This window comes from Mastigoproctus giganteus, chromosome 3, assembly GCF_048544385.1.
Source record: "Mastigoproctus giganteus isolate SK-2022 chromosome 3, ASM4854438v1, whole genome shotgun sequence".
Lineage (NCBI taxonomy): Eukaryota > Metazoa > Arthropoda > Arachnida > Uropygi > Thelyphonidae > Mastigoproctus > Mastigoproctus giganteus.
In genome coordinates this window covers 105,614,998-106,022,365 of record NC_143577.1, presented here as the reverse complement: position 1 = coordinate 106,022,365, position 407,368 = coordinate 105,614,998, and the positions used below count along the sequence as shown (strand labels likewise).

General features: G+C 38.3%; 1 protein-coding gene across 2 annotated transcripts; it reads left to right on the top strand.

Annotated features, from left to right (window-relative positions):
- Positions 1–1,655: 1,655 nt before the first annotated feature.
- On the top strand, positions 1,656–270,311 carry LOC150088205 (pituitary homeobox x-like). 2 transcript variants are annotated; one of them, XM_090370620.1, is made up of 3 exons: positions 1,656–1,744; positions 199,768–199,994; positions 269,171–270,311. In XM_090370620.1, exons 1-3 carry the CDS (start codon positions 1,672–1,674, stop codon positions 269,720–269,722), a joined length of 852 nt encoding a protein of 283 aa, XP_090226746.1. In that variant the 5' UTR covers positions 1,656–1,671; the 3' UTR covers positions 269,723–270,311. The 2 variants fall into 2 exon arrangements, with proteins under 2 accessions (XP_090226746.1, XP_090226744.1); XM_090370618.1 differs by lacking the exon at positions 1,656–1,744 and adding an exon at positions 100,613–100,862.
- Positions 270,312–407,368: the final 137,057 nt, after the last annotated feature.

Sequence of the window (407,368 nt, the reverse complement as noted above, 5' to 3'; positions counted from 1 at the left end):
ATAGTTACCTGAGAAGCTGTTGTGGACACCAACAAAATCCTCCAACTGCATCGATCATATGCTATACGAGCGGCATCGCAAATGTCATGCCCAAAAGTTCACTGATCCCATCCTTTCACCTAGTTACAGGTCTTCCTTTAACAACAGTTTTTGGAGTTGGTTTTGTTATGGTCTCTGTGACATCAGATAATGTGGTGGTATGCCATTTAAATACAAATGCAGTATAATATATATTAATACTGCATATAATATATATTATATATACATATATAATTACATACATATATAATATGTTTCAAAACGAAACAAATACCACGTTCAAACTCATGTTCCTAAGAAAAAAGTTGGTTGGCGTAAAACATTATTCCTTTTAACAGAAATTTTGGTTTAGAAAAAAAATTTAAAGAATGAAAGAAAAAATAATTATTTGGAGATTAATTATAATCGCTAATTACAAATAGTACAAAAAGTTTTAAAAAATAATTCGGTTGATTTTCACAGTGGGTAATCTACCTATTACGTTCAACTCTACGTCTTTAATATCCTTCTTTACTCAACACGAGATGTTTCTAAATGTTTCCTTGTAATTTTCCGCCGCCCGTTTGGCGATGAGAATTATAAAATGGCTTAACGGAAGCCAACCTGATACAAGAATCCGATTAAAGAAAATCTCCAAGAAACTCCGCTGGTGCCGAATAGAATTAACATTTGTAAGAAAGTTTGCGAAGAGCTCAGCGTTGAGGGTGCAGAAGAATCACCAAATCGAAAATAGTCGCGTGTTAAGTCGCAATAGCGTTCGTCCTATGTCACGACCCACCAACGTATGGATTTCTCACCTTAGCCCTCTGTAGACCGTTAGTTATGCTTGGAAGCCTCCGGTTTTAACTTAAATTAAAGTGGAAATCTCCTCGAAGCCTCAGATTCGGCCACCAGCCAATATATTCATCGCATGCGGCCAGGCACAGCGACGAACTCAATACCTTTACAGCAAATAGGAAACGCTCGTACAATCTCGAGGCTTAAGCGACCACGGCGGTGAGCTTTCCGGTGCAACGACGGCTCTAGGACGGATATTTACTCGTCCTGGCTGGCCAGCTTCTTCGTCAGATTGAAGAGAAGACACAGAACGAACGTATTTAAAGCGGCAACAGCTTGTTCTCCCCACATATTCGCGTGATTTCGTACAACCTGAATGCGGAAAGGACCGTTGCTGCTCTAGAGCGGAACATCTTCCTCCTTCGGTGCGCGCGGGAACAGAATGAGAAGGAGGGAGAGGAGAAATTCATGGAGACCCCTGTCTAGAGTGTCAGTGCCCAGGGGAGTGACTGCTGGGGACAGCGAGAGAAGCAATACTTACCTATGTAAAGTCGGTGGTTTTTCGTCCGGCAGTGTTCTGAACCACATGCTTAGTTGCCCCGAGTGATGAATGCATAGCGACCACTACTCTGCACCTCACTCTGGACATTTCAACTGGTTTCTTGTGCATTCTGTGAGCATTCCCCTAAGAACCTGTACCACTAATATAACGCTACGCAGGGAGTAGAGACAATTTGAAAAACTGGCAGTGTCCTCATCTGTATGCATGCTTATAAGGTGGAAGTTGTTCCGAGCGAGTGAACTTTTTTCAAGAGAGATGTAAGTACTGTCCATCGCAGTGAAGAATATCCTTAGATGCTCTACTTGGACTTGCTCTCCAAATCGACAGTTTCAAAATATAGAAAAACAGAGTCGTGCATTATGTTGGGTAAGTATAGTTTCTAACATTAAGGCCCGGATGAAGGAATTTAAAAAAAAATAATTAAATATTTGGGTGTTTTGAAAAAGCTTGGTTCAGAGGTGTTTTCTTTCCGTTCTTGAGGTTCCTCTTTATTAAACCAGTAACTAATATATTGTATGAATGCAATCTTTTTTTACGTATTTCACTGATATGGCGTAAACTAAAATATTTAAGCACTTTTTTTTTTTTTCAGTTTGCGGAATGATACGAAGTTTGATCATATTTTTTGCTGTTGAAATACTGCATAATGCCTTACATAAAACTGCAGCACAGCGGTTATTTCTGCCATTTAATAGCGATTGTAATAATTAAACGAAAAATAAAAGATAATTTAGTAGATTTAATAGTTATAATCACGCATACCACTTTTGATTAAAATTCGCTTAAAATCCCACTCATATAACGTTGCGAAGAGCAATCTTTTGAGAGGCCAAAATACAAATTCGCAAATAAACGTCATTGATTTATATTTTAACGCAGTGTTTGAAGTGAGTCGGGATGAGAATGGCGAGTGACTTTTTTTCAGAAAGTCTCAATTGCGATCCTGGTACCTTTTATGTTTAACTGTGAAGAAATTTGCAAATCATCTCGATACTATTTGGAAAAACTTAGAAAACCTCGCGCATCCTTTTTTTTTTTTTTATCTCCTCCTCACTTCAAGCACTACTCTAAATGCGTTACAAATATAGGAATATTAAATTGGAAACGAAATCATCAGAGAAAAAAAATATTAAAAAAAGAACCACCACTTCCAAGACTGCCAAGATTAGAAGTGCTGGCGATATCCTTACAGAATACTTACTCTACATTTATGAGCATTCACATTTTTTGTATATTGCGCATCTTCCGATGATAATGTGAATAAACACTTGTATATTCGATATATTACTTACAATTTTATTTTGCTCCTTGAAACGTTTAATTAAGTTAAAGTGTTATTTCAATTTACATGAAAAACATGGTGAAGGCATATACAAAATAACGTTCTAATTTTTTTTTAAGTTTTAAATATTTCTTATGTATTTCGATATATAAAGAATTCTGATTATTTGTTCTCAAAATGTTATGATTTTTACGCATTATGATCATAAAAGTAGTCAATACGCTAAAATCCCAAAAAGAACAAGTTTCATGATGGATATAATGAAACAAACGAGTGCATATGGAAAAAAAACTGAGAAGAAAAATTTAAATATCGCAGCCCTGTGCATTGATTCTCTTCTCCAATATAAATGTCTTTAGACATTTATATTGGAGAAGAATATAAATAATTATGTCTTGAGACATAATTATGCTATATAAATATTTATCGGATGCCCAACAATAAAGAGTTAATTGTTATTAACAAATTTTTGGATGTAGAATTAAACTTAATATTCTATAACAATATTTTTTTGTGCTAGCAGTGGCGTATTTTTACTAGACCAGCAATTTGACATTGGAGTCTTTATAAAAGCTACAAACAAAAGAAGGATATATACATTTGACAATGTATATCGCCCAATGCTATTATACATTTTTGCAAGACGTAAATCGCAACAGTTCTTAGCAATATCGAGGATAGTGGGACAATTTTATCCATAGGGTTGGCAAATTTGATGAATACAAGTTTCGTATCAATCCGGATATGAAATTCGATTCAGCATCTGAACAGCGTGATAAATTTGTGCGGTTAATAGCAATCCTGCATGCTTAGTTATAAATGTGTGGCTACGAAACAGAACAGCTGTGTTTAGTTTCAAGAATATGTTCCGTTTATAATTCGGCACTAGCACTAATCATTTTGAGTAAAATATAATCGTTAACAGTATTTAGCAGCCACGTGAGCTAGCATTACGGTCAATTCAAACACGTGTGCGACTGCACTTGTGTTGGCCACTCTGCTTCGTCAGGCCTAATATGTCAGCTTCTGCGAGACAGGTTTGTTGAAGTACGATCGGAGTACCAAACCAGTGCAGTGCCAGCACTTTACATTTAAACATTGCATCAACAGTTTGAACCATACTTCTCAGCAAGAATGACAAACGTTTATGAAGTATATATATATATATATGAATATAGTAATGTCGAAACGTCAGCGAATTGTTTAATACAAAATATATGGAAGCGAGATAGAATAATTGTAATTAAATGCGACAATAAAGATACCCAAACGGTTCAATCTAAGAAGTAGGCGCCCAGGAGGAAGAGTTCGTTTCTTAGAATGGACCACCATTGATATTATTGGTCTTGTACTAAATCCTTGTTAGTAATCGTTTGAAGAAAAATAAATGAAAAAGGTTTTGTATTATAGAAAAATATTTAAATCATATTTTAACAAATACTTTAAGCTTTTTTATAAATATTATGTCAACGTTTAAAAAATGCTTTGTAAAATAACTGAGTAACTGAAATCCAAATCTAAATAGCCAAAAGTGAAATATCAAAGCATTTTTATTAAGTAAATTTATTAAAAAGATAAACTCTTTGAATAAAATGCAACCACATAAAGAAAATATCAATGTTTATTTAGCCACGCTCTCTGGATTAAATGCAAAAAACATATACATTTTTATTTTTTAGTTCTTTTTCGCAATATGTGTTGAGTTTTCTGTCCTCACTTTAGCAGCACAGAACACCGAAACTCTATGTCGACAGCTGCAAATACACCAGATAGGTCTTTACTGGCGTTCCACAAGGTGTCCTTTCTGGACTCCTCTTCACAACCCTTTCCATCATACCAAACCAGGTCCTTATCCCTCGAATACTGGATTTTAAAATGGCTGAATAAGAATGCAGGTCTACCACATACTATTTAAAAATCTTTCATGCTCTCCAATTTAAATTTGCTACCACGGAGGTATCTCATCATCTCTAGGAACCACGTTATCTTGTCCGGAAAACTAAACTCGCCTGATATCTGGGCGATCATTGCCAGATCGTCAGGTCGGAATAGAAGCCTTACCAATGCGAGCTGCGTAACGTGACCTCCCTGTACTATGTTTCCATTTAACTCTAGTGAAATATTTAACACGTTATCCATAGACTTCCAGAAACTGTGCAACGACAAAACCAACAAGTCTTCCATTCTCACAGATATTTATACCCTCATTAAGCTCTAGGTGAGATTAAATCAATCTCAAAAAATCCGAATGTCTGGTATTCTCATTAACACGGAATACTACAATTATCAAGCCGCTTTGTATTAAGGCCGATCCACATGGTTCTAAAGCACGTCGTCTTAGTAATTTCGACCCTAAAATCGTCCAGCCATCACCTCTAAGTGCTGCTCATTCGTGTCAGGTGACTCTGATGGATCGCTAAACAACATCTGTAATATATACACGACAAATCAAACACGGTCAGATACATCATCATCACCATAGCCTACCCACCGATATCTGAAATCAACGAAAGTATCTGAAAAATCTAGATATCAGTACTTTCACCACAATAAAACCCATTTGCGGTAGAATTCTAGCTCCTCAAATGAACCATCTGCAAACATAAGCTCCCGCTTAAATTCAAAACTATAATGACTCACATGCTGTCCATACAAGGGCTGCCTGAACTTATTCAGGTAAGCATACCATCACAACCAGCCTTATTTCTGCACTCTCATTTTGGGACTCTTGCAGCTCATGGGTTCTGCCTGTTGCTCTCAGAGCCACCTTAAGCTCTGTTCCACCCATAACCGCATTCGTCTTGCTGACCGTTTCTACCGCAACGAATGTTCCAAAATGTTCACGCAATCGATGCTGATCTCATAAAATTTGTCAGTGACCGGATCTACAGTAAAGAGTATTCTGCGCCAACGTTTTCTAATCTCAAGCCTCCTTTCACATTGCTTCCTTCAGCAGTCAGCAGTCCACTCTACTCCATCAGTGCCAATAACTGGACTGAGTTTGCCAGGTATTTATTTATAGAACTCTAGGAAAATATCCAATATATTCATCACTCCAACTAATATATCGAGTGATATGATACAAAATATACTAATATAGAGAGAAAATATTTGAATATTTACTATTTCGGATATTTTTTACCCCTATAATAGGCTCACTTAATTTATTTATTTATTTTATTAATTTCAATAACTTACTTATATTAATTAATTAACATATAGTAATTAATTATGATTTATGTTAATATCAAATACATTTCCTTATAATTGCGATAATTCAGTTTCTTATTTTAAATTTTGGCTTAGTTGCCTTTCGTCCTCTAAGCCAGTCATCCGCTTGAAAAACCCAACCTGGTTCATTCAGGCAACTCACCGACATTTTATATTATTACAATTTAAGAAATGTATCAAAATATATTTTACGCGGTAAATAAAATAGCAATGACAACAAACAGTTACTGAACTATGCAAGTTAAATCTGGTTATTCCAAACTTTTTAAAAAGCTATCGTGATAATAAATAACACTAAAACTAAAGATTAAGCCTGTTCTAAACTTACTTTTCTATGTAGCATAGTTCCTTTTCTTCAACTAAAACGAAAATACGAGGATCGCTCAAAAAAGTTTATTTACCTTGGTAATAAAGAAATAACACAGGATAATTTTATTATATATATATTTTTTTTTTCTTAATTACATATCCCTTTGAGTTCAATGCACCCTCCATTTTGAGAGGAAATAGAAAATACCTGAAAAAACAAATCTTTGTGCTGGTCTCTGTAGAAAGCCATTTAGCTTCCTTAAGATCGTCGTCACTTAAAAATAGACGCTCAAGCAGGTGTTTCTTCACATTTCAGAAGAGAAAATAATCACTGTGGGCCAGATCTAGATAAGTATGGGCGAGTGATTTTACCCTTGAAATCCGCAATCCCTCACAGCAATTTCTTTATGGGACTTGTGTACAGGAGCAGTTTCATGAAAAAGCAAGGCACATTTTGTCACTTTCCCTCTTCTTTGTTCCTTTGTTTCCTCTTAAATTTTTTTGATGACAGCGACATGGGAATCACAAGTGATCGTTTTCTCGTGTAGCCTACCGAAAAGAATTCCCGGCAGATGGTTGAGTCCCTGAATTGCTGTGCAATGTTTAACTATGGCGTTGTCATTGCATGGACTTTTATTCGTTTCCGGATCCCAGTGATGAATCTACGAGATTCTCATATGTTTCAATACAGTTACAATTCCAGAAAGAAACCCTTTCAGGAATTGTGAATTTCGTCAAATTCCTCCCAAATTCGAGACCTGCACTGTTTGTCAAGTGGTGCGAGCATTCTTGCACTCAGCAAAAACTGACCTTTGGCAGGGCCAAGCAAGTGTTCAAGGAAGATGGACAGTACAAACTCCCTCAGAAATTTTATATTCTGTGGCAATCACAGACACTTTAATACATCTATCCTACCTAACCAAGTCTTTAATATTTTGGTCCTTCTGGAGTTTTTTCGTTGGTTATCCATGGCGGGATCATCTATGGATTCTCGACTCCATTTAAACTGCTTAGACCAAAATTTTATCTGGTATTCAGAAGGGGCAGTCTCACCATATACAGCTTTTCACACGATCATCAATGAATTTTGATTCATTCTCTTTTATCAAAAATTTGATGATGGCCCGATGCCCCAATTTCACGACACCCATGTCCTGTTTTCCTTCTGTTCTTCCGTGCTTCATTATTATCCTTCCGGATTTGTGAAATAAGATACAGATATTTATGAGAGTACGACAAAACTACAGATTATACATATATAACTCCTTGTAACAAGGGGAACTTTGGTGGCACCACTCTCATTACGATAAGGCTACTGAAATTTTAAATTACAGTATATGAAATTTCTCGATGGTCCAATCAAGACTCCAGTCCAATATAGGCAACCTTCTCCATCTAAAAACAAGGGACAGCGGAAATTAGAAAAGTCTAGAAAATGGTTTAATGCAATATCCGTATCTTAAATTAAATCACAGTACAGTAATCAGATTTTTTAAGCTTCATGCAGTAAACAAGCAATTACTCGTTTATGAGAATTAATCGAGAAAAAAGTTAATAAGTATAAATAGTATTAAAACACAGGTAGTAGTAGTAATGGCAAATGATGCAAGAAAGCAAGCTTATACAACATCAGCCAAAAAAAAAAAAAAAAAACACAGTTCACCTACCCATACCCTGCAAGAACTGTCTAGTTCTTCCTTGAATTTATTCAACCCATCCACTTCCACAACAACAACACATGGAAGCCTGTTCCAGCAATCAACCACCCGCTGTCTGAAAGCTAACTTCCGCACATATATCATGAAACCATCCTTCCTAAACTCGAATTTATACCCCACCCCTCATGTGTGTAGTCTCAACAAGTGGAAGAATGCCATTAGGTGAATTCAAACACAGACATAATCTTACATGTAGCTATTTCTAAGGAAAAAAAAAAAAAAAAATCAGAAATAGACTTTAAATTGTATGCATGATATATGCATAAATTTAAAACAGAACTGCACATACACAATATATACACTGTATAGACACAATATTTTGTTCGTAGTAGTGAATTACAATAGTGTAAAAGGCATTGATTTAATTGTATATCATATTGTGACTACCTTCACAACGAGTTGCCACGATATTGCACTACCTCGAATAAGTAACGCTTCACCAATGCAGAAGACTATTGTTGCTTATATTTGGAGGATACCACAACCCAGACGGCACCGTTTCAAGACTTATTGGCCTATCCTCGTTGGGTGGATAGGTACCCTGGCGTTGCACAATATGAGAGACGGCAAATGATGTACAATGTATGGAAAAATACTAATTGCGTTTGTCAGTAAATTTGTCAATGTGACTGGCTTATCTAAACACACACTAAAAAACCATTTGCACCATTTGCCTGATCGTACACCATTTGGCATGATTGCAACACAGGGGTAACTACCCACCCAATGAGGACAGACCAATAAGCCTTGAAACGGTGCCGTCTGAGTTCAAATCTCCTGAGAGACGGAAGGACCCCCTTAGGGATTTCTTCAATCGAAGCTGTAGTTCACTGATCTCATATATAGAGATTTTTCTCCCTGAGTTATTGCGTTTTTCAGCACCTACAACATATAAATCGACCGGTGAACACACGACAAAAGTAATATGAATTAGTGTCTCATAAGAACTGGCACACTGTTACCTAAACAGCCAAAAAACACCAAAAAAATCAGTCTGTTTACGATTCCTAAAGAGGCCGTTTTGTCGTTTGTTTGGTTTTTAGGAGCATTAGCAACTAAGGCCATATTGCTCCGGGATATGCGGTGGTCATTCCCTGACCTTTCCGCATCCTCCTTATTTGGTGGCCTAAAGAGGCATTAAAAAAATGGAAATACGATAAACTTCTCAAAAAAAATAAAGAAACGATGGTAAACACTTTGTTGTTTTTTATTATCATAAAATGAATAGCAACTGCAATAAAAGCAGTTCAAAACGAAGTTGAAACACAGCATGTGTGCTCAACTCCTCCCGAAATCGAGATACGATACATTGGAGGATGACTGCTTTCGAATCATGTAACAAGCACAAACAAGTTAGCTAATATAGGAGTTGCATTACATTTCAGGCCCAATCGAAGTTTTTTATATATTACTTTTATTTTTAAGCAGTATTCTACATTGATATTATAAAAATATGTTCATTAGAAATCAACTTGTCAAGGGGAAACCGCTTCACCACAACCAAATAGACGGAAATGTTGAAGTTGTATTATATATTAACTTGCTTTCCACTTGACATGGTTATCCTTATCTAGATGTGGGCCCCTGCCACTGAAGTTGTCATAATTTCTCTTTTAGTTAACCCCTGGCCTTGTGGCCGTGAAGGGGCCCGAATTGAGTGTATACAAAGTAATTGTTGCAATAAAGATTCCTTAATAAGGCGCTTACTCATCTGCGAAAATACTTAAAAGGGTTTTAAAATTCTTCTTTTAAGTCAACATTGTTCGATATTTGAAAATTATCGTTAAGTGAATATGGAAAGTATTTTAAGTCATTTGAACTGCAAAGAAACAAGACATATCACAAAGGTAAGAATTTAATTTAGTCGTGATTCGTATAAATACTATTAGGTCAACAAAAACACTAATACAGTATTAGCTAAAGTAGTATTTTCCGCATACGTGTTAAACGTACAATTGTAGAGGTCGTTTCCCTTATCTATAATTTAAATTGTCTGAGTTAAGTTTACTATTGGATAATGCTCTGTATATGGGATTTTCCTTCTTCACTTATTCGACAGGCGCCTCCGTAGCCAGGTGGGAAGGAGCAGCAGTGCATAACACACGCTTCTTGATTAGACCGGGGTTCGAGCCCGCCACCACCAAATACGGAGGATGCGGAAAGGCCAGGGAATGACCACCGCATATCCCGGAGCAACATGGCCTTAGTTGCTAATGCTCCTAAAAACCAAATAACAACAACTTATTCGATAAGTAAGGATGGTTACTTAATCACAAAAAACACTTTAGAATAGAAAGGAAAATCATCTCAGATACAAGCAAAACCCTAGTTGCGGAAGAAGAACACGATCGCATTCAGGCTTCAAAATTAGGCAGTATTCAGAATAGATAAAACGCTAAGGAACAGTCGTTTCACGTGAAAAGATTATGGACTGCAAAATAGCAGATTACAATCTGAAGAAATGAGATCAGAATGGCTAAACTTAGATAAAGAGCATAAGTCAAATATCATATTTAATTCAGCAATATTCTAATTGATAATCTTAGTACGACTACTATTTACTTCAAATACTGGTAAAATCTCACCGCAAAATAACGATAAAATGATTTAGTTCAACACTCCCTCTCTTAGAAAATAATCACAGAGTGCAATAAATTACGCTGCGTATCATGTGAAAATTGGTATACATTCAGTATTTGGGCAGATGTTGGACTAAGAGCGCAATTTCTACATAAGCGGTTTTCTTCCACTTTCGAAGGCACGTGGAACAAAATAAATCTGTGTGTACTACTAGAGATGACTATCCTGGGATATTGTTCGCGTTTCTTATTATTACAGATGCCTTCGAAGTATTTATTTCTTAACAGGCAAACCTGATTCAAAGCCTACGGTTTATGTTTGCACGCAGTGCTCTCCAACGATACAAAATATGTTCATTCAAAATCACAACTGCGGAATGTTTAATTTTCCCACGTGTAACGTATGTTCGAGAGCCTTACCAGTTGCACAACAAGACTTTACAATGCCTACTGATTCCTATTGGTTTGTTTTGTTTTACATTTTGAACATTTGCTGTGATTTTGACCTGACAGAATCATGCGAATGTTTTAGGCCTCGGTAAGCCTATATTTTATACTGTAATAAACTAGGGAGGAAATCTAGACAGCGCAATAAATCAAAGTGGATTTCATGGCGTCAGCCGTGCTTAATTCCCCTTCAGCTTCCTGTCCTGAGTATCGTGCGATGTTTATCCATGGAGATCCGTGAGCCCCAACATTCCGCTACTGATACTGATGAATCTAATTTCTTGCGGTATAATGAAATATGGAAGCTACAGCGGCGTAACGTATGATGACGAGAACTGCATATCTCTTGTCGAAAGGGAGGAAAAGAACACAGAGAGAGAGCGAGAGAGAGAGAGAGCAGTTGAAAACATGATTTTGTTTATCCACCCCTCCCTAGAGCTTGATGAAACAATCTAATAAATCGCCATGCAAACTTCTTGCCTGCACGAATCTACAGAATTGCTGCTCAGGCTATTTTACCTGAAGACTCCCAATTCAACCGATCTGTGATTTAGCCCCCCCCCCCTTACGATTTAAACTTATTTCCATGCATTGTATTCAGTTATTTATTATTATTATTTTATATATTTTTGGTATACAGGATGCAGGTTATTAAAATGTAGGCCATTCACGTAGAGAAATACAGCTTGAAGAATAATGGTAGATTTTCGGTTATTTGATTTATTAATCGTGTTTTCTAATTCCCTTTCGATCTCACAAAAAAGGTTTGCCCCTCTTCCAGTCTACATATCACTGACCTACAAACCGCTTCACCACAACCAAATTACCAGTGGTTTACAGCAAACAAAATAAATAAATAATAATAATCAAAGCAAAATTCTAAAGTCAAAAGAGTCACTTCTAGATTTTAAATTACCTGTCACCAAGATAAAAAGAAAGAGATATAAAATTACAGTTAACTATATTAGAAAGAAAATGCCAGCTTAAAATAATGGAATACCAATTAACACCAGTCGGGATAAGCTATCACAGTTGTGACCAATCTGCTAAATACGATGACCAGTTAGATACCACGCTAGCGTGCAAACCTAGTTCTTAATAATGGTAGATTTTCGAAACTTAATATTTCTTAATAATGGTAGATTTTCGAAAAGATATTATTGTTGTTATTTTGGTTTTTAGGAGCATTAGCAACTAAGGCCATATTGCTCAGGGGATATGCAGTGGTCATTCCCTGACCTTTCCACATCCTCCGTATTTGGTGGTCGAGGGCTCGAACCCCAGTCTAATCAAGAAGCGTGTGCTATGCCTGCTGCTCCTGCCCACCTGGCTACGGAAGCGCCAAGATATTATTGCATAGCGAAAGTATCACTTCGCTATGCGATAATTTTTTTTATATACAAAGGAAGAAAAAAAATTGAACAGGTTTGAATTTAAAAATGGATAATGAAAAGTAAGTTTTCTTAATTTCAATGTTTACTAAATGGTGCTTCATCGATTCCTCTCTCTTTTTTTTTTTTCCTTCCCTGATAGTGATTCTAAAGTGTACGTAACTACAAGTGGTTCTATAGTCATGTTCGGTTCGCCGATAATTTATTAGCTAAAGTGCCAATAAATTACTGGTGAACCGAATTCTATGGAATTCGTTTTAATTCGATATCGATTTATAACGAATCGATAAGAAATCAAGAATTTTGGCTGAAATCAGTTACAAAAGAAAAAAAAACTATAACACACTCATAAATTATGTAATGACAGTTTTGCGAAGTATGTTTTTTTTTTGTTTTGTTTTTCTGTTGCAAAACACTTTCTGCAATTCACTTTTTATCTTGTATTTCTTCAGGCGATGTTATTTCTTGTAAACTTTGTGGATTAAAATTGCACCCTTCGAACCATTTGAGGTAAAGTGAACACAGCAATAGTTGGAGAGCGTAATACGTAACTCGTTCTCAAATGCCCTGCAAGGAACAAGAAAAAACGAGATGCATAAGTTAATTAAAGACCTTCAATGACGCCGAGACCGTCATGATATTTTAAAAGTGTCACAGCGTCTTAAGAAACAGAGTTGATAATCAGCACTTAAGCCAACGAGTACATAGTCCTAATCAATGTAAAGCCTTCATTGCAAGTGAGCTTAATGGACTAATTGGACGTTGTGCTGTCACTCATATGTGAATGTCTGAAACACATCAGTACAAAGAAAATGCTTAATGGAAAGACACTGAAATATCACACTTTTATGCCTGCCTAAATTTCTTCATCAGTCCTTTTTTCCTTTTTTGTTTTGTTTTGTACAAAATTCAATATCTGTGATAGGAAAATACAACTTCTTAATTGCATACAGGACTTCCTCATAGCATAAACTTCACATTATAGTTAGCACATGAACTTGCATTTTTTAGGGAATGGAGTGAAAGCAGATACTTCTTCGATGCTAATGTATCAATAGTAAAGAAGAAGTTACTTAAAATTCGCAGTGAGACGGAGATTAGATCATATTAAGAATTAAACAGGACGAAATATATTTTCGCACAACGCATCTACACAAACATTTCACAAACACTGTGTGTGCCATCCCTAAAGCAGGCAAGTGACATTCTCATATGCCTTAATGTTTTTAAAATATTGTTTTCAATTTTCCTACACAATTATTGATGAACTCTTGTTTCAGTTCTCTGCAATCGTATACATGCTTAAATAAGGTTCGTTCCTGTTCAGCATATTTGTAAATACATAAAAAAATCTAAACATCCCACAAATATGCTTGGCTATTCTTACAGAGAAACTGTACTTTTGATTCAGTGATGGCTACTATCTCTCTAACTTAAGGCCAGTCGCAATCTGTCTTGCGAACTTTCCGAAAAAATAAGACATTTTGGACCTTCTGTTCCAGTAAAAGACACTATCGCGTAAATACTATTCGTAAGAGCTTTTCAAACGAATACTGAAGGCGCCTCCAATCCCTGAGAACAATTCCTCTTCTTAGACATTGCATTTATTATGATGATTGAAAGCACTGTATAAAACCGTTTACTGCATGCTTTCAAAAATTTAACCATTCTAAACAGGACAAAAGGTCTTTGTAAAACATTTGCATTCTCTAATCATGACTTTAATCCCATTAAGACATGAAGTTGTTGTGACATTAATTCCATTAAGATATAACTATGAAGTTGCTGTTGTAGGGTTTTGTAAAAGGCCCGTTAAGATTCCTTGCGTCACGAACGGGAGTCGAACTCAAGGCTTTTCCACCGACGTGGGAAAGACAGTAATTATACCAACTGTGCTACCCAGGAAGATATAACTATAAGTACAATTAAAAAATACATGTACTGTTACTCCCCCCCCCCCCAGCGATATTTATTGTATGTAAAAAATCACGTTCAGGGACCTAGACTGATCCTTTGATCACATGCAACCTCTCCTCCATGACGACTTCTCCTTTTTATTACTTGCCTGAATATCCTGACATCGATAGGAGTTTGCATGTGATCAAGGGATCGGTATAGGTACCTGAACGTGATTTTCTTCATACATTAATGTCGTGGGGCGTAACAGTGTTTTTTTAATGTTGTACACGCGTTTAAGTTAACTGTGGCTAAAATCCACGTTGTCTTTGATAGACAGTTGATAAATGATTGTTAATCTGATCTAAGTGGTCATGTCAGAGTATAAACAAATTTTAATCTGCTGCTTTATTGGATACACTTATCACAACGCTGTCATAAGACTACATATTAGAAATCTGCTACGAAATCAGAGGAATTTCTAATTGCAAAAAATATAATAATAAAAATAAAAAGGAGGAGACTCCAGCTTCATTTCAGAAAACTGAATCTATTTTGAATAAATTAATAATTGTTCAGAATATGACAACGCACCACAACCATGTGGATAAAAGCAGCAATAAACAACACTAGAATAAATTGATTAGTGTTAAGAATTAGTAAAAATTGCATTTTTACACGTGACATTTGGGAGGTATAAAATGTTTGATATGAGTGATTAGCAATGCCCATTTCTAATATAGTTGGGGAAGGACTTTACGTGCTTTTCTATAGAATTATTCTTTTGGTAATGACCACTCTAATACCACGTGAATATTAAGATAGTTTATTCAGTTAATAACTAAATTCGTATACATTAAGGCAACGTTTCGGGAACCTTGCCGATACCCATCAACAAATCATATATTACCTGTTGTCAGCCTGCTATATATTACCTGTTCATGTCTTAACATATGGTAAGTAACATATGGTATTGCCTGAATAAACAAACTATCTCAATATTCACATGGTATAAGAGTAGTCATTAACTAAAAGCAATTCAATGCTCATTTCGATCTGTTCTTCGTGACAATATAGTGATTTTGCCACTCGTCAATTGTTTAGATAAGTCTGGGTTAGTCCCCTCGATGACTGGAATAATTTCTAAAGATCACTTCAATCGACGCTGTAGTTAGCCGATGTTAAAGGGAGGGAGTAGGATTCTCCAGTATGGTATTCGGATTTTTCAGCTAGCAAAACATGCAAATCAGACCGTGAACACGCACGTGTACAGGTATAATACAAACGGAATAATATGGTCTAAGTCGCTGATGCCCCTAAAATCCAATACCAACAACTCCCTTTTCTGTCTCAAAAGTTTGGACTGTTTAGAACAAATGCCAAGATAGAGGTAAGTTCATAAAGCGTATATTCCATAATCTGTTTATCTTTTGCGGGATGAAACCATGCAACTCACTCCCGAGATCAATTAACTTGGTCACAATGTGAAAAAAAGCCCATAAAAGTTCCACCTGTCAGAAGGTAATCGAATAGGTCAGTGTGAATGAGCACGTGTTAAGCGTCAATGCAACTAAACCTATGAGGGGACAGTATATTGCGTCTGTAAATTTTGTGAATTCTGTGGTCAACTTGCATATTTGTTGGACGAAAAATAGAGTTTCCGATAGAAAAACCATGCAACTCTCACCTGAGACGAACTAACTCATCCACGTCGTGAAATAAAAATTCATCGGATCATTGATAGGATTCGAACTCGGCGTTTTTCACCCTGTGTGGTGAGGACGGCGATTATATATATATATATATATATATATATATAATCTTTATTGTGTACAAAAGGATGTACACAATTTACTCTTCACGGCAGGAATGCCAGGGGCTTCACATTGGCTGGTGGACAAAGGCCTTGAGGACGGGGCCCATATCGAAGTTCGGGTTCATCCCCCAGGGCCAACAATATAATAAGTTTCAGTTAAATTATTCGCAATATTCATAAAAATATTATACAGTATTTTTGACATTATATACAATATTATACAGACATCCTTTTTTTTTAAATTTATTATATTGCCACATTACTGTGCAGTTTGCCTGGTTGAGTTTAGGTCATCAAGGATCTCTCTCCGGTATTTGCGATCCTTGACAAATTTGTAGAGGTCGCCTTCGATTGCTTGTACTATGATAAGCATCTGCTTGGGGAGAACGCGGTCGCTAAGAGCTAGTCTATTATGGTTGGCTATAAGTGTTGGAGCTGACCTCAGTCCGGGTTGGGGGATTCTCCAGCTGCACAGTTCAGATATGTTTGGCTCCGAGATTATTCCAGTGGTCATTTTGGCAGTTAGGGTGAGGCGTCTTTCCATTATAAGATTTGGCAGTCGGGCAAAGTTCAGTGCGGTTGCCATCGCAGTTGTTCTTTGCTGGGGTTGACGATGATGTTTATGTATGATCCAACGAAGGAGTCAGTATTCGGAGGAGTAGACACGCTTGATATTCGTGGGGGCTTATTTCTACTGTACAACCCACTAGGGTGGAGTGGAGCCTACGCTTTCTCCAGACCGTGAAACTAAAGCAGTTATAGTTATTATCCTACCACGAAGCCACTAAATAGAAGATCCGGTAATTAATGCAATTCGTATAGAGATATTATGGAAACTAACAATAAGGATCAGCCACCATGATATTTCATGTAAGCAATTTAACATGTAATTATTGTAATTTTCTTTTATTGCTTCTAAATCTGTCGCAAATACTATATATAAAGCAATATGATCCGCTTATACTCTGACACGGCCACATGTCAAGGGAGGTTGTGTCACATCAAGTACACACTTTTAATTATGCCGCTTTGTTTTACAACAATATATTATATTTCGTGCATTTATGTGCGTCCATGTTCCAGACTGCCTGGATCCGTCATACTGTTCGACTTGAATTGCAGTATCCTTCGTTTCTTTATGCATTGCTACACGGCATAAGTGTACCTACAAAGAACACAACGTCCATCACCATCTCTTTCAATGCCCGTCTTTAGGTTCCAAATGAGTATAATAATCTAGTCAACTTAATTCTTTCAAAAACCCAATCTTGTCTTATGTATTGCAAAAAAAGTGAATTTTTTTTTTACTTTCTGCTTGCCATGAATATTTCACAGACATCTAGAGGTGATCTTTAGGCACGAATGCATCGTAATCACGTCTGTATTAGTCCACTTGACTGATATATACGGCGATGTTTGGTACTGTATTTTCTAAACTTCCCTGACCCTTTGTGACTGTCCCAGAATATAAACAGAAACTTATTTTATAGCTTCCTTAACATTTAAAAACCAATAGCCTTCTATTTTAATCTCGAAATTATTTTTCTTAGTAACAACTGTTAATCCTGTACAAATCCTATAACAACATTAACATGGAATACTAGTCCCACGTCTGGAGATGGGGCTTATAAAATATTTCTGCGTATATCGTCTTTATCCAGGTCCAAGCAGTCAAGTTACTCAATTGCCACTCAAACAAAGTCAGTGCACATCCGATCACGCCGATGTTCAGTTCATGCTGTATGTCATTTTAGCACATATTTCCCCAAGTACTGGCTTTCGAAGCGGCATTATAATTCCACTGTAACTTTTCTTTTTCTTTTATTGTCTTCATTTCCATTCTTTGACAGAGACTCCTTGTAACAGGTATTTTATGAAAATTGGAATATCATATTTCAATTTTCAGGAATTATTATTTATTTGTTTATTTTTTTTTTTTTTGAAGGCAATATGAGGCTAGTTTCTTCTAATATTCCAAATATGCAACCTCCCACTGTTTAATTGATTTATCACCCTTCACTTTCAATACAGAATATCCCTAATTTTTCCAAGCTGCCTCAAAAGGTTTTATAAACGGATTGGTGTGTTTTTTGTAGTATTAACTCAACAATAGTTTTATTTCTAAGAATGTTTCGAAACCAGGAAAGAAAACTGTAATATATCACATAAAATTGTTCGCCAATAGTGGTCGATGCTTTATCTAATCAAAAACTTATGGGAATTATTCGTTAATAACTTTTTAACTTCCTTCCTCAGAAGAGAAAGTAGCCTATCGACTACATCTCTAGTAACCCAAACGAGCATGTGCATTTTTTTTTTTTTTTTTTGCTTTTTTAAGTAATTACCTCTAATTACCTCCGTTGAACCATGCTGGTTAATTTATTCGGCATGCACAAATAATTTTTATACTAAAAATGATTTAAATCATTAATCATTAATTAAGTAAATAAATAAATTAATTAAACATTAAGTTTTAAATCATTAATCATTTTTATACTAAAAATGATTAATGATTTAAAACTAACACCTCCACTCCTCTAAAGAATCCAATATCCCTTATGATATAAACTGAAGTGGTCAATGCAGAAACATTCAGCAGAAGACAGACCTATCAGCACTATATATAATAATAATTATTATTTTATTTTTTTAACTGTTCCCGGGGGTAACTCATATTCTCATGTGTACATTGTGTCTGTAGAAGTGTGTGTAAGAAAAGTAACTGCTTACGTAAGCAGTTGGTACCAAGAATTACGTAGGCAAAAGATACCCAGATGAGAGGTAAGAGGACAGCTAGTTGAATGGCCTTGATCCGCCTAAATAAATTCTCCTGAATATTGGTTGTACCATGATGCATGTGCGATGAAAGAGACCCTTTACACACGAAATGTCCACTGATAAATGGATCTTCCGTGGTATGTATCAGTCTGGCTGATGGGGTTATGCTAGAGCAGTAGTTTTCAGCCTTAATTCGGCTATGGGCATCCTAAAATTATGCACTATGATTCGCGTCACCATTTTTACCAGGACCATAATTTAAGCAGGGTAACGTAGGCCACAAATTTACGAAAGCAAAGTTGTACAGTAGAACGGAGTCTCTCAGCTCAATTCTATAGTAAAAGAAATCCTATTAAATTTCTTTTTCTATAGAACGTCTCTGAACCAACTTTCTCAACTTTCTTAGGACTGTGTAATGGCACAGCTTTTGACATACGTACACACCTATGGACACATAATTTCAAAGTAACAATAAAACAGAAAATTCTCTAGCTGATTATGCCTGAAATATGGAATTCAGAAACAACAACAACAAAAAAAAAAATTCCGCACTGAAATCCGACTCTGACATGTGCAAATTGAAGATGTCTGAATTGTACAGGGTAATTCACGCAGCCCTTAGTATATATTCGGTTTTATTTCAATTATTATTATAAACTTCGTTACAACAGAGATTACAATTAGTTTTATTTCAACCGTTATTATTATAAACGTAATTACAGGCCAATGTAATTGATTTAAACTAAATTAGAGATCGCAATAAATGTTTAAGTGTCCGCCTTCGTAAATGTAAGCACTATTTTACAAGTTTGAGACTTGACATAGTGTTCGAATAGTTATCTTTGAAATCTCTGATTCGATACTGACTTTTATTTATACCAGTATGTGAAGACACAGTGCAGTCATTTTAGGTAATCAAAAAGATAAAAATCCGGCGATTGTGAATGCTCTTTTATCAACATGTGCTGTGCTTTGGAAAATAACGTGCTACCGTCGTTGTAAATAAAGTACTATTGGTTAATGACTGACAGTTAACAAATAACAATAACTGTTGGATATCTGATGATGACCAATGCTGCTACAGTATCAGTCAGTCTCAAATGCCATCAAAATTTCAATGATAAATTATCACTTACTGTTTAGATTGCATGAATTTTGATTCACCCTGCAATTCTGCGCCGCTTCACACAAATTTCACATGAGTCTAGCAGCTACAGGAAGATAACTAGGCTAAAATGGTGGAAAGAGATAAAAAAATTAGCATACCTATTAGAATTTCATATCCCAATAAAAGCACTCTTAAGATTTCGAAAATTAATACAATATCTATATTGCAGAACTCCAGTAAGGCATATACACAGTACAATTATAATTTACAGTGCATCTGTTAGAGTTATTGTGCATGCCAATAGTAAAATACAAGATGCAATAGTATAATTACAATTTATGCAAATACTGAAAACTGCTGTATCAAGATAGATAGTAAATGATTGCTGTTAGATCGATTTCTCAAAAGACCTAATAGATTAAATATTTGAATGATGACTAATCAGCAGGGCAGAAACAGTTAAAGTCTGGTGTCAAAAGCATTGAAATTCTTCGATCCTTGCAGAAAGAAGCCAATGTGATTTAAAATCTAGTTAATTAATGTTTATAGGCGAATTGTTTATTCGCCTATAAACAATGAAATTTCTCATTTATAAAACATAAAACGTATAAAATAAATAACACACACACACATATATATATATACTGTATATACAAAACATAAATCCCTAAAAATATGAAATATACGTAGAATCAGTTTTAAATGACGCAGTGCCTGCTGTTTTAAAAATAAGTTTTATTTTTAAATAATAAAAGGAAGTTTGGATAACTAGAAATTCCCTGATTGAGTCAGTATCAGAACTGACTTAATTACCACAGAAAGATCGCCGGATAATGAGTTTAAGAAACAACAAACACAATACATCACAATACACATGAAACTATGACTTAGAATTCATATTTTTCATCCTCTATTATATTTATTTCAAAATCTTACTTGCGACTCGATGCCTATCGATATCATCATGAAAGCAAAATTTCGCCAATCAACGTTATTATCATTTTGAGCATAACAGAAATTATTTCAAATAGAACTAGCTTAAATGAAATAATAAAAAAAAAAAAAAATCTAAAATGGTAAAGTTCTCTCGCTCCACGATATCCGTTGCCTTTGATAACATCCAGTCATTTATTCCTAAAATTAATGAAATCAAAATCGCTCTGGAAAGAGCTTCTTCTCGCAAAAAATGTGGATAATATAAACAGGTGCTAAGAAGCTCAAAAAGGCGTTTCTGTGTTTTCTTTTAGCAATTTTTAAAAAATAATTTAAGCGGTGAAATTAAAGTAAAAAAACTATTTTTTTCCCCTTAAATTTTAAGCTAACACAACTACGAATTTAATCACGCTTTGACTTTTTGTAACTTCTCAGAGGTGATCAGGACATAGGCAGCATTCTCGCAGTACGCAGTATTACATTGTACTTTCCGCGCCGTGAATGTAGTACAGCTCGTAGAAACATTACATACAGATGGTGGAGGGACCGAATTGTGTTCATTATGGTTTCTTAAGCCACAAACAGGCCAGGGCTTAGATTACCTTGTTAATGTTTGATCAGAATGGCCGTGTGGACGGCTGCCACACCCGGTTCCATCACCATCATTACAGTGGACCCGACAGGAAGGTCAGGCGACACTGGCCGGTTGATCCTTGATGGACAGGTCGTATAGCTGTGGCCACCCTCCGTGAGCAGGTGGTCTGGGAGATCTGAAGCACGCTCAAGGCGTTCAATTTTGTTAGGATCTAAGGTCAGCGTGTGGCTGATATAGATAGGGATGACTCTCTTGGAGTACTATAAACCGTCACGTACTCCGATAACGTATTTTTTTCCGTAGAAACTCCGTAGAAATAAGGTAGGTAAACATCGGAGAGACACCCATCGAATACGTTACAGGCTAGAAAGTGGCCGCAGACACACGCAAAACTAACTTCTCTTCGGAAGCTAATTCCAGCAGTTAACTTAATGGTACCTAATTAATTGTCAGCAGTGGAGCTCAACTAGCAAATGGCCGCTTCGTGACAGAAAGCCTTACATCATCACACAAAAGAACCAGCTCTTCGCATGAACGTGGATTCACTAAAGAAAATTAATTTATCTTCTCAACTTTGGTTTTCACATTTGAGAAGAACAAATTTCCTTATTTTACTTGCTTATTTATACAAGTTGAATATTTTAAATTATTTAAATAGGCTGTCGAATTTATTTATTTATTTTTTGTTGATTATATTTCTGAAAATTCTTTCTGAATGTTGGTTCAGAAAATGGATTATAATCATTTCGGTAAAAAGCAAGTCTTGAGGGCGATTCGTATAGTTTTGCTCTCTTTTTATATTTCCAGTTCGATTCCAAGGGTTCACACTTTTGACATTTGGTAAATTAAAACTACCACATAATTATATTCAAACGGTATTTTGAATTTCTTGGCTGTGTGCCATTGTCATTTTTAGAAATGTGGTGGTACCAACTAATGTAATACGCACGGATTGCCTTGGGAGAATTTACTGGCATTTTAAAGCAAACATTAACGATTAGACACCAGGTGTGGTAAAAAACTTGGCTTAAAGACGTACCCATTGAGGGAAGGAGGGAGGGAGAAATAATGGGGTTTAAGCCCCCCTAAGAACTGTGGTATACAGATTGTCCAGTAGGCTGACAGGTCGCAAGTAACAACCACTTTCGTTAGTAGCGTTAAGGTTTCACTATTTTGCAATGGAGCAACGAACGAATATCATATTTGCTTTCAACTGGAAAAATCAGCAACAGAAACGTAGGAACTGTTAAAAACTGTTTATGGTGATGAAATGTTAAGTCGCACCAGTATATTTGAATAGTATTAGTAGCTCAAAGACGTACTTGCGAATGTTTGCGATGACGGACTGCAAGAAGTGGGCGTCCATCAACAAATTCGCGAAAGTTCGGGAACTTATTATTATTATTATTAATATCAATTTATTTTCCGAAGAAATGTCCCTTTACAGCTATGCAGCTAGAGGACATGAGTTACATACAGAGATAAAACATAAAATACAGACAAATACATTGTATACAGAGCCAGATACAATATACGGCCTTAAACAGCCACTGCTGAAGATACAAAAACATAAAGTTACAACAAATAAAAGTGCATACGGATACATCGGAGCGTGGATAGTGCGGCATCACAGAGTCCACCTAGTACATGACTAAGGAATACATGTCTGCAAGAATGGAAGCTCTGTATGTTCTGTCGTTGCAAAGTTTCTCAACGTCTATGGCTAATCTATTAAATATCTGGAAGGAGTTGTGTGGAAACATGTTGTCCAGGGAGGACATGCTACGCAGCTTTGATCTGTATGGGGAGATGTTGGACTGGCATCTTCTCCTGTCGGACGGTCTGGCGATGATATCCCAAATATCGGGTGACTTCAGTTTTCCGAATAGAAGCTGAGAGAGGGTAAGAAGGTTCCTAGAGATGATGAGATACCTCCAAGGAAGCGTATTAAGATTGGTGACCAGAACAGATTTTGAGATTGCAGGTGTTAGCCCGGCAACCCTATTTAGCCATTTCAAGATCCAGAATTCCAAGGAGAGGAACCTGGCTTGGTATGATGAAGGTGCTGAGAACCATATAGTCGAGGCATATAATGGAATTGGGAAAATGCAACGAAGAATGTATTTGATGATAAGGTCCGGGTTATGGAAGTTGGAGATCTCTTGTTTTACTGCCCATAAAGCCGAATATGTTTTCGTTCGAGTGGCATTAAAGTGAGGCAAGAAGGTGAGGTCTTTATCCAGATGATACCCAAATCTTTATGTTGGGTGACTTTTTTAACTGGAGAGTTCGCTATAATGATGTTCACATCGTTGGTATTTTTCTTCTTGGTGATAGAGAGTTGTGCAGTTTTCTCTTTATTAATGGATAGTCCAAACTTGTGGCAAGAGATCGTCTTTTGACTCTCAGAATGATGGCTGATGAGTTGGATATGAAAAAGGAGATGATTCCTCAATTCTGCATGAAAATTTAGAGAAAAGGAAAGGGAAGTATGCGCAAAATTTGTGCTGCACAGCCTCGCGAATGAGCAAAAGCAAATAACAGTATCATTGTGCAAAGACTTCATCCAGACTTGTCATTTCCTAATTTCCTCTACTGTATGCGTCACTGGAGATAAGGGTTGGGTGTTTCAGTAAGACCCAGAAAGGAAGCGTCAGAGCATGAAGTAGACTTCAACATCATCACTAAGGCCCAAACAGTTTCGTTTACAGAAATTTTGGATCAAGACGATGCTGATTATGTTTTTCGACAAACAGAATGTGATTCGCAAGGAATTTGTTCCTGAAGGGGAGAGAGTCAATGCTGTCTTCTACGTACAAGTGCTTCAAAGATTATTGAAGCGCATTTGCCGGATGAGGCCGCAATTTCAAGAGAAAGGCAGCTGGTTCGTTTGCACGACAATATCTCCGCCCATTCCGCACTCGTTATGATGACATTTCTGACGAAACATGGCATTGGATAGATCAACTATCCACCCTACTCTCTCTCGACCTAACACTAAGAGGACTTCTTTCTCTTTCCCAAGGTGAAAACTGCTTTCAAAGGAAAGAGACTTCAGGACGTTGAGGACATAAAGGAAACGTAACCGCCGAACTGAACATCATCGATTTGGACGCCTTCGCTAATTCTTTCCAAAGAACTTTTATAACGGTGAAATAAGTGCATTCAATCAGGTGGTGATTGCTTTGAATAAAGATAAAATCATTTTTGAGTTCTTTCATTTTGCGTTCTTTTTTCTATTGCACCAGTCCGGGAACTTTTTGCCACACCTCGTATATATTTATTTATTGGAAAGTATGAGTTCTCACCCACTAACAAACAAAAATTTTGGGTAGTGCGCTACTATATACAACTGAAGGAATTGAGTATAACTGGTGCTAATAGTGTGCTATGGTGGCACACCGCATGTTTGTTTTAAAACCAATCATTGCATTTCATGATGTAGAAAACGCTATGTGACATATGCAAAGCACCTGCACTATTCTATACACTTATGTGTTTTTGCGGGAAGCAGATATTAAATTGCTGCGCATATTGGAATGCTCTTAGATCATTCCAATATGCGATCGATCATTCCAATTCTAATATCATTCCAATGTTCTAAGATACTCATAACAGAGCAAATTCCTATAATACAAGTTATTCATATAATACAAATTGATTAGTTTTTGGTGATATCATCGAAAGTAACATGTCTATGTTGCATTAACACTTGAGAGACATGATGAGCTACTAAACTTGATTTACTAAACTCAGATTTACTAAACTTGATTATCAAGTTTAGTAAATCTTTAGTAAATAGATAGCCTTGACAGTCGCGTTTGTATATCTTATTTTTCTATAAAACAAAATTTACGTATGCAATAAAAATCAGCTTTTCGAATTCAGTCATTATAGACAGCAATTAATAACTTCATTTTAGCTGCTTTTCATATAATCGGCAATAATAATTATTTTCATGTTAAAGGATTCCAAGCGTAACATATACAGATAAGTGTCTGTAGATGTGTATGTGTTCACCGGCCAGTTGGCTTGTTGTGTCTTTTCCTAGTGATAGAACCTGGCTCCCTCCACACGGCTTGAGATGGGAGTCAGGGGGCAGGGAATCAGGTGTCCCCTGCCACCTGTCTGCGAAATGGCAGGTGCCGCCACTCAACACTCAACAGAACCTACACATACACACACTTGCCGGCCTTGGCGCTATGCCTTCTCAGTTGCATCAGCGGTGTATAGGAGGAACCCTGGAGACCGCCATACAAACACAAATACTTTAACTACACTGGTGTGCAAAACTTAAGGACCAACACTATTTCTAAAGGTTGCAACCACAAAATCAAACGAAACAGGCTGTGGCGATTTGCATAACTGTGACCGTTCAGTAGAAAACTGGTGCACATGCAAAAAATTTGAATCGTGATGAGAGGGCTCACATAAACAGATAAAAGCAGCAGTTCAGCAGTTATTTGCAAATTACTGGATTGGTAAGCACGATTGTGACGTTCGATTGGTTTCATACAGTGCTACAGACAATGAAATGGCCAGTAGACAACATCTGGATGACTTTACCTGGAATCAAATAATTGGGAAGCTCGAGGAAGGTCGAAGTGCGGGGAGTGTGACTGCAGAGTTCGGTATCGCCAATAGCACCGTCTCACGTGCGTAGTCGGCCTTCCGAACGACAGGTACAGCTGTTCGAAGGACCAGCGGTGGTCGTCCACGAAAAACAACAGCCAATGATGTCCGCTATATACTCCTACAGGCCAAGAGGGACCGACACCAGAAAGAGGGATCCATTGCAAACCAGCTGCACAGGAGCACAGCATATCGCGGTTTAATGTGGCCAGGCAATTCCACAAAGGTGGACTGTTTGCCCGACGGCCAGTACGCCGTGTCCCTTTAATACCAACCCATCGGATACACCATTTACAGTGGTGCATCGAACACAAGGACTGGACAGAAGCACAATGGGGTAAGGTACTCTTTACTGATGAGAGTAATTCAGTCTCAGCAGCGATTCTGGACGTCAGCTAATCTGGCGAGAGGTTGCCACACGGTATCACCCCGCAAACATCACTGAAAGGGATCGATATGGCGGTCGAGGTGTTTTCGTCTGGAGAGGCGTTATCTTGGATGGACGTACACAACTCCAGATACTGGAAGGCGGTACTGTAACCGGTGCATGCTACTGTACTGAGGTAATCCTTCCACATGTGCGTCTGTTCCAAGGTGCCATTGGCCAGGAGTTCGTGTTTATGGATGATAACGCCACACCCCATCGCACTGAGCTGCTGATATGCTTTTGGAAAGTGAGGACATTGTTCGTATAGATTGGCCTGCCCGTTCAATCAACCTAAATCCCATCGAACACATATGGAACGCTCTAGGGAGACGCCTAGCGGCACGTCCACACCCACCAGAAAATGTTCATCAGCTGAAGATGATGCTGACAGAGGAATGGACGATGTTACCGCAAGAACTTATCAACAACATTGTTCTAAGTATGGACAGGAGGTTCAAAGCCTGTATAGACATTAGGGATGGCCATATCTCCTACTGAGGACCACCTCTTCCCTTTGTTCCATCTTTGGCAGTGATGCATCTATATCATGGCAGCCAGTGCTATGTTGCCATTTTTGAATAAAGTCCCTCTGTACCGTTTTGTTTCCGTTGTTGTGTCGGTGTTGTTTCCTTCATCATTTCTGTACCTCACGAGGTTCCTTTGGTATGCTTTTCCATATCCAGGCCACTCCTATGAGAAGCTACAGGTGAAAACCTGACTGGTCCTTGAGTTTTCCACACCAGTGTATCTTAAAATTCCATTAACCCCATCTGCGCGGTAGCAAAGTGGTATCGTCACCGTCCTTCCCACACAGGGCGGAAAAGGCCGGGTTCGAATCCCGTCGATGACGCGAGGAACTTTTATGGGCATTTTTCACTCCGCGGCTGAGTTAGTCGGTCTCAGGCGTAGATAGCAAGGTCACTCCATGGAAAAACTGGGAGTTTTCGTCCAGTAAAGCAGGCAGATCGACCAAGGAACACACGCAGTTTACAGACACAATACACATGGGTAATTGGAATTAAAATTTCCACGTTACCCTAACAAAAATAGTTGAGTTTAATTATCCCATTAACCTCAAACCACCGCAGAGCTCGTCGAAACTGGTGTCATGAACATGTGACTTGGAGCCTTGACAAATGGGGTACGTTTAGCCTACAAATTCTAGACGTTGTTTCAACTGGAGGCAACGAGGAACGAGGTACCATTCCTCCAAAATCATAGAAATGGACAATTACGGTGGAGTGGTGTTTTCGTTGGGGCGGAATAATGATCAATGGTCGCATCCCTCTTCCCGTTTGATAGGGATACGGTAACTGCGCAGAGCTATTAGGAACAGATCCTTGAAACTTATGTGCGACTTTTTAGAGGTGCGTTTGGCCTAGACTTTCTTTTCATGCACGGCAACGCCACTGTGCAGAGTGGTGGAGGAATATCTTGAAACTGAAGATATTCAACGACTGCCGTGGCCAACCCGATTAACGGAATTAAATCCGATAGAACATGTGTAGAACGCCCTTGAACGTCGTATTGCAAGGCGACAGCCAACTCCTCGGCCACTTGGTGAAGTAAGGTCTGCGCTGGTGGAATAATGGGATTTATTGCCACAGAATCCTATTGACACCCTTATATCGAAAATGGTTCACCGCTGTCAGGCCTGTTTAGCGGTTGAAGGGAATCATACTGATGTCATGTGGCCATATTTTCGAGCATTGTATCGACTTTTGTAGTGTGACCTTTTCGGTAATTCTTATTCAACCTCTATAAATGTCCCTTAAAGCTGTCCGAAGTTTCACGCTGTTTCCTCATTTCACCATTATTCTATGGTACACCACCATATCAAATTTTTACCTGCTTCATCGCAAGCTGCATGAGTTACACTACGTTTTTACGTGTTCTGTTAATTTTGTCGAGCAGTGTATTTACGAAAACATTTTGTTAAAAGCTTTTTCATAATAGTTTTCCTCTTCTGAGCTGCTGAACTACAAGCAATGAATAAAATTTCAAAGGTCTAAAAAGCGCGTTTAAATCTGCTCTTTTGATATTTGACTTGTGTTTCGGAAATGTTGGCATTTTTCGAAAGCAAGGTGTGACTGTCTGAGCGAAAGGTAAAGGCAGTGTGCAGAGATGAACTGAAAAGATAAAGGCAGTGTGCAGAGATGAACTGAAAAGATGTCAACTAAATATTAAAATCATTAAACGTTCATATACTATTCGCGGAATATTATTTTGAGGCCTGAATTGTTGCTGTCCTTATTTCTCCAAGAGACAAACTTATAAGTGTTTTCAAAGAGTCACATGAGGCTTGCGTGCTACGGTTCACCACCCTGGTGTATACTATAATAAATAATTCAGCATTTAAATGTAATTTGTTTGAATTAAATGAATTTTTCGCGTTTTGACTATAAATGAATAATCCGCGTTTTCACTATACTTTAAAGATAATAATTTAACTATTATATATTATTTATATGATGAACCTGTAGGCTCCCATTTATTTGAACACTAATACTAAACGTTATTAGAGCCGTGGGGAATAAACTCAAGCTTTTTAAAGAAAAAAGGTTGTTTACTGTTAATTTTTAATCACTTTGGTATATAGCATTTTACGAGCCCAAAATGTCGGAATGATTTATATTTTGAACTGAACAGAATATGTGCAATTTTCATTAAAAGCAAAACTTAAATTTGATTCTTAAATTTTTAATTTAATTTAGGTTGTTTGGTTTTTAGGAGCATTAGCAACTAAGGCCATATTTCTCCGGGGATATGCGGTGGTCATTCCCTGACCTTTCCGCATCCTCCGTATTTGGTGGTCACGGGCTCGAACCCCGGTCTAATCAAGAAGCGTGTGGCACTGCTGCTCCTGCCCACCTGGCAACGGAGGCGCCTAAATTTAATTATTTTTTTGTTTAATTCTTTGTTTTATTTTAATATCTGTATTTTTGTACAATGTAACTCAGACCATGCCGCATCAGAGTAAAACCTGGAAATTTCATGATATATTCAGTTCCTTTGTCAGTTCCTTTGTGTGTTTTGCGGGCTCAAATCAAAAATATTACAACACAAGGGCGAGCACATATCCAATCAGAGAGAAGCAGCTGTTACTAAATTCAATCATTGAATTCGCAAAATTTGGAGATCCAATTAATTATTATGATTTACTAAGCGAAGACGTAATGCATTCAAACGTGTCCTCTTCAGGCACACTTACGGGCTAATCTCTATAGCGAAGGATTTGATTCCAGTACTCTAAATTCTCCCTAATAAGCGGGGAACCGATCATATGATATGCAAATCAAAAACTGTGGGCTCCATGAGGCACGTACACAACATGCATCGGAGAAGATTCGCGAAAATCACTGTACAATTTCGGAGAGAGAATTTCAGCTTCGCGCCTTGATGTCAAGTTTGTGCATCAGGTCATGAATCCTCAGCTAAGAGAACACCGAAAACGTAATTACGTTTCAAAATGATTCAGCAGATGCTGAATTCTAAATAAAAAGTGTATTTTCATTATGGTGCTTGTGATTCGCACGCTTACCTTTGGCATTTTAATGTGTGGCTCTGTGATTCAGTGAGCGTTTACGTGCGCGGTGTGGGTTGAGACGGAGAGATACACAGATAACTTTCTACCAGAAGCATCATCCTGCGAGGCTCCTACTTTGTTCCCGCAAAAGAGGCGGCCTGGGAATCATCAGATTCCAATTAGCGATCTCGGGCAGTGCACGTTATTGGCGGTAGAGGCGATGGCCGTTTATTTCACGTCCTGCTGGTGTCACTGAAGACATATGACCCTCAACATCGGACCTCTCAATCTCTCTGTTCGCACTTTAACAGGCACTTCCGTATCGCTGTGTCGGATCTAAACCGGTCGTCAGTGAAGCGAGCGAGGCGGGCATCCTACCCTACAGTTAGTTAATTGGAAGTGTAAAGTTGTTGGCTGATAGGACATTATGTTAACCGTGCTAGGTGGCACGAGGCGCAGATAACAGCAGTTGGGCTAAGTTTGGGCTCAGTAGACGTCACTATTAGCTGCCTGCTGTCATATAACTACACTGTGGGTGGCAATTAAAAAGAAGTTCTATTTATCCAAAGAGGGGGAACTCTCGGCAGATAAAAGGGGGAGGAATTCTTTAAGGTAACTGCCGGGTGACAATAAAGAGGATTTTGTTTTGAAAAATCTTTGGATTCGCAATCCCGTTACTAATGTAAGAGTAGGCTGTTGATACAGAACAGCCTTAAACTGATTGGCAGGATCGAAAACACGTTCTACGGATCCGAGAGCGGCTCCTTTCAGCAAACACACACACACCACCTTGATACATTGTATGTATCAAGTACTATTAAATCATAGTGCAATGAATCTGGCAATTACAAAAAGAAGGAAAATTTATTGGAATCAACATAAAGTACCGCTGAAATTCAATTTTAATTTTAGCAGTACTTTATGATAGTGTACGCCTTTATGCAATACGCTAAATTTGAGTTTAAAAATAAACTTTTTAAAACTATTTTTGCTTGATTCGCTCTGATAACGTGGGTGACGAAAACAAGTAAATACTTTAATTTTAAGTTTTTCACGTCGGGATTAGTTAATAACAAAAAAAGTTTCGAAGACGTATAATAAAAAATATCGAAAACTGTCCCTAAGAATTACTGGAACGAAATCTAGTCACACAAAATAATTTTTTTGAACAACGAATCATTTAATCCAACGTATCCGACACGTAGATAAGGGCGTAACGTAGAAATTAGGACATATCTGTAACATATTTTCAAGATCATTCGCCAACTTAGCAGCGTCGAGTGCATTTGTGCTTCAGTCGAGTGCTTCAGTGATACCTTATGATAGTGCATTTCTTTTACTTAACACGCAGGCAATATTTTACCTTCCACTAGTGGCGCATTACTGTTTAATTATATTCGTAGGTATTTTTCCTTTCCTTCCTGTCTTGATATTCCAGTTTCAAAATTCATATTCTTTTTTGTTTTTATTAGAGAACTCCTCTTTGAGTGAACAATGGCACTCGTGGATTTTAAAGAATACTTAAAATTAAAAAAAAAAAAGTAGAATATCATTAAACTGTTCAAATTAACGTGTTTTGTCCATCTTGCTCTGGAAAAAACATTTTGCCTGAACTCGTGAATATTAGGTATATGGAAAAAGATATTAAAAGCAAAATGGAAGTGTCTATTGCCCCCCTTTTTTGCGAAATGGAGCTAAAATCCTTAGCTGGCATATCCTTTTCATTTCCTAATATGCTTGAGGAATCGGCAGATTCACCGCTCTTATTTTAAACTGTTACTGTTAACAGTAACTTTGATATCGCATATTTAACAAGCGCCAAGCAGGATGAAATCTTCTTTGCAACATTACTGGAGGATTTTTTATTATTATTTATTTATTGTAGTAGGCGATCCTAGCCATCCTTAGACAACCCCGCCGTATATTTACAATATCATACAGGGAGTATTAATACAGATACAGATCTACTCCCACGCACCACAGCTCATGGAATCATATTCAGACGAGTCAAGCTTTAAAATTAATACTGATTGGTCAGTTTCCATGACGCCCAAAGTTCTGGAAGGCTCAAAGTCCACAGTCTAAAGATATAACAGCCATGGCTCGCCAAGCAACTTAACTCACCAAAAGAGACGAGTTCAAAGTCGATGCACTATTGTTTTTACACATTAGAGTATTTCTATATTAAATTTTAAATTTCTATTTATACTACGGACAGCCGGGGTAAAAAGAGTTTACAACTTCATTGAAACTGCGGCAAGAGTTAACTAAACGACCTTTTATATCCTATGGAGAACTTTCCCACAACTTTCATATGACAGGTCGATTGATTGGCAGTCTTACTATAAAATGTTCATCTGTTATTTGTTTTTGCTGATTATGACGGAAAAAAGTTGTCAATCAAATTGCCATTATTGACATCCACCGGAAATTAAGCCTTAAGTGTAAACGTTCCAAGTTTTTTATTTAATCTAATTTAGGTAACCTCAGTTTATTTAATACCATTACATTTCCTAACTTAAGAATTTCGACAACACCAAAAAAAAAAAACACTAAAAATTATTAAAAAAAACCACTAATTATCCTATTTTAGTATTCTAGGTTTGGACATTAACGAGTAAAGATGGGCAGTTGTTGAGAGTGTTCGAGAGTAGAATTTTACGAAAAGTTTTTGGGCCCGTACAAGACATTCATAGATCCTGGAGGATCAGAATGAACCATGAAACTGACTATCTTATTAAGAAGGGTACGGACATCGTCAGATTTCTGAAGAGCCAGAGACTTGCCTAGTTGGGACACGTTATGAGAATGGATGACAGCAAAACAACTAAGAGTATAATGAAATGGAAACCTACAGGTAGGAGGGCGAGAGGAAGACTGCAGAAAAGATGGATGAGTAAGGTAGAGGAGGACTTAAAGATCATGAGAATAAAAAGTTGGAGAAGTTTGACTTCTGGGAGGGCTTATTGGTGGAATATCGTTGAGATGGCTAAGACCCACCCTGAGTTATAACGCCAGAAGAAGTATTCTAGGTAACCTAACCGTGTTTAGTCAGATTAAGTTACATTAACAAGATCATGGAAGTTATGACCCATTAGGAATTTAATGGGTCATAACTTTCATGGTACGTAGCGATGTACACGTGAAATTGCGGTTCCTAAATTATTAATTAATAACCAACCACTTATTATTAAAATTTAGTTAGCGTAACTTTATTAAATAAGGTTACGTTACTGAAAATGGAGAAAGAAAGGGGGGGGGGGGAATTCGGAAGCATTTCACATGTAATATTGAATTTTGCTGTAGCTGTCAGCAATGACAGTTTGATTAACAAAAGCTGTCAGTAGTGATCAGTAAAAACAATGAGAGACAAATATGATACTGCGAGATTATCAAGCTATCATATGAAAGTTACGGGAAAGTTTTCCATAGCGTTAAAAGAGTCGTTTAATTAACTCTTGCCAACAAAAAGAAAAAAAAAAAAAAAACAGCTGCGTTTAAATCTTCACATATGGACCAAATAATCTCAGAATTTCGCCAAACTGTCTTTCTCAACTATCCATGGAAAATAACCCTAAATCGGCAAAAATTAACTTTAATAAAATTAAACAAAGAACAGTTGTCGAGCTGCGTATGGAATTTAATTTTTTGTTACAATTATCCTATTAAATGATTGCTGCGGCACAAGCCTAGCAAATAAAATACGAATTGCGTGCTTCCAGCAGGGCTATATGAATCTCAGAAATAGCGCCGAACAAGCGTGTGCGAGGGGGAGCCGCATCCAGCCCAGTTTGGGTGAGCGTCGCAGTTCTTTGGCTCGATTTAAAACACACCGAACCGCTAAGGTCATGAACTTCTGGTTATAATTATGCTTGAGGAGCCATATTATCAGTTTAATACTGCATTTGAAGAGCCATACTTATCAGTTTAACGAAGTATGCCAGTACACAAGAACATTTTCGCTTAGAAAAGAAAAATATAAATCACTATAACATGCACTTCAAAATAATTGAGAAAAAACAGCATTAATGTGTTAATTTATTTAATAGCAGTAATAATCACAGAAACAACACTCTTCTAGCTCATGCTTACAACTGGTCAAACCTCAGCTTAGGGAGAGCAGAAGTACTCTTTGAAGAGTACATGTACTATTTTTCATGGCTGCCACTTTGTACTATACACTTTATTATTATTATTTTTTTTTTGCTTTATTTGTTGATTTAAAAAAAAAAACTAATCACTAATCGTTGGCCTCACGCAGACAATAAATTTTCACAAATCTTTGCAATCTGAACGAGCCTTGTGCTACTCAATGTCTCCAGAGCAGCATCTTTAAAAGAAATAAAGAAAGGACATTCTGAAAAAGCATAAACCTGTCGAATGCTGTGCTTGCAACCGTATGAAAAAACAAAATAATAAATAAATAAATAACAGGAATCATCGTGTGTTAGAAACACCAGTAGTGAGATATTTACGTGTTCTGCGCATAAACCGACTTTCAGTGGCTTACGAATATTATAAAGCAATGAAACGTTTTCTTCAGCGGAAAAAGTGGATTTAATCAAATGATCGTTATGATAATTTTCATTTACTCTAAATGAAATTTCATTTGTGCTCGAATGATTTACAGGAAGAACGGGGATTACATTTCGGTGCACCGCTGGCGAAGGTAGCGCCTTGGATGATAACGTCGTTGATGAATGGATTAATGTAACGTTATCAAGGGCTCCAATAGAGGTGTGCCGTGCGGAAGGCGAGAGCTTCCTTACTTTTTTTTCTCGTACTCTGCTAGACGCGTACAAGGAGACTGCTGTGTCGGACCTCACCATGTCTGGTTACACAACATAAACCTGGAAAAGCCTTTCAATAAAAGTGGCTTGCGAACATTCCTCCCTCGTGGTACGCAAATTTTTAAACAGTTTTCATCACAAATGGAATAAGGTCACTAACAATTTGTTAGGTCTGGCGACATAATGAACGGAAATCGACTTTTTCCATCGACCGTGCATCTTCAATAATTTCTCAAGCATTAAAATGCATATCACACATGAATAACTCGTTTGTTCATAACACACAAAAAACGTTTATATTCGTTTTATTCGTCATTAAAAGAAGCACCAAAATCGTTATAACTGTTATAAATTATGGTAACCATGTCAAGAACTACAGTGGCACTCCGGTGGAATTCCAAGAGGACAGAAATATTGCCATTTGCTTCCTCACAACGAGAGGTGAGGTGTACAAATTATTCGATCTTTCTGTAGAGTGCAAAATCGGCTAACTACATTTCTGAATGTATTCCAATGGATTTCTTAATTCATTTCACTTCAAAATGCAATTGAGTTACTCGTAATTTTGTTTTATTTATTTCTTGTCAAACTATCCTTCACTTCACATTCCTTTTTTTCGGAAGTTTAAGAAAAACTCTCGCGCATGAAGATGAAAACATCGTGTGTAATGGGTCTCCTTACGACTCGCGACGATTTACAATAAATAACATTAACAGTCTCTGGTCTTGTCTACAGTACAACACCAGCAAGGGTTGTTTGTTTTTGTGCTAGTCCAACTATGGTGATTAGGAGTCAATGTATTGTGTCTGTAAATTAATGAAAAAAAAAATAAACACATAATTCTTCGTCTTCACGGGATTACAACCAGGCCTTGTCCGCACGGTGCGTATCCACTGGGATCACACATAAAGGATTGTGGTATGTACTTCGTAGAGACCAATATGGAGATAAAAATTCCAAAACAACTCCACTTCTTTTGTTGCAGCCCTTATGGCTACATTTCGCGTATGGACACTCTGCCACCATTGCATCTACATGATATTAATACTGAAATGACGATATTGTATATGAAAGGTCTAGGTTCGAGAAACTTCTGGAAGAGAGAGACATTTTTCACCGCATGAAAGCATTTTTCACATGCTTTCATTCGTTTCTAGTTGATCTCGGACGAAGGTAGTGAGAGTACAACGAATATTTTATTTCAAGTTTACATTACTAATAGAACTGCTTTGAGAAAATTTAAATATGTCTCTAATAGCAATGTGCCAAGTTCATATATATTTTGTAATTTAATTGATTTCCAGTAAATTCGAATGTGATTTTGAGTGGTCAATATGGAGAAGATATACTGTTGGTGCCTTATCATTTCTCAGTAAATAGACTATAACCACACTGCTGACACCGACAGCACTTTTAGATTGTGGTCCATTTTCAAAACTGTCAATATAACCTCAACTTTAAAACTTAAAGCAATACCTTAAAATACCGGTATAAAATTAAACATTTTTATCAGTACAATATTTTTTTGCTTAGCAACCAATAACGAATAATGACTGTCGACGTTTCACTTCGTGCCGTCACTTTGTTGCGTAACAGATCACAACCGTTACTATACGTCAAATGAAAAAATGTGCGTAGTATGTAGCCAATATGCACAAAAGTAAAAATAATGATCATTTTGGTTAAAAGTAGAAGAAAAAACGCTTGCGTAAGCAATTTATGTAAATAACGACTCTGTCGAGACTTTTAAGCACCCGAATGCAAACATGAAAATGCCTTCCTCTCCACTACAAGAAAATATCCAGTTTATATGATTCATTTCTCTCCCCCGAACACCACGTAAAATGGATGAGTCAATTTCATCATAACATGACTCTGTATACCACTGAAAAGCATATATGCCGTATTTAGGTGTTGTGGGGCCCATATGTTTAGAGACCCTAAAAAAGATCGTGGGGATTCTCTGGAGTAACAGTAATTGCATCTCTGCATGGCCTTCCGATACGCTGGGGCCGCTGGAGCAGCTGTATCACTGCACGCCTTAATGGAAATAATGAAGGCAAGACTTTCTCATCTTTCGAAAAGTGATAATACAACTATAATCAAATAGTCAGTCTGTTAGGCAATTTCGAGCTCAAAACCAGGAATAAACCGAAATAAAATAATAAAAAATTAAATTAGTGGTAAACAAAGGCCCTTAACTTTCTTGCCAGCTAATTGCACGACATCAACAAATTAATGGACATCACTACACCACGCCCAGTCAACCCACAACTCGTGTGGCAGCGTAGTCAACATGACCCATCACTATCTTCTCGTTTGGGGGGGGGGGGCTTCTTGATTCAATTCCTGTCGATAACTAAAAGAATTCCCAAAGTCCTCTTCAATTGAAGGGTTGCTCGATCTCAGGCCGAGGGAGTAGGGGTTTTTTTGTTGCTGTTGAACCGAGAATTATTCCCGTTTTTAGTCCACAAAATATGCAAATCGGCGATGAACAGACAGTTACACATATGTATATGAGTGCCAAGCTCCGGTGCCTTTAGAATAATAATAATAAAAGATTACCGACAGACATTCAGTATTAGTAGTGGAAAGTGATGCAAAGAAAGCAAGTGTATAAATGCAAGTGAAAGCAAACATCAGTCAACAAAAAAACAAAAATAACATTTCCCATATCACCTGTCGATCTCCTTTAACAGTTTGTCTAGTTCTATTTATATAGCAATCCGCCCATATTTCAAGGTTCGCGAAAAAAAATGTTTTTTTTTCACTATGCCACCACAGCTGTTACACGAAGCATGATAAAAAATATCGTATCATAATTACTGATTAGATTTCGTGGTATAGAGTGTAGAGTGTGTTTAGTGTCAAACAGCACCAGGGGTTCCCCCATCTCCGCGTAATATAATTGTAGGTGTGAAACAGAACACTGTCAATGCCAGAGGTTTATAAATGTATGGATCTTATATATGTGTTAGTGTCGTGTACCGTTGTTCCTCTGGTCATTTGGCCGCTGGGCTCCTAATGGGACCCAACGTTGCCCATACTCCGCCCCGTGGGGGCAGACCAGGTACACGTGTATTATAGTTATTTACTCTGGCAGGTCCTGCCACCTAATTTCCTGAGATTTCAGTGGCTAGGACTTAAAAAATAAAATAAAATAAAATAAAAATAAATAAATAAAATAAAAAAAAACGCTATAGATAGGGGTCAGCCAAAAGGAGTACTAGTTATGCGATTTGATGTCATTAAGTTTTTGGGTGTAGGGCTCAAGCAATTTAACAATGATTCGAACGCAGAAGATGACCTCAAAATCAGTGGAGGAGGCCCATGCCCCATCAGAGGAAAAACCTCTGGTGGGGGCTCTGGAGAGTTCACCAGAGATCTGGTGAACTCTCCTTTTAATTCGTGCTCATTCAATAATGTGTAACGGTAGAAGTGTAATTCGCTTTGTTAATTCTGTTGCGTTAATTGATAGTTTTGGATTAGCAGTTAAGAGTTCTATTCTTAATCAAAATAAAATTATCTAAATAAAACGAATTCGATAAACGAAAAAGCGTATTGTGTATTTAATGATTAGAAGTGATCAAGTTGGTATCTTTGAAATGATATAAATTTTGATTTTGTTTTAAAGGACTGTTCTTATTTGATAAGTCTGCATTTATTTTGTTACAAAAATTGTACAGTCCGACATGGAATTCTCTAAGCAATGCAAATAGCCTACTAGAGCAGCTCACGAAGTTCTCTCGATCGGATGCAGGCACGTTGCCAGTAGGGACAATGAAGTCATCCGATTATGTAAGGCAATGGGGCAGGCCACATCCGGTTCGAAAAGCTTATTTTAGGAAAGATGTAGATCTGCTGAAAAGAATGCAGAATAGAGCATCGAGATTAGTTGGGAATTTCTTATTTACTAAGAAAAAGTAAGGGTCTGTAAATTGCAATCTCTGGAAACCAGGCATCTGTGTGGCGACCTAATTGAAGTGTATAAGACTTTACAAGGATTAAGTAAACTAAATGTTAATGGCATCTTTACTCTTTCTAAGATAATACACGCACTGAACACATGCAAAACTTTGTATGAGGTCCATAGAAGGGTTGATTCCATGCTGAATGAAAATAAACATAAAAAGTTTACGAAACAATATAATTTTAAAAAATTTTTAATCATTTGTCCTTTTTTCTCTTCTATGTAGATATTTCCTGTATCTATTGGTCATCCTAGCACTGAATTTAAGTATAATTAGTCTTTACATCGCCTCGGAGAAACCTGATGGCGAAGATAGCAAAACCTGTATATAACAGCCGGCTGAAACCGTGGAATGCTCATTTGTGGCAGTTGCTGGATCGCACTTCTTTCGGGTAGAATTTTTTAACTACACAACACCACGAGGTCACAGCTAATTTTATTATGAACTCGTAAACTCATTGCATACAATGAGTTTATACGAACTGTCTTTTACACAAAAAATGTCATCTTCCGAGTTGAAACAATAATACGGTCCTTTTGCCTATAGGGAAATCAATGAAAAATTCATGATCAAAGAAATAAGTGGCTTGTCCACTTTGCTGCTCATATCGATGTTCTTGTTGTATTTACAATTATCCAAAATGCAATAATTATTTCCTCAATACGTAATAATTATTTTTCGTAAGTTTTCCTTTAAATTTTGTGTTCTTCCTCACTGCATTTCTGAATAATTCTGTTATTAAGTCCTTGCTCAACGTAATACGGTACGTACGAGTACATACTATTATACGGTACGATACTTGTACAAACGATCTTCATTAGTGTAAAACAAATAAGCATTGCATCAGAGCTGAAGGCATCAATGTAACTCTACTGATGTATAAAGACAATGACTTTATTACACCTGCTGAAATAACACGTTAAATATGGATGACCATTCCTACATATATCATGGTCGTTCATCAGTGTTAATTTTATAGGATTTAACCGTATAAGACATTGTTTCAGATGCTCTTAGATGCTGATTGAGTGGCATGGTGGGTAGATAATGTAAATATATTAAGAAAAGTATTAAAACACATACCTATAGGTATACCACTTCTTCAGTAATTGCTGTTGTTGCCACCTTACAGATAGCTACAAAGGTAAGAATAGCCAAAGAATCTGTAAATCACTCATGGTAAATCTTTGACCATTCCAAATATTCATAACGATGAAGCAGCAATGACAGCAATTAATGAAGTAATAGAAACGCCTGATTTCCATTTGTATATAATTTCCGATTAGAAATAAGCAGATATTTAGTTCACAGGTAAGTAGAAGTGCTTTAGCCCTTCTCTTAACCACCTAGTCTAGGGGGATATTCTATTCCTTCCAACTAGCATAGTATATTATACGCGACTTCATCTTTTATAGTGATAGTGCACACTACAGGATCAAATTAGATATTATGTTTATATTAACCAAATATTTTTCTAACGATGGCTTATGACAACTACTTTCAAGTAGATTGTAATAATTAAAAACATGGATTCTGTAATTTCAGCGATGTGGTCAGCGCGTTTTTCTGAAAAATAGATGGGAGTATTTCCCTTTTCAGGTCAGTCAAAGATTTCAGAACATTTTCATGGCATTGAAAAAGGTTTCAAACTTAAATATTTAGGAAAAAGAGTACGAAAGAAATACTTTAAGTTGTATTCCTGCTGGTATGGAACTTCAACGGAATCTACATTTTTATTTGGGTATAGTTTAATCAACTTCATGAAACTAAACATAAATGTTCAGTGCTGGCATTCCTCTTTGGAACATAACCCGTAGCGTATGCAATAAGCCATATCGTTGTTTATAGCGTACAGTGGAACCCAATGTACATGGATAATGAAGACAACCAACTTGTACAATAGGCAAGCAACAACTGTAATGAATAATAATAGTAGAAATTTTTGAGAATAGGGAGCCTTTTAAGATGACTGTAGTTTAAAATAAATCCATCAAATATACGCCGGATGTTCTTATCAACTGTTCTGCAACGTGATTATTGCGGTGGACTGGAACCAGATGTATCGTGGCAAGGAAAAACATTCCATTTCCTTTTCGAAATGCTGTTTAAGTTGTTCACATGTGCAGCTTAAATAGGCCATACAGTACTGCACACAGTGATTTCTTTGTATATATGCAAAGAAATATTTGCGACGAAAGAAGCGTTCTCACTTTTAAAAGACAATGAGTGGACCATCGTCAAATGCCGTAGCCAATACTACACTGCATGCAGTCAAATGCCAATCATATTGCAAACTTTTCTGAAGATGCGTATTCATATTTACATCATTCACATAAACAGAAAGTGTATCGCAGTATTTATCTTTAAAACAATCCAATTGATAGCGAAAGTGGTCATGATTATGCCAAGTTCTATCGAACAGTAAGAAAGTGGAGAAAGTGGCCTGTGCTTACTCCAGTACTACTCTTTAGATTTCATCTTTTTCATGGACAAGCCTAAAGTCTGTCCACGAAAAATGTTAGAATTATGCGCATTTATGGATTTTAACCTGTACGTATGCCTCAAGGAACAACTGAATGAGATTCATTAGAACAGTAAAGCGTTTGCGTTTTAAAGCACTACAATACCATATACACTGAATCTTGTTATGTAGATAAGAATGAATATTTTCATATATGGTGACTGATTTATATCTATGGTGTCCAAGAAAAATGCTACCACTTCGTATGACTGTAAGTTTTCAATCACATAATTGAAAGGATGGAGACATGTTGGGGAGGCACCACTTGAAACAGCTGAAGAGAAAGTGCAGAGGAAAGGCGCCAAAAATGGAATATCGCCGTACCGGGAGAACAAAGAAGTGAAAATATCCTATGAAAACACAAAGAAGTGAACCATATCATTTAAAGAAAAGTCCTCCTGTCTCCTAACTGTCCGCATTGTTTTTCTTCCTTTTTTTTTTTTTTTTTTTTTATCTTTTCCGCATTGGGACCCTTTCTGTCTTCTCGTCTTTATTGCAGCGCTTATGCAGATAATACAGGACTTTTTCATCTCGTCCAAACACTAACTGATTTAATAGTTTAATAGTATTAACGCCCGTGCTAATTCCCTAATAGCAGGGCTAGGGCTTTACTTCTCTAAAATTGGCCCGCCCATAACTAACCAAGTCGACTCAAATACCTTTTATCAATTTAAAAAGGAAGAAAAATGCCGATATTAACATAAAAGGTACTAGGATCCAGAAGTTTTCGCATATGTTAGTTATGTGGATGAAAAGATAGGAACTTAGAGTAAGCAACCAAAACCTTTCTACTTTGTATATTCAAATATGACTAGACAATATGATCCTCTATCTATCCTACTATCTAACATCAGAAATTTACTGAATACAGAGTAATGGTTATTGAGATAGTCGTGAGAAACTGATACTAAGGGAGTAGGGTACCTAGACTAGTATATAAGATAAATTTCGAGATGGTTAAGAGATGACCAACAATCCGAGGCAGGAAATTGATGTATGTTATCTCAGCTCATCAGTGATTGTTTCAACGCTTCTAAAGTCCACAACCTCGTGACGTATTTTAGGCTGGCTGAGAACTTTCAGCATGATGCAAGGATTTCCTGAGAAGCTCCTTACAGAATTTACCGATGTTTATAAGGCTTTTCGTTGCTAACGCCTTTCAAACGTACGAGACAACATGATTGACCCACATAAATTCTCTGATGAAAAGTCTACATACCTGATACGATACTGAACATGTATTATCTAACAGAACTGTAGTAGCTTCCAGAAAAACCCTCCAAGTTGGGTTATCGGAACCCAACAAATCTCTGGTCTGTTTCCACTTACCACGTCTGCTGAAGCAGATATTATTTTTGTTTTGTTTTTGTTAAACTCTATATTATTCGTATTTATGAATAATGTACGAGTATATGAAACAAAAATTACAGCACAGAGGTAGACCAGGAAGGCGGATGAACAGTGCGAAAGAAAGCTTTAGGATAAAAAAAAAAGGGGAGCTTACTCTGTCTAGGGCTAAAGAACTAACAGAAAATTAGAGATAACATGGAGGAAAATAGTGAATGAAAGCCGATAGTACAGGAAGATTAATTCGTATTATCATAGTAACCTGTACATCCAACAAGTATAACACAGATTTGGTAGGTGTATACTTTATTGTGATTTCATAATATTCAAATTTATGCTAATTGGTAAGCAGTAATTGTAATTTTTGTGGTTGTTTATAATGAATTTGTATTAAATTTTCAATTAAATTTGTCTTACTTTTGTGTAACGTTTTCTACGGAAAGCAACGTTACGCAGACTATCTCACATAAAGTTCCATAAAAAAAGTATAACACTGTACCCTCGTAAATACTAGCATTCGTTATTATTTCATACTTTTGCTACTTAAGTAAACAAATCTCTCAAGTAAGCATCTCAAATACTTCTCCGTTTATTTGACAAAAATGAAAAATAAAATTAGCAAAATCCACTTTATCGCATAAACCGTACATCCTATTTGATTACACAGATTTCGTAAAATGCTAAAGACTCACCCCACCCCCTTATTTTACAGCAAATTATTTTGATCACAGGATGATAATGAGGATATTACTGAATTCACCGCGTCAACCATATGGACCACACATAAATTCCTACCACTTCAATGTAAACATTATAAAGAGCATTACTATTTTCCATTTCATTTTACAGCATTCGGCCATTACTATACGTGCACATTTTCTCATCTATATGACCTCTTGTTCGTAGTAACCCCTTCCGCACATATTCGAATTAAAGTATGACGGAGTTCAAATAAAAAGTAAAAGCCGAAGTCAGTCAGGCAAACTTAGCATCGCAATGCTTTCAAATAATCGTGAGCATTGCACTGCACGATCTGGGGTGTTGAATTATGGGATACCGTAGTAACAGTAAACAATGGATAGTAAATTTGATTCCTCGCCTTTGGAATTGATGAAATTTCTCAGCCTGGAAGTTCTACAAATGAGATATTTGTTCAATACAAGCTTGAGGCAGCACTATCTGGAAGGGAAATTTCGGTTATATTTTACTGGGAGCCGGCTAAAATTTTCCTTATCCACACGATAGATACGTAAAGTTGGAATTCAATCGCCTTGAAGACTTTCTCCGCGCCATCATTCCTCCATCATGTAACCGTTAACCAAGCCGTGGCGTTCCTGTTGCTAGGCGCCCGCTCCCTAACCGTCCGTCTAATCCTAGCAATCAGCAAGGACCGGCTGAGTCTCTGCATATTAAATGAGTTTTCTACTTCATCCCCGTAGTCGGTGACTGTAGCATTCACATCACGCGGGGCTCGGGAACCCGATACTGGCAAAGTAGAAATCGTTCCTCCGGCTAATTGTATCGGCCGTCCGCAAACTTCTACAGCCGCACATGCCGTACCACCACAAGACACGGTCGGGATAAAATTGTAGCTGATGCACAAAATCGCTTCTCGTTTTATACAAGAATGTACACAACGCTTCTGATAAGCAGGGTTTCGAGAAAGTGAATGAAAGTCTAGAAAATGTCTAATTAAAGGCATGCTCTTTATCTCACGATGAACGTAAAACAAAAAAAATTCCGCCTGCTGTCCGGTAATGAATACCTATCCATGGCCATGCTTGATTTCACTCTTTCTACGAATTAGTCACGAGTTTCACACTCTAATTATTCATTGTCAACTCTGGCACTGGAATATATTTTAGAAAACCACTGAAAACAAGTCGTCAAACATTTTTTATTTATTTATTTATTGTATTTTGGCAACCCCGTCGTATTTACTACAAAAAAGCCGGTATAAAAAAGAAGCCAGTTTCTATGATGTCTACATCAAAACTAGGAATGTAATTCTCAGAGATAAGATATCACAAATATCACATTATAGAATTTGTAAAAGGTATAGATGATTTAGTTAATGCATTTTTAAAATCCAGTACCAACTTTAAATTCTGGGAAGCTTCTTTTGTATGTCCACTTCAGGAATATGATACTCAGAGATAGGATGTCAAATTCTAGAATCGGCTATAATGAGACACCAGAAAAATAAGTTTCGATGTCTGTATTGGATAATAAGCACTTGTGTATAAGAAAGCCTGCAATGCAATGCAATGAGGCAGCCAAATTACTAAGTATCGCCAGATCGCGTACTAATGTGGGCTGTTGCTATTATGTTGTGCCTTTCAATGGACCGCAACCCTTGTCAAAATGAACAAAATTTTTTGCTCGTAGGGACAAGAGTATTACATTTACTAGTCACCCGTAATAACGTGCCAGAAGTGCACCATTTCGGGTTTTAGCCTTCAGGACGGATTCGACAAATATGACAAGAAATACAGGCAGCACTTTCCTTTTAATGAAGTGCGTGTTTAACACTTCATTGGGAAGCCACGTCAAAGTGTTTTAAGAGAATTAATATTTACAAACGATTAATTCCAAGGAAATAAATTATATTCTATTACTACAAGTAAAAACATAAGAAAGCATATTATCTTTTAGGATCCAATACATAATGCAACATACCTAAGTTAAATCCCTAAAACCAACGATATGTTGCCAGGAGTTTAGATTTGGAACGTTTGAAAAGCCAGTTGTTACGACAATTAACTATACGTAATGAGCACCGGTCTTACTAGTCATCTTCTACAATGACCAAATACCCTGGTTGCTTATTTTATTACTGTGAATACAAACGGGACAGGTTATCGGAACCCATAATATTTTGGTACCGCAAAGGGTCGCGAAGCCAAATGAGACTTAGTGGCATTGAACTTTAATTTCGTTAGGTAGGAATTTTCAAGAAAGAAGTCATGGAAAATTGTTTCTTTCCGAGAACAGGAGAAAGTGCCCGTGAAATTCAGAACAGTGACCATGACAATATCTATAGAAAAGGTATACACTGTACGCTAAGTCTGCTCAAAAGGGAGTGGAGTGAGTTTATAAGAGAGAAATCTTTAATTATCCTGGCCTGATCTCCTTCCAGATGCGCAACATTCACTGATAAGGCGAATCTGCGATTTGTAACGAGTTAGAAATCGAGATGAAAAGTAATGCTTGAGAGAAAGCGTAGTCGTTTCAATGTAGATGAAAAGACAGATGGAATATAATTAATTGAAGAGATTTCTGAATTAAGGTTAACATAAATAAAGAAATGCTTTGTTGTCTAGGGATCTAGATGTTGAAAAAAAGCAGATTCATTTTTAGACATTAATATCCATGATGATCAAATTATTCGACCGTACTTGAGCCAAGTAATATACACACACATGGCCAAGAAATATTCAGTGATACATACGAAGCGACATTAATGTGATCGAAACATAGCTAAGTAATCTGCGTAAAAATCGCAAATCTTTAAGCGTGCATAGAGTCATAATGATTGTAATAATAGTTAATGATTACAGGCATTATTTACTGAAACAGATGTTCCTGAAAAAAATCATTTATTTACTAAAATCGTTGTTCTAGAATTCCTATTACACTGTAATTTGTAAGCATCGCCGTTTAAAACGGATGGAAATAGCGTTAATGGACTTCTATGTTTATTGTACTTTTTTCCTTTATTTCGGACTCAGTCGAGACCACTTCTGATATTAATCATTTCAGCCAGGATGATGTACGAAGCAAAGTGTGTAATAGTCATCCTTAGGAGTTTAGCACAATATATAATAATAAATAATATAAAATAAAACATAATATAAAATAATAGTCATCCATAGGAGTTTAGCACACCCATGCACTTAAATCGTAAACATCCAAAAAGTATAAAGATTTAGTAAATTCACGAAGATTATTCATGTAAGCCTTCGATCACATTAGTCTCAAGAAGAGCACTGTCCTGTTTTTATTTTTCTACTCCTCACCAAACGAAATTTAATTTAAGAAAAAACAATCTGTTTTCACATGGTCGCATTCTTCTCGCACTGCGTCCAAATAGATAAACTTTCAGATAAACGGCATTCTCAAAAGGATCGCAGTTCATTTAAAAAAAGATGCCACCGCCTAACATCCATTCTTTCTCCGGTACTACCATCTCGTCGGAGGGCATGAGGACACCATACTATGTAAGAGCAACTGTCAAGCCAGAAGGTATTCAGTATAAAGGAACGTATTGTCCTAATTATTCTTAAGTTTATTATCTCACTTAGGCGACTGATTTTTCGTTCAGGCCAGAGAGATTTTTCATTCACAAACAAGGCAACATTGAACCGGTTCTGAAACAAACTTCTATTACCAATTCTACACCGGTACGAATACCAATGCGACAAACCCTGCTGAGTTTGGCCTTTCTGATCTATATTGTAAAAAAGCAGACTTAGTTGGTAGATAGGATTATTACAAATGCGTAGGGGGCGTCCTCCCACCTTTCCGCAGGCGCGCACACCTACATATACACTGGTAAATAAGCTTTTAATTAACAAATACAACGTGCGCTACAAGTGCACGCATTTTCAAGTCTCATAAAACATTTCGCGCAATATATCATTCAGAAGGCATATAAAGCACATTTGGGGGCGACCTACTTGACTGAAAATAATCTTTTAGGCATTACGTCCGATTTGTTCCAATGGATAGGTCTATTTATTAATTTCTTTTCTTGTGTAATATAGCTTAAAATTTTAGGCGCATTTTTAATAATCAGATAGTTTCAATTGGTTATTCTTCTTATTTGTACAATAAAAAAAAATCGTAAATTTTAAAAGAATGTACTGGCGTGGCAACCGACAGTCTGCAGCCAATTTTATCAATAGTATTACAAGATTGAAAAAAAAAAAAAACTGAGTACAAATAAATTTCTGTATGAGCATGGTTAAAGTACGTTACCGCAAATAATATCACCTGGCGTTTGGGCGAACAGTTTGAAAGACTAAGCACTTCTCGAACGACAGAAAAGTTATAATGGGCCCATTCACAAGCATGCCTGACTGAGTACAGGAACCTTGGAAGTCATCAGAAAAGAGTCCCTCAAAAGCTTTCGAAATAACGGCATTATGAGCGATTGAGAATCAAAAAAACTTACATCTAAACTATCAAATTTTCGTTACAAATTACAGCTCAATTAACCCTTGAGAGTCCTCAAGGAAGACAAGAAATTTTATTCTTAACGGTGAGATTTAAGCACTACTTGAGAACAAGCCACATATTCCAAGCCGCATGTGGTGTCTTTACGAAACCATTGGCACGCTGCTGATCAATTAACAATGAGTTTCCTATATAATCAGTAACTGACTCTAAAACGATCTACGCATCACATGCAACTGTCTTGAGAGAAAGCTCAGAAAACCACCCAAAATCCAACAGCAGGCTCGAGTCAGCCAAATCGAACCCGTGACAGCAAGCCCTGAATAAAGCTAACTTTTCCTCAGGCGGTTACATGAACAAACAGAATACTCACTTCTAGACTTTAAGGGATGCACGTACAGTTCCTGAAAATTCCCTGCGTCTTTAAATAGAGTGTGATGTGTCATTTCCAAGAATCTGATTGTGAAGGAAGTCACGAGAAGTTCCTCTTTTCGTGCACTTAAAATAAACAGCTTTCACATTCACTTCAAATAAATTTTAAACACACATTTGTCACATATTTCACATTTTATTTGAAACGTAACAAATAATAGTGAGGCTTTTGCTTACTCATATATAGTAAAATTTTACATTTCTTATACACCTGAATCTAAAATACTTGTCAAAATTCTTGTGGCTTCTCGACTCTGACCCCATCCACATATACTGTATAAAGCTGCCTGCAGATGTATAATCGAATTCCACAAGTAGCGAGGTTTAACATATTTGGGGAAAAAATAAAAATTACGTACAATTGGGTAGCTGTACTGTAAGATATAAAATGGTTTATTTATATATACTTTTATTATATCTTGGTGCATCGCATCGCTCACGTACTTAGAAGCTATATATTCCCAAGCCGATCGCTGCACGGCCAAACACTATACTGTAATTAGCACGTGCATTGTAACTATAGAAGTCAGGGTGGAGATGCAGTAGAAGATACTCAATATTTATAAGACAGAAAATCCGTCTCCTAGTCGCTCCTACGGAGAAAGACTGCAGCCAGTGCAATTTCAGTGAATGCTCCATGGAAGGACCTGTAACTAATTTTGTCACAGTCACTGTTCTAAGTCCGACTTAATCTCCGTACTGTGCGTACTTGTTTAATCTCTGTGTTCCATTTATTTTGGTTTATTCCAGTAAAATCATTGCAGTCCTCCGCCGCAGACAGTTTCATTCTCGGCCTTCTGTTTCATCTTTTCTTATTTTTTATTTTTTTTTTAACAACAAACTCTTGATAACTTTTCCTTTTTCCAAGCTTCTCTCTTGCAGTGAGACTTGGTCCGTACCCATTCATCATCACGAGCTTTAAAACAACCCGAGTCGCCATTCCAACGAATAAACCGAAGAAAATGCCTTCCTTCACTTTAAAAGAAGACGTCTCCGGTTCCGAAATTCTTCTGCGATATCGCGGTGATGAACGGCCAGGATCCGAGCTGTGTGCAGGCCAGTTACGGCAACTCCCAGCAGCCAATAGAGGCAGGGTTTCCTTTAATGATGAAGACTGGCCGTTTCAAATCCGTACTTGGAAATTCCGTGAGCTCGCTGTAGTCTCGTTTCAGAAAAGTGTATTCCTCTGAGATCCTCAGGAAAGCCAGGTCTCCCGCACCTTCTCGTGGCGTCCAGTTATCCTTTAATTAGCTTCTAGCTGCCGTGGCTCCAATATAATTAAGTCGTTTCATGCGGTGGTATTACAAAGGTGCTTTCCTTACTGATTACTGGGCTTCGGACAGGGATCTCGGGGCTTCCCGTCGTTGCGCCCGTCATCTCGGTAAATCCTCGTCGGCTTCGAGAGCTCTAGTATCTCCGACGGAGCACGGTTGCTACAAACGACGGGCGAGTTGCGTCTTCTAATGCCCTCGGTGGTTATTTGTCAGTGCCGGGAAACCTTTTAGGCTTGGAAGGTAATGCAGCGTAGAACTAAACAAAAGGGTCGGCCTAAGGCGACTTTGGGAACGCTTACATTGCGCCTGAACGAACTGGAGATGCATTCTCTGCTGTGCATTTGACAGAGTAGTCTGGGGACCTCATGAGAATGCATAGTAGCATCACGTGAGCTCCTGCTGCTGTCAACTTCCCTGTCAGACATGCTGACACTGTCGTACAGGTGTGAATACATACTAACTGACTTTTTCCATTCCCTTCCCAAGAGAGCCCATCAGCCTGCCGTGATGGTATAATAACTAAATCATACATCTCTCCGTCTTCCAAGAATCCTGCTCCTGATAATTAGGTTATTTCGCAAGAGCAAGACACGATGAACAACTAGGATGGTGTTATAGTTCACTATAAACATAAGGTATTCGGGGGGGAGGGAGCGCGATTTCCTCTTGGGGGTTGATGCTACTCGGTAGTTATGCAAAGTACGTTGTTTGTTGGCGTCGCTAATCAAGGCGAAACCCACTTCTTCAGCATCAGCGCCAACAGATAAATTCGACTGTACGCAGCGCCATGACAATGCATTTCGCGAATTAATTGGAAACAAGCGTCAACAATATAAAAGGCGAATTTTACCGGGCCCTCTGGTAGAAGAGCCAATGGCAGAGAAGAGCTAAGAAAAACAAGGAAATTGGAGAGATTTAATATGTTTACAAAGTATAGATTTAAAAGAAAAAAATAAAGAATGACAGCTGACGGAACAAATAGGCTTTTAAAGTTGGAAATTAATATATGATGAACTAATCAAACGACATCGATGCATACTAAATGTTGTTGTTGTTTTTTTTAACGAAACTATGAAAGAACATTTGATCACCTTTGTGTGTTGAATTCACCTTTGTGTAATCACAGACTGAATTCACCTTTGTATAATCACAGACTGAATTCACCATTCCCTTCGGCCTTGTGACCTGTCGCAGGGCCGACTGCTATATATGAGTCATTGTTCGATGGACATTAACATACATATAAGCAACAACACATTTTGTATAATATTTAAACTATTAATTCTCCAAAATTAATAAAACCAAACAAAACTATTTTCCCCACCCTTATTAGGAGGGGCCCTAAGCACTCCTCCACCTATTTTGATGTGTACACTCAACGTTTTCCAAGAATCGTACAAAACTTACTTGCTATATGAGGGTAGAAGAACATTCACTTTGAACTTTCATATTCTTCCATCTTTTCTCTAGAGAAAACGAAGCAGCGCTATAAGTTTAAGAAGTCAAGACTACAGGTTAAGTTAAAGAACATTATTAATCTTAAGTTATGAAAAATCAGACAATCAAGTTACCCTTGGAAACAAGGATAACTTGGTGGGTTAGCGCTATTGCAACTAATGGCATAATGCAAACTAGTGTATTCTAAAGGTCTATTCTCTATACCACGAGAAAGAACCCTACATTAATAAAATGCTAAACAACCAGCACCTAGCATCCATCTTCACGAACGTTCCACTATCTTTCAGAATAGAAATACTAACTGAAGGAAGTTTCCTGCCTATTTGAGACGAACAAATTTCCTGCCTATTTAATTCGATTCTTCTCAATTAATGAGTTCTTTCTTAAGCGCGCCCTATCTAGAGAGTTGTTTGGGGTAATAGGAAGAGAACTATGTATATGGATTAGCTAATCATTAAAATTAGTAATGAGCTAACTAAAATGTCCATGTTACCCATAACTATTTCTTAATTGGGGGTGTAGTTCATTGGCGTGAACCGTTTCTATTATAACAACCGATTCACGAAAACTTTTTCTTAAAGTACTGCATACCGTAATTATTTCATGAAAAAAATTATCTTCACGAGAAATCCATAAACGAAGAAGAAGAATTAAAAAAAATGATTTTCCTTTTAAACATTAAAGGGCATAATAATTGGTTCATCTAAAATGTATGGGAAAGTGTAAAATATATTGTTCCAATATGTTTTATCAATAAGAATAGCCGATAACATGAAGCACACATCGTAAATTATTTTTAATATTAAATTAAATTTATAAGATATGGATTAAATTTACTGAATTCATTATTATTCTTTATAAGCATCCATCATAAACGTGTCTTCTTAAAATATCTTTATTATTCATAAAGGTATTTTAAAGTTTTCTTAAAATATATTATTATTCAAAACTGTAATCTTGCTAATTACTGGGAACAAACAACAATCACCCTATATGGATCATTTATTGGGCGCTTTCGCATATATATGCATATGCCCCTATTGTCTTCACCATGTCCGTCCGTCCGCATGTAACAGAGGAATTTCCAGTGGACGGATTTTCATGATTTTATATTTGGTCCTTTTAAAAACATCTATCGAACCATTTCAAATTTCATTAAAATCGGTCAAATAGAAATCCGGCAATTATTATTTCATTTTGTTTAATAAATATATATAATTAAATTGAACGGTTGTAATTAACTGACAATGAGATAGATAACTACATTTACTTTTCACTTCTATTAATGACAGAAAAATAACAAAAAATTCGATTAATTTAAGAAAAATTAATCAAACGCGCCTTAAATGTACCGCAAAAAGTACATTAACTATCTTGTTTGTACTAATAATAATCACTTAACATTTAATACTCTTAGCACCAATACTATGCATTAATAAAATTAAAATACTTTAAATGATAAAAATATATGAAGCAGTCAACTCAGATGCCTTGTGAACTAATCAAACATCTCTTGTGACCTGTCGCAGGGCCGCCTGCTATATATGAGTCATTGTTCGATGGACATTAACGGCAAAATACAAAAACAAAAACCTTCAATGCATCATTTTCAATGCAGAATTATTTAAGGAACAACCCATTTAAGGGAGAAATGATGGATCCTCTCTGTAACCTATTATTTGCCAAACTGTGGAGAGGATGGCGCTTTTCAGTCAATGGAAGAAGAGCATCGATATACAACAGAAAGAACAGAAGCTTGAGGTAACCAAGAATTGGATGAAAAGGCTAAGTACATAAAGTATGTCATCATCACATGTAGCGAGCAGTAAAAATAAAACTGGCTACTAAATGGCAAAAATGCAGAAGGTAGATACATAGGCTTAGCGCTTGCCTGGATCTTTATGACAAACACGGATCAAATGCCTTCTAAGTTATTTATAGCAACGTTTTGGGTTTCACTGAACTTGAATTTTTTATTCCAATGGAAATTCTGAAAGATAAGTGACAAACATCAAGAAATTCCATGTATATCAACACTGACAGTACATTTCAAAGACAGTTTAAGAGCTGGAAGTTAATTAATTTCTCCATTACTTTAGAAAGAGTTCAGGTTAGGATGCAATAACGATAATTGGATGGTAAAAATGTTTCTTCCTTCTTAAAAAGCATCTGAATATGGGCAAATTTCCATGCAGCAAAAAGAGATTAATTAGATAAGAGAGTGTAAAAAAGATAACAAAGCAGGAATTGACACCGGAACACAAGTTTTTAAGAAATGAAGAAATTGCATCAGGACCTCCAGACTTGTTGCTATCAGTGTCGTTCAACATTCTTGTAATCTCGCTTTTTGCCAGAAAATCAATGGAAAAATTGAGCGGGATGTATTTAACACGGTGAGAAGAAAAAATTTACCGAAATCATTAATGTAGGAGAAATAAAAGCCAAATTAAGATTATAGTAGATAAGCGTATCTTCAAAAGAAGTTGCAACGTAAAAGACGTAGGAGAGTGGAGAGAAATTCGAGAAAGTGGCTTTATTAATGCCTGAAAGTTCGATTGCCACTGGCCAATCAGAAAATCTTCTACTCCTGAACCTTTCAGAGTCAATTTTCGATTTATTAATAACTTTCTTGCAACTACCGCGAGCTTTAGTTTAGGCAGAAAATGAAGCTGGGGATTTGGATTCAAGCCAACAGAGATATGCTTTATTTTTGTCCTGAACAGCTTCAGAACATTTACTGAAAAAAAAAAAAAAAAAAAATCAGCTCAAGTAATGAACGAGGGTTTCTGGCTAGATAAGGAATAAATGATTTCAGTGATATGATTATAGATAAGATTAGAGAACGTGTTAAGATAGCCAGAAGACTAAAAAAATTCCAACCAAGAAACACTGGAATAAAAATCAAGCTGTTTATCGTTCTACGTGCCGTTTTATTAATACAAATGTTTGAGGTTAAGGATAGCCATGAAACGGGAGGGGTTTCCTGTGGAGAGAAAATGCCTTTGTTTTGTCGCTTTTGCTAGATGAAAAAAAAAAAAAAATTAAGTTTTCGAAGGGGGGAAGAATATGGGAGTATGAAACCCTCTCCCGAGGCCGACCAACTCGACCACGGTGTGAAAAAAAAGATCATAAAAATTCCTTCTGTCTTGTTGGATTCGAACCCAAGCCTCTTCCATGTTATGGAACAACAACGATCGTAATCATTATGTCACCTGCGAAGATACTGTTGGAAAAGTGATCATCTTCAAAATGTACTTTGTAATATACCCAGATAAAAAAAAAAAAAAAATATATATATATATATATATATATATATATATATATATATATATATACATAAGTGTTACAAATGAAAGTAAAATAAATATAAATGGAGAAGTTATTAAACACTTCTTCCACTTCTTCATTTTCATATTTCATATATATATACATGGCGTGCAAGCCCTCCTTCTGGACATAAAAAAAGTCTGATATTCTGAAACAATCAGAATTATATAAACAATACTAATGAAAACAACTTATCTTAAGATGCCAGGGAAATGCTCGAAAAGTACTGAAAACGGAGTATAAAAGACATGGGTACAAAATTCATAGTACAAAACACAAAAATACATAGGTACAAAATGTTTTTTTTTTTTTGTATTTTTCAATGTATTGACTTTGAAGTTTAAAACACTCATTTCATTTAATTTGAAAACAGTTTAATCCCTCACAAAATTTTTTGATTACGTTTTGCTTACATTGCCATTTACACGTTCGAAAGGAGGAGGGAGACTACAAAACGAGTCGTTTGTTAATACTATTCTTAGAAAAACCTGTTTTTAAATCAAAATTTCATTTTCTTTTCACTTCAGTTTTCTCTTTCTTACTCATTAAAGATTCTGCCTGACGATTTTTTTAACAAATATGAAATTTTTTGCTCTTGTAAGGCGCTCGCATCACCACGAGTTTGAATTAATTCCTGAAGGTCAACTTAGTAAGCTTATCATTTTCCGCTTTTCTCGGATTAATTTATTGTTTTCTTACTTCTCATTGATTTCTTAGTTCATTTATCCTTTGTCAAATTAATTAATTTTATTTTATTTTAATATTTTTTTTCTCTGGAAATAGACTCTTTTATTTGATAATGGACTCTGCCCCTTGTATGAACTGTGTCATTCCTATAAAATCCTTGGCCTCGTGGTCGTGAAGGGTTAAATTGTTATTTGCAGTATATCGTACATATTTTCCTAATAATAAATTATTCTCTCTCTCTCTCTGCAATATACAAACCCCCATTCATCTAATTAGAAAAGTATGAGCTGTTATGATGCATTATCCTGGATGCCAACCTCACCTATAAAAAACAAATCCAAGCACAGTATTCCAAAGCCCTAAGAGCGTTCTGGGGAATGAAAATTGATCTGTGCAAAACGCACAATAAGAAAATAATCAAGAGGTACCTTGCAACTTACTTCTGTAGTGTACTCTCCTATGCCGTGGAAGTTTGGTCGGCGGCACCACCCACCAGCCTCAGGAAACTATGGGGCCTCGAATTCCGGGTGCTGAAGTGGGCCAACTTGTGGTCGCACCAGAACTACACAACATCAAAATCTACTCACTGCTGCAACCTGCAATATATGTCCATAGTCCACAGAGCCCATGTGCTAAAAATAAAGTCATTCCTTCATCTTTGCTCAGCTAAGCAGGATCACATCAACATCTGGAACACGGTTGGTTGGCGTTTGCCAGGCAGACATCTCCGTAGTACTCCCTCCTTATGCTCAAGGCTCCAGCGGTTACAGAATTTCAAGAGACACTTCCCTAATGTGAATCTGGACACTCTCAACTCGCTCAACATCGACATCGACCTGTGGACGATAGACAAGGCATACCGAGATGGCATCTTGTCCTATCTTGCTGTTTGTAAAGGACATTTGTGTAAGTGCCGATCTTAGTTAACTTATGTAATTTGTTTCTGCTCAACTTGTATTCCTCTTTCGCTGTAATTACTACTTCATTCATTTTTACGTTTTGACTATTATCTGTGCTTTGATCTATTAATTATTATTTAGTTATTATTATTTTATTTATTTTTATTATTATTATTATTATTATTATTATTATTTTTTTATAAATCAAAATCACTTGTATAAACAACTAATTGAAAGATTCCTCTGGCTTTCTGTATAAGGAATCACTAGTGTATAAAATTTATGTTAATAAAGAATCTTATTATTATTATTATTATTTCGAATCACAGATTTTCCTGAGGTCTACAATGCACTCAATGTCCCTAAGTGAGATCAATCTTCACGCTGAGCTCGAGAAGATATGTGGAAAGACTTAGTACAACACACCAGAATTTCTATACAGTGAACTTTGTATACAGTGAGTTTTGTAAACACTACATATTTTTCCTATCCACTTGATCAGCGGGATACCTCCATTTCTCTTTCCTCTTGGTTTCAATCATGGTTTCTAGGTGCTTAAAATCTATTACTCGCTCTATGATCTTCCCCATATTTGTATAGCTTTCGTTTTACTACGAGAAACTTCATTTTGTACTTTGCTACTGAGTTGAATTGAGGACATAAGATGCAATCAGTAATTCGTTTCCAAATTCCGATGTTAAAAACTGATTTTTCGATAAAGAATTGTAACTACACATTTTGTGTATAGAAAATTTACAAAAATTGTGAATTATCAATGTAGTATACATCGAATTAGGAAATCAGTAATGCCAAGTCCTCGTGAAAAATGAATATTTGTTGTTTTTTCAGAATACTAAAATTCCCTTTCACACTAATTCACTTAAAATTATCCATTTTCCGTGCGACATCACTTCAAAGTGAATTTTTATCAAAGTAATCAAGTAATTTAGCTTTAAAAATCCATTTGCTCGGGCTTCCTTTCACTATATGAGAGAGAGAGAGAGAGAGAGAGAGAGAGAGAGAGAGAGAGAGAGAGAGAGAGAGAGAGAGAGAGTATATACGATGTTCTGTCTTGGTTTAAATTGATAGTTTCAAAATAAAATGTACTAGAATAGGTTATGAGCAAAATTATTTTTCCATCCATCAAAAAAAATATAGCACACAAAACAGCAGTTGGAAACACAGCATATTCCCTTACGCATATAAGTTAAAATATGTTTAAATTTTTCATTATGTCTATAAGACTTGGAACACCGTGTTCCGGCACGAAGACTGCACCTAGAAAAAAAATTTACTTTCTTGAAAAGGTCCAAAGATGGGCCTGGTGAGATTGACAAAAGGGAGTATATATGAAAAAAAGGCTTCCAATACGTGGGCTACAGAGCTTGGAAACTAATCACCTTATAGGAGATTTGATTGAAGTGTACAAGGCTCTGAGAGGAGAAAGTAAAATGAATGAGGGTGAAATCTACACTGTTATAAATGATTATAGAACTAGGGGCAATAAATTCAAATTACGGGAGAAGAGGTTTAAACTGGATGTCAGGAATTTTCTTTCAGCTGTTAATTACTGGAAGAAGTCGCCTCCTTCTGTGGTTGAAGCTAAGGCTTGGGGAGATTGATAGGTCAGCTGGATAGGTACTTAAGTGAGGAAGGAGTCAAATAGGTAGTTCATTTCATTTTATTTTGTTTTTGGCTGGTGCAGCAAAAGCCTCGGGCTTCCTTGCGCCATATGGCTAAATTTAATACCAATATAACTCAAAAGGACTTAATCTGCATACCATAATATTAGTATTAGTCAATCATAAATAAATTGGCGAACAAAAAAATTAATAAAAAGGTAGATTGAGAAACATGGATCAGAGCTAAGAAAACGCCATTACAAATATAATGTGAGCCTCACGTGCGAACAATTTCAATCAAATCTACAAGAAGTGCTGTTTTTTTTTTTTTTAATGAAAGTCCCAAACACCAAAGGTATTAGAACCTATAGTGCTTAGTACTCTGACGGGCTCAGAACCCAGAAGACATTTATTGACATTAGACATGAATTTCTGAATGTAATTTTCTGCAATTACACATGAAGTAAAGTCGTTGCCTGTGGAAATACCTATGGAAAAGGCAGACAGCAGAAACTGAACGTATATAAGAAGAATGGAAAGACTTTGTAACAGATGGGTCATTAACTAACCTGATTGCTCTCTTTTGAATAGAGTCTAGAAGATTGAGAAATATTGGGAATATCACCTGAAATGGGTGTTCCCAAAATCTCTCTTAAGTAATATTTAATATTTCGTGGTAGAATGCATTCGAGATTTATACGGAATGATTAGTTGTTTAGAAGAAAATTAACGTAGAGAGAGAGAGAGAGAACCGAGTCTTTTTAGATGCAGAGGAAGCAATATTTGTGATATGCTAATGGCGAGAAAGATTATAAGTCAGTGCAATGCTTAATGGAAATAGCTGATCTTGTCTAGAAATCTGAGTGTCATAGAATATGAACATTAGCAAAAGCTAAGACAGGACTGAATTTTAGAAGAACTGAAGTTAACTAAGTTTTGTTTGTCCAACTAGAGAATTACCCTCAGATCGCCATTTAAAAAATTAGTAGTGGATATTTAAGAAGTTAAAATCTTTGTGGAGGGCAAGTGGAAGGTGGAATGCAGTGTTCTATCATCAGGAAAAACTATAGGTAGGACGTCAGTCAATAGAAGGTCAATAATGTACAAGAGGAAAAGAGAGAGAGAAAGAACTAAACCTTGAAGAACACCAGCGTTAGTGGAAAAGTCAGAAGACAAAGATGGGAGCTTGTTTAAAAGACCATTATGCAAAACACAATCAAAAGCCTTAGAAATGTCAAGAGCAACTGCTTAACATCGACTTACTGTTGACTTCTTGGCCAGCTATTTACTAAATTATTAAACTAAAGTATTCAATTAAATTATTTTCTCGGATTAAATATCTTGTCCGAAAGAAAGGAACTGCTGGAATAATATGCCTGGTGCTGTAAGCTATTTATTATGTAACTTTATTTAAATGAATATTTAAGAACCCCATGAGAAGAACAGTAACCAGATAACCAATGAATAGATACAATTTTTAAAAAAGGTGCCGAAAAACCTTGACTGATAATTACAGTATTTCTTTCAAGTGTAAAACTCTGAACTGGACAATTTATTCAGATGAGCTGCCAAGTGCACCACAGGTGTTAATTATAAAATAAAATATTCTCATTCGATTCCAGTACAGTGACATCGCATCCTTATAAATTTATTGCTGAAACGTATAACTAAATACAACATACCATTACACCAATAATATATGTAAATGATCTTTCGATAGCGAAAATGGAGGTTCAGAGACAATGATATATTTCAATGAAAGTCTGGGATTACTTCGTTTATTTGCAAGTATGTTCTCTCTCTCTCTCTCTCTCTCTCTCTCTCTCTCTCTCTCTCTCTCTCTCTCTCTCTCTCTCTCTCTCTCTCTCTCTCTCTCCTCAGACGTATACTAACAATAACACTTATATGAAACCCTTTTTTACTAGCATTTATGAATTAAAACCATTGAAAATATTTGACTTCCATTATGAATTGAAAATCTTTTCAAAAGATAAGTTTCTTTAAGATTATTTATATTTTTATTCTATTTCATAAAAATAATTCTGCGCCTGATTTATTAAATTAGTCAATTTGGGACGATTTTAAATACTCTGTTATGCTGCGGAGATCAATTTATGTTAGCCTATGCCCTATGCTGTTAATAATCCAAATTCCTACATTGATTGTAAAAGGCTCTTTTGTAGTTGAATTCTTAATTATGTTAGATATAAAAATAAACGCGCATTAAATTTTTACTTTAATAGCGCGATTAATAATTGCTGAATATTAATTCATAGCTACATCAACTACAATATTACCGAAACTACTATTAAAATACATTAATTCGTACGCTATAAAAAATTTTCCTTTTATTACAACTAGCGAAAAACTGTCTACATTGATATTGCACTATTTGTCGAATACGCGAGATATGATGAACCAAACAGCTGTTGCAGAAACTGCCAGTGACGTCACAACAACTAATTAAATAATGAGCATCTACCAGTATTGTTGTCCTAATCTCCCTATAAGAGCAGAACACGGGCACCTGCAACACGCAGCCGCAGTGCCATGTAGACACGATGGCTGTCTGAAGAACATCTGAGTCCGTCCTCCAGCCTCTCTGAATCCCAGGGCTTAAACCTAATGTGACGTGAATGATTCAGACAGATGTAAACCCGGCTCTGTCCTGATGGCATGGCCACTATCTGGCCGCCACGGCTGGGTCCTACCGCCATATATAACGGGCGGAGCAAGCGTCCTCGGCCGTCATTGTCCGGACGTGTCATTTACAAAGCTTCCAAGGTCTGCGTCGTGTTCGTAAAGAACGCTGGTCACGAGACAAATGGATAGATGACGACACTTAGACTAGTTTTTCATTTTTTCAAATAAGTGGAACATTTTTCAGAAGGCAATGGCCAATTATAGACTCGTAGGGCCAGTTCGCGATCTGATATCGCGGCACGTAGCGACCGAACAAGATAGGGATAAACTGATCGTAATATGAAATATGCTTTCGCGGCGTGAGAGGCAGTAGGCAAATAAGATTTCAAAGAAAAAGTAAATGTGCGTAGGAATAGGAATATTCGGCACCCTTTTTCGCCAAAACATTTTTAAAAGTGCTACAAAAGACTGAAATAATAGCATTTTATATATATGAGAAAAGACGAGCTGAAATAAGTGTGACTCATCGTCAGCGGGTATATACGTCAGGAACACTGGAATCGATACAGATTTCGCCATTAAAACAATAAAATAATTTTTTTTTCTTTATACGCCGGGATGGCCGCATATTTACAAAATAGAGATAATACAAGAACATTGTCGTATTTAGCAGTGACATAAGCTTGAACTACGATCAACTGAAGGAGGGCATTACAGAAAACTATACAAAAAGCATACTTGGCACACATATTTGAACATATACTCTACATTGGTAGCCTTATCGTCAAAATTTTAATTAGAAATTTCATATAACATCTATAAACATTTTCTAAAGGAACACAAAACAAAAAACATGGCGAATTCATAAGTTCATTAGCCAAATGTTTTAGAACTGTAGATTAGTTTAGAATTCTTCGATAACCATCTTCCTGTATTTTCGCATATCCTCCGAAGATCAATGTTCATATCATTTAAATATGTGATTGTGTTAGCTGAGAACATTTTACCCAGATAGCCAAACTGATCAAGAGATTAACTTATTTGCGCTGTTTTGTAGTTACTGAGTCTTCTTTTGGTCTTAGGTAGCTTTATGATTTCATGGAGGTCCGACGCATCTAGCCTTTCCGTTACAAATTTAGCCATGGCGAGGATGCGCCGGGTAGTAATATTTGAACAACCGGGTAGTACAAATATTACACAGTAATATTACTACCCGGCGGTGGTGGTGGTGCGTCTGTGTTTCTCGGGGTATTGAGATAAAGAAGTTAACGTCGCAAGACGTTAACTGCTAAATGCCTTTTCCATTATTTCCCTATATATATGGGTAGTACAAAGTATTTCCATTTAATTAATGTCGTGAATGTGAATGGTAACATTTGAATATACAAGTATTCTTTTTATTAAATGAAAATAATTTCAGCTTAGTTATGAAACGGTTTATTCTAGATAAATGAGAATAGTCATCTCCTACCTCTATATTCATGTAGTAGATTATGTACATATCGTATTTTGAGCTTTGGCTTTATCCTTGAATTTGTAATCCACGGGTACATCTTTTAAGTGGTTCCAAACATGTGAAAATCGGTAGGCGCATAATCAGGATTTTAGAGCGGATGTTCAGGGTCTTAAATTTCAATTGATGAATTCCGAAGTTAGTTTGGCAACATTGGAACGAGCATTGTCCTACTGTAGAATAACTTCTGTTGCCCCTTTGAAAGCAAACAACCTTCTCTGAGGAACTGACAAAAATTCAATTTATCACAACTTTCATTACAACTGGTGTAATAGTTCTTCTAAGATGATGATCAGGAATTCTGATCAGGCATTGTTGCTCCAACCAGTCTATCAGGCTGAAGTTCATTCGCTGCACTTCAGAAACCATTTCTAAATTAGTTGGCGCAATCTATAAATGCTTTTTGTTGATAAAAAACTGTCATAATGCTGTGCATGAATTCTAGGGAAAATTCATTTCGTTTAACTTCTTTATAATATTAAAAACCAAATTACCTTTGAATGTTCAACGATAGTGTAACTGAAAAAGCGGTTTCCATTTTTAAAAATTGACTGTCAGCGCCAATATATCCAACTTTATATCGCGAAAATAGAAGTACACGTGAAAACGTACAGTAAAGGTGTGATAGCAAGAACATAACGGGCATTTAAATTCGAGGAAAAATTGACTTTATTTATTGACTCTCGAATTAATGTTGTTCCTTGCCTGCTAGTTCTGTAGATTAATCACGGCAGCTTCATTCTATAAATTCTATATTTTTAAATTTAGCCCCGCTTCGCAGTTGTTCTCAAACAGTAGTCAGGTAGGAATGCCGAGCAGAATGATTATCGAGGGAGTGCAGAAGAACATGAGTTTGACTTGACCGTGGTTCGAGCTCGCGTGACTACTAAATACGATAATAATTATATTCTTGTCAAAATAATTTGTTGTAAATAGCTCTCACTAAAGTGGTCGTTCCGGAGTAAAAACTGGATATTTATTTTAAAAGTTGACTCTTCTATAACATGAACCAGCTCCGCAAATAGTAAAGTATTTTCGTCCAGTCAAACAATACTTTACTTTTATTAACGATTTTGAAGTCTTTTTAGATTAAAACTTTTACAAATTTTAAAATATTAAACGACAGATAAGATCTTCAATCAGTTATCAGCAGACCATGAAAACTTGCTTTGAAATTTGAAATTTATCAATATTATGGATGAACGATACATCAGCCCAGTTTCTTGTGAGTATAGTATGCCTTTCAATACAGTGTCAGAAAGAGTTCAGTGAAAACAGAAAGAATTACCGAATACTCTATCGAAGTTTGTGTTAGAAAAGGTGGTCCAGATAATGAGTTCATTTCTTTTCAAGAGACCTAACTGGGAGGTGTCGGAATAGCATGCTGATAAGATAAAGCCCTTCAAGATTAGGGAGGAAAATCTAACGGAGTTCCATTGTAAATGGAACTGTCTCTCAACTGCTGTTTCTCGATACAAAAGCCAGGATGTTAACGCTAACTATGACCTGAACAAATAAACGTCGACAAGGTCAGGTGGTGGAATGCGAGACACGTGGCTCAGAACTCAGTCCAGTGCATTAAGGAAAACGTTGGCCCCGATGACCATCACGATCTTACTTAACGGCAGAAATGCGATAGGCAAGAGAAAAGGCTTAGCACTTCAAGGATTCGAAAAGACGGTCAGCCGATGAGCCGAGGGTTGGTGTGCAGGGTGATAAGAAGTGTTAAGTTGTTATTTTTCAGTTAAAAGGTAAAGTTCGTCGTTTATTTTTATTGTGTTTCAAGAGAAAAACCGCCGATGGCTGCTGGTTACCAGCAATGCACTTTGAAAGCCACAATTTACTCCAATTCTCCTCTCAGCTTGAGACTTGATGATAAACAGATGGGCTGTTCCCGATTGATAAATAGAGCACAACAGTATCTAGTATGTTGTAAACAATATAAGAAGAAATGCTGTTAAAGGTAAAATAAGGATGCATAAACGTGTTGGACAAGTAAGAGATTTGTTAAAAAAATATTTCGCATTTCGTTTCTCAGTCAGTAAAAATCTATGAGTTACACACACTTGTGTCTATGAATATTTAAAAAAAAAATAAAAAAAAAAAATAATAAGTAACTAAGTTGAACAAATCGGAAATGTAAACGAATTTATAAAACAATTATGCAATAGCACGCTTGTCGGTTGCTACCTAATTTTCCGAAAAGCTTGACTGTTTGAATTATCAGTTACAGTTACAATTTTTCATCCGCATCAAAGATCTGCAGCACCATATGCGATCACTCTATAGCGGAAGGCAAAATAAGAATAAATACAGCTAATTAAAACGTCTTACTACCATCACAGCAATGGGATGGCAGTAAGATGGCACATCACAGTGAATGGGGTCATTTCGGGTTAGCTCTACCAAATGAAAAACTGCCATGCCTATTCACCACCTAACCGAATAAATTTGAAAGATCAATAAAACTCTGCTAAATGCCAATCCTGCACCTAAAACGTCATCTGAGGTCACGCACCAAGCTCCCCTCCTAGTACATGTACCCTGGCTAACGTTAGTCCGTCATTTCTGGGAGGCTTGCTGACAGTTACAAACCTCAGCTACCCAGCGGATCAACTGGTTCTCCACCTTATCACCAGGTCTCACTGAAAATTAATACCTCTGAGTAAACAAGAACAGCACAAGTCACCTCCCTGACAGTCTGAGAAGCCACTTACCCTCCCCACAACCTGTCATCTCGTCACAGATCGCTTCGAAACCCAACAGACACAATGGACTCCGCGACAGGACAAATACATGTAGTACTTCACGCGAGGCAAGAAGGAATCTTCTGAAGACACAGAATGACTAGCATCTGCAAGTAATCGTTTAGTTAAGAGAATCAAAGCAACGACCCCAGAGGTAACGAGCAGCAAACTCCAACGGCATTTTAGGAATGGACGTCATGTTGATTATTCGTATTGTAACGCCTGCGACAGTAGAGAAGAAACTGAGCATGGATTGTGTTATTCACTAACCACAGAGGCATTCAAGAGGAGTGCTGATGATGTTAGGCTGAAATGGGATATGGGACTATACTACATGAATTGATATTTTTCTTAGAACAGTGTTACAGAAGTAATGTCACTTTATAAAGTCTTTAGGATTAATATTCGCTGCATGGAATTAAAAGTCACAATCTACCATAGACTGCCGAATACAGTAGCGATTTCATTCTTGATATTTAAAAAACATAAATGTAAAATGAACAAAATGGTTCCACAGGGATTTTATTCACTTTACATTGACATACAAACTATTTTGGATTGGTTTGTATTATGTTCATTTTTTTTTAAACAAGAATCCTTTCCTGATCCCTTTAAATTGATTTTGCGAAGTATCTATCTAGTTTACATTTCACAAAATTCTGATTACGTTATAGGGCTCAACTCATGTTCAACATGGGTTTGATCCAGTTATTGGTCTTGAGATTCTTAGAAGTATCTTATAGAAGTATAGTAAGAAACATCAAAGTGAACGAACAATTTGTTCATTCACTAGCAAAAACCAAAGCATTCAAAAATTGATCTAAATATATATATTTTTTATAATTATGTTATTCAATCAGTGATGATCTTGCCAAGCACCTATCAAAATCATCTTCATGGTCTTCCTAGAATTCCACAACCTCAAGTTTTAGCTCCGTTTTGTTAATTGCATTATCATTTATCTCAGCATTTCCTAGCCTACGGTGCACGAGAAAAATAAGTAAAGTTTACCATTTCAAAAAACAAACAAAAAAGAAAGAGTAAAGAAATAAACAGAATCGAACATAATAAAAAAAAAAAAAAATTCGGCTCATCCAGAGACGCCTCTGAATACATTAGCTCATAAATATGTTCATAAAATTAGAGAACAATATTAATTTAGAGTCGAACCACCTCTCGTGGTGATAAATCTGTCTTTAATTTCGACTTGACCGAAAGAACTGTGGCTTGTGATGACGTTTAGCGTGAATCAAAAGGAAATGCCTGCAGTTGAGTTTCCATGAAGTTTTAGCTGAAAGTTGAGACCGACAACATGGTTTTAGTGTGGTAAGGCCAAATGATGCAAGGAAGCGGTCGGTAATCTTCAATTCTGCATTAAATTTAGTCAGATTCGCTGCCTCTGGCCACGTTGGGAGGTAACTTATTTCATGTTCGACAACCTGTTGCTCATAGGTGAACTTCACGAGATCCAATCTTCTATATTCTCTGAGATTTTATATTTGTGCCCTCTGGTTCTCCTCACCTGATAAAGCGAACACATCTTCCTCATTCATTTTACTCAACCAGTCAGCGTCTTATAGACCTCAATCAGATCTCCCTTTAAATGTCTACTTGTCGAATTTTGTAGTCCACACCTTCTAAACCGGACTTCGTTTTTTCCGGAAGTCGTGTTTTTCATCTCATGCAAATCCACTACAGAATACGAGAAATTTACAGACGCCGTCGTAGCTGAGTGGCCAAGAGTGAAGTTGAAGAAGTACACGCGCTTGAGTGATGTGGTTCAAGCCCACGCAACTGTAAATATAGTGATGTTCTTATATTCTCGCTATCCTATGAACTTCTCTGACTTTATGTAGTCGTCTCGAAGTATAAACAAAAAAAATATATAATAATAAATAATGATTAAAGCCATGGCAATACAGTATTCATGATCATATACTGTGTGTAAAATATCTGCTATGCAGTTTCGGATCTAGTCAGGAGCCGATTTTAAGATTTTGACAGCAACTAAATGAAGAAGCACCCATTGTTAACTACTAAAGAGTATAAAAAATTATATATTTTTATCAATAGGAAATAGCCTAATGTGGGCAGTCACAGTAAGATAAAGTAGATGCATGTAAAACTTGGATGTCTGCTGCAGTCTCTTGACTTGTCCAGGAAAACTAATGCAAACGTGGAACATATTTGTTCCCAAAAAAATTAGACTCTTTTTATTGATGATAGTCACAAGCCACAGATCTTTCGGTCAAGTTTTGTAATTATTGACCAATGCAACTAGTAGTTGGCGTTTCGTAGACATTTTGATAATACTTTTCGTAGACACTTTTCGTAATGATGCAATACAATTAACTTGGCTGTAACTACAGTACAGGAAATAAGAGAGCTCCCTTAAAATAAAATATATATACAAGGAGGGGTCAAAGATTTGTATTCGCCCAGAAGTAGTTGTGATAGAAGGTTGAAACAAACACCATGTATTACACTTTTTCAACATAGCCACCAGACAAAATTACACATTTTGCCATCTCGCGATACACTTCCACAGGCCAGTTTTGTAGAAGTCCTCTAATTGCCCTTCACGACTCGGCAGCAGAAATCATTTCATCATTAGTAGCAAAGTGTTTTCCACAAAAAAAGGACTTCAGGACAGGAAACCGAAGAAATCTGAGGGTGCAAGGCCGGAGGAATATGCAGGATCTGGTAATATAATATTTCAACCCCATATTCATGGACACACCTCACTGCAGCATTCCAGGAATGCGCAGGGGCATTATCGTGCTTTTTTTTTTTTTCATTTATTTACACATTCAAATATTATGTACAATCTCAAGAAACATATACAATAATTTATATATGCACATTTTCATTCTCATATATAATTATCCTGTCATATATTATATCTTTTGTTCAGAATACAGTTGAGGAAACACTGTACAAAACACATGTGTGTGTCCTGGTATAAAGAGTGGCCCCCCTAGGCATAGCCCATCTCCACCTAGTGGATCTGTATTGAATGTAGGACCTCTGCAAAGGAGCAGCCAACACCTGGGCAGCTGCTGCCTGGTGCCTGTCCCCAGGCACGAGTAGCCAGGCCTGGGTTTTTTTATCCTCTTACATGCCAAAGTGCACGAAATCCCGCACCCACTGGAGATAGTGCAATACCAGTGGTAGGCATTATCGTGCAGCAGGCAACACCTTTTGACAGTTTTCCCCTTCTTTTTTCTTTTATAGCGGCACGTAGTTTTATGAGGAGGTTAGAATAATACTTCGCCGTCACAGTATGCTGATCCCAAATAACTGACAGCATCACCTTGCCAGCACTTGGCTACAGCTTTGCCTTTTCTTTTTTTTTTTTTTTTTTTTTTGTGGGGAGGGTGATTCCTGCATGCTTCCATTGTTTGGGCATTTGTTTAGTTTCGAGATCATAGTGATGGATCCAAGTTCCATCCATGGTCACTAGCCGTGAAAATACTCCTCTTACTTTTTCTGAAACATCGACATTTCATGTGCACGTTGTGCCCTTTCCTGCTTCTGGTAAGGAGACAGAAGTCTGGGAACCCATCTAGCAGACACTTTACTCATATGCAACTGTTGATGGATGCTGTTCTCTATAGTAAAAAAAAAAAGTTCTCTATAGTAAAAAAAAAAGTTCTCTATAGCGTCTACACTAATTTGGACCTCTGTAGCTAGTTCTTTGAAGTTAATACGGTGATCTTCCAGGATTAATGCCTTAATTTTTGCAACACTCTCTTCTATTACATCAGTTGCTGGGCGTCCTGGGATTTCTTCATCATGCACTGAGGTTCTTCCACATTTGGATTGTATATACAAATCAAATTGTATATGCAAAAACACTGTAACCCTATAAATTGTAACCATTTCTTCGTGGATTGTTTTGTGTGTTTCCCCTTGCAGAAAGAGGAACCGAATCAATGGTTTGTATTCCACTTTATCCATTGTGACACTTCATTTCATTTCATTCAGCGTTGCAAAGAAAATAAAACTGAATTGTCGATCGAAACAAAAATCTGTGATTGCTAAAGCGATTTAAAGGTATCAAACAAAAAAAAATTTCATCTTTCTAATCACAACTACTTCTGGGTGAATCTTTTTCAATACAAACGGAATTCCGAGCATCAAGGGAAAAAAAAAACATTTCACATTAATTTTTTTTTTTTTTTTTTTGCCAGATATCGCAAAAAGGAAACATTTCATTCATCCATGCATTAGTTATAAGTTAAATAGTTCAATAAACTATTAAACTTAAATAGTTTAATAGGTTTTAAGTTAATAGTTAATGGTTAAGTTAATAGTTTTTAATAGTTAAGTAGTTTAATTAAATAGTTAATAAATGATAACACAAATTTAACTTATGTAAAATAATGTGATGTAAGCTTAGCACACGTTCCTGAACTGGTTTGAGTAATCGCATTTCGTACAATTCCGATAATCGACATCCGACTCCACATGGATTTCTTAAAATTGGATTCTCGCCACCTTACTCCGTTATCATTACAAGTTGCTAATACGTATAAAGTATGGGTTCACTATACGTATTAGCAACTTGTAATGAGAGTTTTGCAGAAAGCCTGGAATGTTTTTCATATGTCTACGCTGTTCCCTGTTTGATATCTGAACTCGCGGGCTATACCACGATGACTCGCTGGAATCAGCATCGGTCGCTTTCGAGATGTTTATACTTTGATCGAATTTGGGTATTGTAGACTTATTCGAGCAAAATTCAGAATTCAGCATACAAATGTTGTGCATCCAAATGTTTTTACTGAGGGGCGAAAAACTGACAGGCTCCCTACACATAAAACATTGCCCGGCTCATTTCTGTGTAAAGTTTTAAGTAAAATCGCCGAAGTTAAATCCAAAACATCTTCGCAGAGATTATTACAACCATCAGGGAATCGATAATCCATCGAGAATAGACGTGATAATCCAGCGAAGATTACGCAAAATGTAAAGAATTTTCTTTCACTTATAACTAATATCTTGAAAGAAGTCTGTCGAAACAAAAAATAATAATTTTATAAATTTTCGTTTTGTAAATGTTTGTCCTATTTCAGAAACAGGATGTTTATCCCAAATCACGCCGAGTACATCTTCTTGTCGCATTCTTCAGTGCATAACTAATCATAATAGCAGCGAGTACCACAAACCAACTTATTGGCAGGAAAGGGGGCAGGGAAGAGGTGTTCTGAAACCGTATCTGTGATATGAATAAATTTCACAGCTTGAGGGCTACTTCCATATTTACTTACTATTCAGCCTCAAAAAGAAGTTTAAAGGATCTCTTGCTCTACTTCTATTCCACCGATTCTATTTTTTGTTGTTTTGAGAATTTTTGGGGTGTTTGCTTTAATGCTCCGGTTCATAGCGTTTATCGTGTATTGTATTTGTATAACTATATGGTTATGGGCCGAATTGCATTTTTTGTTGGCAAAAGAACCGGACTAAGGGTCCTCTAAGATCACAGTTGACCTAATGGATACAGAAATTTAAGCTGAGATAAATCTCTTCTTTCGTGTGCTTTTATCCTGCTAGCTGAGCTCAGCTGGGTTTGAAAATGGTGAATCGTTTTTAATAGAGCACCGACACGTTCTGCAATCTTTGTTTTTTTTTATTTTTAGATCTGTCTATTTGAGTTAGAAGATTCGGTAAATAACGAACACTAAATGTGGCCTCAGTCCGGAGAATATTACACGTGTTCATCCGAGACACCGAAAAGCCCATGAGTAAATAAAAAAAGATTGATGTTTATTGTATAAAAAAATCGAAATGGGGGTGTATTTTTTATCCACATTCCTTCTTTCCCCCTAGAGTGGGTCTGCCTATGCAGGTGTTAAATTCTCGTGCCATGAGGCCGAAACTCAAACATTACTGTTGTCACGGCTTGCGGCACAAATCGAGAGAGGGGTTAGGTGATAAAAACGAAATCAAAACAAGATCCCTTAGCTTAACACGTAGCTACGACAGTTTTTCTGTCCATTGCTTTCCTGAAGTGCTGCATATCCGAGTTACACATGAGATTCGCGGACTTGTTTCTTCCAGTTTCTATGCTCACGGCTGTGCAGCGATTAGGAACAATCATGCAATGCAAACAAGCGTGCCCAAGTATGTTTTCTTTAACGGTATAGTAGCAATGGCGTCACTGCATGCAACGCTCGTCGCCTGTCCCTGTTCGCATGCAGCAATCTGATTGGCATTCTGAGAAAGAGATGGTGGGCGATTGTTGTAATGGTAGTTGGCTTAACATGGGATTTGAAGAAGATGCCGCCTATTTTATACTGGTCATGGAACAAATGCAAAAACAAAAAGTTAAACTTTGTATTCGCAAGTAAAATGGAGATTTTAATGACGTTTTTTCTCTGCGATTTGTAGATGAACCGGTCTTTGAATAGTGATACTCTACTGCTGCTGATGGGCTGCTATTAAAATAAGCCTATCATTTGTGCGTCAGATGTCTGGAAACCATTTACAAGTATAATGACTAGAAAGTGGTCGGTAATAAACGACGCACTTCAATAAGTTTCCAGCATGCTGTTTCAAGTAAGACAAGAAAGTAACGACACTTTATAAACTACGATTTTTTCCAGTTTATAAAGGGAGGGTTGGAAAAATAAATGACTATTTTTCGCAGGACCTTTGTTGAATTTATTTTATACAGTGAACTGCTTCGCACGTAGAATTCTGAATTTCTTTGTTATTAGTTGACCCTAACGATGCAATTTGAATGTTTCTTAGCGCCTTAGGATGTTCGCCTACAAATATTAGAAAGAAAATATTCAAATCCTTGTGTATAATGTTGCACTTAATTCAACCACTCTGAACTACAAAGAAGCATATATATACGGAACATTTAAAGCACTTCTCAGATAATGAAGAATATACATTCATCTTTAAAAGGACTAACGGACGTTAGGTTAGGCCCCGCTACATATGCTACAACTTGGCGAGGAGATCTTGTCGTGGCGCCTGTAAGACTAAATACAGAGCACATACTACGAGAGAGAGTTCGCTTTACATTATCCAACAAGTTTAATGTAAGATGCCAAGGACAACTTCAAGAAAAGGATGAGCGGAACTCATTTCGTGAGTTATTCACTCGAAGTAATCAGCTTCAGTAAATAAGGAACACATTTAGTGTTCGTTATTTACTGAATGTTCTAACTCAAATAGATAGATCTAAAAATAATTTAAAAAAGAAAATATTGCAGAACGTGTCGGTGCTCTGTTCAAAAACGATTCACCATTTTCAAATATGTTTCAAAATATGTTTATTTAGTCAGCGCACACGTTGACTAAATAAACATAATATAACAGACAGAGAAAGTATTTATTTTTACAAAATGAAACTCACAGTGTAACATTGGCTGTTGGTCTGTTTTGTGCCAGAGTAACTAAGGCCATGAGGTGTCAGTGTACTCTATCTATAAATTTCGTGTAAGAATTATCGGATTGCCTCTTTTCCTGAATGAAAAACACGAGTTTCCGGGGAAAGGGGGTTATGCAACTCTCACTGACACCGACCGAATTTTGTTAAATTCTAGCTTTGATTTTTTTTTTTCATTTATTGATTTAATTTCAGTTATGTTCATGTAATGTGGGAGGTCAGAATATATAAGGCAAGGCTTGTTTTTACAATGAGTTTACTAATTAGAATCTAATAATTACCAGCAAGACAGAGAAATAAAAGGAGCAATGGTTTCTTGCTCTCATTTGTGACACTGAGGTGACAATTAAATAAATTTTCTGTTTATACTCCTGGACGACCAAACGGTCAGAGGAGTTCACAAGATAAACATCATACAAGAAACAGCACCGTATTCAGCAGTCACGGGCTTGAACCCCGGCCATTCAAGGCACGTGTACTTATACACCCGCGCGCCTGACCATTAGGCTACGGCGGCCTTTCGGCGAACGACATTGTTTATATACATAATCAGGCAACGATGTGAGGCTTATGAGTACAGTACTTGAATTCTAAGCTAAATAGCTTTCAATAATTAAACATTAATGTATACACACTTTGGATTATGTGCAAGAAGGGGGGGGCAGGGGAAGGATCGTTAAGCCAGAATGAAAAAAACATCAAGGAAACGGCACTCAAAAGTGTGAATAGTGATTAGCATTAGTAGAGGCTAAAAAATGCAGGGAAGCTGTGGTTTGGTGCATCGGGGAGAGAAGGAGAAGGAAAATTTCTTTATACAACACATATCTCTCCTATCATAATTTTCCCAACCCCAGAAGGTACCGTTCAGATACACCATAATTTTCACCAACCAGTGTCCACCATTCAGGAAAGCCACTTTATTTCGGTAGTCTGAAACACGTGGACCAAATGCAAATTCCAGTCTATTAGTTTCCCCCAACAATTTGTATTTTCCCCTTTACTTTTGTGTCCCATTTTAATGTGAAAATTCGACAATCCCTTCATTTTGCCACTCACGGTTCTTATAAGTGTCAATCTTATAAGAACCGCCTCCAGATATGCTTAGTTTCTTTGCTCAGTAACACACATCTTCCCGAGTCTCTCCTCCTCTAATGATCGTCCCTTTGCTATTCTTACCAAGCGAGTCGCCCATATTTGGCCTCTAAAGAAGCTTAACGCCTTTCCTTAGAAGCAGCCTCCAAACCTCAGCATAATATTCTAAACGTAGCTTCACCATTAAAACGTTATAGTTATAAAATAACTATAACGTCCTCCCTAGAAACCAAGACACAGCAAACCATTGATAAAATTTTCTCATTTACGTCATCGCGCCCTCGTGGGTGAAGTAAATGAGTAAAAGTAAATCCCGTCGATGATGTAAAAAAATTTTATGGGCCTTTTTCACAAAGTGGCTGAGTTAGTTGATCTGGCGAAATCTTCGGTTTTTCGTCCAGCAAATCTCCCATAGAACAAACGCAATTTACAGATAGAATATATACGACGCAATATGGCATAAGTCGCTGATGCACCTAAAACTCCACAACAAAAACTTTACCGCTCTACTCCACTTAGTGTAAATCATTCTCGGATTGTCATTCCCTATATGTAAACGGTTCATTTTGGCAGCAATTAAGTGCAACTGTCATTTCTCAAAAAGCGACACCTACGGCTAATTATGAGTTCGCGGGATTAATACTCCACAGTACAATTGTGGGAAAAATGCAACTCGCGTTCCTTCAGTCAACGATGGACTTCACAGAAACCTTTCCTCTCTGTAGGCGATCATTATTGATACACTACTAAGAATGATGACCGAGTAGATAAGGGAAGCTGCAACTCAAGATATGTACTGTAATTTGAATGCACCCAGGCATTTCCTCCCATTTCGTCCTGAAGCCAATTCAGAACCATCACTTTAATGTACTGAAAAATATTCCAGTTCAGAACCTGACAGAGAAAGACACCCACTCCCAAAATTTCTACAAATCACAGAAAACAAATGGATGAAATCCTTCCTCCTTTCTTATTTCTTAATTGTCATTCAAATAGGTATTTCTTAAGCACCTTAAATGCTTCCATCCAAAAAAAAAAAAAAAAAAGGCAAAAAACGGAACACGGTGCGCCACTTCATATGACTGAAGCCTGCTTCAGTTCCACTGGATCATTGAATCGTAACTTGGATGAGTTGGGGTGGGTGGTTTAAAATAAACGCAATAGGCAACTACTCGTATGAGCAAGAAGCATAAGTATATCAGTCTATGAATTTTCTACGTATTCTGGTTTGCTGCATGTTTTCGGGATGGAAAGTCCGAATTTTCGGAAGAAAGAGACTGTTTTCGCACGGTGTAGAAAAACAACCAGCGTTCTAGCCACTTGCTAGCCGCGAGGGCCAGCAGCTTCTTTTTAAAACGATTGCTGTTTTTGATGGTTGTAAATCCAGTGATTAAAACGACCAGCATTTATTCGTAATAACTGCACGAAGATGAGTAATAGGGACTTACACAGAGGCATACGTAAACGCACACTAATCACATACGCTGCAAGGGAAAGATTTATTTAAAGTATAACACCATGCAGCGAAAAGCACACGTCCCTGCGTATCAAGCATACTGAGAATATTCCCCCCACCTTAATGTTAACAAGGGATGTAGGGCTATAGTCATTCTTCGCCCCCCTTAGCTGGTGTCATCGTTGTCTGGGAGTTCATTTCTCCCCGCCTGCTCGTTAAGCAGAATGGACCGATTAGGCCTAACTGTCTGTAGTGACCGCTAGAGGATGGCAGCGACTCGGTTACAATCTTCCTGTGCCACCTCGTGCACGAGCAGATGCGACAAATTGTCCACTGACTGCTACCAAGATGGACACTTCACGGTGAAAATGGGTGACAAGCATTAATCTCCCATCCTTTCCCCCTTTAGTGGTGCTCCACCGAGAAATCCGATTATTTATAAAATGCTGTAAGCCACCCATTCTTATGTTAATAAGGCTTAGCATGGCAGCGATTTGGGGAGGCTTAACTGAGAACGATGCTCCTCTGATTCCGCGGCGTCGGGGTGGAACAGAACAGAGTGTACAGCACGGTGCACCACTTCATACGGCTGGAGCATGCGCAACAGTTTTATGGCAACTGCTGGTGGACGTGATGCATTTAAATGGCCATTATTCCAGTAGTCTCCACAAAATAACTTCATCATCGATATACAACGGCGAAACCGCTTCCCTGTTCCCTAAAGGACGGTCGTATAATCCCCGAGCGTATACTGCTCACCAAAGTTCTAGTTTAGGAGTGAATATCTAACATATTCCGCCCTCCAGTCAGGCTAGAGGCAGGGAAGAAGGGTATCAAGAGAGACACGGAGAGAAGTTGCAGAAGAAAAAATAGAATTAATCTTTTTGTAATATTGTCATTTAATGTCTCCTTCTATAGGAATAAATTCCAAAAGTGACAAGACGCTCACTACCATAATGATAGGCTGGAAGGCGAATTGAGAATTTTCTCCTATTAGGTCTAGTCATACAGGTGGACTTGCGGGATTACTGTGAGTCCTGAGTCTCACAGCACAGCCAGCTAGCACAGACTACGTTCGGTATCTAAATGTAAACAGTTTCGAATTCGAAATTTAAAAGTTGGTCATGATTTAAGCCAATAGAAAGTATCTAAAATACTACACTCCGAACTACACAGCTCTATATTCAGTTATTTTTTAAGGAACTTACTTATTAGTAAATAATTTTTGTTGTTTAGTAGTGTTCATTCACAGTAATTTCAATTCCTCTGAAACGCAATTTTCTAAAATGCGATATAGTCCACCTATTATCGGCTTACTTATAATAAGAAGTTGGATGACAACCCGCACCTAACTACTGATAGTAATTATAACCTAATTGTTGAACTAAATGTACTTGAGTTTTGGAGATCCTAGAGTTCCTATCATTTCGTCTTCCGAATTCACAAAGTTCAGAGTTTTCCACTCCTGAAAAATTATATTTTATCTAATTAAATACATAATGTTTTGTTTTCCTCCATCAGTGTAGGAAGACTGCGCATTTCATCCATCTTTTATGAAGATAACGCTGAGTGAGAACCGGTAACTTCGAAATGAACTTTGTAGTTAAATTACATTAAATAAAAATTTCTGGTTATACTCAGGGACGACCACATGAGGTTAGAGAAATTCACAAGATAAACAGAATACGAAAAAATTCTACGGCATTTAGTAGTCATGCGTCTAAAACCAAGTTACAATAGGGACAGCAGTGCGAATATTTTTATTTAATTGGACCCTCCTGCTTCCTTCAGAGTTGTACCGTACACTGAACTTTTATTTTGCATTATGCAGAAATAGTTCTGAATTTTTGATTGTACATGGGGTTTACCGGATAGGAATTGGTTCTTGACCACCGTTACAAAGGCGGAAGGGTATATGCATAACGCATATTATAAAAAGCTAAGCGCTGCAGAATTGACAAAAATACAAATAAATTAGGAATATACACTGTGCTGCCACTTTATTAGGTATACCCCTGCTGTATACACAAATGGTTTGTCCCACAACGTTACAAGTCGCATGACCACAGTTGTGGATATAAATGTAGCAGAACAACCTTTCTAGTATCAGTTAAGCGTACAAACCGTAGCAAGAGTGGGAAAAAGGAGTGATCTAACGGACTTCGAACGTACCATGCCACGTTCTAACGGACTTCGAACGTGGCATGGTAGTAGGTGCAAGACATGCTGGACAAAGCATCTCTGAAACGGCAGTTCTCCTGACCTTTTCACGCACTACAGTTTCAAGGGTGTATCGAGAATGGTGCAATGAACAGAAAACCTCCTCTCAACGGTACTCCTGTGGAAGAAAATCGCTTGTTGATGAGAGAGGTCAAAGGAGGATGGCTAGAATTGTGCAAGCAAACAGACGGGCCACAATGTTGCACATCACATCACATCAGCAACTTTGGTGCGCAGAACAAAATATCGCAACGGACCACTAGTCGCACTTTGTCGCGAATGGGCTACAACAGCCGACGGCCACATCGTGTACCATTGTTATCAATGAAGAACAAGAGAGCACGTCTCCTGTGGGCACAGCAACTCCAGCACTGGACTATCGAATATTGGAAAACAGTTGCTTGGTCTGACGAGTTGCTGACAGTTGCTGACGAATCGAAGTTCCTAGTGCATCATGTTGATGGAAGGCTCAGAATTTGGCGAAAACAACATGAATCCATGTTGTTTTCGCCATGGACCCGTCATGTCTGACGACTACTGTGCAAGGTGGTGGGGGCAGTGTTAAGGCGTGGAAAATGTTTTCTAGGCACACGTTGGGTCCATTGATAACCATAGATTCACGTCGGAATGCCACATCGTACCTAAACATTGTTGCTGACCAAGTGCATCCGTTCATGTTGACAGTTTATCCTCAGTCAGATGGTTACTTCCAGCAGGATAATGCGCCGGTGCACAAAGCCCGAATCACTATGGAATGGTTCCAGGAACATGACAATGACTTTTCTTTGTGCTCAGTGGCCTGCTCAGTCCACGTATCTCAATCCTATTGAACATCTTTGAGATGAGCTGGAAAGGGCTGTTCGCTGCAGGCCTACACCTCCGTCGAATCTCAAGGAACTGCGTGACACACTCATGTCTGCATGGTACTCCATTCCTGCACAACGTTTTCAGCATCTTGTTCAATCCATGCCTAGACGAATTCAGGATGTTTTGAAGGCTAAAGGAGGCTCAACACGCTACAAGGTAGGTGTATCTAATAAAGTGGCAGCAAATGTATATAATACGAGTAAAATGGAGATAATCTATGGAAGAATGATTCCAGGAACACCTCTCTTGATTGCTGTAACCTAGAAGAACCTTTCAAAAAAGGACACGTCACCAGGGGAATCAAAATTTGAGTCACTGGTCTCTTTCATTCAAATGATCGTTGCACACTTTCCTCACTTACCAAAACTGATTAAAATCAATTACAAAATTCTCATTTTTATGTAGTGTCAATTGTGAGAATTGTACAATTGACAATCAGAGCACTCGTAATGATTAAATACACGGCAGATGCCAATGCAATACAGAATATCATATGCCATCCCTGTAGTCATGTAGTGTACATGCTCATCGTACTTAGATCACGTTCTAAAGAACCTGACTACCCCAAATTGAAGAGCTAAATATATGAGATTAAGACTAAGTACTCCGAAATTGTGTTACTTGCGAGAATTCTCACACAATTTGCTTTTTTGGCATGGGCAAAATATATATAATAATAAATTCTTCCTTTTTGGAAGCTTTAAATTTGAACATTTTAAAGATACGTTAGCTAAAGGAGGCGTTGATAAATGCAAAAAAAAAAAAAAAATGCTGAATGTAGGTAAAAAAAAACAATAAAGATTTAAAACTGAGGAACAGTAGCTCAGCCGTATTTCTGGACCTAGAGGAAAAATTTATTTGCAATCAAAATACGGGAGGGAGCAGATTATTTTATCAGCCTTGCATTTGCAGAACGGGTTGTGGAAACTTGAGCAAAGATAAAATATTTCACTGAGCCAGAGCTACAAATTGCAGTGTTTTCTTATTTTAAAAAAATAATAATAAATAAAACAAAGTTTTATTTTTATATGCCCCGACGGTTAGAGAATAAAGAATCGCTACTGAATATGCGAAACTGACGCACACGTTAATATAAGAAGTCAACCAATTTAAACTTCCTTGAACAGTTTGGTTTCCGTTTTCCCCACACATTGACAAAAATTGCTTCAGCTTATAGGCTTTCGTTATATGTAATGGAAACAATTTGTGCACGTGTGCTTATAAAATAGGAACGGTCGAGTATTCCACTCGATTAGATGCAAGTAAAATGATACCTTATTTTAGTAAATAATTATTTTCCTACCAAGTTCATATGAGGAGTATACATCATCTAAAATTGGTCATCCGTAATTATATTTAACCGGGCGACTAATGTCAAACTTCCAACATTTCACAAATGTGCCGCTGTGGATTGGTAGATCCAGACAAACAAGGTCCAAAACAAAACATATATACAAACAAAAAAAAAAAATTATACATTGAAATTTAAACATTTTCTTTGTTCTGTTTTCGAAATAATATAGAAATTACCCTTATAACATATGTTAAAATATTTTCTTAAAGCCGAGACAGTCGCCCTACTCCTGTGTATCCGAGGTACTCAAAAGATGTCCTGTAAACTTTTACTTGACTTACTTATTTATTTTTAAATAAGTTTCTACTTCAAAACAAAGCAGCTTCATTTACTACAGTTCAACTATAACTGTAGGAAAAAAGTGGTACTTAGGAGGAGAAAAGCAATAGTTGCATATTCTTTTACAGGGCAATTCATTACAAAAAAGCAGTGACCATATTAGAACGATCTTGTCAGAATTGTAAACCGAGAAAAAAAAATTCATGAAGGTGCGGTTTGAAGTCGCAATTTAAGCTGCCGTTCTAAAGAGTTCACACAAATATCTTAATAACACAAGTAGGCCTTCCTCTTGCCAAAATCATCCTTGCTGTTCCCACTAGAAGACCACTTAGAGAGGTTGTAGCGATCTCCAGACTGAATAAACACCGGAAGGAAGTGGAAGAGTCCGTAAAGCGGCCTTCTTAGTGCTTCGTGTTTCGCCAAGGAAGACGCTACGGGTAAGGTTGTCCTTAATTGTGCTGCTTGCATGTAAGTAACGCTTTACGGACTGATTGGCTTGATAAGCTAAGCCTTTTTGGTTCAGAAGGATTTCACAGAGCATCTTCTGACTTCGATGGCAAATCACCTAATCCTTTAGTAATCCTCCTTCTTATAGTTTTCCGCCTCCTTCCCGCATTACTCCCATACCCTTAGAAGACTTATTTCAGATTACACTCATGTTGGCTCATTATGTAACGAAGTACCTGCTGAAGAACATCAAAATAGCTGGCAATAAGGTTAAGCAATCCAGATATTAGTTCTGTATGATAATTAGTGCTTAATTTAATATTAGAGGAGCTTACTGGTGGCATTCAGCGAATTAATTGACAAAGAAGTCCATATTTTTTATTTATTTATTGATAGCTTACAATTTGGAAAGACAGAGACATTTGCAAACAGAGAAGGCAGAGTTAGCCGCAGACAGAGAAGGCAAAGACAGCTTCTCACAAAATTCATTCGAGTGCATGAAACATTGCAATTTAGATATTCATAATTATTAAGAAAGAATGTGTTGGATTGAATACTGCGAGATTTTTATGGTTAAAAATGTCCTTTACCATTTCAATATTTGTTACGTATTGCAAACATATGCAAACAGCTTATGTAGCTTCCAGATGCGCAATTTTACGAGGAGAATTCGGCACAGAAGCCATCACTTTTTAAGATGAAGTGAAAATTGCAGCCTTAAAAATAAGAGTGTCGGTCTGAGGACATCATTTATGAATCATTTTTATGTTAGCGAAGATGAACACGAAGAGTCGTATTAGCGCAAATCGAACAGCAGCCCACGCATCTAACATTAGTATTACCTGACATATAATAATTTCCCACAGTCGACTGCCACAATAGCTATCTCACAGCAACTGACCTTGACACACACCAATAGGTGCACGGGGTCTCATATCACACCACACGATGGTTAATGGTGACTCATATCATTTTACACATTGCTGTCTTACAGGTGACTTTCCGAACACCTTGTAAAAAGCCGTTCTTTTCACTTCATCGCACATACCTCACAATGCAAAAATCACGCGACTTTTTGTAATACTTTACTTATATCTTTCTGAATTTTAATAAAAATTGAAATACAACATGAATTTCATGTTTCTGCCGTGGTTAAGCAAATACTGTACTAATAATTTATTATTTTTATATTCAGTCATATGATAATAAGAAAATGAGTTCTTCAAAAAAGCAACACCTTTCACAAGTGCAGTGCTGAAACTGAGAATTTTTCTTTTCTGTGCATCCGCCATATTGCCGATTCGTTCCTCCAAACAACGCATGCCAACAAATAGCTAGTGCATGAGATATAACATACGGTATACAAGACAGCTTAAGTGTAAGTAAAAAAGGGAACCAACACTGACGCATTTCTAATTTCTATGAGGCCAATTCGAATGAAATTTGGAATATCTCAATAAACCTTCCTCAAAGAGCCAAATATAAAATTTCATGAAAATCCATCCAGTGAGAATCGAGTTATATGCGAACGGACAGACGGATATGGTGGAAACAAGAGGCGCTTCGTATATGTGAACACGCCTAAAAAAATAAATACTATATAGAAATAAATCAGTACAGTAAAACATACCATACCGCACTATTTTAACAATTACAACTGTGATCAATTACAGTCATGGGCCATTAGTGGTGTAGTCCAACTGTCATAGATCCTAATTAACTAATTTTTTTAAAGCATTAACCAAATACAAAATGACGCATAACGCCATTTTAAAGGCGGCGTGTATGCGATCCCCTACAATCTTAGCCAGCTTTTAGTGCCCTTGATGTCGACCGTACTCGGGTTGCAAGTATCGCGCTTAGTAGCATTCTTCTTGGCTATGAGCCATTATGTGTACTTACACTGTTATGAATAATCTTCGTTGGCAATTGTTGTGGTGACCCAGCCTTTGAATCCCTAATATTCTACGCTCAGAATCGTTTAGACGATGCCATTTATCTAGGCCGCCGTAGCCTAGTGGTCAGGTGCGCGGGTGCATACGTACACGTGCCTTGAGTGACCGGGGTTCAAGCCCGTGACTGCTGAATACGGTGCTGTTTCTTGTATTCTCTCTATCTTGTGAACTCCTCTGACCATTTGGTCGTCCCAGAGTATAAACAGAAAATTTTATTTATTTTAATCATCCGTCGCAAATGTACCTTAAACAATTCCAATGAGTGGCTGCTGTCAGCCTATACATATAGCTGAAGGCAGTTGATGCTAGCACGTGGTAATCGAGTTTGATTTGCTCGTAAGAGTGGTGTTCCTAATAAATCGTCCAGAGAATACACGTGATTAAAAAATGAGCGTCTTTGTGGAAAGACTATAATCAGACTTGTATCCTGTTAATCCTATATAAAATTAAAAAAAAAAAAAAAAACATTACTGTCAATGTGCTTTTTTCGATAGTGAAAAATCCACTAGGTTTGATGACAATTTCATAACGGCTGCTGTGCAGCTGCCCTTATGACCTTTCATTATCTACTTTCTCTAAATAGGCAATTAAATACAAAACTGCTTCGAATAAGAGTAAAGAGCAATTACTTATGCAATTATTTTTAAAGTCCATCTCAAGAGTGAGTGATCCGACTTTGTTGTAAATTTGCAGAATGTGCATCTTTCACCTATCTTGACTGCAGTTTATTTTGTTAATTTTATTTATTATTTTTAGCATTTAAGTAATCTTTAAAGGCGTTTACGAAACTCACTAGTGCACGCCGAGCACTGTACAGTTCGCACGACATTACCTGTTGGCATGTTTGTGGCATGTTCGCGAATTGTTCCGTTTGTGTTCATAATTACAGAGCATTAAAGCTCTCCTGTGACCAGTCCTCTGTGAAAGAGAATTCCATGATCTGGTAGAATAAAGCACTTACTGCGTGGTCTTTGGAGCAGTACGACGTAGTCGCTTTCCAACGTTCAGCTAAGCCTAACTTGTGAAGGCTGCAGCTGCCGTGGGAAGTGATGGATGCGACTCTATCGACCAGGCTCCGCTGATGTTGCAGTTATGAAATCTGGAGGAAATGGGCTTGGCGTGGAGGAGGCAGGCCAAAACACCTGGGTCCCGAAGCCTGTTAGGAGTAGCTGTCCTTCTGAGGCAGTTCACGAAATAGGTTTCGGTCAAGACGTCAGTACAAATAACCTCGTGATGGTTTACGGAAAGGAAAGGAGCGTGACGGCACTTGGAAATGGGGCACGAGGGACGATGCGCTATAACGCAGTCAGCAGTGTCGCTTGAAACGTACAGCTGTAAGGTGGTCATGTTGTGCTAGTAGGTGGACATATGGGAGGCACGAGATTACTAAATCCGAGAACTTCGCCCTAAATTTGGAAAGTTAAACGATATTAGACTGCTTCTGTGAGATTCAGAAGCCGAGTAGCCTCCTCAGTCCTAGAGATGCAGCAAGGTAAACTGCATTCACCTGGTCCAACATCTTTTCTGATTCCCACTGACACTGCAGTTGTTGGTGGTGCATTTAAATTGATGCACTGCCCAACCATTTCACCAACCTTTAGAGGGAAGTTTATTCAGTATTTAGAAGTGGTGTAAGAAGATGCGCAGTACAAAAAATGCTGAGAAAGAATGACAAACCAGTCTGTTGTGAAGATAATCAGCACACATCTGTGTTTAAAAACCTTTACCATTATGTTATTATGCAAATCCAGTGATAGTGGCAAGGTTAGAGAAGAGGGAAAACATTGGGTGCATCACTTTGAATCATTTATCAGATTCGTGCTTTAATCTGTAACCTAGTTTTTCATTTTGGTAAAATTTGCAACATCCTCATTAGATAATATCTACATTTAAAAGAACTAAACCGTTTTAAACGGTTTAAATATTTAAAGCCCTAACCCCCCCCCCCCAAAAAAATAAAGATTTTATAGAATTTAATCACTTGCAATTCGTGGAGCGCGTGACATAATTACAGTATCATTGTAATAATGGCACGAAAGCAAATTATAATCCTAAATAAACTAATTTTCTCTTTATACTCCGGGACGACTATATAAGGCCAGAGGAGTTCACAAGATAGAGAGAATACGAGGACTGCACCATTTCAGCAGTCACAAAAGCTTGAAACACGGTTCAGGCGCACATGAGGGCTAAATATAAACGCGTGCACTACCGTACCCTCGCGCTTGACCATTCGGCTACGGCAACTTCTCTCCTCATAAATGGAAACAATCACCATTTATGGAAACTCCATAAATGGAAACAATCACCATCCAAATGACGCCGACAAGCAACGTATCTATTAAAAAAAAAAGAATAAATATACTAGCTAGGATTAAAATAACACAGCTACGAGAGCAGCAGGGTACCGACTTTCCGACTTTAGTACAGTAGTTATAACCCGAAATACGTGGGAGGTTTTATATTTAAAGACGTTAATAAAGCCGCCGTAGCCTAGTAGTCAGGCGCGCGGGTGCATTAGTACACGTGCCTTGAGTGACCGGGGTTCAAGCCCGTGACTGCTGAATACGGTGCTGTTTCTTGTATTCTGTCTATCTTGTGAACTCCTCTGACTGTTTGGTCGTCCCGGAGTATAAACAGAAAATTTATTTATTTAAAACATGAGTATGAATTTTTGCGCCTCCTCCATATCTCTGTCAGTATTCTGTTATACAAATCAGAGTTATAGCCAATTGTCACTGGCAGTACAGTGACGTAATTTGAAATATATTCAAAATATTCTATCTAAAAATTAAACATAGGTTGCAAAGATTCAAACACCTGACTATATATCACTGAATAGAATTTCTGAATATAACAGTCAAATTAGTTTGTAGATTGTTTTGCATTAAAATAAAATCGATTACTATGCTGCCCCTGTGATTTTTTTTTTTTTTGTTTGCTATTTTTAAATGTCTTTATTCAAGAAATTATTAGCAGTATCGATTAAAAAAAAAAATTAACTTTTATTTCAATCACAGTTTACTTACTATTAGTACTTGTAATTTTTAATTTTAAGTAATCGACTGCCGCCCGTATGCCACACCCTTGCTAATAAAGCATGGAAGCTAAATTTTGCATTTCACAGAAAATAACATTCCGTTCTTTGAATAAATATGCAAATTTAAGGTGTATAGGCAACCAGTAAAACGAAACAGGTGCACATGCGTTTAGCACAACGTAACCGGGCAATAAAAACGAAAATCTAGAAGAAAGATAACTTTAGTATTAACATACCCATGCAATGCTAACCAAGCTGAATTTCGGGGCATCGCTTAAATCAGGGGGCTGTACATCTTCAGACAAGAGCCAAAAATATACCTTATGCATTTATTTGAAGATGGCTACACTAAAATAACACACATATTGATTCGGTTATTAATCACAATTATTAATCACAAAATTATTAATTAATATATTAATTAATATATTGATGCATTAATTAATATTAATTAATGCATCAAATAATATTTAATAGTTAATGCATTACGTGATAAGAAAATATAAACAGATATATAATTTTCCCCAATCAGTGTGTATGTTTCACTGTATATAGTGTGTATATCTGGTATTTATTTACTTAAAAAAATAAATAAAATAAAACAGATTTCTCTAACTATATTATATTTTGTTTCTTGAGTATAAAGTTAGGAAAAGGATGTGGTCTGATCCGCCCCCTACTTAGCAAAGTATGTACTGAATTATAAATATTTGTTTATTTCCGTGAAAAAAACAAAGATGTAATTAATTGCTTCATTATGCTTAAGTGTGTATTGTACTTCCATTGAACCCCTCTGACCTTATGTGATCATCTAGAAATACAAACAGAATATTTGTTTGTTTAATCTTTTATTTCATATTTTGCATTCTATACTCTGGATTTGGTTTCTTTTGCATTCTTTACCGTAGAAGAAACATATATACTACATTCGGTGGCATCATGCGGATTCGAGCAAGAGGCGTGCGGAACTCTGTACTAGGATCGCGTTGTTTCGGGATAGCCGAGTGGTCATGAGCGGGAGTGCAGTAGCACGCGCTCTTTGAGTAGACCGGGGTTCAAGCCCCTGACTGCTAAATACGGTCGATCTGCCAACCCGCACTGGACCAGCGTGGCAGATTATGGTCCATTTCCCTCAGCATGAATTGTTGAGGAGGCTTCCATCCTGCAGTGGGTTGATAATGGCTGCAGTTTACCTTTTATTAAGCACATCCGTGCCAAAAGCGTTATTCCAACAATCACAAAATTTTTCTTTTCTGTTTTTCCCTCTATCTGAGATATGGCGAGAAGTTCATGAACGATGCGATGGACTCTTGAGGGTGTGGGCTCTTCTGCAGTGATTGGAGAGAAATCTCAGCATTACCTTTAAGACACTGAGTGGGCAGAAATAATGGGATACCTACCTAGTAACGGGTACGCCCACCTTTCGCCCGGATAAGACAGTCACACGGCGAGGCATTGAGTCCACTAGTTCATGAAAGCATTCCACAGGTATTTCCATCCATGATTTCTGCACCACTGTCCATTATTCCGTCGAATTCCTGGGTGGAGGATCCAAAGCTCGAACGGAACTTTCCACAGCATCTCAAAGATGTTCCACAGGGTTCCTGCCCGTTGAACAGAGAGGCCATTCCATGGTGATAAAATCTGCTGAATGCTCTTCGAACTATGCTCTAGTCATCACGGCTCTGTGGGAAGGTGCATTGTCCTTCTGGAAGAGTCCATTGCTCTGGGGGATCTCTGACGTACCAGAGGTTCCAACGTATCCCAGATGAACACGCCTCCGACCATTACCGACCGTCCATCTGATTGTACAGTTCCTTACTGACATAACGGGTGCATGTCAGTAAGTGCTTCGTGCAGTTTCCGCCAGATATGCACCCTCTCATCTGCTCGAAATAACTGTAAACGGGACTCATCGGACCAAAAGACCCGTCTCCAATCATCCAAGGTCCAGTGCCGATGTTCTTTCGCCTAGTTGAGGCATAGAGTCCTGTGTCGTGGTGTCAGCAATGGGACTCTGGTGGGTCGGCAGCTCCCATAACCTATTTCGGCTAATGATCGCCTGATGGTATTGGTGGAGACGTTTGTTTCTGGCATCTCTCCCGTTGAAGTCGGCGGTGATTTGCGCCACTGTCGCTCTCCCCGGTTGGCTGAAATAATACGAGACAGACGTCGACGGCCACTTTCATCCACCACCTTTCTCCGCTATCCACGATGAGATGTTATTCCGGAAATGGCGTATTCCCAATACACTCTTGATACTGTCAAACGGGGATAGTGTAATTTCTGTACCACATCCGCGATAGTGGCCCATGCGTCGGGCACCCACTATCATCCCTCTTTTAAAGTCGGTTAACTCACGACGTTTATCCATACTGACATCGAATTACCGACGTGAATGCAGTGATGCAGTGTACCTATATACCTGCCAAGCGGTGGGTTCATCCACTAGCGAGAAGGGTGACAGCGTCGCGTTGCCTAGGAACCAGGTATCCCATGAATTCTGTCCTTTCAGTGTATAACTTAATCGGATAGAATACAGACCTACGGACTAATTCCAAGCTTGAAGAAAATCTAAGGAGTCAAAATCCGAGAATTTTCAATGCCCGTGTTTACAAGGAAAGAATTGAAAACATGCATACTTTCACACTGTTTCTACAAACAGTGAAAATAACTGCCTCCAAAAATTATGATTGGCCCAAACCCTCTAGCTTTTGTCAGTTTTAACTTCTCTGAGTAAGTGTAGTTGAGGAACAGTCGCTGCTGACAGCACAGTGGTTACGATCAATGTTCTTCCAAACCCTGGAAAATTCCTAGGTTCAAATCCCATCGAGATGGAAGGAATTTTTATGGGCTTGCTTTCAGCACTTTGACTGGGTTAGTCTGTCAACGACTACCGACTAGATTACACGTAATTTATAACCACTTCAAGGTAAATTACTGACGCTTCAGAGTAAAATAATTAAAATACTCTAAATTTTATTTTTATAGCCCGGGACGGACACGTGGGCTCAGAGGAGTTTACAGGATAGAGAATACAAGAATATTACCACATTTTGTCGGTATCGCATTGTTTCTAACACACAGAATGGGTATCTTAATAGTATTAATGATTATGTTCATTGTCAAAATGATTAGTTGTAAACTCTCTGACCCCAGCACACTATTAATTCTTTGGATAAATGCACTTTTTTTTTTCTTAAATGCAAGTGGTCGTGGAGAACCCTCGGTAGTCGTGCAGAAGTATAAACAGAACATTTAAAGAAACAGGCTGTTGAGTAATCTATGATTGTTGTGTTTTACTAGGATGTTGGATTTGAAAGCACAATGTCCTGATCTTCAACAACACATTCAGGGTTATTCAGCTTTCTTTTGAGAAATCAACACAGAGTTGAGGTCCGGAGTTCACAGGCATGACCTGGAAATGAAGCAGCAGTCATATAAGTGGATAAGCCCATCATCCCCACTCCCGAAGAAGGCGCGACCAATTCGTTTGAATGTGAAGAGCATGTTGATCGTGTTGCTTTATCTCGATGGAATTGTACAGATTAAGTGTGTACTTCCAGTAGACCTGCACAAGAATGGCATAACTCGATCATTACTTATTCCTTTTCAGTTGCTATATTCAACACTTACCTACACTAAATGGAAGTCCAGAGATGACACCGAGTCCAATAAACAACCTAGTTGTAAAATACTGATTGTCAAGATCTGACGCACTTTGAGAAGGCTAGTCACTCTGTTCCGCCATCAGACTACATAAAATTTGGGGTTGGAGGTAAGAGTAGCTATAGCCAAATCTGTAAATGTTTCCACAGCACATCGAAAGTTGCATGGCGTGAATTTTAATGATCTACAGCCCGTAAGCCTAGGATTACGAAGCCAAAGGGACACCGTTGGTTCGCATGGTGTAAAGGGCACCGAACCTGCATTGCGCATCACTGGAAATGGGTTATATGAAACAATAACCCACACTATACGCTCTTTCAGTCTGATTAAAGTATTCTGATATGGAGAATGACTGGAGAACGCTTACTACCTGAACTTGCTCTCTCAAATGTGAAGTTAGAGGACGAGAACCCATGTTACGTTTTGGGGCATTTCTCGTGGTATGGACAGAGGGCATGTAATTATGAATGCTGTACCCTATACTGATGTTTTGGACAATTTTGCGTACACTATATTTTAAGATTTTTATAACAGGATCCCTTACACCTTCCAACTCTACAACACCATGTTGCAAAGCAAGAATTGTGAATGCGTAGTTTAAAGAAATAATATTGCATTGTTGCAATGGCCAGAACAGAACTACAGTCTGATCCCAACTGAACAACTTTAGGAAGGACCAGAACGCAAAATTATGGCAGGATTAAGACTTCAGCGGACTCACGAATGCTTTAAAGGAGAAGTGGAACAGAGTATTAATAGCATTCTTCCAAAAATTAGTAATCTTCTTCTAAGGTGCATTGAAGTAGTCACTATGCCCACTAACCAAGACGCTATTAATTTCTTTGAATAAATCCACTTTTTTTTTTTTAATACCTGCAAGTGTTCCACATCGCAGAACACCTCGGACTAACGAAATTACTACAAGTAGTAAAGTTTTTTAGATATTAATTCCAATAATTATCGTTGTTTGTTTTGGGGGGGTTGTCTAACTCTATTCGTAAATATACCACAGCAATATATTGCGCTGCATAAAGTATCCGCTTTTAACTATGCCAGTTTGTTTTAGAACAATATACTACTTATATACAGCAGGGCCCCAGACTAACACACTGTATATCACTAACTTGATTGCAAAGAGTCACCCTTCCAGTTTATTTTTTGGGAAGAATCTGCTTTTGTGCTTGATTTTATTTCTCTTTACTGGGGCATCACACCCATACTCAGTGTCGTCGATTTTTTTTTTTTTAAACAGTATTTTACTGTGTTGTAATAGGAACAACAAACCCTGTCTCTCGGCTGTATGGCAGACCGAGGCACTTCAAAAGCACTTGATAACGTTCTTCCATTACCTTTGATAGTCAGGACGGCACTTTATGATTGGTCAGTTGCCAGCTTACTGAGGCTAGCTAAAAACTGAAAGCCTACGGCAGAAACCTTTAAAAAAAAAAAAAAAAACTCAGAGACTGCAGCGAATTATGCCAATAAAGCTGACTAGTGATAACATCGAAGGTAATTTCGTAAAAATACTTCCTTCAGGTAAACCAAAATGTAATTACTTGGATTCAATTAACAATTTTTTTGTCCGTAATATAATTAATATAATATAATATGCGAAAAAAAACTGAAGTTTTATAACTTAAGTAAAGTTTTTTTTGCAGTGCAGTCTTTTTTTTTTTTTTTAAAGACTGCACTGCAAAGTCTTTTCCAAACCAACTCATCTCCCTTTCTTACCAGAACTGATTTTTAAATGTGTTGCTATTTACAGCATTCTACAGGTTTTATGAGATACCCTTTTCAGAAACAAACGGATTTAAGGAAACACAGGAATAAGACGAGCAGAAAAAATGGTGCTTCAATTGTTTGGAACACCTCAAGAAATATCAAATACAGCGCTATCACATGTGAAGATGTCATTAAATTATATTTGAACTCATTTCCTAACATCAAAAGAACCTGCAGCTTTTGATGGCAGTGCTGAATTATGATATAAAATTACTATAACGATTATATATATATCCCCCTCCTCCTCATTAGTTGTGCAAGTGAACAGCGTCGCTCGCTCTCTCTCTCTCTCTCTCTCTCTCTCTCTCTCTCTCTCTCTCTCTCTTTCTCGCGTGCTTGTGAAAAAAGTCAGAGTTCGATTCCCGTCACAGTTTAAAAATTACTTCCCTCGTTTGGGACAGGTAAAGACTTTTATGTACTTTTAGCGGTTCTCCCCCACCAGAAAAAAATGGGAGTTTTTGATCTTGCAAACAGATACACGCAATTTACAAACATAGTATACTGACCCTTAGTTACAATGGAGCCGTATTTGTAATTGCAATATGGCACACTTTCTAAGCAAACCAACCGTATTCCGGAACATATTTTAGAATACAATTCTGTGATATACAGTATAGCAATCAAATGTACGTATAGCAATCAAAAGAAACTAATGAAATGCCTACGGTGGGGTGAGTCCAGTTTCCCGTACTGAAAAATACTAATTAAACTGCCTAAATTTAAAAATGTAAGTAAATTCAAGCTGTCTGAGACACAATTTTTTGTGACCCAGATTTTTCTCTTCTGCGAGCATTTTTTTATGATTATTAGACTAAACGAACGACGTTCCTCGAATTATGACAAACCATTCGAGCCTACACTAATCTCTACATCAAATCAGAGTGCAAATGCTACAAATGAAATAAGCTAAACACAAGAATTTGTCAAAGGCCCTTTGGATGATGATGTATCCAAAAAATAAAAATACAGCTGCACAAACATTTTGTGCTGTGCTTCAAGACTTTCGGTTTTACAACGGTAGATACAACTAATGTGATTGACCAAAGTAAATTTAACAGAATGAGGAAAAGAAACGCAATAGCTCTTCCTCAAAAACCTTCTATTTAAATAAATAATAATAAAATTCAAACTATTACTCTAACAATAAATACAGAGTACATAGCCGTATTCTGATTTATGTGTAGAAATGGATGTTCACGGGCGCAAAAAAAACCCAGAATAACTCATGAAAGAATACTCCATTTCGTCTGCCTGAAATTGGCAAACTACAACCTCGATTGCAGAGGAATTATGAAATTTTTCCAATTCGACAGGAGCCAAATTCAGAACTCTCCAGAAGAGCGGTAAATGGCGATCTATCCTATTATTAATAGGGCGATCTAGCCTATTAATAATATTAATTAAGTGCCAAGGAGGTCACAAAAAAAGAGAAGGGGTGGGGGCAAGGTATCATACACTGCTTTTAAAACAGTTCTGGCGTTGTTTACCACTGGATTACCGCCAAAGCAACTCATAACAAGCGATCTCATTTTCTCGTGTATATAAATTTCTTGTATTTTAAGGCAGTTTGTTTGAAGGACGAAACACTCAGGGACAATTTCATAGGAACCCATACTCTCGAGAAGACGGACTAACTCAATCCCTATTGAAAAGACTTCGATAAAGATCCTCATGCCATCCATGGAACACTCAAACTAAAACCTTTCAAAACTGGTGGCGCTTGTGATACCTATTTGATTAGCAGGCATAGCCAATGATAGCATACCATGTATGCTATCATTTCAAGTAGCAATTTTGCAAGATTCGTAGTAGAGGCCCAGTGTTCGGATGTTAGAATTGAATATATCACCAATCTGCAAACAGACATCTAGATATAATGAATAAACGTAAAGATAAAGAAAAATTTAAGAACACTGCAAAGCGTGAAAAACTCTAAAATGGCGGCTGAGACAGTCTATCTTCTTTGCTAGCTCATAATCCATTACTGATTCACAGTGCCAGACCAAGGTATTTTTGCGCCCCGGGTAGAAATATTTTTCGGCGCCCCCCCCTTTACCAAGGATATATATATATTTTTTTATGATTTCTAAAAATTTGGGGCCCCTTAAAGAATGGCTCCCCGGGCAAGGGCCCTTCTAGCCCGTGCCTTAATCCGGCACTGCTGATTCAAATAATGGGATCATTTCACTTTTGCAATCTCTTAGTTGGCAAGATGATATAAAAGAACCTGCACTTCTCGGCTTTCTGACGCGGAGATGGTTGGCCTCATTAATGATGTTCCCTGCTTATTCAGCAAGACACACTGTATTCTGGTCTGCACTCGTCTGGAGAGGTATGGGTTCGATTCCCGTCACCACTGGAGAAATTTCTAACGTTCTCTTCAGTCGAAATTGTAGTTATACCATCTTGCATGTTGTATGAGTTGGAAAAAAAAACCCCATTTCTGGGTGATTTCAGCCCGCACGCAATGCAAATTAGCCCATGAATCCACACTTCTAAAATTATGATTTGATTAAAAAAATATTTCATATAATTTGATTGCTTGTTTTTGTCTTATTAACGATAACATTCTACTGGAATTTTCCAAGTTCTCATACCACTCCTACACGCAAAAATTGTTTCAAGAAGTGTGAAGTTGGAGACAGTCATCGACTGCTGTTTATAATGCAGAAAGAGAGATGGTTTTATCCATTCAAGGACTTGAAAAGATGAATCAATATCAAAAATAATCAATGAAGTTCTTATATCTTATTCTCAACCAAAAATGAGATAATCAACATGGGTAATCTTTGGTTTCATTTGATTAAGTAGGAAGTTGAGGCTATATAGAGCCAATAATAAAACCTTTTTACATCGGTTTGCTTGTTTCAATATTCTGGAAAACTTGATATCCAATTCTATAAATCCAGTTTATTTGTTATAAGTTGTGCAATTAAACGAATAAACAAAAATAAATATTCTGTTTATATTTGGGGTAGATCACATAATATTAAGAGGAGTTCACAAGAAATCACCATACACAGTAGTCAGGCGTGCTTGAACCATAGTCATTCAAAACAGAACACTTCTATTCCCCTCGGGCTTGACCACTAGGCTACTTACTGAAAGATTTTAAAAATTGGGTATGTTGTTGGTTTCTCTCATTGGAATGCTATCATCAAGCCAAAAAAGAAGGGGAGATAAAAGTTCGACAACTTGTTTTTATCCTCTTTATATTTGAATTCTCACCTTTCATCACCTGGTCTTGTGATCAGTTCCTTCCAGATATGTCTTGGGCATTCCAAATTGCGCAATTTTTGAGTTTTAATACCAATTTCCTTCCTGATGAGAAGTATAGATAAGTTTCGAAATCTTCCCCCAATAACCTTTGTAAACCTTAGTTAATTTATAAAATAAAAGGAAAACGTTTATATACGTACATACAAAAAAAGTATAACTTTGTTCAGTGAAAATGTAGAAGAGTAGATTTTAATTGTAAAATTGCTCAGTTTCAGAATAAATTAGTAAAATTTACTGGACCAAGGACATAAATAATTTTGCTCCAGTAACATCTAGATTACGCCGAATTTAGATCAACATTTCTGTACTTCAAACTACGGCGAACGGCCAGCATAGAAAAGCGGAGGAGGTGGGGGCTGACATACGTTTTTAATGTTAGTTAGTATGAAAATCGCACACTACAGTTGTTCAAGGGATTATGTGACTCCTCCTAGAAATATGTAGCAGTACGCAAACACTTGAGGCAAATACTAATGTAATATAGGAAAGTCTCTAAGCTTTAAGAATGTAGTCCGAATAAAGGTTCATCAGCCTTGAACATTTATTTATACTTCATTAAGCAGACAGGTTAAGTCTATTTCATTTACTGTACCATCTCGTATCCCATATGCCATGGATATATCTCGCCACTGGGTCGTTCAGTTATTCATGTTGCCTACCCACTCACTGAGGTGACCTCAATCAGGATCGAAACCATGGTCTGGGTAGTGGCATGCGCTTTAAATAAATATCTTTTTTCTGTGGCGAAATGCTTTTCATTTAAAGTATGCAATACCAAGGCAACTCGTGGGGAAGTGCCTCCACAATATGATATCGATGCACTAAGCAGCAAACTCAGTTTCAAAATGGGAAGGATCACATGCTTGTGGATACCCGCCACATAAGTGAAGAGAAAGAGCAGACTCCCAAAGTCCAGGGTACCGCTACAGGAACTTAAGGGAAAAGTGATAAAGTACGATATGTGGCAGGGAGAAATGTGCATAGTGCTTTAAAGTTTCGCTAGAATATTTTGACGGGGCAGACCTGCTACTTAGGAAAATTCTTCTGACAAGTAACACCGGATGAGATCGAACCCATGATAGCGGTAATAGAAAATGGCGGCACTGTCTTCAGGAAATTGTAAGCAGAAATTTTGCCATACATAACCTCTCACCTACAACACCAATGATTCTCGGAGACATTTTATTTGCCTTTTAAAAAGAAGGTATTCAGTCGATCTCCAGACAAACTAGTCCATGATGAAGGACTTATACGGCCATGAATACCTATTTTATAGTATCTCTATGAATGTTAGCTACTAAAACGGAAAATTTTAGGCGTCACACAAAAAGGATTCCAGAACTGTTTGAATAATCGAAATGAATGAACTTTAACAGTCGCCTCAATTCAGTTAGAGAAACAAAAAAAAAACAAAAAAAATTCTGTTTATACTCCATGGTCAGAGGAGTTCACAAGGCAGAGAGAATACAAGAAACAGCACCGTATTCAGCAGTCACCCGGGCTTAAACCCGGGTCACTCAATACACGTGTACTTATGCACCGGCGAGCTGACCACTCGGCTACGGATACCCACACCAATTTATGTGTATGGATAGCAAGTTAATTGTTAAAAACATTCACTTGCTATCTATACACGAGTTTTAAGATTTTATATTAAGTCATTTTATTAAATATGTGTATTCATGTGTTTATATTTTTTTTCATGTACATATATCATTTAGAATATGTGTAGATGGTATGTCTACATACCATCTACACATATTATAAGGTAAATATTATGATATATATAAAATATATATGGTTAGATCATAGAGGGAATGGAGAAGCAATGAAATTTTAAAAGATAATAGGCGCAGAAGAGATTAATATGAAGAAGAGGGAAAAGATTAAGTAATACTATCCTTTAAGGAATGATGAGATTTTTTTGTAGAACCAAGAATGAGGTAATGAAATAAAAAATATATAACTAATATAAGAAGCAAATTAGTAAATTTAATATGAAAACAGGCATACAGTCTTTACTAATTTTGTGTATAGTTGTTTATGTGTTATATGTGATTTCCATTGTTCGTTCATTAAAATCATGTTTGTTTTAATCAGTGTCCTGCCCTTAATTGTTTGACTCTACTGACACACCCGAGCTGAGGAGTTTTCTGATTGGTCAGAGGTCCACCCTGAGCACTAGAATTGATTTTTGCATACCATATAAATCTTTAAGAAAGAAAAAAAATCATTAGTAGGACAGTGGTTTGTTGTGGTGTACGCCTTCAAAATTTATTCCGTGATTGCCTGAACAGGTAAAACCAAATGGCTAAATTGTCCACCAAACTAAAAGAAGTCTTACGAAGCCTCGTTTTAACGGGTGAATAGTATTCGCATTTTCTTTCCTGCTACACGTTACATGTGATTTTCTAACGATCTCGTCATATAAAAGAAAAACTTGAAAAGCTAGTAAGAATCTACACTCTGAAGTATGTCAGGCTAGCCACCTCAGGAAAGTTCAGCAGCATCCCGAAGCACTTGGAAATTAAGTGCTTCGGGATGCTTCTTGCTATTCATCAAGAAGGTGCACTACTCGAAACTACGGCAATAAGAGTGAGTTAAATGTATTAAATACCAATGATCGAAGTGCGTTCAAGCTAATTTAAAGGAATTACGTTTGCAGTATGGACGCAGGACATCGAATGCAAGGTGGCGTACACTAATCAGCATGCATTTGCTCGAAAGTAATTAATTTTGTTAAAATTTTACACCTGTAATAAAAAAAAAAGTTTTCATGAACAATCTAATTTGATCAAACACAGCAAAGCAAATTGCAATTAGCCCCTGTAAGGTACCCTCTAAAGGAAAACTACTGTATGAGCCAGTATTCATGTGACAATCAATACTCATCTGTATACTCTAATTAAACTAAACTAAAAAACGAACATTTCTGAAATAAGCTTGAGTTTTTCCTGTTAAAAGTTGAAATATCAATTCTTAGTACTAACAGTAAAGAATGTAGCATTTTAATTATCACAAAGTACTCCTTTACTCAAACTATACATCTAAAACATTGTGTTCAACGGAACATAAAACAAAATGATGTAAATATAGATCAACAGATTATATATCTAAATAAACAGAAACATTATATGAGAACTTAAATTGATATACGAATAATATTTTAGCTTATTTTAATAAATTAAAAACATTTTAATATTTCAGAAGTAATATTATCACATGACAATGCACTACTTACAATAGGCAATCGTATAGCATTATTTGACGTGCGTTAATTATTTTATTTGACCACAACGCTTCTACAACATTAATGAGGATATGCTAAGATTCCTCACCTTACTGCTATCTAACAGGATGTGTCAGCTCAGCGCAGGCACACAGCATATGCGCCCCATTTGTGAAAGGGTGCCACAAGAAGGCGTCCAGACCCTCGTCACTTTCACCATTGTCCCCATAGCTAATAACAAAGAGAAGATCATTGTTTATGCTGATGATCTGAAAATCTTTACCAAGATCATTCCATCAGACAATCCTTTCCATAGTCAACCAAATCAACGAAAACCTCCTTGTGCAAGCCAGCTATCTATCCAAATGTCTGCTGAACTTGGAGTCCTCCAAGTCCGCGATGATGATGTCTTCCCTGAAACCAGCCCAAATCCAGCCAGCCAGTGGGGCTGGCTGGATTTGGGCTGGCTTGCATTTGGGCTGATAAAGTGGGGCTCCAATGCCTTGGTTAAGAGTCGCACAAACATTGGAACCACTTCTGACTGCAAACTAAGAGCTAACGCCCACAATGAAAAGGCTAACCGGGATCTCACGGATGCATTCGTTGGCAGAGCAGCACCTGCTTCTTGTTCATGACATACCAACAACAAAAAATACATTACCACAATTATCTATTCCACAGTGCTCTTTATTCTGCTAAAATTTGGGGATCTGCAGTGCCCACCACGATCAAGCGACTCTATACAGCTCAGTTTTTTGCTGCTCAAGTGGGTAATCTTTAAACGTTATCTCCCCTCTCAGCTGCATACCATCGACATGGCCCAGTCACGGCAAATACCACGTCTCTTAGCACTCACTGACACAAGATGCCTAATTACCACAATCAAACTCATCACAGGATTGATTTTACCAGATTTTTGGGACGTGTGCCACTGACACCTTTTCACAGCCATCGCTCCGGTCATCCTCAGAACTCCAACAACTGCATCCGTCCGATAGATTTCTACCATCACAAATGCTCCCACTGGCTCAATCCTTGGATGTTAAGGTCACAAAATTTGCTACAGATAAAGTACATATAGGAGAATGATTCTCCAGCAAGTCTTCCTTGTCTAAACCTCATTGGGATGGAATGAATTATCTGTGCATTTCCGAACACGGGGTCGATATTGATGATTTTTGATATATACTGTATCTGTTGCTTAAACAATCTTTTGTGACCTTTGTAAAATTCTGAACATTAATATCACCTATTATATGTCTGCGCGGGGTAGCACAGTGGTATCGTCACCGTCCTCCCCACACCGGTAGGAAAAGGCCCAGGTTCGAATCTTGTCGACGACGCGACCACCTGGTCGTATTTGTGGGTGTACTCCGTCTGAGTAATCACCCTGCATCCCGCGGTGATGTGCTGGATTGTTCTGGCGCCAGGAGGCATTGTCGACATGTGTCATTTGTCACTCCGGAGTCCTTGGTGATGTATTTCCTAGTGTTCATTACCTGGACTTGGATGGTGAGCGTGAATCGTTCGGTCTCTGGCAACTTCCCATTCGTGAGCTATGCCCATGCATTAGAAGCCATCTTATGTACGTAGTCTTCATGGAAATCATAGCATCTGCCACAGATGTGCCTTCTTCACTCATCTTTGCGTCTGTTTCTTCTGTCTGTGTGAGTGAGGGGTCTCCTTGCTAAACTTGAGTGTTGTGTGCCTTTTGTCTGTCTTTCTTATGGATTGGTAGAATGCTGCTGTGTTTTCCTTGAAGTAATCCCGCAGATTCTTAATCACTTTATTCTCTTGTTCAATGAGGTCGGTCAATTCCCCTCCTTCCTTCTTTACTAGCCATGGTCGGTTCTCTCTTGATGGTCAACTTCGGGTGGTGTTGGCAGGTCTTCGTCATCATTATCCTGGTTGGTCGATTTCATAATCACCTCCAGCTCTGTGTTGGTCCAGTCTATGATCCCGAAGGAGTACGTAAATGTACATTTACGGAGCTGCATAACTGGAGCTGCGTAAATGTTTATGGTTATGACCATGTTCCCACCACTAATCTGATTTTAGCACGCTTCTTAGTCTCTGATGGTATTTCTCAGTCAGGCGAGCCTTTATCTCCTTTTGTTCCAAGTGTTAGGGCTACATCTTGCCCAGATATGTCTACTCATTTAGTCTCCCACTATTTATTATTATAAAAACCCTTTCTCCTTTATGGGATTTTTCCACACCGCCACGGGTACTGGTACCACGTGCATGGGGTGGTTAGTTGGGTCCGGTTACTGTTGGTCGAGAAACTGTCTTACCATCCTACAGGTGTTCAGGATTGCGGCTTTCTGGAGTTCCATGTAAATGTTCTCTGGGAGGCCTATTGTTACTAGGTGCTTATGGAGGCTCTTTGGCACCATGCCAGTGGTTGACACGATAATCGGGATGGTCATTATTTGTTCCATATGACTTCCTGCCTTAGGTTTGAGTAGTTTGTGATCTTTTCCTCGTATGTTTTTGGAGGTTGCTGGTGTTGGGCACCCCTATGTTATTGTTATTATATTATTTCTCCCCTTGACGGATTCCACCCCTTGACGGGTATTGCTACCAAGTGCACAGGGTGGTTGTTATGTCTGGTGTTATTATTATTAAAGAAGTTTATTTATTTTCAACAAATGTGAATAAAGTGATGCTTTGCAACAATGAAAAAGTAATGTCTGTTATTGTTACACAGCAGGGAAAATTTCGTCATGCCCCAATTACTGTATTAGTATTGGTATTAGAAGGACTAAATGGTGCCAGACTTATTCTGCATCTACAAAAAAAAAAAATAATAAATGATAATAAATAATAAATGATAATAAATAATAATAGATAAAAAAAGAAAAAATCCCCAATTACTCTTATTTTCCCCCATCGCTAATAAGTTACTACAATTGCGACTAATATCAAGACTTGATCACTGCTCGTAACTGTACCTTATTAATCTCATATTAATATTAGATACAATTATAATTGGTTACTGATATAAGTGATTACTGTATAACAGTAATTAATGACCAATGACTATTTGGTCAGTCGCAATTCTGCACTAATAACTGACATTTGCAAAATCTCATCTTTTCCTCATATCTTTTGCTTAAGCAAAACGATATTCATTTGTACAAATGCTTAAAATTCCCTAGAATCGTTATTTTTATGTATAAATAATAAATTCTCCCTCTCTCTCTGTCACAATGCACATTCGAGATTCTCGCATAATACAGTATCGTTCAAGAATAAAATAAACAGAGTTAAGAACATAATACGCAGCATGCAATGTAAAGCAACGAAAACTCCATTATTACTCAGGATTCGAAAATAAAAGTCAGATTTGGATGGCGGGAGAGAGACAGGAACAAGTTTATGATCAAAGCTGGCCGTCAGCTTACGGAATAGTGGGCCGCTTTCTACCATCTGTTTTGAATAGGCGGTTGCGGCAGAACTTGGTGGCGCGGGCTGGAGACACGAGACCTGCCCCCGGCTGCCATTCCTCTCTTCTGATAAGTCACTAGTTGCTCTACTAGCAAGCTGCTGGGAGGCGCTACTCGTACGTCACGGATGACATCATAAAGGTGGGAACGAAGGAGGAGTCAGGGGAGCAAATCACAGTTGGTGGCTGACTTGCGCACGAGCTCCGGAGTCAAGGGACGGAGAAGAAGTACAAACAGGGCTCCGGGAGATTTAGCCAGGACGCGTGACTGCACGAGCAACACACTGTACATGTTCGCGTGTCGCAGCTGTACCTCGTGCTACAACCGGCCAATACTGCAATCGCAGTCAGAGATTTTCTCATCCACGCTTGGCCTCTACTGAATCCCTCGTTAGACTTTGAGGGCTGCAATATCCTCGGGCTTCAGGCGGATCTCGTGCTGGGGCTCCGTTGGCGGAGGCAGACATTGCTGGTCTTGAACAAATCCCGTTTGATCGGCGGGAGAGATTACAGGAGGTGCCTGCTAGAGAGCTCGGGCTGAAATCACGGGCTTAGTCTGCAGCCAGTCGTTCCGAGGACGTCTAATCCTCTGTAATTGATAGATGGACTCATTAAACGAATCCCTCTGTCTGCAAGACCTCGTGGCCGGAGTCTGCTCTCCCGACCCTAGCGCAACCCTCGGCCCGATGGGGCCGTTAGGCCACATGGTTCCCGTCGCCCCTGTGTCTACTGTATCTGCGGTTCCAGTGTCCGTACCTCCTCCGTCTGTGGTCAATCTTCCCGTCTTAGGTCATCAGACGTCCGGCATCCCACCGAGGTCAGCCGCAGAATCGGCAGTGACATGTTCGTCCAACCATGGCGTGACGGACGAGAAAAAGAAGCGAGGTAGGGTCAAATCTTTTACTTAGCTCGGTTCTGTGCTGTTTTGTACACATTTGTATTGCTGTCAAGTTAATAATAGACTTAACTCTGATCTTAGTACAGTACATGCAGAGTATCATAGTACGCTACTGCCATCCGTGTAGCACGGAAGGATTTTAGTAAATCTCACAATGTGAAAGTGAAGAGGGGGTTTGGGTGCAGCTGAGCGAAGCAATACTGAGTTTTGCACTTAAATTTGTTCACTAAATTCGACACCAAACACTTCTGTTAGCTTGTCCGGATAAACATCAATTCGTTGTGTTCGTGAGGGTATATATGGCAAGGTACAGTGCGGCACATGGAATTCGATTCTCTATCAGCACATGAGATGAACGTCCAACAAACTTTATAGTTCGAATACGCATTTCATTCATTACTCTTTATTGCTCATCAAATACGGTTATTGCTGGCAACACTTTCCACGTGCACATTCAAACAGCTTAGTTGATAAACGGATAAATACTGTGTACCAACTGCAAAGGAAGCAACCGCTGAGAATAAAATTCTGTAAACAGAACGCATTTGAAAAGGCATACGAACTGGCTTGTTATAAAACCAGATATTTAACTGTAATCGATAAGAAACGTAAAGGCTTATTTTATTATTACTGTACTTTTGTATTTATTTTTCATGTGTTATTGCACGTGGCACTTAACTATTTCTATAAGAGATAATTATAGAAATAACTGAAAATCATAAATTGCACTTTTGCCTGGATTATCACATAATTATCGATCAAGCGTCAGTTATTACTGTTTATTTTATTTATGTAGTTATATTTTATAAATCCAGATAAAGTTGTAAATAAGATCCAAAATGGTAATAAAGTAGTGACATAAAAATAAAACAGGCAAATGCAGAACTTCAAATGTAACAGCCACCATATCTGAGGGTACAATAGTACACTAGTCTGGGTTCACTGTGGTTCTAGACAATGGCTACTCAAATACAGTGATGTTTATGCATTCTCTTTATCTGATAAACACCTGAGATCCTATGCGGCCATCCCAAAATATAAACAGATTTTTATTTTTTTTTATTTCATTTTACATTTAGGCATACACGCCATGAGTACTGTTTGGTGTTTCAACTTACATTTCGCTTCCATATTACCAAACACATAATACAATTAACAAGCTTCGGGGAACCGCTGGTAAATGATTCAAGGATCACATTTATCTTCTATGAAAGCAGCATGTACTCTGTTCACTTAAGGTGTCAAATTTCACAAAAATTTGTAAATTAAAAATTAAATAAACTTCGACAATACGACGTATATTGTGAATTACGACCTGGCACATAAATTTGATTCCCAGGCAAGATAATTTCCTGGTCATTTAATACTATAAATATCCATTTATAACATTGTACTTAAGCCTAATAGAGAAATACTAACTGCCTATTAGAAGTAACCGACAATCAATCGAGCATAATACAAGTAAATTTCTGACTGAAATTTTCTGCTAGGCTTATTAGCACATAATTTTTCACGATTATTTTAAGCGCAGTAAACGCAGTCTATAAAAGGGAATTCCTGTATTTCAAAATATGCAGCTTTTTCTTTTGAAAAATCTGCTGCACACCGATGAAAAGGTTGAAATCTGAAGCTGTTTTAAAGCTGAATATTATCTATGTCGAAATGATTTGAATAAGTTGAGCATCGTAGAAAGTGGAGTAAGTAAGTATATGACAGCTAGAAAGGCACTTGGAAGGATATTCTGTGGGGAGGAAAGAGTGCAACTGTAGAAAGCGCTATTCTTTTCGCGAATGCAGTGCTTAAAAGAATGTTGAGAAGAAAGCTTTCACCAATATCAGCGATCTCTTTCTCCTCAATCCTCCCCTTCCCCCTTCACAGTACATCCCCTCACCAACTAAGTTTTTGTATGGGTTGCTAAAGTTCACAATCACTGGGATAACGCTTGACTTTTGGTGGCGACTCCAAACATCTGCAGTACTATTTCCTGAGGTCTGGAAGAAATAGTTTAAGCCAGAATTAAATTAAAACTAGAAATGTCAGAAAATATATATGGAGGAAGGTTGTTCCAGAGAACAGAAGTGGATTTACAGGAAATAAATAAAGGTCAAGAAAGGTTAGTTTGAAGAGTATGGAGCTAAATCTTGAATGGATGCTGATTGGTTGATGCCCGTATTCAGACTACAGTATTTGAAATAATAAAAGGAGACTACAGACACTAATTCAATAAGCGGTGATCAAAGTATTCCCAATAAAAGGTATAAAGGAGGCTTAACCCCTGTGTGATAAGGAGTAAGGCGATTTCTTCCCAGATGTGGGAACAATATTTCACGAATCAGAACGCGACTGTAGTCGAGTGGTCAGTATAATGTAGAGTTCGGCACCACATGGATTGAAACACATGTGCCCTGTGATTCCAAAACTTCCGGTAAATTCATACAGTGATCTCTAGGAGCTGCAGAATTTAAATTTATTGTTTTTTTTTTTTTGCGGAGATAAAAGATAAATAGAGCATTAGGAAGAACTGAAGTTAAATCATGTCGTCTCCAACCCCCCCCCCCCCCCCACACTGAAACTAATATAGAGATCAGCGTTTAAGGTAGTGGTGGATGGATAATCCAAGCAGTCAGTTGGAGGAAGGTTTGTCAAATAATGAAAGTGGACGCAATTGCGCATGAAAATATTATGTACTGGTAACTGGAAGACGTATGATAATTACTAGCTGGACGACATATGGGATGGCAGTTTTATTCGAATTAGCACCAGCGAAGACATTTGTGGGATATAAACTGAATATTTCTTACTGAAATTTGAGACTTTTACTCTTAATTAATAATAGTAAAAGTGGTGAATTTCTGAGATTACTCAGAAGAAATGCAGCCGAGAACTGTGTACAATACTGGCAGGATATATGGGTGAACTTAACAGTAGTGTTATGCCGAAAGGCGAGGAGTTTCCGTGCAGAATTTGCCATTCATTCCGCTTTGGGGATCTGCATTTAAGCCTAGCAAATCTCTCACGTTCAGAGATATGGCCATAACTTGATGAGAGGATCCCAATACTCTGACTGCTGCGCTTCATTCTAGAAAAAGCACGCAATTTTGTCTATTCCAAACGCATTGTGTGTAAATATTTATTAACCGAATCAATATTACGATCATGATCAGATATTTGCTTGATTCGTTATTTATTTATGCGCCAATGCAACCTAGGAGACCAGAGGATGCTCTTTACATACCACCTTCGCCCAGAGCATAAAAATTACAGCCATTATCAACCCACTGAAGAATGGAAGCCTCCTCAACAATTCATACTGAGGGAAATGGACCATAATCTGCCACGCTGGTCCAGTGCGGGTTGGCAGATCGACCGTATTCAGCAGTCAGGGGTTGAACCCCGGTCTACTCAAAGAGAGTGTGCTACTGCACCCCCGCTCCTGACCACTCGGCTACGGAGGCATTATGGTTACTGGAACTGCAAAGATGTATTAGGGGATGACAGGGGAAGAATGGAAATATTTAATTTTTTTTTCATAACGCAAGTAATATTATGGAGCTCAAAGATTAGTTTTAGAATGAACAACTAGTTTTTACAAAGTAATTAAATTAATCTTGTTCGAATAAAGTCTCGACCCCAAAGAAAGTTACTCAGGATGAGAATCGAAGTTCTAAATATGCAGCAAGTAAAAAGCTGAATACCACCTAAGTAATCTTTTTGCACAAAGGATTGGTACCTACAGACAATGGCACAGTTAAAATGCTAGAGTGACAATTTATTTATTATTATTTATTTACCCATTTATTGCACAGAAACGAGCAGAAAGGCTTAGCAACAAAAGAGCTGGAGCTGCTCGGAATAATCCTGTCATTTTGGTACAACCCTGCTATCGCAGTTCATTCGGATATTTTTGAATACAGGTCACAACTACCTAAAATAAAGCAAAATATACTTGTAGCTTATGACCACGACAACGAATGATGCAGCTTTACAGTTAGGTAATAAAAAATAATAATGATAATTGCCGTTCGAATAATCATTCTGCTTCGTTGCTTCCTCGTGGACAGAGGCGTCGAGAGCCAACACGGGCCTTGATAGCTTCACTAGGCCGGCCCGCCTTTCCCCTCATAGGACTTCCGGAACACTGCACGATGTCTAGGGCAGCTGACCGCCTACTTTTCCACTCGTCGCCCCTCTTGGATTTATTGCTCCAGTTATGCAGCATAATTAAGTGTATTCTCACATTACGCCCGCAAATATATAAATATATATAAAATAAATAAAAATTCTAATCAAAGCTGCAATTGTGAACACGAGTCTTTATTAATAAATGAAGTAATCGAATGATACCAGTCCAAAAAATATACAACAAACGTATTCCGTTCGCCTTCAAACGCGTAACTTTATCTAAAAATTTCCTCTCTTACTATAGTATTAATAATATTACTGCAACGTGCTGTAATTTCTCCTCAATGCTGCTCGTGAAGCGATTCAAGTTGCGCTGAAGCTGCATATTTAGCACCGTTAATTTAATACTGGGAAATCGAATAATAAATTGATCTACATTATTTCATTATTTGAAAAGAATTCTTCTCATTAAAACTAGCAATTTAAAATATGGATAAGAATCATTTGAATGTCGTGTATTATTATCATCTTAATCTCGATCAAATACATTAGAGTGAAGGGGTGCTTAGAGGGCGTTTGAAAATAATTGATGAGCGCATCGGAATGCTTTTTTTTTTTTTTTTTTTGTAGACAGTTAATCTGATTTATATCGTCTTCACTTCAATAGTTGCTGGAAAATTAAAGGTCCAACTTTGCAGATGATACAAAGGTTGGCAGGGTTGTTAATGACAGTAATGGCAATATGCTACTGCAACAGGATCTAGAAAAGCTGGGCAGATAGGCTGAGAAATTGCAACTGAAGTTTAACATTGACAAATGCAAAGTACTGCATATGGGTAGAAGTAACCCTAGAGTAACACACCAACTACACTCAGGGTAGTGGAGAATGAAAAATACCCGGGGGGTAATTGTGCAGTCAGATATGAAGTTTTCTGACAGTGCAGATAGGCTGCCAGAGCAGATCAGGGGGGTCTTGTCAGTGATATACAGGAATTTTGTTAATAGGGATAAATAAGAAGGTGATTATCCCTTTGTATAAGGCATGGTCAGGCCGCGCCTTGAGCACTGCGTACAGGTCTAGAGGTTTCAGGAAGGATGTAGAGTTGCCTGAGCATGTACAGAGAAGAACAACGAGACTAGTGAGTGGAACAAAGGGTTGCTGTTACCAAGATAGGCCTAAGTTCTGCAAATTTTTTTGCAGCATCTGGAGACTGGGCACCTGCGAGGTGATATGATCGAGGTGTATAAGGCCTTGAATGGGTTGAGCAGGCTGATGGGATTCTTCCTCATGCTCAGATTATAAACCTGAGGGGGGAGGAAATAAACTCAAATTGAGGAAGAACAGTTGTAGAATAGATGTGCGGAAATTTCCCTTTAGCCCGAGGGTAGTTGATTGCTAGAACAAACTTCCATCTGTCCTTGTAGAAGTTGAGAGCTTAAATAAATTCAAGGAATAACTGTTGTTATTTGGTTTTTAAGAGCATTAGCAACTAAGGCCATATTGCTCCGTGAATATGCGGTGGTCATTTCCTGACCTTTCCGCATCCTCCGCCTCCGTATTTGGTGGTGACGGACTCGAACCCCGGTCTAATCAAGAAGCGTGTGCTACGCACTGCTGCTTCTTCCCACCTGGCTACGGAGGCGCCTAAGGAATAACTGCACAAACTTTTAGAGCAAATGGATGTGTGAAATGGGATTCTTTTTTTTTTTTTTTTGGCTGATGCCGTATAAGGTTGCAGCATATGACTCTACTAATGCGAATGTCACTAAATATTATTTCTCAGACTTCCTACAGACTCTGTAACATAAATGACTATTCATTTTTCTGTCTCTGTAAGTCCTGCGATTCATTATATGGTCTACCCCGTGTATAAGAGCAATCAGAAATGTCCAGCCACGGCCTCGTAAGACTCGCGCTAAAATGTTGTAAGATTTTAGATGGTGTGTCGAGCCGTTATTAAAACAATCAGTTACATGTAATGAACAGTTGGATTTAGTTAGCCTGTTGTCATAGACAGCCCACTGTGGCAGCTTATTTCCCAAGGTTCAGGTTCATGGCTATAATTGGTTTGAAATTCGATATTTCTTTGCTCAGTGATTTTCGCTATGCATTGTGGTGAAGAGTAAAAACTGTCAGTCTAGGCATTCCAATCATTCGCACATTTCGATTTACATTAAAAACTTGGAAAGACACATCTTGGCCATTGATGTCCTTGTGTCTTAAAACCCTTAAACAACAAAATTCGCACATAACCCACATATATTTAATTCCCAATAAAATTTAGCAGTTGCTACAGCGGGTTTTAGAGACACCGAGATCATACAGCCGGTAACGACCATGGGTATTTTTCGGCACCATAAAACAGCCTCCCCTTTTGTATTGTAAATTTGAAACAAAACATAGGGAAAAAATAATAATTTCAAAAATGAATATAAGAATTTTAAAGACTTATACCAGCTGATTCGTATCTTTCAAAAAATTACAAAAAAAAAAAAAAAAGCAAGCAGAGTCCTGATATTTGTAATAACTATCAGAAAGACGAACTTTCTTTAAACAATACTGAAAGAATAATTTTTGCACTAAAATACAGGGTTTTTCATAAAGGACGCAATCCTAAAATGAAGAAGGTAGAACTTACGAGCAGGCAAATGTTATGTCAAGTTTTAAGTGTCGGTGGCAGCATTGCACCCAAGGTTACCCGAGGTAAGCAGTTGAATGACAGTGACATGCATTAGTCTCGGTCAGGCATCCAGTCCGTTGTGTTGTGTCGGCCATGTCGTTTTTCAAGAATGAGCGTATGTTAATTGTGAAGTCTTACTTCGCGTATAAATCTTATAAACTTGTGCAAGACGAATTTCAGATGAAATTTCCTCGGTCGCTTGTCCCCAACAAGTCAACAATATCGCGTATAATTGCGAAATTTCGTGAGACTGGGAGTATGGAGGACAAAGAGCCCAGGCTGGCCATCACTGTTAACTTGGAACGTTCTGAATGATCTGAATGAACATTTAACCCGCTCACCAAGAAAATCTCTTAGGAAGTTATCTTCTCAAACCGGACTGTCACCAACTACAGTTTTCAGGGCTACAAAGAAGTTAAAATTGCATGCTTACTGTATTCGTATCCTTCAGGAACTGAAAGAACATGACCATGAAAAACGTGTACGGTATTGTCGTTACTTTCGTTCTTTTGTTGATGAAAATGGAATTGAGGTGTTGAATCGTGTTTATTTTAGTGACGAGGCTTGGTTCTCCTTGGATGGTTATGTGAATGGTCAGAAACAGCCGAATATGGAGCAGTGAAAACCCACATGCATGTCGCGAACGATCATTACATACCCACGCATCACGAACGATCATTACATACCCTGAAATTTGGGGTTTGGTGTGTCATCTCGTGCCGTCGTGTTATAAGGCCTATATTTTTTGGAAAAACTGTGGATGGAGAAGTTTATCGTGACATAATACAACAGTTTATTGCATTGTTGGAGATGAATGAACGAGAATGTTGGTTTCAACAAGATGGTGCGACCTGCCATACAGCAAATGAAACGATGGCCATGTTACAAGAATTTTTCGGAGATCGCTTGATCTCAAAAAACTTGTGGCCCCTAAGATCTCCGGATCTTACTCCTCCAGATGTTTTTATTTGGGGACAATTAAAAGGTAAAGTGTTTCACAACAATCCTCATACTCTTGATGAATTGAAGGCTAAAATTGAAAAAGAGATTGCAAACATAACTGAGCAAATAAGGTGGCTGCAAATGTCAGGGTACGAACCTGCATCCAGGCGAGTGGAAACCATTTCCAACACTTGTTTATATACATAAAAATAACCACTTAGCCCCTGTCACCACCTGAACAACCAGTCTGGCAACTGTGCTGTAACAAAGCGCAGTCAGAACTGTGCTTTGTTACAGTTCGGATTTTGCTTTCATGATCTACAACGATATTCTGCGTCAGCCTGTAGTGTACTTAACTGTGGTGTTCAGGCACAATTTGTCCTTTGTTCAGCATGTGTCAGTAAACTCCAGGACAAAAACCAGTTAGCATGAACTATCCTCGTTTAATGTGCTCACATTATCAAATAATTGTTAATTCTAGCCTGGTTAAAATTGGGTTGTTTGGTTAGTTATTTTGAAGTATTTTACTACTTATTTTACTTTATTTGCTTTGACTACTTCGGCCATTGCGCGCCATTTCTGATTGTTTATCGTGCATCACGTTTACACAAGTCGTGTGAACAGGAAAGAAGGCTACAAAGCACAGTGAATTATGTGAATGTTGTGGGGGCTGAAAAATCAGATAACTCATGGGAAAAAAATGCACTCCCTCCAATTGAAAAGCTTTTAAGAAGTCTCCCAATCTTCGACGAGATTTGAACCCAGACTTTTAAAAATCAAGGGCAATTGGCGAACTCGCGACACTGACCGGAATTTTTTTTTTTAAATTTGCCAGTAAATATCAGAACTTTTTCGATTAAATAAATTTTTAATATTAGCCAATAATAGGTTCTAATAACAATAATATTATCAAAACATAAAATAAATATATCTTCTTCTTCAAAAGGAGTGTTTCCATTTACAATGGATTTCCTCAGCCTACAAGTTATTTTTTGGTAAGAATTTTTTCCCGCCATATAGTGCGGTTCAGGGTGTCTTGGTCAGCTAAACCTCGGGCTGTCATGCACTCCCGTACTACATCCATTCATATCCTCCTAGGTCTTCCTCTTCTCCTTCTTCCTGGAGGTATCCATTCCAGGGTAGCCTTTGGATATCTGGTTTCTTGCATCAGTTTTACATGCCCATACTATGTTAAACGCTTTTCTTTGATAGTATCAATAATATTCTTTTTCACTTCCATTTTCTCTCTTATGTCTTCATTCCGGTTTCTGTCTCTTCTGGAAGTTCTTGCTGAGCGTCTCCAAAAATTCATTTCTATGGAGAGCAATTTGTTTTCCCCTCGCCTATTCAACGTCCAGGTTTCCGCTCCATACAATAGAAGACTTTGTACAGTCGTTTGAAATATAAGTTTCTTTGTTTTATTTAGGATATTTCTGCTCCATAGAACAGAATTTAACATGCCATTAGCCTTTCTGCTTCTGCAATTCTCTTATTGATCTCTGCTTGGGATGAATCAGTCACTTTGTAAGATTGATCCCAAATATCTAAATTTATCAACTTGTTTGATTTTAAAACCTTCAATATTTAGAATGTGTCCCAATCCAGAAGACAACATTTCACCTTGCTAAAATTGATTTTGATCCCATCGTTTATATTCCTCAAACAATTTACGACATGCACAGTCTGAATCTTCTGAGTCTTGTACTATCGCCATCTGATCCTCTGTGCGCCTCCGTAACCAGGTGGGAAGGAGCAGCAGTGCGTAGCACACGCTTCTTGATTAGACCGGGGTTCGAGCCCGTCACCACCAAATACGGACGATGCGGAAAGGTCAGGGAATGACCACCGCATATCCCGGAACAATATGGCCTTAGTTGCTAATGCGCCTAAAAATCAAATAACACAACAAACTGATCGTCTGCAAAAAGTAAATTGTGAATATAGATGTTCTTATTGATTGGCAATCCCATTTTATTTCATTTTTTGACCAGGATCTTAGGCAGATGTCGATATAAATTTTGAAAAGTGTCTTGTAATAAGCCTTTTGAAGTGTGTAAATTGTCTTAATAATGTTAATCAATTGTCCATCAATATTTGCCTCTTTTAGTGCTTCCCATAAGAATTTTCTTGGAATACTGTCATGTGCCTTTTCAAAGTCAATGAAAATCATAAAGATTTCTTTTCCTTTTGATTGACATTTTTGAAGGATCTGTCGTACTGTTGAGATATGGTCTATATATGACCTCCAGGCTGAAAAACCACTTTGTTCTTCTGACACCTCGAATTGGGCTTCTAAATGATTTCTGGTCAATTTTTAAAGAATCTTTAACAGCGGGTTCAGGACGCATATTCCTCTGTAATTTGAACAGCTTTTCCGATCGCCTTCTTATAAATTGATGTAATAAAAAAAAATAAATATATTCTGTTCATATTTCGAGACGCTACAGAATACACCGTATAGCACTCAAGAGCCTGAACCACGGCCCAAATTGCGTACACTATTTTACCCTCGCGTTTGCTAATAGTGAGGAAAAATTTTTAAATGATTATCTTATTGATCTACAATAATTATCACTGCTTTATTATTTTATAATAACTCCACAACTTCATTATAAAACTTATTAACCTCTTAACCATCGCTAGAATTGTTTATCTAGTTAAGTCAGTTCATGACGTCCAATGTGTTTCTGTGTTAAGTGCCAAAGCAACTATGAGGCAGCAGAATAGTGTGTATTCTGTGCTCGAATTGCCTATTAGCGGGACAAAAAACCAGAATTTCCGCAGTAAAAGAAACGTTAACTTAGCCACGTTATGAAAAAACCCATAAAAATTGCTGGCGTCATTGACGACATTCGAACACGGGCATTTTCCACCGGTGTGTGGTGCTTACTACTGTGCTTCCAGCGAGTATGTCCATTGTTCAGAAGATGCAGCGAAAATACTGTGGACTGTTTCACCAATATTATGAAACTGCTAAATTTAGATAAAACTTACCAGGAGACGTCATATTAAAATTCTTTGAACGCAATCTTAAGAGAGTAAGGATATCAAAAAATCTACATCCTTAAATTCCGCGAACTCGATGAAAAAATCTTGGCCATTAAAACTGTTCATGAGTAAGAACTGTAAAACTGATTTAAATAAATAAAATAGAATTCATTATTATATGTAAAGCTTACACTGATATTAGCTCTCGATGTAACATTTATCTTCTTTTATTGAATACCCATTTTAGTTCGAGCAATTCCAGAATGGCTTTTAACACACGCTAACAATTCCGATGTAACAGACACTAGTTCCTCATTCACCAATACCTGAGAAAGGGCGGAGGGATAATGATGTGAGTAGCGAAGGTAACAAGCTTGCTTGATTAGGCAGAATTGGAATGTCAATATTAAATATGAGGAGAGATAGGCTAAGAAACAGCCAAACATGCAGTGACTAGTGAAACAATATTTCATTTTTTAATTAAATTAAATGACATTGCGAACTTAAATATATTATACTAACTGTAATTCAGATGCTTCATTTGCAGATGCTGCTGCGTAATAAGAGCATAAACTTTATTAAAAGATAAAAACACTCCTCCTAAAATGATATATTTATTTTAAAAAGGCATTCCTAATTTAAGAATTTGCATACATGTTTTGAATGTATTTAAAATCATTTTAATTTAAATAATCGTTTTTAAATCCTCATATTTTACATACAAAACGTAATAAGTCTGATTTTAATAAGTAATCTATTGCAAGAAAGGTTTCCAAACGACCCCAGTTATCCTGAGAGGAATGGCTCATACTTTCAGGGTGATAATTTTAAAACGATGCGATATTACCAATACGTGTTAAGTGCGTGGTTCTTTGTTTCCTGCTGATCACAATGTAGATACGACCACTGTTCTTTCATGCAATGTAGTAAAAGGATCTCTGTTCCATTCGGGTAGAAAAAAAAATTTTACGAAATTTTTTTATTCTGCGACGGAGTTAGTTGGTTTATTTTAAAAAGGCATTCCTAATTTAAGAATTTGCATACATGTTTTGAATGTATTTAAAATCATTTTAATTTAAGGGCGCATCATTTTTTTTTTATGGAAAAAATGGGTACGACCAAAGAATACATGTAATATATAGACAGAACACACTGGCACCGTATACAACTTATATTGCTTTACGCTTATTCTTAACAACCCAACCCTGCTTCTTTAACATAAAAATCTTTGTATATTTTCCTTAGGACTTCTATGACTGGTGAACCTAGCAGTTAATCATAGCGTCGGCTGTGATTTTCAGTGGAGTGAGTATTGCAGCAGTTGATCGACTTGTCCTTTTTTGACAAAGTTAAGAGTGTTTTTCGTAAAGGCGAGTGTTCACTATTCTGTGGTTGATGTTATACTGTTGTCTGCTGGTGCAAGAATATTTGCTGATGCTGTCGAGGCAGAGTTAGTTAGATGGGTCGGAAAACTGCTAGCTTGGGGGATACACGGACTAATAGATTAACAGTAGCCGCTGGCAGAGGTGAAAGTGATTCTTGCACTGCTTCTATTGAAATGAGCAGCAGCCTGGAAAACAAGGTGCAGGGGATCCCAGAGACAGCTGGGAGTCACTGTGGAACAATTAAATACATGGACTGTGTTAGGGTAACTAAGAATAGGAACAGGTGCATGTATACGTGTACACCAATGCTGGAGTGTGGTAAATAAATTTGAGGAATTTGAGGTGTTCGTCAAAACTCAAAGGCAGATATTGTTGGGATAACAGAGACGTGGTGTCACAGAGATATAAGGAATGCAGAACTGGAATTTGAGGAGTACAATGTGTACAGAAAGGATAGGAAGGGAGGAGGGGATTATGCTATTGGTTAAGAAACACGTAAAATTCAAGGAAGTACAGCCAATCGACATGGCTGGACAGTACAGTGTCGAGTCAGTTTGGTGTGACATAAGAAACTGGGGAAGCAAACTTGAGAGTAGGAGTTGTTTATTATACTCATCAGAGTATAATAAACAACTGTACAGAGAAAGAGAGTGGGCCAGTAAATCAGAGTGTCTTATAATGGGGGATTTTAATTTCCTAGATATCGACTGGAATTTTGGTTGATCACTCACACACTAGCAAGGCTTTTGTGAATTTATTGGATGATTGTTTTCTACAGCAGCATGTTCGGGAAGCAACTAGAAGGAGTAATACTCTTGATCTGATTATCAGTAGTGATTCTTCATGCATTAAGAATCTGCAGATAAAGGAACCACTAGGTGGCAGTGATCACAGTGTGCTGAAGTGGGATTTACTCAAAGAGGTAACTACCATCAGGAGAAGGGTTTTTGCTTTCGTAAAGGTGACTACGGTGGTCTGAGACAGTATTTAAATTCTATACGGTGGGGCCAACTGATGATGTTACCAACAGAAAATTCAAAATGGGAAGCATTCAAAGAATTAATCTTGGAAGCTACTAGGTTTTTCATACCAACTAAGAAATATTGTTCAAGGTCTATTAGGCCTAGATGTATGTCAGATGAACTAATTAGACATGTGGCAGAGAAGAAAAATGCATGGGATACATATAAACTAACAGGTGACACGGAAGCCTACGGCAGATATAAGCTAGTCTGTAATCAAGTCACAAAGGAAGTTAGGTAGGCAAAGGAAGATTACGAGAAATCTTTGGAAAAGGAGCAGAGAAAACCAGCAAAGAGTTCTTTACTTATGTAAACTCTAGAAGGAAGGTGATGAATCAGATTGGTCCACTTGATATCGATTGTTCAACTGTTGATGATCCTGCTCAAGTAGGTAACAAACTAAATGAATATTTTGCATCTACATTCACACATGAGAAGTTATTCAGGGAGGGGAATGGCAGTAAGCTAGATAATCTAGTAATAACTGAGATTAAAGTGGAGGAGAAATTGTTGAAGATAAACATAAGAAAGGCACCCCGGGGTGGATGGAATCTATCCACTTATATTAAAGGAGGCAGCAAAGGAAATAAGCAGACCCTTAGCCATAATTATGAGAGCTTCCTTGGACTCAGGGGAGGTACCCATGAATTGGAAATGTGCAAATGTGACCCCAATTCACAAAGGAGGATCAAAAGGAGATACAGGTAATTACAGACCTGTTAGTTTAACTTCTGTTCCAGGGAAATTAATGAAGGCACTGGTTAAAGAAGCATTGCAGGATCATCTAGACAAGACTTCAGTTGTAGCTTGGACACGGCATGGGTTTGTTAAGGGGAAGTCTTGTCTGACCGATTTATTTGGATACTATGATGTGGTAACAAAGGAACTGGATGCAAAGTAATTTTGATATCATATATTTGGATCTTAGAAAGGCTTTTGATACTGTTGCACATGGAATACTGCTGCACAAATTGGAGCAGTGTGGCATTGGCGGCAATTGCTGCTATGGATAAAGGGTTGGTTGAGCGGGAGAAGACAAAATGGTAATCAATGGACACTGCCCTTCGTGGACTAATGTTATTAGTGGACTCCCCAGGGTTCAGTGTTGGGTCCATTGTTGTTTTCTGTATTTATTAATGACATTGATGATGGTATATCAGGCTTAATGTCAAGTTTGCAGACAATACGAAGACCGGAAGGGTTGTTAATGACACTAATGACAGTACATTACTGCAGCAGGATCTAGAAAACTTGAGCAGGTGGGCTGAGAGGTGGCAACTGAAGTTTAACATTGACAAATGTAAAGTACTGAATATGGGAAGCAGTAACCCCATATTAACGTATCAATTGTGTGGTACTACACTGACATGGTAGAGAGTTAAAAGGACCTGGAGGTAATTGTGCAAGCAGATATGAAGTTTTCTGAGCAATGCAGACGGTCTGCAAGAATAGGTCAGGGTGTCTTGTCAATGATTTACAGGAATTTTTCTAGCAAGGATAAGGAGATGATTATCCCCTTGTATAAGGCAATGATCAGGCCACACCTTGAAGGATGTAGAGCTGTTGGAACGAGTACAGAGAAGGGCAACAAGATTAGTGAATGGAACAAAGGGTTTCTTCTCTTACGAAGAAAGGCTTAAGTTTTGCTAATTACTGTGTCTGGAGACTAGGCACCTGCGAGGTGATCTGATCGAGGTGTATAAAGCCTTGAATGATTTGCGCAGGCTCAATGCTAATGGAATTCTTCTTCTTGCTCAGAATAATCGCCTGAGAGGGCATAAATTCAAATTGAGGAAAGACAGTTGTAGGATAGATGTGCGGAAATTTGCCTTTGGCCAACGGGTGGTTGATTGCTGGAACAAACTTCCATCTGGCGTAGAAGTTGATAGCTTAAATAGATTCAAGGCAGAACTAGACAAACATTTGGAGCGTGTGGATGGGTGAAATGAGAAGGGTGTGTGTGTTTTTTTTTTTTTTTTGGTTGATGCTATATAAGCTTGCTTTCTTGCATCATGTGCCTTTGCTAATGCTAATGCTTTCGCATTTTTCTCGCATTTGCTTTGCTGGAGTTAAACTGTTCTGCTATTTCCTGCCTGTAGACTTTACTGCTCGGATACCTTCGAGGTATCAATATTAATTTTACAGTAGATTAGTATGAGTAACTCCAATGTGAGTGAACAAATTTTTATCGAGTTTAACTAATCGAAAGTGAGGTACATGCAACCGTAACTAGTACATTCAATTTAACAAGCTAATTCACTGCGCAATAGATGAACCTTCTGAATACCTTGAATTCTATCATTGGTAAAAAATCACATAAAATAAAATTTAAAATAAATGTCATTAAAATTAAGACGATAATTATAATTATCTTCTAAATTATTATTAAATTTTGATAAAATCCCAAAGATCATCCAAAAATATTCCCTACTGGGCATTTAATTCGTTTGATGACGCGAATGTACAAGGGTTGTGATTAGACGTCCATTATTTAGGATTCAACCATATAAAATAATTCGTCAATTCAATTGGGGTCAGCAATATTCATTCCTAAGCCCTAATAATATATTGTTACACAATCCGCGTAATGCTTTAACTCAACATTTCGGGTCGAGTTAAAGGCATTATTACAGATTGAATATTTCGGGGATGCGATTAGAAAATGTCCAGTCCAGACGATGCAGTCTGGTGACGTGGGACATGATGGTTATCTTTTGTCCCTAAGCAGAGTTCGAGAGAATTGATTAATCAGGGCTAGGAATGGGAACCCACTTGGCAGCGGAGCATTTTAAATAAGAAGTTCATGTTGGCTTATTTCATTCTCAAGCTTTTAAGCTTGTGGTTCTTAACTTGAGAAATCGGGGTCCCAGTCGTGCAAATGGAGCATCTGCAAATCTCATGTTTTACGCCAAGGAATTTAATTTTAATTATCACGTGCCCAGAAATTGAGCTGAACACTAGAAGTGAGCAGAGACACTATTGGACATACTGAAAGATGAGTTTTGGTGTTGAAATACGTTATAGTTGTGCATGCAAATTTTCAGTTAAATCCCGTCCATTGTTTCTCGGTAGGGCAATTTAAATGACGAGTAGTAAAAATTAATCAGAAAGCAAAATTTTAATTAATTAATTAGTATATGTTGGCCGGTTTGTAAAGAAAAGTATGTGTTAAGTGGTCATATGGTTTTCAGTTAGTTTCAGTATTGCAAGCAGAACTGAGATTAGTCTGCATTTTTGTTGGATATTTCACGTCCTCTGGGACAAGCGGCTAAGTACAACCCACTGATGGAGGAAGGGAAGCAAATGGTGGTTTCAGAATACAGCGTTTGTTCGTGTTTATGAGTGTAAATATAGGTGCTGGCTATGATGAAGGCTGATACAGAGATCGTTGAGATGGTTAACTTGCTAATGATGGGTATGTTTGTATGGTTGCAGTTTCGTCGATAAGGAAGATATTCGATATTTCAGAAAGGAAATTTTCATTTTGAGCTGAACAAATTTTTCCGGAAATACTGTTTTAATGTGAATTAAATATCATCCTTTCCTACTACCCCATCTTGTCAAAATAGAAACTGTTTTTATATAATAGTGGTGAATATGCAATGGCCTTGTATCGTGAAGGAATAATACTCACCTCTCATTGCAGTACTTTGAATTTGTGGAGGCTTGGACAATTTATGAATTGTAAAACCCACTTGAATTTATTTTAAGCAGAACAAATTATCTGCTGTAAATGTCAATCTACAGTACGGTGTGTAATTTAGCTATAAATTAATAGGATATTGTAAATTATCGTATTATGTTACTTGTCAGATTATAATGTACATCCTCTAGCTGATTGGTTGTTCAGAGATTTTCATCTCTGAACAACCAAACTATGGATACTAATATTATTTAATCAAAATTAATTAAATAATAATAGTAATATATATTTATCAACTTCACATATCAAACGAAATTTTACAATCTACTGATTATAACATTACAATTTATTTATTTATATCTGTAGCATCTTCAATCAGTGCAGTACAACACAGTATGTTAATATCCGTTGATTGTAATAACAAACAGCGATGAATAATGATTAAAAATTAGTCTTCATAGAAATAAATGCTACAGAGATATCTTCTTACAAATCGTGTTTTACATCTATAAAACTCCTCCTGCAGTGTAATTTTAGTCTTCTAGAACACTGTGCAAGCAATTCGGATCTTTTTTTTGGCTCTTCGGGTTGGGGAACAAGCCTTAAAATTTTCGACATGGTAGAAACTCGATATTCACTGATATTTCAAAATCCAGTGATATGAAATAACACCTTATAGTGTTATTTCAACTTGCGAGTTCTTTTTGTCCAAAGCACTGTTCTATCCTAATATCACACAAGAAATTATTTGGTCAGTGTGCAAGATTTTACATTTTAGATTGTAGATTAATTGTAGATTCATTTGGTGCGGCGCTTTCCAAAAGGTTCTGAAAAAGCATTTGGAAAAATTTTACAATGCGCCGCTTATACCGTTACTATAAACAAATCGAATGGTTTGCTGACCTAATAAATGAAATCATATTTGATTGCGGAAGTCAGCAAAACTTCTAAACAGAAGTCCGCACAGTAACATGAATATCTGATGACAATAACTTTCATTACAGACGAACTCGGTAGAAATTGAAAGCACCTTCTATTCCTATAGAGACGTCATAAAAGAGTGACTGCGATCCAGAGGTAAAATTACAAATTCTGGGCCTCAACGCGAAAGTCACGAACTCCTTTTGCAGCGGCGAACCTCTGTCGATATGGTAGTTTCGTTCTCCTTTAACATGTTGATAGATAGCATTGAAAGAAAGAACTGCCAATGAATTATAACAAAAAGTAAATCGAGAAATTCCAGTTGTGCCATTTAGTGAAGGAAAATTATACCCATTATTTATGTAGAGTTAAAAAAAATTCTTATTTATAGCGCTAGCTCACATCAGAAGAAGTTTTTAAAAGCTAAAAAATCTAACCATAAAGACCATTGATAGGCACTTGATAAGGAGCGACTACATTAAGCACTTCTCCGAAAAGAAAAGATTTCAACTCGATTTTCTCACCAGCGACTTTTTCATTGGTGTCTCTCTTGGGAGATTTGGAGATCACCCTAATCTCCTCTTTATACATTGAGTAAAAACGATGCATAAAGTGAAATATAAAGTGTATAATATAATCTGATTACAGTCAAAATATAAAGAATTTGTCGTAGTATAAAAATAAAAAAAACGAGAGGAAAAATGAGTGAACGCTTATGTTTCATACGTATGGTCTGCTTTTGTTGTTTTAGAACATAACATATTTTGATATTAACCAGGGTTGTAAACAAGGAACCTTTTGACTTTCATAATTAATATTACGTTTCATCCTTAGCATATCGCTCTAACATGGACGTTGCGGCATTTTTATATGGCGGGAGGCATACATACTTATGATGGCTAATGTCCGTCCGTTGATAATGTAGTAAGAGGTACGAAGTAATCAATGTTTAATAATAATTAAAAAAAAAGTGTATAAAATTCTAGGAGGGAGTGCCCAGACAACTAATCATTAATTTTTTTATATCGCAGAACTGCTCCCTAAACTACAGAGCCCAGATGCTCACCAGTGCCTTTAGAGGGGTGGAAGAAGGCAAATTTGTGGTGGAGGCAGTGATGTCGCTTAGGTCTATATTAAAGTCACTACAGAAATAAAACTTCACGTTCAATTTTCATCACATATCCAACGACTTTAATGACCATATTTTTCGTCATTAATGGAATTTAAACAAAAAGATTACAAAGGAAAACAGAACTAACAAATGCGTTCCTAGTAATTGAATCAATAGCACATGTGAACAAGTATTTTTCAGGGATATGTAGATCAGATAGTTCTTTGGATGCTGATTCCAAATCCGTTTTCGATTTTCCTCTAGCACAATAGTTTTTGTATAATAAAACGGATTACGTGAACGTGATGAAACGGATTATACCACACATATACTTATTCAGCCGATCTGGCATGGATATAAATATTATTTATTATTATAGTTTATACATTCTTATTTATGTACTTGTTTGAATATATCTATATCCGTGTTATTTCATAATTTAATTATAAATTGTTTCAGATAAGATCAGGTGAATTACTGAAACGGATTCATCGTCATGCTGCGAAAGTGTAAAAATCACCCCAATAAATTCCGCTATACGTGTGCAACTCTTTCCTAACTAAATCTCAACGGAATACAGTACAATCATATATATTCGGGAAATTTAGCATTTATAATATGGCTCTCCTCTATATTAATCTGCACGACTAGCGCAGTGGTAGGTAATCATTGTCCTCCCCGCACCGGGTGGCAAAGGGTCAGGTTTGAATCCCATTAATGACGTGATGAACTCTTATAGGCATTTTTTAACTCCGTGACTAAGTTACTCGATCTCAGGCGTGGACAGCAGGGTAATCCCTTAACCCGGAAACTCGTGTTTTTCGTCCAGCAAAACAGACAAAGCGGCCAAATAGCACATGCAATTTATGGACGTATGGACATGGGCAGATTATTTAAATGTCGGATGTCCCTCATATGACAGTTTTTGTCCTCCAGGTGACATTGGAATGAGGTGTGGGTACATATGTTATATGTACTGCTTGTTCGAATGGATTACATTACTGGTTAAACAAAATAAAAATGTTGATGCCGTTTACCATACCCACCCATGATATGGAGGGAACCAAAAGACCACGAAGAAAAGACCACCTCACAAAGAATAAGCAAACGATTCCGAACCTGATCCCTGTATTCAGCGATGAGAACAATCTCTCACAATGACAGTATGCCAATTCTGGTACTTCCGCAGCATGGACTAGATACTTTAGAAGACGAAGAATATGAATGCGATGAAGGAGATCTGAAAATTATTTCAGTCGGTCTTCTGAGTACACACTCGACGACGGAGCCGGAGCTGTTTACCTAAGATGTGTTGAACGACCCCATTAGAGATCTACCCCTCTCCAAAGATGAAAGATTAATCTGAACATCTCGCCTCGAGACTGAAGCAAAAACACTTGGTCATGAAAAGAGTCAGTATCTCACTATTGAAAAAGAAACCATGTTTTTTGGCGACATTCTTTACAGTAAAACTGTCTCTCTGATGCTGCCACGATATCAATGGAGTTTTTAGGGATTAACTGTAAGTTTAAGGACTCCTTATGTGCTTATTAGGTGTTATAAAATCTAAATATATTAATGTAGCACTGCTTAATTTTCAGCACTCACCTGACGAAACCAAGCGGATTCGTCAAGAGGTGAGTGCTGAATATTAAGCAGTGCTACTTTAATATATTTAGTTTTTAGTGATTGTCAGTAGTATTGCCAGAAGAAGTACTGTCATAAGTAAATTCACATGACACGAATAGTGCCTCTTCATCAACTTCTCACAGCGAAGTTGTGAAGTTTGAAAGCTGTTCTCTTGAATAACGGGAACTTAAAGCCATCCATCTCCATTGCCCACTCTGTTCATCTAAAGGAGAAATATTATAACATGAACCCACCTCGAAACAATTCAACATAGCATTCATCAGTGGAATATTTGCGGTAACCTAAAAATCACTGATACATTAATGAGCATGCAAGGAGAGCTCAAAAAATATTGTCGTTATCCTAGAAAGCCTATGCACTGCAGATCATTACATAAGGCATAATTGCCCTCAGAGAAGCAATCACACCATCCGGGAACGAATGTGCAGTCTGTGTCCTTGGTAAATCCAATTAAGATTTTCTTTCCACCTCTCCTAAACTTGGCCTAATGACGTTTCTGAAAGGGATGGATAAGATGAAGTTAAAAGGATTTCATTACTTAAGTGAGAAATTTCCAAAGATAAGTGTTGCGAAAGTCAAAGGGAGAATCTTTGTGGGTCCCAATTTAGAAAGCTTCTTCTTCAGAATGAAAGAAAGCCTTGAAAAATACTTCAATGTATTACAACTAAAAGCATGGCAGGCTTTCAATGGCTCTGTGGACACGTTTTCGGTGTCGACAGGTCTCCGAAACCAACTTACAAAGATGGGGTTCGGGAGTTGTTCAGTGCACATAAAGAAATGGGTGCTGTATGTTGCTCAAACTTCATTTCTTGCATTCGCATTTAGACTTATTTCCCGAAAACCTTGACGAGCAGGGAGAACGATTCTATCAAGACTCAATAGAAAATCGCTACCAAGGTTTCTGGAATGAGCGTGTGTTGACAGACTACTGCTGGATGTTGAACCGCGACATTCCGGATAAAGTGTACCAAAGGAAATTATCCGTAAAACATTTTTAAATTGCAGATATCTTTTTTTACAATCATGTACGGTATTGATTTAACCATGTGTATAAATTGTACTGAGGTTAAATCGTAAAAGTGATAAAAATGTAATTGTAACCTTGTGTGTTTTGTAATGAAATGATCTTAGTTAACTTTTACTGATAATATTAGCAATCGTATAACGAAAGCTACACGTCCAGAGGAAAACCGTAAAACATATTTGTAATTAACGCGCAAACCTGGTTTTAAAAATGTCATATCTTTGATGGGGAAAAAAAAGTGTCATTTTATTGACCCTTGTGTTCACAGATCAGAGACAGAATGTGAGGTGAGATAAAGGGGAGGGGGCGCTTTCCACTTAATGCAGACTACACATAAAGAATAAAATTACGCAGCCACGGCACTGCTATTACATGTTACTGAGAACAATGCCACCATAAGTAATAATATAAGTAATAACTCTTTCCAGTGACGCGGCCGAACTGTTTAGATTAATAAGTATTACTGTTAATATGTATTCCCAAACAGAATTTCTCATTATAGTGTAATCTAAATGCTCTTATAGTTTTAATTCGTGATTTCTATGAGAGATTTGTATTTTTATATATATATATATATATATATATATATATATATATATATATATATATATATATATTTAATGTGATGTAAAAGTTAGGCAAAAGCAATAAAAATAAATAAATATGAATATGAAGCTATCATTAGAGGCAGCAAATGCACATCCTCCACATGATGCTTAATTATATCTGATAATTAGAATAAATATGATATTTGAAATAAAAAAAAAACATTAGCCAGTAGTACGGCAAAAATGCAGAGCGAAATGAAACGCAAAATAATATAAAATAAACAAACAGGGAAGGGAAAGTAGAAATAATAAGACCAAAAGTAGTCGATAATCCCCTGTATAATTTAGTATTATTTAATCATTAAACCCAATTAATAAAAACGATATAAATTTAAAATAATGCCAATTATATATAATTTAGCGGTACCCCCCTTGAAGGTACCAGTTCCAAAAGACGTGAAATATCACCAAAAGGGGTTAAAGAAACTACAAAAAATAAAATATCAAATAATAGACTGACCATTATGCCCCATATCGACAGAGGACCACGAGGCCAATAATGGTCATGGAATCACTGCATTTCAATCGTCATACAAATCATCGCAAAAGGCGGAAATATCGAAGAACCAAACCACCTTCCCATTCTCCGATAGATCAACCAATGCAGAGGATTTGCATGGCGGTGGTCCTTATGCAGCGAGAAATAATCTATAGAACAGACAGCACTCTTAATCAGAGCCACACCACTGACATAATGCAAGCTTAACCAGCTTATATAATAGAAAGGAGAAGAATAGATGGCGGCACAGGCGCTGCTTATTTAGCATATCAACCCACTACTACCATTACTTTATTTAATGTGATGTAAAAGTTAGGCAAAAGCAATAAAAATAAATAAATATGAATATGAAGCTATCATTAGAGGCAGCAAATGCACATCCTCCACATGATGCTTAATTATATCTGATAATTAGAATAAATATGATATTTGAAATAAAAAAAAAAAACATTAGCCAGTAGTACGGCAAAAATGCAGAGCGAAATGAAACGCAAAATAATATAAAATAAACAAACAGGGAAGGGAAAGTAGAAATAATAAGACCAAAAGTAGTCGATAATCCCCTGTATAATTTAGTATTATTTAATCATTAAACCCAATTAATAAAAACGATATAAATTTAAAATAATGCCAATTATATATAATTTAGCGGTACCCCCCTTGAAGGTACCAGTTCCAAAAGACGTGAAATATCACCAAAAGGGGTTAAAGAAACTACAAAAAATAAAATATCAAATAATAGACTGACCATTATGCCCCATATCGACAGAGGACCACGAGGCCAATAATGGTCATGGAATCACTGCATTTCAATCGTCATACAAATCATCGCAAAAGGCGGAAATATCGAAGAACCAAACCACCTTCCCATTCTCCGATAGATCAACCAATGCAGAGGATTTGCATGGCGGTGGTCCTTATGCAGCGAGAAATAATCTATAGAACAGACAGCACTCTTAATCAGAGCCACACCACTGACATAATGCAAGCTTAACCAGCTTATATAATAGAAAGGAGAAGAATAGATGGCGGCACAGGCGCTGCTTATTTAGCATATCAACCCACTACTACCATTACTTTATTTAATGTGATGTAAAAGTTAGGCAAAAGCAATAAAAATAAATAAATATGAATATGAAGCTATCATTAGAGGCAGCAAATGCACATCCTCCACATGATGCTTAATTATATCTGATAATTAGAATAAATATGATATTTGAAATAAAAAAAAAAACATTAGCCAGTAGTACGGCAAAAATGCAGAGCGAAATGAAACGCAAAATAATATAAAATAAACAAACAGGGAAGGGAAAGTAGAAATAATAAGACCAAAAGTAGTCGATAATCCCCTGTATAATTTAGTATTATTTAATCATTAAACCCAATTAATAAAAACGATATAAATTTAAAATAATGCCAATTATATATAATTTAGCGGTACCCCCCTTGAAGGTACCAGTTCCAAAAGACGTGAAATATCACCAAAAGGGGTTAAAGAAACTACAAAAAATAAAATATCAAATAATAGACTGACCATTATGCCCCATATCGACAGAGGACCACGAGGCCAATAATGGTCATGGAATCACTGCATTTCAATCGTCATACAAATCATCGCAAAAGGCGGAAATATCGAAGAACCAAACCACCTTCCCATTCTCCGATAGATCAACCAATGCAGAGGATTTGCATGGCGGTGGTCCTTATGCAGCGAGAAATAATCTATAGAACAGACAGCACTCTTAATCAGAGCCACACCACTGACATAATGCAAGCTTAACCAGCTTATATAATAGAAAGGAGAAGAATAGATGGCGGCACAGGCGCTGCTTATTTAGCATATCAACCCACTACTACCATTACTTTATTTAATGTGATGTAAAAGTTAGGCAAAAGCAATAAAAATAAATAAATATGAATATTTCAAATATCATATTTATTCTAATTATCAGATATATATATATATATATATATATATATTTTTTTTTTTTTTTTTATACAAAGTGTTTCAAAAATGATGGTCAATAATTTAAAGGTGAAAAGTACAAAGTATTCAAGTATTTTATTATTATTTATTTATTTATTTTTTTTTTTGGCGGGCTCCAGGATTTCCCCTATTCGTCGGGTGAAAAGTACAAACTAAAATAAGCAAAAAAGTCCCAGTGAACATTGGGACACAAATGAACCGTTTTCGAGATAATGCACATTTTCTGTTAAGATCCGCCACTGACTGTGGGAGCACTAGTTTAGCAAAAAGCTGTGAATCCTTTCCTAAGGGTGGTTTTATTAAACATAATATATTTTTAATTTTTAGTTTTAACGCCACGGGATTTTACAGATGTTAAAAAACGTGTTCAAAATGCTGTCCTTGCATCCGTACGCAGATTTGTAGTCTTCTCTGCATTGAATTGCGAATCCTCTCAGGTATTCCTGGGTTATTTCTGATTTGCTGAAAGGCTCCTTCAACCCTTTCAACCCCTTTCAACTCCTTCAACCCTTTCTACCTCTACCTATCCACCGTTGACCATACCTTCTAGTTAGATACCGAGTCACAACTCGAGCAAAATGTGCCGGTGCACCATCATGCATAAACCACATGTTCTGGCATTGCTGATGTGGAACATTATCATCATCAAGGAGGTCTGGAAGAACATTCTGCAGGAACTGAAGGTACAGCTCTCCTGTTAGCCTGTTTGGCAGAGAGTGTGGTCCAATTAGACGGCCTCCTAGTAGTCCTGCTCAGACATTCAACGAGAAACGTTGCTGATGTCGTGACTCGTGAATTGCATTAGGATTTTTGTTGGGCCAAACGTAACAGTTATGAAAATTAAAAATACCATCACGAGGCAATCGTGGCAACCTAGCGGGCACAATATATCGCCGTCCGACACTCGTTTGGAGAGGTCTGGGTTCGATTTCCGCCCAAAACTGGAGGAAATTCGAAAGGTCTCTTTAATCGAGGGTGTCATAAATAGCCGATTTCAGGAGGAGGAGGAGGAAGTAGGGGAACCCCCTACTTCCTCCTCCTCAGCCCGCACAACATGAAAAACTTGGATTTGCGTCTAGCAAAACAGATAAAGCGACCAAAAAGAACACACATTATTGTAGGAGCAATATTCATAGGTGGTAGATGACTCTCATCAACCAGTGCAATACCACCACTTTGCTTATTGGAGGCTTGAAGTGGTGAAACCCATGTTTAGTCTCTAGAGCAAAGTTTCCGGCAGCCCCCTCCCCCAAATAACGCGGCGCTCGTTAATACTTAGGAAAGGCCACGTTCCTGAATTTATTTATTATTTATTTATTTAATATTAAGGGCAGTTCACAAAACAGATACAACAAACACATTACCGGATTCTGTGGTAACACATGAATTCGAACACGGGGACAACTTAACGCTGTACGTGCATCTTCAACTCTTAACAGAGAAATGAAATAATAAAAGCGAATAGTCACAATGTCTAATTTCTCAACATTTTCGTTGCTGAGGCACACTTTCAAAGGCGCTAAAATTTTGCAGCACACTACACACTAAAATCACTACTATAATCATATATTCACAAACGGGAAGTTATTTCTGTTGGGTTTATTTAATAATACACTTATTGTTTGTGTAGTATAGGTGAACAAATCTAGTATTAGGAATCAAAACGTAATGTCACATTAACCGCCGGAAGGCGCACGGATCGGCGCAGCGTAAATAGACGAATTTTTTGTTTCAATTAATTTTTATTATAAAACTTTGATTTATTAATTTTTTTTTTATTTGAATTTTCCGAGGCACACTTGAAGCATACTAATGTGCCGCGACACCAGATTGAGAAACACTGGTCTAATGATTTTTAATGCTGGACAGAAAGAGTGCGTGAATTTCTTTAAAGAAATTTAAAGAAATTCGCCTACTCTTTCTATTCTTTTCTTACACGGATACACTATACAGTTGTGTTTTATCTTATTAAAAAATACCGAAAATTCTTAGAAACAATTCCTTCAGTTTTAAATGAACTTATAAAACGGACTAAAAAGCACATATCTACATCCATTTATAATTAGCTTTTATAGGAGTTAAAGTGTCAATCTTTCCTTTCATTTTCTTCCTTCTGCTGTTTATCAATGTTTGCTCTCAAAATATTTCCATAATATGTTACATTTATTTATTACTCAGCAACTTAAACATAGTTAAAGCGAAGCTATTAATTATGATTTTGAATTGTATAGTTTATTGAATGCGTCAATGTTATTTTATAGAAAAATAAATATAAATGAAGCTGTTGCGTCTTTGAAGATTATTTTGTTTAGCGCTCAGGCTTCTAAAGGTGATCTTACACGGTTCTCTAGCTAAAATTTCGTCTGCATATTACATTGTTGTTATTTGGTTTTTCGGAGCATTAGAAACTAAGGCCATATTTCTGCATATTATGTATTGGCTTTGGAATGACTTATAATAATTTATGCGAGGAATTTTTATGTGAGCACACTGTTGTCTAAGATTTGTGTGGTCCAGTTTAAATGTTATTTAAATTATTTTAATCTGCGTTAAATGAATGCGGCATTTCAAAATGCTTTAGATGGTACAGCAAATGGCACAATCCTGGCTATACATTCAAAATACCGATTAAGCCAACCTACCACCCAAGCCGTAGCTTTTATGTGGTTTATGACTTATCTCAATTCTAACTTTAGCTGTGTTTAAAACATTTTAACAACTAAAAGAAATTTCGAAATTTTAACACAACTCAATTATCGGAGAGCGCTCATGCCACTTGGTCCTATTCACGAAGACTTAGACTTTGAACAATCATTGCACATCCCACCCATCCCAATGGACTAGGTTTCCATCCCTGTCACTGGGAGGCGGGCTCTAATATCTAACTTCAACTATGCTCTTCTTTTGAATACAGAAATGACAAAAGTAAATTTGCACCTTTCTACGAACATGCTCCAGCGGAACTGTTGTTCGAATCCTACTAAAGACAATTCTAGTTGACTCCTAATGTCAACATAATTGTTACACTGAAACATTATATGAGCCGATGTCTCTTCTTCTCCACAAGTACAATTTTCACTGTCTACTAGGTCTAGCTGGAAAAGCCTCTTTGCCAACCCAAGGCCTGTTATTAGAAAGGCTGCATTTACCTCAAACTGCTGCCAGGGTTTCTTTCTCACCTCCAGGATGTCTATTCGGGGTAAGAACATGTACGTTACTCGCCCCTTCTCCGAGATCTCCCATCGCCTTTGCCAGAGGGGGGATAAAGAATTCTTCACATACATAAATGCCAAGAAGAGCAGGACAAACCACATCGGACCTTTACGTAAGGGAAAGGGGATAGTAATAAATTCACCAGCTGCCGTTGCAGATGAACTCAACAGTTATTTTGCATCGATATTTACAAATGAAAAACCTTTTGTGGCAATGGGAAATTGTGGGAGCGAAGTTGAAAAATATGTAATTAATGATATTGAAATTTCGCAAGATTATTTAATGAAAAAACTTTCAAGCCTACAGACCAGTAAGGCTCCTGGAGTTGATGGAATATACCCTATAATCTTGAGAGAGGCGGCAAGCGAGTGCATTGAACCACTGAGGCTGGTTATGCGAGCATCACTAGACTCTGGGGAGATTCCCTTGGATTGGAAAAGTGCAAATGTATCTCCCATACATAAGGGTGGCTCTAAAAGTGAAGTGGGAAATTATCGACCTGTCAGTCTGACTTCAATAGTAGGGAAAATCATGGAGGCAATGATCAAGGGTGGAATTCAGGATCATTTGGATCGAATTGAAATTCTCAAGGATACTCAGCACGGTTTTGTAAAGGGAAAATCATGTTTAACAAATCTGGTTCGCTATTTCGAAAGGGTCACTCACGAGCTGGATTTAGGGAATAATTTCGACATTGTTTATTTAGATTTCAGCAAAGCTTTTGACTCAGTCCCACATGAGCGGTTGCTTTATAAGCTGGAACAGGTTGGAATCACTGGGAAAATCCTTAGATGGATAGAAGGATGGCTTCAGGGCAGGAGGCAGAGGGTTGTGATAAATGGCTATTCCTCAGATTGGGTTGATGTAAGAAGTGGGGTTCCCCAAGGATCAGTATTAGGACCACTGTTGTTTTTAATTTTCATAAACGACATTGATGAAGGGATAGAGGGCGTGATGTCTAAATTTGCAGATGATGTTAAAATTGGTAGAGTAGTTAATGATCACTGTCAAGCTGAGCTTCTTCAGAGAGACCTCGATAGACTTCAGGAATGGTCAGAAAAATGGCAGCTATGCTTTAATCCAACAAAGTGTAAGGTATTACACCTGGGAAACAGTAATCCCAAAATAACTTATTCACTTGGTGGAGTTCAACTAAACCCAGTACTGGAGGAAAGGGACTTGGGTGTTACGATACGGTCAGACATGAAATTCTCTGAGCATTGTAAACAGGTTGCAAGGAAGGCCCATGGTGTCCTATCGACGATCTATCGAACTTTTTCAAGTAGAGATAGGGACGTGATAATCCCATTATATAAGGCTTACGTTAGACCACACTTGGAATACTGTGTTCAAGTATGGAGACCGCACCTAAAGAAAGACATCGAGCTTCTTGAAAGGGTGCAAAGAAGGGTAACTCGCCTGGTGAGATCGGCAAAAGGGCGTCCTTATGAAGAAAGACTTCGAATATGTGGGTTGCAGAGTTTGGAAACTAGACACCTTAGAGGAGATTTGATTGAGGTGTTTAAGGCTCTGAGAGGCATCAGTAAAATGAATGAGGACAAAATTTTCAAGATTATAAATGATGCTAGAACTAGGGGACATAAATTCAAGTTACGGGGGGAAATGTTTAGATTGGACTGCAGGAAGTTTTATTTTAGCCAGCGAGTTATAAATTACTGGAATAAGTTGCCTTCATGGGTGGTAGAGGTCGACAGTTTGGGGAAATTCAAAGGTCATCTGGATTGTACTTTCGGGTAAGGGAAGCGCATAGGATGATAGGATTAATTTCCTTTTTATTTATTTTTTTATTTCATTTTATTATTTTTATTTATTTATTAATTATTATTATTTATTTATTTATTAATTATTATTATTTATTTATTTATTAATTATTATTATTTATTTTTATTTATTTTATTTTTTTTTTTGGCTGGTGCAGCAGAAGCCATAGGCTTTCTTGCACCATACGGCCGTTACTAATACTAATACTAATACTAATCTTGTCTTGTTTACAGTCTTCTTGCACTGGACATGACCTTCTCAAATTATTTCTAGTGCAATACAATAGTGCTGATAAAATGATTTGCAGATCTGCCGGTAATCTGCCAGAGAGCACCTGTAATGCCTCTGTCGAAACTGTTCAGCATGTTCTAAAAATAGATAAGAGAGCGAATCTTTTGAGCTTGCATAATATACTTTTTGACTACAGAATTTGTCATCCTGTGAAGCCAAGATATAGAGGCATAGGAAAGGTTGGGGACAAATAGGCAATCATACAGTAAATTCAATGATCGACCCTATATACCCCAATTAACCGGGTGAATGTACTCCACGGAGTTACTCAACCTTCTACTTCTAGAAGGCTGAGAACAAACATCGGCAACCATTCCGCGACCTGTTTACTGATCATAAACGAGCAGTCTTTGCATTTTTAATTTATTATGATCCGCACAAGAACATTTTTCGAGGAACCGCCGACTGCAAAAAACCACTATTATAAAATAAAACAGAAAAGTAACAGCGACAGTTCTATAGCATACTGTCAATAATTTAAATAGTGTCGTTTTATTATTTCGTAACAAACCAAATAATCCAGAGACAGATGCTGAGATTTGAGTGTAGGAAATAAAGAATATTTTATTCAAAAATGTGATATTGTGCATTCGGCGATGGTAGTATTTGGATATGCTGTGGCTGTTACTTAATTTTCGCTTCCATCACTATGAGGCATGCGAGGTACTTTTGGATATAAAGATTATAATCGAATGCAATGATTCCTCTGTGGATTTTTCACGAGTTTAATCCATTTTATTTTATTTCTGTTGCTTTAAGCTTTGTATAGTATTTGTAAACTATTACCCATGTATTGTGATAATCGGAACAAGGGTCTTACATAAAGTTCGCCCATTGCTTAAAAACTTATTGCAGAAAGCCTGTAAAAGAAAATACCGCTGTTTATTTTTTAATTCAAAATGACCAGGTTAGCAGGATTTTTTTAAGCATTAAAAATGCGCTGTCTGCTCATCAGTGTCGTAGTACATAACGGTAGATGGGAAGAGGTAGTAGTGCACAGCTCTCCAAACCGGTAGTCATGGCGACCTTTTTCACGCTGACAGTCTCTCTGAGAGCTTTAATTGATTTTACTGAAGAGCGTTCACGATGACCATCAGTGCTGCGATAGGCGAAGAAAACGGCTCCACAAACCCACTCATACATGATACTTAATTTAGCCTAAGAATTTTGCTGAAACAGAAGCGCACTTACTAAATTCATTGTGCATGGCTACTTAGCTGAATTTTGATTTCTGTAATTTTTCAGTTTAAAAAGAATTAGATTTGCAAGGGTTGAGTTTGAATTACTGCCAAAGGAACTCGATCCGTGAGGCGTCAGTGTATCGTGTCTAAGATTCGTGTGTTTTAAGGCCGTGTCTGTTTTCGAGATGAAAAGAAGAAAAAAATTAGCATTAGTAGCCACATATAATGCAAGAAAGCAAGCTTATACAACATTAGCCAAAAAAAGAAACACACTTCCCACTTCACCTATCTATTGCCTCCAAAAGTTTCTCTAGTCATTCCTTGAATTTATTTAAGCTATCAACTTCTACAACGACAGATGGAAGTTTGTTCCAGCAATCAACCACTTGTTGGCTAAAGGCAAATTTCTGCACAACTATTCTGCAAACCGTCCTTCCTCAATTTGAATTTATGCTCCCTGAAGTGCGTAATCTGAGCAAGAGAGAGAGAGAGAGAGAGAGAGAGAGAGAGAATCTCATCAGCACTGAGCTTTCTCAAACCGTTGAAAGCCTTAAACGCCTCAATCAGATCACCTCGCAGGTGCCTGGTATCCAGACGCTGCAATTTCTAGTTAAAGTACCCTTTTGTTCCCTTCACCAATCTGGCTGTCCTTCTCTGCACCTGTTCCAGCAGCTCTACATCCTTCCTAAAATTAGGCCTCCAGATCACTATGCAGTACTCGAGGTAGAGCCTGACCACTGCCTTATGTAAAGCGATAATCATCTCCTTATTCTTGCTAGAAAAATTACTCTATATCATTGACAAGACTCCATGAGCCTGTATTGGCAGCCTGTCTGCACTGCTGAGAGAACTTCATATCTGAATTCACAATTGCTCCCAGGTCTTTTTTTTATTCTCCACTACCCTGAGTGCAGTACCACACAGTTGGTACGTTATTCTGCTACCCATACGCAGTACAGTACCTTGCATTTGTCAATGTTAAGCTGAGAAGTGGCAACTTCAGTTGCCACTTCTCAGCCCATCTGCCTAACTTTTCTAGATCCTGTTGCAGTAGCATACTATCATTACTGTCATTAATAGCCCTGTCAACCTTTCTATCATCTGCAAACTTGGACATTAAGCCCGATATACCTTCATCAATATCATTGATAAATATAGAAATTAATAATGGGCCCAACACGAAACTCTGGGGGACTCAAATAATAACATTAGACCATGAAGAGCAGTATCCATTGATTACCACTCTGTCTTCTCCCGCTCAATCATCCAATTTTCCATAGCAGCAACTTGCCCCTAATGCTACACTACTCCAATTTGTACAGCAGTCTTTTATGTTCAACAATATCAAAAGCTTTTCTCCTTAACAAATCCAAAATCCAGAGCAAAACTGTGTAAACCCCTTTTAGATAACCATGCAACCTGAAAAGGCCTCAGTTACGATCCAATTAATGAGAATTTCTCGTTAATATATAGGGGCTTTCCTTCCTAAAGAAGTAGCAAATGATATCATCCTGCCACCGAAGTATCCTATGTGAGCTTTAATACAGGAAAGGATAATTTAATTTTCGTTTCGAATACCACTTCTAAAACTTTACAAACGATTGAGTGCAGGGGTTAAAACATTTTTGGGAACCTCTATTAGGCCTATTTATATATAATTTTGGTTTAAAGCAGCAATTTCTAACCTCCGGTCAGAATTCAAATCATGGGAGTTCTTGAAGTAGTTCCTCAGTAGTTCCTGAAGTGCTGTCAGAGGAAAAAAATGCATTAAAGTTTTTTTTTTCGTGAATAGTTTGTTTGGAGGATTATTTGTGCGTCATAGCGTATAAGTTAGTGCAATTGCACCAGTTTAATTCGTAGCCATCTACCAAAGTAGTTAAGTTGGCATCGTTTTAATTACTGTATATCTCATATTGGAATACCTTCACAACGAGTTGCCATGGTATTTCACTACCTCGAATAAGTAACGCTTCAGTGGAGGAGACTAATGTTACTTAATCTAGGCGGATACCATCACCCAGACGGTACCGTTCGAAGCATATTGGCTCCTCATCGGTGGGTGGGTAGATACCCTGGTTGTTGCAATAGTGACAACCCAGTTATGAAGTATAACTCCACAATACGAGAGATGCCTGATGGCGTGCAGTAGTATAGACTATAGAATATTTTAGGGCAAGCGCCTCATGCTACGTGGTAGACATTCTACCACGTAGCATGAGGCTCTTGCCCAAAAATACTCTATAGTCTATAACAAAAACATTTAAAAATATTTAAATTGTATCATTATCCTGAAGCCTTGATTTGGGAATCCTAGTAAAAAAGAAAAGTTTGGGAATGCTGGGTTAAAATTAATTGCTCCGAATATGAAATAATTAAAATTACTTCGTTTAGAAGAAACACATTACAGATTATAAGTTGACAACATTGTTTTTTTTTTTTGTTTTTTTTAAGAACAAATGTAACAAGTAATGGAGATTTACAAAATATACACGAAAAATCAGTAACACTTGAGAGTTACAGTAACCATATTAAGTATTTATATTTAACATGGTTACTGTAACGCAGTTATATAATTTCGCTTAAAATCTTGAACAAACAGCAGGAAAGTAAAGCCATTTTAAATTCGATTGTCGCTGTTTGTTCTCAGTAAACTGAAAACATAAAGGCTGTTAGTATTATACAGAGAGAGAGAGAGAAAACGCGAAAAGGAGAATGTGTTCTATTTTTATTTAGTGTGGAATAACCTTCTGTAGGTTTCTCTGGTTTTATTCTGAAATGAAGGACATACAAATGAAATCACACTATGATGCCATACACGATGTAAGATATAGATTTGATGGAATAGGGGGCCAGAGTACATTTGCAGGTGCTATTAGAAATCATTGTGTATTACTTTTCAGAAAATCAAGATTCTTTCTGGTCGTGAAAATAACTATTTCGCTCTGAAAAAGCGCCATTATCGAATATGGGGGAAAAAATTCACCTTTATTGTATGGAGGAGGAATTTTTCAATCTAATAATAGAACTGTAAGCTAAGGACGAGCAGTCTGATTTGCATTTTTTGCACTTTAAAAACACCTCTTGATGATAGGAATAGGTGGAAGAGAATATGCAGCAGAGAGCGACACTGAAGTGGTAACATCCCCAATTCGATTAGTTAAAATGGTAACCATTCCTGAATTATAAGAACGCGGATTTGGTCCCATCTAGCGATCGCATGGCTTTCTGTTACCCTGGCTAGTGCATGGTAATTTGAATGAGAAACAAGTTAGGATTATTTTAAAATAGGTAGTCCAGTTTGTTTTAAAATATCTGACAGTGACATGGACTGGTATGGACCGGCAGCTACGACCACAGTGCACATTTTGTAATAGTAAAGGCTGCAATAATGTAATGACTATTTTGAGGGTTAAAGGAAACCTGCTCGCTATTAGAAAGATGTATCTAATAAAGTGGCCAATCAGCTGAGTATGACTGAAGATGAAGCACGTTGAAATCAATAACCGTAATCGTCTCATTCGTCCGAGTTTTGCTAAAGTCAAAAAAAAAAAAACCGATGACTTCGCCGAAAAAATAAGCGAAGACTCTAATGGCAACCCCAAATCATTGGTAATGAAACAACTTTAATGTCCCTCTCTGCTATATCTTCTCTTCAACCTATTCTTGCTTTCAAGAGGAGCCGCAGAGAGCAATAAAGATAAATCAAAATGCTCTTTCTAAACCTATTAGTTTTATTAAATTTTAAAAAATAAATCATATAATCACATTTAATTCATGTATAACATGATATCTTTAATTCACGTATATAGTTCTACTAAATGTAGTTTAACGTTAAATCAATCTCCATTGTTAAAAACTGAAGATTTCAGACCTTAGGATGCAAAACCACCCCTTAGTTAAAGAATGTGGTCGGACCTTTCCAAATAAAAATAAACTAATATTAATAATAAATTCCTCCTCCATACAATAAAACTTAAAAGTATTTTTTTAGCTATTTGATAGTGTGCTTCTACAGACCGAACTTAATTTCGCAACCAGGGAGAATTCTAAATTTTCTGAAAGGTAGCACGCAATGGTTTGCAGATTTCAACCAACGCACGGTATTAAGTATTATAGTTCTAATACTTTTCGTTTTGGTGATTTCATATACTATATATAAAGATAGCGCTTTCAGGTGCACTCCGTCCCATGTGGAACTAATAGACATCGTACACTGCGTAAAGCAGGGAGCCGACAAATAGTAGATCACGATCTAAGAAGATATTTTAGTCGATCGCGATACGTATAGAAATGAAAATATATAATTTTTGGAGAATACTAATGCTTGAAATCCCAATAATTACATGCCTGATTTGGCTTTTAAGTTTACTGCGAAGTTTTTTGCTAAGATAACTACCCCAAACTATGAAAAATATAAAATATTATTGTACATGTACCGATCCTGTCTCCATACATGGACAATGTACAGAGATAGGCTCTGTACATAGCTTTGAGAAAATTTAATTTGCTACTTAGTGCATCGATCTCGTGAAGGCACTTCCCCAGGAAACTCGTGGCCAACTGTCTCCACAATAGACAGTACCTCTTAACCAATCGTAAAATTAGCAGATGGTATACTATATGAATGTTGCCAAAAGCAGAGAGTATACTGTGCACATCAGGCTTTTTAATCGAATTCGGTTCGGTTGCATAGAAGTCGCATAAAACTATAAGTATTACCTAGGAATCAAATTCTACAAAATTTATTTTTTTAATTTTCAGTAAATATTTTAATATTTGTTTTTTCAAGTCTTTTAAAAACCAGAAGGTATACGCTATTCACCTAAAAAAAGCCAGAGATATACGGTGTATACCTGCATATACCCTCCACTACAGCCCTGCTCTTAACACATTTACGAATGTATTTCGTGGTGCTGTTAATAAATGCTGCTTCTTTCAATTTTCTCAATGCATCTGGAGAAAGATACAAGAAAATCCTGAAATTCCTGCTGGGCATGATGAGTCAGTGCGTCATGCTTTTTACTTCCATTTTTTGTTACAGAGGTTGGGTTTACTCATTCTACATTGATCTCCCTCTCTAGAGAGAATAAGAAGAAACCCCCCCCCCCCCCCCTTTAATTTTCTGTCAGTTGTTGGAACACCTGCAGTTCATTGTTGGGACTTCTGAAAACAATAATATAGCCGAAGGATGCACAGAGTATTTAACTCATTGATAAGTTCTCACCATCAGAATATTTGGAAGTTCATTGACGCCTTGAAGAAAGAACAAAGCATGAATGAAATGAAGATGGAACAATTTGTTTCTAGAGCCGAAATTCTTACAGATATAGCTGCAAGAATCAAGGATATAGTGCGGATTTATTGTGAAAGAAACACCATCGAATTGAATCGTGCACGGTCCAAATACAGGCAGGGAACTGCAAAAGTGTGCCAGTTTTTTTGTTTTTTTTATTTATTATAATCACGTTTTCATTAAAAAGCAGCTAACATTTAAAAATATATATTAAAAAATAAAAATAAAACAGATTACCTCCTTGTTGCATTTTGTGTATGTAATATTAACGGTCCTTTTTCCTTTCAGTTTATTAGAACAGATAGTAATAATCGAATTTAAAATTTCGATCTGCTCATGCTGTTTTTCATATACAGTACATGTATTTCTAGATTTAAAAAAAAATATACGTAACTAAATACGTAGTTTACAGTAACATGTTAAATGTTCATTCTTAACGTACGTACTGTAATCTCACGAACTGTTACTGATTTTTCATGTATATTTTGTAATTCTCCATTACTTTTATAGTTTCCTATATTTATTCTTAAATAAAGAAACAGCATTGAAAAAACAGAAATTTATTTCTTTTAAATGAAATAAAACGAATAATTTCTATTTTTTTCCAGTTGCAGTGTCCCACTTCTATTATAAATGTTGTCCTTATTCTTTTCTCAAATTTACATTCCCGATATTTTTTATTGCTACAATTTACTAAATCGGTGTTTTAAAATTATCGGCATGTTTCTCTGCGGCGTTTCAACATGGAGCGTTTTGGCGTGCTACGGTCATCTCCAAGAACGTGATCGAAGATGTCGCAATGGTTCATACCGAAAAATCACTGAAAATTTTGATGAACATGACGTTTCGTTTATTCTGCTCCGTCCAGCATAGCCACCGTAACTGTCGAAGGGTTAGTCGGGTTGGAAGAGTTACCAGAACCACTAAACAGAGAAATTTAAAAAAAAACTTGTCGAGCTATTAATAGTCTCACACCGCTGGATAAAATTAATGGCAAAATGAATCAATCTTAGGGTGAACTAACATAGGTATAAGTGAGGATGATATATCATTGGAGAAATATTAAAGACGCAAATAAAGAAACGACTCCACGCATTTTGCAAATAAAAATTTTAGTGTTTATTCTATCCTAAGTGGAAACCTTACAAAAAGTGCGCTAAATTCGCTATCTCTTTTTCAAGAAACGTTTTGAATCCTCTTTGGGATTCGTTATCAAGTCGACAGTTGACCTTCTTCGCTGTGCATTATATATTTTTAACGGACCGCAAAGAGGAACCAAAATGTTGTCTTAAAAGAGAAATTGTTTTTAGTGAATTGAAATGAATACGCTCTCCGTAAAGGAATCTCACTTAGTAAGCAATAAACTAAAAAAATAGAGCAAATGTAGAATCAAGGGCCTTTTAGTCTCATTAAATTCATATATTTACGAGTATAAGCAAGCAGACTTGAAATCAACGGAACACATACACGCACGTATACATAGGAAACTGAAACGCAGATTATTTTAGCATTCCGATGAATCACACAGCCAGTATTGCTCATTAACTAACACGTCTTTGCTGTACGATCATCGTCATCAACAGCCGTTTTCAATCCACTGAAGGATGAAGGCCTCTCCAGCAACTTTCCAGTTTCTTCTGTTCTGTGCGATGGCCATCCATTTACTACCGAGGAACTCGTGAATTTCATCTGTCCAGCTCCGTTGTCGTCTTCCAGGTTTTCTTTTAGTTTCTCTTTGGTACCATTCTTTTATTTTCTTAGTCCATCTGTCATCATGTCTTCGAGCTATGTGTCCTGCCTAAGTCCATTTCAGTTCTTTAGTTTTGATAAGAATGTCCTTTATTAGTGTTTGCTACTGCTACCTAATCCATGTGTTTCTCTTCTTATCTAACAGTCAGATTCCTAATATAATTCGTTCCATTTTTTTCTATGTAGTTTTCAGCTTCTCTTCCATTCTTTTGGTGAGTGCCCAAGTTTCACTTCCATAAGTCATGGTGGGGAGTGTACATTGGTTCATTATTTTACGTTTCAGACAAATTGGGATATTGCTCCTCAGTATATGACTATATTTCTTGAATGCTATCCATCCGAAATTTGTTCTTCTCTTGACTTTCAGCCATTTATCATTATTACAGCTAATGACTTGTCCCAGATAAGTATATGAATCCACCTTTTCAATAACTGCTCCTTCAATTATCATATCCCTTTCTGTGCATATTTGTTCAAGGTTACTTTTGTTTTAGCCATATTCATCTTTAGACCGAAATCCTTACTAACTCTGCATAACTGATTAAGATTTTCCTCTAATTCTTTGGGGTCGTGGCTTATGACCACAATGTCATCTGCAAATCGTAAATGGTTTAGATACTCTCTATTCACATTGACTCCTTTCTGCAACCATTCTAATCTTCTGAAAACTTCTTCAAGGGCAGCAGTAAACAACATTGGAGATATTGTGTCTCCTTGTCGAACTCCTTTCTCCCATTTTAAATTTGTTACTGTCTTTGTCTGGTCTAATAAAGGAGGTAGCGTTCTCATATATTTTCTTCAAAATCATAATGTATTGGGTATCTGTACCTTGTCTTTCCAGTGCCCGAAAATCGCCTTATACTGTATGGAGCCAAATGCCTTTTCATAATCCACAAATGCCTGGCATAGTGCCGTTTTATATTCATTTGTTTTCTCCGTTAGCTGCGATATTACGTGAAAGTGATCCATAGTTGAGAATCCTGTCCTAAAGCCAGCTTGGTTGATTCTCATCAAGTATATTTTTTACTCTTTTGGTTGATTCTCATCAAGTATATTTTTTACTCTTTTGGTTGATTCTCATCACGTTTTCTTTCTAACCTGTTAGTAATGACCCTTGTAACAACTTGTAGATGTGAGCTAATTGGTATATAATTTCCAATTTCTGATTTATATCTCCTTTCTTATACAGAAAAATTGTGATTGCATAATTCCATTATTCCATTCCTTAGGCGGCCTTTCCTATTGTATTTTGTGAAGGATCTTGCCAGTTTCTGTGTCATGTCTCTTCCTCCCAATTTTAACAACTGTACAGTAACTTCATCTTCACCCGGGGCTTTTTGATTCTTCATTTTCTTCAATGCATGTTCTATCTCATCAGGAAGGATATCACTTATGTCGTTTGTGTTGCTAATTTGTGATCCATCTTTCCCACTGCTAGCATCATTCCTCGCTCCTTATATAATTCTTTATAGTAGTCTTCTGCCATTTGAGTTATGCCTTCTCTGCTATTTATAAGTACACCATCGCTATTCTTCAGTTTCAGTATCATTTGTCTTTCTGTATTACTGATCATGGCTGCTGATTTAGTCCTTTGTTTTCCCTTAATGCTTGTTCTACTTTTCTTGTATTAAGTCATCTTATGTCCTCTCTGAGACTCTTTCTAATAGCTTTGCATAACTCAGTATACTCAATTTTTTCCTTGTCAGTGTTCATCTTGCTCTTCATTTGCCGTCTTAGGTTCATCATGACAAGTGTTTCTTGACTATTTTTTTCTTATTTGGATTTCTTTTTACCTATAGGTTTCTCGGGCTTTACACTTTCAGAAAGCTGTTGTATTGCTCATCGATATCTTGGTCCTGAAACGTGTGCAGAAGCTCAAACCTGTTCTTAAGTTACAGTACATGCTGCTTTTTCTCCTCTTCTGTTATCTCAAAGACCTTTGTATTATTTACTTGAGTCAGTTTTTTCCTTTCTTTTTTTACATCTATATCAAGTGTGCATCTTATCATACTGTGATCACTTCCAACATTTACCTTGTTCAGGACGGTAATATCATTCACAGTACATCTTCTGTTAGTAAGGATAAAGCCGATTTCATTAGTTGGCAATCCATTTGGACTCTTCCATGTCCACTTTCTGTTCACCCTTTTCTTGAAAAAAAGTGTTCATTACTGACATTCCTCGAGATTCTGCAAATTCCACAAGTCTTTCACCTCTTTCATTTCTTTCATGAATTCCAAAATTTCCTATATTTTCCCTTTCTGCCCTCTTTATCATCATGGCTGGATGTTGGTGCATAAATTACTATAACTTTTAGTTTGTACCTCTTAGAAATCCTGAGAAGCAGTCTTAACACCCTTGGCGGTGTACTTTGAATTCCAAAATGTTGTTTTTTATATCTTTATGGGCCAGAAAGCCAACTCCATCTTCAATCTTTTCACTGTTTCCATTGGTGTACAGCAGATTTCCACTTGATAAACGTATCCGTTATTCATTTCTTCTTCTTTCAGCCAAACCGATGATGTTCCAATTCACATTTTCTAATTCCTTTTCCAGCTCTAACATCCTATCTTCACAAATGAGCGATCTTACGTTGTAACAGGCAAAGTTCAGTTTCCGTGAGTGGCAGCCTGGCCGTACCCAGAGATTCTAGCACCCTTTGCTTCCACTCTGATCCTCTAGCTGCCGTAAGAGAGAGAGAGAGAGTGAAAGCCGCCGGGGACTGAGGGCCATTTGTTTCGTCGTGTCATCATGTGCTGGAGGGTTTGGTCTTTTCCTCTTCATGCTGACCAGGCGTCTTGAAGAGAACCACTCTACACGTTCGTTGCCACCTGTGACGTAACAGGGCTTACCATCGAGAAGGTGTGCATGAGTGGATTTTAGGGAGGAAGGCCAACCGGACTTCTCCTAAATCTTCTAAAATAGAAAGATATTGGATCCATCAGTGTTTTAGACTGAATGTATGATAACAAACAGAATACCTGTTCCCATCTAAGCCCCATGATGTACGATAACACTATCTAACAAAAAAAAATATTTTTGTCATACCTCTGCAGTGAAAATATGTGATTCTGGATCAAAAGATGTACCAACGTTTAATGTTAAAATAAAGGGATATATACGTATAATTCAAGTTTGTAATATAAGTGTAAAAAGATATTATTCCTTCTCTATAACTCATTTAACTTCGGAAAAATTATAAATCATAGCGAAATAGTTATATTTCAATAATATATAATCAGCATACCTGTAATTGATCTTAAAAATGTTTGCTACTAAGGGATTTTCTCTTGTATTCCTGTTTACTCTCCCTCCCAAGGGACCAGCAGTAATCCCCCAGTCATTACAGGATCCTAGCGACCTTGGTACCGCTTTTCCATCGTGGAAATACCTTGATGAAACCGCTCCCCTTCATCACTCACATCTTCCAGATTTTCGGGGGAAATTCGAGATGGGAATGAAGAAAATGAATTTTCAACGACATTCGACATCCCATGTTTTTGTAGCACTCGAGTAAATTAGACACTATTTCATAGTTTTCTTCTTTCCTGTTACCCAAAAAAAACTATGTACTGCCGCCTTAAATGATCGCCAAGCTGCCAATTCAACCTCCTTTAACCGGGTTTCAAACACATCGTCTTTCAGAAGTTTCCTAATTTGTGGTCCTACGAAAATTCGTTCCTTAATTTTGGAATATGTTAAATTAGAAAACACACTTCTCAAGTATGCAAATCCGTTACCTTCTTTATCTAGTCCCTTCACGAAATTTTTTATCAATCCAAGTTTGACGTGCAGAGATGGAAGAAGAACCTTGCTTGATTGCACTAAAGGAATATGCAGTATTTTACATTACATTGTCCTGGTATGAACTCGTCCCGCTTGTCCCAATGTTGCACAACATAACGTTCTTCTGTCGCAAGGCTGTCCCACAAACTCAAAAAACAACAATATTTTGTGAAACCCTCCTGCAAACCAACAAGAAAATCAATAACTTTTAGATCACTGCATATGTTCCAACCATAATCTCGATATTTTATAGCATGTAGAATCTTAGACAGGATTTCATGACTTTCGTCAAGTCCAACTGAATGAAACGCAGGAACTGATGGAAATTCGTTACCATTATTAAGCAAAACTACCTTTAAACTTATTTTGGGGCATCTATGAATAAAAACCATTCATCTGACTTATACACGACACCTAGTTCTTTCAGAAGTCCAATAATGTCTTTGCAAAAACACATACTGTCCTCCGTAGCAAAATATTTCGAAAACGTTTCATTTCTTTTTCGAAACACTGAAATCTTTGTTCCTGCTGCGAGTATATTCCATTGCTGTAACCTAGAACCGAACAGTTCAGCTTGTTCTTTCGGCAAATTTAAGTCCAAAAACACGAAGTGTGCTCTCTTCAAATTGTAAATTGTTTCATCGGAATTTGAACCTAAGAACCATAGATAGAAGTCTGATTATGTTTATTACAAGAAAACCGAGGCCAGAATCGATTGCTAAAATTAAGAGAATTAACTTATATCTCTTAAAATAAATCAGAATATCATAATTACTGGCTAGATTATGCGAAATTGGCATATTTTGGTGTGATGTGAAACCATCATGGTGATTTTTTGAAATCTACGCATAAAAATTGGCTAAAAACAGCATTTAAGTTCTTGGAGGTAAACATCATGTTGGCTAGTGTAATGTTTGTGTGTTCTCGCAAAAACACCAGTTGTTACCACCTGCAAATATACCAGTGATTTTTTTTTTTAATACTTATTTACACGTGAAGGGGGGAAAAGATTATTCGCAAGTAAAGACAAACGGTTGTTAATTCAGGATTCAATTTCTATTTTCGCATATATGAGCTGGCTTCGAGTCCTTTTATTTTAAATAAAGTACCCAGGACGTTTCAGAAAGTGACTGGTACTTTTAGAAAGAAGCCAATTCAACAGAAGTAATCTGAACGTGATATAAATCCAGCCTACTTAATTATTAGTTGACAATGAATTGGTAGGATGGTTAAAAGACGGGCATTAGAATCCTTTAGTCTAGTTGAATTTACATTTCTTTTTGCTGCATGTGTACTACATCTATTTAATCAATTTACGTAAAACATCTGTCTATAAACAACAATAAAATCCAATTTTATTTCATTCGTGCAATCATATGTGAACCAGACAATTTCATTGTCTAAAAATCATACACAATAAAACACAAAAATCGTCCAAATCCCTTTTTAAAAAGCCATTCGGAGTGGGAGTGGAGAGAGAACATTTATTTCTTTCAATAAAAGGAAATGAAACGCCATAAAATATTCCTTATCACATTGAAGTTCCATATTATAATCCTGGCGCAATATTCTTTGTAGGAACGAACCCTTTCTTTTCTCAGAATACAAATCCGTTGAATAGCTAATGTCTTATTTCGCCCATAAGCAAGATGTCTTTATATAAGCGAACTTCCTTTCTGCGTAGCTCGTTCCATTCATGAGTTTTGTTTTGTCGCCGTTTATGTTTCCCCTTGCTGCCGTTACCAATGTCCATTGTAGTGGTAGCAAGGAAGGCTCGCGATTACTGAACGCAGGTATGTCTCCACGGAAAACAAAGTGTTCTCTCCTTACACTTTATGGCGGTAATAGCGGTGATATCTGTCTCTACTTATACAAACAAAGAAACAATTCCATAACGCAGTAAATTCTGGATGACATGCTGTGTTCCACCCTGTTAACTTTCTGGGAAAGGGACAAATTCGGTAGCGTTTTAACGAGAAGCAAACAGAAGTTGCTGCCTGTCATCAGTGATATACACGAGCAGCTAAAGCTTCCATCAAGAAAGAGGGGTTCTCTCTCTGTCCCTGTTCCCGAAAGTACATTTCCTCCTAAGCAGACGTGAAGCATGTTACGTGCATCACGCTGCATGGTGGTAATAAGAGGAAACGGTTGAGGGACACTCCAACATGGAGATTGTAGTTTAATTTATGACTTGTCAAAAGAAATTACTGAACACAGATAAGATGTTTATTGGTGCGACGCTTGTGAGACAACACACTCAAGCGGGGAACAGAAGAAAAAGGTTAGCTTTGCTCTCCCTCCCCTAGCACTTCTTCCGTTTGCTTTGTGGTGTATAAAATAATCTCGGTGCATTACCTTGGCTACTTCATTGTTTGTGTGAGCGGATTACAACGGGGGAATAAATTTCCCCCATTTCTTTCCCACTTCTCACTCTTTCATTTTTATTTCTTTTTTCGTGGAGGAGCCTTATGTTCAGAGATGTTTCTTTTTGTATCTTCATCCTTTTCACTTGAAACGGCACCTTCTTGCTAATCGCGTCCATAGCAATACGAAATAGAAAAATGTCAAATTGTGTGTACAAGAAAGATTAGGCAGAAGTCAAGTAAAGGTGTAAGACACGTTCCTAATCTCACTGACAGCCACAAGCTGATTGTGGTTGTCATTATTCGGTGCACTGCTACAACCAACTATTCAAACTTTCCATGCCATTCTACACCCCCACACTGACCTTTTAGTCACTAACTCTTTCTGGGGTCAGCAAAATGAGCTACATTCGGAATCGCGAGCAGTTACTGCCCTCCCTAACAAGGAGTCAATGGGCGGTGTGGGAAACTTGAGTGATAACCCCGAGTCTGGTCATCCAAATCGCCCACAGACCATTTCCGCTCTTCAGAAATAGGACACCATGTCGCGAGGTCCGGTCGTGGCTAATTTACAGTCTCTAAACGGTTTTACAGGCACGCTATGGGCAAATTTGTCGTCGGTCTCTCTCTTTTCCAAAGTGCAACGTCAGGCAGCCTTTAGTGGCGTAGGAGTAGGCGGTTTTTGAAAATGAACTCAACGATGACCTTTGCCACAAATGGACATCATCTTGTCACGTGTTGTTTTGTGCTCCACTACATTCCAGTAACCGAAAATTGCAAAATCTTGAGACTCAAACTTGCTTACTTTGCTAACAAACCATGACAGGCGAGGAGCACGTGCAACAGGTCTTCCCAACACGTGTTACGGAAGTAGGGAGCAATAGCTTTCTGACCCTCCGCTGCAAACCAGCAGCAATCACTTCGAACTGCAGTAAACATACGAGCTGTGTGTGTGTGCGTGGCTTTTCCTGACATTACTCATCACTTGATCGATTCATATCTCGCCTCAACATACTTCCCAGCGATATTTACGGTCAAAATATATTATATTCTGCGATATTTAGGTTTTCCTGCAATATTTAGATTGTTCTGTAATATTTATAGTCTCACAAATTACGTTTATTTATCGCTTTCAGTATACACACATTAGTAGCACAGAGGCGAAACTATTAATTTAGCGCCCCTTCTTGAGAATCCCGACAACCTTTAACAACCATACCATACTAGCCTTCGAAAATAATCATTGATTTGCTACATTTACATTTATGTTACATTTATAAGTCTCTCTAGCAGACTATGGTCTTCCATAATAGCCCAGTCGAAACGATACATCGTCGTAGAACACTCGTTTGGAGAGGTCTAGGTTCAATTCCCGTCGACAAAGGAACTGTGAAACCTGAGTTATTTCGGGCTAAAAAGCCCGAAATAACTTGCTGCTGCAAGTTATTTCGTTGGGGGCCGTTAATACCAACGTTGTTTTATTTATCTACCAGACTGTCCCGCATGGGCCAAAGGAGGAAAATTTATCTAAATGATTGTGAAATGAGCTTATTTTTCCCTTTCTCGCACTCTCTGTCAACACAGCTTTTGCTGAATGCTTCCTAACTGTAGTGATCTATTTTCCTTCTAGTAAAGTAAAATAGAAGCAATCCAAATATATCCATTGCGTTTGTTTCGCTTTAACCGCATAGTTCTTGGTTGTAGTGGATAAGGAAAACTCCTAGGAATAAGTGACACAGCCACAGTGTGTGTGCACTAAATGTGCTATTCTGATTGTGGACACATGAAATGTATTTCGAAGAGCTTTAAATGGCCGATCAAGATCACAAAATCAGCAAATAACCTATATTTGTCAGTAACTGCTAGATGGAATAGAAATAATGACAACACAACAACTCTCTTCCGAGGTTGCAACAACCCCAAGACGAAATATCTTCCTCGGAACTGTAGGCTGCGGTAAGAGCTCTATATGCAGGACAACCAATGACTAGTGTTCTTTTCACATCATCACAGAGGAGAGTCGTTTCAACTATGGTAGAGACAGTTTCTTTAAGCGAGTCGACATTCCGCCCATTCTCGGTACAATCCCACCTGTTCCCATGAACAAACAACTGGTGGTCTAAGAAATGCACTGCTTACGTAAGCAGTCGTACCATTTGCAGTGGGTTAAAGGTATACAGAATGAGAGAGAAGAGTGCAACTAACGAATCATCGTCAACTACCTATAGAATTTCTCTCCATTATAGCGTCGTGAACACGTCACTAGTTGAAACGGCTTGCTCTCCAGATGAAGATACGCAAATAAACGAATTTTAACTATTTGCCTTTGAGCAAATGGTCCAATGTGGTCAAGGTTCATTTCTTTACGTATCTTGTTTATTAAGAAACGGAGAAAGGTGAGGGGAGGTGTGAGAGAGGAGAGAGAGAGAGAGAGAGAGAGAGCGTCCCGAAACTAATCCATGAAAATCATGGAAAGGAACTGCTGTTGAGGAAGTGATCCGATGGTCTTGGCATGCATAATGTGCAATATATATACGGATGTCCACTACTTCGAGAGAAGCACCGTGACTACTGTGAAGTATAGGTACAAAATCGCCGAATCCTATGTCAAACCACCTAGAAGTTTAGTAGGTCCCCAGTTCTTTCTAACCGACGATAATTCTTACCCCATATGACTTTCTTTATTGTGGAGTATATATTTCATTGATTGTAGTTGTCACTACAATCACGAAATTCTCTAATAAAAGGAGCAATTTCGAGGGTGTGAACCACCCCTAGAGCCTTACATCCGTTACTAAAGCTCTCCTTATAAAATTGGGGCTCAATACCAGAAGAGTCTTGAATCCTTTAACGGCATGAGAGTCCGTTGGAAGTGTTGTCCAATTGTCAAGGGTAATCATATTCCCAGTTACGTCTGCAACCTATCTGCTGGATACTCATTTTTAGGTTCGCATGAGCTAATTTGCATATTTCAGAAATGATATGCTTTACCAACAACCAACCAACTCGTTGCCATGTAACATAATATACTTCTGCACCGAATTTTCTTAATTTGTATCAATTATTTTGCAAATTATTGCGCTTTTGTCATTTATACCTTGATCCACCAGCGTATTTTTTTTTTTTTTTTTGAGCTTTCCTGATTTAAAAATTTACTTAAGTTTCTAATTTGTTTTATAACGCTGTAAAAACTTCAGTGGGATTAAAAAAAAAAAAAAACAGACACTGAGACAGGAAAATTAATAAATGAATTTAGATGCATTTTAAGATGAATTTAAGGAGAAGCTGATTTTGTATTAACATCACTCAGGCGAAAAGAACTTTGCAGTATTAACTTTTTAGTTTTAGTATGGAATACACAAGCAGTGAGAAATACTGGAGTATGTTCATTTAACTTCGTATTATAAAAATAAAGCGGGGGGATAAAAATTGGCTTCATCTTTCGGTCATCACAGGGTGAAGTCAAAAATACCAAATTTGCATATCCGATTACTGTACTAATTTAAAGTGGTAAACATGGTGCTGTATGAATGTTAAAATTGCTGTTTATTTTGTTAAAAAAAAAGAGAAAAAAAAAGCACTTTTAACCATGTTTGAATACCAGGATCTTTAAATAGCCCTCACTTATTAATTCTGGCTAACAGAAATGCATTTGAGGCCAAATCAGAGATGGCGGTTGTTTATGTCGATATTGAAGCTGCTTTTGATAGCCTCAACATCTCAGCCCTTCTGAATCTCCTAACCAATTTCTTTCGGATCAAAGGTGACGTTTTCGCTTTTCTGCACTCGCTCCTCCGGAATAGAACAGTGTACCTCACTCATCGTAACCTCTGCTACACCCGATCCATCAATGCTGGTGTGCCGCAAGGTGGCGTTTTATCGGGGTTACTTTTTACCGCCCTCCTTATTCCGTTTGTGTGTAACAGAGATGATGTCATTACCTACGCCGACGATATAAAGTTCCTAACGGAAATACCACCATCAGCCGACAGGGGAGTGATCACATCGGAAATCTGTAATAAGATCACAGCTTTCTCTAGCCATCTCAACCATTTCGATCTCAAACTGAACCCCCAAAAATCCGTTATTATGGTTTTTTCTCTGAAGAAGTGTCCCACATCCATACAACCCTCACTGCAGGGTGCAGTTATTCCAAGTGTTACTAAACACAAAGATCTCGGTGTAACCTTCGACCCAAACCTTAGGTTCAACTGTCACATCGAATGTGTTCTACGCAAGATCAACCGAATGCGCTGGATTGCCCGTCAACATCTTCTTCATAACACAGACGCAAGAACCACAATCAGATATCTGGAAACCATTGTGTATCCTACCTTTCTGTATGCCTCTGAAATATGGGCATCCGCAGTACCTTCTCTCATGAAGCCCATCTTCGCCAGTGAATACTGGATATTGAAGTGGGCAACCCACAAACATCGACTCCCCCCTCAGCAGAGGACCACCAGCATGGCCGACCAACTCCAAATCCCGCGGCTGCCTCAAATAATCAGCATGAGGAGAACTGTGACCACAGTCAAAATGCTGGTTGGCAAAATCAACTCCCCTGACTTCTGGGATATATGCCAGTGGCATGTTCCACTTCCTTCCTTACGAGCCACCCCTCGTCTTCAGCTACAACGGAACAGGCTGAAGATCAGTGACAGATTCCTACCTGGACAAGTACTTCCTACAGTACAAGCCCTGCTAATGATCGGAGTTGACCTGCAGAAATTCGCTTCTGATCGCAATTACAGGCGCTCGTTGGCCGAACTTGTTCCCCTTTTGTTTGGCCCCTGATGTCGACTCATACTGATATCTCCATCTGCTATCTCCTATGAGGCGCATAACGGCACGTCGCAGGCAAATCGACGAACTGTTTCACAAGAAAATGCAATACCGAACATCAATTTGGCACTGTGAAATATTCTGACTTGTGTGAATATGCTTAAATATGTGCTTTGTACATATGAACGTGCACATACCTTGGTGTACTGTCTGCCTCACAACTATGTACATACTCATATCTATTGAATGGCTAATGCTACGTTTTTAATTGTTATGTAATCTTTTATACTGCACAAATTTTTATACTGTACATATTTTTATATTACCCTATATCAATGTCAAGCCCCTGGCCTCCTGGCTGTGGCGGGCACATTATTGTATCTGTATCTTTACTGTACAATAAAGATTTTCTCTCTCTCTCTCTCTCTAACACGCGAGGGTTATTTAAAGCAATTGTAAAATAAATTGCATAAGTTATGCCTTTTCAGTCAAAAACTCTTAAAAAAAACATCTCTGTTACTGAAATACTCTGTTTGCCAGTTTACCAATATGCGTTGGATATTTTAAAAAGGACTCAGTTTCGCACGTGATGGATTTCAGACACTTCATTAACCTCTTCGTTTACATGGAACTTATACCAGTTTAAGCTGACAGCTCCCAAAAAGAGCGGCAAATACACGAAGACAAAACTCGATTTGAAAAGCACGCTAAAATTCTATTGATTAGAAATTCTTATACATTTATAATTAGGACTGCTTCGTTTCCGCTGTGCGTTGTTGCCTGCCGAATGCGCTAATCTTATCTCTGCCTCTCAATGTTATCGGAGCGCAGCTTAGGAGATCTAAAAATATAATTAACTGTTTTATAAGAATTAACTGCCTCTGACAAAGCTAAAATTGACACTATTAAACTTCAATTCCATTTGGGGTTCTAGTAACGATGCAATTTGAAGGGAATAATACTTCGTGAATTAGCGTAACGTTGTCCATACAGATGAAAGTATTGCGCTTTTTTCCTTCTTTTTTAATCGAGCGAAAATGTTCGAAATAATAGAGAGCGCATTTCAACTACTTTTACATAACTATTAATGTTTAATGGAACGTTCGAAAAAAGCAAATTTAATTGTCATTTACATTAAATTATAACAGGCAGCTTAGTGCAGTGCTGCAATCTACTTTTAATTAAACAGCCTTATCAAACGTTAATAGCGATGCTCACTGTTATTGCTGACTCGTGTGAATGCGCAAGAATGTTTATCTGTTGTAGATTGTAAATTAGTGCGCAAGGTTGTTTACTGTACATATCCTACTGCAAGTAGACTGCTATATGCATTTCCTATTTTCAAGAGTCCCACTGAAATAAGACATTATCTTTAAGAAATACTTCTGCTGAATCTTTTATGGGCTCTTTACACACTGTGACCGAGTTAGTTGATCTTCCGAGTTCAACGCAATTTTCCCACATAAATTTAGGTTTTTCATCTTTAAAAACACCCGGACACCCCTTTTTTCATGGTCCATTAGACCTTCCAGGATAAAAAAAAGTGATAAACCAGGATAAACGAGTGAGACTGGCAAATAAGAAAGGCGTATGAGCTACACAAGTTAATCGTTCTCGTCATAGCAAGTAAAGCCGACTGATTTCGAGAAGGGTGTTATTTACGAATGTTACATCGCTGTCTTGGCGATTCGTGAAATTGCCGACAGCCTACACCATCTAACGTCGACCTCAGGTGATTTCATAATGACATCACCTGAGGTCGACATCACCTAACGTCGACCTCAGGTGATGTCATCATGAAATGGAAGCGTGACGGTAACACCACGGTCCAGAACGCACAAGAAAATCACGGAAGCTCATCCATGTGACCAGAGGATACTCGGAGAAGAAGTACGACAATCTAATCAGTCATTCACTGCAAAACATTCGACCAAGAGTTTAAGGCGTCAACAGAAATTGATGTCTGTACGAACACACTGCGTATGGAACTTCAAGGCTTTTATGAAAAGAGCTCCGCTCTTTTATGAAAGAGAGGAGGCGCATAAGCCAAACATCGCCAACCGAAATCAGAGGTCTGCACAGTACAATGAATTCCGTAACTGGTCTATACAGCAGTGAAAATCAGTTCTGTGAAGTGACGAATCTCGCCATGCCCTATTCTTCTCAGAATTGGGCGTAGTAAGGTGGGCGTGGAAGATGCCTGGAAAATGTCTGCTGCCAGAGTGTATTCTGCAACAGTAAAGTATAAAGAGCTGGGGGTTATGGTGTGGAGCGTTTCTCATGGTAAAATGACGTAGGACCTTTGGTGGGTTGTGGAAAAAAACCATGAATGCCGACACTTATCTTAACATTTTTGATCGTTCCATGCTTCCTACAGTGTGACAATTCTTTGGTAAAGACCCACGTTTGTTTCAACAGGTTAATGCCCCATGCCATACCGTTGATTTCCATGGACATATATGTACAAAAATTCTGACAGAAAATTCCGATTTGATCCTCATGGAACACCTATGGTGATAAACTACATCATCGAGTGAGGGCCAGACCAACATGTTCCACATCGGCAGCTGAACTGGTCGCTGTTCTGCAGGAGGAATGGAGGAATACACCCGCTGCAATCTATGGTTCGTTGGTGGAAATCCTATCTAGAAGGTGGAATGTGTCATGGAGTATGCCACATACGCCAAAGGGGACCACGCGCTAAGAAGTGGATGACAATGAGGTCAATGAGAAACCGACGCAAGTCCCGATAGTTTTTGAAGGGTAGTTTACAAATTAACTCTAGAATACACGGAATTTATAGACACGATATATTGATGCCCCATGAACTGGGTGATTTCTAAAACAACTTAACCCAACCCATATTAGTTTGTGTTGTGATTACAATGCAATCTGTCAACAATATCTCTACAGAGTGTCAACTATTCAAAATAGGACCAAGAAAATTATTTAGGCAAACTACAAGGATCCGCCATTGGAAATTACCAATCTTGATTGTGTTCGGATCACTTGTATTGCATTCAGGACTTTCTTGTTAAGGATCTTGCATGTGAGACAACAGAAACGAAGAAACCGTTGCATCTATGAAACGTGCCTCCAGTGTAGTTCTTCAAAGAAATGTCTAATAAAAGGTTATTTCATTCATTCATTTTAATAAGGAATTAATTCTCGATTTCTCTTCAGAATTCACATATGAAAAACAGCCACCGCTAGACACGAAAATGAAGACAGAGCCGTAGCAAGGACACCTACCAGTGATAACGCTCAATTGACTAAATATCGCAAACAGTTTAATTCCTCCCAATTAGGAGCGAGGGAAATATTTCGTTCTCTCACTCCTAACTGAGAGGAACTGTTATGTGCCGTGCATAAATAAACAACTTTATCGGCGAAACTGTAATAAAAAAAACAGAGTTATTAATCGGGAAAATTGAAAGATGTTGCTGCATGTAGTGCCATTCAAAATTGTCAATTAATATTACTGCAAAAGTTACATTTTGCGAGTTGTTTTTCTGAAAAAAATCAGGAAAGTGAAGAGAGAGATGCATACAGATTAAACATACATACAGGTTTTTCAAAATTAAAAATTCCACCTATCATGTATTAGAAATTTATTTATTTTTGATGAGTTTTCTGTTTCAAAACTAAAATAAGGGGAAATATTTCCATATTTAAATTTTCAATTATATTAGTTATATCTGAATTCATATTCTTCCTAAATTGAGAACTTGGTTTTAGAGAGCTTTTCAAGTAGCTGCTCTTGGACAATAATTATTCGAGCCTTCGAGCTGCTTATTAAAAGTAAGCAAAAATGCGCTGTCTCCAGAAATCAGTTATGCATGATGTAATTCATTTTGACAAATGCAGATTTGCACTGACCACAAAACGGATCTCCACAGCACTTCTACGTCTACGTGGAATGCGGAATAGTCTTGATAAGTGTGCTTTCTGTGTTCCTCATGCCCTAAACCGAATTCGTTAACAAAGTAAAATAAAACACTAGTGGGAATTATTGAGATGCGGCAGGGCATTTATTTATTCTTCTCTCCACTTCCGATTAGTAATCAACGCTTTCTGGTATGCTTAAAGGATGAAGGACGAGCACTGTGTAGGTACTGCCTAAGAAAGTAATCGCCCGTCTCTGTGATTTCCATATTCAAGCACATCCATCATTTTCAAGACTCACGCCAAAACTACTGCAAAAGAAATCAAACTCTCGTGCTCTGTAAGCCCGCTACCAAACCGCTTAACATAAACACTTCCTGCGTTATGCCTATCTAAGAATCGATTATTTAAACACTTTCTGTTCTGTTATTTTCTTGTAGCTGGTCGTGGGCTTATGGTCCTGTGTTCGTAATAACACCAGATAAATCGACACTTGGAGCACTCAGTAAATGGGTTAGCTTCATCTGTTTCGAAAAGCAGCATCACACAATATACTATATAAATCAGTTCGTTCAAAAAGCATAGTTTGAAATAATCTGACTTCACGGCGTCATTAAAAATCCACAGATATCTAATAATAATAATAATAATAATAATAAGATATCTAATAATAATAATAATAATAAGATATCTAATAATAATAATAATAATAATAATAATAATAAGATATCTAATAATAACAGGGAAGACAGTTATGTCTTCCCTGTTATCAAGTAAAGACACCAGCTGAGGACACAGTGTTAAACAACAGCGCCTCCTCCTCTCTCTCTCTCTCTCTCTCTCTCTCTCTCTCTCTCTTATTCATATTATGCGTCATACTGTAGCCACCTACTTTGGCTCTCCACAGCAGCAAGGTGGCTACGAGGCTCGCTACCCGTTCAAAAAAGTCTAAATTCAATTCCCGCAGATTGGAAGAACTTCTAATGGACTTTTACTGCGGTTTGTTTATTTATCCAGACTCAGAATGAAGTGTAGATGATAAATCCGGAAGAAATCTCTTCCGGATTTATTCCGGAATTTCCATCTAGTAAACATAAAAATGAGTCTAGACTTGCAGTTCACAGACATAATTCACATATAATTCACATAGTAAATCCGTCTAGTCGGTGGAAAAGACTTATTCAACCAGCCTGATTCCGTGATGGATGGGACAAATGGTCGATAGGAAATGAATGATGATGTTATCATTCATTATAATAGCGGCCCCCGTGGGTAGCGCACAGTTGATATAATCACCGTCCTCCCCACACGAGGTGGTAAAGACCTGGGTTCAAATCCCGTCAATAACGCGAGGAATTTTTAGGGGTCTTTTTCACAAAGTGGCTAAGTTAGTCTGTCTTAGGAGGGTAACATGGTTTTTGCTCACGGAAACTCTGGTTTTTGTCCAGTAAAAAAAAACAAAAAAATCACAGAAAACACGCAATTTACAGACAATATATACGGTGTAATATGGCCTAAGTTGCTGATGCTTCTCAAACCCTACAACAAGACAAGATATAATAGTGATCAACGGAATTTAAATAGTAATAATGCTGAAGATCATTCTCTTCATGAAGCACGTTATGAGTATCAATTATTCTTTTCACTCTTTAACATTAATATTTACTCTATTCACTTTCGCGCATTTGCGCACTTTTTGTCGCATTCCCTGAAATATTTAGTAAGGAAAGCCGAAGAGTAATTTTTCACCTTGAAACTGCAGCATGAAAAGATAAAGCCACAAACAGAATTGTCGGTTTCAAGGGAAACACGAAGTTGCGATTTTTAAGAGAAGCACAAAGGCCTAGAAACCATTGCAATATTGCATTTTTTTTCCTTTTTTCTTTAATCGGGTGAGCAACATGATCCAGCTTTCGTACAGTCGTAACAGATCTATCTTGTGATCTATCTCTGGAAGGCAAAAAAAAAAAAAAAAAAAAAAAAAAGGGCCAAAATTATCTTATTTAAATGCATTCTCGTTATAGTGGACTTCCAATGCCATGAGAGAAATTTCATAAGAGGTTATGAACATGCGCGCATTATTTAAAATACTAAAACCACAACATAGTGATAAAAATCAATATAACATGTCGAAATAGCGACACGCTTTTAAACCTTATCACTACTGATTTCTCTCTGACATAAAATAGATCCCATATTTAAACAAATGTTGCTTTAATCTGACAATAAATTCCAGTCTAGTCTAGTAACAGATCTATCTTGTATGATAACATTTCCAGCCACAGCCACCTTAGTAACTGTCTACATATCCACATATTGCCAATCTGGATAATGTAATGTAAATTATCCAAAAAAAATATATATAAGATGGCTGTACGATTTATTCGCCGCAGTTAAATTCGTTCTATCCCTACTGAAATGCTATAACTTTGACAACGTTCTATAAACACCCAGAGGCTCATGTTTCCTTTGCAAATGTCCTTGAGTTGGGTTGTTTTGGAACAGGCTTCAGTTTATCGTGTCTGAAAATTGCAATATGTTCAATTGGTGATTTTCTTCTTTTGCGAAATGAAACATCCAAACTGACAGGAGAAGACCATACAACCCTTTCCTGAGACCGACTAACTAGTTCCCCACTTTAAAAGTCATTCAAAAGTTAAGTTTTGCGCTTTATTAAGCGTGTTATAACTATGCATTTCGAGTCGATGAACGTTTGTGCAGTAATCTCTGTGTTGTATAAATATAATTGAATGAATGATTTACGTTTTTATCTCTCTGTAAGTCCCTCTGGCCGAATGGTTTAAACCCCTTGAATACCGCGTATTCACAATTAATTAAGAATGAAGTGACCATACTTTTTACAGTACTCACCCTTAAAACTTTCTCTAAATAACAAATTAATTATTTGTTATTATTATCATCCCTACCTTGGCCAGTGGACAAAAGTTACTCAAACATGGCAAGAGAATCGAACCAAGACCTTTCGAAACGGGAGTTTCATCAAAGCGTAGCTAGGTATATCTGTTTTAGCAAGTCGATACGCTCGAGGCGGCTATGCCGTTCGCCCACCTTTAGTTACTCGGCTGTTTAAGCCGGACTCCTTGGGACTTTTCCAGCGTGCAGATATAACTAAATCCGCCTCTAGACTGAGAGGTGGACCCAGGTACGTCTGCATCCCGTAGAGGTGCGCCCACTGCTCCACTTTCACATGATAATTTGCGTGATGTGCATGCACAACCTCTTCCCCAGTGCCCATCCCTAACTTCTGTTCGTAAATTTATCTCGCTTTAAATTATAAAACCATTAGATCTGTTTATTGAAACAAGTTGTTTTTACCCCTTTACAGCAACTGTGTGGTAGTTAAAAATCATTTATCAGAAAGTACTATTTACTGTAAACCAATATTTAAAAGTCTGAATATAGTATTCTATTTACACTAAGTGGACAGATATCATGGGATGCCTACCTAGTAACAGGTAGGCTCACCTTTCGCCCGGATAAGGGCAGTCACACGGCGAGGCACTGAGCCCACTAGTTCACAAAAGCTTTCCACAGGTGTTTCCATCCTTGCTTGCTGCACCGCTGTCCATAATTTCGTCGCATTCATGGGTGAAGGATCCAAAGTTCGAACGGACCTTTCCACAGCATCTCAAAGATGATCCACAGAGTTCATGTTTGGTGAACGGGGAGACCATTCCATGGTGGTAAAATCTGCGGAATGCTCTTCGAACCATGTTCTAGTCATGGAGAGGGGCATTGTCCTGTTGGAAGTGTCCATTGCCCTTTGGTGCACGATGACCATGAAGGGATGCAGATGGTCTGCAAGGATAGACATGTAACCTGGACCGTTCAGAGATGCGTCCAGACGTACCAGAGGTTCCAACGTGTGCCAGTTGAACAGGCCGCACACCATTATCGACAATCCACTTACCTGAACAGCTCCTTGTTGACATGACGGGTGCATGTCATGTCAACATGACGGGTGCATAGCTTCGTGTGGTTTCCACTAAATACGCACCCTCCCGTCAGCTCGAAATAACTGAAAAAGGGACTCATCGGACCAGGAGATCCGTCTCAAATCATCCAAGGTCCAGTGCCGATGTTCTTTTGCCCCGTTGAGGCGTAGAGTGCCGTGTCGTGGTGTTGGCAATGGGACTCTGGTGGGTCGGTGGCTTCCATAACCTATTGCGGCTAATGATCGCCTGATGGTCTTGGTAGAGACGTTTCTGGCACCTCCCTCGTTGAAGTCGGCGGTGATTTGTGCCACTGTCGCTCTCCAGTTGTCTGAAACAATGCGAGACAGACGTTGGCCACGTTCATCAACCATCTTTCTCTGCCCACAGCGCTATCCACGATGAGATGTTATTTCGGAAAAGGCGTATTTCCGATACACTCTTGATACTGTCGAACGGGGGTGGTTCAATTTCTGTACCACCTCCACGATAGACTGACCCATGCGTCGGGCACCCACTATCATCCCTCTTTCAAAGTCGGTTAACTCACAACATTTATTCATACTGACATTGAATTACCATCTACGTGAATTCAGTGTACCTATATAAGGCCGCAGTAGCCTAGTGTCAGGCGCGCGGGTGCATAAGTACACGTGCCTTGAGTGACCGGGATTCTAGCCCGTGACTGCCGAATGCGGTGCTGTTTCTTGTATTCTGTGTATCTTGTAAACTCCTCTGACCGTTTGGTTGTCCCGGAGTATAAACAGAAAATTTATTTATTTTTATTTTATTTATTTTATATACCTTCCAAGCAGTGGGATCGTCCACTAGCGAGAGGGGTGACAGCGTCGCGTTGCACAGGAACCAGGTATCCCATGAATTCTGTTCTTTCAGTGTATATCATACATAACTGTTCGAGAAAACCAGACTAAACTAATTTTAAGACATTCCAAATAATTTTCAATAAAAATGAATGCTAAGTGAAAAACATGAAAAATTATGTTAAGAAAGACCTACGGTGAGAATCTGGGAACTTGGTATTTAAAACAGGTTATCGCTTTATATCATCAAATTGGAAGGGTCTTATCCCAAGAATAACATATTTCGTGATGAAAATCAGATGAATTATAATCGATTGGTGAAGTAATTATATGTATAGAAGCAAAATACGACAGATTGCATTTTTAGACATTTAGCAGGGTGACCTGGATATGTTCTTATTTGGAACTTGATTTTTTGAAGAGTGTTCTACTCAGTGAAAGCATCTCCGACTTTGTATTCTCTGTTGAAAGGACAAAAACTGGATTAATGTTTTACTAACCAAGCGTTTGAGATGGTGGATAAGTTGAGTTCGGATTTTTATACCAAGAACACAGTATAAGAAGCAAGCATTTAATTTGATGGAGCAGGAAGAATTAAATTGGGAATAGGGTGTTATATAAGGAATACGTGACTATTACTGTTTCAAAGTAAAGACTACGTTAGTTAAAAGCAACTACAACAAAGTAATGGTTACGTTGTTGTGGTTGCTTTTTCATTTCCATTTATACACAATGTATAAATATATAATGATATTTCAAGCAATTCGAGCATAGTGCCATCAGTGGGATGCAGCAAAACTTATACTAGCTGGCACTTTTTCTAAATTATTTTAGGGACGTATTCCTTCTACAACAACCCTATTCTCAATATTTAGTCCTCCCCTTCTTTTGTAAATACTGGTTTTCTTTGCATTCAATTCTTGTGTAGCTTGCCATTCTGCTGACACTTTCTTAATTTATGTATATTTTAATTGTGTGGTATAAGTGGATTGGTTTACGGATTATATATAATCCATAAACCAATCCACTTATACACGTATATGACTTATTTCAGTGGAGGGCGAGGGAGCAGTAGTACATGCATTTTAGTTGATCGTGCTTCAAGCTCACGTGATTGCTAAATACGGTGATGTTCTTATATTCTCTATCGCGCGAATTTCATTGACAATACGTGGCTCTCCCGGAGTATAAACAGAAAATTTATTTATTTATTTTTGTAACAGTTAAACATTGTGAGGCAGATCAAACAGAAACCTGTACGACAGCAATTTCCTGCAATCTATCAGGCTAAATCACACCAAGTCACGCATTCAGCAGTAAAACATGCATCCCGTCTTTCCACCTCCTCGGTTAGAACAGTAGTTATTATCACTGGCTGGTCTTACACACCTGTGAACAAAGTCTGAGATACAACGAGATGGGAGGAATTTTCCACGTCATATTCAAGTTAGTTAGGCAAACGTTCATTCTATGCTTCTTTCTCAGGAAAAATCCCGGTTTGTTTTTGTTTTTTTTTATCCATCCAGCAAAACAAGCAAACCGAGCAAAAAACAGGCAGTTCTCACACACTCGATATAGTGACGCTTAATGGCCTTAGTTTGCTGTGCGAAAATTTTAAACCACCGAAAATAAATGACAGTACAGCATAAAAGTATGAGCACCATTACTGTCCATATCCTCTTCAACGAATTATAAAAACAGAACTGCATGGGTGTTATGAACATCATAAGAGGCAAGCAATATTTTTATTAAAGGGATACATATCTTGAGGGGGTGGAGAAATGACCTCCCTCGGCTGGAGATGCATTCTACCTTGAAACTACTCTCCTTTTGCCATTTCCGTATTAGAGGATCTCATCGATGTCTCAGATTTTGGTCGCAAACCACGTTCAGTTCGTTTGAAGCAATATCATTTATTATTTTTACTAAACCTTGATTAACGCTCAGATACAAACTTATGAGAATATGTCACTTTAAAAAAAGTGATACACTTCTACAAGTGAACCAGTGCATTGCATTGATAAAAATTAACTGCCTTGTTAAAAGAAGGTAATTTTTATTTTTTCACGCGTTATCCCACTTCAGATGAATACGTGGAAACAAACAGCAGGTTGAAAATTTTATACATGTCGGATTCGGTCAAAGAGGCGCTCTCACAGATATCTGGCAGAAAGTTGTTAAAGCGACAAACAAATAAAAAAAGCCATGTATAGCTGTAAAAGGATTCTGCTTATCGGATTTAGATGTACATCATGTGCAGTCATCCAAGATAAATTCCCTGAGTATCTCACTAACGAGTTAGTTATCGATTTTTCTGCTTGTTGATATGTTCAAAGCGATTACAGATTTTTCCAGACTAAGGTGATATTGTACTGTTTAAAATATTTAATTAGCTTAACCATCAAAAGAAAATCTCATATTCAGTTTTGAAATTAGTAGCATAACAAATTCAAAATGGTTAATAAAACTGATTTAATAATAACTAGGGGGCTTCGCCCCCTTCTCGCTGCGCCCCCTTCTTTTGATAAAATAAAATAAAATAAAATACTTACAGCAGCTTTCGACATTGTGTGTGTCTCTTCCTTAGCTATGAATACATAAATACCTTACATATGGAAATCAAGAATGGTACCGCGTGGTCATGCTGGATAAACAAAGCGCATGCGTGAGGTTTATCTAGCATGATCACGCTAAAACAGAAGCTTGTTTTACCACACTAAAATACCTACGTATTTTAGTACGTAATAATAATAAATGGCAGATCCCACAATGACCTCCATCAAGACTACATAGATAAGATGGGTTCCAACGCTCAAAACGGAAGGCTCTTTCCCGAGACCTAAGGATTCATGCTCTTCATTCAAGACTAGGTAATCAACACCAGGAACTACAAGAAACACGTCACATGTTGAGACGAAGCGGCTCCCAGAAACAATCCAGCACATCACCGTAGGTTTCAGCGTGATCACCCAAACGGAGTACACTAACAAACACGACCAGGTGGCCAGGATAATACAGCAGAAGCTAGCGCAAAAATACAAGCAGATCAAAGAAAGTTTACCGTATTACAAGTACGAGCCCCAGGCCGTACTAGAAACCTTTATTCAAAGATTATACTGGGACCGTGCCATCATAACCGACAAGACAATCCCGACCAACCGATCAGACATTAATCTTCATTAACAAGAAGGAAATGGCTACCTACCTGATCGACATAGCAGTGCTCAACACCAGCAACATCCAGAAAACATACAAGGTAAAGATCAGGAAGTACACGGACCTAAGACAGGAGATCAAAGAGATGTGGCATATGCAACAAGTAAGGACCATCCCGGTCATCGAGTCAATCACCGGCATGGTCCCAAAAAGCCTCCATAAGAACTTAGCAACGATAGCCTCCCAGAGAACACTTACATGGAACTCCAGAAAGCCACGATCCTGAACACCTGTAGGATAATAAGAGAGTTTCTCGACCAAAAGTAACAATAATAATAATAGTAACCGAACACAACCAACCGCCTCCATGCAATTGGTACCATTACCCGTCACAGGGCAGAAAAAATCCCATAAAAGGAGAAAAATGTTTATAATAATAATAATAATAATAATAATAATATTATTATTATTATTATTATTATTATATAGAATTCTCTTGATAAATAAAATTGTATTGTATTGTATTGCTGTTGATGCTGTGATATTATTTCTCCCTTATGGGGTTCCACCCTGTGACGGGTACTGGTACCAAATGTACAGGATGGTTGTTATGTCCGGCTATACTACTGTTGGTCGAGAAACTCTCTGACTATCCTATAGGTGTTAAGGATTGCGACTCCCTGAAATTCCTTGTACATGTTCTCTGGGTGACCTATTGCTAAGCTGTAAGCTGTTATGTCGTGTTTTGGTTCCTTATTTAGGTCTATGTACTACCTGATTTTTGCCTAGTGGGTTTTCAGGAGGTTGGGCGCCATTATGTCAATCAGATAGGTAGCCTTTCCTTGTTGTCGACAAGGATTGTGTCCGATGCGAGATTGTCTTGTCCGTTATTATGGTGCCCTCTCAGTACAGCTTGTGGGTTGGGGTTTCTAGTAGACCTGGGGTTCGTACTTGTAATACAATACACTTTCTTTGATCAACTGATATTTCCTGGTTACGGTATTATCCTGGCTACTTGTTGTGTCTACGAGTGTACTCCGTCTGGGTGATCCAACGATCCAACACATCACCTTGCATCCTGCGGTAATGTGTTGGATCGTTTCAGAGACCAGGTGGCATCTGACACTCCTGACTCCTTATCGATGTATTTTCTATAATTTCTGGTGTTGATCACTTGGTCTTGGATGGCGAACATGAATATTTCAGTCTCGGGAAAGCTCGTGAGCCATACATTGAATACCATTTTATTTATGTGGTCTTGATGGGGGCCATTGTAGTATCTACCATGGAGTGTCTTATTTATCCATCGTTCTAGCTTCGTTTGTTCCGTTTAGACGAGAAGGGACTTCTTCTCACTTAGGTTGAGTGGGGGTATGCCGCTTGTCTATCTTCCTTATTCCCTGATAGAGTGCTGCTGTGTTTTTCTGGAAGTAATCCTTCAAGTTAGCTATCGCTGTCTTCTGTTGTTCGATGAGGTTTACAGGCCCATTCCTCCTTCTTTCCGAGCGATTGTTAGCCAGCCGTTCTCTCCACGGCTCACTTCGGGTGATGTCGTGTTGGCTCTCTTGGTCATCATTGTCCATATCTTTCTCATGATATCCTCCAGCTCAATTCATTAGTTCAATCTATGATCGCGAAGGAATATGTTAGCACTAGGACTGCACAGATGTTTATGGCTTTAACTGTGTTTCCTCTGTTCAGCTTTGCTTTGAGCAGGTTTCTGAGTCTCTGATGGAATTTTTCGGTCAGGCAGGCCTTTATCTCCTTGTGCTCTAACTGCTGAGCTTGCATCATCCCTAGGTATTTATAGGTTAAAGCCATAAACATCTGTTGTGGATGTTTATGGCTTTAACGGTGGATAACGGGTTGAGTGCTAGACAGAACCACAGTGAGCTCAGAGCATCTCCCTGAAAGATTCCTCTCCTGATGGGGATCGGTCTGGTTGTGATGTTCTTGACCTTGATGGTGTTACTCCATTTCGCCATAGTTACTTCTAGGAAGTTTGTCGCTAGGTGGCTGGATGCGAATAACCAGCTGCTCTCCTGGTCAGTGATTACAAATTACGCACGGAGAAACTTTAATCTTTACGATAAATGACCAACCAACGAATTAAAATCTTTTAGATTTCCGTGACACTCTGGTAAAGAGCGTATTCATTCAAAGTTTATTATAATTTATTAATTCCGCGAGGGTAAATTCATATGTACATTGAGGATCAGTGAGAGATTTAAAAATCCGTGGGATTGTTAAATATACTTTATAATATGATAACTATGTTAAATATATTTTATACTAACCTGCACAGAGCATGTTAGCATAAAATATATTTATGCTAACATGCATAAATTTATTTTTCGATGAATTAGTTTAAGTTGAAAATTAAGTGTCGGCAAATATGAGTCAAGAGTGGTGTATTCTTAAAAATTGTGTCTTAGATATAACGCTGAACATTCATACCCAGAAAGGAAAGAATCGTTCGTGTGCTCACACAAGAACGATTAAAATGGGAATTTCGTTTTGTGTTACCTCTTAGTATCATAAGGTGGATGGCTGATAGTTACAGTTCAAGTGCCAACAATTGCAGCTAAGAATGCCTAACTTTCTTCTCAAAGTCATTCAACTCCGATAGCCCGTTAGACTAAACTTAGAATGTTTTGTGTACTTATAAAGAAATATGAGATAAAGAAATACAGTGCATGAGCATGAAATTATCTGAAAGGAATCCTGTGCATGCACTGTTTGTAGTTAGCAATTCTCCTGATCAGTTATTCTCATTATGCGAGCAAGTCCCCCCCCCCGCTCCGCACACATACGCAGACATAAGACACTCGTTTAGAACATTCATACTTTGAGAAAACAAAAATGTATGCGGTGGTTAAAGAAGAAGTAAATTCCAAAGATTGTTGTTTAAAAGTTTACTGGCGAATATCACGCAAAGGAAACGTCAAGTACACAGAGCTTTGAGCATATAAATATATGCTCAAAATATATACTCTTGTTATATAAATATATATTTACACTTGAAAAACGTTTACCCAGTTGGTACCTTAAAAGTAACTAATCAGAAAAACATATCACAAAATTTTGACTCAAGAAATCCTCAAATCAAATAAAAGTGGATGATTTTCATTTGATGGCTGTAATTAATTAGTCAGGAAAAAAAAAAAGAGATAAAAACACAATGTAATAACATTTGGGCATAAATGGACGAAAGAATATTTTCCATTTTTTGTTTCTGTTTGGGAACAGTATTTAATAATAATAAATAAATTTTCTGTTTATTCTCCGAACGACCATAAGGTGAAATGAATTTACAAGTATTTAGTAGTCACGCGAACTTGAATCACGGTACTTATATAACCGTCTGGCTTGACTACTGGCCTATGGAGGCCTCGTAATAAACATCTTTAATACCCCAAGTTGAATACATAAGCCAAACCGGCAGATCCAAGAACAGCGACTTGCTGAGCCTTCATATTAATTCGTTTTCATTAATTATCTTAATCAATGTAATTGTTGAACCGATTAAGCTAATGAAATTAATGCTGTCCGAGTGACACGATTAAAGTTCTTATCTTCAACAGCATTAATCTGCCGTTTGATTAATCAAATATATTTTCTGTAGAAGAGCTATGCACGTTGATTCTTTAAAATAGATTTAAGGTAAATATAAAGTCTGTAGAGACGAGGATTATGCTTAAGCGCTAGCTTCAACGTTACTAACCAATTATAATAATAAATAAATTTCCGTTTATAGTTTGTATGCCCGGAGCCAGAGTAGTTTGCAACTTCACTGTGAAATTTTTATTGCAGACAAAATATTTGTATCAGAGTAGCAACAGCGGACTGTGCAATTTTTGTGGAAAGGTCCACATACCCTAGAACCACAGCTGCAATTTCGTATTGATTCCAATCAGACGTTATAAACCTTACAATCTACAACGGTATATCAATGATACTCCATTAAAAGCATAGCGTAACAAATAAAAAAAATCCTCTGTCTCCCAAGACGGTTTCGAGACTCAGACTCCTAAGTTGGAAATAGCTACTTTAAACCCTTCTCAGTGGAGAAATGCCATCAGGGCCCAATATTAGGTCTTGGTAACATTTCTCCAGTTATTCTCAAAATTTATACTCTTGAGTTTGCTCCTGTTTTGTGTCGCCTTTTTACACTTTCTTGTTCCACTGGCGTTTATTTTTCTGCTTGGAAATTTACTCATATCCAGCCATTTCCTAAAAAGGGAGTCAAATTATCGCCCCATGGCACTTGCCTCTATCCTTTCCAAAATAATGAGAAATTCATTGACCGCCAACTCTTAAACTATCTCGAAACCTTCCACTTTATCAATGAGTGCCTGTATGGATTCCTTCAGTGTCAATCGACTATTGATATATTGGCTTACGTTACCCATCTTTGTTGCCTTTTTTGCATTTTCATTTACTAACTAGTTACCCATCTTTGAAAAATTCGATGGAAAAGTTTGATGAATTTCAAGCAGTTGCTCTTGACATTCCTAACACTTTTTTATCGTGTTTGGCATAACGGTTTTCTAAACTAACTTCCCTCTTATGAAGGCGCCTCCGTAGCCAGGTGGGAAGGAGCAGCAGTAGCATACGCTTCTTGATTAAACCGGGGTTCGAGCCCGTCACCACCAAATACGGAGGATGCGGAAAGGTCATTCAGAGCATGACCACCGCATATCTCGGAGCAATATGGCCTTAGTTGCTAATGCTCCTAACAAACAAACAAACCCTCTTATGAATTGGCGACGGTATTTCATAGTTTTTTGTCGCAATTTTTCTTTCTGACTTCTCACTGCGGGTGATGGTGCCCAGCGACCAAGAAGAATGGCACGGGTGGACAGCGTCTGTTAGTGAGTGATTTAATAAAGTGATAGAACAATACTATTAACTTTTGTACTAACTTTGTCAGTGCTTGTGATCTTCTAGGAGGTTTCCACATCCACGTTGTGCGGGGTGGGCAGCCAGGATTTTCCTGGCCGGCGAAGAGAAACCGGTGCCGTCGAGTACGGCCGAACTGAGGTAGAAAAGGACTTGGGTTTCTGTGTTTTTAACAAGTGAACTAGAGCAGTCAGTGTTTTCGCGGAGTGCGTGTGTTTATCTTGTGAATATTGAGGAGTGTATCTTGGCCCACAAATATATTGAGGTTAGTATTAATTTCTGTTAGAATTTGTGGTGTGCTATTTTGCATTTTTTGGTGTTTGTCGGGGTGGACTAGTGCATTATCCGTGTCTTCACGGGGTGCTGACACTTTCTTGCTTGTGAGTCAAGCGAGTAACTTAATAGCACAGGTTGTTATCATATTGTCTGTATTATATTGTTTTATTGTTGTTTTATTTTTGCTGTGCCGCCATTGGGTTAGTGGCCTGTGAGCATGTCTGAACCGGAAGTGTTAATTATTGATTCCTCTCCACCTGGAATGGAACCTATTCCTGTCCAGTCTCAGAGAGATGGAGCAAGCTCATCCATTGAGGGTGAAATGGAGTTTACAGAAAGTATACAGCGTTCTGGAACCAAGCGAATTCGTGTCGAAAGTGATAATGAGGATGAGGTAGGAGAAGTGTTCAGGGAGATTAAGGTTGTTCGGAAGGAGCTTCATGAGTATATGTTTAATGACAGTCATAAAGTGAATAGAGCAGCAATGAATGCTATTCTGGAATTTTGGGACGTGTTGGAATCGAAAGCTATTGGACTATATGTGGAGAATCAGGTTCTCAAGGCAAGATTGAAGGAGAATGATTCTACAGTGCAAGTAAAAAAGACATTTGCTGAGGCATTAAAAGTGGTATACAAATCGCCAGAAAGAGTGGAAAAGGAAAAACATGTGTTGTTTATTAAGGCTGATTCGGAAAAATTCAAGACAAGTGACGAAGTAAAGACTGAGGTTTTGAAGACAATACGTCCAGAATTGCAGGACATAAAAGTGAGGAACTTTCGGACAATTCGAGATAAGGGAGTGGTGATGGAGTTCGACTCCCGTCACGATATGCAGTGTCTGATTAATTGTCAGAAAGTAAAAGATCAAGGAATGAAGGTGGAAATTCCAAAGAAAGCGGGTAGTCGGATTATTATTTATGATGTTGAAGCTGATATAGAAAAGGAGCAATTTCTTGAGCAATTTTATTCCAAAAATGGATATGAAACAGGAATGGACAAGGAGCGGTTCTTAAAGGATATCACAGTGAGGTCTGTGGCTAGAGTTTTAGATAAAGAAACTAAGAATTGGATATTGGAGATTCCAGAGAGACTTAGGAAATTCTTGGTGGAGAGGGGACGAGTATATATTAACTGGTGTTCTTATAAAGTGAGAGAGATAATGTTTTTAACCAAGTGTTTTAGATGTTTGGCGTTTGGACATGTTTCACGAAATTGTAAGGCCAAGCTGGTGTGTCGGCATTGTGCGGGAGAGGGCTATCTTTTTAGTGACTGTCCTAAGAAGCGGGATGTACCAACGTGTGTAAATTGTAAGAGGAAAGGTGGGAGTGCTGACCATTCTGTTGGGAGCAAAGAGTGCCCTGAATATTTGAGATATAAAGAACAAGTTAAAAATAAACCAGGAAATGGATAAAAGCTTTGATTATAATAAATATCAAAAGTTGAAATTGGTGCAAATTAATGGTCAGCGCTCTTATCAGGTTGCGTTGCAGCTGGCTGTTAGGACAAGAAAAGAGGGTTGTGACCTGATCCTTGCACAAGAGCCGTACAGGGTAAATGAAGTGGTGCGAGGGTATCCACTGGATTATAGGGTGGCACAGCACGGGCATGGTTGCCAGGCTGCTGTGATCGCGTGCAACCCTGACCTCGTGGTAACACAGATCCAAGGATTGACCTTCACGCATGGTGTATGCGTGGAGGTCATAGGTTCTTTTGATAGGGTTTATCTGGTAAGTCTGTATTGTCAGTTCAGGGATGACCTAGGAGTGTACTTGGGGTACATTGATAGAATTTGTACTGAGCTCCAAGGTAAGCGAATAGTGTTTGGCATTGACTCCAATGATAGCTCTGTGCTGTGGTATGCCAATGAGACTGATCCAAGGGGAGTTATGATGGAAGAGTGCTTAACTGCAAATAGGCTCTGGGTCGTGAATCGTCCGATGAACTTAAGTACGTTCTCAACAGTAAATGGTGAGTCGAACATTGATGTGACAGTATGTTCGGAAAATATGTTAGATAAAACTCAGGGTTGGGAAGTGCGAGAGGGATGGACGACAAGTGACCATAGGGCTATAGTATTTGAATTGGTGGACACAGTGCGGAGTGATGTGGATAGTAGATCCAGCAGATTGGTTAGGAAGTCCCTGGACTGTCAAAGGCTGGTTAGCGGTATCCAGAGTAGATTGCGAGGGAGGGATTGTGTGTGGTCCGGCGGCTTAGTTAATGAGAGAGCGGAAATTTTAACAAAGGTTCTGAGGGGAGCCTCGTACGGCTCCATGATAAAACAAAAGAAAAAGTTGAGGTCTGTGCCTTGGTGGAGTGGGAGTCTTGAGGCATCTAGGAGAGAGGTGATTAGGCTAAGACACAAGTATCAGCGTGCAAGACGCTTGGGATATGAGGATATGATGGTATACAGGCGACAATATCAGGATAGGAAAAATAGATATGTGGGGGAGATTCGGAGGGCAAAGTCTCAGACTTGGCAAGATTTTGTTCAGGTAGAAGGGAATAAAGATCCTTGGGGTCTCCCCTACAAGATTATGATGGAAAAGGTACATGTTGAGCAAATAGCGTATTCTATTCAATTAGAAGGATCCGAGACAATGAACTGGGAGGATTCTATGATTAGAATCTTGAATGTCTTATTTCCAGGAGATAATGCTCAAGACGGCTCACCGGGCCAGGCATGTACTAGGCAGGCAAATTTGGATTATGTTGCTAATGAAGAGGAGGGCGATTTCACACTGGAAGAGCTTAGTAACGCCTTGATGTCGGCTAAGAAAGAAAAGGCTCCAGGCGGTGATGAAATCTTTATGGAGGTTTTACAGGAAATGGCAAAAAATTGGTCCTGGCTATTGCTCTCAGTATTTAATTCTTGTTTAAGAGAAGGGATATATCCAGATTGCTGGAAAAAAGCGACCTTGAAGTTGCTATTAAAAAATAGGGATAAAGATGTGGCTAACCCTGGGTCATATAGGCCCATAGCCTTGTTGTCGGTGTTAGGAAAGACGCTGGAGAGATTGATGATAGGCAGAATTAATAAAAGATATTGGGAAGCAGGGCTGAATTCTCAAAAACAGTATGGATTTAAGGCTGGCAGGTCGACCGAGGATGCCTTGTCAGAGGTGCTCAGAGTCATTAAAAATAGTGAGAGTCCATATATATTGGGAATATTTGTTGACTTTAGGGGCGCCTTTGATCTCTTGTGGTGGGAGAGTATATTGGCAAGACTTAGGCAAATGAGATGCCCAGGAAACTTATATAGGCTGATGCGTAGCTACTTCTCCAACAGAATAGTGGAGGTGCGGAATAAATTTCCGCACCTCCACTATTCTGTTGGTAAATAAACTATTCTGTTGGTGGTAAATAAAGTCATAGAGCGAGGTGCGCCACAGGGCTCGATATTCGGGCCTGTGGTTTGGAATCTCGTGCTTGATGAAATTTTGAATGAGGATTGGGGTGAGGAGGAGATAGTGGCTTACGCAGATGATGTATTAATCATGGTTCAAGGTGATTCCAGGCTTAGTCTGGAAACAAAGGCACAGATAGCTTTGGAAAAGTTGGATGACTGGGCTCTCTTAAATAAGTTAACTATATCAAAAGAGAAGACAGTTTGTATGTTACCTAGGGGCAGATTGAGTGGTAATAGAAATCCCACTGTAAGGGTGAAGGGGCGGTCCCTTAAATATTGTACTCAAACCAAGTATTTGGGGATAATGTTGGATGAGCGACTTAGTTTTGTTCCCCATGCGAAGTACTTGCGTGAGAAGGTGAAAAAAGTATATGGAAGAATCAAAAGAATTGTACGAGTTGAGTGGGGTTTACGAGGGAAGGCTATAAAGTTGTTATATCAATGTATATATTTACCAATTGTCACGTATGCGTGAGGAGCGTGGGGAACGGCTATTACTCATGTATTTGTTAGAAGACATCTGAGCGCCTCACAAAGACTGGCATTGTTAGCAGTTTCTCGGGCATGCAGAACTGTGTCCACTGAGGCTTTGCAGGTTATTACAGGAAAAATGCCAGTTGATCTGGTGATTGCAAAGCAGTTTTTGATATACCATACAAAGAAGAATTCTCCTGCAGAGTTATGTAGTATTAGGGCTTGTCCTGATGAGGGAAAAACTTATGGATTGCAGGATTTGAAACTGGAACGCAGGTGATTCCAGAGAGAAATAGAAGATGTATGGCGGAGCCGGTGGGCACAGTCTGATGCCGGTAGGGATACTTACCAGTTTCTTCCTGATGCCTTGACATTGGTGAATAAAGAGAAGTGGCCTATGTTAGGATTGTTTCCGGCTATGTTGATAACTGGGCATGGACTCGGGGTTAAGTTGCATAAGTTGGGACTGAGAGAGAGCGATAGCTGTGATTGTGGACAGCCAGAGTCTAGTGAGCATATGTTATTGAGATGCCCTCTCTATGAGCAACATAGGGAACGATTAAGACAAAAAGTTGGTGGAGGGATATTGGAGCCGTGCGGGCTCCTTAGGAACCTAGCAATTTACAAAGAATTTTTAGATTTTGTCAATGAAGTGTTTAAAATTAGAAATGTACAACATGATGGATGATGTATAATGTTATAAAGAAATTAGATTTTTAGAGAAATGTTTAATGGTACAGAAGTTGATGTTTTTATGAAAGATTTTATTCTGGAGTTTATGGGCGTATATACAATTGATAGTAGACGACCCACCTTCCCGCGGTAGGGGCGGTAACTGTTCCCACAATAGCTAAATTTTTTAGCTGGTGGGAGCAGGCTAAGTGGTCGATTTTAGTTTTTCTTATGACAAGTGGTTGTTTTTAAATTTAGTTACTTTTGTTGATGAGCGTTTGCTCGTGAAACAAATTAGTATAATATGATGATGATGATAATGATGATGCGGGTGATGGTAGTCGCCTTTCTGACTTCTCACTGCGGGTGATGGTAGGCGCCTTTCTCTCTTCTAACTTCTCCACTAATGCTGATGTTCCCCAAGTTTTAGCGCTTTCTCCCATTCGATTCTTCTCGTTAATGACTGCTTCCACGAACTGGAAATCCTACCCATAGTTTGTTGGTGATAGCACTCTACATTCCACCTTTCAGTTTGAGAAAACTTGACCTCCACAAACGACGTGGATATTGGAATTCAAACTCTTTGAATATCCACAAATTCCTTAAACCGAGCTCCCAGTGAGGCAAAGAAAACTTAGTTAACCTCAGACCTTCTAAAATTCAGTCCCGCCTTATTTATTGCAAAAAGAAATCTACTGTTCCCTATGTTCCTCTTCATCTATACTCTAACTTCCAGAAATTCTGACTACCATCTAGATTTCCAGAGATCTTCGATGATCTCTATTAGGCATTGCTCTGACTTCTAACCTCTCTTGGCAGACGCACATTTATTTATTTATTTATTTATTATTAACATATAATATACACATCACAAAAATTGCTTCCCCTGGGACGTATTCAGCGGAAGGGCAGAGGGGGAATATGCCCCCCTCTTAATCATGCGTATAAGTGTTCCTGGATCTATCTGAAAAAATACACACAAAAATTTGGTCGTCGGGTCGTCATGCCCCCCCCCCCATTACGATGATATCTGGATACGACAGTGGCTTCCCCTACATTAAAAGACTGGGTTTTCTGTCTTTTAATCTTCTTATGAAACTTTCTACTTTCCTTCTTATTGTAATATTCCACCATTTCGTCGACCTTCCTTCTCAAAGCTTTTTCTTTCTACATATCTTAGTTGCCGCAATTCATTTTTCCTTGTAGTGTTCACTATTCGCTCTTATATTCTGCTGTAAACATTTTACCCTGGCTTGTCTCTTCAATTCTACTGCTACACGACACTCGTCATCTTACCATTCCTCATTTCTCGACCTTGAGGTCTCACCCACGGTTACGTGTGCTGCACCCAGAATTTCAGCCTTTATGCAAGTCCATTCATCTTCAATCTTGTCATTTTTTCCTGTTCCTGCAGTCTTCGGGCCAACTCTGCCTAGTACTTTGTTTCAACAAGTCTATCTTTCAATTTATCTACATTCCACCGCTTAGTTTTCTCAGCCTTTCCTCTTGCTACTACAGCTATTTTATACTTCAGTCTGGCTCCCACTAGAAAATTATCAGAATCGCAGCTGGCGCCCAGAAAAGAACGGACATTTTCAATTGCAGTAGCCCACCTCTTAGAGGTGAAATTGAAACTGCTAGCTTTTTGTTTAACAATCGTTAAACAAAAGAATTAACAATCCTTGAAAGGACTGGTGCGATTTTGACAAATTTGCAATATGATGGACTTTAATATGGACGCTGAATTATCGACAATTTGCTTATGATACGAATATCATTATTTCAAGAACATGATGAAGAATAATAGCCCAATCAATCGTATTCCGCTTTCGTTAAGATATTATAGTTCGTAAATTAAAGTTACCTAGTGAGCATTTGGTAATCAGTTTCTTATTCAACATCGATACACCAACATTATACAGTAAAAATTACAGGGTGAGCTCGTATAATTGTAGGCTATTGAGCATGCACTCTATACAGTATATAGAGTACATGCATCCTATAATTATACACTGTATAATTATAGGGTGCATGCTCATTTACACGGCATTTTATATACTGGGTGTATCATAAAACTGATTTAGATGTAAAAAGTTCATGCAAACATAGGCCTGATTTCACCTTTTTTCAGAGTTACAGTCATTTTTTGTGTTCCAGCAATACTTTCCATAAACTCAGTTAGCACAACAGGCTTCATTCAACTGTATACAAATACGCTCGATATTTCATAGAGAGCCTTGCTGACAGATGTGTAAACAAGATCCCATAAGTGTTCTTTGAGTGATTTCAGTTAGTTCTCCTGATAAGGGCACTACATTTGGAGCTTGTTATTAACATTTTGATACTGTGCATTTGATGTGATAATGAAGGCCTATTCAAATCGAAAGGAGGCAGAAATGCGTCTGGTGTATGGACTTGCTAGATTCAATACAGCCGAGGCAAGACGTCTGTTGCAGAAGCTTCTCCAATCGTCATGTGACATATAAGAAGGGAAATTGGTTCAGTTAGGAAACGAGTTTCAGATGGTGATATACCCATCAGCACTAAAACAGCAAATCCCACAGACACCTGGAGCTTTTGAGCGTGTCAGGGGGAGGACTTGTATTCTGAAGCACGGTGGTCATTTAAGCATTTCTGTAAACGTAAGCAGATAGTTGTTGCTGAAACACAAAAGTGGCTGTAACTTGGAAACAAGGTGAAATCAGACCTATGTTTTTATGTTTACATTAATTTTTTTTTTTTTATTACAAGTCCTAAATCCATCCTTGAAATGGGTCCCAAGTGTTATGATTTACCCTGTGTATACATTTTCAAATGTACACGTTAAGACAGTGTGCATGCATAAAACGCTAAATTCCTCTCAGTATCTGGATGCCAGTAATGCTAAATAGGTTTATTGTTTTATGTATGTGTGGAGCTACTGATTTTTTGTGGCTGTAAACTAGTTCAGGATGGCAGCAAGCTATAATTTGGCGCCATTTCCCTCTACTGCAGTTACCATCGCAGCAGTCAAAATAGATCAATATACCTTAGCTGTCACATTTCGATTCAAAATTTCATTAGTCAGTAAAAGTGATGGTGGTGGTGCGAAAAGATTGAGGGATATGTGATTCATACAGGTTGAGGGAAACTATTCATTGCGTAGGACCAGGATCCACGAACGATGGACAAGCAGTGACCCAAACTATGTTTGGTGTCATTGGTGTCACGTGGACCTGTGAACTGCAACCTCTAATGAAAACCAACGCCCGTGCAACTCGTTGCGGACAGTCTAACTAAAGCAAACGCTGCACAGAAAATGGAAACTGTCTAATGACACACAAAATAGAATTAACTACTCGAGGGCAGGAGCAATATTTAAAAGGGAAAAATCTTGAGCAATCAACCGCTACATGAAAGACACACTTGATAGGGGAAAGCTACCTCGTTGCGCACATAAGTGACACAAATCAGGGGCTTGACAAAGAAGCGTGGATGGACCACATCAGCAGATTCTCCAGCATATATCATGAGTCTCAAGGCAGGGAGTTTGAGTGGGATCAATTAATTGACAATGAGATGGAGTCTGTTCTTATCACTAAACAAGCACTAATACAGAGTATTAACTCCCTCAGGGGGACTAAGACAGCTGGAGTTGATGGAGTCCACATGGTAAAGTGTCTCAGCCCTTACCTAATTGAACCACTCCAAGCAATTTATAGCTGTATCCTTGCTTGCCGAGTTTTCCCTGAGAACTGGAATAAGTACGTTGTATTTCCAATGCCGTAAATTACAAAGCACTATAGGCCTATATCTACTGCATCTACCCTGTTAAAAGTACTGGAGAAAGCTCTACTGCCAAAGTTGTGGAATCAGATACTGGCGGGGCAGCCTCAACAAATTCATTATTCAATAACTGCAAGATCAACAATTACTAACGTCCTCACAGTTCAAGTCGCGATACTAAATGCTTTCCAAGCCAGAAAGGAAATTGCAATAATTTATGCCGATATAAAAGCAGCCTTCGATAGTCTGGATGTACATGCCTTACTTCATCTGCTCCAACACGGCTTCCAAATGAAATTTAAAAGGAAATTTGCTGAAGTTCCTACAGGCCCTACTTACTTGTCGGTCCATTTATTACCGTACAGATAGTCAGATCCTCCAACGCCAACTCCATGCAGGAGTTCCACAGGGTGGAGTCTTATCTGGACTCCTCTTTACCGCCATGATGATCCTGTTCTGCAAGGGTAGGGATGATGTATGCACTTATGCAGACGATATTAAGATCCTAACACCCATCCAACCGTGCATGACCAATAGTGCATTGTGTGTGACCAGATTAATTATAGGCTTCTGAACTTATTCGTGTACTTAGACAAATTTGGCTTGGCCCTAAATCCACAGAAGACTGTAATCATGGTGTACTCGCTCAAAAAATCGCCTACGCTCGTACACCCGAAACTTAATGCCAAACTTATCCCAGTTGTTGTGACGCATAGAGATCTGAGAGTAACAATTGATACTAAACTTACGTTCAAGTCTCATATTGACCTGATTGTAAAGGAACTGAACTACTTACGTTGGGTAACAAAACAGCACCTCTTGCACGTGAAACAGACTACAACAACCGACAATATTTAAGAACCACAGTGTATTCGGCCATTTTGTATGACGCCGAATTGTGAGCGTCTGCCAGTGAATTCTGGCTGCTGAAATGGGCAAACCATAGGCACCATCGCCCTCAACAGTTAAGGATCACGCAGCTTTCTGAACAGCTTAAACTGCAGCGTTTATCTGACATCATTGCCTGGAAACGATTAATAACCACAATCAAAATGATGACTGGCACGATATCATCACCATGCTTCTGGCAGCTTTGTGAGTGGCACATCCAGCCATCTGCATTAAGAGGCACCAAATCCTTGAGCATGAAGACCAACAGACTGAAGATAGCCGACAAGTTTATACCCGCCAGTGCATTAGAATCAATTCAGTGCCTAACACATATCGGAATTGACCTACTAAGGCTCATAGAAGATTCGAAATATAGGAAACAAACCGCAGTGTGATTCGCTGAGGCTACTGTTGCTAGTAGTTGTGTGTATTTCTGTCAAGAACTGTGTATACGCAATTGAATAATGTATATCTCACATAAGTTGATTCAGTGGATGTGATATTAAGATGAACTTTTGTATTACAATTGCCACGACTCTAGACAGAAATATAGTGATGAGTAATGCAGTTTATATTTCATCTTTTCGTGTATATTTAATCTTTCTTGTATATTTTAGCCACTCTTTTATTTACATTTTATGGTAATCCCCTGGCATTTTCTGCCGTGAAGGGATTTGTCACTTACCAATGTACACCTATATTTTATATTTGTTAGGACAAATAAAGATTTATTTATTTGTTTTCATCTCAATTTCCATGTCAGTTTTAGTATGGGCGACTTCAAGGGCTGATCCTTCAGAGTTTCCTATCAGCCAGTTACTTTGGGCTACTGGATGATGGATCGCCGAAGTGTTCCCTCGCCCTCGGTCTTCCATCTTTTTCACCACATTGCACACACTACTGACTTGGAAGGCTCGCGGTCTGCTGTGGTACCCACCGACAAATATCGCCATGACAATCGATATCTACTGATATCTTTGGTCCTGTCTCTTACAATTTTTAAACACCTCTCTTTCCTTATCTGCATAGGCTCCATTCGCATCATCACAAACGATGGAGGGATATCCGGATACTTTTGAGAAGACAGAGTATTATCTTCATACTATAGCATTAACTACATAATAAAGTCAAAGTTGCACACAAATATCAAGGATAGACATAAATGCAAAAATCAGCAGTATTTCTCCGGTACGTTTTACTGTAAACTTCACTATAAAATACATGTAACTATATATTTGGATTATGAAAGACGACTGCACACTGAGATTCGAGCTGCTCATGCCATCCATGAATTCTTCCATCCTTATATCCAGTATAATAGCCATGACGGCCATTTTTTTTCACACCATGTGGGTAAAGCAGGGGATTAAAAATAAATTTTCTGTTTATATTCCGGGACGGCCACACGGCGTTCATAAGATAGAGAGAATACAAGAAGCACCACCGTATTTAGCAATTACGGGCTTGAACCCCGGTCACTCAAAGCAGGTTACTTATGCACTCTCAAGCTTGACCACTCGGCTATGTAGCCCTTCATTTCCTTCGCTACGGAAGGAACTTTTATAGGCTTTTTAATTTTTAACCTTTTGCAGAGTTAATCCGTTTCGAACGAGGGCTACATACTTCTCTCTCTCTCTCTCAAAGTGATAAATATATAAAAATACATTATAAGATAAATAAATATTTCATCTATACTTCGTCACAAATCTGAAACTGATTGGCCTTAAGAGCATGAATACATTCTAAAAACAAGAAGTGGTCAGAAACGCCTAAAACGTGCCGAGCTGGTAACACAGATTTCGGCCCCATATAAGTCCCATATACTGACACAATACTGTATACTGACTAAGGCCCTCGTGATCTTAGCTGTACTAGCTAAGGTTACAAGACCTGAGTTCATTCTAAACTTACTCAGCTTATTCTAAAAAAGCAAATCCCACGAGGAGAACACGGTACATTTATAGCTATCTATTATCGAAATCGTAGATCGAAACTCGATCTACCATTATTTCGCTATTAAATGTATATAAAAAACTTGTCACGCTACAAGTTGATTATATCCATTTCAAATGATTCCGAGATAACTGTTTTCAGCAAAGTTAACTGTTTTGACAGTAGCCTCAATGGCCTCCTCTTCCGCTGTCTGACGAAATGATTGGATTGAAGGGTGCAGTTAGATCAGCACATATTCTTAACCTTCTATAGCTGGGAGAGAGGTACAGGCGGCTCAAGGTTACGTCACTAGGTCTTCTCTTCAATGGCGTTAGTACGGAGTTGAAAACCAAGGGAGTGACCTTGAGTCGCCTGTTATTTAGTCCGCTGGGTCTGAAACGTTTCCTTTTTATTTACACATGCCGAATATTATAAGAATATTACTGCATTTTGTGGTATTGGTAGATATTACGAAATGCGGTAGTATTCTTATAATTTCTATATTTTAAGCTTCTCTAACCGTTAAGAATATAAGCAGAAAATTTACCTATTTTACTTTATAAAATACTAGAATTCTTTCTGTAGATTATGTAAATTATTATATGACCCTATCAGACCATCAGTATTAGAAAAATTTTCAATTTAAACAAACTAACAAAAGAGTCCGTTGCTTTATGTTTCAAATTGGGAACAAAAGACAAATAAGTATACTCAATGAAAAAAGCTACACGCCATTTCGCTTATATTTTAATAATAAAAATAATTCCTTTTAGGAAATAAACATTCTAAACAAATTTTAATGTTTTTGTGTTCTGTTAAGGTGGTGTTGTGGCGTGCCATCATAAAATTTCCTTTATATTTCTTAGGCTGCAATTCTTGGCTGAATCACATGCAAACAATTCCCTTATTATGAGCTAAATACGTTATACGATTTACACTGGCAAATATAGCCACCATTAACAACCCTGTATATAAAACTGATTGGCATTTTTTCATACAGCTGATACGATGAAACAGTTCTCGTTTGCAACTGTTAATCGTGTTTCTGAACTCTGTAAAACATGTTCATTTTAACAAATATTAAAGCATGGTTACAACTTCTAACTTCCTGTTACTATATGATATGGCGTTCTTTCAGCCGTCGGTATATGAAGGACAATGAGCACTTAATCGAGTTGCCAGTCGAAGGGCAAGAGGGTGGTCCCGGTACCATTATGAGAATGAGACTTTTCAGCAATCACCTGCCATAAAGGACACAGATGTCCATATGGCAGAAATGTATAACTTTGCAACCCATACCATCCATTCCCAATTCAAAGCCCAAGGAGATTGTCGCCTAGCACGTGCAAATTGACTCCCCCATCTCCAGTTGGAACAAAAGCAGTTCCTCGTTGTCTGCTTACTACAGCTGTGGCCTGCGGTTTACAGCTAATGAAAGACAAGTCCTGGTGGACAGACACCACGCGTGTCGGTAATTTCACGGTGGTATCCGCTTGTTACGACGGTCGTCTGTTCGAGGTCAAGAGCTAGGCAATTTTACAGACAATTATCTCCTAACTTCAACCATTTGGCTTCTAATCCTTAACACGTTTGCGGTTGGCCAATGCGTAGTATTTGGTACAATAACGTCAACGTATGGTTTAAATTACCTCCGTGAGGGATTACGGGGTTAACTAGACAACCAGATCAGTAGGACTGGCAGTTTTAGACTTCGCGCACGGAAAGCACTGACAGGAAAAGGGCACGGTCACACAGACAGAGAGAGAGATATGGGAGGTAAGACAGACTTATAATTTTTCTCACTTATAATTTTAATACAGGCGGAGCAATTCGAATGAAAATAACAATATTATAGCCTAGGGCAGTGTTTCTCAACCGGTACTCCACGAATACTCATCATTTGGGATTCCGCACTGAAGAATAAATTTTTACATAATTTATTTACAAGTATTATTATGTGTAAACATGAGTGAAATCTTATTATAGATTTTTACCCGTGGCCTAGTGCCTGCGAAGGGCAATATTGTCTTTTTTTTTTTTTATCTACTTATTATTATATTGTAAATAAAATTTTATGTATTTATTTTTAGATCTTACTTAATTCATTTTCTGGATCATTTTTAGGCTAATGTATTATTTATATACAGTAAAAGGTAGGGTACGCGGGTGCATAAGTACACGTGCCTTGAATGACCGGGTATTCAAGCCAGACTTACTAATTACGGTGCTGTTTCTTGTATTCTCTCTATCTTGTGAACTCCTCTGACCGTTTGGTCATCCCGGATTATAAACAGAAAATTTATTTATTTATTTGTTTATATACTATATATATAGTATATATTTGTTCTGGTACTTCCCCTGAATTAGGGAATACAGTACTTGGTGGTTCTCCACGGTTTACTAATGGTTGGGAAACAATGTCCTAGGGAATGACAGCTAATGAGATTTAAGTAGCAATAATATTTTCTGTTTATACTCCGGGACGACCACACGGTCAGAGGAGTTCACAAGAACTCCTCTGACCGTGCACCATCGCGCACGACCATTCGGCTACTACAAAAGAAATTTATCTAGAGTATCTTAGTATATTCTATATCTGTAGTTGCTGTGAGTGAAAGGTAATCTGAAATAAAGAATTCGATTCAACAACAAAGCGATTGTTAGTCATAAAGCCTCCTGCAGATTAGTAAATCCTGGTTCATTGCAGGCCATGCGCCGTGGAGTTAACATGGTTAAAAAGGAGTGAGAGTTACGTATGCATACATGATATACATTAGAGTTACATATTTTCCTTAACAGGATTCCACAATACGCGTTCCAGGAATATCTAACATTTTTATTGAAAAATGGATGTCGCAATGTATTAAATCTTTTTTGTTCCCACCACCTTTATTATTCAACAAAATTGCTTGTAGATAACACAGAAATATTATTAGAGAGTTCCTACGAAATGCCCTTGGTGGATTAGCTAGATGTTCTATTACTATAGTATATACCACGTTATGTGGTATGTGCTACTATACGCAATATCTGGGTATGAAATCCGCAGATACGAAGTTATCAGGATGACGCACTTCTTGAGTAGATAGGTGATTAAATGCAAGATGTGCCAATGAACTATTCAGGGGTACTCAAAATAAACCAGGGATGCTTATGTGACACAAATTTTTTCGATTAATAAAAAACCTTATAAGAAACAGTGTAACGGTGTTTTAGAAGGCTTGTACAGTTCCCCCCCCCCTCTCTCTATCTCTCTCTCTCTCTCTCTCTCATGAGCAAGTAAATACGTACACTATGTGCTGTTCCCCTAAATAAAACCAAAATGTAGGGGAGGGGAAAGACTGGCAGTTGGTATAGTATGGTTATTAAACAGCAACAGGTCCGATTGGAAAATTTTGCGGAATATGTAATAATGCCTCTCATAACACATTCACGCTCGTGTGCACGATGTGCTTTTATCATATTGCCCTTCATTCTAAAATACTACAACTATGAGTTAAAATATGTAGACTAGAAAATGTCTCATTTTAGATAATGACTGCCACAGTAGACCGATAACCGACAGTTTCCTCGGGAAAAACTGTTGTCAGCGTCTCATACCTTTATAAAGCAATACATTTTTAAACAAATAAAAATGGATTTACGTAATCAAAAGGCAAAAAAAAAAAAAAAAAAAGTCGGTCATACAGAATGCCAAATAACAATTTCAAAAATGTGGTATAAACCTGTCATGTGATCGTATACAGATTCTGCCATGACTGTCCAATTCCACGTGGTTGTCCCGTAAGTTAGCCTCCACTTGTAGAATTCACATTTGCAGTTTGCTTATAGTCTTTCCAGAAGCCTCGCGATGATGCTGCTTTGCGGCGTAAATAATTGTTTCTTGCTATTTAACTGCTGATAGTCACGGATAGAAGCTGAAAGTAACTCGCTGTCCTCTTGCCATTTCCTTAAAAGTCACAAACTGGGATAATTTGAAGGCAATGTACGAAACCTGCGATGCGTGTATTTGCTAACAAGTAGGCAAAACAAATAGAAAGAGCAGCAGTGTTGTCAGTGTGCAATTAATTGCCTGCATTTTTACCAAGGTTTGTGTTGCGATAGCTGCTCTTTGAAAATTCCTTGCCTTATTCGAAGCTTTGACAAAAGAAAGTTTTAATTTATTTAAACAGAAGTTCCAATCCTCGACTGACAGCGACCAGTTGCCTTGGCACTGAACTATGAAGAAGGCCGATTTTATCTTTCTTCACAAAAGGATTCAGAGGCTGTTTCGTCCCGCAAGAGCAAACTTCAGTCGGAAACAGTTTTGAAACACCGTAAATCAGCATTTTTCAAACGAGAGTCCGGGAGTTATTCCCGAGATTTATTATAAATATTTAAAAATTAAGAATATTTGCGGCATAAAAATAGTTTTCGTACAAATTAAACTAATGTGAAATAAATTTTTAAAAAGTTTATTAAAGTTCATACTGAAACAGGAGTGCTAATTTCGTCGTTACGATAGTCACACACACCGCACTCGGTTAACGATGTCTCGCTTATTTTTGTGGGGCCGAATGTGCACTTTACATGTGCAATCTTTCATTGAATAAAAAAAAAAAAAAAAACACACACAAAAAAATTTTGGTTATTAAGACCTTTAATTTCGGCATAAAATGCATAAGAAGTAAATAAATACAAAACTCTCTCCAGAAATACATTTACGCCTACACCTGATAGTAATCAAATAAATAAATAATATACATACTTATGATTATTATCATGTATTATCACAAACAAAGAGCTCACATCCATGTACTTTTTATAAATGTAAAAAATTATCAAGCTTGGGGTAGTGGCGGGAGGTGCACAAAACATTTTTAAATATACGCAGGGTTTTTATTCGCCAAATTTTGAGCATCATTGCTGTTAAGGATATTTATACAAATCACTAGTGAGGAGCAGCAAAATGTGCAATATCAACGAGGCCTTTTCGTGTGGTAGGGCAACAAAAACACAGAGTATTACTAGGCCTTTTTCATGTACTGGGGAAGCAGTGGCATTATCTTCTTCGCTCCCATGCGCTTAAAAGTCTTGAAACGACCTTGTTCCCAACCTGGTACCGCAAATATTTTAGGGTGTGCAAACTTCATTTTGAGCTGCGAGATTAGGAAAATCTCTATTTAGATCAATGGAAACCTTATAGTTGATGTAAATACTGTATAGCGATTTTAAATCCAAGGGTTCTTCAAAAGGCTGGTAACCATTGCTCTAAAATACCTCCAAATACGTGCTTAGAATAGTAGAGTTGCACGGGTTTTTTTTTTTTTTTTTTGTTAGCGCATCGGCTTCTGTGGCCATAATGTACCTCCCAAAGTTTTTGTATTTAATCTGATCCAAGCCCGAGGCGGGATTCGAACCCGCGACCTTTGGGTTGCAAGGCAGGCACTTTACCCACCCGGCTAGCCCAGTCGGCGCACGTTTATTTTTCCTTACTTTGCAGTTGAACATATCAATACTCGTACACCAGTGCTAACATAAGTTGTTGTAACTATATGTCGTACGTGTAGATATTGGTAGCATACACTGCCTAAACCCATTATGTAGGCAGTGTTAGTTACACTGCCAAAGCATAACTATAACAAAGATTTTGATACATTAGTCTGCACAGAATTTGATTCTTTCAAAAATTCATGGTGTTTCTTGGGGTGTGATTTTATTGTTAATTCTAAAAATCGAAACCGTTTTTACCTATCATGTACAGAATTTTTACAAAACAGTAAGGATTGTTTTTTTTTAAGATACACATTCCATGTATACGCGATATTCATATTACTTCTTTTGTGACTGACAGGTATAGATGTACCCAGACATGATGAGACATGTCGAGACCTGCGTCAGCAGTTGTGCCTAACTAGTATCTGCTAATAGCGTGATTTTTATATTCTGTCTTTGATAATGGCAACTCGCGATTGGTGAACAATCCAAATTATATTTTGTTACGCTAACGGTAACTATATTGTGGCAAAACAAAGATGGAATATAGCATTATTTGTGAAAAATATATATGCCGAATATTTTGAAATTAAATTACGTCACCCAGCTAAACGTTGGTGTACCCATAAAGTGTGCAGTACATGTGTGGAGAGCTTGCGATTGTGGAAATGTTGCAAAAAGAATGCCGTGACATTTGACATTCCCATGGTGTGGAGAGAACCTTGGATCATATTAATGCTGTTACTTTCCTTCCGTAAATGTAGCAGGTTAAAACGCGAAGAACAAGGAGAGCACTGTGTACTCCAAAGATATTACTTCGGCAGTAAGGCTAGTACCCCATGCACCTGAACTACCGGCACCAACTCCACCAGTTAAATAAATTTAAATAAATTTTCTGTTTATACTCTGGGATGACCACACGGTCCGAGAAGTTCACAGGACAGAGAGAATACAAGAAACAGCACCGTATTGAGTAGTGACAGGCTTGAACCACAGTCACTTAAACACGCTTACTTATGCAACCTCGCTCCCGATCACTGGACTATGGCAGTTAGTTTGAAGATATGACATAAGATCCTGAATCTGACATTTGCGATCTAGAGGATGACGAAGCGTTGTGATATAGAGTGGTCCAGAGTGGTGACAAACAAATTCACAAATCTGCACCACGGCTATTTAAACAAAATGAACTGTACGATCTCGTCAGAGATTTAATCTACCCAAAGGGTTTGTAGAGCCTATTAGGGTTAAAACTGAAATCCAATAATCTGCTGGCCCCAGAGCAGTCTTTTCATGGTATAGGCGCAGTGAAAAATAATTGGTTTCCCATTTTGCGAAGAAGGCACAATGATATATTGCAACAACATTCCTGCAGTGAGGGATTTTTTTCGGGATTTTGTACCAACCAGAAGAGTGGGGACTATTTACTGACTTATCGAAGCAAAGCCTCAAAGGAGTTCTCCTACATAATGGTAAAAAATATGCATCCATTCCTGTAACCCTATCAGCACACTTAAAAGAAAAAAATCAGTATAAGAATCATTGGTTGGCTGTGCTGAAATTTTAAAGTTATTGGTCTGCTACTCAGCCAACAAATTGGTTACACAAAAATGCCCTGACTTCTGTGTGAGCGGGACAGTTGAGCAATAAATGAACACAAGGAAAGGAAAGTGTGGCGACAAATACAGTCTGTGACACCAGGTTTACAGAACATTAAAGAGGAGCCACATTAAAGAGGAATTAATTCATTTAATGAATTAATTCGTCCAAACCCTGAATAAAGGAGTTTTTTCAATTATGTTTGCTCTAAATTCCCATCGCTTAAATACGAAAAAATCAAAGCATGCAGTTTTATTGGACCTCAAATCTGCAAGCTGCTGCTAGACTGTATTTGAACAATAGATGAAACAAACTGAAAAAGACCCTTGGACTGGCTTCGAAAATGTAGTACGCAATTATAGTAAAAAATTGTAGTACGCAATTTTTTGGGAAACAATCAACACCCAGATTATGAGACGATCGTGACTAACATGCTAGAGAAGTTCAGAAAAGTATGCTGAAATATGGGTGTCAAAGGTACGCTTCCTGCATTCTAATTTACCCAAATTTTCTGGGAAATAGTGGAGTTTCAAGTAAAGAGTAGGAGGAAGATTCCATCAGGATATAAAAGAAGAGATGGGAAATCACCCACTTAGGATGAAGCTATCAACCCCCCTCCTTTTCCCTCTGGTGGGGCATGACCCACTGATTTTCACTGGGGAAGTCTCCTCTATTTACCCCAGTTTCTTCCTATCTTTCTCCTCCCAGTCGTCAATCTCCTCCCTCTACCTGCAACTTAGCGTACACTACCCCACATATCAAAATTTAGTCTGAACTAAAACTTTTCGCCAAATATTCGACCTCTTTTCATGCTCGGCGCTATCACTTTGCAATCAAATTTAAACTGCAAATAAATTCAAATTTAATCAAATTAAATCAAATTAAAAAAAAAAGAAAATTTTCTTTTAAGGCCTTAGGCAGAGAAATCTCAGGAAACTGGGTGGCAGGGCCTGCCAGAGTGAACCTAGAATACAAGGGTACCTGGTCTGCCTCCACGGGCCGAAAATGGGGCAACGTAATGTCTCAGCAGAGGTCTGGCGGCTAAATGGCCAGAGAAACAACGGTACCCCACACCACACTTAAACATTATCCACAACTTTTAAATATCTGGCCTTTACAGCGTACTGTATCACACGACAATGTAAACTACGCTGAGATGGGGGGGGGGAAACTCCTGGTGCCGTTTGATCCCAAACACACTTTACCTAAGTCAAGGGCATGCTGAACAACTTCAACAATAGCGTTACAAGCTCTATTAGGGAAAATGCAGCAAATCTAGAGGTATAATTGAATACCTGAATACAGAATAAACAAAGGAATACCCACGACTCTTGATGATATCACTGTTGACCTGCAGGCTGAAAGAAAACGGAAATAGCAAGAATAAGGAATGTGATGACAGAGAGATGGCAAACACCTGGACAACCACGGAAAAGGGGGCAACAACAAGACAATACATCCCGAACGTGCAAAAGGTAATCAAGAAGGAAAAATTATGGCTAGCGCAAGGCCTATATGCCTCCTTCCTAATGACCGGCCATGGCAGTATAAACGCCAAACTATATCAACTGGGTCTAACAGAGACACCACAATGTCACTCAGCGAGCCTGAAACTGCTGACCATATACAAAACGATTGTCATTGTTACCAGGAGCGGTCCTACTCTTGGATTTAGCCCCTTTCTATCACGCTTCCTTACTTTCCCCTAAATTGAGTACCCCTAAATCTCTCAGGGACACTCAGCCAGATGATAGTAGAACCCTTAACGCCTCCTCGTGGCAGGGGTGGGGAGTTGAGGGCGGAGACCTCGTGTCTCTGCCCCCCACTCGCTAAGTTGCCGGTTAGAAAGAAGACATGAAATGGCTAATTGGGAGAAATTCCGGGCTCCGCTCAGACAATCTAAACATCATTGCTGACCAAGTACCCCTTTCATAGCAACGGTCTTCCCCTCTGCCGGTGCCGTCTTTCAGTAGGATAATGCGCCATGCCACACCGCCCGGATTTTTCGAGACTGGTTCGCGGAACATGAGGAAGACTTCCAGGTATTGTCCTAGCCTCCAAATTCCCTATACATCAATCCCATAGAGCATCTGTGGTTTGTGTTGGAACGGCAACTCCGATCTGCGGCGTCTCAACTACGGATCTTACAGGAGTTGAAGGATCTGCTGGTTACATGTTGGTACCAGATACCACAAGACACATTTATAAATCTTGTAACGTCCATGCCTTGCTGGGTACGAGCTGTTTTGGCTGCACGTGGAGGACTAACATCATATTAGTAGGTGGTCACAGTGTTTTGGCTCATCGGTGTACAATAAGCTATGCTCGGAATTCAAATCATGACTCGCGAGTACAGCTTGAATATTTGCACGTGTTCAATACATATCATTCCTTGCAGCTGTCTCAGTTTGGTTTAGGTCCCTGGCTATTGATAGTCGTTTCCTGGAATGTGTTGACGAGCTTTATAAATATCGCAAAAACACATTCCTATTAATGACTTTCAGGAATGTGAAAGCATACTTGTGTGAAATTTTGTTTTCCTATTTGACTCTTTATGTCACACTTTTTTAACCCCAACACGCAGAAGGATTTCTTCCCTTGCCAGACTCAGATAACAGCTATATCAAAAATTTTACAAATTATGCAACTAGAGTGACCTCTCCAAGGGTCTCCTGAAACTTTCGACCGACTCATCTCCGATGGCAACCTTCGGGGAACAGGTGAAATCGCGTAACAGGATCGTACCATTCGCCTGAACACACTTCTTAATTTCCCATTACTGTCCAGGAAGCTGAGTCGTCCATATTTATACATCAAAAATGAGATTTAGTAAACCGCACTATTGGTGCCGTCGAGAATATTCGAGCACTTATTTACACTATAAACACGTGCATTACTTCACAACAGTGCACACAGTTGTGAGTTCTTTATTATTCGGAATAATAATTTCGCCGTGTCAACCAAGTCACTATCCTCCTCCTCTTCATCCTCCCTTTCTATGTCAGCTGCAGAGTTTCCGCTTCCATTACTAACTGCAAGGCATCTCTTCGTACCCTAAGTATATCCGGTCGCATGATTAAGCGCTTACAGTGTGGTGCTATTACTATATAACATCCTTATAATTCATCTAAACGAATTTCTATTTAACGACCGTGCACTATTTGAGAGTAAACGTGCGTTTCCACCCTTTCCGTGGTTCATGGAAGTTTCCACTATCCTGTCAACTGTCTCCTGAGTCCGCTTACTAATTAAGTGGCAAGCAACGTCTGCTCGAAGAGAAAAATACAGTGAACTCACTAGACTTGAAACGGCCTTGCAGCTCCTTCAATTTAGAACGTAACGCTTTAAAGAAATACCCAAAGGGCTGTCACGTGACTAACAACCAGAAAGTTCGCCTACCTCTTGGGGAACGCGGACTGTCGCGATCTTGTAATGAAGTGGAAAATGACCCGATCTGTAAGACAAGTCAAGATGGGATATCCAGTGATTTTCTTAATATTACTTTTCTTCTTACCACCTTTCCATGAATACATGATCCAGAATTTTTGCCGATACATCCAACGTCTGATTCCGTTTACTAATTTATTTCGCGACATTCGCGTTACAAATACAGCAGGAAGAAAAGAAAGATTTTTACTCTTTTGGCATATATACAGTATAATTTTCATTAGTTGCTTTTTTAGAGAGGAAGAATTTGCATGCATTAATTCTGAAAATTCTATATCGTATTCCTTTCTGGAAAAGGAAGTACAGTATATAAAGATTCTGCTAATACTCATGTTTAAAGATCCATATGCCACAAGGTTCTCGAACTTTAGTAAGGCCCGATTAAAAGCTCTTATTCTGACAGCTTTGATTTTTATTCAGGCCTGATGAAAGCGTTTCTTATAAATCGGAACAGTAAATCGCTGGATATTTGAACAACAAATCTCAGTAATGTCAAAAGCACTCAACAAGTCACAAAATCATTAGATTGGATATAACAGTTTTCCAGAAATTAAGTCTCAATGTAGACACCTATCATAGTGAGTCTAATTTATTTTATACTCTCACTGAATCAAAGTAGGACTAGCAAATCCGTAACGATGATGGGCATAATAATGTCAGGTTAATTACTTGTAAAATGATTGAAAAGGAACTCTTAAATATTACATTGACTGGTTAACGCAAATAAATTTCCTTAAACGCATTTAAGAAATTAATATTTTCAATAAAAAAGGTCAAGATTATTGGTATTAATGAGCTGAAGAATATTTAATACGCAAAATTTTCCGTAATTTGTAAGAGCTGCCAATGCAACTTTCAGGATTCAGCTACTTCGACCAGGACAATAAATGGACATTTCTGGAAGTGTAATTATTACATTGACTCTTAAATTAAATGTAGCATTAATGTTTGCTTAAGCTCATTGTTTTATTCTGATTATTGATGGCGTCATATTATATCTGCATAAATAAGAATGGTAGTGAATGTTGCAGATGTCTGAGTGGTGAATACTATGGTGGAGGATCCACCGACAGAACTTCAGCCGGATCTGCATATCTCTTGGTTGAAACGTGTAAACCACTGTATGGCGCTGATGCAATATTGGCACACGCAGGGTGTTTGAAGAAGGCCTGAATTTTAATTATCACACCAATAATACGATAAATTTATGGGCTTTTTTTTTTTTTTTTTTTGCAACCTGGCGGGGATTGCATGATTTTCCCTCCCGAAAACATGGCAAAAGTAAACAACAAACCGACCGAATAACACATTATTGACACAATATAATGATGCATCATAGTCTTGATTGCTTTGCCCCTTACCACATCACGCCTATGTTTGAAGCTGTCATATCAAGTCATATTGTTCAGATGAAATTTCGCCCCATCCTACAGTAAAAATGCCTACTTTAAACTTTCATCTGTATTTTCCGTTTTCAGTCAGAAACATCAAAACCATTAAACAATCAGAGCACTAAGGAATACCTTCAGAAATGCTTCTCAGAAGCGTGGAATTCAAAACACGACTAAAGAATCCAACCATCAAAGTGCAGGAAGAACAACAACTATGGTGCACACCTCCAATAAGATTGACGAGACAAGAACTCGTCGGCAGAAAATTACTGCCTTTGAACAAAAATCTGGCAGGTCTAATGCCAAAACCAAGAAAATGAGAAGAATTGAACAAAATGGTTACGTGATGAGCAAAAGTAGCTACTTTAACAAAAATGGTTCCCGGGACGACTGAATTAAATGCATTATTTGAAAAATATGGCTGCAGGATACTTCCACTAGTGATACAAAAATGTGAGATGAAAATCTTACATAAATAGACAGTTCAGCGTGACTCAATATATTTATGTTATTTTGTACGTTTTTTGAGATGGGAAGAAATGCCTAAAATATATACCTATACAAAATATTAATACAGTATAATATATAATAGTGTAATTGCATTTGTTCCGTGCATTATACTAAATTTCGAGAACACATTAGAGTAGAGTACACATATCTTATATGAAACAAAAACAAAAGTGACCCAAGTGCGGAATTTAGATACAAAACGACCGCCTTCCCCTGATTCACTCTATAATAAAATGTTAGCTAAATTATCCCAGGGTAGTCGTAAACTACCAGATATGACGAGTTTTAACTTATTACCGAGTATAGTGATAGATTGATAGATTTAAAAAAAAGTAGCCCGCTGTAACACCCATTGTGAAATGTTAAAATTATAAGACATGAAAATTATAAGACAATCATGAAGATAATTCCCGGGAACATGATACCGGAAAAGCAATTAAAAACCACGACGATAGAATGAACAAGTTAGTTAATGTAGCACTGCGTTATATTTTAGGTACGTTAGCAAATAATAATAGCAATAATTCAAGAGTTATAACAAAAAAAAAAAAAAAAACGAGCGAAAGGCAACGAAGAAATTTAACTGCAAACATAGAACATTTCCTTTCTGCGCATCCTCCATATTTCCATTCATTCCTCCAATCAGAGCACGGCAACAAATATAATATCCAGCGCTTCAGCTACAATACACGGTACATGACATGTATGAAATAAATAATAATTGCTGGATTTCTATTGGAATAATTGGGAAAACTCTAAAAATCTTTCTAAAAGGGCCAAATATAAAATTTTATGAAAATCTATCCAAAAGGGTCGAGTTATTACATGCGGACGGACAGACACGGTAAAGACTACGGTATTTAATGAACCTAAAATCCTTTTTATCATCAATATGTGTGCTAAGCTTAAAACAGCGGTCACATTAAAAACACAAGCTAATTACAAACTGGACGCAGTTTTCGGGAATAGCTAGGAAGCGGGATATGGAATAGCCAATATTCAGTAAATATTCCTGGAGACAGTGAGAACAATGTAAATGTACATAGTGTGTTAATCAATCCAGATATTACTTGTATAAAAATAAACAATTTCGTACTGGGCGTAAAAGAAGTTCACTTAACTAATACCATTAATACAATTACGAAAACTTAACTTTAGCTGACACTCAGCTGTGAAAGCACGAATTCATCAGACATCTTACTTCCTAACTGAAGGTACGTTTTATTTAATTACTTAGTAATTATTTATAAAGTAACAAGTTGATCGCAAAAAACGTCGTAGAGCAGAGCAAGAATAAAATAATTGCTTTGCGTATGTATTGTATTAAAAGATTACTAAACTTATAATCATTGTATTAACCCTTAACATTTACCAAATTCATTCGACTTTTCAAAAGTATTTTATTACCAAATTAAAGATGAGTAATTATTATTCATCAGTGAAGGAAAATTAAGGTAATTTTCTAAGACTTCCATGTCTGGACCCCAAACGGTATTTCTGCGATTTTTAACGTACGTGATTCGGAATCGACAAAAAATGGATTAGTCACAGTAGCTTTTCTTCAAGTGTTTCTGGTCCGTCAAGGGATCTCCGTCAGAATAGTTTTCAATACTACGGTTAGATTTCAAACATGCAAACAGCATAATAGCAAATCATCTCGCAATTTTTTTTATTCCAGTTATAAAAATCACGGAAGGTCTTATTTCAGTGACCGCTAGTGACAGTCTAGCTTCTGTAACAGGGATATTTTAAGTACTGATAATGACAGAAACCTCTTTTTCAGTAGCAGAAAACTATAAAGAATAAATCAATAGTATCATATAATCGCCATTCTCAGTCAATAACAAATAAGATAAGTCTGGCTTGCATAGAGCAAATAAATTTTATCACCAGCTAATTTTATTCTGCATTGTTGTGACTGTTATTATCGTCTTATATTATTCTGTCTGTGTCGTACGCACGGTTAGACATCTTCAAATAGGCACTGTATCTTCTCTGGATAAATGCAGCAGTAATTATTACTTCAAGAGAGAAAACACTTGGAAATCTCTCCCTCAAAACTGCTCTCACAAGAAGCCAGAGATATATAAATAAAATGCAACCGGGGAATTTTCGATATACGATTGACTATTTATTGATGAATCAATAGCAAAACAACTACATCTTGGTTTATACTCGGGGAAAGGAAAGAGTTTAAAGAAATAGTCATTGGGGACAAAATAATGTTTGCAACCTCTAAAGTTGGCAATTAAAACAAAACATCGGGTACCCTATCACAGACGGTGAAGTTGTGCTGAACTGCTAATTTCTGCTTTCTTTCTAATGCTGCGAATGAACAATGTGCCTGTGGTGAGCTAAGTAAGAAATTAGGAGGTTCAAGGCGCGTGACAGGAATCGATATTTTTTAATTAGACTCTTCCGTCAAAAACACTTACACAAACACAGCGTTAGCAAATAAGAGATGACGGATCAAGATCTCTTCTCTTTGACTTTCATTTTCTTCGGCGTGAATGACAGTGGGAAGCAAGAGTAGGAAAACACTTAAGAGAGGGGTTGGTTGGTGGAAGAAATGTTTGCTGAAGATGAAGTACATTCCATCGAGTGTCTTTACGCTGCTTCTGTGGCAACTGCGTAATGCAATCTGTCCTTAAACATGCCGAATATCTTCTCTTGAATATCATCATTATTTCCAAAATGCAATCACAGAACTTCAACTTGGTCGCACTCTTCGGTAAACGACAACTGACTGTATGAACTATTAACAGCATTGCACGTTGGGTCTACGCTGGCGAAGTTGCGCTATATTTGACTTTAAAAAAAGCAAAAAAAACTAAGGAACTTAGATAACCAATAAAAATTTATCCCTCCCCCCTACGAACACGTTCCCGCAAGACCAATTTACTTTAAATTCATTACATTAAACTACAATAAACGACTGCTGATGGGGAAATAGTTCTACAAGAGAAGAGTGGACTTATCTCCTGGAATTTCATACATCTACCACCAACTCACAGAAAATTATAATTGTATTTTCTGTCATGGCATGTATTTAGCAGGAAGATTTTATAGTAAAAATGAAATGAATTTACCCCGAAAAAAACTTCTGAGAAGGCGGGAGTGCCATATTCTGCACACGATACCTTTCAGAAAGTATTAAACGAAACTTTTCTCGTACAGAAGAACACGAGAATGTTTTTAGTGTACTTTCACTTTAATATTCGGTGTATTTATTAAATAAATGAAGCTTTATACTAAAGGAGGTAGCTGACGAAATCGAAGAACGTCATTACAAAATAAATCTTCCATTGAAATCCTGAAAGTTTATTTCTGATTTAAGCTGATAAAGTAGAGCAGATCTTATCTGAAGAAATATCCGTCGATTTACTCGCACTTTTGGCTTTAGAAGTTGAGAGATTTCATAATTATAATGTGATAGCATTAGCATTAGCATTAGTAGAGGCATTTGATGCAAGAAAGCAAGCTTATGCAGCATCAGCCAAAAAAAAAAAAAAAAAAACCCACTTCCACTTCACCCCTCTGTTCGTTCAAAATACCTGTCCAGCTGAGCCTTAAACTTATTTAGGCTATCAACCTCCACCACAAGGGATGGAAGTCTGTTCCACCAACCAACCACCCGCTGGCTAAAGGCAAATTTCCGCACGTCTATCCTACATCTGTCTTTCCTCAATTTGAATTTATGCCCTCTCAGGTGATTTTTCTGAGCTAGAGGAAGAATCCCATCAGCATTGAGCATGCTTAAACCATTCAAGGCTTTATACACCTCTATCAGATCACCTCGCTGGTGCCTAGTCTCCAGACACTGTAATTTGCAAAACTTAAGCCTTTCTTCGTAAGAGCACCCCTTTGTTCCATTCACTAACCTTGTTGCCCTTCTCTGTACTCGTTCCAGCAGCTCTACATCCTTCTTGAAATGAGGCCTCCAGACCTGTATACAGTACTCTAGGTGTGGCCTGACCATTGCCTTATACAATGGAATAATCACCTCCTTATCCCTGCTGGAAAAATTCCTGTATATCATTGACAATACTCCATGAGCTACTCTTGCAGCCCGTCTGCACTGCTCAGAGAACTTCATATCTGCCTGCACAACCACCCCCAAGTCCCTTTCATTCTCTACCACTGTCAGTGTAGTACCACAGAGTTGATACGTTGCTCTGGGGTTGCTGTTTCCCACGTGTAGTACTTTACATTTGTCAATGTTAAACTTCATTTGCCACCTCTCAGCCCATCTGCTCAACCTTTCCAGATCCTGTTGCAGCAGCATAGTGTCATTAGTGACCTTGACAACCCTGCCAACCTTTGTATCATCTGCAAACTTGGACATTAAGCTTGATATACCATCATCAATATCATTTATAAATACAGAAAACAATAATGGACCCAACACTGAGCCCTGAGGGACTCCACTAATAACATTAGTCCACGATGAGCAGTGTCCATTGATTACCACTCTCTGTCTTCTCCCCCTCAACCACCCCTTTATCCATAGCAGCAATTTGCCTCCAATGTCACACTGCTCCAATTTGTGTAGCAGTCTTTCATGTGCAACAGTATCAAAAGCCTTTCTAAGATCCAAGTATATAATATCAAAATTATTCCCTGCATCCAGTTCTTTTGTGACTGCATCATAGTATCCAATCAAGTTGGTCAGGCAAGACTTCCCCTTAACAAAACCATGCTCTGTCTGAGCTATAACTGAAGTCTTGTCTAAATGATCCTGCAGTGCTTCTTTAACCAGTGCCTCAATTAATTTTCCTGGAACAGAAGTTAAGCTCACAGGTCTATAATTACTTGTGTCAGCCTTTGATCCTCCTTTGTGAATTGGGGTCACATTTGCACATTTCCAGTCTATGGGTACCTCCCCTGAGTCCAAGGAAGCTCTCATAATTATGGCTAAGGGTTTGCTTACTTCCTTTGCTGCCTCCTTTAATATAACTGGATAGATCCCATCCACCCCGGGTGCCTTTCTTGTGTTTATCTTCAACAGTTTCTCCTCCACTTTACTCCCAGTTATTTCAAGATTCTGTAGCTTACTGCTAGAGTTGAATACACCTCTGGCATTCCCCTTGCTGAATAACTCCTCATGTGTGAATGTCGATGCAAAATATTCATTTAGTTTGTTAGCTACCTGAGCAGGATCATCAACAGTTGACCCATCAATATCAAGTGGACCAATCTGATTCATCCCCTTCCTTCTAGAGTTTACATAAGTAAAGAACTCTTTGCTGTTTTTCTTTGCATCCCTTGCCAAGGATTTCTCGTAATCTGCCTTCGCCTGCCTAACCTCCTTTGTAACTTGGTTGCATATCAACTTGTATCTATCATAGGCTTCTGTGTCATGTGTTAATTTGTAAGTATCCCATGCATTTTTCTTCTCTGCCATATGCCTCATTAGTTCATCTGACATCCATTTTGGCCTAAACCTTGAACAATATTTCTTAGTTGGTATGTAAAGCCTAGTAGCTTCCAAGATAAGTTCTTTGAATGCTTCCCATTTTGAATTTGCTGTTGGTAACATCATCAGTTGGTCCCACTGTATAGAATTTAAATACTGTCTCAGTCCATCGTAGTCGCCTTTACGGAAGCAATAACCCTTCCCTTTACCCCTAATGGTAGTTACTCTTTGAGTAAATCCCACTTCAGCACACTGTGATCACTGCCACCTAGTGGTTCATTTATCTGCAGATTCTTAATGCATGAAGAACCACTGCTGATAATCAAATCAAGAGTATTACTCCCTCTAGTTGCCTCCCGAACATGCTGATGTAGAAAACAATCATCCAATAAATCCACAAAAGCCCTGCTAGTGTGTGAGTAACCAGCCCCCAAATTCCAGTCAATATCTGGGAAATTAAAATCTCCCATTATAAGACTCTCTGATTTACTGGCCCACTCTATTTCCCTGTACAGTTCCTTATTATACTCATCAGAGTCATTAGGCCTATAGCACACTCCTACTCTCAATTTTGATCTCCCAATGCTTATGTCACACCAAACTGCAGTGTCCAGCGATGTCGACTGGCTTCACTTCCTTGGTTTTTATGTGTTTCTTAACTAATAGCATAACCCCTCCCCCCTTCCTATCCTGTCTATCCTTTCTGTAGACGTTGTACTCCCCAAATTGCAGTTCTGCATCCCTTATATCTGTGTGACCCCACGTCTCTGATATCCCAACAATATCTGCCTTTGATGTTTTGAGCAATACCTCAAATTCATCAAATTTATTTACTAAACTCCTAGCATTGGTGTACACGCAAGTATACCTGCACCTGTTTCTATTCTTAGCTACCCTAACACAACCCATGTGTTTACTTGTACCGCAATGACTTCCAGCAGTCTCTGAAATACCATGCATCTTGTTTTTCAGGCTTCTGCTCATTCTAATAGAAGCAGTGCAAGAATCTCTTTCACCTCTGCCAGTGGCTACTGTCAATCTATTGGTCTTTGTCTCCCCCCAAGCTAGCAGTTTTCCGACCCACCTAACACTGCCTCGAGAGCATCAGCAAATATTCTTGCACCCTTTCTATTCAAGTGTATCCCATCCCTGTAGAAGCAATCTCTCCTGTTAACAAGTACAGTCCAGGCTGAAAAAAATTCTAGCCCTTGAGCCTTGCACAATCTTTCCAGGGCCGAATTGATCGACAAGGCTCTCATCATATACTCCCTCCTATCGTGTCTGGGCAGAATTGCAGACACTTTCAAATTCAACCCTAATTCTCGGCTTTTGTTCAACAGTGACCTGTACTTGTTAAGTAATTCTGCCGGTCTCCTACTCTTAATATTATTAGTGCCAACGTGTACAACTATATCACCTTTTGTGCCCTTAAAAGATGATATTCGCTCTACAACGTCATCAACCTTTGCCCCTGGCAGACATACCCTGGTCCTGTTCCACCTATCTTTTTTACAAAGCATGTTCCCCGTTTCCCTGACAATAGAGTCACCAACAACTACTAGTTCCTTCGGGACCAGCGCATTCTGCCTTGGGGGTTGTCTCTGTGTCACGTGATGCCCAAGTGCAAGCTCTGGCGTTGATGTGGGCAGCTGAGAGCTTGATGGGCCCCTCAATTTAGTTTCTTCAAGGGCATCCACCCTGTCCTTCAAGCTCTCATATAGGCCCACAAGAACGCCGAGTTGTTGCCTGATATCGATACACTCCTTGCATCGCGCACACACAAAGACAGTATCCCCCTTGGCAGTATCATGTCCCGTACCCGATTGCTCTGCGAACATCAAGCAAACAGTGCATTTTATAAGGCTGTGAGTCAGAGGACAACTGCCCCCCTCAGTTCTGCTCTGAGCCACAGCACTTCCATTAGCTTGAGCCTTTTGCTTTGCTGCAATCTTAGACTGGCTCATTACACATTCGAAAGGAACTTGCTTGTATAATACATTGCTTATATAATTAATGTCACTGCCTAGATGCACAATTTCCTCCTAAACAGCATTATTAGTACTGAATTAGATTTTTAGGAATCTTTTTGAAGATTAAATTTTTATGATTCTTTCGAGTAACTAATGCTTTGAAAATGCCAGTTAAAAGGTGATTCGTATGTGATATACTCGTATACCTTGTAAGCTGTTAGTTTATTATTATAACTATTTTTTAGATAGTATGAATCAGAGCTGAAATACTCAATATGTTACGGAAGTGTTCCACGTACTATATTGAGGTAAACTCCTCTTATTAATTTACTAATATAACTATTTTTAAAAATATCATTACATTAAAAAATTCTTATGCAAAAATTATGTATTATTACAGCTGGCTCACGAAATAATCGCCAGTTAGGAGCAATTGTAGGTTTGAATTGACATTAATATATGACCTTGAGCAATGATAAATACGTACTATGTATTCACAAATTCGATAATCTTTCCAGTGAAAGTATTAACAATGCAAGACAAGCATTATAAAAAGTAAACCGGTTTAGAGTTTTTATAGAGAGGAGTTTTAATGGTTGCTGGGAGAGCCTCAGAGAGGGGAGTGCCACATCAACACCTGACAAGCCAATAACCTTTTAAATTGCAAGACACTTCGAAAGCTGATAGGTGGAGGTGCCTCACTAATGTAAAATTATGCCTCTAGGGAAAGACCAACTTATTTGTGGCACAACCCTAAGGCAATTCGACTATTTATTTATTTGTTTTACCCTATCTTAAGAAAAGGGTGAGGACCTTGCCTATTTCTAACGATACATTTTTAAAGTTTATATTTTATAAACGCCCCATGAGGTTATGAAACATACACTGGTGGACAAAAGTTAAAAATTATCACACGACACAGGGAGTTGACACTACAGTGATCTATAGGATCTTTGCTAGAATGGAAAAGAATGTTATTATTCCTCTTCATAAAGTGATGGTGAGACCACACTGGGAAATTGCATTCAGTTCTGGAGTTCATCTAAAAAGGACTTGGGACTTCTAGAGATGCTCTAAAAAAGGGAAATTAGATAGATTGGTTCAAGTGCTAAGGGTTGGAAAGCAACAGAAGATTCGATCTCATGAAGTTCACCTCTGGATAGTGTGTTGTTAATCACTGAAATAAGTTTCCTCCCTAGGTGGCTGAGGTTGAGAGTGAAAAAGTTCAAGACGGAATTGGATAGTTGCTTTTCAGTGATGGCCATTTGTATAATTTGGCCTCAATTAATACTAATATATCCAGCCAAACTGTGTCCAGTAGGCTCTGGAAAAAAGGCCTGTATGAGACTTGAATCCCCAGAACCTTTTCCAGATCATATGGAAAAGGCCTGAGTTCGAGTCCCATCTAGATAAGAGGAAATTCTATGTAAGTTGATTTTTTTTTTTTTTTTTCAACTATGATCTAATTAATCGGCCTTAATGAGATTTGGTTTTTTTGGTATTTGGTTTTTTCACTCTGGAGTGAAAAAACCAAAGTTTTGAAGTTTTTCAAAAGGGTGATAAATCACACTTTTTTGTATTATCTAAGAAACGAATTCAACCATTTTTAATCAATGTGCATCAGCATATAGTTGAAGCTTTACTATTTAGCAATACAACATGATACAAAAAAGGGTCTTCCTATTACAAAATATTTTTGAACAGTGACTCCCAGTGATTCCCAAATTTTACTCTCTGAAAAGGTGAATGTTTCACTTTAAATCTTTCACTAAAAAGGGAAGAAAAAGAGAATATTTATCATTATTGATAATCATTTCAATAATAATCTGTCAGAAACCTCTTAATTATATTATAATAATTAGAATAACAAGTAAAAGGATAGCTTCAGTTCGGACTGTTCCAATGCAGTTTGTTTGTTGCAGATTCTAATTCCGCCGCAGAAAAGGTGAATCAATCCAATGCAGCTGAGAGCCAAGAAAATTCTGACGATGACCCAAAGAAAAAGAAACGACAAAGGAGGCAAAGGACGCACTTTACAAGTCAGCAATTACAAGAATTAGAGGCAACGTTTGCAAGGAATCGTTATCCCGACATGTCCACTCGAGAAGAAATTGCTATGTGGACCAATCTAACGGAAGCCCGAGTGAGAGTAAGTAGTTTAATATATTTTACTATTTATTTCTGAAAGTTAGCGTATACACAATTGAACTTTGTTATATTCATTCCCAAATCCTTTCAAGCGTACACAATGGCTAAAAGTTCTAGCATTTGATCCTGTTTTAGGTGGATGAACCCATCAGTTTGGAACTCTGGAAAAGACTAAACATCTTTTTCTATAAATGGCCTTTTCAGAATATGCATAATTCATGATACTGATAATCACAAACATTCTCTGGATTAATCCCTAGTATAAAATGGTCAGACAGGCGCCTCCGTAGCCAGGTGGGCAGGAGCAGTAGTGCATAGCACACGCTTCTTGATTAGACCGGGGTTCGAGTCCGTGACCACCAAATACGGAGGATGCGGAAGGTCAGGGAATGACCACCGCATATCCCCAGCCCGGATAAAGGGCGAGGGTTGGCGTCAGAAAGGGCATCCGGCCGTAAAAATTTCATGCCAAAACAATAAAAACGCTGATCCCATATATATATATATATATAATGGGAAAAAGCGAGGACAAAAATAAAATAAATAACAGTGGGTCAGGCCAAAAGTAACAATCGCAGGTATTTTAAAAACAAAGTTATATGGAACGAATAAAACATTGGCTATAAGTATTTTGCAATCTTCCACAAGATCCATACAATTAGAAGCGTGGTACGAGTTTCAAAATCTCTTTACCCTACCATAAAGTCCGTTTTCGCGCTTCACAACTAGCTTATACACTGCTTTTTTTTCCCTTTTTTTTTTCTAATACCTCACACAGTCATAGTGTTTGTCTTTCATGTGGTCTTTGAATGATCTGAATGATGGCCTGATATGAGAGAAGGACAGAAAGAGAAGGGAGACGATCGTTCCAGCTGGATGAAGAATTAATCTCAGGTTTTTTACGATTTTCAAGCGGGCAGTGTGAGGTTCAGCATTACTGTATTGAATGCCACCTTTCTTTTCGTCTGGCGTTAATCTAAAAGTACACACCTTAGTTTCTTGAGCATCTGGACGTAGCGAACTTCATAATTTTTTCCTCGTGATGAGAAATCAACGGGGATGCATATCTTTACATCTCAAAAGCGCAAAGAAGTCTCCTGCAGTCACCTTATACAAGTATACTGTACGATGGACTCTCCATAATAAAATAACATTCACTATACAGCGCTGGTTATTGTGATCATGTTTGCGAATTGAATTTTAATTCTATTAAACGGCGATTCTAATAAGCGAAAATAGGAGGAATATTATTCACAGGCTATAAAAGTAAAGATCACAGATAAATGATGGGTGAAAATCGGAAGAATACTTTCCAATAAGTTTACTCTTACGTACATAGCTTAATTAATACTACAATATGTACATACTAATTGATATTTCTGTTCACTGACACCTTTTTGTGTCGTGAAATTTAAAGCAATAAAAATATAAGCAATTAATAACAAAGAACACGGCACGTACAAATTGCAACTAACACGATACGCGCAAGAGATGCGGAGTAAGAAGTTCATAAAGCTTAAAAAAGTAGGAATGAAGAGAAGATTCTGAAAATTTATTTGTTTTTTATATGATTGAAGGGGAAACACATTTCACCATAATGATGTAAAAACCCACAGAATTCCAGTTTTAGATATTATCGCAAGTGCAATACGATTGAGTTTACTAGCCTTTTATAATAGATTGCACTAACAGAAAAGCCCAATAAACCGGAAAGTGCAAATTGTTTTTATTGTTTTACGGTAGTGACCTCCACAAATGGGCTTTAGAAAAATATCACAAAGGCGTTCAAATTGATTCTTATAACCAAACATATGATAATGGCTAAATTATCATATGTTTGGTTATAAGATGAAATGTAGTGCATTTCATCTTATTGTAATGATTTTAATTGTTTTTTTGAAATTAAAGCGGCTTATTCCACTAAGCAGTGATCATGTTAACCGGGGCATACTTATTTCACTTTACGATGGGATGTGCTTACGATTGTCTCCAATTGGACCACGTGGCCCTTCCTCTCAGCCAGCGTTTGTAAATGTGTTGGCCGCGTGTTTTGTTTTTGCATCCTTTAGTTGAAGTGATTTTTTGTGTTTTTTTTTTTTTGCTTTAATTTCCATTATAAATGTATAATCAATATGTATAATTTCCATTACAAAAATTACCTTTTAAAGAGGTAAATAGCTTAATTACATAGCAAACATTTTAACTTTCGAGGTCTTGGAACGAATTACCAAAAAAAACAATGTGTTATTAGGTACATTATGATATTTTCACGATACGATGGTGTCTCTGGAACAGATTAATATCGTAAAGTAGGGGTCCACTGAATTTCTCCCATCGCAATGAAGATGATGAGATAGACTATGTATAAATATAGTGCAAGCGCATCAGAAATACATCATAATATTAGTAAAACGGCATCGTTTTAAGTTATATCTCATATTGTGAATACCTTCACAATGAGTTGCCATGACATTGCGCTACTTCGAATAGGTAACGCTTCACCTAAGGAGAAGACTAATGTTACTTATTCTCAGATGGATACCACCACCCAGACGGCACCGTTTCAGGGCTATTTGGTCCTTCTTCTTTGGCCCTGAGAATAAGTAACATTATTAAGTAACATTATTAACATTATTAATAAGTAACATCATGGCAACTCGTTGCGAAGGTATTCACAATATGAGATATAACTTAAAACGATGCCGTTTTACTAATATTCTGATTTATTCAGATATAGCTATGTATTTCTGATGCGCTTGCACTATATTTATACATAGTCTAGACTCTCCCATAGCTTGAGGCTTATGCCCTAAACGCTTTAGATTATGAGATAGTTAAAAGGGTGGCGCATAGCTGGTTGCTAAGTGTGTAAACGAACTTCTATCGAAGGCGGATTTTCAAGTTCGTGCAGTGATGGAGATTTGTGAAAAATGTGTGACGTACTTATTTTCAGTAACTATTTTATACACGCGACTTTGGTTTAAAAGTAATTGTGCTTTTGGTACAATCCTCGTATACCTTTGAAGGGAAGGTAGGAAACTTTGTTAGGGTCTTAAATACATTAGAAGAACTAATTCGCTTTAATGAAAAGAAGATAATGCTTTGGCCGCGACAGTACTGTGAAATCAGCAAGGCAACAGAATCATTATTATTACCTCCGCCGATGACACAGCCAAAAGTACAGAGAAAATGATTTTTCACAGAATTTCACATTTAATGGGACTTACTTACCATATAACTATTGTATTTTTTAATCATATTTTACTGTTTTTTTTTTTTCTTTTAATTAACAATCCTCCTAATATAGTTGGAGAAGTGTTACGTCCTCCTCCAACTACCGGTATGGGGTTTGAGCCCATGACCACCACCAAATACGAAGGATGCGGAAAGGTCAGGGAATGATCACGGCATATGCCCGGAGCAATATGGCCTTAGTTGCTAATGCTCCTAAAAACCAAAAAAACATAACATAACATAATTTCTTTATCCAATATTCTCTATTAACTGGCGCCTCCGTAGCCAGATGGGCAGGAGCAGCAACACGCTTCTTAATTAGACCGGGGGGGGGGGGGGTTCGAGCCCGTGACCACCAAATACGGAGGATGCGGAAAGGTCAGGGAATAACCACCGCATATCCCCGGAGCAATATGGCCTTAGTTGCTAATGCCCATAAAAAAAACTCCAAACTCTCTATTAACTAACACCGCAAACCGCACAAAATATCAAAATTATAAGTTTCTCTACAAAGTTAATAGTTACTTTACGGGTGACTACTATTTTCATGACTAACAAACCACTGAGTCAGAACTATTCCAAATATAAATCGAATTTCGCTAAATAAAACACGCAATTAACAAATCAAATCAGTACCCATGGAACATATAGATAGACGTATTGAATTCGAAATACTGTCATAGAGTATAAGTAAAATGGGGTCATTCAGTCCGGACGACTCAAAGCCCCATGAACATCGTTGGGTATGTTTAACCAAGTTTTCGTGAAATCGTTTATTTTTCATTAAAAGGAGCCATCTAAAGTGTGCGCGTGGACCTCTCATTGTTTTCTAGAAAGAACGTCACTCAAAGGTTGTCACTGCCACGAAAAACGTTGGTGGCAATGGCATCCAACTTTGCCCACAATTCCACATTTTCGTGGAAGAACGATTTTCAGATTTAAATTTCAGAAAAGTGTTTGAGGAGTTATTTAGAAAAATTATTAGGTTTCTTTAAAATAAAATTTAAAAAATTTGTTTTTACTTCCTAACAACCATCTAGGGAAAAATTCTACAATTGTAGTACAGTGGTTCACGAAGATAGAAGAACCTCACGGCTAATAATGGACCGCCGCGTATTTTATGGCGTCATGCATATTCGAGCACAAGACGCACGGAACGCTAGTCGGCCACAGCAGCTCATTAAAATGAAAATTTTATTTTTACGTCCAAATTACAAAAGATCTGTAACCTCATTAACGATATTTATGTTTCTGCTCACATTTAGCGAATAATCCAAAGAATATGGCGCTAAGTAAAACACTACGAAATTTTGAAAACAAAGATTTATTCCACTTATTTTCTCTAACGCTAGAAACGTAAAAGAAGCTTATATTCTTCATAAATATCAAATGTAAAGTAACGCGTAGCACGCTTTTAAACAAGAAAGATTTTAAAATAAGTTCGTAAAACGGCAAGGATTAAATCGTCTGATTTCTGATATGTAATCCGCGTAAATACGATATAAAAAGGGGCCTGAAAATATTTCATTAAGAAGAGAAATGCAGCCAGCACACAGTGGGGTTCTGTAAGGTAGAGGAGAGAGGATAAGTCCAACTTTCTGATGATGGATAGCGGTTGCACCACCCCGGCATGGTGTCTCGTGGCACTGCCTACGTGTGTACCCACACACTTCCTGCCAAAGCACCAGAGTATTCGTCTTGCGAATCGATAGTAGAGCGAAGAGTACAGAGATAAAGAAAGCGATCAAGACGCGAATGAAACAGAAAGAAAATAATGGAGGAATCTTCGAGTAGGTGAAGCAAGAAAGAAATATGGAACCAATAATAGAGCCCTACAGTCGAACAGGTCACCAGATCCAGATGACCAGCGTCCATCATAATGTAACGATGACGTCTATAATCGCGTTGCAAACACAGCGGGACCCAGCTGACGTACCTGAAACTCGCAAGTATTTGTCAATTAGACTTCGTCTTATCAATACATGAAGATTTATGACTTTAGAGTAACGGCGGTCCTTCTGCCATAAATTCTTCCCTAGCGTTCGTGACAATGACATCAATTGGAGACAGAATTCTAGTGCCCGCTGAGGAACACCTCCATTTCCCCGCTCCGAACCAGAACTCGGACCGCAATCTCTTGAGAGTTAGTGGTAACCCACAAAATCTGTTATTTGCGACTCCTCACGGGGAGTTAAAATTTTCGTTCACCTTTCTTTGTGCTCGCGATCACCCTCTTGGGAAGGAAGACCGCTGGAGCTAATGAAAACAGACCGTCCCAGAGCGATCTCCTGTAAGCGATGCTCTATTATTTGTGCATAAATAAAGTTTGTCATTATTGGTAGCCGCGAACATCAGAGACGACGAATACCACAACTAATCTGACGCTACTTCCCCCTCATTGCATCCCTCCCTCAACTTTGCCGACCACATCCAAACACCTCGGAGGACCCTCGGTAGAAATGACGTGTCGACAGAACACTGTATCATCCCGGAAAGGAGCGACAAAGCGGCTATGGCAGCTGCACTCAGAAACGTTTATTGGACTCTGTCGCCACTGCAACGGAGCGTGTCCGATGAGAGAGCCCGCGCATACGTCACACCTCTCGCACGAAGTAAAGGTGGCGGAAAGTTAGCAGTTCTGACACAGCCTCCCAGAGGAAATCATTTCGCTCAATTCCATTTATAACATGATATTGATAAGCTGTCAGCAGTAGATGATTATGCCGCCTATTCGTTGTTAATACATGTGGGGAGGGTGGGGGGAGAATCCCACGCTAATTCGTCATTAACATGCTGCGACAGCTACTGTCCCTTAAAGACCCGGCAGTATCTACAAGCCTGGATCTTACATCATCATTTGCATATAGAGCTTGTAAAAGGTGTTAATATTCTTGCGTCTCCAAGTGAAATGGGAGGAGGGAAAACAGCATTATGTTTAATTAAACCAATAAACCTACAGTTTCTGCAAAATGCGACTGATGGGTTTTTAAAAGCCCCCCCCCATCCTGGAGGAATCGATCTCTGTCCTTTTTGACAAGGTATGGAAGAGTATTGGTCGTAATCACTGACCTTGTTCGCCGTGGGGAAAGTTCGCATGCAAATATTATGTTTAAACTTTCCCTAATTTTTGAAGTTAATTCTGTTTAGTTTCTTTGAACACTGAAAGATTTGAAATGACTGTAGATGACTTGGCCCTCTCAAACTAGCATTTTCAACTGAACTTCAGCATTATATCTGTCATTTCCTCAAAAGAATCCTCAGTCCTTCAGTCCTCAATTCAAATCCTTAATCCTTCTTTGTTTCATCATTGCAAGATCTTAATATTCTCGACTGGCTTTCTCCTATAACCATGTGATCACTCTTATAAAAGGGAAGCTGTGCCCCGGAGAAATCGATTCTTCCAGAACGCTATAGAGTAAAAGCAAACGGGAGTAGTTCGTTCCTGATTGGCATTATTAACACATATTGGCTATTTCACATACTTAACTCTTTAATTTGCAGAATCTAAATCGTGATGTTTGCTGGCAACCAGGAGCTTTACATATTTTTTTTTCCTTTAAAAATTAACCAGTTTAGAATTTCAATGGCATATTAAAACTACTCAAGTGATTTTTTTTTTTTCTCGTTGACAGAACGGAAATGCTTGGATGCCAGTCATAAACATTCCGTTGTGGAATGTCTTCTGAAAAGATAAAGTGCATAAAGCTAACATTTTGATTATCCGTTTTTGTCTATTTTGAATTAGACACAGTATTTGCTTTCAAAATGACCACAAGAAATTATTAAACTCAGAACCGTGGATCCATTATCTATTTTTATCTAAACTACAGTTTTCTAAGGTAGTTGTTGTTGTTATTTGGTTTTTAGGAGCATTCGCAACTAAGGCCGTATTGCCCCGTCTTCATTAGGATGAGATTAATAAAGGTGCGACAGTAGTCGAGAGTTAGTGCCAGTACAATACAAAACTACTCACACAATGTGCAAGAATCTCTATGTACCATAAAATACGGTAAAGTTCTTACATTTGGCCATCTTGTGAACTTCTGACCTTCTGTGGCCGTTCAGGAATATAAACAGAAAAATTATTTATTTATTTAGATAAACAGATACATAATGTAGTGGAGTGATCAACGAGGGAATGCAGTAGCATACGAGTTTGAATCTACCGTGGTTCGAATTCACATGACTGATAAAATACTTCTGCAATATGATTAGTTGTAAACTCCTCTAACTTCTGTAATCGTGTGCCAAAGTATAAAAAGGAAGAGGGGGAGGAATGAAAAAGGAAAAAAAAAAAAAAAAACAGAAACCATTTTATATCAAAGTTTATTGCAGATGGTCAGGGCGAAAAAAAATAAAGAGAATGCAAAATTTACGGTCTTTTCCTACTTTGAATGATGTTTTCTGTAGCTATCCGGAGATATTTTATTCTACAAATCATGCCCTAGTAACTCACTTCTAGAGGAACCTTTATTTATGACAGCATTTTCACGCAGTTGAAGAAGAAAGCTGATTCGCTTTCTCTGTACATCATAATCGGCTCCAAACAGAATTAATACCCAAACTCTGCATTACTAATAAATACCTTTCACAAAACACTAATCTAATTTCATTGGACAGAATTTCATTTTTACCCGATGTTTATTATTTTACTTTCAAAATATAGCGTATTTTCGCTCATGCCATTTTAAGTTCACTAGTTTAATCAAAATTTAATATAGTCTATTTTTTACTTATTTAATTATGAGTAATTTCGTCCGAAGTAGGAATCAATGGAATTCCAGCAACAGCCTTCTTCCTATTCATGTACTAAATTAACATCAGCAAGAGAGTCCCACAACGGAACTACTCGGTAATACTGGATGATGATATTATGACCAAAAAAAGTATAGAAATGAAATTTTCTATTTATACTCCAGACCAGAACACTTAGGGCAAGATAAGTCTACAAGATACAAGAGCCTTAACTTATTTCCTGAATTCGAACGTGCGGCGTACGTAACTTTATACTTTCAGGCTGATACCACTTGCTACAGGCTGGCTCGTGGTGTAAAAGATTCGGGTGTAACTTACGTTTTGATTTTTGATAAACTGAGTTTCAAAAATCGTTGCCTATAATTAATGGCAGTGTTTTTTATTATTTAAAACTAAACTACATTCATAAATCTGCACTTATCTCGTTCATGCGAAGGCAACAAATTGTAAAGCGTTTAACTAAGGATTCACTAAGCCTGCGCTACTGAGTTGCAAATATTCTGCATCAACCACGCTATATCGCTATAACGACGTCAATGCCCGGAATCTGGCAAGAGCACGTAAATACCACCGAACATATGCAGGTCTTCACGCTCGTTTCCGGCTGACTGAGGATCTACAACCTGGCCACGAGTCGCCACTGCTTGACTATGCATAGTTTGCAGGAGTTGCTCATAAAATCAGTCACATTTATATTAGGGATCTGCAATGAGTTCGAAGCTATTAATATCTCCTCCGGTACCTGTTCTGTTTGTACTTCAACACAACCATATACGTTACAAGACTTTTAAGCTAACAATTCTGATAAGAATAAAAATGATTAGCTATGCAGTCCTCTGACATTCAGAAATAGTCTGCATCGAAAATTCATTATGTCCTTGTGTTACAATTAAAATCATATTTTGCACTGTTTTCAAAAATCTCTGCACATTATAATTCGAAAATGCAAGAGGATTGTGGTCTCTATAAAATTTCAGCAGAATATGTTGAAATTCATTAAGCTTGGTATGCTGCAGCAGAATAAAGTTAAAAGTAGATGCAGTTACATTACACATAAGTGGCATTTCCGAGAAAATCTAGTAGTTAAGATATTCATTTCAGAAATTTAATTTCTAAAATGAATATGAAGGCCTATTCTCATTTCTAGAATTTCTTTCAGATATTCGAAACATGAGAAGAGGCCTTTTTTATATACAAATTGTAATGTTTTTCATTCCAAATCTTCAAAATGATGAGATTAATAAAGCCTAGCCACCTCCTGGCCTAAAGGGATCGTGAGCTAATAGCGAGTTAGACCAAATCGCTGCTCCGGCACGACGTGGCATGGACTCAAGATGCTGAAAAGTGATACGAGTAATATCGAACTATTAATGTAAAAAAACTGCCCTCAATTCCTGCAATGACGCTGAGCAGAAGACTGTATCAAAGCACCTTTCCAGTTCAACCCGCAGATACTTAATAGGATTGAGATTCGGGGACTGGACTAGCAGAGAAAAATGCTCGAATTCTTCCTTGTATTCCTGAAACTACTCTATCACACATTCGGTGAGATAGATGACTAATGTCATCTTGAAAGTACTACTGTCCATACGGGTAGATGTGCAATATTGCCATAGAGGTTTCGCGAAAATAGCTAAGGCCATGGGGCGACAGTACGTTGTATCTGTAAAAAAAACAAACTATTATTTTTTTTAGGCCACCCGAATATTATATTCATCTGCCGTGCTGTGTGTGTGTGTGTGTGTGTGTGTGTGTCTTATTTCTGTTAACTGCGTGTGTTCTATTGTCGATTTGTCTGTTTTTCTGGACGAAAAACCCCAGTTTCTGGGGGGGGGGGAGGAACCCTGAAACCGACCAACTCAGCCACGGAGTGGAAAAAAAAAAACCAGTAAAGTTCCTGGCGTCATCAATGGGATTCGAACCCGAGCCTTTTCCACCCGGTGTGGGGTGGTCGGCGACGATACCACTGTGCTACCGCGTAGACGTATCTCTAACTCATGTATTTTATTGTTGGTTTTCCTGTTTTACAAAATGCAAAACTGGAGTTCTCAAAATGGTGGTGGCGGGGCACGCTTACCCTCGCTGAGATTCGGCCACAATGAGAGGATAGTCAATGAGAGTTCTTTCCGTTCCGGTGAAAGAATTTTCCAATTTCGGTCGGTGATGGAACTACAGTACTAAACTACCCGAGAGGACACCCTGAGGTACTATCAGCAATGATTATTCCTGCACAACTGAAAACATCTCGATTCCATTAAAAGCTCTCAAACGTCAACTTTCAAGTGGGAGCCCATGAGGGTTTGAAAGAAGGGAAGGTTAGAAATGGGATAAGATATTGAATATTCTTCTAAAATAAAATACTTTACTATTTATTTGTATTAAGGAGAAAACACAATAAAATATAGTTTTTAAGTATAATAAGCCTGCTGATGATAGAACTGATATCACAAGGAACTTGAATTCTGTAGAATTACAAAATATTCGAAACCCTACCCTAGTTGCAGTGAGAATGCAAAGAGAGCATATGCAAATCAGGAAATCACAGATTATGATCCGATATCTTTAAAGACATCGAAAACGTAGTCACTAACCACAACCCGACGTCAAGAGGGGAAAAACAAATATCATTACTGACTCCTAACAAGGACTTATTTTTGATTCCCGAGAATCTGGGAGCTACAGTACCAAGAATTGCGGAGATCACAGAATTGTCCAAGGCTATCACATCCACATTCGGAAGAAATAGCTGCGATAGAAGGGAGATACACTACAGGAGAGGAACTACAAAGCGTTAAGTAGGACTGTGAGGTCGAATCGCCAATCTGCAGTGAGCAATTGCGAGATGCTTTCAGCCTAGGAAATTGAGCCATCTCTCGACGAACACTCCGTGCAGGGAACTTAGAAATACAGGCTCATTAGCCGTCATAATAACTATAAACCGCTAGTTTTGGCCAAAGATTGGAAACGAAGGTTCCGATGATGTTCGACGCAGCTGATCTGTAGAGGGCAATTTTCATACAAATCTGATTAATCTGATGTACCCTTTTGTATAGACAGCAGAGTTTTAGAGAGCGAAGAAAAACCGCAGAAAAGCAACGGTCCATTAATGCCTCATTCCTCCTATATTTATTATTTATTTGTTGCATGAAGCGGTACCTGCCAAAACTTTGGCAACACCGCTAGTTAATTTAGATAATTACAACTCCCCTACCCTTGCATTGCCCAATTGCAGGGTGGAAGGCCCTTAAAAAGACAAAAAAGTAAATAATTAACAATAATGAGTAGAAAAGAAGAATATGCATACACATAGGAGACGATTGACGGTCCAGTTAGGCATTCAAGTCCAGTCCGAGGCCTGCTGATGATAGAACTGATATCACAAGGAACTTGAACTCTGTAGAATCACGAATCGCATTAAGAGATGGAGAAGTTCTTTCCGAATTTTGAATCGGTACAAAGAACTGGAGCTCCAGCGCGTCCGAACCAGTACGCGCAGTTGCCCATTACAATTACTGTGATTGTCACGGGCAACTTTTCTACATCACGAACAGGTTGATCTTCCATTCACTTGTCTCATCTTTCCGTTTATTTGTTTCCACCTTTATTTGTCTCATCATTTAAACCAATGGCAGATTAACCAAGTCAAAGTCCTTTGTTTTAAAGAAGTGCGCTACATAGACAACTCTAAGTTAAATAGGTTGCTCTATTGTGAGTAATTATATTTACTGACGTTCAAAATCAGTTGGCCGAAAAAAAAAAAAAAATCACGAGAGACAACGACAGCCTCCAAGTATTTTTACGTGTACATAAAGTACAAGCATCATATTAAAATGAATAAATTTTCTGTTTATACTCCGGGACGACCAAACGGTCAGAGGAGTTCACAAGATAGACAGAATACAAGAAACAGCACCGTATTCAGCAGTCACGGGCTTGAACCCCGGTCCCTCAAGGCACGTGTACTTATGCACCCGCGCGCCTGACCACTAGGCTACGGCGGCCTATTATATTAAAGCGTCTTAGCGTGAGGATTTTTCTAGAATTTTTACTTGAGCTTTTAACATATTTACTTATTTCATTGAATTAATATTGTATCGCGATGTCAACTGTACAGGATTATGTAAGGTAGATGTTCATAGTGAGCGAAGGGTGCAGCGTGTTGTACGGGCTCAACAACAACATGTCACTGTGCAGCAGTTGATATCGAAATACAGTATGGGGAATGCAAGAACAATATCCCAAAAAACAGTGTGCCGCACACTCACACACACAGAATTCCACAGCAGACGACCAAAAAGACACCCTCTCCTCACGCTAATCATCGTCGACGGCGAATGCTGTGGTGTCAACAACAAGCTGGTTGGACACTGGGGGAGTGGAAACAGTGTGCTGGTCAGATGAGTCCAAATACCAGGTGCAACACGCTGACGGACGCCTTCATGTATAGCGCTAGCAATACGAGTTCATGGATCCATCGTGCCCACTGTTTAGGCTGGCAGGTGGAGGTGGTTGCTCAATATGGGGCATGTTTTGCTGGCAAGAACTAGAACCTCTAGTGCGTATAGACCAACGTTTCTCTGGAGAGATCTAACGGCAGCTCTTAGGAGACCATGTGCACCCTGCCATGTTGCATTTTTCCCGGACAGAAACGGGATCTTCCAAGACGAAAATGCGCCGTGCCAACGAACCCACATTGTGCACCAGTGGTTCAAGGAACACAGTGAAGATATTGCATCTTGATTTAATTCAACTGAACCCCTGTGGGATGTTTTGAAATGGGAATTGAGGCTTATGGACATGCAACCGTTATCTGTTCCGACACTGTGGAAAGCCTTGCACGCAACATGGCTGGAGATCCCTACGGACGTCTTTAGACATCCAGTGGAGTCAATGCCTAGGCGAATAGCTGCTGTTATCTGTGTTAACGGTGGCCCAACAAGGTATTAAGTAGGTGGTCATAATTCAATGATCACTGAATGTATATATCTTACCTGTTTTATGGCATTATGTGTGTACAGATCATGCTATGGTGGCATCTAGACATATCACTGTGACTTGTTTATGACAAAAGCATCGTTGTGCATGACAAACTGGCATTGCATTTCGCTAGCTGAATTACAAAATTCTCAGGAAAAAAAAAAATGACGTTATTAAATGCCTTTCTTGTTTTTATAAAAAAATGAATTTGGCGCTTCCGTGTCTATGTGCATTTTTTAATACGTGTCTTATCCTGTTGTTCTCAGTAAAGCAGATAACAGGTTATTTGTAATCTTTAAGAGAGATAACGTCGCATAAAATTTACATTCCTTATGCTAGGCTGGCCGACGAAATTTCCAGAGCTTCCGATATTTTGCTCACTTTTGCCTTCAGTTTCCAAGAGTTTAAAATCTAGAACAAATAATTTATAGATTCTTAATATGTCAATTATTTAATCGGCTTTCCAATGTTTAAAAATCTCTTAGGCAATATACAATGGGATGAATTTGCAGAGAAACTGATAGTAAATAAAACAGGTTAAAGTTGAGGTGGATTTTATGAAAACAAAAGGAAAGCGATTTCCTAATTTAGAAAATCAATTTCTGCTAAAAATTAAAGGTGGTTGAAAAGTCCTTCAACCGAACAGTTTGCTAGAATATTATTTTTTTTTGCTGTTGTTGTTTATTTAATGATTGTTTTTATTTGGTAATGATGCAACATTTGCATTTTAAAAGACATCGGTAATGAGAACCAAATTTTTTTCGCCATATTTCAAGAAATACAGCTCAGGGATTTTTTTTTTTTTTTTTTCTTTTCTGCTGAGCTGTAAGATGGACTTTTCAATTTTCCTGTTGCTATGGCGCTAGAATGCAATGTGAGAACTGTTTGGGTCACATTTTGTTCGTTGCACCGTAAAACCACCAACAACAACACATTTTGTTTTAAAGAGCACCAATGAAAACAAAGGTGGCTAGATTTGTACATCTTGGTGGTCACCAAAGAATTCTTTCAACACTAACTTTCAACAAACTTTGTTCACCAACTTCCAGTAAATAAATTAACTTTACGAAGTCACTGTCATTGTCGAATTCACTGCCGAATGTTACACACCTTTACGAGTATTATCAAGCTTTTCTTTTCTTAGCACGAAGTTCCGCCAGAATACTTATCGTTTATACTACCTGTCTCGGGGAAGTGATTGATGCGATGACATATTGTTGATTTATTCGGAATAGGAAAATCTGGAAAAGTTACTCTAAATGAAGTCTCAATGACCCCGACTTGTCCGAATTTATGCATGTTGCACTCGTGGAAACGTATCTTTGCTCACCTACAGCGTTCACGCAACTGATGCAGACTGCTCCCTTATACGTCTTTTATGCTCCATTTTGTTACATTTGTTGTGATTTATAAATATTTACCTAATCTGGAAAAACAGTTGAAATGGACGTGCTGCGCAACTTTTCGATCGTTCTGTATATTTACGCTTACTACAAATCGCACATAACGAGCATGTGGCATTCAGTCAACATCACTCTACTTTTAACAAGGTGCAAGGAACAAATATTTAATCTTACCTGTGACCACCTGTTTACCACTTCTAAAGCCCAGTGCATTTTACACGAATAAAATACACAAAGGCTCTTAATTCTCTTCATAGCAAACACTACTAAAAATTTCGAAACTCTGCCTCGCAAACTGACGCGCTAAAATTGGACAAAAGGTGCGCATACACTAAATATGAAACTCTGTCTTTAATTAAAAAAATATAAAAAAAGTCCTTAGACAATTTATCTTTCCAACCTTCCCTTTCATTATTACAATAACTAGTGATAATCCTGATCAGTTTGCAACTGAATTCGCCAATTCACAAAGGCAACCACCAGGAAGTACTACACACGTGAACACCTTAAAACCTAACACCTTCGTACCGGTTTCGGATGCTCATACTAGCTGAAGTAGGTAACCTTGTTGGTTGATCAAGAATGCTCGACTCTGTAGATATCGATATATATGGAGCCGATATTTCTCAATATATCGATACATTGGTAGTGATATAATCGATATATGATTTCCTATTATCATACGATCGATATATAAATTTATTATTATTTTCCTTCCCTACTTTCTAAGGAAAGTAGGGAAGAATTCAGCGCCAGCTATTCAGCATAGGAGGATTAAACTCCTGAGGTCCCAATTAGAAGGTCGGGGGCTGTGAAAGTGATTACCCAGACTGGGGAACACCACTGACCACACTTGTTCTTTGACAACTAGTAATAAAATTTTCCCACAAATGTGAAAACTTTAGTTGTGAAGAATTTATAACTGACTGATATTTCATTTATGCCACGAAAACTTCGACAAAAGTGCCCTCACACGTGTCTTTGAGCAGCTTCTGCTAATATGTTTCTGTCTGTACGACAACCCGCCATTAATGTCTGTTTGAGCAACTGTGGCTGCCTTAGAAGTATACAAACCATGTCGAATGATATTTTCACATATAATACGTTAACATTGTGATAATTATCATTAGTGGCAGTTTAAAAAATGACTTTAACAGTAAAAAAATAAATAAATGCACCTTCTACTCTTAGAACTTCAAGTCCCTCTTAGCTCCCTTCAAGGTGACGAATCCCAGGACTGTCACACTCACCTAAGCAACAGAATGAACAGGAAGAAGAAGATATATTGTATACGAAACCAGAAAGAAAACAAAATCATGGAGGCAAACCTGCTTCCTGTAGGTGCTTCGTAGCGAATCGCGAAGGCAACGGAATGCAGAAATAGACAGGGTAAACGAACGATAAGAAATTGCATAGTTAGGTGATTGCATAACTGAAGGCGGCCGTCCAGGTGGTTTTGGTTTGTCTAGCCAGTGACCTGTTTACCACTTACGATTCGAAATTACTCCTCCGAATAGGTTCACGAGGTATATGGATGCACTATTTCCATTCTATCTTATCTGCTTCAGGTCCTTGTACTTACGTTTCTGCGAGTGTTTAGGAAAACCCGACACGGGAGAGTCATCGAGCGGAAAAGACCTGAGATATCTGTTTCCTTTCTATTGGCAAGGTTAGGCACGCCCGAAGCTCGTGGTGATAAGGCGATGATTTTATTGCCATATTTATCTGCCCTACTGAGTCACGGTAGCAGCTTCTCAATAACTGACTCCGCAGGAGCGCAGCCAAATACCCGCTACATGACCTCCGTAGCCTTCGTAAATAGCTACCGTGGTGATGTTCGGCACACGGGCACGAGATTGGAGCTGATTAGAGATAGGCTTCCAGCCGCTCGAAAGATGAGAGGCGAAGGCGTTAAAATATCGCAGTCGTCGCCTCCGTCCGTCCCGCTCTCCCGCCGTCTCCTCTCCTGGTAGCCAGGACACGTGCAGGAACGTGTAGGGGTTCGCGTTGTTCAAGCAACAATCATCGGGTGTTGGGCAATAACCGGAGTGACGGAGGTGACATTTATCACGGGAGTACGTCACTTCCAATCAAAAGTTAATATTTTCTCCTAAGGTGAGATGAAGCCTGCGAGCTTACAATGACTTCGGGCCCCTTGCCGTGTTTTCGCCCCTTTGTCCGTTCCCGTGTCCTGCTGGGGACGATGTTGGAACCCACAGAGGACACTTAGGTCGGTCGTTGAAAATTGGTTCTTCCCTCCGGAGATGCCTCAATAGCGTTCTTTTGGCGTTCTCTTACCGAATGTGACTAAATTGCTTCTTTCACGGAGAAGCTGCCCAGTGCCGAGGGTTCAGTCCCACAGGGCGAAGTTACATTGTTGCATTGGAACAGTTTGTGTCTGGCCAGTCGGGTGTCATCCGTGTCTACTACGGTGTCGGTCGACAGGCCACACACTGACAACAGACAATAACAGATGGTGACACCTGGGAGAGTAGTCTGCATTTCAGAAAGTGCTGACTCCCATCGAAGCCGGGGAGAGATGTCAGTTGTTGTTCTCGGAGATCGCTGAAACAAAGCAGTGTTTATTATCAGGAAATAGGATGCCTGCTATCAAGGATGCCTGGAATGATGAGAAAATCCTAAACTGAGCGTGTACTCTTGCAGCACTTGTACGACCATTCGTGTTAAGAAAACATGGAAATAAAAAGAATAAACTAGAAAACAAAAAACCTTACATGTCACTTATTTCTACAATACAGAGGAAATTCTACATTTTTACACAGCACAAGTTACTTTATGACGTATACACAAAGCAACAAGGAGTTTAAACCAGTCATTCTTAATCTTCCCGACGCTACAGACCGCCCAAACAACCGAACAAATTTTATGCAGACAACAAATATCTTTGTTCATCTTTGGTTTTATTAAAAATAATGGAAGTAATCTATTTATTAATATGAAATATCAATATGAATTAATATGAATTTATTAATATGAAAGAATTATTATCAAGGATTCGGATAGGTATTGACTAAAGGAATAACTTCGTTATAAAAATAAATTAAAAATAACCTTTGATCAACACACGGACCACAGGTTAAAAAACATTAGCTTCGAGGACTGGACATGAACTACTAATAAGGAAAGCAAGTGGAAAAGTAATTAATATTTAACGAGTGCTAAAAATAAGTGTCTCCTGACTACCTTCCGTGGCAGAGATTCTTTCCCCTCACGCATATTTATGTTCGTGTATCGAACAATTTCTATTCAGTTTCAATAAAGCAACAATAAAAATTCAAGTTTCATAATCAATTTCTTGGATTTCAATACATGAATCCAACCGCCTTCAATCGAAATTCTGTTTTGCATTTTTTTTTTAAATGTATTACTGACTGCCTTGGCAACCTGATTGGAAAGCTGAATTAGAAACCTGAACTAGAACCTGATTAGAAAAATTCTTTTATTAGGAATATTCGCTGCTATTTGTGAAATAAAAATCAGTAATAAATAAAGGGAAAATTTTAAAATATTTTTTTTTCTGAAAGGAAAAATAAGAATGCATTTTTCTTTCTGTATATAAGTTATTTCTGGATATCGTAATTTGGTAATCATGTTAATGTATTTTGTCCATCATTGACTGCTGAAGTGTATCGAATGCAGAAACTTGACCAATCGGCAAGAGTAATTCAAAAACTAAGACAAGCAGCCTATCCCTGTTTGTTCTTGGAAACAGGAAACTCATCTAGCTGCTTTATGACTGAAATAAATCACCATTTCACCTATCATTTTTCAATACTCCTGCCCCAAGCTTCCAAAATCGCTGAAAACAATAATGGTTTATTATATTCTGTTCTTTCTTCCTGTAATTTACGTAAACAGAAAAGGCAAAACAAAAATTTTAATATAATGTTATTCTCCTCCTAAGATTTCACAAGTAAATTTTTTGGCTGATAAAATCGCTTGCTTTCACTTTATTTTATTTATAAGTTGAACAGGACTAAGGACCGCGCCAAATCTGAAATATTCCCCTATCAAGAACTCAATAAATGACTTCCTGAACCGTCGATTCGCCCACAGCCAAGCCTGTACAGACATGGGACTTTTATTGCATCTGTGCAGCAAACGGGTAGATTGACAAGGATAATTACGGATTAATATCAGAGGGACAAGTACACCGATGAACCGAGTGTATTACCTATTTGCAGACGTATGTCAGCAATAAGTTAAAGCTATTTTTGTTTGAGGAAATATTAACGGGAATATTTCTCGCTTTAAGCGGAAACTATTTCTGAATAAAATACTGAATATTAATATTCGAGCTCTACGAAGATGCTCAATAAGCCTCTCTTTGTGGGTGTTCTCAAAGTTAAACACTCTTTAGTTTATTATTCTTGGCGGCTCTTATGCAACATCAAATTATCCTTATTTATGCTAAGATGTTTGTGAACAAATTTTATAGAAGTGGAGGCCAATGTAAGCACTCTATTAGGGGAGCTTGCATCTTAAACTCCATCATAATCCAACTAAATTCTCTAAGATAGAGAATATTTTGTCGTATCCCGAAAACTGGAGGTATACGGGAGAACGGAATCAACTGGGCCATAACTCATTAAGATTCAGGCATAATGTGCCATCTACTGGTGGTGTCCTTAGCTCAGTCTCAGTATGGTTGAAGCCAATATACCGTGTTGAATTACCAATGGGTAAGTATAAATAACGAATATGAGTAGTTTTGCCTTAATTGACAGGTAGGCATGTGTTGTCTTATGTAGGATGGGCGTTGAACGCTAGTGAAACTGCTGTGGTACACTGTAACGAATATACAGCTGTGTAAATGGCCAGAAATGAGTGTAATGCTACGTTTGTGCAATGTGTGTGTTTTGTCGTGTTGTTTAGTTGTTTCTGGCCACTTTGTTATTAGGAAGCAGCAATCACTAAGAAAGCTGTTTCATAGTACCCGTCCACGCCGCGAACAGACGGACCACAACTATACGCGTGCTGTCCTACAATGGCTATCCAGGTACAATCGTAAGAGGGGCATGACGACCAGGTTTTTGAGTATTTTAGATAGACCTAGGAACACTTATACACATACACTTACACGCATAGTTAAGGGGGAGCATATGCCCCTCTGCCAACTGCTGAATATGCCTCTGCTGTCTGCTGTCCTACCATGTAGGTGGGACTAAGATCCCGCAATCACAGGAAGGCAGAAGCTAAACCTATGTGGGGCGGCAATCCGTACCCACGGGGGCTTAGATCAAACCAAAAGTACCAGCAAAAATAAAGCAGTGAGCATAAATAAATAAAATTGATTGGTTACTCAGGTTTCTATCAGTTTAGCCCGTGCTCATGGGCAAATACCTCCTTGATAAGCGTTAGCGTTAGTCTGATGTAATCGTAGAGATGGCATGAGTACAATACGCGAGCTCAATCTTCCCCGTTCGCCACAGGAGCATAAATCAGTTTCTGAAATCCAAAGACTGGAAGGTTTAATGTTTAGGGATCCGTGTAAATTCGGAAGATGTGAAATATATAGGTGTAGGAAGAACCAATTTGTTGTATTTTTGTCAATGCTTTTTTTTTTTTTTTTTTTTTTTTATGAAAAACCCCAAACACGAGAGGTATTAGAACCTATAGTACTTAGTACCGTGCTTGGGTTGGAGGTTGAGAAGACGAGAGAAGATATTTGTTGACATTGGACTTGAGCTTCTGTAGACTGTAATTTTCAGGAAAGACATATAAAAGAAGGTTGTTCCAGAAAACGGCAGTTGAATGAATAAACGAGGAAGATGAAAAGTTGGTTCTGTGATTTTGAAGTTGGGCAGTAAATGGATGTTGGTTGATGGTGGCATGTGTTTGGACTGTTTGGAAAGGGAGAGCGGGAATTATAGAAGCCAATTCAGAGGAACAGTGCCCATGGAAGTATCTGTTGAAAAGACATGTAGCAGAAACAGTACGTCTATGAGACAGCGAGTGGAGAGACTCTGTTAGAGATGAGTCATTAATTAACCTCTAACTGCCCTCTTCTGAATGGAATCTAGAAGCCTGAGAGAGGTTCTGGGGGCACCGTCCCAGATGTGGGAACAATATTCCATGGTAGGGCGGATTTGCGATTTGTATAGAGTGAACAGCTGTTTGGAAGAAAAATTACGCCGAGAGCGAAAGAGAAAACCAAGTTTTTTAGATGCAGAGGAAGCAATATTTGTTTTGGGGCACAAATGCTTGTGCCCCAAAAGAGATATATCATCTTGCCTAGAAATCGGAGTGTCACCAAAGATAAGCATAGGAGCAGAAGAATCCTGTTTGCGAGATATAAAACAAGACTGAGTTTTAGAAGGATTGAAATCAACTAAGTTGTCTTTGCCCCACTGGAGAATTACCTGGAGATCAGCATTTAAGGAATAGGTATGAAGGATTTATAGTTATCGCGTCTTTTACAGAAGAGTGACCATCGTCCCTGCAGTTTTTAAAGCATATTTTGCGAGCAAATGCTGATATAAAAGTATAGATCTGCTTTTATATCAGCATTTGCATCAATAGCAACGTCAAGAAATTCGTTGGAACTTGTTTTCTTACATTGCAGCATAATCCTTTAATATATTATCTTGAGGCTTCATTAATAAACTATTTCTTCAAAATATGTTTAGGTCAGCGTTCGCCAAAAACTTTTTTAATCACGGTACACTTTATCTCGCAATATATTTACGAAACACATATTCTTTTGTGGCTATTTGATGTTTGAAATAAAATATACATAATTAATGCTCAAATATATTTTAATTTTTAAAACAAAATCAAAATAAAAACATTAAATATCGCACAATTTCTATCAGGAAAACTCGTATAAAGTATTATAAAAATCCATTCAAAATTAACAATTGCGTTCTACATAAAAAAAGTTGTATGCAACAAACGTGTTCAGTGAATATGTCATATCCACTAGGTGATGTCAATAACCGGAAAAAATATTATTAAATTATACAGAAACTGTTTTATGCCTCAAATGTGCAAAATTTAAATTGGAAAAAAAAAAAAAAAAAGATTTTTATTAATTACGGTTTTTACAAGGAACACAGTTTGGGAACCGCTGGTTTAAGTCAATAAATAAAATAATGAATTTTTTACGCCAGCTTAACACTTTCCTTGTTGTTTTAGAACACAAAACAGCTAAGGGGGAATAAGCGAGCCAATCAGTGTTGAGATCTGAAGAATCACCGAGGGTCAAATGAGTCGACTCAAATGAAGTCTACTTGAAGTCCTTCGTGAGAGTACAGTGGTTTCGCCACTTGTCGCTTGTTTGGAGAAGTTTATGTTCGGATTCCCATAATTGATTGGAGGAATTCCTAATGATCTCTTCCATAGATTTTATAGTTAGCCGATCTCAGGCGGAGGTAATAGAATTTTCCCAGTGAGTTATTCCAGGCATGATACACGATAACAACAACAACCTATTTAATTATTATTCTTCAATTAGAAGTTTACTTAAGCTTTCACTTCAACTGTTTCAACATCTACATGCATTCGGATCTGAAAGAATTGTGTTTAAAGCAAGTCCGTTCCGATTCCCAAAACTGCACCAAGGAATACAACAAACCGTTCTCGCAAGAAGATCATGTCTTTCTTAGAGCCAACAATAGAAAACCATCTTCAGGAAAAGGCTCAGTTAACAAAAAACAAAAGAAACAAAGTTATAAGCTACAACACAATACAAGACCTTTGAAAGACATCAGCTGAAAAGTCATGTGTTTCGGTGCAATCCAAAATATTCTTTCTAAAACAACAGTGTAGTGTTGATGTACTACATTACCAGCAAAATGCTGCCAAATGGTAGCATAGCATTTTTTCACACCTTTTCTAAACTTCATAGACTCTGAGGATCGCTTTCTCGTGAAAAGTTTGGTTTATACTCCAGTAAAAACAGTAGATCAGAAGAGTTTATAATTACATAATCATTCGATAATCTGCTACGTTCAGTATGCACACGCAAACAGAGCTGTTTTTTTTTTTTTTTCCTTTTTTTAAACAATAAAAATAATTTGAAATTTGACCACTAGAACGCGAGTAAACTAATTAATTGATCAAAAAATAACGCAAGGGTAAATTTTTCACTATTCTCATTGATGTAATCTCCATTTAGCATTCTTTTCTAATAATGCAATCAAGACGGAGCATTTTGTTCTCCACGCCTGTCTTCAAAATTTCTGTAGGAATGTTCACTACCTCAACGGATTGCATCATTCATATTTTAAACAGTTGCTGTTGAACTGCATCAATTCTTTGAATCACTTCTTGATGCTCACGGGCGACCACTTCTATGCTTAAGAGTTAAGTGGCCTTCTTCGAAACGCCTTGTAATACTTGTAATACAGAATTTAATACATTCTTCTCGAACAAGGAGGCATTGACACAATTTGTTGTTCTTGATATGCTCTGAAGGCAGCAATAACACTATCGCCATTCTTGTAATATAAAGTTTAATTAAAAGTGCTTAAGGAAACATTTTCAAACTAAATTTTGGTTACTGAAGCTTTTTTTACCTTGATAACGAAGAATAAGACCATGACGAGCAAACACTAATTCTCCGATACTAGAGTTCATTCGTTTTCATAACGAATTCAAAAGCTAATTTGATTACTGGAGTGAATAAATTCCCTTGATGGTAAAATTTCGAAGTATTTTTATTGTTTTAAATAAAACTCCCACATATACCAAATTATTAGAATCAGAATCATTTAATGATAGAAATATGTACAAAAGGTATATATATAACAGGTACAATATTTAGTGATTTAACCCTTCACGGCTAAAAGGCCAAGGTTTTTACACGAAATGACAGATGCATAGAAGGATGGAACCCAAATCAATTTAAGGTGTCCACCTCGCGAGAAAAACACGGAAAAATTAGATGTAAAATAAATAAAAGAATATATATAAAGTATCCATAGAAATAAATGAAAAATATAAAAATTATTTACACAACATAACTTAACATTAAGAGAATACATTCAGAACAAAGTACGTATTCCCTGTTTTTTTTTTTTTTTTTTCAAACTGTGCTTGAATAACTAGAAAATTTTCCTAGGTTGAAGGGTGGGAGGCGCTTATAAATAGAAATGCTTATTATTTACTGGCACTTACTTTATGTAACGTTAGCTGCTGTGCATTTGACTGTAACAGGTTTTTTGCTCTTCAGTACAGCAGCTATTAGACCTGGCATTGATTCAACAAGATATCGGAAGCGGTCGGGAGGTATGGACAACCAAGCTGTGTGTAATGCGATCAGCAATGCAAGTATGGAGGTGATTGGTGTTTCCAGACCCCTGATATGCCTTTCCATAGTGTCCCACAAGTGCTCTCTGGGATTGATATAGGCAGAGTTCGGAGGCCAATCGATATGCTGGAACTCAGAACTGTGTTCCTCAACGGAAAGGCATATCAAGGGTCTGGATACACCAATCACCTCCATACCTGCATTGCTGATCGCATTACACAGTTTGGTTGGCCATACCTCCCGACCGCTTCCGACATCTTGTTGCATCAATGCCAGGTGATGTCTTCCAAGATTGTCATCTTGGAAGACACCATCGCCATTCGGAAAAAAGTGTAACATAGCGGGGTGTACACAGTCAGCAAGCAGTTGACAATAGCGGAGACCACTGATACGTTTTTCCACATACACCAGGGGGTACAAGTTCCTGCCAGTGAACCATGCCCCACACTATACAACCGCCGGCCTGCACTTTTGTTACCATGCATGATGGATAAAGAGCCTCATGTTGTTGGCGCCAAACCCGTACACAACCAGCCACGGTGTGGAGTAAATAACGTGACTCATCCGACCAGCACACCTTCCAGTCTTCTAACGCCCAACTTGCATGCTCTTTGCACCAGGCGAGTCTTTTACGCCGAGGAACCTTGGTTAGGAGAGGATGCCGTAGGGGTCGTCTGCTGGTATAGCACATACGTGCGAGCGCGCGACGCATGGTCATGCCAAATATTGTTCCGGGTTGGCCCATGTTGTATTGGGTAGTCAACTCTTGAACAGTGCTGCGCCTGTTCGCCTGTACGAGCCGTCGGACCCGGCGCTCACCTCTAACATCAACCTTTCGCTGAACTTTGCAGCTTTGCCGTCGGGTCGTTGTTGTTTGACCATTTTGACCACAGTTCTGGTACACTTTAACTACGGCGGCTCTCGAACACCCCACCAGTTCAGCCGTTTGGGAAATCGAGGCACCAGCTCGTCGAGCACCTACAATCCTTCCTTTTACCCAACACGCTCGGAATTTGCTACCAACTGAACCACTGACACCTTATCTATGCTACGTAGTTCGACTAACTCCGCACTCTCGTATCTCACGTGGTCAACGGGTCGCATTCAGTTTTCATAGAGGTGGTCATAATTCAGTGTATATCAGTAGCATTATTTTTACTCTTCTGGGAAGCGCTGATTATTTTCAGTGTAGTGTTGCAGCACTGTTTTTTAATCAATGGGTAATAGAACACAAAAGTTTGCTAGGAAAAGCAAAAAAATACTTTTCCAGGTGTATGATTTCTCAAGTTGAGAGTCTATCGTCATGAGTTGCTTCAGTACTACACTGAAAATAATCAGCGCTTCCCAGAAGAGTAAAAATAATGCATGGCAAGCAAGTTAGTCAACAGCTGGACTTTTCGATTTAATGTGTCTGTTCGTAACGTGTCTGTCCCCAGTTTCGATACAAAATAAAGCACTTTTATAGCTTAGCTGTCGTAACTAATCGAATAGATTACTTTTTTAATCAGCATTCACACAATCGAATGACAGTGCTGATCTCCATCTTGCACTTCTACGTCAAAGTCATGGGATGAAGGGAAAAATAAAAACGGTCAGTAGCGGATTAAGGTTGGTTGAGGCCCCGGGCGCAGAAGAAAATATTGGGCCCCTTAAAAAAAAGAGAGAGACAGGGAAAATAAAAATACATGTTAACCATTTTTTTAAATAAATAAAAAATATTATGTACTATTGATGTTTTATTTCCAATAAAATTTGAATATAATATATGTATAATATAACTAATAATAGCATAATAATAATCACAAAGTTTTGAACTAATAGTTGAACATATTAGTTGAACTAATTTGTTGGGGTTTTGCGTATAAAGTTGGGGTTTTGCGTAGGCCCTTCAGAAGTCGGGGCCCAGGGCGCGCGCCCGGTGCGCCCGCCGTTAAATCCGCCTCTGAAAATGATAACTCCTTGAAGAGGTAAACTCTTTCCTTGCGAATTAACAGCTTACGTTAACTTTAATTAGCTGTCGCTTTCAATGTTATGATATATATGGTACAAAGTCAGTGGCAGATTTCTCACAGACATAATAGGCACTTACCTAAGGAGCCCCATTCTTGAAAGCCAAAAGAATAAATAAATACTTTCTTATTTTAAGGAATTGGAATACAGTAATTAATACAATGATCTGTAATCTCGGAGTGCAATTTTCACGTCTATTTTAACCGATACAGTTCTTTTTGCCTCTGGCTGATGCATACAAATTCATCCGTATTACATGTATGTTGTCTAGCTGTTACATCGTAAGTCTGAGCAGTGCAACCGTAGACAATTTTATCCATCCCAAAGTCTTGGTACTGGGGTACATAGAGGGTCTTAGCCGCTAATGTACAAAGTGAAATAAATGAGGACTCAAAAATATGCAGTGCATACCTTCAACGGACTTACTGAACCAGTAAACGCATGAATACATAGAGAAATGTTTACACGTATAGTTCCAATACGGGTTCCAAAAGTAGTTCAGGAATAAGCTTTCTGAAACACATCCAGCTTTTTAATAAAAATGTTTTTCTGTTTATACTCCGAGACGGACACATATGGTCAGACGAGTTTACGTGAGCGAGAGAGAGAGAGAAATAATAACAGCAAGAATATCACAGTATTTATCAGGGACGCAGGATGGAATCACGGTCAACTGAAACGCGCGTGCTGTGTACTGTACCTTGCGTTGACTACTCACCCATGTGACACCTGTTTTTCAATACTAATCGCTAAGTTTCTGTGGCTGTACCTTTAGAATCTTTTACGAATCGTTCTTTCTCCAGTGGAATTGAAATAAAATATATATAAATACGATCACCTACAGGCAAATGAAAGATATGGTTTCACGCAGAACACTTCCTTTTTTTTTTTTTAAATATGTTTTATTTTAATACTCTGGCACGTCTACATAAGAAGTTTGCAACTAATCATTTAACAAGCATATTATTATTATTTATTCACATCTGCAGAGGGATAAAAAGAAGCTGAATATTTCTAGTTTTCTACTCGAAAATCTTTTGCTTGCCTGTAGTTCCTCTTATTTTGCAATTTCCATAAAAGCAGAAATGTTTCGAGGGCAACATGCCATTTCTGGTAATGCCGCTTCTTTTATTAACTGTTTTGCCGGTGTTCTGATAAAAGTGCCCACTTGTCACTGATGAGGTGACGTACCACTAAAACGGCTGTCCAAGCAGTGACAGTTCTTTTAAATATATAATAATGTACTTCTTTCCAAGGGTGCCGTTTATTTGAAAGTATTTCAGTGAGTGACAACTCGACGATAATCGAAATTTGTCCACTATGAAAGAACTAAAGCCATTTCTTTGGGACTAGCGTCTTTTTCTTCGACTTATATAGCAAAAAGGAATGTAATAGTTTTAATATTCAACATAATTTCATATTCTGATGTTGTTCACACGCATAACTGAGATTTAATATTAAAATTTTCGTTGATATATTAAAAAAACTGGCGGATTTCGTTGTGTTAGATGTTTTTAAAATTTTACTTTTTTCATTTAATAATATTTTTAAAAATCTTTTCATTCACCTCGGCAGGCAGAAAATATCACCTGACTGGGCATACGTGTGCGATGTAGTTAGCTGGAATGTAAAGAATAACACCAGGACAAAAGAAATTATTTCGGGATATCACCAAAGATCTTCCTTGTCTGTAACTAACTCTTTACTGCATTCTGTAATCCTTTCTGTTGAATAGCTACCCTTAATTATGTCGAGATTAACTAGAGGTTCTTATGAGTTAAGGCCATTTGAAACTCATACGCATTCAGATGGGAATGAAATATCCTAGCTTATATATCGATCAGCAAATTACCTCATTTAAATGTACCTTCACTTGTACTGTCCACCACACGTCTGTTCTGATTAACTACACGCACTGCCGAACACTTTAGATGCGCATCTAGTCGCCCTAGATAGATGGGGTTTTTTTGTTGTTGTTGTTGTTGTTGTTGTTTTTTTTTTTTTTTTTTAATCGTTCCATAACGTTTTCTCTGACAAAATAAAATGAGCTGCTTTCTTATTTTCCAATACTTGGGAGCAAGAAACTAGACTGAAATTCTAATTCAGAATCTGACAGCTTTAATTCTATATTAGCATGCGCCGTAAGCGATCTCTGAAAAGTAAGAGAATTACACATCGCCGACCATTTGCAACAGGATGAGTACGAGAGGAATATTTATCCTATTCTCGAATCAGTGGTTAATATTTATAGCGCGTCGAAATCCTGCGAAGGTTCGTAGAAGATTAAAGGGTTGAGAGAAAGGACTGCGGTAACGAGCTGTGTGTAGAGAGGTCAGAGGTGACTCCGGATGCACAGGGTTGTTCCCGTCTCACGAGAGGACGTAGGTACGCGCCTACTGTCTTCGGTCCTGATAGGCTTAGCACGGGCACCGAATAGCTAACTAAGCAAGATAAATTGTGCGACTTCCCTGCGTGGGTTCTAACGGAGCACGAGCTTTCTGCATATCGCTCACGCTCGCCACCACCCGCGGCACGCCTCGCGTTATGCAGACGGTAGCACGCTCAGCGGGCTCAACACAATAAATAATGAACTCCCGCCAGTAAATCACGCACCGTTTGGCTCGCTGACGGACGCTGGAATCATTAGAACACCTCCTACTGAGTGGCTGCATTCAGATTCAGACCTCTCCAGAAGTGTGCCTATAAATAAGTGCAGAGGATGGAACCTTTCGGCGGCAGGGTTAAATTAAGGGAACGAGCCACTTCCGAACACTGTCTGGCAGCGTTTACTCAGCCGAATAGCACTAATTAAACAACAGCGGTTAGAAAAATGTGGAGCACAATATACAGACACACCTCAGTAATGCACACCTCATTTTCTGTAGTAGTTTTGCAACCTCCCGTGGTCACTAGCGGCTCATCAGTGCTTATTTAAGTCGTACTTATTGATCACAAATAACTGGAGGCTGCTCTAAAAATCTTCTTCCCCTTGAGAGAATGAAAACAGTTATTGCAATGCAATTTGAGTTAGTTGATCTGTTTTTCTGGATTTGAATCACACAACCACGTGGTTAAAGCCAATGAATTACATATTCGGTTTCCCTTTTTCCAACGGTTTCTGTACAAGAAATCAAATAAACTCAAAACATGATAAACATATACTTCCTTAAACAAAACCGAGACATTGGCCTAACCATCGCAATGAACACTATACTACAGAAAGGCATCAACAGATTGTTTTTAAACTGAACATTGCTAGTGTCATATCAATTGTTTTACTTGTCTTTATAGATGTTAAATCTATAAATACAAGTAAAAGTTTAATATCTATAAAGACTGGGCATGCAATGTGCGGAAGTCGCCACAGTTCATTTATTGAATTGTAATTCCAGTTGGCTTTTTTTTTTTTTTTTATTATACTTTGTAATTAATTTCCTTCAATCCTCCCCACCACCTCCCGTGGCAAATAAATGGATATTTCGAATCACATAGATTGTTTACTTATTATATGAAACTGGTGATGGTAAACTTTTCGGATGATTTATAAGCTGAATATCAAGCTTACTATTAGATGTTCACCGGTTTCTCTCCTGATTTAGCTGTTCATTCGATAAGCTAAAAAAACTATTTATACCCCGGGATGCAAGATCAATCCTTGAGTTCAGAGGAGACTCTTTGCTGGGATTTTTATCCTCTTCAATCCTATAAAGTATTTAAGGGCAAAGGCCTCATGGTATGAGGTAGAATGACTAATATGTAGGTCAGTGCAAATGCATCATTTTAACATAGCTATCTACCAAAGTAGTTAAATTAATTAATTAAATGAGATATAACCGAAACGATGCCAATTTAATTAATTAATTTAACTACTTTGGTAGATAGCTATGTTAAGCTATGTTTGGTAGATAGCTATGAGGGGTGGTTGAGGGGGAGAAGACAGAGAGTGGTAATCAATGGACACTGCTCATCGTGGACTGATGTTATTAGTGGAGTCCCTCAGGGCTCAGTGTTGGGTCCATTATTGTTTTCTGTATTTATAAATGATATTGATGATGGTATATCGGGCTTAATGTCCAAGTTTGCAGACGATACAAAGGTTGGCAGGGTTGTCAAGGACACTACTGACACTATGCTGCTGCAACAGGATCTGGAAAGGTTGAGCAGATGGGCTGAGAGGTGGCAAATGAAGTTTAACATTGACAAATGTAAAGTACTACACATGGGAAACAGCAACCCCAGAGCAAGTATCAACTCTGTGGTACTACACTGACAGTGGTAGAGAATGAAAGGGACTTGGGGGTGGTTGTGCAGGCAGATATGAAGTTCTCTGAGCAGTGCAGACGGGCTGCAAGAGTAGCTCATGGAGTATTGTCAATGATATACAGGAATTTTTCCAGCAGGGATAAGGAGGTGATTATTCCATTGTATAAGGCGATGGTCAGGCCACACCTAGAGTACTGTATACAGGTCTGGAGGCCTCATTTCAAGAAGGATGTAGAGCTGCTGGAACGAGTGCAGAGAAGGGCAACAAGATTGGTGAATGGAACAAAGGGGTGCTGTTACGAAGAAAGGCTTAAGTTTTGCAAATTACAGTGTCTGGAGACTAGGCACTAGCGAGGTGATCTGATAGAGGTGTATAAAGCCTTGAATGGTTTAAGCATGCTCAATGCTGATGGGATTCTTCCTCTAGCTCAGAAAAATCACCTGAGAGGGCATAAATTCAAATTGAGGAAAGACAGATGTAGGATAGACATGAGGAAATTTGCCTTTAGCCAGCGGGTGGTTGGTTGGTGGAACAGACTTCCATCCCTTGTGGTGGAGGTTGATAGCCTAAATAAGTTTAAGGCTCAGCTGGACAGGTATTTTGAACGAACAGAGGGGTGAAGTGGAAGTGGGTTTTTTTTTTTTTTTTTTTTTTGGCTGATGCTGCATAAGCTTGCTTTCTTGCATCAAATGCCTCTACTAATGCTAATGCTAATGCTGTATTATGTTATTATTATGTTCTGATGATTTAATTTAGTAAGTAATTTAGTAAGTAAAATGATGCATTTGCACTAACCTACATATTAGTCCTCTTCAATCCACATTGCATCCGCTGCACCTCGTATGGACTGGTCTTGCCGGCCACGTGGGATCAGGGTAGTTTAGGATATATAGAGAGAGTATTAGAATAGTATAATATTATTAATTATTAGTCACATGGACGAACCACAGTCAGCCAAACGTGTGCTCCTTCAGCCTCATGTTTGACCAGTCGGCTATAGCGCTCTACGTGACGAAAAAATTGTGGGAATTTCGATCTGTAGTTATTTATTTGTTTGTATATCTATTAATATATTGAATGTTTCCTAATTCGTTAAAATATCACTGAGGACATTTTCTTACTACCTCTGAAAGGTATACCAGACATTTTGTATGACGCTGTGCAGGAGCGGATTAAGGTCGGTTGAGGCCCCGGGCGCAGAAGAAAATATTGAGCCCCTTAAAAAAAAGAGAGAGACAGGGAAAATAAAAATACATGTTAACCATTTTTTTAAATAAATAAAAAATATTATGTACTATTAATGTTTTATTTCCAATTAAAATTTGAATATAATATATGTATAATATAATTAATAATAGCATAATAATAATCACAAAGTTTTGAACTAATAGTTGAACATATTAGTTTAACTATTATGTTCAACTAATTTGTTGGAGTTTTGGGTGGGCCCTTCAGAAGTCGGGGCCCAGGGCGCGCGCCCAGTGCGCCCGCCGTTAAATCCGCCTCTGACGCTGTGGCATATAAATATGTATCAAATGCGTGCATTACAAAAGTCAGTTTACCTTTTTTGTGATCCTCGTGGGTAGCACAGTTGGTAGGATCGCCGTCCTCCCCACACCAGGGGGGAAAAGACCCGAGTTCGAGTTCCGTCGATTACGTGAGATAAATTCATGAGCCTTTTTCACAAGGTGGCTGATTTAGCCTGTCTCAGACGAGGGTAGTATGGTTTTTTCTACCGGAAAACTCGGGTTTTCGTTCAGCAAAGAGAAAATCGACTACAGAACACACGCATTTTACAGACAGTATACACGAAGCAATATGGCCTTAGTCGCTGATCCTCCTAAAACACACACACATCTGTTTTGTGGGACAAAAACATTTTAAAAAAATGGAAAATCTTGTTGCTTTTTCCTAGAACCTTACTAGATTCATTTCAGACCAACTAATTCAACATCCGATCAAATGGTCTTGAAATATTCCTTGAGCCATCAGCAGAATTCGAACCTTATTTTTCCATTAGTTTACGAGCCATTTTTATTCTTTTTTCGACTCTACAATAAACAATTCAACAATCTGAATCAACAATCTGAAGCAAAAAACTCCCATTTTTATGGTAATATGCTTATGAATCATCCTGCACAATATTTTGTTTAACAGCTTGTTCATGAAACTTAAGGGAGAAGGAAATTGAAAAAAAATAAAAAACGAGTTCGCAACCGTATTCCTTAATGCCCTATATTTTACTGTATCGGCCTGAAAATTATTGAAGTCGCTTGGTTGGTTCACTTAAAACAATAAGTACTTTGGGCGTAGTGGGACGGTTCAAATGCCACTAACCAGTGACGCGCCCACAAGTTTTCTTTGGGTTGTGGGGAAGAGGGTCGTACGTCCCACATTGACAGCTTTAATTATCTCCAACGCATGATACAATTTTATAATATAAAACAAAATGTTCTTGGAGGGCTTCAGCCTCCCCTCACCTCCCCGTGGGTGCGCCTGCGTTACTAGATATGACTTTATTGTGCTTATCTCTGTAAAAATGTAGGAAGAAGGACATGCATGTTGTGTCGGCTGAATATCACGGTATATCTCATGAAGGGAACCCACTATTCCTTTTCTAGAGATTGGCTAAATTCAGTACTGTCAAAATCCTTTCTTCAGCAGAATTCGAACCCATACCACTCAAAAAGAATAATGACCGTTGGTTGTTTTGATATTACACCGCGGAAACTAAGGCAATGAGATGTCAGTATATTACGCCTCTAAATGGCGCACATTCTGTAGTTGATTTCATTATTTTTGAGAGATTAAAAAAAAAAAAAATTCGGCAGTACAAAACCATACAATTTGTGACAGATTAATTTTCCAAAAATCCAGTTGGAATTTAGGCGCACCGGCAACTAAGGCTGTGTTGTCCCGTGTATATTGTCTGTAAATTTTCTGTGTTCTGAAGTCGATTTCCTGTGTTGCTGGACGAAAAATCCGAGTTTCTGGCAGAAAAAAAACCATACCCCCGCCTGAGACCGACTAACTCAGCCACGTTGTGAAAAGGCCCATAAAAATTTCTCCTGTCATCGACGGGACTCGAACACGGGTCTTTTCCACCCGGTGTGGGAGGACGGCGATCCTGCCCACTGTGTTACCCACGAGGGCGTGCTTAACAGCACCTAAGCAAGCAGTAAAATAGCATGTTCTAAAACGTAGGGGTTTTGTGTGGGAGATGAAAGTAGAAAGACATAGGTAAAAGACCTGCTTCAGAAATCATATAAAAAATGCACACGTTTAAAATACGGTACACAATAAATAAGAAAACAAACTCAGTACAGAATTTAAAAAAAAAAATTTTTTTTTTTTAGTTAATTCATTTTTATTTTGTTTTATTGATATTTACTGTTGAACTGGATCGGAATTGTTGTAGAGATATTAGTACTTCCTCTATGGTTGTCCAAATTCTATACTTGAGTAATAATATCCACTGGGACTTGTGGATATTTTTAATACTTCCGATAATTTCTAAACAACGGGCTTCCTTAATACAATTATTCCGACTGTTTTCGGACGAGGCCCTCTGAAAAACGAAATCCTGACATGTTATCCACCATCTCCTTCTGTACAGGAAGCAAGCAGAAAGAAGTTGCGATCAGCTGAACCACACTATTCATTCAAGATAGGTCTGTCCGTTATCGCGTCGTAACTAGATAAGGAAGTAGCCATAACTTAGCAACGCTCAGGATTAAAGGAAGAGGCAGGTAAGTCCCGAGACGAAATATCTGATGCTGCTCGAGCCCGCGACCAGCTAATTAGAAGCTCATTTACTTATTTCTGCTCACAACTGGATTACCCTAGAATGAGGAACGCTGAGAGTGCCTTGCATGTACGGTGTTGTCGCCTGTCATTCGTTCAGCAACGGCGACGTGATGAGGCATAGTGAGGTCCTAATAAACATCCCATTAAACTCGGGGCAGCGGACTCAGACGGCGGTGTCATTATAAGCTTAAGTAAATAAATACTTGGTGGAGCACGAGTTGCGACGGTATCAGCAGCAAATGATGATGTTCTCTTATCACGGGGCCCTGCAAGTGAAAGTGCGGCTATCTTGGTGGTATGTGGCTCCCAAAACATTTTGTTTGATGATCCCACCTTAAACAGACCTTGTCGCCGCATTTCCTGCTCTATTGTCACTTCCGTTGTACCAACGCAGAAAGAAAGTATGGCGTCCGTCGTTCGTCCAATCTATCGGCAGTGGTGTAAATCACACCACTCTAGGCAGCTGCAGATAAAAGTACCAAGAACACGCCTGATAACCGCACTTCTGCCTTAGCAACAGCAGAACGTCATGGCAACACCATCCTGCTTAGTCTCTGGCCTTGGTAATTTATAGTGTAGCATATAACGGAGACAAATATTCCCTCTGAGAGACAACTGTATATCAAACAGCGCAGACTGTCCGGGTAATTCAACGGAAGTAACAAACTTGGCAAAGAGAGAGAGAGAAAGAGGGTGAGGAAATTTCTAAGAAGTCTTAAATGAGCGAGCGTTCATGAAATTGTGTCAACAAGATTGGCTTCATAAGACAACAAAGATGCCCAGACGTTGCGAGACAATTATCATAACGCCTACATTACTGTGTATTAGGGCAGTCAACGGGAAGAGTTACGAGATGCCAAGGTAGCATTGCTTTACTTGACGACTGTCCATCCCATTTGAGATCTCCACTACACTTTGATTCGCCATAGCCTACGCTGTTTGCCCTAATAACAGCAAGGAAGAGGAAGGTTGAGGAAGAAGAAGCCTAGTGGTCAGGCGCGCGGGTGCATAAGTAGACGTGCCTTGAGTGACCGGGGTTCAAGCCCGTGACTACTAAATACGGTGCTGTTTCTTGTATTCTGTATATCTTGTGAACTCCTCTGACCGTTTGGTCGTCCCGGAGTATAAACAGAAAATTTATTTATTTATTTATTAAGGCAGGTTGAACTGAACTTTTAGCGCAGGGAATGGGCAAATAAGGTGCTCTCGCCTGGCGAATTTCTGCTAGGGGCGCAAATTAAATAACTTTCAAGTTGTAGGAGACACAGGATGAACTGTTTACCCCAATCGCTTTATAATCTAGGCTGGGCCTTGTTTTAGCGATCGTGATATTAAGCGCGAAGACTTAATATCATTTAATTGCACGATTGGCATTATTTCAAAAAGTGATAATGAGGTTTCTTGCACTCAGACTGCTTGAAAATTCTGACTAATACACCAGTCCAATCATCTCACTCTATATTCACGAACAGATGCTACGTAAAAGCATACAAAAAGAGAACGGAAAATACCCAATTTTTGTAAACTTTAAATCGGTTCAGATATAAGACTTCCTTGGAAAGTTGAAAATAATTTGGTTAGGTCTCTCAGCCCAAGATAGATCACAAACTTTAATTTCAACTCTTAATTTCATATAGCTTTCAACTGCCATCACAATTATATGTGCGCTAAAAAGTGAAGTACTTGACATGTATTATAATGTGTTAATTATGAAAGATTGAACCAGATATTTTGCTTGTTAACTGATACGGATCATATGAACACCCTTCTAGCAAACTTGATATCCAGGGGTGAGAGGAATCTTGGCTTCTGTTCATAATTGCTACTTTTTAAATTATTATTTTAAATTTAATTTAATTAATTTTATGTATTTCACTTTACGCACACTGTACATGTCATTTATTGACGCAAATATAACATTGTATTTAACATAACCTCACCGGAATATACTGCAGTTTCAGTGAGAAGTGTTTTACTTCAGATTGATTTAAATTTTAAAAACAGTCAGTATTTAATTGATGAATACATAACTGTTCCTACTCTAAATAAAGGATTAACCAAGATATTTGTTATTAATTTTGAAACGGACTAGGGCAAATTTCGCTCTATATTTTATATTTTTTATGTCTATACCTAATCTACTTAATGAAAAGACACGGGATCCTTTTATTTACTATAATGAACTTTTCAAAAAAGATATCAAAAATCATTACTGATTCATAATTTGTTTTTTATGATTGTTCATTACTCATCATTTAAATCTTGGTTGTCTTATATATTTTTATTTTAAATGTATTTATATATTTGTGTATATATCCTGTTAATATCGCACCGTGAACACACTTATATACAAAAAACAGTCATATTAGGGCCTCCGAAAATTACTTAATTTGCCCGCGTGTACTGTGTCTAAATTTGATGCGTATCCTGGTCGGTTTGCCAGTTTTACTGGACGAAAAACTCGAGTTTTCCAGGGAGGGGAAACCTTGCTATCATCATATGAGACTGATCAACTGAGCCGCGGAGTATTAGAAATCCATGAAAGTTCCTCGCGCCAATGAGGGTTATTCGAGCCTGGGCCTTTTCTACCTGGTGTGGAGAGAATGATGGTTATAAGCACTGTGCTACTACGAGATCGCCAGTGATAATTGTGCTGTTTTTAAACTGAACAGCGATTTACGCCATATTGCGCCATTGCTTATACAAACTTAATACACAATGGCGCAAATCGCTGTTGAGTTTAAAAACAGCACAATTATCACTGGGTTTGCCCATTACATTTGCGTTATCTGTATAATTAAATTAGAAAGCAGTTGCCACTGTAGCACGACTGCTGGTCTTCATACATCTTGCAGAAAATGTATGGATTTAATTCCTGCCAGAATGAGAGAAATTTATGAACCTTTTTCACATAAGAGGCCGCCGTAGCCTAGTGGTCAGGCGCGCGGGTGCATAAGTACACGTGCCTTGAGTGACCGGGGTTCAAGCCCGTGACTGCTGAATACGGTGCCGTTTCTTGTATTCTATCTATCTTGTGAACTCCTCTGACCGTTTGGTCGTCCCGGAGTATAAACAGAAAATTTATTTATTTATTTATAACGGCAGAGTTAATCAGTCTGAGAAACTCGAGTTTTTCATTAAGTAAATAGACTACAGAATACATCCAAGACGTGACACGCTGACGTATTACCTTAGCTACACCAGCACTTAATTGTATACAACTCAGCTGCCGTAGTAGGTAGCACAGTTGGCATAATCACCACAGCAGGTGGGTAAGACCTCATTCAAATCCCGTCAATGAAGAAGTGAGGAATTTTTATGGGTCTTTTTCAAACGTAGCTGAATTAGTCCGACTCGGGCGAGGGTAGCAAAGTGCGTTAAGTGTCTAACGGCGCACCAGGGGTTTCCCCCATTTCCGCGTTGCTTTCATTGTGAGTGTACTAGTTCACTGGGAAGGCCAGAGATTTAAGTGTGTGGATCATGTGAGTGTGTAATGTTATGTACCGTTGTTCCTCTGGCCATTTAGCCGCTGTGCCCCCTGAGGCCCAACGTTGCCCCCACTTCGCCCTGTGGAGGCAGACCAGGTAACAACTAGTTTAAATTTTCACTCTGGCAGGTCCTGCCACCTAGTTTCCTGAGATTTCAGTGGCTAGGACCTTAAAATAAAAAAAAAATAATAAAAAAATTGCTTGGGGATATTGCGCTAGAATTGGAAAAGCCAAAATGGTAGGCGAACAGTGTAATTTAGATATAGTTATTTTTGACGTGTGGGGCATTCGCTTGCGTACAGATAGAGTGGGGTGGGGAGAATGAAGATTGGGGTGATAAAGACAGAAGAATGAGGTCAATAGGGAAGACGACCCCAGGTGGAATCAGTGGGGCATGACCATGCCCCATCAGAGGGAAGAATGGGGTCGGCGAGGAGGGGAGGAGACAGCAAAGCTGTCGCCTCTCCCCTGCTGGGGTGAGGGAAAAGAAAAGGCCGAACAAGGGAGCCAGCTCAGATCGCCAACATGGCGTGTATGCAACAAAGCTGCAGCTTCGTCAGGTCCGCGACAGCATCCCGTCCAATAATTGGTCAGTGTTGGGATAGGATCCCGTCCACTGCTGGTCCAATAATCAGGATGTCAGTGTGGGATGTTGTCACTCATGGGATCTAGGTCCCATCCAGTAAAGTCATAGTCATGGTTGTCCGTTTCGGTTGTCAGAGTTCCAGTATCGAGTCTAGGGAAGTTGTGGTAGTGCTCGTAGTCTGGTGAACAGTTCGTGCCCAAATTGTGAGAGGGCTCTGTAGTACGCCTCCTCCCACAGCACAAGGTGTTCCCGATCCTTCGGGTTGAAACATATTTTTGTTATAAAGTCGCATCTTATATCCTCAAAGAGGGGACATTCATGCATCAGATGTGTCCATGTCTGGTTTTCACTGCAGTGGTATAGTGGTGATTCTTTTATTCCGAAGGTCGAAAGTTTGGCGTTAAAGGAACCCTGGGAGAGGGTAACATGGGTTTTTCGTCCAGCAAACAGCAAATCGACCACAGAACACACGCAATTTATATACTGTACACACTAATGTAACGTGGCGAATATTTCGCCAAAACTGTTTCAAAGAAAAAGTAAAGATTAATATTGAAGTAATTACAAAAACTTCTCCCTCCCTCCCTTCGCTGCTAGCTAAGGTGTCATTGGGACGGACGTGGGTAATCAAATCTATTAAAAAAATTACTAAAATGGCAATTTTATAATTTTTTAAATGTATGACTATATCGTCCTTTAAAAAAAATTGCAATTATTGCGCAGACAAAATTCAAATATTTCGCCAAGAGTGTAACGAAACTGTTGCTCAACGGTTGCGTAAAGAAACTGTTAAAAATAACGGAAATTTTGAAAATCAGTCGAAAGGTTTTACTGCAAACTATTTATTATCTTTTTTTGTTGTTGTTGTTCAATTTTACTGATAAATAAAACCTATTACAAAAGGAATCAGGTCAAAAGCTCGTTTAGTCTTTGAGTTATTCAAGTTCAAAGAGTGTTCCGAACAGAGGGACATAAGCAAATTATAACATTACAAAGTGCGCAATATGACGTAAGTTACTGATGCGCCTAAAACCCTACAACAACCGACTAACCAATCCAGCTCATCTCAATATTAAATGGTAATATTGATTCTCTATATCTTTTTTCCTTTCTTCAATTGCCTGTAGCTGGATTTTTATTTCTCGTTTCGAGCTTCGTATTATAAATTCTGCTCTTGAATAGCTCTATCAAATGTAATGTTGTTGAAGGATTTTAGTGCATTCAACTTCGGCTATATTGCGCAGTATATAATATGTCTGTAAATTTCGTGTGTTCTGTGGTCGATTTGCTGTTTTCTGGACGAAAAACCCGAGCTTCCAGGTGACGAGACCGACTAACTCAGTCACGTTTCGGAAAAGACCCGTGAAAATTCCTCGCGTCATTGATGAGATTGGAACCGATGTGAGTTTTTTCCACCCGGTGTGAGTAGGACGGTGATTATGCCAACTGTGTTACACACGAAGGGAAATGTAATGCAATAACATGCACATTTTGGTTTAAATTATGTTCTAATTTAGATTTTAAGGTTTATTTTTGTAAATCAGTAAATAAAGAGCGTCTCTTTGTTATGCTGAAGGATGACCCTTTCATAAAAAGCCAGGTGTATCCTCCCAAGAATGGCCTTGCACGTTACCTTTTACCGACGAGTGTCTCAGTTTGTTTTCATCACGTGACCCATGACAACTGCTTGAAAAGCGAATTTAAAAAATAAAAGTTTAAATTTAGTTCCTAATGTAATGCACCGATCCCACAGAAGTCCCATTCTGTATTTCTTATCACCTCTATATAGTCAAGCCCCACGACTTGGTTTTGCAAAGCATTTAGAAACTTAAGTTATATTTATTTTCTTTTATTTTTTATTTCATTGATTAAACTATACGAAGGAAAGTATAGCTTGATGATTTTACTTAGTGCTGTTTGGTTCTCCAGACTTTCAGCTGGAGAACCACACAGCACGGTCAGGGCAAATGGATACAAATATTTTGCGAAGAATATAACTATTATCTTCAGTTAAACAATTTAAACTCTTCTTCTTGGTTATTATTCCGTTCTATCTGTTGCATTTTATAGTACATAATAACAATATATTATAAATTAAGCTTTTAGGTTCGGGTGACCGGAGGAAGAGGAGGAGACTGGAGAGTAGGGAGGGATGCGACGCAAAAAAATTGGAGATTCAATGTATTACGCAAGGGATCGCCGGGATTTTTAGCATGTATGGAGTGTGCACGTATACGATAATACTCCTTCGAGTCAACAAGTGGATCCGAACCTTGGCCTTTTCAAATGGAATGGTGAATGACAGATGCAATCGGGAAAGATGACTGTACTTAATTTCTTCAGTGGCCAAAAACTTCTGGTACTAAACAATATAAATAAATAATTTTGTGTTTTTACTCCGTGAAGGTCACATAAGGTCAGGGAAATTCTCAACATAGAGAGATACAAGAGCGTTATTGCATTTAGTAGTCAAGTGAGCTTGAACCACGATCACTCAAAGAGTGTACTTCTGTACTCTTCCACTTGACCAGCATGTGATGTTCTTTTTGGAGGTAACATTTAACTACCTCTACGGCTTTCACATACCTGACTGAGATACGTACGTTTCTATCTCTCCTCTAAAAAAAAATTAAACTAAACTCAGCATACTGCCACACTTTCAAGAAGAGTGCTAGATTGAATGTGATCATTATGACTTCCTCTCAAGCAAAGCATATCGAACTCTTCTTAGTCCAAGATCTGAAGAATCTTCAGTCAAAAGGGCAAATGCTTTAATCCATATGAAGCGTTCCGTTTTGTTTCTAGCCGAAGCTTTTAAGATAACATGAGGCATCTTATAATAAGCCGAATTCAAATTTATACCAGAACTATGATCCCATCCTTGATCATCCAGAATTCTTTGATGTTAATCTGCAGCGACTGAATTCTCAGTCGCTGCAAATCAATTTTTGTTAAGTGCACATACATTCTATAGTCAATTTTCCTGTTTTGGAGGATGAAAAACCGTTGTTTTCGGGAAAGTAAAAAAACACGAAACGTTCCGCCGAGACCACCGTACTAGCCATGACGGTGCCACGCGATGTGACAGAGTGGAAACTTTAATCACTGTGCTTCTTATGAATTGGTTGCGCTCACACGAGCCCCTGATTAAGACGATTAGTTATGCTTGATGGGATTTCAGGTAGCGAACTTCCTACAATCTAATAATTCTAACAGCACCTTATTGTTGATTTAAGAATGAAACGTTTTCATAGTCGATTCGACAAAGACTTTTGCCACAATATAATTTCTTGTGATTCTAGAATGTCTCTGCGTATCTATTATGGTTTTTCTCAAAAGGGAACAAATCATTTGAAGGCAGCCCGTAAGCATAAATAATAGGAAACTGCCAAATTTTGAAGGCGGCAAAATAAGTTTGCAAACAAACAGAAATACAACAGCAGTGTGAATATATCAGGAATGAGAAATGCACTTATCACAATTTTATCATCCTGAGACATATTATTATTAGTCTATTAGCTAATGATAAATCATTAGACATATTGCACATTAATTTCTTTTTTTAAAGTTCGGTTTGGATTTCGGTTTTATTGGAGCATTAGCAACTAAGGCTATAATAATGCACCAAAACTAGGTTTTTAGTTAGTTTTTTTTTTTAAATTATGCAATTTATTATATTTTATTGGATGTTTTATTGGAAATAGTAAATGCTCATTTAGTTCCAATGTGCGCCGCCTAATACATGCAGGAATGTCATTAATGACAGTCCGCACAATTCGAAAAATCCATCCTCAGTCGCTGCAGCAAGAAACAGGAAAGAATACTCATTAAGGTTGTCAGATATGAAAAAGAAAATTAATCTTGGCATTTTGAGCTTCAACAAAATGAATACCGCACAATACAATGGGATAATTCTACAATTGCAGTGTCTGGAACCATTAAGAAATACACAAGGGCTGTTCAAAATGCTAAATTATTTCGAATCACTTTGTAGTGTAAGAAAACGGAAGTAATCCTAACAGATCAGCTCAGCATTCCCATAAGAAAGTTAACTTTAAGATCCCGACATGGAAAAATCCTAAGCATCCCAACCGGAGACGGGCCACGCAAAGGCAGCAAAACCAAATCCGCACGATTCCGACAAGTAGTACTTTTATGACTTCACAATAACGAGGACGGGGAAATAAGCTTTTTTTCCCGTCCTCTTCGCGATGCGTGTGTGTGTGTGTGCACACGTTCACTCCCAGCACTTTAATATTTCTTTCAAGGAAAGGGAGTTTGAGCCCTTTCGTAACAGTGTTGGGGGCAGACTGATGCGCCGTGTTGTAAAAGTGACGAATGTCTGCAGGTGACATATTTAAGGCCGTCATCATCCGGATATAGCGTTTCTCTCGCCATACATTGCTCAGCAACTGCGCTTCTTAGACAAGCTATAATGACAGATTGTAGTTGCAAGACTTTAACGAGCAGCCATTGGAGATTTAGAAGAAATTAGCCTTTCTAAACTTAGATCTGAGAGTGCCCATTTAAAATCAACACAAAAATCCACACCACACAACGGAACACATCGAAGTGTGACAGCTTCGGCCGGCTTACATTTTTCTTCCTGCTTTTTATCCGTCGCTTCTTGGTGTTTTGCTAATTTCCTCTTCTGTAAAGTTTTAGCGAACCAAATAAAATTTTGTATGTTTGTCATCGCTGTGCAAGACGGGTTAATTACCCGTAACAATATCATTAAGCCTACCTGCATTAGCGGATACCCATTGAACACAGGAAGTAATCTGGAAGAGCACGAGATATAATGACGTTAGCAGATCCGCTTTGCTGTGTTAGCAAAACGCGGCCACATTCGAGAACGTTCCGTGCCAGATGAGGGGAGAAAGAAGTTAAATACCTCACGATCCAATTTTATAGTCGGTTAGTGACTTAGACATCTCACCATGGCCAAGATAAAGCAACTCTCTGTAAGACGATACTACACCGTAAACGCGAGATTGCACCTCCTTTTTACCACTATTTCCAGGACTTCAGGAAACAGAGGTTGGAGGTCACGATTTAAGACTGAGTAGCGACAGTAGCCCACGAATTATATACACGACTTGTCGGAACAGTTCTGGGATGAAGCCAAATTCCTAAAACACATGCGAGAAATCATTCTGTGGGGGTTAGAAATGGAAATGGGTCTTTATCTTTACTTTTCCTTAGTTTCCTGATTATTATTATTAAATATCTTTATTTTGTTCCCTTAATAGATATATAGACCACTTGTCTATATCCCCCACTCACACATCTGACTATGGATTCACAGGAGAATTCCAGATTCAAGGGAACTTCTCAATTACGTATAATTCCCTTCGGAAAGGCTGAGTGTTCAAGAATGACAAAAACACACATTAATTTTTAACATAATATACTTTATTTACATATATATATATACAACATGATAAAGTGATCAAAACTCAAGCACATACTAATATTATTCAAATTTGTCTATGTAGCATCAGATATACTGTATATGCAATTTAATACATTGGGTTTACACTAGAAGAGTTATTTCTTTCTACACAACAAACTTAATATCCTTACAAAAACTGCTATAGTTTCTTCTTTCTTCACACATGAACAATAAATACTTAAGAGGATTAGTTAACACTCTTTCCCCTATGTAAATCAAATTCTTACCTTATAAATTGATTTAGGAATTTCACTCTTAACTGCTAATTTAATTAGTGTCCCATTTGTCTTGGGGAATATAATTTCACAAACTTTCTCTAATCAAGACAGATAGTACATTTGACATCAATTTCTGGACTAATGCTTGTCCCAAGGGTTAGCTACATTCAGAAGGCTATGTCTTTCTCTGTATTTCTCTACCCTTCCCTTACAAAATATATCATACATATATGTTAGACAATAACTAATAACAAATATGAAATTTCTCTCTTTTTCCTTTCTACATATGTCTAATTATACATTAATCAAAACCCATAACTATCATCTGAATTATCTCTATATTAATGTATATATATTTATATTTTTGTACATCCTTCCCTTAACATCTTTATAAATTTCTACTAATCTGCTATTAGGGTTCCTACAGTCCTTTAGGGGTAAGTGAGAATACTATATAACTAGTCATATACTTAATTTTTCGAATCGGACTTCTCCGTTTTGGGGCCTTCAGCTCCTTGTTTGGGACTGGCATCATCGTTTGCCAAGGGCATTCATCTCAGGGCTTCCAGAGGATTTTCGTGCGGATCACGGTTCTGCTACTTTGCTTAAACTCCCTGTTCCGTCTGGTCTGGGCTGGCACTTTGTTGTACGATCATACTCCGTCGTTACGAAGACTGCTATCTTTCCTTCTGCTTTGCTCCGTCCGCTCTAGGCTGGCACTTTGCCTTCACCGCCTGTTAGTTTCGATACAGGGGCTGCTTCATACCGTCTGGGACATCGGAACTCGATGTCTTCATCGAAAGGAGCTTCTTCCTTTTCCAGACACTTTTGCCTTCGCTGATTTCTATCATTCCATTCCTTTATTTTCTCCGTTACTTTTCTCTCTCTCCCACTTCTCCGTCCACCTTTTCATTAAAAGCTCATTCACAAAAATATTTCGCAGCGCATCTCTCTTTCACCAACTCCGACAAATATTTCAACTTTGTCTTTTCCTAACTCATCTTCACGAAAACACCAACAAAACTCAACTCAGTGTCCTTCCTAACTCATTCTTTCAACTTTGTGTTCTTTCTCGCCCACTTCCACAAACACCGACAAAAACTCAACACTGTGTCTCTCCTAACTAATATTTGCCGACACCGACAAATATCTCAACTTTGTCTCTGACTAACTCATATTTTCTAGCACCGACAAAAACCTCAACTCTGTCTCTTTTCTTCCCCCCCCCCCCCCGTTCTCTCTTTTTGTTCATCTGAATTACGTACAGCCCCTATATTGAGACCCGCCCTTACTTCTGGGTCTTATTAACCAATCTTCTCATTTTTTTCAAACCTATCACTCTGTCCTGTTCGCCCAATTTTCTTTTCCCAAGCTGTCTCTACACTGCGCGATCCAATTCTTATTTAAATAAATTAGTAAATTTCCCAGGCAGTCCGCCCTTTTGAAGTCCGCCGCCATTTTTCTGTTTCACTTAACACCTTTTCTTCATAGATCCCAAAACTTGCTATCACCGACAGCCAGACGCCAGTCTTAATTCTAATCGGAGCATTTGGCAAGTATCCACTTCCCGTCTCGTCTCCAGGTGTTACCGATCAAAGGAATGTCCCGGCAAACTCAGTCCTCTGCTGTATTGTTCTTTCAGAGCCATAATTATTCACACGTATATACCAACAGCGGTTGCTACCTGTTCCCGTTGTTTTTGTTTATTCCCGTGTGCTCGAAACTGAAGCGCACCCCACCTACTACTAGTCCTTTCTTTGTTTACCCCTCCCTTCTTGTAACTTTGTCTAATTTAATCCCAGCGAGTGACCATTATCTTAAATAATATTTGTGACTGGCAAGGTTTCGCCGCCCCATATGTTATACCAGAAGTTTTATTTTTAATTAATCTCTCCTGTGTATAAAATATTTTACTTGTAAGATTTTATAGCTTACAATTTGCCTTATGTTGCATCAAGCTTGTCTTTCGTTACTCATATTGTTATGAAGTTTCTCCGCATATTTGAAGGGGTATTGTCGATTACAGCTGCGAACCTAAAGACAGATAGATGCGCACTTCTTTGGCTGTAAAATTTGCAGAGACATTTCTTATTAACTTGTTCAGCCAGTAGCTTAATCAAATCAATATTTTACTTGTAAGATTTTGTGTCGTTCTGCTTATGAGACCTGTTTGCACGCTCGGAATGACTCGATGAACAACAAAAACGAGAAAGGCAATTTCCATGAATTGGGTTAAAATAATAATCTTCTTCAATAAATACGGTACCCAAACAAATCATCAAATTTTTCCACTAATAACATCTAAGCATGAGATTAGCTAATACTTATTTAACAATACATCCTGGAAAAATATACCTTTCGGACCGACAAAATCTTCTCTATCGCCAACATTCAAGACTATTCAATTACACTAGAAGAGGATACCAAGGATCTCGACTGTAACTCAACTTTTATTCTTGTGAGATACGGGCAATATTTTAGAGATCTAGGCGATAACATTTCTTGCTTCGAAGCGATGAGTTCCAAAGTGCTTGTCTTTCATTGGACACATATAAAACATTAAACCAGTGAATATTGGCGTTATTACTGATTCGCATATCTCCAAGTAGCTATTCTTTTAGTTCATTTTTAACACCCTAACCAAAGAGCTGTTATCCATTAAGCTCGCTAGCCACTAGAACTCGCTAGAACGTCTCAATTGTTGTCAATTTATCTAAGTTCATATTACTATATCTATATGAAACATGTATTTAAATGTGATGATATTTAAGGGGGATACGTTAAAATCTTAATATAATCACAAATTATACCAATCTCCATAAATATTACTAGTCAGAAGATCTTGCATTCTTTGGCAATGCTCAATACACTTAAATATTTTGCTAGTTTCTTTCAGTAATACCAAGGGGTGTCGCAGAAATTTTCACAGAAAAGCCGAAACAACTCAATAGGAAAATTAGTAATTTCTCACATCTGAAATGATATGAGTAATAATTTTCTGGGGAGGGGAGGGATTTCATTAAACGATCGACCACCTGGAGTCCATTATAATTTCACACTGCTGTACATACACTCCATACCAATGCGATGGGTAGGTTAACAAACCGTTGGCTTCTTCGTTGTTTTGGATTTGGTTTCGAGGTAGCTAAAATCATAAGGCATCAGTATATTATACCTGTAAACTGAGTGTATAGATGAATGACTAGTAAACAGTGGTATAGATGAATAATTCCAATAAACCGCGGTAAGAACTCAGTTTGCGGGAGGAAAACATGCAACTGTTCGAGATTGACTAACTCGCCTACAGAGTGAAAATAGTCCATAAATATTCCTCCCGTTTCGACGGAGTTCGAACCCAGGCCTTTTCCAGATGGTGTAAAAGGAAAACGATAATCGTAGCCAGTGTGCAGCCAAAACCATAGACACAGTTCATTAGTCCTAAATTTGACATCCTGCTCTGATCACTTCATGCTTTACCACATGGAAATAGCCGGTGTGTTTATTCCCAGGTAGAGTGCATCTATACGACAAATCACTCCTGAATAAACAGCAAAAGCTCGGAATAAACAGCAAAACATCCAACGATATCTACTAAATACACTCCTTTCACACATAATGGATGATTTTACAGCACCAAGCAGATTGAAAGTTTAAATTAACTAGTAATATCCGCTTCTGATCTGAGATTATCCAAGATAAGGAGAAAAAAGACGGATACCACGACCTTCGATTGCTAGGGACTTTTGGTATCGGAATAAACAACCATTTTGTTTAAAAACTTTTATTTATTTATTTACTTTGATCAGTTCTGATATGAAACAACCGTATAGCCGATTAGCTAGAAAGGTTATATGGTATAACCCTTCTGGCTAATCGGACTTGGGACATTGAGTCCAAGGTTGCAGGATACAAAAGTGCTTTTCTGACTTGATTAAACATTACGAAGTTATAATTTATAATAACGGATTGCAAACCAATCCCGAAAAAAACAGAATCATCTATTAAAGGAAAGCATATATAAAAGAAACTGTTCTTGATCATGTAGAAGACATTGCTATTATTATTCTTATGCAGTGCATAAGAATAATAATAATAATTTAGAAACAATAAATCACATGATAAAATTGCAAATTTTTCTAGAATTAGTAGTGTCCAAATTGAGCTAGTTGTCGTTTAAAAATGTTCTTGCTTTTATTCAAATAACAAGCTACAGACTAACGGTCGATGACAAGGCTCCAATTTCTGAAATGGGCAGTGACCAGTGTCCAAAATCTTAAAGCATTATCAATTCTCATTCTTCGTTTTCTAACATCATCTCCTGCTACAGGGATTTCCTAAGACCCACAGAAATCAGGTAATGAAATAGGGCTTGTCAACTTCCTCATAAAATAGGATGCGCCCAGAGTACAGCGTCTATGATTTAGTGTCATCCTAATTATTTGGCGAGAAAATGACTATGGCATCCCAAAACGGAGAAAAATGTAATGAAGAGATTTAACTAAGCAACCAAAAAAAAAAAAAAAAACATATAACCACCTAAAGGTCTGTAGCGGTTAATGTACGACAAGTTTAATATGCAGACATATTGAATCCAAGTACCTATTAATGCGAATTACAATAACAGATGAGATATATTAACGAAAGTAAAAAAGTAAGTAAAAGGTTATTAGCAATCGTTCATCATTATTATTTTTAGTATATAAGCCAAAGCAACAAGGTCATGGTGTGTCTGTAAACTGCATGTATTCAAGCCAGTTTTCTTGTTTTTCTTGATGAAAAACCCGAGTTTCCAGTGGAAAACACCGCACAATGATATGAAAATAGTTCATAGATATTCATCATTTCTTGATCGGATTTGAAATCAAGACTTTTCTACAAGGTGTGAGACAAGGATAGTAACTACTCAACTACCGCGAGGGTTACGGAATTGAAGCATGGTCTCTCTGCCAGTGTTTTTTCATCCGTTCTTTTACATGCGTTCTACTTTCCAGTTTCACAAACTTTGCTATGCACAAACAACCACAAATGCCCGAATATTCGCCACCAGTTCGCCCCCATGAGTAGCACAGTTGGAACTCAGGTCTTTACCACAACAAAAAATTCGAACTCAGGTCTTTATCACAATGGGTGGTAAAGACTTGAGTTCGAATCCCGTCAATGAACACGAGGAATTTTAATGTGATTTTTTTACAACGTGGTTGAGTTAGTCAGTCTCAGGCGAGGGTAGCATGGTTTTTTCCCTCCCAGACACTAGGGCTTTTTATCCAGCAAACCCACCACAGACCATACGAAAAATATCGACATTATGCACGGCGCAATATGGTCTAAGCTGCTGATACTCTACAACCCAATAGCCACCGATTCTTCAAGTGTTGACCTCCAAGTAATTCTGCAGTGTTTGTGTGAGCGTTTGAAAAGGGAGCAGGGAAGAGGTAACTTATCGTAAACTCTTCTCCAACTTCATCTTGTCTTATTTCCGCAACAAAAAAAAAAGAAAAAAAAAAAAAAAGACTACCACTGCCCGTTTTGAACAACATTCAGTTTCCAGGCAAGAAATCATTCTTGCTAAAACTGACCTCAACTTCTAAGATTTCTTGGCGTAATCATATAACAAATATTGTTTCCCCAGCATCCAAAAACTTATGCTTTCTTGTGGGTCACGACGTTTTCTTCAGTTAACAGCTGGTCAGAAGAATGAGTGACTCTTAATTATGAACAAACTCCCTGCCGTGCCATCGAAATATTGTTCCCACACCTGGGAAGGCACTCCTAAAACTTCCCTAAAATTGCGCTACTCTGTCTGAAACAGAACAGTCATGGTACTCAACGAATGCTTCGCCACCGAGGCGTTCATTTTCACTGCTATATTTTTTCTACAGATATTTAAACGCATTCATCAACTAGTCAACGTCCTTTCATAGTTCAACTACGAGCACACCGAAGTAATTTTCTTCTTTCATCCTCCAAACAACTTTCCTTGGAAACTACAGAAATTTAAGTCCAATATGAACCTATCTCTTGAATCTTTACTATTCAAATTATATATATATATATATATATATATATATAGTTTGAGGAGTAAAGATTCAAGATATATATAGTTTGAGGAGAAAAGATTCCAGATTCAAGATATATATATATATATAAGTTCTGGATCCTTTGGGACTGTTGCGGAGGTTGCGAAATTAACAAATACAGCATTCCGGAACTTTACGCCATACGCTTGCTGTCTCTTTCCAATGAAATCCTCTTTTATCCAAACCACTGAGCAAGTCCGAAATTAACATCTGTAGGTGCAGCCAATCAGCAAGACCAAAATGAACCTAATAAAGCACCCCCCCCCCCTTATGAACATTAAACAGCATCACGAAATGGAAATGATTTCTGCAAATATAAGGACCCCACCCTCCTTGGACACGGAGGAATAGTTACCGAAATTCTAATAGTAAAGGTCACGCAAGATACTGTAGTTTAGTTCTGTTGTGACACCAAGCTAGGACAATGCAAGGCATTCATCAAATGACGAGGCGTGTGTCTGATGACTCCACCAACCCTGCTAGTCGCCGACCTAACGGTGCAGGATGATACAGATAATGAACACGAGGCTATGAAACTCACATGATGTTTACCCAGAATCCAGTGCGGAGATTGTCTTGTTATGGCCGTCGGCACCAGGAACACTATAAATATTAGACAAACTACATGTGTACGTGTTGAAGCAAAAAGAGTGAAACTCTGCTGTACCAGCTAGCTGTTTAAACGGCTAAGTAAGAGCACAACGGGTGCTCGCAGCTCGTAAATTTAGTGTTTTAACACAGTTTTTTCACTCAACTGTCAACAACGCTGACAGTCATAAAAGTTTAATGTTGTCGTGCATACTGCAACTCGTGCAGCGAGCGCCTACTGCCATTTTAAAGTGGCGCAGTCAAAGTTGTTAATTAAAATTTATTGTGTCGGTGGGGATCCCTCCATCTAATATTTAGCACCTCAATACCTTCAGCCTGCAACATTTCGCGGGCTGAAGGTGAACGCTGCTCGAGCTGACGACAGGCTTCTGATTCCAATTTTGGTTTGGGGTTGCAGAGAGTCCGCTCTCTCAGGACTGCATTATCGCAACTCGCGGCTTGTGTGCTAGCTTCGCAGGTGGCAGAGACACTTAATGACTTTCAGTTACACAACGTACAATACGTGTAATGAAATACATCCGACCTCTGGCGTTGCCAGTAACAAACTTCTGGATGCGTTATCAGCAGCGACCCAATTATACGATCACTGAACGTAAAATGCGTCTTTACTATTTCCAGCTAACCACGTTGCTAATAGAATGCTTCCTCCAAAAGCCAAGTTTATTCTTTAATGCTCCCTGGAAATGATATTTTGGTACTGGCTAATCGCATCAGCAATGTATGTGACCCTTCTGTTTGTCAGCAATAGTACATCACGTAATCACGAAAGACTGTCTCAAACTTTAACAGAAAGATAAACTAATGAACTATATGTATATCTTATCCAACAAGAAGTCTTATTTCATTTTAAAATATTAAAAAAAAAAGATAACATATACTTGTACGTTAATCGTTACTCGAAAGAACGATCGGCTAGAATCTGCACATGGTGATATCATTTGGAGTTGTATTTCCTTAGCAGTTAAAAAAAAAATCTTCCTGATAAAGAGTGACTAACATTAGCCATAAACAAGGGTTGTTATAGAGTTATAGACGCATCAGCGACTTAGACCATTATGTCCGTACAAGTGTCTCTTCAAGGGCCGATTTGCACGTTGTGCGGACTGAAAACCCCTAGTCCCTCCTCCTGAGATCGGCTAAGTAAGCTTCAATAAAATAAGAATAGAAATTCCCCCAGTCACAGACGGGAATCGAATACAAATCTCTCCAAACAAGTGACAAGTGCGAAATCCCTATACTCTTATGGAGGACCATAAACTAGGCCTTGACATTTAGTATTTCAGTATCAAGTAAAAGATTGAACTTTTACGTTGAGGTTTAAAGAGGCTTTCAGTGATGAAGGTAGGGATTCTCCACTAAATAAGATGTCTAAGATAAATTAATTTGAAATGTCGCCTACCTAAAATAACCCACAGTTACGATTTTTTTATTTGATTTCTGCTGAGCTTGAAACTACACTGGTGTGCAAAACTTAAGGACCAATACTATTTAATAATAATAATAAAATTCTTTATTCACAGAAATGTAGGACACGATTCCCGCTACAGGCAATCAGAGGAATCTCAATTAACTGGACACATTACATTCAGTACATACAAAACTAAACTATGTGGGTACACAGCAAATACATAAAATACATAGAAAGTGCTAATAGATTATACACAGCTTATATTGCATTATATAGATTTTATAGTTATTATAACAGATTATACAGAGCTTATATTGCATTATATCGATTTTATAGTTATTATATGCAAGCTGCAACACATTGAGAGAGTCTGGAAACTTTCACTGGGAGTTATTCCGCTGACTGTACTCGACTATGGATTTGCGCTTTTCTTCTCTGTAGGCAGAATCTCTGGACCACACATCTAAATCAATGTTTGTGAAGTTCAGCGCATCGATGATGCTGTTTGAAAAGTGCCGCTTAAAGGTCGAGAGCTTCTGCAGGTTAGAACAGAACACAGGACAGTTTCTGGGGGCTCTACCAGAGATTTTCCAGCCTACGATTTCCCAGATATTAATGAAGTCGACAGCAGCGGAGCACAAATTAAGCGCCATTGTGAGCTTCCTCGCATATGCCAGTAGTTGGGCTGCGGTGTATCTGACATTTATGCAGAGCTGTGATTTTGATGTTGTATAGGGTAGGTGAGCCCAATTGTTGGCCACTTTAGGACCCAGAATTCCAGACCCCAGGGGGTCTTCAGATTGGTCATAGAAGCAGCCGACCAAACTTCAATACCATAACTGATGATAGAACTAAAATAGTAGAGGAGAAATTTTCTGACTGTTTCCTTATTGTGCGCTCTACAGAGATCAAGTTTCATACCCCAGAAAGCCCGTAATGCTCTTGAACGCAGTTGCTGGATTTGTTCCCTTATACGTCATGTGTTCGTTCATTACCACCTCTAAGAATTTTACGGAATGAGTGGCGAAGAGAACATGCCCCGCAAAGGAGGGCTACAGAGAGGCTGCTGGATTGAGGTCTGCTTGTGCGCTAGGTGAGAATATGATATATTTGGATTTTTCAGGGTTTATTTTAAGCCAAAAATATGTAACGTATTCACAGAAAGAGGACATATATTTGTTCAGGATGACAGACTTCAATAATTCCTCTGCCTGGTCTGGTGAGATGTTAGCAGGGCTTGAGAGGTAATATACAATATCGTTGACGTAGGCCATAAACGCATGTATTTCATTCTTTAGCGGAATAAATATCGCTGAAAAAAACCAATGCCGACAACGATCCACCTTGGGGTATACCGACTTCTACCTGTTTTGTGATGCAGTTATTACCCTTGCTGGAAGTTAAGGCACCTCTTGGTTAGCAGATTCCTGAGGAGCTTCGAGACATTACCCGTGAAACCGTAGTAGTTCTCCAGGAGGCACATAAGTGGCTTAACTTATTCTGAGTCAAAGGCCGCTTTCAGATCCAGAAAAACAGCATGAATAACATAGCTTTACTCCCAGGCTTGAAGGGTTTTCAAATTCAGAGCCTGTATGCATGTTATCGGTGATCTTTGTGAAAGTGCGTAATGTGTATGCTGAGATCTCTGGGAAAGGATCTGATTGGAAACCACTTTAAACATGCACATCTCCAGGCATTTCAGAAAAGGAGATTGAAATAGGCCTATAGTCAGCAGTTCAGATCGGATTTTGCACCTTTGGAACTGGGATGATGCTATAATTTAGCCAGGCGTTTGGAACGACTCACTGTTGTAAAATTCTGTTAAACAACTTCGTCAGCTCATCGCTGATGAATTAGGAGGCAACTTTTAGGCAAAAAGTGGGAATAGAGTCACTTCCCATCGTTTTCTTATTGGACAGGGCGTTGATGACCTTGATTAGCTCCTCTTCACCAATCGTCACGTTAGTGAGATTAGTTATGTCGTAGTGGGCACTGTTCCAGAGGAAGTCCGCAGCTACACTGTCTGTTTTGACGAACCGGGTTACATGATCGCACCATTCGGCCAGGTCTAACGATTTTGCTGACAGGATGTGATCGGCCGCCCAGGATCGCTGGCCACACGCTATCCTCTTCTCCATGAACGAGTTGATGGCCTGCTTCTTCGATTTCTGGAAACTGCATGTGGCTATTGAGTACGCAGAGTGCAATCTTTCTGTAGGTGATCCCTTGAATTAGGCATGTAGTCGTTGTTTTTCTTTAAACTGGTGCATAAAGATGCTGGACCGCTTCGAGTGTGGGCAGATGACGCACACTCTTGACATGGCCACTCTAGCAATTAAAGACATTTTTTTAAGCCAAACCGCAGCTTCTTCTATATCGATTTCACTGAGAGTTCGCCAGGGGTAGAGCCTAAAGAGATCCATTGCCGTTTCAATTTTTAGGTATTTTGGATCATATACCGAATTGATCTTTTCAATAGAGTTTGGTTGGTTATAACATTCTTTCAAAAGAATGAGAGGAGCTTCAATTGGCCTGTGGTCGGAGGGAAATGCCGAATTAGAACTGATTACCGCTTCAACACTCCCATGGCTGGAAGTCTCCGAGACTACCCGAGAATTATTACTTTCTGGTTGCACTTGATAGAGGTCAGGAGCCAAGCAGAAAAATTCGTAATGCATTGATCTGCAACGGGTGGGGGTAAGTAAACTGCACATACTAGCAACTGCAGTCCATCGACTACAGAGCAGCCCAGAACAGCCTCAAAATCGCTACCAGGGTATGCCCAAAGTTTGATCAGAGGGAGCTGTTGCGTTTGGCAGATTAAGACTCCCCCTCCTTTCCTATCTTTCCTGTTCGCCAGAATAAGCACAAAATCTTTACTTAAGGTACTCTTTACTGATGAGAGTAGATTCAGTCTCAGCAGCGATTCTGGACGCCAGCTAATCTGGAGAGAGGTTGGCACACGCTATCACCCTACAAACATCACTGAAAGGGATCGATATGGCGGTCGAGGTGTTCTCGTCCGGGGAGGCGTTATCTTGGATGGACGTACAGAACTCCAGATACTGGAAGGCGGTACTGTACTGTACTGAGGTAATAATTCCCCAGGTGCTAATGTTCCGAGGTGCCATTGGCCCCGAGTTCGTGTTTATGGATGATAACGCAAAATCCCATCGCACTGCAGCTGTGATATGCTTTGGGAAAGTTTGATTTGATTTGTGTTTTATTGGCGCATTAGCAACTAAGGCTATAATGCGCCAATTTGGGAAAGTGTGGACATTTTTCGTATGGATTGGCTTGCCCGTTCCATCGATTTAAATCCCATCGAACACATATGGGACGCTCTAGGGAGACGCCTAGCGGCACGTCCACACCCACCATAAAATGTTCACAAGCTGAAGACGGTACTGCAGAGGAATGGACGATGTTACCGCAAGAACTTATCAACAACATTGTTCTAAGTATGGAGAGGCAGTGCAAAGGCTACATCGACATTAGGGGTGGCCATATCTCCTACTGAGGACCACCTCTTTCCTTTGTTCCATCTTTGGCAGTGATGCATCGTATCATGGCAGCCAATGCTATGTTGCCATTTTTGAATAAAGTCCCTCTGTACCGTTTTGTTTCCGTTGTGTCGGTGTTGTTTCCTTCATCATTTCTGTACCACACGAGGTTCCTTTGGTATGCTTTTCCCATATTCAGGTCACTCCTATAAGAAGCTACAGGTGAAAACCTGACTGGTCCTTAAATTTTGCACACCAGTGTATAAACAGAGATCGAAATATAGAACTAAAAGTGGATGTAGTGACAAATCTACTTTTCTTAAAATTTCCTATAAACAGTACACTTTTTTAAAGAAAACAGGTGTTATTAACTTCTCGAGGTTTCTGACAAAAAATTCACAATACAGTAGGTACCTAAAATTCCAAAAATGAATATGACTCACACTTTATTAATGCAGTAATTTATTAGCAAAAATTCAATTATGTGGCCACTGTTAAAAAAAAAATATATATATATATATAGGCGTGTTATTTAGACACAATTAATTAAAGATTATTCTACAAGGGTCGAAATGAAAAAAATTTCCGAAATGGAACCATCTTATTTTTAATAATCAAGTACGTATATGACATTACCGATATACGTGAAGAACCACAACGGCGTTCCGGTGTGCTCCGGTCCATTTAGAACTCCGTGATTGTGAAAAATGCTTTGAGAATAAAATGAGGGTGTTATTTATTTATTAAATTTACATTATTTTATCCTGAGATAGCTAGCAGGATGTACATACAGTTGCAAAGAATTATAAACAGTAATCTACACCCCTACGGTGAATAATTCAGTATTCATTGAGCAGAACGTTAGATCGAGATGTTGACAGGCTTAGAGAACAAAGATAGAAAAGTTGAAGTGATGGAATAAGATTGCCATAAAAAATAGAACGAAGAGACGATTGCCCAATTAACAAAAAGAAAAAGAAAAAAAGGGAAACAAACGCTAAACAAATTAAATAGCGACAACTATTCTTAGTTTACTGAGGATCGGATACGCCAGACAACAAAGATCAGTGTGGGTTAGGGATCACAGCTTATTCTTTTCAGTCGCGAGCATCACACCACTACGCGAATCTAGAATCGAATTATTGGGCACACTTGACTAGAAATAAGGATTCAGATTGATCTGTTGTGGGATTTTAGGAACGGTTCATCAGAAGTGAAGAAATGGACAGAGTGGGCTTGTATTTCGATTAATGGAACACTTCTCATATAATTCTTGTTAGTACGCAGTTCCCCTCCGAGCTTGTTTCATACTTGGTGGAAATAATATTCGATTGTTGTCGTCGCTACATTCTCACTTTATGATGAATTATTAACACTGCTGATACAGTGGACATTAACCTAGATAGAGAACTGATTTTTCAGTTCGGCGTTACGCACGAAAGCATAAAATATACCTGAAGAAACAGCAGCAAGTATTCTATGGAAACCAACTAAGGTACGTCATAAAAATGCAAGTTACTCGATCTCTAAAAACAAGACCAAAGGAGGGTTATCAACACCGCTTTGTACGATTTTCAGCTTAAGAAGCATTGACAATACATGGGAGCGTGACGAGGGAGAGTAGAGGGTGGTATAAAAAAAAATCCAAAAAACAGCTTGTACTCAGTCGGCTTTAAAATTTGAACCTTAGGGAAATTTAGAGGCAAATGGAAGACATAGAACTATTAGGGATAGAAACAGTCCTCTATCTCCCCAACAATAATGTTCCTGAGTATTATCGAGCATACCTCCCACCATGCTGCATGGAAATTTCATGCAGCATGAAATTTCCATGCAGACGTCCCAGATTTCAGTCGTTTGCCCCGCATTGCAAGCCGTCCCGGAAAATGTCCCGGATTGGGCATGTAGCCTCAATACTTAAGAAGTGTGATATTTTATTTTATGAGTTTAGTTCAAAGAAGTATATGTATTTAATTTATATTTTGTATGTGAATATTTTTTATATATATTAAAAAAAAAAAAAAAAAAAAGTGTATATTGTTTCTAGGGGGGGGGTGAAAATCCCCCAGATGTCCCGTATTGGATTACTAAGGATCCGGTCACTTCAATTTATTAAAACCACTTAAATAAATTCTTACTCTGAATTTGTGATTTTATTCATTGGTGCCGATGAAAATTAATCTTTTATATAACACAGACAAGTGGTTTGCGCTGTAATTAGGTAGTATACGATTTGGAGTTCACATAACCGCTAAAAATATTAACGTTCTTGTATTCCTATCTTGTACACATTTAACCGATGCGGCCTTCCCCGAGTATAAAGTGAAAATTCATTTATTTACTTTACATAATGCCAGTTGTCTGCCGGCCACACTTTGTTTTCTTCCGCTTAACTTTATGCAATGGTAGCACCACACACCAGTTGAAGATATTCGCTGCAACAAGTGTGGAACATTTCGCGCGATAGTTTAAATGGATTGCCAATCGTCATGTGTACAGAAAGTAACATCCTAATATACATAATGTATCAGCTGAAATCAGTCGTATAATGCTCATCAAATCAAATCAATTTGCAAGTTACTGTAATTTATTATTTCGTGACGTTGTTCAATAGATATCCAATGAGTTCGGAAAAAATGACGAAATTTTTAAGTCTGCAAAGAAAAAATATCAGTTCGCAACGACGTAGAAAACTTGATTAGAATCATCGAGTTTTCCGCAACGGTAAAGCCAAGAATTAAGGAAAGTTGTTGAGTGGCGATCGAGTTTTTACAAGAAATGGGGTTTTTAAGAGAATCGCAATGATTTGATATGTTAAGATAACTTTGGGTAATAAATTACATAAATCTAAATACTGTTTTTATGCCTCGTCATTCTGACGGGCTTTTAATTTAATGTGTAATACAATGTCCTCTTCTCTTAATGTTCAAAATTCTCTTAAAGAAAGCATGATAAACATCATAAAAGCATTACAGTCTGTATCTGCCACACACGAACCTTACCCTTCGCTTAGCATTGAATACAGTCACTCAACTAACCAGATCTTCCATCAGAATATGTCACAAAACAAAAGTCACACTTCTCACCATTATATCAAAATTTAAGCAAGAAATCTGATGACTCTATTCACACCACAAAAATAAAGATCATTTTAACCCTATATGCTAAGGTACCGTTTTCATATCTTAAGATATATTACTAACGTTGACGTTAGAATAATTACAAACCAAACATTATAGGTTATTTAAAACGTGCTGGCTTTGCTGATAGTGAAAATAATACTTTTCGAGTACGTAAACAATAAAAAAATAAGATACAGTGTGATTTAGTCAGTACTTACTTTCCGTATAATGAAACTTCCTCCTCGATGGCAGAAACATGCGAGCAGAATTCCGCTTTTCCGTTGTAAAATGGCATGGGACACTCTACTCATGACCTGTAGGTATGGACAGTGACATGGACTGTATCAGTTCCATCTAACGACCTCTCCCCCCCACCTCCATCCGATTTGCTCATCTTTGCCGTTCACTAACTTCAAGTTTAGAAAAATCTTCAAAAAACGTTTGTTTTTTGAAGATTTTTCAAACAAATCCAAATCGCTTCAAACAACCAAACCCAATAGAGTTTATCTAATCAGCAGTTAAATGAAGAAAGACAATTTTGAAACCATATGGCTTACCCTGAACTCAAGAATGAACATCCAAAAAGGACACTCCATTTTCATATTTTTAAACTCTACTATTTTACTGAAACACGGGGTAATTTAGAAACATTTGGGTGACTTTTCTTAATCACAGCAAATCCCAGTTTCTTGGAATACGTAAATTATAAATTTCAGAGAAACGCATGTTCTATCCATTAATCCAATTACTCGACCTTCTATTTAACGAGAATTTCAGCATAAAAGTGTTCGATCTCCAGTAGCATTTAAAGACAAAACTGCATCACGGATCTTTCCTCTACCACGATAATGCTTTATTCATCAGGAAACCTCGCTGCTAAACAATTGGTCTCCAAGCGAAACAATCAAGTCATTCCGTGCTATATTTAAAGTGCGCACATTTCAGAATTAATCCGGTAGAGGAGGTAACCTTTTCGAATTAATCTACTGCTACACTGATTAAGACAGGAAACGTTTTGTTTTGTGAAATCTTTGTACACAGGTCAAGCTGATTTCGAAACACTGAATTTGTCGAACTGCAACTGCGTTTTGAAGAAAGAAGAAATCAATTAACTGCATATTAACAATTTCATGCGCAAAAATATCTCGTGGGCTCATAGGTGAGTTGGCTCTCATAGGGGCTAACTGTGGTCCGGTGGCTGGCGTGTGCAGCCATAAACAAGGAGGTTTAGGGTTCAGCCCATACGCTGCCATAGAAATGCACGGCCCATTATGAGAGCCGAAATCTTGGTAGTCCTTAATTCAAATTAATACACAATCACAGTAATTATGTGAACTCTTCGGGCTTCAGCCGTCTACAGAATAACAGAAATGTATTTATTCATTTAGTACCTTTATGTTCCTGATTTATAGATAAAAATTAATTTTTTTAATTTTTTAGTAATCATAAAGTGAACTCGATTTTCAGAACTAGTTGATCGTTTTCACTTGTACGGAAACATTCTACTCGGAATGATTTTCTGAACTAAATAAGTAGGTGTGGTCTAAGGTTTTCCATCTCAATTTTTTTACTCGTTTTACTAACGAGTAAAAAAATTGAGATGGAAAACCTTAGACCACACCTACATATTTAGTAGCATGGGCCTCCTACCCCTGCGATGTGAAAAAGCTCATAAAAATTTCTCCTGGCCGTGACGGGATTTGAACTCAGGCCTTTTCCATACGGTATGGAAGGATAGTGATCGTAATCACTGCGCCATATGCAAGGGCTCAAGAAGTCAGGTAGTTAGTCAGCCGCACAGGTCACTTATCAAACAAGTTTCCCTTTATAGGTAAAATAATATGTTGACCAATCACTTTTATAATGCGCCATTGGCAATAGAGCACGGGCCGAGCATTTTTGGCGTATGGTAGACTTGAACTGGGTCGCAGCGTATGAATATCTCCAGCAGAAGCAATGTCTGACACTGCTTTTCGGGATATTTTGTGATTTTTACGTTCCATTCAATATTGACACATGAAGACCAAATGTAACCAGAAGAATCCTAAAAAAAAAAACCAAAGATTGCAATTTCGAGAAAATGGACGTTATCAAAATAGGAAAGATCAATGAAAAGGGAAATATTTCTTCCGATGAAATTTAACCATCCATCCCTTTGAAAACGACTCGTTCTCCCGAACTTTCATAAGAAGCGAAAATTTCCTCACAAAATTTTCTACTTTTGAACTAAAAATATGTGCCAGTGAATTTATAAGTTATAATTTTATGAGTTATAATTATTATGCGTAAAATTATTATAACTATTAAAAGGAAAATTTTCTGAGTATAATTTCATATTTTTTGTTAATATACCCTTAACTTGCTATAATAGAAAAGAACAAATACTTTGTAACGGCTGACATCCAGGTTCTCTGGTGACTTGTCTTGGACTCGAAAACATTGGTAATAAACGGAGCATTTTCTTTTACATGGAACCAACACTTTCTTTTATATAGAAAAGCTGAAAATGAAAAGAGTGAGAACAGTTAATTAATAATCAGTTGAATAATTTAATAATTAATTAATAATGATTTACTAATCGATAATTTAATAATAGTTAGAGTTAAGTTAAAGACAACCACTTTGAGAAACAGAAAAGTTTTGAAAAGGAAATCTCAATTCCTGAAATAAATTTGAAATAAAACAAACAACAAAAAATTTAATTCAAAAGGTTGAATCCATAAATGAAAGGAGATGGGAGTCGATTTGCCTCTATGGGATCCTTAAGTAGGTTCTCCAAGTCGAAAAATATGGTAAATAGCTTAACACGTGAAATAATCAATATTCGAGATCATTATCATTAGAAGTGGAAAGATTTAACAGAATTGAACAAAGAGGTTGTAGGTAACTATGATGCCGTCTCCACACAGATCAGTTTGGTTTTAAAAACTCAACAAAGTATCTCAGTTTTAAATAAAAACTACTAAACCGGAAGGAACAAAATTTGTTGCATAATTCTTCGTTTTAAAAGTAACTAGCATGTGTGTGTGTGTGTGTGTTGTGCAAGCGTGCTATCACTTTTACATTTTAATACCAGTTGTATTGCAGTGTTTAGATGAATACGCTTTGATGGTTACTATTAGGACATCTCTCATATCGCAAATAGTCTCAGAGGCCTTCACCTTTAGGTGAGAAACTTAGAAACACAATTAAGGGCTTACACATAATGGATGCCATTTTAAAATTTTATAATGTAAGAAATAATCTTTATTGCATTGTATTATATAAATTGGATGCGCAGTACGTATACAACATATACATGCCACGCCAGAAGACCAGGGGGTCTGCGGTTTGCTCACGTACGCATGTAAGCCAACGTTTTGCAGCTCTGAAAAGGCTCGGAATAGACCGGTGCCCATTTGGAACGCCATTCCGGTTTGTCACATGCATTAGTAATGTCATGTACATACTTTATTACTAAAAAAAAAAAAAAAAAAAAAAATAGACATTTTATTAATCAGCGTTCCGTTGAGTAAAATTTTCCATTTCGACTCCTGGTTCTGCAAACTGTACAATACTGTAAAATAAACACTTATTGACACCATTTTCATCTGTTTACTTTTAAACTGGTATGAGCGTTGGTCAATCAACCAAACAAATTACCCTCTTCGACTTATATACAAAATTTGTATAAAGATTTCTCGCTTCCTTTATATTCAGATCTCAAGTTAGTGCAACCAAACTTTGCACGACCTCCCTGGTTAAAACAAGCATCAAAGGTTTCATTTTTAGGCACTCATTAAAATTGTTGAACTATTACACAGTAGTAGAGTATTCATCACCATTAGACAGTAGTAGAGTATACTATGTAAAATAATAAATATATTTTACATAGAAACCGAAATTTTAAAAAGAAAAAAAAAAAAAAAAACGAAATTTAGTTGTTTTAACTAAATTTCGTTTTTTTTTTTTACCTTGTTTTTTATACTTCAAGAATATTACTTTTTTTTTATACTTCAAGAATATTACTTTTTTTTTTTATACTTCAAGAATATTACTTTTTTTTTATACTTCAAGAATATTACAACAAGAATATTATCATTATCGTATTTAACAATCACGTGGACCGAACCAAGGTCAAGTAAAACGCGTGTATTACTGCACTCGCACTTTAACCACTCGTCTACATCTAGCTTTTATTATAGGGCCAATGTAACTCAGTTTGTCATGCACGACCTATTGAATTTTATCTGGGCTGGGCAGTGCCAGAACCTTTGGCTAATTACAGAACGAAATTTTCTACCTTCAGCCATCAGTTAACAAAATATGGAGTTCCAGTGACACCGTCCTTATCTTCAGGCTGCCAGAGATTGGAAGAAGTGAACAAATGATGTGTTAACTTCATTGAAGGCAGTATAACAACATATCATCCTTCCTCTTGCAAACGTATTTCTTTGGATATATATTTTTGGAGTCTAAGGATAAAGAGCGTCTGCGTGTTAATTTTCAAGCAGGGACGCACGTGAGATTCAGACAAAAGAGGAGTAAAAATGGGATACGATAATTAATAAAAAATTCTAACATACTGCTTTATTATATTGTTTGAATTAAAGGAGAAAAGTTACTAAAAAATTCTCAACGTAGAGAACAAGATATAAATGCTATACCGAACATCAATTTGGCACTGTGAAATATTCTGACTTGTGTGAATATTCTGAAATATGTGCTTTGTACATATGAACGTGTACATACCTTGGTGTATGTCTGCCTTATACTCATATCTACTGAATGGTAAACGCTACGTTTTTAAGTTAATTTAATGTTATGTTATCTTTTTGTTATACTCTACATATTTTTTATATACTGTACATATTTTTATATTACCCTATATCATTGTCAAGCCCCCTGGCCTCCTAGCTGTGGCGGGCACATTATTGTATCTTTAGTGTACAATAAAGATTTCCCCTCTCTCTCTCTAAACTATCAAATCCGAAACCTGTACAAAAATCAGTTGAGTATATTTTCCATGGCTACAAAATATATAAAATTTAAAGCACGTTTAAAAATCTAGGAGAAGTAGACCACCGCCACCGCCAACTCTAACTTATGGGCACCCTTACTGAGGACCGATTTTTGTATGGTCTGTCCGTCTCATGCAATTTTCGAGACAATTCGTTCCTGTGCAGTGAGATAAGAATAATTCTCGTTAGACTGACAAAAACATAAACAAATCGAGGCTGGCTTTTAAATAGTTCGGCCAAAAGGTTGCATTCAAGAAAACGGTTACTTCATATTTTTTGAAATTTCCCAAATAAAAATAAAACAGTCTTGACGTCCAAATAAAGAAACCAGTTTTGTGTTTCGAACACGTGTAATAGGAAATCTAATTACGAAACTGATATTGCAAAAGAGGTCTAATTGATGTAAATAGCGAAAGTATTTTCCTTGTTACACTTCTTTTCACGGATAATGCGAGGAAAATACTCCTCATCATTCCCCCTCCCCACCCCCACACACTAATATAGTTTAAAAATGAGGAGTACGAGCGTGTGATTAAAGCGCACGTTTTCTACGTTAGCCAGTGTCGTGAGCACGAGCCATTCTTGTTCCCGTATTTCGTTGTTGGCAATAATCGACGCCAAATCTCAATGTATCAGGCCTAATGAGGTTTTAAGTCGGTCTATCTGTCTATCAATTGTGCCAGCTATCAAAGAACTTACATAAGTTTCCAACCAGGATTTAAAAGTGTTTTAGGATGCATCAGCTGCCCGTGAAGGCTCGTGACAGGAGGCCGTTCTGGAGATGAATAAATATTAAACAGAGATAATTCGAAAGACGACGAGACCGTCTAGCGGTGATGTATTGCCTCTTCGCAGCGGGAAGACCGCCATCTTTTGATAAATGCGGCTTTTTAACCGTGGAAAGCTGCGTGTAAAAAATCCGTGCGCCACTCGACAGGGATCAGCCTACCGCATTTCCTCAGCGAGTTGCGTGCATCATGGAAGCAGCATCAGTTAATTATGAATGAAAATTGCATATTACTGTGTGGACGCAACATAGAGAGATCCCCTGTAAAAATGAACCTGGCGGTAATTACGATTAAGACTCTAAAAAATATTTACTTTGTGTCCATTTACATATGTTCTGCAGGTTGCATTTTTATTTCAGAAGAAATGCAGACCGTTTTGTATGCAGCGATTTATCTGTCACTTCTGCTGTATCGGATGTCGCGAAATTTCTTAGCGAAGACTTCTAAGCATCCACTGGAATAGGATCAGATCTTATAAAGTCAGACCTTACACAGCAGATCTTTTCAAGTGATCCCTATATACAATGGCGAGGTACCTACCCCATTTAAATTTAAATATATTAACATCGAAGTTTCTCAAACATCGGTCCACAGCTACAAGCTTTCGCGTTCAAATCTACGTCTTCGTTTAGAAACACGGTAGTGACCCAACGATTTATCACACACACACACACGACTGGTGATGAATCGTTGGGCCACTACCGTGTTTCTGAACGAAAACAATTGAGATCACTCTAACAGATTAACTGAAATACAACATTGTGTATTTGAGTCAATCTGTTAATGATGGAAACGCTCTTACTAGAATTCTTTTCGTTTATATTCCCTCACCGCCAGTATCCGAGAGGTTTATTCAGGACATGAATGACCATCTAGTGATCATCGTTTAACTGCGATCTTTTCCTAGTGAAACGTTCAACGTTAGCGATTTCAATCTGTCCCATTTCTGTTTCCCAAATCCTTCGAACAATAAACTGTCTCAAAGGCAAACAAACTTGCTCAACGTCTTGATCGTTCTCTCTCATAACATCAAATAGTGTTGCCATTTTCCTACAAGAAACAATAACTCTATCATTCTTTGTTGTCCGACTTGCTACAATCACTGTTGCCTCAGGTCACCATGTGCCCGAGTTAAATATTCTAGCCAGTTCTGCAGTTCATAACATTAATAATAACTACAAGTTCCTTCACGCTATTAACTGGTAGCTCTTAGAATTTGTGCCGCTAAAAGTTTTTTTGCTTAAGATACGCCGATAATCTTAAGATTTACTCTATCACCCTAAATGAAAATATGATCATTATCACTCTTTATAAGGCTCGTATTTTTTTTCTGTATTTTCTGTATTTTAAAAAAAACTGTAAAAAAGACAGTAAAAAAACTGTCTGTATTTTTTTTTTTTTTTTTTTTTTTTGGAGTGTGTCCATTGCTGTCTGATTGAAGAAATGGAGAAGCCTAAGAACTCAATACGAAAACACAGTGTACTCCTAAATAATGTATACACACTCGGACATGCATAAAACATGTAAAACAAGGTGATATTTAACGATAATCTGCAATAGTGCAGTAGGTACCCTTAGAGTTCTTAATGTATGTATTGTTTTTAGCGTTCTTGCCATGACATTCCCATGTAATGAAAATTGCGGAAATTCGTTCCAGTTCAAGAGTTAGCTGATAAGCTTTAGGCGATAAGCATATGCTTAGACCAAGGTGGTGCGATAGATTTTCTAAATTCTCGTTTATCTGGATGGCGAGGAGAACGGAGGTGAAGAAAAGTACCTACCTCAATCACAAAGGCTCATCACACAACTAGACTACTATCTATAAAGCACTCAAAAAATAAAAATAAATAAATAAATAAAATATTGCACTGAAGGAGTTGAGGCGTCAGATTGAACTTGTTTGTTTGGCTATTTCAACAGGAGAAAAAAATGGTGTGTGTGCCGAGCACGCATAGCGGAAGTTAAGTGAAACTTCTTTAGGATCTTTCGAAATGTTTGTTATTTCAATGTTACAGTGGTTTAATATTTTACAAGTTTATTACAAAGTTTTTACAGATCTCTCCTTTGTACTTAATGGTTTCTGTGGTCGCCTTACAACGCTCACTATTACTGTTAGGCATGTTGAATTATCAATTTTTTTCCGTTGAAATTTTTTGTGAAATGCGGCAGAGAATGGCAAAAGAAATATTTTGATTTTTAAAATTTTTAAAATCTGACTGCTAGAAGCTGAGATATAGCGATTTAAAACGTAAACGCGACACACGTGCTAGTTACACCGTGGCTGCGCTGTAAGGGTATTGATTGCGTCACGCGTCGCTCGTGCATGGTGGGAGGGCCATGAGTCATTTCGTGTCGCGTTTTCGTGGCGATTTTTGTCAATCCACGGACGCAAGTTACGCCCATGTGAAACGCTTACTCCCTGGGATGCGCCTAAAGAAGTTTTACTCCAACAAGTGTGTGAATGTTCTGTACACCATTGTTAACTCTGCGTTGACGTTGATGGTCGACAATCTGAACAGATGTGACCAAGATAAAGTTCACACCAATGAATATGTCTCTATGCTTTTATGTTAAGGGAATATAGAGTGCATACGTTATACAGAAACTGTATTTGTGCTTCAAAAATGGAACAATCATTCACAACAGCGTGTATTCCGAGCAGGAATTATCCAGGATGCTGAGCTGTCTTATGTTTCCCACTAGTTTCGAGCCAATCTCCGTGTCATCATTTGTCCTCGTGGATAGCATAGAGGTTACAATCATCAACCACCAACACCGTCGTTACGTGGTTTTATCTCCCGGACACTCGAGTTTTTCGTCCAGCAGAGCACCGACCACAGATTACAGTCAATTTACAGACACAATATACTTAGCATACCTCATAGCATTAGTTGCTTGGCGCTTTATATATCCACATGTGCCTACACCCAGCTGCTTTGATTGTCATGAAAGATTCCTACCTGTCACTTGCGGAAACTTGTCAGTAAGCACTAATCTGCTCTGCTCCTTTTCATAACTACCATATTTCTGTGTCCATTCGTATTCCGTAAAGTAATTTTACATGTTCCGACGTATTTCTCTGCAAGAAATAGGTATTTCTCTGCAAGGAATAGGTAGAAACAATATGCATAATTACAATATCGCATCATTCTTACATTTATTGTCGTTGCTTTGACGTTACGTCATTTCTATATAATGTCACTGTTATTTTATTACATCATTTCTGGCCCCGTGGGTAGCACAGTTGATAGAATCGCCATCCTCCCAACACACTGGGGTTGCCTTAATGAGTAGCACATTTGGTATAATCACCGTCCTTCCTAAACAGGGTGAAAAAAGTCCTCAGTTCGAATCCCGTCAATGACAATGAGCCTTTTTCACAACGTGCCTGAATTAGTCGGTCTCAGTCAAGGGTAGCATGGTTTTTGTCCCAGAAACAGGGGTTTTCATTTAGCAAACAGACAAATCGACCACAGAACACACGCAATTTACAGACATATATTTATATGGCCTTAAACTCGCCGGTGCGCCTTAAACCCTACAATAAATCGCCATTTCCATATATATAAATCTTCTGTTTATATTAGGTTTTTGGTTTTTTTTTTTTTTTTGGTTTTTTTTTAGGAGCATTAGCAACTAAGGCCATATTGCTCCGGGATATGCGGTGGTTATTCTCTGACCTGTCTGCATCCTCCATATTTGGTGGTGACGGGCTCGAACCCCGGTCTAATCAAGAAGCGTGTGCTACGCACTGCTGCTCCTTCCCACCTGGCTACGGAGGCGCGTTTATATTAGGGGATGATCACATAAGGTCAGAGGAGTGCACAAGACAGAGAGCATACAAGAACATCATACCGTATTTAGTAGTCACGCGAGCTCGAATCACCGTCACTCAAAGCACATGCGCTTTTGTACCCTCGCGTTTGACCACTCGATTATGTCACTACAATTTCACTAAGTCATTTCACTATATAATATAATTACCGTTTATACTGCTACGTGTTTTAATAAGCTATTGAATTTCTGTAATAAAAGTTTTAAAGTGCATTTTTGTTCTAATCATTTTAAATTCGAAGGCTGGAGCCTCGTAACTAGGGTTCAGACGCTGTTTGTTGTGAAAGATTGTTCCATTTTTTAAGCACAAATACATGCTTAAAATCGTATTAAACAAATACGAGTTTCTGTATAATGTATGCACTCTATATTCCCTTAACATAAAAGCATAGAGACATATTCATTGGTGTGAAATTTATCTTGGTCACATTTGTTCAAATTGTCCACCATCAACGTCAAAGCAGAGTTAACAATGGTGTACAGCACATTTCACATACTTGTTGGCTTCATAATAAATCAAGGTGGGAATCCCGTGGTATGCAGGTTTTTGCTAATCGTTTAGAAAAGTCTAAGTTTGAGGCCTTTAAACGTAGAGATGTCACCAGGGTTCGTGAATTGAGATTTGTTCATTTGCTATTTTTTCCGCCTGCAAATCTCATCTCTGACAATTGCCTCAGCATTTCATAACATTTACACGAAATATCATTAAAAGTGACATTTCTTCAATTATTTTCCTGCTTATTTTATTTTTACGAAAGTATAAATTGTAATTAACTTTTATGAACATGAATCTTTACCCGAAACTGGGCGCTTTCCTTGACTGTTGAGTCTACCCTGTACAAGGCATTTCATTTGTCTATACACGGCCGCCGTAGCCGAGTGATCAGGCGAGCGGGTGCTAAGTACACGTGCTTTGAGTGACCGGGGTTCAAGCCTGTGGCTGCTAAATACGGTGCTGTTTCTTGTATTCTGTCTATCTTGTGAACTCTTCTGACCGTTTGGTCGTCCCGGAGTATAAACAGAAAATTTATTTATTTATTATTATCGTGGTACATCTAAGCTAATAGACGTAACATGATTCATCTTTCCCCAGATTTCGTATTAGGGAAATCACTCACTTAAAAGTTTATTGAACAATAATAATAATAATAGTTGCATAGTGATAATAATGGAAGTTAGTAATAATAGTGTACGCAATATATTTCACATCAATAATAATATATAGCTGAAGAGGTACTATGTGAGAGAGAGAGTTATTATATTACAATGTATCTTAATTAAAGTTGTGAATTCAGCTCATATTGCGTTTATGCAGCATCATGCGCTAGATGGTGCATAAGACTAATTTTTTCTGCTATTTTTCAGGTTTGGTTCAAAAACCGGCGCGCAAAGTGGAGGAAACGAGAACGAAATGCAGCAGCAGAGCTGAAGAACGGATTCGGTACCCAGTTCAACGGGCTGATGCAGCCGTTCGACGACAGCCTCTATTCTGGATATTCTTCTTATAACAACTGGGCGTCCAAGGTGCCCAGTCCACTGGGAGCGAAAACCTTTCCTTGGCCAGGACTGAATTCTGTGAATGTGAACCCACTGTCCACTGTGGTGCCGAGCCAAGGAATGGGATGCTTCAACACATCCTCGCCAGGCATTACGAGCTCCAGCATTATGCCTAACGTTAGCATGCCCGTTAACAGCCTCAGCAACCCGGCCACTCCCTGTCCGTACGCCACGCCCACTCCTCCGTATGTGTATCGCGAGCAGTGCCCCACCATGACCTCCAGCATTGCCTCACTCAGGCTGAAAGCCAAGCAACACACTGTTGCTGCTAGTTTTGGTACGTACGGACCGATGTCTCCTCGCCAGACCCCGACCTTGTCCCCATGCCAGTACGCAACCGTCGATAGGTCGACTGTGTGAGTTTGAATGCCACATGCAGATCTGCGTATTCTTCGAGTTGCCATTGCTGTTCGAAGTCACGGACAGCGTTACTTCCTCCTACTACGGCATTTCCTCAGGCACGTGGTCACCATGACAACATATCATGTCTGAAGCGATTCAAACAGTCTGCCTGCGTGTAGTGCCACACATCTATAATCTCCCAACCACCAGGTGACTCTCCAACCACCTACTTACGTTAGAGTTCTCGTGCTCCCCTGCACATTATAGATGCTCTGGCCTCAGTGGCTACCATTAATAATATCTGATTATTCGCCGCCCGTCATAATAAATAGGCCCCTTTCAAACTAAAATACTGCAGGTGGCGTTGTTGGCTGAGGTGTGTATGTAGCAGTGATTGGAACTCTAAGAAAAATTCGCGGTATTTACTTACTTTACCAGCAGCGGAAAACCGGTGCCGTCAGTACTGACCCAAGAATACGGAGTATCGGTCCCATCGATGTAGGACTGCTGACTAATACCTTCAGCCATGACGTTACTGTGCACTCTTTCGGAATTAAAGCCAAAAACTAAACGTTATTAAACGAAGCATCCGCCATCTAAAGTTCCAATAACCACCAGAACATAGCAATTAACAGATAATGTAAATAAGATTGAATTATTCCTGTAACTGTTCTATTGCTAAATTAAATCTCGTGAACTTTTTCTTCACGTTTTACCAGGCTGTACGTTAGATATCAGCAAGTCACTTTGCCATCCATGGATGGAGCACAATCAGTTCCTAGTGACTCGCGATGGCGGAAGAAATAATATTCGAAAAATATGGTCAAGAAAATCTTATTTCTCTAACGGCTGGACTACCAAGAATAGCAGTGAGGACAGTCTCTAATGGTGTCGGCAGTAAACAAACCAGTCTACCAACAGCATATGAAGCCAAGAAGATAAACGGATTGGACAACGCTAATCTGATTACCACAATTACGTGAGATACGAGGTGGTAAAGGGGGCAGCTGTGTAAGATAACAGGGTTGTTCTGTTGTGTGAAGGTGTGGTCTACTGTAATCGTCCTCATAAGAATACGGACACCTGGAGGACTGAAATAGAGTGTTAGTTCCTCTGTATGTCTACTGTACACTTGAATAAATAAATACGTTAACGTCTTCGAGCACATGTGTATTGTCTCAATGTTTGTCATTTAGCCACACTTCCTATTAGAAAATAAGATTTTAAAAATGCTTTAAGAAGTGAAAGCCTTTTATTAGTTCCTTGTTAGATAAATTATTGAATTGAATATAAACAGCTTTATTAATGACACAGCGCCTTTCGTAAAGTTTTAGATTATAAGATTTAGATTATTAGATTATAAGATTAGAATATTTCTTAATACAGTGAAACGTCGATATAATGGGCATCAGGAAACCTTTTTCAGTGGGAAAATAAAATTACAAATCTGTCTTATATACCTGCCTCCTGAGCACACCAGGGATTCAAGAAAAACTCTTTGCATGGCATACCATTAACCTCAATCCAGCTGAAGATACAATTCTGTTAGGAGACGTTAACATGCCAATACCAAAACATACCGACGCAAAAAGAAATCTTGACTCTCTTCTTGTACAACTTAATCTGAAACAGCTGGTCACTCCAGCTACTAGAGGGAATCAACGGTTAGATGTTGTCTATTACAATACACACACACAGCATTAGATTAGCAGACAATTTGTTTCGCTTTAAGTCCGACCACAATCCCATAGCTGTAGAGACTACATTCAATGTTGCTGGAACAAATCAGAGGGACGACGGAAATTTTAATGGCATGCACAGAACGACCTTTTCTTTAAAGTATATCAAGCCAAACATCATCCTCAAAGAACTTCGAGAATACAAATGGCAAGAAGTAAACACGAAGCCGGCAGAGGAAGCTCTCCAGCTACTGGCACTAAAGCTCACAAAAACTACCTATGAAGGAGCATCAAGGGTCATAAGGATAACCAGGAAATCCAAAACTGGTTTAATCCACAGATAAAATATATCTTTCGTAAAAAGCAAAGATTTTACAGGAAATGGCTGAAGACAAGATATCCTAATGACTACTTTCTATACAAAAAAGGGAGTGCTCACTTCATAAAGCTTAAAAGACAAGCACATTACGCAGCTATATTATCAAAGCTCAAATAGGGAAAAAGGATCGTTGGTGATAACAGAAAAAAAGGTCTCATGACTGCACAGGTCTTTACCGAATGGTCCAAGATACAAATTGGACAACAATACATTTGGACAACCTCCCGCGCCCAACTAATTAGCAACCGAAGAAAACAGGAAGAGAATAACCGACCTCCTTCACCGAATCACAGTAAAAGAAGAATCCATCTCAAACTTACTCAGAAAGACACCTCTAACAATCATCACAATTACCACAGAAAACCTCTTGAAAGCCATAAATGAACTTCCTTATTAAAGCAACTGTTGGTCCTGATAACTTCCTTCTTTTCGTGGAAAAAATTTCGTGGCAGCCCTTACATTATTGAGGTGTTGCGTCACACCTTCAATGAAATCATTCAAAAGGGTATTCTCCGCTGTATATGGAACAGCTACACAGTCAGGCACTTTCCCAAAATAAAGAAACCAAAAAACGCCAAAGACTATAGACCCATAGCAATAAGTTTCACCATCTTGAAAATTTTTGAGAAGACTCTTTTCTCAGCCCTCACCCAACACTGCTTCGGTCATCGTCCTCTGCACCTACACTCCGTCTTATCTGGAAGGGCGCCTCCGTAGCCAGCTGGTCAGGAGCAGCAGTGCGTAGTACATGCTTCTTGATTAGACCGGGGTTCGAGCCCGTGACCACCAAATACGAAGGATGCGGAAAGGTCAGGGAATGATCACCGCATACCCCCGGAGCAATATGGCCTTAGTTCCTAAAAACCAAATAACAAACAAACATTATCTGGAAGATCAACTGACACAAATCTCCTTGAGACCCGTTTTCGGATGCAGAAAGCGCTCAATAATAAGGAACAGCTCGATATTATCTTTCTAGACATATCCGCAGCTGTTGACAATATCTCGATAACGGCTCTGGAACAAATTTTATCTTTCTACTTCAAAATACAAGGCAATCTCCTGAAGATTTTATATAACATTCTGAAGAAAAGAAGCCTCGTAATCTGTAATGACGATTTTATTGCCCATCACTCCATTTCGCAAGGAGTGCCACAGGGAGGCGTTCTCTCCTTACTTTTATTTGCTGCAGCTCTGGAACCATTTTTTGCATCCCATAAAGCCTACTTTATTACATATGCTGATGACCTTAAATTTTTCGTCAAATCTAAAGATCTAAAACAAGTTAAGCCAATAACACAATAAAAGAATTGGAGCATTACCTCGACTGTACTGGACTACATTTAAACCCAAACAAATCTGCCTAGATGACAATTACAAAGAAAAAGAGCAGGAACAATATCTCTACCCTGGTAAGCGGATACGAAGTTCTAAAGGTTAAATCGCACGTAGACCTTGGCCTAAAATGAGATGAGGGACTAACATTCTCCGAGCACTCTGATTACATCAAAGTAAAAACATATGCAGCGCTCTGGGCTGCCAAACAGGAGTTAATTGGCATTAAAAACCCAGATCTTGTTAAAAAGTATATCTTGAAATGTATACTTCCCATCTCACTGTATGCTTCACAGATTTGGTCCTCTGCCCCACCGAGCAACCTGAAAGCTCTCCTTAGTACAGTATTGAATACTGGCTCTTGATATGGCTGAACAGGATCTCTAATCACCCATATACTATCTCTCTGGAACCATCCTACTTTCCAATCTCAGCATTCCACCCTGGAAACAGCAATTAACACAAGAAACATTTTTATATTAGCCCAACTGCTAACAGGAAGATTAGACGCTCCCAGTATTGACGGCTTGTTTCACTCTCGTCGAGAAGCCACCAAGAATGCTGAAACAAGACACCCTCTTCAAAGCAACTTAAAAAATCTGGGCAGCCTAAGTCGCTTTTTTCCAGCAAACACAATAGAACTCTTCAATCAACTAAGAATTGAACCGGAAAAGCTCTGTAACGAAAAAGCCTACAGATTGAAAGTCTTTGCCGACTCCCATCGCCTTGTGCAACTGTAGTGCACAGCCACTCGGCTCAAAAACTGCATTTAATTTTGATCCCTTTTAACTATATATTCTCAGTATCCTGGATGTCAACCTAAGATGTCAAAATTTTAAATATCCCATGATGTCTATTATAAAATCATAATTACTCATGTATTTTAAAATTTTGTATTCAAACTTTCAGGGTAAACGTCCCATGGACTTTGTAACCTTTTGTTCATGGGATCCGCTTCACACCTTAGAATGTAATTCACACCCTTCTAGCCAATGGTTGTCCCAGGGGTGTCTCCTCAACAGAGAAATAAATTGATAATAATAATAACTTTAATACACGAGTTATAAGCGAAGCACGTTATAGCCGAAAAAATTTTTTACCATTTTTTCCCAGTTTTCTTTTTAACATAAATGCACTTTATTTAATATATAAATACTTTATTTACTAATGTTTTATGAATATACAGACTAAAACACAAAGTATTAAAAGTTATATCATTCCCTTTACATTCTACTAATTCACAATGCTGTTATGAAGTTACATTTTACGCATTCGTTCTGAAATAGTCATGTAATTTAGTTTGCCGGAAATAAAAACAAAACTATTATTTTTAGGCCACCTGAATAATTAAATTCATCTGCCGTGCTGTGGTCTTATGTCTGTTAATTGCGTGTGTTCTACAGTCGATTTGTCTGTTTTGCTGGACGAAAAACCCTAGTTTCTGGGGGAGTTTTCCGGAATTGATGAAGGTGGTTTTTTTTTCGTACATAATTCTTAATAGTGGACAGATGCAATAAATTAAGATGTTCACTATCACTCTGACACACACCATCATCTTATTAATGTTTTCACGCACTATTTTAAATTTCATAAAGCTACTTGGTGGAGATGATGACACATTTAAAGCTTCTGATAGGTAGCTTTGGAGATGGAAGGCTCTTCATGGAACATCCCAGGTTAGTCTTGTAGGCGAATTTGCATTTGGTGACGTTACAGGGGCAGAAGCGTTTCCTAATTTCTGCGTGATGCGATTCAAGATGGTAAATCACAGATGAACAGTTGCACAACTGTGATGAAACAGCACTGTACTATAAACTTCTCCCAGACAAGTCACTGGATACTAAGATGACACCCAACAAAAATGGGCATAAAAACTAACAAAGAGAGAATTATTGTGTTAAACAAGACTGGAAATCATAAGATAAAGCCATTTTGCATCGGTAAAAGTCGAAGTTCCCAGTGTTTTAAACAGGTCGACATGAAATCTGTACCTCTGATTTATAAAAATAGCCCCAACGCTTGGATAGCGAGTTTTTTTTTTTTTTTTGTTTCATGATTTGAAAATGAGTTTGTACCATTGGTGAGATGCTACTTTCTTTCCAATAAACCTGAAGAAAAGACTCTGTTACTGTTGGATCACTGCCCAACTCACCCTTCGGCTGATGTCTTGAAATCGAAATATGGTAAGATCAGGGTCGCGTTTCTGCCAAAGAACACAACTACACTAATTCAGCCCATGCAACAGGGCATTATTCTAGCCTCAAAGCCTACAGTTGTGGCGAGTTACTTGCTGGTTTTGTGAAATCAGAAATTGAAGTTCTAGAATTTATGAAAACAAAACACTGAAAGACTCTGGATACAATATTTTATTAGTGTGGAAGAATGTAAGCTCAACAGCAATTGAAAACTGCTGGAAAAAATGTAATGGAAAAGACGAGGTCACCAATAATAATTTGAATTAGCAGCATTTTCAGAACAGGAAGCAAAGGCTGCTTGCTGATGTACTTGGTAGCAGTATTAAAGCAAATGACCTCGCTGCTTGGATTGAGATGGATGCGAAAGCTACATTTGCGCATTACCTGAGCGAGAAAGAAATCGCAGCCTCTGCGAATAGCAGGGAGGCAATCGACAAGCAGAGACTCAGAAGATAATGTGGATGACTCGTGTAAGGAAAAACCACCAGAAATTAAGTGCCTATTCTTTCGACATTACCCCCATTTCGTACTCCTTCACTATGCTTCTGCAGAAACCACTTGTATAAGCATTGGTCCACATCACTGTTCTCCCAAAGTCTAGCTTTCTTTCTTTGGAGACCTACTTCATCTTCTCCGGAGTCTACGAATGAGCGCAATTTTTTTTCCCTCTTTCATTCAACCGCGGATCGTTCCTTCTGAAATTCTACACTCATTTTGTTTCGTACTCTGAACTCTTTCGATAATCTTTAACTTTTCTTCAACTTTTTTTTTTTTTTTTTGTGGCCCTTCAGTCCTACTAATTTACTAATTTTTCCGTGTACTGTATTTATTTCTGATGCCCTATAAGTTACTGCATTTTGAGAAAACTAAATCAAAGCCAAACTGTCCGGCTTATCATAGTGCCGAAGTGAAGTAACGTGATTTCGCTATAAATCACTTCGCACTTCATGTATATTTTTTCATAGTTTAGTCCTTAGCAGTTTATGCTATCCTAAGTGTAACTTCCTGTCAAAGAAAGGGTGTCAGGGGCTGTTGCATGCAAAAATTTACTTTGCAACGCACTTGATGAACGGTAGCTGTTTGTAATTAGCATTCCACTGTTATATACTCTTTTATTGCATCGCTAACTGAGAAGAGAAACTAGGTATCTACAGTAATTAGTCTCTGACGAGTCCTTTTGTTTACAAAAATTAATCTGCAACTGAATACTGGATATATCGAAACGAATATACAGCCAATTTTCAGTTAATTTCTCCCTCCTGGAAATAAGGTGGTAGAATGTACTGTAGATACGAGTGTATACAGTATTCACTTTTTCTGGTTTACAATATGAAATTGCTAGTAGTTCTTTGAACACACTAATTTTTTTTTTCATAATTCGCTTCGAGGGACGTGATCATACCAGCCATATATCCGAAATCGCATATCAAAATGCGTGTTATATAGAGGTTTCACTATAGTAAACATTGCTACATTAGCTAACCTGATTTTTTTTTCATTGAAAAACATCATTTTTATTTAAACTTTTTTTATATCTAAAATTTTATAAAGATATAAAAATTTTGATATCTAAAGATATAAAAAAATTTATTTATTAAAGGGGAACAGGTATCCTGTGTGTTATCAAACACTCAGCCTAAAACACTGATGGATCCAATATCTCTCTATTACAGAAGATTTAGGAGAAGTCCGGCTGGCCTGCCTCCCTAAAATCCACTCATGCACACCTTCTCGATGGTAAGCCCTGTTATGTCACTTAGGTGGCAACGAACATGTAGAGTGGTTCTCTTCAAGACGCCTGGTCAGCGTGAAGAGGAAAAGACCAAACCCTCCAGCATATGACAGCACGACAAAACAAATGGCCCTCAGTCCCCAGCAGCTTTCACTCACCCTCTTACGGCAGCGAGAGGATCAGAGTGGAAGCAGAGGATGCTAAGAATCTCTGGGTACGACCAGGCTACCATGCACGGAAACTGAACTTGGCGTGTTAGGGTAAGATTACTCATCGGTGAAGACGGGATATTAGAGCTGGAAAAGGAATTAGAAAATGTGAATTGGAATATCATCGGTTTGGCTGAAACAAGAAGAAAAAATGAATCACTTATAAGTTTATCAAGTGGAAATCTGCTGTACACCAATGGAAACAGTGAAAGGAGTGAAGGTGGAGTTGGTTTTCTGGTCCATAAAGATTTAAAAAACAACACTTTGGAATTCAAAAGAACATCATCAAGGATATCAAGTCTAATACTCAAGATATCTAAGAGGTACAAGCTAAAGGTTATAATGATTTATGCACCAACATCGAGCCATGATGATGAAGAGGTTGAAGAAATGTACACCGAAATTGAGAGTCTTCTAGATGAGCAGACAACCCATCACACTACTATTATGGGGGACTTCAGTGCAAAGGTCGGAAAAAGACAAAATAGCGCAGAAAGGGGAACTATAGGAAATTTTGGAATTGGTGAAAGAAATGAAAGAGGTGAAAGCCTTGTGGAATTGGCAGAATCTCAAGGATTGTCAGTAATGAACACTTTTTTTCTTAAAAAAAGTGACCAAAAAGTGGACATGGAAGAGTCCAAATGGATTAACAACTAATGAAATCGACTTCATCCTCACTAACAGAAGATATATTGTTAATATGATGTTACCGTCCTGAATAAGGTAAATGTTGGAAGTGACCACAGAATGGTAAGATGTACACTTGATATAGATGTAGGAAAGGAAAGGAAAAAACTGATTCGAGTAAATAATACAAAGGTCTTTGAGATAACAGAAGAGGAGAAAAAAGCAGTATGTACTGGACCTCAAGAACAAGTTTGAGCTTCTGCAGACTGCTCAGGACCAAGATATCGACAAGGAATATTACAACTTTCTGAAAGTGATAAAGCTCAAGAAACCTATAGGGAAAAAGAAATCCAAAGAAGAAAAAATTAGTCAAGAAACACTTGATATGATGAACCGAAGGCGAAAAATAAAGAGCAAGATAAATACTAACAAGGAAAAATTGAGTATACTGAGTTATGCAAAGCCATTAGAAAGAGACTCAGAGAGGACATAAGAAGATTTAACACAAGAAAAGTAGAACAAGCATTAAAAGAAAACAAAGGATTTAAATCAGCAGCAATGAGCAGTAAAACAGAAAGACAAATGATACTGAAACTGAAGAATAGCGATGGTGTACTTATAAACAGCAGAAAAGGCATAATTCAAATAGCAGAAGACTACTATAGAGAATTATACAAGAAGCGAGGGAATGATGCCAGCAGTGGGGAAGATGGATTGCAAAGTAGCAACGCATACGACATACCCGATATTCTTCCTGATGAGGTAAAACATGCATTGAAGAAAATGAAGAATCAGAAAGCCCCGGGGGAAGATGAAGTTACTGTAAAGTTGTTAAAATTGAGAGGAAGAGACATAACACAAAAACTGGCAAGACTCTTCACAAAGTGCATTAGAAAAGGTGTAACGCCTAAGCAGTGGAATAATGCAATCATAGTTTTGCTGCATAAGAAAGGAGATAAATCAGAAATTGAAAATTACAGACCAATTAGCTTGTTATCCCACATCTACAAGTTGATCACAACGGTCATTACGAACAGATTAGAAAGAATACTTCATGAGAATCAACCGAAAGAGCAAGCTGGTTTTAGGACAGGATTCTCAACTATGGATCACCTTCACGTAATATCACAGTTAATGGAGAAAGCGAATGAATAAAAAACACCATTATGCCTAGCATTTGGGATTATGAAAAGGCATTTGACTCCATACAGCATAAGGCAATGTTTCGGGCACTGGAAAGACAAGGCATAGATACCCCATATATTATGATTTTGAAGAAAATATATGCGAGTGCTACCTCCTTTATTAGACTAGACAAAGACAGTACGAAATTTAAAATCGAGAAAGCAGTTCGACAAGGAGACACAATATCTCCGAAGCTGTTTACTGCTGCCCTTGAGGAAGCTTTCAGAATTTTAGACTGGTCGCAGAAAGGAGTCAATGTGAACGGAGAGTACCTAAACCATTTACGATTTGCAGATGACATTGTGGTCATAAGCCACGATCCCAAAGAATTAGAGGAAAATCTTAATCAGTTATGCACAGTTAGTAAGGATTTTGGACTAAAGATGAATATGGCTAAAACAAAAGTAATGATGAACAAGTATGCCACAGAAAGGAAAATTATGATTGAAGGAGCAGTAATTGAAAAGGTGGAGTCATATACTTATCTGGGACAAGTTATTAGCTGTAATAATGATAAATGGCTGGAAGTCAAGAGAAGAATAAATTTTGGATGAATAGCATTCAGGAAATATAGTCACATACTGAAGAGCAATATTCCAGTTTATCTGAAACGTAAAATAATGAACCAATGTATACTCCCCACCATGACTTATGGAAGTGAAACTTACCAAAAGTGGCACTCACCAAAAGAATGGAAGAGAAGCTGAGAACTATACAGCGAAGAATGGAACAAATTATATTGGGAATCAGACTGTTAGATAAGAAGAGAAACACATGGATTAGGCAGCAAACTCAAGTAAAGGACATTCTTATCAAAACTAAAGAACTAAAATGGACTTGGGCAGGACACATAGCTCGGAGACATGATGACAGATGGACTAAGAAAATAACAGAATGGTCCCCAAGAGGAGCTAGAAGAAAACCTGGAAGACAAAGGCGGAGATGGATAGATGAAATTCATGAGTTAGTGGGTAGTAAATGGATGGCCAGTGCTCAAAACAGAAGGAACTGGAAAGTTGCTGGAGAGGACTTCATCCTGCAGTGGATTGAAAATGGCTGATGATGATATCTAAAGAGGTTTCAGATTGTCGAAAATGGTTTTAATAATGAACTAGCATCAGGGTTATTCACCTTTTTGCTTTAGATTCATGAAACCGCCTAAAAGAAGAAGAAGAGTTAATTGAATCAGAAGCAGAGGAATCAGTTTAAAAATATCCATTGATTCTTCTTTTGGTTGTTTCATGAGTACATAAGGTATGATCTTTAGAACATTTTAACCTTCTATTTCTCCTGTGTGATTAAAGTACAGTTAAAAATTATAAAACACCTGAAAGACCAGCTGAAAAACTAGTATGAAAAATTAACGATATTCGCTGTGAGTGCAACAAGTGACTCTGTTAAACTGATCTTCACCTCCCGCCACAGCTTTAGAATAGCGTGGTCAGTTTTTGACCTTTGTGATCTGTGTCGAGCTCTGCTAGTGTCATCAACGGATGAATGTAGACATTACAATGTCTTTAATAAACTCTTAGAAGAAAAAATCCATAGGTGTGTGAATCTCGGGGACAATTCCATTTTACCTCAATCCCCGGATGAACTTCCCAATGGATTAGAAAGGCTTTTCTAATTCATTGTTCATCCAGGTACGACTTTTCTTCCTATATAATGGTAGAGCCCCATACGACCTTGGCTCCTTTGGTAAATCCCCGTTTTGTTGGTAAATCAGGTGTTGAATATCTTTCTGCGGCTGAGGCACTGACCATCCCATTTCGAGATAGATAGTCCCTGTTATTGTCGGTTCTACAAAGGAGAACGGCCCATAAACTTTTCCTTCCGATGGTGTTGCGAAGACATTACTTTGAGATTGTTTCTTTCGTGGTCCATTACGTCATTTGTGTTTTCACTTCCCAATCTGCAAATGTGCGGATTCACTTATCCCACAGATTAAATATCTTCTCGTAACTGACGACCAATTTTTCATAATTGTATCATCATTTGTCATGTTTTCGAGGACCTTCGAACAAAAATCATGACGTTTCATCTTCTCTGTGGGTTTTGGTTGTTGCACAATCTATGACCGATATGCATGGAGCTGAAGATACTTTCGACCAACTTGGCAAACAGCTGTTTTGGGTACTTTTTTCCCCTACTAGCATGCCGAACCGATTTTTGCGGACTACGCAAGGGCTTTGAACGGACAGATAGCCATACGAAACATGTTCCATGCATACCCGTTATGTGTGTGTGTGTGTGTGTGTGTGTGTGTGTGTGTGTGTGTGTGTGTGTGTGTGTGTGTGTGTGTGTGTGTGTGTGTGTGTGTGTGTGTGTGTGTGTGTGAACTATCCGTTTTTCATAAGCAAGGACACAAAATTATAAAGCTAAATCGTTATTTAAACAAAACTATTTACAACTATATACATCTGGTATTCATTTACATTTAATCTATTCATTTTCCTCATTTAATATGTTAAAGCATAATATATGCTTTCATTTCCATAAATTTTCTCTCAATTAAGATACCAAATCTTTACAACTGAGATCACAACTAATTCAATCCTAATCATTTCCTCATATTTCTCTTCATCAGTAATATCAGTTCTATTCATAAGGGCAATCCCTAAACTAACTTGATGTTAAACAATTCTTTAAAGTTCTCTTAATCAGCAATATCAAATCTCTTTACAACTTCTACCAAAAAAACAACTTAACATTAACATTTCCTTACATTTCTTGTAATTTCTCCCACTTTACTCTTACTCTTACTCTAAAATAATTTATAATTTTGTTGTGTGTGTGTGTGTGTGTGCGCGCGCGCGCTAAGCGCCAAAGCAGCTAAGGTGTTGATGCGTACTGCATCTGTAATGGCGTGTATACTTAAAGGAAGTTTATTAATAATAATAAAAGCTTGTTTTTTCAACAAATCGACCACCCCAGAAGCATTTCGAGATAGACAGTTCCTGTTATTGTCCATTCTACAAAGGAGAACGGCCCGTAAACTTTTCCTTCCGATGTTTTGCCAGTGGCGAAACTACCATACTGCCGCCCTTGTGGGCAGCACAGTGTTATTGTGGTACCTATAATCACACTCCTCCCACACCGGATGGAAAGGGTGAAGTTTGAATTTCCTCAATGACGCTAAGAATTTTTATAAGCTTTTTTTTTCACAACATGGCTGAGTTAGTGGTCTAGGCGAGGACTGAGTTTTTCCCTCCGGAAACTTGGCTTTTCCGCCCATCAAACAGCAATCCGACCAACAAACACACGCATAGAAATATAATATACTGAGGCCTCTAAGTCTTAGTTGTTTTGGAGCAGGACGTTTTGTTGTTTTTTATCTAATGTAACGTAACATAACCTAACCATACTAATATGCCCACCACCACAACCACGGAATGGGGAAGAATCGATTGCTAGTAATATCGTTGAATTGAATATCTTCGATTTCAGTCGTTTTGAATGGCGTTTATTTCGATATAACGTTTTATATCGAAACAAAAGCCATTTTATCGTTTTATATTTAGAATTTAAAATTATAAAATTTTAAAATTATAAAATTTTAAATTCTAAATATAAAACTCTTATCTTCCTTCGTCTAAAGGTATTATAAGGAACAAAATCTCAGCAACAAGACCTTGCTTGCTTATTTTTGACACCGGCCTGACTACTCCGTTAACATTAAAAACCTGGATGATAATAAGCAATTCGTTCTAATGACAACAAATACTACCTCTTTGTCGCAACCGATGGATCAAAGGGTGTTAGTAACGTTCAAAGCCAATTATATCCGAGAAACTATGTAACAATCAATCAAATTATCAGTTCTGGAAGCGAAAATATTAATAAATGCATAAAGAACATTACAGTATCATAGGAGGACGCTACGCTTTTTTTTTTTTTTTAGGAGCATTAGCAACTCAGGCCATATTGCTTCAGGGGGGTTGCGGTGGTCATTCCCTGACCTTTCCGCGTCCTCCGTATTTGGTGGTGACGGGCTGGAACCCCGGTCTAATCAAGAAGCGTGTGCTACGCACTGCTGCTCCTTCCCACCTGGCTACGGAGGCGCCTAGACGTTACTCTGGCTAAGATGAATACCGTGTGCGGAGTACATGGCCGGAGTGAGTTCACGGTGTTCAGGATCTTGACAATGTCTCAAATTCAGTTACAGATTGTGGAATTCAGAAATAATTCGCTCTGATGAAGTGAACTTAACTAACGTGGCGGAGACCCGGAACCACTCGATCCTGAGCTGATCATCTTGAATCTGATTCAGTAGGAGCAACAAACGGTAAGAAAGTATAGACTGTACTCCAACTCTAACAGATTTTATTGAAGTTGCAAGTAAAACAGCTCACGACAAAAAGGATATCTGAAGCCTTCAGTTTTTTGGAGAAAGGGATGGCCATTCTTGTTGAAGGCAACCCAAACATGTAACGGAGCAGCAAATTCAGTAGGTGCTTAAGTAATCATATGAGGGATCTTCATCATCTCCTGACAATGTATCAGGAGGAGGAGAAGCAGCAGCAGCAAAATTCTGTTCAGACTTCTTTCTTTGGCTTTTCAAAACGCGAATACAGTTTGACTAACGAAGTACGTAAATAATAAGTGTTTATGTATACAGTACATTACAAACGTGTGTATTTATCGCCTTCCTCTTTTAACATATATTTTTTAAAGTTCTGTTTTAATGAGTAGTTAAGTAAAACTTAAATTAAGTGAGCGAGTGCAAAAATTTGACTATGGGAAAGCATTTTTCCTGTATAATATAGAAATGTACAAATATCTAAAAAACATGTGCGATTTACATTGTTTCGATACACGTTGTAAATTAGACTGTTTTTTATTGTAAGTCCTTTAAATTTGTTGCCCCTTCTATTTTTCAATAAAAAAATAAATAAACCTCGAAATTTCTCATACATTGTATTTAACAGTTCTATAACTGCTTTTGCCAATATACAAACAGAAACTGACCAAACGTTCTGATGTGAAAAAAAAAGAAATGTGTGGAGGAAGGTAATCTTTTTCATTGTCATTGTTTTGCAATGCTGAAAACAGTACAATTCGTTGAATAAGTCTCTACTCAAACAGAGAAATCAAGACTATTGTTTTCTGCAAAAATACGGACCGACTGTACTCTAACTCTAACAGATTTTATTGAAGTTTTCTTACATGTTTATATTAAAAATGAGTCACCTTTTTTTTTTTTTTTTTTTTTTCGGAAATAAGTTTACGAAGTGTTTAATTATAAAAAACTAAACGTTGGCGAAAGTGTGCCAAATGCAACTGTAAACTTGCACCAACTTATCCTAAGAGAATTAAAGTTGAAGAGGGGCATTGTTGTCAGGAAATGCAAGAGTAATCCCAGAGTTCAGGGGATCCGGGCGCGAGAATTAATGCTGGGGGAAAAGGATAAACAAAGAGGAGTTCTCATCTGGATTGACGGCTCCCTTTTTTGGGGGGGGGATTTCAGGGTCATTTTAAGTAACATTGCATCTGCTGCATCCCTCAAAGACCTCAAAGCAACTTCAGTAAAATGCGTTAAGATATGGAAAAAATATGGTCCATTTTCTCTGTGATTTCATATAAAACGTCAACGATCTCAGTTTCCTACTCGAGCAGGAGCCAGCTTAGAGATCAATGAAGAAAAAATCATTTACAATCTCGATGAATTTTCCGGGATCTAATGCGGTTCGGCTGTAGTTTTTGTTGACACATTGTTGACCTGACAAGTCAAAAATGCGTCATTTTATGGCATTCTGAAAACGTGATAAGCATTTAGAAATGTTAACAAGAGCTGCAATCACACGAATTACTCGGTACCAAGAGAGAAGAAACAGTGGAAATGATCTGCTGTCAGTAATAATTCATGTAAATATCATTGCAAATCGTCAGTATACTGTACTGTAATTTCAGAAAGCTTGGACTTTGTATTCTAAAGAGATTCAAATTAAATCATATTAATAAAATGGCTGGAAAGCAAAGTTTCCTCTAGCTGAATGATACTGTTAGAGATGTTAGAAGAAAGACTTCTTCTGTTCAAACTTAGCCATGTTAAATCACGCCTGTTATAAAACTTTTTTTATTATTATCTCAGACAAATTAGATCCAAAATCCAAAAACGTTTTAACTTTCTAGCTAACCAGTTACATTAGTATTTCATACCAAAGGTGATTTGACAAAAAAAACTGCTTTTTCCACACGTCATTGTTCTACCAAATCATTGCAGTTTATGAATCCTTCTGTATAGATCCATTTATACCAGTGAAAAATAAAACTTGCTAATGCAAATAGAAAAAACAATAGCCTTCTTCGCAAGGAGTCTTTTGGCCATAGAAACAACCAAAACTCTGAGACAATATTGCTTCGAACCACATACTATCAGTAATTTATTGCCATCTTCTCTTCTTCCTCAAAATATTTCAAAATTTGTGAATAAAAAAAAATGTCTCTCCCACACAATCAAAAGGACCGAATTCCATGTGCCAGTGCAATGAAGTTGAAGTTTGAAGATTTCTTCCCTATATCCATATATGCATATTTATTTTACAAGAGATGAGCCCAGAGAAAGTTCTACCGTTATATATATTTAAATGTTAGGGAGGGAAAGAATTTAAACTCATCGTCCAACTAGATTGAAACTTTGTTATACAATTCTATCCAATTTTGGAAGGCAACAATCTCCAAAGTGGATGTTTGCACGACATAAAATACATGTCATCATCATATAAGCTCTCTGCCAGATGGCAGGTACACGAAAACATATGTGGGCCACCTATAATAGTGCAGTCTGTCTTCCCCCCACATCCCGCACCAAGAAATCTTCGAGTTCTTGGAGAAAAATTTGGTGAAACGTGTGCGCGATGATAAATATAGCTCAACAGTTAAACGTGATGCTGTTTGAAAAATATTATAAGAGGACGGATGATTCCAGTCATCATCAGTGTTACAACTCAACAAATTCCGTTCGATTCTCCATTGGCTATGGCATCTTTAAAATTGTTACTTTTTTTTACTATTCTTGAACGCATTTGTACCAATATGCCGCAGCCAAGAAACACTTGTAGCATCTTAACGTGTAAAAAATTATGCACTGGCAACAATTATTTTTTTTTTAAATACAAGTACTAGACGTTCCGAGTAATCAACTGAAGAGTACAATATAACACGCTTTTGAATCGACCGCGGTTCAAGCCCCCGTGAAATGTAAATACGGTTAATAATTATATTCATTATCCAAATGGTTAGTTGCAAACTCCTCTGACCACTGTAATTGTGCTGGAGTATTTTCTTTTTTAAATACTTGCTGAAATAAAATTTAAAAATTATAGTAGAGCCTTCTGACTGCACCTCTTAAATTAACATTTCGCATTAATAAGTTCATCGATCTTTTAAATTTTAAACTCTCGAAACCCTTATACAGAGGGGGAGAGTTGCCAGAGTTTGAATTTTAAATCATCGATAAATTTATAAAACTATATCTTAAAATCGACATTTTTCTAATGTTCCTTCAGTTCTCTTACAGTTTTGCATGGTATGTAAAGTTGCTTTTGTTTACGAGTATGACTAATCCACTTTATCAAAAATGAAAACATATATGAAGAGGGTCGTTACATAATCAAAAAAAAGTAACAGTTCTCTGCTCTGCAGTTCTCTAGCAACCAACAAACATTATTGAGCACCTCTGTTAAACAAAAATAGTTGAAATTCACCAATGCATAAAGTAAAATGCTCAGCTTTCAAGGAATGACCTTACAGTTTCGTCACAGCTGATGGTATGATTAGATTTATTAAAATATTATCATTCAACAGATTTCCTGTGCTAAGTAAAAGCAAACAGGTCATTCAGACAAGTGAGTCTTAGGGAAGTTATTTACTAACAAAACAAAACTCTGAAATGTGTGTCAAGCTTGTTCATTTCCTGAAAGAAATAATCAGTTTGTTCGAGAAACAGAACTTCCGCTGTCTCATGACATCAATTGTTAAAAAAAAAAAAAAAAAAAAAAAAAAAGAAAGAAAGAAAGAAAGGAAACAGAACTTTTAATCTAAATAAATTAAAGTACAAGGTTAACCCGTTTTCTCTATTAGAGGTATACCAGCTGTGACTGAAGGAGCAAGGGATATTTATCACGCAAGATGGGGCACAGAAAAGAAGTCACGAGTGGCAAAAAAAGGAGTGATGGCATTTGGTAGGTCTAAAGGATATTCTGTGAAAGAAGTAGCTCGATTTTCTGGTGTTTCAGAAAGAATAGTAATAAGTTTTTAAGGAATGGTGCGAGTAGAAATCAAAAGGCAGAATTGTAGTCGAAAGTCTGTGGCGAGTGATCATGATTGGTGACGAAAATCGCGTCTAGTAAAAGAAAAACGATTTCAAACAAGACAAGAACTGCTGCAAAAAGTTAACCAAGAACCTCATCAGTCGATCTCTGAGAGAATGCTGCGAAGAAATTTTCATAACATCGATATCTACTCCACGAAAAAGACCAATGTTAACAAATGCGCATTAAAAAAAAAAAAAAAAAAAAAAAAAAAGAAGTAAATATGAGCTAAAAAGGCAAAAAAAACTGGACGGTTCGTTATTGGAAAGCTGTTTTGTGGCCTGATGAATCCAAACTTTGCATATACTCATGTGACTCCAGGCACCGAGTTCACAGGAAAAGCAGAGGCATTTCATGCAACTTGTGCGCAAGGTGTCGTACAAGCTGGCGGTAGAGGGTCAACGATGTTTTGGGTATATTTTTATTGCTATGAACCAGTTACCAACCAGGACGAATCAGGCTAACTCTACAAATATTCTAGATGATCAGTCTGGGTCTTTTGCTGAACATTTGAAGGAACATTCATGATATCGAAACTTATTCCACGGTGACAAAGGTCCGGTATTCATAGGGTCTCTACTGTTTTAAACTGGAATCCTGCCAGTCTTTCGAGTGGCAGGGCATTTAAATTGGCCAGCCAAGCACCAGTTTAAATCATATCTTGAATGGAAAGTGAAAACACAATAACAGCATCCACGAAATCTGAATGAATTATGGGACTAAATTGTTTTCAGAATGGCCTAATATTGATATGAACTAAAGGATCAGTTGAATCTCCAACAACAAAAATTCAGGAAATGATTCGTGCTAAAGGAATTAAACATTATTGATCGAAAAATTACACAGGTGACTAATGTTTTATCCTGAGTGTTACGTGTTCATTTGCATTTGCTACTTGATATTCGTGCAATTTCAGTTCTATTCACAAAAGGTAATTAATGCAAATTCGACTACAGAAGTTTTGTAAAGAAAAAAAAAAAAAAAACTGTAAATACAAATATAGAACAAAAAATTTAATTCTTTTTCGAAAAATGCAAAATTCGTGATAAGGCACTAGTCGTGTGGCCCGCAACCCGCTTTCCGCGACAACCCATGCGGCACGCGACCTTCAGCAGTTTATCTGTTTTGACCCCTAGCCTAAAAAGGTTGGACGCCCTTGTCGATAAGAACTGCATGAGGCGCTTTTATAACATTTTCATAATTTAAAGATGTTTTTTTTTTTTTTAAATTAAACAAAAACATTTTATTTACTAGTTTTGTTCCAGAGCAAATCATTTACATACTAAATTCTTAAAACTTTCCACAACTTACATGACTGTAGCAGAGAAGTCAGTACAAATACCGCATCCAAGTTAAACTATGTGCAAAGTTTAACGGTTAAACGACCTGCTCTAATTTATACAATAACAACTCAACAGGAACTGTATCAAAAGCGTTACTAAAATCCAGGTATATGTTACAGTTTTTTTCCCTAACATCCAACTGCTTTATAACTGAGTGATAGTAATTTACTATACAATTAAGGTAAGACGAACTCAACACACGCCCAGCCTTGATCAGGTTATGGTAATTACCTCGTTACTTTCACGCAGCATAACCCTTTAGCTCCTCCCTCTCTCTTCCAAACACAACCATACTCACTGTAATGAAATTAATTATCCCTTATCTCGGGATGGCCATATTTTATTTATTCCTATCAGCGTTAGTTGATTAGAGCAGAAATTTGAGTTCACTCACTTTATTTACACCATTTTAGCACTATAGGACATCTTAATTTGCGTATATATACATTTTTATGTAACTACTAGAGATAATTGTGTCTAATTCATTGGGTTAGCCCATGTATATAGAATTTAACGTTTACGGTCCAGCGTAGTGACACGCAAACCGTTGTCCTCCGAAGTCCAGAAGGTCGATTCGCTGATCATTATATGTTCCACGATTTGAGTTACATAGCCGGAAAAATAAACAAGCTTACCCTTCGTACTCATTCCAAAAGGTAAGTTGTTAGAGATTCTTTTTCCCTCTGACATTTCTGGAAGCCGACATTTCAGATATATAATTGTCCATCGAGTGGACTGCATACAGACAGACAGATGGATGAATATATGTTTAGTTTTATTTTTTAAATATATGCATTTTGAAAGTGGAAGAGAAAATTTTGAAGGAGAATTAGAAATATTTTTGTTTCAATAACAGCGTTTTATTATTGAGAACAATAAAACAAAATAATTCCCCCCTTTCTGATAAAGATGAGGGACGAGGATCTGACGTCGCCGAATTTTTGATCGTCGGAATTCTCCGCTTGTTGGTCATATTCTTTTGGGAGCTGGTCGGTAAAGCCAGAAACCAAAATGAGCGGCGGAAAAAAGCTTCCATGACGCTGGAAGGGGAGAAGATATGCTCTTTATTACAAGCAGAATGCTGCTTAAGTTGAAAAGAAAACCATCGCTCTTCGAAGGTGCTGTCAGTGCGGCGCAAACGGGATGGGCGCTGGATGCCGCACACGGTCCTGATACAGAAGGGAGGACTTCAAAGTGTTTCTTAAACGGTATTAAACAGCTATAACAAAATATAGGAGCCCAAAAAAAAAAAAAAAAAAAAAAAAAAAAACAACTATGCGCATCGGGGCACCCGAATACCACTGCACGCTCCTGGGTTCTGTTTTATTTTATTTTATTTTTTTTTTTTTTGTGCGACTGTCCATTTCCAGCCTCGTGTTAAATGTACATGTGTTCAACCATGTTTATGTATTCAGGGTTGAATGTGGTTCCGTGATTAACAAACCGAATCCGTATGTTTCCACAAAAAAAAATAAAAATAATAAAAAATAATTACACGCCACTGTCAACAGTCGCGCTGGTATATCGGCTATTTATTTATATATACACGTTTCTCACACACAGGGCACACATACCCTAAATAAAGGTGAGAACGCTAGGAGTTACAGAAAATACCAAACAGTAATAATCAATACAAAACTAGAATTAAAATACAGTATATCCAAAATTTACATTAAGAAAATAGAGTAAGGAGAAAATTCTTATAGATAGATGGATTAAGAGTAAAATCAATATTGTAGTTATTCATTACCTGAAGGAAACGAAACAGATGACTACCAAGTAAGTGATGAGTACGAGGAACAGGCAGTGAAAAATTAATTTTATAACGAGAATTCAAACGGGGTATAGCGAAAGGTATTTGTTCAAGAAGAGATGGAGAATGGAATGATTCTGAAGCGACCACAATGAGCTCCATAATTTCGACGGTGAAAGGCAATGTGATTTCGATAGCATAAGAATATAATGAATTTAATTTGAATTCTTTCAAGTCTGTGAGAAAGATATTCCTGTTGTGGGGAAGATAATATCACAATAATCAAAAATGGGAAGTATAAACTGCTTGTAGGGAAGAATTATAACTTTGTCATTCTTAAAAACAGAGGAAGAACGCTTGATTAATCCAAGCAGTTTAGGAGTGTGAGATATTACGTGATCGACGTGGGAAGAGGAATGAAGGTCAGATCGAAATAGGACAGCTAAATCCCTGAACGTATCAGTACTTGCAATTAAACAGTTTCCAATATAATAATCAGTAAGGACGGAGGGTCTAGCGATACAATTTACCTTTTATCGGGTTTAGAAACAAGTAAAATTTTATTGAGCCAGAGTGAGAGAGAATCAAGACAGACTGGAGTTCATCGCTGTCAGTTGAAGAAGTAATAACTTTGTAAAGTTTAATATCATCTGCATAGAGTTTCCACTCAACATTAACAGACTGAAATAAGGTTGACAAATCATTAGTATAAACAATAAAGAAGAGCGGACCCAACGGTGAGCCTTGAGGAACACCTTGCGAAACAGAAAACGGAGATGATGAAGTACGAGTTTACGATTTCTATGCAGTGAATCACGCAAATCTAGTAAAGGGGATCGTAGACCTGACAGCTTGAACAGCAAAAGATCGATGTGGGCAAAATCAAATATCATTTTCTTGATATTTCACAAATATCATGTGAAATATCAAGGAAAAGGGAATCAATTTGATTTTATTTGTCCAAATTAGTTTGTAGGAAATGAGAAAACAGGGCAAGATTTGAAACAGCTGATTTCCTGGGAAGAAAAGCATACTGATGAGAAAAGCACATTGATAAAAGGGTGACGATAGGAACTAAGATATTTATAAAGTAGGAGTTCAAAAATGGCTATCAAAACACAGTTGCAATAATGATATAAATTCTTGTGACTAAACAACATGGAATTATTGGAGTATAAAGAAAAACTATTAGGTTTTTTCCTCCTCCATGTATTAAACAACTTGTAGTGACTGACAATGCTTCGTGCAATGCATCTTCATAGGTTTCCTTCTCATCTCGAGACTGCTGTTTTTTTCTGTTCGTGTTAGACGTAATAAACACATCGGAGATTCACGGTAACTGTAAATGCAATCAAATACAAAATTGCACAACACTTTAATATATTGTTGTACTAAAGGTACTCATAAAAAATAAATTATTCCTTTATTTCAGATGGGTAAGCAATGCCTAAAAAGCTTACCCTGAATGCACCAACTGATACTTAGGATTCGAAGCTGAAATCAATATTTAAAGAAATTGTATGAAGAATGAACATCACTTGAGACTCATGCTGCTCAGCGGAAATAATTCATGAGCGAAAGTAGAATAAGAAACACTTAAAAGTCCATGTTTTAATAAGTACACTGGGGTCTCGTGAAGTAACGTCTTTACCCACCGGAACAGTGTATATCAGTGTAAGCAACTATATCAGTGTATGGTCCTCACTTCGTAATATCTTTCAGTATGGATTCCTATAGGAAGACGATACCAGGATCCATTAAATCGAATAATTCAAAGTCCAACTACGAGCGAACTTCTAAACATTTTACGTTGCGCAGCTTATTAGTGACTTAGCCAAATTTCGGTTAGCTACGGTGTAACTCGATATCCTCATTATGATTCGCTTGTTGGTTGAGTTATGACGTCAATGTTCCTTTCCTACTATACTCCCTACATACTCGTTGAGCATGAGAGTAAAAACGCATCGCTGCGTGTCACACAACAGCGGGAACGGCGGAAGCTGCGAGATCACCGGACCACACTATCATCCAGCAGCTTGGTGTTTGACATTTTAATACGGGGTCCTCTGCTCTCTAAACTCGCTTGCTATTTCAGCATTTTCTGCTTGGAGAGGCTGCGTCAGTGGCTAACCAAGCTTGAGAAACGCGGCCTCCCGAACCATCCCGCCCTAACGGTAGCAGGAATTCCACAGAGACGTAGGGCTCGGGCCAATTATGACGGCTGTCAAGACGAGATATGGCTGCCGTCCGTACGCGGACTAATGCCGTAATGAAGCAAGGAGATTAACAAACGGCACTTTTGTCTCGCTGCCTCCGAAGCAGCGCGCAGTGAATAGGGCTGGAAGAACGCCATCCAACGGAACGACGACACTCGTGTCAGGTGAAGAGTGCACACCAGGCTACGTTTTAATGACAGAGTAATATACATACAAGAGGAATTGTTTTCACCGTCCAGATGGCGTTGTTCTCCCTAGTATACGATTACAGTTTCTAAAGTTCGCATAGACCAAATCCACTGCGCGGCTTGATTCTTTATGGGGAACACTTTAAGTGGGTAGAATAAAACATGTACCAAATGCTTTTGCATTTGGTACAGATATCGGCAGCAGACATCGAGATTATAATTTAAAACATACAAAACATTAAAAACAGTAAATTTCATTCTTTATGATCTTTTTTAAATAAGTAATGAGATTACTCTGAGTAATCTAAAAAAATGGATATTTCGGACGTACATAATATTTCAAATTCAAATTAACTCTAAGGAGGGTTGTGATTATAACTGGCAGGTAATCATTGCGCAATCTCGAATGCGCAAGTCTGAAACGCATATAGCTCACAACGTAAGTGGGCATACTTTTTTGCTTAATCCATTGGACAAAACTGTACACAGATAAACAATCTAAAGCCCAACAGGGGTAACAAAAGAAAATCTGCAAATCTAATTAATGTTAGCACCGAGTTCTCTCTCACATTACGCACAAAAGCGACATCGTCTGGAAGAGCAGTATTTATATTACATATTCTCTGATAAACAGCTCATAAACGTACCACACAGCCACGGGATTCGATCTTAAATAAAAATCACAATCTCAACGTGAATGGATGCTGTTAATTCTGTACAATTTATAGCAAGCAGTTCTTATGAAATTCAAAGTAAAGAAGAGAACTGAATCCATTTTATGAATAGCTTTTCATCCTGTACCACAGGAAGATGAGATGAGGTTTATTTTGTATTACCACTCAGGTCATGAGAAAACAGCTGTTGTCTGAGAACAGGTGTATCTTAAAATACACAATACATGGATTGTTCGTTATTTGGTTTTTAGGAGCATTAGCAACTAAGGCCATATTGCTCCGGGATATACGGTGGTCATTCCATGACCTTTCCGCATTCTCCATATTTGGTGGTGACGGGCTCGAACCCCGGTCTAATCAAGAAGCGTGTGCTACACACTGCTGCTCCTTCCCACCTGGCTACGGAGGCGCTCACACAATACATGGATTGTGTATTTTAAGACCAGTTTGGTTATTCATCGATACGATGCCTAAAAAACACACTACTGACCTTTACAAGACATAGCAATGTTTGCCGGGAATGCTGGAGAAACGTATAAAATAAAATGTATAATTAACAAAAACTCATCGATTTTTTAATTAGAGTCATTTTAGAAATATATTACCATTATATTTCAATAATGAGAGTGATTGAGAAGAAACCAGTGCCCTCTGCAGAAACCAGATACCTTTGTGGGGGGGGGGAATATTTTTTTATTTATTCTCTTTCTTTATTTATTTTCTTATTATTATTTTAGACCTTATTTTAATCTATCCCTTAGCTATTTCTTTCCCCCTTTTCCTTGGAACCGTAAAGGCTGTTGTTATTTTCTTTATTCCTTTAAACAGGGGGGGGGGGGTCCTCACTTCCCTTCCAAGACCCACAAGCTATCTGCTGCGCAGTTAATCGGCACCCTTCTTACTCACTCCTTTGTCATTAAGGTTTTTTGAATCAGAAGATCCAAGTTGGAGGAAATACTAATTTTCTCTTATTTGTGTTATTATCTCCCCGTGCTAGAATAGTTCCCGTGACTTACAGTTAATGCTTGGTGTCAATATCCCACATAAAGCTCATGATAAAACAAACTAGATTTATTTACTTGTTTATACAAGATATTTACACACACTATATAATTCATAATATCCAATTTCTTACAACTAATTATTAATATACAAGGGGTGATTCAATTAAGTTTCACCTTCATCCTATATACTCTAGAGAGGAATGTTCTACAGAATAAATATTATACACTGTTATTACTAGTTATACATTCCATAAACTTGACCCTTTCCAGGTTTAACAACTTTCCTTATTTTTTAGATACTTCTAATCACAGATGAGTAACACTCACACACTTTCTTTCTCTCTTTTTCCCTAGTTAGTGACTCTAATTTCTATCACTTACGATAGTGTTCATCTGGTTTCAGTTCTTTACTGACTGTCCTGTCCATTACTTTTTCTTTCGTTTATTTCTTTATAACACCGTTTCTGTTAATAAATATTCTACATAAACTTACTTGCTTTCCTTTTCTACCACCTGGATGAGTTTTCCTTCTTTGCTTCTTCCGCTATTTCCTCGCTGGACTTGGCCACCGCAAACTCGCTAGATGTGCTCCCGGCTCGACCTCAGACGTTCCTATTGCGCACAGGATCTTCCTCCAGGACTGTTGCTTTTTTCCTCATTAGATAACTCGAACGACCTTCCTTACTCTGACCCTTCCGCCTTTTTTTGCTATTATTCTACCCACTATACTTCCATTTTTTCGGAACTTTCTATGTGCGCTTCCCGCCACTCTCACGCCTCTCCCCGGAATTTCCTCCGGATCCTTCCTTCCAGGCTTCGGGACTCTGACTTTCGGGCTCTCTCTCCGTCTTCTTCCTGCATCCGAGTTTTGTTTCCAACTCTCCCTTATTTTTCGTCCAATCATATTTTTCTCTCCCTCTTCATCTTTAATTTCATTCGCTTATTTATTTTTTTTTTTTTCCTCGTCGTCCAGACCCGCGTCTGGTAGGTCGAGTTCCCTTCTTTGTGTCGAGAACATCCGAGCACTAAGCAATCTGTAGAACTATCTTTGGGATGCCCGCTACCACTTACCTCTTCCGTCACGCTTCCTTCCAAGACACCGCCTGTGAATTTATTGAGAGTGCCTCCCGTGTCGGCCTGTTTGGACTTTGTTTACCGCTCGAACACGGTGAGCTCTCTGATCTGGGTCTTCCCGAACCACTTTAGGGGTGTGGGCGTTCTTTTGTCCCCCGCTACCGTCAGTAGGCTACAGCCCTTTTTCTGTACACAGAACTGTGTCAAACTGGCCTACCCATTGTATCACAGTTCGGTCAGCGCCCCCCCCCTGCTGTTAAGCTAATCTCTCAATATTGAAAGGTGCACCGCACAAGCAAATCAGCTGAGTGCTTATCTGTTAAAAACATTAGATATTGTAAATTATAAATTCCTAAAAATATATGTAAGAATAGTTCTTACACCTTTACAGTGTTACACCTAATGGATGCTGCGCTGTAAATACCAAGTCTATCAATCTAAGGAGACTATTTTTTGATTAAATTCGATATTACCGAATCTCCAGCCGTTCCAAACTACTGAAGAATACAGAATAGTTATGATTTCCCTATGTAGCGCTCAAAGGTCGGGTTAACAGTTCACGGGATTACAAAATAAAACAAAAACAAAAAAAAAAAGTAAGGATTTTCTAATGAGACCAAGAGAACATATACGTTTTTCAGAAAAGAAAATGAAGTTCGTTTTTTCTCTTGGTTTACTTTCCTGAGAATGGTACTATATAAATTTCAAAGCATTGTCTTATCAGCAAGAGCAACGACTCCTTGTTCCATGTAGTCGAGTAGAATCTCATTGAAGTTCACACTTTAGCACCTTTTCCATGTTTCTAGATGAGCTGATATGTTTGTTCAATAGAAAAACAATCCTTTTCAATTTTAACATGATGGACTCACACGGATGCAAATTTAAAAAAGGAAAAAAGTTGAAGAAGAACGTCAAAATTAAACATTCCGTAATAAAGGAACAATTCAATATGGAAACAACTCGGGGATGTGCAAGTATGGGCTGATTTCACATATTTCTTTTTGTTATTCGACTTAAGAGTGCTGTGGACTTAGAAACCCCGGTTAAAGCAGATAATCCGCTACCAGATAATTGAATCCATTCGTTTGGACTGTTGAAACAAAAATCATGTCGATTGCTTTCTAAACTTTTTTTTATTTTAAATGTCAACACGCATACTATGTAAACACCAAAAATAATTCGACACTCCACAGGGAATTTCGTAAATTACTGGACACTCCACTCTTTGTGTTCCTTATCTTTACATAGCTTCCGTTTGTTTTGGACAAAACAGAGACAGAGAGATGATACTAAGTTCGCGCTTAAACAAAACCATACAAAACCAAACACCAAAAATAATTCGACACTCCACACGGAATTTCGTAAATTACTGGACACTCCACTCTTTGTGTTCCTTATCTTTACATAGCTTCCGTTTGTTTTGGGCAAAACAGAGACAGAGAGATGATACTAAGTTCGCGCTTAAACAAAACCATATACTAAAAAATGATTACGTTACTGGACAACTTGGGATCCATATTTCAACCCCTATCGCTTTAAGACAGTTAACTCTGCGGAGAGCATAAAACCAACTAAGCATTTGAGCAGAGGCGGGATAATGAGATAATGTCTGCCACGCTTTTCGCGACGGTGCTCAAGCCATTCCCAGAAAATGAAACCTTCCTCACTTACGCTGGTGACCAAGTATGTGGCGAAGGAACAGCATCAAATACCGGAGATCGAACAATCACTGTCGTTCTCGGGCGAAATTTGTAGTTTCAAATGAACAAATGAATAAATAAACAATATATAAAATATCGGAAGAATACCTAGCAATGGTGTGAATACAGTTAAATCTGAAACATCAGCATAGTTACTAACCGCCAACAGGAGCTCAAGAAATTATATTCAGGTAAACATCAATGGAATAGAATTCGGCCGTATCGGCGCACATGGGCCATACAGTAAGAATGGTGCCTTATAGGCCATACAGTAAGAAATTACTGACATATATAATCACCGATACGAGATACTATATGTAAGATGTCTAAGACCGATTCCGCTCTATCTATGCGAGATCTAACCTTCCTCATAATCTTATCATTGAAGGAATATTTTTGCTTTGGAATACTGGATGCTGAAAAGGTTAAACCAAGTGAGGAGAACCCATTTACTATCTCCAGGTCGGCATTATATGCTACCTTTGAAATGACCACTGGGTAGTCAAATTATTTTTTAAAGGAGCCTTTTGAATCTGGCGAAATGCTTAACAGATAGAAATGATGCACAGTGCATAAGTGACATCATTACGACAATAATGGCCAGATGCAGAAACCAGCTAAATGAATATCTGCCGCTAAGGATGTCCCGGAAAAATCCTGTTGTTTGAGTGATACATTTCAGGCGAACATTGTAGGATACTTCAATGACTTGGATATAAATCCATAGAAGTATACGGACATAATAAATATTCATGTAATTTAAACTGATCTAGCAAAATAACTGACATTCTTCGTCACAGTTTAGTGGTTCCGCCACTTGTTATTCGTTTGAAGAAGTCTGGATTCGAATCCCGTCATAGACTGTAAAAATGTCTAACGTCCTCTTCAATCGCATCATGGCTGCAGTTAGCCGATGTCAGGCGGAGTGAGTAGAGTTTTATTCTCCAGTGAGTTATTCCGGGATCTTCAGCCTGCACAACATGCAAATCGGTCCGTTAACACACTTGTACAGACCTAATACACAAATGGCGCAATATGGCCTAAGCCATTGATGCGCCTAAAATCTAAGAACAACAATACATATGACAAGACCTGTACATAGTAAAATAAATAGTTTTTGCGTAAAACACAATTATGTTTTTATTATGTATGGAGTGTTACAATAAATCAATCAATACAAATTGTTAATCGTTTAGCAGTCACGGGCTTGAACCCCGGTCCACTCAAACAGCGTGTGCTACTGCACTCGAGCTCCTGACCACTCGGCTACGTCAGCCCTATGTTAGTCGCATATAACTTTCTGCACATAATAATAATGTAAATAGTGACATCTGGAGTACAACTGAATTTTGCTTTGTAAGGTGAAATATATGTATACATAGATATATAGATTAAGTTCAGTGGAACTTAATCTGTACTAGGGCATATTGTAATGTGAAATTATGACATGCAAAATTGCAATCAAGTTTGGTTTTGGTATGTGCAACCCTCTGGCCTGTCGGCCGTTCAGTAGGGCGAAATTGTTAGTAATAAAACCGATTTAAATAAATAAATAAAAATATTAATGAAAAGCAATCAGAGTGAAAACAATGTTATACACCTAAATTTGGCGACATCCTCCGGGACAAAACGCGACATCACTCGCCTCCCCTTTGAAAAGTGCTGGGTTAACCTATATCCCCTGAGATCCCATCTCTTTCTCCTCCCCTTCCCCCCCTCTCTGTAAAAAGAACTGTTACGCAAATCCCACCTGACAGCTACCCATCATGTGAACACTATATAATCGGGTTTGAGTAAACATAATTATTTAGTACAGTAAAAAGCGCTTAACTTCCTAGCATTCCTGAAATGTAAAACAATGCGTATATTATCTCACTTGATGAAATATTAAAAACAAGCTGGGTTATCGTTCTTCATTCGGAAACCCAAGTTTAATGATTATCTGAAATTACGGAACTTCACCCTTAATATATTCTACGATCATCATTCCAAACGTGATTCCTACAGTGTTAATTCCATTAGAGTGTTAATCCTGTATTTATCGTTTATCGAATATAAGTGAAGTTTATCCAAAACTTCATTATTCGCAATATATTGCGCAGTTGCCATCGCACAGAATTCTTCCCCTCAAATAAACACCACCTAGAAGGCAAAAAAAAAAAAAAAAAATTTGTTTATTTGAATATAGCCCACAGAACAGAATTGTTACTGAGAAAAGGAAATTCGTGTGAAAAATTAATGATTTATCCAATGCATTAGATGTCAGTAACACATATTCTGAAACTGAAAGAGCGTTTAGTGAACGTGTATAAGCTTTTTAGCTTGCCAGAGGAAATAATGTCTCATCGCTTTAAAGTAGTGATCTAGAAAAGAATGGTTTTATAGATTTATGAAGTAACATCCAATGTTACGCTTCAGACAGCGAAAAGCTACGTAAATTATCAGAACTTCTGTTTTTATAAATAACTTTGTCAGTGAATTTACTAAATTCACTAGAATTTTGCAAATAATTTTAAAAATTTATTAATATGAAATTACAGCAACAAAAACATTAAGCTGTGACACGAGAGAGTCGTCAGTAAGGCAGAAGAAACTTCGAAAAATCATGTTGAAAACGTAAACACGAAATAGACCTCCTATTAAATAGCAAAGTTTGGGTTTTAATGGCACATCAGCAACTAGGGCTATAATGCCTTAAATAGTGGAAAAGGAAGTAGAATCACTGTTAGTGCCCCCAGGCAGTATGATTGATTAATACCGATTGTTTAATGAGCTTGTAGAAATGAAGGGCTTAAAGAGAATGCAGCAAAAGTATTTAGGCATTTTGTCAGAAAAATTATTAGATTATCAGTAAAACAATCTGTTTAGATTCAATCTTTTCAAAGGCAGGCAAAAAAGCCACTTTTGTGATCACTAACTGAAAAATGCGAATTTGGGGACATTATCTTGGTCGTGCGTACTTACAAATTGTGTGTGTGTGTGGAAAGTAGTGTAAGAGGTATATGAAGCTAAATCCAGAGATTTTTTGAAGCTCAGCCCATATCACTGACTACAATTTTTATAGAAAAAGAAGAATTTGAATGACTCAAAAAAGTTTTGAATCAAGCAGAAATGCGATCCCAAAACCTGACAGAAAATGTTCCGTACTTAAATGTCCAAATGCAATACGCGCAAAAAAAAAAAAAAAATTATTTAATAAATCCCCAATATTCTTATTTCACATTAACTTTATTACATCCGAGTTCTTCAGCCATTACGAGAACATATGTTTGTGTTGAATATTTATAAAACATAGAACTGATAAACATCTTTCTAGTACAATTAAAATAATGCCAACTCTTAAACTATCTAGAAACCTTCCATCTGATCAATGATCGCCAGTATGGATTCCGTCAGTGTCGATCCACAGGTGATATTCTGGCTTGTTACCCATCTGTGGACAAATTCAATGGAAAAGTTTGGTGAAACTGAAACAGTTGCTCTTGACATTTCAAAGGATTTTGATCGTATTTGGCATAAAGGCCTTTTAAGTAAGCTTCCATATAATGGTTTCCAATTGGGTAATTAGAAACCATTAGATTTTATAATTGGGTATTCAGTTTTCTCTCTAACTGCTCACTGCGGGTGATGTTAGATTATTATTGTTATTTGGTTTTTTTTTTTAGGAGCATTAGCAACTAAGGCCATAATGCTCCGGGTCATATGCGGTGGTCATTTCCCGACCTTTCCGCATTCTCCGTATTTGGTGGTCACGGGCTCGAACCCCAGTCTGATCAAGAAGCGTGTGCTACGCACTGCTGCTCCTGCCCACCTGGCTACTGAGGCGCCGTGATTTTAGATGGCTTTCTGTCTTCTAATTTCTCCACTATATTTATCGAATGGCTTGTACAGTACACATACAATCAAATTACATTATTCAAGAATGATTAATATAAAATTAAGTACTAAATTTAATAGAACAAGAATCACAGATGAACATTTAACTTATTTAAATAATCAATTGCCGCATCGGTCGCCATCAGGAAGTCTCCAGGATTTCCTTCGTAGGCTCGCAAGGCACAGTCCTCTATTACGTGTTGGATGGTCTGTATATCGGCTCCGCAGTCACACGTCGGGAAAGGAATTTTGTCCCAGTTATAGAGAAGGTCTGCACATATACCGTGGCGCGTTCGTGCCCTGTTTAATACTAGCCATATCCTACGAGGCTGGTCAAAACCAGGTGGTGTTTCAGAAATACAAGGCCTGGTATGACATAGACTTTTCCACTAATGCTGGTGTTCTCTAACTTTCAATTCTTGCTCCCACTCCTTTCCTCTTGTATATTAATGACCTTCTTTCATTGACCGAAAATCCTATCCATAGTTTTGCTGATGAGAGCACATTGCATTCCACCTTCCAGTTTGAGAAACCTTGCCCTGAAAAAACAGCTTCAACTTCCCGAACATCCACTACCAATTTCTTAAATGCAGATCTCCAGGTAATTCTCCAGTGAGGCAAAGATAACTTAATTGATTTCAATCCTTCTAAAACAAAGCTTTGTCTCATATCTCGCAAAAAGGATTCCTCTACTCCTATGCTTATCTTCGATGACACTGATTTCTAGGCAAGATCATATATTTCTATTGGGGATTGTTGTTGTTGGTTTGATGGCGCAACGGCAGCTAAGGCCATTATGTGCCATATTGGGGATTACTCTGACTTCAAATCTCTAGTGGCATAAGCACATTACAAACATTGATTCCTCTGCATCTGAAAAACTGGGTTTTCTCTTTCGCTCTCGGCGTTAGTTTTCTTCCAAACAGCTGTTCACTCAGTACAAATCGCAAATCCGCCCTACCATGGAATATTGTTCCCACATCTGGGCGGTGTCCCCAAAACCTCTCTCAGGTTTCTGGATTCCATTCAAAAAAGGGCAGTTAGGCTAACTAATGACTTATCTCTAACAGGGTCTCTCCATTCTCTGTCTCATAGACGTTCTGTTTCTACTGCATGCCTTTTTTATAGATACTTCCAAGGGCACTATAATTGCTTCTCTCCCTTCCAAAGAATTCCGAACACGTGCCACTAGTCAACATCCATTTACTGTCCAACTTCAAACTCACAGAATCAACTTTTCTTCTTCTTCATTTATTCATTCAACATCCGTTTTCATACGCATTTCCTGAAAATTACAATCTATAGAAATTCAAATCTAATATCAACGAGTATCTTCCTTCATCTTCTCAACCTTCAACCCATGCACGGTACTAAGCACTATAGATTCTCATACCTCTTGTGTTTGGGGGTTTCATAAAAAAAAATAATAACCACAAAAGGAAAAAATATGGCAGGCTGCCTTATACAGAGTGTCTCAAAAATATTGGTACAAACGTTTGGTGGGGTAGGTAACATCTAAAGGAATGTGAATCGCATAGGAACCCATAACCGGAAACGTCACGGGAAAGTAGTAGCAGAGGCACAAGAAGCAGAAATGACACAAGACAGTAATTAGCGGCAAACATTTATTTGACATAATATTAACAATGGAGTACGAGATGGATGCATTTCATGATGTTACAACAGATGCTCGAAGGTTCCACCATGAGACGCGATGCATGCATGACACCGACGCAGCATGGATTGGCGGACACGGTCGAACATACCTGAAGTTTCTTTGACAGTAGCAGCAGCGCAGACGAGTCTCGCCACGAGATCCATTTCCGTCTCCACAGGCGATTCATACACGATAGATTTAAGGGCCACAGAAAGAAATCAAGGCTCGATAAATCAGGTGAGGGTGGAGGCCAGGCAACGGGTCCACCACGGCCAATCCATCGACGCTCAAAACGCCTGTTCAAATGGTCACGAACACACCTTCCATAATGGGCAGGCGCCCCGTCATGTTGAAACCAAATGTTGCGTCTCACATTTGCTGGAACATCGTCAAGTAACCCTGGTAGAACTTGTTCAAGAATGATCTGATATTTAGCGGAGTTCATGCGGAATGGTAACAGGTATGGGCCGACTAAGCAGTCACGGACCATACCTGTCCACACATTTATTGCGAAGTGATGTTGTGCCGCATGGGGGCGCACACCGTGTGGGTTGTCGTGAGCCCACACATGAGCATTGTGCTGATTGAATAAGCCTTCCCGAGTGAAATAAGCCTCATCCGTGACCAAAACATAGGCTGGAAAATTCAAGCCTTGAACACTTTCTTGGAGAAACCACTGCGCAAAAGCCACACGTGCAGGATGATCTTGGGGGAGCAGTAACTGAACCCTTTGGAGATGAAATGGGTGTAAGGAATCGTCGTGCCAGACACGCTTTACACTGCAACGAGACACTCCTAAGGCAGAGGCAACGGCACGTGTGCTGGTAGTAGGATTACTGTGGACAGCATTCAACACACTTTCTTCCATGGCGGGAGTTCGCGTCGAACGTGGTCTGCCCGCACTACTCCTGTTATCTCTAAATGACCCATAATCGCACAAATTTTGATGCACACGCGCAAACAAACGGTGGTCCGGTACATGTCCGTCTGGGAAGCGTTTTCCATAAATTCGTTGAGCAGCTCGTCCATTGCCCTCTGCTAGTCCATACACTAGGTGCATGTATGCATGCTCTTCGTGTGGCGACTACTGCTTGAATGAGTAAACCAGAAATTTTCCGTCTCGCGAACTGATGAACAGCGCCGTCTACCGACTTACGGTGACGTTTCCGGTTATGGGTTCCTATGCGATTCACATTCCTTTAGATGTTACCTACCTCCCCTAAACGTTTGTACCAATATTTTTGAAACATCCTGTATGTATACTAAGTATATGAGGTGAGGTGACTCTTGCAGTCCCGAGACCGGCTGTGATAGTAAACAACATTAAAGTTGAGGTATACCAGACGTTTCTTCTACTGCATTTTGAATGCAATGATAATTGTCTCTTATAAACCTCTCAAAAAGTGTTTGAAATAACATAGCGCATTGCATCGTTGGCATTAAGAAATTGCTGGAAATAGTGCTATCGAAGTTAGTGCCTGTTGAAAAAAAAATGTAGAAGGATGTTGTCAAAGACATTACACATTCTCCTCATCACAAGATTATCAAAAATATATGAACATCAAGAGATTCAGATATTCATCTAATCATACGCGGAGGAGTGACAGACAAACAACTGGAACAGCTCACAATCAGTGAGAGTGGAGCGGAAGTGTAGTGCCATCTCAGCTTACCGTGTAGTCTTTTTGGAAGTTCTTCAGCTGGTAGAAACATTTGGCAACGCTAGCCTCATATAGGCCATTTTATGGATTGGGGTCTAAAATTGAAGCGCCAACTTCAGATTGCAATGAATCCTTCAATAATATACAGAAAAATAGTATACACTCGAGTACCAGCAGATTATTTCACAAGTCCAAAACTGTTTCTTAGAAGCGCACGCCAGCAAACGCTCGACCAGTCAGGTTAACTTTAACCTGGATCCTCATTCCTAAAATGTGCGCACCAATAAATATCGTATCCATAAATTCGTTTTGCTCCGCCTTATTATTATTTTTTTTATTAATTCTTGGTTAACTGTATAAATTACCTATTTTTTTTAAATTGAATCATATGTTTATTTTATCGACAGCTATTGTTTTCTATGTTTTGAAAATTACATTGTTGTTTATTTTACCTACAATACATATATATGTTTTGTAACATAGTAAAATACTGTATACAAATTATCAACGATATCTTGCGTGATGTGAACCTTACCCCCCCATACCCATCGATCCTTGATTTTGCTGTTCGTGAACATCTTCAGGAACATAACTCGGCGAACTCGCATGTCCTATTGCTTTATTAATACAAGAAAATACCAAAGTTGATGCCTTTCTGGACCTTATAAGTGCCCAGTGAGAGAATTGAAGATTCAGGGGAAATTATCAAGTTCGAACCACTACTGGCAGTTCTACACACAGATTAAGAAACAAAACAAAAAACAGCCCATTTTATTCTCTCCGAACAACATACAAATACCTAAAGCTTTCACTATACGTTTCTTTTCATTCAATGCAATCTGCGCACTCTTATTCCTCGACACTACTCAAACCTTGTCCACAAGTATTACTCAATATTTCATTCAGTTAATAAAATTTGTATAATCCTGTTTACCTTTTCTACCATAGAAACGTATTCGCAACGGACAACTGAACTTCAGGGGTTTAGGAGTTTATTGAATTTTAGCGATATCAGCAGTGTCAAGTCTTTTGAAGATGACAGGAATATAACAGCAACTTTCTTCTGCTCGAAGTAGGCTAAAACACGGGAACATAGGTAACAGAAAACACACACACCAACAAAGAAACCACCACATTACAGAACAATAGCCTCCATGAAAATAACTCTCAAGCCCAAACGTTTCTTTTACTACGAACAAGAAAGATTACTGATACAATACAGCCAGCAGAGCTGACATCCCAGGCTTACTGGCTAACTAGTCCCTCCTGTCGGTAACAATGCTCCATGCCAGGAGCCGATCTGCATATCTATAGCACGTGATGCAACAACACATCATCAATCCTAATTAGCAGTTCTAAACAAGAGCTACTGTCGAAGAAGTGTAGGCTAACGCCAGTCCCTGAGGGCTGCTGTTAACTCAGCTTCTTTAAGACTCATATACACCAAAGCTGCTCCATACAAAAAACAGGAATTTTATTTTACGGCGTTCAGGCACAAAAACTCTCACCAACTCCTTTTAGCGCCAGTACATAACAGAGCTTTAAAGCCAATAGCTTGCCTTCAGATCCATCAATACTTTATAACGCCTTTGTGTTGCAAAATCAAGGCGAGACATGGATGCAATGTTGCCATAAAACTAAAAGAGTCCCAGCAACGCAGAGATTGCTATTTTCTTTTCCCTCAAGTGAAACTAATTAAAAGTAGAAGGTACACGTTGCATTGTTTACGTACAGAGAACACTGTTGTAGAAGATACTTAATTACCTTTTAATCCCTTTAAAAGTAGAATTAGAAACGCAAAGAAAATAAGCGCAAACACTTCATCATCCACCGATCTTAACGTGGGATTTTTCTTGAGTACTCTGTATATCATATACTCTTTATAAATTCTGTCCGGTCTCTGCCACCTTTAGATCAGTTTACCTTTACATCTGTATGATTTCTCCTATTCCTTCTGTATATTTATAAAATTAAAAAATAACAATTCTGTTCGTACTCCGAGATGGTTACAATAAGTTCAGAGGAGTTTCCAAGAAAGAAAATAAAATAAATGTTTATACTCTGGGAAGACCGCACGGTCAGAGGAGTTCACAAGATAGAAAGAATACAAAAAAAAACAGCACCGTATTTAGCAATCTCGGGCTTGAACCCTGGTCACTCAAGGCACGTGTACTTATGCGCCCTCGCGCTGACCACCCGGCTACGGCGGCCTATGAAAGAATACGACCGCATTTCGTGGGAAAAGGAAATGAAACATCAATTCGAACAATGATACGCTTAACTCTATATGAAATGACCACTCGGCTCCGGTCCTTGTCACTTTTGTAAGGAACGAAATATTTCATTATATTTATTTTATTGCAACACAGTTATTTAATAGCCACACCTCGTGTTTCTGATGATATATGTAACTAAAGATTGTCAGAATTCAGCTTGAATTTCATCGAATACTAAATTTTTTATGACGGGTAGCAAATATTTCGTTATGTTTTTTATTCAACACGCGATGATCAGAAAATTACAAATTTTCGGGTCACGCTTCATAATATAAATTTTGGGAATCATAACTTCCCGATTGTTTTTTTCAGGAGACACGATGTCAGCCTATAAGAGTTCGGGCTATTTGGGAAACGGGTTGCTTTCATATTTTAATTTTAGTTATGGGATCTGCGGATAATACAGTTCCACGAAAAATGAAGTTCTCTCTCCCCCTTTATGATAACACTGAGCAACAGTGTAAGAATTTTTCAATAGCAAATGATGGAATTAGTGTTTTTAACGCTGATTTGGAATATGCAGTCCATTTTTATCAAATGGGCTGCACATTCGGTTTGCGAAATGAAGGTGTCGTAAACACCTTCATTTCGCAAAAAAATCATATTTTAGTTTTAACGTACTTATACAGATAAATTAAAATCTATCTTTTCAAATTAATTGGATTATTGATTAGAAAGTTCTGTTATTTGGTTTTTAGGAGCATTAGCAACTAAGGCCATATTGCTCCGAGAATATGCGGTGGTCATTCCCTTGACCTTTCCGCATCCTCCGTATTTGGTAGTGACGGGCTCGAACCCCGGTCTAATCAAGAAGCGTGTGCTACGCACTGCTGTTTCTTCCCACCTGGCTCCGGAGTCGCCTTAGAAAGTTCTAGAACCAGCAGTTTTCCTAGATCTTGCTACAATGGTCAATTTCTGACTGTTCCTGTACTATTCTATTTCCACTGCTCCCTGCATGTCAAACAGATATATAAAACAAACCTCCCAGATAGGTCAATCAATCGGAGTTATAAGTGGGTCAGTGGCGATCGGGACGGTTACCCTCCCCCATCCAAAGAAAATTGGCATAAATATGAACAAACACTTTGTTTTATGATATTAAAAGTTATAGTATTTTTTTATTTGTTTACAAGCTGATTAATCTTCCAGAAAATTAAGCTGAATTCTGGCTTAATCTTCAGTTAGATATATCATCAGAAACACGAGGTGTGGCTATTAAATAACAAGACTGTTGCAATAAAATAAAACAAAGTAAATATAATGAAATATTTCGTACCTTATAAGTTATCCTCTTCAAAATAATTGCCATGAGCTTGCACACGCTGTTCCATAAGTTTCTTACAAGCACAGAAACACCTGGAATTCATCCTCTGTACTGTAAGCCCTTTTAATTCTTCTGTGGTTGTTTTTTTTTTTTTTTTTCTGAATGGACTGAAAATGGATTCCCTTCAGTACGTATATTTGTATATTCATCATTTTTTAAGGGAACACCCCTAAAAAGCCATTGGCTTATGTGTTCTCCATCCCCTTTTTGCTGTTATCTCCCAAAAAAGTGTAACATAAAATAGGGATAAAAATTATTATTATTATTATGCTTTTCAGTTTAGGAAAGAGGAAAAAGTCAGAATGGGATAGATCTGAAGAGTAGGGTGCATGTTCACACAGAGAATTTTTTTTTTTGTCTGGAAACTGGCAAACAGAGAGCGCGTTGTGTGCTGAAGTCTTGCTAGAGCATCCAGCCATCCTTCCAAAATTAGAGCCAAAATTCGGATCTCTTCCTTCGAATATTTTCACTTAGCCTTGTCAAAACTTCAGTGTAGTATGTTTGATTGACAGTCTGATTTGGTGGGACATATCCATAATAATTCCTTTAATATCGAAGACAATAAGAAGAATGGTTTTCATTTTTGATTTTGACATTCTTGCTTTTTTTCTGGTCTGGAGTATTATTCTGTCCCCCATTGCATTGACTGTCTTTTAATTTCAGGATCGTACTGGAACAGCTAACTTTTATCGCAATGAATTACAGTACTCAGAAACTCTGGATCTTCTTAAAGCTTTTTCAAAACATCTTCACAAACTTGGAGCTCTCATTCTTTGATCCGCATTCAAAATTTTTGTTCCACACTTTTCTCAGGCCTAAATTTTCAGTTAAAATTTGCCTAACTGTTTCTTTGTCCATATTGAGTTCTGATTCAGCCATTCTAATGCTTAATCGACTATAACTTCTAATCAATGTCCTTACCCGATCACATTTTCATCAGTTTTCATGGGTACAGCGATGAATAGCCTGGTCGTTCATCGTCTTCCACATTCCTCTCTTCCTTTTAAAAATTTTTTATGGCATTCAAACACGCCAGCCCTTGATATAGTATTTTCCCAATAAACTTGGCGAGACAACTCATAAATTTCAGTTGATGGTTTCTTTAGTTTTTTTCAAAAATTTGAGGGTTCATTTGTTGTTTGATTCTTTTTGTCTGTCATTTTTACAGCAAACTGCAAAAACACAACATAATGAAAATCTATCTCACAGCAGAGCAAATGAGCGTGTTGGAACGTGACTCAGCAGACAACTAGGAATAGGGCCAGGGTTAACTGCTGTGTCTTTGTTTCGCAGATGGTGCTTGGTGTATAGTAGCTGCGCGCGTAGTCTGGTTATTTAATAGCCACACCTTGTATATCACCATCGTTATACTTCTCCCCTAAAATCAGCTTGGATCCGCCGCTCAAGTGTGTGAGTAAATCCTAAATATTTTTATATCTTTTGGTGTCAATAAAATATCGCTTCAGTGCGTTAATTCACCAGATAGCTTTGTTATGAGTGTGGGATTACACGATTAAATCTCACAGACAGTCTATATTGACCCCCCCCTTAAAAAAAGTACAAGTACATGAACTTTATTTTAGCTACAAATTAAGTGAAAACGAAAAGTGTGCTCCTCATATAGGCAACACTAATTTTGCATCGAATCTCAAAGGTTATGTTGGAAATGTAAGCTTGTAAATCTTTCAGGAAAGTTTTCAGGAGCATTTTCTTAGCAACAACAGCAGCAGAGAACTAAAAATTTCGACTGACAATTTTTTATTACAAGCCTATCAAAATCTCGGTTGAACTTGTCTCTAAAATTAAACTTTCTCCATTCCCACTTGTATTTTAAAATTAAAATTTTAGAAGCTTTGAAATAAGTTTAAAATCATAAAAATCCTAAACTTATTTTAAAATTTCATTAAAAATTCCAGTACTCGTAACTTGCATTCCTTTCTAAATCTGCGAATACTAGGCAATATATAACTTTAAATTTGGATTCAGTAAATCAAAATCCATGGGATTTATCGTATTTCGGGAGGGGAAAAAAATCAAAAGCTTAAAATTTATAATCTAGTGCAGGGTTTCCGAAACTATTTCAAGCGCGGACCGGTGTTTGCAGATTTTTTTTCGCGGCTCGTCTATAGCTATAAATTAATGTATTTTCAATAATTAAATCATAGGTTCAAGAAATAATGACATTACCATTAGGACATTTAACATACCTGTAATAATGCAATTAGGTATTCATTAACATCAGTAAATATAAATAAAAGATAGGAAATTCATTTCTTTGTTTATTATCAAAAGTTTACGTAAAATTGACATATTTTTGAGTCTGTTTTTGGGAAAATAAATATTTGTTTAATGAGTAGGGTGATGCTGTGTAAGATGTAAAATCTTACATGTTTAAGATTTTAGAAAAAAGTGAGATTAATGTAAAATAAAGATTAGGAAATGGCAATATGGGGCAGCGGAACAGTACTGGTCACAAATACTAATTAGAAAATGGGTCACAGGCAAGGGGATTAATTGTAGACAAGGTAACAAGTAAAAGGTTAGCGTGGGAGACTACGGGCCGAAAGTGGCTATGGCTACTGGCGAGGAAGTGCGAACAATTTAGGCTAGGACAGAACAATACGAGAAGGACACAATCGGTCGGACATTCCTTTTGATCGGGGACCTCCGGAATCCAGCCAGGTGGTAAATAGGGGTCAAATGCTCTGGTGAGATTTTAAAATTGGCGTCCGGCTGTCGGCGATCGCAGGTTTAGAAGATAGTGTAAAACAAATTCGTTAAAAGCACAAACAAAGTAGCGGCGCGCTTCAAAGGAACAGACAATCTGGGAAAATTATAATTTATTAAAATAAGAGGTTGAATTGTACATAGTAAAATTAGCTTGAGAAAAGTCGAAGGACGAATAGGGCAGAAAGAAAGTCGGAAAAAAGGAGAAGATTGGTTATAGGAGAAAAAGAGGCAGACCTGACATACAAGGGCGGTACGTGATTGAGATGACAAAAAGGAGTGAACAGGGAGGAAAGAACAGACAGAGAACCCCGAGTTGAGTTATGTGGGTGGTTATGAAGATGGGTTAGCGGTATACTAAGTTGAGTTTTTGTTAGTGTTGGAGAAAATGTGAGTTAAAGCCAGGACACAGTTGAGTTATGTGGGTGTTATGGAAATGAGTCGGGGTGAGCTAAGTTGAGATTCTTGTCCGTGTTTGATAGTCTGGAGAGATAGTTTGGACACAACACACTGAGCTGAGGTTTTTCGCGTTTTTAAGGAAATTGAAATAGTCAGCGGACACAGCAGTTAAGAATTTCGTCGGCGTAAGCAAAAGTAAGTTAGTAACAGTTAATAGTTGAGGGTTTCGACGTTGTAGAAAATATGTGTTAGCAACAATTGAGTTTTTTGGTGTGTTAGAAAGAATAAGAAGATTATGCCTGTCCGTCATTGGAAGGCAAGAGCAGTAGCTCGTTTTTACGAGTCTAACCGTCATGGGTAGTGACCGTATGCTAACGAGCGCTGTCAAATAATTCTTATTTTAATAAGAAGTTTGTGAAAGGTGGAGTAAGGAAGGGTAGCGCCCTGTGAAGTTTTCTTCTCGAAAAAGTTTTTTATTAGGTGGAGCGAAGGAGCAAGAGTAGCACTCTGTGAGCTCTCTCCTTGTGGAAAAGATAGCCGTATAAGGTGAGAAAAGACCTCAGGATGGAGATAGCAGTCCCCATATCGACGGAGTATGATAGTATGCAACGTGCCAGCCCAGTTCAGGTGTACAGTGAGTCCATCAGAATACCAGAATTGTGATCCTCACTAGAAAATTCGCTAGGAGTTCTAGTATGAATGCCCTGATATACGATGATGAAATTTCCAACTAAGAGTGGGAGGATCCAAAACAGCGAAGCCCGACTAAGAGGAAATTAACTAAGTGACAAACATAGTATTCTCGTTACCTTAAAGGACTTTAGGACCCTAATAACAGATTAGTGGAGATTTAAGATACTGAGAGATATATACATGTATAAAAATATATACGTAATGTAGAGAGAGATAAGTTAGGTAATAATAATAGAAATTTGACAGGTATAACTTTGTAATTAGTGAAAGGAACTAAAGAAGAAGAAAAGGGTGTAATGATAGTAGTGGCTTTGATTAATAATAAAACATATGTTATGTTATAAGCAAAGGAGAGAAAAGGAATATTTGTCATAAGTTGTTTCCTGAAAAATGTAGGTATGATTAGCATTTTGGAAGGGGAGGGTAAAGTCCTAAACCAGTGTAAGAATTATGGAGCATGTAAGGAAATTTATGGATCATGTGCAAGGAAGAAACTATAACAGTTGCTGTACTAATATTGTTTGTGTTGTAAAGGAAAGGATAACATTAATAGAGTATAACCAATGTACTTAGTTATATATATAACTAATACTAAGTAGACAAAGTTGAATATTAATAGTACATGCCTCAGTTTGTTCATTTTTTTATGTTGTATATATACATAAATAAAGTATGTTATATTATATATTTGTGTGTGTAGTTTGTCATCCTGGAACACCCAGCTCTTCCGAAGGGAATTATAATTAATCGAGAAGTTCCCTTGAATTTGGAATTCTCCTAGGAAGTAAAGTCAGATGCATAAGTGGGGGAAATAAGAATAAAGTGGACAAACACTAAAAGGGAACAAACCAAAAAAAAAAAAAAATTTAAGAATAAATAAGAAAAAAACAATAAAACAAAAATAATTAAATATTTACATCATCGTAAATGAAATCCACCCCCCACAGCTGTTTTTTTCATCACAGTAATTTTAAATCAAGGGGAAAAGATGTCAACTTGATTCTCAAATCTGGCTGGACGTTCAGTCTGTTCCGGCATTTCTTTTTTAAAAACACTATTGTATAATGTTGAAAATCCGGTTTGAAATTTGTAAGTTGTTACAAATAGCATAAGAAATTTCAGTACTTTTTCTGATGAATGTTTATATTCTTCACGGCAACTTAGACAAAAATTTATAAATGAAACCTGATTGAAGTGGTATTTTAATGCTGTGTCACATGACAGTTCAATAACAGAATCAATTTCTTGTTCATTGAAACAGAATTCTTCCACATGTTCCACATTAAAAGTAAATGGCTTTCGAATCCACATTTTACTGCTGTCAATTGTAGGAAAATATTCTTGAAAGTTTGATTTCACATAAGTAGGACACCTTAATATCACACATGTCAAATAAGTAGGACACCCCAATTACAATCATTAAACCTGTCTTTAAATTCGAATATTGCGTCCTTTGCTGATGGAGGATGTTGCTCCAAAAACAATAAGTACTCATTCTTCATTTTGATTAGTCGTTTCAATACATTACCCCTTGATAACCATCGAATTTCACTGTGTAATAGAAGATGTTCATAGTCGCTTCCTAATTCTTTGTTAAGCAGTAAAGATTCTGGAATTCAAGGAACGGGCTTTTATATAGTTAACAAATTTGACACATTCTTGAATAGCTGTATTCAAAACCATAGGCATTTTTTTTTTTTTTTTTTTTACAGCTAACGCTTCTCTGTGAATACTACAATGCACCCATTCACAATCTTGAGCCGCCTCTCGGACCCTCGGAAAAAGTCACGTACGGGAACCTGCCACTGACCAGGCGCCATCGCAACTCAATCCGACACATTTGTTCCAATCAATTCCACTTTGAGTTATATAATTTTTGATTAATTTAAAAAGTTCCCCAGCCGTTGTTCTCGTTGGTAGGGGTTTACAAAAAAAAAAAGTCCTTACTGACGGTGTCCTTAAAATCATACCTTCCAAAGCACATTAAATTGGCATTATCTGCTATGTCCTGTACTTTCATCCACTTGTAAAGAAAAAAATTGACAGCTTTGAATGCGCTTTATGAGAGTTTCTTCAATATTATTCGCCATTTCAACAATTCTACGCTTCACCGTATTATTTGATAAGAAGAGTAAATGCAGCTGATTTTCTTTTCTTTTTTTTTATAAAGGTGAGATGTAATTACTTTTAGTGCGGGAAGTATTAAATTTTCACCAATAGTTTGAGGGTATCCTGTCTCGGCTATTAGTTTTGCAACGTCATATGAAGCCATAACTAAGTATTCATTGCAACATCTCAGGGAAACCGTCTTTACAAAACTTTTTCTAGATGAAATATATTCATTTTTCTTATGAAAAATTCCTTTGGCTTATTTGATGCACACAATCTAAGTGCCGTTTCAGTTTCAACGGTATCATGCATTCACTTGACAAAGTTTCGAAACAAATAACGCTCAATGGCATGTGGTTACCGCAGATAAAACCAAATTTTAAATAATCTTCATAATACTGCTTTGTCCAAGAGGTTTTAGATTTCTTTTCCACGCTGTCAGCATGCCCATTGCCAGGGGTTTATTAATATTATCCCTACCATTATCCATTATCTCTACTTGTACTAAATAAATAAATAAATTTTTATTTGTCCTACCAAATATAAAATATAGGTACACATTAGTAAGTGACAAATTCCCTTCACGGCAGAAAATGCCAGGGGATCAACCATAAAATGAAAAATAAAAGAATGGCTAAAATATACAAGAAAAGCTGAAATATAAACCGAATTACTCTTCACTCATTTCTGTCCAGAGTCCTGGCAATTCTAGTACAAAAGTTTATCTTAACATCACATCCACTGAAACAACCTGTGCGAGATATAGACTTGTTCAAATGCGTACACATAGTTCTTGACAGAAATACTCACAACTGCTAGGCAACAGTAGCCTCAGCGAACCATACTGCGGTTTGTTTCCTATATTTCGGATCTTCTATGAGCCTTTGTAGGTCAGTTACAATATGTGGGCGCCTCCGTAGCCAGGTGGGAAGGAGCAGCAGTGCGTAGCACACGCTTCTTGATTAAACCGGGGTTCGAGCCCGTCACCACCAAATACGGAGGATGCGGAAAGGTCAGGGAATGACCACCGCATGACCCGGAGCAATATGGCCTTAGTTGCTAATGCTCCTTAAAAAACCAAACAAACAAACAAATCCAATATGTGTTAAGCACTGAAGTGATTACAACGCACTGGCTGGTATAAATCTGTTGGCCATCTTCAATCAGTTGGTCTTCATTCTCAAGGATTTCGTGCGTCTTAAGGCAGATAGCGGGATTTGCTACTCACAAAGCTGCCAGAAGCATGGTTATGATATCATGCCAGTCATCATTTTGATTGTGGTTATTAATCGTTTACAGGAACGATGTCTGGTAAACGTTGTAGTTTAAGCTGTTCAGCTTTCTTAGTTAAGTGGTCCTTAACTGTTGAGGGAGATGGTGTTTATGGTTTGCCCACTTCAGCAGCCAGAATTCACTCGCATATGTTCTCCTAATGTGGGTAGGGATGGCTGACGCCCACAATTCGGCGCCATACAATATGGCCGAATACACTGTGGTTCTTAAATATCGTGCGGTTGTTGTAGACTGTTTCAAGTGCAAGAGGTGCTGTTTGGTTGCCCATCGTAAGTAGTTAATTTTATTTACAAACAGGTCAATATGCTACTTAAGCGTAAGTTTAATATCAAATATTACACCCAGATTTCTATGCGTCTCGACAACTTGGATAGGCATGCCATTTAGTTTTTGGTGTACGAGCGTAGGCAATTCTTTGAGCGAGTACACCATCATTACAGTCTTCTGCGGAATTAGGGAGAAGCCAAAATTATCTAAGTACACGAATGAGTTCAGAAGCGTATGATTAATCTGGTCACACAATACACTATTGGTCATGGACGGTTGGATGGACGTTAGTGTCACCTCTCAGCCCATCTGCTCAAGATCCGGTTGCAGTAGCGTACTGTCATTATTATCATTAACGACCCTGCCAACACCCTTCGTATCGTCTGCAAACTTGGACAGTACTTCTGTTCCGGGGAAATTAATGGAGGCACTAGTTAAAGAAGCACTGCAGGATCATCTAGACAAGATTGCAGTAATAATTCAGACACAGCAGCGTCCATTGATTAGCACTCTCCGTCTTCCCCCACTCAACCACCCCTTTATTCATAGCAGTAATTTGCCCTTAATACCATATTGCTCCAATTTGCACAGTAGTCTTCCATGTGCAACAGTATCGAAAGCTTTCCTAAAATCCATGTATGTGATATCAAAATTATTTTTTGCACAAAATTATCCTTTGTGACCACATCATAGTATCCAGTCAGATTGGTCAGACAAGACTTCCCTTTAACAAACGTATGCTGTGTCTGAATTATTACTGCAATCTTGTCTAGTTGATGCTGCAGTGCTTCTTTAACTAGTGCCTCCATTAATTTTCCCGGAACAGAAATTAAACTAATAGGTCTGTAATTACTTGTATCACCCTTTGATTCCCCTTTGTGAATTGGGGATACATTTGCACATCTACAGTCCATGGGGACCTCCCCTTAGTCCAAGGAAGCTTTCATAACTCTCACACTAGGGAGTACCTGGAAGTAAGTAAACACTTACCAGGCTAAGGGTTTTCTTACTTCCTTTGCTGCCCCCTTTAATATAACTGGATAGATCCCATCCACCCCAGGTGCTTTTCTTATGTTTAACTTCAACAATTTCTCCTCCACTTTTCTCTCAGTTATTACAAAATCATTTTGCTCACAACAAGGGTTCGATAAACTTCTGGCATTACCCTCCGTGAATATCTCCTCATGTGTGAATGTAGATACAAAATACTTATTCAGTCTGTCAGCTACATGTTGGACAGACAACTTGTGTGATGCAGGAAATCTGTTGCTGCTCAGCTACCTGAGCAGGATCATCAACAGTCAAACCATCAATATCTAGTAGACTAATCTGATTCATCCTCTTCCTTTCGGAGTGTACATAAGTAAAGAATTCTTTGCTGTTTTTCTTTGCATTGCATCTTTTGCTGGTTGCATTAGTTCATCCGATATCCATTTAGGCCTAAACCTTAAACAATATTTTTAGTTGGTATGAAAAGTCTAGTAGCTTCCAATGTTAATGCTTTGAATGCTTCCCATTTAGAATTTGCTGTTGATAACATCATCAATTGGTCCCACTGAATAGAATTTAAAAACTCTCTGAGACCACTGTAGTCACCTTTACGAAAACAAAAACCCTTCCCTTTATCCCTGATGGTAGTTGCATCTTTGAGTAAATCCCACATCAGCACACTGTGATTACTGCCACCTAGTGGTTCCTTTATCTGTAGATTCTTAATGCATGAAGCATCACTGCTAATAATCGGATCAAGAGTATTACTCCCTCTGGTTGCCTCTCGAACTTGCTGCTGTAGAAAATATTCATCCAATAAATCCTAAAAAAAAAAAAAAAAAAAAAAAAAGCCTTGCTAGTGTGTGAGTGACCAATCCACAAGTTCCAGTCAATATCTGGGAATTATAATACAAGGTGATCCGACATTACCTCTTTAACCTTGCCTCCTGGAAGAAAAAATCAAGCTTACAGGTCTGTAACTACTCACTTCGTCCTTTGATATCCCATTACAAACAAAAGGAGACTTGTACATCTATGAATATCTCCTCTAAACAAAGGATGCTCACATAATGATTCCAAAAGGTTTTGTTACCCTTTTTCTGCTGATATTAATTTAATTGAATAGATTCAGCCTCGGTTGCTTATTTACTTGTAGCTCCAAGTTCTCTTCCACTTTCTTCTTAGTTATCAGAAATCATTTAGCTTTCATTTTTATAACTTGGGATACTTCTGGTACCAAAAGGAGCCTAAATGCAACAAAGGCGTTCCCAGATTCAGAATTAAGCATGCCAGTATAGAATTTGTCTGGTATAAGTTAGTTGAAAGCAAAATATAATGACAGTAGGAGTAATCCTCAAACTAGAGGATTGTGAAGACTATGGCAAGCGCCTCTGCATGCAAATGGAATAGGCAAGCAAGTATGGATTGTCTTATTATAGGTGATTTCAATTTGTTCTTAAGTGACTGGGGAAATGTGAGGGGGAACTCACCATGGGAAACAAATTTTTTAAATTAACAAGATGATTGCTATTTGTATTAGCATAGAACAAGAATATTCTAGGCCTGGTCATCACGCACGAATCAGATGACATCAGAAGCCTGACAGTACAGGAACCATTAGTAAGAAGTGATCACAGAGTACTAAGTCCGATTATGAGAAGAGAAGCATCAGTTGTTAAAGGCAAAGGAATGGGTTTTAATTTCAAGAACATTATGGTAATTTAAGGTACTACATGGCCCCAATTAACTGGAGATCTCGTACACAGAGCGCCAATGCATTCGAATTACGGTACACACCTTTAAAGCTATAGTCATAGAAGCCATGATTGCATATATATATAGCATTAAGAAAATGTGATGCGACAAAGATGAATAATGAGCTAGCCAATTTAATTGAACAGAGAAAGCTGTAATTATTATTATTATTATTTTTTTTTTTTTGGGTCACCCATAATTCATTACATAAACCCGTATTTGTGTCTGTAAATAGCGTGTTCTCAGGTCGATTTTGTCTGTTTTGCTGGACGAAAAAAAACTCCAGTTTCTAGGGAAGAAAACCTTGCTATCTACGTCTGAGACCAACTAACTCAGCCAAGGAGTGAAGAAAGCCCATTAAAGTTCCTCGCGTCATCGACGAGATTCGAACCCGGGCCTTTTCCACCCGGTGTGGGGAGGACGGTGACAATCCTACTGCTACCGGCGCAGACAGAAAAGGCTGTAATGGGAAAGTTACAGAGTGATAAAAAGTATATAGAAGCCTAAAATAGCTGCAAGTTAATCTGTAACCGTACCACGATAAGTTTAGGCCGCCTATGCCAAGTTATGAGAAATCGCTAGCTAAGAGAACAGGGACATGGAACTTTTCACGTATGCGAATACAAAGAGAAGTACGAATCAGATCACACCCTTTTGTAACGGGTGTGATCTGATTTTAAATAGCTATGTGGAAAGATTTGTGTAACTACAAGTGTAATGCAATACAAAGATGGAAGTCAGAGACTGTTCCCTGCTATAAAAGAAATGGGATGTCGTATGTCGCTGAAACTTCATTTCTTGCATTCGCAATTAGAATTCTTTCCCGAAAACCTTGGCACGGTGACTGAAGAGCGGGGGAATGATTCCATCAAGACATTAACTCAATTGTAAATCGCTATCAAGGTTTCTGGAATGTTCGTAGACTACTTCTGAATGTTGCACTGCGACGTTCGGGAAAAACTGTACCAAAGGAAATCATGAGCAACATTTATAAATTGTACATGTCTATTTTACAACAGTGTGCTGCATTACTTTCACTACGTGTATAAAGCGAAAAAAAAAAAGAAAAGAGAGAGTAAATATTTTGAAATCAATGCGTAAAACTGGTATCGCGTGTTTACATTTTTGTTTAAAAAAAGATAAAAAGAAAGAAAGTTTCATTCGTTGCCCTAGTGTAACCACTGCCTGGAATCACGATGCACTTTTAAGGTAGCAATAGGATGGAGCACCACCGCATAACCTTGCCTATTAACATATTTCCAGAAGAAATAATCCCATAATTTCTAATTTGTTTCCAACCACCTTATGGGTAAGGTGGTTGGAAACAAACATGAGTAAGGTCGGATGAGTAAGGTGACCCACCTTACTCATCTGATCTCACCATGGATTTTGGTTTTGAGATTATCTGAAAGAGAAAGTGTGCCAGAACAACACTGTAACCTTTAGAGACATTAGGAATGTTCAGAAGAAATATTTCGGGCAAGATTCGACGTAGGTAGTTTTTACAGTCCCAACATATTAGTGAAAGTCAGATTGAACAGTTTTACGCATTGAACGGTAATATTAATTCCTGACACGGGCACCGTTTTAAATACGTATGAATAAACCTACTGCACAGCTGTTTATAACTATTTTTCGCGTCTTCATTCCATTCCATACTACCTGTGGCCATTCCATTTCGATGTACTACTTCCATTCTAAATAAATAATAAGGAGCAGAGGAATTTAAGCCTGCATTTTAATTGAGCATATTTTGGGGCAATCTACATTTCTCGAATTGCGGTCGGCCCCTTTCACTCTCTTAAATATTAGTCGTTCCGTTCACAGGTCTTCAAAGCAACACGATTTATTTAATTTCATCCAAAAAGATTTTTCCTGTCTACGCAAGTCAAACTACTGAAGTCGTTTTTAATTATTTTTTTAGTAGACACATACTTTTTAAATACGGTGCTATTTCTTGTATTTTCTCTATCTTGTGAACTTCTCGTCCCGGAGTATAAACTGAAAATTTATTTAATTATTTTACAACCCGAATCCATTGGCATGAAAAATTCCTTCGTGTGCCAGTCTGTCGGCTTGTTCTAAACAAAAAGTTGCGAAAATATTTAACGATGACTGCCAAAAAATAAGGAGGATCAGAAAGAGTCCCCATGAAAAATTTGTTTGCAAAGCACTCCTGCCCATCTTATGCGCCCTTAAACCTCCATAACATACACACACTTCTGCCCACAAAAATTTGAATTCAAACAAAAAATAAATATAAAGATACTGGATATTCATACCACTACCGCGTTGATCTTCATTTATTTCCATTAAAAACAGAAAAGTTTAGTAAAGCAATTACTCAAAAGATGGCAGCACCAGCATACCACAAATTCTAGCAAGTGTTCCTGTACCGTACTGTACTGTATTATATTTAAGAAATCATTTTCATTTTTCTTCTTTATTTCATTATTTATTTTTTTTAATAATTAAATAAATTTTATTATTCCTTCCTATACTTATTTTATTCTTTTTATTATTGCAGCGATAAATTTTACAATAATCTAAAATAATTCATGTTACCTAAAGTTAACCTAACCATTTTAAAATACAGTCGCCCCTTTACGTAACCTGAGCTTCTGTACTGTGCAAATCTGATGAAAAGACATTTTATAGAAAGGAAAGATTAAAAACCCTAGCAGAAGGGCTGGATTTAAGCATATGATGCCCTAAGCCAAAGCATGTGAAGAGGCCCTAGAATTTTAAGCCTCCGGCAGGCTTAATCCTAGAAGTTCTACAGTTGAAGGAACCTCCATAACGGTGCAACATCGCTGAAGACGGTGAATATCTGTTCAGAAGTTCATAAAATTGAAAAGTGAACACAAATAGTAGTTAAACTGTGCGAAATACTAGGAAGCCGTAGACTAGTGGTCCAGCGCGAGGGTAGGGAGGAAGACGTTTTGAATGACCGTAGTTCAAACTCATGCGACTTCCATAAATGTTGAAAAACGAAAAATTCAAATATAGCGTGGCACAAGTGGATAGTTTGGGGAGATTTTCGCCAGCAAATACCGTTAAGTCGTTTAATAATCTGAACCTCGACTAAGAAACTATAAAGGAAAATATCTGGGAATGTGTACAAGCATGTTCAATATGAACTGTGAAGCAAGAGAACAATCAACCAACTTCTTTTCAGATGAGAAGAAACACATTAATTTTTTACTTCAACTTAATATTTAAATCGTTCGCTTAATCTAATATTATGTTGTAAATTTTATGATTTTACCTGTTGTAACCATAGTTTTAAAATATTGTAAACACACCCCCTAGCCAAAGGCTGTTAGTGAGTCTCGAAAGGGTGATAAACAGATTATAATTATAAGAAGAAATACAGTAATGTTCTTGCATCTCTTTATCTTGTGAACTGTTTTGACCTTTCGTCCCGGAGTATAAGCAGAAAATTCTACTTGCGTTATTCAATGTAAGAGACTCATAAGCTGTTAGGTGATGTACGTCTTTCTGGTAACACTTAATGAAACTGTGTGTCAATATTAGCAACCTGTTGTAAAGATAAATTGTAAATAATATATAATCATCACCCTCCTAGCCATTATGGCCGTACAGGGCTCAGTTATCTAACTCAGTTAAATAAATAAAATAAAAATAACATTAGTAACAATTTAACACTGGCTTTAACGCTTCCCCATTATTCGGTAATGAAATATTCCAACTCAAATCATGTTTTTCACTTTTTATAAAAATTAGTGTTTGTTCGGCCATCCTTCTCCAACCCGTAACCCATTGTAACACTTCACTTCTCCCCCCCCCCCACACACACACCCTTGCGTTACCTAATTTGTGGGCGCCTCCGTAGCCAGGTGGGCAGGAGCAGCAGTGTGTAGCACACGCTTCTTGATTAGACTGGGGTTCGAGCCCGTGACCACCAAATACGGAGGATGCGGAAAGGTCAGGGAATGACCATCGCATATCCCGGGAGCAATATGGCCTTAGTTGCTAATGCTCCTAAAAACCAAATAACAAACAAATTTGTGAACAGCCACTAATGTACCGCCACCAACCCTCGTGGTAGCACAGTGGTAAAATCGCCGTTCTCCCCGAACCGGGTGGAAAAGACATGGGTTCGAGTCCCATCGGTAATGTGCGGAATTTTTATGGACCTTCTTCCCAACGTGGCTGAGTTAGTCAGTCTCAGGCGAGGGTAACATGATTTTTCCTCACGTAAACTCGGGTTTTTCGTCCAGCAAACGGAAATCGACCTCAGAACACGCAATTAACAGACAATATACACGGAGCAACATGGCCTTAGTCGTTGATGCTCCTAAACCCTACATCTGCTACAATGTACCACCCGTCGCTTGCTCTTTGAATGTCAACTTCATATTCCGTTAACTTATAACTTTCTGTCTTTTGAGTTATATCTTTTCCTTTTTAATTCGGTTTAGCATTTTATCGAGAGGCAAGCAAGAAGAGAACCTTGTGATTTTCAGTAAGGAAATGAGTTACTAGATGCGCAGCAGCTGCAGGCTTTAAGGAAAACAGGGGGCAAGAACTATCGAAATGCGGTTTAAAAAAACTTGAGACTTTAGAAAGCTTTAGGAACATTTTCTTGTGAAGCGAAGTCGTGTAACAGGAAAAAAAAGAAGACTTCCGAAAAACTAAACTTAATGATGTGTCAAGCATTTTTTTTCCAAATGTACGTTAAAGAAGGATTTGAAAAGTTCAGTGCCTTCCCCCCCCGCTTTCTGTTGAGCTTCAGCAGACGTGTTGATGAAGACAAATGTGTTGTAGCATGTCGTGTTCCTACACATTAAACCACAACGATGTCACTTGCGCCTTTCTTTATTTACCACACAATCTAAATACCCCCATAATACAGGCGACCAGGCCCCAACAACAAAGGCCGGAATAATTTTATCCTCCACTCCCGTCTCTCTAGTCGGTTACAACGAACAAATTAATTTTCCCAAAATCATATTTACCGGCGGTAACGCTAGTATTTGTACCTGCCCGTTACAACCAAGCAAAAAGACTAGATTTTTTTTTAATTTTTTTTTTTTTTTGGTCCTCTTTAAATATGAGTGGCGATCAGGGTGGTTTTAATTAACATCTCTGGGATCCGAAAGGTGACATCGATGCTTTTTTCATCACCTGAGCATTCGCTAAATGAAGACTTTTTCTTCCGTGATCCTTTAAAAATATAAATGAAGATCAAGTTTATTTTAATTAAAAAATTTCTTCGCAGTATCACATTCATTATTTGCCTCAAAATCAAATCAATAAAAGCAATTACGGCATTTCTATACAAAACTATAATCTCATAAGCTTCTAGCTTATGAGATTGCAGTTCAGAAAGATTAGCATGAATGAGTACAGAACAAACACGATTAAGACATGTTCTAAATAAGAATAATTGGGAACAGATCATGTTCACAAACGATAAAAGCGAAAACGATAATTAGAATAAAAATCAACGTAACCAAAGCTGAAAAGCATAAAGCCAAAAGGTACCTGGACCTAACATGAGACGAAAACCTAAATTTTCCCGAGCACATTTACGCAACAACAAAAAAATAAATAAATAAAAAATTATGCAGCGATATAATCAATAAAGGGGGGGGGGGAGTATCACACGTTCACGGTTTCCACAGTCATATCACGCGCTAGCATGCAACTCTATAAGAATTTCACTTATTCTAAAGAAGAAAATATAACAAAAAGGACTGATTCGTCCACCATTCTGCCAAAAATGCTTTAATTTTACTCTGCATATTACTCTGTTATGTGTTTCTTCTGTTATGTTTCCGTTTCCCCACCCTTCACCAGAAAAGTCCTGAAGTGAATTCAGATGAACTGTTGAAACGTAGCAAGCCCGTATTAAATGGATTGATGTGGTAACACTTCAATAAACATCTTAAAACAAATTCACACGTGGTATAACTGTCTTTGATTTCATTTAACTTCTAACTCCATGTTGAGTGTGCGCTTGTCACAGACTTGAAGGGTTTCCAAGAGCCAGGGATATGCACTGGAAAACCTGATGGAGGTAGACCTAGACCAAAAACCTTGAACGAAAACAGATAACCTGTACTGTGTCTTGGTGCCAGTACAGATAACCTGTACTGGCACCAAGACACAGGTTGACAACATCAATTCGACTGCGTTTCGACCTCATAACTGCCAGAAGGATATCTGTATCTGCTCATACCACGCCAAAGAGGTTGCAGAATAATGACATCTATTCAAGAATAGTGCGTTCCCTTCACTATTAATGAAATTCATATTAAACATATTATTAAATAGTTTATTGTTGATAACTGTTTAATAATGTATACGCATCACTAAAAACTATCTATCTGAAAAGTTTCCGGTCCTGATGGTATTTCTCAACGTGTTCTCAAATTCTGTTCTCCTGAACTTACTCTTGTTCTGTGTCCTTTTTTTAACTTTTCCAAAGGTGTTTTTCCTTTTGCTTGGAAATTTCTCATATCCAGCCAGTTCCTAAAAAAGGTGACAAATCCCTCCCATCCAGTTATTGCCTCAGTGCACTTACTTCTACGCTTTCTAAAGTAATAGAGAAATCAGTTAACTACCAAGTCTTAAACTATCTCGAAACCGAAACGTGATCAACGATCGCCAGTACCGATTCCATCAGTGTCGATCCACTGGTAAGATTGTGTTACCCATCCACGGACAAATTCAATTGAAAAGTTTGGTGAAACTCAAGCAGTTGCTTTGACATCTCAAAGGCTTTCGATCGTGCTGTCATAAAGGTCTTCTAAACAAGCTTCCATCTTATGGTTTGCCAACTGTTTTTTGTAATTGGTTATCTAGTTTTCTCTCTGACCGCTTACTGAGGGTGAGGGTACATAAAAATTTAAATAAATTTTCTATTTATACTCCGGGACGACCAAACAAGATAGAGAGAATACAAGAAACAGCACCGTATTCAGCAGTCACGGGCTTGAACCCCGGTCACTCAAGGCACGTGTAAGTTAAGTTCCATCACATATTATAATTTGTACGGCACACTACTTAAAGTATAGTTAAAATATACATTGCATTACCTGATTACGCTAACTGCCAGTAAAAGTATATATTTTTTTATATAACAGTGATGTTTATTAGGAATTTCTCAGAATTTTTCACGGAGGTATATGAATATCCCTCATTCACCGAACGTACTTCACCATAAAAAGTAAGAAAACAATATATCGATGTCAAACATTTTTTTCTCTGGTATTGTATCACACAGGTTTATCGTTATCCATCTTTTATGGTTTTTAATCCGTGCCACAGAAGTGTTTTTACTTTTATGAATATATTATTCTTAAAAATGAAGTTGGGGACTTGGCATGGTAACTAATAATTTTGCTATTTCTGGAGCTCTCATTATAACGTTATGAACAGTTCGGGATTTCAAAAACAAAATTTTAAAATAATAATAAGAAATCAAATAAAAATAATAATAACTAATAATAATTATTATTATAATAACAAGAGCATAAAAAATAAAGTAAGATAAAAATATATATATTTATTATATACATTATTTTATCATTTGTCCAACCTCTAATTTTCGATACCAATAAGCTCAGTGTCAGGCCCTATACAGTATGAAAATGTGGGTAAAGTACCTGCCCGGCAACCCAAAGGTTGCGGGTTCGATTCTCGCCTCGGGCTTGGATCAAAGTACTGCAAAAACCTTGGGAGGTGCAATATGGCCACAGAAGCCGATGCGCCAACAACTACCAAATCAAAAAAAAAAAAAAAAAACAGTATGAAAATATTGTAAATAAGCATTATACTGAAGTTAAAAAGGATTAAAACACATTCAACAATGTAAATCCTTCCTTCTGATGTTAATATAGATATAAATATATTTTGACTGGTGTAATCGTTACAATTATATTAAAGGCACTCACCGTTCAAAAACCACTCACAACAATAATAATGGAGGATTACTGGCATTAAATTAAAGTCCAAAGCCAATACTTAACAGGCAAACGAAAGTACAGCCAATAGACGCTAATTTAGCGTTTGGTACTGTTGGCATGGTAACTAATTATTTGCTTTTTCTGGAACTCTCACTGCAGTATTCGAAGTTTTCCAGCCACCACAAATATTAAATATTAAATAAAAATTATTAATCATATGGTTAATTTAACACTGAATTTAATATTTTAACACTGAAAACCACAGTGTTAAAAGTTTTTAGCTAAAAAAATGCGAAATAATGTTGGTAAACAATGTTACAAGAGTGATTTCACTGGTGAGATTCGTTTTCAACAGAATATTTTTATACTTTGGCCATAACTTAATTTATATTCTACACAAATATAATTTCTCTAAATTCTCTTTATAAATTCTACATGAATATAAATTCAGTATAAACATAATTTCTGTAAATTAAAGTGCAATTCAGTCGAAGGTATAGGCTGACATTTCGGATGAAAACCAAGAAGGTTGGCTTCAGCCAGCAACCAGAAGGTTGATTTTTCCACTTTTCCACTTCGTCAGAATTAATATCAATATTATATTACACTTTTCACAATATTTTAGCTATGCTTTCTGTTTAATTTACAAAATTAATTATAAGAAATCATACTTATGGGAATGACGTTTCAGTCCAATTCGAGCACTACTTATGCACTCATTGTACATGTTACAGTCATTCTGGGGAAAACAGTCTTTTGGAATAAACAGTTAAGATATATTATATAGAAAAAATGGCCACACTCGCATAACAGACAACAATGCTCTCTATGACCGATGTTTAAGTACAGGTTTCACCAGAGCCGTCTTTCAACATGCCTACCCGGGTTCACAATTGAAGGGACCCCCCAAAAACAGACCTTCCGAATGGTGAGAGAGTTTTGAGGGTTTACTTACCCAAAATATATGCATTTCATTTTAATGTTCTCAATGATCATGATAAGAAATTATATTTATAAAAATCCACTCACATAGAAGAAAAATCCAAGTCTCAATTCTTTTCTCTTGTAGCCAGTGCTCTCTCTGATGCACAGCTTCTTCGGGCACCCTGTGGTACTACACTACTCGAGCGAATTAACAGGACACAAAAAAACGTTATGTAGCTTGTGATGCAACAGGAAATATTTTTGGTATGGTGGCGTATCATAGAATAACAATGAAATGAGGAGACAGCAAGAAACTTCGGATAAGAAAAATAAACATTTATAGCAGTTATAAGAATTATCAAAAAGGTCACATTACAGAAATCGATACAAGATGATCGAAAATATGGTCACATGTCATCAGTATGGCTAAATAGGGCTGACAATGGTGAACCACGCTAAAAATAAAGGTGTCTATATGATTTTGTGGAAAAAAATCCCATTCTTCCCATTCAGTGCGGACCTTAGCTCACCAAGTGACCAAAAAGTTGGGTGTCAGAATGCATTGTGACGCCCATGGGCACCCCACACGTTCGACTGGATTTAGTATGCTGATTGAGCTGGCCAGTCTTTGGATATCTTCGGTTTCAAGATATTCCTCCACCACTTGAGGTTGAGTTTTTCTGTTTTTTTGCTCTTGGAATATATCTTTTGTGCAATATATGTCACATGTATTGCACAAAATGCATGCAGAAGTTGATTGGTCGTTATTTGTTGAGATTCTGGACATGTAACCATGGGTGTTCTTACCAGGTGTATGATGTGCGCACTAAACAAGGGCTACCAAAATAAGGATCAGCTCTTGTTAAGGGATTAGGTTCAAAAATTGTCGGGTGAATAGGTAATAGTGAAGTTTATTAGTTGTCATAAATCTAAGTATGATACTATTTTTTCAAGATTTATGCTGTTTCATTCTTCAAGGTGCCCCATAACTGGTGGAGTTGTGCAATGCTCTAATGAACTTTTACAGTATTAATGCCATTTCTGTATAAATTCATAAATTTCAGTCATACTTTCTCTTTTTAAGTTGTCAGTTTTTTTGTTTTTTTTTTGTGCTGGAGATATGACAGGCTTTATCATTCTTGTTTTTTTTTTTTTTAAATTGCAGCTGTAATCTGAATTTGGTGCTGGGTATTTACCAGATGATTGCACCTTAAATGTCAATCTGTTTCTTGCTCTATTTGGCTTCATCTTTATTAGAATTTATTATTAATTTAATACTAATAACAGTTGTTAGAAATGTAATGTATGTTTTGTAAAACCATCTGGTTCAATAAAGTGATTATTATGATTATTACTTAGAAATATTGAATGGAATGCATTACTGCTAGTAATAATTTGATTAATAATGAAAAAATTTATTCATTAAATTACTGTAAAGTTAAAAGGTCTATTGTTATTCCTGGTGGATAATATTTTCTATATATTGCAGTTTGATTGCAACTGCTTCTCAAACATTTATTTACACGAAGTATATATTTTATAAATATATTTCAAAAATATTTTTCAACAGAAAAACATTTTCGAAACAAAGGTTTATTAACCTTTGAATAATATAACAAACATTTACTGTTCCCAGTTACTGTTCTTCCGGTTGCACTGAATTTGTTTCTCATATATCGAACCCGGTACCACAGGCCTCTTTAATTTCATTTGCTCGAGTACGTAGTGTTTGCCCTTATACGTAGTGTTACAGTGGAACTGCAGAAAACCTTCATCTTGATAGCTCTAAACAAACACCTCCGCTTCGCACATCGCATTATACCTAAAGGCTTCCGTTATAAGGCACTCTTCAACCATGTCCATATGAAGCATGCCTGTTTCAACTTTGGCCTTTGAACCTTGGGAGTATGGATTGGCTATTACACCTACAGAGAGCCACCCACAACAAGTCCAGACTTATCCAGGAACTCAGAGGTTTGGTTTCTCCATTAACCTTTTCAAACCCGATTCACATTCTTTGTTCCCAGGCTATCCGCGAATCTGATATTTACCACTCGCACCAGCAGCATAAGTTTGTTGGTCCAATCTGAGAGTTTCACACTTCCAACACTCGCAAGGATCCCACAGCAGACAATTCTCACTGTCTTAAACCTCAGAAGCAAGCACTTATCTGATGACCAGGCCACACTCCTCACCTTCGGTATGAAGTTTGCTATTCTACCATGTAAACCTCCAATCACACAACTTGCTATGGGGATAGAGGCATCTTTGACCAGTCTCCCCAAATATACAGCGAATGAAATTCGCTTCAATTCTTCAGCGTGTCTGCCCCACTGCCCCTAATCCTAACCGTTTCCAACATGCTGCCCTTCCTTAATTCTATCAGGAACGACAATTGCATCGTCATTCTATCCCCCGACAAAGGACGCCGTACAGTTGTGATGGATCGTCCTGAGTATCTAAGGCTCTCTCTCTTCTACTCGACCCTAAAATTATCAACCGGTGCAGGACCCTGCCATTAAAGCAATTGGAATCCAAGATAAATAAATGAGTTAATGATTGGTTCAAGTCCGGGAAGAATTTGCAGTCCACACGTTGGCAATTACATGCCACGGGCTGCCAGCTCAATTTCTATGGCCTACCGAAAGTGCACAAGCCAGGGCATTCCTTGAAGACCAATTCTCCAATATACAAACTGTCGAAGTAAGTCGCCCATCTACTAACACCCCTAGTACGAAATACCAGTTCTAGGGGTGTTAGGAATAGGATGATGAGGCATAGGAATTCCTATGCCTCATCAAACACATCACCGTTCCTGAAGACAAGATCATGGCATCATTTGAAGTCATCTCTTTATTTACTTACATTCCTATGCAGCAAGCCATCGTATATATCAGGAGTGGCCAACTTAATATGTGATGAGATCTACTTTTTTCCTTCAAAATGTGCCGCGATCTACCATCTCAAAAATTTCATTGCACGAGGTGCACAAATCAGGGATGACTGTATATTTAAAATTTTCGTCTTGATCGACCGAAATTAAATCCGCAATCGACTGGTAGATCGCGATCGACTCGTTGGCCACCCTATAATTACAGTGTCACATTCTATGCCACACTTGGCATTTGAATCAGTAGTAATGATAACGTTACTATTAGCCACAAACTCCATTAATTTTTCGAAGTATTGTATTCCAGAACCTATGCCAGAAGACGGGGGGACAGTATAAGGGACAACACAGAAAGAAACAACAGGAGTATTAATATGTATACATTTGGCAAACTCAGAACATAAACTAGATATTACAGTAACATTTATTTTTTTTATTAAAAACAACAATAGCTGTTTATTAACATGCGGTGAATAACATGCACAGTTCGAATGCTCCCAGAGCGTGGCGATGTCATTTTTCAGAGTCAGTGGCGTATTATCGTAAGAAGGGGTATGGACCAGGTCCAGGTATCATCATAGATGGGGCGGGGGGGGGGGGCATGGCGAACAGGCTTTTCAGTTTTTTTTTTTTAGAACGCCTCCTGCGTTCTTTTTCTTTAATTTAAAAATTTTGGTTTAGGGGCATACGCCCCCTCTGCTCACCCCTGAATACGCCCCTGTTCAGAGTAGAGAATAAATAGCCAATAAACACCGATAGCCGCATGGCAACATGCACAGGATGGACTGTGTGTTAGTGACGTACCACAGTCTTACAATGGTGCAAGAAGTTCACATAAGGATGATGGTCTACCAAGATGGTCTGTCACGTCTAAGTCAAGCACACAAAATAATTCATGAAACAACCTGCTCACCATACTGTGCAACTGACTTCATTATTGGAACTTGCGATGCAAAACTCAGCGTACACCACATCACCCTTAAGAATACGCTAAAAGCGATAAAAAAAAATAATAATAGTTTTTCCAATAGGCAGCTGAGTGCTATACTTAGGGTGTGTCTTGCCTGGTTACACGATATAACTGATGTCACGGATACTTACTGTTAACCAAGTGCAATTCTGAACTGTTTTTCCAGAAGTGTATGTTTCATCTGAATGACCCTCGCAAGCAAGGTCAGAGGAGTTCACAAGATAGGCAGAATGCAAGAAACAGCACCGTATTCAACAATCACGGGCTTGAACCCCCGTCACTCAAGGAACGTGTACTTATGCACCCGCGCGCCTGACCGCTAGGCTATGGCGGCCTTTAGGTTGTTTCTCTGTTAGTTATTTAAACGTGCTTTGTTGGAAGGTTCTGTTTGTATGTTGAATTTTGCATTTCTTTGAGCCACACATGATCTCTTACTAGTCATCCTTTTCTAAACAATATTTCACTATATTGTAATGGTAGGTGCACTATAGCGACAGCAGCTTAAGCGCCATTAACCACACATATTATAATGGTGGTATTAAATACCACGTCTCTAATGTATGTCATCAGAGGAATTTAAGTGCACTATCACAGTACACTGCACATTCGACGTCAGTGCACTGCACCGCCTTCGCATTAACTTCCGAATAGTTTGTCTAGCTGGTTTAGATATCTTCAGCCTATTTTTTGAATATTTAGTTTTTATACCTTAGAATATTGCCAAAATTTCTGCCACAGACTGTCTTTGGGTTTCAATAAATTTGAAGCATGACAAGTCCAGACAGGAAATCAGGAGAAGACGTGGTTTCTGACACCCAAAATTGCCTTGACAACAGCCTCCGAAGACAACTCGCAACATTAAATAACCCAGTTGACTTATACAGTATCGTTCACTCCCACTTTTGTCGCCTCCTACCACCTACGGTGTCGAGGCAATGTTGCTGCAGACCTCTCGTGCCGTTTAAGCTGTGAAAACAATGGCTCAGTGTCCACACATTATAATCACAATAGCGTGGAGATGAAAGAAAGCCGATCTAATCCGTCTGTTTCCCCACGACCTCCACACCGACAACAGCTCGTCGTTTTGTTTTGCTTTTTTTTCCCTCCCCCCACCTTTTTGTGTGTGTATGTGTCAAGCTCAGAGGATGAACCTTTCATGACAAACGGTCGTGCATCCGTATCGAAAGAGTCGGTGAGGAACTCTATTGAATAGTATCTGTATCGCTGGCAGTTGAGAGGACATCTGGTGGGACGATTTACCATATCAACGGAGGTTAGTAAGGGAAAAAGAGAACTAATAGCTTCGTCACGCCTACGGAAGGAGGTCGTCTCTCTCTCTGTCTCTCTCAGAGAAACCACGTCTCGCAAAATGCTGTTCAGAGTAGCAGAACAGCCAAGTTTGCGGCTCAAAAATAAAAAGTTATAAAATATTAGCTTCATAAAAAGTGTTTGTTACAGAAGTAAAGTGTCCTTTACTTCTTTTTTTTTTTTTTTTTTTTATTAAACTGAGTTTCATAAATGTCGCTGTTCATATTTTTAATTTCATTTAAAAAACTTTAAAAAACAAATGAAATAAAATAAAATTTATAAAAACAGATAATTGAATTTCTTCCTTAGGTATTATTAGACTTTTATTCGATTACAGTTTCGTCGATTAAACGATTTCAATAATAGGGAAAACTACAGTGCACATGTATATATGCAAATATATTTACTGTGTTTTGTTTTTTTTTTTTTTTTTGTTTCTTTTCCTGCAATTTTTGTTCATTGAACTCCAAAATTATTAACTACAGAAGTTTTGTTCGAAATCAAAAAATGAAACATTTTGTTTATCAAATGTTTCATTTTCGGATGCTGCAGTTTTCCCGTTACAAATTTATAATTGGATCTTCCTTTTTTTTTATTTTATTTCTTCTACCAAATATAAAATATAGGTGTACATTGATAAGTGACAAATTCCCTTCACGGCAGAAAATGCCAGGGGATAGATTTTCAGACCCTGAGCGCGCAACTGACACTATTTGTCTTATGAATTAGGCGAAATCAAGCCGCCGAATCGAAGATGGTCAACAATGTAACTGTTGATGGAAAAAGTCATTCATCAACTCCCAACCCAACCAAGACCCCAGGAAGAAAATCCTGCCAAAGCAAATGCTGCCCTCACTGCAAGCCATCGACGGGGACTTCCAAGAAGTGGTCAACAATAAAAAATACAGGAAGGGAATCCTCGTCGAACTGAAAATGTAAAACCGTGCTTTGTTGCCTTCCAATAATCTGATGTGACTTATATGTTTTTCTCACGTGCATCTCTTTTGTAAATATGTTTTGTAAACCCCTGGCACCACCATGCCGTGACTGGACTAATTTGTATGTATATCATGCTGCAATTAAAGATTCTATTATTATTATTATTATCATGCCCGGACGGAAATGCAGATTTTCTTGCTAACGCCGTCTTAAGGAGAAGACGACACGTACTCCTATATCGGATTCATAGGTAACGAATATAGCAATTTCACGAAATCCAGTAATAAAGTTTGAATTCCACAGCCAAATTAAAATAATTCATGAAATTTAAAAAAACTTCATTCAAATTAAAATTCCCGAGTTTTCAGGTTTCCGTTCCCTTTACAGTACATAATACATTTACCAACTGTTGTCCTTTGACTCGACCCACTGAAATAACCTAAGAGAGCATAATGGGAATTTTGGAGAGCTTTCTTTAGAAATAAGTATAGCCATTCGTCCCTATTATTCTAATGTGAGACTTTTTTCCTATAATTTTTGATGCCACTTGGTGTACAAGAGTGGCCTTAAATTTGAGAATTGCTACAAAAAGAATGCGAGTAAAAATTAGCAATTTACAATTAAAGAAAAACGATAATTACGAAATTTTCAGAAATCTTCACCTTCATCTTACGTTTGGGCGCTCCTGTGCGTATGCTCTTAATCAGACTCTGGTCGAATTGTGTGATACCGGGTTCAAATTTGCGAGAAAGACGAACAGTTATTCCGGCCATTTTCAGTAATACTGTATAAGCATGTTGCTCATCCAGTTTTTCACATTCGATGCGACGTCCCCTTCTGTCATGCGGTTCCACCCATGTAAACGCTATCGCGATTCTGACGCTTGTATACGTTCCAGGTTCGGTTGTAGGCATAGAGTTGCTCTCATTTGTGCAGCTGGAACTAGGTAAAATTGAGCAGAATTGCTACAAAATTTATTTATCGAATTCTAATTCCACATTTTTACTAATAATCAAGACACGTATATTAGAAACGCTGAAATAAAATACTCTGCAGGGGGTCAAAAAGTTACAAAAATTTAAAAATGGAAGATCGTTTCTTAGCAGTGTAGGAAGAGAAAACATTAGACAATTGTGGGAGTTGGGGGAGGGGATTGATTTACTATACAGTTTCCTGACAACTTAAGTCTTTCAACTTAGATTTTATAGGATTTCTTTTTCTAGGAATGCTCTTAGCTCCACCGATCACTTCATAGCATTGCTGCTGTTATACTGCATGCATTTTAAAAATAGTTTTAAAAACTTCGATAAATGTTTAAAAAAGTAATTATTTCAAGAAGGCAATGTGGATGTGGCAGTGTCACATCATAGACAGCACAATATTTTATTTCGAGAGAACGTTCCTGGGTGACACTTCTAATGCATTTAACGAAGTTAAATGTAAGGAGTTAAGGGGCGCAGATGGCAACGACAAATTACTCTAATTTCTCCAATACTTGTAAACTGGCATAACTGTGGGCAGCTGTCCCAGAGTGACGAGAGTAAAAGAAAATGTTGATATCTCCGAGACAAGACTGCAAATAAACATAAAGAAGCAGTCTGGGAACACGAAAATGTGTTCCCGTCTCTGTATTTGTGCCTTTCGGAGAAAAATAAATGATCTTGTTCCTCGTGAAAAGACCACAAAAATTCCCCGAAATGCACTTAATTCCTTGGTAACATGGCATGGAGTGTTTTTCTGCTCAGCTGAAGGTCTCAGGTTTCCCCTCTCCTGAACGAGAACTACCTTTTAATGATGGCAACTGTGGACACACTTAACAAATTGTTCGACAGATGCTCTTCTAAATCATCGCCACCCGCCACACGGAAAGCAGCAAAGTATCGGAAGGGACCGAAGCGTTCCTCATTGTGGAGGGTCTGAAAAGACCGCCGAAGTATACCGTCCCATCGTTACCGTAGTTCATAGGGTCGGATGGTCCTCAAAGGTTTTCAAAAACGTGTCGAGGTCCCATAGTGTCTCCCTCTTTCCCACGTCACAGTTAAGCTCTTCAGCCGTAATGGCAGATTACCTCAGAATGATGAAGTCCCTTGAACAACACCTAGATGACAGTATCAGGGCATTTATTTATGCCTAACGCCTCAGCACCCCCCCCACCCCGCCCCACAACAAGGAAGTAAAAATATAACTGCATCTTATATTTTAAATTCTTACTAGTGTTCATAGGCACACGTTAGAATTGCATCGTTTTATGTTGACGAATCACTTGACATGCCTTCATCACAAAAGTAAACACTCAGAAGAACAGAGTCATTGTTACATAAAAAAAGGACAGTATCTGCATGAAAATTAATCCATGCATGAAAAAATAGTTTCACAAAGATTTCACTTTTGAAGAAATTTACTGTCATAGCAATTTTTTGGTAAGAGTTGATTTCATTGGACTAATGGATGAACCCTGGTTATACACCCTGTTGCATTAAACTAAGATCGTTATACTAGCATGTGACTCGTTATTTTGAAAGAGGTTTGGTTTTTGAAAAAAAAAAAAAATAGTTTTCCCAAAGGGTGCATTCACCAGTTTGATGCCTTGTGGGAGTTTGGGAGAAATGGGAAGTGCTCTTCTAAATCATCTCTGCTGTTTAGCTCAGCATAGAGTTAGTAAATCTCAATCAGTAAATCATGAGGTTTTTATTTCGAATTTATATTTTCTCCTCACAAACATACAAGCCGAATACACAACGTATTCAGCTCACATTAAAATACAAAACTTACTCCTAACTCCATTACTTGTAAGATAGGTATTTAAGTCCTCACATTTCAAGTTGGCTATGATAATTACCACGAAAGTTAGAATTATTACGAAAACAAGAAAAGACTAAAATTGAATAGTCTTTTCTTGATGATACGTGTATACATCAGCGCTGTCGTGATGTACACTGGTGTTCAAAGAAAGTGCATCAGCCCTTAAAATAGTAATTGTCGTCCGAATAATGTAAGTATATGGCAATATTTCTTACAGATTGCATCAGATGAGATTGACACGCGTAGGTGATGACGTAATATTGCATCAGCTGTTACTTTCAGCTATATAAGCACGCTCTGCAAGAGCTGCAGTCATTCATTGCTTGTGTCAGGATGGCGAGTTACGGGCAGTTGACGCGACGAAGAAAGAGTGCTATTGTTTCTTTACGTGAGAATGTTCTTCCCGTCATATTGCTTATAGAGTGTCTTGAAATCAGTCGACAGTAAGTAGATTTCTTTCCAAACTCAAGAATACTGGTTCTGCTGATAGGAAAAAAAGGAACCTGACGTGAACGAATATTTACGCATTTTGAAGCGCTTATGCCTTAAAAACCATAAAGCTTCTTCGTCTGAACTGAAAAGAGAATGGGAAGAACATACAGGAGTGGTAGCAAGTGCAGTAGCAGTCAGAAGACGCCTCTTCAAAAATGGACTTGTAGCCCGTCGTCCTAAGAAGAAGCCCCTCCTCACACAAAAAATGAAAAAGGCCCGATTAGTTTTGTGTAAGGAGCATGTCAAATGGACACCGGAGCAGTGGAAGTCAGTTAATTTCTCGGATGAGAAGAAATTCAACCAGCATGGCGCTGATGGGAAACAAAAGATTCGCCGTAGACGTGGTGAAGAATACCATCCAGACTGTATGTTGTCTACAGTGAAATTCATGCCAGCCAAATGATATAGGGGTGCATTTAGTATAGCGGAGTAGGTCACCCGCAATTTATAAAAGGTTCTGTAAATGCCAATGGATACCTGACTATATTGGAAGGCAAATTGCTGCCAACCATTAGAGACCACTTCAACCTGCCAAGTAACTGCATCTTTCAGGACGACTCTGCTCCATGTCATCGGGCGAAAAGTGTAAATAGGCATTTCAGTAGTTACTTTAGCTTCATTTCTGCATTAGAGGTTGGACAGTAATGTGTTTACATTTGTTACAGGTGAAAAAAATGGTTGGAAGAACAATCCATTACAACTGTTAGCTGAGCAGAAAACAGTCCGGATCTGAATCCTATAGAGAACTGTTGGCACGTGTGGAATGTGCAGTTGCCAGAAAGAAACCAAAGACCTTTCGTGAACTTCAGGAAGCCAGAATTCGTATTTGGAACCACGAACTATCAGTTAATTATCTTCAGAAATTGATCTTGTCAATGCCTCGACGGTGTGCTGTTGCCATCAGGGCCTGTGGCGGTTCAACTAAATATTAGTTTGCACCTGGTGAACTATTAATTTTGTTTTCCATTGAAAATGATAAACTGAAGCAAATTGAGGGCTTCTGATAACATTTCAGCCATAATTGTCGAGTTTACCAAAATGTTGTATAAAGGTTGCAAATGCTCATTTTGGAATATTTTGAGAGCACCTGTCAAATATTACTTAGCTTTGCCTTAACTATTAATAAATATCTTTTGTTTATTTTTCTATTTGTGATGCTAGTCATTAATGTAACATAACATCGCCAAAAAGGGTTAGAAATGTGAAATTCCTAGGTGATGCACTTTCTTTGAACACCAGTGTATACGAGTATTAACGATGGCCTGTGTAACGAGAGAGTTGATTGCTCGGAAATCGAAAAATCGATTCTTTGTTAATCAATATTAAGAAATTGGAATGAAATTACTAATATGTGACGTTCACGATGGGATACCAATACTACTGGTTAAGTCACCCGTAATTTTGTACCTGTAGTTATCTTCCCTCTCAACAAGAACGTTCGCAAATGGTTTTCTCCTACACTGCTCAAAAAAAATTAACAGAACACGTAGAAAAGGTGGTCTGTTAATTTTCTCGTTCAGCTTGCTAAGAAGCGGGACAAAATTTGGTATTGTGGTGTATCATAGAATAGCGATGAAATGGGGAGACAGCGAGAAACTTCGGAGAGGTATGAGGGGCATTTATGAAGGTTGAATAAAAATTACCAAAAAGGTCACATTACAGAAGTCGATACAAGATGCTTGAAAATATGGTCACATGACATCAGTACGGCGTATGATCCCTCCAACAGCTAACAGACCTGACGGCAGAGAACCATGTTCGATACAAGGGTTTCTATAAGATTTGCCATGATGTAGCCGAGTGCTCAGGGGCGTGAGTGCAATAGTACGCGTTCTTTGAGTGGACCGGGGTTCAAGCCCGTGACTGCTAAATACGATTAACTTTTGTATTGATGATTTATTGTAAACTCCTTTGACATGGTGGTCGTGCCATAGTATAAACAAGAACATTTTATTCTGTGACAACAAATCCCATTCTTCCACCAACGTAGACCTCAGCTCACCAAGTTACTGAGGAGTTGGCTGTCGGCGTGCACTCAAGATCATCCCACATATGTTCCATCGGATTTAAGTCTTTCGCCTTCGACCACACTGTTCATAATAAAATATTCGTGGAAAACCTTTTTCCTGTTAATTTTGTCGAGCAGTGTAGAAAAAACAGGAATTGTGGGAGAATTTGGAAGCAGAATATACCAAGTAGAGAACCCGTTAATAATGGTTTGGTTAAACCAGGTGTGCGTTAAGTGGAAAAGCAACTAAGTCTATGGGTATATTGTCTGTAATTGACTGTATTCTTTTCGACTGTTTGCTGGACAAAAAACCCGGGTTTCCAAGAGAGATATATATAAGTGTTACAAATGAAAGTAAAATGAAATAAAAGTAGATATAGATGAAGAAGTTATTAATCACAAAATACAAGGCCTAGTTGAAAAAAAAATAAAAATAAGAGAGAAAGAATGTTAAGAACCTAAAAAAAAATCATTAATTTTTTTTGATGAAATACCTGATCTATGTACCAATTTTTAATTTTTAAAATTTTTAAATTTTTTATTTTTGAATTTAATTTTAATCTCTATTACCCTCCCCTCTCTTTCTTTCAGCTTTTGTACATATGATTAGCCTGTTAATTCGGCATTAATTCAACCTTAATTCTACTTAAATGATTTTTTTTTTTAGGTTCTTAACATTCTTTCTCTCTTATTTTGTTCAATTAGGCCATGGCATTTTGTGATTAATAATTTCTCCATCTATATTTACTTTTATTTCATTTTACTTTCATTTGTAACACTTATTTATATACCTATTTATTTTTTTATTTATTTATTTTACACTTATTTATTTTTTTTCTTCTTTTCGTTTTTTCTTTTTCTTTTCCCTTACACTTCTTCGTTTTCATATTTCATATATATATATATATATATATATATATATAAACATGCGGTTGTTGCCTGAGACCGACTTATTCGGTCACGTTGTGAATATGATCCGCAAAAATTCCTCTCGCCATTGATAGGATTCGAACCCAGACCTTTTCCAACTGATGAGAAGCATGGGTAAGTAGTCTAATACAAATGTTGAGAATATGAATTATAAATAAGTAAATATGTATTATACTCGATAATACATATAATATAAACAATTAATAGGCTCTATAATAAGTGTCTTAGCTTTTTGTAGTCAACTTCCTTCAAAATTTGTAAATGAAGTACATAGTAGGAAAATTCAATTTTGGGAGGCCTCTCCCCCTGCCTTACCTCCCTCAATCCCTGCCTTACCTCTCTGGTTAAGAACCCATGCAGAATAAGAAGATCCGTTGTTTATAAATAGTATTGTACATTAACTGTGCAGAATTCGTTAATCTGTTGCGTGCAGCCTCTATGATCCTCCAATTGTTTGTAGAGGATGAGCATGTTTTATTTTATATATTTATTCATTCTTAAGTAACGGGAGCATGTTCCTAAGTATATAGCAACGGGATTACTAATCCTAGCTATTTCAGGAACTTACAGCATCGCACTTCACCCAGTTTGGATTATTTCCGATTCATTTATATACAGGATTACGCAACTTCAGCCAGTCATCGCCCTTGTAGGTAGCGCAGTAGTTTCGAATCCCGTCAGTAACCATAGGAATTTTCATGGCTTTTTTTCACAAAGTGGCCGAGTTAGTAGATCTCAGGGAAGACTGTATGGTCTCTCTCTCTCTCTCTCTCTCTCTCTCTCTCTCTCTCTCTCTCTCCGGAAAATTCAGCCTTTTCGTGTAGTCTAATCGGCCGAAGAATACATGCGATGTACTGATGCCCCATGGCCTTAGTTGATTTGATGCTTAACACACACATAACCAAACTGCAGTTATTTCTGGTGAGGGAGGGGACCGAAGATTGGTTGGTCAACTGCTATTGCCAAAGTTCCGCATTACGCAAAAGCAAAAGTAGTATTATTGAGGTAAGAAAGTCAACAGTCTAAAGTTTGACAACACCGGGTTTCTCAACCGGTTTTTGTATGAACCGATTTTAAAACAACCGTTTGACAGGAAAGTCGGACATTCGCTACATGGCCACGCTTCTTTCCCTAATCTTAAACTTGTCTGTTTTACTCACCTAAATACAGATTTATAATACTATTACTTTCATATATTTTTTGCTATAAGTAGGAGCAAAAATTTATTCTCAAGAACAAAAGCTGCATATGCCATGCCGTGTACAAGAGCTGATTAGTACACCTAATTCTTCCTATTTTTTTTTTTTTTTTGTTAATAGGGTATTTTTTATTTTCGGAAATACTATTAAAAAAAAAAAAAAAACATTTTTTCCAAGGAAAATTGATTATTCCAACGTATGAATTCATGAAATATGAATGACAAGAAATCTGGAATAAATAAAAATAAATTATAAATTTTTCGTTTATACCACAGTCGTAAGACAAAGAAGTACAAGGATATTACCGAGTTGTGAACTTCTGTACCCTCAACCAATCAGCTACGGCGGTCCTTTCGAAGAGGAGTTAAAGTACATTTTGAAAAAAAAACCACACGTTTGCATTCTGGAGTGGAGTTTCTTGTAGCTTTTGTAGGTTTGAATAACAAGGGTTCACTCATAGAAGACTTTCTCCTTTCACATTATCTGACGGTTCTAAATAAACCTGGTTCACCTTATACCTTCAGTTCTCTAAATGGCGAATCAAATATTGACATCACTGCTACTTCTTACACTGTTTCTTCAAACATTAATGACTGGACGGTAAATACAAACATTTGCTCAAGTGACCATCGTGCGATCACCTTCTCCATGACTTGCTCTGCACAATCATATAATCCTCCACTACAGGACCTTAGAAGATTTTCTTTGCGACGCATCATGTGGAGCCGGTTTGATGACTCAATCAACACTGACTTCCCATTTGAAACCATAAACTTCATCCATCACTTTACAGCTTCTGAATTAGCTTCCTATGTTAATGATGCACTCAGCCACGCCTGTTATAAAGCAGCCAAAAAAAAAAAAAAAAAAAAAATTCAGTCCTCCCATCCCACTCCATGGTGGAACCGGGAACTTACTTTGCTTCGTCAGCAAGTGCATCGGGCTAGGCGTACTTACCAACGACATCGCAGGAGCTGGCCACCTCCTGACGTCGGAAGTCTTAAAACAGAATATCAGGTTCTCAAAAGACAATATGTCCAGACCATCACCACCTGTAAAATAAAATCTTGGCAGAACTTGGTTACTTCTACTGGCAATTGGGACCCATGGAGCCTTGTTTATCGCCTCACCAGGAACAAATCCTATTCTCCTGCTGTTTATTGATCGATACCCGCAAACGACACCGAAACTCTCACCTGGAAGGACACCATCAACACTATTTTGGACAATCTGTTTCCTTCTGATCGCCCAGAGGAAACAGATTGACTACTCATCAACAAATATGAGCTCAATAACTCCTACACTTCTGCTCCTGAATCTCAGCCATTTACGCAGCTGGTGGTGGGCACAGCTGTCCTAAAAATTAACAATTCTGGTTGTCCAGGCCTCGACCTTCATGAGGACATCTTTATCAAACAATTCCACAAGCTACGTCCAACGGTTCGTCCGACCCTATTCAACAAATGTCTATGAAAGCACTTTCCCTGTTATCTGGAAGACAGCTCTTCTTAAACTAATTCCTAAGAATTCAAACACTCCCCGAGTGGCAAGTCCTTCCGTCCTATTGCTCTTTTATCGCATTTGGCCAAAACACTTGAAAGATTGATTGCTATAAGACTCACTTCTCTTTTCACCTCTCTTGTATCAGATGATCAATATGGTTTCCGAACTGGACGAGGAACTGAATAAGCAGTCGTAGAATTCCTTTCTCGAGTTAACTCTGCAAGCTCTAAATACGTTCTTGCTATTTTTGTTGATTTCACTGCGGCGTTTGATCTGTTATGGTGGTCTAGTTTGTTTGCTCGCTTACGTGCTGCCGATTGTCCTCTTCCCCTTTATAACCTTCTAAGAAATTATTTTGAAAATCGTACAGTTTCTATTATTTCTGGATCTAACTCCGTCTCCCGCTCTATCACTAGGGGCTGCCTCAAGGGCTCTGTTCTGGGACCACTCGTCTGGAACATCGTTCTTGACGAATGGCTCCTTAAAACTATTCCTTATACTTCCAAATTGGCTTATGCAGACGATCTCACCCTGCTGATCCAGGCCAATTCCCGTGCCTCTCTTGGAAGTACTGCCAATTTAGTCATGTCAGATCTCTCTCAATGGTCCACCATAAATAAATTATCCATATCCTCCACGAAAACTAAAATGATGCTGGTTAAGGGTTCGCTTAATATTTCACGGCCACCTGTTGTAAAACTTCAAAAAAATCACTATCCATGATTTCTTCTCTAAAATTTCTTGATCTGATCATTGATAGTAAACTTACGTTTAATAAACACTTAGATCTCTCAGAGAAAGTCAAAAAAACTTACCTTCTCACTTCTGCGTCTCTCTAAACAAACTTGGGGTCTTAATTCTCGCTCTCTACGGTTATATTACAAAGCTGTGTTTCTACCAATTTGTTCCTATGGCGCGGCCGCCTGGTTTGGCATGTGAAGAAGGTTTCAGTCCAAATTAAACTTCATAGAATTCAACGTAAAATACTTTTAGCAATGTGTAGGGCCTGTAGGACTGTGTCTACTCCTGCTTTGCAGGTCCTTAACGGCTGTCTGCCCCTCGATCTCTTTCTTCTGTACAGAGGCCTCTGCTTCTACATTAGGCACGCTGTCCCTGTTACTTTCCTTGGTATCACTATCGATGTCACTGTGGATCTTAAAGCAGAGAAAAGACACTGTTGGAATATTTTGATGCAGCATTGGCAAGACAGATGGTCCGCTACCTCTAAGGGTCTTGTTACTTTAAAGTTCATCGCTAATGTGACCTTTGCCACGTTAGAGTCAACTCAGAAATGGTTTCACCTTGGTCTGTACACTCTCTACTTACTCTCTGGTCATGGCTCCCTCAATGCCAAACTAGCAACTTCAACCTTACTGAACCACCTCTCTGTTCTTATGGCGCTCCAGAAGACTGGGAACATATTTTATACCACTGCCATCAATACCTAGATCTTCGGCAGAGCCTTCTTTTCTCCACTAGTATCACTGTCCCCGAAAATGAGCCGAACTTCCTGAGCACCAGAGAATATTTCCAGTCCCTGCAAGAATTTGCTCGTCATGCTTTTGATCGCCGGAGATGCTTTCTCACTCAATTACGGAATACCTCCTAGCCTTCCTAGTGGGGACTCCTGCTGGCACTGGCCTTTGACCAGTGCGGCATCAGATATATATATATATATATATATGTCTATAAAGGCACTATATATTTTTTCACCCTCTCTTTTCTTTCTTTTTTTTTTTTTATTATTATTTCATTTTATTCCACTTTTTATTTTTATCTATTTACTTATTTATTTTTCCTGGTACCCTGGGTTTCGGCAGCCCGAGGGATGGGATTTTATTATTTACTTACATTTTTTTTTTTAATTATTACTTTGTTCTTTATTTTTTTTTTTTTTCATTTTATTTATTATTTATATATATATATATATATATATATATATATATTTTTTTTTTTTTTTTTTTTTTTTTGAGTTTTTTGCTCTGTATTAGGGCAGTAAGAGCTGGTAAACTAGAGGGTTCAGAAGGCAGCCGCGGCACATGCGTAGTTGTGGCCTACCTCCCCATAGTGTAGAGTCTACACTGTAGACGGACACTGGACAGGCTTTCCAGGTAATCGCCTGCCTGGTGACAAAATGGCCAGAAACAACACACACACACACACACACTGCACAAACAATATTACACACATTCCTGGCCTTTTACAGAGCTCTGTATTAATCACAGAGTACAAAGGCGGAGTTGAACTGCCGTTCAGGTGCCGTCCTGCATAAGATACCATGCATGTAGGTTTGAATATGATCATGGAAGAAACAAACATAACCATTCTAGCAGAATTATAAACTAACGAGCTCGATAACTTAACCCAATGTTCACAGAAAACCTCCCCTATTGATAATCATATCAACTGAGTAGTCTAAACTGAAAAAAGTTGTAGAAAACGTACAACTGATTCTCGACCAGGATGCCACGACACTTGGGAGTCTTAAAGGGATGCAGCCGAATTACGAAATACTCTGTTAAAACTGATGGAAACTGCTCCTCTGAAGTACTGAGAATACAGTGCACTTCATTGTAAGGGTGCCTCGACTGACAAAAGTTTGATAATCACTGCTCCTCTGAAATTTACCCCGCCTTAATAGTTATATTATGCAATTCGGCTTTCCCGGAAATTTAACTGCATTAAGGACATTTTGTCAGCCCTTCTTGATCTTCGATTCTGTCTTTACATTGCATTTCGTCAACAACCATTTAGTTTGCATGGTCTTGTAATGTTCATTGCATGCAAATAGCTGTTTTCGGGCAATTGTATATTATAGATTAATCATGAAATAAATTTTATAAATAATAAAAAGGAGTGAGCAGTTTCCTGAAATGTTGTGGCTATACAAATGAACATTGACTGCCCATGACTGCTGCTGACACTCTAAATAAATATATTCTACGATATGAACTTTAGTTTTGTTATGTGTATCATTTTGACAAAAAACTTCGGAATTATTCATATTTTCTCTAAATTTTCGTAAACTGTAATGCATTATAGTAAAGTTTTGGTATATACACTTCAGAATTGATGTCTTTTGTATTGTGTACACTATATTTAAACCACAGAATTCCAGCATAAATACTTTGATACTACATCTTGTTATTCATAATAATACGTGTTTTGGAAAGAAACGAACTCACACGTGTGATTGTTTGGTTAGTGAGTGTTATCATAAAAGATGTCTTTTTCTGTGTCTACGCACCAGATAAAGCACCACTCCACATAAACTGAACTCACACTGGTCCCGCCCCTTAAAGCATGTCTACATGCGGTCAACACCTGATCATGATAAATAGCTGCCACAGAGGGTTTTAGCTTCTCTTCCCATTGTAGGTCAACTGGCAACTCTTTCCGAAACTGATTAATAGTGCTGGATACCCTCGTGACACTGGTGATCCCTTAGCGGCGTCTTGTTGTGGGGCTTTACTTGTTGACTGCTCCCTTTTGTCTCACTAGGATTCCGGTTGCATAGGAGGCACGCGACGGCCATTGTGTTTTCTTGCCTCATGAGAAACCGCCTCTTTATTAGGAGGAAGCAGATGGCCGGAAACAAGTTTCTTAGTATCAGAGCATTGCGCTTACAATTGTATCATCTCTCGTTGGTAACAGGCTTCTTAGTTGATAGTCTAGAAAAATCTGTAGAAATATTTAAAATATCACACACACACACACACACACACACTGAAAAAGTACCAAGATGGAAAAACAGCGATAAGAAAGTATGCATATTGTTTATCGTTTCCAGAACAAGTGGCGGATTTGCTACACCGAAAAGGGTGCGCCAACGATTCCTGATCTCATTCAAGCGGGACCCAAACTCTAAATTAAAAGTGTTCTTTTACATACGCATGTATATAAACATATTTAAGAGTAAATCAGTGAGGGGGAAAGAACTTTTTGTTTAATACATGAATTCCGCGAATTCATGTATTAAACAAAATGCGGATTGGCGGCACCACCGTACAATAATTAAGATTTCGGCGAACTGCTGGTAGATGGCTAGAGAATGTATGGCTAAGAATATGCTGGCACAGTTGCCAATTCTGACATGTCTGATAGTTGTAAAGTGGGCTTAAGTTACAAGGGACCCATTTTGTTAATATGATCCGTTTTGTAAGACGTTTCTGAGTCGCAATGATTGATACCTGCCTTATCACCACTTACAATGCTACTGTGAAATTCGTCACCGTATTTCTCAAACCGTGTTATCATTTCTCTACACGCTTTCACGCAGTTTTGTATCTGATCAAGTGATAAATTATTATTAAAACCTGCTTTACTACCGTATTGGTTCGCTCCCTGAACAGCCTGCAGGTTGAGGGATGTACGCTATCAACAGATCAAATAACAATATCTACACACTTCATAAGAATGTGCACAAGCACAAAGTTCAAAATTACAAACAGCTCAAATTACAAAAGTATCAATAATGAAATAATATGTAACTAATTAACATATGCATATTGCCATGGGCAATGTTGATACTGTTAAGCAGTGAAATTTATAATAAAATTGTCTATGTACATCTATATACAATTTTTCAACATTCATGGAGGAGAGTGTCCTTTTGAGTTGTGGGAGCAGCAGAGCAGAGGACGAGCTCTTCAGGCCTTATAGGGCGCTTTAACGGTAGGTTTCTTAAAGCATCCAGCGTCTGTAAGACTTATCATTGACAAAGCTATCAGAATTTATTTCAAGGACGTTAAAGAACTAGAGCAGAGATTCCCAACCTTCATAAGCCCGCGTACCGGTCAACCACATTGGTATCTTATGACGTACCGGTGTGTTAATTAATGAGTACTTAAGTCTCTTTTGAAAAGTCACATAAATAATTAGGTAAGCAAAATCGAGCTATTCTACTAAAAACAGAAAAACATATTTATTAATTAAGAATATACAATTTATAAATTGTATAAATTACCTGTGAAAATCACTACAACTGCAAACACTACTTTTAATGTTCACAAACCAACCTCTGAAGGAAGACTGGTCATATACAATAAGAAAAAAAAAAAAAAAAAAAAAAAGAAAAAAAAAGGGGAAGTAAAGATATAAAGTTATATGAATTAAGAAATACAAGAAAGAAAAGACCACGGTCCACTCAAAACTCGTGTGACTCTGCACCCTCGTGCCGGATCACGCGGCTAAACACTCCCAGGAGTTACTTTGAAGATCATTCCTCTGGTTCACATCGCGTAACACAATGGGCACAAGCAGGAGGACGAGAAAGAAGGCGTCCTACGGCGGAGCAACGAGGTGGGATGTGAGAAGTGGGAATCACCCTTGGCATTGGGAGTCCACCCATTGCCAGGTACAAGAAGACAGTTTGCAGAACAAGGGAGATCTGCAAAGGAGAGCGCCATGTTGGCATCCCACATCTGGCAAGCCAAATGTCAGCAGCAGACCTACAGGTACGCAGAAAAGTGCGAAGAGTTGGTATCATTTAGATTATACTGGAATTGGTAGTGTGTGCTTCAGATGGATAGAGCGCCTTCTCTGGAATACATCCTGAGCGAACTCAGTGGGACCTATGTAGAGGTTTTCTTCCGTGACATAAGAAAGGCACCAGGGGTAGATGGGATCTATCCAGTTATATTAAAGGAGGCCGCAAAGCAACTAAGCAAACCATTAGCCATAATTATGAGATCATCCTTGGACTCAGAGGAGGTCCCCACGGACTGGAGAGTGCAAATGTATCCCCAATTCACAAAGGGGGATCGAATGGTGACACGAGTAATTACAGACCAGTTAGTTTAACTTCTGTTCCGGGTAAAATAATGCAGTCGCTGGTTAAAGATGCATTGCAGGATCATCTAGACAAGACTGCAGCAATAATTCAGACACAGCATGGGTTTGTTAAGGGAAAGTCTTGTCTGACAAATTTGATAGGATATTATGATGTGGTTACAAAGGAACTGGATGCAAAAAATAATTTTGATATCATATATTTGGATTTCAGGAAAGCTTTTGACACTGTTGCGCATAGAAGACTATTGTACAAATTGGAGCAAAATGGTATTAAGGGTAAGTTGCTACAATGGATAAAAGGATGGTTGAGTGGGAGAAGACAGAGGGTGGTAATCAATGGTTGCTGCTCTCGTGGACTTATGTTATTAGTGGAGTCCCACAGGGTTCGGTGTTGGGTCCTCTGTTGTTTTGTATATTTATCAATGATATTGATGAAGGTATATGAGGCTTAGTGTCGAAGTTTGCAGATGATACAAAGGTTGGCAGGGTTGTTAATGACAGTAATGGCAGTGTGCTACTGCAACAGGATCTAGATAATTTGGGCAGATGTGCTAAGAAGTGGCAACTGAAGTTTAACCTTGACAAATGCAAAGTACTGCATATGGGTAGAAGTAACCCCAGAGAAACATACCAACTGTGTGGTACTACACTTAAGGTGGTAGAAAATGAAAAAGACCTGGGAGTAATTGTGCAGTTAGATATGAAGTTTTCTGAGCAATGCAGACAGGCTGGCAGGGCGGGTCATGGGCTTTTGTCAATGATATATAGGAATTTTGCTAGCAGGGAAAAGGAGGTAATTGTCCCTCTGTATAAGGCAATGGTCAGGCCACGTCTTGAGTACTGCGTACAGGTCTGGAGGCCTCATTTTAGGAAGGATGTAGATTTGCTTGAACGTGTACAGAGAAGGGCAACAAAATTGATGAGGGGAATGAAGGGATCCTCTTGCCAAGAGAGGCTTAAGTATCTGCAAATTGCAGTGGCTGGAGACTAGGCACCTGCACGGTGATCTGATTGAGGTGTATAAGGCCTTGAATGGATTGAGCACGCTGAATTCTGATGGAATCCTTCCACTTGTTCATATTACGAACCTAAGGGGGTATAAATTTAAATTAAGAAAAGACAGATGTAGAACAGATATGTGGAAATTTGCCTTTAGCCAGCGGGTGGTTAATTGCTGGAACAAACTTCCACCTGTCGTTGTGGAAATTGATAGGTTAAATAAATTTAAGGAGGAACTGGAGAGGCATTTGGAGGGAATGGTGTGATTTTTTTTTTTTTTTTGGCTGATGCTGCATAAGATCATACACTTGCTTTCTTGCATGACATGCCACTACTACTATTACTACTACTATAGTTTAATCAGTTCGTTCCAACATTTTTTCTTCTCTATCTTTGGATTGACCTCTAAATTGAGCTGTATATTTAGATATACAGTTGGTATCTCCCTTTTAATTCTGTAGCATAATCCTCGGAAAATAACATAAATCCAGTGGCATGGTTCCAGCTAATACTTGCAATGCTGCAGTTGATATTGTTCTGCAAGCACGATTGACAACTAATATTGATCTTTATGTCGTCTGCAACTTGTTTGCAAACCTCACTATTCTAGCTCTATAAAAGCAGGCTCCTGCTGCGTATGTGACAATAGGTAAGAGCATGCTTTGTAATACAAAAGTAAAGCTTTTCTAAAAATACCCCAGTCTGCTCTTGAAATTCTAATTTTTGTTCCTGAGAATTTTTTAAATTTTCTCTGCAGGATGTATGAAATGAGGGAGAAACTTAACTTATTATCTTGCAGAATTCCTAGATATTTATTTTCTTTTACTAATGGTAGCTGTTTTTGATTAATTTTAATTTGTGGTGGTCTTCTGTGGTCTAGTTCAGTTTTGAAAATCATGATTTTTGTTTTACTAGGATTTATTATTAATTTGTTATCATTAAACCATTGGTAGAGATCATAAAGAATGTAGTTAGCAGATTGCTCAATGTTGGCCCTTGATCTACCGCGAACGATGAGAGCGAGGTCATCTGCGAAAGCTATAGTTCTACAACAGTCAAAATATCTTTCAAGACATTCATTTAGTATCATGTTCCATAGTAACGAGCCTAATACCGATCCCTGAGGGCATCCGCGAATAACTTGTCTTTTTAGATTATGATGTGACTTCGCTATTATGTATATGTTCGAGAAATAGTTCCTGTATAATAAATATAATTGATAAGGGCAGTCCAGTTGCCTTAGTCAACGACTCCCTCCCACCAGAGGGAGTCAAAGGCCCCTCAAAATCCACATATATTGCCAATTCATACTTGGCAATAGAATTCTGTACATGAGAGACAAAATCAGCAAGAGCATCCTCACATGATCTGCATGCAGTCAATCCATATTGTTTATCAGAAATCTTGTTTTTATCTACTAACATTTGTGTTGTTCGTAGGACCATTAAACGTTCTAACATTTTTCCCAGATTAGCCAGAAGTGCTATTGGTCGGTATGACTTTGGATGCTGGGCCGGTTTGTTGGGATTCCTTACCAGTTTTATTAAGGCTATTTTACATTCTTTGGGGAATATACCATCACACACATCTTTACAAAAACACATGTCTGCGAAGTGTTGCACGTGTAGCACAGTGGTATCGTCACTGTCCTCCCCACACCGTGTGGAAAAGGACTGGGTTCGAATCCCATCGGTGATGTGAGGAACTTTAATGGGCTTTTTTCACTCAGTGGCTGAGTTAGTCGATCTCAGGCGTAGATAGCAAGGTTTTTTACGCAAGATTGGATTTTTCGTCCAGAAAACAGACAAATCGACCATAGAACACACGTAATTAACAGACATAAGACACAACACAGCAGATGAATTTAATTATTCTGGTGGCCTAAATATAATAGTTTGGTTTGGTTTTGTCTGTGAAGTGTGTGTTATACTGTTGTTTCTGGTCACTTAGCTACTAGGGAGTAGCGATCAGCAGGGTGGCATATTACCCGTCTACGCCACGAAGAAGAGGGCCATAACAATTGCGTGTCTAGCTCCACATTAGACCATTCTTCCTTCTGTATGTAAACTGTTGTACTGTGGTCGGTAGATAATTGTCCTTTCCAACTCACGCCATACATTCTCAACAGGCTTCAGATCTGGAAAATTAGGCAGCTATTGGAAATCTTGGGTATGTCCTTGGAACCGTTCAGATGCAATTTTTGCACGGTTGATAGTTGCGTTGCTGTCTTGAAAGAATCCATCGCAATCCAGGTAAAAACGGAACATTTCCGGGTGAAGTTAGTCCGATACAAAAGAAGGATATTCACTGGAGGAAACACAGCCTTCTAACGGTATACCCCGACATCATGATATCACTTATAGCCGCTTTAGTGGTGAATGCGACAGGGCTTCATTAAGTTCACGCCACACTTTACGGTATACCCCGACATCATGATATCACTTATAGCCGCTTGAGTGGTGAATGCGACAGGGCTTCATTAAATTCACGCCACACTTTCACTGTACCATTGGTGGATAAGAGGGTAAATCGAAACTTGTCAGACCACATGATCTTTTTCCACTCTGTTTCGCAATCCACTCTTGGCATTAGTGACTCTATCCACTCTAGCCGAATCTTTCGATTTTTTACAGAAGTCGCTTTCGTCTAGGCACACGACTATCAAATACCAGCTTCTTCAGTTCTTGCCACATAAATTCCTGCACTCTCGTTCGGAGTACAGACTTCCTGCAGCATTTCATCCTTTTAGAGCTGCATTCTCTTTTCGTCTTCCACTCATTATATACCTTTGAGATGGTTGCTTTCGTTACGCCAGTTATTTTCTTTGTTTCTTCAATTGTGGTCCCCGCTAAAGGCATTCAAACAATAACATCTTTCTGAAAATGGAAAAGATCACTGTCTTCCACATTACTTGGTCGACTACGAAGCCCCAGAAAAGAGTACAGTATTTATCTGATACTGAGGAACTTGTGATCCATGTGACAACTTACTTTTGCATATCGTATGCTTAAATATCAGTTGGCGCCCATTACAAAATATTTCTAATTTTTTTGACCAGTGAGTGTAGATTTCAAGACTGGGCGGACTCATTGTTGAATTTTCTTATACAAATTCTTATTCTTATTTATTACTAAAAAAAAATTATTCCTGTTTTATTTTCCTCCCAAAAATCTACTGGTAAATGATTAACTCAGTGTTTTTACTCGTATTTGATTACCGGTCGTGGTCCATCAGTTTCAAATTAAATGAATTTGACTGATTCTCCTTTATATCGTTGCGGCTCCCAAGAAGATTGGGAGCACAAACTTTATCACTACCCTTCGGGAACAGATTTGAGACCTCTTTCTGCCTTCATCGATGTCACTGTTCTAGGCTCTGAAACGATCATTATACACTGTCTGCACTACCAAATACACTGAGTGATCACTGAATTATAACCACCTACCTAATACTTTGTAGGTCCTCCTTTTGCACACAGTACAGCAGCTATCCGACGTGGCATTGATTCAACAAGATGTCGGAAGCCTTCGGGAGGTAGGGCCAACCAAGTTGTGTGTAATGCGGTCAGCAATGCAGGTATGGAGGTGATTGGTGTATCCAGACGCCTGATATGCCTTTCCATAGTGTTCCACAAGTGTTCTATGGGATTGATATCGGAGGGAGTTCGGAGGCCAATCGATATGCTGGAAGTCAGAACTGTGTTCCTCAAATGTGCCCGATGGCTCGGCGCATTGTTATCTTGGAACACACCATCGCCATTCGGGAAAACGTGTAACAGTGGGGTGTATACTGTTAGTAAGCAAGCAGTTGACAATAGCGGAGACTACTGATACGTTGTTCCACATGCACCAGGGGACCAAGTTCCTGCCAGTGAAACATGCCCCACACCATTCAACTGCCTCCACCGGCCTGCACTTTTGATGCCATGCATAATGAATCAAAAACCTCAAGTCGTTGACGCCAAATCCGTACACGACCATCCACAGTGTGGAGTAAATAACGTGACTCATCCGACCAGCACACCTTCTTCCAGTCTTCTAACGTCCAACTTTCATGTTATTTGCACCAGGCGAGTCTTTTACGCCGATGAACCTTGGTTAGGAGAGGATGCCATAGGGGGTCGTCTGCTGGTATAGCCTATACGTGCGAGCGTGCGACGCATGGTCATGCCAGATATTGTTCCGGGTTGGCCCATGTTGTATTGGGTGGTCAACTCTTGAACAGTGCTGCGCCTGTTCGCCTGTACGAGTCATCGGACCCGGCGCTCATCTCTAACATCAACCTTTCACTGACCTTTGCATTTTTGCCGTCGGGTCGTTGTTTGACCATTTTGACGCCAGTCCTAGTGCACTTTAACTATGGCGGCTCTCGAACACTCCAGTTCAGCCGTTTGGGAAATCGAGGCACCAGCTCGTCGAGCACGCACAATCTGTCCTTTATCAAAGTACGATAAATCCTTTCTTTTACCCATCACGCTCGGAATTTTACTACCTACTGAATCCCTTATCTATGCTACGTAAGTCGACTAACTCCGCACTTTCGTGCCTCATGTGGTCAACGGGTGGCATTTAATTTTCATAGAGATGGTTATAATTCAGTGATCACTCAGTGTATTCCTCCTGTCCATTGATAATGTCTAATGTTGACACTGACTTTGGGCAGGGGGAATTCCTTGTGCTTTCCACTCTTATTTTTACGTTTTGCTTCTATTCTATTAAGGGTGTGAATGTTGTACAAGTCTGCACGTGGGCTGGCACCGGTTATGGCCACTGTACGATTTTCTACTCTTTTTTTTCCCTATTATTGTTCTCCCTTCCTCTTATAATTTCCTATAAGGTATGTTGAAGAATGAATGGCTAAACCGATACGGGATTTCTCTTGATTAGTAGAGGCAAAAACTGGATTCAAGAATTGGCTCCCCCTGATGGCTGCCATTTTCTGGTTGCAAATGGACAGTCGACCACATATCAACTCTTCCCGTACTACATGAGGATTACTTCGCAAGCTTTCGCACAGAACTGGATTACAGGATGATACATCGGAATTAAACTTGTGTTCAGGCAGACACATATATACAAAACCCTCCTAGCATATATACTGCTGTTTAGGGGGGGGGGAATCTTTAATTTTAAATTAACTGAAGTGTGTAGGCATCAAAAAAAAAAGTTTGGAAACCACTGGGTTACACTGATATGAATTAAAAACATACTAATTATTAAATATTGGTATTAACGGCCCCCATGCATGCGCTCATAACCGTAAGTGTATCTTGTCTGTAGAAGTGTGTGTTCACGGATCAATTCGCATGTTGTTGTGTGAGCTAAAAAATACGGAATAACTCAAGGGGGAACCTTCTACTTGAGATTGGCTAAATACGGACTCACATACAGAAGATTTTTAGAAATTTCTCCAGTCGCCTGCGGAAGTCGAACCTGGTTTCTCCAAACGAGTGATAGATGGCAATGTATCTAGAAGACTGGGCTGCCACGGGCAGGTTGAACTGATATTAATAAATAAAATAAAAATATATTAAAAAGACCAATAACCGAGCATGTTATAACCAGTACTGGGGATGGGGAGGGATACACCGGAAATAGGTTGAGAAACACTGACGAGTTACAACTTCATATTTCCAAAGTAAAGCAGCAGTTATAGTCGAACCCATACTAATCCAGTCTGTAATGATATTTAGATTTTGTTTTAAAAAATAAGTAAAATTCAAAGTAACCATCACAGAAATTATCCACGGATCTCCTGGGAACTGTTCACGGATCCCTTGGGATCCTCGAAACACAGTTTGGAACCACTAATCTAAGGGACTAACCACCCACCCAAGAATTGTTTTATATTATATAATTATACTGCCATCTGTTAAAGCTTGTAAAAGCCACTGGTGAAGAACATACGACATGAGAGCAGGCCCTTCTCACACCATCGCCACTACCACCAAAATCTATGGGTGCCACTGAAATTCCCTTTATATGACAATGACTAAAAACAGCTGCGTTGTCGCCTCGGTATATTATATGATTTTGAAATTCTAGTTACCTGTTACCAATACTTTTTCTCCAGTAGAGGCGCCTCCGTAGCCAGGTGGGCAGGAGCAGCAGTGTGTAGCACACGCTTCTTGATTAGACCGGAGTTCGAGCCCGTCACCTCCGTAGGATGCGGAAAGGTCAGGGAATGACCACCGCATATCCCCGGAGCAATATGGCCTTAGTTGCTAATGCTCCTAAAAACAAATAACAACCTCCCGTGGGAGGAATTATGAGTCTCTTCCACAACGTGGCTGAGTTAGTCGGTCTCAAGCGAGGATAGCATAGTTTTCTTTCTCCCGGAAACTCGGGTTTTTCGTCCAGCAAACAGAAAATCGACCTCAGAACGCACACAGTTTACAGACAATATACACGGAGCAACATGGCCTTAGTTGCCGATGCTCCTAAAATTCAGTAACAAAAACAACATTATATAATGTCCGATAATAGAATAACTAAATTATTAAAATTGTGTACTAATAAAACTAAATGGTAGGGAATCATTCCTGTCTGCATAAAAGTAGATAAACGACTTTTTTTTTTTTTTTTTTTTGAGATCGACATTTTGAAGTGATGATATATAAATGCTGCTTACGAATCTCAGGAAAAAGAAAACTGTACAAAGCTTATCGAAACTCTTCTATATGTGCGTTGTTTTACCCTTGTTACTATGGCAGAGTCCCTCAAAGTGAACAGAGGTGACGAAAGACGGAACAATCGGTCAACAGAGTGTAGCTGTCGTAAGCAACCATATCTGTTCGCGTCGCACTCGAGAAACGAGCGCACAGACCTTACCCAAGGAGATCTGGCATCTCTGCAGGCAGTCTCAATGAAAGCGCCAGAACATTGAGATAATGAGACGGGCAATGCCATTAACGTCCAAGGTAGAGAATAGCCGTGAAACACGATAACTTTGCTCTCAACCCACTACTTAACCTGCGTAATGGCCGCGCTATCTGCACATAATGATGGCTGACCGACCATTACATAGAGGGGAACTACCAACCAACAGAAAAGAAGCAATTTTATCGACTTTCTCTGCCACGATCTTTTCCTTCCTGTTTGACGTGGTATTAAAACAGTTGAACTTCCACACTACAGAGAACTGGACATAATTTAAAGGTTATTAAGACGAGGTGTTAAGGATAAAGATTCTGAGGGAAAGTATTAATATGCCACTTGACCAACTAAGGAAGGTAACTTGGCCAAGTGACATTAATTTGAATTAATAGTAGAGTGGTATACTGATTCGAATTAATTTATGAATTATGAAATAATTTTCTTAGAAAATATGCCATATTGGTTGCCAATTTATAAATTATCGATTTAATTATGTAAAGTACGATAAATATTCTCTCTCAATATACAATGAAACATTATACAGTATTTTTATCTATAGATGAGTTAGAAGCTTTAAAATGCACTTGGTAAATTTTAGATATTAATTAATGTCACTGTTTCAAATGAAGCCGAGCAAAATAAAGTAAATAAAAGAAAAAGCGTTAAAGGGAATTGATTATTCACATTATATGTTCAGATAAGAAGTCAACTTAATGTGAAAATTGTTTTATCTCTCAAAATTGAGTAAAGGTTTTTAAACAAAAGAGGGCGTCATAATTAAATCAATTTTGCTGCATTTCTGAAATTATTTGATCGACGTTTCATATAAATCAAGCGAAGTAATTCAAACTAAGTAAACGTTTTCCCTCACTAAATGAAGTTATTTACTTTGAAAATGTGCAACAATAATATCGAAAATTTTAATTTTAATGTAAAATTAAAATATCAGTGTTATGAAAAGAGGAATCCCTAAATTAAATGAAAGCAGGCGTTAATTTAAGTGATTAAACATATCAGATGATCGAATGAGAAATGGAAGTTAGCAACTTCTCTGTCTATTACTGAAATTTTGTTAGGATAAATTAAAAGAAAGATTTTTAATAAATTCGCTATTCATACTCCGGAATGACCACATAAGGGCTGAGTGGTGCAAAAGAGAGAGAAAAATAAATAAATAAATATATATATATATATATATATATAAGAACACCACCAGATTTAGCAGTCACGCGAGCTTGAACTACGGTCACTCAAACGCTTGCATGTCTGTGCAATCGCCCCTAACCACTTTGCTACGCCGGCCCGAATGAATTTTTATCCTTGGAGTATCGTCATCAGGTACAGTTTCCACGATTGCTAACTGGACAATTTACTCTGTCTTTAAATTGTCTTTAAATCTGATAAGTAAAGAGACACTGTCCTATAACTTTTGCAGAGCGCTAGCAAAGCAAATGTTCTGTATGAGGGCCAGGTCTTTGTCTGCGATAAGTGCAATGTTTCTTAAAACTGCCTTACACATTCTTGTCGATGGTTATGACAGAATCTGTTATAATAGTACCTTCGACATAACAGCAAAGGAATGGGAAGATTGCCTCAGGTTTTGGCTGGGGATATTAGCCAAACACTGATACTCATTCTATTTGGATCCAAAGATGACGAATTACAGGTATTCCTCAAAGCTTCATACATTTGGAAGAATATTCTGCTCAGCCTAACAACATCGTGCGAATACATCTAACAGGTGATGTACTGCTGGGGAAGTTTCTGAAAACCTGCTGCAAGGCGCCTCCGTAGCCAGGTGGGAAGGAGCAGCAGTGCATAGCACACGCTTCTTGATTAGACCGGGGTTCGAGCCCGTCGCCACCAAATATGAAGGATGCGGAAAGGTCAGGGAATGACCACCGCATATCCCGGAGCAATATGGCCTTAGTTGCTAATGCTCCTAAAAACCAAACAACAAACAAACAAACAAACGAAAACCTGCTGAAATGAGAAAATGTGACCATTGCATCTGATTAACAATATAAACCATTGAAAAAATATTTATGAAGTGGAAGAAGCAGTATTTTCAAATGTTGCATGTTGAGGCACAATCATAGCAGAGTGGTCACGTTCAGGTACAGCACACAGTTACAAATGTGTGTTGGAATATTGAAATATGGTGCAATTTAATAGTCTATCTTGAAAACTTCTCTGAGCATGCGTGGCCATTTCAGAGTTTAGGCCAATGCTATAATGAAATATGGAGGAATACACTCATGAGCCAAAACATTATTATCACCATTGCCTCCACCAGTGAAGCATATATTGCGATGGCATGGTAGTGCCTGTCAGTAGAAAGCCTGTGCAATGGAGAAAGAGTCTGACAAGTTTGAACGGGGAATGATTTGCGGCGCTAGGAAAGCGAGGGGGTAGCATCTCAGCAACCGCAGGCATTGTCAGCTGTTTGAGGACAGCCGTAGTGAAGGTGTGACCGAAATGATCCGAACAGGGACACACAATCACCCAACGTACCGGGTCGAGAAGCCCATCACTGGTTGACAGTCGAAGTTTCCTCGCAAGGTACACTGATTTCTCATCATATGCAGACGATCTCAAATTATACATAACATCTAAAGAAGCTGAATAAACTCACCTAACAAATCAGCGAGTCTCCGTCCTGATCGACAGCCTTTAGCCTATCTAATGCAAATAGGTCTGTAACTAAACGTATCAAAATCAGCTGAACTTACCTTCACAAAAAAAAAAAAAAAAAAAAGAGAATCAAAAATGACACCACAGCCTATCACAACGAATTGTAGATAAGGAAAGTGAAGTCTCACACCGACACCGACCTCGGCATGAGGGCCTCGTCCCAATTCATCCCATTTCTCGACCATGAAATCGAAGACTTTCTCGGCGATGTGGGCAATTCGACAAGAGCTGACGGGGTTACTGAACGTCGATGTAGTCGGAGGATACGTCCAGCGGTGCCTACAGCCTATCGCACTATATACATCACCAATCTGGTCTTCTGCCCCGACGTCGTACATAAACAGATTCCTGGCAGTCGAATACTGGGTAATGCGATGGATGAACAAGGTCACGGGCAACGCATTCACCATCTCCAGGGCTGTTTTATATACCAACTTAAATATCACTCCCTGGAGAGTTCACGCTGCATCCAAGAATATTCTTCTTCTTTCTCAGATGCTTACAGGTGTGATTGATGCCCCCAGTCTTCGAGGACTTATCTCCACGTGCTGGACGCAGTAATGGAAATTTAAATTTAGTCTGACAGAAGAAATGTACGCACAAGATTCCATTGATTTATTAATCAAATCTGGCATCCAATTCAAAAAACATGAAGATGAAGGATTGATCTCAATGAATTTTCACAGTTGCTTATGACCTCTGGAGTAGTATTAAATGAAAATGTGAAATGGCTTTCATTCCATAGGTAAGAATACAAAATTGAACATATAATATACTTTCTGAATACCATGTTGAGCAATTATAATATCTACAGCAGTGGTTTTCAACCTTTTTTTAATAACGGCACCACTAAGTAATTTATTTTATTTTGCGGCACCACTAAGTAATTTATTTTATTTTGCGGCACCCCTACTCAATTTTCTGCCTGTTAGATTCGATTCTCTCTGTATATATATCCGTATATATATATAATATTAAAAAAATATATGTTATATGATATTTTTATTACAATAATATAATTATAAAAATTACATTTCATAATTCAAATTATATATATATACAGTATATAATTTTATTCTTTATATAGAGGTACTAAATAAACATCAATTATAGATCACCACAAAATTAAAAAGATACTGTACACCTTTTTATAATGAAATAAACATATAAATTAAAAAATAATAAGTTTAAGTAACTTAAACCCAAATTATGTGGCACCCCTGGAATGTTGTTGCGGCACACCGGTTGAAACCCACTGATCTACAGTCTTTAAGGTTAATGAGTACTTCTACCTTTGTTGAACAATTTACATTTTATTTCCTAAGAAATATACCTTAAAGATATATATTTTGTGGTATGATCCTCTACCACTTCTTTATAGTGCTTATTAAAATTAAATGGAAAAAAATTAAATTAAAATTTAATTTGGTTTTATCTTAATTTTAAATTTCTTAACTTTAATGATTCTGTGTATTATGTTACTGCCTAGCAAGAATTAAATACTATCAGTTAAAGTATAAAATTAGAAAGGCATCAGATTACAAAAGATTTTTATTTTTCTTGTTTCTTCTGATTCACTTACAAACTAAGTCTTAGGACAAGTGGCCTAGGCCCCGATGACTCATTCTGGAGGCTGTTCTTTGGGATTTCCTTAATTAATAAGGGGATTACAGGTGTTGTTAATTGATACAGAAAATTAAGTTATCATTGTTTAATAGTGATTAATTTGTATAGAGGATTATGGTTGCTATTGCTGTTAAAATAAACTTTCATGTAGTGCTTTAAAATTAGGAAATTTCAAGAATTTAAAGGATTGGACAAATTATTAAAACGAATGTGCAAATGAAGCAGATGAAAGTGGGTTTTTTTTTCTCCCCACTGGAGTATAATATTGTTGTCTTGCATCAATTTGCTATACTAATGCAAGTTCTTGGTATATGTTGTTTCCACATTTCAACTCGTTCTACGTTGTTTAGAGGAGGTTGTATGCAGCCCTTCTTATGGCATTCGGCCAGGTGTCGTGAAGTGTCACTTATTCACAAGTAGCAAGTATTCTTGGGATAACAGAGACATGGTGTCACACATATATAAGGAACGCAGAACTGGAATTCTGGGGAATGTGTACAAGAAGGATAGACAAGATAGGAAGGGAGGAAGGGTTATGCTATTGGTTAAGAAACACATAAAATCAAAGAAGTACAGCCAGTCGACATGGCTGGATAGTGAAGTGTCGAGTCAGTTTGGTGTGACATAAGCATTGGGAAAGCAAAATTGAGAGTAGGGGTGTGTTTTAGGTCTCCGTAGCCGGGTGGTCAGGAGCGGGAGTGCAGTAGCACACGCTCCTTGTAAGTAGACCGGGGTTCAAGCTCCTGACTGCTAAATACGGTCGATCTGCCAACCCGCACTGGACCAGCGTGGCAGATTATGGTCCATTTCCCTCAGCATGAAGTGTTGAGGAGGCTTCCATCCTACAGTGGGTTGATAATGGCTGCAGTTTACCTTTATAGGCCTAATGACTCTGATGAGTATGATAAATAACTGTTCAGAGAAATAGAGTGGGCCAGTAAATCAGAGTGTCTCATAATGGGGAATTTTAATTTCTCAGAGATTGACTGGAATTTGTGGGTTGGTCATTCACACACTAGCAAGGCTTTTGTGGATTTATTGGATGATTGTTTACTACAGAAGCATGTTTGGGAGGCAACTAGAGGGAGTAATACTCTTGATCTGATTATCAGTAGTGATTCTTCATGCATTCAGAATCTGCAGATAAAGGAACCACTATGGTGCTGCATATGGGTGGCAGTGATCACAGTGTGCTGAAGTGGGATTTACTCAAAGAAGCAACTACCATTAGGGATAAAGGGAAGGGTTTTTGCTTTTGTAAAGGTGACTACGGTGGTCTAAGACAGTATTTAAATTCTATACAATGGGACCAACTGATGATGTTACCAACAGCAAATTCAAAATGGGAAGCATTCAAAGAATTAAATCTTGGAAGCTACTAGGCTTTTCATACCACCTAAGAAATATTGTTCAAGGTTTAGGCCTAAACGGATGTCAGATGAACTAATTAGACATGTGGCTGAGAAGAAAAATGCATGGGATACATATAAATTAACAGGTGACACGGAAGCCTATGATAGATATAAGCTGGTATGCAACCAAGTCACAAAGGAGGTTAGGCAGATTACGAGAAATCTAAGGAAGCTACTAGGCTTTTCATACCAACTAAGAAATATTGTTCAAGGTTTAGGCCTAAACGGATGTCAAATGAACTAATTAGACATGTGGCTGAGAAGAAAAATGCATGGGATACATATAAATTAACAGGTGACACGGAAGCCTATGATAGATATAAGCTGGTCTGCAACCAAGTCACAAAGGAGGTTAGGCAGATTACGAGAAATCTTTGGCAAAGGATGCAAAGAAAAACAGCAAAGAGTTCTTTACTTATGTAAACTCCAGAAGGAAGGGGATAAATCAGATTGGTCCATCTAATATCAATGGTTCAACTGTTGATCCTGCTCAGGTAGCTAAAAAACTAAATGAATATTTTGCATCTACATTCACACATAAGGAGTTATTCAGGGAGGGGAATGCCAGAGGTGTATTAAACTCTGGCAGTAAGCTAGATAATCTTGTAATAACTGAGAGTAAAGTGGAGGAGAAATTGTTGAAGATAAACATAAGAAAGGCACCTGGGGTGGATGGAATCTATCCAGTTTTATTAAAGGAGGCAGCAAAGGAAGTAAGCAAACTATTAGCCATAATTATGAGAGCTTCCTTGGACTCAGGGGAGGTATCCATGGACTGGGGATGTGCAAATGTGACCCCATTCCGCAGAGGAGGTTCAAAGGGAGACACAGGTAATTACAGACCTGTTAGTTCAACTTCTGTTCCAGGAAAATTAATGGAGGCACTGCAGGATCATCTCGACAAGACTTCAGTTATAGCTCGGACACAGCATGGGTTTGTTAAGGGGAAGTCTTGTCTGACTAATTTGATTGAAAACTATGATGTGATCACAAAGAAACTGGATGCAAAGAATAATTTTGATATTATATATTTGGATCTTAGAAAGGCTTTTGATACTGTTGCACATGGAAGACTGTTGCACAAAGTGGAGCAGTGTGGCATTGGAGGCAAATTGCTGCTATGGATAAGGGGATGGTTGAGTGGGAGAAGACAGAGAGTGGTAATCAATGGACACTGCTCTTCGTGGACTAATGTTATTAGTGGAGTCCCCCAGGGTTCAGTGTTGGGTCCATTGTTGTTTTCTGTATTTATTAATGATATTGATGATGGTATATCAGGCTTAAAGTCCAAGTGTGCAGATGATACAAAGGTCGACAGGGCTGTTAATGACAGTACCCTGCTGCAACAGGATCTAGAAATGTTGAGCAGATGGGCTGAGAGGTGGCAACTGAAGTTTAACGTTGACAAATGTAAAGTACTGCATATGGGAGGCAGTAACCCCAGAGTAACATATGAACTTAGTAGTACTACACTGACAGTGGTAGAGAATGAAAAGGGCCCTGGGGGTAATTGTGCAGGCAGATATGAAGTTTTCTGAGCAGTGCAGACAGTCTCCAACGGTAGTTTATGGTGTCTTGTCAATGATATACAGGAATTTTTCTAGCATGGATAAGGAGGTGACTATCCCCTTGTATAAGGCAATGGTTAGGCCAGACCTCGAGTACGGTATACAGGTCTGGAGGCCTCATATTAAGAAGGATGTAGAGCTGCTGGAACGAGTACAGAGAAGGGCAACAAGATTAGTGAATGGAACAAAATGTTGCTCTTACTAAGAAAGGCTTAAGTTTTGAAAATTGCAGTGTCTGGAGACTAGGTATCTGCGAGGTGATCTGACTGAGGTGTATAAACCTTGAATGGTTTGAGCATGCTCAATGCTGATGGAATTCTTCCTCTTGCTCAGAATAATTGCTTGAGTGGGTATAAATTCAAATTGAGGAAAGACAGCTGTAGGATAGATGTGCGGAAGTTTGCCTTTAGCCAGCGGGTGGTTCATTGCTGGAACAAACTTCCATCTGTCGTTGTAGAAGTTGATAGCTTAAATATATTCAACGCAGAACTAGATAAACATTTGGAGCGATTGGATTGGTGAAATGAGAAGGGTGTGTGGTTTTTTTTTCTGCCAATGATAACCCCTACCTTCCGTTGCATTCAATACTGTCCAACCTATGCTGTCTGAAGAATTTCTTCCCAAACAACTGTCAACCTTTTCAATTCAGTGGCAATATACCCTATGAAATACTTCGAAAGCAAGCAGTGCAGAGTGAAGAGCCTCTCTGAAGCGGACAGCTTACTTCAACTATAATCTTGTCAATAATTGAATTTTGTAAACAATATTGTAAATATACGCACTTGTGTAAATATTGCAATCGTGCATTTTTGTATACCCTTCTTATATTGTAATTCTTGCTTTTTTGTACACCGTTCTAGCCGGTCGGCTGTGTATAAGGGATGAAAGCAAACACGTGCTACTTTAATAAACAGATTTAATAATAATATAATAATAAAGGGGGATTGGCACGTGTTATCAGGGACAAAAGACGGCTCATGATCCCTCAATTAAAAGTAGACTACAACCAAGGCACAGAGAGAAACGTTTCCGAGCACACCATCCAGCGGACGTTCTTGCAGATAGACTTACAGAGTAGGGGACCTGTTCATGTGCCCAAGTTAACCGACCGTCATCGACATCCTGCCTGCAGTTGACACAGGAGCACCGTTCCTGGACTTTGGCCTGGTCTTATAAATCAATGTTCCAGCTCCATCATGCCTATAGACCGCTGTGTATTCGACGGCGAGCAGGTGAACAGCTGCGATCAGACTGCACGGTTGGGCGAAAACAGGCAGGCGGTGGTAGTATCATGGTTGTGGAATGTTGTGGACTTCACTGGTTCCCTTCATCCCTATTGAACGCACCCTCACCGCCAGACCCTTCCTCGGCATTGTTTCGGTCCAAGTTTTGCCATACAAGCCAACTGCGTATCGAGATGGCACTGGTTATGTTATTTTGGGTTTTTAGGAGCATTAGCAACTAAGGCCATATTGCTCCGGGGATATGCGGTGGTCATTCCCTTACCTTTCCGCATCATCCGTATTTGGTGGTCACGGGCTCGAACCCCGGTCTAATCAAGAAGTGTGTGCTACGCATTGCCACTCCTACCCACCTGGCTACTGAGGCGCCTGATGGCACTGGACGTCGACAAGACAACGCATCATGTCACAAGGTCTGCATTGTGCAGAAATGATTAGAGGATCACGGCCCAGCATTTCGTGTGCTTCCCCTGCTTCCAAATCCCCAGGGGCATTTGTGGGCCAGGGGAGAGCACGAGAGGAGTCGGTGCACCTGTTATCATCCCGAAAGGCAGTCTAACACACGGGATAGGTGGTCATAATGTTTTGTCTCATGAGTGTATATACTTTGTTTACAGTTTAACATTTAACTTTCATAATGTTTTGCCGCTGATTAATAGCTTGTGTATTACACAAGTAAATAAAGCAATTACTAAAAACATGCAAGTCAGTTACCTGCTATTGATTTAGTGACAATACCATAACGATGCTCCTCACAACTCTACAACTTAACCTGCAACTACTTTCTCCACCGTTCTGTACAAGTCATTTCTGGAACTCAGCAACTTAGTCGTTCTGTCTCTCGAGGATGCCCACTAGGTTCGGTACTTGGTCCACTCGTCTGGGATTTGGTTCTAGATGAGTGTCTTCTCCGTTAAACTCCCAATGCTTCTAAAATAGCATATGCCGGTGATCTAATATTTCTTGTCCTTGATAATTCTCGTGCTTCTTTGGAAGTACTGCCAGTAGCATTATGAATAATCTGTTCTCTTGGTCTGCTATTAATAAACTTACCATTTCTCCTAACAAGACTAAGCTTCTTTATCTTAAGGGTAACCGTAACATTTTCAGGCCTCCGATTGTTAAACTTTTTGGTCGTTCTCTCTCTCTCTCCATGGTTGACTCGCATAAATTTTTGGGTATTATTCTAGATCGCAAGTTAAACTTTCAGAAACATATCTTGCACCTTCATGATAAAAGAGCCAAGTATACATCTATGCTTGTCCGTCTTTCGCATCAATCCTGGGGTATTAACCATCATACCCTTCGTCTTTTGTACAAAGTGGTGTTTTTTTCCGATTTGTACCTATGGCGCTGGTGCCTGGTTTTGGTATACTAAGAAGATTGCCATCCAAAAGAAACTCTCCTCTATCCAAAGACGTATGCTCTTAATGATGAGTTGTACCTGTCGCACTGTCTCGACAGCTGCGCTCCTGGTGTTAAACGGTTGTCTACCTCTGGATCTCCAAATCGCTTATCGAGGTGTTTGCCTTAGACATGCCGTTCCAGTTGACTTTTTAGACTTCACTGTTAATATCCACTGCGATCCTAAAACCGAAAAAACTCGTTGCTGAAACCACTTGGTTCAACTCTGGCAAGATCGGTGGTCTTCTTCTTCAAAAGGTATGGTCACAAGAAAATTTATTCCATCTGTGTCCTTTGCCTTACAAAAGTCTATTCTAAAATGGTTCAGTCCGAGTCTCCGCACTCTTTTTCTTCTAACTGGCCATGGTTCCCTTCGTGCTAAACTTGCTACGTTTAACCTGTCTGATTCATCCCTTTGTAACTGTGGTAGCCCAGAAGACTGGCAGCATGTTATTTCACCTGTTCATATTACTTGGATCTTCGTCAGCCTCTGTCTACTCTGTGTCAACCATTCTCCCCAGGCAATGAGTCTTCTCTCTTAGGTCGGAGAAAAGGAAATATTATAGTTCCCAACTTAAAGGCGTCATTACAAGCAAGGAAAAGTGGGCAGTCTTGGACAAGCTACTACCTAGAAGAAAAACGAAACCACAGAGCTACGTTGGAGATGTAGTTGAGAACGAGGTACTCATTTCGGATGACCAGGAAAAAGCCGCAGCATTCCGTAATCACTTTATCTCAAGCGTGAATAACCTTTTTAAAGACGAAGTTGACTCTAGAGATAATGCAACGAAAGAATCTGTCAAGCACTCAATGAGGAGCTCTTTTTTCCTCGCTCCGCTCTCAGATCAAGAGATTTTAGAAGCAGGACATCAATTAAAAGAAAAGGGAGCCCCTGGCTTTGATGAAATATCTCCTGCTCTGCTGAAAAAGGTCCTTAACTCAATTTTAACACCACTGAAGTATATTTACAATCTTTCCGTTCAATCTGGTAAATTCCCGTCTCAATTCAAAAAAGCAGTCATTGTTCCTGTTCCTAAGGGGAAAAATTGTAACTCTATCAACAATTTTCGTCCAATAGCTCTACTCTCAGTTTTTGCAAAATTATTCGAAAAAATTCTTCACGGCAGACTCATGGGCTTCCTGGAAGTCAATCAGCTTATCCATCAACAACAGTACGCTTATCGTTCAAAAAGATCCACTGACCTGGCAATTGTTGACTTCTGCTCCAGGATCACGGACTGTCTTGAAAAGGGTCACTATGCAATAGCACTGTTTCTAGACCTATCAAAGGCTTTTGACTGCATAAATCATAATATCCTACTCAACAAGCTCAACAATCTTGGCTTGAGAGGAAAAATTAACCTTCTCCTTGAAGACTACCTTAGTGATAGGCCATTTGTCGTTAAAACAAACCAGTCTTTTTCAGACATTTCTTATTTCTCTAGGGGAGTACCTCAAGGCTCACTTCTCGGACCGATCCTATTTGTTCTTTACATTAATGAATTTCTCTCTCATCTTCCATCTTCCCACCTAGTAGCGTATGCCGATGACATTTCCATTCTAATCACTGATAAAGACCCTAACCAACTTCAATGCAAGATCTCTGCCCTGCTCTCTGAAATGCATCGTTGGCTTCAAAAGAATCAGCTGATACTAAACCCAGAAAAATCCAAATATATGGTGTTTAGGACGAAAAATAAACTATTGAATATTGATTTCGAAATAACATACAAAGGAAAACAACTGGAAACAAACAAGTTTCTAGGAATCTGGCTAGATGACAAGCTGAGTTGGGATAAACAAATGATCACCTTACGAAAGAAAACTTCGTCACTAGCAGGAATACTCGCCAGAGCCTCTGCCTGGGTACCTCCTTCCCTTCTCAGACTAGTATTCCTTTCCTTAATACAGCCTCACTTCACATATGGAATTATCTCATGGGGTACGACCAGTCAATATAACCTTACGAGAATCAATTCAATTGTCAATCGATGTGTTCGTTCAATTTTGGGCCTTCCCTGGAATGCATCGGTGACTTCGAGATATAAGGAAGCGAGACTCTTAAGCATCTACCAACTGATACAAAAAGCTGAAGCGGTCTTTGTCTACAATGCTTTGAAAACACCAAACTTTCCTCCTCTCTTCAGATCCTTTTTTATAACAATAGAAGAAGAAGAAGGAATAAGATATAATTTAAGAAATGAAGCGAACCTGAAGGTTCCGCTTTTCAGAAAAGCCATAGGCCAGAAAAATATAAAATACAGAGGCGCAAAAACCTGGAATAATCTTCCTGAAAACATCAAAAATGCCATTTCACTAAACAAGTTCAAGAAGCTCCTGACTGAACACATCACCAGGGAGGTCTGATCTAAATCACCTTCCACTCAACTCCTGAACTTTCCACAATGCATACCAGTTTGGAAATTGTGTAAACAAGTTGAAGGAATAGCTGTCATAAATTGTAACATTCTATGCAATTATTTCATAATTTTTCTTTCATACTTGCTATTGTAAAAGTACTCACAATGTAATTATAAGTATGTACTGTTGTTAACCACGCGACATGTGTGGTTGGTTTACGTAGTCTCGGTAATGGAATGTAGAAACATGTCCGATTCATGATGTATCTGTTTTTATTGTTATCTTTTTCAAAGGGAACACCCCCTAAAAAGCCTCTGGCTTATGTGTTCTCCCTCCCTTCTTGCTGTTATCTCCCAACAATTGTAACACAAAATAGGGATAAATAAATTATCAATCGTCACTAGCACCATTTTTTTTAGCTCAAGTACCATCTTTTTTTACCATTTTTAATAAACGGATTTAATAATAATAATAATAATAATATCTTCACCACCATCTTCGACTTGGACAGTTGGTTAACAAACGTGTATGACGCCGAGTGACATCACTGTCTTCTTGAGACTTCCATTCCAATGTTTAGATTGGACTGCAGGAAGTTTTATTTTAGTCAGCGAGTTATAAATTACTGGAATAAGTTGCCTTCATGGGTGGTAGAGGCCGACAGTTTGGGGAAATTCAAAGGTCATCTGGATAGTACTTTCGGGTAAGGGAAGCGCACAGGATGATAGGTTTAATTTCCTTTTTATTTATATTTTATTTTCTTTATTTTTTTATTTATTAATTATTATTATTTAGTTATTTATTTTATTTATTTATTGATTTTTATCATTGTTTTGTTCGGATTTTTTTTTTTTTTTTTTTGGCTGGTGCAGCATAAGCCATAGGCTTTCTTGCACCATGCGGCCGTTACTAATACTAATACTAATTTCCTGCTAACCTCACGCTGGTCCTGAGGTGGGGTCTGCATCCTTACACTGGTGCAGCATGATTTTTTTTTTTTTTTGTTATTATTATTTTTATTATTTTTTTCCCATTTTATTAACTTATTTTTATCTTTACTGAATTTTATTTTTATTTTATTTATTTTATTTTTATTTACTTATTTTTATCTTTATTTTTACTGAATTTTATTTTTATCTTTATTTTTACTGAATTTTATTTTTATTTATTTTCTTATTTTTATCTTTAATTTTTTGATTATTTTATTATTATTTTTTTAAATTTATTGTTAAAATTAACTTTATTTGCTCATACTTTGAATGATTTCGATATTCAGTACGTGACACTCGAGGTTTGCTGCGGTTCGCGCTCAGTTGTGGCCCGCCTCCTCGCGGCGTAGACGGGTATCAGGACGCACACCCTGGTGCTTGTTGCTTCCTGATAGCAAAGCGGCCAGAAACAACATAACAAACACATACACGGCACAAACACAGCATTACACACATTTCTGGCCTTTCTGAAGAGTTTTGTGTAACATCACAGTGTACCACGGCGGAGTTGAACTAGCGTTTGGGAGCCGCCTTACATAAGACACTATACATGCCTACATGTCTACCATAAAATGTGTTATATCTAAAGAAATCTATGTGGTCAAAGATAAAGGCGAGGGCTTCAATTTCAAGAGGGGACTATAATGGAATGAGATTTTTCTGATTACGTTCTGGTAATTTTTGAATGCCGTTTAATCGTCTGCTGAAGTTAAGATGTCTGATGCGTTGGATTACGGCTGCGCTTAAAGCTTCTAAAAACAGAAATCTTTGTCTAAGCAAAGGTTCCTTGAACTTGTGGAATTGATCGCAATCGCAAGAACTCATGTCAGATCTATGTAAGGTGGAAGAGGGAAGTGAAATAGTACCTCTCACTTGTAAGCAGAGAAAACAAGGAGCACAGACTGTGCGATATGAAGCTTTGCGTTGTCATGTGTTACTAGCACATCAGCTTCCATCTGTGGCCACTTCTAACGAATTTTTGAGCGCAATTTCTAAAGAAGAAATGTTGTATAGTTGTCTACAGTTACTGATTTTCTAAGTAGCATATAATCTTCGGAAATAATGCCCTCATAAGCGTACGGTATGATGACCATTTGGCTCACATTTGATTGTTTCCAGCGACATTTAGAAAGGCGTGGCGAAGATGAATGCTGGTACTACATGACAACGCAAAGCTTCATATCGCACAGTCTCCATGTTTTTACTGCTTACAATTCATTTTGTGCCAGAATACGATCACGTAAAGTTTCAATATTGATAAAAGATCTTTGATTTGAAACTGTACTCTGGCCTTAAGCAATGTCACAATTAATTTTTAAAAGACTCTACACAAACATTCAATTGCAGGAACTCTGTTTCAAGCACACTAACGTTGAGGTTAAACTTCAAATTATTGTCCTGATAAATGTCAGTTGCGCAGGTTAATGGAATAAGGAGCACGTGCGAAGTGTGCATTAATTTTGAGATAACCTTCGTAGTAAGAAGTGTGTTAAACATCTTTAGTGTTTAAATATATTTTTTTAGCTTTTATATATTTAAATAATTGCAAGTAAATTAAGGTTCCTAGAAATTTATAAGAAATTTTGAGAAATTCTCAATAACATACAAAGCAACCAGATTTAGTGGCAATATGCCCTATTGTCAGCTGCATTTTGGGGTCTTGTGAAAGACCCCAAATGCAGGTCCTGTTGATGCAATTTGGCATTTAGAGAACCATGCCCTGGAATACCATGGGGGGATACCAGGGTTACCCGTCCCTTAAAACAGCCTGAATTCCTCATGGCATTGGCTCGATGAGGATGACCATGTTGACGAAATTATTTCCTAGCTTGTTCTACCTCAATCCACAGGTGCTCAGTTGGATTGAGATCTGGTAACTGGAGCGACTCCCGCAGTAGACTGAATTCACTCTCGTGTTCCTGAAACTAATTCCTTAGAATTCTGGTCTTGTGACATGGCATAGACACCGATGAGCCAAAACATTATAACCAGCGAGTCGTTATGCAAATCAAAGCAACTGCAGGTGAACTACGGCGCGTGTGCGGGTACGGACACGGTATAAAAAAAACTGATACTGAGCTCCGTTAATCAGTATCAGCTATTCGTCTGGCCATTACAATTCCCAAACTGTAATGGCCAGACGACTGGGTCAGAGCATATTCGAAACGGCATGGCTGGTGAGATGCTCACGGTTCAGAGGAAGCTGAGCGCACCGAGACTTCCAGAGTAGAAACTTACCTGGTCAATTGTGGTTACCCAACCCATATATTAGACAAGTGCTTGCTACAAGCGCAAGAGCTTACGACTCGCCCGAGGCCATCGCCCCCACATAACAATATGCCTACCGCCTATATTCCCTATTATCCGAGCACTTCGGACCGGATTTCGAAAATCCTCCGGGAATACCGCATAAAATGCGTGCAACTACATGGTAGGAGCTTACGTTCTCTGATTTCTAATGTGAAAACTCCAGACGCTCCTCTTTTGAGTAGCGGAGTGGTATACCGCATAACTTGCAATGATTGTGGCAGTTGCTATATAGGGGAGAGCTCGAGACGCCTTCAAGACCGCCTTGCAGAGCATGGCAGATCGATTCGCCTTCATAACACTGACCACTCCGCAATCGCGGAACATTTCTGGTCGACTATTACGAAGTGATCGACCAATCCCGGCACTTCCGCCACCGCCTTTGACTAGAATCGTTAAACATATCATGCAATAAATTCAAGAACCTTGAATCGCTGCAAGGGCACGAGACTACACCCTATCTTGGAATCAACTGTCTTGAAGCTCGACAAACGCTGGCAGCAAACCCACACTCGTCCGTGTACCAACGATGAACGCCAATCTAGTATATAAATGCTCAATCAAGCACCAGAGCACGCACAACTCTTGTATCTGTTAAATTTTTATCTCTAACGTCAATATTCTGTTAGAATCTGTATAAGTTATAATGCTGATGAAAGGGTCCGTTTACCCTGGGATTCTGGGATTTTTATTCATTAAAATTTGTCACTGGATGTATACTATATTGTTATTTTCTTTTAGTCGTGGAATCCTGTACCACAGGCCCTTTTTCATTTATTTGTGCGAAAAGATCAGCGTTTTTGACGTAAGAAGAAAATGTGTGTTTGGACATGTATATATGTAAAGGGCGGCTCCTAGAACGTCAGCTCGACTCCGCCTCGTATCTCTGTGAAGAATAGTAGCACTATAAAAGGGCCAGAAATGTGATTAGTGTAGGTTTGTGTGTGTTCTGTTGTCCTGTTCTGGCCACTTGACTACCCAGAAGCATCAATCACCTGGACAGATTATTCTGGGTACTCGTCCACACCACGGGGTGGTAGGCCAGTCCATGTAAAGCACGTACTGTCTCAAAAGAGACTTTGATCCACCTGGTGTTGCCAGAAGGTAGGCCAGGATTCTCTGGGGGCCCATTCCAGAGGGAAGTAAAAAAAAATAATAAAAAAAAAAAACACCCATGGTGCTGGATATGAAAAAGAAATGAATAAAAATGAAATAATAAATGAAGTGGAAGAAAATAAAATATGTACAATAAAAATAAAAATTTAACTCAAAATTCCAGCCACAGGACCAAAAAGTAAAATCGATCCTTAATTATTAGCCCGTTTAGACCTCCAAAATCTAACTTTATGACAATGTTTTGCAAAATTGACATCGCCTTCCCCATGAATTATTAGCGAGTTGGACAAGGAGAGTTGGAAAAGAAGCTTCCTATATCAAAAAATAAAGGTAAGCCCTGTTGATTCATAATATAATAGAATATAGGAATTATCGAGCACGTAATAGCTCTCTAGTATCAAATCTAATAAAAATAAGATAATAAATAATAATAATAAATAAAATAAATAAAAGAAAGAAAGTAGTGGTACTGCTAAAAAAAAAAAAAAAAAAAAAAAAGAAAGCACTTAATTTTGTCTGTGGGCTTAATCCAGAGGAAAAATTACACTTCTTGAGGACTTCAGTTTACATACATTCAACAATTATTAAAGGAGATCTAACCAGCTATGCATCAACGGGGCGATTGTGCTGTATCCTGTTGAAATCTGTCGACACTGAACGCCTTGAGCGAAAGCCTGAAGAATCAGATATGACTCCGAGCTTTGAAGCAGAGACGACTCTTGTCCTGGTTGAAAATTAGTAAGTGCATGAAGAGGAAGTCTGAGATCGTCATACGGGTAGCAATGAAACAAGATGTGATCCCAACTTTCTGGTGATCCACACGAACAGAAGTCCGTGATAAATTGAACCTAAAAAGACTCTAGTTCAGCGATCCATGTCCTGTCAACAGGTACAACATGAATATGTCCAGGCTGAACCAAAATCGAACACGTTTATCCAGAAGAAATGAAACTTGTGGTATAAATTTTCTCGTTGTTGCACCAACGGGAGCTGTATCCCATCGAGACTGCCAGATATTAACTAACTCGTTTCACCTTCTTTCTCTTTTAGTGTCATCTTGAAGGTTGATGGTTATTCCCAGAAATTCGGTCTCAATCTGGTTTTTCAGTCTGTATAAAAATTCTCTATAAGTAACCTGCAAGTCTAAACGTAATGTTCCGTCCAGTACTGCAGGGCTTGTGTAGAGACTGCTCTGCATAGCTTAACTATACGTCGCAAGATGGTTCTCTGCAAGCAGGCGAGTTTAGATTTGAAGTGAATGAGCTGTGCCCTGTGAAACCACGCACCGGCAGCACACGTGACCAGAAGGAGGAAAACTGCATTGTAATAGATCCTTAACGATTTTCTAGAGAGAGACACCATTCAACACGGGACAGCCTAACATTTGCACCAGTAAATCTACGTATTTTAGATGATAAGTTTGTCAAGTGAGGAATAAAATTGAGACTGGAATCAATTACCAACTCCTAAAAACTTGTTCTCTTTAACTATGGGGAAACGAATATTGTTGATCTTGGCCAACGGAGGACGAGAGATATTCATCTTTGAGCCAAGAATCATCATCTTTGTTTTTGACAAACTGATTTTTAGCTTACTGGTAACAGTCCAATCGTACAGATTCCGGAAAACAAAAATTTGCGGCAGTTTCAAAAGCGGCACTACAGTTACCATTGACCAAGGTGGTGAGATCGTCTGCGTAGGCTATTATTTTGATTTGACATTATCGAAAGATTGGAAGATCCACTGCTGCACACCATGTTCCATGTAAAAGGATATAGCTAAAAATAATTGGCTATGTTTAGCCTTGACTATTTATGGTTCTATTAACAAAGTAATTACGGTTAAAAAGTAAAGGTGGTTGGAGCACCTAGCCGCTCGAGGACGCTCTCCCACCAAAGGAAGTCTAAGGCGCCTTCGAAGTCGATGAAAACAGCCAGGGTATATTTATGTACAGAGTTTTGAACTGAAGAGAAAGTCCACAAGAGCATCCTCGGAGAAACGTCCGGGACAGAACCCACATCGACTCCTTGAAAGCAGATCCTGTTCTACCAGCAGGTTATTCAATCTAATGGCCATTAGTCGCTCTAGCAATTTACCCAAATTAGCCAGCAGAGCGATCGGCTAATTTGGGTAAATTGCTAGAATCTAGCCGCTCCAAAAGGCTTATCCGGCTTTCTGATCAACTTAACGACAGCGATTTTCCAAATTTCCGGAAAAGTTTCTTCCTGAAGGCATCTTTTGAATAAGTTCAGAGGAACATAAGGTTCGATGGTTGTTGAGGGCACATAAGATTCATTGTCTGCTAGGATTTTAGAATGAACATAAGTCTGAGGTAGGATCATCCAATGGAAAAAGAGCATCTAAGATTGCATTTGCTGAATCATGTCAGTTCAGTGTTTGCACGGAATCTGCCACAATTGGGCCAAATATGTTAGAATCTTTACTTTACTTTTTATGTTAGAATCAAAGGACTTTCCTCTAACGCTTGTACAGAAGACCCTTGGGGGTCTTCTGTACAAGCATTTCCAGAGGTGTGCATGAAATTCATCCACGTTTCGCGCTTTCGTAAGAAGAAAAGTTAGTGTCATGATCCTAAATGAGAGTAGGTATGCATTTGGTTATAATCAAACCTTTGACAAAATGCCAGAAAGATTTAACGGCCGCCGTAGCCGAGTGGTGCGTACAAAGGTGCATAAGCACATGTGTTTTGAGTGACCGGGTTTCAAGCTCGTGACTGCAAAATACGGTGCTGTTTCTTGTATTATTTATGTCTTGTGAACTCCTGTCAGCCCGGAGTATGAACAGAATTTATTTATATAAAGCAGATTCGATGGATCTGAGGTATTAGTTTAAATTTTTTTTCTGTTTATACTCCAGCACGACAGCCAAGTCAGTAGTTTACAATAAATCATCAATACAAATATTTATCGTGTTTAGTAGTCACGGATTGAACCCCGGTTTTAATAATTGGATAATTATTTAACCACTGGTCTGAGACGCGATATAATTTGTGTAAGAGGTTCTTGGAATGGATCATTAAGGTTATTAAGGTGAAATCAAGACTACACCTTAATAACCAATTAACGTGAAAATATGTTGCATCAGTCAGAATTGGAGAAGAATCGGTTAAGAGATGTCTAGTCTGGGGTTTTGAAACGCTGCGTAGATTTTTCTAAATCTGTGGACACTAAATTAAAAACTAAGCCCAGTACGAAAGAAATATGATTAAATGGGATAAAAACCATTTCCTCTCCCTTCTCCCCGTGACGTATTGAGGAAAATGGGAATCAGTGTTAAATCTAAATTAAGTAAAATCCTGGTGGCATACGAACAAATCCGAGTTAAATTAATTATTGCTGAGCTAAATGAAAAATAAAACTGAGGATGAAGATATACAATTCCGTATCTTTTTAACCCCAGGGTCTCACATCTGGTGAGCATGGGCTTGGTACACCCAAGGTCCTGAGCTGGATATCATCATTCTTCACTTTCTTGGTGATTCCTCTCTCTCTCTCTCTCTCTCTCTCAGGGTAATTCAGAAATTTTATTTCTTTTGGCTGGTGCAGCATAAGCTTCAGGCTTCCTTGCACCATATGGCTAATAATAATAATAATAATTTAGTTACAGAAGTAATAATAACAACAAAGAAATAAATATTAACTTGATTAAAGATCTTTTTAAATCAGAGAATAAATGTTGACGCTACGAGTACTGTATTTTAGGATTCCCTTTTTCTGTTTGTGGTGCCATCTACAATCCGAAAACAGTACTAAATAGCCATCGAGCTAATATTACCAACTATTTTGAGAGTTTAGTGTCAAACAACGTTGACTTTTTTTTTTTTTTTTTTTTTTTTATGAAAACCCCAAACACGAAAGGTATCAAAACCTATAGTACTTAGTACCGTGCTTGGGTTGAAGGAGAAGTATGGGGGGAGGGGGGGGGTGTCGGAAACTTTGCTCTAGAGACTAAACATGGGTTTCACCACTTCAAGCCTCCAATAAGCAAAGTGGATATTTCACCGGTTGATGAAAGTCATCTACCACCTCAAAAACTATATAATTGCATTTTTGTTTTGAGACAACTTTAGTTCTACTTTATACAAATAACAATGCATATCATGTCACACAGCTGTATCTCTCTAGTACTTTACAAGTTAGCTTGGGCTATAAGCACATTTCTGGCAAACAAAAAAAAAAAAAAATGTGAAATGATTTTTTCTTGGTAAATTACAAAAACGTTTACTACAAAATGATTTTGTAATTAATGTTGTTTGACACTGAACACTCGATTTAATATAATCGAAAAGCCTTATCCCTACTTCAGACAAGGGCTAACTCAGGAGAACTGCTTCCGGGCTTCTCTTTTAATTCCAGGCCCAAAGAGACTCCATTTTATGATTAACAGGTAAAAAAAAAAAAAAAAAACAGTATTCTTCACTAAATCAAACAACAGCATTGATCCTCTACTTTCCGTTACAGCCAAGAATATTATGTAGTAGTGTGTGAGTGACCAACCCACAAATTCCAGTCAGTATCTGGGAAATTAAAATCCCCCATTATTGATTTACTGGCCCACTCTATTTCCCTGAGTCATTAGGCCTATAACACACTCCTACTCTCAATTTCTATCTCCCAATGCTTATGTCACACCAAACTGACTCAACACTACGTTGTCCGGCGATGTCAACTGGCTTCACTTCCTTGGATTTTATGAATTTCTTAACTAATAGCATAACCCCTCCTCCCTTCCTATCCTGTCTATCCTTCCTGTACACATTGTACTCCCCAAATTACAGTTCGGCATTCCTTATATCTGTGTGACATCACGTCTCTGATATCCCAACAATATCTGCCTTTGATGTTTTGAGCAATACCTCAAATTCATCCAATTTATTTACCAAACTCCTTGCATTGGTGTATACTCAAGTATACATGCACCTATTCCTATTCTTACCTACCCTAACACAACCCATGTGTTTACTTGTACCGCAATGACTCCCAGCAGTCTCTGAAATACCCTGCATCTTGTTTTCCCGGCTGCTGCTCATTCCAATAGAAGCTATGTTCATAATCAGGTTGGCATCGTCTTTTGATTCGATCTCGATTATTACCCTAGTGTTGCGTGTTTTCCAGATGGCTCTAATCTTGGCTGTTTTGAATTCTTGTGTTAGGGAGTCGATAACCTTCTTCTTGACCTCTTCGCTGGTTTTAGGCGTGTCAGTGATGGTTGGTTTAAGAACCACAAGATGCGGTGTGGGAAGCAGTGTCCTTCTAGGCGCAGAATTGGTTGCGGTAGTCTTTGTTGTCTCAGGTTGATTCCTCAGCGCGTCAGAATATGTCTGGGCGCGCTGTGGCATTTTTCTTGGCCCGCATTCCTTATAAGCATGTAGCCTCATAATAGCTTTTTCGCTTTCTAGATAAGAATCATGCAGGATTGTCTCCATCTTGTGGAAAATGGTGACAATCTGCGATCTCAGGCCAGAGGCCCTGTTGGGATTTTTCCTTAAATATAATAAATATCTTTATTGCAGGCAGTGATTGGTTACATGATTGCCTGATGCAATAATACCCACAACAGCGACAATGCTAGGGGTTTAACATTAAATTACTAATACAAGAAAAATTACTTAAAACATATTCGGACATAAAACGTATAATTACATATTTTACATATAAAATTAATATTAACATGTGAAATGAAGACACATGAAAAGCGATGAAAATACGATGGCAGTCACTCGTTTGAAGACGAAAGCTGGTCCCTGATGATGCGTCTTCTGTACGATTTGTCCTCTATGAACTTTTTGTAGTCCACATCTATCTCCTGGACGTTGTGGAGCATCTCGATGGGCAGAAATCTATCCCCTATTCTGAGCTTCCACGCCACAGACTGCAGAGAGGGGAGGGCTCTTAAGGGTTTCGAGGGGATCCTCCAATTGCACATCTGCCAAAAATTTGGCGTATTGACTTCACCCGCTATCATTTTAATTGACATAAGCAAGCGGAGGGCAAATATCCGTTTGGAGACTTTTCTGTAATTTAAAAGTTGGGTGATATCTGAAGTATGCATGAGTGGTGGAAGTTTATGCTTGAAGAGGACCCACCGAAGAAGCCAGTACTCATCAGATGCAATGGTTTTTAGGGTGTTTTCGTTGCCGACGCCCAGATTTCTGTCCCGTAGGTGATGGCTGGCTGCAGAAACCGGTATATGTATTGGAGCGTGTACTCAGGCTCTGTGACATGAAGGAGGTGTTGTTTGGCAAGCTATCTTGCTCTGCAGACTTTGTTGTGAATATCTGCAACATGGTGTTTGAATATGTTTTCTAGGGCCGGTTTTAGGAAGAGAGTTTTCTCATAAACGGAGCCCTTGAGTAAGGTATGGTCCAGGGTGGTTCTTGCTTCATCATTAGTTTGTTTCTGCGATAAAGTAGCTTCCGGTTGTTCCCTTAATTCAGTCTGGGATCGTGCTTCCCGTTCTGATTTAGAAATCACTTGCTTTCGATTTTCCGCTTGGTTGGGGGGTGTCCCTGATCGGGCGTCCTCCCTTTCTTCTGGTTGGTCAATTATAACGGGGTTGTCATTTCGGCTTTCAGTTAGGGGATCCTTGTGTTTTTCTAATTTTCCCCTCCATTTCTGTCAATTGCGGATAACTGGGACTGTTCGGTTTATCGGGTTTGCAGTGTTGGGATCAGGTAGCTTTTGAAGAATGTTGGCGGTTTGACGCCCACCACAAGTTCGTGGGTGTATTTGGAGGAACACAATAGACTCTGGAAGTTTTGGAGTGTTCCCCACAGCACTTTGGGGGGACATCTAATTTAGAAATGCCCCTAAAAAGACGGGACTACTTTCTTAGGGGTTTTCCGGCATCGGCGAACACAATGATGATATCAGATAGATTCGTTGTTGGTTGCACCAGAGGGAAGATAACTTTCAGCCACTGAAAGTTTATGGAAGGGGGAAAGCACAATTTTCATTGTTTTTGGATATTAATGCCCACAGTTCGGTAGAAATTCTTGGGACAGGATTCCTGTCCGAAGTTACTAAATTTGTAGTACCTCCCAAGTCAATTTTCCAGGTACAGACGTGGCAACCGCGTTATATCGGTCGCCTCTCTATATTCCTAATGTTAGCCACGTGGTGTGAAGAGTACCTAGGGCCTACGAACACCAAATGTTGACGCTGTAGAAGATGTATAATTATAACTACCGACAAAATGCTTCATAGACAAAACCCTCTTATACTGTATGTTTCACATTCGAAACTTAAACTATGCTTTCACGACAAAAGGGTACATGTCCCGCTAGTAACCACTTGGAGCCGATCCTGGGTGCATCTTCCGAACCTACTGCTAAGGTATGGCACATTCCGACCACCCCATCCCATTCCTACATATAATTTACTCACACAATAATTTAGATTCGTTTAGCAATGTTTACATTCTTCACTTAGATAAATTATATTTTCGAACATTCAAATTGTTCATTACCACAAAATAAAAAATAAAATGGTTATTTATACATCACATTTCTTTTTAATTACTCAACTCTTCGAGAACATAATACATATTCAAAAATGAATTTGTTTAATTATTAATTAAAATTTGATTATTCTATTACGGTTAGTCTTTTGCTTTCTTGGCAAAGAACTGGTTTTGCCTTTTATATTTGAGTTCAGTGAAGGCTGGATTCATCCGGGCGCAATTGGTCACGGGGTCACTTTGACCCCGTGACCAATTGCGCCCGGATAAATGCAGTCAAAGTGGTCGAAGTCACGGGGCATTCCGGAAGGCCCCGAACTACTATATGCAGTGAAGTTTTAAACTTTTGATTGCTTTTCATTCAATGCAATTATTGTTCTTTTCAATTATTGCGTCTAAATATATTGATAAATATATCCCAGGAACATATGTATCTGTTCAAGAACTTCGCTCTACAGACAAAATACAAACAGTAAATATATAACAGAAAGGTGTCGCCATCTGGTGCAAAAATTCCAAATAACTATGAATCATTATTAATTTTTAATTTATTTAGTTATTTGGAATAATGCATACATTAATGCGTACTAGTTCACCTGTATGCAGAAATACAAAATAGTAATTAACATGTACGTACAATAACCGATAATATACAACTCTGTACATATGAATAATAACGTAAAGACTGAGAGGCAAAATACCCTTGGTTAGTCTTGCCACTGAAAATAATAAGTGGTGCAGGACAGTTAATAATGTTAGAATTAAAAAAAATAATTAAAAAAAAAAATAAATAAAAAAAAAAAAATATATATATATATATATATACACACACAGGGTGATTCACGACCAGTGCGACAAACTTGCAGGAGGTGTAGGGGGCACAAAGACGAATCGGAATCACATAGTATTGCAGGGTCCGAAATGCCTTCGTCATGCGGTAGAGGCCGTTGAACGGGAGCTCGCGTGAACAGCGATCCCGCTGGAAGTCAGCATTTGCGAACCGTTTCTGTTGAAGAAACCAAGTAGCAAAAGTCCTCCGGAGTGGATAATCCGCAGGCCCCAATGATTCGACGCGTTGCAGATGGTATGAACTCATTTGGTTTGTTGACAGTATCCTCCATACAGTGGATTGGGAAATAAATAAATAAATCTTTATTTGTCGTACCAAATTTAAATATAGGTTTACATTGGTAAGTGACAAATTCCCTTCACGGCAGAAAATGCCAGGGGATTACCATAAAATGTGAATAAAAGAATGTCTAAAATATACAAGAAAGGGCAACAAATATACAATAAATATACACGAAAAGATGACATATAAATTGCATTACTCTTCACTACATTTCTGTCTAGAGTCCTGGCAATTGTAATACAAAAGTTCATCTTGACATCGCATCCACTGATCAACTTGTGAGAGATATACATTGTTCAATTGCGTACACACAGTTCTTGACAGAAATTCACACAACTGCTAGGCAACAGTAGCCTCAGCGAACCACACTGCGGTTTGTTTTCTATATTTTAGATCTTCTGTGAGCCTTAGTAGGTCAATTCCTATACGTGTTAGGCACTGAATTGATTCTAACGCACTAGCGGGTATAAACCTGTCGGCCATCTTCAGTCTGTTGGTCTTCATTCTCAAGGATTTTGTACCTCTTAATGCAGATGGCGGGATGTGCCACTCACAAAGCTGCCAGAAGCATGGTGATGATATCGTGCCAGTCATCATTTTGATTGCGGTTATTAATCGTTTCCAGGCAATGATGTCTGGTAAACGCTGCAGTTTAAGCTGTTCAGAGAGCTGCGTGGTCCTTAACTGTTGAGGGAGATGGTGCTTATGGTTTGCCCACTTCAGCAGCCAGAATTCACTTGCATATATTCTCCTAATGTCGGTAGGGGTGGCTGACGCCCACAATTCTGCGCCATACAAAATGACCGAATACACCGTGGTTCTTAAATATCGTGCGGTTGTTGCAGTCTGTTTCACGTGCAAGAGGTGCTGTTTTGTTGCCCAACGTAAGTAGTTCATTTTCTTTATAATCAGGTCAATATGAGACTTGAACGTAAGTTTCGTATCAAATGTTACTCCCAGATCTCTATGCGTCTCAACAACTGGGATAGGTTTGCCATTAAGTTTCGGGTGTACGAGCGTAGGGGATTTTTTGAGCGAGTACACCATAATTACAGTCTTCTGCGGATTTAGGGCCAAGCCAAATTTGTCTAAGTACACGAATAAGTTCAGAAGCTTATAATTAATCTGTTCACACAATTCACTATTGGTCATGGACGGTTGGATGGGTGTTAGGATCTTAATATCGTCTGCATAAGTGCATACATCATCCCTACCCTTGCAGAACGGGATCATCGTGGCGGTAAAGAGGAGTCCAGATAAAACTCCACCCTGTGGAACTCCTGCATGGAGTTGGCGTTGGAGGATCTGACTATCTGTGCGGTAATAAATGGACCGACAAGTAAGTAGGGCCTGTAGGAACTTCAGCAAATTTCCTTTTATTTGGAAGGCGTGTTGGAGCAGATGAAGTAAGGCATGTACATCCAGGCTATCGAAGGCTGCTTTTATATCGGCATAAATTATTGCAATTTCCTTTCTGGCTTGGAAAGCATTTAGTATCGCGGCTTGAACTGTGAGGAGGTTAGTAATTGTTGATCTTGCAGTTATTGAATAATGAATTTGTTGAGGCTGCCCAGCCAGTATCTGATTCGACAACTTTGGCAAAAGAGCTTTCTCTAGTACTTTTAACAGGGTAGATGCAGTAGATATTGGCCTGCAGTGCTCCACAAGGTTAGGCTTTGTAATTTTCGGCATTGGAATTACAGCGTAGTTATTCCAGTTCTCAGGGAAAACTCGGCAAGCAAGGATAGAGCTATAAATTGCTTGGAGTGGTTCAATTAGGTAAGGGCTGAGACACTTTACCATGAAGTGGGGGACTCCATCAACTCCAGCTGTCTTAGTTGCCCTGAGGGAGTTAATACTCTGTATTAGTGCTTCTTTAGTGATAATAACAGACTCCATCTCATTGTCAACTAATTGATCCCACTCAAACTCCCTGACTTGAGACTCATGATATATGCTGGAGAATCTGCTGATGTGGTCCATCCACGCTTCTTTGTCCAGCCCCTTATTTGTGTCACTTTTATGTGTGCAACGAGGTAGCTTTCCCCTGTCAAGTGTGTCTTTGATGTAGCGGTTGATTGCTCTAGATTTTTCCCTATTAAATATTGCTCTGGCCCTCGAGTAGTCAATTCTATTTTGTGGGTCATTAGACAGTTTCCATTTTCTGTGCAGACTTTGCTTTAGTTTAAACAATGCAGTTAAGCTCCACCAGTTGAGTTCCACCAGGTTTTAGATTTTGATGACCTCCTTACTACTTTGGAAGCCGCAAATTCTGTAATAGAGTTGATCCAACTGGTTAAGAGAGTTGTTGCAAATAAGGCATCACATTTGAGTAGACATTCCCACGGGATACAGCTGGCAGCAAATAAGCATTTATTTGGGTCCAGAAAGGCTGGCGAAGTGACAAGCTGGCTCTTAATTTTTTCCTTGACATTGAAGTCCACATACGGTAGCATTATGAGCATTGCAATTGGGCTATGATCGGATGGAAAGAACGTTTCGGGGGGTACATCAATTATACATTTACCAGAAGACAGAATTAGGTCAAGTCTATTTTCACCTCTTGTAGGTTGATCATTGATAAGAGAGATGGAGCATGGCTGTAGTTTATTTAACATGGTGTCCAGTAGGTTATTGAGCTGTGGTGGAAGGTTGAAATCTCCACATACTATATGGGTGGCTGACACATGTAATTTGGTGAGAAGCCAGTCTACTACATTATTTATCATTTCTAGACTAGGGACAGGTGGAATGTAAACGACTGCTATATCTAAGAGTGCTGTGTGGACTTTTAAAGTGACAAGTAATGCTTCATAAAGCTCTGAATCCGAGTAGGCGACCGAGATTATTTGAAGTGCTCTGTCACGTACAAATAGGGCTACTCCTCCACCCCTCGCTACAGATCTGGATTTGAAGTAGGCATTGTATCCAGCAGCGTCAGCAGCGACTAGAGACTCTTGATGTGGCTGGAGCCAGGTCTCGGTAAGACAGATAACATCAGCAGACCATGACAAGAGCATTTGTTCCAATGTATCCAACTTGTTTCGTATGCTCCTAACATTCTGATAAAAAATCTTCCCTATGGATAATGGTTTTATCTGTGTCCTAGTAGGTCTTCTACGGGGTATAGTCTTACTTTGTATCATGCGTCGGGTAGTGACTATTGTAGAAATTCGATTGACATCTGACTGGCGATCCGGTAGAGGTTGAGTATCCAGTGTAACTGACGGGGTACATATATTCTGCGATGGCCTGGTTTCCTTCCTTTGGCGTCATACTTGTGAGTTTATGGTTGGCTTACTGGGATATACATAGCGAGGTAGTTTTAATCTCGGGTGGCCGTTGTGATAAAAAGGCCTGATGAGAGCTCCCACTGGCCAGAAGGAAGTGGCGGCAACATTATTAATATCTTTTTCATCACACTCAATTTTGAAGGACGCATATGTGGCTGCCCTCTTCAGTAGGGTGACTCTTACAGTTATATTCATGAGTCGTAGGCATTCAGACACAATTTGGCCTGGAGTAGTCTGAGGGTCGACTCGGGAAACAAAGATGGCTTTAGATTGTTGGATGGGTCTTGTGATCATGGGTTTTATTCGAGAGGAGAATGATGCGCCTGACAATCTACCGCAATTGTTATTGGTAGGGTATTGTGTACCAGCTGCCAAGATGGAGTTGTTTCGGCTGTACCCGCTACGACTAGATGAGTAGGAGGGGACGGAAGGTCTTTGAACAACTTTTCTATTGAAGAAAATTTCATTTCTGTTCCCATATGATTTGTTATTCAGTCTATTCGGCATAAGGCTACTGGGACAGTGTATAGCATTCTGGATTGGCGGGGAATCCGGCAGACTGGTATATGAAGTATTAGCTTCTTGATACGGCCACTCAGTAACGTCTTCATTAAGGCAATTTTCCACTGGATTATTTTTTGTGGATCTGTCGATGCATTTTCCCATATGAGTTAAGTGGTCTCTCTGAAACTCGGTTGGTTTGTGTCGAGATATCTGGCCTTAGGACCTACCGCATTAGGGTTATTTAATGTGGGAAAAATGATATTATTCACACAGCATTCACTCGATTCAGGTGTGAGACTTAACTTCTCCGTTCCATGACATGAATTGCTTGTGCTAAGTTTATCATGAGGTACTGATAGATTAGAATGCTGCCAATTCTGAGTTTCAATTTCTAGCGAAGGAATTATACCGTTGATAACACTAGCTTCTGGAACTGATTGAACACAGCTTGTCATGTGTTGACGGTTTTGGGTGCCTTTAGTATCATGACCATTACGTGACCTCACGCCTGGTTGATATGTGTGTGAATTGACCCTAGGGATATTCGTCATCGTACCCTGATTGTCGTGATTTTCAGAGAGTTTTAATAATTTGGCTTTGACTAGAGACATTAGTTGACTGTCTAGAGTGTTGATTATTAGATGTCTTATTTCGTTCGCAATGAGTTCTAGTTTTTGGTCGTCTAGGCGGAGGAACGTAGTATTATCTGATTGTTGATACTCAGCTTTTTCTTTGGTTCCTAGGCAAGGTTCCTCAGCTGAGTTTGATATTTCACTCGGGGCATCTAGACTCACGCTGTTATTTGTTTGGTTGTATTCATTTAAATTTACACTTACAATAGTATTTCCACTGTTAGAAGCAGTATCAGTCAGGGTTTCATTATAATGTTGGCTGACATACACAATACTATCACTAGTATACCGCCGTCTGCATTGATTTCTGTAGAGTTGCGCTCGGAACGTAAGTGGCTTAATGGAGGAGGTAACATTGCCAATGACATTAGCATCGTAATTCCCATTCACGGGAGGCTGTATCCCGATATCAAAATTCATTCCAGATATTAGTGTAGACACGTCAGATTGGCTGTGTTCGCGTGCTATTTTGTCATTTTCATTATGTCCTGGTGTTTTCTCCGAATTTTCGACGCTGGGTGGCACCTCACATGCAGATTCAATTTCATTGACAGCTACGGAGTTCGGTGAGCTGTATAAGACTGCAGGACTGACAAGACTGTTGCCAGCGTTGGTTACCAAAAGAGGCTTCGCTTTATCTATGTTAGTGGAGTTATTAGGTTGCATTTCCTTTCCTTTCGCCCTTCTATTTGGTGGTACCTTCCTATGTACAGGTGTTTTGCACGCTTGGCACAGGTACGATTTTCGCTTAGAAGCTACAATTTTGAGAGATTATTTACGCAGCAAGCCCCTAGGCTAAGTGAGCAGCTGACACACTGCACAGTGAGAGACGCAGGCTTTTGACACTGGCTACACGTGGTTTTTCCAGCGCCCATCGCATTCTTCTGGGTAGGGCTTAGCATATTTGAACTCCGACAAATTTTACTGTAGTGAACTTTGAATGTGCTGCTTTCAACTGACTTTTCAGTTAAGCCCAGAAGAGTTACTTTCAAGACGATTTGCTACGGTGACTTTCAGCAGATTTAATTACAGACTTCAGGCCGCTGGCGCTAGGGAGGAGGCCATTAGGGAATTTAACCCACTCAATGATCGAGGGGATTAATCAGGTCTATTGTGTGGCAACCTTGACCTGTTGAGGTTTCTACTTACACAGTTGGGCCAACTTCGAAATATCGTAGTTATGATTGCAATATATGAGACGAAAAAATGACAATAAAAAATTACCTGTCATGGAGAGTTCTACGACAGCTCCAACAATGGGCCGCAAATTCTAAACGGAGTCTTGTGGTATCGGATTCATCATGGTACACAGTTATTAACACGATATTTTTAGCACTAAACGCGGAGCATGAAAATGCGTGGCCGCACGGTGGACTCATATAGTTTCTGATACGTACCCAATCGTTGGCCTATCGCTCGAGTACTCGGATTGCCTTCTGCAAGACGTAGGACATTCTCCTCATTGTCTGGCGACGAGGACGCCAGACAATGAGGAGAATGTCATACGATTCATGGTACCTCTCGTGAAACAACCAGTCTCGCGTAGCCTTCTGTGCACACGTGCGAAAATCGTATGATGAGGAGCACGCCTATGCGGGAAACGTTCCTGGTACAAGCGAAGAGTGGCGCGCCCGTTACAGTCCGCAGCTCCATACGCGAGGTGCATGTCGGCCAGTTCAACGTTTGAATACTCGTCCATCCTACTGCCTCGGGAACCAAGGCGCCTCCGTAGCCAGGTGGAAAGGAGCAGTAGTGCGTAGCACACGCTTCTTGATCAGACCGGGGTTCGAGCCCGTCACCACCAAATACGGAGGATGCGGAAAGGTCAGGGAATGACCACCGCATATCCCGGAGCAATATGGCCTTAGTTGCTAATGCTCCTAAAAACCAAAATAACCAAGCCTCGGGAACCAGTTCGCAAATGCTGACTTCCAGCGGGATCGCTGTTCACGCGACCTCCCGTTCAACGTCCTCTACCGCATGACGAAGGCATTTCGGACCCTGCAATTCTATGTGATTCCGATTCGTCATTGTGTCCCCTACACCTCCTGCAAGTTTGTCGCACTGGTAGTGAATCACCCTGTATATACACCATATACTAAGAGTCGGCTTCCTGAAGGAATTTTTGAGAACAAAAATATCAGTCCTGTGATGATGATGTGACCGGGCTAGCCAGGTGGGTAAAGTGCCTGCCTGGCAACCCAAAGGTCGCGGGTTCGAATCCCGCCTCGGGCTTGGATCAGAGTAAAATGCAAAAACTTTGAGAGGTGCATTATGGCCACAGAAGCCGATGCGCCAACAACTAACAAAAAAAAAGTCCTGTGATGATTAATTAGTTTCATGCACAGAGCCACAAACAAATAATTCGGTCTAAGGTGAGACAACGAGAACGTGTATCGATGACGGAATTTGCTCGAGGAAAGATAATTGAAAAGAACAATAATTGCATTGAATGAAAAGCAAACAAAAGTTAAAAAGTATCATGAAATAACAGCTAGAGAGCAGGGCAGTCAATAAAATTGTGAATTCAATTATAAATAAAACTGCAAGATGGAAGATTACGTCATAAATTACGAGGATTTAAAAGAAACCTGTTGCACAGAGTATTGTAATCTCTGGTGAATCGCCGTGCTGACGTCCTGTGACCATATTTTCTAGTATCTTTTATCGACTTCTGTAATGTGACTTTTTTGGTAATTCTTATACACCCACTATAAATGCTCCTTATAACTGTCCGAAGTTTCTCGCTGTCTCCTAATTTCATCGTTGTTCTATGGTACACCACCACTACCATACCAAATTTTGTCTCGCTTCATCGCAAGCTGCGCGAGTTACATCATGTTTTCTACGTGTTCTGTTAATTTTGTCACGCAGTGTAGTAATGTTGTCGGAGGCCTTCGTGATTTCACTGTTTCCTATAAGATTCTTCATGATAAAAAGAAATTTTCAGACAAGATTAGTTTTAGTACACTGCTCGGAAAAATTAACAAAACACGTAGAAAACGTGATGTAACTCGTGCAGCTTACGATGAAGCGAGAAAATTTTGTACGGTGGTGTACGATAAAATAACGATGAAATTAGGAAAAACGTTGGACAGGTATAAGGGACATTTATAGGGATTTTATAAGAATTACCAGAAAAGTCACGTTACATATACAAGATGCTCGAAAATATAGTCACAGCACGGAGTATAATCACCTCCAACAGCGAAACAGGCCTGACAGCGGTGAAGCATGCTTGATATTAGGGCGTCTATAAACATCTGTGGCAACAAATCATTTAGCATTAGCATTAGTAGAGGCATTTGATGCAAGAAAGCAAGCTTATGCAGCATCAGCCAAAAAAAAAAAAAACTTCCACTTCACCCCTCTGTTCGTTCAAAATACCTGTCCAGCTGAGCCTTAAACTTATTTAGGCTATCAATCTCCACTACAAGGGATGGACGTCTGTTCCACCAACCGACAACCCGCTGGCTAAAGGCAAATTCCCGCACGTCTATCCTACATCTGTCTTTCCTCAATTTGAATTTATGCCCTCTCAGGTGATAATTCTGAGCTAGAGGAAGAATCCCATCAGCATTGAGCATGCTCAAACCATTCAAGGCTTTATACACCTCTATCAGATCACCTCGCTGGTGCCTAGTCTCCAGACACTGTAATTTGCAAAACTTAAGCCTTTCTTCGTAAGAGTACCCCTTTGTTCCATTCACTAATCTTGTTGCCCTTCTCTGTACTAATTCCAGCAGCTCTACATCCTTCTTGAAATGAGGCCTCCAGACCTGTATACAGTACTCTAGGTGTGGCCTGACCATTGCCTTATACAAGGGAATAATCACCTCCTTATCCCTGCTGGAAAAATTCCTGTATATCATTGACAATACTCCATGAGCTACTCTTGCAGCCCGTCTGCACTGCTCAGAGAAATTCATATCTGCCTGCACAACTACCCCAAGTCCCTTTCATTCTCTACCACTGTCAGTGTAGTACCACAGAGTTGATACGTTGCTCTGGGGTTGCTGTTTCCCATGTGTAGTACTTTACATTTGTCAATGTTAAACTTCATTTGCCACCTCTCAGCCCATCTGCTCAACCTTTCCAGATCCTGTTGCAGCAGCATAGTGTCAGTAGTGTCCTTGACAATCCTGCCAACCTTTGTATCGTCTGCAAACTTGTATATTAAGCTTGATATACCATCATCAATATCATTTATAAATACAGAAAACAATAATGGACCCAACACTGAGCCCTGAGGGACTCCACTAATAACATTAGTCCACGATGAGCAGTGTCCATTGATTACCACTCTCTGTCTTCTCCCCCTCAACCACCCTTTTATCCATAGCAGTAATTTGCCTCCAGTGTCACACTGCTCCAATTTGTGTAGCAGTCTTCCATGTGCAACAGTATAAAAAGCTTTCTAAGATCCAAGTATATAATATCAAAGCTATTCCCTGTATCCAGTTCTTTTGTGACTGAATCATAATATCCAATCAAATTGGTCAGGCAAGACTTCCCCTTAACAAAACCATGCTATGTCCGAGCTATAACTGAAGTCTTGTCTAAATGATCCTGCAGTGCTTCTTTAACCAGTGCCTCCATTAATTTTCCTGGAACAGAAGTTAAGCTCACAGGTCTATAATTACTTGTGTCAGTCTTTGATTCTCCTTTGTGAATTGGGGTCACATTTGCACATTTCCAGTCTATGGGTACCTCCCCTGAGTCTAAGGAAGCGCTCATAATTACGGCTAAGGGTTTGCTTACTTCCTTTGCTGCCTCCTTTAATATAACTGGATAGATCCCATCCACCCCGGGTGCCTTTCTTGTGTTTATCTTCAACAGTTTCTCCTCCACTTTACTCCCAGTTATTTCAAGATTCTGTAGCTTACTGCTAGAGTTGAATACACCTCTGGCATTCCCCTCGCTGAATAACTCCTCATGTGTGAATGTCGATGCAAAATATTCATTTAGTTTGTTAGCTACCTGAGCAGGGTCATCAACAGTTGACCCATCAATATCAAGTGGACCAATCTGATTCATCCCCTTCCTTCTAGAGTTTACATAAGTAAAGAACTCTTTGCTGTTTTTCTTTGCATCCCTTGCCAAGGATTTCTCGTAATCTGCGTTCGCCTGCCTAACCTCCTTTGTAACTTGGTTGCATATCAACTTGTATCTATCATAGGCTTCTGTGTCATGTGTTAATTTGTAAGTATCCCATGCATTTTTCTTCTCTGCCATATGCCTCATTAGTTCATCTGACATCCATTTTGGCCTAAACCTTGAACAATATTTCTTAGTTGGTATGTAAAGCCTAGTAGCTTCCAAGATTAATTCTTTGAATGCTTCCCATTTTGAATTTGCTGTTGGTAACATCATCAGTTGGTCTCACTGTATAGAATTTAAATACTGTCTCAGTCCATCGTAGTCGCCTTTACGGAAGCAATAACCCTTCCCTTTACCCCTAATGGTAGTTACCTCTTTGAGTAAATCTCACTTCAGCACACTGTGATCACTACCACCTAGTGGTTCATTTATCTGCAGATTCTTAATGCATGAAGAATCACTGCTGATAATCAAATCAAGAGTATTACTCCCTCTAGTTGCCTCCCGAACATGCTGATGTAGAAAACAATCATCCAATAAATCCACAAAAGCCCTGCTAGTGTGTGAGTGACCAGCCCCCAAATGCCAGTCAATATCTGGGAAATTAAAATCTCCCATTATAAGACTCTCTGATTTACTGGCCCACTCTATTTCTCTGTACAGTTTCTTATTATACTCATCAGAGTCATTAGGCCTATAGCCCACTCCTACTCTTAATTTTGATCTCCCAATGCTTATGTCACACCAAACTGACTCAACACTGCACAGTCCAGCGATGTCGACTGGCTTCAATTCCTTGGTTTTTATGTGTTTCTTAACTAATAGCATAACCCCTCCCCCCTTCCTATCCTGTCTATCCTTTCTGTAGACGTTGTACTCCCCAAATTCCAGTTCTGCATCCCTTATATCTGTGTGACACCACGTCTCTGATATCCCAACAATATCTGCCTTTGATGTTTTGAGCAATACCTCAAATTCATCAAATTTATTTACAAAACTCCTAGCATTGGTGTACACGCAAGTATACCTGCACCTGTTTCTATTCTTAGCTACCCTAACACAACCCATGTGTTTACTTGTACCGCAATGGCTCCCAGCAGTCTCTGAAATATCATGCATCTTGTTTTCAGGCTTCTGCTCATTCTAATAGAAGCTGTGCAAGAATCTCTTTCACCTCTGCCAGTGGCTACTGTCAATGTATTGGTCTTTGTCTCCCCCCCAAGCTAGCAATTTTCCGACCCACCTAAAACTGCCTCGATAGCATCAGCAAATATTCTTGCACCCTTTCTATTTAAGTGTATCCCATCCCTGTAGAAGCAATCTCTCCTGTTAACAAGTACAGTCCAGGCTGAAAAAAATTCTACCCCTTGAGCCTTGCACAATATTTCCAGATATTTACGCTATTTGTAAGCTATAAATTATTTACAGTATTTGTTGTTGTTGTTTTGGTTTTTAGGAGCATTAGCAACTAAGACCATACTGCTCCGGGGATATGCGGTAGTCATTCCCTAATCTTCCCTCATCCTCCGTATTTGGTGGTCACGGTCTCGAACCCCGGTCTAATCAAGAAGCGTGTGCTACGCACTGCTGCTCCTGCCCACCTAGCTACGGAGGCGCCCACAGTATTTGTAAGATACTGTAAATAATTGCCTCTTGTAATATTGTCAATAATTGCATTTTATAATTGCATATTGTCAATAACTGAATTTTGTAAATAATATTGTCAATAATTGCACTTTGGTATATATTATAAATAATTTCTATTTTTGCCTTTTTTGTACACCATTCTTGCAGGTCGGCTGTGTAAAAGGGATGAAAGAAATCATTTGCTACAATAATAAACGGTTTTAATAATAATAATAATAAATCCCATTCTTCAACCAGCGCAGACCTTAGTTCACGAAGTGATCGGGAATTGCTGTCGGCGTACAGGCGACGACGAAGAGCGTCCCACACATGTTCGATCGGATTTAGTGACCGCGCTGGGCACGGCAGTCGTTGGATATCTTCAGTTTCAAGATATTAATCGCCACTTGAGCACTATGTGCAGTGGCGTTGTCGTGCATGAAAAGAAAATCTGGCCAACCACACCCTGAAAAAGTCGCATATAGGATTCGAGGATCTGTTCTCGGTACCGCTGCGTAGTGATGGTAACACTATCAAAAACAGAGGGGGGGTGCGGCCGTTGATCGTTATTCCGGCCCACAAGAGAATACACCGCCTCCAAAATAAGTGTCGCTTTCTCATGCTGGAGGGATGGCATCGCATTCCTCGTTGTCTACAGATGAAATATCGTTTAGAACTGTTTCTAAACTAAAACGGGACTCATCAGAGAGCAGAACTGTAGCCCATTTGTCAGGGCTCCAAGTCACATGTTCATGGCACAAGTTTCGACGAGTTCTGCTTTGGTTTGCGGTTAATGAGATACAAACCAATGGCTTCCTTGCGTAGAGTCCACTTGAACTGAGCCTTCTTAACACAGTCCAGTTGGAAATGGTTTACCTGTGGCAGCAGAAGCCTCAACAGACAGTTAATTACAGAACATCGTAGGGTTCTGTCTTGTTGTTGTTTGTTATTTGGTTTTTATGAGCATTAGCAACTAAGGCCATATTGCTCCGGGATATGCGGTGGTCATTCCTTCACCTTTCCGCATCCTCCGTATTTGGTGGTGACGGGCTCAAACCCCGGTCTAATCAAGAAGCGTGTACTACGCACTGCTGCTCCTTCCCACCTGGCTACGGAGGCGCCACGTAGGGCTCTGTCTTGCTGTTAGAGTCAGATACCGGTCTGTTCTGGTTAAGGTAGCCCTCGGGCGACCTTGGCTAGCTCTACTTGTAATGGTTTCTGTTAGCTCTTTCCATTCCATTGTAATGTATCCTTCAAGTTCGCCACTCCTCTTTAGAACTATAACTTCACTCTTCTCCTGACTGAAAACCAGTCCAAATTCATTGGCCATACTAGCCCATATATCAATTTGCCCTTGCACTTGTTCCCTGCTCTCTCCCCATTTGCAGAGGGTCATCTGCAAAGAGCACGACTTTCATCTGATCCTGTCCAAGTTGTTCCACCACTCTACATTGCACATCATTCATGAATAGTAGTGGTGACAGGATGCCTCCTTGCCTCAAACCTGATGTTATTTCGAAGCTCTCTATCAACCCCATCACTGTTACTTTGCTCACTGTATTGGTGCACATATTCTCAATTCTCTCCACAATATGTTCCTCTATCCCCAAGTTTCTCAAAACCTCCCACACTTTTTCTCTCTTTACCGCATCAAACGCTTTCTTTATATCCAAAAATGCCATCCAATATTCTTTATTGTGTTCATAACTCTTTTCCATTAGTTGCCTGATGCAGAAAATTAGATCCACCGTCGATCTGTCATGCCTAAAGCCATACTGTTCTTCGGCCATCCTATTTTCAATCGTTCCTCTTATCTTCCGCTCTAACACTCTCTCATACAACTTACTCAAATGTGATGTCTCTATAATTGGAACATTTTTTCCTGTTCCCCTTCTTGTACAACGGGATGATCAAACCTTCTTTTCAGTCCTTCGGCACCTGTCTCTCATCCGAGATCTTACAGAACAGTCTGTATGTCTACGCTATCCCTGCCTCGCCTGTAGCATCTCTCCATTTATCTCATCCATACCAGCAGACTTACCTATCTTGATGTATTTCCATGCCTGCACTACATCATTCCACGTCAAGTCTGTCTGCTCTCTCTCTCTTTCGCTGTCATTCATTTGCAGTTTAATTGACATGAGTCTGTCGCTCTTTATCCACGTATCTTCTCTTCCATCCCCTCTTCTATGATCAAGATGCCTTTGTCCCTTTTGCTGGCTGTCCTGCACGTTCAACAGATTTTCAAAATACTTCTTCCATGTTTCTTTTATCTCTTATCCTTGGTTATTAGGTTCTCATTCTCATCCATCAAGTATTTGCTCTGTTCACCATCTCTTCTTCTATTCCTCACCATTCCCATACAGCGTCTTTTTATTACCGTCGATATCTTGTCGTAGAGTTTCACTCCATTCTTCCAACCACAGTCTTCTCTCCTCGTTAACTATCCTCTTAGCCTCTCTCTTCGCGGTTTCATATCTCTCTTTATTCTCATTATTTCTGTTCTGAAAGTTCTTGATTTTCACAGCCTCTCTCCTCCTATCATTCCACTATGGGGTTTATTTCCACTCCTTATTTTGCTTGTCCTTCCACAAACCTGCTCTGTCAGTCCTACTATACAGTCTTTGAATGCTTTCCATTCTGATTCCACGCTGTTCACCACTGTTTTAGGTGCAACCTTCCTGAACATCGCCCCTTTTTACACTTCTTTCAACTTCCACACCCTTAGTTTTCTCTCTCTTGTTATTTTGATCCTCTTCAATTTAGGGAATATTAAAACTCCAACTAACCTATGATCACTATCCAAGGAGACATTAGGAATGACCTTGACGTCCACTAGTCTTCTGTGTCGCTCTTTATCCACGAGTACATAGTCAAGAAAGGATTCCTGTTGACCGTCTCAACCGTATCTTGTCACTTTGTGATTCTTTCTCGTCATGAACCAGGTGTTTCCGATGACCAAGCTGTCCCGTAAAGAGAAATCCAACAGCCTGTCACCATCATAATAGGATGTATTGATAAAACTGAACGTCTAAAAAAGAACTTCCTTTGACAGAATTTATCAGTTTTGTTTTGGTTTGGTTTTTTTAGGAGCATTAGCAACTAAGGCAATATTGCTCCGGGATATGTGATGGTCATTCCCTGACCTTTCCGCATCCTTTATATTTGGTGGTGACGGGCTCGAACCCCGGTCTAATCAAGAAGCGTGTGCTATGCACTGCTGCTCCTTCCCACCTGGCTACGGAGGTGCCCGCAAGTTTTGTTTTAGCATTTTACTTTTATTTATTTATTTATTTTTGAATTATATTCTTTTTATTCCTTCCCTTTTGATCTCTGTCGGATATGATGTATACATCATAACAGAAACAGGGACCTTGCCTAGCTGTGGCTCCTACGGTTTTGGCTGCCGACCCTTGGAAGACGTAGTTAAAGTCCTAGGACCTACAGCATTAGATAACATTTTTATTATTTTTATGTTATTTTTAAGTTAATCTTTATTTAATTTAATTTCACGTAATCTGCTTTTACCTTGCAGGGATTCTCAATTAATTACACTTGACAGGTCAGCAACCCTACTCAATACACTGATCAAATACAGTTGTCTATATAGACACAGATGAGCAAAAACATTTTTACCATCGTGTCATTATGGTCCCACAAGCCTTTGTGGGATTGCTACCCTTCGACCTGGAAATTGTCCACTGTGGCATGCTATACCAATTATCAAAGGGGAAAAGCGTGACATGCATTGACTTCACCACAGACCCAACCAATAACAGCAAAGCGGAGAAAAAACGCCTAACCATACACCTGGCAGTCCCGATAAGCCGACTCTCCTAAGGGAAATATAACCTGGAAATTCATCCCGGACATTGGTCACTGTACCCCCAGCAGCCAATCTGGTTATCACCAGGGCTCTATGCCACCTTTCTTTTAACGGGGCATACTCCTTTAATGCCAATTTGTCAGCATTTGACATCAGGGAATCTCCACTATGCCACTGCAGAGAAAACCAAACGTGGTCTCACCTAATGCACGAATGTCCCCTCTTTGATGACATAAGTTGCTGCTTCATCACCAAAATACGCTTCAACCCAAAGGACAGGGAGAACCTCATATTACATGAGGAGGAGCACTACAAGGCTCTCTCGTGCTTTTCACGTGAGCTGTTCACCCGGCTGCAAGCAATGCCGCAACCTCCCCAAGCCTGATGCAGGACTTAACAGCAACCAGGACAAGCAACCAGCAAGAAAAGAAAACCACGACCACAACTCACCGTACGGGACTCCACTCCCACGAATGACACGACCAAACTTTGCACCTTGTCAACTGGTCCAGAAAGAACAGACATCTCACTGGATGGGACTCCTCCCACCAATGCCACTATCAAATATTGACACCTTACCAATTGGACCGAGTAAAAAGCATTCACCCATGAACTATCATTGAACGTGGCAATCAAAACGGAGACTCACGATGACGAAACAACCGCACGGGCTCGGATCCCAGGAGCGACACCACTCAACACCGGCTTCCAGACAACGGAACTAACCGTGAACGTGACTACTCCCCAAGAATGACCCAACAATAGAAACGGACAAATAACTAGGACTCAACTGGACTGGAGAATATTAGTAAACTGACCTGTGCAATGTTAGTATTGAACCGAACTGTAACAGCCGGTGGTCACCTTGTCTCTCTTAGAGAAGGCCCCTTGACAGCGAATGCTGCCCTGATCAGCTTGCAGCCTCGCTGCACACACGCCATATTGGCAATCTGTGCCGGCTCCTTGGTCCGGCCCTTTCTACTCCCACCCTGATGGGGGCATCCCTGCCATCTCATCCTCTCCTCGCCACCCCCTTTCCTTCCTTCTGGTGGGGCATGGGCATGCCCCGCTGACATTCACTTGAGGTCTTCTTCCCTATCGACCTTATTCTTCTGCCTTTGACACTCCAGTCTACAATTTCCTTCCCCCTCCTATCTTAAAGCAAGCGTATACCCCATACACCTAAATTTAAATATGCCCAAATAAAATTTCGCCCACAATCTTGGCCTTTCCCATTTAAGCGACATCACCATTTAAACGCAATCGATGTTAAAACATTTTTTTAAGGTCCTAGCCACTGAAATCTTAGGAAATTAAATGGCAGGACCTGCCAGAGTAAACAAACTGCTAGAGAGAGAGAGAGAGAGAGAGAGAGAGAGAGAGAGAGAGAGAGAGAGAATCTTTATTGCAACTAAAGGAATGAAATGTACATAGATTTAAGTGAAGTTGCAAATGTCCCCTCACGGCCAACGGCTGACCAGGTACCTGACCAACGGCCAGGTACCTGGTCTGCCTCCACGGGGTGAAAGTTGAGCAACTTTGGACTTCAGCAGGGGTCTAGCGGCCAAATGGCCAGAAGAACAACGGTACACAACACCACACATTTCAGGATCGATATACTTTTAAATCTCTGGCCTTTCCAGTGAACTGCCACACCCACAATGAAAGCAACGCGGAGATGGGGGAAACCCCTGGTGCCGTCAGACACTGAAAACACTTTATACCTAAACATCATTGCTGACCAGGTACACCCTTTCATGGCAACGGTCATCCCCTCAGGCGGTGCCGACTTTCAGCAGAATAATGCGTCATGCCACATCACCCGGATTGTTCGAGACTGGAAAACTTCCAGGTATTGCCCTGGCCTCCAAATTCCCTAACATCAATCCCATCGAGCATCTGTGGTTTGTGTTCGAACAGCATCTCCGATCTGTAGCGTCTCAACCACGGACCTTATAGGATTTAAAGGATCTGCTGGTTACGTGTTGGTACCGACACATTTAGAAATCTTGTAGCGTCCATGCCTCGCCTGGTACGAGCTGTTTTGGCTGCACGTGGAGGACCAACATCACATTAGATAAGTGGTCATAATGTTTTGGCTCATTGGTGTGTGTGTATATTTTTGCATTTGTTTCTCTCTGTGTTTATATGAACACTGGGTTTTCTGAAGAGAAAATTCAAAGTTTTATGTTTAAAACAACAACTGAACTTTATTATTATTTTTACATAAATATATAATAATAACTTTATTTATTATCAATTGATAACGAATAATTTGACAAGTTTCAGAGGATCCGTTTCCTGGACCACCTGGAACTGGTCGACGGAACCGTTGGAAAACGTTGATATAAATGACGACTTGACATCCTGAGTAGTGGAGATGTTGCTATCCCACTGAGCAAGCCAAAGAAACGGGAATGAAGTGATATGATCGTAACCCGTGTTTTTATAGTCATAAATAATTTGCGGCTCTAAGATGGTAGATCGATTTCTACTGGATATGGCGAATTTGCATCCCAGGATGCTTATTATATCAAATATTCGCTTTCGGCAACACTGCTGACAATAAAATATCCAAGTAAAACATTTGGTTGTATTAATTTTGTCGAGCAGTGTATGTTCATTAATTGTAGTTCTTCATATTTCATTTAAAAAAAAAAAAAAAAAATATATATATATATATATATATATAATTTGCAGACCTTTGGAAACAATCTCTGCAAGTTACATGAATTTCTATTGAATTTTAACGTTCGATTAGTGTGCAGTTTCCCCATACGTTAGCCAAACGTGAGGTATATTTCGTTTGATATCCAAGTTTGCCAAGGATACAGAGTTAGGCAGAGTGATTAATGACAATCAGATGTTATTAATTAAAAGATGCAGATAAGAGAAACCAACTGAAAACTGAGAATTGTAATTATAACATTAATAAATGCAAGACACTGAAATAGCAATAATTCCAAAATAATATCTCATTCAGGTTCAACAAACTCAGGTCGTTAAATAATGAAAAACCCTATGGGAAACTAATTCAGTCGTCTGACATGAATTCTGAGCAGTGCAGATAGGCTGCTAGAACAACTCTTGGGGGGGTTCTGTCAATGATATCCAGATGTGAAGCGTTTAACGTTTCTTCACCTTCTAGTAATACAGAAATTTCCGAAGAACAGCTAATAAAAATAAATTCACTACCTGACAAGTCCACCACAGGAATTGACGCAATACCTATTTTTAGTCTAAAAATTGCTTCTTATTTCATCAGCAAAGAGCTAACTCAATATATTTCAATAGCAAAGAGCTCGCTCACTATACAACAAAGTACTCAAATATGCACAAGTGCCTTCAAGCTGGTTGTCATACAGAGTCGTGGCAGTTCCGAAGAAGCCTCATGCGAAAACACCGGCTGACTTCAGGCCAATATCAATTGCCTCTCCCTTCTTGAAATGCCTCGAGAAGTGCATCTATAATAATGTAGCACTCGAATCTTTGCGCATAGGCCCGAACATACCCATTATGCCATGCCTAGATCTACTGTAACCTGCCTACAGTCCTTATCACAGAAAATACTTCACGTCTGGAATGACAACGAAGATCTTCACACCATTTTTCTGGACATGAAATCTGCTTTCGACTCAGTTTAAATAACGCCCCTTCTTGCCTTACTTGAAATATTCTACAGGATATCCGAAAATAAGCTTGAGATCCTCAATCTGATATCTAGGAGAATGCTTCACTTCACAGGCAATGGCATTACAGTCTCTAAAAACGTCGAAGTAGGGATCCCACAAGGTGGTTCTCTCTCTCAGCCTTGCTATTTGCAGCAATATTCGTTCCACTAATGGATCAAATAAATAAGATCTTTATTGTACAGTTCACCGGTACACGCAGGTACCACGACCATACAATACCCTTCACGGCACCATGCCAGATTCCAGCTTTCCTATCGTATGCTGATGATATTGTATGCTACTTGTCATGCAAATGTCATGTTGGTGACTCACAAGAAAAAACCTCCTCTGAATCTGTAAACAACTACCTAAATACATTCTGTAAGTATGCCAAATTTTTTGGTCTGTCAGTCAATCCAGAGAAGTCAAACTATATCATCTTTAAGCCAAGTCGGATGACTTCTGCTGATACTGCATCTTCTCTACTTCCGGAACTGGCAGGAAATGTTCTGACTCCCACAGACAGTGTAAAATTCCTAGGAGTAACCCTTGATGCCAATCTCGCCTATAAAAAAACAAATCCAAGCTCAGTATTCCAAAGTCCTGAGAGCGTTCTGGGGAATGAAAATTGATCTGTGGGAAACGCACAATAAGTAAATAATCAAGAAATACCTTGCAACTTACTTGTGTAGTGTGCTCTCCTATGCCGTGGAAGTTTGGTCGACGGGAACATCCACCAGCCTCAGGAAACTGTGGGGCCTCGAATTCTGGGTGTTGAAGTGGGCCAACTTGTGATCGCACCAGATCTACACGACATCTAAATCTGCACTCTGCTCCAACCTGCAATACACGCCCACAGTCCACAGAGCCCATGTGCTAAAAATAGTCATTCCTTCATCTGTGCTCAGCTAAACATGATCACATCAACATCTAGAACACGGTTGGTTGGTTGGCGTTTGCCAGGCAGACATTTCCGCAGTATCCCCCTCCTTGTGCTCAAGGCTCCAGGGGTTACAGAATTTCAATAGACACTTCCCAAATGTGACTCTGGATACTCTCAACTCGCTCAACATCGACCTGTGGATTACAGACAAGGCATATCGCGATGGCATCTTGGCCTATCTTGCTGTTTGTAAAGGACATCTATGTAAGTGCCGATCTTAGTTAGTCGATGTCATTTCATGTTCTGCTCAACTCGTAGTCCTTTATCGTTGTAATTACTACTTAATTTTTACATGTTGATTATTATCTTTGTTTTTATCTATTAATTATTATTTAGTTATTTATTTATTATTATTTTTTTTCTATAATAAAACGAAATCACTTGTATAAACAACGAATTTTAAGATTCCTCTGGCTTTCTGTGTAACAAATCACTATTGTATAAAATTTATGTTAATAAAGAATCTTATTATTATATACACTATATAGAACATTACCAGAAAAGACAAAAAAAAAAAAAAAAAAAAACAGAAAAAAAAAAAAAAAAAAAGAGTTGATTATATCAACGTAAATCAGTATTTAAGCTACGTCGTGAATACTGCATATAAGTTTGGAAAGTTCTTTTCGGGAAGGATCAATTGGAAAGGATACAAAAAATGACAACAAGGTGTTCTTAAAAAGGTTGAGTAACTAAATACATCTTCCAATCAAAAATTTATCGTCACCTACCTAACAGTGGATATGTCCTCTTTTTGCAGCCATTTCCGCTGCCACGCTGCGAGACATGGATACTGCAAGGCCTCTTGAAGGTTGCACCATCTCGCCAGAATTCCGTCCGGTAGATCTGCAATAATTTCTTAATGGCTTTTTAGTATCAGTTTTCTGTCCCATAACACTGCAGCAGTTTTTCAATTGGACTACTTGCTGGCCATGATAAGGATCGGATTAGTCTTGCCCGCACTTCTTCACCTAAAGATAAAAAAAAAATAATAATAATCATAATAATAATAAAACAGTCAGTATTTGAAACAAGTTAAAATTAGCATACCAGAAATTGCATTAAATAATTATGTAATGCTGTACTAACCTTAAGTGCAGCGTGGCAAGGCGCAAAGTCATGTTGGAAAACAATTTTCTGTTCCTTGAAAGAGGCCTCTGATGACGGGCAAAGAATTTCCTTTAAAATTTTCGTTTAGTAATTGCCATTAACAAAATGTATTAATCTCCTGCTATTTGCGGTATGGTTCACACTCAGTTAACTCCAAGGAAGAAAAGCATAATTATTTAGCCTAAACCATTTAGTCCAATAGAAACTTTACTGTTGATTGAATACGGTCAGGGTAATAAGTTTCGTTAGATCTACGCCAAATGTAGCATATACCATCCGATCCGTGGAGATTAAATTTGGATTCATCAGAGAATATTACTGATTTCCATTGCTCATTTTTCCAATTAGAATGTTCTTCAGCCCAAATTAGTCATTCTTACTTCATGGATTTTGTCGATAAGGGCTTTTTAAGATCGACATGCTGCTTTCGGACCACTCAAGTCTTCGTAGGGCAGTTCTATCGCTTGAATTTACCACAGTATGTTATTTCCATATGCTTTTGTCTGTGGAACTTGCACGATGATCACGAAGGCATAGACGTTTCAAAATGCTGTCCTCAGGAGCGCGGGTGCATAAGTACACGTGCCTTGAGTGACCGGGGTTCAATCCCGTGACTGCTGAATACGGTGCTGTTTCTTGTATTCTGTCTATCTTGTGAACTCTGACCGTTTGGACGTCCCGGAATATAAACAGAAAATTTATTTTATTTATATATAATCCAATTAATTCAAAAATTAAATAGAGAGATAGAAATTAATAAAAATATATATTAAAAATAAATAAGAGAAAATAGTAGGAAAGCTAACATCTATATATATATATATGTCTCCGGTCTTTTACCATAACTTTGTCACAGTAGACTGGTTACAGCCAACTTCTGATACATGTCGACCAGAAAAGCCCTCTCGATCAAGAGCAATAATTTCGCTTTACTTCCTTGGAGTTAAATGAGTGTAAACTATACCGTGCTGAAGGGGAAGTGAAGACAAATAGCAGGAGGTGAATGCTTTTATAAACAGAACGATGCAATATCATACTAGTTTTGCAGGATGATCTAATGGCGGCTTAACAATTTTACTTATAGAGGTAGTCAAAGAAATATTAAACTTTTAAGAAGATGATGCAATTTATGTGGCTGGAACTGTGGATGCAAATAGGTTTAGTCACTCACCTGTTATCAATGACGTACTTAACACTCTTCATTTACATTCTGTCACTGCACGCCGAAAATGAATTTACAAAATGATTAGATGGGCTACAGTTATGTGTGAAAAACGGTAACTGAGGTTTAACGCTTCTAAACATGACGCTTTGCATTTGGGGAAAAGGAATACTGGAATGACGTATAAACCTTGGGTGAGGGGGGGGGGGAAGAGTTAAAAGTCGTTCAGGATGAAAATTGAGAATGCTCCAATTTTCCTCAAGACAGTTGAAGATTTACTTGAATCTATTCCACGCAGAATGCAAGTGTTTTAAGAGCAAAGGATAGCCCAACACCAAATTAGTGCACACCTGTAACTCTTATCACGGGTATTTCCATTATTTTTTCCATCCCCCTGTATCAGTTAAATTCTGCCGTATTACTGTACTTTGAAATACTGTATGTCGATTATTTAGACCTGACTAAATCTTTATTTATGATTTTTGGTGATCGTGCTTTAATCCGAACCCTCCTGGTATATTAATGCATGTCCAACCGATTTATACAATTTAATTATCTATTATTTAATTTTAATATTGCATTAGAAACAATTCCCTATTCTGTTCTCTCTCTCTCTCTCTCTCATATATATATTTGCTTTATGTGTGTATATATTTATTTTTTTTAATATGGCATATATTCAGAAATATGCCCATATATAATTTTGAATTTCGCGTACTTAACGGCACAGTTTGAAATTTCGACCCCTAGCGAATTTATGAACTGAAAAATGGAACTGACTAATAATTTGATGCATACATTTTATGTTTATAAATCTGTACATTATAGACTGTATCTGTAATACTGTATGTATGTTGTTGGAAACATACGGCGGGGGTTGGCCGAAATTGGCAGGGACCGCCTAGTACAAAAAAAAAAAAAAAAAAAAAAAAAAGAAGTGGTCTTTAATTTTTATTTTTTTGCTTTGGTGAAAACTTTGTTAAAACAATTTTAAATTTTCAAAATTTTCATTAAAAATAAAAATATAATAGTGAATGCAATCTATTAATAAAAGGTCACTCACTAGTATACGCCAAGGAAGATTAAAAAAAAAGGGGTTTTTTTTTTTTTTTTTTTTTTTTTCCAGAAATAAAGTCGTGCACCTGTCAGATGTCGCACCCACTTTTGTTACAAGAGGGGCGACAACTGCCAAGTATCCCATAACAATATACATGTAATTAATAAATATTAAATATTACAACCAGACAGGTCCCCGGCACAGAACCTAGTAGGAAACCATTCAATTTCTTTCTCGGACTGGAAATCTCTCTAAAAGAATTTTTCTCTCGAGGCTATAATTAACCAGTACGAGAGTTCATTTCTTGTCGTGAAAACTCTCTCATCCCTCGGATATGCGTACATTACGACGTTTACGGCTTAGAGGCCAATTCCAAGTACTTGGTGAATACATATCAGGCGAATTCTAATCTTTTAATACTGAATACGATTTTCATTTTATAATAGTGCAGTGTTCAGATACAGAAGATAAGAATACAATTTTAGGCCGCAATTAAATGTTAAATTTAATTAAAGTTCTATTTGATTAATAATCTGGCCAGTGATATAGATAAATTCTGCCAATAGGAAGCATAAAAAATAAAAATAAAAAAACCATACACCAATTTCCACACTCAGTATCTTTACAAAAGGCTCTGTACAGCTCGTTGAGATTCAAAGAAAAGAACTGAAACTTCGGAGGACACGACACCTGTGGTGATGAACTGTTGAGACTAAACCATAGCAACTTTTTACCTTAATGGTGCGTTCTTAATATATGCACAGCTCAAATATAATGATCTTAATGTTATCATTGTAACTAAACCTTTATTGCATATTTCTATCTTTACATAATGACTACGCAGGAAAAAACACAGAGCATTACCTACAGAAGAAGAATAATAGTCGCCAGAAGTTCAATAATTATACTTGTAAACAATTGCAGTTAAGGAAACTTAAAATTGAAAATAAAATGCATACTGTTGTACACATTACACAAAATTAGATATGAAATAGAATTTGAGTATGTTATCCTTGCAAACTAGAACTATAAAATCATGGAAATATCTTACCGGTCAGGAGCATGCACGCTGTAACCATGGGCACATGTCCCTACTTTAAATCTCAGATGTAAATATCACCACCTTAGCTTACCACTGTCCAGGGGGTGGCTCATGTAACGAGAAACTCTTACGACCGTCTCCTTATCGCACTTGATGGTTGTACGTGTTCACTTCGCAATACTAGCCGTTACAGATTTGCGGCATATATTGCGACAAGCAATAAAAGATATTCAGTACTAAATATGTCATCGCCTTAGTTGCCTCAACACCCAGGCGGTGCTTATTATTCACAGAACTAAATTCATTGCCAGAACCGCAAATGAAATTCTTTTCTGGGGCACACTGTTGGTCGTCAGAGGCGTCAGGATATCGTATCTGTAAATATGTGTTTTTTGTAGTAGGTTTGTATGTTTTGTGAGGTGAAAAAAACCTGTTTCCAGGAGATAAAAAAACAATACACATCCCACCCACCCAAGGCTGACTGATTCAGACATAGTATGGAAAAGGCCATAAAAATTAATCCCGTTCCAGTGAAAACTGTTTTTCAATTTTGGCCGGCGACGGGGACTGACCAATGCCTTTTTCGCACTGTTGACCGGAAATGGGAATATTTCTCTCATGTGCTGCATAAAAGAAAGAACGAGAAACACATTCGATAGGCTTTCTCAAAATTACATTTTCGCTCTTTTGCCATTCGTGCTGTATAATATGGCAATGAACAAACTAGTTCCTAACCACATATCTTGTCCGCGGTTGCCTCCGTAGCCAGGTGGGCAGGTGCAGCAGTGCGTAGCACACGTTTCTTGATTAGACCGGGGTTCGAGCCCGTGACCACCAAATACGGAGGATGCGGAAAGGTCAGGGAATGACCACCGCATATCCCCGGAGCAATATGGCCTCAGTTGCTAATGCTCCTAAAGAAAAAAAAAAAAAAAAAAAACCAAATAACCAAACAAATCTGGTCCGGTTAGTTTAAGGAGATGGAATCCATCAAGGTTTCTCTTGAAGCTCGGCGCTCTTTGCTTTGGTACTGGAATAGCCGTTGAGACAAGTAGGTTAGGATGATAGGCTTCACGCAATGCTAACGTTGGCTGTACTGAGTCAGAATCACAATACAGCTTACGCGGATGACAATGTGGTAATTACTCAGTGCGATGGGAACTTAGTGCATCACCTTTTTAGTAATTGCAGCTGACTAAAATTCTCAGGATTAGCATTAGTACACTGGTGCGCAAAATTTAAGGACCAGTCAGGTTTTCACCTGTAGCCTCATAGGAGTGGCCTGGATATGGGAAAAGCATACCAAAGGAACCTCGTGAGGTACAGAAATGATGAAGGAAACAACACCGACACGACAAAGGAAACAAAACGGTGCAGAGGGACTATATTCAAAAATGGTAACATAGCACTGGCTGCCATGATATAGACGCATCACTGTCAAAGATGGAACAAAGGGAAGATAGGGTGGCCATATCTCCTACTGAGGTGGTCCTCAATAGGAGATATGGCCACCCCTAATGTCGATGCAGGCTTTGCACCGCCTGTCCATACAAGAACTTATCAACAAATGTTGTTGATAAGTTCTTGCGGTAACATCGTTCATTCCTCTGTCAGCGCCATCTTCAGCTAGTGAACCTTTTCTGGTGGGTGTGGACGTGCCGCTAGGCGTCTTCGCAGAGCGTCCCATATGTGTTCGATGGGATTTAGATTGATGGAACGGGCAGGCCAATCCATACGAACAATGTCCTCACTTGCCTAAAGCATATCAACAGCTGCGATGCAATGGGGTATGGCGTTATCATCCATAAACACGAACTAGGGGCCAATGGTACCTCGGAACAGACGCCCATGGGGAAAGGAAGGATTACCTCAGTACAGTAGCGTGCACCGGTTACAGTACCGCCTTCCAGTATTTGGAGTTGTGTACGTCCATCCAAGATAACGCCTCCCCAGACGAGAACAGCTGGACCGCCATATCGATCCCTTTCAGTGACGTTTGCGGAGTGATACCATGTGCCAACCTCTCGCCAGATTAGCTGACGTACAGAATCTCTGTTGAGACTGAATCAGCTCTCATCAGTAAAGAGTACCTTAAGTAAAGATTTTGTGGTTGTAACCTTTAGAAATAGTGTTGGTCCTTACGTTTTGCACACCAATGTATGAATAACGCT

Excerpts from the sequence above, each read along its gene's own strand:
- LOC150088205 (XM_090370618.1), top strand. The coding sequence starts at position 100,664 with ATGGGGCCGTTAGGCCACATGGTTCCCGTCGCCCCTGTGTCTACTGTA. Across the intron at positions 100,863-199,767 it reads GGACGAGAAAAAGAAGCGAG|ATTCTAATTCCGCCGCAGAA; the intron begins GTAGGGTCAAAT and ends TGTTTGTTGCAG. Across the intron at positions 199,995-269,170 it reads TAACGGAAGCCCGAGTGAGA|GTTTGGTTCAAAAACCGGCG; the intron begins GTAAGTAGTTTA and ends GCTATTTTTCAG.